General features: G+C 43.7%; 13 protein-coding genes and 6 long non-coding RNA genes across 99 annotated transcripts; 11 read left to right on the forward strand and 8 right to left on the reverse strand.

Moving 5' to 3' along the window:
* Positions 1 to 260: 260 nt before the first annotated feature.
* On the reverse strand, positions 261 to 23,000 carry PATZ1 (POZ/BTB and AT hook containing zinc finger 1). 17 transcript variants are annotated; one of them, XR_255389.4, is made up of 8 exons: positions 21,590 to 23,000; positions 19,146 to 19,209; positions 15,623 to 15,658; positions 14,979 to 15,050; positions 11,880 to 12,051; positions 3,788 to 3,925; positions 2,922 to 3,044; positions 261 to 1,522 (listed from the first exon to the last, which is right to left on the reverse strand). XR_255389.4 is itself a non-coding variant. In XM_005288651.4 (8 exons), the coding sequence occupies exons 1-8, from the start codon at positions 22,849 to 22,851 to the stop codon at positions 1,489 to 1,491; spliced, it is 1,836 nt and encodes a 611-aa protein (XP_005288708.1). In that variant the 5' UTR covers positions 22,852 to 23,000; the 3' UTR covers positions 261 to 1,488. The 17 variants fall into 17 exon arrangements, 14 of the variants coding, with proteins under 14 accessions (XP_005288708.1, XP_065423923.1, XP_042697582.1 ...); XM_005288651.4 differs by having other exon boundaries at positions 3,788 to 3,860; XR_010592749.1 differs by lacking the exon at positions 15,623 to 15,658 and having other exon boundaries at positions 14,979 to 15,047.
* Positions 23,001 to 23,821: 821 nt separating this feature from the next.
* On the forward strand, positions 23,822 to 28,912 carry LOC122172303 (uncharacterized). Its single transcript, XR_006172495.2, has 3 exons — positions 23,822 to 25,180; positions 26,548 to 26,638; positions 28,772 to 28,912. It is a non-coding gene; the product is annotated as an uncharacterized LOC122172303 (long non-coding RNA).
* A 7,249-nt stretch (positions 28,913 to 36,161) lies between these two features.
* LOC135975742 (SRRM2 protein homolog rsr-2-like) lies at positions 36,162 to 38,704 on the reverse strand. Its single transcript, XM_065567889.1, has 2 exons — positions 38,058 to 38,704; positions 36,162 to 36,868 (listed from the first exon to the last, which is right to left on the reverse strand). Exons 1-2 carry the CDS (start codon positions 38,602 to 38,604, stop codon positions 36,255 to 36,257), a joined length of 1,161 nt encoding a protein of 386 aa, XP_065423961.1. The 5' UTR covers positions 38,605 to 38,704; the 3' UTR covers positions 36,162 to 36,254.
* Positions 38,705 to 41,187: 2,483 nt separating this feature from the next.
* DRG1 (developmentally regulated GTP binding protein 1) lies at positions 41,188 to 49,895 on the forward strand. Its single transcript, XM_005288644.5, has 9 exons — positions 41,188 to 41,348; positions 41,724 to 41,847; positions 43,736 to 43,911; positions 45,010 to 45,079; positions 46,263 to 46,432; positions 46,888 to 47,018; positions 47,236 to 47,403; positions 48,510 to 48,632; positions 49,776 to 49,895. The coding sequence occupies exons 1-9, from the start codon at positions 41,307 to 41,309 to the stop codon at positions 49,873 to 49,875; spliced, it is 1,104 nt and encodes a 367-aa protein (XP_005288701.1). The 5' UTR covers positions 41,188 to 41,306; the 3' UTR covers positions 49,876 to 49,895.
* A 3,872-nt stretch (positions 49,896 to 53,767) lies between these two features.
* On the reverse strand, positions 53,768 to 95,857 carry EIF4ENIF1 (eukaryotic translation initiation factor 4E nuclear import factor 1). 7 transcript variants are annotated; one of them, XM_005288640.4, is made up of 19 exons: positions 95,552 to 95,857; positions 94,337 to 94,457; positions 86,344 to 86,417; positions 79,824 to 79,951; positions 78,699 to 78,994; positions 76,074 to 76,275; positions 74,047 to 74,222; positions 70,194 to 70,329; positions 69,666 to 69,845; positions 67,071 to 67,300; positions 64,476 to 64,547; positions 63,789 to 63,972; positions 63,167 to 63,246; positions 62,203 to 62,342; positions 60,754 to 60,838; positions 58,645 to 58,777; positions 56,031 to 56,372; positions 55,576 to 55,740; positions 53,768 to 54,550 (listed from the first exon to the last, which is right to left on the reverse strand). In XM_005288640.4, the coding sequence occupies exons 2-19, from the start codon at positions 94,427 to 94,429 to the stop codon at positions 54,309 to 54,311; spliced, it is 2,958 nt and encodes a 985-aa protein (XP_005288697.2). In that variant the 5' UTR covers positions 94,430 to 94,457; positions 95,552 to 95,857; the 3' UTR covers positions 53,768 to 54,308. The 7 variants fall into 7 exon arrangements, with proteins under 7 accessions (XP_005288697.2, XP_065423955.1, XP_065423953.1 ...); XM_065567883.1 differs by having other exon boundaries at positions 55,576 to 55,725; positions 95,552 to 95,847; XM_065567881.1 differs by having other exon boundaries at positions 55,576 to 55,725; positions 74,026 to 74,222; positions 95,552 to 95,847.
* LOC135975743 (uncharacterized) lies at positions 81,569 to 83,841 on the forward strand. Its single transcript, XM_065567890.1, has 2 exons — positions 81,569 to 82,277; positions 83,272 to 83,841. The coding sequence occupies exons 1-2, from the start codon at positions 81,701 to 81,703 to the stop codon at positions 83,745 to 83,747; spliced, it is 1,053 nt and encodes a 350-aa protein (XP_065423962.1). The 5' UTR covers positions 81,569 to 81,700; the 3' UTR covers positions 83,748 to 83,841.
* On the forward strand, positions 95,369 to 148,249 carry SFI1 (SFI1 centrin binding protein). Of its 10 annotated transcripts, none has more exons than XM_042841637.2 (33): positions 95,369 to 95,496; positions 101,662 to 101,760; positions 103,039 to 103,218; positions 104,096 to 104,167; positions 106,784 to 106,894; positions 108,821 to 108,915; positions 111,567 to 111,684; positions 111,923 to 112,025; positions 113,472 to 113,628; positions 114,333 to 114,494; positions 114,941 to 115,011; positions 117,095 to 117,187; positions 117,764 to 117,861; positions 118,608 to 118,674; positions 119,275 to 119,405; positions 124,426 to 124,507; positions 124,725 to 124,903; positions 125,156 to 125,231; positions 127,668 to 127,763; positions 128,214 to 128,290; positions 130,088 to 130,190; positions 130,717 to 130,813; positions 131,956 to 132,116; positions 132,577 to 132,651; positions 133,303 to 133,377; positions 133,776 to 133,952; positions 139,254 to 139,516; positions 140,163 to 140,258; positions 142,436 to 142,718; positions 143,470 to 143,623; positions 146,194 to 146,311; positions 147,388 to 147,499; positions 147,952 to 148,249. In XM_042841637.2, exons 2-33 carry the CDS (start codon positions 101,738 to 101,740, stop codon positions 148,057 to 148,059), a joined length of 3,813 nt encoding a protein of 1,270 aa, XP_042697571.2. In that variant the 5' UTR covers positions 95,369 to 95,496; positions 101,662 to 101,737; the 3' UTR covers positions 148,060 to 148,249. The 10 variants fall into 10 exon arrangements, 8 of the variants coding, with proteins under 8 accessions (XP_042697571.2, XP_023964473.2, XP_065423950.1 ...); XM_024108705.3 differs by lacking the exon at positions 95,369 to 95,496 and adding an exon at positions 96,124 to 96,143; XM_065567878.1 differs by lacking the exon at positions 95,369 to 95,496 and adding an exon at positions 98,853 to 98,983.
* Positions 96,788 to 98,818, reverse strand: LOC135975746 (uncharacterized). Its single transcript, XR_010592757.1, has 2 exons — positions 98,602 to 98,818; positions 96,788 to 98,484 (listed from the first exon to the last, which is right to left on the reverse strand). It is a non-coding gene; the product is annotated as an uncharacterized LOC135975746 (long non-coding RNA).
* A 228-nt stretch (positions 148,250 to 148,477) lies between the features above and the next one.
* On the forward strand, positions 148,478 to 173,121 carry LOC135975745 (uncharacterized). Its single transcript, XR_010592756.1, has 3 exons — positions 148,478 to 148,602; positions 171,993 to 172,061; positions 172,986 to 173,121. It is a non-coding gene; the product is annotated as an uncharacterized LOC135975745 (long non-coding RNA).
* Positions 149,601 to 189,802, reverse strand: PISD (phosphatidylserine decarboxylase). Of its 9 annotated transcripts, none has more exons than XM_024108710.3 (9): positions 189,652 to 189,801; positions 185,021 to 185,118; positions 181,636 to 181,746; positions 174,167 to 174,342; positions 156,425 to 156,661; positions 155,669 to 155,807; positions 153,825 to 153,971; positions 151,744 to 151,904; positions 149,601 to 151,366 (listed from the first exon to the last, which is right to left on the reverse strand). In XM_024108710.3, exons 1-9 carry the CDS (start codon positions 189,699 to 189,701, stop codon positions 151,142 to 151,144), a joined length of 1,344 nt encoding a protein of 447 aa, XP_023964478.1. In that variant the 5' UTR covers positions 189,702 to 189,801; the 3' UTR covers positions 149,601 to 151,141. The 9 variants fall into 9 exon arrangements, with proteins under 9 accessions (XP_023964478.1, XP_065423958.1, XP_023964479.1 ...); XM_065567886.1 differs by having other exon boundaries at positions 174,167 to 174,338; positions 181,632 to 181,746; XM_024108711.3 differs by having other exon boundaries at positions 187,464 to 189,741.
* Positions 189,803 to 189,862: 60 nt separating this feature from the next.
* On the forward strand, positions 189,863 to 217,241 carry LOC101950947 (serotransferrin-like). 3 transcript variants are annotated; one of them, XM_024108708.3, is made up of 18 exons: positions 189,863 to 189,998; positions 195,014 to 195,157; positions 198,320 to 198,483; positions 199,787 to 199,886; positions 201,108 to 201,284; positions 202,460 to 202,622; positions 202,736 to 202,800; positions 203,492 to 203,649; positions 207,267 to 207,453; positions 207,603 to 207,751; positions 208,689 to 208,779; positions 209,982 to 210,041; positions 210,975 to 211,157; positions 212,196 to 212,352; positions 213,237 to 213,319; positions 214,740 to 214,924; positions 215,352 to 215,538; positions 216,408 to 217,241. In XM_024108708.3, exons 2-18 carry the CDS (start codon positions 195,100 to 195,102, stop codon positions 216,446 to 216,448), a joined length of 2,208 nt encoding a protein of 735 aa, XP_023964476.1. In that variant the 5' UTR covers positions 189,863 to 189,998; positions 195,014 to 195,099; the 3' UTR covers positions 216,449 to 217,241. The 3 variants fall into 3 exon arrangements, with proteins under 3 accessions (XP_023964476.1, XP_008170259.1, XP_023964474.1); XM_008172037.4 differs by having other exon boundaries at positions 189,867 to 189,998; positions 195,017 to 195,157; XM_024108706.3 differs by lacking the exon at positions 189,863 to 189,998 and having other exon boundaries at positions 194,964 to 195,157.
* Positions 203,640 to 211,636, reverse strand: LOC135975744 (uncharacterized). 2 transcript variants are annotated; one of them, XR_010592754.1, is made up of 3 exons: positions 211,500 to 211,636; positions 210,900 to 211,000; positions 203,640 to 203,788 (listed from the first exon to the last, which is right to left on the reverse strand). It is a non-coding gene; the product is annotated as an uncharacterized LOC135975744 (long non-coding RNA). The 2 variants fall into 2 exon arrangements; XR_010592755.1 differs by lacking the exon at positions 203,640 to 203,788 and adding an exon at positions 210,249 to 210,382.
* A 2,740-nt stretch (positions 217,242 to 219,981) lies between the features above and the next one.
* PRR14L (proline rich 14 like) lies at positions 219,982 to 256,098 on the reverse strand. 4 transcript variants are annotated; one of them, XM_065567875.1, is made up of 11 exons: positions 255,963 to 256,098; positions 254,799 to 254,904; positions 252,738 to 252,803; positions 252,042 to 252,577; positions 247,404 to 247,485; positions 233,339 to 239,441; positions 229,172 to 229,240; positions 228,493 to 228,661; positions 227,574 to 227,680; positions 224,645 to 224,716; positions 219,982 to 223,776 (listed from the first exon to the last, which is right to left on the reverse strand). In XM_065567875.1, exons 4-11 carry the CDS (start codon positions 252,540 to 252,542, stop codon positions 223,500 to 223,502), a joined length of 7,380 nt encoding a protein of 2,459 aa, XP_065423947.1. In that variant the 5' UTR covers positions 252,543 to 252,577; positions 252,738 to 252,803; positions 254,799 to 254,904; positions 255,963 to 256,098; the 3' UTR covers positions 219,982 to 223,499. The 4 variants fall into 4 exon arrangements, with proteins under 4 accessions (XP_065423947.1, XP_065423946.1, XP_065423948.1 ...); XM_065567874.1 differs by lacking the exon at positions 252,738 to 252,803; XM_065567877.1 differs by lacking the exon at positions 252,738 to 252,803 and adding an exon at positions 224,022 to 224,133 and having other exon boundaries at positions 223,619 to 223,776; positions 254,799 to 255,989.
* Positions 256,099 to 257,882: 1,784 nt separating this feature from the next.
* Positions 257,883 to 317,290, forward strand: DEPDC5 (DEP domain containing 5, GATOR1 subcomplex subunit). 20 transcript variants are annotated; one of them, XR_010592758.1, is made up of 43 exons: positions 257,883 to 258,025; positions 259,779 to 259,896; positions 260,995 to 261,082; positions 261,718 to 261,764; positions 262,144 to 262,229; positions 262,810 to 262,893; positions 263,631 to 263,680; positions 266,503 to 266,572; positions 267,857 to 267,935; positions 268,285 to 268,346; positions 269,320 to 269,389; positions 270,180 to 270,252; positions 271,383 to 271,486; positions 271,770 to 271,844; positions 272,534 to 272,668; positions 273,358 to 273,419; positions 273,520 to 273,593; positions 274,861 to 274,930; positions 275,840 to 275,876; positions 277,038 to 277,158; positions 278,387 to 278,610; positions 281,282 to 281,485; positions 282,144 to 282,279; positions 284,509 to 284,606; positions 287,858 to 287,923; positions 289,519 to 289,702; positions 291,054 to 291,214; positions 292,288 to 292,405; positions 292,565 to 292,732; positions 293,933 to 294,152; positions 295,059 to 295,192; positions 297,724 to 297,832; positions 300,586 to 300,648; positions 302,373 to 302,524; positions 303,405 to 303,482; positions 303,918 to 304,050; positions 305,153 to 305,261; positions 305,692 to 305,993; positions 310,264 to 310,433; positions 313,294 to 313,465; positions 314,802 to 314,862; positions 315,971 to 316,053; positions 316,482 to 317,290. XR_010592758.1 is itself a non-coding variant. In XM_065567892.1 (43 exons), the coding sequence occupies exons 2-43, from the start codon at positions 259,839 to 259,841 to the stop codon at positions 316,775 to 316,777; spliced, it is 4,812 nt and encodes a 1,603-aa protein (XP_065423964.1). In that variant the 5' UTR covers positions 257,883 to 258,025; positions 259,779 to 259,838; the 3' UTR covers positions 316,778 to 317,290. The 20 variants fall into 20 exon arrangements, 16 of the variants coding, with proteins under 16 accessions (XP_065423964.1, XP_065423970.1, XP_065423968.1 ...); XM_065567892.1 differs by having other exon boundaries at positions 305,692 to 305,919; XM_065567898.1 differs by having other exon boundaries at positions 305,692 to 305,859.
* Positions 317,291 to 318,375: 1,085 nt separating this feature from the next.
* Positions 318,376 to 337,818, forward strand: ANHX (anomalous homeobox). 12 transcript variants are annotated; one of them, XM_024108688.3, is made up of 11 exons: positions 318,376 to 318,529; positions 321,944 to 322,217; positions 322,959 to 323,083; positions 323,316 to 323,439; positions 325,354 to 325,540; positions 326,781 to 326,913; positions 327,287 to 327,597; positions 328,380 to 328,530; positions 333,032 to 333,119; positions 336,190 to 336,264; positions 337,204 to 337,818. In XM_024108688.3, the coding sequence occupies exons 2-11, from the start codon at positions 321,969 to 321,971 to the stop codon at positions 337,345 to 337,347; spliced, it is 1,587 nt and encodes a 528-aa protein (XP_023964456.2). In that variant the 5' UTR covers positions 318,376 to 318,529; positions 321,944 to 321,968; the 3' UTR covers positions 337,348 to 337,818. The 12 variants fall into 12 exon arrangements, with proteins under 12 accessions (XP_023964456.2, XP_042697561.2, XP_042697563.2 ...); XM_024108686.3 differs by lacking the exon at positions 318,376 to 318,529 and adding an exon at positions 318,553 to 318,728; XM_024108687.3 differs by lacking the exon at positions 318,376 to 318,529 and adding an exon at positions 318,553 to 318,728 and having other exon boundaries at positions 328,383 to 328,530.
* A 9,928-nt stretch (positions 337,819 to 347,746) lies between these two features.
* On the forward strand, positions 347,747 to 359,245 carry YWHAH (tyrosine 3-monooxygenase/tryptophan 5-monooxygenase activation protein eta). 3 transcript variants are annotated; one of them, XM_065567913.1, is made up of 4 exons: positions 348,994 to 351,027; positions 352,781 to 353,229; positions 355,032 to 355,168; positions 357,782 to 359,245. In XM_065567913.1, exons 3-4 carry the CDS (start codon positions 355,130 to 355,132, stop codon positions 358,436 to 358,438), a joined length of 696 nt encoding a protein of 231 aa, XP_065423985.1. In that variant the 5' UTR covers positions 348,994 to 351,027; positions 352,781 to 353,229; positions 355,032 to 355,129; the 3' UTR covers positions 358,439 to 359,245. The 3 variants fall into 3 exon arrangements, with proteins under 3 accessions (XP_005288677.1, XP_065423985.1, XP_065423986.1); XM_065567914.1 differs by lacking the exon at positions 352,781 to 353,229 and adding an exon at positions 351,847 to 351,963 and having other exon boundaries at positions 349,226 to 351,027; XM_005288620.5 differs by lacking the exons at positions 348,994 to 351,027; positions 352,781 to 353,229; positions 355,032 to 355,168 and adding an exon at positions 347,747 to 348,249.
* Positions 359,246 to 396,591: 37,346 nt separating this feature from the next.
* LOC135975747 (uncharacterized) lies at positions 396,592 to 411,564 on the forward strand. Its single transcript, XR_010592762.1, has 2 exons — positions 396,592 to 397,036; positions 400,625 to 411,564. It is a non-coding gene; the product is annotated as an uncharacterized LOC135975747 (long non-coding RNA).
* Positions 411,565 to 419,923: 8,359 nt separating this feature from the next.
* On the forward strand, positions 419,924 to 466,904 carry LOC101945629 (sodium/glucose cotransporter 1-like). Of its 4 annotated transcripts, XM_065568338.1 has the most exons (16): positions 419,924 to 420,121; positions 421,673 to 421,792; positions 424,953 to 425,024; positions 436,300 to 436,404; positions 438,459 to 438,518; positions 438,892 to 438,996; positions 447,007 to 447,112; positions 447,327 to 447,407; positions 448,318 to 448,538; positions 450,043 to 450,178; positions 450,984 to 451,091; positions 452,069 to 452,219; positions 452,897 to 453,065; positions 461,079 to 461,294; positions 462,477 to 462,579; positions 464,925 to 466,904. In XM_065568338.1, exons 3-16 carry the CDS (start codon positions 424,956 to 424,958, stop codon positions 465,140 to 465,142), a joined length of 1,848 nt encoding a protein of 615 aa, XP_065424410.1. In that variant the 5' UTR covers positions 419,924 to 420,121; positions 421,673 to 421,792; positions 424,953 to 424,955; the 3' UTR covers positions 465,143 to 466,904. The 4 variants fall into 4 exon arrangements, with proteins under 4 accessions (XP_065424410.1, XP_065424411.1, XP_065424408.1 ...); XM_065568339.1 differs by lacking the exon at positions 421,673 to 421,792; XM_065568336.1 differs by lacking the exons at positions 419,924 to 420,121; positions 421,673 to 421,792 and adding an exon at positions 421,907 to 422,323.
* Positions 427,479 to 435,602, reverse strand: LOC135975808 (uncharacterized). Its single transcript, XR_010592854.1, has 3 exons — positions 435,374 to 435,602; positions 428,973 to 429,046; positions 427,479 to 427,636 (listed from the first exon to the last, which is right to left on the reverse strand). It is a non-coding gene; the product is annotated as an uncharacterized LOC135975808 (long non-coding RNA).
* Positions 466,905 to 467,436: the final 532 nt, after the last annotated feature.

Consider the following 467,436-nt stretch of genomic DNA (forward strand, 5'->3'; position numbering starts at 1 on the left):
ATTTCCTGGATCTCAGCTGCACACCTTGCAGATAGGTGGCTACATTGCTCAAAAACCAGACAAAACGAGGGGATGTAAAGTAACATACTAACTTCTTTAATACAGTCCAATCTGATTAATTCAAAAATCACTCTGTGAACCCTGGGTTTATTCAGGCTAAACAAGTCAGTGGTACAGATAGTTTACCCGGATGCTGACCATGTTCATCTTCTAGGTACCCACATATCAAATGAGCACCAACCAACCAGACCACACAGGTATTTTCTTCCTTTTTTTTTTTTTTTTTTGATAAAACTATTTCTTCGATAGACTTAAAACAATTAACTAGCCAAGTTATTAATTATGATACATCTAAAAAAAATTAATACTAACCCTAACGTGACTGCTGCTTTAAGAGCGCTCTGTATATCGCCTTAGTCTGGCTTTTCAGTAGCAATTCACTACAACAGGTCCTAAAATAATAATAATAGAGAATTAAAAACCTGACAGCAAGTTTAATGGTTAAAAGTAACAAAAACAACCTGTTTTGAATGGTGATTTTCCTCAGCAGGTTAGTTCCTGCTGCAGCACTCAGAGCACAAATGGCAGACGGGGTCCAAATTCTTTTGCTGTCTTAAAAATCCATTTTTAAAAGGACATCTGCACCGTTACCTGCTAGGTACCACAGGGTTTTGTTTATGTTATGAGCAGTCAGTAATGGGTGTGTGTAAAAAACTTACTGTGGTTTTTTTTGGGGGTGGGGGGGAAGAGGGCAAAGGCATAAAACCTAGTTCCCCACATGTTTGGGTCACTAGGGATGTTTACAATTCTGACCACCATTGGTGGCTTTTATTTATTCTAAAAGACCACACTGGAGCTCTGGCACTCCATGTGGTGTTTTAGGTCACATCTCTCATTCAGGGTCATGCAGATTTTCTGCAGGTCGTCAGGCAAGAAGCCTTCTTTTCCCTAAAGAAGGTTTAAGGAGGGTAGACAGGGAGGGGAGCTAAAATGAATACAAATTTCTCAACTATAGAACCAAATTTCATTATTTCTTCTCTCATTCACAGCGTCTTATAGGTATAACCAGACGGCTGCTTTGTTTTGTTAAGGTTAAACTGGTCTCATTTCCCCTCTGGCCCCATTGGTTGCTGGTCGACCTCTGGATCCACCAGGGATGATGCAAATGCTGACTGGACGATCTGAAACCCAAATGACTCCAGAAGAGACATGTTCTGTTGGGGTGAAAAGGGGGACCCTAGAGCAGGACCCAGGTCCCCCAATGGGCCCCCAAGGGCTCTGACGTGAACTTTCTGTATATGTTTGTTCAGATAAGACTTGGATCTGAAAAAGCTGCCACATTCAGGGCAGGGGTACTTCTTCTCTCCCTCCGGCTCCATTTTGTTTTTGGTGACTGCCATATCGCAGGAGAAGGACCCATTGGCACTCTGTTTCTCAGGAGTCTTGAGGTCACTAGCATCAGAGAGGTCGCCGTAGGAATCAGAACTCTCAATCGGGTCCGAATGTGAGCATTTCTGGCCTTCTATGGAAAAACAACAAGACAAGTTTTCAGAACCTAATCTCCCAAGAGTGCTATTCTAAAATGCTTTTAAGTAAAATGTGTAGTCATCAGCTGATTCACTATTACCCAAAATGACAGAATGCTACAGACCTAATAGATATACTCCTCCATGTAATGAAGCACTGTGCCCCTGTGGGTCCCTCTTCTGCATAGCCTGGACATGCTCCATCCACCAGCACCCCAAGTTTATATTATAGATTTGTAGTGATAGTGGAGGTATCCATAATATCCTCTTACATTTATATAGTGCCCTTATGGTGCCCCCTTTGAGACGTAAAACATTACATAAATGTACAGTAGAACCTCAGAGTTATGAACACCAGAGTTATAAACTGACCAGTCAACCACACACCTAATTTGGAGCCGGAAGCATGGAATCAGGCAGCGGCAGCAGACAAAAAAAAAAAAAAAAAAAAGAAAACAAACAAAAAACAACAACACACAAATACAGTATTGTGTCAAATGTAAACTTCTAAAAAAATAAAGGGAAAGTTTACAAAAAGATTTGACAAGATAAGGAAACTGTCTCTGTGCTTGTTTCATTTAAATTAAGATGGTTAAAAGCAGCATTTCTCTTCTGCATAGTAAAGTTTCAAAGCTGTATTAAGTCAATGTTCAGTTGCAAACTTTTGAAACAACTATAACGTTTTGTTACGAACATTTCAGAGTTACGAACAACCTCCATTCCCAAGATGTTCGTAACTCTGAGGTTCTACTGGAGATCTTATCATGCATGTTTAGGTGCTGGAGTCACTTCACCCAGCATTGAAATGAAGCAGGCACTTCTGGGTGGAATCATAGTGCACAATAGTTTAGGGCAACAGATGAAGAAACCTGGAACTATTCCATCACCAATATCCCAGCCTGGGAGTAGGGAGTTGCTCTGCTTCTGGAGATGCAGTTCTATATAGTCTCAAGAGGCTCCTTCTCAGAATAAAGTGCATTATTCTCAGTCACTTCAACACATACCCTAGCCGTGTCACTGGTATGTTTGGGGTGTTCCCATCCTATTCTGGCAGTGTACCAAGAAGGCTTTTCTATGATCCTCTCTCATGGCATATGTATGAGCATGGCAAACCCAGACGTACTCCCCAAACAACTCTCAGAATACAAACTTCATTCTACTCCTAATCCTGAAAGGCCATGTTTCATAAAACAGACTTTCTGTGGAATCAGCATTAGCAATCAAAACAGGACATGCACGAAATCAATATCCCACTAGGGAGAAACCCTTTTTAAATCGGCACACCATCCAGGACCAAGGCGCTTCTGTAGCAACTCTGTGAAGACTTCCATAGAAAGAAAGCTACACAACTGTGACATCCCATCAGCACAAGACAGAGCACAGGGTATGCTTAACTCAGCTCTGTTCTGATCTCCAGGGCAAAAGTAACCCCAATTTTTTGGGACAGCCATGGTTTCCGATATCAGAGAGAGGTTTTCTGCTGTTCCAGCTTCGACCAAGGATACAGATGGTCCAAAACTGAGAGGCAAAAAGGAAGTTACTGTACACATATTAATAACTAATTTTACAGAGGCTATTTACAAGTTAAATAATTTTAACCACTCTGAAAAAGATAACTTACTTTAAGCAAAAGCAAAACTAAATATTAGTGACATCTAAAAAGAAGCAGTCAATATCTTTATCCTTCTTCTCAACCACAGCGTAAGAGAGGCAAAAAAAAAAAAGTTGAAGTAAAAATATCTATGTGGCGCCTCACCTATTTGAGCTGAAATAAATGGACTATCATGACTCCTATCAGACAAGCATCTTCCTGACTTTCCCTCCACGGGAATCAGAAATTGGGCTATACAGAGGTTGCAATCAGTCTTGGAGCATCTCAAGAACAACTGGGAATCTTGGCAGTACCAGATTCTAGACTGAGCTATAAGCTTATCCTTCCCAACTCACAACCCCTCAGTTAAGATTCAAGTACAATCTACTCACAGGAAGAGGAGCTGGATGACCTAACAGGTCTTTTCCTCAATAAAGTGAAGGAAGCTACCAGAAGTTGAAGTACTTCTACTACTTTCCCCAATAAAGTACCCAGAGAGGTCCTTGCACAAACTATAGAAATGAGCTCTATGTAACCTCTCCACTTCTTGCTAAGCTTCTCCTTAGGACTTCCCCGTCTTTCCCTCCTCCCCTTTCCCATGCCCAGCCCAGCCCCCCACAATACAAAGTCCTGTGCAAAGAAGCAAAGTGCAGAGCAGGGAGTCGCTTGCCTTTGATGCCATAGGTCCTGACGCAGTGGAACGCTGCTCCCCCATTCGGGATGGGCTCCTGGTGCCTGGAGACCTGGGGAAGGGGAACACCGTGGTGGGTTTTAACATGGACCTTTAAGTAGGAGGCAGAGGAGAAACCTAAACAAGATAAAAGGAGATGAGATCCTGCCACCAGCAAAGACACACATCTGCCTTCCCTGTTCCTTTTATCCTTCTCTCTCTCCCCTAGTCTCCCTTAAGAGACTCACACTAAGTTAGTTTCTGGCTACCCAAAACATGCTGAAGTAGGACCCTTATGTTAGATCTAACTAAAGATCAAATGTGAAATAGCTTTCCACAGAAGACGACGCCCTAGAATCCTTCAGTCTTGCAAAAGCAAAGTCCTGAAACTTTCTGCTTATGCCTACTAAATTGTAAGAGAACATATTAAGAGAAATTGCAAACATAACTGTTATTTAGAACCTGCCAGTAATTCCTTGCCACGTTCCTACTGTTTTAAGAAGGGCTCATGTTTTGGGGTTCACCTGCTTCACCTTTCCCTGTAATGTGACAATTCATCTCAAATATTTTTGTAAGCACTCTTTCATTAGCTTTTAGAAGTTGTGGCAATTATTCTGAGGATCATTAGGCCCATAACTGAATGATAAAGAGGCCAGACATTTGAGGAATCTTTCAACCTTATGAATAAAGACTTATTGTGGTACTTATCAATAACGGACGTCATTGTGGTACTTTCATATTAGAAACCTTTCCCTGTAAGAATCACAAAGGGGCACAAGATCCACCGGTACAGTCACATGAGCAGACTTTTTTTTTTTTTTTTTTTTAAACAAACAAAAGAGTAACGTACAGAAAAGAGAGGGAGAGAGAGATTTACATTTTGGCCACTAACATAGGCCTGGTCTACACTTGAAAACTGTACTGGTATAACTATGTTGGTTTGGCGAGGTGTTTTTTGTTTTTTTGTTTTTTAAAACCGATATAGTTATACCAGTACAAACCCTTGTGGGTGCAGTTATATCGGTATAAAGGTACCTTATACAGGTACACTTATTCCCCTTCCCATACAGGGATAGCTATCCTGGTATAAACCACCTTTATACGCGGACATTAATGCATCCAGAGTAGGAGGGTTGTCCCACTTTAACTATAGTGGCACAACTTTCTAGCATAAACAAGGCCTTAATAGGCAAAACAAAGTCAGTTACTCCAGGTATTGATTTTAAACTGAACTCTGTTTCACAGTAAAAATCCCTCTACCTTTCTTACAGAATGGCTCTTACTATGCAGAGACTTTCACTAGAACCTGAAGTTCAGAATGAATAATGCATCATAAATCCTTACGATCTCAGAGGATTTAGTTACAACCCAATTACAGAATGCTCATAGCAACCCGTTGGAGAAGAAAAAGGAAGCGGACAGGCTGCTTTTATCCCTGGGGTGGAACAAGGACTGTCTCCTGAGAGCAGCTGAGCTGCAGAGAATCAGAATATGGAGACAGCATTGTGGATCCATCAAGAAAACCACAACAGTGATTGAGCAAAAATATTCACTTTTAAAAAAAACAGAGCAGTTGTGTTTTGGCCAAATCAGTTGTCAAAAGCACCGAAGGGAAGGATATATTCCTCTGAAATAAGATTTCTCCAAGGACTCAAAGTGTGATTCTGAGTACATCGCATCGACAAGGAAAATATACATCCTTCCTCTGCTAAAATTCACAGCAAATGAAGAAAGAATCGAAGTTGGGTTGTGAGTGAAATGGGCATATCATACAGATGTGATGGTTACACTTCCAACTAGGCTGGAAGCTACTTAGGGATAGAAACCTTCTTCCCTTATTTCACAATGTGTGTGCCAGAAGTATGTGGATGCTGCAATATAGCAAACTCAGAACCAAACTGTGAAATAGGATTATGAAGTAGGAACTTAATTTCAGCTTGCCAGAGATTTCTGTGTTAAGTACTGTTTTAAAGGCTGTGTTTCGTGTAATGGCAGACAGCTAAAAGGAGACAAGTTTTTAAAGTGCTTATATACCAATGCTAGAAGTCTAAATAATAAAATGGGTGAACTAAAGTGCCTTGTATTAAATGAGGATATGGATATAATAGGCATCACAGGAACTTGGTGGAATGAGGATAATCGATGGGATACAGTAATACCAGGGTACAAAATATATCGGAAGGACAGAACAGGCTGTGCTGGTGGGGGAGTGGCATTATATGTGAAAGAAGGCATAGAATCAAATGAAGTAAAAATCGTTAATGAATCAAACTGTACCATCCAATCTCTATGGATACAAATTCCATATTCTAATAATAAGAATATAGCGGTAGGGATCTATTACCGACCACCTGACCAGGATAGTGATAGTGACTGTGAAATGCTAAGGAAGATTAGAGAGGCTATTAAAATAAAAAACTCAATAATAATAATGGGGGATTTAAATTATCCACATACTGACTGGGTACATGTCACCTCAGGACGGGATGCATAGATAAAGTGGCAGATGAAATTTAATGTTGATAAATGCAAAGTAATGCACATTGGAAAGGATAATCTCAACTACACATATAAAATGATGGGGTCTAAATTAGCTGTTACCACTCAAGAAAGAGATCTTGGAGTCATTGTGGATCGTTCTCTGAAAACACCTACTCAATGTGCAGCGGCAGTCAAAAAAGCGAACAGAATGCTGGGAATAATTAAGAAAGGGATAGATAATACGACAGAAAATACCATGTTGCCGCTATATAAATCCATGATACGCCCACATCTTGAATACTGTGTGCAGATGTGGTCACCCCATCTCAAAAAAGATATATTGGAATTGGAAAAGGTTCAGAAAAGGGCAACAAAAATTATTAGGGGTATGGAAAGGCTTCCGTATGAGGAGAGATTAATAAAGCTGGGACTTTTCAGCTTGGAAATATGATTGAGGTCCATAAAATCATGACTGGTGTAAAGAAAGTAGATAAGGAAGTGTTTACTACTTCTCATAACACTAGAACTAGGGGTCACCAAATGAAATTAATAGGTTTAAAACAAATAAAAGGAAGTATTTCTTCACACAACGCACAGTCAACCTGTGGAACTCCTTGCCAGAGGATGTTGTGAAGGCCAAGACCATAACAGGGTTCAAAAAAGAACTAGATAAATTCAGAGGATAGATCCATCAATGGCTATTAGCCAGGATGGGCAGGAATGATGTCCCTAACCTCTGTTTGCCAGAAATTGGGAATGAGAGACAGGGGGATGGATCACTTGATGATTACCTGTTCTGTTCATTCCCTCTGTGGCACCTGGCAATGGCCACTGTCAGAAGACAGGATACTGGGTTAGATGGACCTTTGGTCTGACCCAGTAGGGCCGTTCTTATGTTGTTATGTTTCATTGCAGTTCACAAAAAAGAAAGGATCTATATTGGGAACAATCATAACATGGTAGTCTTTGGCGAGTTCTGTGATTCCACCTGCAGAAAACACTATTTTATACAATGAAAGTTTATATCGTGAAAGTTTCCTGTAAAGTGCCTGGATTTCTTCTATGCACTTGGTAGATGAAGGGGTGAACCACCAACTTCTACCAAAGCAGTATGAATAAAAGCTACTTCATAAGCAGCTAAGATAAAGTGAGATTTTTAGCATAATCATAGCTTGAGAAAGATCACAGTCCAAGACTTACACAAGGCCAGAATTATAAATAGGTACGTGTCTATCCTACCAAGACAGGTGGAGGATTCCCAAGGAATAATCTATCACTTCTTAAACCCCTCTTAAAAACAAACCAGAGTCTTTAAAGAGAGTCTTTAAAAAAAATAATAATAAAAAAAAAAGAACCCCATCTCATCTACTGCCCTATCCACATACACGTTTCACAGCCCCAAGGAGCAGATCCTGCTTCTTCTTACCATTTTAAGCCTTTCAAACATGCACAGGAACAGGAAGTAAGTAGACTACCTCCTACCAAACAGAAGTGTTCTGTCTGTAATGAACTCTTCCCAAGAACTACTGCAGGATGTGCCTTGTTCAGTCTAAACTGGATATAGCTAGATCAGCTGGCAAATGCCTCCAGCCCCTGGCCTTTACCAAGCACTTCAAGCCCAGCAGGAAGAATGGCAAGAATTCATCCTTCTATCAAAATAATTACAGCGTATTCTCAGTCTGAACACCACACTTTACATAGAAGGTGAGTCCACCAGGAGCAGAACCTGTGGCATTAGTTGACTCATGGGATGCCTGTGGCATGGAAACTGGACATGTACTTAACAGGAAGTGTCTGTCTTATGTTGCACTTTCTAATCATTATATCTTATTTAAAAAAAACAATGCTAAGATTGTCAAAGGAGTCTAAGGGTGTTGGATGCTTATCTCCTCTAGCTTCCTTTGAGCCTAAACCCAACCTAAACCAATACATAAAATTTCTAAGGACCTTAGAATAGAATAAGAGAAAATATGTAACAATTAGACAGGAAGCAGCAGTTGACAGTTTGATGAACTAAATAAAATTAATTTGCCTTTAGAAAGAATATTTTAATAAAAAAATAAGTTTATGAAAATTAAGTTAAAGTTGATGTATTAACTGTTCAGTTAAACAAACCAATATTAAAAATGAACTTACAGAACTTTCCTTACAGCAACTTTTAAATCTCAGTGTCCAATACTTCCTTTTGGCAAAACCATCTGAACCCTACTCTGCATCATCAAATGGAGCCCCTGTCGACAAGTATCAGCAAAATGGCTGCCCCCTCAGAGAGAGAGAGAGAGAAGTCCCAGTCACTAAACAGAGATACTGACAGTGATGGATTTTTGAAAATTGTTTTCTAAGTACTTAGATTTCTAAGGTATTACAGTACCTCTATTGCACAACTCCTTTACAGAAACCCCTTCCCAGAAAGTACAGCTTCCCAGAGTAAACAAGATTAATTATGGATGCTAATAATCATTCTAACCATTAACATCCTAATTACACAAATCTCCTTGAACTGACTCGGAGGTGGTGATTTCTGAAGACCATATTTTTCCACTGTAAAAGGAAATAAAAATTTTAAACCAGGAAAGATAAAGATGCCCTAGGTGTCTGTAACAGATCTGTGACTGTTCCTTCCAAATTCCAGGAAGAATCCCCTATACCTTTAGAACAGAAAGATGCACATCACTAGCTTTCCATAGAAAACCTCTCAGTCTGTCAGAATAAAGCCCGTATTTTCCCTCCTCATTTTAACACTAAAATATATTTGTACACACAAGAACCTCTTCCTCATCCGCCCAAGAGTCCTTGCTTTCTTCCTCCTCGGCTGCCCAAGCTTGGCCAGAACCTGGCCCCAAATTCATTTAATTTTTTTTTTTACATCTTTGTTTCTTGCTCTATAGTTATCATAGCCAGCATTACTTAAATTACCATTCCAAGGAAGCAGTGCACCAAAACGCATTTAAAGGGGAAGATCAAAACAAACTACTCTTAGCACAATCATCACCTCCAGGGAGGAAGAAAAACTTCCACAGATTCTGTGGACATGAACCTCTATCATGGTTTCTTAGTATGAAATTTTCCAGTGCATTTCGTTTCTCAGTGGTCTGCAGTTTATAGGACTTCTAAACACAACAGTTCACATTGTCTACTGATTGTCATCACACATCTTGAACTAGGGCTTTCAAACTTCTTATCCATGTCACTTTTAAGCAGTACGTATCCCACTGAGTTCTTAGCATATGATGTCATACTTGCTCAACACGTTCAGTCTGTACTTAAGAGATTAATAAGCTTATTTCCTTGAATTTTAGCTGCAGATGGCCAGTCTTTAGCAGATTAAGTATTATTTGTAGGTGCTGGTAGAAATTTAAGTTCACAACAGCCTAATCTCTCTTTCTGACAAAGCATAAGACAACAGTGAAGTGTAGAAAAAAAAGCAGCACTTTTAAAAGCTGTCTGCTATCTTGGATGCTCATCAGACCCCTCCACCTTTACTTACACACACACACACACACACACACACACACGCTTACATTTGATTTAGATTTCTGCTTAAAGCTGTAACGTGTAAATAGCCCTTATTAATCATTTCATTGTTTGATGGCCAAACCAATGCCTTTGTTTTCCTGGTTGGATTTTTGAGGAGCAGCAGTGACATCCAGTGGCTGCTAGGGTGAATCCCAGGTTCTCAAATCCAAGAAATATTCCAGTTCCAGTTAACATGAATGAATTTTCAATGTGCTATCCACCATGTTTGACTGAGGGCATAGCTGAAGAGAACTTGGATCAGGGGCTTCTGAATCTCAGTGCAAGAGTTGTCAGGATACGTTAAATAAAAGATTTTCAGAAGTCAGGCCCTCCTTCCTTGAAGGCGGCCTATATTCATTTTAATATCCAAATCCATGGAATTTAAGAACCCTGAGGATTTCTTAGCAAACTGGTGTTTCCATGCAAAAGCTTAACTCACTTTGGACCCAAAAGGTGTTTCCACAGTGGACAATGGCTCTTTCGTAATTTAACAAGTCACTCACTACGCATCTTTACCTACTCTAACCACCCAACTGTTCCGATCCTGCACACTGTCCCCAAACTTTCAGCTATGTAACAACTATATTAGATATAGATATCAGCTCCCTTCAACTGAAAAACGGAATTAAAATAGACCCCTTCAACAAAACCAAAAGGTAGTCCCATAACTGACAGTGGCCACCTCTAACACACGAAAAGGTGTTCCCACACATGAAACCAACCCATTCAACAACCTAACAGGTTTTACTTTATCCAACACCAAGTTCATTCCATGCAGAAACATCCCTTACCTGTAATAATTGTTATCAGGTACTAGCAGGTACACTTCAAAAATTAGTAAAGTGTTGGTCAGGGTTCTGTGCAAGCAATAAACCAGTGTATATCTAGATATGGGGGATTGGTCCTGCTTTGAGCAGGGGGTTGGACTAGATGATCTCCTAAGGTCCCTTCCAACCCTGATATTCTATGATTCTATGATATGTGAAGCAGGAGACAAATGTTTCGGGAGAACAGAAAATACAGTGCTTTTGATACAATACCTGGATCAGTCCTTTCCTTGTGTGTCAGGAGTCCCTCTATATCCTACCTCTTCATTCTGGGAATCCTTTTGCTCTCTTTTACTATCTCTGAACCCTTTCCTAATCGCTAACTTTAATGCTTCCTACACAGATGGACTATCCAAGGAAATCCTCTAGTAGGTATCTTTTCACCCTCCCTGAAAACCAGTTGTTATTCCACTGCTGCTAACAGAAGTGTGCAAAGATGCACAAGTGTCTTTTTGTTCACCTGGCACCAGCCGCATGTCTCTCTTGCAATCTACAGCATTGTTCTGAAGTAGCGTCTTTACTTCAGTGTTTTAAGAGTCTCATGATATCAGTCAGTCTGGTCTTAAGATTCCATTACCCTTTAACGTCTTTCTTCCAAAAACTTTGTCCTGTTTATCCATAGCCTACCGTCAGGTCCCACGCTACCTAAATCTGCAGGCCTTGCTCCCCCCCAATTTGTGGAAAGTACATATGTAATGGAGAAGCTTAGCTTTGTTTGTTTTATAAATGAAAGTCTGTTTCTGGCTCTTTTTCTTACAAAGCCAACCTTGTAAATGTAAACCGGCACAAAGCAATTGCTAGGGTTCAAACGAGAGAGCAGCTGAGCTCCACTTCTGGTGCAGGAGGCTAAGAGGGGATCAGGATATCACATATACTTATGTAAAATTAAACTAAAGAATCTTCTCCCAGACCCTCCCCAGGGTAATTAGCCTAGCCCTGTGACAGTGAGCAGGTGCACCATGGCAAGCAGGAACTGGTTACTTTGGAGGGATGTGGAAGGGGAATTTGGCAAAAAATTGTAGATCCATCCAAAAATGCTAGGCTCTGCATTTAATTTAAACTTCATCAGAGAAGGAATATGAAACACCTAGTCATGTCCAAAGGCCAGGCCAATACTTCCATCAATTTCAAGATGTTTATTGTTCAATGAGGAAAACAACAAGGGAAGCTATGGTATGATCACTTCCTGCTGCAGACAGCATTACAGAGCTTAGTGCTGTCTCTGCCTTGCACTATCCCCCTGAAATAAAGAGACAGCTCATCATTACCTCTGTTACAGATAGTGCAGAAGTTGCTTGGTCCTTCGCTATGTTTCTTCAAATGATCTGCCATGTATGCTGCCCGCAAGTACTTTCCACACACCTGGCACGGAACTTTGTCTTCATGGCATGCTAAGTGTGAGCGCAGTCGGTCACGGGTGGCAAAGGAAGCATTACAGGTCTGCAGGTAGAAGGAGAACAATGTGAGTCACCAAATCCGCTGCAAGTGTTTATATATCCATATCTACACTAAGTGACCCCCACCGTAAGACTCTCAGACCCTGCACATGGACACAAGCAACAATCATGAGTTAATTTTCCCCAAACAGGCAATCCAGGTTACAATCACACTGCAAAGGATGCAATGTTACTGCTCAAAAAGGAGCAGGCACCAGGATTAGGACTTGACATAAAGGAAGAAGCTTTAAAACAATACAGTCTGTAAAATGTGAGTAAAAAAAACAAACCACAGGTCTGAAATGCCTCAGCTCCTCATTGAAATCTGCGTTACTAAAACTTCACAAATCATGTTTGGTAACTTAAATAGATTTGCCATTGTTCTTCTTGAACAGTCCATTCCAATGACATCAGAGTCTATCCTAGCTCATTTTATGGTGACATCGTAGTCACATAAGGCAGACTCACGTCAATCCCTCTATTTCCTTCCTGCATTCACTTTGTGATCTCATCAATTTGACGCTAGTCTCTATGGTTTTCCCATGATGTATAAACAAAGCATCAGAGATCAGAAAGTAAGGTTGGATTGACAGGATCACAGAGGGCATTACAGAAGGAGAGTGTTGGCATCCATAGTGCAGAGAGACCTCAGAAGGGCACTGTGTAATCTGTTTACAGTGGATAACCTGATCCCTGTTATGGTGTCATACTCCAGTTACTATTATGTAACAAGATGAACTTAGGGTAAAACGATAACTTATCATTATAACTATACATGTCAACCTTGCAAAATTCTACTTGCCCATTCACACCAGGAGAATAATTTGATAGATGAGTGAGACATCCATCCCAACCCCCATCATTATCATAATCGCAGAGTGTAGGCAAGCAGATTTTATGCTTGGACTGGTATGTTTTTGACAGTTTTGCAAGGCTGATCATATCATTTGCATATACATGAAACAAGTCAAATCTTTACCAACATGTTATATAAAAAAAAAAATGCAATCTGAACACATTGCTCACAAATAGAGGACAAAGAAAACCAGAAATATCAGAGCGACCAATCCAGTTGGATGAAAATAACAAAATTCAAGGTTGCGCCGTGATTGGTTTGTACCACAGCATCCTTTAGGTGAAATATTGAGACACATGGTTTCTACCACAGCTCCCTAGGAGATTATATAAACCCAGTAAGTGATCTAGGGAATGGTTTTGTGTCTTTTTGTCTTTTCAGAAGTAGTGGTTTACTTTTTAGGCAGCTGTTTCACTGTAAAGTAGATTTTGTTAGGATAACAATGTAACTACTGCACTGCAATTACAACACAGTAGCTTAAAATAAATGAAACTGGCAATACAGTAGAGGTTCATCTGTAGAATTTTACATAGCTGTCACTAAGTGCCTGATCCTAAGCCTACTGAAGTTATTTGAAAGGCACCTACTGACTTCAGTAAGTTTTGGATCAGGCCCTTAAGGGTCCATATTGTGAGGTGATAAGTACCGTATATACTCATTCATTAGCCCATTTGCCTATAAGCCGACCCTCCAAGATGAATAAGTAAAAATAGCAAAAATTGTATGACCCTTTTATAAGCCGACCCTATATTTTAGGGGTTGGAAAACTTTGGCTCCCAGCCTGTCAGGGTAAGCTGCTGGGGGGTCAGGACGTTTTGTTTACCTTGAGTGTTCACAGGCACGGAGCCCCATAGCTCCCAGTGGTCACGGTTTGCCGTTTCCAGCCACTTCCCACAGCTCCCATTGGCAGGGAACAGCGAACCGCAGCCACTGGGAGTTGAGGGGCTCCATGTCTGCGAACACTCCAGGTAAACAAAACAACAATGTATTAGATATTCAATTAAATGATTCCATAGAGTTTAAAATCATCAAATTTTGTTGTAGACCCGTTTATAAGCCGACCCCCGCTCTTTGATGCGTCACTTTTTTACCAAAAATATTCGGCTTATAAACGAGTATATACGGTACTTTATTTCAATGGAAGTTGAGGGTACTCTGTAACAGGACACTCAGTACCTTGCAGGATCAGTTTCTAATATAATTTTAAAAACAGTGATACAAACATGGATTGCTGTGATATATGGAATTTCGCGGACCTCACTAGAGAAAAACTTGTAAGTCACAAATGATGAAAGGAAAAAAAGTAATTTCTTTAACATGAAAGAGAAAGAGATTTCTCCTCATATGAACTCTCAGGACACAGCGCTGAGCAAATAGGTGTAGCTTTCATTTAGCAAAATGCTACTGGAAACAAATAAGTCTTTAAGTAAGGATTCCAACAACAAATCAACCTGTTGGAGGTAAAGTTAACATGTGTTCCTGAGCAGCGGAGCATGAAAGTCAAAAGCTCCATCACCAATAATTCAATATCAAGTGACAGCAAGCTTGTGTACAAATGTACTCGGAATATGTGGGCATCAGTTCTATAACACAGTTTTAATTCTAACATATGAGGATTTGTGTCTATCATCTATCCTACATTGAACATATCAAGTGGAAGGATTAGGGTGGGGGTAATACAATCATATTTCTGTTTGGTAATCAGTCTTGCTGCCAATTTTTACAGAGTCCATTCCTGGATAAGCTATGTACTGATCAGACATGCAAAAAAAAAAAAAAAAAAAAAAGTCTAAAGAACAAAAATAAGGGTCCAGTTGAGAAAGCACGAACCAGTTTAGCTGAATCATACAAGAGAGACAGGACCAGGTTTGGAGAAAACCTCTTACAGTTAATATTAGTTAATGTTTGTAAAAGGCTTTAAAGATGTAAAATGCTAAATGAGTGCGATTTATTATTAATTGTTATTAATAATAAAGGAAAACTCCAGTGCTTTCCTATCAAACATTGCATAGGTAGATAAATAGACCAAAAAAGAATATATAAAAAAGTTTAAAATAACATTGTTTAAGAAATACCTCTTGAAGTTTCAACTTTTCTATGGCTGTGGATGTCTCTGAGCTTATTCCAGGATGGCTGCCATTTTCCTGCTAATAGGCAGGAAGTAAGAGAAATTAGGACAGGAAGAAACTCATTCTGCATTGAAATCAAGGGGAAAAGCACTGGATTTGGAATGCCAATTTTAGGTAAATTTCAATAAATAGTTTTTATTTTTTCAAATAAATGTAGTTTGATTTTGAACAACTTGTATTTTCTCTTGTTTATTTAAATTGCCAGATGTTACCTAGGACTGTCAGCTGTGCCTTCTTCCCTGAGAAATAATGAACCTCTGATCTCTCTCCCCCATCTTTCTCTGCTATTTCAGTCCACATTACTTTCAAACCATCATTCCTCCCACCCTGCAGCCTGAGGTTAGTACCAATCCCTACAAAGTAATCAACCCAGCAGCTCAAGCGCCTCAATCCCGTGTCAGGCCCCCAGGGCAGCAACCTGAACTATCCCATTATGGCCAGCAAACTGATTTACCCCTTCTCCCATGTCAAGCAGTTAACTGACAGATTTAACAAATTCCAATGTTACCAGGGAGAAAAGTATCCAGAGTTCCATTTGGTGTCTGCCTTGGACACCAAAGCAACTTATTGGATCTGATTTCTCAGATTACCTGGCTCTGTAGAGGGCTTCCTTCCCCATTCGGAGTCTGTTTTAAGAGGAAGGGAAAAAGTGGAATCAGGTGCTTGTCTGCAGAGAAAAGCTCTCTTTTTAAGTGATGTAGGTGCAGTGTTGTGTGCTGACTAGTCCTAACAGTGACCTGTATAAGTGGTATTTATCACATGGCAATCTCCTCACCACAGATTCATTTCAGCTGCCCTGAGGTTATGTTTGTGTTGATGGCCCAGAATCCACAGTGCTGTGATATCACCTTGGAGCCTCGTTGGTTTGCAGAGATGCATGTAGGGACTCAGGTAAGTGACAGATTGTACAGCACAGTTCTGAAGAATATCTTTAAAAATAGAGGAGCCTGGAAAACATTTTTCTCTTTGCCAAAACAATACTTCTCTTTTGTAATTAAGGTGGTTCAAGGATCCTTGTCATTTGTACATAACAGAATTCTCAAAGGAGCTCTAACTGCCACTAGGGGGAGCTAAAACAGCTTCATTGATTTTCAAGTGAAATCAAGGACAAATGGTGGTGAGGTATGGAGAAACAACATACCAATATTGAGCTATTTTGTGCCTCAGTGCCCAAACTTGGTAACTAGAAAAGATAATTCTATGGGAGGGAAAGTTATTTTTCAGGAGATAACTAGAATGAAAGGCACATTAGTATATATTTTAGATTTGAAACAAATTTACAGCACTGTTTTCCAGAATGATATCCTTTCTGTGGTGTATATCATGCACAAATAGAGATGTGTGTGTATGCAGAGAAACGTTATAATTCTGACAGGGTGCTGCCAAGTAGTTTTTGCAAAGATAGATAGTAGGTGTTCAACAAATCGTCTACACCTTATTTATATTAATTATTATGGCCACATTAAGTTTGAACAATTAAGCAGTCAAAAGTCAAGCACAAGCTACTGTTGAACTCGCAATCTTAATTCTGTCACTATCCTAATAACCATTAATTATACCATTTTCTTATAGAATATCTTGCAACATTTTCTACAATTCTAGAGATAGGAGATTATTCTAAGAAACTGTGCTCATGTAATCTATATATGTAAAGGGCAGAGTTAAGGTTGTGTGTTGAACCTTAACTTTTGTATTTCTTGACTTTTGAGTGCTCAATGCACCCTTAGATTTGCACGAATTTAGTTGTTTACATTTAATACTCCTAAATGAAATAAAATGTATCTGTTTCCTAACAGGTATCAGTTAGCAAAGGACAATTAGTGCTTATCAGTGTTATTAGTCAACTGCACACTTTCTGTAAGCTTCACACCAGCTGGCCAAAGAATGATGAGTTTCTGCTCGCATTGTAGGCTAAGTACACACGTCCATACCTGTGTATGAATATCTATATTATATACAGATATTTATACATACACACACTTAAGTGTGCATTTTAAAAAAATCTTTAAGGCATCCTCACCACATACAACTAGTCACCTTGTTTTTACAAAAATTGTGGTTTGGGAATTTTTCTGATTTAACCTAATCTATAGATTTATATCATCTTAAGAAACATAAGCCAATTTAAGACTTTAGATAGGTTTAAGGTGTTTAATTGGCTTGAAGGCCCTATGGCCTGATTTTCAAAGGTGCTGAGCACCCACAACTCCCAATGAGGTCAACAGGAGCCTTTAGGTCAGGGGAGGGCAAACTACAGCCCGCAGATAGGATCCGGCCTATCGGGGCTTTCAATCCGGCCCATGGGATTGCCAGCCCCGTGGCGCAGTGGGGCTAAGGCAGGCTCCCTGCCTGCCCTGGCCCCGCGCTGCTCCCGGAAGCAGCCGGCACCACATCCCTGTGGCCCCTGGAGGGAAGGGAGCGGGGGGCGGGGGGGTGGGAGAGGGCTCCATGTGCTGCCCTCGCCTGCAGGCACTGCCCCCCGCAGCTCCCATTGGCCGGGAAAGGGGAACCGCAGCCAATGGGAGCTTTGGGGACGGTACCCGCAGGTGAGGGCAGCGCAAGGCACCTGCCCCACCCCACCCCCAGGAGCCACTGCCGGATATGCTGGCCGCTTCCAGGAGCAGCGCGGGGCCAGGGCAGGCAGGGAGCCTGCCTTAGCTCCACTGCGCGCCACTGCCACCCTGGAGCCGCTCGAGGTAAGTGGCTTTGGGCCAGAGCCCAAACTCCTCCAGCACCCTGCCCCCCAACCCCCTGCCCTGAGCCCCCTAACCCCCTGCCCTGAGCCCCCTCCTGCACCCCACACCCCTCCTGCACCCCACACCCCCTGCCCTGAGCCCCTTCCTGCACCCCCACACCCCAATCCCTTGCCCTGAGCCCTTTCCTGCACACTGCACCCCAACCCCTTGCCCTGAGTCCCTTCCTGCACACCACACTCCCTCCTGTACCCCAAACCCTTGCCCTGAGCCCCTTCCTGCACACCGCACCCCCTCCTACACTCCTGCCCCTACATTCATGGCCCTGCATACAATTTCCCAACCCAGATGTGCCCCTCGGGCCAAAAGGTTTGTCCACCCCTGCTTTAGGTGCTCTACATCTCTGAAAATCTGCTCATTGGATTACTTTAAACTGCAAAAACATCCCACAATCCCCCACAATTTGGAAGAAAAACAGGGGCATGTGTCAGGAGACAGAAAAATGCAGGTTAAGAGGCAACAGTCAGACAGGATGGGGTTAGAATTTTTTAGAATGGAAAAATTTCTCCCCCACCCTCACTGACCTCAAAGAAAACTGAAGGGATTTTGCTCTAACTTTCTGTAAAATTCACCTTCCTTCAGACACCAAGCATGGAAAATTTTGGCCCAAGAAGCAAATATTTCAGAAATTTACCATAAAAGTGTTTGAAGACAGGGGGTCATAATGGAAACTGTTTTGCCCAGATGCCTGTTAACTACTCTCTCACCCGCCCCGCAAATGGATTATAAAAGGCTTGATTTGGTTTTAAACCTTAATGGAAGACTTATTGTTTAACTGTAAAGAACTATGAAAGTTGATATTACTCTGCATTTCAAAGGATACTGTGCTGATGTCACCCATGTCCTTGCTGAAAAAAACGCTTCCAGTTTTGCTCAGTGCAATGTTCTGAAGGCTATGTGATACAAAGAGCTTCACGGCAAGTGAAGTTAAATTATCAACTGTATTTGAAATTATATTAAAAAATTAAAGCCAGAATTTGAGCCTCTTGTTAGTGGCCACTGAACTACAGAAGAGAAAAAGGGCATCATTTGAGACAGCTAGGGACAAAGCAGCAGGGTAAGGTTTCCAGGGTGGGGACTGGGATAGAGCAGCAAGAAAGAACATCTGGTAGAGGGGGAGGGGAGGCAGGAGGACCAGAGCAGCAGGAGATGATAACAGGGAGTGGTGGGGGGAGGGTAGAGAGAGGAATGTAAAGCAGCTGTCAGTTTGTTGAACATGATTAGTTACAAACATGATTTATCTCAGTTCACACATACATGATATTTCTATCAATGTTTGATCATTCTTTGCACACATGTACATTCATTGCCTTTTTTAAAATAAAAAGATATAAACCCTCTTTTATCCCCCTGCTCCTACCTGACACTTATGAGGTCTCTCCGACGTGTGCACCTGTTTGATGTGCCCATTCAAGTGGTCTGGCCTTAAAAAAATATATATATATATGTATTTATATATGTATATAGACACTCACACACACATATATATATACTTGAAAACAAACATTAAAAATAGAAGCCACTATTGCATCCACTCCAAGAAAAGTTCTCTCTGGTGTGTCTGGGCTCCAGTTCATTCAAGCAACCCATTATATTTTACTTCTCAGAAACGGTCAGGGCTCTACTCTGATAAATATCCTGCCATCCCTCTGCAAGGAAATACTGTTTTCTGATCAGAATAATCAGGAGATCTAGGTTAAAGTTTTCATGCTGGGATGCCTACAGTTGGCCTTCTAAATCCATATCTGAACACCTAAATCAAAGTGACCTCAGTGTCAGAAGTGCTGAGCATTTTAAAGTCAGGCCACTTTGATTTAGGTGTCCAAATATGGATTTAGGGATTCAACTTTAGGCACCCCAGTATGAAAATTTTGGCATTAAATTCTACTTTTGTGTCTCAATTTCCTCAGATATAACATGGAAAAAATATTGTCCTCCCTCACAACTACGCTGTGAGGCATAATTAATGTTTGTAAAGTACTTTGAGGGCTTCAACTAGAAGTGCTGTAGAAGAGCAAATTATTACTGAAAGAAGTTAGTCCATTCCCAGTGATTGGTAAAGCTTGTTTTGAAGGAGGGAAGCCTGAATAGCTAATGATTTTCCTAGTGGGTGTTTCTCTGGGTGAGAAGAAAGCTTTTCATTGTATGAGGCCAAAGCTGCTTGGAAACTAATTCTCCAACTCTCCTCCCCCAACTTTCAAGTCTCAGCCAGTCAGAGAGCGCTGGGTGGAATTCATTTTCAAGAGACAGAAGATAAGTTAACTCCACAGTTAAGCTGTTAAACCTGATGCCTGGGCAGGTGGGCTGGGGCTGTTTAACTGGAAAGACTAGTCAGAGGTTTGAACTCCTAGTACATACCTATGGACTTCCAGGGATGCCCCTTGAATCAATCCTTGAACTAAAGGCATACTGTAAAGTTAAACATCACACTTCTGTTTGTTTACATACTTTTGTATAACACTTAAGATTACTAAAACTAGAAGACTAGAGAAAAAAATATTCTCTATTTTTAAGTTGTTGTTTTTTTTACAAAGGCATGTCAACATTTTCACTGTTCCCACTTTTAACATTTAGGCCCTGGTTTTCTGAACTCAATGGGAGCACTGAGTTTTCAGTACCTCGGAAAATCAGTCGGTTACTTTATTTTATGCATGGAAGTCTTTCATCACAGCAACAGCAGGGTAAAAGATTTTTCTTTTATTAAAGTGTGATTGGAAAATAAAAACTGGCAGGGGATCTCAGGGGCAGGTACAGGACATGAAAGTACTTTTATCTCCTCATGGTGATTAGATTTCAAGTAGATGCTGTTTCTGTAACAAGTTTATTGTCTTCAAACATTCCTGCACTTGCCAGTTATTGTAGAACTCCTCTTTATCATAGATTTTGTTTGTATGTATAGCAAAGAGATCCTGTCCTTATTATCAGAGCAGATTCAGTAGAAACAAAGATTTTTAAGTTTATATTCCTGGGGTACCTTTATCCAAAGGGGAATTTCACTGCTTAACATCTCAGTTCCTTCTCACCAGCCAGAGCAAGTGAAAGAGCTCATATCCATTAACTAAGGACGTTGCAGAAGTAGGAAGGCTGGTATTGACTCTTTTCCCTTATCTACCTCTCCTCAAATTGAACACTAAACTAGTGAAAGACCCAAGTCTCAAATTCATTCCTGAACTCAAACCACAAGATACACACAAGCCATATTAAGGCAGTATCAAAGATCCACTTGTTTGTGGGAGTTCACTAAGTGACAACAAATATCAGCCACATTAAATACACAGATCTTATGTATGCTGCAGGGTAGAAACAGGATCCCCTTCAGGATGCTGTAAACACAAAGGACACAAAGACCATGTATTAAAGAGATAACTGTTGCTGCAGACTTGGAAATATCAACTCTTCATTCATATCTGGGTGATTATACACTAGGACAAATGGAGTGAAGTTAAGACAATGAAAATACTCGGCACTTCAATAGCAACTTGCAGTGGAGGGCTTCAAATCACTTCCCAACCCATAATTAAGCCTCTGAACACCCAATTATTTCAATACCCATTTGACAGAAGAGTAACTTGCCCACCGTCACACACCAAGTCTACGACAAAACCCAACTCCACATTTTGTGATTTAATTACTAGTTAACTCTTCTACAGGGCTGTAAAATAGTCTCCCCCCCCCCCAAAAAAAAAACGATGAAAGCCCCATCTATGTAAAATTAGCAGAGTGGGGATGATTCTACACTGGTCCTCAAGAGGTGGACTAGATAACCCTCTAGGTCTTTTCCATTCCACATCAATGTCCTCTTACCTGGAGAAGCCTTTTCCACAGCTCTGGCAGATGTAGGGCTTTCCCACAGAGCCATCATGAGACCGAACGTGATAGGACATCCTGTCTTTCCGCTTGAACCGTAGCCCACACACTGGACAAGAATATGGCTTCTCGCCGGAGTGCGACAGCTTGTGCCGGTTCAGGTGGTACACGTCCCGAAAAATCTTGCCACAGATCTCACAGGCCACCTGCTTCCTTGTCCTGCTCCTCTTTCGGGGGGCATCAGGATCATCCTGACCAGGCACCCCATTTTCACCAAGCCTTGGCGGTGGGATGTCTATGTAACCCAACTGTAAGCTGGTCACCCCATGCTGAGCCTCATGCTGCCGCAGACGATTGGCGTCTGTAAACACTTTCCCACAGAGGCCACAAGGAAGGATGCCAGCCTCTCGCAGACCCCCTGGGGTACCAAACATCATGGAGTCCAAGACGTTTGCTTTGCGGGGACGCCCCCTGCCCCTCTTGGTGCCCAAAGTTGGGGCACTGGTCCCCACGTTCTGGAAAGGCGAGGCCAGTAGGGGTGGCGACAAGGGTCCCGCCACCATGGGCAGACGGTCGACGCCTTGCAGGACGGGCAAGGAGGACTGGGCGGCGGTGAGGGCGGCCCGCGTAGCCTCGTCTTCGGGCATGCCGGCGATGCCGTTGCCATTGGGCGCCAGGCCGGCCCCGTTGGTCATGTCGAGGGGGAAGCCCAGGTCGGCGGCGCTGGGGCGGAAGAGCATGATGTCGGGGCGGGCGGGGGGCACCAGGATCTGCACGTTGGACTGCTTGATGACCTCCTGGCAGATGTCGATGACGGAGCGCATGAGCAGGAACTTGGCGGCCGTCATGAGCTCGGGGAAACTCTCCAGCCGCACCACGATGCGCGAGGTGTAGGCGAAGTCCAGGATGTCCCCGAAGACCTTGGAGCTGATGGTGTGCATCTCCAGCTCCCGCCCGCCCGCGGCCGCCCCGCCGCCGCCAGCCCCGGCCTCCGGGGCGCCCCCTTCCGCGCCCCCGCCGGCCCCCTCGCCCAGCTGCGCGCTGAAGACCGACTCGAAGTACTCGCTGCAGGCGGCCAGCACGGCCCGGTGCGCGGGGAAGCTCTCGTCGCCCACCCGCAGCAGCACGTCGCAGAAGCGGCCGCCGTTCTTGCGCTGCTGGTTGAGGCTGTGCAGCATGTCGGCGCTGTGGCGGCTCACCTGGTAGGTGTAGCAACCCGACGACGGGCCGCAGGCGGCGGCCTCGCTCACCCGCTCCATGGGGGCTGCGCTGCCCCCGGCGGCCTGCAGGCGGCGCTCGCTCTCAGGCTGTCCGGCGGCGCGCGCCGCTTCCTCCCCCTCCCCGCGGCTGTCCGGGCCCGACGGCGGCGGCGCGCGCTGCCTGCAAAGCGCGAGGGGATTGAGAGCTGGGGGGGGCGAAACAAAAGGCTGAGGCGGCGGAGGGGCGCGCGCGCAGCACGGAGCTGGAGCGGCAGCAGCTGAGGCGGCGCGAGCTCCGCCCGGGCCCGGCCGCCACGAGGCGCGGCAGTCGCAGAGGCCGCAGCGGGCAGGGGCGCGCGGCGCGGCTGCGGCGGGCAGGGCGGGAGGGGGCTCCGGGCTGCCGGCTCCGTCCGTCCCTGTGTGTTTGGAGTGGAGGAAAGATGGCAGCGGCTGCACTTCCTCTTGCACTTTCACCCCTGGGGGGAGGAGAAGGAGGGGGGCGATACCACCCCCCCCCGACAAAAATCCAGCGGGGGCCCCCCGGCTGCTGCTCCCCGACCAAGCGCCGCCGCCGCCGGGCCCGGCCCCGGCCCCGCCTGCCTTGCTACACCCGCACCAGGAGCGTCGGAAACTTTCCTCTCTTCTGGGGTTCTAACGCCCCCCACCCTTTTCATAGAGACCCCCCCTCCAGCCACTCGGGCTCCCCCCACCCCCCCTGCTTCCTGCCCCCTCCCTCCCTGCATCCGCCAATGCAAGAGCAGCCAGAGCCAGCAGGCCAGCCCCCACCCCGCCCGCGGGGGCTGGGGGCTGCAGTCTCCCCCCTCCCCAGCACAAATCCTCCAATGCCGAGCCAGGAGCAAGGCCCCCGCCCGAAGCATATGGGGGGGAGGGGGCTGCACTCACCCCCTCCCCCGAACAACCAGGCTGCATGCAGCTCGACCCCCCCAACCACCCCGCCCGCAGAGGAGAGGAGGAGGGGCGGGGGGGCCAGCGGTATCACCCCCCCGCAAGCGCAAACCGTCCAATGCAAACCCTCCCTCCTGGACTCGCTGCAGAGCGGCCCCCACCTATTCTCCCCACGCCTGAGGAAAGCTGCTTCTAAAGGGGCTAGGGGCTTCAGGAAAAGCAGCCCCCCCCGCACTCAGACCTTCACTGCACCGCCTTCTCCGTGAGGGCAAGAAAGCTGGACACGGGGGGGGGGAGAAAGGAGTACAGGAGTTCGCTCCCAATCCAGGGCAAAACCCCTCCTGAGACGAACAATTGGGGAGGCGCTGCTCGGGGGGGGGGAGCTGCACGAGTCAGCCGATTACACAACCCCGCGTCCCTCCATGTTGGGGAAACCCGGACTGCCCGGTTTAGCTTTGTGCTGACCATTGGGATCCTGGAGCTGAACAAGCCCCAAGATCCGTCCATGCAAGGCTCCCTCCACAGTGAGGCTGGGTTCCTCAGGCCCTGAGCGAAGCATGCCAAGCACTCTCACTACTTTGATTGAATAAGGGGCTTTCTCTGGACTGGCTTCCTTGTGCCCTCAGGGTCTCTCCATCATAAAATCCTATTTTAATGGCTTCACAATAATTCAGTTCTGGATGAAATTTGACTTGTTCGGTCTTGGTGTGGGAAGCCACAGTAGTTTGTTTTTGCACATGTTCCCCCTACTTCCACCACTAAGTTCATATTTTATTCTAAGAAAGTATTTAAAAAGTCACAGGCTTCAAGTGTACTTTTCTACACTTGTGAAATTAAATTAGATATGGTATTAAAAAAAATTCCCAGATCAATTCATAAATATGGTTTCTTCACTTAAAATGTTATACTAGGGAAAATACGGAATTTTGTGCACAAAAGAACATCCCAAACTTTCAGTTTTTTTCCCCCAAGAGCTCAGACCAGAGCACATGTATAAAATAGTGGTGGAGCTGAAAGAGCATTCTGGGTATTGATGTGCAAATGAGAACACCAAGCTTCCAACTTCCAAAACGGAGTTATTGTAATAACACTTAAGGCCATATAGTGCCCTCAATCTGTGTGCTGTATTTCTGTTGATGTCAGTGGGAGTTGCTTGTCTACATTGAAGGCAGAGTATTGCCAGTGTAGCTTTTTACCACTGGATCAAGGTTTGTGTATATTACATACACAAACATGCAGTTAGGTGATCTGACTATTTGGATTGCAACTGTTACAAATCCACTTTAAATACTCACAAGTTGCATAGATACTACATGCTAGTAGTATTGTTCTCCAGATCTGTTTGCCTGTCACAGAAACAAGAGTACTCAATATAGTGAGGAAAAAAAAAATATTTGTATTTAAGCATACATGTCAGGCAACAATTCACAGGCTTCACATACATAGTGCAAAGAGATCATAAGGAACTCTCTTCTCTTTTCTGGTGAGTTTTAGTCAGTTCTGTGTCTTTTCCTCTGTTGGTTTATTTTGCTTTTTGCTTTATTCAGCTCCATATTCCCTGATACAGTTCTTCTCACCCGGCTTCCTATTACGGTTCCCCCCTGCCTTTTCTTTGTCTCTCCTCCTCAAGGGGGAGGGGAGCTGAATTCCTGCTGCCGACACTCCACTTTCTTCAGAAGACCTTTCTCCAACCCCCATGGAACCTTCTGGTTCCAACATTCTGTCTCTTTCGGCAAAGGGGCATCACCCAAAACATGCTTCCCGCTATTTGTACGGAAAGTTAAATATTCAACTCCAAAGTGTTGTTATTTGTGGAAAGTGAAGCCAGTCATTCTTTCCCTTAAATAGTGCATTGGATTAGCATTCTTCATACTCATATTCTAATTAATGTATCGTGCCTGTTAAAGATCATCACCTGCAGACTACTGCAGTCCCAAGAGCAGCACAGCAATTTAACTGGCATCTTCACCTCTTTTACATGACAGAGGTTACTCTTGCAGTGTTAAGGCTGGGATCTAATCTATTTTATTTTCATCCTATCACTCTTAATACCTTGGCCTTCATATATTTATGGTCTCTCCAGCTGTTAAAGCACCACTCATAAATACCCTAATGTAAAATGTAAAGCAGTTTATTCTTAATGCTAATATGGATTTAAAATACATACATGTTCTATCTCTATTTAACTGTGATCACTTAATTGCTACTCAAGTCAACTTTTATCCCAAGCTTGTTCTGTCCCAAACATACACAATCACAAGCCATCAACCCTCCCCTCCCTAGCTTATAGTCCCCCCATCCAATCATCCATCTGATCAACTGCCATTTCCCAACTGTCTTGGAGCTTTCTGAATCCAATATGTGATTCCCTTTATTAAAGGTGTATCACCCACAAAGCTGCTTTCTTGCTGTTTAAACCAGAATAAGCCCAGAGACTGAAGATTCACAGGGAGAAGGGAGGGGGGAGAGAGGAATATTGCTATGTATAGATGATTGATACTTAAATCAGTTAACAAATGCTCCATATATTACTTGTTTTTGTTAGCTTTGCACTTAATATTTATTAGAGAAATATGCTTTTACTAAAAAGGATTAGCCACTCACAGTAGAATAGATACTTGACCCATTTACATTGCTTTCTATATATGTTTAATATTTATAAGAGTTAATGTGAGACTACAGTGTCTGGACATGACAGATTTATAGTATCAACATTGGAAGGTTAAATATATTTCAGGCTACCTCATTTAAGATGTGATACGTACTATTAGATTGCTGGGTATCAAATTAGCTGTTGAATAAGGCATGTTTGATAGAATTTAACTAAATTTATTAAAATTTATATTTAAGACAAGTTGTGCACGATTGGCCTGAGACTTGGAAGACTGAGTTCTTTATTCTTTAAGTGGTGGCTGCAATCTACCTCTCCACACCAAATCATGTAAGTACCTTATTAGAAGTATTATTACCCTGTAACTTATTTACCCTCATCAGAACCAGCAAATTACTGGCTTTTTGATAATGTACTAACTGGAGTACAAATAACTAGTTTTATATTTAAAGGGTTCACACCCACCTTCAGTGCAGGGAGTTCATTTGCTTTTCCAGGTTGATCTCTCAATCCATTTTCTTTCTCTGTCATGTTCTCTCTAAATATATCTCTCTCTCAATTATGTTATTTATTTGTATTCAATATCTTTTTGTCAGGAGAAAAAATTCTTCTCATCCACTTTATCCAACTTTTCTCTGTTGCTCTCTTCCTGCTCCTGTGTTGTCCCCACTCCCCACATCTTTTTTGATGATTTTTTCTCTTCAGGTGCCTGGTCCCCACTCAAGCACTATATCCTTTATTTGAATAGTAGCACAGAGGAGTTTTATTAGCTTGTTAATAATAAACATAGTCTTAGTACATGGATGTACTGTACACAGCACGTCACAATGGCCCAGTTCCTGGTCACTTTACTCACACAGGTATACCCCTTAAAATCAATGGGACCCACTAATATAAATAAGGTGAGTAGAATTGCATCCTGCTGGGTAACTAAGGGCTTAATCCTCTCAAAGAGTTGAGCATCCTCAACTCTCATGGCTGTTGAGGATGCTCTGCACCCTGTGGGGTTGGTTCAGTTATGACAACCTTTAAACTAGTTAGTTGGACATTGTTCCACATGGATTACAACATGTTAGCGAAGTAATCCCTCACAGACAATTGAGTAATGTATAATAATGAGTAGTCATATGACTTGTTTACTTTTTAATTCTGTTTCACAGAATTATATAGTAAATATTTAATATACTATATGGTGACATATTTTCAGTTTTAGGAACTAATAATAACTTACCTGAGTTTTCAGTGAAATTTAACTCCTGTCAAATACCACTGTTGTAATGGGCAATGAATTCAGCATTCATTACTTATTAGTAGGGCCCTACCAAATTCAGGGCCATGAAAAACACATCACAGACCGTGAAGTCTGATCTCCCCCCGTGAAATCTGGTCTTTTGTGTGCTTTTACCCTCTACTATACAGATTTAATGGGGGAGACCAGCGTTTCTCAAATTGGGGGTCCTGACCCAAAAGGGAGATGCAAGGGGGTTGCAAGGTTATTTTAGGGGGATTGCAGTATGGCCACCCTTACTTCTGCGCTGCCGTCAGAGCTGGGCAGCCAGAGAGCGGCGGCTGTTAGCCAGCTCTGAAGGCAGCGCCCCACCAGCAACAGCACAGAAGTAAGGGTGGCCATACCATGCCATGCCATCCTTCTGCGCTGCTGCTGGCGGTGGCTCTGCTCCAGCTGCCCAGCTCTGAAGACAGCACAGCCGTCATTAGCAGCGCAGAAGTAAGGGTAGCAGTACTGCAACCCCACCTACAATAACTTTGCCTCCCTTCCACAACTCCTTTTTGGGTCAGGACCCCTACAATTACAACACTGAAATTTCAGATTTAAATAGGTGAAATCATGAAATTTACGATTTTTTAAAATCCTATGACCATGAAATTGACCAAAATGGCCCATGAATTTGGTAGGGCCCTACTTATTAGGCTGATTGTCACTTTATTTGTATTACTGTGGCACCAGGACCCCAGTGCTAGGAACTGTACAAACAGAACTAAGAGAATCCTTGGCCCCTAACAACTTAGTTTTACAAGTTACCCTGAGTTCATTATTTTTTGACAGGGAGGCATCCCATGGGAATGCTGATCCAAAGAGCAAGGGTTCTCAAATTCTGTGGTATGTGGGGAGGGATAGCTCAGTGGTTTGAGCATTGGCCTACTAAACCCAGGGTTGTGAGTTCAATCCTTGAGGGGGCCACTTAGGGAACTGTGGTAAAAATCTGTCTGGGGATTGGTCCTGCTTTGAGCAGGGGGTTGGATAAATGATCTCCTGAGGTCCCTTCCAACCCTGATATTCTATGGTTCTTCTATGGATCACATCTTAATGGTGGTTGGTGGTACACCAGCCCTTCTATTCACAAGCATGTGAATAGCTCTTCCCATTCAAGAGGGCATAACATTTCTGAGACAACTTTAGCAATTGCTTACATGGATTACCTGTTCTGTTCATTCCCTCTAAAGCACCGGATATTGGCCACTGTTGGAAGATGTGATACTGGGCTAGATGGACCTTTGGTCTGACCCAGTACAGCCATTATTATGGAAAAGTAACTGGGAGTATATGTAGGTATTTTAGTTGTCTTTAATGTGGTAAAAGTTCATTTGAAAAATGTTAATTGCTTGTCTACTTTTGCTCTTTCCCATATCTTCCATTTATCCCCTGCCCTTGCTTTCACTGCACATGTTTCTTAGCTGGCTAATTTTATTCTCCTTATTAATCTCTATACACTTCTCTGCAATTTGGTTCCTTCCTTCCCTGCTTCTTGGTAGGGTCTCTAGATGCTACTGTAATACAGAAAAATTGGTTCTAATCACTAGATATACATTATCTGGATTCCAGAGAATTTGGACTATGTGGAATAAAATTAATGTTTTCCATTCTTATTTTTATCAGTCCTATTATGCTTCCTAAGGTAAAGGGAAGGAATAATTGTCTGATTAGGTCTTTCTTAAAGAAGTTTGAAAAACTTGATACTTTTGTTGAAAAGAGGGTATTTGGATGTACATGATTATTCCTAGAACTTTGTTTTACTGGAGTCCTGTATTCTTAATGGTGGGTGTCTTCTTATTGTCAATCTTAATTTTACTTATTTTGTATCCAGAAATTAATGTGAATGTGTGACAGGTAGATTGCTGGGGACATGTGTTTTAGTGATGTATAGTCATGTTGGTGCTTATAGACGTTTCTTATAGCAGTGTTTCTCAAACTGGGGTCGGTGGACCCCTGGGGGTCCCCGAGGGTACTCCAGGGGGTCCGCGGGCCCCACTGATCAACTCCTCCCCCTCTCTCCCAGCACCTTCTTCACGCTGGGGCGGCGCTGATGCGGAGGAGCCGGGACCCTGGGTCCGCGCCGCTCCCAGAAGCGGCCAGCACAGGGCTGAGGGGAGCAGGGGGGTCTCCGCGCACAGTCCCTGGCCCGAGTGCTGACTTTGCAGCTCCCATTGGCCAAAGTGCCTACGGGCTGGGGCAGCGTGCGGAGACCCCCTGGCACCCCACCTAGGAGCCTCTGCCAGAGGGATGTGGCAGTTGCTTTTAGGAGCCGCCCAAGGCAAGCACTGCACCCCTCACCTCCTTCCATACCCCAGCCCAGTGCCCGCATCCAAACTCCTTCCCGTACCCCTCATCCCCTCCTGCACTCCACCCCTCTGCCCCAGCCCTGAGCCCCCTCTCGCACCCAAACTCCCAGCACGGAGCCCACACCCCACTCCCTCCTGCATCTAAACTCCCAGCCCAGAGCCCACACCCCACTCCCTCCCACACTCAAACTCCCTCCCAGAGTCTGCACCCCCTCCTGCACCTCACCCCCCTGCCTGAGCCCCCTCCTGCACCCAAACTCCCTCCCAGAGCCCACACCCCCTCCTGCCCCCCAACCCCCTGCCCCAGCCTGGAGAAAGTGAAAGAGGGTGGGGGGATGGAGTGAGCAGGGGGGTGGCCCTCAGGGAAGGGGGTGGGGCAGGGCGGGGCCTCAGAGAAGGGGGTGGGGCAAGGGCTATGCCGGGGGGGGGGGGGGCGTTGGGGTTGGGGTCCCTGAAAATTTTTAAATCAAAATGGAAGCCCTCGGGTTGCTAAAGTTTGAGAACTGCTGCGCTAGAGCATTGATTGCAAAACCTTTTTACTCTCAAATGGCCAAAAAGTTGATCCAACATGGCCATGAGTGGCTATCTTAAATACAAACCCTTTCTTTCTCCCGGTGTTCCATCCTCCTTTCTTTCCTCACTTTATCCCTCCTTGCTGTGTTTCCAAACAGTCTAGAGCAGAAAGGCTCTATTTCCAGTTACCTGTGGAAGAAACCAGTTTTTAAATCTGATCACTCCATTCAGTCCAAGAGTGACCAGATTTAAAAACAGGAAACCTGTAGCAGAGATGGGAATATAATAGGGTTGCCAACTTTCTACTCCCACAAAACCGAACACCCTTGCCCTGCTCTGCCCCTCCTCCGAGGCCTCACCCCTGCTCACTCCATCCCTACCCCCACCCCATCGCTCACTCTCCCCACCTTCACTCATTTGCTCATTTTCACTGGGATGGCTGGGGTGCAGGAGGAGGTGAGGGCTGTGGCTGTGGGCTCCAGGGTGGGGCCAGAAATGAGGAGTTCAGAGTGTGGGAGGGGGCTTCAAGCTGAGGCAGTGGGTTGGGATGCGAGAGGGGGTGAGGGCTGTGGCTGGGGGTGCGGGCTTTGGGGTAGGGCCAGGGATGAGGGGTTTGGGGTACAGGAGGGGGCTGCGGGCTGGCGGGTGGAGTCAAGGGGTTCGGAGTATGGGAGGGGACTCCAGGAAGAGGCAGGGGGTTGAGGTGTGGGAGGAGGTACAGGCTCTGGGCTGCGGGTGCGGGTTCCGGGGTGGGGCCAGAAATGAGGGATTCAGGTAGGGTGGACCAGATAGCAAGTGTGAAAAATTGGGATGGGATGGGGGGTAATAGATGTCTATATAAGAAAGAGCCCTGAATATCGGGACTGTCCCTATAAAATTGGGACATCTGGTCACCCTAGGTTCAGGGTGCAGGAGGGGGCTCCGGGCTGGGGCAGGGGGTTGGGGTGTGGAGGGGGTGAGGGCTCCAGCTGGGGGTACGAGCTCTGATGTGGGGCAGGGGATGAGGGATTTGGGATGCAGGAGGGGGCTCTGGGCTGGGACTTGGGGGTGTGTGAGGGCTCTGGCTGTGGGTGCAGACTGGGGTGGGGCTGGAGATGAGGGGTTGGAGTGTAGGAGGGTGCTCCGGGCTGGGACTGAGGGGTTTGGAGGGTAGGAGGGGAATCAGGGCTGGGGCCTGCTGGGGGAGTGAAGGCTCCGGCTGGGGGTTCAGGCTCCAGGGTGGGTCTGGGGATGAGGACTTTGGGATGCAGGAGGGTGCTCCGGGTTGGGATCGAGGGGTTCGGAGGGTGGGAGGGGGCTCTGGGCTGGGGCTGAGAGGTTGGGATGCAGGCAGGGTTTGAGAGCTCCAGCCGGGGGCTGCAGACTCTGCGGTGGGGCTGGGGCTGAGGGGTTCAGAGGGTGGGAGGGGGATCAGGGGTGGGGTGAGGGCCCAGGAGGGGGGCAGTCTACGGGCGGCACTTACCTCAAGCAGCTCCCGGAAGCAGCAGCATGGCCCCACTTCGGCTCCTGTGCGGCCAGGTGGCTCTGCGTGCTGTCCCCTCTGCAGGTGCTGCCCATGCAGCCTCCACTGGCCAATAGGAGCTGTGAGTGCAGTGCTTGGGGCGGGGGTAGCGTGCGGAGCCCACTGGCTGCCCCTACGCATAGAATCTGGAGGTGGGACATGCTGGCTGCATCCTGGGAACCACATGGCTTGGAGGCTATCAGAGAGCCTGCCAGCTCCTTTACACAGTGCCGCCAACCGGACAGTCAACGGCCTGGTCACCGGGTTCCCTTTTCGACTGGGTGTTCCAGTCAAAAACAAATCCAGTGTCTAACTGCTGAACACATCAAGAATTGGGCATCCCTGGGCAGACAAGCTGCCTCTAGATAGATCTTCTCCATTTCATAAAATGTGTTAGATAGTAATTTAAGTAGGCAACAGTGCTTAATGTCTGACATTTACAGATTAACTAGTCAAGACATGAAGATTATCTGCTCTTCTGAGTAGGAAAATGTATCAATAATTAACTGAGTGTAATTGGCATGAAGGATTAGACTCAATAAGAGACGTGACAGTGTGTGTAACTACGGTGGCACACCTTCATTTCTTATGGTGCTGAGCAGGCTGACAACTTTTGGCCTTGTGCCTCAGGACTTACTTAAGTTGTTAGGTTCACTACAGAACCCTGTAACACTGCATTGTGAGCTTCCAGAGTGGTCCTTGTGTTAAAGGGAGTATTTTTCAGCACTGTGAATAAACTACTTTTACATTAAGGGTTTGCCTTTACGGTTATAGAAAACAGTCATATACCTGAAGAAATTAGTTAACAAAAAATGCTCCTTTAAAAATAAGTTTTGCATTGACTATAAATAAGGCAGAGACTACAGACATTGACATGATTATTACTTTTATAATCATACAATCGTCATTGCATTTTACACCAGTCACCCCAAATCCTAAGATCCTTACATAATTTACTCAAAAATTTCAATTGGCTTCTGTAAAAGTTTTACCTGAGTAATGACCTTGGGCTCTGGCCTGTTAAGAATAAGGTTGTTTAGAATAGGAGATTTGGTAAAACTTGTGTGCATATAATACATATCACCTATCTATGCTATCTTAATCATTGCTGTGGTATCTGAATATCTTACATCTGAGGATCTAAAGTCCCATACAGGCATTCATGAATTAAGTATCAATACTGCTGTAGGGCAAATAAGCATTATTCTTGTTGTACAGCAAGTGAAACTGAGGCACAGATAGGGGAAGTGACTTGCCCAAAAAATCACACAGAGAGTGAATGGTAGAGTTGAGAAGAGAAAACAGATTCCAGCTAAATTCCAGCTCCGATTTTTTTCTTTCATGACCCTAATGGGCTGTGGTGGGGTGCCTGATCATGTGGTTATATGTCTTGCAGTTCCGTATTCTAGCAGTCATGACTGAAACCACACCGTGTAATACCTGTCAGCTGTTTGATAGAGGGACATCTGTTATTTCAGATACAAATTTGCTCCCCACCTACACCATCTTGTGATATCTTGCTTTCATTATCTTATATTATTGATAAAGTTTGATTAGATAAGTTGAGATTTTACACGAGAGAGACAAGGTTGGCGAGGTAATATATTTTATTGGACCAACTTCTGTGTGTGGAAGAGACATTGTTAAGCATAAGGGGTTCAATCTGTCCCACCTTGTATTTAGTTTTGAACTCTGGTTACCTCTCTATAGCTGAAGAACAACTCTGTGGAGCTCAAAAGCTTTCCTTTACACCAACTGAAGCTGGTCCAGTAAAAGTTATCCCTCATCTTGTCTCTTTCGTATCCTGGGACCAACAGCGCTACAAAAACACTGCAAACAACAGTTTTGGACAGTTTATTTACACTGTCTGATTTCTACTCATCTTAAAGATACTTGTTTATGTTTTGTCTCCCATTTTGGGTCTTCATCCCTAATTGTGTCCCATGTTTAGGCACTGGGTGACTTGAGAGGTTGATCATGTTACATAATTACCTCAGTAGTGGGGATATCACTCTGAACCCATTTACATTAATCAAAACTATCTGGCTTAGGGAACAGAATTTTCTCAGTTAAATTTTTTTTTGTTTTTCTATTAAAAAAAGAAAAGAAGAAGAGAGGCAGGTAAAGCAGCAACTCAGATCCTCAGTGCAGGGAGATAATATGGAGCTCAGTCAGACTTTCAGGTGGATTTTTCAGTGTCTTTCTGACGCTTTCTTTCCTCATTTTCTCCCAGGTTCTATTGGTTTCTTCTCTCCCTTTTTCTTTCCTCACACCCATAATAATGTGCTCCTGTTACTATATCCAGTTTTCTGTTAACATTCCACCCTGCCTGTTCCCAATCTCTCACCTTTTCAAAAGCCCCCTTCTGTTGTCTCTGTGCTCTAATAGCATTCTCTGAATTTTTGACTGCTCTGTTCCAGTTGGCCAGTTCTAGCAATCATGCTCAAGGGCCTAATACCAACTGTGCCTCCAGTTGTCCATTCCCAGCTATTTACTTCTCAAACAATCACTTTCTGAGGGTATGTCTACACTACGAGATTAATCCGAATTTATATAATTCGGATTTGAAAAACAGGTTGTATAAAGTCGAAATGTATGCGGCCACACTAAGCACATTAATTCGGTGGTGTGCGTCCAACTACCGGGGCTAGCGTCGATTTCTGCACCGTTGCACTGTGGGTAGCTATCCCATAGCTATCCCATAGTTCCCGCAGTCTCCCGCGCCCATTGGGATTGTGGGTTAAGATCCCAGTGCCTGATGGGACAAAAAACATTGTCGCAGGTGGTTCTGGGTACAGCCTCACCTCCTCCCTCCCTCCTCCCTCCCTGCATGAAAGCAACGGACGGCAGACAACCATTTTCGCGCCTTTTTTCCTGGGTGAGTGAACACTGCAGACTCCATACCACGGCAAGCATGGAGCCCGCTGAGCTCAAGACAGCAGTCATGAACATTGTAAACACCTCGCGCGTTCTCGTGGAGTTTATGCTCAGCCAGGACCAGAAAAACGAGGCGAGGAGGCAGTGGTGGCGGCAACGCAGCGACAAGCATGATGAGGACATTGACATGGACATGGACACGGACACGGATACAGAATTCTGTGAAACCACGGGCCCCGGTGCTTTGGAGATCATGTTGTTAATGGGGCAGATTCTATCCATGGAACGCCGATTCTGGGCAAGGGAAACAAGCACAGACTGGTGGGACCGCATAGTGTTGCAGGTCTGGGACGATTCCCAGTGGCTGCGGAACTTTCGCATGCGTAAGGGCACTTTCATGGAACTTTGTGACTTGCTGTCCCCTGCCCTGAAACGCCAGAATACCAAGATGAGAGCAGCCCTCACAGTTGAGAAGCGCGTGGCGATAGCCCTGTGGAAGCTTGCAACGCCAGACAGCTACCGGTCAGTCGGGAATCAATTTGGAGTGGGCAAATCTACGGTGGGGGCTGCTGTGATGCAAGTAGCCAAAGCAATCACTCAGGTACTGCTACGAAAGTTAGTGACTCTGGGAAATGTGCAGGCTATAGTGGATGGTTTTGCTGCAATGGGATTCCCTAACTGTGGTGGGGCGATAGACAGAACCCATATCCCTATCTTGGCACCGGAGCACCAAGCCACCGAGTACATAAACCGCAAGGGGTACTTTTCAATGGTGCTGCAAGCACTTGTGGATCACAAGGGACGTTTCACTAACATCAACGCGGGCTGGGCGGGAAGGGTTCATGACGCTCGCGTTTTCAGGAACACTACTCTGTTTAAAGGGCTGCAGCAAGGGACTTACTTTCCGGACCAGAAAATAACCGTTGGGGATGTTGAAATGCCAATAGTTATTCTTGGGGACCCCGCCTACCCCTTAATGCCATGGCTCATGAAGCCGTACACAGGCAGCCTGGACAGGAGTCAGGAGCTGTTTAACTACAGGCTAAGCAAGTGCAGAATGGTGGTAGAATGTGCATTTGGCCGTTTAAAAGGTCGCTGGCGATCATTATTGACTCGCTCTGACCTCAGCCAAAGAAATCTCCCCATTGTTATTTCTGCTTGCTGTGTGCTCCACAATCTCTGTGAAAGTAAGGGGGAGACCTTTATGGCGGGGTGGGAGGCTGAGGCAAATCGCCTGGCTGCTGATTACGCGCAGCCAGACACCAGGGCGATTAGAAGAGCACACCAGGAAGCGCTGTGCATCAGAGAAGCTTTAAAAACCAGTTTCATGACTGGCCAGGCTACAGTGTGAAATATCTGTTTGTTTCTCCTTCATGAAAACCCGCCCCCTTTATTGACTCATTTTCTGTAAGGAACCCACCCTCCCCCTTCCCCCAGCTTTCTTTCAAACCAAATAAAGTCACTATCATTTAAAAATCATTTATTCTTTATTAATAGATTAGAAAAAGAGGGAGGGAACCCGGGTGGTATTTGGGAGGAGGATTGCTGGGAAGGAAAAAGCCACAAAGAAAAGGTTAAAAAAATTACAGCCTTTTGCTTGGGCTGTCTACTGGGGTGGAATGGGAAGGTGTACGGAGCCTCCCCCCCCCGTGTTCTTACACGTCTGGGTGAGGAGGATACGGAACATGGGGAGGGGGGAGGGTGGAACAGGGGCTGAAGCGGCAGTCTGTTTTCCAGCAGCCGTTCCTGAAGCTCCACCAGACGCCGGAGCATGTCTGTTTGCTCACGCAGCAGCCCCAGCGTTGCATCCTGCCTCCTCTGGTCTTCCTGCCGCCACCTCTCATCTCGAGCGTCTCTCCTCTCCTCACGTTGGTCCCTCATGTCCTCACGTTGGTCCCTCCTGTCCTCACGTTCACTGGCTTCTTTCCTATACTTTGAAACTGTTTCCTTCCACTCATTCAGATGAGCTCTGTCACTGCGGCTGGATTCCATAATTTCAGAAAACATCTCGTCTCGCATTCTCTTCTTACGACGCCTTATCTGTGATAACCTTCGGGATGGAGGAGGGAGGCTTGAGGAATTTGCAGCTGCTGTAGGGAGGGGAAAAAAGAGAATTGTTTAAAAAGATACATTTTGCAGAACAATGCTTATACTCTTTCACGGTGACCAACACTATTCACATTACATAGCACATGTGATTTCTGTGCAAGGTCGCATTTTGCCTCTTAATGCTGAGTGCCTGTGGCTTTGCTGCTAGAGATCACAGGTCTGGGCAACAGAATTCGGCTTGCATGCGGCCATGGTAAGCCATTGTCTTACAGCTTCTGCGCCCTCCTTTCCCACATACCAAGCATAGCCTGTAGAGTGCTGCGGTTTTTCTGTTAACATTCAGCAGCAGCAGCAGAAAACAAACTAACCACCCCCCCTCTCGCCATGAATTCTCTGGGATGATCGCTGTACCCCTCCCCCCCACAGCGTGGCTGGTATCAGGGAAGATCCCTGCAGGCACCAAACTAACCACCCACCCCCCCCCGCCGCCGCCCCCCTCCCGCCATGAATTCTCTGGGATGATCGCTGTACCCCTCCCCCCCACCGCGTGGCTGGTATCAGGGAAGATCCCTGCAGGCACCAAACTAACCACCCCCCCCCCCGCCGCCGCCCCCCTCCCGCCATGAATTCTCTGGGATGATCACGGTACCCCCCCCCCACCGCATGGCTGGTAACAGGGAAGATCCCTGCTAGCCAAACGCGAAAAACTCAGGGCCAATTTCCCATCTGCGCTTGGCTAACTGCAGGGAAGGATTTATTTTCCGCCACAGGCAAACAGCCCAGTAGGAACAGCCACCTCTGTCCCCTTAATTAAGTTCCCGTATTTCAACCAGGTTACCAGGAGTGATATCACTCTCCTGAGGATTACACAACAAGATAAAGAACGGATGTTGCTTGAATGCCAGCAAACACCGGGACCATACGCTGCCAGGCTTTGTCAGGCAATGATACCAGATTACTTGCTGCAAGCATGGCGTGGTCAAGTGTCCTACCATGGAGGAGGGAATAAGGATGCACTGCCCAGAAACCTTCTGGCAAGGCTTTCGGAGTACCTCCAGGAGAGCTTCATGGAGATGTCCCTGGAGGATTTCCGCTCCATCCCCAGACACGTTAACAGACTTTTCCAGTAGCTGAACTGACCGCGAATGCATCCCAAGTCCTCAGGGCAAAGTAATCATTAAAAACCGTTTGCTTTTACAACAAGTTTTATATTTTAAAAGGTAAACTCACCTGAGGTCCCTTCCATGGGGTCAGAGTCTTGGGTACTGGCTTGGGAGGCTTGGGAGGGTACTTCAGTCAGGGTGAGAAAAAGATCCTGGCTGTTGGGGAGAACGGAGTGCTGTGTGCTCTCTGCAAGCTCATCCTCATCCTCCTCCTTCTCCTCTCCCCCATCGGCAGAATCCTCAGGCGTCGCTGATGAGACTATCCCCGACCCAGAATCCACGATCACAGGTGGGGTAGTGGTGGCAGCCCCCCCTAGAATTGCATGCAGCTCGGCGTAGAAGCGGCATGTCCGCGGCTCTGACCCAGAGCGACCGTTTGCCTCCTTTGTTTTTTGATACGCTTGTCTGAGCTCCTTGACTTTCACGCGGCACTGCTCAGAGTCCCTATTGTGGCCTCTCTCCATCATGCCCTTGGAGATTTTTTCAAACGTTTTTGCATTTCGTCTTTTAGAACGAAGTTCTGCAAGCACTGAATCCTCTCCCCATACAGCGATCAGATCCAGTACCTCCCTCACGGTCCATGCTGGTGCTCTTTTTCGATTATCAGCCTGCATGGTTACCTGTGTTGATGAGCTATCTGTGGTCACCTGTGCTCTCCACGCTGGGCAAACAGGAAATGAAATTCAAATGTTCGCGGGGCTTTTCCTGTCTACCTGGCCAGTGCATCCGAGTTTAGATTGCTGTCCAGAGCGGTCACAATGATGCACTGTGGGATAGCTCCCGGAGGCCAATACCATCGAATTGCGGCCACACTATCCCTAATTCGAAATGTTAAAATCGATTTTGGCGCTACTCCGCTCGTCGGGGTGGAGTACAGAAATCGATTTAAAGGGCCCTTTACATCGAAATAAATAGCGTCGTTGTGTGGACGGTTACAAGGTAAATTCGAATTAAAGCTGATAAATCCGAATTAAAGTCGTAGTGTAGACCAGGCCTGAGATGTCCCATCATCTAACTGCCATTCTTACACCTGTCCATTTCCACGTGTCACACAGTCTTCCAGTAACTTCTTTGGATTTAATTATTCAAATTAGGGGGGCTTCACACTAAAGAGAAAAAATATTACTCCATGTATAACCCTTTATCAGTCAGGCTTTGAACAAGCCTTGCTGCACTGTAAAAGATTAAGTTGTAGGTTGGTGGTGCTTGCCTGAAACACCATGCTCTGTTACTGTTAGGAGATGTTGATCTTGTTGGGAAAGGCTTAGGAGGGTTCTGCCAGCTCAGAGGCAGGTAGCTCCTTATTTCCCCTGGACATAAGAGAGATGAGAGACTTTCTGAGGATCTGGGCTAAGCAGTTTTGAGGTAGGAACCCTAGGAACAACTAAGCCTGAGGAACAAGCTTAAACAGAGATCTATTGTTAGTATCTTTGTTAATTAAACCAAAATCTAGGAAGGGGTGAGTTTTTAGCCAGATACAATATATGCACTTCAGTTTAGAACCAACTGGACAAGCATCTACGCATGTATGTTTTACACCAATAATGGAACTAGGAATTCTTTGTTCCTGAGGGTTGGTTGTTATGTTAATCTCAGTAATTATGTTTTCAGGATGGTTATTGACTTTTTTTTTTAAACAGGACAGGAGGTATCATGTGATCAGAGTTGTGGGGAGACACCCCAAGGTTTGGATTGTGTTTTTGTGTAGCACTAAGTCCTCGTGGTATATCAGAGACCCACAGGCCTCTCCACAAGAACCACCGAACATACTTATTAGGCAAGAAGTGGGTGGAAATCCTCTTTTAGGTAGTACTTTAGATTTATTTTAAGAGCTAGTGTAACCCCTCTCTGTAAAGCCCTCAGTTCCTTGGACTGCTTAAGAAACTAAATTTTCAATACACAATAAATTAAACAAGTATCTATAGTTAGGAGCTTCCCTTTCAAGGGCTAGTAACTTTTCCTTCCACCAAGCAGCCACTATTTACCCAACCTGATCTGTTTTATATACATATTAGCGGCAGCTGCCCTGCCCTCTTACCTTGAACTCTGAAGGGGATTTCTCAGGATCCAAGCTCCCTTTCTCCATGGAGAATTTGCTTTGCTTTATTTGGCAAACTGGGGAGGGTTATACAGCCAAGAAGGCCTTTTTTTAGGGCCCAGAGAGCCTGTACTGCTCCACCTTTTTGTTTACTGGTAAGATTTACAGATCCACTATGTCACTCATATGGAGGGAGATGTCTTCCTTTTGTAGTTTTAAAACCATTATCTTTTTATGAAGAAAGATTTTGCTGTGTGCTTCAGTGAGACATTTAAAATCTCCCTCATACAAAATACAGTTTTACTGCCTTGGAATTGCAGCTGGAGGAAGAACTAAGAGTGGGGTCCCAGTCTACGACTAGGGTCCCTAGGTACTCTGGTAATGCAAACAACAGCCATAATAGAAATAGGAGTGTGTTTTCCCACCGACTCATAATTTTCTGGCACTTGACTCCTGATTGCAGTTGTTACAGTCTCATCAGCTAGAGTTTTAGCTCAAGCTGTAGTAGCCTATGCTTTTAGTTACACTGGGAAGTCCCTGGTGCATCAGCTGCCTTGCTATGGGCAACCGTGATTCTCCAGCCTCTTTCCAGCCATGCCTAGTTGGTAGGGAAGAGGAAACCCTTGAACGTGTTTTATTTTCTCTTAATATCTCTGAAGCAACTAGAGCTGCTCTTTGCCTGGCTTGTTTCCATTCCCCTCTCCCCGTGCAGGTTGCCAAGCAAAGGCACCTAGTAGGAGGTTGGGGAACAGGTGGGGCATCTCCGGTGTGGCCCACTCTGACCACGCTGTGACAGCGCAGCGTGCCAGGCTACCCACGTCCTATGGCTTGAGGGTTAGGTGAGGCCTCGGGACTGGGGCGGCTGCGCGGCGCAGAGGGCGGTGCTGGCTCCTAGGGGGCGCTATGGCGCTTAGGCCGCAGATCCACTAGCTCTGTGACATTGAGGCTCGTCCTCCTCGGGTTGGAGAGGCGGAGTTTTCTAAGGGGGCGGGGTTAGGGCGCAGTTTCGTGTGCGGGCGGGGCTCTCTTCTGGAGGTGGTGGCTTTGGGGAGAGGCGGAGTTACGTGCCAGAGTGGGTAGGTCTTTGGGCGTGGCCTTGGCTCGTGAGTGGGCGGGGGTATCTTGAGGAGGTGGCCGGCTCTTTGGCATGTAGTGGGAAGCCGGTAGAATCTCGCGAATGCTGCCAGACTCCCGCGAAGCTTTGCGCCTGCGCAGTGCTGGGTCTGAGGCGCGGGGTCGGTGTAGCTGGTCGCCGAGCGGGCGGGGATCGTCGCCAACATGAGCGGGACATTGGCCAAGATCGCGGAGATAGAGGCTGAGGTACCCCCCCCCCCGGGAGGGCCCCCGCTGATGGGCTGGGCGGGAGAGCCGAGCTGCCGGCTCGGAGGGGGGCGGCTGGAGGCTGCTGGCCAGGCCAGCTGTGGGTCCCCCGGCCTGCGGGGCGCTGCGCCCGGCTGCTGCCCCTTCCCGGCCCCAGGCGGCTGTGTGGCGGCCATGGCGCTCCCAGGCTCCGCGCCGGGGTGACGGCCCCGCAGGTTGCTGATGGGGGATCAGGACTCCTGGGTTCTCCGGCCTACTCGGGCGCCTGGGGGCTCCCCGGGCAGAAGGTGCCGCGCGGCCGGGCCACCCGAGCCCTTGCGACCCCCTGGCTGCCCGCCCGGTGGGTCAGTAGCGTTGCGCTGTGACCTTGTGCAGATGGCCCGGACGCAGAAGAACAAGGCAACGGCGCACCACCTGGGGCTGCTGAAGGCTCGCCTGGCCAAGCTGCGACGGGAGCTCATCACCCCGAAAGGAGGCGGTGGCGGTGGTCCCGGAGAAGGTGGGTAGCCCCTCGGGAGCACTGCACTAGCGCACCTCGCCAGAGATGTCACTTCCCGTTTCCAGGGGCAGTGTGTGGCCGTAGCTGAAGGAAACGGGTGTCTGTTGATCTTTGGATGCCCTAATTTTCTCCTAGGGCAGGGGTAGGCAACCTATGGCACGCAAGCTGATTTTCAGTGGCACTCACACTGCCCAGGTCCTGGCCACCGCTCCAGGGGGCTCTGCACTTTTAATTTATTTTTAAATAAAACTTCTTAAACATTTTAAAAACCTTATTTACTTTTGTCATAACTATAAAGGGAAGGGTAACAGCTGTCCTGTGTACACTACTATAAAATCCCTCCTGGCCAGAGACTCCAAAATCCTTTTCCCTGTAAAGGGTTAAGAAGCTCAGGTAACCTGGCTGGCATCTGACCCAAAGGACCAATAAGGGGACAAGATACTTTCAAATCTTGGGGGGGAGGCTTTTGTTTGTACTCTTTGTTTGGGAGTTAGTTTGCTCTTGGGACTGAGAGGGACCAGACATCAATCTAGGTTCTCCACATCTTTCTAAACAAGTCTCTCCTATTTCAAACTTGTAAGTAAATAGCCAGGCAAGGCGTCTTAGTTTTACTTTGTTTTCTCAACTTGTAAATGTACCTTTTACTAGAGTGTTTATCTTTGTTTGCTGTACTTTGAACCTAAGACTAGAGGGGAGTCCTCTGAGCTCTTTAAGTTTGATTACCCTGTAAAGTTATTTTCCATACTGATTTTACATAGATGATTTTTATCTTTTTCTTTAATTAAAAGCCTTCTTTTTAAGAACCTGATTGATTTTTCCTTGTTTTAAGATCCAAGGGGTTTGGATCTGTATTCACCAGGGAATTGGTGAAAGGTTTCTCAAGGCTCCCCAGGGAAGGGAATTAGCTTGAGATGGTGGCAGCGGACCAGAGCTAAGCTGGTAGTTAAGCTTAGAAGTCTTCATGCAGGCCTCCACATTGTACCCTAAAGTTCAAAGTGGGGATACAGCCTTGACAACTTTACATACAACAACAGTTTAGTTTTCTATTACAGACTTATAGAAAGAGACCTTCTAAAAACGTTAAAATGTATTACTAGCACGCGAAACCTTAAATCAGAGTGAATAAACGAAGACTCGGCACAGTACTTCTGAAAGGTTGCCGACCCCTGTCCTAGGGTATGTCTACACAGCAACTGGGAGGGCTCTCCCCGTTGCTGGGGGAGAGACTCACTGGATCCACTCTAGCTAGCTACTAAAATTGTAGTGTGGTGCTGCTGCAAAGTGTGTGTGTGTGTGTGGGGGGGGGATAGTCTCAGAATACAGGTTTCAGAGTAGCAGCTGTGTTAGTCTGTATCCCCAAAAAGAACAGGAGTACTTGTGGCAACTTAGAGACTAACAAATTTATTTGAGCATAAACTTTCGTGGGCTACAGCCCACTTCATCGGATGCATAGAATGGAACACACAGAAAGAAGATAGTTATACATACAGAATAGTGGTGACAGCTACAGTGAGGAACCACGCTTTTTTTTTTCTCCTTTGTTAGATACAGAGCCTCAGAAAGAAATTGCTTTAATCTCTAGGTATTTGGTATGTAGATTTATTTAGGATTTGGTGAAATGGGTGCATTAGCAGAAACCTGAGAGTGGCTATTAATGGAGCACCTTGCAGTAGCCTTAATTTTTAAATGTGAAACTGTAGTCCATGTTAGGTACATCTCTCATAATCAATACTCCATATTCACCTGAGTAGCCTGTAGGCTGTGCCTCCATAGTAAAGCTACATGGACTACACTTCCTCTCGTTGGAAAGTATATGTCATACTAATGGGTCTCCTCTCCAAAATCAGAGGACCTTTGAACTTTCTTGTTAATTTTTTTTATATCGTAGGTTTTGATGTTGCAAAGACTGGTGATGCCCGAATTGGGTTTGTGGGTTTCCCCTCAGTGGGGAAATCTACTCTGCTGAGTAACCTTGCTGGTGTGTATTCTGAAGTGGCAGCATATGAGTTCACCACACTGACTACTGTGCCTGGAGTCATTAGATACAAAGGAGCAAAGATACAGGTGAGAACATTTTGCTCACAAGGTGGGATATATAGCTTGGCCCTGGTTGTAGCTGAGCCATCTAGTCTGCTGTTAATAAGTTAGAGGTAAAGTAGTATGTGGGAATGTTTTGAGAAGACACGTCTAAAAACCTTTTATTGAGTTTTAACTTTAAACCGTTGTCAGTACTTCTCACTGTGCGTTGGAGGGAAAGTCCTACAACAGGGGAGTTCTTCTTCATTTCATATAACACAAATCACCATGTTTCATTCCACCAATACAGAAAGGGAATAAAAGTTTTGGGTGTTGTCGTGGATAATCAGCTAAATACGAGCTCCCAGTGCGATGCTGTGGCCAAAAGGGCTAATGTGATCCTTGGATGAACAAATGGGAAATCTCAAGTAGGAGTATAGAGGTTCTTTTATCTCTTTGTTTGGCCCTGGTGCGACTGCTGCTACAACATTGCATCCATTTCTGGTGTCCACAATTCAAGAAAGATGTTGATAAATTGTAGAGGGCTCAGAGAAGAGCTATGAGAATGAATAAAGGATTAAAAAACATTCTGTGTAGTGATAGACTCAAGGAGCTCAATCTATGTAGTTTAGCAAAGAGAAGGTTAAGGGGTGACAGTGTTTAAGTATCTACTTGGGGAACAAATTTTTGATAATGGGCTCTTTATTCTATCAGAGAAAGACATAACACGATCCAATCGCTGGAAGTTGAAGCTAGACAAATTCAGACTGGAAATAAGGTGTAAATTTTTAACAATGAGAGTAATTAACCATTGGAACAGTTTACCAAGGGTTGTGGTGGATTCTCCATCACTGACAATTTTTAAATCAAGACTGGATGTTTTTTCTAAAAGCTATGCTCTAGGGATTAATATGGGGCCTGTGTTACACAGGAGGTCAGACTAGGTGATCTCAATAGTTTCTTTTGGTCTTGGAATCTATGAAAGCTATGTGTGGTAGTCAAAGGGGAAATAATTGTCTATTATCGTTTATTCAGATGGCCAATAGATTTAGTAAATATTATAAGTGGGAGGAGATCTTTGTTTCTTTGTGGGAAGGGAGGCATTCTGTACATAATGGATTTCCTTCCTGTCTTCTAAACACACAGCTTCTTGATCTCCCAGGAATTATTGAGGGAGCTAAAGATGGGAAAGGCAGAGGCCGGCAGGTCATTGCAGGTGAGTGACTGCTTCCTCCAGCCCTAAAACAATCGCCAATTTAGCCATTATCTTTCGTGCTGGTGGAAAGGCCAGGTTTCAGAGTGGTGGTTGTATGGGTCTGAGATTGCTTTCTGGACCCTGGAAATCCTGATATGTGCTGTCAGTATTTCTAATGCTGTGGAAGCATTGGTTTCTTTTATGATGGAGTTATTTAATTTGTAGACAGTGGAGGTGTAGCTATTTTCCACTTGCATGACTAGATTGCCTGCCTGAAGCTTGGGCTATTCCTAGTGCTGAGATGTTCTTTGTGTCATTATGGCTTCTGCCCTGAAGTACACTAATGTTTCAGAGGCAGACACAATTTCATATTAAACAAAGCTGTTTTAAATTTCTCTCACACACTTGTTTCCTATGTCTATTATTGTGGTATCAAAACATAGACATCAGGATTATTTCAGCCACTTAGACTCTGACCTAAAGAATCTAACATCTGCATTAGGTGACATTATTTGACCAACACTTAAACTGGTAGCGAAAAACCAAATAGATTATAGGCCGAGAAAATATAGTGATGCTTTAAAAATGTGACATGACTTATTCCTTATTGGTTCCCAGTGGTTTTACTGACTTCATCAGATGACACATGCCTCATCTTAATTTCAGCCATGAAATAACTTATTGCTCACCTAACATGTAAGTTTAGTGACACTGAAGATTGAAGTCCTCTGTTAAACTAGAAGTACAGCTCGGATAGTGGGAGTAAATGCTCCCCACATTGCTTCCCCAACTGACTTCAATTATTACTTCTAGAGGTAAAAAGATAATTTAATTCTCCAGGGCCATTCAATCATTGGCCTCTGTCTGCTATCCAGGGTATTAACTAGGTAGGTTTAAGTTCGGACTAGATGATCTAGTGGTCCCTTTTGACCTTAACCTTATAGTTCAGAGATTTTGATATTTGATGTGATGTAAACATAAGGAAATAGACTAAGACTAGACATTTAGCTCTTGTAGACCTCTGAACATAATTCAGATGGTAACTAAATTGCAGTTGCTACCAACATAGGTAGGGTTCAGCCCACTGATGGTATCTCATCTTGTCACCAACTTTGATGGATTTTTTTTGTTTTTCTAGCGGTACTGTGCTTTTGAAAGCGTGTGTGAATTTACCATTTGAGGAACTTTATTTTCTGATCCTCAGTTGCTCGAACCTGTAACCTAATTCTGATTGTTCTGGATGTACTGAAACCACTGGGACACAAAAAGATAATTGAGAATGAACTGGAGGGCTTTGGAATACGGCTGAACAGCAAGCCCCCCAACATTGGTTATAAGAAGAAAGATAAAGGTGGCATCAACCTCACAGCTACTGTAAGTATGGAAATTGCAACAGGCTGTTATGATGAGGGATTCAGAAAGCTGCTTGATTCTAGGAAGATGCTTTTGCCATGAACGGATAATCTGGAAGCATTGGTTCTATGATTAGGAAAGGGTCTTCCTTCTGCATCTGGGGTGCTGGTTCTTGCAGCAGTGACCTGGAGGCAGTACTTGTCATAACTAAGTGAATGGAAGTGCTGCTTCTGAAAACTTCTTACTACAGCCATTAGTGGGATAAGTGGGATCAATAAGATAATGCCATGAATTGAGGTTCCTCTGCACTGTACCCAAGCCATCTATGCCAAAAGCATCCACTCCAGTGATGTGCAATCTATTAATTATTTCTGGTCAGAATGCAGTTTGTGCTAGGTGCTAGCATTAGTAATTGTAATAGCTGATTGAATGTAAATTCCTCCATTCCCTATCTAACATTGTGTCTGTGTATACAGTGCCCCCAGAGTGAGCTAGATGCTGAAACAGTGAAGAGCATCTTAGCAGAGTACAAAATTCACAATGCTGATGTCACACTGCGCAGCGATGCTACTGCTGATGACCTAATCGACGTTGTTGAAGGAAACAGGTACTGTGTCAGGGCATGGAAATCCTGCTGTGTGATTAGCATGCCTACATTTAAATGCTATCCTACAAAGTCTATTTCCAATATAAGCCAAGATATTGATGCAGTTTCACTAGTCCTTGTTTCATACCCACTCTCAGATGGTTTTTCTTATGAGAGTAGAAGGAAGTAATTTTGGGTGTTGCTGACATCCTCATATCACCCTGTTTTCTCTTTGCAGAGTTTATATCCCATGTATTTATGTGCTGAATAAAATTGACCAGATATCCATTGAAGAACTGGATATCATTTACAAGGTGCCACACTGTGTACCAATCTCTGCTCACCACCGCTGGAATTTTGATGATCTGTTGGAGAGAATCTGGGACTACCTGAGGCTGGTGCGAATGTGAGTTCTAATGGCTGCTGATTTTCTGCATAGTTAGGTAGAGGATTAGCTGGGAGTCCTCATTCATCCATTCTAGGTATAATGGCTTCTTGCAAGCAGGTACAGAACATTGTCATCAAAAATCTGTTTTATTCGATATGTAAATCAGAGGCCATGCAGTTTGTCTGCTGTATGATTGGGATAACAGACGAGAGCTGTTTCCTCAGCGTTGGGATCTGTGTTGCCTTACTTCAGACATGGGCAAACTACGGTGGCCTGCAGGACCGTCCTGCCTGGCCCCTGAGCTCCTGGCCGGGGAGCCTAGTCCCCGTCCCCTCCCCCGCTGTCCCCCACAGCCATGCCGCTGGGCAGGCCACACTCTGGCCTGCCGCTCCCACTGGGCAGCGTGGGGAGCGCAGTTGGCTCTGGCCAGGTGTCGTGGCTGCGAGCTCCTGCTGCTGGTAAAGGGGTGAGGAGCAGGGGGGTCGGGTAAGGGAAGGGGTGGTTGGATGGGGCGGAGGTTCTGGGGGGTGGTCAAGGGATGGGGAACGGAGGGTTGGGAGTGGGAGTCCTGGGGGGCCTGTCAGGGAGTGGGGATATGGATAGGGGTCGGGAGGGCAGTCAGGGGACAGGGAGCAGGGGAGGTTGGATAGGGGGTGTGGATAGGGGTTGGGGGCAGTCAGGAGACAGGGGGGTTGGATAGGGGACGGAGCTCCCGGAGGGGGCAGTCGGGACAAGGAGCAAGGGGGGGTTGGATGGGTTCGTGGTTCTGAGCGGGGCAGTCAGGAGGTGGGAAGTGGGAGGGGATGGATGGGGGCAGGGGCCAGGCTGTTTGGGGAGGCACAGCCTTCCCTACCCAGCCCTCCATCCAGTTGCGCAATCCCAATGTGGGCCTCAGGCCAAAAAGTTTGCCCACCCCTGCCTTACTTCCTAGTAGGAGGATAAGAGGTGCTTTGAAAGGATAACTTAAAAACAGGACTCCCACTACAGTCTCAAGAGTAATTGTTGAAGATGTGTTTTAGGGTGGTGTGGAAACAAGACCCTGTTGTGGAGACCCTGCTGTGTTAAAAGAAAGATGGGAGGGAGGTAGTGCTTGTTATTGGCTGATTGCTCATTCTGTACTGCAGCTACACCAAACCTAAAGGACAGTTACCAGACTACACTTCTCCTGTGGTGCTTCCTGACTCCAGAACCACAGTGGAGGATTTTTGTATGAAGATTCACAAAAATCTCATTAAAGAATTTAAGTAGTAAGTATTGGCTGCAAAAGACTGTTACCATATGCCAGAAATGCAGTAACCCTCCCCCTCCCCCCGCCATGCAGGCATTCAGGGAACCCACCCAGCTGGAACCTGGTGCCAACTTCCCCTCTAGCTGGGACGTGCTTGATATTTTTCCCCTCCCACCCAGGCCCCACCCTGCATCTTCCCTGCCTCCCCCACCCCCAGCTTCCTACATGCCACAAAACAGCTGTTTGCAGTGGGTGGGAGGGAGGGGGAAGAGTTGGTCAGTGGGGCTGCTGGCAGGTGAGAAGCACGGGGGAGGCGGAAGGAGCTTGGCTGCCAGTGGGTGCTGCTGAGCAGCACTTGCTAATTTTTCTCTGTGGGTGCCTATAGGGGTGACCCTTCCCCTGCCCCAACTCAGCCCTGACTTGGACCTGCTGTGGAGAGGGGGAAGGTGCCTATCCCGCAGCCCCATTTCTAGAGCTGCTTTGGCAGGGAGAGGCGCCTCTCCCGCACAGCCAAGATGCTGCTGTGGGGAGAGAGAGAGGTGGGGGAGTTCTCTCCCCCTGCTGTAGCCCTGGAGCACTCTTCTGCACCCCAAACCCCTCATCCCTGGACCCACCCTGAGCCTGCACCCCCAGCTGGTTCCCTCACCTCCCCCAACCCTCTGCCCCAGTCCTGAGACCCCACCCCATGAATTTTATTTGTACCAATATGAAGGTGATGCATGTCACATCACCTCTATATTGGTGCATTTAACAATTCATTCTGCACACGTGTGGGAAAAATTAAAGGGAACACTAAATCTAACCATAGAATCATAGTGTTCGAAGCAATGTTTCTTTGCTATTCTGTCTCTGGATTGCTTGTGAAATACTCTTCTGGGACTATATACGTTTAAAAGCATGAAAATAACTGTAATCCACAGCATGATAGGTACTTTACCTATCTGTACAAGGAGCTGTTTTGCTTTGCTTGCTTAATAGTAGCTGTGGCTGATTCTATTCTTCAGTTGGGGTTGAGACAAAGATCATTTGAGCAGGAACTTGTATATATCTTTTTATAAAGCTACCTTCTGTGTATACAGAATAGCACCTGCCTGTCACAGTAAGCAGGGTATTATGTGGCACTTCCAAGCCTTGTAAGTTAATTTTTCTCTCTTCCCTTTAGTGCACTGGTCTGGGGTTCATCTGTTAAACACAATCCACAGAAAGTTGGCAAAGATCACACACTTGAGGATGAGGATGTCATTCAGATTGTGAAGAAATAAAATTGTTCCTGCTAACTTGCCATGGTGGCTGACTCAGTCAATGTCACTTTCTTCCCTTAAGCTCAGCTTTGAGTGCTGAAGACCAGACCTTGTGGAGGGGGAAGATTACTTCAAGGATATAGGCATGTTTGATTCTTTACCACTGGGGAACTCATAAGCCCTCCTTTCAGAGGAGGAAGCCCTGATTCTACTAGTCTTCACCAAAGGTGTTTAAAGATTGAAGGCTTTATGCCTTGCAGCTCTGGTTAATAGCTAATCCCTCAGCCTTCTGTATCACTGAGCTACAGCCAGATAGGAGGAATGTTACCCAATACTATCAACTTGTTAAATATTTAATTATGCTACGTGGTAAGGCCACTGACCCACATTTCACTTTCTGTTGTCTACTTAAGAGTTTATGTTGGTGCTCTTTAGTCATCACTTAAGTTCTGCTTGGGTAGTAACAGAATGGGCAGTAACAGAATGGGCTTTATGTCTAGGGTTGCTAGGGGGCATTGAATGGATAATTTTGGATTACAGGGATATTTCTGTAATGTTTCTCCATTTAACTAAATTCTGTTGCTTGACATTACAGGAGAGAGTCTCCTGAAAGTCCATTTTCCTTTCAGCTGTAAAGCATGAGTAGTTTCATGTTACATCAGGGAGATCTACAACTTGCTACTAAGATTAAATGTCAGAAGAAAATCACTAGGTTATGTAGTTTAGTGTAAAAAAAGTGGTTTTAGTTAGCAGAATACTTGTCTGTCCTCTAATGCAATAAGTTCATGGGAGTTTTCCTCGTACAAGAGTATAACTGCTTGTCTGTTTCATCATCCATTTGCAATGTAGAAATATAGCACTCACCTTGTCTATTGTACCTGCTACTACTCCCTTTCTAGAAGCAAAAGCACCCTGGAATTTACCTAATGCGAAACCAACTTAATCTGGTTAAAGAATGACCAGTGGTAGTGCATCTGTTGGCTATAATTTTATAACCAAGGAGCACTCAGCATTGAGTTTAGATATGTTAATCAGGAGATAGGCTAAAGCTTCCACCAGCATTCATTATCTTTCTTTTGTACCTAAAAGCAAGCTCCTGGTTATGGTGAAGGTAGTAGAATCCCTCAGTGACAGCCCTCTAGATGAGTCATTTAGGATAACCACTTTCCCTAGTAATTTGCTAGAGTTATACAAGTTCCCCTCACCATAAAGACCTATGACATGGAAGGACATTACAGTAGCCTCTCTTCCTGGCTAAGATAAGGACTAGTAGGATGCTGTATGCAATTTGTGAAACTTTACTAGTTTGTTTATTAGGCTCTTCAATATTCATAGTCTATAGCTGAATTACATACAACAGCAGTAAATATTCTTATACCCATCTCCATGTATAAGGCTTGGTCTACACTAAACCCCCAAATTGAACTAAGGTATGCAACTTCAGCTACGTGAATAATGTAGCTGAAGTTCAAAGTACCTTAGTTCAAACTTACCTCGGTCCACACACAGCAGGCAGGCTCCCCCGTCAACTCTGTGGTACTCCTTGTCTAGCTGGAGTACTGCAGTCAACAGCGAGCACTTCCTGGTTTGACTTATCGTGTCCAGACAAGATGCGATAAGTTGAACCCAGAACTTTGATTGCCAGCTGCTGAATTAGCGGCTGGGTGTAGACATAACCTAAATACAATGGCACACTTAGGGTGTTTGCAGTGAATAACCACCACTAAAGCCTCCTTGAAAGGGCACAGAAAGGAAGTGGGAGAGTTCCTGATAGCCCATTTGTACAATGTAAAAACTGTACTTGCTTCAATTAATTTACTGTACTGCTCTGGAGAAGGGTTGTAGATCCTACAATCCTTTCCTTATACTTTAACACTAGGCTAAGGCTTGTCAAGCAGGACAGGGATGAAGGTTTTATTGCCCCTGCTTCTTCTCACCCCCAAGAAAGTGTAGGTGCCCTGGTGAAACTACCCTGTAGTATGGCACCCGTTCAACCATTTAAGTCAGACGAAAAGGTACTTTGCAGGATTCAGTAGCCTTCTGTGTTCTATACTAGGGGTTCTCAGCCTTTCCTTTGAGTCCCCTTCTCCCTACATGCTATAAGAACTCCACACTCCACCTATCCCACAACTGTTTCTCTGCATATAAATACCGGAGCCAACATTAGGCAGTAACAATCAGGGCAACTGCCAGGGGCCCCATGCTATAGGAGACTCAGTAGCTCAAGCTAGCTTTTCCCTTTTATAGATAATTTGCAACAATTCAGCTTTGGAAAAACAATATTAACAGTAAGCATCTGCTAGCACAGCCTTGGCAACTGGAAAGGCTGAAGTAGGTGTTTTTTTTTGTGCTGGAGCTAGTTAACCAAGGAAGACTTCCTCCAGGCACTTCACTTCCTGAAGTTACCATCATAACTTGAAGTAAGCCCACTTTTATATCTGTCCCTGTACCATTGCATTATTCAGATCAGAACATAGAATAGAATGCTATTACAAACAGACATCTTCACAGAACTTACTTTTACAGCATAACCACAAGGCAGTCACCTTCAGGATAGAAAGGAACTAGTTACTGCATTTGGAACTCTTAAAAGTTAGGGCATTGGTTTACAGCCATTACCTACAGAGTTACTCACTTCAGAAAATATTTTTGCTTAAATACCCATGGAATAGCATGGCAAGAAGCAAGTCACAGCAACAGGATAGCTATCACCTGAAGGGACAGTTGTGTTTAAGAGCAGTTGAGACAGAAAGCTGGTAGAATTGACTTTATTTACAGAATGCTATTGGGAAGTGTCAAGTTAAAAATTTGAGAAGTTTTACAAAGATGGGCTGTGATTGTATGTTTTATATCACTGACCTTGAGTGAGTATAAGTAACAACCAGTGAGAGACTTTATACTAAATATTGGTGATCCCCATGGATTCCACATTAAGGATGCCCACCTGTTCTTTCTGCACAAAAGTCTCTACTTATCTGAAACTTCCTACAGCTTGCTGGCTGTTATAGTACAGTTGGTGATTTTCTGCTGCTGGTTTTACAGTCAGAGAAGAGCAAATCCTGGTGATAATTTTGAGTTTGCTTTCATCTTTAAAATAAAGGGTACAATGTCTGATAAGCAGGTAAGACAATAGTACTAGACTCCCAGTGAGAAAGTGAATGCAGGAACCATGCAGTAGAAGGAAGGAATACACATACTAGCTGTTCAGAAAAAAAAATGAAGCACAGGTTTAAAAAAACAAAAAACAAAAAACCACACAACCCTTTTTAAAACAAATATACAATAGGCTCACAGAACAGCTTCACCCCTCAAAACACAAGGGAAAAAAAAGCAAAGCCAGATTTCACAGTAACTGCATCAATAGATGCATGCTAGATTGGGACAGGGAACTGGGACTCCCCTCTACAAGTAGAGCTGGAGACAGCTACAGTAACTTGTTCTATGCTATGGTTAATGTGAAGAATTGGGGGGTTGAGGAAGAGTAAGAATGTTAAAGGCTCAAGTTGTTGACCTTTAACTTTGGAAGATCCATATTAAAATAATTGCAGCTAAACAAGAGGACCAGAGCCAACCCTGCTGTGAGCACTATGACAACTAATACAGGATGCATTTACCTTGACTAAATATGGAACTGTGTGCAAAGTCTTGGACTGCAGACTAAAGGACTGACCCTTTTGGATTACTGCACCAGGTCTCATCTTTGAAGCAGTTTCAAGAAACTAAACTATTCCCTCCTTTGATGGAAAAAACACAAGGAATCAGACATTTGTTGGACAAGGAGCAAGTTGTGGGCTTTTACTTTAACTACACTGAATCTGCACATTACATAAGACAAGGAGAAATGTGCTTGGAGAGGGAGACGTGAGAAACAGCGAGAAGAGAGAAATCAGCTTTATCTTGTTCACTCACACACTTGGCATTTGCAACTTTAATCTTAAACAAATAAGTTCCACATGTACAATGGAGCGATCCAAACCATAGGCACAACTAAAGCTCAACTTATCAGCTACTCTTATGTACAGCTGTATAGGTTCAAAAAAGCTATCCTAGGTATATATACAAAAGATGGTTTATACACAAGTTTGTACACAAGGGTCTATACATTTAATTTTCTGCAGGAGGAACCCTTAGCTGCTCCCTCTACACCAGAGGATATCAGCACTTCATTCACATATTTTACAAAAACAAAAAATAGACATTTCCAGGATTAAACTGGCTTTGTATTGCATCTAAATGTCTTCAGGCTTCATGGTTCAAGCCATATGGATCCTTCAGTCTTGACCCAGACATGGAGACCAGGACAGGTGCCATGTGCTTTAGTCTCTTGAAAAGAAGTTCTGCACAGAGTGCTAAAAATAAAAGCCCCAAAACAAACCGGTGAAGCACAATGTATACTATCAGGACTCTTTTTCCAGTCTAAAGAAACAGCTACCCATCCTCGAAGAGGTCACTGCTCACTGCCGATATTCCAGTTCATCTACACTGATGACTTTGGATGGCATGGAAGGGAGGGGCTGCTGCAAAACATCTGAACCAAACCATTTTGCAAGGCCAATAGGAGAACCACTCCTCTGGCTGGTGCGATGGTCAAGCTGTGAGTGTACATGAGGCAGTCCAGTCCGAGATGGCACATTCTGAGGGGTGGTTTGCACACCAACAGCAGATCCCTGTGCTCCAGAGGCTGGAGAATGGAGAACTATTAGGAGGTAGAAAAAGAGCAGAGTTAAGGCCAGGAAACCCTTTTTCGGTCTTAAGAAGAATTGTGAATGAACAGCTAATATGGAAACTGGACAGGGCAAATGTGAGCTACTATGGCAGGGGTCGGCAACCTTTCAGAAGTGGTGTGCCGAGTCTTCGTTTATTCACTCCAATTTAAGGTTTTGCGTGCCAGTAATACATTTTGATGTTTTTAGAAGGTCTCTTTCTATAAGTCTATAATATGTAACTAAACTATTGTTATATGTAAAGTAAATAAGGTTTTTAAAATGTTTAAGACGCTTCATTTAAAATTAAAATGCAGAGCCCCCCTGGACCTGGTGGCCAGGATCTGGGCAGCATGAGTGCCACTGAAAATCAGCTCGCATGCTGCCTTTGGCATGCGTGCCATAGGTTGCCTACCCCTGTACTATGGGGTTCAGTATTTTCCTAGGCTAATAACTACATGTTGATCATATTGATGCTACTGTGCAGTAGCATTGGTCAACTCTAATTAGTACATTGTTGACTAGAGAGAACCACATCCAGATCTCAGCTGAAAGACTATCAGCATGAGTGTTAATCTCAAAGATTAAAGGAGTAATAAGAGTTGGGTTATCTGAGGCCCCCAAAATAAGGGGGGGAAAAGGTAAAGAGGCTGCTCAGCCTCTGTAGGTGGTAGAGGCACTAATTGTGCCACAGGAGGCTAAAAACCCACTCCATCAGCTGAAGGCAAAAAGTCACCTCATGATCCAGAGAGTGTAGTCATGCTACAGTTAAGTGGAAAGGAAGGTTCAGACTTTCAAAGCTATCTTGGGAATTTACATTCTCCCCTGAAGCCTAGTTCTCATGGATGACAGTTTCCTAAATAGCTTTGAAAGTTTTAACTGTAGCATACAGATACCAGGTACCTTCAGTTAGCTAAGTTCATTAATTGAACATGGGACAGTACAAAGAAGTTCCTAGGGTGCAGATTAGTCAGGTCTAGAAGGCCATAATTATCTTGGGTTCTCTTGTTTAACCTACCTGATCGCTGTAGTTGCTGTTGCATCATTGCCAGCTGCAGAGGTGTCCCAGAGCGTGGGTTTAAGAGGTGATGGCCAGCTGTTGGTAATGGATAAAAAGGCTGGCCCAGGATGGGAGTAGATATTCCCTGTATGTGAGACAAGTCCACCCCTGGAGGAATCATACCTATTGATTAGACAAGGGTGGGGGGGAGGCCCATTACTTTATTAAAATGTCAGAAATATAAACAGAGGAGCTTCATTTGAAAGGCACACTTGTTTAGCAATTGCTGGTTTGTGAGAGTACTGTCAGTCTTATGAAAGGAGTTTGTTGTAATAGGGAAAATAGCCTATTTGTGGCAATCACCACACATCTTAGTCTAGCATTATGTAAGGGTGTCAGTGCTTAAGAGGCCAAGAACAAGTTTATTTTGAAGTTTCACCCTAGCAATTAAGTGGTATAAGTAAGAGGATTACCTGCTTGCAGCAGAGGAAGATGTTGTGGATGCATCCCCTGTGCCAGCATCCTCTGGACCAATCCTGGATGCAGTTGATGAGTAGGTCGTACAATTGGTACATGGGGAACAAGGGGTACCTGGTGAACAGGACGAAGGAAGGGAGACCCTGGTACAGGGGAGGCTGTTGTAGGAGTCTTTCTGCCAGTTGATTTAGGCCTGTAGTCTTGTTCTTTGGTGCAACGGTTTGGCTGAGAAAGCGGTGTAGAACATGCAGAGCGTTGCAATGCAGCTAGTTTGGAACTTATAGCAGGTGAAGTATCTTGGTCTGCATTCTCCACCAAGCTAGCTGATAGTAAGTTATCTGTAGTCAAATTAAAATATGACTTTAAATCTGATTTCTAGTTGTGCAATGTACAAAAGGCAGAAATGTCTTAAAGCTAGGTATGGTATTTGCTAGACTATCAATTACAAGTCTGGAAGATATACAAGAGTCTGAGCTTAGTCAGATGTCTTCCTACCACTTCCCTCATCTTTCCTGGATTCCTTCAGAAGTCAAAGGAAAGTTGAGGAGGCAATGATGAGAAAGGAGTCAGTATCTGAGTTTGACAAGAGTGGATTTTTTTTTTTTTTTTTTTAGTGTCTCAGCTTTATTAAATTCATGCTGAAATACTGACAAGCTAGGTCTAAAAACCTAGTTCAGTACAGGGATATCCCTCAAACCCAGGTTCTTCAGATTAGCTATATGAGCGTACTAACAATGCCCTTATAGCTCCAGGATTGGATGCAGTCTTTACTGCTAGAGGAGCATGCCTGGAAATCTATTTTGTTTTTTTAAATAGAAAATCAGGGTTGGAAGGGACCTCAGGAGGTCATCTAGTCCAACCCCCTGCTCAAAGCAGGATCAATCCCCAGACAGATTTTTGCCCCGATCCTTAAATGGCTCCCTGAAGGATTGAACTCACAACCCTGGGTTTAGCAGGCCAATGCTCAAACCAGTGAGCTACCCCTCCCCCAGTTGACAGGTTATAATTTAGAAATACAGCTAGATTTGACAAAGTGATACTTGGAAGAATTAAGTTTGTATTCTTGGGGATAGACATTCAGTCTTATAACTACTGGAATTAATCACATGCAAATTGGAGGCAGTCCTTACTTTTTTGGGGGGCGGGAGGGAGGAATAAAAACAACAAAAACCACCACAAAAGAATGAACAGGATTATCAGTTTTCCCAAAGATGAAAAATTTACAGGCAAGACAAGCTTCTCATCTAGTAAGCCAACTTCCACAAAAATTTAACTGGTAGAAAGTAGAAATGAAGAAGGGTCAACAAGTGTGTTAAGGAATAATAGTTACACAGGAGGAAATTCCTGCATATCCTGGTAACCAAGGGCAGTGTTAACTGAGGATGCCATGTCCACTAATGTTTAGTGAAGGTGGAGAGACCCAAGCTGCAGCTTTTCAGATCTTACACTGTCTCTCCTCTCTTCACATAGTACACTCCTCCATTGCAGCAACCTCTAAGCCCAGTCCTCCATCAGTCTATACTCATGCCAGTTTTAAGGTTAGTGGTTTAACAATTACTTCAGACCCCAGCTCAATTTTATAGTCAAGTTACAAAGTTAATCAGTGGATGGAACCTAACCATAGGAAATGCACCTCTTACTCAGATGTTTCTGTCAGGCTAGTTACATCTTGCCACATTAATTTCCAAAATATGATGTGTGAGGGGTAGATGTTTTACCCAGGTATTCATCTTAAAGAAATCTTGTCTGGCTCTTGATGCCATTATAACCCCCTTCACCCCTGCAATCTTCCATATAAATCCTACAAGGTGCAGCTGAGGTATTAATAAAACTGCTACTGGATCACTGGGGGAGTTAGAAAGCCATCTTTTACCATGCTCTATTTAGTCAGCTGAAATGACTGTCAAAGGGAGTAGAGAAAAGGGCCATTATTTCATTAGTGACAGGTCAGAGGCAGTTGCAGAATCTTCACAATATAAATTTCTCAGTTCCAGTTTACCCTTCTACCATGCTATTTTTATTGCTCAAAATAGCAATTGGTTGACTATTTCTTCTTAACTTCTCTGGACATCCTTTAAGCAACGTGACAATCTGCATAATAAAATCTCAACTGGCAGAGCAGTCATTTAAGGGCAGTCTTAAGAGTTCTAGATTGCACCTGATCCCCAAGAACGCCTCTCAAATAAGGAAGAGATGGAAGTGTCTCTAACATGGTAACATACACAATTCCTACTGAACCAACGTACCCTTTTCTAATAGGTAGAGGCCAAAAAACCCTGTTTGCAAGTCTAAGCCATTAGGCTTTAGATGTTCAGGACATCCTTTTAGACACCACTGTGCAACTATATCCAAGAGGATCTGACCTTAAGGAAAAGTGAGTTATCAAAGCCCACAGTGGTGGAATTTTGCTCAGGGAGAGGCAAGCTAGCTTCCTAGTAAGAGGTACAGGAAGTTTGAAGTACACCTTCATAAACACACTGTCCTGAGGTTGGGAATGTCTTAACACTACTTTAGAGGACCAGACTTGAATTTAAGGAGCAGGAATTCACAGCTTTGATTCTAGCCTTGTGTATTGGTGAATCTGCCTTCAAGAACGAAGCATTACAGTACCTTCGTGTGTCCTTTGACCTTCATCTTTACTATCATTGGCTTTCATTTTCCCAGAAACTGGCTCCTCCTTATTTTTTTCTTTGCTTTCATACATCTTACGAATCACTGAGGTAGGTGTGAAGGAAGGAGAGAGCTGTGAAAAGAATAACGGATTGTGAGCAAATGATCTCTTGTACTAACTGTTCTGGGTATTAGGCATCTGTTAAGTGTGCAAATGCAGAATCTTTTTTTTCTGCAACCCTGCACAAGGTCACATGTATCCCAGTAATCATATTTTCCCTTCAAATAAACATTCCCCACCTAAAGTCAAAGTTTCCTGTCATGTCTAATGTAGTTGAGCCCCCAACCCCAAGATTTTTTGCTTGTCTTCACTATTCTGGGTTTATTTTCCACTTTTTCTTATAAATCTTTACCCAAGGTTTGCAAAAGTGCATGAGTTTACTTTGTACCAGAAGAGCCCAGAGATTATTAGAACAAAGGTTCTCAGTGTTTATACTTAAGGATTGGTCTGCACTTGAAAGGCAATTCAGATTGAGAGAGGATATGAATTTAAAGCACAGTAGCTATTACTGAATAATTCCATGTGGTGACAAGAGAGCCTTATTCTGGTTTAGCTCTAATCCACTTTCAGTGACTAACTCCCAGTGTAGACAGGCCCTTAGAGTCTCACAAAAGAGACTTCCCCTTCCAAATTACGTATCTTCGTGGAAATTAACAATTGCTTACATGGAACCAGTTATTAGGAAGGTGTAATTTTAGCTGTTTGATGCAGCAGCTTGAAAGAACCAGAATGTGGTGGCCAGAGTTCTTGCCATGGGCCACCAGCAAGTGCTCTGCAGACCAGCTGGGGAACTATTGTCTTTGTATCAAGGGGGGACTTTTCTATACTGTAGTGCATATTTTACTTAAATTCTTAAATGTCAAAACCTTTATTTTTGTTCAATTGTGGATTAACTGATCACAAAACTACTTTCATAGACTTAAGTCCTACATAAATTCAGTTGAATTTATTGCCACTAATTGTTTCTACTGAAGGCCCAGATTCAAGAGTTATTACAATTCTAGGTTCTTAACTCATGATCTGATAGACTGTGGTGTGCAAACTTTTTGACCTGAGGGCCACAGAGTTCTGAAACTGTATGGGGGGCTGGGTAGGGAAGGTTGTGACTCTCCAGACAGCCTGGCCTCTGCCCCCTCTCCGCTCACTCCCACTTCCCACCCCAACTGCCCCCCTCAGAATTCCTGACCCATCCAACCCCCCCACCCAAATCTCCTTGTCCCAACTTCCCCCTTCCAGGACTCCTCTGCCCCAACCCTAACTGCCCCCCCCCAGGGCCCCACCCCCTATCCAACCCCCCCTGCTCCCTGTCCCCTGACTGCCCCCTAAGACCCTGGGCCCCTTATCCAAACCCTCCTGCTCCCCACCCCCTTACCATGCTGCTCAGAGCACCAGGACTGGCAGCTGTGCTGCCCAGCTGGAGCCAGCCATGCCATCATGCTGCCCGGCAGGAACTCACAGCCCCACTGCCCGGAGTGCTGGCAGTACGGTGAGCTGAGGCTGTTGGGAAGGGGCCGGGGGCTAGCCTTCCAGGCCAGAAGCTCAAGGACTGGGCAGTACAGTCCCGTGGACCAGATGTGGCCCACAGGCTGTAGTTTGCCCACCTCTGTGATAGAGCACAAGTGCTTAGTATTTTCTTGGGGGAAGAGAGAGAAGGGGGTCACACCCCCAAGTTGGGAACTCGAACATTAAGGCACCTAATTTTCACTAGTCATGAAAATTCAGGCACTCATGTTAATCCTTAAAATTATGTTTTCATATTAAATCAATATATGAGAGGCTGAGGACATTGTTCCAAATCTAAGCGGTAATCCAAATGAGGTTAAGGAAGTAGAATGACTAACCCTTGGATAACTATATTGTATATGGCCATCTGACATGCCAATAGAGATTAATTCATCCCAGCCACAAATAGTTATTCTCAAACTTCATTAATCCAACCGTAAGTTATTTACAACTACAAGGTATTTCAAGAATGGCTATTAGTATGCGGCTTTAACCCTCTTCCTTCTCCATATTAAGGAAAAATTAACATTGATGCAAGTACTGACCATGCTAGTGATGGATGCAGCAGGGGCTGGAGAAGATGCATTCCCTCTGTGGCCTGGTGCCGGAGACTTAGTCACTCGCTGTTGCCTATGAACAGACATGAATGTTAAGAGGCCAAGGCAGCATTGGAGTGTCTTGGTAATCCTGCTTTTCACCTTTTTGATGCTAAAAATAGGTACAATTTAGGATATACCAAAGTTAGTGACTGCCCAGGTATCAATGCAGTATTTCCAAAGTTCACCCTTTATAGATCACACTGCCATTTAAATGCCAGTAATCATTTCCTGCATCAAAACAATGAATTAACTAGTCATTGTGCTGTTCAAGAAAAGCAAAGCCTGTACAGCTGATTTTTCCCATCACGATTTTCACTTTTGTGGGTAAAGGAGGACTGTAGATTCAATTTTCTATCGAGTAGTTTTGGTGTTTAAAATAAGATTTTCACACAGTCTTCACTATAGTTCTGGTCTTTAAGTTTATTCAGAAGCTAATGGCTATAAAATGTCATGCATCTTCCGGTAGTTCTAGTTTTTTTGGCTTCGGATTCTACAAGTTCTAATTACATTAAAAGTAGGCTCTCAAGATGGGTGCTTTGCTGTAAAGGGTGTTTAACAATATACCTCTGTCCATGAAAGCCAGCCAAGATGCTAGACAATCAGCCTTCAAGGTGGACATTGCTATGACTACATAAGTCACCTGCTAAGAGGTAAAGTAAAGTGGATGGCCTGTTTACCCACAAAGATACATTTTTCATGCTATGCCTGAGCTCTATTGCTTAGAAAGCAAATTCCAAGATCAGCTTTATTTAGAACAAGGAGTAATGGTCTCAAGTTGCAGTGGGGGAGGTTTAGGTTGGATATTAGGAAAACTTTCACTAGGAGGGTGGTGAAGCACTGGAATGGGTTACCTAGGGAGGTGGTGGAATCTCCTTCCTTAGAGGTTTTTAAGGTCAGGCTTGACAAAGCCCTGGCTGGGATGATTTAGTTGGGAATTGGTCTTGCTTTGAGCAAAGGATGCTCAAAGGATGTACTAGATGACCTCCTGAGATCCCTTCCAACCCTGATATTCTATGGATTCTATTACTTTGGCCTATGGCAATGCATACACTTGCACAGCCACAAGAACAAGGTGTTTTACACATCAGCTGCAATTACAAGTTCAGGTTTTTCATATGATGTTTAGTAGGACTGTTTCTTTATCTTCCACGACATAAGTTCTGAAATCCTGTTTTCTAGTCCGGCACATTAATCCCCTTTACATCACACCATAAGCCAATATAAACTTCCTGGCAATAAGGCTAGAATAGGTGCCTTGAAACCAAAGTACATCCATTATAGAGGAAGGGTAATTAGCTATTGCTCCACTGAAAAGGAATGGGGCACAGAAAAGATGAAAGGCACACACTATCATAATTAAGCGTTTTCCAGTCAAGCAAGATTTTAGAATCTCACCTGTTCCTGAAGCCATCTCTGCTTTTGTCCATTTGTGGTTTGCCAAAACCTGGTTGGTAGAAATTTGCTGCCTGCATGGCTAAATCATGTGGTAGAGCTAGTCCCTCTAAGGCAGCTTGCTGCATCTCCAGTGGACTCATCTGAAGTCAAGGAGGAGGGGGCATTAGAATCTCAGTGAAGCCTATTTATTTTTTATCCCAGATCTTGCACTATTCCATAAAGGGAAATACAAAGGTTTGAAATAGTTGAGAGTATTCACAACTACAGAGTCAACAGGAGTGGCAGACATTTTAATAAGTTCCTCTGAGAGTTAAACTTGCACCACTGAGTTACTGTCTCCAATTCATCTCAATACACTGTTGCAAAACTTTAAAAAACTACACATAGTTCTAAAGGCATTTTAGAATGGGCCCACTGGGCACATCAGTGTTTGTGTTATCAGACTGGGGGCAGGTCTTCACTACAAGGGGGGGGTCGTCAATTTAAGGTACGCAAATTCGACGTATCGCAGCCGACTTACCCCGCTGTAGGTACGGCGGCAAAATCGACCTCTGCGGCTTCCCGTCGACGGCGCTTACTCCCACCTCCACTGGTGGAGTAAGAGCGTCGATTCGGGGATCGATTGTCGCAGCCCGATGGGATGCGATAAATTGATCCCCGAGAGGTCGATTTCTACCCGCCGATTCAGGCGGGTAGTGTAGACCTAGCCTGGAAATGGCAAGTGCATTCTCAGGATCCAAGGCTGAAGCACATCTCCCCCAGGAATGCAAGAGTGAAGTGCTGAGGATCATGCTTCATCAAAGCTAAGGATTGATTCAACTAAAGTAGCATCTTCATGCAACTGCCAATATGAAAGAATTAGCATTCCATCATTCAAACCCCCTACATTCCCACTAGGTCCTGCAAGAAATGGGTAAAAAGGTGCTTAATAAATATTTAAGTTTCAGAAATCACTGAATCTAACCTGTGCAGCAACTGGGCTCATTGACTTCCGCATCCCCTGAAATGGATCACTGAGCAATTGCTGAGAACTTGGTCCAAAACCTACAGAATGACAGCAATTTTATCTACAAGTTTTAGAACAGACATTTATCTTCTGTTGACGCCAGCCCCCTCCCCAGTTACCTTCCTTGATTTAAAAGATGGCTAGATGGGATGGCTTTTGAAGCGCCTCAATACCACTCCAGCTTACTTACAGATCTGTACAAAGCATCAAGGCATTTGCCTCAGCTGCCCCGGGAAGCAAACTATGCTTTTTGCACTACAGAGTGCCAGCCAGTGCCTGAAAAAGTATTTTCTTGTTCATAGCACTGTGGTCTCCAGCAGAAAGCAAAATTAGTCTTTAATTTGCAGTACTATCAAGGTCCAACCCAGTCAGTTTGATTTTTCAGAATTTTGCATCAGCAGCAGATGGAATTCTTTAAAGAGGCAGAGGAGACAGATGGCCCTTAAGGTGGTCACCCATTAAGTGTTAGATGCTGTCCAAAGTGATTCTCTGAATTCAGCTTTAAAAATTGAAGTGTCAAAAGAAATCTGTCTCCTCTTCCCTATAAGAAGTTCTGCGTGCTAGAAGCAGTCTTGCTTACCAATTGGTGAGGGGATCCTATGACGGAGGTAGTCTGCAGAAGCAGCCCGAGTTGGAAACACCTGTGAAATTGGAGGGGAAGGTGCTCTTTGGCTCAGCAAAGATGCTGCAGGTTCCAAGCCACCTATCAAGCCACTAAGAACATTGGATGAAGCAGGTCTGGCAATGGGTGGACCAAGAAGCTCCTTGGAGGAAAAGTAATGAATAGCGGTCATAAATATTGACTATAGTCTTCATACAATCTGCAGACAGTAGTACTTGTGCCACATTGACAACTATACACATACTAAATAGCTTGACAGAGACTCATGGTACACACTTGAGTTTGATGGCCCATCTAGCCTCTCTTTCCTCATATGTTTGTTCTATTAAAAACAGTAAAATTAAAGTGATCTGAGTTCTTGGAAAAGTTGCATGGAAAGGGTGAAGTTTTGTTCCAATACTCTGGACAATTGTCTGCAGCTATTTTTGAATGGCTAGTTCTCAATCTGGTCAGTGATTTAGCACGTCATCTCTCCTACACATTTCCCCCCCACACTTCTGTCTGGTGGGAATTAATCTGACTATTGAATATCCCCATTGCAATCCACAAAACAGGTGTAAAAATCCCATTTTGGAACGATCTTCTGCTTCTCATACAGCAAAGAGTAAAGGAGCATTTCAAGGTGACAGTCTCAAAAAGAAATACCTGCAAAATGTTCTTTGGGAGAGGTTGGCCTGGGATCTCAGGAGGAGACAGCAAGTGGCTTTCAAGGCTTTGCTAAGAATTAAAAACAAAACAAAAGTAGTTGCTCACATCTGCAGGTAGTTTGTAAAGATTTGATTATTACAATAGAGGCTCAGAACCCCACCATTCCATAACCTAGGAGACATCCACCACAAGCTGTAGTGATAAAGATCCTAGTACATACTTCATTAAGAGTCAAACCACCTTATCCCACTGATAATTATAATTTCATAATGTAAGTCTTCTGATAAGCACTGCTAGCTAACCAGCTCAGATGGGTCCAAGTTAAAAATTGCTGATTGTAAGTCTGATTGAGGTCCAACAGATTTTCTAAACAGTGTCATTGAGTGCTCTCACAGTGCAGGCTTTACTAGCCGCTATCTGCTACATTGATTAAGATACTATAGCTAAATTTGTGAAATACTTTATTGAACTTTGTAAGTTAATGCTATAGTTGCCATAAGGAGGATAGGAAATTGTGGGTGACAAGGGAGTCAGTCCACCATATGAAAAGAGGCAAGATCTGATCTAGAACATTGAGTCCATTTCTGATGCACAAAATTGATTTTGATGCTTGCATGATAATCTATAGGGATGTAAAAATTAACCAAGTGATTAAATAAATTAAGATGCCTGACATTGCTTGCTATAAATCTTCCTACTTACCCAGTTTGCTTCTGATCAAATACAATGTTGAAGCTTGAATGAGTAGTCCAGCAAAACAAAAATACAAAACAACAAAATAACCTTGCCCTCTCATCCCTCTTTCCAGTATGTGGGAGTGACAATTATGTTGACAGTTTAATTTTGGTACAACATTAGTTTAACAGATAAGCAATTTTCATTTAAGATGTATAGTTACAAACTTTGTAACCTATAAGACTATATTCCTTGATAATTGTCAACATTTGGGAAATCAAAGGGTTTAATACTGGGACATGGAAAAGCCCTCCTTTTTCCTACAACTATCATGCACACACTCAAGTTCTTAATTTGTGCAATCCATTAGCTCAGAGAAACTTCCAATTCCAGCAGAGAGACCATTACTGAATGAGAGCATTTATAGTGTAGGAAAACCTCTATTGCACTTGCATGGAAAGTTTCTTGTTCTAAGAGTCTTTAGAGACCTACAAGTCACAAACCCCAAACCTTCCAGGTACACCAGTTTATGCATGTTTGCAGATTGGAGAGAAAGACTGCACTGGACTAGATGAGACAGCTGAATTTTGTTAAAGCACAATAATGTGGTTCTTTTGAGAAGTGTCTAAAGACAGTAACCGTGAGTTGTGTGTCTCGGTGCCTTCAGGATTAACTATGCTCAGTTTTCACCACACGTTTTGCCATTTTAGCAAAATAAACCTGACTATAAAACTAGGCTCACAGCAATAATTCTACAGGCCAAATTCATACCTCAAGTTACACTTCTGAAACCCCACTTTCTTAATTTTGCCTTCATATATGCTTCTGCATTGAAAGTTAGAAGTTGGACAAGAATAGTGAAGGGCATAAGTTAATCACTAGTAAGACTTCACAGGCTAAGAAAAATAAATGAAGTTGACTTTCAAATTCCAGGTTGTTTGCAAGGCTGGAAGTCATAATAATGCATCAATACTTCCTACTGGATACAGAGATCACATTTGTTTTCTGAAAGATTAAGTTTCTAGTACAATTCTCAGTCTACCTCATGTTGGAGATGGTCATGATTTACTCCATTAAAGTAAAAGATGTGTGTTAAATTTTAAAATAGCACAAGTCTGAGTCTTGTATACTGTATCTGTATTATCACAATTGTACAAATACTCATTGAAGCCAAGAGGTTTCAGAGCACCTGACTATTACTGCTGTCATCTGAAGTATTGCAGGAAGCCAAATTGATCTCAGTTTTTCTACTGGGGAAACTGCCCCAAACACTTCCACTAATACAAAGAGAGGAAACAAAGCAGTATTAGCTAGAGTTCTCTATGAAGTCATTAACACATGTGCTTTGTGCGATGTGCAACAGAACTAAATCATCAACAGAAAGATGTAAGTTGCCCAAAAAGTTATAACTTGAAGGGTTAAGACTAAGTGCAGAGATAAACCTTCTCCCCTAACCAAAATGGCCAATTCTTTTGTAGCATGAGATGTGATCTTTTATCAAGCAAGATCTAGAACTTTGCCTGTTAGCTTGTGGTCAGACTGAGCAGTCTTTGTAAATCTTCAATAGAGGTCCACTTGTGTCTAATCAGGTGCTAGACTTCACGACTATTAAATTTTAACTACCAGACGCTCTTAGGAGGTGTTTGGCTATTGACTAAACTGGAAAATATGCACATACCTCTTCTGGTCAGTGATCCCCTAAATGGAAGTGGTCCAGTTGCCAACATCTCCCAAAAAATAATCTCACTTATTACCAATTTAATTCTCAAAACTAGTATATTTACCATCACCCCATCGTATCCAACCAATGGTGAATATGAAAATCAGGAGAGTCATGCTGAGGTGCTTCCAGTTCATTTCCTGTATCTTGTCACGAATCCATTTATATTTTAGTAACGTCAGGAATTTGTTACTTACATTGACCTTGGGCTGTGATGGTAGAGTCCCACTTGCCTTCATGCTGCTGACTAGTTTATTAAATGCAGACATATCTCCGTCTTTCTTGAGCTGTCTGGAGCCAGCCACATTCAGTGCTTCCTCCATCTGCTGTGCCATGAATGGAGTAGCAATTTTCCCCTCCTGGTCCATTTTCAGGCCTTTTAGCCCAGCTTCTACTTCTTCCACTGAAAGTACAACTCCTGAATGTGCTGAGAAGTGGAAGGGGAAGACAGTTAAACTAGGTGCTCACATTACAAGCATATGCACCAGTGCATAGAAGGGGTGGGGGATCTGGTCATGTGCCATGAATATGTGAAGCTAGTTCTGGCTGTCACTTTTGTTTCAAACTGTTTGAGCTACATTATAATATTCTCATTCAAATTAAAAATAACCTGAGCCGTGAACAATTATGAGCACAAAAGTCTTTACAAGCATCTTTAATTTTAGCTGAAGTTTTTAGCTCTTTCTCTTGGGACTTGGAAGTTTAGGAAGGGAAGACATTTCATGCTGCAGTTTTGACAGTGGATTCTTAGCAGGAAGTACAGTCAGCAAATGTATTAGTGAGATTTTTTTAAAATATAGATTCTTGTAGATTTAAATAAAGTCATTTGCTATTGTGTTACAAGTATGTATAGATTATAATTTGTCTTATACTTCAGGAAACCAGACTTTTACAGCCATATAAGTGATGGCTATTGTTTGAAGAGAAAATACGTACCTGGAAATCTACATACTTTAGACAATCACATGATTAGAATTTGAGCTGCATACATTTTCAACTGGGCTTAAGTTTCCCAAAGAAAACTAAAGCCATTATGGATCATGGGAAAGATTTCTAGAAACACCAACAAAATAAGGAACAAGCATCAGTAAGTACTGCTTATTTCCTCCGTATACCAGTTCCTGACATCCTTTGGTTATGCACTGATTTGAACAGATGGCAACATATGGGTACCTTGAAGAAGGAAGGAAAAGATAGGAATGTCCAATGGGTTTCTGTAAGAGATGCTGATCTGGAAACAAGTAGACTTACTGGAAATATGGCCATGAGGCAGGAGAGGGACAGCACAGCACACCACACTATTCTAACATGCACTACAGGGCATGAGGAAAAGAGCTGAATGCTGGAGGACAGACTAACCAATAGAGAGAAAACACCAAAATTTCTCAAGTGCTTGATTAGTATTTTATCATTGGGGACCCCCATGTCAGGTACTTTGACATGAGTGAACAGAAGTCTGCTCCGTAATTTGTATGTCTTTATCCTTGTTCTGTGATGAATACGTAACAATTAGAAGGCTGTTGTGGTAAAGGTAGACATCTGAGCAGAATTCAACATTCAGACTTAGTTCAATATTTGTAAGCCAAATTGGGGAGAGCTTTCCTCCAATGTTCACCAGGCACTTCCTGCTCCCCAAACTGGGATGCTGGTCAGAAGTGTTTGCAATACTTTTGTTGGATGAATTCCTGTTCCTCCATATTTCCATCACTCAAATCAGGCAGCCTTTCAAGCTTTGCTCAGCACAGCTATTTAAAGTTTACATGGCAATACATGCTGCTTGCCAATAAGACTGAAAGATTTGGAAATTAAACCTCAAGTTTCACAACAGTATGTGCACTTATGTTCAGTTTGCATATGCACATACAACAGGCCCAATGAGCATGCAAATTGGCAATGTGTGCATGCACTTAAACCTGTGCCTAGTTAATTCTAGTAAATAGATTCAGTGCCAGTTTTAACACTGAAAAGGTTACATCTGACTTCAGTAGAATAGAAGCACTATGGAAGGAATCAATTCCCTTCTTAATTAGATATTGGTTTAACATCTGATACAGAAATTAATAAGTCCGTTCCAATCCTGTGTTGCATTCCTACACTACTGGAGTTATTTTTCACTAGTAAAGCTGCTACTGAAAACATGTTTATGAGCCACAATTCTTTGAAGAGTTAAGTGAACTTTTAGACTATTGTGCCAGAAGTGTTGGGTACAGTTTCCTGAAATGGTTTATGGGAAATTTTACCAGAAATATCTGAAAAAGCTGCTCTGGGCCCTCATACACCTTAAAGCATGCAAACCTTTCATTGGTCCCATTTTAGATACGGAGACTTCCAGGATCACTTTGTGATCAGCATACAGGTAGTTGGCAAAAATAACTCACGGTGCAGGTTTTAGGAAGAGCTGCATAATAGAAATTTAAGTGTCAAGTAAATGTAGGACTGCTGACATTTTACCATGGTCTCTAATGTGAAGACCAGTTTAGATGCCAGGAACAGTAAAGCTGGAAACCCATTTACACACCAAGATTTGCACAATTTTGATGTATTAAAGTAGCACAGGCTAATGAGCATGTTCATGATGAAAATCCTGCTGATGTCATCCTATGATTAGGATGGAAAGAGTCAGTGATGGTATCAACGTAACAGATTTGTGGGCCAGAGGGTTTTCTGAAGTGTAAGTAAACTTGTAGTACTTCCTACTTCTGAACCTCAGTTATCAAGGCTTGCCAGATCAAGGCAAAAGGTTTTCCAGAATGCCACCACAGGAACTCCACAATATCTGAAGAGGCACTTACTGCTCTCTCTAAGCTTTTCCTTGTTGGCTGAAAGACTTGAGAGGAGAGGTTTTAAGTCCACTTTGGCTTTCTGTAGCATCTCAAGGATGTCCACTTTGTTTTCAGAATGGTCTTCCAGTGGAATGGGAGCAAAGTAGTTTCCAGGGTTCTGGCCAGGGGAGAGAATGGCTTGCTCTAGACCTGAAACAGCAAAACCAGGAGCACTGCCACATCAGTTTACCAACTAAATGTCTCAAGATGACTACATACTGGCTACTAAGATTAATACTTCACTGAAAACTATGACTCACACCCCCTGCCTGAGATCAGCTGGAAAATAGAGAAGTGATGAGACCTTTTGCAGACAAGACTAAGAAGCTGTATACTCCAGCTACTTCCAAAAGGACATTTTTTGACTGATTAAACTGTGGAAAAGTTAATTACCTTATATCCTTATCTACCATGTTCTCACTGAAAGAATGGACAGGAAAAAATGTGAAGACATGAGTACAGAGATTAAAGGACACTACAAAAGTTAGACAATTTTACCTGCTAGCCTCTCCAGTTCTTCATGTGGTGTGGATCTCAGGCTGCTAGAGTGACTTCCAGAACGACTAGGATTAGAGAACCACCTACTGAACCTGCTAGAAGACATCGAACCTTCCCCCAGCACATCCTCTATCATCTATATTATGGGGGAAAAAAAAAGTTTTAGACAACAGTCTTACAGGAGAAAGAATGGGAGGGTTTGATATACAAAAGAGACACTTACTGTATAACATGTAAAATTCCTTTGCTGCTGCTGACCTGAAGTTACACTCCCAGAATATTGGATTTGGAGTAGGTTTTAAGCTACTATTTGTTTCCCCCTCCCTGAAGTTGCACCATATTTCTGTGTAACCAGTGTGTTGGTATAAGAAAATGCATGATTGATATCTGTACAAAATGAAGTCTGTTCCATATTTTATATTCTGCAACTGTCTGATTAAGCTATTATTGCAAATTCCACTGTATCAGAACAGCTGACAGATGAATATTCAATTGCCAGAATCTTCAGTCACTGGTCCAAAAATTAGCCCACGTGAGAGTAGTTAACACTTGACTCCATGGTTCAATGACCTATGATGAGCACTCAGGTTATAGGAGTTCATGTGAAGAGGGGCCCACATACAGTATTTTTATCTTCTGCAGAAACAGAGGAGGTAAGCCCAAGTGAAGAAAGATACTCTAACACTTAGAAGTGGTTCTTTGGGAGAGGGAAAGGCATATTGACAGGACCCTCTATGGAAGCCTATACTACCACCTGTGCTATACCATGTTGGTTATCCAATCACCTTCAATTCTTTCAAATATTGTTTGCAGAAGTAGCAAACAGGAACTATCTTACTCTAATGAATAGAGAACAGTAGAGAGAGAGTTCATTCTTGGAGATTAGTGACTGTCAGTTTAACAACTGAAGCTTTTTAGAACCTGAACAGCTAAATACAATTCTAACACTATTGTCAGCGTAAGCCACCTTGTCAGTTCTACACTGGTTGCTACAAGTAGTTCAGAAGTAGTGATATGTGGCAAGCAACCATTTTAAATGATGTAAGCTATGCAAGCTGGTTTTCACTAATGCATGTTTTGTGACGTATACATTAATTTTCCAAGAAATCTCTGCCAGAGTCAAGTTTATCCCACGCAACCTTAACTGTCCCAGTGTGGGACCTCATTCACTGTGTAGACAAAGCTTTGTTTATTTAGTTTCCTCGGTGTTTCATTCAGTCCAAGAGGAGAAGAAACTCAATTCTTTGTCAGAGGAGCCAAGCATGAAACCATTTACTTGTGGTTGGCATCTTGATGCCATTTGTTCATACATGTAAAGTTGATAAAAATTGAGCGGGAAGAACCTGAACAGTTCTATATCTTTATCCATTTCATATACATATGGTACAACTGGGAAAGTAATCTTCACAAGAATGCCTATGGACAGGACAGTTGCCAATAGTTGGAATAGCTTTTAGAGCACAACATTGCGCATGAGACTAAATTTTTAGGCAGTTGGAAAACTGGAATACTAGTTTTCCTACTATGTAGTCACTGAAGTTTCTGCTTTTGAACAAAAACAGGCATCATCCTGAAAGCTCACAGACCAGACAGACAATCTGGTTTGTCACCACCTCTAGAGACTTAAGATTCCTGCCCTCTGTTAAGTTTGATGCACCATTTAAGAACGTTTATTTGAAGGCCTTCCCCTAAATTATACTAGAAAGTTACCTTTATTATAAAGTAGGTAAGTATATTCTGCAGGTATCTTGAATTATATATCACACAAAACATTAAGCCAGGACTCAATTTTCAAGCCCCAGTGCTTGCATTTTGCAGCCTAATCACTCCCTTCCTTATTATTTAGGATAATTTGTTTCAATACTTCCACTTCCAAGGAAACAAAATTTCAACACCCCCCGCCCGCCCCGTGAAAACCACCATCTCACTATCCCTTTCAAATTCTTCTGCAACATTACCTGATCTAATTCGGACCAGTGAATTGGGATAAAAAAAAAAAAAAAAAAAAAAAAAGAGATTGTTCTTCATCCCTAGCAGTTTAGTTGGCTCAATGCTGGGAGAGGCAGAGATAAATATGGATGTGCAATTTCTACTATTGCTAGCCTCTTATGAAGTAGCATTTCAGCCTATTACTTATTTTGTTCTTAAGTCACAAGAGCTAGTTGGTTTACAGTGACATGAGGGAAAGGCAACTCATAACGAAATGGGCCAGTTGCAGTTTATGACCTTTTAGAAAGTTATGGAAGAGGATTTTCCTAGTTTATGGACAAGAGATTGGTCCATGATTTGTAGGCCAAGACCACTTGTCACTGGTGCCTCTGTCAAGAGCCAAAATAACATGTATCAGTACACAAGGACTAGGGGGCCACCAAATGAAATTCATAGGCAGCAGGTTTAAACAAACAAACAAAAGGAAGTATTCAGACAATGCAGTCAACCTGTGGAACCCTTTGCCAGAGGATGGTGAAGGCCAAGACTAACAGGATTAAAAAAAACTAGAGAAGTTCATGGAGGATAGATCCACCAATGGCTATTAGCCAGGATGGGCAGGGATGGTGTCCCTAGCCTGTCTGCCAGAAACTGGGAATGAGCAAAAGGGAATGGATCACTTGATGATTACCTGTTCTGTTCTTGCATTGGCCACTGTCAGAAGACTGGATACTGGGCTAGATGGACCTTTGATCTGACCCAGTATGGCCATTCTTATGTTCTAAGTGATTCAGTATTGAAAGTGTTAACAGTTGATTTCCATTTGTACCACAAGTTTTGTCTTCCAAAATTAACTTACTTAGTGACCAACTATAGTTTATGGACCTCAGCAACATAGCATCTATGTGAATAGCACATTTAAGCAAACATCTGTACTTGTGTTGTCAGTCTATTATCAAGACACAGTAACTACTCCAGATTTTCTTATTGAAAGGAATCTAGTTCTAGTTAAGTGAAGATTTTCTAGAACCACAGGGCAGGCTAATGTTATTGGCACAGCTTCCTACTCCTTCAACCTATAATCTGACACTTATTACTTTTGGTATCCATCCTTCTACCTCCCATAGGGGCTTGGTTAGTTGCATTTTATATGGAACAGTGCCTCTGGACATTCCTTCAAGGTGAAGTTATGTTGGCCCATAAACCCTGTCAATTAAGTAGGAGACATACTCCCATGTCAGTTTATCCATAATACTACTACAGCATCTGCTATATAGCTAAATGATCCATTAACTGGATTCAACTTGAATCAATCATGTTAAAAATCAGTCTTTGAAGAACAGGCTCTTCTTCTACTGTACAAGTTTTCAGAGGTTGTCTGCCTCTTATTCTGAAGTGTTTGAGAATCCATGACTAAGATATATTCCAATAGACTAGAAAAACAAGACAGTGAAATTATACTTTGAACCTAAGTACAGTGTCTGAAGGAAACCCAACCAAAAAAAAGTTGATTGGAACTCTTTAGCTCCACCATGACCATTCCCTGCAAATACTGTGTTCTGGAATTCCTAGAAAAGAGATCCATAATATTAACTCATGCAACCTTTACCAAAAGAGTGAGAAAAAGTAAGGAATTAAGTTGTGCCACATTAAGTGCTTCTTTTAAACCCAGAGATTGAAATAGTAATCCAAGAAGGAAAACTGATTTTAGAAGCAACATCTTTTACTAACTGGGCTATAATATGTACTTCATTTGTCAAATCAGGATGAGAAAGTTTCCCCCAAATCTTGAGTATTCACATTAAAAAGAGTCCAAGAAACTTTTCCATAACAAAAAAGTAATTTTTTTTTTTGAACTAAGACAGTAGTAGCTAAAGATGATGCTTCTGCTACACGTACATACCTGACCTAAAACGTCACTCACCGAAGCCAAACCAGGAACACTCTTATCCAGGTTAAAGAATTCATTGAAGTCAAACTCTCCTGGAGCTGGTTCTTGTAGAACAGATTCCCTGGGAACTTCTTGATCTGCTGCAGTTTCATGGGCAAGGACAGACCGCACTTCATCCTCTTCTGCCACTCCACCATTGCATTCTAGTCCTTTGAGAATAAAAGAAATGTAGTTCATTGCTCCTGATTAGGAGACCAGTCACTTCCAGAGGAGAATTATCTACTGGTTAATCCATAGGATTGGGGTTCAGACATGGCTTTTGTTCCAGACTTTGATCTGGCTAACTGCATGAATTTAACCCAATTTATGTTGCAAGCAGCACACAAAGAGCACAAATAGGAATTGGGACTCATTGTGCTAAGTAAGCTCTGTAGCTACAAGAATCCCTGGCATTAAGATCTTAGAGTCTGTTTCATCTACTTCAATCAGTATACAGATGAGGTACAAATCCTATTTTTAAACAGCTTTACTGAATTACCACAAACAGTCTTCTCAGGTGTCCCCACAAGCCTGCTGCATCATTGCTGCTCCAGTATCTACTGCTTCACCCTGCCCACTCCACAAAAATAGACAAAAGCCAAAAACCAGCCAGATGTTTGTTAATGAAAGCGTCCACAAGTTGTCTGGCCTCTTCGCCCACTGCACTATGCTGGCAACTGCCACTCTTGTCTGAGGTGGGGTGTTTGTGGGGGAAGATAGGCTCCTGCTACTTTCCTCCCTCTGGGGAGGACCATTCCTGTAAGGGCAAGCCTCATCTGGACTGGCATCTGCCATGATTATAAATATTCTATTTAGGTACTTATGGTCCCATCATTGTTGTAGCAACCAAGAACCTCTCAAATATTGTGTTTTTATTTGTGATCTCAGACAGTCCACCAAACAAAAAAGTTATTGGTTTATAGTCTATTGTACATCTGAGACTTATCTTCTTTACAGGAGTGCTCTGAAGAAGCAGTAAAGCAACTGCAGTGCTGTCAAATGCATGAGTATTGTATAGTTTATATAGTAATTAGAAAATCTCTTCTGGATCATTAAAGTTGACTGTGTCCCTTACAAAGCAGCAATAATCCTACTCTATCAAACGTTAGAAGACATGATTTCCTCCCCACCCTTCAGTCATGTCTACAGTTTAGTTCTAGTAGTGAATTATGGCTATGTGATTTGCTAGAGAAGTTAACACAAAGTCATAGGGAGTTTATTATTCACTTCAGGCATGTTTAGGAAGTCCTCAGGTCTCTACAAGGCCACCGCGGCGGGCCTGGCATTTTGCTATGAAGTACACTTTATTAAAGCAGCATGCCCAGTGCTCCTGCTAGGAAAGGATAATGAATACTGCTGTTCCAATCCCACAACCATTGCAGCCTTCTCAGATTCATGTGAAGCTTCCAAGGTTGCTTCTTCAACTAAAGCAGTTATCTAATGACTAGATGGCAAAGACAGATGTAGTCCAGGTGGTAGCTTGCATGCTATCCTAAAGAATCATCAGGCAAAGATATTACTGTAAGAATCTTACAATCTTCTCCCCCTTGAGAGGTTGTACATGGTTTACCTCATGACCACTACATTATGACACTTCCAGATTTGCCAGAGGATACTGTTATTTTCACAGCAAAAAGATTGTTAAAACTTGCCTTAAGTTCCGTGCTCCAGAATGATCAGAAGCCAAGTCATAGGATGCACATTTTCCAACCCAATATAGTTTATCATTACTCAATGGAGGAGTGATGTTTTTGGGAAAGCATGATACAATTGCAGCCCTCAATGCTGTTAAGTTAAAAATCCAAGATTGCTACATTTGATCTAGTTTTCCCCATCTATATACCCATTAGCATGGCTACAATCATGTCATGGAATCCGACTTTGAGACCTGTCCATGACTTACTACAAATAGTCAGTGACAAAATTGTAGCCTTTCATATTAGTATTACCACACAAAGTTTGCCTTCCAACTTTAAGTCCAAGAGAACCCCTCTTGCCATTCCAATTTGGCTGTTACATACCTTCCTTCAGAGAGGTTGTGCGTCGTCTTGTTCGTTTTCGTCCTTTATGATCTTCCTCTAATATTTTATCATCAAAGCCAGTGAGCTCAATGGTTTCAGACTGACTTGTGGGTCCAGCAGAGAACCACTCTGGCTCTTCCTCAGTGTAGGAATCATTTCTTCTACGTTCCCCGAAGACACGTTTACTATCCCCAAATTCCCTCTGAATTTGGTAGTTATAGCATGGAGAAGGAAATTAGAAAAAAGTTAGTGTGAATGTTTCTCAAGAGTTTCAGTTTTCTTCTTATTAGTTCACAAGCAATAGTTCTATTTTAAATGTTTTCAGACCAGAGAAATTGTAGATAGGTTCATTCTATTATGTCTTTTAATGCATCTCCCTGCCAATGGGCTCAGTATGCTTTTTAGCATTCTAATTTTAAATAGATCAGGGAGCTTCTGCTACTTAAAAGCAAGATCAATTGTATACAGTTGACAAACTAATAGAACTTTTAAGTCTCATCACGTACGCTTATTTAGGTTGTTAGAGTTCTAAGTAGTTCTCCTCTCCCACCCATACCCCCATGGTATTTATACAGATGTTCAAAGAATATACAGTAATGTTCCCCTAGTATGTTTTGACAAGTTATACATTTAGTTCTTATTCTCCATCCCCTAATCATTTGTTGTTCTTTTGTCAATATACTTCTGGTCAGGAGGTACTTCGATGAGCTATAGTCACACTACTAGGGCCAGACAAACTATTCACTCTGCACTAACATACTTTTGTACTCCTTAAAATTGGATGGCTTTTTTGTAGATTTGAATCAAAGTGATTTAAGTCAACCATTTAAATCAGCAAGCAGGAAGCCTGGATTTAAAATCAATTTTAAAGTGCAAACAGAAAACATTATTAGTTTCTTTATGAAAGAAAGATTGAGTGTCATTGGTTGGTAACCATTAAAAAATGCTGATTTGCAACTAAATATAGCTTGTGTACTAAGTTTGGTATCTATATACATCTAAACAATTATATAACTTACATTTATTAAACAAATGTTCCCATTTCTAATGTATTAGATAAAGAATTTTACTGGTTATTTATATTAAGCTGTATTTGGATGGAAATTAAAATGTTGGTTTTATGCTTAATTGAATTTATTAAATAAACTTCTAATGTATCAGCACACTTGAGCTTTATCAAAATGTGTTTCGCATTTAAAACAGATTTATTAAACAATGGAAATATGATCTTTAGTTAGCAAATTTCCCTCCCCATCACCATCGGTTTAATCTCCTTCAACATTTTCTAACTAGTAAATCTCATCCTCTGACACCCAGTTTTTATTCATAGATTGGAAGAAAAACAAGCTTTCCTGCTTTTTCAACTCAACTTGGAATCAACTAGTCATTCAACTGAACTACCTGAATGAACTCAAAGTGTTCTCTAAATCTTCATAAGCTCCTGCTGTCAAAAGCTGGTTTGGCACTTCAACAAACTCTGGTTCCAAATGCTTACCCAGCAAGTTTCACCAGTCCAGCATTTTAACTGTCTTTAAAGCTTGGCAGCAACCATGCTTATTTTTTTGTTTAACTTAAATGATTGATAAATTTAAACCTTAAGTTAAATTGCCTATATATTACATTTTCAATTAACTAGATTTAAAAAAAAAAAAAAAAAAAAAAAAAAAAAAAAAAAAGGGACACCTAATGATTTAGTTTGGTTTTTTAATTCACCCTGTTTGTTGCCATATTACAATGCAAACTTGTTCCCCAGATATGTTAGTTTGTATTCCCCACCTCCAATGAGAATTTTTTCTGCCTGTTTTTCCATGACTCTGGGCCTTTGCATTACTTTTGTCAGCTGTATTTGCAATGCTACCCAATTTAGTATTGCAGAATCAATGACTTGAGAGAATGTGTTTAATGTTAACACTAGACCTAATCTAGAGTCCTGTGATACTTAACTATATGGCATTGTAATCTTTTATCCTACTTAAGAGAATACAGTCTAACACACACAAGGACATTTAGTGAAGCTGAAAAGCAGCAAATTTAACAGCTAAAAACATGCTTTTTCACACAATGAATAGTTAGCCTATGGAAGTCATGGTCATAAGATACCATGGAGGTAAAGATCTTTACAGGACTGGACACCTATATTAATATCCACAGTTGCTCTAAGGATTAAAACCAAGTTTTGGAAGATATATACATGCTCAGTTTTCAGGGCACAAGTCACTTCCAAATGGTGGGTAAGTGACAGTTTCCAGTTAAGTTATGAAATGGATTTCTTTAAGAACTGTGGCACAAGAGCACGTCACCTTCCACAGAAGACTAAAGATTATGTTCAAGTCACATAACATTATATACTAGGCAGGGTTCTACTCTGATGGAGCAAGAACTATCAAACTTCTGGGGTACCAAAACCACCAAAAATTCATTAGTCATCTGTTTCACTCACAGGTTATTGCCATGATGTTACCACCATCTGACATCTAACAAGGAAGTTTAAAATCTCAAACTCATCTAGTAGATAGATAATCCAACACCAGAAACCACCACAGTTGATATCATTTGAAAGACCAGGAATTGAATAGGCAGAGACCCTGTCAAATTTATTATGAAAACACAGTCATGAGAACAAACCCTGAAACGCTTGTCTTTGTAGTCCCTCTCACGATCTCTGTCCCTCGCATCTCTAGAATCACGCATGTCCTTTTCACCACCCCGGTGGTCTTTATCAAAGTTGCGGGCAGAGATGATTCTCCCACTTCCAATCCTACGTCCACCAATAACACGAACACCATCATTCTCCTTTTCCAAAGGGCTCCCTGCTCGACGTGAGCTGACAGCTGCAGTCACATGGCAGCCTCCTCCAAAGCTCCGCCTTTGGGGACTTAGGACTACATCCAAATCATCTTCTTTCACCCGCTCCCTAGGATCTGCGGATTGGAAGAGTAGTGTTCTAGAGAAGCTGTGTTACTTTGAGAACAGATTAACTTGAAAGTTTGACAAGTAGCCAGTGGAATTACAGAGCCCATTTGTAACACACTGGAATATACTCAAATTTTAGCTACAAGTACTTGAAAACAGATGTTTCCCTATACCTAGAGAAATACAAAGTTAAAATAGTTTATCTCTCAAATGTCTATAAAGCCATAATCATTTCCAAGTCATTCCTTGTTTGAATCTCCTAACCTCAAAGTACTGCCACAAAAAGTGTGATGAGAAGTGAAGCATTATAAATTTATCATATTGATGGAATGATATCCAAAAAGATCAAACAAAACTAGAACATGGAGGGGTTTTATTTATTTACAGAGAGACATTGAGGAATTATTGCCTTTAATGCCCTAGCCAAGTGTCTCATGGAGAACAAACAAGTTTGAGGCCTTAACTTCAAACAGTTACAGGGAAAATCCAATAGTGTATTTCCACTAGTAAGAGTACTAGGATAGACTAGCAACTGGTGTTTTTTTTTTTTTTTTTTGGGGGGGGGGGGGGGGGGAGGAAGGAAGGTAGTCTGAACCACCTTTGAAGGTGATTACACAGTGGTAAGACGACTAGTGGCCAGTCTGCACTAGCACTCCCACTGTTGCTAAAGCAACGGAGATTTTGCTAAAGTTATAGTAGTAGACCTCTTTCCTTCAGATTATATTTAACACTTCCCTCACTCAGTTTTATACCACCACTGTAAACCATCAGGGAATAATTTTGCCACTACCCTAGGTTCTTATTGAGCACCTCATATTGTAAAAATGGTGCACTCACCAACTATCCTGCGCATGAGAGAAGTCCGGTCTGAATCCAAGTCTTTTTTGAACCCTTCCACTGGTGAGGTTCGCCCTGAACTTGGGTACAGAGATGCATGCCATTTCTCAGGGTCCCAAACGCCATCACTATGCAAATAAAATTACAAAACCCTTTAAAAAAAGTGTTCACTTTATTAAAGACAAGATGTACTTTAAGCCACTAATCCATTCTAGTAATACTTAAGCTAGAAGGGCTGCACTCTGACTAGTGATCTGTGCTTCTGACTTTTCAACTCAAGGCTGCATCCAGTTTCCTACCTCAAACTGGCCCATTTACATGGTATGCCAGATATCTTTTTGAAGGTAGGAAAATGTGGAAGAGTTGTGTCAAATATCAGTATAAAGATAGCACAGGGATACATGCTAAATATGCAAAGTAGTATGAAACCAAGTTCACACTTGAAGGTTCCATCCCCAATTTATCTTCCAAGAATAAGATTTGTTCTCTTCCAATGTTATGTGTTAACAGGACTTCCTTTCACACCAATTACAACTCTGTCATTTGCCTAGGAGACAGGTTAAGACACTAATCTTATCACTATACAGATCCCTCTTGAGCAAATCATTCATAGTACAAGCCAGAAATGCATGTGCCTTCAATCTTAAAGTGAATGAAATGAGAAAGCAAAGTTGCCATAACAACTTATTGCTATACGTTGCCAAGAAAAAAAAAAAAAAAAAACAGTAATAAGTGTTGTTGGTTCAAACTGCAAACAATTTCAAAGCCCAATAATTCTCCTTTTTGATGCGCCACTATCTTATCTTCAAATTTATTTACTCTTAAATTAGGAGTTCACAGCTTCAGTTTGCCTTGTTCTTTCTAAATTTAATCTAATTCTATTTTACACCTTAGATGTTGCAATAAGTGAAAGTACTAACTAAGCCTTTTTGAGGAGTATCGAACAATAGAAGGTCAGTATAAGGAATTTATACAAAGGAGTCTTTGCAGTTGAGGAAAGGCAATATTGAATAATGTCCACCAATGATTGTAGTGACAAGTGCATCAAACCAACCATCAACACCTGGATTTAAATATATATCTCATTCTACCTAGATGCTTATCTGGCTCACAGAAGTACCACAATATGGCACAGAAGTAGTTTGACAAAAACCTTGTGGCAAGTAATGCTATGTTTCAGGTTTCAACCCAGATGTATTAGGACAGCTATATTAAACTTGGGTACACCCAACCTTGCCTCTAGACAGTTCTCAATTCTTAGAGAAGTCCTTTTGCAGGTACTGAGGGACCAGGGAGACAGGCAATATTAAGTGAAAGAAAAGGGTTTCCCTGCCTAAAGTCTAGTTTTTGTAAGCTTGCAATATCTATACTATGTACAGTTATCCTCTGGTGCATTTCTCTCATGCTACAATTTATACACCATGTAAACATACACAGGAGTAGTATGGATACCAGCTATAGAGCTAAAGATATTTTGCTCAGGCCTGGTCTACACTAGGCGTTTATGTCGAAGTTAGCGCCGTTAAATCGAATTAACCCTGCACCCGTCCACACTGCGATGCTATTTAGTTCGACATAGAGGTCTCTTTAATTCGACTTCTGTACTCCTCCCCGACGAGGGGAGTAGCGCTAAATTCGACATGGCCATGTCGAATTAGGCTAGGTGTGGATGGAAATCGACGCTAATAGCTCCGGGAGCTATCCCACAGTGCACCACTCTGTTGACGCTCTGGACAGCAGTGCGAGCTCGGATGCTCTGACCAGCCACACAGGAAAAGCCCCGGGAAAATTTGAATTTGAATTCCTTTTCCTGTCTGGCCAGTTTGAATCTCATTTCCTGTCTGGACATCGTGGCGAGCACAGCAGCACTGGCAACGATGCAGAGCTCTCCAGCAGTGATGGCCATGCAGTCTGGGAATAGAAAGAGAGCCCCAGCATGGACTGATCGTGAAGTCTTGGATCTCATCGCTGTGTGGGGCGATGAGTCCGTGCTTTCCGAGCTGCGATCCAAAAGAAGGAATGCAAAGATCTACGAGAAGATCTCTAAAGACATGGCAGAGAGAGGATACAGCCGGGATGCAACGCAGTGCCGCGTGAAAATCAAGGAGCTGAGACAAGGCTACCAGAAGACCAAAGAGGCAAACGGATGCTCCGGATCCCATCCCCAGACATCCCGTTTCTACGAGGCACTGCATTCCATCCTCGGTGCTGCCGCCACCACTACCCCACCAGTGACCGTGGACTCTGAGGATGGGATACTGTCCACGGCCGGTTCCTCAGACATGTTAGGGGACGGGGAAGATGAGGAAGGAGATGAGGAGGGCGAGGCAGTTGGCAGATCTCACAACGCTGATTTCCCCGACAGCCAGGATCTCTTCATCACCCTTACAGAGATCCCCTACGAAGCGTCCCCAGCCATTACCCCGGACACAGAATCTGGTGAAGGATCAGCCAGTAAGTGTTGTAAACATCTAAACATTTATTTTTAACAAAACAGGAATATTAACAATTAAAAGAATGGGTTGTTCATGATTAGTGTGCCCTAGGCGCTTAACGGTTTAGTAAGGGGCAGTGCAAGTTTTGAAAAGAAATCTAGCAATGTCCGGTTTTCAGTGATTGTCCTGCACAAGCCGCTCTACTGTGTATTCCCTGCTACTGCAGCTACAGTAAAATGCGGTCTATATGTGCGGGGATAGAGCAGTAATCCTCCTGGGACATCTCGATGAAGCTCTCCTGGAGGTAACTTGAAAGCCGTTGCATGAGGTTCTTGGGGAGAGCGGCCTTATTGGGTCCTCCGAAGTACGACACGTTGCCGCGCCACGAGATTATCAGGTACTCGGGGATCATTGCTCTGCACAGCAGGGCGGCATACGGCCCTGGTCTTTGGAGGCTTTCCCGGAGCATTCTCTCTTTGTCGCTCTCGGAGATCCTCATCAGGGTGATGTCGGCCATGGTGACCTGCTTTTAATTAGGTAGGGGAATGTTAGTGTTGGGACTGCTTTCCCGTTCCTTTACAGAACTGTCACCGCTGGTTTGCAGCCACGCGGTGGAGGCGGGAGAGGGGCAGCCGAAAGGGATCATTCCCGGGGACAGCCGCGAGGGGGTGGGACAGGGGCAGAGTTCCCGCTTGCCGGATTGCTGGCAGCAGGGACTGACATTGATTTAAATGTGAAATGAGGCCAGTGGTAATATAAAAGTTTTAAACTGCCACAAGTGTACGGCTTACCATGTCTGCCTGCAACAGAAATTCCGTTGTGCTGCCTCGCTTCTCAAATGTGCTGTTCAAGACCCCAGGCACAGAATGCGAAGGCCGAGAATTCGACCTTGTGCTGAGTGCGCATGTGAAAGGTGCTGTGCATGGTCTTGTTCACAGAGAAAGACTATGTTCTTTGTTCACAACTACATTTATCTTTCAGAGGAATTCACTCCCTTTTTCCCATTTCCACAGCCCCGTCTGCGACTGTCTCACAACCTAGCCTGGAATCACACTCCCAGAGGCTAGCGCGGATTAGGCGTAGGAAGAAGAGGACACGGGAGGACATGTTCTCTGAGCTTATGGCCTCTTCCCAAGCCCAGGCAGCACAGCAGACCCAGTGGCGGGAGAACTTGACCCGAATGCACCAAGCCAACATGGATCGGGAGGAGAGGTGGCGGCAGGAAGACCAGCAGGCGACTCAAACGCTGCTTGGACTACTGAGGGAGCAAACGGACACGCTCCGGCGCCTTGTGGATGTTCTGCAGGAACGGAGGCAGGAGGACAGAGCCCCGCTGCAGTCCATCTCTAACCGCCCTCCCCCGCCACCAAGTCCCATACCCACCTCACCCAAAGTGCAAAGAAGGAGAGGCGGCAGAGTCCCTGCTAACTCTCACTCCACCCCTGCAGAGAGCTCTAGTAGCAGAAGGCTCTCATTTCCCAAAATTTGAAAAGTTCTTTCCTTCCCGCCTGACACAAGCCCACGTCCAAGTTTCACCTCCCAATGCCATGTGTAGTTGATAATAAAAAATTCGTTTCTGTTAACTACTGTTTCAATCATGTTCTTTTGGAGGAGGAGGGGAAAGGGGGTTGGAAATTGGACAGGACAGTCTCCTTTGGCAGGGTACATAGTCGGGGGCAGGCACAGCAGCAGGGCATATACACAGTGCAGTGATGCAGTGACTAGTTGCCCCGGTTAGTCTGGGAGGTTGTTTTGATGTAATGTTGGGGGGGGTGGGTTGCTCTGTGACTTTGTGGCGGGGGAGGGCAGTTACAGATCTTAAGCGCCGGTCCTTAGACAGGATCACAGAGCCACACAGCATGGGATCTGTAACCGTCCTCCCCCTGCCACAAAGTCAAATAGACCTCCCATACACACAGTCCCGATCAGGAGGGGTGACAGGCTCCGTTGAAACAAGCATCCCACCGCAGCGGAGCCTGTCAATCCTTGAGTTTAGAAGCTGCATTCGCATCACAACACTAGACCCGCCCCGCACCACAGTCTGCGTCCCAGTTTTAAAAAATTCCCGCTAAAACAGTATTAAAGAAAACGGTGTGCTTTAACAAAGTAGAACTATTTTTATTTCGACACGTGTGTTGGAGGGGGGGTGAAGGGGGTATGTAACTGGATAGGATAGTCAACATTACCTGGGTAAAGAAACGGGGGCAGGTTTAGCTTCTCAGTACACAAACTATAAAATCACAGGTTACCCTGCTCACTCAGGAACTTTGCTTTCAAAGCCTCCCGGATGCACAGCGCTTCCCGCTGGTCTCTTCTAATCGCCCGGCTGTCTGGCTGTGAGTAATCACCAGCCAGGCTATTTTCCTCAACCTCCCACCCCGCCATAAAGGTCTCCCCCTTGCTCTCACAGAGATTGTGGAGCACACAGCAAGCTGCTATAACAATGGGGATATTGGTTTCGCTGAGATCACAGCGAGTCAGTAAGCTTCTCCATCTCCCCTTGAGACGGCCAAAAGCACACTCCACCACCATTCTGCACTTGCTCAGCCGGTAGTTGAAGAGTTCTTTTTCAGTGTCCAGGGCGCCAGTATAGGGCTTCATGAGCCAGGGCATTAGCGGGTAGGCTGGGTCCCCGAGGATGACTATAGGCATCTCCACATCCCCAACAGTTATTTTGTGGTCCGGGAAGTAAATACCTTGTTGCAGCCGTCTAAACAGACCAGAGTTCCTGAAAACACGAGCGTCATGAACCTTGCCCGGCCATCCCACGTAGATGTTGGTAAAACGTCCCCTGTGGTCCACCAGTGCTTGCAGCACCATGGAAAAGTATCCCTTTCGGTTAATGTACTGGGTGGCCTGGTGGTCCGGTGCCAGGATAGGGATGTGAGTTCCATCTATGGCCCCACCGCAGTTTGGGAATCCCATCGCTGCGAAGCCATCTATGATCGCCTCCACGTTTCCCAGGGTCACTACCTTTGGCAGCAGTACATCAACGATTGCCTTCGCTACTTGCATCACAACAACCCCCACGGTAGATTTGCCCACCCCAAACTGGTTCGCGACTGACCGGTAGCTGTCTGGCGTTGCAAGCTTCCACAGGGCTATGGCCACTCGCTTCTGTACACTCAGTGCAGCTCGCAACCGGGTGTCACTGCGCTTCAGGGCAGGGGACAGCAACTCACAAAGTTCCAGGAAAGTTCCCTTCCGCATGCGAAAGTTTCGCAGCCACTGGGATTCATCCCAGACCTGCAGCACTATGCGGTCCCACCACTCAGTGCTTGTCTCCCGTGCCCAGAATCGCCGTTCCACGGCATCAACATGACCCATTGCCACTGTGATGTCCTCGGCGCTGGGTCGCCTGCTTTCTGACAGGTCTGTGCTACTCTCAGACTTCAGGACATCACCGCGGTGCCGTAGCCTCCTTGCCTGACTTTTCTGCATCTGCCTCAGGGAAACCTTTATGATAAGCTGCGAGACGTTGAGAGCGGCCACAACTGCAGCGATGGTCGCAGCGGGCTCCATGCTCGGAGTACAGTGGCGTCCGCGCTGTCAATGACTGGAAAAGCGCGCGAACTGTTTTCCCGCCGGCGCTTTCAGGGAGGGAGGGCGGGAGTGATGGACGGATGACGACAGTTTCCCAAAAGCACCCTCGACTCATTTTGTTACCCAGAAGGCATTGCCGGCTACACCCAGAATTCCAATGGGCAGAGGGGACTGCGGGAACTGTGGGATAGCTGACCACAGTGCACCGCTTCGAATGTCGACGCTATCACCGTTAGTGTGGACGCACAAAGTCGAATTACTGTCCTTAGTGTGGACACACACGTTCGACTTTGCAATATCGATTACAAAAATTCGATGCAAGTAAAATCGAACTACTCTCGTAGTGTAGACAAGGCCTCAGACTACCCCACCCTATGTCTATTTTCTGAAAGGGATTAGCTTAAAACAAGCCTTGGTGGGGACTTAAATGCATTAAGATAAACAAAGTACTTTTGAAGGTAAGGGTTTTTCTTGTGGAATTTAAAAAAAAGATTATCCAGTTAAAAACAAACTGTCAAGTTTATTTTAAGACCAGAAAATACCTGTCATATTTTTCAGAAAGACATGAAGGCCTCTGTTTAGAGTGGGGACGCTCTTTAATATCCAAGAGTTCTTCCTGGAAAGGAAAAGCTTTAAGTTAGTTCTGACTCCCACCTGGGTAGGATATAAACAGAAAGCAAACCTTGTTCCAGAGCATACAGGTTTGTTTAAATATCATAGATGACGTTAACTAATCTGAATGTTTTCCCAAAATATTGATCTGATTTTTTGTTCAAAGTACAATTCAACTACCATTACTGCAATACTTGAAAGAGTCTACCAACAGGTCCATTTTTTATTTCGGCTGCAACAGTGCTGTCATCCTTCCAACACAAACTATATCTAGATGGGCTTTTGCACAGCCATAAGATCCTTTCAACTATAGAAGGATTAATTTAAGATTAGATCTGAACTCCTTATATAGAAATAAAATTTTTAGTAACATTTAAAAAAGTTTGACTGATGTCACAATTCAAACCAAAACTGCAATTTTGAGTTTTGAATCAAGAAAAATTAGACTTCAGTTCAATGAAAGCCCCCTAACTGAAGCAATACAGTGCACCTAGAAGTTATGTATTCATTCATTCTTTTGCTGGATTGCCAATAGATTAGAACTTTGATAAAAGGTTAAGATACTAGCTATTTTGGGTGTTTGTAGGATTCACTATTAATGTCAATTTGAGGGAAGACAAAGTAGAAACATAGCAATTGCTGTGTTCTTCACATAAACCTTTAAGTTATACTTTATACATAAAGAATCAATGCAGATCTGTATTAGGCGTTTCAGTGAAATTTAAGGGTTCTCTACCTATTGACACAAGTGACAGCTTAGTATTCCGGAAAAGCAACATGAGACTGATATCTAACAGATGGCATTCCCAAACAAAGGAGAACATCAGGTTTGGTGACAGATTCAGTTTGGTCAAGAGCAACAACAAGCTGCTTTGTCTAGATGCTGGGGAGGGCTTGAGTGAAATGAGATTATTGAAAGTGATTGTCAGAAAAGCATTAGGTGGTACAATGTTGCCACAAGCCAATCCAATGGGAACTCTTTCAAGTTGTTTATCCTTTGAGGGACCATGCCTTTCTGACTATTATGATTCTGACTGAACAATTTGTTCAGAGAACTGATTTTAACATGAGTTGAAGTAGAGGATTCAGAGCTATTTTAAAACAGATTATGTGCTATTGATGCTAGGAGCAAATAATTCACATCCCCATGATAAAGCAAAAAAATTAGAGTTTGGGACATATGGATTCAAAGTTAACAAAGACAGAAGCAGTGGTGCTGAAACTTCATTAATTGCAGGAAGTGCTAAAACATTTAATTTTAAGTGGACTAGAAACATTTGGGAGATGCAAATCCTTGAATAACTTGAGGCTAGTTATATCCCTCTGCTAAAGCACATTAAAAGGATTTTTTAAAATGGTATAAATATCCTGGACTGATAGAAAAAACAAATTTGAGACAGTTTTAAATTCTTAGTAGAGATCAAAAATACTGGAAGAGTTTCAGTGTTCTGTATTTTTGCGGGGAGGGGAAAAGAGGGACAAAACATTCTTGTTCAGGGTGGATAAAAATCAATGATTTTTTTTTCCATAAAAAAATCAATTTTTTTATTTAAACCAAAATGTTTTGACAAAATGCTTGAGGAAAAAGCCTATCACTATAGCTCAAAGATATCTCATGATGGAATACAGATTATAAATTCTAATTCTATAGTATGAGACAATATATTCATGTAATGTTTAAGAAACATTTTGTAAATGAGTTCCAATAGTTCATGGATTAGGGACCCAATCTTATGGAGTTCCAGGGGCTCCTGTATAGATTATTTAGGTTAATCTTTCTATCTACCCAATGGGACTCAGTGCTCAGTCTAGAAGATACCATCAGAGATGCTTAGTTTTGCAGTTCTCAAACTGGATTTGTGTCTCCAGAGATAACATACTTGTTAACAGCAAAAAATGTTTTTAAATAAATATATGGAGGTGCGAAACAGACCTCAACCCTATTGTCCCTCTGCAAAATAGTGTACACAGAGTCAATCCCTTACTTCTCTCTAAAAGTAGAAAGTTTCAAGGAGTTCAATGAATAGAAGATTGTTGGGGGCAGAATAGATCTGGACAAGGAAAAGAAGTCTGGAGATAATGCGAGAAGGGAGGGACGGGCAGTAGAAACAAGAGCAAAACGGTTTGAGCAGCATATTCCAGAAGTCAAGGTCTTTCTGAATGTAGCCTTCATTGATTGGAGATCTACCATACCATTCTCTCACCAAACGGGAAAACCTATAATGGCAGCAGGCCGTAAGAGAGACCCAGTTTGGGAATATTTTAATGACGTTCCTCTACCTGTGGGTAAGACAGGGATGTGTGCAAAATGCAAACAGTGCAACAAAGAAATGCAAGGCCTGGTTGCCCAAATTAAACATCATGAGAAATGTTCCTTCTCAGGAAGAAGCTGCGTTGAAGATGAAAGGAACATGTCTGAACATGCAGGATCTTCAGGTTGGTAACAACCATGGATTTCTACATAAAAGCGCATTCTTGTTGATTAAATGGAGTCTTCCTGATTAGTGATTTAAATCAAATCCACCCTGTTCTTGTTGTTAGCAAGGATACCTTTAACATACTAGCTAAGGCGGCTTGATAGCTCCTAACTGCATTAGTTACTCTTGGACAGCTCATCTGTGTTTGATGGGATTGGGTTTTTTTTTAGGTTTACTTAGATATTCGGGTTTCAGCTTACACAAATACTTATGCATGTCAGTTTGTGCCCCTCCCAAATTGTAATGAATCTACTTTAATTGATTTTAGTCTGAATTTTGCAAGTAAATCCTCCAAAATTAATTTTTACAGCCCAGATTACACAAGAATGCTAGAAGCAAGAGACAGAGCAAATTTTAAAATTTGTACTAAAGGTTTAAGTGCATTATCTACTACGAGTATTCCAAAAATTCCCTTTAGCGGAGCTGGACCAACTAATTATAATCAAAGATAAGCAGAGGGAGAAGAGGACAGAAATCTGAATTTACTCTGTGGACCAAGTTAATTAAAAAATAGGTACTAGCAAAACAGGCCACTGAAGTTCCAGAATTTGCATAAAACTAACTCATTCATGAATGAGTATGATCAAGACAATGGGAGGTGTGATCAACCCAATATTTGGGCCAGAACAAGGATACTAGGGCAACTGAATGGCCAGAATGGTCACAGGATTTCATCTATTTAAAGTATGTTTCTGGTACTTCACAGAAAATCAAATAGACTTTTCAAATAAGTATGAACAGACTATTTGATCAAGGACTTTAATATCTTAAGTCTACATTAAAAATAAAGTAATGCACAAGGCTGGCCTTTTTCTTGACATAGGCTCTGAGGCTAGGTCTACACTTTCTGTTGTGCTGGTATAAGTTATGTCAAATGCGTGGGAAAACACCCATACCCATGAGCAGCACACCTACGCTGGCAAAACCCCCAGCATAGATGAAGCTAATTGACAGAAGAGTGCTTCTAAAACTAGGGTTGTGAGTTCAATCCTTGAGGGGGCCCCACTTAGGGATCTGGGGCAAAAAAATCAGTACTTGGTCCTGCTAGTGAAGGCAGGGGGCTGGACTCGATGACCTTTTGAGGTCCCTTCCAGTTCTAGGAGATAGGTAAAAAATATATATATAGAGAGAGAGATAAGTATCATCAGTGATTGTAAAAAGGCAAGAAAGTAATTTTCATGCTAGGTTTACAGTTATAATTTTATGTTCAAAGTGCTGTGATAAGATTTACTAAACAATTACTCTTGTGAAGCAGACAAGCTTTATCCCAATTTTAATGATTAAATGGAAGCAGAGCTGGGATTAAAATTTGGAAGATCTTAACTCTAAACAGCACAGAGTCCTCTCTAGATATATTGTTTATATTATAGTAGTTATTCATAATTCAGCATTGGGTAGAATGAATATATGCCACACATTTAAGTCTTCCCCCTTTACTATTAGGCTTCAAATAAAATAATTAAAAAACACCACACACCACATTCTATTACAGCATACTCTGAAGTTACCTTTAAGATAAACTAGAAGACCAGCCATCATCTCTTTCTGATTTGCTCCATTTAAAGCACAAAGGAGCAGCATCAGTTCTTTGGACAGCAATTTACATCACTGTGGCACTGAGGGTGTTGGTTTCTGATTAACCCTACTCCTTCTCAAGTTGTTTTAGTTCAGGAATCAGGGAGACAAACTGATAGTGCCGAGCAGGAAGGAGCCAGAAGAATAAAGGGATCCTAGCAGTAGCCAGGATATACAGCACCAAGCTAGCCTGAAAAGACAACTTCTCCCTAGAATCTAATGATTCAGTGCTTCTTCACACAATCCAGTCAGTCAACCTAGGGAATTTATTGCAGGAGGAGATGTTGTTAAGGCCACCAGTGTAAGTAGGTTCAAAAAAAATTTGATAAGATCATGTGCATAGCTCCATAAATAGCTATTAGCCAAGATGGTTAGGGATACAACTGCACACCTTGGTGTCCCTAAACCTCTGACTGCCAGAAGCTGGGCTTGGACAACAGGGGATGGATCACTTGATAATTGACCTATTCGGTTCATTCCCTATGAAACATGTGCCACTGGCCACTGACAGAAGACTGGATACTAGACAGACCACTGGTCTGACCCAATATGGCCACCCTTATGTTTTTATATGCTTGAGGCTTGTGATGAGTGGATATTTAATAAAAAAAAAAAAAAAAAAAAAAAAAAAAAAAGATTTGCAGTCTGCGTGGACAATGAAGCATTGAGCCATCTGACAGCAAATATTAAGTTTAAGCAAATTAGAAATACCAAAAAACACCTGGGGCTGAAAAGCCAGCACCTTATTTCACCTAAAAAGGAAGATGTGAGCGCAGCAAGATCATCCAAAATATATATGACTGGATATCTAAAGCAGATATCAACCAAAGACTGTCTAGCCTACTGGGTAACATCCATAGCAATGTACAACTATGTAGAACCACAGCTATGCTAGCATAATCCTGTAGTGTAGATGCAGCCTACACCAACAGAAGGGGTTTTTCCATGAGTGCAAGAACACCACTTCCCCGACCAACAGTAGCTAGGTCAACTTCGCTGCCTAACCTCTAGGTCAACATAGTTATGCTGCTCAGGGGTGCAAACAAATCCACAATTCAATTTTAAGCGTAGACCAGGCCTGAACAGTACAAGTTTGCCAAGTTCTCTATGAATGCAAAGGTCAAAAGCAGCTACTTAGTTTACTGGTTTAGACAAAGCATGAGACACCATAAGCTATAATGATGAGCTTTGGGTTGATAGTCAGGAGCCTGTGTGTTCTAGACCAGGCTCTTTCAGTGACTGACTATGCAGCCTTTGAGATGCAATTTCATCTCTGCCTCAGTTCCCTTATTTATAAAGTGGGAATAATACTTATACTTCTGTTAGTGATGGTGTGGATTAGTATCTGCACAGCACTTGGAACACAAATTTTAAGTATTGCTAAAAAACTACATTTTAGTTTACACACACACACACACACACACACACATACATACATATATAAAAATTACACTGGTCACCTTTTGAAAACTATTAGATCAAAGGGTTTGCAAGCTTTTATGATGTGTGGATCCACTGCCCTCTCACTGATCACCATGTGGCCCTTCCATTTGTAATTATGTAATGGGCCTGCAGTGACTGTTTACATGGCAGATATTAAATCACATTAAGCTATGCTCCTAGCAGCTAGAAACAAGGAGAATAAATAGCCATTCTCCACAAACCACCACTAAGTGTTCTGGACCATCAGTGGTTCAGACTAGTTTGGAATCTGGTGACTAATCATTATGCTTTTCACATGGATTTAAGGTGCTCTGGTAATTAACTAAACCATAGAATAAGTCCTTTTACTTAAGAGAACAGATAACTTAAGATTTTTAAAGGGGTTAACATCTCTTGTAATTTACCATGTTTCCTCACTTTGCGAGGACATAAGGCAATTGCCACTAAAACTGCAATACCAATTGAATGAGACTAGAAGTATCCTGCCATTAGTTTAACAACTGCATCCTGATCAAAATGAGGGGCACAGAAATGCCAGAGAAATTAATATTGCATTGTTACTATTTTTGGTGCTGGGAACGCAGAAGCAATGGCAGCACTCTCCTGGGGCAGAGGAGCGAAACTCCAGGGCATTAGCAGTCTTGGTCTCACACATCAGGATTCAAAAGCAAGCTTGGATCTTTGTTTCCTATGCCAGTAGGAACTGGGAGCAAGGCAGAGGCACCTGTTTAGCTGTTGGACAAGATGTACCTTGTTGATTATCAGCCACCTCAGGCCCAACAAATGATATGCATCTACCAGAATCTGAAGGAAGCTACATACAGTACTCAGTTTTAGAGCAAATTGCTATACTTTGCACTCTCCCTCCCAATACAAGTCATCTCAAACTACTGAGAAGGGTAACATCAAAGGGGACTGGGCACAGTGGCAGAACTAAAGATTGAGGGGAAGACATGCACAAGATTTAAGCAGCTTAATTGCACCTCCCTGCTCAAAAAAAATTTGTTTTGGCAGTTGATGAGTCATTACTCATGTAAAACCACCAATAACCCTGCCTGATCCCAACATTTCAGTCCCTCACTTGAAGTTTTCCCATTACAAAAAAAAAAAATGACAGCATTTTATACATAACTGAGTACAGTGATCTGCAGACAAGTAAAACCAATGGAGCTAGAGGGTAAAAGGAGCCCAGGTCTAACAAAAAGCAAGGATCTTTGTATACATCTTGCTTTTTTTTTTAAATATATGTATCTATAAAAATATGTTTTGAGTCAGTGTTAGAAGGCATGCTGAAAGAAGCTAGTCTTTCACTTAACGGAGACAAGTAAACTTAGCAAAAAACCTTGAAGAAATTAATAAAAATCTTAAAATTGAGACATACTTTCAAGAGAGAGTAATGGAATCAACTCACATCATATACTACCTAGCCTATGTAACTGAATTCTTATCTGTTACCCTTGGCCTTTCTCCTGTAACTGCATCCTTTTATTTATTAAACCCACTTGTTAGGATTTGTTTTATATTCAGATTGTAAGCTCTCCAGGGCAGGAAACATCTTTTTAATTTGTTTGCACAACACTCAACATAGTTAAATCCTAATCACCATAGCAAACAAAATAGTTTTCTCACGTCTTCCCACAGCGAAGCAAACAGTTTCAGCAGTGCTGCCAATGTAGAATACCAACATTAACAGAAGTGGGCTACCAGTTTATCTTTAATATACAAGAATTGGATAGTTTGCAAGAGCATGAACCATAAGAGTATGGTGAGAACTATAAAGCTTAAGCCATCATAACTATAAGACAATGTTAATACTTTAAAGTTTCTTCCAACTTTAAATATCTGTTAGTGTTTTATGTATGGCCTCAGCTTCCCCTGGTTCACAACTGAACTTACTTCATAAGTTCTGAAACTGTATCCACTGCACAAGGCATCTGAGTATAGTTTGTATTTACAAACCATATTTGATACAGCTATACACATGAGAATTAAACATTCCAAGGAGACACTATCCTTGCTCCTAGAAGGACTCTCCTCCATGTTTGGTATGATGTCCATTTGGGCCTTGGCCAGACTAAAATTTAAGACATGTTATCTATCATGTGTTAGCCACATGTTTGCCAACACATTTTAAAGCATAGTGGAGGGCAAGCATAGGTTCAACTTGATCAGTTTAGCACATGTTGTGAGGCACATGGACACTATCACCTCACTGTAGTATCTATTTAAGACAGCATTCCTTGTTTACACTAGACCTTTAAAAGATGCTAGCTAATATATAGCTATATCACACCTTCAAATCCTACTCTAGACAAGGCCTAGGAGGAACACAGGACTCCCCCCCCCCCCCCTAAAATTGATCAGTTTCAATCTAAGTGTTTCATAAACACTGAATTCATACAATTTTTAAAGAAAAAAGGTAGCTTACTTTTGTATAACGATGAGATTTTACTGTTATTCTGTTCAAGTCAAGGAAAGTGTCACCATTTTCAATTTCTGCTATAGCCCCTCTCTTATCCATGGCTACTTGAAAGCCTTTGACTATGGACCTGATTTAAAAAAACAAAACAAACAGAATTACGTTAATAAAATAGACAACACAGCTGAAGGCTTTATGGCGTACACCTTCCTTACTGCCCATGGACCTGTCATCAACTTACATTTAACATAAGAAAGTACATTTCACAAAATATATTTTTACTGTTTGATGTGTTAGCTGTTTTGAGCACCCAAACTATAACTGGCAGTAAAATATCTTAATTAACAGCTCTAGAACAAATATTTTAATTAATCATAGGCACCTAGACACCTTTGTAGTTCAGAGACCCAGCTCTTAAGCAGCTTTAGCACAACAGAGATTATCACAGGGACAGAAACAGAATACAGAAGGGAAGTTCATAAAATGAAAGAGAAAGACTGGATAGAAAGCCCCCTGCCTCACGCTGGGAAGTCCTAGATGCCTATGCAACCTAGTTGCTATGACAGTCACTTGCACCCCATTTTGGGGCATGCAGGACAGTGGACCCACATGAATACTATGGAGGAGCCTGGGCCTCCAAGCCATGGCTTGCAGAGCAAACAGAGTCCTACACAGCGAGCGAGTGCCACTGTTTCTGTATGGTTGCCAACACTATTTCAAAAATAAGGAACTTTTCTTAGCACCCCTGCCCCACCGCTCTTCCTGATATTATCATAATCAATATCGTTGTTAACAATAGCACTTATATTCACCGGGGGTATTTCTTGCTGCTTTTTGCAGCACTCTTTTTGTATAGAGAGGAAAAAATAGGGGCTGTCCCTCATAGTAAGGGACTGCTGGCAAGCCTACACAGCTGACAAGGCAGAGGCGCCCCCAGCCTCATGGCCGGCAAGACCCGACAGAACAGCCCCCCCCCCCCCCCCAAGCGCAGGTGCCACCCTCCACCCGCCCCATTGGTGACCTGAGGCGCACAGCGATAGGTTTGCGATTTGTGTGGAGGCCCTCATCCGGGATGGGGAAGGGGAAAAGATGACCCAGGGCCGCCTTATCTTACTGGGCCCAGACACCAACACACCGGTGGCGAGCGGGGACGCCGAGGCACCGCGCAGGTAACGTCTCACCTGGCAGTGCGGGTCCCCGGCCCCGGGTAAAGAGGATACTCACTGTGCGGAAGACACGGTCCCCTCCAGATCGCTCAGCTCCTCGCAAGGCCTTGCCGCCGCCCACGGCGTTACTTAGCCCTAGTGACCGGCTTCTCTCCCCCCCTCCCAGCAGCGCCCCGCGCCACGCTCTCCACACACACACAGCTCCCTCCCCGCCCGGCCGCTTGCCTACCCCCGGCTCGCGCCGCCGCTACTCCCCCACCCCTCCGTCCCCTTCTCCAGCTCGCTCGTTCGCTCGCGCGCCCTCTCCCGATTTGCCCGACTCTCGCACTCTGTCTCCTCTCAGCCACCGTAACCGGGGCTTTCTAGAGCCCACCCCTTACCCCTTTAATAGCCACCGCGCAGGCGCGGCCTGCTTGCCCGGCCCGGGGGCTCTCGATTGTAATGCCTGACTGAAAAGCACAGTCTCCCGCTGTATGGCGACTTCTCGCCTCCGTATATCGAACTTCAAAAGTGAATCACAGCCTAGGACCGATTTTTTTTATAGACATACCCATCGAAGACGGATGGTTTGACGGATTGCGAGGACTTCTCAGGCATTATCACCAGCCAGCCCTGCGATGGAAGCTGGTGCCCATGCTGCGGGGGCGGGGGTGGGGGTATGGTTTAAGGGCCATGTGCACACAAGCTGATAGAGACTTATTAGGCCGGGCGAGTGCTTAGTTCTCGCACGGGGTTATTTTTGTTGTTTGTATGTGGGGTGTTTTGGGGTGGGGGAAAGAGGGTCATGTGCACTATACTCACCTGCCAGGGACCCATATACACACTGCAAAATCATTCTTCATCAAAGACATGTTTTAAAAAACTACCCTTTAAATCAATCCAAAATGAGGCATTTCCCTTCTCAAACCAGTTAAACTTGGTATGTCTACATAATAACAGGAGAAAAATAAGAACAGGCAATTGTATTACTTAATCTTTCTTATTCTCAGTCTCCTGGTACACCTATGCTATTAGCAAGAAATAGAGAATATATTTCCAACACCTGTTTATAGAACTTTTTAATTAACAGCATCTGAGGCCTTGATCTTGCATTGAGGTCCAGGTAAGTGGACCCCCTATGTTCACAGAACTTCATTTAGGGTCCCAGTTGTGAAAACTTCAGAACAGGAGCCCTGTTGAGTCAACTCAACATAAGTACAGGGATCTGACTATGTGGAGCAACTTGCAGGATTGGGGCAAAAGTCACTATCTTCAACTATTTTCCAATTAAACACAAGGTCTATATTAGATAATACATTCACATCAACCTTTATTGTAGAATGAAACAATATTATATGAAGATTTCTTACATTACAAGTCAGTGATATCTTTAAACAAACATTTAAAAATGGCCTTACTTGATACCTTCCATGTACAGCAAGTTTGTCAGGCTGATCTACTCTTTGTCCACCTTAATTAGTTTATTGCAGGATGAAGACCTCTTCAGCACTGCTCCAACTGTCATACTTGAGGGTTAAGCAAGAGTTCTACAGGGTATAGTGTTTTGAAGGGCCCACTATAAGGTCTTTTTGAGAAACTATGTAGGTAGACCCTGTGTCTGCACAGAGACCCATTGTCTTTCGTGGGATTCCACTCAGTTGTCAGGGTCCACCTGCTGTGCAGTTCTCAGTTCAAGATCAGAGCCTAATACATGTGAGGTTTGAGGCAGATATCTGGAACCACATAGCACTTCTAGGGTCAGGGATATTTGTTAGAAGAGAGACATAATAGATTTTACAAATTAGGGCAGGATAATCAGGATACTTGCCATTATTGCTACTATAGCTGTTTGCATCAGGTATATGGATTTTTTTTTACTTTGTATTTGTAAAATATTTTAGATACACACTTTGAAATGATTGCAAACTTGATTAGTTTAACTGTAGTTTTTGTAAATATCCCTGCATCCTAAGCTAAAATGCTATTTTGTAACTTCTTATAACACCTTAGAAAACAGGGGATAGCCACACACTTCATAAAGCAGCAATATATAAGAAGGACTATATTTTCCTCTTTCTACAGCTATGGCAAAAGATGACTAATCCAATGCAATACTGTGTCAAGATACACTACTCCCTTTTAGGCTGATTTTAGACTTGATTTTGCAGTTCTCATGCAGATAAATTTATTTCAATGGGAATTTTGTCTACATAAGGACTGCATTCTTTAATATGCCTTGTGCTTAAAAAGCAAGTTTCAAAGCAATGTCATGAAGATGGCTATAGAAGGTGAGCCCAGATTAACCAAAGGCACTCAGTGCACTTGCACAGGGCTCCCACCTCAGGAGGGCCCGTGATCACTGGCAGAAAACCAAAACAAACCACACACATGCACTTTCTCACACACACATAGTGGGGCAGGAAGGGGATGAGGGGGCAGGGGAGGGCCCTACCTATGTACTGTGGAGAGAGCCAAAAAAACAGGAGTGGGGAGCTGCGCCAGCACTAAAGGACAGAAGTCACTGCAGGGTGAGTGTGGGGAGGCTTGCTCTCCAACACCCTCCCGGGTCCTCCCAGCCACCTGGTGGCAGGGAAGGTAGGGTTCCCTCAATTGCCATTGTGCACAGGGCCACAAAATTCTTTATTTGGACACTGACAGATGGCTTCTCTCTTGGCAGAAACCCTGGGGAATTTTGCCTGTATTGAAGTACAGGAGAACTCTGGGTTCATGAACGAGCTTGACATTTTGGGGATCAAGCTTAGCAAATGGTCTGAGAGAGACATTGTCAAGTTTAGAAGAATAGACACTGGTCACAAGAAGTAGATTATTAGCCAGGAAAGCCATTCAAAATTACCTGTCCCCTCAAAACCAATAATAACTAATAACTAAATAATAATATAACTTACATTAGTATAGCAGTTTTCATCCCCAAAGTCCCTAGAGCATCTTAGTCACGTGTGCTCTCTTCCCAACTCTGCCATTGGCTGATTGTATGATCTTGAATCTCTGTAACTGAGGTAAAGAGGGATAATGGTTAGGTCTGCAGATGTGTTGTAAGGCTCAGTTCATCTAGTGCTGAAGGTGAAGAGTTCTAAGTGCTATTAGCTGGCTACATATAGCACCCCTAACCTGCTGCTGGAGTGGGGACATGCTCTGAGTGGTGCTCCCAGAGAATGTGCCATGGGATTGTTTGCGGTTACTCAGAGCAGGATGTGGGTGTTTAAGATCATGTCCTTCGCCCCGTGGCTGCTGGGCCTTATCATTCACAATACCAAATAGCCATGTGGGAGCTGGCATGCACTGAGGAGGCAAAGAGGACATGATGGGCCTTGGCTGCGTTTCCTTCTCCCCCATTCCCCTCCCAGGCGCTAGAGGCCGCTGCAGGACCGTATCGCTCAGAGATACAGGCTGGGGTCCTGCTGCTGCTCGTCTCCATGGTGATAGAGGCGGTGCGCCGGGCGGGCCTGGAGGCTGCGCTGGGGACTCCGCGGGAGGAGCCGCTAGGACACGGGTTGGTCCCGATTCCGCACGGCATCTGCTGTGAGAGATATGAGTTGCCCCACTGGTGGGGGGTGGGGTTCGGCCGTGAATTGTCCCCCGGTTACAGAGCGGGGCTCTAGGGCAGTGGTTTGACCCCCTCCCGGTCCCATAGTTTTTTGAGGGGGGGGCTCTAGGGCAGTGAGTTGCCCCCCCCCAGGTCCTACAGCTGTGTGTGGGGTGTGTGTGTGTGGCTCTAGGGCAGTGAGTTGCCCCCCCCAGGTCCCACAGTTGTGTGTGGTTCTAGGGCAGTGAGTTCTCCCCTCCTCTCCCCCCCCCCCCCCGTCCCATTGTCCCACAGTTGTGGGAGGTGGGTCTAGGACAGTGAGTCAACCTCAGTCTCCTGCTGGAAGACTGGTGGATTGAGCAGTGAGTCGGTCCCCTGTCAAGGTAATCTTGGTCCTGCTGCTGGAGGAGTGGGTTATGGGACTGTGAGTTGTACTCTGTCTCCCTGTTCCTGCCTTGTGACTGGGGAGTCTAGCCATCCTGTGAACTGCTGAGTCTGCACACGGCCTCCTGTAAAATGTAGGGGTCCTACAAGTGATCCTGGTTACTCATAAAAGCAGCTGAGGGAATACAGTAAGGCTGAGCTTGGGCTGTGAAGCCACAACCTTCCCTTCTCCCACCTTTCAGATCCTTTCTGGGTATGAAAAGAGAAAGGCACATGAGAGTGAGGGGGTTCTGATGCTGGACTCTGGGCCAGAGGAACCCGGACTCCCAGGGACTGTCGGCCATATTAACAGGATTGTTCTGAATCTATGACACTTCCCTGTAGTGCCAGGAGAAATAGAGATTCCAGGGGATTTGTGAACTCTCAAAAATGCAATGGGATTGGAATTCAAAGTGAGAAGGTGCCCTTCCCAAGAACTGTCTGGTCAATATAAAGCATTAGACTAGTTTTGTTATTAATGTTTTACAGCCCTTTAAATAGGGAAAGTACAAACACCACAGAGACCAGCACAATACAAATATCTTTGTAGTAGATAGGTTACTATTATTACATTACAGCCAGGACCCCAGACATAACATCTTCATTGTGTTTATTGCAAGGGTTTGGCGCATCACTGTGTAGTTCTGTAGTATGTGTGTTTTTATATATATATATATATATATATATAATATGAAAGTTTGATTGAAAATGAGTATATTTGGATTCTTCAGCCCTGATCCCACAAGGAGTTCACTGTGGGCAGAGCCCCATTGACTTCAGTGACTCTCTCCATTGGCACAGGGGTCCAACTTCACTCATATCACTTTGCAGAATTGAGGCTTTAATGTCCCTTTCATTCCAATCTTTCATGCCTTGTTAGAGAAACTTTTCTTTTAGACCCTAATCCTACAGTATGTTCTATGGAGACAGACCCATGCATCTTCAGAGCTGAATTAATTTTAGTCAGACTCTGTGCTGGGGTCCACTTGCACAGAATTCATTACAGGATCAGGGGTTGTATTTGGTATTCCATTTTCTTCATTTGTGTTTGGGGCAGTTTCACCTGTTATCTCTTTTCTCGTATCTTGGCTCATAACTTGTATGTCTAGATACTGGGACCTAGGTTCATATAAATACCAGGATTTGGTTATACAGCAGCAGTTCTATTTAGACATCCCTTGTTGTCTCAAGAGTTAAGTAATCTTGACTGATGTTATCATTAGGGTGTCTCAGTGTTTCATCATAACTGTTGATTGCCATGGGGTTTATAAACTTAGCATGCACTATTCCTTGTGAGTTAAAATTTGAAATAAAAGGTCACAATCTGGGAGGTATTTTTCTGTTAATCAAAACTGGACAAAATTAGCCTTGAAATTTGTATTGCAAAAAAGCAACAGCAAACAAAGAGCCCAGTCTAAGGTTGCAAAAAAAAAAAAAAAAAGCTAAATTTTCCAAGCTAATAGTCTACAACAAAGATAATTTGCTCAGCTTTAAGAAAGTTGTTTTTTTAAAGAGCAGTAAGTCACAGTAAGTATGATGTGTCTGGCATGATTTGATGGTTCTTTAAAGCACAAATCCAAAGGTTCCTTGACTTTAATAACCTGAGAAACAGAGTAATCCTCTGTAAATTCATTGTCTTAAGAAATGCAGCTTATTATTATAAGGAAAACAAATTAGACTTGTGTACTTACTGGGCATTATCAATATGGTGTGACATCCCTATCAGCCAATCAGATTGCTCTGTTTATATCCAGCTGTCAAGTTCTTTCATGCTTCTTATTTTTCAGTTCCTTTGTATATGGGGCAATTAACAAAAAACATCAAATTGTTTGTGATATTGATACATATGGACCAGGTGTCACTACAAATTCTGAGCAGTCCAATTGCATTATTTGACTAAACCAGTCTGTTGAGCACATAGATGTCATGGAGATGGGCACATTAGAAATGCATATATAGGACCTCATCATGATATTTGGACATTTATTCACTGAATAGACCCACTGAGATCAACTTTATAAAATCAGAGGGTTGTGAATGTTCAGCAGTCCATCATTCTGACTGACTGAACATCTAGAAGTTTTGTTTACTATTTTATTCAGGTGAGTTTGCGTGAGAAGTGGTTGGGGTGCACCTGAGAGTTGATACAAAATGTACGTGTCATATAAGCACCACTGATTCACCAAAAATAACTCAAAATAATTCTTATATATTGTCCAAAGGTGTTTGACTGCTAACACGTGAGATTCCAGAAAGATTAGTGGATTTGATTATAGAGGACCCAAGATTGGAGGAAAGATGGAGAAAAAATCCAAGGGCAGGTGAGGAATGGTGGATAGGCCCTTCCATGTTAAAGGATGCAGTTATATTATTTTGTTTTTCTATCAATCCAACTCCGTTGGATCTAAATAAAGTTGTTACCTGTGTATTTCACTCAGAAGATGCTATTAACAATGTTTTATAGACATCTGTTCAAAAGTTGTTCCACTTTATTTGTATAGATGAAGCCTCTGTTGCCTATTGGGGAGCTCAGGAATGTGTTTATGGTTCTAATGTTCAAATCTGGAGGGTGGTGGCGGTGTTTGCTTCTGGAAAGGAAAATTGGATGCAACTGGTTCAACAAGTTGTAGCTGGTCTTAAATTGTGGTTGTTATCATAAAGTCAATCAGGAATGTTAAACATGGAATCCCATAACACCATTTTTAAAGTCACTTTTCACAATGGAACTGCACTTTGACTAAGACAAACTGTTTAAAGATGACCTGCAAAGGGGAAAAATGTTTTGCCTAGTTTGGTTTCTTTATGATGAATAAAGGTCTGAAATTTTTTTTTCCAGAAAAGTTCTTTTTTTTCCTGCTTGTTTTTCAATTCGGAAATTCAGGTCTCATCTTTCCTGTAAGACTATATGGAACACTAGTGAATTAATAGGACTGTGACATCACAAGTACTAAGAGACAGGAAGGGATTTTTAGTCAGATTTCTTAAAACTATTAGTAGTAGTATTTATTTAAGAAAAAGGTATTTAGCTCACTTGTCTGCGGGCAGCTAGGAGAAAGGATCTTTATGTGAAAGATTAAATGCTTCTTGCCCTTTAACTGAAGGTGGAGAAATCTCCCACTTCAGTACTCTAGTAGGAATCTTTCAGCAAAAATAGGTAAGAAAATACTAGGTGGTAATATTATTTTATTCAGAAGGTAAAAAATAAGCAGAACAACAAGTTCAAACCCACCTGCACAAAAGTTTCAGGTCTTTATAAATATTAATGAAGTGAAAGAGAACACAAACCAACGTTCTTTCTTTTCCATGTCACCTTTAAAACAAAGAGGAAATATTAATGGGATGATTGCACTTGGACCACTGTGCTCCCATCACCATGTTTTACGGCAACTTTTGGGGAATGACTGAGAAATTTCAGGAGACAGTTTACTGAGCATGAAAATTAATCAAATGAAACTTTTAAAAATACTGTCTGCAGGTGTTAACTTTATATGTGATTTTAGTGTGATACTTTTATATGGATGAGGTCACATAGACACTAACTTCTGCTAACTGTGAATCTGACCTTACAAGTGATCTTTCTTTTTCTCTTTCCTTTTAAGTTTAAGATCTTTCAAGACAGATGCAGCCCAGAAATTACATACTCCCAAAGTCCGTGCATTTGGACGATCTGTTACTCCCTGGCCTGGTGGGAATCAGTGTTGGAATGGGAGTCATCTGGTTCCGTATCGGGTCACATACACCTGGAACCGAGGTGGGAGGTTAAAAGAACTCCGTATCAGGTGATCGTGAAAGCTGTGCTCTGTATGTTTTGTTTTTTTAATCCTACTAAGGAAGGCAGCATTTTCTAGTGGTTAGAATGGGACTGGAAGTCATGAGACCTGGGTTTTACTCTCGTATTTGCCATTGATTTGCTAAGTGACCTTGAGAAAGTCATTTATCCTTTTTGTGGCTCAGTTTCTCCATCTGTTAAATAGGACTAATAATACCCACTGTTTTTGATTTCCAGGGGAAAGGTGCTCACTAAATACAAAGTAGTACTATGACTGTCCTTCTCACTGTGGCTGATTCTATATTTTGAATGATTTGCTTTATGAGGAGTTTGAGATCTTTTGCTATTCCTCCTGTAGGAAAATGTAAATAACTCGTAGTGAACAAGATGAATATGAATAGAATATAATTATAGGAATCTAGCCAGGCATTTTAGCTCTTGGTTCTGTGATCTAAGACCCACTCTACAAATTGTTTAGAAAAAGCCATTCTGTTATGGAATCAGATAGTCACCATGCAAATGAAACACAGAAGGGCCTAAGCTCCATTAAATCACCTGACAGCATCCCAATTAAGCAACCATCATTGTTATTTAGTATCATTAGGTATAAATAGGTTCCAGAGGAGACATCTTGTCTACATGGATTTCCCAGCTAAGTGTGTCCTGATTAGGCCCCTGGTCTTGCAATGGTACACATGCCTAAGTTAATGGGACAACTCAGATGGTTAAAGTTAAATGTGTGTTTAAGTCTGTGCAGGATTGGGACCTTAGTGTTGTGTATTGTAGTTATTATGTATCAAGCTTCTAAATCTCAAAAAACATTGCCTGGAATTAAGAGATTGAGTACAAAAATGCAGAAAGGCAACTAACCTGTGTTTGTCTTCCAGGCATCTGGCCAGGAAGTTCCTCTATTTGTGGGTGAAAAAGACATTTGGACAAGTTCTTCCTTCCAAAGCCAGGTAATTGAAGCTCCAAATAGTAAGATTCTACTTTGACGTGGCTGAGCATTTGTATAGCTAAGCAAAGGGATACCTGCTTTGCAGGAAAATATTTGCAGATGCCTTTTGAAATTATTTGAGATCTCTCTGAATATTATTCTTAAATAATTGTGGCCAAATTTTACTTTAACTGTAAATCCAGAGAAATTGCACTGGTTTCAGTGCAGATTTGCGGGATTTACACCAATGAAACTGAGAGTAGAATTTGGCCTTTCATTTTCATTGTATACGTTTTTTTTAATTAGAATATTATAGACAGTAAAGGTGGGACAGACCCAATAGATCATTTAGTTCACTTCATCCTGCAGTATACAAGGCTATTCTTAATGTGTATTCACAAATGCTTTGCGTATTTGATCTTTGAACTGCTACAGCAATAGAGGTTCTACAATTTGGTTTTAAATCACTACTGAAAAAGCAACACTCTCTTTGGAATTTCTTCCTATTTTGCTTTAATGTATGTGTCCACTCTTGCTTGTCCTTGCTCTACGGGCATAATCCAGTTCCCGTTGAAGATAGTGTAAGACCTGCATTGACTTCAGTACGAGTTAGATCAGGCCCTAAGTCATCCCATTTCATTCCACTATGAGGAATATAAATTCTTACCAAGACTGTATTAGCTGGTGAACATGAATTGTCCTGAGAGCCATAATAGAACTCTTCCCCTCTTCCTCCCACATATTGGGTGTGCATTACTTGCTTTGGCAATGTGCAAATCCAGTATAAGAAGTCTGGTGAATGAGTGAAAATGCCCTTTTTGAAATCTAGAGCTCAGCCAGCTAAATTAAACCAAAATAACTTAATTTTAAATTTAAAAATATTGTTCCCAAATCCAAGACCAGATCTAGGGTCACATTATTGGGGGAGGCAAGTGGGTATTTTTGGGCCTTTGAATGTTATTTTAAAAGTGCACAACCTTCCAAGGAGGTAGTTAGATCCCTGGAAAGTCTTGGATTTTAAGAGTTTAAAAAAAGTGAAATTTGGCTACTGTGTCGGGATTTTGCTATGATTTATAATTTAAATAAAGGATGAAGGCTGTACATATTGTGCATATTTTGGCCTTTCTGACAATAATTTGGGGCCCCTTGAAGATCATTTGGGGAAACAAAATGTCCCTTTTGCCCCACTGATAGTGCCAGGTCTGCCCAAATCCCACATTGCCCTGGTTCACCACCCTCCTGTTGTTTTAACAATTCAGTCAATCTGAAAGAATAACCTATGCCTCTTTCATTTTTTCCTGCTTGAGTGCTTGGAATGGCTTAGCAGTTTGGTTTGATAGGGTAGGTAGCTTTGAATTGTAATGTATGTTTTTTTGGGGGGGGGGGGGGGGCAGGGGAGTGGTCATTTTGAGCCTGATCCTGCAGACCTTACACATTTGAACAGCCCCATTAACTCAGTGAGATTCTTCCCGTGAACAAGGGCTGCAAGACTGGGCCCATTGTTTGCTTATCTCTCTCTGTTTGTTGCCTATTCTTTGGTTGATCCTTCCGTTTTCCTAATCTCTATGAAAAATATACGTAGATGAGAAACATGAGGAAATTATTCACATTTGCACCTAGTGTGACTTTAAATTTTTGAGAATATTAGCGATGTCATTTTGGCCAATGATCATTTTCTCAGAGTAATGTTTAAGTGAAATCAGAATTGAGGTTTCTCAGATAGGGACAATAGATATACTGGTCATTGTTATTTCTAATGATAGAGAATCTTATTATTTGAAATCCCTCATCTGAGTCCCAGTTCCTTAGTTCAAAACCTCATCCCATCTGAGTTTTTATTAGTTTAACATTAACATGAATGTTCATGTAACACCATCCGCTGGCCTGGTCATCTGTGGGAATTGAACCCAGGATCTCTGGATCTAAAAGCAAAGACCTTTATGGCTTGTGCTAAAGGACTAGGTTAATAAACTTAGAGGCAGTAGCTCATTCATAAACCTTTATACATGGCAACTAAAGGTGGACAAGCAGCCACACTGATAGCACATGGTGCATGTAGAAAGAATGTTATCTAAGGTTCTTAATCATCCCTTCTTGGAATTTTAAATTCAGAATAATTTGTTTCACGGAGCACAGTGGGTATATTTCAGAGAAATATAAACCTGTAATCCAAATTAGTTATAAATATACTTTTAAAAATTAAAACAAAAGTTAGCTTTTGGAAAAAACATTCACACAAACCAATACCAAACAAGACTGACTAGAAATGTAAATGTAGCAGAGTGTTGTCTAATGGTTCGAGGCTCAAGAGAGGAGTTCTATTCCCAGATCTGCCACCAACTGACTGTGATCTTGGGCAAGTCACTTAACCTCTCTGTATTTTGTTTCTCAATTTTAAAAGAGGGGTAATTATTTACAAGGGTTGTGTGAGGCTCAATTAATTATATCTTAAAGCACTTTTAGATTCTCAGATTAAATGTGGTATAGAAGGGCAAAGTTTTGTTATGTAGTTAGATACAGTTGGGTTAAGTAGCTAATACTGGAAAAAGGAGAGGTCCAGTCTCCTTTAAAATGTATTTGCTATTGATTAAGATATTTTTACAAATCTTCCCATCCTCAAAATCTTTCAACTGTATAGATGTCATTATGATCGGAAGATTCTGCAAAAAACCTTTGGCGAGTGGAAGGAGGAATGGTGGATTGTCTGCAGAGAGTGGAAGCTTAGCGTCAGAGCTGACTGCCATTACAGGTCTGTGAAATGACCTTGTATTGTTGTGTTCACAGCTGTGTGAGACATCCTCCCTGGGTCTTGGAGGATGGTGTGTATGTCAGTAAACAAACTACCCCAGCAGCACTGTTAGGTGAGGAAAGGCCAATATTAATGCTTTCCTCACTTATTATGTACAACTTTTTCTTCCTTCCTTATGGCCCCCCTTCATCCAACAAACAGTACATTTTTCTTTCTTTGTCCTAAGATGAAATAGGATGTCACAGCTCAGGTGTCTTCGGAGTACTGTTCACCTTGTCTGAATCAAATTTCCTGATTTCCATGAGTCAATAATTCATTTAGATCACTCGGAACATGTTCATATTGATATTCCTCTCGTCTTCTAAGTGGCCGAATTCTCTTGAGGTTTGCTGTTATTTGACTTGAAGGAAGGCGCAAATGAGCAGCTGGACACTTGTCTTTTGTATTCTTTTTTGTGTGTGTCAAAATGCAGAGTAGTTGCCATGCCGCTTGTCTACGGCTCACATGTTGATTAAGATTTGGGAACTTGATTTCTGTCTTGCTCCCAGATTATCTTCCACGTTGGCACAAACTCTGAGCCCATTAGCAGTGAAACAGGCATTCTAGATCCTCTTCTGCTTATAATGCTGTATGATGGGACAAATTGTTTCCTTTTCAAGAGGCTTTTATATATCTTGAGTAACCTCATAATCCCTTTATACCTTCCCCTCAACCTCTTACTGTAACATCAAAGCCTCTTGTACTCTTCTCTCTTTCTCACAAGGCTTTTTTGGCTATTATTCATAGGAACAAAGGGGTTTCTTCTTTCTTCACCTTGTCTCAGAGAGTGAGGAATTAATGGATACCCTAAGAGTTCTGTCCCCTTTTTTACATGCTCTCTCTGTGCAGTCCTTTTCAGTTTGAGAAAGCTTTCAGAATCCTCTCGTTAATGTCTCAGTATGGGGCAGTGTAATTATTTAGAGGTAGACTGAAACATAGATGGATGAGTGATTGAGAGGCTAGGCCATACACACTCACTAAAAATATCTCTGTGAAGATGTTGCCTTTGCAGATTGGGTTATCCAAAGGGCAATCAAAGTTGATCCCAAACTTTTTCCCCTTGGATGTTAGGAAGCCTCACTTTCCTTGTGCCACCATGACTTTTCCATTGAATGGCAGAAGAAAAAGTCCAGATTCTGTGTTGCAAGACACTTCGCTTTCAGAATCTGACTATAAAGTCTCACTAGAAGCTGCTCTGTGTGATAGGAATTTCTCCTGCCCATTCCAGAGCAACTGAGACCAGGTCTGCTGTACAGGAACTGGCTAGATTGGATCAAGGCTTATGATGCATTGTTTTGTTTTGTTTTTAACATGTGAACATAAGAATGGCCATAGTGGGTCAGCTCAATGATCCATCTAGCTCAGTATCCTGTCTTCTGACAGTGCCAGCGCCAGATGCTTCAGAGGGAATGAATGGAACAGGGCAACTTATCAAGTGTTCCATTCTCTGTCATCCAGTCCAGTCAGAGTTTAGGGACACCCAGGTTGCAACCTGGCCATCTTGGCTAATACCCTTGATGGACCTATCCTCTATGAATTTATCTAATTCTTTTTTTAATCTAGTTATTCTTTTGGCCTTCACAACATCTCCTGGCAATGAGTTCCCAAGGTTGACTGTGTATTGTGTGAAGAAGTACTTGCTTATGTTTGTTTTAAACATAATGTCTATTAATTTCATTGTGTGAGCCCTGGTTCTTGTCTTCTGTAAAGGGGTAAATAACACTTTCTCCACACCATTCATGATTTTATAGACTATTATATCCTCCCTTAGTCTCTTTTCTAAAATGAACACTGGCAGCCTTTTTAATATCTCCTTAATTTCTTTGAATTATTTTTGTTGCCCTTCTCTGCATCTTATCCAATTCTAATATCTTTTCTGTTGTTCAGATATTTCCTATACAACCTGATATTCCAAGCCTGGAAGACTTTTATATGCCAGCAGCGACAAAAGAGGAGCAAGTATCGTGTCGCAGAGGCTCATGGTGAGAGGGGAAGGGGGAGCGGCTTTCTTAAACATTGATGTCAGTTTTTCCAGGGATGTGTGTGGACAAATCTCTATTCCCTGCATGTGTTTATGTATTTACCTCCCCGACTCCTATGTGCAAGTGTCATTTACCAAGGCTTGTGATGTGTTCTCCATCACTGGTAATTTTTAAATCAAACTTGGGTGTTACACTCTGGGAATTATTTGGGGAAGTTCTGTGGCCTGTGTAATACAAGAGATCAGACTAGATGATCACAATGGCCTTGGAATCTCTGAATCTTATGTGTAGATGGTTGTCTACCTAAGGCTAGCAGGGGAGATTGCTCTTGATGCATTTACTGTGCAGCTATACAGATAGTTAGGGATGCCAGTGAAAAAGCTTAAGGGACTCTCTATCTGCTCTTCAGACTCTCTACCTGCACTTCAGTGTGGGTCTGATCATTGGTATGGTATGTATTTGAATGGGTATTTTCACTAGAACAAATTATTGGTGGAGTTCCCCAGCCCCTCAGCTGATGTAGGAGTCAGCTCTGGCTTCCTCTCTGTGCATATGTTGGTTTTTACCCACCTTATCCTGAGTCCCCTTTCTTTTCAGAACACATGTTACGAGTGAAATGAAGCACATAACATTTTCACGGTGAAATAGAGTTCTGACTTGAGCTATGTTGAGTCCTAGATTCTGTAGCTCCTAAGTGCACCCTGCTTTAGTGCACATGTTCTCTGGTCTACCGTGGCTATGAAACCCAGCTGGGGAATCGCACATGCAAAGGGGATACATATTCTAGATGCACTGGAGGAGAAAGAAAGTTTTCTTTGCAAATGCCTGCCCCACTGACTCACTTGCCTGTAATGGTCTCAACTTCCAGGGACTACAGACAAAGATAGAGTGATTCCTTTGAGATCAAGTGGTAAATATGACTGTAATTTTAAAGCTGAAGTCAAGATTTCTGTCCCATACTGCATGTCCAGTGTGAAGTTAGCTGACAACTGTGGTGTTTGTATATGTGTGCAACCCTGGAAATTTACAGACTGGCACCTAATGTCGGGTATAGTAAACTCAAAAGAGACTCATCCACCTTCTTGTGGAGGGAGGTCCCAGCAGTTGTGGAAGTAAATGTGTCCCTTAGGCCAAGTGGCAACTGTACAGTGAGGCCAGGGATGAGGAAGGATTCTGTCCTCCCCGACTGCTGCAGATGCCCCTACCCCAAGCCAGTTTATTTGGTCAGGTACAGGGACTAGGACCTGGCTGTAGTTTGTAAAGCACTTGGGGATATTTCAGGATGGAGGGAAATAATATACCTGTAAAATATTTATGGTTTTCCCGTCTCCAAGTAAGGAGGCCAGGCATTAACATGCAGCCCTACTCCCATTTTCACAAGGAGTCAAATTGCATCTCGAGGTGTTGATTATAAAACCTTAGAATTTACAACATTGAAGAGGAGAAAATACTTATGCCAGTAGCTCTGAGCAATGCTTTTAAATGTTAATACCACATATCAAATTATTTGGCTTACAAAGAAAAATAATAATCCTCCCATTAATTAGTAAAAAAGTGAAAAAGAAGTAATCCCTTTTAAGATATGGTAGATCTTGGCTCACTAGATTTTGGAGAACGTTGCCATAGAAATATATAAGTTTTCTATTTGAGTTTAAATATTAAATAGCATAAAATTAACCAGCTTGTGTTTGGGGAAAGATACACTTTGGGTCATTTCTCATTAATAATACGCCAAATCAACACCATCAGTCTTGGGCTATGGGTTTGTTCTAAGAGTTTGAGAGGGAGGCAGTTTGTCCTAATGGATAGACCACTGAACTGTGATTTTGGAAACCTATGTTGTGTTCCCGGCTATGCTGCTGAACTTGGACAAGTTCTTATCCTCACCTCTCTGTGCTTCAATGTCCCCATTAAAATGGGGATAATACTCCCTTGTAAAGTGCTTTGAGAACTACTGATGAAGCGCTATATAAAGAACTAGATATTACATTTTAATATTGTCCAATAAGCCAGGTATGCTGAGTATTTCATACCCTTAAGAGATCTGGAAGATTTAAAAAGATGCCAAGCCCAGGTTTGTGCTGTTTGTACAGAGTCCAGCACAATGGGTCAGTGATGGGCAGCTAGGCAGCTACTGCTATGCAAATAATATTTCCTCAGCATTCTCAGTAACTGTATGTTCCTGTGGGCTGCAGTATGTGCCCACAGGAATCGTGCAGCCTGAACAAAGTCATTCAACAGTGTTTTATTTATACCTTGCGGGTTATGTGACGCTATTGATATTTCAGAGCTTATCTTAAACCCATTGCTCTGCCAGCCTCTAAGGGGCTTGTCTACATCAATTATTCTGGAATTAAGTAGTGTATGCATTTAAAGTGCAATAGCTATTTCGCAGTAAGTCTTCATGTGGACACTCTTGTTCCTGAATAAGAGTGTCCATGCAGGGAGTTATTGAGGAGTAGCTATTCTGGACAATTTCCTTGTTCAGACAAGGCTTATCTGTGCCTCTCTCTCTCTAACCCCAGCTCTTGGAATGGCTGCAGTTTTAGCCTTTCCCAGTAGGTGGCAATGTAAGGCTGATAATGATTTTTAAAATAACAAATCCTTGTATGTCATTTTAAAAAAAATGTTATAACCATTGCTGTGCACAGCGGAGAAGCAGAAGCTGCGCTGGACATGGCAGCATTGGCTGATCTACATTGATGTTCGCAGGACCAAGCATAGGATGCGATCCGAGGCATTGGCGTTCAGGGAAACAAGCACTCTGCGGTGAGAAACCACAAACACCTTCTCTATCCCATGATCTGCTCCCACACTAAATCTTCCTGGTTCATAGTTATGATTTTGTCTCAACTGCCTTCTCCCCTACCCCTCAAAGGACCACATGACTCCATCTAGAAGGCAGTGCATCAGTAACGTGTATGTAGAGCCCTGCCTTTCCTGATGAGAGGAGGTTAGTTCCTCACCCCAGACAGCAGAATTAATGTGTCTTAAATGCTTTTGGCAGCATGTCATGGAGAGTGTGGACAAGACGACTGCGCCAGAAGTGTACTGGACGTGAGATGAATACTCTGGCCCTGCAGCACTGGGCCCAGAGCCTGCAGTTTCGGGTAAGTCCTTCAAACCCCAACCCTTCATACCTGAGATCACAGATGGCTGTGAATAATAGCTAACAAATGAATAAAGAATTCTCCACCCTCAATAATCCCTTTGTACACTGAGGTACCTCTAATGAAAGGATGTACAGAGTGGGTGATGCGAGGTATAGGCTTGGCCTTACCCCTCCAGATGTGCATGCAGGTGTGAGTTCCCCAGGCAAGATCTTACCCGTGAACTGCTTCTCAGTGGTGCAAGTAAAATAGAACCATCCCCGGGTTCTCTCCACATGGGGTCCTCAAACACCCTTCTTCTCTACAATGCAAGTATAAAAGCAAAATCCAGGCTTTTCTAGGTTTCAGTGTATTTCTAAGGAGCTGCGTGGCCAAAGGGAATTATTATGATTCTTTACACCATGCCCAGGAAGATAGCAGATGCTTTATAGAGTAATTTAAAAAGACAAGACATGGTCTCTGACCCAAAGAGCTCCCCACTTTAAAACAAATCAATAAATAAGAGGTGGAGGAAAATGATTTTTATTATGTTTCAAACGGCCAAAAGGAGTCAATCATCTTATCTTCCTCACTGGGTCATTTACACTCACGACCCAGCAGATGCGAAGTGACTGTAGGACACTCACTGTTCAGTGGACAGTTAATCTTTTGTGAAATCCAAAGTGAAAATAATTTGTGAAGACGATATATTTTATTTCCTGCGCCCTGGAATTGTTCAGCCTTTCCCTGGAAGGGTGGCGGTTGCTGTCATGGGTTTAGAACAAGGCACTTGCTCTCTTCCCACTTGGGTAAGGTGTGGTCTTTGCTTCTAGCCTGACTGACAGATGGCAACCCTGCATGGGATCAGCACTTTGCCAGGGAGGCTGGTCCCATGACTTGGGAAACACTGATAGGACTTTAGATACCAGCCTCCTTCATCTCCTTTAAATGAGAAGATTGTACTTGGGAGCCCATTATTAATTCCCAGAAAGTAGCATTCTGCCCTTTAAAAGGAAGAAATGGTAGTGTAACTTAAAATTTCTCAGGCTGTTGTAAGACTGGCCCTGGAATTCCCTGTTTCCTCTCACTTTCCACTCTGCAGTATGATTTGGGTATAGAAACAGCTCAGTGTTGTTGACAAGGTGAGAGGAGTTTGGTTGTACATGTAGGGAAAGCCAGGGTGGGAATGAGAGAGGAGGAGGAGGAGGTTAATGAAAGTCCAGGCCTAAATAGATTGGAAATGACCAGCAGAATTGAACATACATTATTGCTTCATGAAAATCTCATTCCCCATAGCTCCTTTATTTCTGTCTCCTGGTCTCTATTTGATATGCTCTCCCTCTCCATTGCCTTTGTGCTTCCTTTTCCCCTTCTTCTGCTCTTGCCCATTCCCTCAATGTTCCCCATCTCTCCTCTGCTTATTCTTGGCTGACCCTCCTCCTAATTTTTTGTAATTTGTATTGTCAGGCCTGGCTACAGTGGATGGAGCTGTATTTGCACATCCAGCATGACAAGCAGAAGGAGGCCCGGGCAGTAAATCATCATCAGCACTGGGAGCTGAGGAGATGCATGAAGGCCTGGCTGGGGCACCTGCAGCTTCAAAGAGAAAAGAAGCATCAGGACAGTGAGTGAGAATCATAGAAATATAGGACTGGAAGGGACCTAGATAGGTTATCTAGTCCAGTCTGCTGCACTGAAGCAGGACTAAGTATTATCTAGACCAGCCCTGCCAGATGTTTGTCTAACCTGTTCTTAAAAACCTCCAATGACGGAGATTCCACAACATCCCTAGGTAATTTGTTTCAGTGCTTAACCTTACGGTTAGGAAGTTTTTCCTAATGTCTAACCTAAATCTTCCTTGTTGCAATTTAAACCCATTACTTCTTTTCCGGTCCTCGATGGTTAAGGAGAACAGTTTATCACCCTCCTTCTTGTAACAACCTTTTATGTACTCGAAGACTGTTATAGTGTCCCCTGCCAAGTCTTCTCTTCTCCAGACTAAACAAGCCCAGTTTTTTCAATCTTTCCTCATAGGCAGTCTTTTCTAGACCTTTAATCATTTGTTGCTCTCCTCTGGACTTTCTCCAGTTTGTCCACACCTTTTCTGAATTGTGGTACCCAGAACTGGACACAGTACCCTGAATAACCAGAACAATGTCAGCTAATAGGTGGTGGTAAAATTCTTGGTAAAATTCCTATCATCCCTTGCTGGTACTGGAGATTCTGTCACTTGAGAGCCTAGAGTTTGCATGTCATTGCCTTGTCCTGACACAAATGATGCAGGAGCAGAGAAAGCTGGTCATGTGTAATTCGTGTCTGTTTTTCTAGAGCTGGCTCAGCAACATCACCAAGTCTGTGTGCTCCAACAGTGTTTCTCTGGCTGGCGGCAGGCCTGGGAGCACAGGAGAAGCATGCAAATCCACCAGGAGTGCATTGGTGAGCTAGCAGCAAGGGTGACCTTACGGAGAGTCTTCACACGCTGGAAGCATTGTATCCTTTGTGTATGCTGCCATAGAGGTGCCAGGTTCAAGATACTCCTGCAGGTGGACGGGGCAGATGAGCAATAATGTAAGAAGCAGCATTTGGGTCAGGCATGGTTGGATTGAGAAGCACTTGTTCATTAGAAAGGTGAAGGATAGTCCATAGTGAATGGGCATTGGAAGGGAGCAAGACTAGCACTTGGAACACATTAAGTAAAAACCTGTAGGGACTAGGATATGGCAGCAGGGAATTGCTGACAGTAGACAAGAGATGCGTCTTTTTAAACCAGTGAAGCCTCTAACAGCTTTGCTGCAACCAAAATGTCTCTATGTGCATACCAGTGCAGAAAACCCAACGCTAAAGCAAATGTGGACTGGAATTTAGTGCCTGTCCCTGAAGAAGAGGGTGTGTTGTGTGTGTCTATAAAAGATACTTTATTTTTAACTTGATGACAGATGTTGTACTGTGCATGGAAGAGACCTGGAAGCACAAGCTTGCAGAAAAGCATCACCGGCACCATCTGTTGGTAAGAGTTTTGTAATATCTCAGGTGAGAGGGAATCTAGGCTATTTGGAATGATTTCCCAGAACCGCACCTAGCCACATGTGTGTTCATGTCGATGGTGAGTGTGTCATGCTTTAGGTGCTATGTATAGCATTTCCTTCCATGAAATGTTCAGCTCAGATACTAGGTGCACAGATTCAAACTGTCATGGAATCCACCAAACTCTCTGTACCTCAGGGTGTTGTGTGTAGAGAAGATAGATTCATAGACTTTAAGGCCAGAAAGGGACCATCATGATCATCTAGTCTGACCTCCTGCACATCACAGGCCACAGGACTTCACCAGCCATTCCTGTAATAGACCCATAACCTCTGGCTGACTTACTGAAGTCCTCAGATCATAATTTAAAGACTTCAAGTAACAGAGAATCCACCACTTACATTAGTTTACACCTGCAAGTGACCCATGTCCCATGCTGCAGAGGATGGCGAAACCCCCCAGGGTCTCTGCCAGTCTGATCCAGGGGAAAATTCCTTCCCGACCCCAAATATGGTGATCAGTGAGACACCTGGGAAAGAATTCTCTGTAGTAACTCCGAACCCGCCCCATCTAGTGTCCCATCACTTCCCATTGGAGATATTTTGCTAGCAGTTGCAGATTGGCTACATACCATTGTAGGCAGTCTTATCATACCATGCCTTCTATAAACATATCAAGCTCAGTCTTGAAGGCAGTTAGGTTTTTTGCCACCACTGCTTCCCTTGAAAGGCTTTTCCAGAACATCACTCCTCTGATGGTTAGAAACCTTCATCTAATTTCAAACCTAAACTTGATGGCCAGTGATATCCATTTGTTCTTGTGTCCACATTGGCGCTTAACTTTAATAAGATAGAGGACTGACACTCATATCTTGATAGGTCTCAGATGAGATTTCCTATCTTTCCAATCAAGAGCAAATCAAGTTATTGTTCCAATCAAGAAGCAAATTAACTCAGACCAGTTGGTCCCTCATGCGCACCCTGGCCCCTTCGCTCTGAAATAGCATCTTCCCCTTTTTATTCTAGTGATTTTTCTCACCTTTGCTACTTATGCAGGAGGATTACTGCCCCAGTGCCATGAGGATAAATGGCTTTGTTCCTGTTTACACTGCTGTGCTACAGGAGTCAATGTCTGTACTTCCTGTACTCCCCTCTTGAAGATTGAAAATCTTCCCTCTGTGATAATGCCACCATGTACCAGCCACCTGTGTGAGAGCCTATAAATGTCTCTTCTGCTTGGGGAGGGATAGGAGTTAGTCTTTTTTTCCCCTTTATCCTTAAAAGCACCCCCACTTCCCAACATAAATAAATTCCTTATCTCTGGCATTCACAGGGCCTCTGGCTTGTTGGAGCAGATATTATTCTGTAGTGTGAGGCAGTTTTGATCATCAAAAAAATGACCCTAAAGCCAGTGAGATTATATTTTGGAAATAGCAGTAGTAGTGTAACAGGAAGTGCTGGCCTTTTAAGGCAGGGTACATTCTCGGCACATAATTCCTCCCAGTTCAGCCCAGTATTGAGGCATTTTGGGATTTGTAGTTCAGTGAGACCATAAGAGTTAGAGGTCAGTAAAGAGCTGGGAGAGGGGAGAGCAGTATTTAAGCTCCCCTTTCCCAGTACAGAGAGATCTTGGGAAGGGATAGGTTGTGAGTCTCCCCTGCTTCAGGGTAGGAGCAAGTTGTGGGTCTCCAGTCAGACAGGGAAAGGGCAGGACCTGTTGATCTCTCCATTGAGAGAGGGTGTGGGAAGGGGCCTGGGCAGTGATTGCTGACAGAGCAAGGGAGAGAGCTGGATGACTCGAGAAGAAACCCGAGGAAGGGAGAGGTTTTTAATTTAGCTGGAGAGCTAAACTCTCCAACCAGGGGGAGGGAGCCTGAGGCTCGGCTATGTATCCATGACACGGCAGTAAGACTGACCATTACAAGTAGCAACAAAGCTGGATTCTACATGCCCAGCTTTGGCTATCTGTAAGGGGCAGCTGGTCCCAAGGGAAATTGGCTCTTGGCTGCTTGGTTATTCAGGCTACACAGTGAATGGTAAGTAAAATTCTGCTGATTGTTTTCTCAGCACTTTGGGTTTAATGCCTTGCGGAAGAACATTATAAATGCTCGTCTCCAGCAAATGAGAAGAAATTTGGCTCATCGGCAGCATCAAGTAATGGTGGGTTTAATTTGTGTTATGCTGTGTTTATATGAGACCTTTCCCTGAATGTTCCCACCTTCTCACACCTGTTCCTACAAAGTGTTCTCTAGTCAGTTGCATTGGTCCCTTGCTACCAGCAGTTTCAGAAAATATCTCCTGTGTAAGGCTAGGGTCAGTCACAGACATGTTGGCCTAGTTATGTGTTGTCATACAGCCCCATTGTGAACCTCTTTGTAGCCAAGAAGATTTATAGCCTCTCTCTGTATGCAGGGAACAATTGGCTGTAACCCTGTGACAAGAAGTGGTTCAACTAAGCTCACCAGAGTTCGCATTATAGCAGCACCTGGATGTAGCAACATTTCTATTTTCAATTGTTTGAGGACTCCAGGTCTGCATTAAAGACATTCAGAGCAGCTGGAAGAAAACAGAATTGTATCAGGCTTTTTAGACTGCTTTGTTTGGTATAGCAGCACAGTGTTCTTTAAGGAACTCTCCCTCCAGAATGCTGTATTAGCAGAACATCTGCATCGTCATTCTTTTGGATTCTCCCGCTCTTGTTACCTGAGTTTTTCTATCTCTGCTGTTTTGCTCCAGTTGTTGCAGAGCTTCTGGAATCGCTGGAAGTGTCGGTTAGAACAGGAGGAGGAAGAGCATCAGCGGTCCCTGACGCTAGCAGCTCGCAACCACTATAGGTACTTCAGGGAAATATATTTTCAGATGCAACTAAAGAGCTGGAACTCATCAGCTCTTGGTTCTGATTTTAAATCTGGTAATACTTTAATGCGTGAGATCATCCTGGCACATTATGAAGAGTGGTCTAGTTCTGAACCATACCTCATTTGAGAAACATGGGAGGGAAATTGACATTGGTAAGCCATAAGCCTTGTCTAGGTTCACTTATTTAAAAAAAAAAATCTCCCACCAGTGTGTGGAGTACTAGTGTAGACACGGCATAGGTGGTTTTGCCACCAGGTTGCATAGACCTGCACTGAGCAGGGTTAGAAAACAGGGTGGTAAAACATCTTCCCTGTCTACATGAGTGCTATCACCATTGGAGCCTAGAGTGGGAGAGATCATTTTTTGGGTAGGTGTTGTTAACTACCATAGAGGCTAAATTCCTCTTTCATCCCAGTGAAGATACTTATTCCAGGGTTGAGTGCATAATTATGAAGCAGTAGAATAAACTTTTGCAACTATACCTGCCTAGATTGTGTTTTTAAATAAATATGTAACTTCTGCTTTTGTTGCCTTTCTTTTGGTGGGGTGGGACGAATCTATATGGCATACTTAAAGCACTTTAAGATAACACAATTATTTCCTGATTGAGACTGACAGTTCAGGACACTTAAGTTATATGGAGCTGTCCAGGTCCCGAGCTGCTCTTTCAAATAGAGGGAGGCTGTTTGCTGAATAGTTGGGTTTTGTTTTTTTATTTCAGGGTAACGCTTCTGCACAAGTCTGTCAGGTTGTGGTTAAGGAATGCCAAGTGGAGGAAACACAGGCAGGTATGGAGTATTTGTCATGTTTAAGTAGCTCTTACACGAGATTCAACCCAAATGATTCTAAAAGCAGGAGGATGAAGGATGGGTGAATGTGCCAGTCATTTCTGTGGTGCAGCAGGTTCATAGGATAAAATGATGTCCTCTCTGATCAATAGTTTGTTGAAAGAATTGTACATCATCCAGTCAGAGCACTTCTCTGGGAACCAAAGCGTGCTAATGTTGGTTGCTGGAGTTTCTAGGAAGAACAGAAAACCTTGATTTATGACAGGAAGTTGACTTATGATCATTATTACTATTATTGTTTAGTTTCCAGTTGTGCCCACACTGTAAGCCTTGTTTTGAAATATTACTTTGTTCTGAGTGCAGCCTCCAGAATCAGCTGGAAATGTTGAGCTAATTGGGTGGAATTGCTTTTCCACCTCCTTCCCTGTGAGAAGTATGGAGTAGAGTTTTATAAAGACTAGAAACAAACCCCAAAAGCTAGGTACACATAACACTTCTATGTTAAGTAGGATAGTTTAGTTCAGATGGCCTTGTTGTGGTAGTCCCTTGGGAAGGGAGCACTGTTCTGAAATGAAACCAAGCCTGTCATTTGCTTTTTAGATGCAATATGCCAAAGCTGACAGTCACTATGGAAGAGTGATCTTGCCTGTCACCTTCCAGGCCTGGAAGAGGTTTAAGAACTATCAACGCTGGTGGAGAGAGATGAAGGAAACGGCATCATGCTTTCATAGGTACAGTGGATTGTTCTTATGGACTGACTTTAAAGAGTATGTGCATTGGGCTGCAGCAACCAGTGACGTGTAACTAAGACTAAAATGTGTTGTACAATCCACTTAGGTCACCCCATGAAAAGAAAAGGTGACTTACTGGAACCTGTCGTTCTTCAGTAGTTGCCCCTGCGCCTTCCCACACGTTGTTCCCTTACATCTTGACAGCAAGGGTTACAGAATCTCACAGGTGGGCATGCTCAGAGGGTTTGAAGAAATAGTAATGTTACTTTGGATAACAGAAAGAATCTGGCTGTTGAGAGGCAGTGTGGTCTAGTGAATTGAGATGAGACAGAGGCAGGAACCCATGATGTCTCATTTTGGCTCTGACACTGACTTGGAGCTTGTCTGCACATTAAACTGGAACCGCTACAAGTGGAATCACATTGTTTGCAATTCACACCTTTATTGACTTTGATGTAACTTTGTGCATGGGCACTCTGCATTGGTTTAAAGCTAGTTTACATCATTTCAGTTGGCTCCTGTTATTTACCAGGGACAATATTTACAATGAGCAAGCTAAACCGCTATAAGCCAAGTTTAAACTAGTGCAGTGTCCATGCAAATTTGTACTCATTTTAACTAAATTACAACATCACAGCTTTAGTTAAACCGAAGCAACTTCTGTGTATAGACAAGCCCCAAATGTATAACTTAAGTGAGTAAAAATCAATGTTGGTCACAGTGAACTAAGTATCCAGCTGCAGACTTGCATTAAAATAACTAACCTCCAACCAATGTAGTTATTCTGCTTCCAGTTTCTGTATAGATAAGTCCTTGTATTGTTGCCTTGGCACGTCACTAATGGCTTTCCTTCTCCAGAGGAGCTCAGCACCCCGCTCTCCCACTGAAATAAACAGACGCCGGGGGTGCTCATCACCTCTGAAAGTTAGGCCACTAACCTGTCCCTCAGTTTCCCCACCTGTAAAGTAGGGATAATGAAATTATTAGCCTACTTCACTGGGATGTTGTGGTGGTTGGTTAATGGTTTGTACAGTGGGTTGAGGATATAAAATGCTATATTTATTCAGTACATTGTTATCTTCTTTTCACTTCTGTAATGATGGGGGGGGGAAAGTGAGAAAAATACTACTTTTTAGAGATTTTAAAAGAACTTTTGTGGGCTCTTATTGTTTGCATGAATTCAGTCCTGACTCTGAGCTGGCAGGGGTGTGATGCAACTAAACTTAAGCATTGCTTCAGTTTTCTGATTAGAAAGCACATGACAAAGCACAGCTTCTCTAAAGAGGGGCTGTGTCCAGACCTAGATTCTTACAATGGACTCTCTCCTGGGAAGCATTTTTCCTTTTAAGTCAGAAGAAAAACATTTTTTTTAACACTGACTCCTCCTTCTCAGCATGCCTGGGCCCTGTACCCAGATGGCTTTTAAGTTATTTTTATGGGCTAGAAATGATTACGTCCTAGGTTGATGAATTTCTGCCATCAAAAGCCAGGCTGCACAGCTTAAAAACAAGCCACAGAGCCCCTTGGTACTGTTTTAGAAGATACCTTGCTTTTTAGGAGACACACATGTAGATTTGGAGGGTGGCTTGAGTAATGAGGACAGCTGCTCTTCTGAAAGCAATTGGAGGAGTTTGTTTTGGCTAAGTCGGAGTGCAGCTGTGGCACACTGGAGATCAGAATAAAGAGCAGGCCCAAAGCCCATATTTTTCTAGCTCAGGAGGCTAATGAGGTTATTAAAGGAAAATTGGCTGCTGATATGTAGCTTGTGTCTCCTCAGCCAGAAAAGGGGTTGAACATGAGGTAAGGGGGAAAGATTTTTAAAGGCACAAATGACTGTTAGGTGAATGTTGCCTCTTAACCTGAATGGTTAGCCAATATTTGGGGCCTTGCCTGATTTGTTTGAGTTAGGAGGAGAAAATTATTGAGTCAGGTATTTGTTTGATGCAGTTATGTTTATTTACAAAGAAAGTACACACAGTCTCATTGCCCTGAACGCAGGGAACAAGGAACAAACAAGAGGCAGTTTCCGAATCCAAAAATCCAAGCCTGCTTTTCAAACAGTTCTGTGTGCAGAAGACGTTCTCTCTCTTGGCTTCCTCCTAGGGCCACACTCATCGGTGCTTATCTCGCTTTCTGATCCTGTCTCCTTCTGACACACGTAGCTCCACCACTCAGTGCCCCAGCCCCTGCATTTGCAATCAGTCTATAGATACCATCTTATTCTCCCTGAGTTAGTTATTGCTGTGGCGTTCCCGTGCTGTCCAGGGCCTTGGGTGGCACCTTCTGTTGTTGTTTACTCCTTAAAGATCTTAATTACTACTTTCATTTAGTCTGAATGAAAGATGGGTAGCGTGACCATCAGCTTCAACAAGGTCTGTGATTGCCCCTAAATCAAACATGCTTGCTGGCAGCCACCAACACCCTCCATCACAACACACCTAAACCCTATTGATTTTCAACCTATTAAATTGCTGTTTGTACCTTTGAAAACATCTAATAAACTACAGTAGCCTCCTGCTCAGAAGTTACCTGGTCAGCCCTGAGTCATCTTCCAGTTGTGTTGAGGCTAGGGAAGGGCTGGGACCTGTTGGCAGGTTAGGAAATATATCCAGGTTAAAGAGTTTTGGAAACAGCTCCTCCTTGGAACTGCTGCTGCAGTCGGAGATTGGTGCTGTTCCAGTTGGGCTGCGGCCTACGCTTCTGGGCTGGTAAATTTTCACAGCAGTTGGGCAATGTGTGTGTGCAATATATAGTGTTATTACCCCTTCCCTAGATCTCTCCTCCATATATATATATATTGTGCTTTACGTCAGTGGTACCCAAACTTTTTAGTAAGGGGATCCACCAACTGCATTTTGTCGTTTCTGGGTACCCACCATTATGAACGGTGTGTGTGTGTGTTCCTGTTTACTATTTTTAAATCTTTTATTAATTGAAACACAAAAGAAAAACAAAATCCCCTCCCCTTGCTCTTAGTTTCCCAGCCCTGTCCCCTCTTGTGGCTAGAGAACTCTAATAGGGCTCCTGGTACACCCCATTACTCCTTCAAGTAAGAGTGGAAGACAGGCTACAACAGAAAACACAAAAGAGCCTTCCAGGCTGTCTCTGTGCTGGGTAGCAATTAGCCTCTCCAAGATCCTCTCATATCTGGGGGCTTTACTGAAACAGACTCCAAAAAAACAGATTCCTCTCCCAGCAAGGGGGCCATGCAATCCCAGTCTTCCCTTGTATCAAGGTGAGGAGAGCATCCCTGGTCCCCCATCCCTGGCCTGGCCTGGTCCCATCCTGCCCCCAAGTCCCCTGCTCAGCTCATCCTGCCCCCAAGTCCCCTGCTCAGCTCATCCTGCTCCCGCAACCCCAGCTGGCCCCTCTCTCCCTGCAGCCAGGCCACAGTTGTTACTGTGCTGATGACTTTCTACTTGCTTGGTCCAGCCACTTCCTCTGCGCTGCTGCTGCTGCCCATAGTCCGCTCTCCACATTGCTGCCTGCTGTCCAGGGGAAGTGAGAGCAGGATCTGGGTGGCAGCAGCAGAGTGGAGGAAGAGACTGGAGCCAGCAAGTGGACAGTCCTCAGCCAGTCCTCAACTCATGTGTGCCCTGGGATGCTTTCTCTATGCTGCTGCTTATGTTAAGTGAGAGTGGGGGTCAGGCGGAAGCACTTCCAGGGCATGTGCGGAGCTGGGACAGGCTGCTGACTGTCTGCTTGCTGGCTCTGTTGACTTCCTCTGCATTGCTGCTGCTGTCCGCATCCTGCTCCCCACACTGTTACCTGCTGCCCAGGGGAAGTGAGAGTGCTGGGGTGGGGGCACATCTCTAGGGTACAGATAACCCAATCCTCTAGTGGGTCAGGACCCACTATGTGGAAATCACTGCTTTACCTTTTGAAACACTTTACAAACATATCCCCATATACCCTTGCAAGGGAGGTAGGAAGGCAGGCAGGCAAGTCTATTATCCCATTTTATAGAGGAGGAAACTGAGGCTGCAAGATTAAATGATTTGCCCAAGGTCATGCAGTGAGGCATTGGCAGAGAAGTGAATAGAACACAGGAGGCCATTTGGTCCAGTGCTTAGACCACTCTGCCTCCTATACGTTTTTGTCTTGATATTTTTCTGCAAGTCCATTTTACAACATTTGCTAAATTTGTAACTCAAACCACTGTCACGAAAAGAAAAGAAAAAGAAGTTGTTGTGCCTGTCTTTGAACATGACAAATCATAGATTAAGGTCTGTCTGTGTGTGGAGGTAGCAGGGCTGCGTTTATAGCTTTTGAAGAAGAAGCACAAGGTTATATTATATCATTTGCTTTCAGATATATTGTCAGTGAGGGGACTGAAAATTAGAATAATCTGGGTGGAAATAGGAAATTCTAGCAAATTCAGCAGAACAATAAATGTTTTCTTAACATTCAGTAGTCTAAGTGGGATTTCAAGGAGCAGTGGAATGGACTGTATACTTGTGTGTGCCTGTAATTATTTTTTAAAAATCCATGGAATAAAGAGGTGTAATTGACTTCTAAAACAGTCTTGCCTGATGCTAACAACTGCATAACAAATGGTTTCAATTTGGACAGACTGGCATTGTCATCAGAGCCCATAAGGCCAGTCCCTTAGATGTTAGACAGGATTCATTGGTTCCACTAAAAGAAGAACAGGAGTACTTGTGGCACCTTAGATACTAACAAATTTATTAGAGCATAAGCTTTCGTGGACTACAGCCCACTTCTTCGGATGCATATAGAATGGAACATATATTGAGGAGATATATATACACACATACAGAGAGCATAAACAGGTGGGAGTTGTCTTACCAACTCTGAGAGGCCAATTAATTAAGAGAAAAAAAAAAAAAAAACTTTTTAAGTGATAATCAAGCTAGCCCAGTACAGACAGTTTGATAATAAGTGTGAGAATACTTACAAGGGGAGATAGAGTCAATGTTTGTAATGGCTCAGCCATTCCCAGTCCTTATTCAAACCGGAGTTGATTGGTTCCACTGACATTCTTCATTCTTGCTTGCAGGGAATTGTTGATGAGACAGGTATTTGACACGTGGTGGCTGAGTGCATGTCAGCATCGAGAGAACCATACGAGAGAGAGAACGGTAAATGCAGCGCTTTCCCTTGGACTTCACCAAGGGGATAGATGGAACAGTTTCCTGATCACCTCCTGTGAACATGAGCAGCACAAGATGGGCTTGCACCCGTTGCTATTCCACAGGAGACGCTTTCCTGTGTCCATCACCACCTCTGAGGAAGCTTGCCCTGCTGCTCATTACAGCCTATATCATGAGTTCACCAATTTTCTCCTGTCCGTTGCAGGCCATTCTTCACTCTAAGCAGCAGGTGTTGGTTCGTTTCTGGTGCTCCTGGCGCAGGAGAACAGCGGTGTGTATGGAGGAGCGAGAGAGCACGGCTCTTGCCCAGGATCATTACTGCCACCTGTTGCTGCAGAAGACTTTCCATTTCTGGAAGAAGAACGTTCAGGAGATCAAATCAGAGTAAGAGGCAGCTTGAAAGGGAGACTGATCCTGATTCAGTCTCAAAATTGGCCCCTTTCACAAAGGAGTTTCTGATTCACACCAACACTGACCCCTCGCATGTTTTAGAAGCTGTTAGCACATCCTAAATGTTTACCTATTTAATAAATGTACTTTCCCAGCACAATAGCAAATGTGGATTCAAGCTTGGTGCTAGAGAAGCACAATAGGTCTGGGTCAGTAAGAGAATTGTCTGGTCTGTTTTTCTTTTAGGAGGATCAAGGAGGTGAAAGCTATTAGGTTTCACTATTCAAAGTGCCTGCAGTGGTCTTGGAGCAAGTGGAGAAAGGTGAGAATTTGAGCAGGTAGAGTGTTCTGAATCCTCCTCTATTTATAGATTACCTGTGCTCATCATTTAGCTGCTTAACAGACACCATATCAAAGGCATTGTATGGTCATAATACTAGTTAATCTTGGGCTACCCTAACCAAAGGCTGCTCTCTCCAAGGAGGGGTAAAACACTGCAATAAGGGAGGAGTAGGAATAGTGTGGGAAGATGAGAGGGAGTTCTTTGTTTGTCCTGCATTGCTCCCCTGCTTGCAGAGGCGGGGAGGGCAGGACTGTGGCTCAGTGGTGTTACCCAGACAGTGGTTTTGGGACTATTATATGAATGTGCGTGTGAAGGCTTCCCCGACCATTAGCACTCTCTGTGCTTCCCAGAGCATCACTTAAGTGCTCCAGTCCCTGAGGGGAACTCCTGGGAAATACCACACAGCGCTTTCTGTTCTCAGGAAAGTTTTTATTAAATAACCCTTTTTAGAAAGATGATAGTTAAATATTACACCAATCTCTAGCTCTGTGATGATTGGTACCTTCATGAAACATTATCTCCAGTTCACAGAACCTTGTGGCAACCTTCTGATTGTAACAGTTCTTCCTGTCTCTTGTGAATGGGATGTTAGCAAAAAGCATGTCCACTGCTGTTTCAACCAGCCTGACTTCAATAAAGATTGTTACTCTAAGGGCACCCTGGTGCACCCTTTACGGGAGCCTAGTGCTCTTTCACTGCTACAACCATTCTAGGACAATACACACTGCTGGCTGGAAGTGGCAGCCCAGCTAGCATGCTGCAGATACATTGAGTGGGAGAAGGGTCATATCATCATCCCCATGGCAAATCCCAAAGGCTTATGGCCTCCTTGCAAATTGAGTGCCACCTGGATCAATCTCTGATCAAGTGCTTAAGGTGGTCTGATTGCATATTCAATTTATGTCCATCACTAGCAATCATGTAGTGCCACCAAAGCTTTTGGTGCCACATGATTGTCGGCGTTGTAGCGGCATTCCTTGGTACACACACTACAAAATTTGTTGCTTTTTCATTCCTATAATATGTGCAAAGCAAGAAAGCCACCAAAACCAAACCAGTGCTGATGAAGGTGGCTGCTGGGTTCGGCACTGAATATCCTAGTTTCTGATCTTGTCCTGCCACTTGATATGGAGCGGCTGACAGAGACAGCAAGAATTGAAAATTTCTGTCTCTTGTGTTCTTCAGCCTTTCTTGGGGCCCACGTTTCACAAGGAGGTCATATGCTGTTTGGCATATCAGCCTCAGGGATGATAGCCTTTTCCCAGAATATAAAGATTTGCTGATCTAGTGGTTGGAGAAGCAGGGCTGTCAGACTTGTGTTGCTGGGGGTCATAGGCAGGAGTGGGGTTTCTGTTGTCTTGTTAACTGGCACCAAAGTAAGCCATAAGGAAATCCGAGATCTGTGCCCTCTTCGTGTGAGGGGAACAAAGTCAGCACTGCACTTCCCTTTTTTTGAACAATCTGATTGCAGGGTCCCTTTTCCCTAAATTACCCTTATATTATTAAATAAATCCTGGCATCTGAGTATTCTCCAGCTGCATTGTTACTGCTAGTGAGATGTATCTCATGAGCCATGGGGGGAGGGCTGGACCTTTAATTTATTTGGGCTCTGCCCTACATATGACTTGTCATCAGATCCCAGGTATTAGATTTAGGCTTGGTTTGGTGGTTGGGTGATGAGACCAGGAATCATGTGACAGTAGTCTGCGGCTTCCTATGAGAGAGAGCCTTCTCCGTCAGAGAGAGGAAGGTCGGGGCTAGGAAAGGCCATGGGGAAGTTTCTCCAGAGATGAGCAGAGTCTGGAGTAGGCCTGGAAGAGCTCTCCTGCTCAGAGAGAGCTGAGAGTTAACTGGGGCCTGAAGCCACAATGCAAGGGTACCTGGGAGACAGACAATCAGGGAAGTTCTCTCAGCGGATCTAGAGGGGATCAAGGTCAAAGAGGAGCAGGGGAAGGACTTTCCATACCAGCCATAGGGAAAGGCCTGACTGAAGTGACCTGCAGTGACAGGTGGGAGCAGAAGCTGTAAGGGGAACAACAGCCTTGAGAAGAAGACACTTGAGGCTATACCATGCAGCAGAACCTGGGTTTTGGAATGAGCAGTTGAGCCCAGCAAAGTGCTGAAGAAACTGTGGAATGGGGGACAGAGTGGTTCTGGTTTAAGGTGACATTGGAACTGTTTTAATAGATGAGCCCCCAAGAAGGGGGGGTGTTTAACTTGCACAAGAGCCTATGGGGCAGTTTGAGAACCTGAAGGGGGAAACTGAGGCAGCAGCAAGGTCTGGTTCCAGTTCAGGTAAGACCATGTTACGCTGTTCTATGGGAGTGATGCTTCTTTGGAGGTTGGGGATCATAGGCGGGTAACTCCTCTTCTCTTTCTCTTCCCACACAGTCTGATTTTCTTTTTTGCTTGTAGTATGTGGGACATCGGTCTAAGAAGTGGAAGACGTTGGTGCGAGCAGACATGTATTATCATCACTCACTGCTGGCCAGGGTTTTGGCTGCCTGGAAGGTAGGAGGATTATGTTTGTTTCATTGCTGAAGCTTGCTGTGTCTGCACCTGCCACTCTGAGGAGGGAATGCCTGGTCTGCGTATGTGTTTGACTTTAGGGTCCACACAAAGAGTATGAGGCCTAATGCTGCTACCGCTACCGGAGAGTCTCCCTTGAGCTCCATTGGTGGAGCCCTGTGTTTTTGGAGTACAGAGCTCTGAGGTCTCTCCTGGCTTGTGTGGCTGTATATATGTGATATGTAGATAGCTACCAGTCACTCAGGATGGCAAATCCCAGGTTGCTAATGTATAATTGCTATTGAGAGTAACAAGAGGAGTTCTAAACTCTGGTGGCTGCAGCTTCTGCATCTGCTCCTGGACAGCTGCTGCTGAGAGTTCCCCAGAGAACTCCTCACCATAGTGTTCCTAACAGCTAGGGGAAGTCTCACTTCACCACTGCTTTCCTTGCAGAGTTACCAGCAGAACATACAGTGCATTCTACGCCAAGTCGATGAAAAGGATGAGGAGCGTAATAGGGCGCTGTTGCGGTAAGCCTGCCCCTCCCCATGCAACTCTCGAAAGAAGCAGCTTGCCCTAGACCTCCTTGACTGGCACATTCACTAATTCCTGAGCTTTTGACACTGAGAACAAACTCTCCCCTGCTTCACTGTTTTTCTGTATCTCAGCCAAACTAAAAGGAATGGTAACATTCTCATGGGACTCGATGCTGGCTGTGACCTTCTTGTGGATACGTAGGGTTGTGAGGCACCTCATGACCACCTGCTTTTAGCATGCGTAAGCCTTGCCTGTGCCTCTCAAGGGTCAGCTCCACGGGCAACATGAGCACTCCCTTCTAGGCCTCACCAGCCCCTCTCTCTCTCTACAGGCTAGCAATGGGCACACTCCAACCCTCGAGCCCTCCAAGTGTCTCCCTGGTGTGTCCAGCCCCTGGTACACTGGACACTCACAGTATTCACAGATTTGCTGCTTCCAACGAAACAGTAAACCTCAGTTTATCAATTCCACCTCAGATCACCGCTCCTCTGAACACACTAGCACTTAGATATGTTTATAGTAAAATCAAGTATACGTTTATTTAACAAAGCATAGAGATTGAAATAATAGAAGTAGAAGTATTGGAAACATTTGGTTATGTATGAAATAAAATCATAACATATTCTAGATCTTAGAGTTAATTAACTAGATGCTCTCAAGTCTTGTAGAGGAACGCTCATCCTTGCAGTGCTTCACAGCCAGATTGGCAGTGACCCTCCTTTCATGACACACACTGTCAACTTGCCTCCTAGGGAAGGCCCCAGTATATTTCCCCCACCCCCAAACACATACCAGTCCCATCCTTTGTCTTTATTCATAAACAGGGCTCCCTCTTCCCCCCACTGTTTGTTTCATCTTGTAGATTTCCTTTCTTGTAGATTTCATAATCTCTTCTTTTGCCTGTGGCTCAGTATGCAAGTAGGCATAGAGTACGAAGCATACAGTATACAAATGACCAGACAGACAGATAAGTGTCTACTGCCTCCTGCCTGAAAGGAACATCTCTGACGTATGTCACTTCCTGGTGACCTGCCTTAACTCCAAGACCTTAAGAACATAATTTTCAGTAGAGATCCATAACTCCTTAAATATTATCCTTACATGCATTTTGCTATGATGACGACCAGAGCGCTATTGGCTCTCAGGAGAGACTTCACATGCTACCATTTGATGAGCTATTGTGCATATATACCAGCAGGTCCCTCTTTGTGCCAGTTGGCTTCAAGAAATCCCTGGGTGACTTTGCCCATTACGCACCAGTCTCTCAAAGTATCTTTTGTCCCGTTTCAAAGCCTTCTCATTGTGGCATAACTTTTCTTGTGGTGCCTGCTGGAGCCACAACTCAGAACAAATGTAGGATCAGATCCCGATAAACATATTGGCTAGTAAACTACATCCTGTACTTGCAGTGGATGGACTCTGCTATGATCTTAGTGATGGTGCCCTTGGAGCAGATATAGTTTGTCTTGTTTCTTACAGGTGGCAGGACCAGGAAGAGCATTGGTCACCCTGCATTATCTGCAGTCACTTTAGGTTTTTTTATCAACTGGGAACCGTGTTTTGCTGCTGTTTTTTCAGTGCCTGGCTGCACTTGTGGGCATGATGTCAGGTGCTTGGCTATGTTTAAGACACTAGAAATAAAGGTGGGTTTGTGGATACAGCAATTTTTTGGGTTCCTCTCCATGAATGGAAAGGTGCCAAAGGTCGAGCCAGCTTCCAAGAGGAGGGGAAAAGTATGTGGTGACAATCACTGTTGATCTCTAGTTTTCTGTTTCCCACTTTGTCCTTAGACAGGTGCTGAGTATCTGGAGAGAAAATACTGTTGCCCTTGTGAGTGAAGCTAAGAAAGCTGTACAGGCAGAACGGCACTACAGGAGATCAACTCTCTCAAAGGTGGGATCTGCGTAGGGGGCTTGGAGGCCATTTTAGCCAGGAAGTAGAGCTAGTCCAACAGGAGTCACCTCAGGGAATAGTACAGTAGTACTTAGTCGGGGGGAGCTTACAGCTTCGCATAGGAGCCACTGCAAAGAAGGATGCAGAAGCTGGGGAACTTGCTGCTCTGAGTCCCAGCCTATCTCAGCAGGAGTCTCTGCCGGCACTGGCTGTGAGGGAGTCCACAGCTTTTCACTATCCCATTTCCTGGAAGGGAATAGCATGGCAGCTTTGGCTGTGTGGAGGAAAACTCCTTCAAGAAATGCAAAGGGGATATGGGTCGAATGGCTGCTCTTAGGAACCCTGCTCTGGGGGCATAGAATTTCCATTAGTGGAGGGTTTTCCCACACCTGCTGCAGTTCACTTGAGTGATGGGGTGACAGGGTGTTTGTGGTACTGGTGATGTGGGGCACTTGACTTCAATTCTAACCTCCAAAGAGTACTGCGGTATTAGTTTGTATCCTGTCCCTCTGCTCTAACTCCCTAGGTGCTACTCCAGTGGAGGGATACTACCTGTCTGCGGGTGTACTGCCGTCAGCAGGAGGCAGCAGCTCTGAGGCAGGCCAGGAGGTGTTTGGATATGGGTGAGCCTCGGGGACGAGGAATGTAAAGCACTCTCCAAAGGACCTGGTCACTGTGTTAGAGCAGCGTGTGGCTTTGTTGCATGAATTCTGACACTCATTTGTTGGTGTGTGAATCCGAGAAGCGCACATCTCTGTAAGGCAACCATGTATTTGCTCTGCATAGATGAGATGAACTGGGTCAGTCATGATGACTGTGCGGTAGTGACATTGTTCTACAGGGTTTCCTGCAATGTAATGGGTGTTCATGGGTTGACTAGCTGTGTGCAAATTAAGAGATCATTCCTAGGGTACGAGGGATGGTCTACTGGATAGGACATTGGCCCAGGATTCAAGCAATTTGCCACAGGCTTCTTGTGTGACCTTGGGCCAATCACTAAATCTACCCTGAGCCTCAGTTCCTCATCTATAAAATAGGAATAACACTTCCTCCTCGCAGGGGTGTTGTCAAGATAAAATCCATTAATGGTTGTGAGAAGCTCAAATAGTACAGTGATGAGGGCCAAACAAATACCAAGAGGTTCAGGCAAACCTTGTATAAGGTGAATTGAAAAACACTGTTTCTTTTTTTATAGCACAAATATTTGTAATAAAAATAATAATATAAAGTGAGCACTGTACACTTTGTATTCTGTGTTGTAATTGAAATCAATATATTTGAAAATGAAGAAAACATCCAAAATATGTAAATAAATGGTATTCTATTATTGTTTAACAGTGCGATTAAACGTGCGACAGCCCTAATTAAAAGTAACTAGGATTAATAATACTTTCCATCCAAGACTCACAAAATACTTCATACATTTTTGACTTAATGTTACCGCGCCCCCCCCACTTACAGGTAGGAGGTGGTATTATCCCCATTTTCCAGGTGAGGAAACTGAGGCACAGAAGTCAAGTTACTTGTCTAAGGTCACAACTAAAGTTGTTGGCACAGCTGGAAAGACATTGCAGGTCTCCTGACTCTCTATCCTATGCCTTAACCACAAGACCATCCTTCCTTCCAGGTGTAGTACTATCGTAGGAACTGAGAAATATTGTCAGACAAAACTGGAGATTAAAGAACAGGTTTCTTGGGTGCTCCTGACTGAGATAGAAATGGGCATCCTGCTGATTCCTTGATTCATGTGTTCTTCTTGTAACAGTGCATTTAAGGGCCACGTTTCTTCACTGGAAGGAATTCACCACGAGGTCCTTGGTGCTGAAAGTCCAGCTAGACACTGCAGCTCAGCACCACCAGAGGCAACTGCTGCGAGAGTGCCTGGCAAAGTGGAAGCAGTATCATCTGCAGTGCTTAGGGAAGATGGTAAGAAGGAGCAGGGATCGTGGGAGGTGAAAGCTCTCGTCTGAGGGAGAAAGCCCTTCCACAGCACATGCCTCTTTAGAGGGGCACTTTCACAGAGTTCATTTCCACAGTGTAAGCTGGAGAGCAGTGGGAGCCTTGTGCAACATGGAGGAGTTGGCATCACCTGTCACAGCATAAAGCCCTCGGGAGAAGGGGGTGGAGAGCATTCTCATTTGGGAGGGGAGATTGGGAAGGGCTGGGATTGCCCTGTGTGGGCTGTTGGTGAGGGAAACCCATGCTGGGCTCAGGCATATTTGCCAAAGGATGGACTGTCAAGCGCTGTCATACTGATGTTCTCTGGCTGTCATTAATGCTAATGAAAGGTTACTATGGGTGGGTCCCTATTCTGCTTTCCTGACAGCTGGCCCAGATGCGTGGTGTGTGTATGTCACTATGACTTATTGTGCTGATTCCCTGACAGCTCCTGCAGAGACGGGGAGACCAGCTGATGGCTCAGAGACTCTGCTCTACCTGCTTTTCCTGCTGGAAGAGACAGGTGAGGAGCTCTCCCACAGAGACAGGCACTGAGCCTCCTGCTGGTCCTGTCCAACTTTCTCCTTCAGACTCCATCTGCGGCACTGAAATAGAGATATGGGGGGAGTGTAAGGAAGCTTATGTCCAAATATCATCTGGGCTGGTGGCTCCATTAGCATGATGTACACCCATCCCTATGGCCTTAGGGTAACCCTCTCAGTCTAAAGAAAAGAGATGGAGTTCACTGAAATCCCCATCACCCACTTGCATTGGGTGTCGGTGTCAGGCTGCAGTGTGCAAGGGTTGGCAGTGTTTAAAGAAAAAGCCACCCCCAATGAATGATATTCAGCAGCTCTTTCTTGTGGCCAGTGGAAACGTCCCATGGGTGACGGGAGGCAGCCCTGCAGGCTAAAGAGTTAATCCTTTTGCTTTCAAAACTGAAAGGTTAATGCCTTTCAGCCGCTCCATAGACGGGGCCTTTCCCTGAGCTTATATGCAGTGTGTGTGACCCTTACGAAGGAGTTGAAGGCACAGGGAGCTGATGCATTCTCCCACTGCAATCTCCATCACCTCTGTAAATCACATCACTTCATCTTCTGCTGGGATCTCTGGGGTATAGCACATACATGCCTAACCACTGAACCAGGTGCTGTGTGATTTGTTTTGCTAACAGCTGGCGCAGAAGCAATGGGAACGGCAGGAGACAGTGCGGGCACTGTGGCATTGGTCACTCTCGCTGCAGGGGAAGGTAAGGTGTGCATATGGTGCACTTTGGGGTCTGCACTGTGTATGCATGTGGGATCAGCTCCCCTGGGCAGATGGGCCAGGGAGCACCTTCTCCTCTTTGTTTCATCTTCAGAGCTCCCTGTGCTGCTCTGAGGTGCTGGGTATCTTTGGTCCCTGACTCTCCTCTGATAAAAACCATTGGCCTGGGACTCCTCTGTCTAACTCCAGCTGATTTCCTCACCCTGTCCCCTACCCCTTTAGGACAGAAACTAGCCATGATACATCTCTGGATGTTACTGTCCTGTGGAGGGACTTATGGTCTGCAGGGGGAATTTTTGGTTCCTAGGTCTGTCTCCTCTGAGAGGCAGTAACTCTTGTAGCAATGCCCTTGCAGCTTGCTGCTCCTTCTTTTTACTGCAGGTGTTTGATGCCTGGCTGGGGTTTGCCCGGGAGCGGCAGCGGAAGAAAGCCCGCATTGAAAAAGCTGTAGCGGTTTACCGTGCTGCCCTGTTGAAGGAGGGTGTGACCCAGATCCTGACATATATGGCTGGCATGAAACAGTTCCGGGGGCAGCTTCAAGCCCAGCACCAGCTGAAGGTAAACAAGACTCACATCACTGTTCTGTCCTGGGCACTACACCTGCCCTGAAGCGAGGTGGGATTTCAGGTTTTATGTTAATCGCTTCTCTGATATGGAGATACCACTCTGTCCTCATCTCCCAGCAGACCTCATTGTCCCTTTGCTCAGCGGGGTCTGTAACACCTCAGATAGGTGCTGCTAGGTAGGAGATTGAAGTCCAGGGCATCTATGGTAGCATTCTCTGAAATGCTTCCAGTTCCATGTGCAGGGTCCCTTAGACAGGCAGAACTGCTGGGTCTCAATGCGTGGATGAGACAATGGTGTAGGGAGGAGGGATTTAGATTTATTAGGAACTGGGGAAACTTTTGGGAAAGGGGGAGCATATACAGAAAGGATGGGCTCCACCTACACCAAAATGGAACCAGATTGCTGGCCCTTAAAATTAAAAAGGTCATAGAGCAGTTTTTAAACTAAGGGCTGGGGGAAAGCTGGCAGGTGCGTAGGAGTATGTGGTTTGGACAGAGACATTCCTTGCAGGAGGATCTATCAATGGAGATTCTCTATGTCCTATAAGGAGGAGAGGATTGAAGATGATAAAATACGGGTAGGATCTGATGAGAAACAGTCAAACGAAAAAGAGTTCCATTCAATTACAGCTAAAAAGTGACTAGTTAGTGCTTATACACAAACACTAGAAGTCTAAATAATAAGATGAGTGAACTAGAGTGCCTCATATTAAATGAGGATATTGATATAATAGGCATCACAGAAACTTGGTGGAATGAGGATAATCAGTGGGACACAGTAATACCAGGATACAAAATATATTGGAAGGACAGAACAGGTCGTGTTGGCAGGGGAGTGGCACTATATGTGAAAGAAAGCGTAGAATCAAATGAAGTAAAAATCTTAAATGAACCAAACTGTACCATCGAATCTCTATGGATAGTAATTCCATGCTCTGATAATAAGAATATAGCAGTAGGGCTATATTACCGACCACCCGACCAGGATGGTGATAGTGACTGTGAAATGCTCAGGGAGATTAGAGAGGCTATAAAAATAAAAATAAAATCAATAATAATGGGGGATTTCAACTATCCCCATATTGACTGGGTACATGTCACCTCAGGACGGGATGCAGAGATAAAGTTTCTTGACACCTTAAATGACTACTACGTGGAGCAGCTAGTCTTGGAATCCACAAGAGGAGAGGCAATTCTTAATTTAGTTCTAAGTGGAGCACAGGATCTGGTCCAAGAGGTGAATATAGCTGGACCGCTTGGTAATAGCAACTATAATATAATTAAATTTATCATCCCTGTGTTGGGGAAAACACCACAGCAGCCCAACACTGTAGCATTTAATTTCAGAAAGGGGGACTATACAAAAATGAGGAAATTAGTTAAGCAGAAATTAAAAGGTACAATGCCAAAAGTGAAATCCCTGCAAATTGCATGGAAACTTTTTAAAGACACCATAATAGAGGCTCAACGTAAATGCATACCCCAAATTAAAAAACATAGAGAACCAAAAATCGCCACTTTGGCTAGCCAACAAAGTAAAAGAAGCAGTGAGAGACAAAAAGGTATCCTTTAAAGAGTGGAAGTTAAATCCTATTGAGGAAAATAGAAAGGAGCATAAACTCTGGCAAACAAAGTGTAAAAATATAATTAGGAAGGTCAAAAAAGAATTTGAAGAACAGCTAGCCAAAGACTCAAAAAGTAATAGCAACATTTTTTTTTAAGTACATCAGAAGCAGGAAGCCTGCTAACCAACCTGTGGGGCTACTGGACAATCGAGATGCTAAAGGAGCACTCAAGGACGAAAAGGCCATTGCAGAGAAACTAAGGGTACGTCTACACTTACCGGAGGGTCTGGCGGCAGGCAATCGATGTTCTGGGATCGATTTATCGCGTCTGGTTTAGACGCGATAAATCGATCCCGGATCAATCCCGGAAGTGCTCGCCGTCGACGCCAGTACTCCAGCTCGGCGAGAGGAGTACGCGGCATTGACGGGGGAGCCTGCCTGCCGCGTCTGGACCCGCGGTAAGTTCGGACTAAGGTACTTCGAATTCAGCTACGTTATTAACGTAGCTGAATTTGCGTACCTTAGTCCGAAGTGGGGGGTTAGTGGGGACCAGGCCTAAATGAATTACACTTCTACCCCAATATAACGCTGCCCTCGGGAGCCAAAAAATCTTACCGTGTTATAGGTGAAAGCGCGTTATATCGAACTTGCTTTGATCCGCTGGAGCGCACAGCCCCATGCCCTGGAGTGCTGCTTTACCGTGTTATATCCGAATTCATGTTATATCGGGTCGCGGTATATCAAGGTAGAGATGTATTTGCATCCGTCTTCATGGCTGAGGATGTGAGGGAGATTCCCAGACCTGAGGCATTCTTTTTAGGTGACAAATCTGAGGAACTGTCCCAGATTGAGGTGTCATTAGAGGAGGTTTTGGAACAAACTGATAAATTAAGCAGTAATAAGTTACCAGGACCAGATGGTATTCACCCAAGAGTTCTGAAGGAACTCAAATGTGAAATTGCAGAATTACTAACTGTAGCTTGTAACCTATCATTTACATCAGCTTCTGTACCAGATGACTGGAGGATAGCTAATGTGATGCCAATTTTTTAAAAAGGACTCCAGAGGTGATCCCGGCAATTACAGGATGGTAAGCCTGATTTCAATACCAGGCAAACTGGTTGAAACTATAGTAAACAACAAAATTGTCAGACACATAGATGAACATAATTTGTTGGGAAATAGTCAACATGGTTTTTGTAAAGGAAAATCATGCCTCACCAATCTACTAAAATTCTTTGAGGGGCTCAACAAGCATGTGGACAAAGGGTATCCAGTGGATATAGTGTACTTAGATTTTCAGAAAGCCTTTGACAATGTCCCTCACCAAAGGCTCTTAAGCAAAGTAAGCTGTCATGGGATAAGAGGGAAAGTCCTCTCATGGATTGGGAACTGGTTAAAAGATAGGAAACAAAGGGTAGGAATAAATGGTCAGTTTTCAGAATAGAGAGAGGTAAATGGTGGTGTCCCCCAGTGGTCTGTACTGGGTCCAGTCCTATTCAACATATTCATAAATGATCTGGAAAAAGGGGTAAACAGTGAGGTGGCAAAATTTGCAGACGTTACAAAATTACTGAAGATAGTTAAGTCCCAGGCAGACTGCAAAGAGCTACAAAAGGATTTCACAAAACTGGGTGACTGGGCAACAAAATGGCAGATGAAAGTCAATGCTGATAAATGCAAAGTAGTGCACACTGGAAAACGTAATCCCAACTATACATATAAAATGATGGGGTATAAACTAGCTGTTACCACTCAAGAAAGAGATCTTAGAGTCATTGTGGATAGTTCTCTGAAAACATCCACTCCGTGTGCAGCAGCAGTCAAAAAAGCGAACTGAATGTTGGGCATCATTAAGAAAGGGATAGATAATAAGACAGAAAATATCTTATTGCTTCTATATAAATCCATGGTACGCCCACATCTTGAATACTGCATGCAGAGGTGGTTGCCCCATCTCAAAAAAGAGATATTGGAATTGGAAAAGATTCAGAAAAGGGCAACAAAAATGATTAGGGGTATGGAACAGCTTCCGTATGACGAGAGATTAATAAGACGGGGACTTTTCAGCTTGGAAAAGAGACGACTAAGGAGGGATATGATAGATAAAATCATAACTGGTGTGGAGAAAGTAAAGAAGGAAGTGCTAGCTACATAGGGAACAAATATTTAATAATGAGCTCTTCAGTGTAGCAGAGGCAGATATAACACGATCCAAGGCTGGAAGTACAACCTAGACAATATCAGACTGGAAATAAGGTGTACATTTTTGACAGTGAGGATAATCAATCCTTAGAATAATTTACAAAGGGCCACGATGAATTCTCCATCACTGACAATTTTGAACTCAAGATTAGGTGGTGGTGTGGTTGGGTTTTTTTTGTTTTTTTGTTTTGTTTTGTTTGTTTTTCCTGGAAAAAAAACAAAACACTCTAGGAATTATTTTGAGGAAGTTCTATGGCCTGTGTTATACAGGAGGTCAGACTAGATGATCACAGTGGTCCCTTCTGACCTTGGAATCTATGAATCTATTTACTCCTTCTCATAACACAAGAACTAAGGGTCACCAAATGAAATTAATAGGCAGCAGATTTAAAACAAACAAAAGGTTGTATTTTTTCACACAACACGCAGTCAACCTGTGGAACTCCTTGCCAGAGGATGTGAAGGTCAAGACTATAACAGGGTTCAAAAAAGAACTTCATAAGTTCATGTAGGATAGGTCCATCAATGGCTATTAGTCAGGATGGGCAGGGATGGTGTCCTTAGCCTCTGTTTGCCAGAATCTGGGACTGGGTGGCAGGATGGATCATTTGATGATTACCTGTTCTGTTCATTCCCTCTGGGGCACCTGGCATTAGCCACTGTCAGAAGACAGGATACTAGGCTAGATGGACCTTGGGTCTGACCCAGTATGGCCAGAAGATCTCCTCATGATCATCTAGTCCAGGGGTGGCCAAATCGTGGCTCGCGAGCCGCATGCAGCTCTTTTACAGTTAAAGTGTGGCTCTTGGAGCCCCCCCCCCCCATTCTCCACCTACCAGACTTTGGGGGGAAGCTCAAGATCTCTGCCTTGCAGCGGGATGGTGGGGTAGGGGCTTCTGCCCAGTGGGAAGGGGGGTTTAGGGGCTTCAGCCCTGCAGGGCACACCTGCCCGGGCTTGGGGCTTCCGCAGGAGTGGGGCAGAAGCCCCGAACCCTGGCAGGTGCCTCCCGTGGGGCAGAAGCTCTGAGCCTCAGCAGATGCGCGTCAGCTCTCGAACTTCTGAAGATTGTCATATGTGGCATGGAGGGTCAGTAAGCTTGGCCATCCCTGATCTAGTCTGACCTCTTGCACATTGCAGGCCACAGACCCTCACCCACCCACTCTGGTATTAGATCCATAACCTCTTGCTGAGTTACGCAAGTCCTCACATCATGATTTAAAGACTTCAAGTTACAGAGAATCCACCATGGGCACTAGTTTAAACCTGCAAGTGACCCGTGTCCCATGCTGCAGAGGAAGGTGAAAACCCCCCAGAGTCTCTGCCAATCTGACCTGGGGGAAAATTCCTTCCTGATCCCAAATATGGTGATCAGTTAGACCCAGAGCTTGTGGGTAAACCCAGCAGCCAGACACCATCCTGTTATCCATTGCTACTTCCCAAGGACATCCCTTCTTGGGTGGCATGATGCTGCTTCCCTCTACCCTCATCCATCAAACGACCTGCTGCTCTTTCTGCTTGGCAGGAAACCTACAGCCTTCACCAGACAGTGTATCGTTGTGCCATGCTGTGGAAACGAAAGGCTCTCTACAGGAACCTGGACAAGCCTCACTCCTCTCTGCCTTCTCTGAAGAAGAGGGTGACATTTAAGATGCCCATGCCTGATGCCAACCCTGGGGCAGGAGGAGACGCAGCAAAGGCAGTGACTCTGTGCTCTGTGCCGCAGCCCATGAAGAGCGACGATTTGCCGTTCCTCCTTGCTGCTGGGGATTCGGTTTTTAGTGAGCTGTGAGTGTAAAGTTTCAGCACATCCTGCATTACGCTCGCATTGCATTTCTGAGTTCATTTCTTAAATCCCTGCTGTGAATTTCCACACAACTTCCCCTTCCCTCCTGCTGCTGCACGGTATGTCTGTTAATGCTGAGTTATAATAGAACTGCTGCATAATGTATACAGCTGCCCATGAATAATGGAAGGACTCGTGACTCTTCCTTGGCAGCCCATTACTAGCCCAGCCCAGCTTAATGACTTCCCAATGGAACTTCCTCACTGTATGGCAATGGATTACTGGGGTCCTGGTGATCTCTAAGTGGGAGCTCACACAGGAATGCCTGCAAATTGGTGCAGGGATAGAAATATTACCACCACGAAACTCATCTGACCACAGTGAGGTCCCAGAGCTGCCACTAAGCCACACCGTGCTAGGTCTTAGCTGTGCTGAAATCGGTCAGTCCTCTCCCCGGCTTTATGGGAAAGGGGAACTATGTGCTTTCTGAAAGCTGTTTCCTAAAAATCTCTTGCCAGTCTTGCTGGTGATCTCATGCTGAGAGTGCATTTTGTGTGGGAAGGGGGATGACTGGGGAGGCTGCCTCAGTCAAGGACAGGAGTCCCTGGGATCTTAGCAATTGCCTGATTGTTGTTGTTGTTTTCCCAGAAACGCAGTCCGCCAGGCAAGACTACAGCCCCGTAGACCTGACTTCCTGCTGCAGTCTCTGGAGAGAGAGGGCTTGTTGGGGATACCTTTCAATGAGTAAGAACACTTGAGCTTTAAAAGTAGGGGAGGAGAATCTAATTGGAGTGGTGATTGCAATGAGCCTCTTGCTGTGCTCCTGCCACGCTAACTGAATGTACCACCTTGTGAGCTGTGAAACTTATTAAGTTCTGCTGAGAGCTTACTTTGCCTAGACATCTCTTCTGTGCAATATGAAGGGCAGCACAGTGACACGAAGAGCTTCAGGTTGCTTACACAATGGAAAAGAATAACAGAGCAGTCAGAGGGGTTAACCTACCATGTGCTAAGAGCTTAGTTTCACCAGTACATAAATTTGAGGGAAAGACTGAATTCATCTAAAACATAGTGTGCCCCCAAAAAGAGGTGCAAGTTCTTCTCTGCAAAGAGTCTGTGCAAAAAGGCTTTGGAGCTGTCTGTATTTAGAGCCTCAATGATTTCCAGAATTTATGGGCTCAATTTACAAGCAAAAGGTGTTTTTTCTAACTGCCTGCCCTGCAGCTTAACATGGAATCTGAGTGTCACACTGGCTACTTTCTGGCTCATGGATCCGAAGCCCTGCCCTCATTTGCCCCGAGACACCAGACAATCTGGAACTGAATTTTGGCCTTGCCATTGGAACCTCATTACTAATTTTGTTAATGAGGTGTGAGCTAGAATAGACTCCTGCTCCCCGGTCTTGCCTGAATTTGCTCTGCGGGGCTAAGAGGAGTAAGAAGTATTTGCTAGTCAATAAACAAACCAGAGCTGACCCTGAGTCCCCACAGGGTGCAGAGCTGCTGAGCAAAGAGTTACCATTTTTGCAGTCCCTCTTCTGCGTGTGATTTACAGTGCTGCGGATGCTCGAGGAGCCACCTGTTCTGCTATCAGTGCTAGTTCTAGCTATGATATCACTTCTCTCAGAAATGAATGGGTTGAAGCTGCACCGCTGTAGAAGCAAAAGTTTTTCAACAGGAAAACCTTATTGAAAGTATTTAGTAGGCTCTTTTCCACGCTCTCTTTAGAAACCCCACTTTTCTAGCTAGTGGTACAGCTTCAGAGAGAGGGAAGATACTGCAGTTCAGAGAAGTCTCTCTCTCCATTCTCTGTGTTGTCTAAACCTGGATCAGGTCCCCGCTGCTGGGACCAAAATGATATAGAAATATACTCCCTGAACACTTACTTTTTTTTTTTTTTTTTTTAAAGATGCTGTCAACAGGTTCAGGTTAAAATGCTCTAGGAGGGGAGATACCAGGCACCTAAGATCTATCTAAGCTGCACGGCCGTGCAGCTTAGAGTATTAAGCCCCGCGCAGGGGCTCAGGGCTTGGGGGGGAGAGATGCCTGTCCCCCAGCATGGACCTGCCGCAGCGGGAAGAGGTGGCCCTTCCTGCCAGCCCCAGCATGGACCTGCCCCGGACTTGCTGCGGCCGGGGAGAGGAACCCCTTCCTTGGCCCAGCCCAGCCCCGCCGGAGCTGCTGCAGCTGGGGAGGAGGCACCTCTCCTCTAGCCCCGAGCTGCTGCAGCGAGAGCGGGCTGGAGGGAGTCCTCTCTCCCCACTGCAGTCCTGCGACAGCCCGCACCCAAAACTCCTCATCCCCAGCTCTACCCCAGAGCCCCCCCACCCCAGAGCCTTCACCCCTAGCCGGAGCTCTCACCCTCTGCACCCAACCCTCTGCCCCAGTCCTGAGTCCCCTCCTGCACCCTGAACCCCTCAGCCCCCCCCACATGACTTGTTATTTGCACCAATATGAAGGTGATGTCACACATCACCTCCATATTGGTGCACATAACAAAATTCATTCCACACACACATGTAAAAAATTAGAGGAAACACTGCCAGGCATCATCTCTTATCTGAGGCTTTTTTGATCTTTAATGATTGTGTTGGTTCTTCCAGGCTTGCTGCCTGTTAAAGAACTTAACATGGGTCCTAACCAGGTTGCTATTGTCCCTTAGCAACAGTGCTTTTCATAGCAGGAGCAGCACAGTTTCTTATGATCCTGTGCCACAGATTGAAGACAATGTTGCTAAGCAACATATACGGTATTTTTCAGTGGCTTACCAGGCTGTCTGACTCTTTACAGGGGATTAACCTCCACTAGGGTGAATGGTTATAACTATGTGTTCCCCTTCTGGCTATTCTGGATTGAATATAAAGAAGAATATGGGGCTGGCTGGAAAGTAACAAACCCTTCCCCCTTTCCTTCCCCTTCTAGACTGGAGGGACCAGAGGTGCCTTTGCCGCAAACATCCACGAACAAACATCCTGCTCAGGCTGGGGCCTTACTTGCCTCAACTCAAACGGAGCAAAGTGGCTGTAAACAGCTGTTCCAGATGGATAGCACTAGTTACTCCTCATGCCCCCTTACTGTGCCTACCCCTCTAACCTGTGTACCATCTTGGACGCATGGCACATGCCATCCTGCTCAGACTAGTCCAAAGCCAGTGCTGTTGCCTCCCTCATCCTTCATGTCACGTTTGAGATGTGAATCAGAAAAGGTGAGTTTCATGCAGAAGTAACTAGAATACCGGACAACTGGAGTTGGCTGATGCAGCTTTACTGTCCGGTTTTCTTCCAGGGCTCCCACCCCTTCTTGCCTGAGCTGGTCCTGCCTTTTTAATAGATCAAGTTAGGTAGGATTGATGTGCCTTTGGAGCCTTTCTCCTCCACTTGCCACAGTCACTACAGTGACGATCTGAAGCAGCAATTTGCTTTTTGGCTAATTCATGTGTGTGGTATTGCACTAGAATTCCTGGTCCTGTCCCCTGCTCAGCAAGGTGTCTGTCATTACTAGCTGCTGAGATCTGAGAGTGCTGCTTGAGCCAAGGGTTCAGAGTAGCTACAGCCAGATGAAATCTAGTTGAGACTGACTAAATTTAGCAGCAGCTCTTACGCCTGCAGGTTTCTTTAGCAAACAAAGGGAGGGGACGGGAGGAATGGGAATCTGCAAACATTTGAACAGCATTTAAATTCCTCTGCTCTATTGCAGAGGGGAGGAGTTGTTTACCCTTCCAGAAGGGATGGGAAAGCTCTGACTTCATGAAATATCATGTAAGGAGCAAGGCTGACTGCAGGCACCTGTGGACACCAAGTAACTGCAGGGTCCCCCTCAGTGGAAGGAGGGCTTAGTATGTTAGGCCACGTACAGAGTTCTGTTTTAAAGCCCTTTGTGGCCCTGCTCACCCGAATCCTATTTAAGAGGTGAGATGGCTGTATTTGTATCACCTTATTGTACACCTGGCTTTGTAGAATGAAGGTCAGCCCCTGAAGGGTCACCTGGAAACTTTTCTCCAAGACCCTCAACAGGCCACTGTGGGGAAGGAGAGGAAGCAGCCAAACTCGCAGGCACATCTGCTGCTGCCCGAAATTGTCACAGGAAAAGAGAGCAGGCCCAAAACTGCAGGTATGTTCTCAGCTCTAAATTACAGCAACCATCCCTGACCTGGCAGCACTGAAAGCCTCCCCCAATGTGAGCAAGATTGGGTTGGGGAAGAGGCAAAGCTACCTGCTCATTGAGCCGGTGTGTGGGGGCTGACTGTGTGTTGGAGGAAGAAGTCAGACATTTGTTTTTTGAAAGGGAAGATACAAGTGATACAGTTTTCTATGCTCCAGGGTGTTCAGAGGATTAATTGAGAGACAGGTTCTCCAGAAGTGAAGGGTGGGAACTTCTAGGGCCCAGCCTGGCCAGAGAGACCAAGAGCAGAGCTTATTTTAATGCCGGGGAGTTCATACAGCATAACCCAAATACATACTCCTCCCTGCCTCATAGAATGGTAGAACTTGCTAGAGAAGATGTCCCATAACGCAAGGAACAATTTCACTGATACAAGCAGTTTCTGGAGTACTGCTTACCATCAGAGGTATTAAGAACACTCTGAGGGCTCCAAAAAGGGTAAGGCTAGGGAAAAGAGATCAAGTGTGCAGCTAAAACCACAGCTTTGGGTTTTAAGGAGAGAACCCAATGGAGGGAGAGGGATAGTCAAGGGAGCAAGTGACACATTCTAGCACTCATCACAGCAGTGCTTTGATTGAATGCCAAATTTTACGTGAACCATAGTGAGCAGGTAGGATCTGAACACAGCAGCCTGCAGTTCAAAGTGGTTGTCTGCACTACGGCCAGGGCCTACCTTTAATTAGAAGCATGAAGTGCAGGTTCTAAATGTTCCATAGGATTGGGATGAGGTGCTTCCTCATAATGTAAATTGTACAGTGTGTATCTGCTGCTTGTTCTTCCTGGCCTAAAGCATGATAACAGGTCCAAAACCACAGATCCTTAGCGTTGCTAAGCCATACGCTGAAGAACCCCACAACTCATGCATACCCCACAACTCAAGCTGAATTTGGAGGGAGTCAAATCAACAGTAACTAATACAGGCTCTGTAGGGTACTGTATGTTGGAAATCTTGGCCCATGCTCCCTTAACCTCTTATGGGTCAAGTTCCAGCTCTGCTGTTAGCCCGGGAAGAGAGGCTAGAGGTGGTGGGGTGTCTATTTTGATAGAATAAATAGGCTCAGAGAGTCAAAGGCATTTACTTGACCCTGTCACTGTGCAACACTAAACAGTCAAACTAGGCTCAGCATTTTTAATACAGAGACCTCAACCTGCCTAGTACCAGGCCAAATACACCATTAAAATCTTTTTAACCTTTTATTAAAGATACAGAAAAAGTCAAAACAGTTAAAGCATTTGAAATGTATGTAATATATTAAGCCTTTCATTTTAACAATACCCCTTGTTCTCTTTCCCTTTGGCTGTAGAGTGTTTGTATAAGGACTCTGCCCACCCCCATTTTTGACCATCTTTTAGATGGTTTTAAAGATGGTAATAACTTGTCCTTTTGGGGGGAATAGAGAAAATTAGTTGAGAAGGACTGGAGCTACAGTTAGTTTTAAAGTCTGATCCTGTTTCCTTGCAAACAAGACAGATACACACTAAAAGGGAGAGAAAAGAACAGTACAGAGAGAAAATGCAGCTTCTGTCTCTAGTGCTGAATTTTACTTACAGCCCTGCTGCTGGAGAAACACAAGCCCAGTACATGGCACACCACTCTGAGGCCTGGCAAACTTGTACCAGCATCAGGCTTTGCTTTTAGCTGCCTCTCTGGTGGCAGGCTCACAGCACTGTTGCAAAAGTGGCAGTCTTGGCAGGCTAAGAACGACTCTTAGCAAAAGGAAACAGAAGAAATAAGATGTGGGAGGAAAATGATGCATGAGAGAATAGGTGAAAGCCAGAACCAAAGTTTTACACTTCAGGTGGTATTTGGGATTTAGCCAAAGCTAGTGGACGTGGTGATGTCATCTGTGTTCATCTCAAAATCAGGACATTGAAGGGCCAGTGGTGTCCCAAAGGATCCTGAGGTCCCAGGAGATGTTGTGAGTGGAAGCCATGATATGAAGCTTGCTCCCTTTAGTTCACCCATCTCAATCCTCCCCCAAAGTCTTTTTTTTTTTTTTTAAGGACCTCAAAAGTCAAGTAATGAGCGAACTAGCCCATCTTCTCATTGTTCTGCTCACCAATTATGCCTAATTTCTGACACAAGTTTGTCTGTTTGACTTCCAGTCCTACCCTTTTTTGTTTACCAGACATATCAACATCGTCCAAACAAAAAGGCCTTCTGCTATAAATCAGCGACTAATTCATCTGTCTTAATTTTTGCTGACTCTTATAAGCAATTTTATGTAACAGGCTGAGTTGGACTTTCATTATCTTTTCCCGTCAACACTTACTGTTAGAGGTGATTGGATCATTTTATAAACTTTTATCCACTTTTAAGCACACAAGTGGGGTAGGTCTTTCAGGCCCCAGTTATTACAACAGAGGCAGCACATCACATGATAGCAGTGAGGACCCAAAGGCACAGCACAGTGGTAAGTTTTTGCCTACAAGCCGGTCTGTTTTCCAGAGAGGAAGCAGCAGGAAATAGACAGAACCTCAACCGCATCATCATGTGTGTGCTTGGTGTTTGGTTTCAGTTGAAAGGAGGCAAGGCTATTCCACGGAGGGAACAGAGCTGCAGAAACAGCTGGAAGCAGAGCTCCAACACATCCGACAGCAAATGCAGCATTACCACGATAGCAAGCAGGAGCTCAAGTACGTATAAAGTCCCCTTTAGCCAGCTTCATTGTGTGCTCTTAATCCAGTGTTGCATTTCTATATGGAAGTGCAGTTCTGCTCTGAAAAGTAACATCCTTATTCAGTAGATCTGTCTCCTAGGCCTGTTCAGTTACATCTGCTGACCTAAGAGAATAAGAGTTGTGGGTTTTTTGTTTACTCCTATTAGACCTGTACTGCCAATACAGCTTGGAGGGAGTTACCTTTTTGTGCATCCTTGGCAATTGTTTACTATCATCTGTGGCAACCACTGAAGGAAGTGTAGCCATACCGGTGTCACTGAGGGCATAATCTGAAATCAGTGAGTTGAATTGGTATAACCGAGTCAGAATGTCATCTTCAGACTCTCCTCCTCATAAAATCAGACTCCTAGTAAAGACCCTGCTTGGCTCTCAGATCCCAGCCTGATTCTGTAGAATAGGCAGTTAGAAAAACATTGATGTGAGTAGTTAGACACAAACCTGTAATCCTAAGTGGGATTGTAGTCACATTTCAGAGTGGAACAGGACTTTAAGGGGGAACCTACTGGTATGGAAAGCAGCAGCAGTGGACCAAGAGTAGGAGAGGAACACCCAACCTTTCTTGTATTCTCCAGGGACCCTTTCTCACCATTTTCCTGCTAACATCCAGAGGCCAAAGACTGGAAAATGGGTCCCTTACATGGCAGTAGTGAAGCCAGTTTTTCCTATGGTGGGTCTGATGGTGCCTAATGTTAAAATAAGTTTCAGGATTATTCTAAAACTGGCTCTTACAACCCAGCTTCCAGCTAATATGCTGTGGCTTGGGTTTCATCCCTAGGTACTTATACCTCCCACCTGGCAGCCAGGCATTGCATGTTTACTGCTAAAAGGCACTGTAAACGCAATCTCCTTTAGAAAAATCTAGAAAGAGCAGACACACTGAACTCCTTCCCATCAATGTTTGCTGGTAGTGAGTGTCCTGGACATCTACAACTATTGATGCAAATGAGTTAAATGCACAATGAGCCTTCCGTGTCTCACCCTAGCTTGCTGTGATCCCATTCAGAACAGGCACCATTTAACCTGTTCCCTCAGGTCATGCCGGCGGCAGGCGCGCATTCTGCACAAGTGGCTAGAAATGAGTACCGTGGAAACTGGGGCAGTGGAGCAAGATGTTGCGCAGCAAGTTCAAGAAGAGCTGGATCAGGTATGTGGACAAGTAGTGGTGTGAAGGCCAGTCCCACACAGTTACTGAGTAAAAATTATGACATATAGTACCGCAAAGAGACATGGAACCTGTCCTGAACGCATTTAGTCTAATTTGGATGATTGTGAAACAAAGGCTGAAGGCATGAGGAGGCAGTTGTGGGAGATTAGTAACAGCAGGATGGGTAAACTGTTCCAAGCAAAGGGGCTAGTGAGAAACAGGGCATAATGAACAAAGTCGATTAAACTATTCACATTTTTCTCACCACACCACAGCTGTCCAAGGAGTAACCCAGTCCTGTCACTTGATACTTTCCTATTCAAGTGGGGTAGTGTGAAAGCTGTTCAACCAAACAGTGTCAGAACGCTTACAGACTCAACTTGCTGGAAAGAATGGTTCCTGACTTTACTAATCATTTAGCCCGTTCCTCTTCCCTTCATTTTCTCTTGTAGTTGGAGGTGCAGATCAACGCTCTCACCAAAGTGCTGCTAGAAGGGAGACATTGTCTGCAGAGCTACATCACCCGTGTGGAGGACATTCGCACTGCTTTGGATATGTAACAACTCTAAAACCTCTGAATGGTTGTTCGTGCTCAGTGGTAGAATGGGGTGGCTGGCTGGTCAATCTTTGATGATGTGCTTTTGATGTCAGAGAGGACATACACCTAACCTACATGATCTCTAACTTTGTGAAGGGAAGTAAACCAAACTGCTCTACCAATTAAATGTATATTTCCTTTTGCTGCATGCATATGGGAGACATTGCCTCATTTATTTACCATAGTTGTGATAAGAAACAGGACACACTGTTGTGCAGCTCAAAGCTGCACTCATCACAGTCCTTAGCTAAGTATGCATAGAGCCCATCACTATAGAATCTATTTAAACTCCCCTGCTTATTAAGAAGCTAAACAATGCCGATAAGACTTTTATTTTAAAATGTTTGAAATTAAGAGTTAATGTTCATAAATCATGCAGTGTGACATACAGAAATACTGTGTTAGTGTTCCAGTTGAAAAATTAAATGGATTCTCTCTGCAGGAGAAAGTTACAGCATTGCCAGTATTCTCCAGAAACCCTGCTTCTACTTCCTCTGATCAGTGGGTAAGACATTCCTGCTAGCCAGCCAAGTTTCCACAGGGCTAAGATCATTACAAAAAGAGCTGACCTGGTGCAGAATGATCTGTCTCTGATACATTCATATTAAAGAGAACAGTAGCAACTTCTCTCATCCCATTAGGCGAACTGGGTGCTCAGATACTGTGACTGCTGAGGAGTGAGGAATTTAAAGCTTAAAGTTGTTTTGGCCACAACTGGCCTCAGTGGAGGAAGAGATTTAGTCTTCCTTCCTCTAACCCATTGCAACAGGCTCTTCTGTTTACAAAGCCTCTAGGACCTGAAGGGTAATTAGTCATAGCTTTAACCCTAAGGGCTGATGTCTGCATGCATTTCGCATCAAGTTTTTAAAAAAATCATGCCTAGCTGGAATAAGAACATTGTGATGCACAGTACACAAGTTCTGAACTTCCTAGCACTAAGGGGCTGAATAAAGTGTGTGTGTGTGTGGGGGGGGGGGGGGGGGGGAGAGGAGTTAAGAGCCATTTTAAGCAGCCCCCATTTAATATGAGGAAATGCTGACTCTTGGAGCCAAAGGATTAGTTCTCTCCTATTTGGCCCTGTCTAGGTCAATGTAATCAAGCTCATACTAAGAACCTTTGGCAGGCTATATTACCAGACACTGAGCATGTCTTTTCTTCCCTACTGCCAAGTTAAGCATATAGGGCTTGGCCAGCTGTACACACTTGATTCTGTTTTCTCCAGCACATCCAGGGGAGACAGACTTTCCTGTACAGGATCAAAGGTAGACAGTGCTCAGTCTCATTTTTAATTCATTCTAAACGTTTGTTTCAGAAGATCCACTTGGAACTGCAGGCAGACCTTTAAAGAAAACACCAGTTCCCCTGATGAATATCCACACACAAGGCTCAAGCTAGGAAAGAGTAGATGATCTCACAGGAAGGTGGGAGGGCCAGGTTTGGTGATAAGCTAGTCCATTCCTTCCAGCTCAGGGTGTCCCATTCACGTACAGGCAATAGACTTCCTTGGCTCAAAATAGAATTTATTCAGTAAGAACAAACAATACATTGCAGAAGTGAGTTGCTCAACACTTTTGGCACCAGTTGCTGTTAATCCCATTACTGGTAATGTGAAGCTTAAAACTCCTATTCTTAGTGTCATGTTCCATACATTAATGAAGGCGGTTGTTACTATTTCCATCTAACCCTTCTTGGCATGAATTAACAGAGACTAAAATTGCTGCAGGATGAAGCTAGAGCACTCAGCCCCAGCTATGAGTGCAAAAGAAAAATGGAAGTTTGGCTTTTTTTTTTTGTTGTAAGTTAAACAAATATTTGCAAGTCCACTGAAGGAGAGAAAAGCAAGTTAGTGCACATGGGGAGCATCTTGGATTGCCCCAAAGGTCCATAATGGTTTTTAATACACAGTCAGTGCCCATGGCATTTCACTCCGTGCACTAAATTGTTTTGTACAGGGAGAAATTCCCACATCAAGACCTCAATGTCAGCCCGTGAAGGTTATGACACAACACAATAAGCAGCAGCATCTGTACAGCAGAAGGGGAAACATACTTTGGCTGCATCCCTACTGCAATGGAGAAGGAGTTCTGTATTGATGGAAACTGCCCTATGCAATGAGAAGGGAGCAGACTCTTAACCACTTGTTACTGTTTTATGTCACAAGATTAATCTCTCAGTAGTTTTTGGGTGACTGAGGAGAGTAATTACCACTCAAACAAAAAATCCTTAAGGCCTGGAATGGCAAAAATAAAACTATGGATTGGGAGAAGAATATGCAACAGTCTGACTGCTGCAAGCTAAAAAAATACACTTTTTTCAAAAAGATGACAAGTTCAACCACATGGAATGTAGACACAGTGTTTTCAGGTTTAAAATACAGTGCAAACCCCAGTTTTAAAGGGACAACAACAGGTTAAAAGGCATTTAAAAATTAGTTTCCATACCTGTTACCAGTATGTTATTAAACAGAATTTGAGTCTAATGTACTGGTTTCAGCACTGATGTCATTAATTTACATTGTGCATTTCACCTAGGTTGGACAATGAAAGTAAGACTAGGCAATTTGGCTTCTATACTTTGATGTCATGTTTGCATTAGACACTTCTGAGGACTGCAAGTTTGAAAACCACATTTTACAGAACTGAAACCTTAGGTCTAGGTCAACCTATCAGTGTCCCTTTAAAGGTAGCTAATCTCTCTGCCTTCACCCCTCCCTGATAGGGACCTACAGGCTCTGTATGAATGTAACTAGTTTGCAACACATTGAAGGGGAGAGTGCGAAAGACTGTAGGCACAGGATAGGATAGAAACCACCCTGGTCAACATTCTTAAAGGCATCTGTACCTGATATGTATATGGATCATCTGATTATTTTACTGCTCTCAGCATGGGTATGTGATATAGGGCACATACTCCTACCCCAGTTTTACACAGCAGTGTTGTTGAATATTTTCCTCACCCAGGTCCTGCTGAGTGATATTTTCCATTACTGAACCATTTTTCTTGGAAGTTTGAGTTCCTTTGTATATAAAATCCTCTTGTAGTTTCTAAAGGGACCCCAGAGCCTCTCCAAAGCGGATTTTCTGTCCAGGTTTGAGATGGAAGCTGAAGTTCTTGGGTGCCTCGAAGATCAGAACGATGGTCGAGCCCAGGTTAAACTCCCCTAAATGTTCTCCTTTCCTCATGGGGATGCCCTCCTTGTTATTGTTGGTTATGAAGCTGAAGTCATTGTAAGAGCCTTTGGAGTAACAGGGGCTGTTAGTACGCAAATCCTGCAGAGAGACGAGAGAAAGGAATATGATTTGTGAATTTTAGTATGCGCTGTCCATTTACTAGGATTGACAACTCCCTATGCCTGGGCTACAGTTTCAAATAGTAACATGCAACAGTGCTAAATACCAGGTGGAAGAAAAAAATCTGTATAGCAGACACCCCCTTCAGTTCCTGGTCCTAGACTGCATTAATCTAATGAACAGTAGTGCCAACTGAGTAATACTTGGTAGAAATCTTCTGTGTTTTAACTTTAGCTTGCTGTTAGTTTTGAGGCAATCAAATAATTAACCAGCTATGCCTTGTTTCCTCACATGAGTTATATAGTACCACTGAGTCATTAGCAAAGTGAGACTTCAAAGGCAGGATTCCTACTCACCCCGTCGAAGTAGATGCGGATGGAGCCAACATTTGTGGCTCCTACCGCTGTTAGGGAGAAAAAGCCATGTTTCCAATCACCACTAAGTACAACCCGCTCATTATGGCAGAAGAGTTCCTTGATCCAGCGGGCAACACCAGGATTCACAGACATCAGGGAGCCTGTAGTAAACAGGAAGAGCAAGATGAAGTATTCTTTGTTCTTGCAGCAGTATTTTGATAGATTTAAGGCACAATAGTTTAGAGACCAACAAAAAAGGCCAGATTAAAGCTCATTTCTAAGAAGTGAGACAAATACTAAGTATTACCAAGAATATGAAGGATCAGAAGATGCACAGAGGTTCTATTGCACTGTGCACAGCAAGTAAAGCCTTCAGCTGGGCATTAGCAAAAATAGAACTGTCACTAAGGGTATGTCTACACTGCAGCTGGGAGTGTGCTTTCTAGCCCCGCTTCCAGCTCCACTGTAGATATACTAGGTGGGGAGCAGATAACACATGAGTGTTCTTTAGCTCATAGAGCTGCTCTATCATCCAGCATGTCCGAGGTCCTGCCACATCCCCTAGAAACAACAGGAGCTGAATGAAGGGAAAATATTTATGCCAGAAACTAAGGCATATTAACACCCCTCCACAAATGATGTATCAACCTAGTTAATTTTTGCCCTGGGCTCAGACCACAGTATTTCACCCTAATGCCATCTCTCAGAGTTCACAGCATCACCATTACATGCCCTGAAAACATTGCTATCACCAAACAGGCAAGGAGGAGGAACCCAGCTACCTAATGAACTCAAAACAGAATAAGCCTCTTTCTGAGCCTGGATTACTGAGCGCTCCACAGGAGCTGACTAAAATCTGACTACACATAACGGCTCTACCGCTAAAGTCTAAGGACACAGACAAAAGTCTTTATATCTAAGGGATGAGCTCATTGGGCTGCCTTGCCAAAGCTATAGGGGAAAAAAACCAAAACCACCCCAGCCAACCCCGCCAGTCTCTCAAATGCCCTTTGCAATGTGTGAAGAAGTGGTTCTGTAGCACTGCAGATCTGAGTCACCATAGCTGGCCAGATGTGAACATGAAGGATTAATAAATGGATCTACAAAAAGAACAGGAGTACTTGTGGCACCTTAGAGACTAACAAATTTATTAGAGCATAAGCTTTCGTGGACTACAGCCCACTTCTTCGGGATCCCGAAAGAAAATGAATCACAATAGGAACCTTAAAGGTTTCCACCCTGTCACACAATATAGGGGAGCACACAGTGCATTAGAATGTTTCATTAGAGCCTGTACTCCTATGCACATTGCTCTATTACAATGGATCTCCTGGCAGCATTTCCCTAAGAAACCCCTGGCTTAAAGGGTTTACTCAGCCACAAACCTTAGCTTCACGCTGAAGCTTGGCAGATCAACTTTCTTGCCATGTCTTGTCTCTCTCTCACACATAGCATCTGAAACCGAAACCAAGTCCAACTCCTCTCTTTGTTCCTAGGTAATTAAAAAAATGAATTTCCATCTGCTGGACTAAGGAGCATGACTGTCTGCGAAGGAGAGGGCAAAACTCCATAACCCCAATTCAAATCAAGTGATTGTGCTTAGTGTCATCCTCTGAGTCTCTGATGTGCAGGGTTATCCACAACAATCAGATGCCCCTCTAGGGCATCCTCTCTTTTACCAGCAACAGGGCAGTTTACTGTGGTGGGTGGGGAATGCCCTTGTTCCCTCTCAAGATGCTGACTGGCATTCTTCAAGCTCTTAACAGCCATTTCAGTAAAGTCTGCTGGAAACAGATCTGGGTCTCCCTACACCTCTGTGTTTAGTTGGGAGACCAAGTTATTCATCTTCAACATTGATTATTTGAGTTAAATTGGTAGACTACTAAGCCCTGAAATTCATTAGCACAGTATTCAGGATTTTGGGGAAGCATGATCCTCGGTGTGTTTTTTATGACAAACTGCTGCCCTCTGATTCTCTAGCACATCACAATTCAAGTGCTCTGACTGAGGCATCTCTCAGTAACCCCCCTGCTTTGACACCTGCTCTGTTTCCCCTTCTTATTTATGGAAGTAGAATCTACCTGGGAAGTGGCGTCTGTGCGACACTCTCCAGTCGGTGGGTGAGTGGAAGCAGTGATAGTCCCCAGGCGCCAGGTAGATGACACAGTGATAGAGCTCGTTCCCCTCCTTTGTGACTAGCTGGTTCTGCAATGAGCTGCAGGATGAGGCTGCAGTGGAACAGCAGAAGACAAAAGGGTTAAAAGGAACAAACAGAATCTGTGAGAGAACGTGTCGTGTGACAAGTCTCCAACGGGAAACATGCCACTGTGATGCTCAGAAAACCAATGTTAACAGCAGGTCACTAAATACAGCCCACACAGTGACTCCGGGGGCAGTCACTGGCAAGGGAGCTTACACGGATGAATCCGCAACAGAATTCCAAACATGTCATCACCCTCAGTGAACACATTGGTGGGGACCATGCAAATCCCTTTCAGGGTACGTGGTAAGGAGAGGAGTCAGCCTTAGAATTAATTCCTTGGTGTCCAGTGCTGAGCATGCTCTCAGGCCGCACCTTCTGCCACTATAAACCAACCATCCTCTCACTTGTGTTAACAACCACCCTTAGGTTATTAAAACAGGGAGAATTACAGAAATCCAATGTACTTCTCACTACTGATGCTGTTCACTTTTCCACTTCCCTCAGCTTGGACAGTGAAATCAGACTTGTCAGTGTTTGGGTTGTGTACATGCTGCAGGGGAAGGCTTCTGGCAAATGTTGTAAATTTGATTTTATAAAAAAAATCTACATTTTACACCAAGCTGAGTTGACAGGTTCCTTAACCCCTAAGATTTCATGTAAACTGGAGGCCGATATTTGGATCATAGAGGGGGATACAGAGCATGCAGTGGGAGGGATTTGCCTGGTCAATTTGTCCTTTGCCTGCTCCCTGTTACTTCGGGGACAATTCAAGCTGACGGCGTGTCCCTCTTCAAAGCCCACTGTGGCTACAGGAAGCTTTGAAAGGTAGTGCTTCAAGGCCAAGAATCAGCATTTTAAAAAGCTTGTGTCCCTTTAACACACAGCTAGGTTTTAAACATCTTTGAAGTCCAAGCCCAGAAGAATCCAAAGAACTTTAAAGAGCCCCAGCTTCCCCAGACAAAGCAGCAGGGGCTTGAGACGGAGTCTCATAGAACACAAATAATTTGTCTTAAAAGACACCTCAGAATTTTGGGGTGCTGACCGAAGTTGCGGTAATGTCCCAGCTTACAAAATGCTTTAATTGCATTTGCATATACATTACAAAAACAATCCTGCAGCTTTCAAAAAGCGCTTCTTTCTGTGGCGTATTGCCCATACACAGGTTTAACAAAAGATCTTCACACCCAAACCAAGAGCCTTGAAGACAGTGCTCTATCTCCACAGAGCAATACAAACTTCCTCACAGTGCCTCAGCCCTGACCTGAAAGGCAGACCTCTAGGCATGAGAGCAGAGATCAGTCTCCATGCGGGAGTGTGGGGGGGGTTGCTGCTGCGGCTGCATAAATTGGGTCTAATAGAGTAGTTCCTACAGCCAAACATCTGGGCACGTTTCAGCCTCCAGCAGGAGCAGCCTCATTATGGTCACAGACCTTGACATTACCCAGAATCCACCCAAGATAACCATGCACTTGAGGGAACTGAAAAGTTCAAATGTAGAGGAAAGGGCTGAATCAGAGGCTGAGGCTGCAAGAGAGGGACAGGCTACTAAGGAGATTGGGGAATCCAACATTACACCCCACGTTATTCCTCAGTTTGAGCTATAATGAAGCTGAGTTGCCTGTGCTGATGGCAAAGATTTGAGAGCAGATAACTATGATTCACCCCCTCCCTGCAATTACTGGGAACAGTGAAATGACAGAAACAGGCTAGGAGGCAACTTACTTTGGCTAAACTGCATGTCTTCCGTGCTGGTGCACGGCCCCAGGAAGGACTCCAGCGAGTAGGTGACACCCTTCACCTGTTCCACTTCGCAGTTTTTCACTTGTCCAAAGTTCAGAATCTTTCCATCTGAGGGACTGATCTACAGGGAACAAAAAAAGTAAAATGCAGTGAAAAATCCATGCATCCCTCATGCTTAGCCATCAGAAATACAAGTCCACTGATCATTTGAACCCCAAAATTTCACATCTTTTCCCCTTTATATAACCTCTCTCCCCCACACAGGGATAAGCCTAGCCTCTTTTTGTTTCGGACCTTTGATATTTTCATAGACCAGAAAGGCAAATAGGAAGGCCCATAAGTGAGATCCAGAAAAACCATCATTTGTTCACAGTGAATGCCAATGCTGTGAACACTAAAGGGACTTACAGGTTTCTCTTTCAATGAGAGTGCCTGGTCTAGTCCTGGGCCTCGAATAAGTCAGGCTTGACTTTTACCCACTCCAACCAAGTAGTTCAGCTAGGGCCATGATCTGTTGCCATACAGCCAGGCTGGATATGGGTGTAACCAAGAGCAACAACCCAGACAGAAAAGGGGTGAGTGATAGACCCACAACTCCACTCAGGCCAGCCCAATATTCGGAGTTTTGGCCTACAGACATAGCACACATTCCAAGGTGTGGGATGGGGACATTTACACATCAATGTGTAGCTCCATTAGAACAGAATAAACATTGCAAACCCCTCGTTCCCTCCTCACCACACTGTGATAGCAGCAGACTGGCCGGGACTGGGGCTTCAGCTTCCTGCGGAAGAACTCGCTGAGGTTTCTATAGTGATGAAGATCTTCGACAGCTGCTTCCTTCATGTTCACTCCAAATGTCCAGATATACAGGCTGTAGACAGGCTTCCGGAGCCAGGTGGGCAGCTCGACCTGGTTCAATCGACCCCAGGCTCGTGAAAGCAGTCGTGTTGGTACCGATTTGTACAGAGAAACCTAGAGAGAAAGGAATTACACCATGCTATTTCTGTTCTTTCCACTGCTCAGCCCTTCTTCCCTTTGCTCCCAAAATGGAAGAATCCAATTCATTCCTACTGTGACTCCCTTCACTTCAGTGGAGTTACACCAAGGTTCTGGTCTTGTCAATAAAACAAGACCAGAACCTTACCCTCCATGGCCCCATGCTGATGTGTAGGGATGGGGGACCAGATGGAGCTCAATGTAAACCCTTACAACAAAAGTAAAGTCAATTAATTTGGATGATTCATCTTTTCTGAGAAAGATAAAAAATCCATTTTGTCAGTATAATTTCTGTTGCTGTTTTTGTTGCCTTAAGGCAAATAATAAAAGCACAAACCCATTCTTCCAATCGCAGCACAGAAGCCCTGCCAGCCAGGTACAGTGGAGGGCAGCTACAATGCATGCACCCTCTTCCCCTTGTATGCTGAAGCTTCATATGCGAGCTATGGAAACTGCTCCCAGGAGGCTCACAGAGAAGCAGTGCATTTGGGACAGTCTATTATAGCACTAATTGGAGGCACTGAAACATTACTAATATATTTATTTTTTTGAACCCAAAGAAAACTGACTTAGAAATACATTTCTGTCTGCATTTCAATGCCTAGTGTGTTGCTTCTCCCAAGCCCATCTATTTCTGGAATTATAAAGTGCCTTGTCTACACATAAAAGGTGCACTGCTTTTAACTGTACTGGTATAATTAAAGCAATACAACTCCTCTGGTGTGGACACAGTTACACTGTGCTTATACCTGTGTCACTTACCATAAAGACGAATAAACTATATCCATATATTGCACCTTTCTACTAGCATAACTGTGCCCGCACGAGAGCTTATACCAGTGTAACTATAGTGGTCAAAGAAACAAACAAAAAAATCACACTGCAAATGATAGTTTTATCATCAGTACAAAAACTGCGTGTACACCAAGCCTTAGTGTTTGGGTAATTCCAAAAAATTCACTCACCTGTTGTTTGTGGTACTTGGTATCACCCACACAGCTCATGAGAGCATGTTGTAATCCCAAAGATATTTCAGAGGGCTCCAGCCTTCCTCTAAGTTTTACACAGGAAGCTGTTTTCTGCAAACCTCTGGTAAAAGTTTGCAGAACAGGGTGGCTGGCTAATTCCAACTCTGTGAGTAAAAGGGTTCTCTCATTCCTTTCATTAGAGAAAGAGGCACTATTTATTCTCTACTCTATGGGTATCCCTCAATGTTAGGACCTGCAGAATGTAGCAATAAATACGAATAGATTCCTCTGGAGAGCTAGTCCTTTAGCCTGTTTGTTCTATTAAGCAAATTTATTTCACCTGCTAATGGATGATACTCCACTCAACTCACCTTCACTCAGACCAGTCCAGGATTCTGAGTTTTGACTGTGCTATGGATGACGCTTACAAATAAAATCCAACCATTTGAGAGAGATTGCCAGCTTAATCTTACTTCAGACAAACGTTTTAAACCAACTATTGTTACAGGTAACACTTTAGACCATGACAATAGAAGGATGAGAGAGAAATATTGCTCTGTTTTTTCTTTACACTTTACACATTTGACAGGCCTTGGACAGAGTCAGTTTCATGGTATCCCTGTAGAAACAGTTTCACCTATTTGTGTAGTTTTCCCATAGTTACAGAAGAGATTAATAAATAAATAAATAAATAAATAAATAAAGAGAAAATGTTATTGCAAAACCGCAAAAATTGGCAAGACATCGCCTGAAACTACATACTTCACTTTTGCAAGTGATGGGGTTTCAAGTTGATAGTCTCTGTTTAATGCAATAGCTGTTGAAATGGCATCCTCTCAAGAGCGGGCACATTTGTATAAGTTTGCAGTAACAATGTCTAGATGATGTTTGCACACTGCAATCAGATGCGTGCAGGTCCATGTACTAAAACTAAATTTCATAGTTTGAGTCAGGGATGCCTGCATTAGTACATCCTCTGGGCAGTCAGGATTCCAGGCACCCAAGAAGGAATTGAACAGCCAACCATTCTCACACAAAAATTGCAGCAAAGGAGAGACTACATGAATGTGTCCATGAAAAGGGATGGAGAAGAGGCTTGGTCTGCCTTAGCCCTAGCCCTGATATTTGTGGGTATTACTGTCTGAATGAATGCAGCTGTTTCCATTGATTCCCCTTGTTTGTTAGGGGATCATACACAAATTCTATGCTCCTAAAAATTCATCATCTGTCTCTGAAAGGAGAATTACATAATCCCTAAAGCTTCACCACGAAGAAAAAAACCAGACAGTTGTGGTAAAGGAAGGTATGCACTGCAGTTCTGCTTTAATATCAGCCATCAGCACCATGCTGTCTGTCTCTCCCCCTGCTGCCAGCCTCCCTCCATTATAACAGAACATTTGCTCACAGGGTTGTTACAAAGTAGAGACCTGCTCACACTTACCCTGCTCATAGGCCTCCATCCCACTCTGGTCAAGGGTTTAAGAGCACCGAAAGGCAGAAGATAATAGAGAATAGTCAGAGGCCAAGAACGGAGTTTCAGAGCAGGCCTAGACATACAGCTCAGCTGGCCCAACCTCCGCCTCAGGGCCAGCTGGGGGAATTGCAACCTGTAGGATCACACACACACACAAGAGGGTCAGCCAACTCAGCCTCAGAAACACCAGCTCCTGACAGAGTTTGTTCAATACTTGTCAGTGATTCTGCAACTCCCTGCTCCGTGACTTTGGTTCAAACCTGGACCTTTCCCAAAATACAGGACCAGGCCACTTCAAAAATGAATATGAGCTGCCCAGGGCCTGGGGTTCATCGGCACAGGACAACTTCCATTACTCATGCCTACTGGCAAATTAATTAATGGCAAAACTTTTTGCATTAAACAAAGTCTGAGATAAGGTGAAAACAAGGCTGCAACTGGTCCAGCCAGCTAACACTAGAACATACACAATATGTTATGGAACACCAAAAGGGGGAAAACCCAGGAACTTATTCTTTTGGTGTTTGAAAGAAGTAGCTACTTGAGAGGAAACATTTGCCTGTACCCTCTCCTGCTCTTGGAGAGTTAGAGTGATCAGCACAGTAAAGCACTCTGAAAGCTAGAATTCTAGGAATAAAATCCCTATTTAGGGCAAAAGTGTTAGGCAAGTGCTAAGGAAAGAACAGATGATATTCCAGTGAAACAAACAGCCACAAACCCAGGGCAATGTTGTCTCTGGCTCCAGGATTTCAACAAGGTCTGGCATTATGGGAATCCTGCATTTCAAAAGTTCCATCTACATGCAACAGTAGGATGAAACTGACCTAATCCTAGGCTCTCATTCTGTTGGGGGAGAGACAGCTGCAGTACCATAAGCACAATGTGCTGCTGCTAAGGGAAAGGGAAGGGTATATATTTGCTTCTCTCTCCTGCCTGTCTTTGGCAGCAGCAGCAGCAAGAGGGAATCACGCCTGTACCTCCTGGTCTCTTCAGGTGAGCCCCACAAACAGGCAGAAGCGGTCAACATCAGCTAGTACCCAGCTGGCCGTCCCCTGTCTGTATTGTGTCTGTCCTACAAAGGATCACAAAAGCCATTGGGGACAAACTGAAGTACTCCTGCGGCAGGCCTGCTAGCAGTTGGTTCCATCTGGCCAGCTATTTAACACTTCAGAGACAAACAGAAGTGGGATTTGTGAGTTAGCTATTTGGGCAGTGTGCACTGAGGTCAAAAGGCACCTTTCAGGTTTTACATTCCTTATTGGGCACCTCAATCTTAGAGAGATGATACAAGAACTAAAACACACAAACTGCTAGGGTAGCAGGGAAGTTACTATCTATGGCCCATTCAAACTTTGGCCTCTTAAGCAACTGTGTTTAGGTGGGGTTTTTCATGAAGTAGATGCCTGAATTGAGAACAAACGAACAAACTCATTTCACATAAAGAGCCATCAGGTGGCTGACAGACTATGACTTGTGGTCATTACCAGCCTGAGCCAGAACTGAACCAGTGACTCAGCATGGAAAAGCTCCACACCCCATTCCTGTTTCCATGAGACATCTCATTGCTCCAGTTTATGCTGTTTGAGTCTTCCCTGGGCAAACTCTCTTATTCCTTTCTTCCCTTGGTGTCTCCCCAGGGTACCTCATGCTTAGCCTCATTCTCAATACTTCCTGTGTCTCATCATTAGGTTAATATCCACCCGACTCAGGACAAAACATCCAGGCCTGTTTGGCACTGTGCTAACTGCTGGGGAACAATTCTTCTCCCTGCATCTTTGGAGGGGACATAGTGTGCTGAGCATGATTGTATGTGCATGCTGATTGGAAGGGGAAGGCTCCTGCTACAAGTTATTTTGAAGATCACTCCCATCCCTTGCAGGATGAAAAGATTTGAAGAGTGAGCTGTAGTAACACACTCTACAGTTCTCTCCAAGAGAGAAAGGAGCTGGGAGACTAGAAAGGGCCAACTTGCCCTTTTCAGGACTTGGGTCAAAAATTAAAACATCACCTGAGACGCTGCTACTGTCACCATGTGGGCTGAAGATGGTGCCTTTGGCTCACCGATTTACTCTGTAGGCTAACGTTACTTCCGCCAAGGCCAGAGAATGGCTGTGCGCTGGAGTGCAAGAAAGGCCTGAGTAGCTGAAGTATTGTCTCAGCAGCGCTACAGCAGGCCTCAACAGCTTGAGGCAAGACCAGTGCACAGCACAGGAATAAGAGACAACTCACCTGCAGCTCCTCCTCCCTCTCATCTGCCAGGGCCCAAGAGCCTGACAGAGAGATGGCCTCTCCAAGACTTTCGGAGGACAAGGTACTGCTCTTCCCTCCCATCTCCTTCTCCCTCCCTTCACTGCAGACGATCATGAACCAATCCCTGCAGAGCTGCATCCTGGCAGCTTGCTCTAAAACCCCCTTCCTTCCCACCGTCTTGGCCTGGTTTTAGAGGATTCCCTCTCTAGATTTTTTGCTCTCCCATTGATTAGAAGGGGACCAGAAGAGAAAGGAAACTCATCATTTCTCTTGTTGTACAGCAGCAACCCCATCCTTGCCAATTCAGCGCATTCGGAGATTTATAGTAATTAGGCCAAACAAAGGCTTTGCAGATGGTGGTCACTCCTTCTGCCCATCTACCCTCCCTTCAGTCGCCATCCTGCAAAGCAGAAAACACCAAACAGTACCTGAAACGGGCTCTCCTATTTGGTGTGCCCCCGGCAGAGCCAGCTGGGCCTGGACTCTCCAGTTGCGGGTGCTGCTCCCCGGCACAGCTGCCGCTGTTCCCTGAACGTAGCCGTCGGACATGAATTTTAACTTTGCGGAGGTTGTAGCAAGAGGGAGGAGGGTTAGATAAAGCTTTACAGCATCTCACCATTTCCCTGTGTGCAGATCTGGTCCCTGCAGGGTGTTTGACTGACACATCATCAGGATGGCGGTCGGTCGTAAGTCTCAGTCTCTCTCTTTTTTCCTCTACCTCCCCTTCCCTTGCTCGCTTCGGCACAGGAGGGAGGACACGACGTCACAGCTCCTAATTCCCCCGCTGGTTTGTCTCCGGCTTCCCTCTCTGTCTTTCCCACTTGCAACTCGGCTACGAGGTTCCCAGCTATTGCAAACAAACAGGCATTGTGTCACACTTCAGCAACCCTCTGCAAAAGCAGCTTTGTGCAAGACAAAAGCAACCTCTGCCTACAAGCAGCCCCTGCTCCTCTCTAGCCAAGGTTGCCATCGAAGCTCAACTCCCAAATGAACACCCTGCAGTCTCAGGCTGCTAGGAACTAATGCACTATTATCAGAATTGCAGCCGGCTGGCCATGCACAGTTATCCCAAGAGCCAGCCTGAATGCGAGGCTGGGAGGAGGAGGAGGGATGGCGGAGAAGAGGAGGAGGGAGATAACTCATAGCTTCAATTCTGCACTGCAGTAACTGCAGCTAGATCAGTTCTGGGCTACTGAGCAAGCAGATGTGTATGCAAACACTCACTCTGCCAGAAAACCCTTTCCTTCTCACACCATCCAGTCTGGGAACAGAGGAGAGGAAAGGGAGGGAACATCTTTTCTATCTCATACAGTCCAGTTAGAGACCAACACCCATCTCAGGAACACCCTTTCCATCCCACACTGTCCAGCGAGGGAGAAGGCAAAGACAGAAAAAGGGAAAGAACGTTCCTTTATAGATATACATCCCTGCAATGAAACAAAAGTTCCAGCGCCAGCTTGAGAAACAGGCTCTGCAGAAGTTCAATAGATGCTTTATACAGTGCGCAGTACTTCAACAATTTTTACATCCAGCAGAACTCAGAAGCCAAACCGCCAGTACCATGGGGGCAAGAGGGATTTTTGCAGTCTTGAAGACTGCATGCCCATTTTGTCTGGCACAGCTTTCGGAATTTTCATAGGGTGAGAAGTCCTCTTCCATATTGCAAATTATATCTGAAAGCTGTTGACTAAAAACTGGCATTCCTGTGTTTCTTGGCTGCCCCTGGATTGCTAATGAGGGAAACTGGCAGCAACAGGAACCCAGAGGCAGAGATCAGAACTGAGCTTACACCTGACTTCTGTGTCAAGTCCAACACCAGAAATATTTTATGGTTCAATATTTAAGCAAAATGGTTAAACACTAATGTTTTAAGTCAAAACTAAGCTAGACAGCAGTTTAGTATCTCCAAAGCATGCCCACCCTACTAGTGCCACAAGTGATGTGGAGTGAGTCAGTAAGGACTTTGCTGCATTAACCCAAGGTTGGTTAGGAGGTTATATATTATGCTGAGGGGGAAAAAGAGAAAATGGGAGGGAGGGGCAACATTTGGAACCACATTTAGTGCCAGCCCGAGAGAATCTTTCAGGAGGAAATTCATTTAATAGAAACATATTGGAGACAAATTCTTTATCACAGATCTGTTACAAGATTCAGGTATAGACTGATTTTTTGCAACTGTATATTAAAGGGACACTAGTAAATTACAATCTTATTAGCTTTTGTGGTTTTATAATCATGCTGTCCTATGTTTTACAATGCTTCTCTCTCTCTTCTGCTGCTATGTGAAATACCCAGATGAAAAGGGGAAACTGACTATATACAGGGAAAGTGTCAAAATTCACAAAGAAAAATCTGGAAAAATAGCCGAAACCTTTCCTCTCTGTCACAGACAGGAATATTAGGAGTTGCTAGCAATAACAAAAGGTGCAAATTTTCAACAGAAGTGTGATTTAAATCAACAGTGTCCCTTTAAAAACACTTAATCAGACCAAAGTGGAAATCATTTTCACCACCAAGATCACAAGAAATGCTCAGCATGCATGTAAGTTCCAGAATCTGTGACAAGGGAAAAAATACAGTACTGGTACAGAAAGGCCAGGAGACGAACACTGCTGTCTAACAAACTTTTTCTCCTCCTCCTCACATTCCAGACATGCAGGGGCTCCTACACACAAGGAGCCTGCACAGGGTTTTCCTCTTTGTTGTGATTTTCATCTTGTTCTCCAAAGGACCCCACCCCCACTTCACATTTACCATGGATGAGGGAAAGGCCAGAGCAAACAAATTTCGTCTGCACTCACCATTTAGTCCACTCTTCCTTCAAAAGTATGTGAGGTAAATACACATTTCAGCACAGTCTATTTCAATGGAAACAGCCCATTTAGCTCTCTCCTTTCAAAGAACTTACCACATCCTAGATCAAGGCGGCGGGGGTTTATTTCCCCAAGATTTTACAAAGGAGTGGAGTGAATTGAACAGCCAACCTGCACCCCAGAAGTGAATGAACATTGAAAATATAATTCCATTGTTTAATGTTGATACTACTGTACATTCAGATAAAGTTCATGGAAAGGGAACATGTGGTGAGGGCTACCCCCTTTGGTGCAAAAACCATGTCATGACAGACTCACTTTCCTAGGTGAAGTTCCCAGGGAGAGAGATGGATTTCAGTGCTATATAAAGCCATACTTCTCCATGGCTACACAAAACTCACCTCCTCTAAGTAAGAAGCCTTACATTTCTCTTATCTTCCGTCCTACTGACCCCATTACACTCACCAAGACGCAAATACCGGACTATTACCCATGGATGAGAGCCTGCCCCTCCTCTTGGCTGAGACCTGGTGAAATACTGACATACAAACATACATGGCGAGTTGCCATGCCAGCAGCTACTGCACAGGAGGGATTAAGGATACAGTAGGGTTTGGCTGCTCAGAATTTAAAGATGCCTGCAATGGAAGAAAGGGGAAATGACGGGATCCTGGACCATGCCAACCCTACCCTCAGCCCAAGCGTTCTGAGGAAGGGCGAAGGAAGGGACTGGCCCAACTGAGACTGGGCATCAATTACTGAATCCCTGTCTCTCTGCTCAGGGATGAATGTGACGGATTTACACCTGGACTTCTCCTCAAATCTCAGGACAGTGCTGCAAAGCCCCTCTTACTAGCTTCACTGATGGACCTCAGAGTTCTCTAACTCTTCTCTATGGGGAGTCTGGGGCTTCAGCCCCAAACCACTCCTACCTCCTTGAACTCATCCAGAATGCATATTAAGTGAATAAAGGAAGTAATGACCATCTGCACTATAAATCCCCTGAGGAGAATTATCTAACAACAGCTAATCTGTCAAGCTATGCAACTCCACTCTGCTCCATCAGTTCATATAAGCATCATATCCAGTGACCCCATTTAATTACTGGTCTTCTTATTATTTCTCCAAGCCCTTCCCTCAGGACTCCAAAAACACTAAGCCTGGGGATTTACAGGAATCAGAGACTGGATTAAAACACACAACTGTACATTAAACTGAAACGACATGAGCATGCGGGGCTGGGTTTAGAATCATCCAGTCTGGATGCTAGAAGCTTCTCCCTCCCCACTTTCTTCACATGTTAACAGTATGGCCATTTAAAATAGATGGTATAACTTAACACATACTGCTGGGGAAAGCTGTATGGTTAAGCATAAGCCATAAAAGTGGAACAAAAGAAAGTATCAAGCAGCAAAGATAGGGGTATTCTGAGACCCACATCACACTATTATACAGAGGAGATCCGCTGATAGTGACAGTATTAGTTTATCATCAATAGTTTAATTCCTTTCCCCTGACCATAGTCAATATCTTCTGTTTAAACTTATATGTACAAAAAAGTATCATCTCTCTTCCTTCCTCACCAACTTATTATTCTGCAGAAATCCAGCAGGAGAAACAATAGCTTCCGCAACAGCCAATCAATCAGGAGATCCTGCTATTCTAAGAGCATAACAAAAAAGTGCTTTTGGACATTAGGGAAACGACCGTGGATTGGCTGTTGTAGAAGTCACATGATTTTTAATGCTGTATATTTCACTCCCCAGATTCCTGCTGGCACCTATGTAAACCTTAACTCTCTTTGTGAGTGTCTAGGCACTGACTGCGAAATGTACCAGATGCCCTGATACAGCAGGTCTTTTTTCCATCTCTAGTTTCGAGGATTCTTTGCCCATTTTTTATCTCAAGCAGGCTTCCTGTAATTCCCCCTACTAAGAGAAAGGTTTGTGTAATTAGCTTCCTTTAAATGGATAGTTGTACTTCTCAACAAACGGAAATAAATCAGCTTTTTAGAAGGCCATTAAAACATTTGTTTATTCAGCTCTAAAGACTGCACAAAGTTTTTGGTAAACAATCCTTGATCTCTTCTCTGGGGCAAGGAAACATGTCTTATCTACTTTCATAAAGCAACATGAACATGCACTCTAAGTATTTTGTAATATAGTTATATCTATGGTTCTATACACATATTTAATTTCATATGCTATCTGATAAAATGCCTTTCACACAAGATGTTCATAAAGCCAATTCCCTTCTAGGATACAGACATCTAAAATGGAAGCATATGGAGGGTGGGGAGGAATGGTTGCTTTAGACCTTCCTACTAAAAAGGAAAGCTCTGTTAAGCGCTCTAGAATCCTGAGTTGGAAACTGAACAAAGAAGCTGTGAGGCCTCACATACAATTCAGAAACCTACATACAAACCTAACTGAATAAATACTTCAGACTGGGGCTATTTTTAAAAAAGGGACTATTAACTCTGTAAGAGTTGGTTCCTCAGATCAGCAGAACTCAGATTTCTAACACACCAATTCCTTTTTCATTTGGCCTGAAAACCCAAGAAAACAGTGACTAAGAATTGGTGGTCTTTGGAAGTCTAAAAGTGCTTACCTTGGCTGTACAGCACGCCTGGCAGCTGCAGAGGCTGACTCTGAACGAAGCTTGTTTCAGTTCCTTCACAGACTTCTTGTTTTTAATCTACTGAAATGTGACACTGACCTGGCTTTTTTGTTTGGGTTTTCTAAGACAAGTGAACAAAACAATGGAATGTAACCCACATAAGTGTTCCTGACAAACGCTCAGAAGACTGCTGCACCAAGAGGGAGAAAAAAACCCCTAATCCATGCCCTGCAGAAATCATATGCACTGATGTGTCCACGCCCATCCTGTTAGCCCCAAACCATGGTCCTGTTTCCAAGATCAGCTGATTGTGACCTTCCGGTTCTAAACTACTTCTTCCGTTTCCTTGCTGTGAAGTTGGATGTACCCACTACATTTAAGTAGGAGTCTGCTGTACTGTGGAGAGCTACATGCTGTGGAGTTTAGTATTGTTCTGTTGAAGAGAGTAAGCTCAGCAAGAATGTGAAACTTAAGATAGTTTTGTTTTCAGCTGGATAGCTTTCTGTGGAGAGCAGAATGATTCTGTGAGACCACCACTAAACCCAACAGGCCACCAGACCCCAATCACGATCACCCTGCACCCAGTAGTCACTACGTCCTTGAATAATACTAAATCCCAGCCCTCTGGCCTGACACTGAATCCGACCAACCCAGCACCCTGCTAGACAAAGGAAGCTGTGTCTATGCATGCTGAAAGGCACAGAAAGAAGAGAGGGGGTTAAATTTAAAACGATCTGTGTTCCTTACCCACACACCCGCCCTGAATAGAAAGAAAGTATTAACCCAGCTGCCTATGCATCTTTCTATACCCTTAAAACTACCCACGGACATTGCAAAAAACATTCACTTAGTTCATCAGGATTTCTGAGCTGTAATCCTCTTCTCATGTCAAACAAGTCACAAAACAATCATCTCTCACCTTTATACAGTTTCTAACAGTTTATACCCTAAATTCGGTAAATGTGGTGAACACCCCTCAGCAGAAAAAATACATTTTACTATAACATAGCAACAAATTATTTCCCTTCCACACAGTAGGTATATGTATTTCACCTGCAGCTGTTGCTGTTGGCCAAAATAAGCCTCTAAAACACTCCAGGAGAATAACTTCTCAGATCCCCAGTGTCTGGCTGGCTCGCAGTCTGTCTACTAGATCTGATCGAGCTGCTCTTTGCTTTAAGAAAGCAGCACGATGCAGCTGGTCCTCCTGTCCAGCTCATGTTTCAGCCATTCAGACTCCAGGGTGGGAATTGTTAAGGACGTCTCAATATCATCAAAAGCATCTGCATTCCCACAAAGCCCCGGCTCTCTTCTTCCCCTTTAAGAGGAGGAGACAAGGCAGAAAAAACCGAAAGGAAACTAAAAAGGAGGGGGATAAGATTGCATGACAACATAGTCTCTCAGTTCCCCAGATGGCTTCCCAGCAGTGCATTTACAAAACAGGAGACTCATATCAGGGGCTTGGGAGATGATAGTATCCAGGCCTCCGTTAACAAATCACCAACTGAAAACATATTAAGACAGTTTAGGGTGAATACCAGGGAAAGTTTCTGACAGTCATGTCTGTTGATCATGGAACAGTCTCCCAAACAACCATATTACTTGGGAAATTTAAAAATTATACTGGACAAAGCACCAGTTCACTACAGAGCAATTCTCCAGACCAGGGATAACATTTGATACCAGTTGGATAGCAGAGAGCATGTACGTAAAATGATCCAGTTTGGATTTTCTGTTGCTGATTCTTGACATGTTACCAGAAATGCTGATGTACATGTTCCCAGCCAAAGAGTACATACAGTTTTATAAAACCCTTCAGAACATTCAAATAGATTGCTCAATAGTCCCAGTTACACACATTTCAACGGAAGGTGTCTTGTGTAATGGAAGAGACACTGTAGCAAAAACTATCCATCTGAAAACACAGTTTGAACGCGACATTGAACTCTACATCATCTTAGGCTAGCTGAAAAATGTAGGGGAAATTGCAGGCAAAACTTTTGCCACCCCACCCCACTGTTCCCTCTCTCCCCCGTTGAAATTTGAACCTTTTTGAAATTTTCTGATCAATGCTACATGAAATCAAATTTCTTTTGTATAATTAGACCTATGTCCATACAGCATTCAGGTATCAGAAAAAACAGAGGAGAAAGTATGACACATAACAGGCCATCTGGTCTAGGGATAGGATTTCACTCTTCACAGGCAGAAGAGCCAGGGTATGGAGTTGCACAGGTGGAGGATTTTTCATGGATTCTTTCTTGGGATATCCTGGTCTATGATTCAGGATCTCCCATCACAGAACATACTATTACTACTACACCACGTGCTGCCTTACTAAAATGGTACTGAGTAATGCTGCCTCACTTGTCCACAAGCAGCACTATAGAACTATCCCTGTGCTACCCATCCACCTCAGTAGGAAACATTGATTTGCAAAAGTGGTGAGCACCAAACAGATCCCTAAACGTGAATTTAGGGACCTAACTTTAGGCTTCTATTTTTTAAAGTCTTGGCCTGTGAGATTAAGCTTCCCCCCTAGAAGAGATAGTTTTCACCCTGTTATTTGCCACATACAATATCAGATGTCACTATAAACAAGTGCCACCTCCTAGGGTTCACTGGGTTCTCTCTAAAGCTGTATCTTTACTTGGTTTTTGCCACTCATACTATGACAGCCACCATTACACAAAAAATAGTATTGCAAAACAAATTAGATAAGAACTGTGGAAGCAAATAAAGGACAGCAGTAAGGAACTGCCCTCTATTTAAACTCTACTCATCTTGTCACACTGTTTATCCAAACTCACTCTTTGGCCAAGGTTTCCCTGTGTAAATTATGCTATCTGTATATCAACAATGCCACAGTATCAACAGAGAAGGAAGTGGGTGGAATCGCTCCTGGATACTATATATCCAGGATACTAGGCACACAGAGGCCTTGGCCAGGAAATGTTCCCAGATAGATTTGCGCTTACTGCCTCAAATTCCTTCTTCTACCTATATGATAAATATCTACCTCTTTCATTCAGAGCTCTCTGCTTTACCTCATCTAATTAAATGAAAGCTTATCCCTTTTAGTAATCACAGCAAGAGACATACTAATAAATTAATCAGTTCAAGCTATAAGCCACATAATGTCTCCAGGAAAGTTATAAAGAAAGGTCCATGCCAGAAACCAAGTGTTCCCTGTTCTCCTGTAATAATATTTTCATGATTTTTAAAATTCACTGAAAAATAGCATATTTAAATAAAATTCACTGAAAAATAGCATTAACTTTACTGCAGTGATATCCTCAAACAAACCAGTACTGTGCCAGTGCATGAGAACCAGTTACTGAAAATGACTGTCTTAGTTTCAATGATGTGCAGCATCAGTGGTGAAAAAACAAATGATACACGTAAAATTTCAGCTTTAAAGAAACTACATGTGGCATACAGCTCTTCCACTCAGGACTGATTTAATGCTTTGATGAAGGAAAATCATGAGAAGACAACAAACCCTTGAAAACAATATTTAAGCCTTTGTTAGTGACAAATATTAATCATACATCCTGTATGAAAGTTTTAAAAATATACTTGAGGAAGAGAGAAGAAATTGCTTCTATCCAGTTTCATTCTTTGATATTCCAACTCTATTTTTTTGTTGATCAAGATGAATCAATATTGATATATTATATATAGTTACATACTAAAAGAATTCAAGTAGGAATAATTATTGAGGCACAAGTTATTGCTTATTTTCAAATTTATTTCTGATTGTGCATGAATCTACACACTTTGCTAAACAGAATTAAAAACCAAGCTCTTTCACAAGGGACCAAATCTACCTGTCTGTTTTCACCGAACCTAGCACAAATAATAAGCGTTTTGCCAGTTATCACCCAAAACACTTCACTTCAGGAGAAGATTTAAGTCTTTAGGTACAAGAATTAAAACAACCAGATGTAGTATTCAAAATGTGACACCCTAGCAAACGCTAGGATTTTAGGAAGGTATTTATTTTTTACCTTGATCAATGGATTCATCTTATACAAAGCAAAAAAACTAATAATGTTAAGTCATCAGATGAATCTTCCTCAGTGGAAACCCATATATTGAAGGAGGATAAAAATAATTGTATTTAAAGTAACTATTGTAATACTTGAAATTAGACAATTATTTGAATCTATTTTTATTATTTATATCATGACTATCACAATATTGTGACTAGAATTGGGTGTCAACACATACTGGTGTCAGTGTTTAGCATTAAGCTACATATTTATTCTCCTGTATGTTTATATCTATAGTCAGGACCACAAAGCATTTAAACATATGGTGTTGTATTTGTGATAAAAATAATTGGGACTTGCTTTTGTGCCAGTAATATATATATATATTTTTAATTGAAAAACATATACGTCCAGCATTTTAAATAGGAGTTTTATTCTTCATGGTGCCCCTTTTATGAGCTGCTTTTGTTAGTCCTTGGACCACACTACAAAGAGGAACTATTTTTAGATACTTGGGAGGGGCAGACATATGGTGATGGGGGCCATATATGTACAGAGAGATTAGATTTTACCCCTACACTCACTGGCCCTGGACAGCTGACCCTGTGTCAAAATAGTGTATGGGTCACCTCGGAGACCACAGACACCACAATAAGTTGACCTAGAATAGGGAGAGACTCCCTGAATATATTACGTCTCTAGCTTCCTTTCCTGCAGAAGTGAATCTCTTTCTATATGGAATTGTCAGGTCGAAGAACACAACGTAAGATAGTCTGACTTATGTCTCTTCAAACACACACACACAACCCAGGACCTGTGGAATCAGGAAATTGCAGCAGAAAACCAACACTGTTCATAAGTTAGGGGTATGCACAGCAGCTTCTTCCCCAGTCCAGTACTGCAGCGTTTCAGATGCCTCTCATATCCATGTTTTCTCTCTCTATAAGCTGTCTGCAGGTTCATCCCCTGGTCTTATAAACAAGGAGATAACCCTCTTCTCTCCCTTGCCAAGTTTGCTTCCAGGGATGCCAAAAATGCACAGAAGGGAAATAATGCAAAACCACAAGTCAGCAAAAATAGATGCTCCAGTTTCCAGTGAAAGGCACAATACAGCTATTATTTTGTTTAAACCCTCCATTGTTTGTAACACCCTCTTTGAAGTCTGAAAATTCTCTCTCTCTTTTCCAGGTATTTCCCATTTGGCAGCCTTCCCCTCTCCACTCCATGAAAACATACAATGGAGCGTAAGCCAACAAAGTAGGTACCAGAAAGGCAGTGGGAAAACCTGTCAGTGTGCTGTGTGTGTACCTGCTCACCTGGAATCCTGCTTAAATGTTTGAAATTCTTTATGCGATTCCCCCCTACACAAATAAATCCTTCAGTACTAGTCTTGTCTAAAGCTAAATCTATGCTTGCAGCTCAGAACTTAACAGCAATCCCAAAAAACCCAAGCCAGGGTATTAACACTGTGGAATAAAAACAGTTGGGTAAGGAAATATTCCAATTTCACACTTCCAATGGGTTTCTCAACAATGAAAAAAAAAATTCTAACTACTAAATTAAAAAATTAATTTTTTTTAATTTTTAAAATACTTTAGGGTCCTTTTAAATACGACTACTCCCCAGAAACTTACAAGTTCCATTTATGGTACATAAAGCCACAAAATATTTTACTAACCCCTATTTTAAATAAGCTGAAGCAGGTTGGGAAAGGGAAGCATGGAGGCTAGATCGCAGATAAATTCCTCACAAACTGTTACAGTCCAAACTGTTCACATCTGGACTCTTCGGATCAAATCCAATTTGGGTCCCAAGTAAAAGTCCGTTTAGGGATTTCAGTCTAGTCCCTAATATACATATGCCCAAAACACAACTGACCAAGACTCAGAAATGGAAGAGGAACAGAAGGATGCTACAGGTCAGATTGAGGCAGAGGAGCATGTCCTGCACTAGCATCAGTCCCTCATTTTCAGAAATGCCAAATTTACTCAAAAACAGAAAACGGGGTGGGGTGAATAAAGTAGTTTGTAACTAGCTGCCTGTATGTTTTGCAACAAAAGAAACCTAACATATATATTATAAACTGTTTGGTCAATGTGGAACTGTATAATGTATTTAATGTTCTGTACATGATATGGGGTTATGTAATTTTTCTGGTTTTTTTTTAAATGGGTCATTTAGGGTACTACAGAACACGTCCATGCACCTGATATTCCTACTTCAGTTTCACGACAACTTAAAGACAAAGTGACAACACTAAAGATCTACAATCACTAGAGTAGAGAAAGCACCACCTTTGAAGGGACAAGCTCTCCTTAACGGTGTGGATGAGCTAGAATCATTAGAGATTAAGATAATATTGTTCTGTGGGAAATAGTTCTCAGCAGGTGTTCACAAGGGATCTAGATAAGAATTGCCTTCATACTAATTCTGAATAGTAGTCACATTTGCATAGTACATTCCCTATCCAAGGATCTCAAAGCTTTTCACAAATATTAATTCAGCCTCAACTGTCTTGTGAGACAAACAAGAATTACCCACACTTTCACAGAGGAAGAAATGAACGCATAGAGAGATTATGTGACTTGCCAAAGATCATGCTGCAACTCAGTGGCAGCACTGAGAACACAACCAGTAATTCCTGATTCCCACTCCTATGTTTAGGGGCTAGACAGAGCAATCTCCTTCATATGCTTGTTATTGACACACTTGTTATCAACTAGGATAATAAACTCATCACAAAATGCTTTTCAATGCTCATATATGTAACTGCAGAATGCCACTACTGTAACATATATACTGACTGTATTTCCTGCTTTAATAAAAAATGAGCAGGGGATGGCTTTATGTGGGTTTTATGCTAGATTCCATTTCAATACTCAACAGTTAGCAAATTTTGAAAGTGCATTAAATCTTCAGATATGCTACCAACTCTCTAGCATTCTAAGAGTACTCCAAGGCTGGGACATGAGAACATTTCTTCTACTGAGCACAAGAACTGAAGTTCCTTTAGAATCGCTGCAAACCCCACGCCTTATGCTTTATGCCAGTCAATCATCTTTAAATTCTATCACTAAAATACAAGTAAAAAAGAAACTGACTTAAACTGTCCAAGCTGCATCTGTTACAGCAACTGGTAGAAGAAATGTGTTGGCTGTACTAAGAAGTGAGAGACACCTACAGTTCTTAACATGTCATTACATTGGCTTTGGCAAGCAGGACTGGGAGGTGAAGAAAAGCGCTTTATGTCTTCTGTCGGTTCGGATAACAGAACACAATCCAGTTTTCCCCTTGTTGAAAGGAAGCAGAAAAGCATGTAGCAAAATGGGGCATGTGGTACAAACCCATCACAAATATCTTACCTCCCATTCGCTTGCAAGCTTGATTGGTATCTCAATGCCCATTTTCTCCAGCTGCTCCTCCTTGTACTTTTCATATTGTCTGTATCCTGCATATCCCCCACCTGTGGCCAACAGAAAGTGGAAGGGGCGCAGTCGGAATGTTCGCACTACCAGTGCAGCGTGAAGCTTTCTCCTGTCTAACAAGAAGAGGCAGATCTTTAGGAAACAGGACAGCTACAGAGTAAAGATGAAGTTATAAGGGAGGAAGGTCAGATCAGATACTGAGAATGTTATAGATGCATGCAGTCATGTCCCACTGACACACAAGATGCATACAAGGTCCTGTTACTGAAGATGCACACACAAAGATGGGTCACTGCTGACCTGCGCCACCAGGAGCCACTTCCTGAAAGCATGACTTGTGATTTAAAAGTATCGCTGATCCCCAACCACCATATCAGAAGACACTCTGGAAATCATGAAAATCTTGTTTTCTCAGATTGTTTGGCTGGGGCCTGATGAAAACAGCCCCTATTATTGATGCATGAGGAAAGGAGCTGACAATATTTCCAGTACAAACTTTAAACAGACAAATAACGAGAAGTTAGCTGAAAGCTGACGCTGGCATGATACTGACCAAAACCAAAAGATCATATCCAGAATTCCTCCCTGGATTTTAAATATCCACTGGAGTGGTAAATGTCACCTGACCCCATTTCCAGCAAATATCTTAAAAGATAGGAAGTACACTAGCAGAAATGTAAAGATGAAGGCTCTTTCCACACCAGAAGCTTAACTGTTCTAACTACAAAAATATTTAAATATGGTTACTGTTTACACAATTTCCCTCTCCAAAGCAGACAGGGATGGTATCAAACTGTATTATACCCCTCCCACTAGGAAGTGGGGATCTATAATACTATTTGGTTAGCACAGTTCTCAGCGATACAATCCTGTCAACACTGCTCAGGGAAGCTGCACTGGCACCTTGTAGCTAGCATCAAACACATTTAAGTAAGGCTGTAATTTCATAGACTTTAGAACAAAGGGGACCCTTAGATAATCTAGTCTGACCTCCAAGGGCAGCCTCCCCATTGGTGAATTGAACCCCAATCTCCCTTGTGACAGACAGGGATACTCACCACTAATAAGGAACATAGTTGTTCAACGTGCTGCTCCCAGTGTGTGCAGGATGGAAGCGTTTAACAAACTGCAATGGTTATGGAGGGTTTTTGTTTCTTTGGTTTTTTAAATGTTCTCTTATGTTACTCCACATTTAAATGCTCTTTCCAATCTTTCTCCTCTATTTCTCCCTCCATTTGATATATGCATTACTGTAATTACTCCTGAGGGCAGTCTGTGCCAAAAATTTAAAAATTCTACACACAATATTTTAAAAGTCTGCAAATTTTATTTGTCAAATAAATGTATAGACTCCAGCATGGCATTGGGGAGCACGGGTCACTAGCTGCACAAAGGTGGGAGATCACTGTGCAGCACCCACCCAACCCGGGACACGGACTCAGCAGGCGAGGCTGCACCCAACCCTGACATAGCACAAGGACTGGGCCTGCCCCAGAAACACCCCAAGGCCCTGCCCCTCCATGCCAGGTGCACCAGGTATGGACAGGCAGGCTCAGCAAGGCAGGATCAAAGTGTGGAGTGGCTTAGTGTGGGGGAATCCAGGTGTGGGTTAAGAGGGCTCTGTGTGGGGCAATCTGGGTACACGTGGCTCAGTGGGGGACCTGGGTGCAGGGGGATTGGATGCACAGGGACTTGTTAGGGGATTCTGGGTGCCATGGTAATGGAACTGTGCAGTGGGGTCCAGGTGAAGGTGGTTGGGGGTCAGCAGGGGGGAAGAGGTCTGTGTGTGTCTGGGGATAGAGCTCGGCAGGGGGGTCTGGGGGCCTCAGTGGGGGGATTCCAGATGCTGGGGGAGTGAGGCTCAGTGGGGTGGGGATCCAGGTGGTTGGTCAGGGTAGTCCAGGTTCAAGGAGAGTGGGGCTTGTCAGGGGGGGTTCTGGGCGCAGGGGCTGAGGCTTGGCGGGATAGGCTGGGTATAAGGGGGTCTGGATGCACAGGGGTTGGGTGGATGAGGGAGCAGCTCCCTGTACAGTGATGCCCCACCTCCACAGCTGAGGAGAGATAGGTGCAGGAAGCGCGGTGGTGGTGGGAGTTTGCAGAGCTACAACTGGGGGAGAAAAATGGGGGTGGGTCTGACACAGCCCCAGATGCCGTGCAGGGGAAGAGGAAGTCCCATCCTTCCCAGCCCAGCCAGGACTAGCAGCTGAGCCTGGCGAAGGGTAGGAGCCACCAGCCGGATCTTCCCCAGTCCTGCCCCCTGCTCCACAGTGATTTACCTCTCTGCTGGCTGCCCCAGGCACCTGAAACATACTGCTGGGGAGGGTCGTATGACCACTCTTGTGGCTTCCCTTTTCTTCCCCATCAGAAAGTCATTTTTTCTGTGGGAAAGCAAATAAATCTGTGGGCAACATAAATTCTGTGCATGCATAAATTCTCCTCCTGCTGCCCCCTGTCTCCTGCAACACAGTTTGCCTATGCTTCATTTGCTTTTCTGATTCCCTATTTCCTCTACTCTACCTTTCCTGCAATTTGTCTGCTCTTCACATTATCTATTTTTCATAGCTTCCATTTATATAGCCCCCTGGGTTTCTTTTATGGTTTACAACTATCTTTTTTCTACATTTGCCTTCCCTTCTTCAAATAGTCTGTATCTTTATTCTCCCTTGTCAGCTGGGCACATGGTCTGATATATACTTGTGTAATGGGACCTGGGACTAAAGGAGCCTGCCTTGAGGAAATCAGCACCATTAGTCCTAGAGATCAATTACTACGAAGTAAGAAAGCATAGCCTCATACATGAGGCTCAATCACCGATCTAGGCTGGATCATCAGGACTCTCATTAACATGGTACATTGCCCAAGATTGGGCAAGGAACAAACAGCTCCACATCACAGTATTTTAGATTTATTTTCTATCTTTATATATTGGGTCCCTCAAAGAGGTGCTACTTTACCATGGTTAAATATTAGAAGTTTTTACAGTGAATAATCAGCTGCTGGAAACAGAAACAAGGCATTATATAGAATTACAGTATAATATAACTTTGTGGTTCTAACCATAGAGGTCCCAACCACCATAGCTTTCATTATGGCTAGATGATAAGGGGGATCCTGAAACCCTATGGTTAGATGCAGGCAGGGGAGGAGGGGTGTCCCTGAAACTTTTTTCGGTTGTAGCACTGGGTCATGGTATGGAAAACGTTGAGAACCACTAATGTTGCTAATAATAATGGTTAATTGGCAAGCTCCTCTTGAGAAACAAGAAACAAGCCTTACACATTGCAATGTTTCCATTTTCTGGCAAGGAGGATACTTCTATGCTGCATTGTTACAGAGCAACAATGAGAGAGCAATAATAAGGAATGCCAATACCAGTACATTACAATAGCAGCACAAAACAAATGAGGGAAAGTGACAGCAGAAAGTGTTCTCCCAAAATCTTTATAACAAAAACGTTTAAAAACCCAGGCCTAATAGGCTAATTGGGTATTTTAAAATGTGTTGATAATTCTGATATTCATACTGTAGCCAATCTGAGATTTCTCAACTAATGTACCACATCAAAGAGGCAGCACTAATGAATAAGAATCACTTGGTTTTGGAAAGAACTACCAAAGGAAAAAATCTGTCTGGGTGTGGATGATCTAGATTCAGTGGGGAGTAAGGAAGCACTGCCCAAAGAAAAAGGTCTCAGAATCAATTTGCCAAAGAACTGGGTATCATGTCCATAACATTCCTCTGAAGAGTGGATGAACCAGAATCAAACACAAAGGGCCTGCTCCTGCTCCCACTGAAGTCAACAAGTAGCACTGGGCCCTGAGGTTAGGGATCACTTACATAATGTGCTAGTTTGTAAGAAACAATTATATTGACTTGTTAGGCATCTAAAAAGGACCAAATCCCTTTCTAGTAATGTGGGAACACAACGGTCAGATGGTTTATCAAAATCTGTGAAGTTTTAACCATGAGCAAAAAACAACTAGCCTAGCATTCATCATTTTTAGTGCCTGGATGCTCTACTAACCTTCAGTGCTTACACTAAAAAAGGAAACTCGATAAAAGGACCCACCTATCAAGTTTTTGCCTCACTGAAGTCTTGTTTACTTTACTTAATTTCATTTTTATGCATATAAACTTTAAAAAGTGTACTCTGATCAACGTGCCTTAAAATCTGTCTTTACGTATAATTAAGGCTACGACTCTGTCACGAAGGTCACGGAATCTGTGACTTCCAAAGACCTCCGTGACTTCAGCCTGCTGAGGCTGGGAGCTGCAGGGCCCTGCCGCTGCCTGCGGTGGCCCGAGCTACAGCCCCCAAGCTCCTGGCCACTGCTGGCGCGGGGTACTCCATTGCTCCCAGGTCTGGGAAAAAATAAAGAATGTGGCAAAAAGGTTATGAAGCTCCAGAAAAAAAGTTTACCGCGAGAGGAAGATATTCAGCAAAGGATAGGGAAAATTTAGAATTGTTAGATTTTTGGGGGGAAAAGTCTCATTTATCTCTTTAAATTTATAAAAATATCTATAGCCACCCATCCTATGCTCATGGCACCTGCCTTAGTAAATAAATATGAACAACGTCCAATACATAAAAAGATATCCAAAGCCCTCTAACACTCAGCTGCCCACCTCCCCTAAAACCAAAGGGGGAAAAAAAAGAAGAGAGGCTTTGCAGTGTGCCCAGAAGTTAACAAATCTAGGCTCCGGTGAAATAAAAGGGTAGCGAGTTCCAAAGTCAAAGCATCTCTCAGAGAAGAGCTCCCTCCTATTTATATCCAGGAGACTCCAGTTCAAGAGTCTCTACTGATTTCAGCTGTGATAGTATGGCATGAGGAGGAAATTCTCTCAGGTAACCAGATCCCAAACCATTTAGAGCTTCATGGGTAAAAATGTAGTACCTTGAATTCAACTCTAGAGTGACTGGAAGTTTTATCTTCTCCACACTCCCCAGCACAAGTGCCACAGTACTTCTAATTCAGGGAATGCGGGATCCAACCTTTGATCTTTGGAATGGCAGTGCAACATGCTGTGCCTAAGTCAAGTTATTTTTTCTGGCTGAACCTCCATCTCCTTGTAAAGGACAAAATAGGCTTTCAAACTCCAATGTGACAAGATTGCAGAAATTAGTTACTTATTTTGGCAACGGTGCCATGTTCAGTGCAGCCGATACTGCCCAGTGACTTCAACTGAACATCCCGTTCCCTAAAGCTATTAAGAGTGACGGGAGTTCAGCAGTGAGCTGAGCAAGGAGCTAAGGAAAGCTTTTGTCTAGGCAGATTTAAACAAGAGGAAACAGCATCTGAATAAGTTTAGGTCTTCAGATTAATGTTAGGACTTTGTACAGACAAGATCAAACTCACAGGTTGTTTCAGACCCCTTCTAACCTCTTAATTGGGGTCAGCAAACAAGGAGAAGTGGAATTTTCCTTCTCTGGACACAGGGCAGGACATAAGACCCTGCTGCAACACTTCCTCCTCCTCCACCACACCACCACCCACCCAAAACAAAAGTGAACTATACAGAGCAATAGTGGATTGGGGGTGCTCGAATCCCACCAAACACTGTGACTTTATTGAACAAGAAAATTGTAGCTGTGTAAATATTAATAGGTTACTATGGATTAATTTAAAAGAATCGCACCATTCAGAAATGTATACATATCCTTTAGCAAAGGCTATCCTACGGGTTTGGGATAGAACTAGAGATAAAATAAATTCTTTTCCCTTGCCAGTGACACCCACTGCAAATAATCCACATTTTAACTCAACCCATGAACCAGAGAATTTTAAAAATTGGGAAAGACATCAAAGACATACATGGTTGAGCAGCTGTTCACCAAATAATTTTTTAAACTTATTTAAAAATCAAAATTAACTTTAACTGGTTCACTCTCCCATGGTACCAGTACCTTCAAATTAGGTATTATGTTTCTCGACTGTCTAGAAAAGTCGTTTTATATAGAAAGCTAATTTTAATAGAAGCAATGGCTTCTGGATGATTAGGAAGCCCTCCTCAAAAATCTAATTTATATCAATCTTTGCAGACAGCTTTCCTAACAAAAAAAGTCCATATATGACATGCTGGGAAAAGGACCTGGATAGACAAACTATCCTAGAGGAAAGGGGTTTGATCTGGAAAAGAGGACCTGCAACCTCAGTCTGTAGCACACTAAAACAAAATTTCTTTAAGATACTGTTTCAGGGGTACTTGAGGTGCCAGTCAGGTTAAAAATACATGTATAGACTAAACGAGGATAATGTTGGAGAAATTGTGGTAGAAAGATTTTATGTATATATGGTGGACAAGTCCAATTGTTAGAGAGCACTGGAATTGTAATATTGGAAAAAAACAAAAGGCGTCCAAAACTAGAGGAATGGTTCCAAAAAATGTGGTAGTTATGGGGAAATTAATGCAGCAATTACACACCCAACAAAGTAAACATAAGACAAATTGATATTTAGATATCTGGTTGCTATTTATTCAATCCTTGGACAAACAAACAAACAAAAGTACTTCTTCACATAACACACACTCTGCCTGTGGAATTCATTGTCAGGGGATGCTGTGAAGGCCAAAACTATAACTAGGTTAAAAAAAGAATTTAAGTTCACAGAGGATGGGTCCATCAATGGCTATTAGCCAAGATGGTCAGGGACACAACCTCATGCTCCAGTTGTCCCTAAGCCTCTGACTGCCAGATGCTGGGACTGGACAACATGGGATGGATCACTTAATAAATTGCCCTGTTCTGTTCATTCCCTCTGAAGCATTTTGGCACTGGCCTGTCAGAAGATAGGAAAATGGGCTAGATCAGTGCTCTTCACTATTTTTGAAGTGTGGACCACTTTGGCAAAAAAAACTTCAATGTGAGAGCCACATGGGGTGGGGCCGAGGAGTTTGGAGTGTGAGAGGTGGCCCAGGGTAGGGCAGAGGGTGGGGTATGGGGGTGAGGGCTCTGGGGTGGGGCTGATGATGAGGCGTTTGGGGTGCAGGCAGGCTGAGAACAACCCCCAGCCTTCTCCCTGCTGGCAGAAGCTAGCTCTGGAGAAGGGGCCCTCTCTTCCCCCTGCCGGCAGGCAGCACGAGAGCTCCGGGGCCGGGGGAGAGGCCCACAGCAGCCCTGCAAGGCCCAACTTGCTCCCCTCCCCAGTTCTCCTCCCCCCGGTCCCTGCTGCATAGCCCTTTAGAGCTGCTATGCAGCTGCGCAGCTTAGAGGGAACTTAGGGAGCCACACTTAGGGGCGATGGGAGCGCCACCGGCTCGCGGGCCTTGCAATGAAGAACATTGGGCTAGATGAACTATTGGTCTGACCCAGTATGGCCATTTTTATGTTTTTCTCATGTACATTTACCTGCAGAAAAAACAGCACACCTGTCCAATATTTTTAAATATTAATGTTTGATACTTGCCTGTTTTGATAAATAGGAGTAGAGTCAGTAGTCTCACTGAATTTAATAAAATCACCAGAAACAACACATCTTGGATGGTGCTAAGAGGCTCACTCTGTAATATGGTGACACCTTATTAATGAGAGATTTGATTATTATATTACTGCATAATGTTTCTCTAAACACAATAAAAAAAGCTCACAGTTGTAATGATTATCATTTAGTTTCTGATATTTATATGGCAAGGATTTATCAAACTTCCTAAATAAACAGTTATATGAAAATGAACTGTAATATTTGCCCTCAAAGTGAGAGGGCCATGCCCAGATCGGCAGCATAACTATGAGGGCAAATATTATTCTGTACATGCCACCGTGTCTTAAGCCTTGCTCCAGCTACATGGAAAATTATGCTGGATTTCAACTCTACGCTGGAAAGGCAACGGTCCCTCTCTTAGCCCTGCCCTGATTCCCAAGTTCAGAGTCGTTAAGGCTACAAATAACTTGGAGTTCTAATCAACCTTAAGTTGTATTTAATCCTTCCACTTGTTACATAGCTATCACATGGCTGAAATTGGACTTCAAGGTCACAATTTATGTCCTGTTTTGAGGGAGGTATGTTTTTAAAAAAACAAACAATAAATAAAAATCAAACAGGTTTCAGCCTGCTAATCTATCTGCTAAGCTCTGTTGCTTTTCTTCATATTATTCATGATTGGTTAAGCCTGATGTCCCCATACTAAATCATTCACTTGACAGCATAAAACTCAAAACTATCCTCTCAGAAGGTTTCATATTAGTTAAAATGGTGTGGTTTATCGTCAGATTTATTATCTATGATTATGCTATTACACAGAGCTCAGTATGCATCCATACAAACTCCTTCATCTTCACAATTTCTGTCCAGCAAGACCTGCAAGATAGACAGACCTGGCTGGGTTCTTGAGCCACAGCCTTTTTGCTACAGGTACTCTCAAGCAATTAACTATCAAAGGAGGTCAGAACAAATCATGAAACCAGTCTATAGAAAGATGAGACTTACTCATTAATGACCCAACCTCATTCCAAGTCTCTTACAAAATGCTGACTCAATTACTTTGACTGGTTCTAAAATAGGTATCAAAAGAATAGCAGTTTTGAGCTTCAGTATTTGTGGAAATAGGACATTGCCAATACAAGCCCTTTAAAAATTCCCTAGAGTACACTTAATGGCCAGTATTAGTAATTTAAAAGGAAATGTGTTCTAGAGCAAAGGCTTAGGAGCCAGGAAGGTACTGTGTAATAAGAATGATTTGGACACTAGCTTGTTGTTTGATTTGCATATCTTAATTTCCTTGTGCTTCAATCAACCCAACTAGAAAAAGAGGTAAATCTGGAACACCTGGTTCCTATGGCTTGGTGGTTAGTGCTCCATCCTGCTATGCAGATGTACATTTGAGACCCAGCCTCCCACTCACCAAGATGAAAAAAACCTGCAGTGAACCACACAGCTCCTGGGAAAGACAGGGAGTGCTTTGCATTAAACAACAGTATCATCTCTGGTAGATTAAAAAGTAACGTCAGTGAGTTCCAGAGGAAGCGCAATTGATACTTGAGATGATTTTGAAATTGCCTGTGATAAGTTATGAATATTATGTGTTGACCTGATTATTGTGATGTCTACTGTATGGTTATAAGTTAATTCAATAACAGTATTGTTAGGGAGAGTGCAGATCCTGAGATGCGTTTCCCAACAAACATTTAAGAGAAAATGCAAGAGCCGTTCACTTTGATGCTCTGGCTTGACACCTTCCAGAGCTCATCAACCTGGTTTTGGGGCAGCCAGTTAAAGCCTGTGAGCAGACACAACAAAGAAGTTTGTCTGGATTTAAAGAGGCAACCCTTCAAAGGACAGAGGAAGAGCTAAGGTGAACTCAGTTTCCAGAGGTTCAGAGTCTGGGGTAAAATAAGCCTGCCTAGGACTCTAGCTAACATGGACATGGGTGTAGATCTTTTGTTGTTTTAAAATCCTCTCTCTCATGTGATGCTTTGTCCCTCCTGTTAATATTAAACAATACTTCAGTTTAAGAAGTCTGGTTGGTCACTATTCACCACTGGTACAAGCTCCCAAAGAAAAGAATTGCAGGTACTGAACCCAGTCAGAGCTGCTTGGGTAAGCATGGCTGATGCACAATATTGTACCCTAGGACCTGGTTTAAGACTGGGAGAATCACAGATTCCACTCAGAGAGAGGTAAGGGCTAGCGAACCAAGACCTGAGTTGGCTGCACTCACAGGCCAGAGAGGAATAAGAAGAGCAGCTAGCTTTGTAACCATGACTATTGTCCTCAGATTGAAAGGAAGGCAGCTATGATGCAAAGCTTTGAGGATCTTAGGAACTAAAGAGTGTGAAAAACAACTCAAAAGAAAAACCATGTGCTGCAGTCAAGATTTCCAGGTAACTAAAATACCCTCAACTCCACCCCAACAAAAGTATTTCTAGTTTCTGGGGAAACATCCCCCTGCATGGTTGAAAGTGAGATCAGTTCTGCTTTTCCTGCTTTAGCAGAGGTCGAGCAGTGTTCTGGAGAAACCTCTCTTGAATAGCTATTGAATAGTGCTATTGTAGCTGTGTTGGTCCCAGGATATTAGAATTGCTGTCATTTCAATCTACTCCTCCACAGGTAATGGCAGATCAGGGACAAGAGAAAGGAAGCTGTTTGCCATGATTGGGGAAGCTTACAATAGCGGTCCAGACAATTTGTCTGAAACACTCTTGCTGCTTAAGTTAAAAATTCTCCTTCCCTAGTATTAGCCAATATGAGGTCAATCAAAGTTTTATCTATCTTCTGCATGGACAGTTTCTACAGTGAGAAGTGGAGATTTGCCAGTTTTATGGGAGGAAATACGCTGGAAACACAGGCACTGATTCCAAGAGCAATATACACACAATATTTCAAGTATGTATATACTAATTACATCCCTATTTAATGTAACAGGGGAAAAAGAGATTCTATTACTACCAATTTGCCTTCATTACATATTTCTTCCTTTCACATACCAATGTAATACTTTGTGTTGCTATAGTACCTTCTATCCAAAGATTTCAAAGAACTTGACAAAGAATTAAGCCTTATCAAAACTCCTATGAGATGTGTAAATATTCTCATTTTACAGATAGGAAAACAGAAGCACATATAAGAGTTAAGTGATTTTTGCAAGGTTACACAGTAAGTTCATGGTACAGCCAGAAACTGATTGCAGTCTCTTGACTCAGTCTTTTGCTTTAATCACTAGGCCATCATACCCCCAACAAGACTTACCTATTTGTAATCACTTGTTACTTCAGCTTTGAACTGCTGTATTTGGACAGAGCACCAGCAACCCTGCAACTGAAAATATATAGGAGAAAAAGATTCCCTCACATACCAGTGAAAAGGGTTCTGAAAGATGGCTGTTTCCAGATGACCAGATTCTTCCGCAGAGAGAGGTTCTTGTGCCAGGAGAAACTACAGTCAGTCAGCACACTATATACAACACAAAAGAGACAGGTGTCTAAATATGGACATATTTTACCATGTAAGTGTATATAATTAAACAAATACATCTAGATAAGCTGTATATTCAGAAGCAGACTCACAAATAAGAAATAATCTCAAAGAGTATCACAAAATTCCTATTGAACCCATTACATCCTAGCCTACTCTAACAGTTCTTCCACCATCTCTAGGAGATTGTGTCAACGTCTCTCACAAGATTTGGGTTATTTAAATGTTTAATCCAGTTTATCTTGATTTTTTTTTCTTTCAAAATATCTATCCATGTTCAAGTTACATTAATGCTGTTACAGAGATTCACCCTTTGAGGGAGGTATTGTGTGTGGATCTCTGGTACAGCCTTTCCAGTACAATTTATTAATGGCTTCACCACATATATATTTTGTTCTATTTCCACCATGTTTGTGACTGTGAATACAATTTGCTTCATACCATGTTCTTATTTGCAATGCTGTTTGGGGCAAGATTTATTCCAGTTAAGATTTTACAATATTCTGTTACAGTTAGATCACTTTTTAAATTCTAATGTCATCTTCTGTTTTATATACTGCCCGGACCCAGATTTTCTACAGCCTGTTTGCAAAGTTCTGTCTCTCTCTCTTTTTTTTAAAACAGCAAATTAGTGCTGGTAAGAGGAGTTGAATGAGTGCCCTGGAGCCCAATTCTTCCCCTACCAGACACCAATAACTCCTTCTGAAGTTAATAAGAGTTTATTTGTATCATGCCAGAGAGAGAACACGGGCTCTGGAGACTTGCCAACATGCATCAACTTCGATCTGGAGGGAATGTTTACAATGGAGAAAGGAGTTCAGTCACCATGGTCAATTCAAATGGCCTCTTGCCAACTCTGTTGGTAGATTCTGTAGTGTGATCATTTGGCCCCAGAAACATTTAATCTCAAATAGGTCAGTAAACAGCTGTCACATGGGAACTTCTTTCAGTGACAACTCATTTCATGCAGACTCAAACATAAAGGTTAGAGGGTCCATGTCTATTATGGGTCTTGTGAAACATCCTGTCCCTTTATTTTTAGAATCACGCTATGGACTATCGAGAGCTTAGATTCTTTATCTCTTTCCCTGTTACTCTGTGTATTCTTGAACCATGATGCAAAGTGGCTCTGCCGCTCTGAATACACATAGTGAAGCTCTTAACAAGCCAGCACAGTGAGGAGCTTCTCTCAAGAATTACACATTTAAAATTTACAGTTTAAGCTTTTCCACAACTATGCATCTGAAGAGGAGACATCAGAGGGGGAACAGGAGAAATATGCCTGTTCAAAGTCTGTGAATAAACATGTTCTTGAAGCTTGGTCCCACCATATGCTGCCACTGGATGGGACTACAGGCCCAAGTTATTAGAAAATGAGAGCCAAGTGTTCTAGTGCTAATGAGTGTATCCTCCTGAGAAGGATGGAGCTCTTGCAGAAGCTAGTACAACCTACTCATCCCGTGAATGTGGGTGCCATGAGTGATATGTCTCAGTAGCTCTCTCTCTCAAATCTCTGTGTTCTTTTGGTTTGACACCACACTGAACTCAAAAGTGTCTTACTACGCTACAAGGCATTGCACCAATTAGAGTCTTTGGATTACATAAATTGTCATTTCCTTTTGTGCATGTCACAGTCTGATCAATGGAGGGCTCATAACTGTTTGACTTTAGGACAGAGCCCTACACATCTACAGACTTTACACTTAGGACATATCTCCTTTATTAAAATTCTCCAAAGGGCACCCAAGAATAGCCTCTCTCTTGTCCCACACTGATTGTGCGTAAACTGAGGCCATGTCTATACAACAGATGCTACAGCAGCACAGCTATGATGCTGTAGTGCCATAGACCATGTCTACACTACAACGCCACAGCTATTGTGTTGAAGCTGTGCCGTGATAGTTGAGCAGTGTAGACTCCTACATCAATGGAAGGCGGTTTTCCATCAGTGCAGTCAATCCACCTCTCCAAAAGGTGGTACCTAGGTTGACACAACCATTCTTCCATCGATCTAGCCGCGTCTACCCTGGGGCTTAGGTCAACCTCAGTGCAGTGCTCAGGGTGCAAAATTTTCACACTTGAGCAACACAGATAGGTCAATCAAAATTTAAAGTGTAGATTTGGCCATAGTGTAGCCACTTTGTTGGAAAATATTTTCCTTACAAGTTTAAGGTTTACTATGACTTAGTTGTCACATAAGCATTCCTTTATTAGTCCCAAAGGCCACTTGGTGTTGGTTACATCCAAAGTACAGATATAAGCATATACAGCTATATTCTATAACCCTCAACAATACAGTTATAAATACTGGCCAAAACACTTACAACAGATTCAGGCCCAGGAGACACCTTCTTACCATCGTGTGACCCAGAGGGGTAATGAAAAGCTCTGACAGCCCCTAAAAACCTTGCTTTTTATACACTAAGTGACCCTGTTAGCATCTACAAACTCAAACATTTAAATGTATGACTATTTATCCTCATTCCACTATAACAAAACATACAGGGGAGGCGGGGGGCATTTAAGAATCACATAGCAACCGTGTGACCCAGTCAAAAGAACTGTGGACTGCGACTCAGAAATCTGGGCTCTATTCCTGGCTCTGCTACTGGCCTGCTGGATGACCTTAGCCAAGTCACTTTACCCTCTCTCTGTCTCAGTTTCCCCATCTGTAAAATGGGGATAACAACATTTCCCTCCTCAAAGTTCTTTGAAATATGCTGATGAAAATTACGAGTTAAGAGCTTGGTATTATCACCATTACCCGGCAACACCTCAATGGCAAATCTACATGATAACAGCTTTAATGACCACTAACTCCTACTAACAACATTTTTCGGTTAAAAAAAAAAAAAATCACTAGAAAATTCACTGACAAAAAGCTTCATTAACTCAGAGTTACGGTTGCCCTTTGGTATCTCATACCTGTCCAGAACACAGAATTCAGCAAAACTCAACCCTCTGAAAACCAGGAAATGAAGAGTTAAGGTATATATTCACACAGCCACAACTCTGCCATCTTTGAGCAATGCTCCAATACAGCCATAGCACATACTTGAATTCAGCTCCTGTTCAGTATAGTGCAAAAGCAACCTCTAGCTGTTCCACACTCAAACTAGCCTACTCCACAAGAAGCATACCACATGCCTTATGCACATGCTATCTAACGCTGTGCTTTCACTTGTCCGCCATTAAACCCATAGTCATCTCCCATCCAACTGCTAACACCCGATGGCAAGAACATTCCTGTGCCCCGCCAATTACACAAGCTACTCAAGGGAGCGCAGTGCTGAATCTCCCAAGGTACACGGGAACCTCTTTCCCTGGATCACACACACTGGGCTCAGGGAAAGGGGTTCACACACACCCTTGAGGGGTACAGACCCCCAAGTGGCCTCATATAATAAATCAGATCTCTGCCAAGATGCTCCACATAATCCTGCCACCATTCATACAGGGAATGCAGCTGGAGTCCATGTAAGGGCTAATGCTAGATCCTGGGAAGCAGAGTTGGGGTTGTACTTAGCTCTGAATTGCCTGATTTTCCCAAGTTTGAGTTTTGCTGAACTCTGTCTTCTGGTCCAGAAAAGCACAATGGGGCAAACTTAACTGTAGGTTAAGGGAGGTTTTTTTGTCAGTAAATCAGTCTTGTCACTTTGCCCTTAGTAACTAGAACCTATGTACCTGTCTGTCCTCGATAACCTGAAGCATAGCAATGAACACATATGTTCAGACTCTCACTCCCAATGTATCTGAACTGAGAGAGATTGTCTGTATGGAAGATGAACGAGGGAGGCTGAGTTCAGATCCCCTCTGTCCTCACTGACCGTAGCTGAGGGATGTGGGGGAGCGGTGCCAAGCCCCAGCCCCTCTGCCCTCACTGACACTAACTAAAGGATGTGGGGGGGGGGGTGCCAAGCCCCAGCTCCTCTGCCCTCACTGACCCTAGTTGAGGGATGTGTATGTGGGGGGGGGGTGCCCAACCCCAACCCCTCTGCCCTCATTGACCCTAGTTGAGGGATGTGGGGAGGGGGTACCAAGCCCCAGCCCCTCTGCCCTCACTGACCCTAACTGAGGGATGTGGGGAGGGGGTACCAAGCCCCAGCCCCTCTGCCCTCACTGACCCTAACTGAGGGATGTTTGTGTATGTGGGGGGGTCCAGCCCCAGCCCTCACCGACCCTAGCTCAGGGACGTGTGTGTGTGTATGGGGGGGGGGTGCCAAGCCCCTGCCCTCACTGACCCTAGCTCACGGACGTGTGTGTGTATGGGGGGGGGGGTGCCAAGCCCCTGTGCCCTCAGCAGCTTTGGGGGCGGGCGGGTTCAGAGCCCGTCTCCACTCTCCCCACAGCGACACGTGCCGGGGTCTCCCAGGTGACAGCGGGGGGACGCCAGGGCAAGGACCCGCCTCCGGCTGCCAGCGGACAGGCTCGGACGGTTCCCCACTCTGTGCCCGCAGTGACCTGCCCTGCCCAAGGAGGCAGGTGCCCACCAGCCTGTCTCCTCCCCCCTACCTGCTCCTCCGCAGCGCAGCCCCGCACATTCGCTCCATGGCCGTCGCCATCTTGCAGCGAACTGCCGCACACTCCGCTCGGCGGGGGCGCAAGAGGCAGGCAGGGGGCGGGGCCAAGGAGGCCGCAAGCGGCCGTGTTCGCACCGCCCCCTGGCGGCGGCCTGTGGGAGGGGGCGAGGCTGTGGTGTCCTGTTCCTACCTAGGAGGGGGCAGCGCTGTCTCTGCGTGAGGGCACAGTCACATTTTGCCTTTCCCTGACCGCTCTCCTCTATGTCCTACAGTCGCAGGCCATTTTGCAAACGCGTATTAGGGCTCAGAACCACCCTGCACCCTTCCCCCTGGAGCTGGGTAAGTGTTAGCCCCATTGTACAAAAAATGGGGCAGAAAGGGGCTAGAATTGACATGAAATCATATAGCAAGTGAGTGGTGGAGCTGGGACGAGAACCCACAAGTCCAGCTGCCATATCACCTTAGCCTAAGCCCTAAAGGATGTTTGCTCCTGTGAAACGAAATGTTATTCTACACTGGTGATGAGTATTTTTTCCTTGGCCAAGCTGAAACAGCAATTAGCATATTTTCATTTCCAGTCTCTATTTTTTTCACATCACAACAACGAGCTGCAGAACTAAACATTTGTATAAGCAGCCCAAAGGAAGATGCATTTCCCCCTCCCCCCCCCCACTCCCTGCATTTTCACTATTACAGAACTAATATCTGCATTGGAAATACCTCTTATCTCTGTCTTCTTTAAACATGGGGAGCCAAATGCAACCCTAGCCTAATAGGTATGACTTTACTAGGAACAGCAACCATTAGCACCAGAGCTGAATTAGGTCGAGGGTGTCATAAGGGTACAAGAACATTTTAAATTGTCTGTAAAAGTACCATGCAATACGGGCGCAGTTGATCCAGTCCCTTAAAGTGAGCAGTTATGTCAGGAATCAATTTGGTTTAGGGTGACTAGATAGCAAGTGTGAAAAATTGGGATGGGGGACAAAGGCGTGATAGGTGCCTATATAAGAAAAAGCCCCAAATATTAGGACTGTCCCTATAAAATCAGGACGTCTGGTCACCCTAATGTGGATCTCCCATCTGTTATTTCTCTAAAGTACAGACTAACTCTTATATTGAATCTTTCTTAAAAGGTCTCCTTTTGCCAGCACCTATTACTAGCGCTATTATTGTTAGGACATACAGTAACAAAACTATAACTCTCTCCACCTTACAAAGCTGGGGGGAAAATCCCATCCCTTCATGGAGAGCTGGTCTGACAAGGCCAGGGAAGCAAAGACTCAAGTAGGTGAGTAATGCAAAGATTAGAGTTAGCCATCACATGGGCCTTTAAAAAAAAAAAAAAAAAAAACAACCTGCATGTGAAAACTTGCTTCATGCTTGGGTGGAGGCAGCTGAAATAAGGATAATACAAGATGTATGTCAGAGAGGTGGGTGTGAGGGATTTGGAGTTGCCTGTAATGATGAATGACTATTATGTGTTGACTTGATAATTGTGATACCTAATGTTTGTATATACTGAGTTGATGCAATAGCAGGATTGTCAGGAAGGGTACCCAGGAAAGGCGTAGTGGTGGATATATATCTCAGCAAACACTTGAGATACAATCCAAAAGCCATTAATTTTGATGTCACAATTCATCGCCTGTTGGACCTGCCACACAGGTTGCCGCAGGAGTGACTCAGGCCCTGTGAAGAAAGATGGGAATCAAAAGATCCAAGAGGAGTAGGAGACATGCACTTACGCAAGGAGTGGAGAGGTTTTTGAGACTGACACCCAGCCTCCAGCAGTTATGATTCTCGGTAAAATAGATGTGGGTGTAGACTTCCTGTTTTAAAATCCTTTTTCTCTTGTGATATTTTCTTCGCACTGTTAAGATTAAACAACACTTTGGGTTAGGAAGGCTAGCTGGTCCCTGTATTCACTGCTGGGTATGAGCTTCTAATGAGCAGATCCACACGTGAGCCTAGGCAGACCTGTTTTGGTAGGGACAGTCAATACATGGGACACTGCAGGCCAGGGCCCCACTCTCAGAGTGGTAAAAACCATGTAATTCTACCTTAGGAGGGGTAAAGATGGGAGATCTGAGACTAGGCAGAGACCCGAGAGAGTTCAGAGGTGGAGCTAGTCTTGTAACCATGACCATGGGAAAGGTTACAAGGCAAAAAATGCATTACAGTATGTGTCTTGGAAGCGTCTAAGAATAGAGAAAGGAGCAGTGTAGTCCCAATGCAGAAGTGCAAAAGGAGTAAGTGGGGAACATGGAAGGGGAGGAGCACTGGGAAAATGAATGAGTATAAGAGGGAGTGTATTAGGTGGGAGGGGTCGGAAGGAATACTGGGGAAAATGAATTAGTGGGGAGGGAAGAAAGGGTGCTGGGAAAGTCCATGGGTGGGGGTTGGGTCACTGCAGGAAAAAACAAACAAAAAAAACCCCTAGGGATTTAGCCTTCTTTCTCCAGAACACAGGAACTGGAGTATATGTGCCATACCCTGCCAGTGAATAGGAAAGGGTACTGAAGAAATCCCTATTAGCAATAGTTTATGCACTAGCTCAGTTCTGTGACAATGAGTGATACACCTCTGCTTAAACTCTGTTTTTAATGTAGGCATGATGGCCTAGTGTGCAAATAATAGGGCTAATCATATCCCCTGCTAGGATGACTAACAGGTAACCCTTCATTCTAAGTGCTCAGAGAAGGGAGAATACATAATACAGAGAAACCTAGATTCAGATGACATTCATGCTAGAACATGAAACAGCAAGAGACAGGAAAGTAAGTAAAAGCAACTGCTCTGGCCTGAATGCCCAGGTAGGCACAAGGAAATCACTTTTGCCCAGATCTCAAAGGTATGCAGACTCTTAATTTCAAAGTAAGTTAGGAGCCTAATCACACTTAACAGTTAGATTGACTAGCTACATCACTAAAGGCTGTAAAAAATTTCATGCCCTGAATGTCATAGTTCTGTTGACCTAACCCCTGTGAAGACAGCTAAGTTGATGGAAGAATTTTTCCATCAACGTAGCTATTGCCTCTCAGAGAGATGGATTAACTACCTTGATGGAAGGGTTTTTCCATCAGTGCAGGAAGTATCTACACTATAAGGCTATGGTGGCACAGGTACAGTGCCACTGTGGAGGTTATGTAGCAGCTGTCATGTAGATGTACCCTAAATATCTTTGAGAATCTGAGCCTTTTTGATTAGAGTTATTTGTAACTATATAGCAGGTATAAACATTTTTTTTTAAAACATGATTTTTGGCAGTGGCCCTCAGAGATGTGTGGTCCAGTGGTCTGAACAAGTCTCTTAACCTCAATTTCCCCATCTGTGAGATTGAGATAATTCTTACCTACCTCAGAGGCATAGATGTCCAGTGAAAAGGGAAAGACCTATTCATTTTAAAAGCAAAAAAAGTTAGCGTTTTCCCTGTGTCTCACAAAAATGTATTTACTTCAATGCTTTTTACTAAAGATCTGGTTTTTTTTTGTGACTACAGTATTTCTCTTACCAATGGCACAGATTTCATTTATTTCTCATGGTACAGAGTGTGTGCACTTCTCATTAACAGTCTTCAACCACTGGTACACTTACGCAGGGAAATTGTGCGGATTAATCACACAGGGGCTGATTTTCAAAGAGTAAAAGCCCCAGATATGCAGATATTTTTACACAATTATCTTTCTTTACATGTTTAATTACTCTGCATACCCAAATATCCAATTTGCCTATGCAATCAAAATAACTGCACAGGAAAAGACAGGCACAAAAGTCGGGTTCTTACTATTTGTAAAGTACTTTACAGATGAAAAGCACCATCCTGAATTAATAACTCCTCATGCTGCTATACTAGAATGGAAACCACAAAGTGAGACAATGCCAGGTAGGTGTAGGACAGAGATTTAAATTTAACCACCACAACTTCTTCCTGGAGCACTGACATTATCCAGGGTACTGTCTGGACCAATGGACAGCTGTGTCCCCTCAATTCTCCAACCTGGGATGACTTTTACACTGCTTCGCTGTGAGACTAACCACTCCTGGTCTGCTCTCTCTCAGTCTCCAGCATGTAAATCACTCCCAGCTATACTGTATGAGTGCTCTAGCCAGCCACTCCTGAATTATATTACAGATGGAAACCAGCAAATTCCCAGTCCCAGACTTGTCCCCAGAAATGCGAGTCTTGTACTTCCGGTACCCTCCTGGACAATACAGGCTCCTTGAAAGTCCATCATTTAATTAATAGAAAATGATGTGCACAAATCTTGTTATCCCAAATGGTGTTTCCCAAACACTTCAATCCAAACACACCGGCTTAGATAAAACAATAAAACTAGTTTATTAACGACCGAAAGATTAAGTGATTACAAGTAATGAGGCATAAAAGTCAGAATTTGGCTATAAAAAAATAAAAGGTAAGATGAACTAATATCTCACTTAACAAGCTAAGTGAATTCAAAGCAAAATGTCTCTCTCATCAGATGGTTTTGCAGTCTTATTGGATGCCTTTCAGCCAGAACTCCTCCCCCAGTCCAGTGCTTCTTTCCTTGTCTTTCAGACGTTGTGGATGTTCGGGGCAGAGAGAAAGGGAGGAGAGAGAATCTGGGGAATTTGCTCCCATTTCTTATAGCAATTCTCGTATTTGAGACTCATCTCCAGCTGGGGTTCAGGCAACAGAAAGTCTGTTTGCAAGGGAACCTCCAGCTGTTCCATTAACAAGGTGATAGTCCATTTGATTATGTTGACACCTAGCTTAGGTGTTGGCTAGCCTTTTGTATCTGGGGAACCGGTTGAAGTGGTTTCCCCAGACTTGGAACATGTCTTATACAATAGAACTTTATAACTTCACGTACAACGTTGCCACACACATTTTACCAGGACAGTAGCGTTCACCAGATGAGTTTTCAAATGATACAGCACAAGGCATACTTTGTACAAAATCTAGTTTGTAAAAAGGGTGAACATTAAGGTACAGACTCGCAAGCACAGACAAGGCAACTAATGAGTTCTGTTCACGGTCCAGGTGGTGTTTGTGAGCCTGAAGTTACTGCTGGAAGCCTACAGCAAAAAATTAGGCACCAGGATATTGCATGCTCCCACATTGTGTCTGCCTGAATGTTGTCAGGATTGTACCTCCAAGAGAAGCCTGCGCATGGTAGAGCATAACATACACTAATGCTTTCCATCGATGCCTAAGAATAGAGCCTCTTGGGCCTCCTTAATCCTCCTCTCACCTCATGGCTGGCTGCCATTCCTCCTGCCTACTCAGACACACCATCCATTTTTCAGTCTTCTCTGTTGTTTCTATTGGTTTCTTGTGCTGATGCCTAACCCCTCTTGTTTTCTGTCAGCAGCTCCAGTCATTGCATTGGAATCCCTGGTATGAGACAAGAGGAGGCTTTGGGTATAGTGGGATTACTGCTGCATTGTCGTCATCATGAAGGCAGCCACAGCCACCTTACTTGTCCTGGGTACCTTCACCCTGTTCTCTTCAGGTAAGACTGGTGCAGAGAGGGAGGGAGAAGGGCAACAGTCATCAGAACATGAACTCTCAGGCACTTTATGCTTGGTGTTTTTTTTTTGCTTCGTATGGTACAAAATGGTTGCTGTTAGGTCTGTGTCTATTCTGATTACTTCAGTTCTCATCTGGTATTAGTCTCCCTGTTTGATCTGTGGCAGATGTTGACTTCATTCGTGATCCTTGCAAAAGCTTAATGCAGTTGTTCTTTGGCACTTATGTTGCAACATTGTTTGCTTTGAATAGTTGATGAGACCTGTTTGTTCTCTAGCCCTAACACAGTGAAACAATTTAGGCCTAGCCTACCTCTAAAATTTAGATCAACCTACCTACACAGTTTAGGACTCTGAAAAATTTCTTGCCCTAAGCACTGCAGTTATATCAACCTAACTTCCAGCATAAATGCAGCTAGGTGGATGGAAGTATTCTTCCACCAATCTAGTTACCGCCTCTCGGAGAGATGGATTACCTACATCGACAGAAAAACTCCTTTCGTCAATGTAGAAAGCATCTATGCTTCTGTGCTACAGTGGAACAGCTACCATCCCATTGCTGTGCTGCTGTAGTGTAGACATAACCTTTTTATATTTGGAATGGAGCATCATAGAAACTAAGGTTCTCTCTTAAATCCAGCTGAACTATGATTAAAGCATGGGGCTTGGCAGCTCCTGACAGTATTGGCAGCTTACGTAATTAAACTTATACATTTTAAAATAAAATTTCTGCAAAAAACCAAAACCCAAACCCAACCCTATATTAAGAAAACAATGTTACACAGATAAGCACTTAAAAATCAGGGAGCTACAATGGTAAAGTTGAATATACAACTCTTTGAATGCATTTGATCTGGTCTTTAATTACATGATTATTTTGTTTACACAGGGTCCTCTCTTCAGTTACATGATCACTTATTATTTTGCATACATCATCTTTTTTGTACCACTTTAAACACACAGCATTTCTTTGTACCACGTATGACAATGTATTCTGGGCACATGTCCATGAAAGTCATTTAAATTAAGAGTGCACAGTAAACTGTACTTGTACAGTATCAAAGGGGTAGCCGTGTTAGTCTGGATCTGTAAAAAGCAACAGAGAATCCTGTGGCACCTTTAAGACTAACAGAAGTATTGGAGCATAAGCTTTCGTGGGTGAATGCCCACTTCATCAGACGCAAGACTGTACTTGTACAGTGCACCACAGATTAATTCTAGAGCTTAAGATAAAAGTGAACATTTACTAGCATCTATAGGCCAATTTAGGTCCCAATCCTGCAAACATTTATGCATGTTCTTAACTTCATGCATAAAACTAATCTCATTGACTTCAAGGGGGTTACTCACATACACAAAGTTAAGCTTGTGCATACGTGTTGGCAGGATTGGGGACCAAATCTGTAACTAAATTAGCTTCATAGCTAATTGCCTTCTCCACTGAATATCACCAAGGAAGGCTGTGCTGATGGCTGAAAAGAATGTATAGGACATGGATGCGAACTATGAAACACATTCCTGTGATAACATACTATATTAAAAAACCTACATCAGTAAAGAGAGAGACCATTATCACAGCGAAATTAGAATTGTCCAAGAATGAAAAATATTACCAAAAACTATGCCTATGCATCTGAGGTTATAGAAAAAGTTGTATTATATACTGTATTATTTCAGAAACAATAATACTTTGCACTTATTATCGAGATTGAACACATCGAAATAATCAGAGATCAGACTTCATCAGTTTCTTTCTAGATGTGCCCTCGGGACATGTGATACTCTCAGAATGCTTTCAGGCATTAGTTAACCTGTATGTCACCCCTGGCAAGGTAGGCAGGGATGTTCATTTTACAGATGGGGAAATTAGCACAAATAAGAAATCTGTGTCTGCTCCACAGTCAGAGAGAGAGCTGGGAAAGGAACTCAGAATTTGTGATTCACAGTTTTATACTGTAACCTCTAAAACAGAGTTCCCTCCCACAAACCCACTGCAGGAGCTATGGAAAAGTGTAGTCAGTTCTATGTAGAACTCTAGCCTGAATGGATGCTGTCAATTTAGTAGCTAGGTCTTCATCTTGTCTCTGCTTTTTAGTATCAATTCAAGGCTACTACTGATCTGGGACACACAAACAATAGTCATCATCCTTTTTATTGACAGTATCATTTCTGCCCCCTAAGGTGAATCTGGGCTTAGTGACGACCAGCTAACAAACACAACTTGACACGTCTACACTAGCTGCAAAATCCTACTTAAAGTCATTTTAGTGAAAACATGGCAGCTAACCCAGTTTAAAACATAACCTATTTTCCTTGTAAAGAATGGCCTTCATGATGCTCCATTCAGCTCTACGGGCTGCTTTCATGGGAGAGAGCCAAGAACTGAATTCCAATTCCAGCTCTGTTACTGCTTTTCAGTGTCATCTTGGGAAAGGCACGTAACCTCTCTGCATATCCGCTATAAAACGAGGATAATATTTCCTGCCTACTGCATGAAAAAGTGGTGGGGTGGCAAGAATTAATGCTCTGAGAACTTAAAATATTCTAGAAACATTGAGTATTTACAAGCTACCCCAGTTCCTGTTCCTCCTTGGCAGATTTCAGCAAGTGAAGCAAACTTCTCTAACCAAAGAAAAGTCCAGGAAACAGTTTTTTATTGTCCCCTGGATAACTTAGGCAGCTACATTGTTTAGAAACAGGCCCAAGCCGTAAAATTCCCATCATGATCTCAAAAGCCCAAAGTTCGATAGTGTTTGGATCTAGGGTTTTAGTTCAGCATATTATATATAGTATCTGATTTTTGCAAATGACTGCTGATTGGGGTATAGATTTCAAACTCACCCTTAGATCAGGTGTTTTTGTTGTTGTTTTGTTTTTGGATCTGTTGCTTTAATGTGGGCATCTCACTATTGAAAACAGAATCCTAGCACTGAAGGGGTAGTCGCAGGGAAAATAGTCAGGAAATGCTGTTCCAGTTAAATGAGACTTTCCTCCCTTGGGCACTTTGACCCTAGAAAACAGTCTACTTTTTCCTGTTAAAGAACAAAAGCTAAAATCAGCTATGGTCAGTTTCCTCCCTCCACGTCCCTTCTTCTGAATCTCCCTCTCCCCATTTAAAGAGCGTGTCTTGCCTTCTGATCCTGCAGGGAAGAAGTTCAGATGGTGCACCCTGTCTGACCTGGAGCAGAGGAAGTGTGCTGAGTTATCTAAAGCACTCCTGGCTGTCCTACCTCTGGCTACAATCAACTCCTTTGCTAGGGTTTCCTGCATCCGAGCTCAAAATACTCATGACTGTATCGACAAGATCAGGGTGAGTCTGTAGAGAATCGCAGAGTTTATCTTAACCCCAAGTCTAGTTCTTCTGTAGTGTGGGGGGGGTGGATGGGGTGTAACAACTACTAGTAAATAGAATCCATAGGGAAGTGAAATCTAGGCAATCATGGTGATGGTATTTCATCTGTGACAAAGTACACAGTATCTGGGCAGGCAAGAAGGAGCCAGGTGATAAAAATCACTTATCAGTGATACAGCCAATGACGAGCCAAAACAGAGATTCTGTTACACCTTTGTAATCCCAATGAAATAAATAAGAGCTGTGTGGGAGCAAATGAGCAAAATCTGTCTCCTCCCTACAGCTGTTAAATCATGAAGACATACCAAAAGTCCCCTTTGCTTTTAGGTTTCAATTCTAGTTCAACTATATTTAACAATTTTTCTGCCCCTCCCCATTTTTAACCTCTACTTAATCTTTCCTGAACCAAAGAGCTGTCCTTTTTCCAAATAAAAATACCTTTGAATTATAATTTATATGAAATGAGGCAGTGAAGTGACTGGAGGTTTAAGACAACTTTCACTGATGGGATGGTGCTTCTCGTAGGGCTATGTGCATTTAAGGACAAATTCCTCTGGAGAGAAAGGAAAATATAGCCCTGGCCCTCCTAGTTGTACAGTTTCGCTAATGCATCCAAAACCTGACTGGGAAAAGGGAATTCAGTCTTCATGCTCATTCAGCACTGGCTTCCTCCAGTGGATCCCAGCTCTGACTTGGAAAAAAAGAACTGCTCCTGAGGTCAGAGAAGAACCTGGTCTCCCACCTCTTCATTCAGTCCTGAGCTCCTTGTTAATAGATGATAAAGCTATACTTATTAGGAGCTGCAGATAGTATGATTAAGGACGGAACCCAGCCTAGAAGTGTCTGAAAGGTTCTTGGAGATGCATGGTGAGGAGAATACTCAGCCAGTATTTGTGGATGGGGGGCGGGGGGAGAAAAGAGATCTGGAGTGAAATCCAGACCTCACTGAAGTCAATGGGAATTTTCACCATTGACTTCAGCAAAACCAGGATTTCATCCTTGGGGTGGAAGGATCAAAGGAAAGGTAAATTAGGCTTGTGAAGAATACTCAGGCTTCATGCAAGATGAGTACTGACACAGACATGTTACATATTTGACAATCAGTTCAAGTTGACATTCCACCATGCTGAGAAACAGGGATCCAACCAAAACTGAGAAAGCGTTGTGAAAAGTCTGTGGTGAGAGCTCTAGTCTTCAAGTCACTTATTGTTCCCATGGACAGAGGGACTCTCTTAAATGGATTTTTTCTTTTTTTAAAAAGGTGAATAGAGCAGATGCTGTCTCCTTGGATGCTGGAGATGTTTATTCTGCTGTGAAGCTGTATGGCCTAACTGCGGTGGCAAAGGAGATCTATGAGGAAGGTAGGTTAGCCAACAAACGCGTTTCTAAAATACCTTCGCTGTAACCTAATGTTATCACTAAGAGAAAGAGTAACAGAGAAAGCACCACAATGGATAACTCTAAGATGAACTCAGCCCAGAGCAGTATAGGAGAGTCAGTCCTATCCTCGGTGACAGAAAGTATCTGTAGTGGTTAGAGCAGAGGATCAGATTCTATTCCTGCTTTGGACAGTAGCTCACTACGTAACATTAAGTAATTTGTCCCATCTCTGTACCTCAGAAGCTCTAACTGAGGAGCTCTCACCTATTTCAGAGGCGGTTTGAGAGGCTTAATAGAAGTCTGTAAAGCACTTCGAGATAAATGTCAATAATATCCTGCACTTAAAGAACATTTTCCATCCTCCAATCCTGTCCCCAGTACCTATAACCCACCCCTTCCTCTGTCTCTGGAGATCCATTTCCCACTGCATCCTGGAGTTCCAAGCCTTGCAGGTAGACTGAAGATACATCCCTACCTTTCCCCCTTATCACAAAGCCCTCACCAAAGACATTGACAAATGGGAGGGAGAAGAGCAACAGGACTGAGCAGTGGGTGGGAGGGCGTTGACTTACAAGGAAGGAGTAAGAACTAAAGCCTGGCCCAGCCAAAACTAAAATTATATGATTGAAAAGATCTGAAGGGAGTAAATCCAAAGGAGAGAGTTGTATTAGAGTGATATCTGGGGGAATAACTGGAAGAAATGGGATGAAATTAAGGAAGGGAAAAATATTTGGTTGAATATCAGAATCATCACGGAATTAAGAGGTATTAGACTGTGAAAGATTCAGAAGGTAAGTAAGTGCCAGAAGCCCCACTGGTTGCAGAATCTGAAACTAGATGGCACAAATGCTCAGTGCAATGTTTCATGGAAATAAGGCCACATTGGCCTTGGACAGATGGACTGGATTTTCTAATAGACCTTTCCCATCTCTAAGTTCTATATTCCTTGCTTTGCATGTTGGTAGCTCTTGGCTAGGCGGTAGTGTCTTGGCAAACTGAGCAGTGACGTAACCAACAGAATGTTCCTTTTGGACCAACTCTCCTTTCCCAGCTTATGCTGGTAACTGCATTTCTTACATTTTTTTTGAGACTTTTTCCTTAGCCCTGGCACAGAGATCCTCCCATCGCTGTGCACTGCAGCAGTTGTCCTAAGTTTATTAAAGGGATAGTTATTCTTCCTGTATCTCCCTTCACATCATTAGGAAACTGCGTGTTTGCTGTGGCCATTGCCAGACGAGGAACTTTGGACATCCAGAGGTTAAGGGGGGTGCGTAGCTGCCACAATGGAGCCAGGTGGACATCAGGCTGGAACATCCCACTGGGCTTCCTCCTGGCTAGGAATGAGCTCCTCTGGGATGAGGATCAGCCTCTGAGCCAAGGTGGGTGAGTGGACGGTGACAGACACCTCGGGGCCAAGCTCCTGCCTATGTAAAGGAGAGTAAAGTGGTGGCAGGTGTAACACCTACTGAACTATACGGAACACACCAAGACCAAAGAGCTTGTGGGTTGGTGGACCAGTTATCCACTTGGGAAGCTTAACCACGTGCTGCTAGCCCTCTTCTGGCAGTGTCTTTTCAGTTATCCCTCACACAACAGAAAAGTTTCAGAGTAGCAGCCGTGTTAGTCTGTATCCGCAAAAAGAAGAACAGGAGTACTTGTGGCACCTTAGAGACTAACAAATTTATTAGAGCATAAGTTTTCGTGGACTACAGCCCACTTCTTCGGTAGTCCACGAAAGCTTATGCTCTAATAAATTTGTTAGTCTCTAAGGTGCCACAAGTACAACAGAAAAGCTATCTTAGCAAGAGCAACAGGAAACACCTGTGTTCTGTATTCAATGAGAGGTTGGGGGAAGGGAAGCATTGTACAGTAGCTTCTACAGCATATATGTCTTTCTATCATGCCTTTAATTCCAAAAGGATCCCAAAGCCTTTGACAAACGATAAGCCTGATTCCTCACTCAAATCTCACCAAATGGAGGATTGGATCCTGCGGCTGCCGGCACCAGTGAAGTGCAGCCACTTGTGGGGTGGAGAGTAGCAATCATCTGTGGTATAGCAAGTACACAACAGTGAGCAGAGGCTGGTCAAAGACTCCAGGTTCTTCCAGAAAGTGCCACAGATTCTTTAATGAACACACAGAGCAGACAGGGCCCTGGATTTTAAGGGTAGGGGGCCCCCATGCAGTAAGTGCACAAAACTGAATTTAACTCCCTCAGAAGGAAGAAAGATGGACTTGACCCAACTAAGATTTGACCCTGTAGTTTCAGGAAGTATTTCATACCTGAAGCTTAGACAACCAAGCTAGCCCTACTGGAGACTAATAACTTTTTACAAAGTTGCATCTGAAGAAGTGAGGTTCTTACCCACGAAAGCTTATGCTCCCAATACTTCTGTTAGTCTTAAAGGTGCCACAGGACCCTCTGTTGCTTTTTACAGATTCAGACTAACACAGCTACCCCTCTGATACTTAACTTTTTACAAGTAGCACGTAAGGAATGCTACTGTTCTCTTTTCCAGGCTTTGCCACTTGACTGTTTTTCTTATGTCTATAGTGATCAGTCAGTATTTCAATGCCAGCTGCATCCCAGGTGTTGGCGTCACCTCCCCTCAGCTCTGTGCTCTCTGTCAAGGACCGAAATCCTACGTTAGGAACAAGAACCACTTCTGTGAGACCAGCAGCAGTGAGCCCTTCTACGACTCTGAGGGAGCCTTCAGGTGACCTCACCCCCACTCTGCTTGCATTAGAAGCGGCTTTGGGGGGGAAGAAGGGATGGCAGGAGGAGAAAAGCAGGTTTAAGTGCTAATGGATTGTGTTAATCTCTCTGCAGGTGCTTGAAGAACAGAGTAGCAGATGTTGCTTTCCTAGATCACTTAACAATAATGAATGGCACAGGTAAACCCAAGTACTCCGATTTCTGTTGGCCTGAAACTTGTATTCTTTTCTACATGGATGCTTTGGGGGGAAGATGCCTAATGCATTATCGAGTCCAGTTTGAGTTTAATCTAGGCAAGCAACTCTTGAGGGTATGCCTCAGATCTCCAAGAGTCGGAGGGAAATGGAGAGTAGAAGTTAGGTGGGGAATGGTGGCTCACAGGAGATGTTCCTTGTCAGAACCACCAAAGCTTTCCATTTTAGATTACTGCCTTAGCTCTCAGCTGGCTGAAGAAGTCACTATTTATACAGCATGGCTGATCGTATACAATGAGGAACCCTTTAAAATTCCATGGGTAGCTCTGCTAGAGGAGCAGTTTTCATTGGCCAGGCTTTTTACCTGACCAAAAATTTGCATCACATACCCAAGGTCAGTCGTTCGAAGGGGTCTAGCAGCTTCTTTTTCTTTAAAGAACATTTAAATTATTGCTTCTCAGAAAGCATCTCAAATTCCCCAGCCAACGTCCTTGTGCTTTAACATCTCTCTTTGGGAAGGGGAGCAGCTCAGAGAGAAACCTTACCTGCTGACAGCTGGCATTTACTGTCCTGCTTGGGCACTGAGACTTGGAGCAGGCTCCCTTGAAAAATGCTGTCTCTCCTCTGCCAGGCCGGGTTTCACTTCACAGCTTTGATAGTTGCCCCGTTGTTTTAGATTCAGACCAAGAGGAATATGAGCTCTTGTGTCCTGATGGATCCACAGCGAAGCTGAGTGCCTATGGCACCTGTAACCTGGGTCGTGGGCCTGGGCGTGCCATCATCAGCCGCCACAACTTCCAGAAGATCACCAAGAAATTCCTCACCCTGATCCAGGTAATTTGGAACTGCTAATCAGGTTCCAAGCCATCTCTGGGTGTAGACGGAATGAGCTAGACTGCAGGTGTTGAGGCTGCTCTGGGACATCCAACGTTGTCATCTGCTAGGACAGGTACCCTGGTGAGAGTTCCAGAGGCTATTGGAGAGAGAGGGTGAGTGCACACAGCCTTTAAAGTTAGATCAGAGTATTATAGTAATACAATCTAGGAGAGAGAGGGCAGGAGTGGAGGTCTCTCTCTGCTCTCCAGAATACTAACAGCTGCTCAGTGTAGTGTAAATTTGGAGAGATCTTTGCTCTCGCTACATCCCTCCATTTGTTATTAATGTGTGGAGGGTGGAGATCTTTAAATAGTAAGGTCCAGATCCTCAAACATATTTAGGTATCTAACTCCCACTGAAGTCAATGGGAGTTAGGTACCTAAATATCTATGGGCTTAAAGGCTTGGGGAAGGGACCACTTTTGTACAGCATATATTAAAATCAGTGCTTGATCCTGATTGGGGCTCTGGGCATTATCAATATATATATTTAACAATAGTGTCCAGCAATTACCAAGAAAGTCTGACTCCGGCATCTGCCTCTATCCTCTTTCTCTGGAGAAAGGAGTTTCATTCCCAATTCCAAACCTGGACTCAAATCCGAGGGAAAAATAATCAAACATATTTAAGAGGCAAGTGCTCGGAAAGCAGTAATGCCATATATTAGGGGGAGGTAATTTAATAGTATGGGCTTGGACCACCCTTATGGGCACAGGAGGTGCAGTTTGCCACTTCTTTGCTCACAGGGGCAGCTGCATTCAGAGGGGAGATTCACCCAGGGGGAGATTTAAACTTCAGCCAACTTCTGGCAGCGTCTTCCTGGGATACACACAGAATTAGTGCGTCTCCTAGGTCTTTTGCCCAGCCACAGCCATTTTGCAGGCTATGCCCACTAGTTCCCAGGTATCTCTTCCTCATCTCCCCCCCCCCCCCAATAGAACAGGTTTGCAATGGGGTTATGGTGCTACAGTCCCAAGCTCTATCCCCTCCAGGTCAGGTTTCTCCCACCACAGACCATCACCTGTGCTCTGCTGATGCACTGAAGCAGGCGCTGGGTGTATAGCTTGACTAGGAGAGGAGGAAATGGGGGACAGTGTAACAACATCTGAGTACTCAAGACTGCAAATACTCAGGTGGGAGGAGTTACACAAGAGGGAGTAACAAGGAATCTTGGCTAACAATTACGCAAGGGAAAATATAGGACGAATATCAGGAAAAGCTTCCTGACAGCAACATTTATTTGAGTCTGGAATAGTCTCCTAAGCAAAGTGGCCAAAGCGCCATCCCTTGGAGATATTTAAAATTACAAGGGACAAAGCACTGACTGGGGAACCATCCTGCCGTGGCCCTGGGGAGATAGCTAGGTCTCCTCTAGCTCTAATCTGATTCACTCCTAGAAGCTCAGGTAGGAGTGAGCAGTGGACGGGGAGAGGCCACGCCACTGAAATTAAGAACATAAGAATGGCCATACTGGGTCAGACCAAAGGTCCATCCAGCCCAGTATCCTGTCTACTGACAGTGGCCAATGCCAGGTGCCTCACAGGGAGTGAGGCTAATAGGTAATGATCAAGTGATCTCTCTCTGACAAACAGAGGCTAGGGACACCATTCCTTACCCATCCTGGCTAATAGCCATTAATGGACTTAAACTCCATGAATTTATCTAGTTCTCTTTTGAACACCGTTATAATCCTAGCCTTCACAACCTCCTCAGGCAAGGAGTTCACACAGCGCACAGTCAACCTGTGGAAGAACTTCCTTTTATTTGTTTTAAACCTGCTGCCCATTAATTTCATTTAGTGACCCCTAGTTCTTATATTATGTGAACAAGTAAATAACTTTTCCTTATTCACTTTCTCCACACTACTCATGATTTTATATACCTCTATCATATCTCCCTTTAGCCTCCTCTTTTCCAAGCTGAAAAGTCCTAGCCTCTTTAATCTCTCCTCAAATGGGACCCATTCCAAACCCCTAATCATTTTAGTTGCCCTTTTCGGAACTTTTTCTAATGCCAGTATATCTTTTTTGAGATGAGGAGACCACATCTGTATGCAGTATTCAAGATGTGGGCGCACCATGGATTTACATAAGGGCAATAAGATATTCTCCGTCTTATTCTCTATCCCTTTTTGAATGATTCCTAACATCCTGTTTGCTTTTTTGACTGCTGCTGCACACTGCATGGATGTCTTCAAAGAACTATCCATGATGACTCCAAGTTCTCTTTCCTGATTAGTTGTAGCTAAATTAGCCCCCATCATATTGTATGTATAGTTGAGGTTATTTTTTCCAATGTGCATTACTTTACATTTATCCACATTAAATTTCATTTGCCATTTTGTTGCCCAATCACTTAGTTTTGTGAGATCTTTTTGAAGTTCTTCACAGTCTGCTTTGGTCTTAATTATCTTGAGCAGTTTAGTATCATCTGCAAACTTTGCCACCTCACTGTTTATCCCTTTCTCCAGATCATTTATGAATAAGTTGAATAGGATTGGTCCTAGGACTGATCCTTGGGGAACACCACTAGTTACCCCTCTCCATTCTGAAAATCTACCATTTATTCCTACTCTTTGTTCCCTGTCTTTTAACCAGTTCTCAATCCATGAAAGGATCTTTCCTCTTATCCAATGACAAACTTAATTTACGTAAGAGCCTTTGGTGAGGGACCTTGTCAAAGGCTTTCTGGAAATATAAGTACACTATGTCCACTGGATCCCCCTTGTCCACGTTTGTTGACCCCTTCAAAGAACTCTAATAGATTAGTAAGACATTATTTCCCTTTACAGAAACCATGTTGACTTTTGCCCAACAAGTTATGTTCTTCTAGGTGTCTGACAATTTTATTCTTTACTATCGTTTCAACTAATTTGCCCGCTACTGATGTTAGACTTACTGGTCTTTAATTGCTGGGATCACTTTGGAGAAAGGAGAAACAAACAAAGTCTCCTTCCCTTTAGCCTCCAAGTGCCCACCAATGTGAATTATTATGCAGTTTGTTATACGGTTCAGGGACTTCTGGGTGCAAGCCCTTGATTACGTCTCCATCCCCATATTTACATTCCCTAGTGGATAAATAGTGCTTGTTGCCTCCGCTTCCAGGCATCTCGTATTCAATCAAAACTGAACACCGACTACATAAGATTTAAGAAAGTTCTTACAAACCTCCATATCCTGCCCCTGAAATAGCCCAGGGTAAGTGAATAATTTAACCAAAACAGATACATTTTATGCTGTAGTCTGGAGCTCTTGCCTGGACAATTGCAGATAGCAGGCTCCCCTGCGGGAGCAGAAAATGAGCATCAAAGCAAATCATGATCATCCGGATGGGACAGGAGAAGCAACAGTTCCTCAAATAACTGGGTCCCAGACCATGTAGGGATGGAAACCAACACGTAAAATAGATGCACGGAGGGTTTGCCCTAATCCCAGGGAGTGTTAGAGTTCTGAGTACTACATTACGATCACCCCATACTTGCCATGACTCTAGACAGAGGAGATGTAGCAACAGGGCGGCTAGTCACAGAGGAGACTAGCAGCATCTCTACAGCTAAAGCCATTGTACTTTTCCTAGCATCTCTTTGGGAAGAATGGAAAAGAAAGGGCCAAGTTTGAGCTCTTCACTTCAGTGCCATTCAGGGGGAAGAACCTGCTGTTCCACGATGCCACTCAGCACCTGCAGCTGCTCCAGGACAAAGCAGAGATCTCCCACATCCTTGGCCTGGACTACGTAGCCCTCTTGAAGGGACTAGGCCATGAAGGTGAGAGCTCTCCCAAGGGAATGGGACAAAGAGGCTCCCACCTCGTCGCAAGGGGGAGACATGCACAGACACAAAGAAGCCAATTGGAAAAGACAGCTCAGTACATGGGTGATGCTAACCCCATTGCACTCTCTTTCCTGCTGCTGCAGGGAGCTCACTGGACAACAGTGTGATACGCTGGTGCTGCGTCAGCAATGCTGAGCTCCGCAAGTGTGAAGAGTGGGCCCTGAACATCAAATCTGACCCCCTGGTCTGTGTCCAAGCCGCTTCAATGACCAACTGCATTGAGTTGATCAAGGTAAGAACCTATATGGAGTAAACAGGAATGAAAGGCACAGGCATGTCTGTTCTTGTCCCAAACACTTGGAGGCAATGGAGATAAAACCAACCAACAGAGGCACTGAAGAGAATGAGACTGAAGGGTCCTCAGCCCCCGCAGCCACTGGGGTATGGGAGAGATCGGCACTCAGTTACATAAGTTACGCAGGTTCTAAATTGTCACGGTCACAATTTCAGGGTTAACTACACCTTTGACACTACCTGTCCTGGTCTTCAAGGGCACCTACTTAAGGCCTCAGGCTCTCAACCATCACCTCTTTGCATCTCTCTCCCTCCAGACAGAGGGTTTACACTTGCAATCCCTCTGCACCTCACCGTGATTCCTCCAGCAAGTCTGACCTGGGGTCCAGTATCTGTTGTTAACCTTTCTCCATAGGCTACACAACAGTGTATAGCAGTTATCAACTAGCCTTCACACAGCAAAATACATTCATTTTTAGGCAAAAGTACTAGAGGAAAATGTATAAAAACCAACACACATTCCTATATGTATGCTAACAGCTTATTAGAGGTCACCCATCGGTCCTAGTAGGCCAAAGTTTTTTCCAACCCTTCCACAAGGTCCTGCCCTTTTATGAATTAAAAGAAGGCTGAAAGTTAGTTCACACTTGGCCTTCTGAAACCAAAAGCCTTTTTTTGTTTGAATCTATGAAAAACCAGATTGAACTAGTCTACACAGGCCTCCCCAGGGGAAGGTACCTCTCTAGAGTTGTTTCATCTTAGTGACTCACCTTAATCACCCCCTACAGTTTTTAGTTCCTAAAGGAACTGTGGTAGCCCTCCTTCATGGAGTAGAACACAATCATGCATAAATATAAGACTGTGGTCCCCAAATACTGCATGGGGTTGCAATATCGGTCACAGTCCCATGTGTTACTCTCTGATATTGTTGGCAGAGTAATGAGGCCGATGCAGCCACGCTGGATGCCACGCATGCCTACATTGCAGGGATATGTGGGCTGGTCTCAGTAGCTGCAGAATGCTATGGTGAGTTTTCTGTTCCACAATAATCCCTGAGGGGCAGGCAGTGGGAAGACCAAAAAAATAAAAATAAAAAGCTACCATTAAAAACCTGGTGAAATTGCCACTCAGCTGTGTGCCTAGCTGCAAAGGCAGGGGAATGGGAGCCAAGAGAGCTGAATAGTCTTCTCAGTTCTTCCACTGACTGGCTGTGAGCTCTTGGGCAAGTTACTTAATCCATGCCTCAGTTTCCCCACCTATAAAAGGAAACAGTTATACTGACCTGCCTCAAGAGAGATGCTGCAAGTCTCTAATAAAGTGTGTGAAGTGCTTCACAAGTCTTGGATAAAATGCTATAAATGCAAAGGATTATAGAAATTAATGGATGGGGTGCAAGATTCTTAGCCTTGAGAAACCAAAATCTAGAGGAAGCTGCATCTCCCCAAGAACTCTTGAGGTAAGTTTACGATGCAATGAAAGACCTGTGGCTGGCCCATGCCAGCTGACTCGATCTGCAGGGCTATAAAATTTTCAGAGTAGACATTCAGGCTCTGGCTGGAACCTGGTCTCTGGGACCCTCTTCCTGAAACCAAATATCTACACTGCAATTTTATAGCCCCCAAATCCCAAGTCAGCTGAACCAGCCACAGCTGTGCCACAGGTCTTTTATCACAGTGTAGACATACCTTCAGTGGTGGGTGGAGGGAGGAGAAAAAAAAAAACTTTTTTCTGCACCTGTGAGGTCCATGACACCACATCCATTTTGGGAACAGGGAATGTGGCAGACCTTAAACCCTTTTCTGATCCAGCACAGCTGGGAAAGGGAGAAGACCATGATTTGATACTTGGGTATGAGGAAGGAAACATTCCCATATTCCGATTCTTCATCTAGCTGAGCAGAGTCCCTCTGTCTCAGTAACAGTCAATGTCATTAGATCCCCTGCATTGAGTAAGTGCTCACTGCTTGACCCACAAGCCACGTGCACTTCATGGAGTGCATTTTTCTATGGTGGGAATGCTGGCAATGTGAGCCCTGGAATAGGCCTCCCCCCCGCCCCCTGATTAGACTCTCCAGATGCATCTTTCCTATAAACGTGTGGCGTTCTTTAGTGATTATGTTGGTATCTAGTACATGCTCAGCGCACACTGAATAGCCAGTCACCAGTTCTTGTGTATATGGTTTTGGGTTTTCAAACATCACTCTGCTCTTGCTCATCTCTCCTGCCCAGGAGAGGGGTGTGCCCCAGCTGCTGGGAGAACAAAGAAGCTGACCCACCTTGCAGATAAAGGTAATGGAGGATCTTTGAGGTATGGGTTTCTACTTTAATTAAGTGAAGTGGCTCCACCAGGATGCTGAGGGCATGTCTACACTTACTTCCGGAGCAATCGATTCAACCGGGGGTCGATTTATTGCATCTAGTGAAGATGTGATAAATTGACAGACGAGCGCTCTCCTGTCGATTCTGGTACTCCACCGGAGCGAGAGGTGCAGGCAGAGTCGATGGGGGGGGTGTCAGCCATCGACTTACCACAGTGAAGTAGATCTAAGTATGTCAACTTCACATAGCTGAAGTTATGTAACTTAGATCGATCCCCCCCCTCCCTAGTGTAGACCAGGCCTCAGGCAACTCTGCTGGGATAAGACAGGATTCCTAAGAGCTGTGAAAGTGAGGTGACTCCCAACTACTCAGCAGAGCAGCTAACAGCAATTGCAGGGCTCTGCTGGTTCATACTTTACCCCCACGGAGCTGTGATGATGTCATGCAGCAGACGCTCGAACTTCAGCCAAAAAAACCCAAACCCGTTCCAACAAGGCTCCATTAGGGATAGAGGAAGGTTAGGAGACAGGAAGAGGAGTTCTCACTGTACCTAGAGGTAGTGATGGTACCTTGCCCTGAGCTACAGCTGTTAGGACTTACGCTAGCATAAGGGGTGTGCGCGCACTGGTTCTGGAAGAAGGAGAAACCTTCTGTCTGGGGGCTAGAGGGTTCACTGTCCCAGGCAGCAGTGCCAGGGCTGGATTTTTGTGGCTCGGAAGTCAATACAGCTCTCAGTTCCCTGCAACTGAAAGAGCTCAGTACAGAGGACAAGGGAAGGGGAGACAGGAGTGTCATTTTAGGGAGGATACAACCGGTTCTAAAACTTACTTTTAATATGGAGACTGTTCCCATCCAAGATGTCTTGCTGGCTCGGTCTAACTGGTTGTTGTCATTGTCACACAGCACTGCCACCTGTCTACGCTGTAGCCCTGGCAAAGAAGAATGACAGGCATGTAAATATCCATAACCTGAGGGGACGGCGTTCCTGCCACAGTCACCTGTACAGTCCTGGGGGGTGGCTGCTCCTCTCCAGGTACACAGTGGGGGCTCTGGAGAACAACACTGTGAACTGTGATATCGGCTCTGGTAAGGACTGCACCAGAATATCTACCAAGTGGACAAATGATGGTGCCAAGAGGGTCTGGGAAAGAAGGAGGGAGGGAGGGAGGGAGAGTGGAAGACTTCAGTCATTCGTACACATCACTTATGACATTCACCATTGCTCCACTGTGTCCCTCCAGAATACTCTCCTGGTCTAATGGATTTCTAGTGGGAGCACTGCTAGTAACCTCGACATCTGAAATTATTTATAATGTGCTTGTCACCACAGTATGTTTAAAAATATTAAATACTGCTCATAAGAGACAGATACCCATCCTCCCCAACAACTGCCCTCCATACCCAGCTTTAAAACCCATAATCTAATACCTGATCAAAGTGTCTTGCACCATGCTCTGAAGGTTGGCGGATTCTGTCTGTAAGGGATCAGAGAGGTCAAGTGTTAGGAACTGAGCTGCCCTCAGTGTGGCTAATTAAAACTTCCAGCTATTGGCAAGTGAGCAACATCCCTGTCTGTAGGTAATGTGATGCAGTCAGTATTCCCCCACATACACAGACTCACCTGCAAAGTTTAGTTTTATTTATTTGCCGTCTGCCATTCTCCCTCACCCAAGCAGGAGTTAATTTGTGAACTCTTTTACGGTAGGTCTTAGAGCATACCTACTCAGTGGATAAAGTGTCTGGTCCTCTAATAAGCAACAGAGGGTCCTGTGGCACCTTTGAGACTAACAGAAGTACTGGGAGCATAAGCTTTCGTGGGTAAGAACCTCACTTCTTCAGATGCAAGATCCACTTGCATCTGAAGAAGTGAGGTTCTTACCCACGAAAGCTTATGCTCCCAGTGCCACAGGACCCTCTGTTGCTTTTTACAGATTCAGACTAACACGGCTACCCCTCTGATACTGGTCCTCTAATGTTAGTAGCTGGGTGAGACAAGGAGACAGGCTCAGGAAATGCAAACTATCTTACAATGGAGAAATACAGTAGCAGTCCCTGTCCTGTATTAGGAAAGAACATATTTTGAAATGCCCCACATTGACTAACCTCATCTCTTCCTTCTCTTAGCTTACCAGAGTTACTTTTGGAAGGGTTGTATGCCAGGAGCAGACAGGAACCTATGCAAAGTCTGTATTGGAGGTGATGAGATGGAAGGGGCTAAAGCGTCCAGCAGGTGTGCTGCGAATCATAATGAACGCTACTATGGAAACATGGGTGCGCTCAGGTAAGTCCCTCTGTTTGAGGCAAGGATGCAGCTTAAAAGCATCACCCAGAAATGGCTCATTTCTTTTGCCTGCAGGTTTCCTAGGCTGGACTCTTATTTAAAAGCTGGTGACCGTAAAAATTGCCTTTGGGTCAGTGTATTTTATTTCAACTGCGATTGCTATGGGACTGCTCAGCTGGCTGGTGATTTAAAAGTTATATTGCCATTTCTAATGGAAAACTAGACAAGATAGTGATTCTTAACTCAGAATCCTCTAATGATACTTGGTTCCCAAACCCAAGCCTACTCGGAGACCAACTGAAGGGGTAATAGTTGGAATTTGAACAAGTAGTAGTGCAGGATATGAAAGGCAATTATGTAGGGAGGAAATCATTCCCACCACCTAATGGAAAGAGAATATAAAATAACTGGAGACAGAGAAAGCATAAATAGAATGTTCCAATCTCTGTATTTACAATGAATGTAGTTGAACAGTATTAGTTTGGCAGCCCTAGAGACAGAAATCCAGATGCAATATGGTATTGCGAGCTTCTTTATACTGCCCTGCCAATATGCCTCAACTCCAATTTGGGAGTCAACTTTAGGAATGAGGAGGTTATTCAGTCTCCATGCCCACTGAGACCTTGGTCTGTTTGCTGAGATTGCCAGCAAGGAGGCAAATAGTTATTTATAAGAGACACTCGTTCCCCAAGACCAGCACAGACCACTAACTCATTTCACACATAGATTATCCAGTTGCTTCAGCATATGGTGGTACCTTTTGGCAACCAGTGACCTAGACTAGACTCAAATTAGTATCCAAACCCTTCAGTCATCTACTGCTCCCAGAAGTTCTAGTCTCTCAATCTGATATTGTGATAAACTATTGCTTTCCCTTGCACTAGGTGTCTAGTCGGCAGTCCCAGTGGAAGGAGCTTTGGGGACGTGGCTTTCCTGGAACATCATAACCTGCTCAAGAATATTGAGAGTGAGATTCAGTTTTTCCCATCCTTTGAGAATTTCAGCTGGTACCAAAGTTTCTTCCCACACAATGATCATGATTCCGAAACATCCACATACAAAGGTCTAATCTGAGCATGCAGTTGTTTCGTCTGGGTTTAAAGTCTGCATTTGAATGCTCCAATAAAGCACAAGATTCAGTTACAATTTAGTTTGAGGGGGAAGAGGGAAATAATCAGTGACAGCAGGAAGATAGAGAGAAACAAGACTTGGAAAGTGCCCATTTGGGAAAAAGGCTCCTTAATAGCTTCAGAAGACCCATTGACTCTCCCTGCCATCACAGCCTTGTCCAGAGGCTAGTATAGTTGTAGTATTAGTTGTATACCCTTATGCTTGACCAGAGAGTGAAGAAAATCGGGGTAGTAAGGTAAGAGATACCACAATATATGCTGAAGTGTAAAACCCTTGTTTGTGCTGGGAAATGCTCTGAGGCTCCTACAGACTCTACATGACAAGAGAACTGATCTGACTTTATCATAATGTGTTATTTTGGACACAAGAACAGTGCATATAAATGGCTACAAAATCTCACTACTGTCCATGTGAAATTAGCTACTTGTCAAAGTTCTCAACTAAGTTACTTTAGAAATGGCAAAAAGCAGAGCAGTACAACGGACAGAAGGGCTGCCAACTGGCATGTTTTAAAATGAAAGTTAATTTTAGTTAGAGCAGCTTAAAACAGAAAAGCATTGAAACCCCCAAACACTCCTTTTGCCAATCTTAATAGCAGATAAAACAGATCACAGCCTTCAGGGAGAGAAGAAGAAAAGGAAGCTCCATTTTCATTTGGCCTTGCTAACCACTAAGTAGAGTCTTCCCAAAAGCACATTGAAATTTCTGCAGTCTAAATTCCAGAGAAAGGTGTTTGTAAGACACTGTGTAGTCTTTCAGAAAAGATACATGTACCCATAAGGAACTGGACCTCCATTAGAACAGACACACTGATTAGCAGTTTCTGCAGAGCAGTTAATGGCTGAATGGTCATGGAGACTGAATTATCTTTTCTCTAAGAGGTCTTTCCAGTTGCAGGTTCAGATGGATTGATGGGCTGATATGGCATTGATATACATTGCAGTTGTCACAGCCTACAGTCACTGAAATACAAAGCCTCCCTACAGAAACTCCTATGTACCCACTATACATGCTCTGTAGATGACTGTGGCAAGTTAGTCATAGACAAATTTGTTAGTCTCTAAGGTGCCACAAGTACTCCTGTTCTTCTTTTTGTGGCAAGTTGTAGTTTTTGGACACAGTGCACTGAGAGTTTTTCCTTTCCAGTGCTAATACTCTGCATGGGATTTCACCATGTCTCAACTGAGATCTAGCTGATGGTGTGGAACACGGGATTTACTGAGCTCAACCCTACTGCCTCTCCATCTCCTTTGCAGGTCTGCAAAGCTCAGGTTGGGCTATGGGTTATACCCTAAATGACTTTGAGCTGCTGTGTCTGGATGGAAGGCGTGTCGCAGTCACAGACTGGGCAGACTGTAACCTCGGTCCTGTTCCTCCTAACGTAGTCATGACTCGACCAGTGACTACCACCAAGATATATGGCTTCCTGATGAAATCCCAGGTAAGGCAGAAGATGGGAAAGGATTGTTATCCTGTTCTGGTTACACACTATTGAAAACCCCATCAAGGTCCAGAGTCCAAAACCTTCCAAACAAAATAAGAAATAAAGTACCTCCACAGCCAGCACTAAAGGTTTAAGACTGCATAGGAGACTAATGAAAAGACCATTCAGATTCTCTAAAGGAGAGTTTCAGCACCAGTAGCTCCTACATCATGATCATATTCTTGCTGAGAAACAAGCCTCTGTGGTGTTGCAACAGACAATGAGTTAACATGCGGGAGGAGACTGCAAGAGCCCCAAATAAGGCTAGCACTAGCTGAATCCTGTACATCTCTCTCTACGTGAGGTTGCTACATGGCTGAAAATTCACCTGCTTCATCTATTTTGTTTTCTGCTTTCTGAGTTTTTTCTTTTCTTTTCTGTTAAGGAAACTCTGGAAACAAATCTGGATTCTAAGTTCCATCTATTTCACTCACAGAAGTATGGAGAAAGTGATCTGCTCTTTAAAGATGCTACTCAGTATCTTGTTCACACAAGTCACCTGGGCTATCAGTCAATTCTTGGAGAGCCATTCTTTCAGCTGGCAGAATCTGTGTTTAACTGCACACATGCAGGTAATGTGACGTAGTTCATGTTGAGCTAGAAAACACAACCTTAGAAGCATGCCTGGACAGTAGCTGTCAGCTCCCTACTGACAAACTCATTTTTGCTACTTCAACTGCTGCTAGGGAGTTCCCCCAAAGCCAAAATTCCTTACAGCAACTTCTGCCCATGGGCACTGGTATGTGAATGTTCTATGGAGCTTCCCCACAGATAACATTGTTAAAATAACCGTTGCTCCCAGCTCCCAGTAGACACAGCACTTCTGCAGTAATACCCATTGACTGCACGGTTTAAAAAGATTCTCACACTATGGAGAGACAGTGAATAGCTAAGCAGGTTATAGTTTAATCTTGTGGCTAAATTCAATGGTAGTGTAAAGCAAGCACAGGTTTATTGAAGACAGGTCCATTTATACCAGTTGTGATTTTGCCCCTTGATCTCCATAGACCAGCTCTGTGGCTGGGGGGTGGGTGGGAAAGAGTCACTCATTTCTTACTTGGAGATGCCAAGGTTGGGGGAGAGAAGTCTGTTTTTTACAGTTAAAATTTTAATTTTGCCTTTAAAAGGGACACTGTCACACTGAACTATTAAAAAACAAACTCTTTTCAATAGTATGGCTGGAGAATTTTAAATTACTATAAAAGTTTTGTATAAAGCTACTGAGAGCAATATCAAGGCATGCAACTGGCCATCAACAAAACCATGAAGCCAACTATATATAAGGTGCTGTTAAAGGCAGAGTAAACAAACTGAAAATAAAAAGATTCATACTAGCATTTCAGTTTTACTGACCTTAGGTGCAGTATGTATGAACTGTTCAGACAGAACTGTAATTTTATAGTTGAGAGTTTTAATTAAAACACTATATTTTGATTTATAGATATCTTAGAATTCTGCAAACAGGATATCTGCACATCTTAGACATGCAGACATATCTACAGACGCAACACACAGAAGTTCCACAAGACATCCACCACCTCCACCCAAGTTGAAATCAAGAGATGCCAAGAGGATTTTCACCACTTGAGACTGGCTATTTTCTGTTTCATAAAAGCAAGCGAGACCTCATTTAAATACTGAAAAAAACGGAACCTTGCAGTTACCTTGCACCTACTAATATATATGCTGGTAATACTGCTCAAATGTCACTCCTATTTCCTATCCAGAAGCGCTGCCTGTTACCTACGTTCACTCCATTTGGTGTGGAGTATGGCATCATGCAGCGCAGTACAGATCAGAGAGCAAACCTTGAGACTGGGCCAGTGGCATCAGAAAAGCAGCACCAGCAATTAAGACCAAAACTCCTTAGTATTTCCAGTTTAAACCCCACTCCCCACCACCACAATTCAGCATCTTTATAAGGACAGAGGCCACGCTGTAGGCTACATTGGGCCTAGGAATTATTCCTCCCTTTACAGACCATGGACATAACGCAGGTTATTGCCTCATTCCCCTAACATGTTTTATTTATACTACATTTCCATTTAAAACAACTTGTTATCCGAGGTAACTGCAACATTTCTTTTATATGCATAGATCTTGCTATAGTTAGCCACTACACACTACCTATATATTTACATGTAGCATAGACAAGCAATAAGTATATCCATTTCTGCTATGAATAGGGAAGGGTTTATTTCTCTTCTGTTTGTATGACCAACCAAGAACGTGTACCAAGTGAATCAATACATTTTGCACTTATCCCTTAGCAAATTAAGAATCTAGAATGAGTAAGTTTCTACCATCAGAACCAGGTTCCTATATTTTTAACAGGAGATGGGGATGGTAGGAAGGGAACAACAATGGAGTTCCCATTCTTGTCCAAAACAGCAGTACTTAACAGGGTATTTCTCATGACTGAGAATAATCTAATTTGTGTTCATCCAAACCTTAGGGAACCTTCTCACAATGTATATGGTTAAACAGTACGCTTTTTACAAGAGGAGGTGCTGGGACACAGTGCAAGATCTCTGAAAAAGAGTGTTGTCTTGTGACACATTATAGTTCACATTAACTTTAAGAACTCAGTTGCAACCTTGTGGAACCATTGTACATTACCAGGCAAGAGGCTGATTCCCAGACCCATTCTCTTTAGCCCACGGTGCAGAGAACACCACCATTCAGCAGGATGTTAAGAGTGGCAAAACAAATCCAAGCCAGGCCTCTTCAGACAGATGATGGGAAATTTAAGTAGGGATTGTGAGAGAAAGTTAGTTTTATCACTTGTAATTTTTGTTTCCCATAACAGAGGACATCCCCGGGTCTGGACATTACTCCTGGACAGGGATCAGTGTTCTCTGCAACATCATTTCATAAAATTCTGCAGCAAGAACTCCTAGATCAGATAACAAGATGAACATATTCTGTTGCTATGAAATATTCTTCATTTCCATCCCCTCCCATTTCCACTGGGTTTAGATTACCCTAAACTACCCAAGGGAGGAGGAGTAAGAAGTGAAGGTTAGCCTGCTGCATTATCTGGAGAACAGCACAGGATGTGAGGTCATGGGAGCCATGCCACTTAGCATAGCAAAAAAAACACACACAAAACTTGAAAATAATCATTGCCAAAAATATCTCACCATTTTTTGGTCACCGAACATTTGACTATGAAGCCTTAGTCAAAAATACTGATGGATATAAAATTTGTTGATGAGAATTTCAACATTTTTGCTGTATTCTCCAGATGGCTTGGTTCCATTTCCAGGCCTCTTTTCCTGTGATGTTCTCCAGGTTGTCTCATACATTCTAGGGAAGAGAGAAGCTTGTAGACATCTTTATCAGCTTATGTGTCCCCATAGCTTTCTAGGCCCTGGCTGCTGTGCTGTTCTCAAGCAGTTTCTCTACTTCTGGCTCCCGTGTTCCCTGGCTCCAGTCTGCCTGACTTGATGAACCAGTGCAGGGAGCGTGCACCGTAATCCAACTCACTTGCCCTCCTGGGGAAAGTTAACTGTAGCTGAGTCCCAACACGACAAGGAAACCAAACCAAGTGCACCTTGCTGCAGCAAAAATGATGAAGTCTGGGGCATCTTGGAAAGGTGTCAACTACTGCAGCCATTGGATTGCAGAGTACACAGGGTCCTGCTTCTGGGCTGGATCTGTTCATTTCACCATAATTAATGCAAGTTTAGGCTTCCTCATGCTCCCTTCCTTTGAGTTCACACACCATCTCTGGACTGATGCAGCACTGAACTTTGAACCCAGGAGGGGACTTCCACAGCTGAGAATACATAAACTAGTAGAAAACATTAACAAGACAACTGTAGAATGCAGGATTAATACAATTAAAAAGCATAACAACTTCAACTACAAGTTTTGTTTTACCAGCAACATTTTTATATGTAGTTAGGGTCTGTCCAGAATGCTGGATGGCCTTTGTTATGAGAAATACAAATCACAGAGGAAAAAAAATCAGTTTTCTGCAGGAATGACTGGACACAAAACTTTAGAGCAATAAATCTCTTATATCAAAGTGATTAAATCTTAGTTTGAAGTCATCCGCCTGGTTTCTTCCACAGATTGTAGTATATGAAGAGCAGGCCTAGTTAATTGTTTCGAATCTTTCGTGGGTTATGAATTCCGTCTGACTGATCAGTGTCTCAAAGGCAGGAATTTACAATATCTTACTACACCTCTACCCCGATATAACACGACCGGATAGAACGCGGTAAAGCAGTGCTCCGGGGGGGTGGAAGAGCTGTGCACTCCAGTGGATCAAAGCAAGTTCGATATAACGCTGATTCACCTATAACACGGTAAGATTTTTTGGCTCCTGAGGACAGCGTTATATCGGGGTAGAGGTGTACTTTGCAGAGATCAACCTTGTCACCCAACACTAACTGCTATGTATAGTGTAGTAGGCCTGTGTTTAATTCCCCAGTTCTCTCCCCACTATCTTTGGGGTAGCAAAGCTATATAGAAGCAGTGGTATTCAGGAGGCGCAGTGCAAGACTCAGCAGCTACCCCAGCTAATCAGTGACTTCTTTGGCATGCTGGTGCTTGCAACATGGAACCTCTGGTTTGGACAGGAGAGAGCAAAGGAAAAATAAGAATGAATCAGACAGGGAAAGAATACAGAATTCATGCAGACCATCCTGCACTTGCCAGTGTTGTTGGGTAGTCTATAAACAGGAAAACATTAGGACCAAGAAACCATCACACTCCCTTACCTGAGCACCAAGGTGGTGTTTGAAGATTCATTTGTCTGCATTGTACGCAAGCCTGCATGCAGTTTCTTCATCTCTTGTGTGTGCAAAATGTTACACAGTAGCCTAAAGAGAAGCAATATTTGCACTTCTATTCAAGGATTTCAAAACACTACAGACAATGAATTCATTCTCACAGCTCCACTAAGAGGCAGATATTATCCCCCTTTCACAGATGAGAAACCTGAACTAACTTAAGACACAAAATTAGAGTGGTATTTGAGGAATAAAAACCCAAAGTCTTTAGTAAACAATTGAAAGGTTCTCAAAACAATTTATTTCCATAAATTAAAAACACACACACAAAAGAAAAAAAAAAATCAGTGGAATTTTAGATTCACAAACTATTGAACAGAAACTAATCTGCCGAGGCATAACAGAGGCCAATGTTACAAAAAGAGTACAAATTTCCATTGAGCTATTTATTAACATGATAATATCAGACACACATCTCATTCAGGCAGTTAGCATCCACTCTCCAGCAGAGTGACTGACATCTACCACATCACAGAACCCAACTCTGAACAGGATACGGTAAATGAGAATGGCCTGCCAAAAACCACATCCGGAAAGCATCAGAAGTCAAGTGTACACAATCCTGGGGATACAGGGTCATGAGAGCCCCCTCAATATGCATCAAGTACCTTTTGCTGCTTGGTTTGCAGCTGGATGAGAACATTAAGCTTTGATTTCAGTAAAATAAAAACCCCGTCCATCCCCAGCCAGCTACGGTCCTCAGGAAAGAGCCCAGCAATGCAAGCTGAACATCTGACAGAGTACATGGGGACAGCTCTGCAAATTTGCCTTTTAAATGCACTCACAGTAATTCACAGAGCCATATGTACAAGGTCTTTTCCATATGGCAAAAAAAATCCTCACTTGGGTGGCTCCATTTTAGGAAAAGGCAAGTGTACACTTCCTTATGCTAGAGAAGCATGTCAATATCCCAAAGTTTGCATCCTCCACATTTCTCTCATAAAAAGACTATATGGGACAGAAGCATCTCAGATTGGAGTTTAAGACACCCAATCATTGCACTATTGTCCCTCACAGTATAAACTGCTGCCACCACCAAAAGTCAGAGCAAGGCTACTGCTCCAGGAGCACTGCAAACAGGAAAAGAAGTTGTGGAGAACCACAAAAGCATGATTAAGGTTAGACCACCTGAAAAAGGGGGGGGGGAATCTAGATTAGCTTATACCTTCATTACACAGCTATAAAAAAAACCCTTGATCATGATAATGCTGAAGTGTTAGAGTTTTCAAAAATCCTGGGGAATGTGGTACATTGGGGAATCACAGACCTGAACAGTTCCAGCGATTGTAAGTGAAATGGAGCTGAATATTTTCATTGTGCCTCTCTGCTGTAGCAACAAAAAGAGCTTTCTGTGACGTTATTTCAAAGTGACAATAAACAAGGCCAAGAGGAAAGAAGCAAAGAACAAAAGGTAAAAACAAATTAAATGTTTCAAAGCACACGCTAAGCGGGCAGAACCCTGCTTGGACCTGAGTTTTCTCCCTACCCCCCCACTTCACAAACCCCCACAGAGGTTATATCCCAACTCCACCATAGAGCCAGAAGATCCCTCATTAGCATTAATTCCACATCAGTATTAATTCATTTTGTAATAGTGTGTCATGAAATCCCACATTGTGGCATAAAAATGAAAGCGAAGTCCCCTACTGCAGCTTCCAGTCAGTCAATATCTGTGCTGATGTCATGAATTGTATGGGGAGTTTAAAAAACATTTTAGAAGGCAATATCCACAGTAGTGTGATTAGTTATTTTCAGGGATCCCTTTCATAATATGAGGAGGACTAAGGTATCACTTAGTAACCTCAATGGATCAAATGGACCTGTACAGCAGTAGCCAAAATGGTATGTCAATAGGCCCAAATTTTGCCTCAACCAGCATAAAACAACCAAAGCAGTAGTTTGCATTTCTATTTCAGTTTTCCTCACTGGGTAAAGATGATCAACCCCCAAAACAAAGGGGTAAACAGTGCAAGAATCCCAGCAAATGAGCTGGGAACAAAACAAACCCAGAACATTATTCACTGAAGTCACACAGTGCAATCATCCAACATTTTCTGCCTGTTCAAAGTTCTTGAATTTAAACAGATGGCTTGTCAGTTTAAGTTCTCTATCAGGTCAACAACAATGCTGGCAGAGCAGCAAAAAAGATCGCAGGGTATCCTCAACCCATGTTTGCGCTGGGTGAGAAAGCTCATTCACTACATGTCTGACGTACACACTGATTTTGGAGGTAAATAGAAAGTTGCTGTAGGGGCACATTGGTAAAAAAAGTGCAAGTTGCAAGTGGCAGGGAAAAGAAACAATGGAACTGTTAAACTTTGAGAATGTCACCAATGACAGCATCCCATTAAACTTTGCCTGAATAACTCCTGTAGGCACTGAAGAACAGAAATTACCTGAATTGCAGCTTCAAGTAAGGATCCCAGAGGGGAGCACTGGTCCTCAAAAGTATGGCTGAGAGACTACCCAGTGCTACTTCAAATTACGAATGGCCTTAAGTATTAAAAAAACAAAACAAAAAAACAAAAACACACACTTTCTATACATTAGGAGGCTTGAGTGAATCTCTTTGTACAACACTAGCCATTAAGTACAGCACTGCTGTATACTGAACCTCTAATTATATAAGCTATGTGAAGCTCTATCCCAAACTAGAATTCTAAGTTAAAATGGTAGAAAGATGAGATGGAGAAAAATCTGCTTGGCTTGTTGAGATCAAATTAGTATTCTTGTCAGAATTAAAACCACTAAAAAAAAAAAAAAAGAGTATAAACTTCACACTGAAGTTCCTGGTGCCACGTCTCTGAGCATAGTCCCACTAACTGAACATTAGTAATAGCCTTCTGCTACTCCCTACCTTCCCCCCTCCCTCCAAAGGCAAAGCATCAGCAAACCAGGTTAACAAATCCACTCTACAATTTGTTAGAACTTAGCATTTAGCGCCATTTTTCTTAATGTGTGATTAAAAAAACCAAGGTAAGTAACAGTAAAAGGCGCCTTTCATGCAGCAAATAAAGGAAAAACACATACAAAGTGCAACTTATTTAAGACCTGGTCATGTATGGCTGCTGCTGACTGAGTGCAGGAAGGGCAACTGAATCACAGAAGAAAACTTCTGGGCACAGACATGGAAGTAATTAAAAGCAAATAAACTATTTTTCTTTAATTTTTGAAGTTTGTGGTATCTCAAGAACCCACCTCCCTAAATTCATCTCTCTGAATTCATCTCACCTGCCTCTGTCAAGTTGTCTGGACAAGCCACTACAGTAAACAGCAGACTCAAATGAATATGCAAAAGTTCAGGAGTATTTCGAATCCTAGTGTCATTGAAGGTGTACTATTTCCTCCTTCACTCTCCTTATCCCACCTGCAGGAGGCGTTTAAATATTAGCCACAATTTCTAAAGAGGTTGGGGAGGAATAGCATGCCTCCTGGCTGTGCTACACTCATGCAGGGGAATTAAAGGACTCTCTCCTGCATCACTAAAATATATATATATCACTATATATTTTAGTGATGCATATATATAAAATCACTAGTGTGTGTATATATATATATATATACACATACACACACACACACACACTAGCACCTCAAAGAGGGTGACAGCCAACGAATGATCATCAGGTATTAGAACTGAGTGGTTGGCAAGGTCTGGAGAAATAGGCAGATCCCTCCCAAGCGGATCAAAGCATTAAAGGAACTGAGCCATTTCCCACTAGATGCTTCCCTCAGCTTCCAGATGCTTGCTCCCGTTCCTCCTCCTCTGCAAAAAAGGCTTCAAGGTCCATTAGTTTCTGAATCAGGAGGGCATCTAGCTCTCTGCCCTGTAGTGCAGCCTTTTTTGCCCGGGTGAAACTACCCGCCACTTTAACTCTGCTTCGTGCCTTCCTCTTCCGGGGAATAGTGAAGTCCTGGAACTCCAGAATCCGCTTCCTCTTCTGCTGGCTGATAGAGATCAAGGATCCATTTTTCTCCTTGGGCTCCTCAAAGATGGTTTCCAGACACCTGGGAAGGGCAAAGGGTATAAGTTAGAATATCAGAGTAATATACTTCTTCGTTCACAGAAGTGAAAGGAACCATCCTGCAGTGTCAGGGAAATGGACTATATGACTCAGGCCTTTAACATCTCTAACTTCTAGGATTCTACAATTCAATGATCCTTCCGGGGCCTCTTGCATGCAAACTTATCTGGAGCTCATGCTTCTAACCAATGACCACTTCTCTTTAGAAATAGTTTCACATCACCCAACTGTTAGTATATTTCCTGGATAGTTTCTTGTTGGTGCATAGATATGCAGGTGGAATCTCCCTCTGCCCGTTTTAGTCCAAAAGCGCAGACCAAGGAACAGAGGCATCTTTATCCTAAGGAACAGAGGCATTTAGACCTAGACAACGGATTTAAAAAAAAAAAAAGGGGGGGGGAGGAATGTAAAATTGTCTGTAAAGAGTATTCTTGGTATTTTGCACTGAGGGGTCTGTCCATGTCTACATTCCATGTCAGTATATATTTGGAATATCTTGTTTGCTTTTGAATTTTGGAAATAATGGGTACTGTACATTGGCTGCACAATTAAATGAATGCAAATAAAAGGTAAATACAAAAAAGTGACATTTAAACCTTCAACATCTATAAGTTCTCAATTTCTGCTACTGTAAACTTCCTGTCCTCAATCACTCATAAATATTAAGGACAGATTTTCAACCTGCTTTCTGAATTACCTTTCTTCAGCAGTTCAAATCAGAGCCATCATTTCAACTCTGTTTTGAAGGGTGCTTATTTTTCTCTTTTTATTTCCCAAAGACCTGTAGTTTCATATCTCCAACCAGTTCAATTACATATGCCTCACCCCACCTGTTGGTGAATGTAACCAACCTGGTCGCTGGAGGGGACTTGTAGTTCTTGTTTGTGTAAATTTCTTCTAAACTAAATTCTTTCTTCTTCAGCCTGAAAAAACAAGTAGTGAATGAAGCCATGAAGCCAGGAGAATTTCAGAATCATCTTCCCCTACACAGGCAACCTGACATGGGGAAAATGTGGTTTTCCTCCTCAAACTCCATTAATTAATTTGTAATGAGTTTTAGAAAGAGATTTGATAAGCTAGTTTTGATAAACCTTTCAAATGGAGGTGCTTCAGGAAGTTGTGGGTTGTGACCTGGCATTTCTGCAAGGATGAATGCTCCTCCCAGCATGAAGTGACATTTCTAAACAATGATACTCAAAGGCAAAATAGAAAAATACCCTCACAGGTCACTGCCTTCTGGGTTATGAATAGGGGTCTACCAAATTCATGGCTGTGTAAATCATGTCCATGAAATCTGGTCTCTGGCTGCCCAGCTCTGAAGACAGAGCAGAGAGCGGCAGCTGCTGCCCAAGCACCCAGCTCTGAAGGCAGCACCACAGCCAGCAGCATTGGAGAAGTAAGGGTGGCAATACTGCAACCCCCTAAAGATTTGCAATCCTCTTTTGGGTTGGGCCCTCCAGTTTGAGAAACTCTGCAGAGAAATCACACATTTTTTGTGGGTTGGTCATGGCATAAATACACATCCATGAAATTTGCTATCTATGCCATGACCAACCCACAAAAAATGTATGATTTCTCCACAATTTAAGTAGATCCCTAGTTATGAAAAATGGAGAGGAGGAAAAAACATTTCAATGGCACAAAAGATTAATGGATTTCATCTTATAGACTCATAGACTTTAAGGTCAGAAGGGACCATTATGATCATCTAGTCTGACCTCCCGCATGATGCAGGCCACAAAGCTGTCCCAACCCCTTTCCCTTGACTCTGCTGTTGAAGTCCCCAAATCCTGTGGTTTAGAGACTTCAAGTAGCAGAGAATCCTCCAGCTAGTGACCCCTGCCCCATAGTGCGGAGGAAGGCAAAAAACCTCCAGGGCCTCTGCCAATCTACCCTGGAGGAAAATTCCTTCCCGACCCCAAATATGGCGATCAGTAGAACCCTGAGCATGTAGGCAAGATTCTCCAGCCAGACCCTCATTGGCCATTGATACTAATTTTACCAGCGATGGCACGCTGTTCATTTGACTAAAATCACGTTATCTCATTAAACCATTCCCTCCATAAACTATCTAACTTAATCTTAAAGCCAGACAGGTCCTTCGCCCCCACCGTTTCCCTTGGAAGGCTGTTCCAATATTTCACCCCTCTGACGGTCAGAAACCTTCGTCTAATTTCAAGCCTAAACTTCCCCACGGCCAGTTTATATCCATTCGTTCTTGTGTCCACATTAGTACTGAGCTGAAATAATTCCTCTCCCTCCCTGGTATTTATTCCTCTGATATATTTAAAGAGAGCAATCATATCCCCCCTCAGCCTTCTTTTGGTTAGGCTAAACAACCTGAGCTCCTCGAGTCTCCTTTCATACGACAGGTTTTCCATTCCTCTGATCATCCTAGTGGCCCTTCTCTGTACCCGTTCCAGTTTTAGTTCATCTTTTTTAAACATGGGAGACCAGAACTGCACACAGTACTCCAAATGAGGTCTCACCAGTGCCTTGTACAACGGAAGCAGCACCTCCTTATCCCTACTAGATATACCTCGCCTAATGCATCCCAAGACCGCATTGGCTTTTTTCACCGCCACGTCACATTGTCGACTCACAGTCATCCTGCGGTCTACCAGGACTCCGAGGTCTTTCTCCTCCTCCGTTACTTCTAACTGATGCGTCCCCAGCTTGTAACTAAAATTGTTGTTAGTCATCCCTAAATGCATCACCTTACACTTTTCACTATTAAATTTCATCCTATTTCTGTTACTCCAATTTACAAGGTCATTCAAGTCTCCCTGCAGCATATCCCGATCCTCCTCCGAATTGGCAATACCTCCCAACTTTGTGTCATTCGCAAACTTTATCAGCCCACTCCTACAATTCGTTCCGAGGTCAGTAATAAATAGATTAAATAAGTAGATTAAATAAAATCAGTCCCAAAACCGAACCTTGAGGAACTCCACTGGTGACCTCCCTCCAACCTCTTGAGACTTGGTTTAAAATTTTACTATAGACAATGGTAATTCTTTTGATGCAATTTCAAATGTAATCTCTGAAGAAACATGTTATCCTCAACCATCCACCAACTTGCCACTTCTGCTCTTCAACAGTGGCCCTGGACTAGAACAGGTCAGACTCAAGTACATTGGAAAAGTTGTGTGTGTCGTTGACATAGAGACTGCCCAAATTAATATTCAGCTTTGGTTTTCCTACATCCTGTTGGACAGTCAGGTAAATTGAGATTGCAGACAAAAAAAAAAAATCTCAGAATTTGGGTTGGTAGGGGATTCTAGAAGGTCATCAGTTTTCTCTCCCTGAATTGTAGCAGGACTGATTTATTTCTAACATACCTGTGTCTACTTGAGTTATTCAAGGCTAGACTGTAAGGGGAATTCCATCTCCTACCTTGGCAATTCATTCCATTGCTGCTTCTAAAGTTTTTCATATTTTTCCTAAATATTACTTGGAGTAGTTCAAATCCATTACTCCTAGTTCTTTCTTTTCTGATTGATGAAAATTGATCTTTGTCCTCTGTAACATCCTATTTGTTTGGAGACAGCCATGTACCTCCTCATTCTTCTATCCAGACAACATACCCAGCTCTTAACCTTGGCTTATGGAGAAACTGAGTACCAAGACCATCTAACTAGGAAAAGACTAACTGGGCAAGTAGAAAGAATGGACAGAAGAGGAAAGATATTTATTGGAATGGTGATGCTACAGTGCTGGACACATGCCTTAGAAGTAGCAGATCCCAGTATCACTGTCCATTTAAGAGAGACATCTCACCTTTTTGGTCTGGGGAGTCCCATGGGGGTGAGGTTAGGATCTGGCTTGGGAACAGTTTTCCGGATCCGGATCTGAGAAACTCTCTTTGGCCTCTTCTCTGGCTCAGCCTTTTGGACAAAGAGAAAGAAATATAAAATAAAGGAGCAATTGCTTACCTATCAGCAGTGTTCTCTTCCACTTGGGGTCTCCATTTTAAGTGTGTGTAAGTAAAACATTGTTTGTATGAAGCTAAGGCAGGCTACATATCAGGGAAATTTTGTAGTATAACACTTTTTTGGCAACAAAATTTACATGCTCCAGGCAATACAAATGTATATCTATTTTTACTATAATGTATGAAACATCAAGCCATTCAGCAAGGAGAGTGACAGAGTGATGTAGCTTCACCACTGAGTTTCTTTATATCAAAACTGGATGTTTTTCTTGAAGAAATGCTCTATTTCCACCACAGGTTATTGGGCTTGATGCAGGAATCACGGGGACAAATTCTATGACTTAGGACATCAGACTAGATGGTTACAGAGGTCCCATTTGGCTTTAAAAAAAAATCAAATCAATGAATCTTGCTAGTGTTTGTCAGTGGCTTTCTGGGAAAGGTAAGGAAGAAAGCAATCTTCCAGAATTCTCTTCTCCTCATAGGCCCTCTCTATCCCTTTATGTTTTGCTTACCTCTTTCTGCTTCAGCAACAGCTACTCCCCATTAACGCAGGAGTAGCACAGACCAGAGAAATGCAAGGAGCTATAGTGATCCAGGTCTTGTGTGCCTGGGGAATGAGGTCCAAGCTCAGACCTAAACCCTAATCCTTGTCTAGTTGCAGTGCAACACTAGATTTCTAGGTTAACAAAGCCACCATTTTACTGTATGCACAAACACTGGCTGCCTGCCTACTTCCACTAATGAAGACAAGAAGCCACTCACTTTTTTCAGTTTGGTGGCGCTCTGGGATGTGGGACACAGTGGGAGAGAAGCATCGAGTTCATCAAAGGGATGGACCTGTAATTCAGGTACTGAAAGCCTGAGTGGAGAGATTGCCGATTCCGGAAACGTGCAAGACTTTGGTAGCAAATCACAGAGTGAACGTTCCAGCCTATAAATTTGAGGAGGGGAAAAAGACAAAAAAAAAAAAAAAAAAAAAGAGAGGAGGATGAAGAAGAAAGGATATTTAGATTAATGCTGGATTTTTATTGTGACGGCATTCTAGAATCTAGAACATATTATAAATTAGAACCTTGACTGGATTGCTGTAACTGTTTTCTTTGTTCACTAGATGTATTTAAAAGGAGATTGGTCTCCCACATAAGCACCAAAGATACATGAGAGTAAATACCAGTGTTTGAAGTCCAGCTCTTGAACAAGATAAAGTATCTGGGGTGAAAAAATGGACCACAATAATGTCATGTATCTTCATGACAAGCAGCACAGAAGGGCTTAAAGATTATCTACATTTACACACCCATTCAGAATCGGTGTTACACTGAGGTTTTGGCAGACAAACCCTTAAAGGGATCTACCAAAACCTGAAAAGCCACACTGCCAGGATGTGGAAAAACTCACATTCCCACCATATGTAACAAATATTACAGGGTAAGACTCTTACCTTATCTCAGCACTCGTGGTCCTTGCAGCTTCTGTTCCCTGGACAGTCATGTGTGGTAACATGGCATAACTAGTTCAAAAAGAACAAAAAACAAACAAAAAGACAGCTAAATTAGGACTACACCAGAAAAGGGGAGGAAAGACTTCATCAGTATAATCTAGACTCCAAGGAAGCAAAGAAATGTCAGACATGTCAAATGACCCTCTCTCTACCCCACCCCATTCCCCCAAAAACCAGACATGACAGCAACCTACATTTGTCATTAGTGTCTAAGATTCATTGACAAATTATCCAGGAGGGAAATACTTCTATTTTCACTTCTTAACCAAAAAGTATGATGAAGAAACTCAGAAAATTTCAGAAGGGGAGAAAGCTTGTTTTAGTACGAAAGCTGGAGGTGTTTTCAAGAGAGCCTGGGTTCTCCGTTCCAAGCTGGTTTTGTTTGTTTGTTTGAAAGGTAAATTTAAAATAACAAAAAAATAAGCCCTGACAGACTTGCCTGCCAAACAAAAGGAGCATGGTAGCCAAACAAGTATGCTCAAGGACTTCCACAAGATTAACTCCACATCCCCTCTAACTCCTGTTGGAATGCTCTTAATTGATGGGAATATCCAAGTCTTTTCTATAAAGCCTACTGGCTACACAGATCTATAGGAAGAAGACCTACACAGCAGTTTGGGATCTTCTAACACTAAGCTTCTATTTTTTGTATGTGCACTATTAGCATCACACACACAAGAAAAATTAAATAACACAGTAATCTGGAACTGCCTTGACTTCATTTGTTAAGATTAAGGTCATGTCTACACTACAAAATTAAGTCAATCTAACCTAAGTTGGCATACAGCCGCCGCAGTAATTACACCACTTCTGCATGTCTACACTTTGCTCCTTGTGTCGGTGGTGTGTGTCCTCACCAGGGGTGCCTGTATTAATTGTACTGTTAGTGTGGGGCACTGTGGGACAGCTCCTGAAAGCCAAAGTAAGCAACGCAGTGTCAGTGTAGACACACACTGACACTGCATTAACCTAAGCACATTAACTGTGACTCTACACTGCTAGTGGAGGTGGAATTATTAAGTCAGCAAGCAGAGCAGTTACGTTGGCAGGAGCAAAATTTAGTTGTAGACACTTCCATAGTTAGGTTGACATGACTTCCATCAAATTAACTCTGTACTGTACACCAGACCCAAGTCCCTTATCTGTTCTCTCCATTTGCCTATAGCTAAATACATTCAACCCTACTAAACTTAGAAAGCTTTAAACTTTGTTTTCCATGTATCCCAATCTGTCTGTTAAGGAGCGTATATATTTTTGCCGTAGATTGCAGACAGCATGGCAGCAGTAGGCATGAACCACACTTACATAGATACCCAATTAATTTATTTACCACATTTATCATTAAGTGCCACATGTACAGTGCTTCCTCTCCACCAGTATTCTAGTCGCTACTAGTCTGTCAGTGCTAGAATTTGAACTGGTATGTGCATGGAAGTCTCACCTGTTGGTAACAAAATATTCTGCTTTATTCAGTAAAAATGCAGGTAAGAATGATGAAAACATTCCACTCCTCTAAAAAGTTTAGTCTCAGAAAGGCAGTAATGTGGAAAAAGGTTTTGCTTAAAATAAAAATTCTGATCACTATCTGGTAGCAACAGCTTTACAGGAAGGAAAAACTATTCCAGTGTTCACTGCCTTCTCAGTTATGAAAAAGCCAAAGCTAAGTGAAAGAATCCAACTGGAAGGGAACTTTCTCATCACAAGAAAAGGTCCATGTGAAGCTTAGGACTGCTATGATTGATAGTGTCAAACTCTGCTGACACTCGTACATGTCAAATCCTTTCCTGATATTCACCCATCCTTATCAGAATAGCTTAATAAATTTTTTATCCTATTAAGTGTGGGCAAGGAGATGGTTACTTGACCTTGGCATATATTGCAGCAAATATATTTCTCCATAAAGCAGCAGCAATTCCTTTATGAAAGACTGTTTGAGTACAAGAATCAGTCCCCCTCGCCCTTCTGCCTAATTTAGAGATTACATCCCTTTTTAAAAAAAAATGAACAGCTTACTAGTTTACCCAAATATTTATAACGTTTTGCATTTTTAAATTTTTTAAATTATATTTCAGTTTCTGTTTTAAACATTTCAGCTGGCTTTTCTTCCCACATTGTCTTATGACCAAATCCTTCAAAATGTCACTTTTGTTGTCTATTTTAGAAGCAGAATTTGCTCAGTGCTCTACTTGAGAGTTCATTGAGTATCACCCTTTCCAGCTATTATAGCATGCTCCAATAACTTCTCTTTAAAGAAGCTGTGAGTGGGACAGAAGAGTCAACCACAATTTCTTCTCACTTTAAGAGTGTAACATTTCTTGAACTGAATTTTAGGGACAGCATACTGCATTTCAGTCTCTTGTTATCTGACCAGAGAAGTACTTAGATTTTACTTGGCTTCTCTCCATTAGTAATAAAGAACATTTCACAGTGATTTTTTAAAATTGGCCTTTAGATGCAGGGATTAAATCTTCACTTATGTTAACTGACTGAAAGACAGTCTGACTTGGGTGGGAAAAAGAGTGGGAAGAAAGACTGATGCCCATAAAACTAGCTTATCAAGTGCTGCATTCAGCATTAGCTTCCCATGCCAAGTGCTACAGCTCTCAACTCAAGAGACTAAAAACTCACCCGATACACAGATGTACATTTTTCAAAAGGGTTTACATTTTTCTTATGATTAGTGGTGATGATTAAGAATTACCAACTCTGTTCAGTTCTCAAACTGTAGCTGGACCTGGTCACTCCAACCCAGTTAAGAATCTATATTATAGAAAGCTGTACATGAAATATTGCTTCACAAAGTCTGGCAGAGAGATCACAGCTCCACAGGATGATTGATTATAAAGTTGGTTCCATAGGACACTATTTAGCTCCATTCTTTTATTCCCTAGGAGTTTTATTTAAAAAGTTCCAAAGCTTATGCTTTACACTTGAACTAGTATAGAAGGTTTTGTCAAGACCTTGGTAGACCAAGAGAATTTACATCAGTAGATTGAATACTTGATTAGCTCTGGCCAGCAAGGGCCGCTTTAAACCTCAGGGGTCTCAGATCACAGATAGTGAAATGTATGTAGTTAGTTATCTGGTAAAATTTTTGCCTACACCAAAGAGGGACACAGAGAAGCCAGGTTCAACGTTTCTTTAGAGATCACAGTGGTAGGCAAGAGAATTCATCAGCTTATCTATTTTAATGTATAGGCTTTTTTATAGTTCTCATAATTGCAGTATTTGAGTACCTCTCAAACAGCCCACCCCTGTGAAGTTAGGCAGCAGAATTATCCTATATTATAGATGGGACAACTAAGGCACAGAAAGGTCAAGCAGGAAGCTTGCAGCATCTGCAGAGCCAGTGGTCCCATCTCTCTTCATTCCCCATGTAATGCCTTAACAAGTCCACCCTTCGTCTCATGCAATTAGCAGCAAAAAAACAAACAGTCTTTATTCCTCTCTCACTCCTATTTAGTTTGATAAAAAGGCCAAAATTCATCAGTGATCTCACTGGAGCTGCACTTATTTATGCTAACAGTGCATCTTGCAGAACGGTCAACAGGAATAGTTATACAGAACAAGTTACAATTAAAATCAATGTAGAACAGTTCATTAGAATGCAATTAAAAGTTTAACTGAGTGCACCACAATTATTCCTCTCTGTTCAGATTTGGAATTTGCACAGCCACATAAGCCCATCTTGTCATGGCTCGAGCTAGACTGGTAGCTCAGGTGTCTGAAAAGCTTTCCTACCTCAAAAATCCAGTGGCTCTGCAGTCATTTAGAACAGAGTTAGTGAAGTAGCTCATCTTTCTGCAATATATATTCTGGTGCATGGTGTATATGTATTGCAGGGAGGGAGAAGAAGAGTTAGCGGTTCTGCCAGAAGAGGAGATTATTAAAGAAACCAATGAAAACGTACTCAAATTCAGATAACAGAGACGGTTCTGTATGGAAGTGTCTTCTATTGAGCCATTTCCTGAGTGGAGTGTGCAAGGTTAAACAGGAAGTAGCGGAAACTGACCCTCTACTCCAACCTCTAATACCCTTCTCCCTCCCCAAAAGCTGCAACTATATACACTATGTATTTATTCTCAGAAAGAAGTTGATGGATTTTACCTGTTCTCGATGCCCAGACTTGGCTGCCACTTGCAGTGATTGGGATGGAGAGGAGTGAATTCGGAGGGACAGGCGGAAGGACCATGCTGGCTCCATATGGAAAGTACCCTGCCCAGTGAGTAGGGCAATGAAGAGAAGAGGTCATCTGATACGGAAGTTGGAGACCTTAACCCTTTCAAGCCCTGTGTGAATTGTGACATAAACAGTCTCTGGACAGTAGGAATTCGACTGGTTACATTTCTTCTTCTTGTCCAGATCCTGTAACATCCAGGGGAAGAAAGAGCTAACACTGTGTGAAGGCCAAGCAGGGAGCACCCTGTTCTTCTTTTAGCTATGGGACTTCTCCTAATGTCATGACTAGGGATTACGGCCTCTGGGGTTGTTAGAGAGAGAGCAGAAGATTGCAGCTCCTTACGGAGATTAGCGTCTTCCCTGAAAGCTGATGCACCTGAGCAGCTTTGGGACAGGAGGAAAGAAAAGGTCCATTTTGAAGGCTGTGACGGATGTAATGGTGCTTCTCCTAAAGCTGGTATATCAGGTACACACTGTTGGGATGTAATCCCCCTGAGGTTTATCAAAGAATCAGAGTCCAATTTGATGTGAAAAGAAACTGGGGAAATGGGGGTATTGAAGACTGATGATGGAATGTTACTACTCCAGTCTAAAATGTGTATTTTGGCGGAGTCTACAGGATAAAGTGCCAACGGCTGAAAGTTGAACATCTTGGTGCACAAGCCATCAGCCTGGTGAGAGTTTAACTTCATGTTAATGCATGAAAAAACTTCCAGTAGCTTTTTAGATCTAAGTTGGCTGAACCTTTCAACCACTGGATGGTCAGAGGAACATTGCAGAGTCTTTAACCTGTGGATGCTTTTGGGTGGGGCTAGTAGTTTACTGGCCATAGTAGACAGCCTGCTTAACAGTGTTGGTTCTTTGGTACATTTACTAAGTTTCAAGCTGTTCAACAAACTGCACCTATTGGCTCTCTGCTTTGACATGTGGTCCAGTCTCATGGCTATTTCTGCTTCCATTACTGATGGTTTACATGCAAAATATACAGAGCTGAGGAGTTTGTGTTCTTGCGTAGGAACAGTTCCAGGGGAATTCCCTATAAAAGCTGAGCTTTTAACTTTACTTTTTCTTACAGTTTTGAGCTCATCTGGTGTGGGAACCTTCCTTCGTGGCTGCTTCTTTAGTGAAAAAAGTCCTCTTAGTTTGTGTGTACTTCCAAAGGCACCATGGATTTCATCATCCCCAGCAAAGCTTTTAGCTTGTGGTTCAGAGAGAGAAACAGGAATGAAAGGGGTATTATCTGCTGACAATTCAATGTGGGTCCCTAAATGAAAGCTCAGGCTTTCCACTTCGGAGTCCATAGTCTTCATATGCTCTGAATTATCATCACCATCCTTGGAAATCTTTGGCCTTTTGGCTTCTTGTAAAGTGCTATATACTTGTTTATTGTCACTATCATTTATACTGCTCATGACAGCGAAGAGCTGCTCTCTAGGACCTTCAGTCTTCATGACTCTTGAAGATGTCACCAGTTCATTTGAAGAACTATCTAAAGGCTCACTATCAAACACCACGCTCTCCTGCAATGGGATTTTTGCTTTCTGTGTGTCTTTTGACTCCTTTATTTGCTGTGCCAGCCCCTCACGGAGTAGGATGTTTTGAGCTGGAGGTACTTCAGTCTCCTCACACATCTTTCGCTTAAGAGTTTGACATTCACCTACTTTGACCAATCTCTCCGCATTAGACACCTCATTTTCTGCACTGATTGAGTCATGTGGCGTCTTTATTTGGTCTCCTATAACCTCCTTCCTGTTGTCTTTGCTCTGTGAACTTAATTCATAAGGCAGACGCACTTCACTGCAATCGAGACATTTTAAAGGTGTTTCTGTGTCGTTTTTTGACGGCTTATTACATATTGTGTTATAATGGATTTCTGACGTTTCTTTGTTAACTAAGTCTTTAGATTGCAAATAATTGTCTACGATTTCTGAAAGCAACTTAACATCTCCTAATTCTGAGTGATCTTTAACGCAAGTTTTTCCTTTATCTGAAATGTTATTCAAACTACATTCTGGGATCTGTTCAGTAGAGTAGGCTTGTGAAGGCTTTTCATAAGGCTCAGCCTTCAGAGGCACACAGCTTCTAACTTTGTCACCAGAAAATGTCAAGTCTTCTAGCAAAACTCCTAAATAATTTTTATGGTCAAAAATGGAATGCATTGGCATCTTTATTTTTTCTGCAGTTACTGCACTTTGCCTCTGGTCTTTTACAGATGGTCTTTTAAACTTCTGTACACAATCAATACTGTCTGATGAAATTACATCCATCTCTTTTACAACTGGCTCACTATCCCCTGCACTTACAGACCTCTCCTTGCTGTGAGCATGAGAAGCCCTACACACTTCTAATTTAACTGCATCGTTTAGGGAGCTAATTGCTTTTTCTCTCTCTTCAGATGCGCTGTAGTTGCCATCAGCTCTTCTCTCAAATGACTCTATCAGCTCAAGAGGTTCTATAGCAGAATAGTCATTACAAAGAGCATTTGCTGAAGATGAATCCTGGTCAACTATCTGTGCATTCTCAGATGATGAAGGCAGCTCATCTTTTTGAGGCAGGCAGATTTCCGAGTTCTGAGCCAAAGGTGTTTTTGAAGTTACACCTTTCAAACTGGAAAGCTCTTGGTTTGCACAGAACTCTTCAGACTGCACTGGATTCACTCTCTCTGGACTGTCAGGAACTGTAAAAGTCACAAGTTCTGGCTGAGGATAAGCTTTATTGCTTTCTATGATTCTATGATTTACTGAAGAATCCAACAGGAAGCATGTTTCATTTGTGATCTCTGGAACGAGTCTCATATCTTCTGGTGCACCTGAAAGACTCTTGCAGGCTGACTGTGAGACAGAAAAGGATTCAACAATGGTCTTAATTTTATTTTCCGGGCCCATAACCAAGCTGCCCATGTTCAATAATGCAGAAAGTTTGGTATTTTCTGCCAATATTGTATGTTCTTTTTGATCTTCCTTTGCACTACTGATAGAGTCTGTGTATTCTGAATGGTCCGCATTTACCAGACTTTTGGTAGAACTATAACCCACCATACTTCCTTTGAAAGTTCCTTGATCTTCCCTTGTACTGCTACCTACATGATCATATTCTTTTAATTCTACTTTCTCCCCTTCCGATAGATCACTGATGGAATCTGTGTATTCTGAACACTCTGTATCTACCATACTATTGGAAGAGTTATCCACCATTACGTTTTTGAAAGTTCCTTGAAAACTCTTTTCTCTTAAAGACTCATGAACCAATGGAGTTGTGTCTTCATCTTTCTTTAGAGTTAATGGTTCATTTTCCTTGAAGCGGATAGATCTTTTAGGTTCATCCACTGAACTTGTCATAGTTTGTACACCAGTGTTCGATATTTGCTTATTTGAGATGTTTAAGTCATACTGTTGGAACTCTAGAACTTCATCGGCTACTCGGGTTTCATTTTGCTTGTATGAAACTGGCCCATTAAGCTCACTTTGACATGCGAGATATTGATTTTCCACCTGACAAATGGTCTCATTTGGTTGCTTTGAATGTTTAAAACCTGACAATTCTAAGTCAAAGGATTCATCCAAATGTTTTTCATGACTTGGGATGCCGGAGTCTGTGTCACTCTTTGAAGTAGTACCTTTGGAAAGATTGTATTCACAAGGTATCACAGTCTTCTTGTACATCTTTAGTTCTCCCTCTCCCAGGACTACTGTTGTGTTGCCAAGTTCAAGATGGATACCAAATATGTTTTTTTTCAAATCTCTGTTGACTGACTGTTCACTAGTCTCATTTTGGTGACTGCTTTTATGAGCCTTTACACTATCCACAGTTTCTATTCTATCAATTTCATCTTTCTGTAATTCATAAGAGTTAATTTGTCCTTGTCCCTTAGCTGTATCAGAAGTTCTCTCTCTGGTGCCAGAATCTAGCCTTTCCTCTGTTATTTCACTATGGCCATCATAGAGTTTCGAGCTTTCTACTTCGACATTTGTATTTGAAATCTCCACTTCTGATAATCTAGTAGTGGATTTATCTGGAGCGCAAGCTGAATGCAATAGCTTTTCTGCTGTGGAAGTACGACTTGCCATATACTGAAACATATTGCTGCAATTCCAACTATCTTCACAAGGAACAGATTCACATGCTACATGAGTGTTCTCCTCGGGAGGGTTGACTGCCTTTTTATCATTATGTATAAGGCAGTCTCCTGTTTCCAAGCCACTGACTTCTTCAGTCTTCAATTTAGCCTGCGCTTTAAAGGAATCCTTGTTCAGTGTAGCATTATCCAAGCTGGTACTATCTGATAAGATGAAGCAGGTCTTGACAGCTGAACAGTTGTCTTTTATACACTGGTCATTATGAGAACATATGTCACTTTCTTCATTTTCTATATCCATGACCATCTTCTCTGTATGCCCCAGTGCAGAGTGCATGCTCTTCTGGGAACCTTTACTTGCTACATTAGAAGTATTGAAACTCCTGTGATTTAGTAAAGACAATTCTTCCTTTTTATGAAGCAGAAGGCCCGCATGTTGTGCCTCCACTTTTGCAGAAGAAATGATGGATTCTTTCTTAGACAACCTGTCCAGGTACACATCTCTGTTTGAAACTGCATCAGCATTACAAGAAGAAAGTTCACTTATAACCCCGAGAGACACTCTTGATTTTTCTGCATCATGACTAAGAGCTTCACCTAGTGTGTAAGCAAAGTTAGCGTCTTTGCATGTAGGCAGGTTGACATTAACACTATTTGCTTCTGGAGCTTTACCAAAACTGTTGTTCAGATCTTCTACCACTGAACTGCTGTTGGTTTCCTTTTCAAACAGTTGTGCCTCAAGGGAAACTTCACCTACCTTGGAGCCATAGTCCAGAAAATCATGAACAGGGGGAGGAGAATTTGCATATTTATTGTAGATATTTTTAGAGCACGTATGCACGTCTCCAGTCTGAATACTGACAAGGTTTTTTGTGTCCACCAACAGAGTTCTATTTTCTTTTGTATGTTGTTTTACTACATCATTAATACATATTTGCCACTGGTCCCCATCCTTTTTCAAGTTATTAATTTCTGAAGGGATTCTTAAATCTCCTTTTGGAAACTCCCCAGTTGATGACACAACAGAACTAGGAACTGGCGAATTAGAGCTCTCTGAATGAACATTTTCTTGAATATCATACCCACTATCCATGCCACAACTGTTCTTCATAGCAGTTTCTCTCTGGATTTCAGCAACTTTCCCATAACCATAGTTGTATGAATGGTCAGTGCAACTATCCATTTCCAATTGTTCAGCCTCATCACTGGACATTTCTTCACTTTGCACTGGAGAGAGCTGTTCTTCCATCACAGGTTTGGAGATCCAGTTCTCTAGAAACTCAGTTCTTTGACTATCACCATCACAGCTTGGGCTTTCTATCTCTTCAGCAAGATACTCCTCCTGTTTTTCACAGATCTCAGTAGTGTTGTCTTCCAGTGGCATATTTCCAGATTCCAGACTACACAAACTTCTTAATGAACCACATAATGCTTCAGAGCTTTCTTTTGAGAGAAGCATAACAACTTCAACACTACTTTTAGATACAGGAACAGCACTGTTGTTATGAGAGCTGTTTTCTTCATCTTGCTGGTAAGTCTGGTAACTGGCAGGTGCTGCATTAGTTTCATTAACATGGCTTGATCTAGACAACTCTACTCCTCCAGTCTCTGAATCAAAAATAGCACAACCCATTGTGGTCAATGACATTGTAGTACAGGCTGTTAATCCTTTATATTCTCGCTTTTCTTGTGGATGTTCTTTTGTTGATCCAGTCTCCACAACTGTTAAAGGCGCTAAAGGAACTAAGGTGTTGGTTTCTGAAACCTCACCACTGGCCGTGATAGTGTCTATATCTGGGCATTCATTGTTCTCAGATGGAAGACCTTTACTCACTCTGTCATTCCTGTATCCTGCTTTACTAAATATCCTAGTCCCATCAGCCTTCATACCTTGTACTTCTTCAGTGGGCTTTGGCAGAATTTCAGGTGTCACCTGTACATTTGTTTGGTTTTCTTCTGCACAAGGAAAAATAAATAAATAAATAAAAAATCAGTACTGCACTCTAAATTAAAAAAAACTTCCATTTGACTTTCTTCTCTACTTAATATACAATTACGAACAGCACACTTTTGCTAATTGATAATTAATCACTTTGACAAACCCCACCACCAGTTTACTTTAAAACAAGTAAAAATTCTATTTTAATCCTAACTAACCTATTTGCATGGATATTAAACATAACTGGTATGGATCCAATATTATCAATTTCCAGATCACTGTAATTCAGGAGTTCAGAGCCAGAGGTCATATGAGTTCTATCAAACTAGTGCTTATTTTCAGTAGCATTTTTCTATGATGAATAGCAAATTACAATATGTACAGATTTAGAAGAGTGGGAAGTAGACAAGATGTGTATTTAAATTATCTGGTGGGACAGAGTAAGAGGTTTCAAAACTGAATGAATTTATACTCTCTTAATTGTATTACAGGAGAGAAGATTAAAAAGTCTCCTCTTACTATAACTTTTGTACTGCCAACTACTGTTCTCATGCAGACAGGGAACTAGAGGAAGATATGCATGCATAGTTGAAATGAAATTTTGCAATGGAGCAACTGTTTCAAGAGCATTTTGTATTTTTATTCCCTTTCTCTCTTCCAATCTATCCAAATGTTACCAAGGTTAAAAGTAAGAAGCTTGAGGTGGAAGAGACCCATTAGATTGTCCAAGTCCATTTCAATACCGAAACAGTCTGATTACCTCTTCTTTTTCTTAAATCTCTTCACTAATGCCTCTTCTTTCTCTACAACAAAAGGAGTGCCTCAGCTTCACCTTCGAATATTTTAATAAATCTGTTTCCATGTGTATCTTCTTTTCTAACCACTTCCTTTAGTGCGTTCTCCCACACTTGGGTAAAAAGGATTTTCCTTTTAGTAGCCTCTACTTCTGTGCCAACTAGCTTCCTTCAATTCATTTCATTTGTAAATTTTTCCTAGTTTGATATTTCTGGATTGGGAATCCATGCCCCTTTTATATAGGTGTTCAGCACGTTATCACTAAGATCACCAAAGATGTCTATGTGTGTGGCTCCATGAACACACTTAGCATTCTATTTATTCTCTATCACTGCCTAATCCCTAAAGTGCCACCGCGTGCAGAACTCTTCCTCCAAAGAAGGATCCAATTAAGCTTGTAGGTCTATCTTATAGAACTGGTAAACATATTGATAGAGGTTCAAGTGTGCCTTACAAATTCCATCAGACTGCACTGAGATGAACTGTATATTTTGAGTGCCCTTCTGACATCTACAGAGTATTGAACACAAGTGCTGTATTCCATACACATGTAGACGGTTACTTAGCCAAGATGTCCTGGGGAACCTTCTGGTGTCAGAATAGAGTGAAGTCTATTTTCTGTTGAATGCAGTGCACTATTAGTGCTGCAATGTGGGATTTTAAAGTCGATATTTTAGATGTATTGTCAAGCCCTGACTTAGGGACTTCAGAACATATCTTTGGCCTTGACTTGTAAAGTACTGCATGATTGCACCTCCATTGGTACTTGAACCCATGACCGGGCTCTAGAATACAGACTGTGGGGCAACTTCATGTGATGTATGTAAGGTGGTGTAGAAGGCCAGCCTTCCCTTTTCAATTACTTCCTTTCAAGTGTCATGCAGCTAAACTTCACTTTTCTGGTTCATGTTCAGAACTGGACTCCCAACTCCTGCAGGGAAAGAAGATGGCAGATAGACCAATAGACTGATCATGTCAGAAGACCAAGGCTCTTTGGACACTAAGGAACAATCAGAATCACCTTGGCTTTGTATCATTTTGCAGAGTATGAATACAGGTGGCAAGACATACAGAAAGGATTTCAGCCATCTCTTGGACAGGATGTCAATTGCTGTACCCTTGTGGTTCCTTCTCCTGGAGGTGCCTTGTTGCTCAATCTTGACATGACTGGATCCAGCGAGAGTGCACCCAAAAACCTGACTTGCAATTAAAAAATAATCTTGAGATGGAGGCTCCACTTGCTTGAGTATATTAACTGTCTGCAGAGCCAGCTTACCAGGACAGTAGATTTTCATTTTATGAGTGCCTGTCATGGATCCTTCCTCCTTTTGTACTGATTACAAAGTTCTTTCATAAAACTTATGTATATTGCGAGGTGAGAGTGTATTAGAAATGACAGCTACTGTAAGGAAAGCATCCTATTATAAGACAGTGTTATAAAGATGTATAATCATATCATGTCTCAGCTTGATTGCCAACAGCATATCACCTTAGAACAGTGGTTCCCAAACTTGTTCCGCTGCTTGTGCAGGGAAAGCCCCTGACGGACCAGGCCAGGCTGGTTTGTTTACCTGCCGCATCCACAGGTTCATCGGACATACTGGCCGCCGCTTCCAGCAGCACCCATTGGCCTGGAGCAGCGAACCGCGGCTACTGGGAGCCATGATCGGCCGAACCTGCGGACGCGGCAGGTAAACAAACCAGCCTGGTCAGCTAGGGGCTTTCCCTGCACAAGCGGTGGAACAAGTTTGGGAACCACTGCCTTAGAAGTTAACCAAAAGAGTGAACCTAAGCATTTCCCTCTTGAATCCCAGCTCTCTCACACATCAGGAACTTTGGCCTACATTTTCAAAAGTGACAAGTGATTTTGTGTAGCCAACTTCAGACAGCTTAAGGCACCTGATTTTTCAGAAAGTAAATGCTCAATATTACCTAAAATCTGGTCTTCTTTAAGATAAATTGGGACACCCAAATGTTGAGGCAATATAAAAGTTACAAGCCTCTTTGGAAAAAAGTTAGGCATTTAGGTCTGATACTGCCCTGCATCCTCCTGAGCCTTTGAGAACCAGGAAGGGAGTAAGGACCTAGGCCCACCTCCACGCTCCAAACTTCCTCTGGTTCCCAAATCTAGACTGATGGATTGCTGCCTCCATTTTTTTTTTTTAACAGAGAAGAGGTAATTCAATAAAGGAAGATCATAAATCTGCATGTGGGAGTCAATAACTATCACATAGCCTTGATGTGCTAGGTTGAGTACCCATTTGTCCAATCTAGTTGGGATTCTATCTTTGCTAACTTTGTGCAACCTGCTTACTAGGTAGGGCTCTAGTCCAGTGGTTCTCAAAGCCGATCCGCCGCTTGTTCAGGGAAAGCCCCTGGCGAGCCGGGCCATTTTGTTTACCTGCCGCACCCGCAGGTTCGGCTGATCGCGGCTCCCACTGGCTGCGGTTCACCACTCCAGGCCAATGGGGGCTGCGGGAAGTGGCGCGGTCCGAGGGATGTGCTGGCCGCCCTTCCTGCAGCCCCCATTGGCCTGGAGTGGTGAACCGCGGCCAGTGGGAGCCGCGATTGGCCGAACCTGCGGGTGTGGCAGGTAAACAAACCGGCCCGGCCCACCAGGGGCTTTCCCTGAACAAGCGGCAGACCAGCTTTGAGAACCACTGTTCTAGTCTACTGTAAATCTATCTGGAGACCAAGTAGTCAGCAGGACAATACCAAGAACTTTCTTTGGAAGTCACCTTTACATCATCCCTGTCAGGTTTTATTCCACTTTGCTTTAGCACTTTGGTTTACTCCCGTATTTCCCAAACGGCAGGCATGAAAGGCTTGGCTTGTGCTTCCTCTTATGCATCCTAGCGCTGGCCAAGGTCTTTCTGGACAACTCCTTGATAAACCATGTCCACTCACCCTTAAAACAATCTTCCTCCTCAATACCTGAAGGACACTAATAGTTGGTTTGCCTATATGTCAACCTTCAGTCACCTTATCCACATGATTGTAGGACATCATTTTAGATCCCACTGCTCTGTGAAAAAATATTAGGGTGTCTAATTAAGCAATTGCCAGGAAAGAAAAATTCCCCAATGTTGCTCCCTGGCTATCTGATTTCCTTACTTTTAAGGAAATTAGCTCAGACAGGGAAACTGTCCAAGCCAGTAATACCCTGGCAAAAGATGTAGAAGTTGCCATAATTTCTTCTCAGGGAAAAATCTCTTCCTAGGTGCATTAGATCCTTAGACTGCATCTACTTTGGCCTTAATCATATTCTCATTCAGTCGCAATGGAATCCTCTAAAGCTGCAAGCAGCAGAATATACAGCTCCAATGGAAAATATTTGGCTTCCTCATTCATTTTCTTCCACAAGAAGGCGGCTTCTCAGGAGTGTTCCAGGCCTGCTAGTATACTTCAAGGGAGATTCAAAACATTAAGACAAAAAGGCTTGTTCTCCTGAGACTTGGAGTCAGTCTGACAATTGTCTCTCTTCCCAAGAAGGGGATATGGAATTCTCCAACCTACACTTTTTTGGGGGGTGGGTTGGGGTGTGTGGGTGCTTTTCTGTAAAAATCTCCTTTGATAAGCTAGGTTCCAGACATTCACGGAATGATGATGGGGAGGAAGAGGGATGGATTTCTAGAAGGTATGTTCTAATTCAAACAAACATTAATTCAGGGAAGTCCTATGGCCTGTGTTATACAGGAGGTCAGACTACATGATCACAATGGTCTCTTTTCTGGCCTTCCAGTTTATGAATCTGCGTTGCTTGGGCCTGCTCAATCAAGATATTAGAGATTTTATTAGTTTCTCTAGGATCTGCTCATTCCCTTAATCTGAATGAAAAACAACTGACAGGAGAAGCTTCCAACACTTTCCTCAACACGAAGGGAGGACAAGAGGATTTTTGCCTCCTTTTGGGTAGAACATGTTCAATTTTGCTTCTGTCCTTTTAAGATATTATATTCTTAGCCCTTATGGCTGATGATAACCTTCTAAATGAACTGAACATAAGCCAATGCAATGCTGTCCTCTTTGTAGAGCAACCTGAAACAGCTCTGCAAAGTACTGAAGGGACACCACTATCTTGAAATTTAGTCATTTAAAAAAAATTTTAGAATAGTTTCACATACTATGGCTACTCCTGAGTCCACCTTACCATATATGGCTTTACCATCACAGTCTCCTATTTTAAATCCTTGTTGTGTGTGGAAGACAGAGAAAACTGATTGCACAGAGGACAGAAATTTAAGTTGTCAGTGACCAAATTCCCCATTAATATTGAACAGGTGGTTAAACCAAAAGAAAGTTTAACTGTAAACATTAAGTATTTCACTAATGATCACTTTAACAGAAACACTGATTTAATGTAATTGGCACCAGTGGTAGCTAGCTACTGGAATCATAGAAAAAGTAGGGCTGGAGGAGACCTCGAGAAGTCATCAAGTCCAGCCCCCTGGAATGAGACATGAAGAGGAGTTTAAATCCCCAAAAGGTTGTCCCCTCCAGCTACAAAGGGAAGGATAAGAAAAGGAAGGAAACATTGTAACAATGATTTTAATGTACCATGTAATTTTGAAATTCTATGCAAATTGCTATGTTGAGACTATTAAGACTGCACAGGTAAGTGCCTCAAAAGTTAGGACATATGGTCGAAATAGGACTTAACCTTAACATTGCTTTCTTTTGCAGATGCATTACAATACAGTCTTTAATTACACAATCACATTTCTCAAAAATACAATTTTTTTGTAACTTTAGAAACAGATGTAGCATCTCGTGCTAGGTTTTCATTTTAATATGCTTTTCATTCTTTTATGCTCACATTTTCATTGCTACAATGGTGCAGCAACTCTTTACTGACTGAATTTCTACATGAAAAGTTCTCTTCTCTGTAATGTGCCTATTTTAGTAATTTAGGCCCCAATATTGCCAACGTCGATGCACATGGCTAAAGTTAAGCATGTGTGTTTGTACAATTGAAGCTCTAATCTCTATGTACTATATGTAGTCTCTTCAATAAGCTACAAAGTTTTCTTTTGTGAAATTAAATGGATGAGGCAGTTAGCTGTAAAACTATTTTATCTAGAAACGTATGTAGCTCATGCACGCCAAAAAAATGTCAACATTGCTTTAGGCTTTACTCTTAAATGTGGTATGCGATGTATGGAGGGTTTATTCCATACTTTTCATATAAGTGACTTTCATGGACTGTCTAGCATACACGTAGTACAAAATATTACAAGAGGCTACATGTGTTTAAGAAAAAAATTGTATATCAGAATTCAGAAATGGTACGTAATCAGATTGTATCACAATGTATATACACAAGGCATAGAATTAAAGGTTACACATGCAACCTTAACTAAGTATTTCCTGACTTGAATGTTGAGCTACAAACAAAGTTTCCTTAACTGAATGGAATTTACTTTTGAAAAAGAGTAGACAAATCCAAGAGTTAGCAGACCCGCTGACTTAAAAATATGGTAACAAGTAAATTCCATAATCTGGAAGCTATTTGGTTTATAATCTGGAAGCTATTTGGTTTAACACCACTAGATTCCTTTCCCAAGCACCTTCTGAGGCTTATATGATTGGGGCCCCTGTCTTGGTGCCATGCAAAATGTGCAGCAGCCCTCCTTAATCTCTTCATTGCACTCTTCCTTGTGCTAGTACATTAGCCATAAACATGTACAGCCATAAAAATGAAGCAGTTTTTCTAGCTGGCATTTTATGAATTTAATAAGACTCCTTGGTAAAATATACTGTGCAGCATGGAATTCTCAAACTATTTTCAAATCAAAACTCTTTGCACCAGAACACTCAAAGACACTTCTTAACGAGAGTTATTTCCACATCAAATTTCATTGTGTGTTTACTTCTGGTCATTTCAACAATAGTTTTGTTCAAAAGAGGTCACAAGTTTTGGAAAAGAATTTCAATTTCTTTATGCTCAAAAACATCTGAACAGTATTTGCTCAAACTTTTGAAGACTTTTTCCATACTTTCAGAAACCAAGACTGGAAAACTGGTCTCCAAGCAAACACAAGCTTGCTGTGTTGCTTAAGGCTGGTCTTTTCTTGGTTTTGTTTTATGCTCAGGGTACGTCTACACTACCCGCCGGATCGGCGGGTAGTGATCGATCTATCGAGGATCGATTTATCGCGTCTCGTCTAGACACAATAAATCGATACCCGAACGCGCTCCCTGTCGACTCTGGAACTCCACCGCTGCGAGATGCGGAAGCGGAGTCGACGGGGGAGTGGCGGCCGTCAATCATGCGCTGCGAGGACGCGAAGTAAGTCAATCTAAGTTGATCTAAGATACGTCGACTTCAGCTACGCTATTCTCATAGCTGAAGTTGTGTATCTTGGATCGATTCCCCCTCTCCCCCAGTGTAGACCAGGCCTCAGTCTGAATGATAGTAATTCACAGAACAGCAGCTGTAAACAGATACATCTGGTGCCACCAAATTACATGCAGGGACAGACCCAAATCTTCTATTTGAAATATTAGCTTTTAGTATGAAGTCAACAGAATCTGTGGTGACTGAGAACTCAAGATAGAACAGGATATTAGCCACAGCCAAGCAGGCCTGATTTGCAATAAACACAGGACTGAAATCAAAATATGGTTGTTCCAGAATCCTGGAGTTAAACAGAGTCACAATATACCTGCTTGCTGTGCAGAGAAAGAGAGAATAGCCACCAGATGCAGGCAAAGTGATCAAAGCATTTGTGGACAGAAGTGGATCATTAGCAGGAGGACTAAGAATTAGGGCAGAAACCCCTCTCACTTTGGAAACTGCATATTCTAAAGTGTTAGATGGTGACTGAGTCAGCCAATTATTGTTTCTTTTGCACATCTCTACCATTAACATTTTCATGTAGTTTTGTATTACCTTATTTCTCAAAACGAAACAATAATTCCTAACAAGAGCATCTGCACCAGAGTCAACAAGTATTTCAGACTAAGAATTACCAAATATGGACTCTCTTCATCAGAGCATTTCAATCACATCAGCACATGGCCAGGAGACAGCACAGGATTAAGCTTTGCTATTGTTCTACACGAACAGGGCAGTAACTTCCACTACCGAAAAGAACAGAGGAGCTATCCCTGCAATCATTCACGCACTTCTGTGAACGAAAGAGGATCCTGAAGGAAAAAAGCTGAACAACTGAAATACACACCTTTACTCTTCAGAGGGCTTGCCATTTCAGTGCAGCAGATTCTTGAAAATTCTCCCCCACTTCGGTTTATCTGAGGCTTCTCCTGAAATAAAGGAACAAGTCACCACCATAGCAGCAACACCTGAGACTAACTGGTAATTATAGTTTTCAGAGACTATTCCTAGACTCCAGGGACGGTACCTGTTAAGCCAGTCCTAACTCTGGATGCAGTAAGCATTAGCATACCACATAATATGCTAGGCTTTTTTGGGGAATGAGGGAGAAAGTCATGCATACACCATAAGCACACTTACAAGTGTGGTAATACAGGCAAAAAATTGAACTGTAAGCACTTAATATGAGAAATTCTCCTTCCTTTCTGACCCACTGCCTCATCACATCTTTCCTCTTAAAAAATTTTTTTTTTAAATCCACTCACTGTTGAAGATACTGCATTAGTCTTTCCTATCCTCAGGAGGAGACAATTCCAGAGAAGATTTAAACTCAGCATCAGTAAAGCCTTGCCAAAGTAGCAACTAAAGCAGGAAGTGAATTTAAATACAATAAAAAGAAGAACAGGAGGACTTGTGGCACCTTAGAGACTAACAAATTTATTAGAGCATAAGCATAAAGCTTATGCTCTAATAAATTTGTTAGTCTCTAAGGTGCCACAAGTCCTCCTGTTCTTCTTTTTGCGGATACAGACTAACACGGCTGCTACTCTGAAACCTTTAAATACAATGGAAAGCATCCCAATATGAAACAGAATGGTAATCCTTCATCAAACCCCAAACCAATTATTATAATCCCTCTCAGTGGAATCCCTTGTGCAGATGAAAAACGCACAAGAAAATATTACCCTCTTCACTGTACTACCTTAACTTCAGCATTTTCTGACTACTTTAATTATGCAAACTTACTATTGCATTAACAGTTTTTTGCATTATGTTTCCTAAATTTTGTTGAAGGATGAAGGGAAACACACAAGCGCACACATTCTATAAGTACATTTCTTGTAATTACTATACTACTGTCTCTAAGAACTACACACTCCTTTAAATGTATCACTGAAATATGGACAGCAAGAAATTTGCATATAATAGAGGCACTGGTTTCCCCCTGTAATGGTTAGAGGGACTAGGGAGAAGAGTGGGGACCCATCTCTCTCTCAGGACAAGGAAGATTATCCCTAGGACCTGTTTCTCAGCCAAGAAAAGGGCTCTACAGAATTGCCTAAAGACCTAATTTTCCACCCAAGAGAGTGAATGAGCAGTCTGGGGACCCACGCTCCAGTCATCCATTTCAAAATTTTACACATTCTCAAGGCCCCACTACTTGGATGTTGGATATTTGAAATGGATGTATGATAATTGATCACTCACTCAAAATTAACAAAATTCTGAGAGAATAAGAAAGCTAGAATGGCTGAGCAAGGATACAGCAGATCCAGGTGAAAGCCTATGGAACACACGTTCTTTCTGATCTAAACAGTATCTTCATTAGCACTTCTATCTTTTTTCATCCTTGCCTGGCTCAAAAATGGATAAGGGGACTTAATTCAAAACTTAAAAAACAAACACACACAAACTTTAGAAAAATATCTTATCTTTGACAACTGACCAGTCATGAAAAACAATGTAATTAAAAAGGTGCATATTTTAAGGAAGTTATCAGCACGTGACACAGGAGGTGTTAAGCCATTCTTCAACCTTGACTACAGCTTTTTGCTCTCAACCAAATACTGCAATAATAATTTGTGGTCAAACAGCAATATTAAGTGTCACATATTACTGTACATTTAAGAAGGCATTTGCTAATATGTTTATTTTCTTTTAATGTACTTCAGTTAAGTAGTTTTCACCCAGATCCACATGAAAGTGAATTCATTAGTAAAAGCACTAGAATGTGAAGGCCCTAGAAATTCATTAGTAAAGGCATTAGAAAGGCCAACTATGTGTTCCTCAAAAAAATTGTTAATGAACTATTATGCATTTCTACAACACTTTCCATATGGAGACCTCAAAGTGCTTTCAAACATTGTCTCAATACTGCTTATAATATTCCTTAGGCTTGGTCTACACTAAACCCCCAAATCGAACTAAGGTACGCAACTTCAGCTACGTGAATAACATAGCTGAAGTCGACGTACCTTAGTTCGAACTTACCGCCGTCCAGACCCGGCAGGCAGGCTCCCCCGTCGACTCCGCGTACTCCTCGCGGCGAGCAGGATTACCGGAGTCGACGGGGAGCACTTCTGAGTTCGATTTATCGTGTCCAGACTAGACGCGATAAATCGAACCCAGAAGTTCGATTGCCTGCCGCCGAACCAGCGCGGTAAGTATAGACAAGCCCTTAGACTACTGGAAAGGAAAAAGACTAAGTGACTCATCCTAAGTGTCACAGTAAATAAGTTGCAAAGCTAAGAATAGAATCCAGGCCTTTTAATATTGTACCCCGGTTTTGAACGGCTAAATTGCAGTTTCCTTCTTAAAGCAACAGCAGTGTGACAATCATATTTATTAACTCCCCTGCAATAAACCCTCACCCTCAAAATTTTAAATGCAGACATGCTCCAGAACTCACAAGTGGATAAAAAGGAATGTTTAACAAAATATTTTAATATAGTTATCTATAAAATGACTTACTCATGTACTAAACATTGACGTACTAAACATTCTCTAGTATATTTTGTAAAAGAATGAAGTCTTAATCAATAGGAGCCTTAACTACAGCATTTTGTTATTTAAATCCTTGCTGAGAAATGACGAAAGAATTGCCTTTGTGTGTATGAATTATAAATGTATACATTAGCCAAGTATTATATTTAATTTGCAGTGATGGGTGAAGCTGATGGATGCAGAGTGAAGACTCTTGATGGAAGAAGCGTTTTCTATTTTGTCCCTTGGTGTAAGCTCTGGCTCGTGTGCACTCCAGCTTTAGCAGCTACTTGACATGTTGAAGCCCATGTCACTTGTCCAGAGAATAAATTTTCAAACAGAAGAAGCAGTCAATTCACAGCTGTACTGTCCAATATTTTCAGAGCATAGAGGAGCCAAACCAATTAAGACATTTAGAGTTCTTTTCCCCCAGTGATAAAACTCTAAAATCCACTCCACCTCACAATGTACGTTTCAGGTTTTATAAATATCTAGAGCAAATGTATATGGTTATCTTGTCTTGTCCTCCACACTAATTTTTAATCAATCAAACCCAAAGCCATAGAAATAATTGGAAGATGAACCACTGATGCAAACTAATGTAAAGTCAGTCTACAGTGGCTCTACTGAAAAGAAAAATAAGAACTTTGAAAAATAGAAAATGGGATTAGTCATATGATTAGGAAGATTTCACTATGAAATCAGCTTTTTTTGGAACTGTAGAGAACCATCCTTGTTTAAAAATAAAAATTCAAAACCAACTTCAGTCTCCCATTGAAAACATGCTAAATTTAAATAATTCTCTAGTACACTCCTACTATTTGTTTTGTAGTTTGTGTACCCATTACTGCTGCTACTAGGAAAAATAGTTTTTTGTTCACTACCCCCAGCAAAAAAGCCAAGTAAAAAAAGTATGAAGTCTGGTTTTATACAATTAAATTACTACCAAGCTTTGACTTAAATCTCCTCTCTCACACAAACTTTTAAAATGATAGGGGATTTTGGGGAGAGACTCTGCTCAGGGAGAAAGAAAACAGCAGATGCAATTGAAAAGTTACGTGAACATCTGTAACATTTAAACTACCTTAATATGTATTATAAAGACATCAAAGAAACCTAAATGTCATCATATGACCACATTATGGAGAGAGAATTATTTCTCAGAAATTTGAGTTTGAAGTTCACTTCCTGGTATAAGCTCAATTTTCAGTTCCTTACTTTAATCAAACTTTCTCATTTACTGTATTTACATGCTTTTAAGTGTTTGGAATTCCTTGTGCCAAATAGTACGGTAAAACCTGTAACACGGAATTTTCAAGTTAAACAATTTTTTTTTAAATATTTCAATGTTTGGGGGGGTTTTCCCCAGTGAAGTGTTAATTTCAATTTTATCTCTAAGCTCACAAACTTTTTTGCCTTGGAATAATAATTGGAACGTCAATGTCTGCTGGAGAAAAAAAACAACATATGAGCTGAGAGGCCTTATTATTTGAAAAAGGAAATAGAGACACTGATCCACTGCCCAATTATTGAAGAGTTGAGTTGAAAGATACAGCAGACTGCAGAGACTGTACTTAAGACATAAGTGATGTCATATATGGTTTCAGCATAAGCACTGCTAGTTATTTTAATCTGGTACCAATAGCATGACCACATAATGGCTAATTTGTTACCTGTATTATGACATTTTAGACTACAATGTATCCTCCTCAATAGCTGGGAAGAGGGACATTTGGCATTTGTGAAGGGGTTTTTTAGGGCTGTCAATTAATCGCAGTTAACCCACGCGATTAACTCAAAAAAAATTAGCCACGATTAAAAAAATTAATTGCGATTAATCACACTTATAACAATAGAATACAAATTGAAATGTATTAAATATTTTTGGATGCTATGATGGCAAGACTTAAAGAAAGAGAACAAAAAGCACATTGACATCGAGTCCCTAACAAATCCCTCTCTGCTATGTTCAAACATTCACTGTAATCAATTTCTTTCTTACCTGTCTCAACCACAACTTTTCTTCAGAGGCTAAAGCACAACATCCAACAAGCTCTTCCTCAGCATCTTGTGTTTCTTTCGCAGATCGTCTCTCTTCCTTCTGGCTCGCATTAGCACAAGTGTCCGGCTTCCCCAAGCTTCCACTTTTGGCCTCTTCGTTCTCAGCAAGGTTTCCAGCCCCCATAGACTCTTCAGAAAGGGATCCCGCCAGCCCATCAGATGTAAGCTTGTCCCCATGATCCAGGTTATCAGTTTCCTGGGAGCAATTTTCCACCCCACTAATCCTGTGGGACTCAGACAACAAACTGCTACTATGTGCTAGCACAAGTGTTGATGCTTCAGGTTTTGTATCTAGTCTAACATTAGGAACGGACCCAGCAGTAAGCTCAGTAGAGATGCTGACTGGCAGTCCAGTGTACAATTCCTGTACCACAGCAGACATGGAGGAATCAAGGGCACGTGGGTGGCTTCTCTCTTGGGACTCCACTCCAGATGATAGCATCAGGCAGATGAAGACTGTGCCTTTCTAAACTCACCCTAAAAGTAAAGACAACACTAAATCACTACACAGACACACACATATACACAAAAGTAATCATTGTTTTTGTTGTTGTCTGGGACAAAGGTACATACGCCCGAGAAGCACCAACAAGGGGACAGATATTTAGAAAGTTTGGTCCCTTTTTAAGGCACTCACAGTAGGACGACTCCGCAGTCAGCAAACCAAAATGTTCAGCCAGGTTCTTTGAATATTAACCTGAGCCTGAATAAGTAATAAGTAATATAAAATGCAGTATGTCAACATTCTATTGTAACTTTGCCCTATTAAAAAGTTTAAACCAAAAAATAAAAGAGTAAGTACTTCAAATGTGTGTGTTCAATAAGAGTATATTCCAAATGAATTCCTGGTAAGAAAGTGATTCTACAATTACTGAGCGCTAGAGTAAGTGCCACACAAACCATGAATAAGGTTATTCCTCTCTTCTCACATCGGCAGTTTCTCCCTACCCCAACATCTCTTCTTAGCCTAAAACTAAGACCTTGTAGCATGTATGAGTGTCTAGGAAATGGGAAGAGAGGAAATGTAGAGAAAAAGTATATACTAGCACTTGTGGACCTAAAGCAGGGTGTCAAACATCCTGCCAGTTTGATGGTAGTAGCCAAATTTCCTTTACTTCTCTATATTTTTAAAAATTTCTCTTTAGATGGAAAAGCCATACAAGAAAATGCATCCCTAACACATGCACTATCACTTGCCATTCCTTGTGACTTCCCCATTATAAACAGAGGAAAAAGATGGTGCTATCACTAGGTTTGTTATCTAAAGTGAACCTTCGATTCATCTTATAGCCTAGAGCCCAACTCATCAGTATCCAATGGCCAATACTATGCTAGCAATAGCCATGCTCAAACAGTTATTGCTAGTACAGTTCTAACCATAGTGTCAGCATGACCACAATATGGTCAGCCACAAATTCTCTGAACTACATTAAATAAAGGGTCACTTAAAAAAAAAAATTAAAGAGCCCTGATGCAAGAATACTATATACTTAACACTGACATGCTCATGAATCTCCATTGAGAGTTTCTACACAAAGCTAGGTCAGGTGGCACCAATCACTCAGCTAACAGAAGGTTAATAAAACCCAATCCTATTACTCAAATGTTGATCTTGCTGCTCTTTACACAGCTCAAAAACGTAGATGAACCCATCCATCAGTTCGGCTAGCTCAATGTTTCTATGCCATACATAACTAAAATCCCCAGGACTCTTTAAAAAAAAAAAAAAAAAAACCAATAGGGGAGGAGGAATTTTGCTAAAAAAAAAATTAAAACCTTTATCTTCAAAAACTTACACCATTTCTAGCAATACTGACTAGCATATGGCTAATTTTAAGAACAACAACATAATATGGTCTCAGTGCACTAATGATCTATAGATAAATACAAACACTGACCACATACAAGTTAAATAAACCCTAGGCATGGCTTCTTTCCTCAAGAATTGGTAATAAAAACATATGGGTTAAATTCTACAGACCCTGATTTTTCTCCCTCTTTAAAATGACAATATCAGCTATAAGCAAAAGACAGCTGAGAGGTTGCAGAATCTTAGCATTTATTTACCAAAGGTCGGAAGAAGGACCCATTTGCTAAAACACTCCAAATTTATTTTCTTCTAGTCCTGTCTTACAGCACACAAAAAACACATTCCAGTTGCCTACAACACCTTTGCTTGTGATCCTGAAATGCTTTAAACACACAACCTCTGCCAGGTATTACGGAGGTTAAGTAACTTGCCCAAAGTCACATTAACAAAGTGAGTTGCAGACACAGGAATAGAACCCATGTCACCCAAACCCGTGACCTGTTGCAACATCTAGAAAGTGGCCCACCAAAAAGAAAACAATATAAAATAAAATTGTAAAGATATAAAGCCTGAGTAGGTCCACTTCAATGAGACAAAAGAAAAGGTGTCAAAGATATTTTCTGTTACAGAAGCTAACATTTTTACTGTAATCTGGCACTTGTGGATTTAAATTTGTATTCTACTATCAATGGGCTTTACACCTTCTGACTAGTGACAATGTAGGTTACACAAAGGTTAATCCCTTAATATTTTGTTTGAAAAAGCCTAACAAAAATGGAAACTAGCTTTGTCACTGTTAAATTAGAAATATTATGGAAAACTGCCGATTATATCATTGTTCATGAAACCACTAATCCTAAAAACACTTATGACCCAACGGATACTGACCACTGCCCACAAAGCCCTTCTTATGTATGACGAGTTTGTAGACCTTGTTGGTTCTCATTTTGAATCAGCTACTCCAAGTAAAGAGGACAGATGACATCTTGTCTCCCTGGTAAGTAAAAACAAAAACAAAACAAAGAAACTCAGCCCTTTTCTTATTATAAAACTTTTCTACAGCTCTACATTTCAAGAGGAAAACCTTACAGATTCCAGTCTCAAAGAGCAACACCAGCAACACTGATGCTCCATAAACAATACATTTGTACCAATTCCATAGTTGCCTAAGATTTCCTATTAGTCAATATGCTTCACACTGGTCACTTCGGACTTCACAGTCACTATTAGGATAGAATTTGGGTCTTTCACATGAAAAAGACAGGACGCCACACTTTGAACTAAAGAACAATTTCTATTAGCTGTTGACAGTACAACACAGGTCAGAAGCACTTTCTCTCTCACAAACACACACAATCCAGAATGTAAAATTCAAGCCTAACTCTTTAACCAAAATGCTGCAGCTTTTCAGAGCTGCAAACTCTCCATAATCCCTCAGATCAACCCCTCCCCCCATGACAAAACCTGGAGTCAATACCTCATCTCAGTGACACAACCCACTGCAGAATGACAACCCCCTGGTCAGCAAAAGGCCCCCAGCCAGCACTGCCCACTACTCAGACAACTACAGGAGTCAAGGAATCAACAATTAGGGGTGTCAGATCTCCTGCGGTCCAATGCTCCACCCTACCCGTGGGAATGAGCCCCCTGCGGGAGCAGACACTCCCCAGCAAACAGAAACATAGAAATGAAGGGATAGCGGGGACCCGATCCAGTCCCCCTGCGCTGAGGCAGGACCGTGTAAACCTAGTGTCTCCATGCCTGACAGGTGTCTCTCCGCCCCTTCACCCCAACAATGCAGAGACGATGCCTGAGGGTGAACCCAACCCTATCGCCTCCCCCAAAGAGAAGAGACCCCCCACACACACACACACACAATCCTAGGGAGGGCGCAATTCCTCCCATCCCCATGACAACTACACCCCCAGAGGGGAGGCAAATTCCCCTCCTCCCCGCGGAGAAGGAGATGAGTGATAGGCAAATAAACCCCCAAGCCAAAAACTACGGGGGTGGGGGAAGGGCAAGAGCAGGCCCCGGCTCCCCGATTCTTACTGCTCCTGGCGGCGGCTCGAACCAGGAGAGGGGGCGGCTCCGGAGAAGAATCACCAGCACGGCCCACAGACCTGCCTCACTTCCTCATCCGGGACTTGCAGAGAGCGCGCGTGTGACGTAACTCCTAGCGCGGCACCATAGAGACGGGGGGGGGGAGAAGAGAGGCTTCCTCAGACAGGGCCGTGTCACGGCGGTAGGAGGGGCCCGTGGCGTGGGGAGGTCAGCCCCCATTCCCGGCTCGGGGAGCAGTAGTGGATTCTGGCCCTGGGGTGGGGGGCGAGAAGGAGTCCTTCGTAGCTAGCTGCCTCGCGGTCCCCCAGGGGACAGTATCAGACAACTTAGTGCACCTCTCCCGCTGGCCCCACTTCACCACAGCAGGATTTACCAAGATTAAACAGTGAAATACATAAAGTCAGCAGCACTGCGTCACATACAAATGGCTTGTAGTCTACAAGCAGGTAAAACGTGCCCAGGTTCCATGCTGATGGGCAGAAACACTCATAACAACATGCTACTTGGTGGCATGATATAGTGGAACACACGCCAACTCCTGCAGTAAAACAAAATTTGTCCTGTTATACTCGGCATGTGTGGATGAAGAGACCTCAAGAGTTAAATCCATGCAAAGTTTGACTGTTCATTTCTCAGAAATAGACAAAGAAAAGTAGGAAAACTTTTTTTTTTTAACATAGCCACTCATGTTCCTCAGAAAAGATACATCACATACATCCAGATTTAGGCTCTGATCCTTTTCCCATTGAAAGCAATGGCAAAATTCCTATTGAGTTGGAGCAAGTTTGGCCCTTTATCTGAGACTTCACATTTATTATTATTTAAAATATTTATCTCATAATCAAACCCCTAAAAGCCAAGCCAACTAGAGCCCCATCGTGGTAGGCACTGTATAAATATATAATGAATTACAGACCTTGTCTCAAAGAGTTTACATGCTAAAACACAAGATCTGGCATTTCATCTCATTCCTTTTTCTGATCCCTAAGATCAGCAGGGCTTTTGTCCCCACAATAGCTATCCTAAAAGCATATGTTTTCCCATTATTTCTTGAAGTTACTTTCTTTTATCCCAGTTCTGCAAACCTATCCATGTGAGAACACTTTTATGCCCTGATTAAGACATTAAGTTTCTATACAAATACAGGGGTCTGCCAATAATGATCAATTTGCAGGATTTGGTCTTTGCTGGTTTACAGCCTATTCTTCTTGGTCCAGGAGAAAAGAACCTGCATGACATAGGAAGGAAAGAGGACTGAGGGAAAGTAAGAAGGGAATAGAGAGAAAAGAAAGAAGCGATGTTTTTAAGTTGACTTATAGCAGTCTAGCACCCTCTTTTGTTTGTTTATAATTGTTTGTAGGTCTGTACTGGGCTAGCTTGATTATCACTTCAAAAGATTTTTTTCTCTTAATTAATTGGCCTCTCAGAGTTGGTAAAACAACTCGCACCTGTTCATGCTCTCTGTATGTGTGTATATATATGTTCCATTCTATATGCATCCGAAGAAGTGGGCTGTAGTCCACGAAAGCTTATGCTCTAATAAATTTGTTAGTCTCTACGGTGCCACAAGTACTCCTGTTGTTCTTTTTGCGGATACAGACTAACACGGCTGCTACTCTGAAACCAAATAAATCTGTTAGTCTTTCAAGTGCCACCAGACTCCTCGTTGTTGTTGTGGATACCGACCAACACGGCTACCCCGATACTTGTCTGATGCTGTCCCCTGGGGGCTGCATTGTTCAGGTTTGGGGGACTGCGAGAGAGCTAACTACGAAGGACTCCTTCCCACCCCAGGGCCAGAATCCACTACTGCTCCCCGAGCCGGGAATGGGGGCTGACCTCCCGACGCCACAGGCCCCTCCTACCGCCGTGACACGGCCCTGTCTGAGGAAGCCTCTCCCCCCCCGTCTCTATGGTGCCGCGCTAGGAGTTACGTCACACGCGCGCTCTCTGCAAGTCCCGGATGAGGAAGTGAGGCAGGTCTGTGGGCCGTGCTGGTGATTCTTCTCCGGAGCCGCCCCCTCTCCTGGTTCGAGCCGCCGCCAGGAGCAGTAAGAATCGGGGAGCCGGGGCCTGCCCTTCCCCCACCCCCGTAGTTTTGGCTTGGGGGTTTATTTGCCTATCACTCATCTCCTTCTCCGCGGGGGGGAGGGGAATTTGCCTCCCCTCTGGGGGTGTAGTTGTCATGGGGATGGGAGGAATTGCGCCCTCCCTAGGATTGTGTGTGTGTGTGGGGGGGGGGTCTCTTCTCTTTGGGGGAGGCGATAGGGTTGGGTCCACCCTCAGGCATGGTCTCTGCATTGTTGGGGTGAAGGGGCGGAGAGACACCTGTCAGGCATGGAGACACTAGGTTTACACGGTCCTGCCTCAGCGCAGGGGGACTGGATCGGGTCCCCGCTATCCCTTCATTTCTATGTTTCTGTTTGCTGGGGAGTGTCTGCTCCCGCAGGGGGCTCATTCCCACGGGTAGGGTGGAGCATTGGACCGCAGGAGATCTGACACCCCTAATTGTTGATTCCTTGACTCCTGTAGTTGTCTGAGTAGTGGGCAGTGCTGGCTGGGGGCCTTTTGCTGACCAGGGGGTTGTCATTCTGCAGTGGGTTGTGTCACTGAGATGAGGTATTGACTCCAGGTTTTGTCATGGGGGGAGGGGTTGATCTGAGGGATTATGGAGAGTTTGCAGCTCTGAAAAGCTGCAGCATTTTGGTTAAAGAGTTAGGCTTGAATTTTACATTCTGGATTGTGTGTGTTTGTGAGAGAGAAAGTGCTTCTGACCTGTGTTGTACTGTCAACAGCTAATAGAAATTGTTCTTTAGTTCAAAGTGTGGCATCCTGTCTTTTTCATGTGAAAGACCCAAATTCTATCCTAATAGTGACTGTGAAGTCCGAAGTGACCAGCGTGAAGCATATTGACAAATAGGAAATCTTAGGCAACTATGGAATTGGTACAAATGCATTGTTTATGGAGCATCGGTGTTGCTGATGTTGCTCTTTGAGACTGGAACCTCTTAGGCAGTGGTTCCCAAACGTTAACAACCTATGAACCCCTTTCACTAAAATGTCGTGTCTCGTGAACCCTCTGCTAAAAATGAATATTTCCAGGGAGTTTCTCTTTACCTGAGTATAAATTATAAAAGCATGATCTTGGAAATATAAAATTTGTTTTTATGACATGTTTATTGCACACTATTTATTATTAATTATTTATCATTACAGTATTTTTATTACATTATGAAAACGGCAACACTCTTCCAAGATCTCACTTTCATAGCTTGTATCACTTTGAATAAGTCTGTTATAAGACAAGGCTCCTATGTTTCATCAAGGAGTATCAGATGTGAAACAGCATTAGGGTATTTAAGAAGCCAACTCAAAGAGTTCTTCCTACACAAGTATTCAGGTCTTGAACAGTCCAGGCAAACAACGCATGTTACAACAAAGCTTAAACTTGTTCTTCATAATAATTTTAAAAACATCAAAAAATATCCACCTCCCTTTCAATTTCTTATAAGGGGTCTTGAAGTTTAAATCTCCTCAGTGTGATAGATACACTTGCTTTGATCTGCTTAGCTCTTGGAAGACCTGGGGCTCCATGCTGCTGGCCCCATGCTACCCGGAGTCTCTAGGGACAGCCCTGTCTGCCATTAGGAAATTTTTCCCTGAGAACCCCCTGTAACATTTCGTGAACCCCAGTTTGGAAACCACTGCCTCTAAGGTTTCCTCTTGAAATGTAGAGCTTTTGAAGAGTTTTATAATAAGGAAAGAGCTGAGTTTCTTTGTTTTGTTTTTGTTTTTACTTACCAGGGAGACAAGATGTCATCTGTCCTCTTTACTTGGAGTAGCTGAGAAGAACCAGGATTCAAAATGAGAACCAACAAGGTCTACAAACTCGTCATACATAAGAAGGGCTTTGGGGGCAGTGGTCAGTATCTGTTGGGTCATAAGTATTTTTAGGGCTGCTGGTTTCATGAACAGTGATATAATCAGCAGTTTTCCATAATATTTCTAATTTAATAGTGATAAAGCTAGTTTCCATTTTTGTTAGGCTTTTTCAAACAAAATATTAAGGGATTAACCTTTGTGTAACCTACAGTGTCACTAGTCAGAAGGTGGAAAGCCCATTGATACAAAGAATACAAATTAAAATCCACAAGTGCCAGATTAGAGTAAAAATGTTAGCTTCTGTGACATTAAAATATCTTTGACACCTTTTCTGCTTTTCTTTTGTCATTTTGTCCTCCTTTTTTGCTATCCCTATTGCCTCTTGCTTAGCCACAGATTTGGGAGAGGCTGTAGTGGCCCAGTAGTATTGCTGCTCATGGATATGTGTGGACTCAGAGTTTGTGGGTCCCACTGGCAGGATCTAGGAGCTCTGCGTAGGGTTTTCCACTTTATTCTTGTTGAGGTTGTGTAGGAATGGAGCCTTTCATTTGTCCGGAATGTTTCCTAGTGGTCAGTCAAGAAGAGTTATTGATGTGTTCCTGAGAAAAATCTGATCATACAGCTCTCACTGCTGCCTTGATAAAAGTCATGGTCATGTAGTTACAAAAGTTACATAGGATTCAAAAACAACATTTCATAAATGTACTTTCTGGAGACTTAGATGCTCAGTTGCCCAGCCTCTTTGTTTTGTTTGCCCACTGTCACTTTGGAATCACAATCACAGCATATTAATTAAGTTCTGTTAATAGTCCTTTATAATTCACTGTATCCCCACCAATGTTTTAAAACTGAGAAAAACAAAAGAAGTGTGGAGATTTTGGGTATTAAGCCGAGACTGGTTCCTCTTGCAAACAAATATTGTATGACAATCCTATGACTTGGAACAGCGGAAAGGTCTTTTTTCCCCAGAATTATCCTGCCTTTTCAGTCTGGTCAGAGTAGTTACTGTGTGAAGGATGTACTGAGTGGTAAATTAACAGATGGATGTGCAGCATATTACAGTGCATAAGTTCCTGTGTTTTCATTTTTATCTGTTGATTGCAGGATGTCTCACTGAACTGCTATCTTTGTCTTCCAGATGACGAATTAATGATGAACCCCAAAGTGTTTCTTCACATCAAGCTGGGAGATGTTGTTGAGATTGCACACCCTAATGATGAGTACAGGTGAATTGTCTTTCTGCTAATATCACCAAGTGTAGCTGGAGCACCTAAAATACTAATCTCTCCATTCCTTTAGAGTGTAACAACTTGAAGAGTGAGTAGACACTGAGGGACCACTGGGTATGCCATACAGATAATTTGCTGCAGCATAGAGCTATATCTTTCTGTTTGAAAGGAAATAAAGGGGTGACTTTATCAAATGGCCTTCTTCTGTAGTCTGACATGTTCCATGTTATGTGGCATTAGAGGCTTTGCTGGCCATACTTGGGATGAGTAGCAGCTGTTCTTGAAGTAGTTCCTCAGGCCTTTATTTTCTTGCTGTTACATAGCGATGGTTCTTTAATCCCATGGGTCCTGAGGTATAGGTTTGTATAATAATAATTAGCTCTTTTAGGATAAAGAACGGTAATGTTGATCAGATCAAGGGAAAGAGATGTTTTAACTTGTTCTCTTAGAAATTGTTGGGTTCTGAATACCTTTTCTGCTAGGTGAGTATTGTTAATGCTCTAGCTTATCCCCTATGCAGTATAATTAGGTGCCTTTATTGTGATGGAGGAATTCAAACCCTCCATGGTGACAGCAGGATAAGTGGCTGGATTCTCCATGTCATTGTTCACCTTCTCTCTCTTGTGTTCCAGCCCTCTGCTCCTGCAAGTGAAGTCACTTAAGGAAGATTTGCAAAAAGGTAAGACTCCAGACTCTTGTAGTGTGACTATAAGGCTTAACAGAGGAAATCACAATGAAATTAACCACAATTTCTAGGTTTTTTTTTTTTTTTTTTAAAATGACTCTCCTTATTGTAACTTGTCAAATCTCTGTTTTTCTCGTGGATCAATTGGGAGCTGCATGCCTGCTATCTGCAGCAAACTGCTTGGAAGACAGGACAATGCAGTTTCCATTCACACTGTTCAAGTGGAATGGGGATACCTAGATCTAAAATGTATTGTCAAAACAATGGCTTGCTGTGTATGTCCATAAGCAGGGCCTGTTCTCTCATTGGGCTGTAGCAAGAGATGGATTAAATGGGAATAAGTATTCTCCCATTTTTCTCTTCCTTATGGCAGAAACTATAAGTGTGGATCAGACTGTTGCTCAGGTATTCCGACTGAGACCATACCAAGATGTCCATGTAAATGTTGTCGACCCAAAGGTATGTAATGTTACAACCGTGAATAACAATATTTCCATCTGCCTCAGCACTTAGCACAGGGGCAGTCAATTTTTTTTTTGTCAAGGTGCATATTTCTTCTTCAAGGTCCAGACTCCAGAGAAAATAATAATGATAATAAGTAAATAAAAAGATTTTGGGGTCTGTTCAAAGGCATCTGGTGGTCTGGATTTGGCTCACGGTCTGCCTATTGACTACCCCTAATTTAGCACAAATGGGAGTCCTTCAGATATCTTGTTTGCCTTAGCGTTAGAAGTCCCCCCCCCCCCTTTTTTTTTTTTTAAATGATATTTTCTCTTGTGCTTCAGATCAGCGCTGGGGGTGGTGAGTGTGCTTAGACCTTTACTTTGAACTTCACTAATCCCCAGAATATGCCAGCCTGCCACTCACGATTGTCCCTGCATTCCAGCCATATGAGCTTTTTCAGTATTTGTACTATTAGACCTTCCCTCTTAAGAGCATTTACTTGCTTTGAAAGGGCCTTTCATGTAACATGAGGTCATATAAGAGAGTGTTGTATTGTGAACACACACTGAAATCTATGTACTGATTCCTTTTTAAGGATGTGACTCTTGACCTGGTGGAGCTGACCTTTAAGGATCAGTACATTGGGCGTGGGGATATGTGGCGACTGAAAAAGAGCTTGGTAAGGCCTATGATTGTAATGTGTGGGATGGAGGGGACGCTGCCTTTTCTCACTGTTCGTGAGGCATGAACATGGCTATCATGCAGAGCTATGGAACACTGAGGAAAAGCTCAAGGGCAATTGCTTCGGAGAAATTTGCCTCATTCCTTTCTGTGCACTAGTGAGTGGGACTTGAGTGAGAACTGTATGTAACAATATTACAGTATTTAATTAAGTTGCTTCACAACTTTTTTCTGGAAAATAGTGTTCATTCCCATGGATCACTGGTAGCCAACAGTGTTAATGGCTGTTCATCATATTCTAAATTCTTTTAACGGAACAAAGAGTATTTGGGAGAGGTTGGGTCCAAGTGAACGTCAGCCAAAAATGTGCTAGAATTAACTGTTCATGACATTGCCACTTGTTAGACAACAGCTGAGGATTCCCACATTTCTGTATTCTGGAGTGCAGCCAGTGTCCAATCAGATGAGCAGTATACCAGATGAATGATAGCTGTTTCTCTTGCTCAGGTGTTCTCTGCTATATTAAACTATGTCCATTTACCTACACAAGCCCTAGCAGAATATTCTCTAGGTTGAGATGTTAATTGTAAATGTGCTAAGCGGCCTCCAGCTTTTAAGGTGGACTTTAGGGGGGGTGATCAGGGTCTCAAGGTTCTAACAACTGTTTCCTGTGAATCATTCTAGTTGCTTTGAGAGTTATTGCTTTTTCCATCATCTATAACTCTTGTGTCTTAGGTCAGCACGTGTGCCTATGTCACCCAAAAAGTGGAATTTGCAGGTATCCGGTGAGTGCTGAATTGTCCTCTACATCTACTCATAAGAATAAATCAGAAGTGTTTATATGTAGAGATATTTGGCTGCACAAGTAACTGAAAGGAGAAATGCCCTGGGGGTTTGTATACCATGTTTTTAACTCTTCTAGCCATTAGTTAATTAAAATGTCAAGGCAGAAAGCTGCTGCTTTTAGCCATCTTGCCCAGGTACAGAAAACTTATCTGTTGTTGCCTATGCCATTAAATCAGTGAGCTCAGCACACCCAATATGAGAACAAACAAAGGGTAGGTATATTTTCTGGACTCAAATCTCTGGAATATCTTATTCCCTAGTATATTCCCTCTTCCCATTTCAATGCTCTAAATATCCTTTTTCTCCCCAATTTACCTATTTAATTTGTGGATTATAAAACCAGAAGAGACCATTGTGATCATTTAGACTGGCTTTCTGATTAACACAGACCGTGGGACTTCCCCCTGAATTAATTCCTATTTGAACTAGATCATATCTTTTAGGAAAACATCCAATCTTGATTTAAAAATTACCAGTGATGGATAATCTACCACAAGTAGGGCAAGTTGTTCCAGTGGTTAATTATCCTCATTGTTAAAAAATTTGAGCCTTATTTCTAGTCTGAATTTGTCTAGCTTCAGCTTTCAGCTATAGATTCTTGTTATAATGTTGTTCGGGAAGTTGAAGATCCCTCTATTATCAAATTTCTGTTCTCCCCTGTTAGTTACTTTAAAAACTGTGATCAAGTGACCCCTTACCCTCTTCCTTGTTAAGCTAAATGGATTGAGCTCCTGGGATCTTTCACTCTAAGGCATATTCTCCAATTCCAATCCTTTATTCATTCCCATGGCTGTTCTTTGAATTTAACAACATCCTTCTTGAATTGTGGACACCAGGACTGGATACAGTATTCCAGCAGCAGTTTCACCAGTGCCAAATACAGACATAATTTACTCTACTCCTACTCAAGGCTGCACAGTTTCCAAGCATCCCACTAGCCCTGTAGGCCACAACATCACAATGGGAGCTCATATTCAGCTGATATTATCAGCCATGACCCCCAAGTGCTTTTCAGTGTCACTGCTTCCCAGGATAAAGTTCCCCATCTGGTAAGTATGGCTTACATACTTTGTTTGTTTGCACCCAGTTTATCAAACGATCCAGATTGTTCTGTATCCATGACCTGTTCTCTTCATTGTTTACCATCCCCCATTCTTTGCACCATCTGCAAACTTTCAATGATAATTTTATGTTTTTTTCCAGGTCACTGATAAAAATGTTAAATCATATAGAACCAATCCCTGCAGGACCCCACTGGAACCGTATCCTCTCTGTGTCCCCCATTTACAATTACATTTTGAGATCTGCCATCTAATTTCTAATCCATTTAATATGTGCCATGTTACATTTGTATCAGTTAGTTTCTTAATGAAAATATTGTGCAGTACCACATCAAATGCCTTTCAGAAGTTCAAATATATTAATCCACATTATTCTCTTTATCAACCAAATTTCTAATCTCATCAAAAAAGATATCAAATTAGTTTGCTGAGATCTATTTCCCATAAACTCATGTGAATTGGCATTAATTATATTACCCTCCTTTAATTCTTTATTAATTGAGTCCTGTATCATTCATTCCATTATTTTGCCCAGGATCAATGTCAGACTGACAAGCCTATTACTACCCAAGTCATCCCATATACCCTTTTTAAATATTGGCACAGCATTAACTTTCTTCCAGTCTTCTGGAGCTGTTTGATCACTAACCTCCTTTACTTCATGTGTTGTGCCCATACTGTTTCCAGCAATGAGGATGATGCTTCCACTAGAGACTGTCACAGCTGCTCTTATATCACCCGGAGGTGTGGGTATAGGCTTTCTCTGCTATATGCTGTTTGATAGATATCTCTATTGGTGCTGGTCAAAGGAGTGATCATGCTAGTGCAGAACACTAAGCACTAGGCTGGCGTTGAGAATTCTGTTGGTAGTGATCCCTCTTAAGTCAATGACTGATGTGGCAGAGGGAACTGTACCAAATGAGACGTGACCTGTTTGTCTGAGAAACACTGAGCCTCATTACAGGAATAACTGAATGTAATCAGCTGTTTACTGGGGCTGAAATTATCTTGAGCGCTTTCTGTTCCAAGAGAGCCATAATGCCTATTTCCCATGGTTACACTGTGGTTTATACTACCCTGGAATTTCCATTGTGTCCCTGTGTTCTGACACTGATTCAGTGGCATAATTCTTTGTTTGGTCACTTCATGGGTGTAGTGCAGGCTGCTCATTTCTGATCTGGAACTAAAAGGAATGAATTGCACCTGATAATAAATAAAAAAAAAATAAACCTGTGGCAGGAATTCTGAGCAGTATGCAAAAGACCTTAAAGCTCCACATTTAAGTGGTCTTCTTTATATCATTTGGTGACTTGATCTAATTGAAGAGGGACCTAGTGATGGGACAAATCTACTCATTTGGCTTAGGTGAATGCCACATAGTTTGCCTTTGGTATTTGGTGACAATGGAATACTGTTGTGACAAGAGATTTGGTGAGAGGGAGCAAAAGAGGGGTTGTGGTAGGGAGCTTCAGTGAAAGGTCAGTTGGCACTGGTGCCACTTGGGGGCAGCCATTTAAAGTATGTTTTGTTTCGATGGATTTTACTCACAGACCGTTAAGGGCTATATTCATATCCCAATTGAATGCAATGTTTGTCATATTTCTAGCTGGAGCACAGCATGTAGTTCTCTCATCTCCATACCAGCTCTCTTTAACAAAGGTTATTTTTGCATTGAATTCCTTTCTTTGTTTTGCTTATAGGGCACAAGTGGGTGAGCTATGGGTTAAAAGTGAGAAGGTCACATGTGGGTACATCAGTGAAGATACCCGGGTAAGATTTTTAAAACATTTGTCTCCCTTTCTTTCAGCTGATGTTTCAGGGCTTCCAAACCAGTGTCTGGTCACTGTGCCATTGGCTGTAGCCATATTAGTGGTTTGGTAGCAGTTTTGTTGTTTAATATGTTACCGTGTGAAATTTGATGATCTCCTTTGGTTGCTCTTTTCTTTGGGCTGAGGTTGCGATGAGCAGAAAGTAGGGCTGTCGATTAATCTCAGTTAACTTTCGCGATTAACTCAAAATTAATCACGATTAAAAAATTAACCACAATCGCACTGTTAAACCATAGAATACCAATTGAAATAATATATTAATTATTTTTGGATGTTTTTCTACATTTTCAAATATATCTATTTCAGTTACAACACAGAATACAAAGTGTACAATGCTCACTTTATATTATTTTTATTACAAATATTTGCACTGTAAAAAACAAAAATAGTATTTTTCAATTCACCTAATACAAGTGCTGTAGTGCAATCTCTTTATCATGAAAGTTGAAGTTACAAATGTAGAATTATGTACGAAAAAAACTCTGAATTCAAAAATAAAACAATGTAAAACTTTAGAGCCAGTCCACTCAGTCCTACTTCTTGTTCAGCCAATCACTCAAACACATTTTTTTACATTTGCAGAAGATAATGCTGCATGCTTCTTGTTTATAAAGTCACCTGAGAGTGAGAACAGATGTTTGCATGGCACTGTTGTGATATTCTATTATTGTTTAACAGCGCAATTAATCGCGATTAATTTTGTTAATCGCTTGATAGCCCTAGCAGAAAGCATTTATTAACTGGTTTTTGTTTTCTGAATTGGCGGAAAGGATAACATAGCTGTTGAAATGTAAACTCTGAACAAAATGGAATTTTACCAAGGGACAATGTGCTGCCCCATTCACTAACAGATACTTTAAGTGAAGCCCTTGGAAGTTCCTTTTCATTATTGCTTGGTCACAAATTAATGGTGACACATCCTGCTGGCTGTGAAGGATGTGGGGAATAATAGCAAATTCCATAAATCACATGATTAACACCATCAGTGCAATGAGTTCAACTATATTAAGAATTGCACAGGACTTTGAAAAGCAAACCCCTCAGAAGTTACTGCAGTGCTGTCTGTCTAGTAGGGAGAGCTTATGTGTAGCTTGATAGTTAATGCCCATGTTAGAGAATGCTGGGATAACTGCTCAGGAGCTAAACAGCTTCCTTCTAGTTAATAGCCTTATGAAGCCTTCAACAGGTATGTCACCACTTGACACGATCTCTCACTCCTTGGTAGGTGGTGTTCCGCTCAACTTCAGCCATGGTTTACATCTTTATCCAGATGAGCTGTGAAATGTGGGATTTTGACATCTATGGTATGTAGATAACTTTTTCTCACTGACATGATTTAAATGTCTTACCTTGTCCATAGACAATGCATTGGAAATATGAAGTTAGGGTCAGTTGCCGTTGACAAAGCTGTGCTTTTGTTCACAACATCTAAAACCTTAGCCCTGCTTGTTGTCGTTTGTCATCTTCCTTTCTCTGGTAACCTCAATAGTGACTCTTAATGCCTGTAAGGTGGGCTGCCCTGATGCTAATACAACTTTTTGTACTGGAACCCTCAAGGTAAAGTTACCTCAAAACAGGGGTGTGTGTGGGTTTGTGTAATAAAAATGGCAGCTTTCTGATGCTTTTGTGTTGCTTTTGTTTTGTTTTTTGCAGGGGACCTGTACTTTGAGAAGGCTGTGAACGGTTTCCTTGCTGATCTTTTCACCAAATGGAAGGTACTGTTGCAGTTTCATATAGAGCCTGCTTCTAAAAGAACAAGTCATCCCATGTATTTATCCGTTCTCCAGTATCACTTGTTTATCTAATGTGCTGGTAGCATCTTTAAAAAGAGCCACAAGCTGACTAGTCAAAGCTAAGACCCTGATTTTTTTTTTTTTTTTTTTTTTTTATACACATTTACTGAGTCATCAATTGTAACTTCCAGTGGCCATGACTCCCTTAGCCCTGGACCTTCACAGACAAGGGCCTTGGCACCAAAAAGTGCAGTTTAAATAAGAAAATCACAGCAATCTTGAATAAGACACTTAAGATGGGTGTGAATGTGAAATCAACAAATTAGAGGGCAAGGATAGGTTTAAATCCTCAAGAGCTCTAAATCTTGAAAATGTCAAATGCATGCAAAGTGTGAATGACATTGCCAGGTGTCCAGGAGGCAAAAAGTGTGCATGTTCGGGTTGTCTTATCTCCATGCTGCTTTTTGGCAATGTTATGGAATTGATAGGAGCCGTGTAAGACTTTATGCAGCTGGAAACTATGTGAGATGTCTGTTTTATTGTGAGTATATTTTGTTTTAATATTGGGAATGGGGGGAAGAGGATGAGAAGTTGCTCTCTGGTTATCCTATTGAATATCTCAGTGTTTCTTTCTCTCCACTCCTCACCTGGGCCATATTTCCCTTCTGAAGGGAGATGGAGAGATCTGGTCAAGGTGCTCTCTACAGCTCATTAGTGCCATTTGTTGTAGCTTGGCACTACAGGACCTACACAGCAGTGTTGTACAGCCATATAAGCCCCGTGCATTGTTTACTACAGATGTATCAGTGTTTGTTTGTTCTCCTTTTGTTTGTGATAATCTCTGCTCCCTATTCTTTTGTGTGTGCGCACCATTAGTTACTGATGAGTATGTGATTTCAGGGAGAAGAACTATTTTTCTTTTTCCCCCCCACTTCTTTCTATTCCTCTTGAACAGGAGAAGAACTGCAGCCATGAGGTGACAGTGGTTCTATTTTCTAGAACTTTTTATGATGCAAAATCCATAGGTAAGAAGCTATTGAATAATATTTTCTCCTCTCTTCCTCCTTCTCCTCCTGCTACCCCTGTCCCCCCCCCCTTCCATACTCTTGCCTTCAGTCTGTCCCCCTTATCTCTTGGAGGCTGGTGTTAGCTAACAATACTTTGTGCCAATGGGGAACTTAATTCCATTATTGGGTACTGTGTTCTGTAGTTCATTAGGAATGTGTTACGCAGGGAGTATCAGTGACCGTGGATGCTTCAGGAGATGCAGACATTCCTATATCTTCCATGGTTTCATATTGCATATGTACAACTTGTACAACTGAGTCTATTTTTATTATTTCTGTTAAGTCCTTGTTCCCCTCAGAAATGGAGGGGAAGAGAAGGGATCAGTGTATCTGTAAACTTGCAGAGAACCTTATTTTCTTGTACCTTAACTCAAGTATATTTCACAAGGTGAGCACAGCTTCCCTCTTTGTGTTAGGTGGATGCACTCTCTGTCCAATGGAGTCCATGCCAAACACAGTGGGTGCTTGATCAGTCCCTGTGTGAATCCTTTAAGGAAAAACCTAACATGAAAGGATGTAGGGCATATATGCAAATTGTTCCCAAAGTACTCACTCTTGTAGAAAGATCCCTGTGACCTCATTTTTAATCCAAATTTAATATTGTCAGAGAGAGATGATTTTTTTTCTTACAGATTTAGATGTACTCTAGAAATAACTTCCCTTTGCTAAAAAAGGGAGTAAGTGTATTGGGACCCCCTTCTGATTTCTGAATGAACCATCTTCATCCTTGCTTTCCTCTCCATTTCAGATGAGTTTCCTGAGATACACCGTGCCTCAATTCGGCAGGATCATGAGGGAAGATTTTATGAAGATTTCTACAAGTATATTTTCCCCTGTGACAGTTTTGTGTTTTAAGGGATATTTTTGAACAAACGCATATGTAATTCTTATTAATGAGACACGTTTCTTGCTAGAATATATCACAATGGCAAGATCTTGGCACAATGAGAAACATCCCTCTCTGAGTCCTGGCAAATTGACCAGTTCTCCCCACACTCACATTTGCAGCTACTTAGTTATAGAAATCGATGACAAACTTCAGAGCTTTAGGGCAGGGGTAGGCAACCTATGGCACGCGTGCTGAAGGCGGCACGCGAGCTGATTTTCAGTGGCACTCACACTGGCTGGGTCTTGGCCACCGGTCCAGGGGGCTCTGCATTTTAATTTAATCTTAAATGAATCTTCTTAAACATTTTAATAACCGTATTTACTTTACATATAACAATAGTTTTAGTTATATATTATAGACTTATAGAAAGAGACCTTCTAAAAACGTTAAAATGTATTACTGGCATGCGAAACCTTAAATTAGAGTGAATAAATGAAGACTCGGCACACCACTTCTGAAAGGTTGACGACCCCTGCTTTAGGGCTTTCTCTGTAGTGCTAATGGTAGCATTTTATGTAAGACTTGGCTGTCTTTAGAATGAACTCTGTGGGGTGCCAGTGCTGAAACTTTGATTATATTTCCAGTTACATATTTGAGTCCTGTATCTGCTGATCAGGATGGGATATGGTTATTGAAGCTTTCGCCAGCTGGTAAAGTTCGTCTAACTTGGAATGCCAGTTCCTCCTTTAAAAAAAAAATGATGCTTTTCCATATTAAACATAGAACATGTTACTATATTTCTGTCTTACATGTAGGCTATAATGTAAGATCTTGTATAAGCCACAGATTGTAAGGTCTTCAGGGCAGGAACCTTGCCTGCTTTGATGTTTGTACAGCACCTAGCACATTGTGGGTATGAATGGATACTAATACACATAATAAGATGGATGTCTGGTAGCTATCTCACCTGGGAGACAGAATTGTAGAAGTATTAACTCTCCTCTTTATCATTCACTTCCTCAAGCTGTAACTTGTGCATCCTTCTCTCCCTCTTAAAACTTCCTCTGAGAAGTCTCATGCTCTCCTTCCTTCTATGGTCCTCAAAAGTTGTGTTCCTTTTAGGGTTGTAGTACAGAATGAGAGACGAGAAGAGTGGACGTCATTGCTTGTGACCATTAAAAAACTTTTTATTCAGTACCCGGTGCTGGTGCGATTGGAACAGGCAGGTAGGGAGATCTTTTTTTTTTCTTTTTTTTTTTTTTTTTTTTTTAATGAAACTTAGCTGCAAAGCTTCTAGCTCTGGGTCTAGCAACACTCTACACTGAGGTTGCCTGTTCCAATGCTTATGGCACAAATGACATTCTTGCTGGCTCTGACTGAGATGGCCTGGGAAGCACAAGTTCTGACTCTGTATAAGGGAGAGGTGTGGGAATAACTCTAAAGTGTAGGAAATGTCCATTTGTCTGCATATATTAAAAATGAAATTATTTCTTTCAATTTTTTGTCCAGATGGCTTCCCCCCAGGGTATAATTCTACCTCAGCACAAGGGAACTACCTGGAGGCCATAAATCTTTCTTTCAATGGTGAGTAGTGAAGAATAAACTTGTGCAGAGTATAGAGAGGAAGGACCACAGAAAGCTACAGCCAATAGATTTCTGTGGAGTGCTGCTAGCCTAGCATTAACCTGTGAAAGCAAGGAGGGGAAGACTATTTAAGGTGTCACGTCTTTCATTCAACAGTAACTAGTCTGTATCTATTTCAGTGAGAACTGGTATTCAAGATGAAAGATCTGAAGTTGGGCAGTTTAGGTTCTTGGAACCAACTGCAAAGCTTTGTCAGCATTAAATATTTTATTTTCCTTTGTCTAATGTGTATCGGTGTGGCTTCTAGACATCAGAGTCCTCCAGTCACCATAATGCAGTGGCTTTATTTTTTTGTAGAGAGGTATATCATACTATTTGATCCAGTTGCTCCCTGTGTTTGACATCTTGTCTAAGTGACAATAAAGCAAACTCTAGCAGACAGGACAGGCACCCATGTATATGCATGCCTACACCCATCTTTTGCCCTTCTTCCTACCTCTACTGCCAATCCACCATGCCTTTCAAAATCAGGGGGGAAACATTTTTGGTCATGGCCTTGTAGCCACTAACTGGCTGCACTCGTGTTTGGGGCACCATCAGTAGTGAGTTATCTCTTGAGCACTCATGAAATCTTTAACATAATTTTATTTTAAAATATGTCTGTTCCTTGATTCTAATTTATCTCGTAGTGTTTGACAAGCATTACATAAACCGCAACTTTGACCGGACCGGACAGATGTCTGTGGTTATCACACCTGGGGTGGGTGTGTTTGAAGTGGACCGTCTCCTCATGATCCTGACCAAACAGCGCATGATAGATAATGGTAAAATAGTTTTCATAACTAACTGGCAATGTTTTACAACCTCTGTGTATGCAAACAACCTTAATTTCATCCAGGTCCATTGCTTCCCTTAGCTCTCCAAAAGTCACCATCGCAAGATCCTGTATCCATCTCGAAGACAGTTTATAGCTGGAAGACTTATTTCCAAATTAAGTGCAATAATAGGCTGATTTTTAGAGGTGCTGCGCGCTTGCAGCTCCAGTTAGTTTCACTGGGATTTGTGAGTGCTCAGCACTTCTTAAAATCAGGCCATGAGGAACTTTCCGCTGAAAGACAATTTTATGTGATATGCATTAGTCATGGGGAAACTTTTCCTATCTCCCTTCCTGCACTCTGTATGGGTAAACCACAGCAATAACAACATCTGGGCACACCTATGCTCTCCATCATTTTTGGCATTGCAGATCACGGTCATGGAAGCAAATGCATTGTGTTAAATATTAGACTAGAAAGAGCAGCCTGCTTATAAAGAGAGCTGCTTCTGCTTCATGGTAGTTAATGTGAAGAAAGCATGGGATCATTAGCAGTTTATTGTAATCAGATTTAAAAATTTGGTTCAAATGCAGCAGATTTATGTAACTTTAACTCAGATTTATGACCTGTTTGGATTAGGCCAGCAGCAACAGTTCTGGATCGTATGTGGCTTAACCCCTTCGTTTCTTTGTTTTCAGGGATTGGTGTAGATTTAGTATGCATGGGGGAGCAACCACTGCATGCTGTTCCACTCTTCAAGGTAACAGAATCTTGGCTCCCCTGAAAGTGCTGCTTATTGTGAGACTAGTTGGTCAAAACTCTCCGTAATTATTGCATCTGTGAACGCTCTCTTCTCTTAGCTGCACAATCGCAGTGGTCCCGGAGATTCTCGCTTAGGAGATGACTACAATATTCCACACTGGATAAACCATAGGTAGGTGTGTTGTAGGGGTGATAGGTAAACATCAGCTGGTGCTGAGCCTTGATGCTGCATGTTCTTCTCCGCTGACCTGCTGAATTCTTCATTTCATTCCATGTTGTTAGTTTTTCCTGCTATGCATGCAAAGCACAAGTAGAGCAAAGTGTATACATACAACATTTCGAAGGTTATAGAGCAACTTGTAAAGGAAGGAGTCTTGCTGAGGTTCCATGTCCAGCAGACCCATTTCTGTCTTTGAAGTTTGCTTAGGCAAATGCAGGAAGTTAAGCAAATCAGAATGGACTGGTCAGATCACTTCAACCAACTCAGGAGTAAATCCTGAATAAGCTATTACGGATAAGGAAAATGGGTCTGATGTGGGTAAAGATTGGAGCAGGTATATGATCCTAATGAAATACTGAGGGCTGTAGTGTCATGTTCTCAACCACCAAGCCATGGTATGGTTATATTCCATTATTTTAAGTATCTTTTTGTTAAGTACTCTGACAGTATTCTCTGTTTTCATAAGAGGCTGGACCAGAGGTTGAATTACCCCCCACCACACATACACACAAACACACGTGCACACATTCAACAATATCCATATAGCTGCTGCTAGCATAGGTAAGTTTCCTCTTCATGTCTCTGCATGCCTGGGTGTCTTGACCAGTAACCACTTACACAGATTCTGTTATATTCTGTCCTTCCAAGTAGATTGATGTTCTGATAGCTCTTTTCCTTATATGAAAGAGTGCTCTAGGACGTCTCATCTGAATCTTTTCTTACTGCAAGTTGCACATTATCGCAAATAGTTGATTGGTTGCAAATTCAAATGGGAGAAGCTTGGTGGGGGGAGTATCTTATAAACAATTATGGCGCAATCATTAGGGGCAAGTAGATTAGGGCGAGAGTCACCAATGGCACATAGCATCATATCTTCCAAAAGTTAATGGAAGTGAACAATTTTCTGGAGAAAGAGGAAGGGAATGAGAGAGTTCAATTGTTAAATTATTGAGGTGAACTGTGAGTTAAGTTGCATTTGAGAGTCCTAAGGGTGGGGCTTTATAGATTCCAGTTTTTCTTGAACTAAAGTGCCTTTGTAACCATCTATCCAAATCTTTCCTCATGTCTACTTCATCTGTTTTCCAGAAAGAGCCTGGCTCAAAATTCTTCCCTTTTGCCCAGTCTGTACAGGCAGGAAAATAACCCAAACTCAACACTTTTATTTAAAATGCTCATTTCCTAAAAGTTAACTAAACAAGCTTTTGTTCTTCCTTTCCAGTTTCTACACATCCAAAAGCCAGCTCCTATGTAACAGCTTCACCCCACGGATTAAACTGGCAGGAAGGAAGGTAGGCTGGTCGCTGGGATCTCTTCTTCCTGTCATCTGGACAAACTGGTGTCTCCTTAGCTGAGGCATGGTGTTCAGTCCTTGTCTTTTCCACATGGCCCCTAGTCCATATTAATTCAATTGTGACCTAAAGGAACCCCTGCCTTCTTATCGTTCAAAAATACTTGTAATTCTTTTTGGTGCCAGGCTTCAGAGCCCTCTTCTAGCTCTGTCAGTGGTGACAAACTGGATTCTGTGCTAGTGACAGAATTCAAAGCTGTGATTCTTGGGGTACATCTGCACTGGAAATTAATGTGTAATAATAGCATGGTGTACGCATACTCATGCCAGCTTTAATCTAGCTAGTGCAGGTAACAATAGCAGTGTAGATGTGGCGTCATGAAACCCAGCACAGGCCAGCAACCCAAGCATGTAGCCAGAGTATCCAGAGTGACCAACTAGCCTGTATGGAAGCCCATGTTGCAATATCCTCATTTCTACCCATGCCAGTACCACACTGGTTACACCTTACTTTGCAGTATGTACCCTTGGTATGATAGGGATTATGAACGTGGGGCTAGTTTGAAGACTTGTGCTTCCCAGTATGGGGGTGAAGGGAAGCTCATGGTATGTAAAAGTGAATTGTTCTAGCTAATATGGGATATTGGAAAGCCTCTGTCTATCATGGGAAAATTTGAGGGAGAAGGGACACTGGGGAGGAGGAGAAAAATGTCTCTGGGGGTTGTGACTGGGTGTCAAATTTCTGCATCACTGAGATGGACTGGCTGCCTTATCTGAGTCAGCAGAATAAACCCTGTAGTCTGATACCAAGTGTTAAATCGGACCCTCAGTCACTGTGGGGTCAAATTTCCTTAGAACATGCTGACCTGTTTTATTTTCTTTATCACATTTCCTGTGTCTGCTCCTCCAGCTGCTGACAGAGAAAGTGAAAAACGGTCGAGACCCCTGTGAGTAATTCAGTACTGGAATGACCCAGTTGATTTAAAAAAACAATAAATGGCTCTAGCAAGGCAAGTAAATTGCAATGAAACCACTATTGATGGGATTGAAAAGGGGATAATTGCGGCAAAAGGCAGCAAAACAAGACGCATGTGTCCTGGGGTGCTGGTATAAGTATCTAAGCTGACTTCCTGGCATGTGATCAATGGGGTAGGTTCTTAGCCCTGATTGCTTGTCAATGGCTAGAGGAGATGGTGTCAAGTTGATGTATAGGCCTTGGCCCTCTAGCAGTGTGGCTCGAGGGAAGGATGGGTCTTGATTGCCGCGCTTGAGGTGTTAGAAATGCCTTATATACAGAATTACATAATCTCTGGCTTTTCATACTGCAATACCACCTTTTTTCAGGAATGTGTGTGTGAACAGAAGGGGGAGTTATTTTGTCCTTACACATGAGGTCATTTCTGCAAACCTGCACATCCTGATTGGAGGTGGTCACAACACCTCATACAAATAGGAAGACTTGTCAGCAAATGACTGAATGTAAGGGAGGAATTAATAGTGGGTCTAAATCGCTGATTCCCAGGTGATTGCTTTCCCAGTTGAGCTAATGGATCTGTTTCAGTTGTTCTATACATGACACTCTTCTATGCAGTTCCTTACCATATACACCACTACCTTGATATAACGCCACCCAATATAACATGAATTTGGATATAACATGGTAAAGCAGCGCTCCGGAGGGCGGGGCTGCGCACTCCAGTGGATCAAAGCAAGTTCAGTATAACACGGTTTCACCTATAACGTGGTAAGATTTTTTGGCTCCCAAGGACAGCATTCTATCGAGGTAGAGATGTATTTGCGGACAATTCCTCATCATGGGGCGGGAGGGATAGTTCAGTGGTTTGAGCATTAGCCTGCTAAACCCAGGGTTGTGAGTTCAATCCTTGAGGGGGCCACTTAGGGAACTGGGGTAAAAATCTGTCTGGGGATTGGTCCTGCTTTGAGCAGGGGGTTGGACTAGATGCCTCCTGAGGTCCCTTCCAACCCTGATATTCTATGATTCTATGATCTCTGAAGTGATAGCTGGCTGCTTCTAATTTGTCCAGCAATCTCAGATTTTTAATAGTAATTATAAATGAGACTCCAGTATTAAATGTTCTGTGTTCCAGCATTAGGAGCTCCTAAAGATGCTGAGAATGCACTTCCCATTCAAGTTGATTATGATGGCTATGATGCCCAAGTGTTCAGACTGCCTGGCCCATCCCGAGCCCAGCGCTGTACCACTTTCAGGTAGGAAGCTTTTAAGCAAACTGATTCTGGTTCAGCTTCACCACTTCAGTGCATTTGCTGACATATATAAAATGCTCTTGGGAAAGATGGGGAAGGCTGAACACCAAGAGCTTGGTCTGAGAATAATGTTTAGAACTAATATTTTCAGCTGGTATCAGTGAGCTTCCTGCTGGCGGCCTTCCCACCATGCTGCTGTGAAGCCATACTAATGCTATGGGAGCAAGTGAAAGGAATAACTGTCAATATATTTCCATCCAATTTAAATTTTGCTTGCTTGTTCAAACAGAAAAATTATTGTAGCCATCTCTTTTTTTCCTGTGCTCCTGTCAGATTTTGCAACCTAAACATGGTTAGGCTGGCTTCATACTTGAATGACTTTTGAGGAACACATCGGAGCTGCTGGAAGTGGAAATGGTCATTCAGAGATTGGTGCTCTGTCCTCTGAGATGATACCAAACAGGGTGGGTAGGGGGTGTAGAATTCCTTAACAACTGAAAGGGTTAATTTCTGGATGTGAATTGAAATAGAGCTCATGACCATGGGGTCACTGAAAATTTCTGTGGCATTCCTCCTGAGTAGGGTGTTCATCCTGATGTCCTGGCCAGATGCTTTTTTTGGCTAATTACATTCAATCTCCCTAAGTTCCTGGTGCAGTTTCATGAAGATGGGCCTAATGGGGCTGCTTCAGAGTGTCATCAGGGCTTAGGAGGCATTGTATTGGTCTAGGGGAGCTTTGTATACAAACATCTGCATACATGGATTCATTCACTCATGTAATGAGCTGATAGAGCTCAGCTTGGAAAGATGCCAGTACCTTTTAAAGACCTTTAATTTAATTTTAAGGGAGCTGTAGAACTCCCTGGCCAGTCTAGTTTTCTAGCTGTGTAGGGCCTGGTTCCTTCCAAATCCCATCAATGCCATGGCTGGCTGGCTGGATGGCTGCAGAATTGTGGGAGGTGCTGAGCAGGCTCCCTTTGGAGCACTGCTGCCTAGCTAGGAGATTTCTAGTGTTCAGTATCCTATGTTGTTGGATAACTATTTAATATGCTAGCTAGGGAAGGCAAATGTGCCATTGCACTCATATATTCAAAGATGGTGACACTAACCCTTTACCACTGTGCTTGGATTCAGCTATCAGTCTTCAGGTTTCTGGATAAGTGGGAAGCTGTTGGATCCTCTTGATTTGCCCAGGAAGTGGGATTTCACTTCAGTGCTATGTATCCTTCAGTAGGTCTGCGAGGGAGAGAGAGAGCCGCACCAGGAAGAGCTCTAGCTCTTATGATGTCTCATCCAGCCCTTCCGTGCAGAGCCGCACCCTGCTCCCAGAGGAGGTGAGGAGCCAAGCTTCCGATGACAGCTCCCTGGGGAAGATCTCCAACATCTTGATGATCCCAAGGCCTCATTTGCACCAATATGAAGTCAGCAGCTCCTTGGGCTACACCAGCACCCGAGGTCAGACTGTGGCATGAATGGAGATAGGGAAGTCCCTTTGGTTGAGGGGTAGGAAGAGAGAGGTCCTGAGTTCAAGTCAGTCACTTCCAAAGCAGCACAGAGGGGGCAATTTTCACTTCAGCATTCATGTTACAGCTTTGAAAATGTGTTTATCCACAATGCACACCTCTGCGCTCTGGGTTCAGTGCTGTCTCTCTCTTTATACTCGTCCAGTTCCCTTTTGTGTTCTTATTGGCTCACCCTATATAGGCAGGTTTCAGAGTGGTAGCCGTGTTAGTCTCTATCAGCAAAAAGAACAGGCGTACTTATGGCATCCTAGAGACTAACAAATTTATTTGAGCATAAGCTTTCTTGGGCTAAAACCCACTTCATTGGATGCATGCAGTGGAAAATACAGTAGGAAGATATATATACATGGAGAACATGAAAAAATGGGTGTTGCCATATCAACTGTAACGAGAGTAATCAATTAAGGTGAGCTATCATCAGCAGGAGGAAAAAAAACTTTTGTAGTGATAATCAGGATGGCCCATTTCCAACAGTTGACAAGAAGGTGTGAGTAACAGTAGGGGGAAAAAATTAGCATGGGGAAATAGGTTTTACTTTACTTTTTTTCATGTTCTCTGTGTGTATATATATATCTTCCTACTGTATTTTCCACTGCATGCATCTGATGAAGTGGGCTGTAGCCCACGAAAGCTTATGCTCAAATAAATTTGTTAGTTTCTAAGGTGCCACAAGTACTCTTCGTTCTTTTTCCTATATAGGCATTGATACTGATCTGCCCATTTCCCTTCCCTGTTAACATCTTCCTTTAAGAGATCTATATTCTTCTATGTCCCCTCCTACCTTTGGATCATCTGTGATATGGATATATGCAACTAATGTTTCATTTTCCAAGCCACTTATGAATCTGTATAATACAATTGTTCTCAGCAGTGGGTCCTGTGGAACCCCCTTTATAACTCCTCTCCATGAGGATTTACTGTCATTAACTATAACTTTCTGGATCCTTCCTCCTGCCAGCTAACAGAGCCATTTTGCTATGTTAGCACTGGTGCCTGCCCTTTTTATTAATTTCGTCCTCTGACAGAATGTGGTGCCTTCTCCCAAGCTCTGCTGAAATGTAGGTAAATTGCACTCTGTCCACCCTTCACCAGTACTTTGAAGCTCTTTAAAAGAAATCAGTCAGTTTTTTTTTTTTAACTCAATCTCCTCTTAATGAAGGCTGCTAATGCTTTCCTTTTCACTGAGGTCTTGCCATCGTATCTGCCCTGTGATAGGAGTTGGACGCGCTGGCCTGTAACTGCCTACTGTCCTATTAAAAACTTACTACTGCTTTTGCTGCTTAAGTTCTCCAGTACTTTTCCTATATCAAGCAATATATAAAGATAGTTTCCTTAAAAGTAAAGCAATATCTGAGGGAGGGGGTCAAAGACTTGGATTCTATTCCCATTTCTACCACTGACCAACTGTGTGACCTTAGGCAAGTCACTTCCCCTCTGAGTCTGTTTCCCACTGTAAACTGGGGATAATTGATACTTACCTTTTGTAATGTACTTCATCATCTATGGATGAAAAGTGTTATATAAGCTCGCTAGCTATTATTGGGTTCTTAAGAGTCCTGCAATAGAGCCCATCTGCTCCTACTGATGGATATCCATGTGTGTCATCTTCTGTAACCTGGAAACTATCCTTCTTGCCTCACTAAACCTGATACAGGAGCGTCTGCCCCATATGGGAAGGGTCTTAAGCCTCTTCTTCCCCCTTCTCATTTTTTTGCTATAACTATGCCCAGGATGTATTCTATTAGCTCTTCCATTTCTATTTCTGCCACACCTATTTTCTTCTTTAATTGGATCTTTCGTTTTACTGCTTTTGGGAGCTCTGTTTCCTTATTAAATATCCTCTTTCCTTGTTGTTTGCAGTTTCTTCTGCACTCCACGCTTTTATTACCTTGAGTTTCCTCGTGCATAGTCTGGACCTTTTTGTATTCTCAACTTCTTCACTAACTTTCCCTTAGGTGCCCTGTATGCCTTTGTCTAAAACACTTCTTCTGCGTTCTCCAATCCTCACCACTTCCTTCATTTCTTTCCTTCATTTACACTTAATTCTAAATAGATACTTTTGTGCCGTGCATCAGATAGTAGTGACTTAAATGAGCTCACCAAGATCTTGTATCCTGTGGTGAAAGCATGCTGTAGTTTAATGATTCCTACCACTTCTTTCAGTGGTTGAAACTACCCTTTTTTTTTTTTAATGGAGTACTTTACTTCCTTAGATCTCCCCTTTGCCCAATCTCCTATAATTTCGCTGTAGTTGCTCTCTTTAAATTTCTGCTTCATCATCAATATTTTATTATAACTTGTCAGGAATGTCTTGCGTTCTGGGTGAGAACCCCCTGTTTATTATTGAAAAAGAAGAAATAACAGTTCTTCATGGCTTGTTTAGAAATTGCTTCCTCTCTGGCTTTCCTACTGTAATGCTTTTAAATGCAGAAAATCCTGGTTCTGTCTTGTCTGGACTCCCATTTATAGTGTAATTTCTGGATTAGTACCTTCAGCCTCCCACTGCACATCCCCACTTGTCCTAGTGGCCCTTGTTTGACTAAGTAGTGCACTAAGTGTGGCTCTTGTTTGGTCTTATGTTAACTGAAAATTGTGTTTCGCAGATGTCCTTGAGAATATGCTAGAGTCACAGCAGCGAGACTCCAGCGCACCAGGGAGGTTTCATGTAGGCAGTGCAGAATCCATGCTGCACATTCGTCCTGGGGGGTATACGCCACAGCGGGCATTAATAAATCCCTTTGCACCATCCCGTATGCCCATGAAACTCACATCCAATAGGAGGCGTTGGATGCACACTTTTCCTGTGGGTGAGTCTTTGTTATAGTATGTTTTTTGAAACGGTTAAAGCTCTGAGCTTTAAACATGGGGAGGGCACCCCTCTAGATAAGCTGGCAGAGTGAACTGTTCTGGTTTCCTGAGGTAGAATGCAGCACAATGGAGACTGAGCCAGGTACTGACTCAACCTGATGCCCTATTGTCTCTTGGGAATGTTGTAATCTGCTAGTGTCCTCAGTGCTTGGAGCAAATTTATGGAAGATGGAGATGGAAGCCCAGAGTTCTCCTTTTTTATTGTCTGCAGCAGATGGGAATTTCTGGTGGCCTTTATTAGACAGGAGATTCTGGCGGGACTGTGACTAGGCTCAATGAGGGAATTATTATGGAAGTGCACACCTTTATGTTCCAGGTTCAAGATTCAAATTCTGAACTATGCCCAGTTTGCCTTGAGTCTTGTAAAAAGGCCTTCCAAAAAGTGTCTCTGTATTTTAGAATGAGAATCTTCAGTATTTCATTTGATACCTCCTGCAGGTTGAGAGGACTGTGTCTCACAACATTTCCAAGGGACATTGTAGTCCTCCGTATCAATTAGTGGTGCTTCTGCTGTGGAGAAGGAGTTGGGGATGAATTGGGGAAAACTAACGCAACGAGAGAAGATTGGGTGAGACTGATAAATATATAATTGGATAGGTCCATCAGGAGAAGCAATCCAGATCCACCACCAAACTCGTCAGAACATGGCAGAAATGCAGGGCAACGGGCAGCGGGATCTGACGCACTCCTCCGCTGAGCTGCTGGAGCTAGCCTACCATGAGGCAACTGGCAGGTAAGGCCGTCACCCAAGTAAAGAAATTGATCTGCGTTTAAAAAAAAAGTGTGTAAAAGGCTAGCTACATATCGGATAAAGAAAATAAAGGTTCAGGACATACATATTTTGTAGTATGCAGCATCAGCGCTGTGTACATATGCCACAATTTTTATTGTCAGGCATAAGGCCCCAGGAGCAAGCATGGAAATAGGGTTTATTTTCCCGCAGTTCATGCATACTTAGGTTACTTGCTGAATGTCTGAGACCCATAATCAGGCCAGTGTATCACCCCTGGGACATCCAGGAAATGGCCATGGCAGGTGCCCCAGGCCATCAATAACTGCCTTACTACTTGGTGCAGGGAAGCGGTTCCTATCTCAAAAGCTGTAACTTGCCATTCCAGAGAAGTATATTTCGAGCATAGGGAAGGGCTTTGCTTTATAATACTGTTTAAGCAATTTCAGCCCTACCCCTCTTTTCCCCCACTACTGAGACCTGGTGAGAAATAAAGCCATGTTTGACAGGATAGGGAAATGTGAAAAATGCAATGCAAGGGCTGGACTGCCTGTAAGAATGGCTAGCTGTTCTTAAATTAAAGATTTCTGTTTACCTACAAATCTCATTCAGTGCTCCAAACAGTATTGGGAGCTTACACAGACCTACGATATCAGCATAGTCATTGTACCTTGACCCCTGAGAGAGCTAAATCATTCAGTAGTCACTATGTATATGATTTTTTTTTTTTTAAGTTATTTCAGAAGTTAGTCTAGATCTAATGATGGGTCTATCTGCTGAGCTGCACAGTTACCCTCCCCCACTCCTCCCACCAAGGTATTCCCGTACTAGCTTTTTAGCTACATCTCTATTAACAAGGTCTTTATTATTTCCTGTATCAATGTTTTTCACTTTTTTTCATTAAAGTTTTTTTTAATGTTCAGTAACTTAATCACTTTAGAATTGTCATTAACTTAATCTCTTTCCTCCGTCATTAACTTTAATGGGTCTGTTTCCTTTCAAGCATTACTTTCTCTTATGTCTTAGCCCTGGTCTACACTGGGGGAAGGCGGAATTGATCTAAGCTACGCAACTTCAGCTACGTGAATAACATAGCTAAAGTCGATGTACTTAGATCGACTTACCATGGTGTCTTCACTGTGGTGAGTCGACTGCTGCCGCTCCCCTGTTGACTCCGTCTGCGCCTCTTGCGGCGGTGGAGTACAGGAGTTGACGACGGGAGAGCGCTCGGGTCGATTTATCACATCTAGACTAGACGCGATAAATTGACACACACCCCCCCGCTGAATTGATCGCTGCCCGCTGATCCGGTGGGTAGTGTAGACATACCCTTTGTAAAAGTCCAGATTGTTCCTCTTTCATCTCTTGGCTGACATTAACTTTTACTTTTTGCTGCTCTGGCATTTCCCTTCAAGCCCTTGCTATGATTGACCCTCATTGTTTTGGTTTCCTCTCCCTTCTTTATTTCCATTACAGTGTTGTTTCACTCTCCAATCTTTAAGCAGTTTTTCAGGAAGTCACACTGGTTAATTCTTCTTCTTTGCAATTTTCTTTTCCAGACAAGTTTTAGTCTCACCTTTAAGCAATGGTGTCTTTTACAATTCTCTAACCTCCTCCCACTCATGATGGATTTTAATTATCCCATTACTCTACGCTTACCAGGTTTTAGTTCCCAAATTTTGCTTTTTAAAAAAGAAATCTATACACGCTGCATGATACTTCATATGAAGCCTTTCCTTATATGTTAAATTATGGTCACTAACATCAGGCTTTCCTACTCGCATATTCTCAGTTGGTTCCTCCCTACAGAACATAAATAGATCCATGGTAGATTTGGACCTGGTTGGAATTTCCATTTTTTAAAGTTGGACCTGTGCTTAACATGGGAATCTTCTTCATCCTTGTTTAGCTGTACTTGTCTCCTAGTGGATGCGTGGGTAGCTAGTTATCTATGAAATCCATTATCCTGTGAGAATATAGTATAGGTCACTGCCAGAGATTGGGTACCAAATTATAGGGATCAATATTCTGCATTGGTACAGAATCTCCTAAGATCCCTCCAGGCCGGTCCTGGCCCCTGTGTGTTGAATGGAGCATTGATTCAACAAAGGCTGAGCTTAGACCCCAGGTTGCTTTTGTATCTGAGTTTTGATTAAAAGACTTGACTTAACTCTGAGAGGCGGTATTGTTTCTCTGTAATGAACCAATCTGCCAGCATCTTGTTCTCTCCAGGCACATCACTTCTCGTCATCCAGGTGATAGCATCTCCTTCCTGAGCTTCAGTGGAACGGATGAGTTTTCAAGCAGTTTGGTCGGAAGTAATGGTTCAGGTAATAAAGTACTAGTCAACAGAGCAGGCTTGGGGGTTTTAAATAGAAGTATGAAAGGACTAGTGATATGGAGCTATGGGAGGATGCTATGTAAGAGGATAACCGTCATCAAGTAACAGAGCTAGGAACCATGGAACATGGGTGGGTCCAGGAGCTACGGGATACAGGTGATGAATAATACTAAGCACTTTAATAGTTCCAAACTAATATACAACTGTACATTGAGCAATTAATGTCCATTATCCCCTCATTGTTTTGTATCTGTCTTTCTGCTCCTCTAGTTACATTTTATAAATTTCTTGGTATAGAAAAGATGTCCATTGTTTGTTTGTGCTTAACAAATAAGCTCTTACTGTGTGTTCAGTTGAAAGTAAGGTAATCTGCGCCATTAACGCAAAATCTGGTGTCCAGACATGGGGGAGGGAAAAGGAGCAAAATTTTCTCTAATGCTCCATGATGTACTTTACTGTGCTATCCTATATTGAGTGTTTGCCTTCTTGGGGTAAAGCAAAATGAATCTGAATATGTATTAAAATATCTGAGTTGCTTGTTTGAGATGATTCCATCTTTCTAATAATTCTCAGAGAATAAAGTCTGTGGTAATTAGTAGTGAGCTATAGGCTTCAAGAGAAGTTGTAAATTGGGTTTTCCATTTTGAACTGTAGGTGCTGGTTGCAGAGCTTTTTACAGCCTTTACGGCCCAGATCCAACAAAACTGTTAAGCGTGTGCCTATTTTTAAACAAGATTACATAATGTGATTAGCTGCTTTTTTGGATTTGGGCCTGTGTGAACAATTGGATGAGAATCTGTACTTGAGGAAATAAGATGCACTTTTGAACATTAAATTGCAGATTATTAGGAGTGCGTCTCTTATACTGAAAATTACTGAAAGTTTCAAAATTTCTTCTGAATCTCTTAAAGCCAGTAAAACAAATTTGCCAAACTAAGCATTCAGTTGCAGTAACTGTCTGTTTGTGGCCTAACTTTTCAAAGTATCATCTACTATTTAGATAAAACATGATCAGTGGTAGAATTTCCCAACACTTGGAACAGAGTATTTTAGACTCCCCTTGTTCTCTTCTTCTTTCTAATTTCACAGGTTCATTTTGAGTTTTTGCCCTCCAATGTATAGTTATGATTTTTGCACTTATTACACACATCCCTCCACACACTACAGTGTCCAAAACGGTTTGCTAGCAAACTTACTGCCAATAACATTTCTTTGCAGCTATAATTGTGTGGAAATCCATATCAGTTAACTAATCACTGTAAAGTTATTTCTATTTCATGTCCTTGCCTGGGTTTCATTTGAACGTGGTTAATTTTCTTACCTTACATTTATATCTTCCAAGTTGATTTCATATTTTTGTTCTGGTAGTTGTTGGATTGCACCTCAAATACTGTATATAATTTGTTCAACATGAATGCACAGAATATATAATTTTTCCTAGTAATAATTTTTTTTCCCTTTTTCAACTGTATTGTTTTGAGAAGCCTCAAAACCGCTGTAACAGACACATATGTGATTTATAGGCAAAATTATGTCTCTAGTTATCATGCTTCTTAAAATTCCCTATTAGCATCTCTTCGTAACTGAACTCTCTAATGAGCTGAAGCCACTACTGCATGGATGTGACTCCAGCCTATATCTTTCCATTTCCTATGCCATGAGTCATCCAGAACAGATCTTTCCAACCAGATTTTTAGTGAATCACATCAGGGCATCATGCTCCTGCCTACAGCATAGTTCATTCAGGTATTGCAACATGTGCCTCCTTAGTAAAAAGTTACCCCAACTATTCAACATGTTATCTGTATTGTCCAGCAGATGCCAGATGACAGTTTAGAGAAAACAAGTCTTATTGCATTTTCCTAAGTGGATGGCGGATGTCATTAATGGGTTTGACGCAAGATTAATGGCAACTTGTCCTTGCCTCCTCTTCTGATTTCCTGCCATCATCATGGAATCAAAAACCCATCTGTTCTTACAGTAATTGCTATATAATGTAGAGAACATGATTTTCTTGGATATTCATTTATTGGATAAAGCGGCGGGTTCCAACTTTATAAAATCAGCCCCTGTGAATATTTAGAAACTCTGCCCAGTACATGTTCTCCAAGTTAGCTGAACAATGAGTCCATTTCATATCATTAACACTATAGTTAAGATGTTAAACACAAACGTTTAAATTCTGCAGTCAGTTACATTAGCATAAATCCATAGTAACTCAGTTTAACTCAATGTTAGTTTTGATCCAGTCTAGCACAGAGAGGAAAATTTGGCTCAAAATCTGAAAATGCCCACAACAGTTGTAATTTTTCCCTCTTGATCATGGGTATACTGTCTCTTTTCCCCTTTATGTTAGAATGGTGCAGAAAGTACAGTTTATAAATGATTGAATGTCCATATTTTCAGCACCTTGGTTACTTTTATCATCCACAAATATTCTCCACTTAAAGATATTTTAGCGGTGGTTTGTTTTTGCCGATGTAATCTATTGCAATAATTCTTAGAGGGTTATCGCTTTCCAAATTTCCAGCTCAGTAAGTGCCCAGGCAGCCAGGTAGAGCTATACTGGCTGAATCCAGAGAATCATCTGTTGTTCTTTTTTTCCTCAGAAAGCCATGTACACTGGTAGTCTGTGTCTAAAACATCTGGGCTACCTTGAATCCCCATAATGTACTCTCATAAGTTATTTGAACTCTGTAGTAAATCTTATTTTTCCTCTCTTGCTATATAAATATTTCTGTGGCAGTTTCCATTGTTTGTTTTTACTAACTTTAACATCGTCCTCGATACGTTCTATATGTATTAATTCGTCTCACTTTTTTCCCCTTAAGTAAGAAAAAAATCTAATAGAAACATCCTGCGTGTTCAAAAAAAGTGCCCAATTTAGGAAAAATTGGGTTAGCCTTTAAATGTGAAATCTAGAGGTTAGCAAGCTTAATAATTATGGGTAACTCTCAATTATTTTTTATTGCAAGCATTTATAAAGCTGCCCGTCACCATGGTATCCATTTTAGTACTGGGCCACTTTAATTGAATTTAAAGATGGTGGCTTTTTATGTGTTGGGTGTTTTTATATATTTTATGTTATGCAGTGCCCTGAATATCTTGGGGGTTAGGAGAGACATTATACAATTACTTTGAGCTTTACGCACGTTTGTGTGAATTTCTCTTGGAGGGAAGAGGAATGAATGTTATGCACAAATGATTATTTGTAATAAAATACATGTCTGCCTCTCATAGGGATGAACCTCAGAACCCAGAACAAAGATTCATTGGAAGATGCTGTTTCCACCTCTCTGAATCCAAGTAAGCGGGAGGGGAGGGTTGGGCAGGAGGCCTGGGTAGACAAGGGCTGGGGTGTGTGTACATGCAAAGGCATTAGGGGTTGGTGAGCAAGGAGTTGAGAGTCTAGTGGGGCCTGGTCTACACTTAAAAATTAGACCGAAGTAGCTATGTTGCTAAGGACTGGGGAAAATTTCATGCGCCGAGCACTGTAGTTTGGTTGACCTAACCATCTTTCCTGCGTAAAGAGGGCAGGTCGACAGAAGAATTTTTCCATTGACCTAACTACCACCTCTTGGAGAGAGTTTTCCATCAGTGTAGTTAATCTAACTTCATTGATAGAAAAACCGCTTCCATTGATGCAGTATTAAACTACGGCACTGCAGCTGTAGTGTAGTTATGCACTGAGTATGCAGCAGCAGTCCGGTTTACATTCTGCTTTCCTGTGCTTGTCAGTGGCTCGCTGTAGAGCCCTTGTATACTATGGCTTTACATGTTCCTGTCTAAGAATTCATTAAATCAAAAGCTGTATCATTTCCTGAATTCATCCTCTGCCCATAATTTTTACGTAACGAGCTAAAGAGGCTGTTGGACTCTCCTGATCTGCCTCTGAACCATAAAGGTTCTGTTTGGTGCCAGCTGGACAATCTAATGAAAGAGAAGGAAGGCCAGCATTTTATGTACAAGATACCCTTTACTGAAGCTTATATGCCTCCATCTATTACAAGAGTGAGGGCATGGCTCTGCTTCAGAGAACATTTCTTGCAACAGTTTGTCTTGTATCAGTTTCTTGCAACAATATTTCCCCCCTCATTAATGTTAAAATAAAATGTTTAAGGTAAAGTAAAACAGCTTTATCGATGAGATCTGTGCAACAATGATTTATGTAACGGTAATCGCCCAGAGCTCTTAGGGCAGGTTGATTCAGGCATCCCTGGACAGATGATTGATGTAGATTATTTGATGTTGAATTATCTGTGTTTTAGATCTCCAGAATCTTACAACAATAGTCTAAATTTAGAGGGGTGTGGGGGGAAAGCAGGTTACAAGATACTATTTTTCCTTTCTTCCCACCTCTTCTGGCTGTCTTCTATTTTTATAACTGTAGAAATGTTCTCTTTTCTGCTGTTGTATGCTACCTATTCCAGAAACAGGCTGTCATTCTTTCCCTCACCAACCTCTCCTACAATCATCCAGGAGGAGGAGCTGGTCTGATTTGCTTGTCCAGACTTGGAATGTTGATTTTTTTTCTTTATATGTTTCATAATATGAAATTGCACCTGATCTGCAGTAACCTCAGCAGCTATTTCAGCTCTAGCTTACAATCAACAGATAATTTAAGGTATTAACTTTGAATCCCATTTGCATGATGGGATTGAATTAGCATGTGCACTGCATTGTTTAACAAACTGTGTCTTTCTCTCCCTCCCCTTTTCTCTCTTACTCGCCTTCCTTCCCTCCCCATCCAACCTGCTGGTGACTTTCATTCATATCTTACACTTACCTTTCTTTCCAACTTTCCTCTCTTCACACATCCTTCTTCTCCCTCCCCACCCCTAATTTTTCATGCGTGACCACACGTGCCCCCATTGTCTTCTCCCCATGATGCAACGAGGCAGTTCTGACACTGTCTGCTCCCCCTGTAGTGCCAGGCTTCTGTTGTACAGTTGGGGTGGACTGGAAATCTCTCACTACTCCGGCATGCCTTCCTCTCACCACGGACTACTTCCCAGACCGCCAGAGCTTGCAGAATGACTACACTGAGGGCTGCTATGATCTGCTCCCAGAAGCTGACATTGACAGGTTTGTGCCAACACCTCCTCTTGTACAGTCTCTTGCATTGAACCAAAAGGTTCCAGATAATCCCAGGCAGGGATAATCTGGTGGAAAATGAACATTTTGTGACTTTCATACAATATATAGAGTTGCCAACATGGTTGGCAGTGGAATAGATAACCTTTCTCTCTAGATGACAGCTTTGCACCTTTGTCCACTGGTAACATCTGTCAGTTTTGCCTCCCTCTGGATGTTTGTTAGAAATTAGTTTGGGTACAAAACTTGACATGGTTGTTTGTTTTTAAAAAATACAACCCCCATATTTCTTGTGATAAATGTCCTGGAATACTGAGTATCTCTTTTTTAAGTAAATAAATTAATAAAAAATACCACTCCTCCACCCTGTTTCCAGAGATACTTTGTTGGGAGAATTTTGGAAGGAAAACCATCGTGGTGTGATAAACCAAAAGACACTCTGAGATTCTCTTGCAATTCTGCAGTAGCCACCATATAGCAGAACACTCTCCCCAAAACCATGCTGCTTCCCTTCAACATCTCTGAAACTTCCCACCAACTATGAAGTAACAAAACAGCTATGTTGACTACTGCCCTGTTAGGGAGGAATAAAACCTCTCACAATGAGAGACTAAAATCTTACACTTTAGGCACTTAGAAGGTATAAGAAATGGCTTTATTAAAGTAAATTAATCTGCTTGGAGAAATGTCTGCCCCTCTAAGAGCAGGATACCAGTGTTCAGGAGAAGAAGGGAATATAGGGGCTGTTGGCTACAGCACAGCACCAGGAGTGAGGGCTTCTGGGTTTTATACTAAGCTCTCCTGCTGATTGGCAATGATGAGCCAATCTTTTAACCTCTTTGTGCCTTAAATTGCCCCTTTCTGAGGAAGGAAAGTATTCTCCCCATTTTAAAGGTGTTTGAGTTTTAATTCATGTTACCGAGCTGCTTTGAGACTCTCTGATGGAAAGTCTTATAGAAGTGAATATCATTATGAATATATTTGCTAAATAGTACGAGTGCTGAAAAATACAACTGTCAGAAATTTAACTGCTGCTGTTGTAAATAAATGTTGATGGTCAGAATGCCTCTTATTCTCACTAGCTTCAGAATTGTTTGCAAAATACCAACTAATATTTCCAGACAGTTTGGTAATATCCATCCCCATGAACTGTTGATAGAAGTGATAGAAATGCAGCTGTCTTATATCCGGATCTTGCAAGTAGATCTGTGCAGGCACAAGGCTCCACCTGTGCAGATTCCATTGCAGTAATAGGGCCTCAATTGGGAAAAGTGGAAACAAGAGCAGGTGTGTGGCCAGTTCCTTACGCTGATTGGTCTTGTGATTAATCCCTTGTGCTCAGGAGAGATGAGGAAGGTGTGCAGATGACAGCCCAACAAGTGTTTGAGGAGTTCATTTGTCAGCGTCTCATGCAAGGATATCAAATCATTGTGCATCCCAAACCACAGAAACCGACTACCACTGTACCACCCCCTCTGAGCAGCAGCCCCCTCTACAGCCGAGGTGAGTGTTACCTGCTTTGTAGCTCCTTTTCTCCATAATAAATTCTGTCCTGTCTTTCCTTCACTCCTCTTCCCCCCAACAGCCTCCACAGTCATCAGTCAGACTCATTCTTTCTCTTCACATTTTACTTTGTCTTACGTGATTGGTTACTTCGAGGGAGAGATTTCCAGATATGGGGCAGCACAAGTGCAGACAATGGAGAGTCAGCTGTGACTGCAGGAGATGGATATGGGGTTGGGGAGGTAGGGCATAGTGTATCCAGGAAAGCAGTTCTGAACTCTGTTTGGAGACTTATAAGAACCCCTGTACCCACTGGGGTTTGAAATATGTAGGTGAGCCAGTTTAACATAGTTCGTGCTAACACAGGTTTAAATACAATTTGCCTAGTCACTGTAGAACAGGTACAGCTATTTCTGAAACTGTTTTTCCCCAATTTTAGTCTAGAATAAGTCTTTTGAAACATGACTTAAAAATGGCTGTGTCCAGTCCAGAGTGGGCAGGGTTAACCAGAACTGTCTTAAAACCATGCTTCAGCTAACACAGTTTAATACCCAGTGTAGATGGTCTCTAGATTACGTGGGGTAATGCGGTCCCGCTTCCCTGTGTTGGAATCACAGTCTAAGTACAGGATTTGATTTAAAATGTTAATGATGTCTTTTGGACAAAGTTAAAGTAAGGGGAGGCTTGAGGGAGGTGAATATGTGAAGGTAGGAACGAGAATTATTACCCTTTGTGGTTTTGGGTGGGAAACAAAGGCTTAAATGGTGAGATTCGTTTGGAAAAACAACACATTAAGGGATTAACTCCGGGAATGAAGCACAGAGAAGGATAGAAAATGATGCTGAAATTACCAGCCCATCAGTTAGGTGCACAACACTTCCTGCAGCATGTCTACTGCTGATCTTGCTGAGCAAGCCTTCTTCAAAGAAATGGTATTAAAGATGACACTTGGTTTAAATAGCGTTTGGAAGCTCATTCATGGAATGTTACAGTATAGGTGCAGTTTGTGCAACAAAGCTGTGACTATTAACATAGGTGAACAGAAAGATGTTCTCTTTATGTATTACTTCTAGGCCTTGTATCACGAAATCAGCCTGAGGAGGAAGATCAGTATTGGCTGAGCATGGGCCGCACATTCCACAAAGTCATCTTAAAGGACAAAATAATTACGGTCACTCGATATCTGCCAAAGTGAGTATCTCTCCAGTCAAGTAAGTTAGCACCACCTGTCCAGCAGACTTGCTGTCTCCTCCTACCTGTATTTGGATGACTGTATTCAATGCCTTCTGTTACGGGAGGAGCTGCCATTGAGAGTGCCAGGATTGGTGAGGCTTGCTTTGTCTTTGTCAGGTATCCTTATGAATCTGCTCAGATAAACTACACCTACAGCTTGTGCCCTTCACACTCTGACTCTGAATTTGTCTCCTGCTGGGTCGAGTTCTCCCACGAGCGGCTGGAAGAGTACAAGTGGAATTACCTGGATCAGTATATCTGCTCTGCTGGCTCTGAAGACTTCAGGTGAGAGATCTCATTTTCCATCCTAATTGCTCTTTGTCCTATTTTTTTTCTTTTTTCCTTTTGATCTACAGTTGACCCAACATTTTTCTCTGTAAAGGCTTGAATAGCTCTGGTGACATGGTACTTGAGGGAGTGTTTGACCTGCTTTCATTGATATGCTATTATCAGCTCTGTTACCCTTGTTTGAATTTTACATAGCACCATTTTTGCATTGCCTGATTTTGGTGCAAAGTCTCACGCATGCTGGTATTTGTGATCTATTTCTTACCTTCCTCCATCCCCCGTGCATGCAAAAACGTATGATGACATTTTGTCATCCTTGGACAGTTTCCCTGACTTTTCATTCATTTCTAGATGCAATTCAGAATTTCTTTCCTTAGTTTTTAAAACCTTCTGTGGACTTACTCAAGTTACAGACCTTGCTTGACTCTACTCCCTCCCCTCTGTCGACTTTAAAACTGGCCTTCTCTTTGTCCCTTCACGGAGTATCCCCAAAGGTGTTGAGCGCCTTTTCTTCTGTATCTATCGAGTGAATCAGCCTCCTTGTACCTTTCCATCTCATTTCAAGTCTCAACTGAAATCCTCTGTGCCTTAGCCTGTATCTCTGAAATTTATTTTCCTTTTGCTTTTTACAGTAAAACCTTGTTACAGCATTGCCTAATGGGTTACATTAAAAGTGAAGGTCCATGTGACATTATCAACCTGGAAATTAGTTTTTCTGTACTGTGTTTCAACATGCTTGGTGGTAAATACCTCCCACTGACATTCATCCTGCTGAATGCCCCATTGCATGTAGGTCATTTGATGCTTTAATGGCACAGCCATGAGATCCGTTAAAACCATGGATGTAAGCGAGTATTAACTGCGTTAATTGAGGTGGTTTCAGAGTAGCAGCCGTGTTAGTCTGTATCTGCAAAAAGAACAGGAGTACTTGTGGCACCTTAGAGACTAACAAATTTATTAGAGCATAAGCTTTCGTGGACTACAGCCCACTTCTTCGGATGCATACCCAATTGAAGTGGGAGTGCAGTGGGGACCTGGTGATCTTTGCAGGTGTAACTCAGTGATATTATAATCTACTTGTTGGACTCTAAGCAAGTTGGCACACAACCATGTTGTATAGAATCTCTCATTCACAGCTGTGAGATATGCTGTACCCTGTCTGCTTTTTTTATTTGTCCACCATGTTCCTTCCTCCAGCCTTATTGAGTCACTGAAATTCTGGAGGACACGCTTTCTGCTGCTCCCAGCCTGCATCAGTGCCACAAAGCGCATTACAGAAGGTGAAGCACACTGTGATGTGTATGGAGACAAGCCCCGCTCTGATGAAGAGGAATGGCAGCTCTTGGATGGCTTCATCCGCTTTGTGGAGGGTTTGAATCGCATTCGTCGGCGCCATCGATCAGACCGGATGATCAGGGTGAGTCAGTGTTGTAACTAAACCTTAGTGGGGTGAGAGGCTGAGTTTTTGAAGCACTTCTAGCTCTCTAATAACATTCCCAATTGACTGGCATTGCGGTAAGCGGTGCTGTACTGTACACTATGCCTGTTGGCTTCATTGCTTTCTGCTCAGAGAGAGTCTGTTGCTGAAACAAGACTGATATTTGGGAACCACCATCCACTGAAGGACTCTTTCACTGCTTTGTACTGTGGCAATGGTGAATGTGGGGGCATTGTGCATCCTGCTTCTAAGGGAATGATGCTCAGAAGATCCCTGTCTTCTATGGAATGAAACAATTCACTTTTCTGAACTGAGCAGGCTGAGTGCTGCACTCAGCAGCTCGAGTAAAGGAAGTCATATAGGTCAGTGGATCCGTTGTCTATAATTGTACTTTGAGAGTCACCAAATGGCCAATACTATTAGCTGTTGTTTACAGGTATATGAAATTCACCCAAAGAGTCCTGTGCTGCGTAGGAAGTGTATAAATGAAGGAGAGTATGTTTAGTAACTTTGCTAGTTCAGGGGGGTCTAATTATTTTTCCCATCTTAGGTTTTGTCTGCAAGGGGGAGAATGAACCACCTACCTATTTCAGAATAACTCGCCTGTGTGGAGATACTGTTCTGGAATAAATTCTGAAATAATTACTCCATTTTGTGAGCACAGTAATTATTCCAGAACAAAGTCACTTTTATTTTTGGAAAAGTCCCCCGATGGGGAGCTATTCTGGAATTGCTATTCTAGTCAGTTTCCCCATGTAGAGAAGCCCTTGCTCTTTTGTTAGATGCTGTCTCCAAAGTATTATCACTGTTATAAGGTGTGACTTTATTGTTGATCAGCTTGAAGACCTTGACTCATTGTTTCCTCTTCTGTTCCTTTTTACTTAGAAAGGGGCTGCTCTGAAAGGCTTGCAGATGGCTGGCCCAATCTCCTCTCACTCTCTGGAGCCTTCTGGGCCTCCTGTTGGGAAGAAGGGAACCTCGGCCCTCTCAGCCCTGTTGGAAATGGAAGCCAGTCAGAAGTGAGTCTGAACGCTAAAGTTAATAAACACCCTTATCACAGAGCACCCACCTGGCCCGGGCTTCAGCACATTGGGGAATTTATCATCAAACAAAGGAAGCACCTCAGATTTTGCTCCCTGAGAGGAGTTACAACAGTGGGGCAATGCCATTCTTTTCAGTAGGACAGGGTATGTTACATCTGTACAAGTGCAAGGGCAGCAAAGAGAGAAGATTATATTAGTAATTTACAAGGACATCATCACCATGGTATCTTGGTGCATCACACGTGAAACATGTTTGTACCACTTGCTATGGGCAGCAATACTGGCCCTACCCCCGAATGAATCACCTACCCACTATGAGAGAAATAAGGAAAGTGGAGGAAGTGGTAAGGAAGTGCCTTAGTTTAGATCCACCCAGCATAGTCTTGGCTAAAAAGATGAGCCTTGCACCAGGCTCTGAAGGATGACCATTTCTGACACTGACAATTCAGAAGGATTGAGCTCCACATTTTGAGATCCTTCCATCCAGCTGGTAGGATACAACACAGTCAGTATAACATTACTTTGTATAGAATTGTTCATAAAACATTTGGGGATATGGTTTGTCAAGTCCAGTAATATATCATTAACATTCTTGAGTTATGACATGAGACATCAGCAGGTCTCTCAACTACACTCACATTCCAGTAATGAAGTTCATGTTCATGCTTGCTTATATCCGTTACTGTTACTGTTCTGAGGGTACTAAACATCATATGGGAATGTGTGTGATATATTAAGACCAAGCTAGTAGGAAAGCTGTACCAATGTCAGTGCAAACAAAACTATTTCCAGACCCTTGCTGAAGACACCCTGCTTCCAATCCGGTTGTGCCCATCTAGGACTGACAGCCATAGCTCCTCAGATGATCTATCCATTGGGGGTGTGGGAGAGAGGCAGTCTCTAAGCTAACCAGATCCCAAACCGTAGAGATCTTTATGCATTAAAACCAAGATCTTTAATGACACAGCAAATTTATTTGGAATCTCCTGATTAATGTTGTTAGAATATTCAAAATCTTCATTATGAACTAAAACACTTCAGAGGAGGTGGTAGGAAAGTTACTTCAACTCAGGAAATATAACGTACAGGGAGGAAAGAGACTAAACAGGGAATTGCTGGTGTGATTCCAAATTCCATTTTGTGATAACACTAGAGTCTTCTTTGCTCTCAGTGCTGTGGGTGGATTTGAGAGTAAGTCCCATTATCACAGACATTCTAACTCCTTGTTAACGCCCACTCGTGCTAATCAGTTTTACGCACACACTGGCATTCACCTTCCCACATGAGGAGAGAATTAATTCAAGTCCTTGAGCAGGTGACACCAGCAGGGAGATGAGTCTTGCAGAAGGATTTTTGAAGCCACAGCTCATACACTGTAGGAGACACTGCTGGTTAACTATGTTTGCATGTTAGCTTTGTGAGCTGCCTTCCTTCTCTATTGGAATAGCTTCAGTGTGTTTGATTTTCTGGTGCAAGACTAAAACCTTGTCCACACCAAAGATTTCAGCTACCAGTGTAGCTGCACCAGCGCTGGTGCAATGCAGTTTATATTGGTGCATCTTAGAAACTGAGCTACTTTTGTTTTAAATCACATCTACACCAAAGATTAGGTATGGGTGCGGCTGCACTGGTAGCTAACAACTCAGCCTAAGCAAGGCCTCAAACCTCCTAGTTACCTCTTCCCTCTGTTTTTGTGTTGGGCTTAGCAATGCATTGTGGGATGGGAGCAAGCACCTGTTCATTTTACATGAAATGTCAATTAATCTTCTTTTCTTATCTCAAAAATGTTTGTGTCAGTTCATACTGGCTCTGTTTTGACTGAATGTCCATATTTGAGATTCATCAGCTCAGGCAGAAATAGTCTATAGGTTCATGTAAAAAAAAAAAAAAAGACCTAAATAATATATTTTGGCAGTCCAAACTGCCATTTTCCTTTTTAAAAACAAACAAAATACTCAGCTACTTGTAAGAGATTTTCACTCTAACAACTCCCATCATAAGACAACAGAGTTAGTCGCATTTTATAAATTCTAGTACTATTCCTTCTGCAAATCCCTATGGAGAGTGCTCTATGATAGCTGCGTTTGCACAAAAGTGTCTGCCTAAAATGGCTGTAAAACTGAGGCTAAGTAGATGTGTTACCAGAGATAATTTAGGAATGATGGTGAGTAAATTCCAAGAGTGCTGGTACCAGATATACCACTGAAAACAAGGAGTTTGATGCTTGTGTACTAGGGGAGAGCTTTGAACATATTCAGAGGGCAGCAAGTACTGTGCGCTAGGAAAAACAGTTAATAGATTCAGGACTCCAAGGTATTGTGTATCTGGGGTAAAATCATCCTTTTCTAAAAAGCTGATAGACCCCTTTGAGGTTGAGTGTAGGGGAAAGCATCTGTCTCTAGAAAGCACAGTAATGCTTCCTCCCAAAACAATAGTTTTCAGCCAGTGTATGGTCCAACCTGGGACACTATGTAACAATATTTATGGCTTTTTATCCTTTGTTTTAGGACCCTGGGGGAGCAGCAAGCAGCAATGCTTTCTGGGAAGAGCTCTGCCCAACCTGCTGAGAGTGGGAGCATTGCCATCACTCCCACCTATGTGGACAGTCCACGCAAGGTAACAACACTCTGGCCCAGTCTCTAGTTGATACTTGAGAGAGTCTCTTCTGAAATTAACAGAGTTCTTGGAGTGATTGTACACATACATTCTACTCTTGATTCACATGTGCGCCATGCGTGTGAGGTCAGATTTTTTTTTTTAAAGCTAGCAACATCTGTTGGGGCTGCTGCTTTGCATCCTAGATGTCCTTGTGCATCCCCCCACACACCCCCAAAAAGGCAGAAAGGGTGGGGCAGGTCCAGCTATCCCTCAGTTCATTCTCAGTTCATCTCCCCTGCAGCGTTGGCCTGCTTCTCTGTGCACTGTGCTTAGTTAGTCTTCTTGCCTATTGGCAACACACAACTTGTTTTGCTTTATTTTAGATAGGTTCAGGTTTTAAGATAGAAACACCACATAGACAGCCTCCTACAGGGGATCTAGCAAAATGGCAGAAGCTAAATCTCTGAGGTTTGAAATCTGCCCCTTGTGGGAAGCTTCAATGCCACTTAATGGTGGGCTCTTTAAGTGCTTATTTTGTTTAGGAGAGGGACGTATTCCTGAGCGATGTACCTCTTTTCTAAGCAAACTCAAAGATAGAAAAGCCTGCTTAAAATTGTTCCTCTTGGAGCACTCTACAAACCTCATTGGACACTGAAAGGAAAGATGCAACTTTAGACCTCAGTCCTCCAGTCTGTCATTCTGAAGAGCCCCGGGGAGCCGAGATTCCACCCTAAGCCTCCAGAGCTATGTTGACCGAGAAGCTCCAGTTATTTGCCTCCGTTCTGGCTTTGACGTCTGATGGGGTCGGAAGGAGCACTGCTCCAGAGCTGAGGCACAGGTGCCTACTGAGTCAAGACACAAGATTCATAAGTCTGACTTGTCTCGGGATTAACTGTCGAGGGGCAGCCCACAGCCTGAGAAGGGCCCCTTTGGTATCTTGCTACTGACCATTAAGAAAGCGTTGATGGTACAGTACCCAGGGCATATACAGCATCCCCTTGAAGATCTGGGTTTGAATGTAGTTTGTATTGCAGTTGAACTGTCACTGAAGTTTTGACCTTTTCACTAATAAACATGTATTTGTATTGGAGACATAGACCTCACTGAGCTGCATGAGAGGAGAAGGTCAATACACTTAAACTTGGACAAGCTTGGTGCAGAATATGAGGACTGAAGTACATTTGCAAACCTTCAGACCCTAATTTGTGCTATAAAATCTCATCTTAAACCTCTACTGCATAGTAACCTGCACTACTTCACTCCTCTCCCCTAGTTTAAAAACCACACTGCTTTTTGCACCATTGCTGGGATTTTGCATAGCAGGACGTGGGGGAGGAGAGTGATATGGGGAACCAGCATGCTCTACAGATGGAGGAAGGAATAGCTTGGCTGTCAGTGATTCCTGCTGACTCCATTGGCAAAGTATTTTATCACATGCTACGTAGGAGACCTTGCTCTAAGCACAAATGCTGCTGGCCATAATCGAAAAGTAACCATATTAAAATCTGTCCTTCATGGAAGATTTAGTGTAGAGTTCAGACAAGTTCATCAGTCGCTGGCAGTGCTTGGATACTCCAGTGATAAACTCTTTTATAAATATCTACAAATAGAGATTTTAAAGAAAGCAAAGGGTATTTTCACATTCACAGGTTACAATTAAATGTTTCCATTTGTATATGAAAGATTCCCAACAATAGCAAACCTCATCAAGCAACTTCAGACTCACCCAAAAACATCAATAAGAGCATGTCTCAGACTTCTGGAATACATGACCTCATGCATCACATAAACATCCTAGAGCTCAAAGCCATCCACCTGGCATGCAAGGGATCCTGGCTGCTACCCCTGGGATCAACAATCCAAGTGCTGACAGACACTACCACAGCTGTGTGTTATATCAACAGACAAAAGGGAGCATTCTGAGTCAGTCACACCAAAATGCACCTTCCCAGGCTGCAGGACACTGGTGGATCAACTCAGCAGGCAGTTCTCAGACAACCATGAGTGGTTAGCATGATGAGTTAGCTTGGTACAAAAACCATTTGGGGAACACCTGGCAGTTTGTAAAGTTGCTTGCATTAGCATGTGTGTTTGGGGCCACAGCTCACCTGCCATGTTCCTGCACCAAAGAAGGTGCCAGGTTTATAACCATGTGGTGAAGTCCCTGAGGACATAAGTCATGTGTACATGTACCCCAGATACAGGCCCAGCTTAGTAACTTCAGCCTGGAGAAAGGCTTGTGCCTAAAGAAGGCAACAAAGAATGAAAACACAAATGAAAACCTAGAGAGGATCAATTGCTTTATCTTTTGTGGGAGGAGGCTCTTGGCACAAGTCCTTGGTTAGCAGCAAGGGAAGAGTCCATGCCAGGTATGTGTGTAGGAGGGGGAGTGCCCATTTAATTTGTGCATGCTTTGACATTGGTGAAATAGCTTCTCTACAGTGAATTTCTCTCCCTCTCCCCTGCACCGTAATAGAATTTGAGGCTGTGCTCAGAGCTGCATGTGCTTGGACAGGCCCCTGATCAGTGTGATGGTCTAATGTGATTGACTGGGGCATCTCTAACAAGGAGGTGGAATGTCTCAGAGCAGAGTCTGCTGATGCTCTGAATTCTGATGTGCCTGCCTATCTGGACGGAGGTGTCTTTTTGGTTTTTCACTCCCTCCCTGTGGTGACTGCACACTTGCACAACGCTGTCTTTGCTTTTCTTCACCTCCTTGTTCCTGTCACTGCTGCTGCTGCTACTGCTTCTACTTCCTCCGATGCCTTCAGGATGGGGCCTTCTTTATGGAGTTTGTTCGCAGCCCACGCACAGCTTCGACCTTCCACCCGCAGGTCAGTTTTGAATCAGATCTTCCCATCCCTGGCATCTGGACTGACAATGAAGTGCATCTCAGGTCCTGAACTTGTAACTGAGGAAGCTAGGCCTGGGCTAGTTACCACATGTGCTCACTACTTTTTGCAGTGGTGAGATGCGCATTGCACCAAAAGGACAGTAATTAATATAAAGGGACTGCTGGTGAATACACTTATTTCCATCCACAGCTCTGTATTTGTATTGTGTTTTGGATACTCCTGTACCTTTCCTTGTTATTCTTTACTTGCCAAATACTCAAACTTTTCCTTTCACTTCGTTAGTAAGTTCCTGATTTCCACCTTCCTTCACTAAATAAGAATGGCAATAGCTCTTGTCTAATTTTCTGTTAAATATCTGCTTGATAGCTGGTGCTGTAGAGAACCAGGTCAAGGTCCCACCTTAGGATTCTTAGGTCACTCAAGGATGGAAACATTGTGGAATTCACTGTGGTCTCATGGGGTAGTAGTGTCAGATGCCGTTTGCGCACTCCTTAGTACTTGGTTACAGGGTAATACATCCTCAGAGGGTGCTGCTAGTCCAAGCCAGCTCTGAGGTTGGGAGGGATGAATGTGCTGTAACTTCAATATGGAGCATCTGCCACTTTTGGCTGTATCGAAAGGGCACAATTTGCAAAGTGTGAGAGCTTGGGAGGTGGCAGCGAGGAGAGGTGACACAGAGTAAAGCCTTCTCCAACCCCCCGAACTGTCTGTCATCCTCCATCAAACTCCCTGCTGAGGGGAGCTGTATGCTGTCAGTCAGGCCCTGTGCTTGAATCTGGGCACTGTGGAATCACAAAGGCAGATAAGCCCTAATTGTACACCTGTTTGAGTTAGACTTTCTCTGCCGTTCACGTCTCCCTCACCCACTCCTCTTATGTAGCTTTTACATAATTTGTCTTTCCCTAAGCCATATGTGTTAATGACAGATGGCAGCTGATAATTACAGCCTGTCTTTTGCTGAATCTTTCTGCATTCCCGTTCTTTCTGAAAGGCTTTTATGTTAATTTTTGATAACTATTCAGTCTGCCATGGACTAGTACAAGTGTTCCTGCGGGAGGAAAGTATCCTGTAGTATCACTCAGTGACACGGCTGTGGGAGAGTGCCAATCAGTCTCCCGATACTACCCTAAAAAAAATCAAAGATAGCTGGATTATGGCTTCTTTTTAGAGAGAGAGAAAGAGAGGTGTGCATGGGTGTTTTTTGTTTTGTTTTGCATAATGAAAGCTGAAATCCCTCTGCTGAATTCACCTGCTTCAATCTCAGAGAAAGAGCTGAGGTTATCTTTTAAATTGCTCACCCCTTCCATTCAGTGACTTGAGATCCTGTTCTATCAGTTGCCATGGCTGTGTGGTGGTGCTTATTCTCAAATCTAAATCCTTTCTTGTTCGTTTTAAAATTTGAAAATATCAGACTGCAGCCAGCTTTGCTACCTTGCCACCAGTTCTCTTAGCACGGTTGCTGCTTACTTGATGATCTTTATGTTAATCTGGGTCAATTTGGGACACTGATGTAATGAATTGCAGAGTTGTCAGTAGCTCTGACCAAAGCAAGACTCTGTTTGTCTTTGTTGTATATGTATAGCTGCATAAAGGACTGCCTACCCCGGGAAGAGTCTGAGCTGGGGTGCTTACGAGAGGCTGGGGTAGTGGAAAAAGGATTGTTCTGTGAATTACAAGGTGTTGCTATGTCGCGCTCCTTACAGGTCTCTATAGATCAGACAGTTCCTCCAGCCCTAGATGGCAACATGTTGATAAACACAGGCCAGTCAGCTGATAGGGGCAGCACTCAGCCCCTTGGAAGCTCTCAGAATATAGGAGACCAGGGATATGCCACAGCTGGCTCCATTGAGAACAGGTAAGAAGAGCACAGCAGTTCTGTAATGATATTCTGTTTAATACATTCCTCTTGCTGGTAACAGGGGTGGGGGTACTTAGCATAGGAAACATAGGACAATATGTGCTGTGCTCATGCCATGTGTGTCAGCACTGGAAGGCACATGTCACTTGAAGACCATGTTCTGTGACTTAGATGGAGAATGCTGTCCTTGAATAGTGGCGCTAAAACCAGTCTTCTAGCCCAGTTGTCCAGCATTGAATGGACATGAGCCTGATTTCCCTCACCCCAACAGTCTGTTCCTTCCAGAACTTTTTTGTGGTCTATTAGTGGAGCACTCTGAGGAAGCCAGGGTTTGAATGGACATGGAAATCCAATACCTTCTCTTCTCTGAGGAGAAAGGGGTCTCTCCAGTGCGTAGTTGGATCAAGTGTGTTGTTGGAATCCAAGGGTTCCAATCTGGTGGTGAAACACGGTGGGGGAAGTGGTATTAAAAATAAACTACAGTAGCACCTGTTTCCCATGTTAGTATCTTTAAAATGGCATGTTTTGAATTGCTTCTGAACTACAGTGCATGCAAATAGGGTTTGTATAGCATGAGTAAATCCAGTGCAAAAATGTGCTTACAGCTTTTACCTGTTCTTTAGTCATCTGTTTATTCCTTAAAGGTAACTAACTCCTCCCCTTTGCTCTGTGCTGCACTAAGGAGGTTTCCTAAGGCAAGAGCTACATGCGTAGACTCTCCTGCCTTTTGCAAATTACTGGCACATGCACCAAGAACAGAAGATAAAACGTGGAACAATTATTGCTGTGAAGAGAAGAAACTGCAGCTCTCCTAAACATCTGTCAAACTAGACTGGCAGCTACAGGACTGTTAAACACAATTTTGTTTACTTTCCAGCTCTCAGCAGTCTTCTGCAAGCTCCCTGACTACTTCTTCCACTCTGATCGAGATTCTTGAAGCCATGAAGCACCCCACGTAAGTTTTGAGTCAAAACATGCCTAAAATCTCACTATGAGGCTTTGAAGCAGGATTTGATGGGTGAGCACCCAATGGAAGAGTTTCATGGTCTATGGTGGAATAGCTTTTCTTTAGCAGTCTTCGTATTATTCAGTTCTAGCCTCTCCCAGCAGGAGTCCCTGTAGAAATTAAGGTACAAAAATGAGGCTACATAGAATTCAGGTGCTACAGTCCCAGGCCTGCCTAAGCAGGAGTCACTGTAGAGGGAGTAATTTAGGAGCTTTCTCCATTGCAAAATACAAACTTCTGCAGTCTCAGAGACTAACGGTACACAAGCTACAGAGAACTTCAGATTTCTCATTCTGGGTTTTCCTCCTCTGCAGTAGTAATTTTTCTGTCTTTCTGTGTGATTTCAGTTCATGTTAATTACATGCTTAACGTGTTGGTATTCAGTACAGGGATCCAGCTGCTCTCTGAACAGAAGGGCCTCTCTCCGTATTGTTTCATCAGTGCTGAGGTAGTCCACTGGCTGGTGAACAACCTGGAAGGGGTGCAGACCCAGGCTATGGCCATTGACATCATGCAGGTGAGAGAATTGACAAGAGGGCAGGTGGATGAGCCAGAAATGTCCCATTCACTGGGGAAAGCATAGATGTTTGGGAAACTGTATTGTGTGTCTGTGTCTGTGTCTCATTTAAAATCCTCTTACTAATATATTTTTCAAGAGTGTCTCCACTACTATGTATGTATAGGGAAATGTGACCTTCTTTCACCAGGTTTTTATATCTCTCCTTCCCCCAATAAGTGTTGGCTTGAGATGGAGATCACAATAAATATGCAACAATGTTTGTTTTGTAAGTCAGATACTGGCTGGAAAAAATATTTTCTTCAATGGTTTGATTTTAGATGTCCTATCACAGAACAGTGTGATGATGTGCAATAGGTGTTGTATTTTTTTCCCCTGCTGGTGTGATGGTGGCAGTTTTACATACAATCTCACACTGACTGGTGGTTACCAAAAGCCCTAGTTTTAGCTAGGAGTGTAAGTCACTACAGTGTGGTTGTATTTTCTTCTAACTGCTTTGGGTACTGGAGCTGTCACGAGAACAGTGAGCATTAAACTGTTCTGTTCAAGGATACTTAAATAAGTACACACACTATATGTAATACTCACTCACTCACTCACTCTGCATGGTAGGTTTTTCTCTTCCCTGTTGAACCACATCATCAGGGTTTGTGTTTTGAGGCTCAGAAATACTCTAGAATTCACTTCTATTGAGACTCCACACCAGCTAGCACAGAGGATCCTAAAACCTTTCTGAGCCCTGAAGCCATGTGATGGCTACTTGCAGCTCCCTGAAAACCCATATGTAAGACAAAGGCACATAAGTAAGAGGGCAAACGCTGGAGGTAGTAGGCAGATTGGAAAGAGACTAGTTAGTAGGGAACTTCAAAGGAACAAAATACAAATTATCTGGAAGATGAGGACTTCTGACCCTGTTCGCTACTAGCCTGCTGGGTTTTCAGCACGTCTAGGGAAGCATTGCTGCCGTTCTCATCTTTACAGGTGAGGAGCTTGAACCTTTAATGTCTCCAAAGGAAAGACCCACTTTCCTTATGTCTCCCCATTCCCACCCCAAAGCCCCGATTCACCACTGAAAGCTGCTTTTCATTTGTTTTTTCTTTAGAAAATGCTGGATGAGCAGTTGATTGTTCACGCATCTGGAGAGGCCTTGCGCACCTTCATCTATGGGTTTTACTTCTACAAGATTGTCGTTGATAAGGAGCCGGACCGAGGTCAGACTTTTTGCCCCTCAGTGTAGACCTTGAATTTTGTTGAGTTGTTGTAGGTGTTGCTGCAGAAGTGTATTCTGAGAAGGGATTTGAAAGGGGAGCATCCTTAAATAAATGTTTGGAGGAGGGGGGATAGTGTATAGGGATCCAAAGTGATGCCCTAGCCTTTGTGAATGTAACACTAAAAAAAAAAGGGTAATTTAATGACAGATGGACAACTCAACTCTCCCCACCCTCCTCACCACATACCTTTAGAAAAGATCACCAAATTTCCTTGAACTGTCGACTCAAAGGATGGGAATCGGAAGACAAATGTGAGATCTCCAGCTCCCTCTGAACCTAGGCTCTAGAAATTCAGGAAGTGTAATGGTACCTTATGTGTTAAGGGGTCCTTGTTCTTGACTGACAACTCTTTCCCATTGCCTTTATCCAGGGGGTATGCAGCAGCCACCCACCATGTGGCACACAGCAGCAATGGACGATTTCTCCACTTTCCAAAGGAAATGGTTCGAGGTGGCATTTGTGGCAGAAGAGCTCTTGCACTCAGAAATCCCAGCATTCCTCCTGCCCTGGCTTCCCAGCCGCCCAGCCTCTTACGCAAGTAGGCACAGTTCCTTTAGCCGCAGTTTCGGAGGACGGAGCCAGGCAGCCGCACTATTAGGTAGATGCGGAACACAGATGACATCTGGTGAAGTACAAGGGAGTGTTTTGAAGGGGAATGGCAGCCAACCAAGGGTATGATCTCACGTGGACCAGTAACAGGCTGCAGATCTCATGCTGGCCGTACATTTGTCATGCAGGTGGTCTCATTGTCATGTCTCTGGGATGCGTTTCACTGGCTGAGAGGAACAATCTGTATCTTGGTTACCTAAAAGTAAAATATTCCCACCTTCCTCTAGAGTTTGAGGAAGAGATAATACTCCTCTCCCGTCTTCATGGGAGGCTGGTGTGACTCTTCAGAACCACATGATGGAGTTCAGTCCTTGCTGGGCACATGGAAATGATGACATGTGAGAACAGAGCACCAAAACTTCATTTAACTAAGTCTAAAGTCTAATACTTGCTCAACAAGTGTTTGCCAGTGGCAAGAGCCCTGGTGATACTCTTCCTGTGGAGAGTGGAATGTAGGAGAGTCCTGTGTACTGTGACACTTGGAGACCATGGTGGCATCAATCTAGGCTGAAGAACTCCAGGTCCGACATCTGGGGCCACAATTACAAAAGATACCAGCAGTGTGAATGAACTGGGGTTTTGAATCTGGAACATCAGAGCATGCAATGGGAGTGGGTGTCATTATCCCATCTTGAAATCTCCTTCCATTGTAAAGCACTTCTCACTAGAGTGCCACAGAGACCACACGGTGCCTTTTTTACCACTAACAGCCAGTGAAACTCACTAGTTATATGTCCTAATATGTGTGCTTTGTCATCTTCTTGTTGCATTTCCAGGCCAGCTTGAGTCACTTGCTCCTGCCACATGCTATATGTTCCCTGTAAAACATGCTAGAAAAGTCATTGCCATAACTTCAGATTTATAAGATGCATCTTATAAAGTCCCATCTAAATTAGAAAGCGAGAACCCCCAATGCTCTTCTAATATATATTTGACTCTTCTGAAGAGAAGTGACATCACCCTTCTTCTTGTATAGTCACTGTATCTTCTAAATTTGAAGCTATGGTAACCTGTCTATATTTTTGAAAGCTTTGTTCGAAGAGGAACAGCATAAGCAATAGAAAAATGAGGGGAGGGGCCTAGAACAATAAGCTAACAATTCTATTATCTTAAGCTACCATGTGAGCAGGAGGCTCTTTACCTACTACACACTAAAGCTAACCTTTTGGCCAGTACAAAACCTTATTGGCATAATTAATAAGCTCGGTGAACCTGAGCCCAGCCTGGTGTCCAGATAGTGTGTGGTTCAGAGGACTGAAGCTCAGGAGACCTAGGTTCTGCTCATGAAACTATATCTGACTCACTATGCAGCTTTGGTAAACCACTTCTCTTCTCTGTTCCTCAGTTTCCCCATCGTAAAATGGGGATAATGATCCATAATCCGTTTTGCTGTCCTGGGATGAAAAGCGCTTCCATACTGCTACTGTTGTCCATTATGGTTTGTTCTAAAGGATGACTGGATTTTCCTACAGTAAACAATGTGGTGTTACCTGTTCTCAGAAGGAAACCTGTTTGTGTGCCGCTTCAGTGCTGTTTCTCATCTAAACACTCCAAAACCATTACCAGTACATCTGAGCTTTACTAACCCCAATGGCAGCCGGTCCACGTGACTTCATTTGTTCCTCTCTTGGCTTTGGCTGCATTTGATTTCTTCCCCTCCTCCACCTTCCCTAAATGTCAGCCTGTGATATGAAACAGCATGCAAGTGTTGGGAGCTCTGGAACAAGCTCTGTGTACCCGTAAAATCCTTATCCTTGCCAATTTCCCTGTCACTTGTCTGATGATTGTCCCTTTTCCCTTCCCAATGAAAATCTGATCTGTGATATACGTAATCTTGTCCCTTTTGATTTATAGCAATGCATGCTGCACTAGTAATTATAACCATGTACATAGTTAATCTGTGGTTGAAGAATAACCTGTCTGCTCCTCCTCTCCAATGTGCCCTATAACTCATTAGTTAATACTGGTACAAGACACAGTTGGGAAGCAGGTGAGTTCTCTTAAAACCAGCCAAGTGTATGGAAAGTCAGAGGTCTTCTATTATAGCGTCCAATTAGGACCATTTTCTAAGAACCCATTTGAGTCTCCTAAATTTAGAGACACTTAAAATGCTAATCCAGTGATAGTTTTGGGATTGTTAGGAGCGCTCCTATGGGGATTTGCCTCCAGTTGGTCTGTGAATAGAGGCACCGGGTAAGGTAGAAAGAGACAGTTTGCAGTCTTGATGGAGAGTCCTGTGTTACCAGTAACTTGGAGGAGGAACCATCTAGCAGTGGAGCAGGGAGTTCATTCTTCGGCGTGTGCTAATTTATACAAATTGGCTGGTGTATTGTTGTGTCTGGCAGTTGCGCTGGCAGACAGCACCTGCCTTCCTTACTGATTGAGCTGCTTCTGCTTTACCTCCTATTGGGATGCTGCCTTCAAACATCTCAAAGTGGGTTTCTGTGGTGGTTCATCATTTACATTACATTACATGGCTCCTGAAAAGCTGGTATTGTAACTTTAAGATGAGCCCCCAAGCTACCCACAACAGTGCATCTTCAGTGATATCTGAGTAAAAAGGCAGGAAGAAAAATAAAAGAATAAGAGGTTGGTATGTCTGACAATACCTGGCCTAGATGGGAGTTGGAGGAGATAAATCTTTTCCAGGAAGTGATGAGACTTATTTACAAAAGAGCATCTGCATGGTGCTCTCCAAGATGACATCTCTGGCATTTATTATTATTTATTTCTCTCTCTTTTTCTGTTGGCAAGCTAAAGTAATTGCAGCATAAACAATAGGATGTTGCACTGTTAACCCAGCCTCCCAGAAAATGGTCTCCAGACAAATTAGAGCAGAAGCAAAGGTGGGAACTCTGCCCCAATTCCCTCCATGTTGGGGGTGAATTTCAAAACTTAATTGGGAACTTTTAAATGCGAAGACTACAAAATATGAGCAATTCCTTTTCTCTGCTTAAAAAATACCAAACAACTAATGAAAGACAGTTCAAATATGCAGGTTGGGAAATGTCACAGCAATATTAACACAGCCATAGTGCATATTGTTGGTGTTTTATGTCCAATATTGAACAGCATAGAAACATATTAAACTAAGGCATGTAATAAGAAAAACAAGAAATGGCAGCCTAGTTTAAGGGGTAGGGCCTTATTCCTGGCTTTGCTGCTGACTTGCTGTGTGACTTTGGGCAAGTCCCTCCCCCTTCCTGTGCCTCTGTTTCCCATCCCACCCTTTGTGTTTTAGGCTGGTCTACACTAAAGCTGTAAGTCGACCTAAGTTACGCTACTTCAGTTACGTAACTGAAGTTGATGTTACTTAGGTTGACTTACAGCAGTGTCTACACCACACTGTGTCGACGGGAGACACACTCCCGCCGACTTACCTTGCTCTTCGTTGACAGGAAAGCGCTCTCCCACCGACTTAGCGGGTCTTCACTGGACCTGCTAAATTGACGCCACTGCATCGATCGCAGCAATGCCAAGTTAGGCCTAAGTGTAGACAAGCCCTCACTTATTTAGAGTGTAAGCTCTAGGGGGCAGGTACTTTCTTTTACTATGTGACTGTACTATGTGGCCTCGCACAATGTGGCCCTGATCTTGGAGGGGGCCCCTAGGCACTACAGAAATACTAATTTCAAAAAGGAAAAGAATGCTACCTAAATGCAATAAGCTAAAGATGATAATGCTGTAGGAACCTTTTTGGTTTTTTGCCTTTTTAAAAATTTTAATGTGCAGCCTTAACATTGCATTAATGTAGACCACTTTTGTGGGACTCTGGAAACTAAATGCATTCCTCATCTCCTTTTGGCTGTCATTGTAAACTCTGGAATACTCCTTCCCTGATGTAAAAATGTTCAGTGTTGTGATTTGTATGGAGATATGTAAAGAACATTATCATCAAATTGGAATGCCTCAGAGGCAAATGTTACACGGTTAGCCCTCCCTAGCACCTTCTGTTCCACACTGGAATACTACTAAATTCTAGAACAGCTCCACTTTTAATTAGTAGGTTCAGGGACTGATTCACTTCCTAGAGGAGAGAGTCCCTGTCTACCCCAGTTTAGATGTCACTGGACTGTTTAGAGTAATATTTTCTGGAGGAAAGGAATTGGGGCAGCAGAGTTCCCTGGTGTGGGTGGAATTCTCTTCTCCTTTTCATTCTTGTGATTTAGGCTAGCAAGATTCTTGGACTATTTTTGTTGGCCCTAAAAGTGCAAGGCAGGGGGATGAAGCAACCCGTGCCTAAAACTAATGTCTCATTTTAATTTTCTTTCTCTCCCCTTCCCCCTCCTGGATGCATTTTTTTTTAAATACTCTTGACTCCATATCTGCATAGCTGCCACAGTACCTGAGCAGCGGACAGTGACGCTGGATGTGGATGTGAATAACCGCACTGACCGCCTGGAATGGTGCAGTTGTTACTACCATGGCAATTTCTCGCTGAATGCTGCCTTCGAGATCAAATTGCATTGGATGGCAGTAACAGCAGCTGTTCTCTTTGAGATGGTAAGGGTCCTTGTGTCCTGGATGCTCTCAAACTTGCCAGGCTGATTAAATGTGTGTCCTTACCTGAGTGCGCAGGGAAATGCAGCAAGGCAATTAGTGGGAAGTCAGTGAAAAGTGCTAGGACAGATGCTGTGGAGTGAAGTTTGTATCTTTTTGAAGGACAATTTTGCTGATTGTTGCTACTGCTATGCATGTGTGTTGCTGAGTTTGAGTGTCTCTTATCATTGTTATAAATCAGTGTGTTTAGTCACTCTAGCCTAGGTGTAGCATTCTCTTACTTCTAATGAGTTAACTCACCCTGTGCAGAGGGCCAGCATGAGGCCAAGGCATAATTTTAAGTCCCGCTTGAGCCACTGTGTGTAGCCTTTGACCCTGTGCAGAGAGCCAGCACAGTTTAATCCACTGTGCCTTGACTTTTAAAACGAAAAGCAGTGACAAAGTTTTAATGGAGCCCCTTGGGTAGGCAGCCTGTTGTCCCAGTTCAGCAAAGAGGCTTTTTAAAAACGCACTGACAACACCAAGGATAAAAATACAAGAAAAACTATTCTCTCCATTTGCTGTTTACTTTAACTTTGTTTCTTTTTCTTATTTGGCAAGTTCTGTATCAAGAGACTGGCATTCAGAAATCCCAGACTGTTTACTCCCCATTCAACCCCTTGGCATTGGTCACGTAGATCCTCTTCTAATGGAAATTTTGTTCCAGTTAAGCAGTCCTTGGCCACTCACTGTAATCAGGCTAAATCAGTTTCCTTAGAAATATCCCATTTTAAGTGCATTCATAAGAACAGCTATAATGGATCGGGCTAGATGGACCACTGGCCTGACCCCAATATCCTGTCCTCCAACAGTGGCCAATGCCAGATGCTTCAGAGGGAAAGAACAGAACAGGTAACCATCGAGTGAGCCATCCCCTGTCATCCACTCACAGCTTCTGGCAGCCATAGGCTAGGGACATCCAGAGCATGGGGTTGTATCCGTGACCATCTTGGCTAATAGCCATTGATTGACCCTGTCCTCCAGGAACTTATCTAACTCTTTTTTTGAACCCAGTTATACTTTTGGCCTTTACAACATCCCCTGGGGATGAGATCCACAGGTTGCCTGTGCGTTTTGTGAATTTTTTTGGTGTGTGTTTGTTTTAAACCTGCTGCCTATTAATTTCATTGGGTGACCTATGGGTCTTGTGTTGTGTAAAGGAGTAAATAATACTTCCTTATTCACTTTCTCCAAACCATTCATGATTTTATATACCTCTATTATATTCCATGCCCCTCCCTGCCCCCCCCCCCCCAAGTCATCTTTTCCAAGCTGAAAAGTCCCAGTCTTTTTAATTTCTCCTCATATGGAAGCTGTTGCATATCCTCATTTTTGTTGCCCTTCTCTGTACTTTTTCCAATCCTAATAAATCTTTTTTTGAGATGGGGTGACCAGAATTGCACACAGTATTCAAGGTGTGGGCGTACTGTGGATTTATATAATGACTTTATGATATTTTCTGTCTTATAATCTCTCTCTTTCCTAATGGTTCCTAATATTCTGATGCTGCACATTGAGTGCATGTTTTCAGAGATCTACAATGATTCCAAGATATTTCTTGAGTAGTAACAGCTAATTTAGAGTGCATCATTTTGTATGTGTAGTTGGGATTATGTTTTCCAATGTGCATTACTTTGCATTTATCAACACTGAATTTCATCTGCCAGTTTGTTGCCCAGTCACCCAGTTTTCCGAGATCTCTTTGTAACTCTTCACAGTCTACTTGGGATGTAACTATCTTGAGTAGTTTTGTATCATCTGCAAATTTTTCCACCTCACTGTTTATTGCTTTTTCCAAATCATTTAGGAATATGTTGAACAGCACTGGTCCCAGTACAGATCCCTGGAGGACACCACTATTTACCTATCTTCATTCTGAAAACTGACCATATATTCATACCCTTTTTTGCTATCTCTAACCAGTTACTGAGCCATGAGAAGACCTTTCCTCTTCTCCCATGATTAATTAGTTTCCTTAAGAGCCTGTGGTGAGAAACCTTGTCAAAGGCTTTCTGAAAATTCAAGTACACTATATCCACTGGATCACCCTTGTCCACCTGTTTGTTGACCCCTTCAAAGAATTCTAATTGGTGAGGCATGATTTCCCTTTTCAAAAGCCATGTTGACTCTTTCCCAGCAAATCATGTTCATCTATGTGTCTGATAATTCTGTCCTTTACTGTAGTTTCAATCAGTTTGCCTGGTACTGAAGTTAGGCTTACCTGCCTGGTATTACCAGGATCACCTCTAGAGCCTTTTAAAAAAATTGGTGTCACATTAGCCATCCTCCAGTCATCTGGTACAGAAGCTAATTTAAATGACAGGTTACATACTTTAGTAGTTCTGCAATTTCACATTTGAGTTCCTTCAGAACTCTTGGGTGAATACCATCTGGTCTTGGTGACTGATTACTGCTTGTTTAATTTATCAGTTTGTTCCAAAACCTCCTCTAATGACATCTCAATCTGGGACAGTTCCTCAGATTTGTCACCTAAAAAGAATGGCTCAGGTTGGGGAATCTCCCTCATATCCTCTGTAGTGAAGACTGATGCAAAGAATTCAGTTAGCTTCTCTGCACCGGCCTGATCTAATTGATCATTCTGATTTATGTGGCATGCCTTTAAAAAATACAATTTTGAAATCTTGTATTTGTGCTGCTTTGCGTATGAAGATGATTGCATGCTCAGTATGCAAAGCAGGCAAAGCCCCTTGGTAGTTGAGCATGTCTGATTTGTTCTTGGCGAGACAAATTGCTTTTATGCACATAAGTACTCCTTTCCATGCAGCTATACATGATGTGATTCATTATTTGAATCCCTTCACAGGTTCAGGGTTGGCATCGGAAAGCTACATCCTGTGGTTTCTTGTTGGTTCCAGTCCTGGAGGGTCCGTTTGCGTTGCCCAGTTACCTATATGGAGACCCACTTCGAGCACAGTTGTTCATCCCACTCAATGTTAGCTGCTTGCTGAAGGAGGGCAGTGAGCATCTGTTTGATGGTAAGAAATATTCCCCAGCCAGCCTTGGGTACCTTCTTGTAGGGAGAACTCTCACTGGGATGTGAATCACACCTACGATATGATCACTGGCTGGATAAGATGCCTGCCATTACATTCCCTCCCATCTACTGTTAAGGGTACAGCTCATTCAGGATGAGGAGGGAAGCTGTACTTCAGGGCAGTTGGCACACACCACAGCATCATGTTGGTGGTGAGAGGTGCCCATCATCAGGGAGAGTTCCATGTCCTTCATTCTCCTCTGTTGCCATGACACTGAATGCTCCTATAGAAACTATATCAGGTAGTTACCCCTGCTGTCATTTTGTAAAAATTATAAAAGCCCATTCTGCCAGCAGCTCCCACCCGTCTCGCTAGCCAGTCTGCATTTGTATCTTGCATTTGTTTGTTCCCTCCTCTCTGAGATTACATTAGCTAGACTTCCATGGTTAGCATCCTCTTTTTGTTGCCATGGTTACATTCTGGGTAGGAAGGTTTGCTCATGAGATTAAGTACTAGGAACAGCAATCCTTTTTTTTCTTCAGCATGACCTCTCCCTTCCTAGTGACGCTATTGTGATAAGCCTCAACTGTGAGCCTTGCCCAGAGGTCAGAGCTTCATGAGTCCCAGCACAGAGAGATCCATCATACAGCTGGTGCAGAGGGATGATCTGAAAAGGATCACAGTTTACAAATTTTAAAAATTCATTTTATTGATTAAATTGTTCTCACCCCTGGAGTCTGACTGTAAATGCAGAAAGAGCAATGAATATTCTACATGTTGTGGTACAGGTGTAGCCCCACTGGCTTTAAATAGACTATTTTTAATGCAGTGGTGCTCAAAATGGTAGTCACGCTCATTTTTTTTTTTCCTGATCCTCACTAAATAAAAATATATTCATGATTTGGGGTTAGGGACCCTCATGGAAGGATAGTTGGTCTTAACTCCAAGCCTTCCCCCTTGCCAAAACGAAGTTCTTATTGATGCCCAAAGGTGGGCAAAGTGGAAACACAGGACAATATTTTGATAGTATTGCAAGAGCAACAAACAGTGAAACCACCCCTCTCAAATCCTATGTATTTACTGTTTTTATGTAGTTACAGGGTCACAAAAGCCAAATCCGGGGTTGGTTCATGAGTCAACTGTTGGTGTTTTTAAAAAACCCTCTTAATGGAATGCGGGGAGTTCAGGGCGAGTGCTGACAGATAAAATAGGACCAAAGGAGGTGGCTTAAAGGAATAGGGAGAAGCACACAATGGAGTTGGCCTGGGGAAGCCTCTTATGGGTTGGTAAAGATTAAATGGTTTCAGTTGACCTTTGTCTGGTTCTCTTGTTTCAGGCTTTGAACCTGAAACTTACTGGGATCGCATGCATCTGCTCCAGGAGGCAATTGCACACAGGTATGTGCGGAGCAGGGTAGATGAGAGTTAAATCCATCTTTGGGTATGATGTTGGAGTGTGGTGTAAAGATCTAGTCAGATTTTGGAGCTTTAAAGTAGTACTGTTAAACTTGAAACCATGGGCTATGTGTCTCCCTGAAGTCCTCTGAAAGATACTAAGTTAATTAGAATGTCTTCAAATGTGCACAGTTGGCAGTGGGTGGGAATGGGATGGATGCTCTCAATATGTCGGAGGAACGTTCTCGCTCATTAGCAAACCCTACTGATTGTCTCAGGTGTAACATCAGGTTCTAAAGGTGTCCCATTCTCTTAGGCTAGAAGCAGGTAAATTGTCATATCTCTGATAGGGACTGTCATGTCATGTCTGAGTGATAACTTAAGTGACTGATAATAAGCAGGTAACTGGGATCTGACACCTGTAGTGAGAGGCTGGGAACAATTTGAGGAGGAATTGATGGTGTTCTTTTGAACACTGCTTAGTGAGAGAAGGGCCAATAAGGGTGGAGGAGTTAATTGGAAGGCACAAATAAGCTTCCCAGTGCCGATCCTTCCTGCCTTTGGCTGGCTGTGTAACATCCTGTTATGGATCTTCACAAAGCCTTCAGTGTGGTTCCTGGCTGGCAGTTGGTTTCACAGTGCTTAACTCAGGCTCTTTCTGTCATGGAGAAGCTGGCTCTTGGAATGGATCTTTTCTTGCTTCAAAATGGTGTTTTCTTCAGCCCAGAGGGGGATGTGTGTTCCCAAAGCAGTACTAGTCCTCTGACAGGACTGTCCAGCCTGACCAGACAATTCCTATAACTTGATGCACCATACCAGAAGCTGTTCTGTAGCTTTCTCCTAATTTTGTGTGTGTACGTACGCACACACACACACACACTTTTCATACATTAGCTAGGAGAGCAACCCCACCCCCATGCTCAGGAAAAAACAGGACTGGAGAATGTGGGGATCCCTTCCTTCCCTCTTTGCCTCCTTCCCTTTGGGCCATGAGAAGGATGTGCATATGTGTTGGGGAAATATACCCCCTCCCCCCGACCCTTTCCCATCCAATGGATTGTAGGAGTCCCAAAAGGAATAGCCTCATTCTTTCTAGTGTTTGTTTCCCCAGATTTGGATTTGTGCAAGATAAATACTCTGCCTCTGCATTCAACTTCCCATCTGAGAACAAACCCCAGTACATCCATGTCACAGGTAAGCAATGCTTGGTAGGCAATGAGAGCCCTGGGGGGATTATAGGCAAGGGAGAGCCATTCTTGCACTCCTAGTTCCAATGTTCTCCTTCAGTAGCCCTGATCAGCTGGCAAATAGCTGTAGCAACTGGGACAAAGGATCATAATAAACAGAAAGCAATGGAGAGGCCAGTCATCTCCTACAATAAGTATAAAGCATTATTACTTTTGCCATTAGTAAAAAGCAGCAGGTTGAGTACCTGCTTTAAGGAATCTCTGAGCCTCGTTAACCTTGCAGGTAGCAGGGAGGTAATGCTGAGTGCATCTTTACCTGCCACACGAGACAATAAATGAAACTCAGTCTAATTTTCCCTTAGAAACATTTGGGTCAGCTGACACTGCTAGGATCTAGACTTGACCACAGATTAAACTCCTGTCCATTTCCCACAGGGACAGTTTCGCTGCAGCTACCTTACTCCAAGCGGAAATTTTCCTGTGGGCAGCAACGACGGCGGCGCAACTCCACCAGCTCAACCAATCAGAACATGTTTTGTGAAGAGCGCATTGGTTACAATTGGGCCTACAATACCATGCTGACCAAAACATGGAGGTCCAGTGCCACAGGGGATGAGAAGTTTGCAGATCGGTTGCTGAAAGACTTCACAGAGTTCTGCTGGAACAAAGAAGGCCGGCTCGTCCTGTTCTGGACTGGCTGTCTGGATAAGATGCATGCCAGTGCACCGTGAGATAGTGCATCTGCAGGAGAGAAAATTCAAAGCTTGGGAGTGTGATGAGGAGGAAGATGCAGAGAACAGCCAGATAAGACCATTCTTAGGGTGAATTTACCTTGGAACCCAGCCTAATCTGAGCAGTATTCCTATTGATAATCAATAGAATCTGAGTGGGCTTTTGGGAGAAGAGACTATGGCCCAAGGCCACTCCTATCGCACCAATACTCATCACCTGAACAGAGCCATACTTCAAATAGTTGCATCCCCTACTTGCCAGAACTCAGCTAAACTGAGAGAAGGCAAGACTTTGAGACCAGGGGTTTGTCACAGGAAAAAGAGGTCACCATACATTTCTGTGATCTTTGGAAATGACCAGGTGTTGTAAGCCTGTGACATGTCAGGCAAAATCATGCCTCACATCTCTGGCATGTATGTTTGTGTGCATATGTAAGATACACTGTATTATACAATCATGGGAAGTGTTTATATGTTTTAATATATTAAATAAAAAAATGCAGAAAATCAAAAGTGTAATGTTCTGCCATAATTCAGGCAGTGAGTAAAAGAGAAGGTGAATAGAGCCCTGCACAGATACAAAATGTGTATCCTCATCCAATCCGTGGATTTGCGGGGCTCTATAGGTCAATAAAGGAGTATGCAGAAGATGGAGCCTTACCAGAGGGAAGTTGTTTCCTTAGAGCAAGCATGAAGTTTTAATGCTCATGAAAAGGTCACAGTTATTTTAAATTTCAGTTAAAGTGGGTCTCTGCCCTTTAAGCTTTCAGGACTTGCTGTTCTGGGCTCTGGACCCAGAGATGTGTGTCATGCTGCAGGAACAAGGAATCAGTTGCTGTAGGCGAGGATCCAAGTCTAGGGAGAAATCAATGACAGCTAAACATAAGATGCAGCTGATTACAGGAATGAGGAAGATTGTGAACAGACATGAGAGAGAAAGATCATAAACATTGTTTCAACAAAAATGTGTCTTTATCACAAAAAAGTTTCTGTATCCAAGACCCATTGTGTGAGTGACTATATCTGATATCAGTACGCATATAGAAAAGACTGTCTGGCTTGAGCTGCCTACCACCCTCTTCATTTAATTCATCTAAGTGTATTGTAATTACCAGTGCATGTCCGATTCCTATTAGATTTTTAAAAAATTTCATCTCCTACCATTCACGTACCTTGCTGTCACCTAGTTTCCTCAACTGGATGACTATAAAAAGTATCATTTTACATATACAATAGCCACTTCGTGTAACTAAGCTTCTTTTTTGTTTGTTTTTTTTAAAGTTCATCTCTACGATTTTCTATGTGCAAGGAAGGATCGGGGGTGGAGGGGGAGAAGCAAATCACATTGGAATGTTTACTTAAAGGTTTTATAAACGACCCCTTTTTAAAAAATGAGACAATCCTACCACAGGTCTGTGTTGGTTTCTAAAGTTCAGCAGCTATATTTATTTCTGGACGGTCCAGTCTACACTGAAATGTGGTTAGATTTTAAATCCCTCAGAAACCTAACTTTGAATGAAAATGCTGCCCCCTCTCTACTAGCCCTTGCGTTGCGTTTATTGGAGCACTGGGGGGGCCTGTTGTATCCCCCACTGCGCACCCGCCCCTGCATGCTGGGGGGTGGGACGAGAGCTCTGGCCCTTGGCCCTGTAGCGTTTACAGGCGATGTACCAGGACTACATCGGCCTGAACCGAGGCGGCACTGCAGCAGGAGCGCTCGCCGGAGGGCAGGGCCCCAGCGCTGGTCCTGCAGTAGGTGTTGTCCCGGGGCGCAGCCCACGGGCGCCGCGTGTCCGGCTGAGGGCGCCTGGCCGGGGGGCGTGGGCGGGGTGGGCCCCCGAGCTCCTCCCCGCGGCCGCTCCCGGCGCCGCTTTGCTCGGCGGTGGCTGTTGGCATCGCTGGGACTCGGAGCCCGGCCGGCGCCAAGGCAGCCGATGCCCGCCCTCGGGAGGTACCGCGGGGCTCGGGCTGGGGCGGCTCAGCCTCCCGGGGGGGGGGGGGTTCTCTGGGGACCGCAGCGAGCTGCCCGCGGGGCGCCCTCTAGGCAGGGCAGCTAATGACCGGCTCCCCCCCAGCTGGGCTCACGCCGGCCCGTGCCCTCGCGGGGACGGGGCAGGGGCCTGTTCCAAAGCCGGGGGTAAGCAGGACGGGGGGCCTGAAGGAGGCAAAGCGGCGGGATTGGGGTGGGGGGCGCAGCAGCACAGCACATTCTGCTGGCCCCTGAAAAGCGTCTGGAAAAGAGGTTTTAAAAGTGCTGTTCCAGACCCATCCAAACACCGTGGTGGGCTTCTGCCTGTGTGTCATGGAGTCCCCTCGCTTCTCCTGCTGGCATTAGCTTAACCACTCTGCCATGCCCGGGCCTCGGTGGGGTGTGTGCTAGGCCTGTTAGCCATGTAAGAAGATGAAGCTTTTTTAATCCTACATTCATGGAGTTTTTGCAGCTGCATTTGTATTTAGTGGCTATCACTTGGGAAATCCATAAGCCTCCATCAGAACAGTATTAGCTGTCTGACCCCACAGGTGTTGTAGGGGACTGTTCCTGGCCCACAGCATGTGGAACTTCCAACCACTGGTCATGCACCACACCACTCTTTCACAACATATTCAAAAACACAATTTCAGACGTGCATTCTGTTTGAATCGCTGTGGACTCATTTAGGATGACTTCTTCCTCCCACCTGGGTGTTTTTTTGGTTTTTTTTTTTAAGTGATGCCTTTATTTGCTTTTGGCTTGTATTTTAGTTTTCACCTATTGTTTGCAAGCTAGGAAATTCTTTTTAAGGTGACTTGTCCAAGGACAACTGGGATCGACAGTGTGGTTGTCTGATGATAAAGTGTTTGTCCTGATTATTTTTGGAGCCAAAATGAGTTATTAAAATGAATCTGTTGAATGGATTTGCATGTCCCTCTCTCAAGGACAAGCTGCTGAGCCAATCAGCACTTAAAATTCCTCTGTGTGCTGAGGGCCTGATCCAGTGCCCCTTGGAAGTCAGTGGAGAGATTTCAGTGGGTGTTGGATTTGTTCCTGTCTGACTTAAGGTTGAAAATGAAAACTGGACTCCCAGTTCAGAACCACTGTAAATGCAACTAGGGTTTTGTCTTCACTAGGGGCGGGAAAAAAAGGGGGGGCATTTTTAACCCATGTTAAGCTAACCTGTATTAAAATCTTGGTGAAGAGAAGGTTGTTGTAGTTTTAACTCATGTTAACTAGTCAAGGTAAACTCAACAGTAGAATTTCCTAATCTTCAAGCAATAGATTAAAAATAAAATATAAAACTAATGCTAAGCAGCCAAATAAAGGCATCATTTAACTAAAAAGGTTGGGGGAAGAGGAGGGAGAAGACTTAAGCATGGGCCAACAATGATTAAATGCTAGGGTTTACCTTGACCAGCTAATATGTTTTAAAACCTACAACTGCCTTGTCTTTGCTAGGATTTTAACACAGATTAGTTAACAAATTTAAAAATACACCCTTTTCCTCATCAAGAAAAGGCATACGGCTTTGTCTTCACTGCAGTAAAAAGTGTGTGCTTAAATCAATGTAGTTACCTCAGTGTACAATCCTAGTAGAGACTAGGCTCTGAAGTTTTCACCTCAGTGAAGTTTTAAACCTCAGTGAAACCTGAGATCAACCCCAGCTAGCTACATCGAGGTAAAAACTACCCGTGCGTTATCTCCACTAGGATAATACAGTGAAATGGCCAACTTGATGCAAAACCACACCTTTTTTGGAGTGAAGGCAAAGCCTGAGGGTCAGCAATGGATGACTTGCCCACATGGTCTAATCCAGTGGTTCTCAAAGCCGGTCCGCCGCTTGTTCAGGGAAAGCCCCAGGCGGGCCAGGCCGGTTTGTTTACCTGCCGCGTCCGCAGGTTCAGCCGATCGCGGCTCCCACTGGCCTCAGTTTGCCGCTCCAGGCCAATGGGGGCTACGGGAAGGGCGGCCAGCCCATCCCGCAGCCCGCCCCACTTCCCGCAGCTCCCATTGGCCTGGAGCGGCGAACTGCGGCCAGTGGGAGCCGTGATCGGCTGAACCTGCGGACGCGGCAGGTAAACAAACCGGCCCGGCCCGCCAACTGTTTTCCCTGAACAAGCGGCGGACCGGCTTTGAGAACCACTGGTGTAGTCTACTTAGCTAAACTCTTTCTCTGGCTCTTAGCCAGTTGCAGTCTATCCCAGGGGTTCTCAGACTTTAGTGCACTGTGACCCCCTTCTGACAACAAAAATTACTACATGATCCCAGGAACGGGGACCGAAGCCTGAGCCCACCCAAGCCCCGCCGCCCAGGGGAAGGGGCCAACGCCCAAACCTGGGCGGTGGGGTTCGGGCTTTGGCCCTGGGCCCCAGCAAGGCTAACGCCAGCCCTGGCACCCGCTTTAAAACGGGTTCGCAACACACTTTGGGGTCCCAACCCACAGCTTGAGAACCACTGTTCTGTCCTTCTAGAGGAGCATATATGGCTAATTCTGTAGGTACTCCTTCCAAAGTTCAGTGTGCAGAGCAGTTACCACTTGATGGCATTTACAAGAATACAAGAGACCAGTGAATCAGCTACAAGTCACTTGTCCCTGTAATTTATTGCACTGTGGAATTTTAGATGCTCCAAGTCAGTGTTTTTCTAATGGGCAGTAAGTAACTTGATCTCACCTATTCGGACTGAGGTTTTAGTTATTCCATTCTGCTAGGTAATTAGATTTTGCACAACCTGGTCAGTGGTTATAATTATGTAGCAGACTAAGTGTTTTGGGGGACGAGCATTTTTATAAATAATTATTTTCAAGATCCCATATATTCAATGTATTTGCTCTCTTTAAGTTTTACTGATGCTCATTTGCCCTGTATTTTAGCAAGAAAGGGCTTTTGCTCTCTAAGTTGGATGATTACAAAGTGTTCCACTGTCTTGTCATTTGGGGCAAGTCACTGCACCTCCCTGTGCCTTAGTTTTCCCACTTGCAAACCTGGACTGCTTTTAGTCTTACAGGAGGACTGAGAGGCTTAATTACTCTTTGTAATTTGAGAAACTCAGGTGGAAAGTCCTATAAAAGTGCAGTGAAGTATTTTAACGTATAGTATAAGGGAGAATTAGAAGCTAGCAATGTGTCTTGATATGGAGGGGAGTGTTCGTCCAGCAGCTCAAACATCAGATGCTGTTTCTTTGTTGCATAGAAGAGGTGTCCGGAGGAATGTAAGCATGAAGCGGTTCATGGCACTGCTTAATAAAAATAAAACCAAGGACACTCCACAGGCCAAGCTGCTGGATCTAGCAGGACAACTCTGCCGCGATCTTCAGAGCATGTCTCCCAGCCTGGAGAAGCTGGTTGAGGCAATGATGGGGTGCAAGCTTCAGGAATATTTCCTCACCAACATCAATGTAGTCCGAGCCTGTGTGCTTGTCCATATCCACAGGGGTCAGCATGACACAGCCTGCAGACTCCTGGAGGTAGGAATGTGTTCTTGGTCACTTCAGTGAAACTACAGGGAGGGCAGGAAGTGGTGTTAGAAAAGCTATGATAACATACATGTCAGGGGTCAGAACGTCAGTGCTTACAGCAACAACAAGTAGGAGACTAGCCTGTTGGGGTCCCTGAGGAGTTTGAGGGAGGGGTATACAGTGCTGAGCTCTGTAGGGAAATCCTGGACAAAACATCTGTTAGTAAAAGAAAGCAATTTTTGGAATGTAAAAGACTCCAGGGACCACACAAGTGCAATTCCCATTGGAATTGGGATCCTTCTTGTGCTTAAAGCTCACCATGTCCTTAAGTGTCTTGCTGAATCAGGTCCTGAGTGCTCAGCCCCTTGTGGGATTGAGCCCATGGGTGGGATGGTGTGAGGAAGCTTGGGCTGCCAGTGATCGTGCTGTGTGTGTTCTGCGGAGAGAAGAGCCTCCGTTTCCAGAGCTGTCGGCTTAGGACCATTCACCAGGTCTACATTCACCGTTGTTTTTTTTAAAAAGCAGTAGGTGCATAATGAGCTTTTTTCTGGCATGAGGTGTCCTGTGCAGGTTTGAGGAGTAATAGTGGGCCATGCAAAAGACTCATACCTTTGAGGAAGGCTACCAACTCCGCTGATCCAGTGTGAATCCCTTTGAGTACGTTTCAGGATGCTGAGGGTTTTTTCCCCTCTGTAAAAGTCATTGGTTGACTGTCTGGAGAGGGTGTGCTCAGCCCTGCCATTGTCTTAGTGTTGCAGGGCGAAAGAAAAGAAGGAGCTGGTGCAACTTTGGAATGAGATCCACTACCACAAAGTCATGGAGAAACATCACACAGATTCCCTGACACCGGTGCAGAAATTCCGGTGCAGGAAGAGGTACCTTGGCAGTGGGATGATCTGGTGCTCTTCCTTTACTGTGATTTGGGGGTGTGGTGGATGAAAACTAAAAGGCTGTATTCGCATCCTAAGATGGACATTTCTTGGGGAACAGGTTTCACCGTTAACTTGAAACTTTGGCCTACTCCTGTTGCAATCAATGGCAAAACCTCCATTGAGTTTAATGGCGCAGTTTGGGGACCCTGGTGATTATCCTTTCTTTTTTGCACAGGAATCCTCCACCAGTTTCCCTCTGTCCTGAAGGCATAAAGAATCGAAACTATCCAGAAAAAGTGCGCCAAAAGCTGCACCGATTTGCTGCAAACGTGACAATGAATCCAAACAAGAATCAGCGGGTATGGATGCTCTATGCTACAGTGTTACTCAGGCTGTTGCTGAACGTTGCCTTGCACAGGAACAGCAGCAACTACTGTGATCAAGGCTCCATAACTGCTTCCAATCTAACCCCTTGTTTCAGTCAGTTTTTGGACTGAAGTTTCTCATGTTTGATCATTGCCCAAAGGGGTGTGCGTTTTAATATTTTTTTAAGCTTAAGCAAAAGAAACTCAGTTGTTCTATGGAGCAAAGAAGTGGGAGAAAATGTCTTCCCTGTTATAATAGTGTTTTAACAGCTCTAATGTTGAATTGACTGGGTGAAATTTGGCAGGGAAATAGCTCTCACTGAGAAGCACTGTCGGTGTTCTGGTGCTACCTGGTTGTGATTTGACTGAGTTATAACCCATTTAAAAGTGCACTGAGTTTTCTTGCTAGACTTGTAAAGTTTGCAGCCAAGATAGTCAGCCCTGTGCATATGTGCATCTAGCTTAGCTGGACAGAGACAAATGTAGTGAAAGTGGCTGAATGAGCCAGGACTTGGCAGGAATCCTTGTCTGATTCCCTGTTCTATAAGGTAAAAACTGCAGCGCTCCTAACATTTTCACTCAAGGGGCTCCCTCCTTCAAGCCCCCAAGGTGTATGGGGAACAGGTTATTCTGGGCATGTTTAGCTTAGTTCTGCATTGTGAAATTTGTGGGGTTTTTTTAATATTTTTCATTAAAACAGCAGCAACTTACAAAAATCTGTGTTAAGAGAATGCTAAGGTTGCTCAGTTAAGCACTTAAAAGTCAGGAAATGACAGTGGAAAGTAGCACACTAGACCATAACTTTGTCCTGTTGTGTGTGGGCATTATGATATATGATCATGTAATTTATCAAGTAGTTTAATATAATAATTTTTCTACAGCCTTAGATATGTGCATGTGTACTACTTTGAGTCTCTTAAAGTTATTTTATGCAATGCACACAACAAGCCATTCTTACACAGTATTCCACTGATAAAAATATAACAACCTAGAATAATAGTGAAATTTGCTAGCATGTATAAGGCCCCCAAGTTTGTGACTAAATTAGCTTTGTAGTTAACTTCCTTGTTCCCTGAATTACACCCCAGGAAGGTTGCACTTCTGATTTGAAAAGAAAATATATAATACATGTATGTTGACTAAATTATTAAACTACTTACTTGAGAGAGAGGAAAATCTATTATATAAATAGCCAAAATCAATAAAGACATAGTTTCATTATCACAATGATAATATAGTAAGTTTAAAAGTATGAAAATATATTACAAGATGTTACCCATGTATCTAACAAAAAATGTTATACTGTATTTAATTAAAGAGTACAGTAATGAATATATACAAGGGAGAAGAGTAAAGGTTACATGTGCAACCTTAACTGTGGCATTTCTGGACTTTTGATTGTTTAAATCAAATGTTCTCTTAATGTATTTTTTTAATGTAATAGATTTTAACACAATAGATTTTAAAGACCTGTCATCGATTATTTTTTAAGGCCGGAATGGACCATTATGAGAGTTTAGTCTGCCTAAGGCAGGCCATAGAATTTCACCCAGTGATTCCTGCATTGAGCCCAATAATTTGTGTTCCACTGGTAAATTACCTTCACTTTTAAAAATGTGCTTATTTCCATTAGTTAGTTATTTATATCAGTTAAATTACAAATAAGGCAAAAACCGATTGGTATTCTTGGGATTCCCTTTCTCAAATAGGATGTCAAGGGAGAATTAACTTTTTCTGTTCTCTTCCTCTTTATGAGCTGATCAATCAGTGGGAGCGATGCATGTTTTCCAAGGACCTGCATGAGGGTCTGGAAGCTCATATTGTCAGATTGCTTTTGGAAACTGGAGGGACGAGTATGGTTATTTAGATGTGGTTTATTCTTTTTCCCCTGGTTACCTGGATTTGCAGGAGGGTTTGGCTCAGGATATGAACCTGCAGCCAAATCAGGTCTATAACTGGTTTGCCAATTACCGTCGTCGTCAAAAAACCCGGCTCAGTCGGCTGGAAAAGCTCATCAGTTCAACCGATGAGGAGCCTTCAACTCACCAAGCAAAACATCCGCCTGATAATGGATCCTGCATTCCACAAGCTGCAGGTTGGTCTCCTCCCAGTGGGCTTGGGATGTGGTCCAGCAAAAGGAAGCCTGTTTTAGTATCACCTCATGATAAACAGAGGGGCACTATTAGCTACCCCTGCTTCCTTGGGATCAGTAACTCAGCATTACTGAATCAAGCAGACATGGCAGGATTATGCTCTGGTACACAGGCCTCCTCTCTGCGCTGTTAGAATAATAGAATCATAGAATAATAGGGTTTGAAGAGACCTCAGGAGATCATCTAGTCCAACCCCCTGCTCAAAGCAGGACCAATCCCCAACTAAATCATCCCAGCCAGGGCTTTGTCAAGCCTGACCTTAAAAACCTCTATGGATGGAGATTCCACCACCTCCCTAGGTAACCCATTCCAGTTCTTCACCACCCTCCTAGTGAAAAAGTTTTTCCTAATATCCAACCTGGACCTCCCCCACTGCAACTTGAGACCATTACTCCTTGTTCTGTCATCTGCCACCACTGAGAACAGCCGAGCTCCATAGCGCCATCCTCTTTGGAACCGCCCTTAGCCATCAGTGGGTGGAAGTAGGGAGTTTGTATCAGTCTCCTTCTCCCTGCAATCAGAGCAGCACTCTGTTCCTGTTGGGCATCATTGTTGACACAGTGGGTGTCAAAAGAGTTATAGCAGAGTTGCCCCCTACTGCTGCATCCAACTGTTACCATGGTAGACACCACCCTGGAGAGGGTATAGTAGGTGTCACGGCAGTTGACAGTGCTCATGCACTGGTGAAGTTGGCATCTGGTTCCTTCCAACCCCACACCTCCATGGATGTAGCATGTCACTTTCCTAATGTCTTGCCCTTCACCAGCCTGGCAAGTGAAAATCTGAAGGTTGCACCTACATCGCTCACACTACCCAAATGCCTTGTCAAGGTTGGACTGGGTACAAAGCGCCAATCTAGATCATGAATACTAAGAGGTGCTAGCAACACAATAATAGTTTATAAGTAGAGGAATCCTGCTCCCCAAGCTAGGAAGTGGGGCAGCCCAGTGCAGACATGTGACCCTGGGCTTCACTCCAGTAAAACTCAGTACAAAACCTGAGCATTTCCATTCACCCTTCCAGGGTCATCACCAGAATTCAGTCATTAATAATGACGGGGAGAGCCCTGTTGTATTTGCCCACTAGCACTAACCTCTGTTAGTTTCCTTTCGGCGTCACAACTGTACTGACCCTAGGGCTCCCAGGAGTCTTGTGCCACCTGCCCTGTTCTATGTCTTGCAGACGCATTTCATGCAGGCGTTGGCTCAGAGCAGAAAGAGATTACCCTTGTGCCCTGTGGTCCGGGTTGGGAGCAGTCAGCTGCGGGTCTGGACTGTTCTGCTGATGGGACCTTTTCAAAGTTGCTGGAATCCAGGTGATGTATGAGGGAGTCTCATCGTTATAGCAGAAGTGCAGTGACTGTGTGACTTTAATCTCCCTCACAGGACTGACATTCCCTTCAAGCTGGCAGTGCCCAGTGAGACCAGTTTGGAGTCTTGACTCCTTTCATAGATGGGAGTGATCAGTGCCCCAAAATCAGCTGCAGCCATTCTGAGCAGCTGGCACAGACTCCCCATCCCCCCTGGACTGGTGCTCCGGGGTTCAGTTGGCAGTGACTCCTTTCTAGGAGAGAGGGGGTTAGGGGTAGAGCTGCTATAGGTACTGAGCAGCTGTCTCTCCCATTAAGAGATGATAATGCTCTTAGTAGAGCAGTAAAGTCAAGCCTCTCATTCACTGCATCACTATAGCTTTCTGCAGAGCAGTGAGTTACAGGAAATGAGGTCAACTAAAACTTCAGTGACCCCTCTCAACACGGAAGAGCCAACAGCTTTCTGCACGAAGGCTGAGCACGGAATAAGCCTTAGCTCTGCCACCGTGGAGACCAGACAGACATCAAGTTACACTGCCACTAGCCCCTGGCTGGAGAACTTTGTCCTGTGCTCCTGTGCCTCGCTTCCCTTCCAAACAGAACATCTGGACGCAAGGCAGCCAACTCCCAGTGCAGAAGGCGTCTCCGGCACGAGCAGCCAGTGCCCCCTGTGGAGCCCTGGCACAGCAGGTTAGTGGAACTGCCCTCTATTCAGAGCCATTGTTGGTTTGAAAACGCCTTGATTTTTTGTCTTAGACCTTCCTGCTTCCACAGGCAGCCTCCTCTGTCTAGTGACAAGCAGGGGAGCTGGGCTTAACCTGAGCGCTTGTGTCCTGCTCCCAACAGGTCAGGGAGCAAGTCTGAAAATCTAGACCACTGGACTTGGCCAAGGTTTATTTTTACCCCTGTACCTCTTTGCTCAGGCTGCAGGCCCTCCAGCCACTTCTGTGAGGCCGCGCTTACCCCTTAGCTGCTCCTCTGGCCAACTCCCTTCAGCTGTTTGCTGTTCACCTAACTCGGCTACTGGCTTTTAAATATTTAAACCCCCTTGATTCTCAACAGCCGAGTTCTGCTTGCACCCCTTTTCACTTTCTTTTGTCCTTACTTGCTCCTCCTTGTCTTTCGGACCTCTCCCTTCCTTTCCCCTGCCTTCTCACTTGCTCCATTCTGTCCCACCCCATGTAGTTCACTGATCCTGCAGCCTCCCCTGTCTTCTCCCCCTTCTCTGGAATGGTCTCATTTGGACACATTAATTCATGTCTCCAGAGCCGAGAAGGGAAGTTGGATGGAAGCAGATGGGGAGAGGAGCAGCCAGTTGTGCAGCGGCTAGGTGCCAGCTAATTACTGCGGCTGGCCATAATTGCGGGTGTGGGATTGTGGTGCGTCTGTCACGCAGCCTCTGATGAGGAAGGCTGGGTTTGTGGGCTGAGCCTTGTTATCTGTAGCTCTCTTAACATTGGCATTTACTCCAGCAGGTGTCAGAGCTTCTATGAGCAGGGTCCCTCGAGGTGGCTGTATAGAGACCAGTTCAGAAAGCTTCAGTCACCAGGCAGATTTAGAGATTGACAGTTTCGTGCTTAGAGAAGGACAGCTAGGGTCCCTGGAAGCCATTCTTCCCCACAGGTAACAGGAGTGGAGGACACAAGTGAGAATGGAGTTCTGTGCTCAGTCCTTTCCTTGGTCTCCAGCCTCCCTGCCTTTCAGTAGGGCTTAGGGAGCAATGTGATGATACTTCCCACGCCGGGGGCCTGATTCTCCCACTGCCTTGGCTTTGGCCTTGTATTGACGTCTTCATCTGTGCACAGGGGTGTGAAATGCTACATAATTGTGCGACGGGTTGGATCACAGAAACCCCCTTGGGAGCTGCCACCCGATGTGCAAAGACTACCCCTGCTTCTGTTTTCCCTGCCAGCTCAGGACTCCAGCACCCTGTCTTGCTGAGCCAGACACTCCCGTCTGGCTCCAGACACAGACCCAGGGTCTGAATCACCTGTCCCAAAGCTGCAAGTTTACCTGAAAACAGCTCGCAGTAGCGTGCTTGTCTTTAGCACTCAGATGCCCAACTCCCAATGGGGTCTAAACCCAAATAAATCCGTTTTGCCCTGCATAAAGCTTATGCAGGGCAAACTCATAAATTGTTCGCCCTCTATAACACTGATAGAGAGATATGCACAGTTGTTTGCTCCCCCAGGTATTAATACATACTCTGAGTAAATTACTAAATAGAAAGTGATTTTATTAAATACAGACAGTAGGATTTAAGTGGTTCAAAGTAGTAACAAACAGAACAAAGTAAGTCACCAAGCAAAATAAAATAAAATGCGCAAATCTATGCCTAATCAAACTAAATACAGATAATCTCACCCTCAGAGATGTTTCAGTAAGTTTTTCTCAGACTGGACACCTTCCAGGCCTGGGCACAATTCTTTCCCCTGGTACAGCTCTTGTTGCAGCTCAGGTGGTAGCTAGGGGATTCTTCATGATGGCTTCTCCCCTTCTCTGTTCTCTTCCCCCCCTTTATATATCTTTTGCATAAGGCGGGAACTCTTTGTCTCTCTGGGTTTCCACCCCCCCTCACTGGAAAAGCACCAGGTTAAAGATGGATTCCAGTTCAGGTGACATGATCACATGTCACTGCAAGACTTCATTACTCACTTGCCAGCACACACATATACAGGAAGACTCACAGGTAAATACAGCCATCTGCAGACAATGGGAGTCATCAAGATTCCAAACCATCATTAATGGTCCACACTTTACACAATTACAATAGGCCCTCAGAGTTACATTTTATATTTCTAGTTTCAGATACAAGAGTGGTACATTTATACAAATCAGATGATCACACTCAGTAGATTATAAGCTTTGTAATGATACCTTACGAGAGACCTTTTGCATGAGGCATATCCCAGTTACTTACATTCACTTATTACCGTATTTTCTCTAAAACTATCTCAGTTACATTATATTGACTTATTATCAAGTTTTTATAAAACCATATAGACTGCACAACGTCACAAATTGCACTCATTGTGTGCAGCGTAAATGGCTCCACATGGTGCAGGGCAAAGGAGAATCAGGCCCCCAGTCTTGTACAAGAAGGGACAAATCCATCCCACCCAACCCTATCTGAACTGGGTTCAGCGTCTGAACTGCTTGGCCAGCTTGTTTGTAACAGTGAATGCCACCCATCCTGACTGTGATGGGCCCATCCTCAATCCTGACAGCTGGGTCTATGGAGCCTGTGAATCAACCTGAAATAGCTTTTGGAGATGCACAGCATCAGGACAAGATTGTTCCATACAGCAGGCTCTCAGAGGTGGCAGCCCCGGAACTCCAGCTGCGCTGTCTGTCTCTTTCTGCGCCAGGTTTTCTATCAGATGTTTCATGGTTGCAGGTTTCCCCCTGCAGGTTTTGCAGCTCATGGGATGCAAAAATGCCCTGGTACCATCATGATGTTACATAGCAGTAGATGCCACAGAGCAAATATCATGAAGTTGCTTTTGTTTGCTGACCTGCAGGACAAAATAGAAGCAGCAACCTCCTATCCCAGCCCTTCTCCTCCATTCTTTCTACCATTTGTGTAATAATGACATTATCAAGCACTATGTAATTAATTCTCACAGAAGTCCTAGTAGGTAGGTAAGCATTATTATCCCCATTTTATAGATGACAATACCGAGGCATGGTGAGGTTATGTGACTTGCCAAGGGCACAAAGGGAGTCAGTGTGAGGGTTGGGAATAGAACTCAAAACTTCTCATTCCCAGTCCCCTGCTGAAACATCTTGACACTTTTCCTGTCTTCCCCAGTTGGTCTGGTGCTTGCAGCTCGTGCCAGGACTAGCATTTCAAATATCCTATACTGGGTGGTTTGGGATTGCCCAGGCCTGGGGATTGTAATAGACATAATGGGGAAGGGCTGCAGGCTGAGTTCTGGGATTCACAGTCTTAAATAGCAACTGAAGTTCAAGAAGGATCATAGAGGAGCTGCTAGTGACGTTCTGGCTGGATTTAAAACCGTATGTTCTGTTTCTAGAATGAATCATATTTATTTTTAAAATATGTACTGCAATTGGGGGAAATGTATGGTAAATGTCTCCTTGTTTCAGTATGTGATGTGGGTACATAACTAATGTCAAGAAGCTGCATGCCGTCCCTCCTTATCATACTCCTGGCAGTGGTAACCCTTGCTGATTGCAAGGACACCTAGTCATGAGGACAGTGTTAGTTTCCTCTTCTCCTATCCCTGCTGTGACTGCTGCACATTGACTTATTACCTGCCTCAGTTTCTCCCAGGAGGGTCCTGAAATTGGCACAAGATTTAGAATTTTCAAAAGTGATGTAGGCATTTAGGGACCTGAGTCTCAATAAAAGCCAATGGGACTTAGGGGCTCCTTAGTCATTTAGATGCTTTTGAAAACGTTACCCATGGAGACTGGAAGCCACAGAGGATTGTCCTTAATTGTTATGGGCTAGACCTCTAATCAGTGGACATATTTGTGCTTGGTGGGCCACTGTAACCCCAGCTAATCTTTGCCTCAGAGGAAAAGCTCCGGTTCCTTCCACTCAGTAATAACAACAGTAATTAATAATAATATCGCACTTAGCTCCTTCCATCTGAGGATCTCAGATATTAATGAAAGGAGCCTCTCAAACACCCTGTAAGGCAGGTCAATGGCATTGTCCCCACTTTACAGATGAGAAAAATGAGGCTTAGAGAGGGACATGACTTACCCAAGGTCACATGCTGTCAGTGCCTGGAATGGACTTCCAACTGCATGCTCTCACTACCAGATCACCCTCTGTCCCTTATTGGTTGGTGACAATTGCAGGGGCAGATCTAGAAGTCAACCGAGGGAGACTCAGTCTGCTTTTGTCTCATTGTAAAGGTGCTCACCGTGACTGGACTCGGCCTGAAAGCTCATTAGAACAACTCCAGTAGATTTCCTGCATCTGTTCATAGTCTGTCTTAAGCCCCTGGACTGTATCCAAATCCGGCTTTGTGATTTGCAGGGCCCAGGGCTGCGAAGAAGGAGTGTGGGGGAGGAATCGGACTATCTGGTCGTGCTGCTGGGTGGGACGAGTTGTGTCCAGCTAGTAAACTGTGGCTCTGTGTGGGGCCCTAAGCAATGGCCATCCTTGCTGTGTCCTCCTTGCTCCTCTGGTGGGAGTGGGTGAAATTTGGCACAGCTCATGATTCATGCAGAGCAAAACTCCCTAGTGATGGGCATTTGAAACAAAAGCCCACTCACCTCCATGGAGCAAGAAAACCTGGATTTTCCAGAGATCATATTGGTTTAGGATGTACAAATGCTTCAATACTCATTGCAAATTGTGGATCCTGCCTGCATTGTTGGGACCTTAACTTAGGCTGCTGGGAATGCTTCTAGCAATGGGTCCTCTGTTCTGCATCTGCTGTAAACTAAGTGACAGTGAGGAGCGTTGCTGGGAGCAGGATGGACAGCGCTGCTAACACAGCAGGCAGGATCTGGAGGTACTTCTGAGACTTTGAGATGGTTATGGAGAGAAAGGGAGAGATGCGTTCATCCCATCTGCCAAGCCCCCTCCCTTCCTTGGCCTAGCACCTGTGGCTCTGAGCATAGCCAGCATTTCTGTTCTGACCTTTGGGAAAGCCCAGATGTGAAGTCTGGATGAGGGGTAAGCTGCAGGCTGAGATCTGAGACTCTCAGCTAGAGGCCTTGAAAGACTGTAGAGGCGGCACTAAGGATGTTTTGGTTAGTTCCAAAAGCTGTGTGTTTTGACTCTAAAATCATTGTTTTTATCATATTCTCCAGGATAGACACAATCCTTGGTAGATGTCTCCTTGTTGTAGAGTGTGTTCTGGGTACATAAGCAAAATCAGGAATCTATGTGCCAGCCCTCTTTAGCACTCCTGGCACTGACAATGCTCTCACTGCAGGATCTGTTTAATCATTCTAATAAGGGTGGGGAGGGGGCGTGGGTTTACGTAGTGCTCACCCCTATGTGAACAGAAGCTTCTCCTGCAAATGTCCCTCCAGACCTGCGGCTGGGAGGCTAAAGTAAATGGTGCATGATTGCAAAAGGAACACGAGGAGGTCCCAGGTTCTTATGTGAGCTAACTTGTTCTGATGGTTTTTCCAGTTCCCCTCAGGCTGTGCTTGGCAAATCCCAGTGCCCACCAGTTTCCACATCCCATCTGGAGGAAATCCAGGCCTTGGGACACAGCCAGGTAAGACAGTGCACTCAATCTACAAAGGAAGAGACCTCTGGAGCGTAATCCTCTCCAGAGGGAGATGGAAGATGTGAAGTAGAAAGTAGGGGGTTTCTTTAAGGATCATCATGATGGGACAGGTAACAACAGCATATCCCATTGCTGACGTTCTTAGAATTTGCTGAAAAAATGCACGCAAGTGTTCTATTTCCAGGCTCTCCCACCAGAGGTAGGTCCCCTCCCCTGACCAACATTTTCAAATGTGGCTGCCTAAAATTAGTCACCCAAATTGGTATAAGCACATAACTTAGTGCTTTGATTTTGATAGGGGCTGAGCACTCATAATTCCCATTCATTTTCAGAAGAGCTCAGCACATTCAGTGCATGTTGGGTGCTGGGCTCTTTTGAAAGGGGATGCTGAACTCTGTGTAGGTGCTGAGCTCGTCAGAAAATCCAGCCTTCTTTGCAAGGGAGCCACCTAGTTATTCCAGCCACAGCCTTTTACAAGGTGGTATTTTCTTTAGGAGATTGAGCATTGAATGTCTAAGGGTTAATTTCCACTGGCTTTCTCCCTCAGTACAGGTGGGATTTATCTCTTGTGAAAGAAACAGTCTTTAGCTCCTCCCTCAGCCATGACATCATGTCCTGTCCTATAAAAGAAAGTGAAGATATTGGTACATTTTTGAGTGTTTCTTTTTGAGAACTGTGTGACTAGTGTTCTCCTTTCTCCTTTACTATTCTCTTGATTCCTGTGTCCCTTAAAGGTCTTGGATCCTATGTAAGGCAGGCTAGCCTGGCTCTGACATTCATGCGCATGGACTTGGATATTTAGGGCCACTGCCTGTAATCTCAGGATATTTACAGTGTGATAAGATTTCTTCCTAAGAAGAATATAGACTCCTTCAGTGCTGTCCATTGCTTACTGGCTTTTGCATGCTCAGAGGCAAATCCTTGAAATGGGAATAGCTGGTGAGCGATTTGGGTCTCTGACTGAGAAGCCCCTGTTGCTCAGTCCCATTATTTACTCACAGAGTCCAGTAGGCATTCAGGCAGGATTAGCTCCTGGTGGCATATTAAAGATGTTGATTCATGTCGTAGCAATTCTTCTCCTTTTAATGCTCGGAGACCTCCCTCTGCCCCAAGGTCTCCAAACCCAATCTAGGCAAGTTGTCAGAGGCCAATTCCCTGGACAGTGTCCACCAAGTACTAGAGAGGGATTTTCTTTCACGTAAATTGCTTATCTAACCCTCATTAAATTAAACATGTGTCACTGTAGCTGCTGATCCAGCAGCCCGTATTCTTACAACATATCATTTAACTCACTGTTTATGCACAATGTAGGAGGTCTGCACAGAACTGTGTATAGCTAACCACCCTAGATTGTGCATGCTTAAATGGTGTGCACCTTCTAACAGCAGCTGTATGGTTTGAATTAGGGATGTAAAATATTAAATGGTTAAACGGTTAACCAATAAGTATTAGTCTCACTATTAATATATTGCAGTTAACATTACGTTGGGGCTGGGGGGGGGGTGTCACATAATGGGATGGGGCTGCAGAAGCGGAACTTTCCCAGCCTCTGAGTTCTAATGTTACTATGACAACTCAGTAGTAGGGGAAGGGAGGGGACGCTTGAGGCTCCGCCCAAGCTGTTGGCATGACCCGATGTGTGAGCGTGTGACACTGCCTCATGGTCCCACAGCCTGTCCCTGGCCCCCTAGCCAGTTCAGACAGCTGCAGCCCATGCCCCCTCAGGAATCTCTATGTGCTTGGCATGGGTGTGTCTGGGCACCCAGCCCCACTGTCCCCATGGCTTCCCGTGGCTGCTGTACAGGCTGGGGTTCTGGGGATCACTGCCTCCATTGGCACACCCCCTCCTGCTGGCCTGTTTGCCATGTGTCTGCAGCGGCTTTCAAGGGACCCAGTCAGGTCAAAAATAATATAATTAAAGCACAAATCTTCACTTGGGTGCCAGTACTAGGCTAGTATGGCCTCTGAAAAATGACAAAGATAATATATACGTGGGCTATATTGTGAACTTGTTAACGATTAAACCGTTAACCGATATAACCGATATTTCAGTAGTTTAAATAGGTACTTTTAAAAACAATATTTACATCCCTAGTTTGAATCTATTCTCCCAGTGTCATTAGCATTTTAGATATGACATTCATTACAAAATGTTTCTTACTGTCCCTTAAAAGGGATTTTTTCCCCCGTAACAGCCATCTTATAGAAGCAGAAAGCAATGCTGCAACAGGAAATAGTAAACAAAACAAATAAGTTAGTTTCCTTACTAGGTGACCTGCTTTTTAACACTGCTTTTTAAGGCAGCAACATCCCCGAGGATGGCAGCAAGAAATCCAGTGTGCTGAGAGCTGTGTGACACATTTCTGAATTGGATGATAATAAACAGTACAACCTAAGAAATTTCCATCTGACATCCATCTGGAACTACCTGTCACGTTTATATCTTGGCCTCAGATTTACTGGTGTAGAGAGCACTTAGCGTCAGTTTCTGTTTTTCTTATACTGATATAATCTGCTGGAACAAATGTTTTGAAAAAATATTTTAAAATATCTGTTAACCCTATTGTGGGAGGCAGCTGCAGCTCTGAAGACAGTAACAGAAACACCCTTTGAGCCTCTAAGAGCAGCAGGATGAAGATCTTGGAAAATGACCTTTTTACAGCCATAACATGAACCAGATGAGTAGGAAAGCTTTGGACATTGATGATGAATGAGCCTTTTCTAAGATTTCCAGGGCTCGCGGTCTCTCTGTTGCTAGAGCTTTCACATTTCTCCCATCTGCAAGGGAGACATTGTGGGTAAACAGTTTTTCCCTTTCACTCTCTCACTCTGTGTGATGACTTGCCCTGTCGGTACTCAGGAAATGGAACAAGAATTCCTCTTGCTTTCAGCCCCCTCTGTACGTATACCCCATTGTCACCCCGGCACCCCCACACACACACATCTGTGCTCTCCTATCTCTGCTCAAGAAGGAAAACAGGAGCTCCTCTGCAGATGGTAATTGCATCCTTAAAGGAAGTGTACAATGAAGCTTGTGGTCCTTTATTTTGTCTTTCAGGTGCTGGAGAATCCACTAAGCGATCCCATGACCAGTGACACATTCTGGGCAGCATGGCTACTCTTTGAATTCTCGGTCGGTGGTCGACTGTAACTCGCATAGCAAGACTTTGTATGATGGTCTGCAGTTCTGCAGTGATTGCCCCGTTCTCGCCAAAAGAGGCAGTCAGATAACACAGTGTAGTTAACTGGGAAAGGAGACCTTTTCTAATTGTTACCAAGTTCATTTTGGCTACAGTTTTATCAAGAGTTTCAAAAGTAACAAACAAAAGCAATGCTCCCTGAGGTTCTTGCATATCACAGACTTTAACTGGGACAATTTGAAGCTGCGTAGCCCGTTGCAAGTATTTAGTCACTGGTTCTATGGAAGTTAAATTGTTCAGGTCACTCCGTATTCATAACTGTGTATCTGGACGAGATGGTTCTGGGTCCCTTTATTATTGTTGTTGATGAAGTTGTGTAAAAAGCCCCTCAATTCAAAGGGAGTAAAACCTCAGAAATGTCATCTACAGTGTGGATGCCCTGTGGGTTTGTTAAGACTGGAGAATTTGGGACCTAGCTGAGCCTTGATACAAAGCTGTCTCCTCTCACCTCTGCAGTTCACCTGTGCTGTGAATTCTGGGGCACTCCAAATCCCATAGTGCCACAGATCGCACATTTTGGAGCACTATAGAATTCATAGCACCCAACAAAACTGTATTATAGAGGATGAGATGGGGAAAGCCAGAGTATCAGGGCCCAGTGGCAGGTGGACCTTGAATTCCCCATGAAGGTCAGAGGAATGGAGAGGGTGGGGACATCTGAACCCTTTCAATCCACACTTAGAATTCCCAACTCCAGCTGGACAGGAGCTCTGCAACTGGTCCTAATGGTTGCCTTTCCCACAGTCTGCAGAAGCCTGAAACTGAAGGCCTGATTCTCTACTGCCTTGCACTTACACCTGTACAAAGTGAATGTAGAACACTGCCATTTTCATTTGGTAGCATATTAAATTGACTTTGCGTTTATTTTGCAGGTACACATTGACTGCTTGAGGTGCAGGGCAGTGGAGAAGCAGTCCTTGTATGTCCCCAAGTACCTTGCAAAGCAGCTTTTGGGTTGTGCAGCCCCAGATTCCCTCAGACTGCAGGAGTATGTGACCTCTAATAGAAATTGGTAACTGAATTCAGCTGAAGTCTAATACCTGAATTTTGGGCAAATATCTGAGGCTCCTCACAGCTCTGATCAGAGGAGTACACTGCTAACAATTCCTCTATTCAGATACTTTTTCCCAAACCAGCCTCCAAGCCATCTGCTTCTGCTCCCTCTCCATTGTGTTTTTTTGTTCTATCACAGATCAGGAGCCCTACACTTTTCCTTTTATCTCACCCCGGGGCTAGAAAATGGAAATTGTGAGAGAAATAGGGGAGGGGAGTTCATTTTCACCCAGGCTCAAAAACACTGAGGAGCAGATCATTGTTTAGCTTTTTAAGTATTCACCACAATTGTGTATTTTTTTTAAAAGATTCTGGATCACAAAAGAGGATCCTCCTTGCCCAGAGTCCAGGCTTAGGGTTCACTGGTGGAAGGCTGATGTCCACATTGACTCTCTTGTAATGAAGTAAGTTTGCAAATAAAGGTTATGACTGGACCCCTCTCTCTCTGGTTCATTTTCCACACAGTAGAATATTATGTGATTTATAAAAAGACTTTTAAAAAGCATAATTCCACCAGGCCTCAGGTATATTTGTGCTACTGCGGGGTGTGCAGGCAGCTCACTCAGGAGTCCATCTCTATAGTTCTTACCTAAGTCTCAGTACCTGTGCTGGCATTTGATTGCTTTTTCTAACTTGGTTTCCAAACCTTTTGCATCTGAGACACTTGTGTTTGGAGGGGGCTATATGAGATTGTTGTTGTTTTTTTAATGAGGGGGATTTAGATGAATTGGAGTGTATATGTGGTCAGGAGGGGAGCAGTTATTTGATGCAGTAGAGGCAGAGGGCCTCTTTCAAGTCATTTTGAAATGTGTTCTTCCTATCGTAACAGACTGGCTTTGTGCTGTCATTTTCAACACTGGCCAGTTAACCCATCCCTCTCATCTGTAGAATAGTCTTGCAGCATGGAAGGGCTGCCATAGGCCACTTGTCGTTCTTAAAAACTACATAAATAATAAAATGCAGAGAAGAAAATGCTGGTCCCTTTAGAGAGCTGATGTTTCAAAGCAAGTCTCAGTCCTGCTTCCTTCTGCCTCCTGATTGGGTATGGATCATGGTCTGCCTTTAGCAACAGAGACAAATATATCCCTCTCCTTCGCAATTGGCTGTAGCATGCTGTCGAGCCATAGCAACAGCGGAAGATGGCTCTGTCTGACAGATACATTGGGCTGCAATATCTTACAAGAACAATAAAGCAATGGGCACTTCCCTTGTGTCTCTAATGTGCAAGTGGCAAATGAATAAATAAGCATATTCTGGAGGAAATGCTGGAATCTTCACAAGACATGGAAAAATAAGCACGCAGGTCCAGAAACTGCTTATAACAGGCATTTCCAGTGTGAACAAAGGGCTGCATTGTGATCTCAGTGACTCTGGTGTAAAATCCAGAGTTGAAATGGCCTTCTGTTACCCCATTCATTAGGGATCCTGGTAAATGTAGACATAGAACACCAGAAGGTATTTTATCATCTACCCCAACAGAATAATCTTCCACTGTCATTATCTATGATACAGTCATTCTGTGGTATGTGATATATATACATGGAACTATGGAGGGTTCCATGTCACTGTTACTGAAGAGAGATGCCTTGAATTACAAGGAAAATTATGCCTATGCTGTAGTGAGGCATATTTCTGGCACCTTCCTCTGAAACTGGCCACTGTCAAAGACAGAACACTGGATTAGTAGACCATTTGTCTGACCCAGTGTAGCAATTCCTACGTTCTTATTGATTACAATTAAAGACACCATTTTCTAAGAGAAATAACATGCCAAGGCATGCAATTGTTTGAGAGATCATACTTCTTGAGTGCTGGAGGCAATTATCCTTTGGTCTCTACCTTAAAACAGCAGTCCACCTTGTACTGCTTTATTTTTTTTAAACTATCGAAGAATTTAGATTTTTTTTTTTTGTGATACAAGAATGAAGCTCAAATCAGCAGAATTCCTGAGGTAGACTTATCTGGAGGCACTGGTAGCTACTCCATAGTGAAATTTACATGAAGATTTGCTCTTAAAGCAGGACTAAAACTGCTCTGTTTCACTAATTAATTAATTAATTTTCCAAATTTGGTACAAGTGCTCTTCAGAGGACAATTGAATTTTCTAGGTCGTTTCCCAGATGAAATATTGTATTACTTCTCTTATCTGATCATTTAAGTCTTGGTCTATTGTACCCAACAAATCAAAAAAGTGGGTTCTTCATATTCATCTGCAAGACACATGAAGTCAGGTGGCTGAAGCAGAACCCCAATCTGACCCCCAGCCAGTCTTTGCATCATGTAGCCTCAATAATATTGAATTTTTATGAGAGACTTTGAGGAGATAAGTGCAGTTGAACAGGAATTTGGAAAAGACATTCTTGCAGAAAGTCTCAGAGGATCTGGCTTTTCATGTTGACCTACTGGGAGCAGAGTGGAGTTCAGAGATATGCTATCGTTTCCCCATCTGTGAGCTGGCACAGACTGGATCCATGGTGAGGGTATAGAAGAAAAAGCCAGTGAGTCAGCACTGTACATCAGTGACCGCTATTGCTTGATCCTCCCTGCCCTACAAAAAGTGGTGCTGAGAGGAGTTAGTCTTTAAGAGAGAAGGCAGGGAAATTATTTAAATGACGTTATCTAGCACTATCTGGGTCAGTATTAAAATCATCCACTTTGCATCTTGCCTTGTTCTAGTTTCCTGTGGTTTACAGCCCAGATATTTTGCTGTGGTTTCCTAAAGGTTTTGCCTGTTGATACAATACAGTCAATAGAAATCACAGGAGTGCAGAACTAAACAGGTTCAGAGTAGCCCAGCCAGGGCAAAATCCTGCCCTGCCTACTGTGGGTGTGCTAGCAGGAAAATGGATGCAAAGAAAACCTTCACCTGTGCAACAGCAGGGTAGGATTACAGTCCTGTGCTCCCCTCAGTGCTAGACTAGGACCCAGCTAACCCAATGTTGACCCAAGAAGTGTGCTGCACCTGTTTCGGGAATAGCCAGGTCCTTCCCTCCTCCATGCGTATGCTGCCATATGTAGCAGGCTGTGGATATGGGTCTATGTGGCCTTCCTGTTTGGAGCAGCAGTAAGACGTGCTGCTGAGCATGTCGCTGCTCTGCTCTGTGCCGGCACTGCTATCATTCCTCCACCCTTATAACATGGCACAGCCTAGCAAAGGAAAGATTTCGCCCCCAATTGAAAAAACCAAAGTTACAGCATTTCTGTGTTAAAATGTAAGTATGACCCCAGAAAACAAAACCCAGTCTCTGCCTATCCACTGTGTTAAATGATCATGGAAAAAGAGATGGAAATCTGCCATAAGCAACTTCTGCAAATCCTGAGTAGTAGTCACTCTCTGCAACGAGATGAGTGGTTTCCATCCATTTCCAAACAGCCACCACAATCAGCACCTCTGGCAGTCCCAGCAGAGAGGCCAAGGGCGGAGTGGGACATGGAGACTGAGCTGTCACCTTGCTTGCAAAGGTGGTCCTTCGGGGTTAGGAATGAAGTACATTACCCGGCAGTTTGAGGAGGCTTGCCCAGCAGTTGCCCATGAAAAGTTTCTCTGAACTCAATCTTCTGAACTCAAACACCACAGAGGATTAATTATATGGGAAATAGATTTACCTGCTTTGGGTCCCCTGCGCAGTCTCTGCCAGCAATCGTGTATTGAAATGGTTGATCAGAGACCTATCCTAAACAAATGGCAGAACAGGCAGCTTCCAAAGTGAATATTTTCAGGTGGCCACTCAGTGCTCAATTTTCAGTGCTCAGTTTGAGTCAACTCGGGCCTTGTTTTCAGAGGAGCGCTTTTAAAAATCAGGCACCCTGTGACTCAAGCTGGGCCTCTAAAATAAGAAGCCATTTTGGAAAATGTAGGGTGTAGTACTTTCATTTTGTCTCTCCACCTCATTCATCTTATCCCTAAGGTCTTTCATGATTCAAAATAGATTGTAAGGTTTGAACAGCTGTAAAAATTATTTCTTGTGAAAGTTTTGGGCCAATTTTTTTAAAGTGGCCACTGATTTCTAGTGCTTCAGTTTTGGGTGCCCAACCCGAGTCATCTTGGACCTGATTTCAGAAATGCTGAACACCGAAACTGCATATGAAGCCAAAGGAAGCTGTATGTCCTCAGCCCCGCTAGAAAAACACATGCAAAATATCCTATTTTTTTTCCTTTTGATGTTTACTGATGATAGAAGGAAGATTTCTCTCCTATTTTTCCCTAGTGTGTTCTAGTGAATTTTTGTGATGACAACTTATCTTATTTTCCTATTTATTCCTGTATCTCTAGTTAGTTACTTTTGATGAATTACATGATTGTGACTTTTTTTTTTTAATTTCCTGTGGAGGGCACTATGGTCTGAACCAGCCCTCTAAGCGTTAAAGAGAAAGCTGCTTTGCATTAGCTGCGATGTGCTCGCCATTGCACAAACATTCCACTACTGAGTATGCTTCACAGCTCCCTGTGCATATCTTTGAATCATTCTGGCAAGGGAAATCACAGCCATAATCTTTTATTCAAACAAAGTGCTCATTCTTCATTAGACTCTGAAGTGAAAAGTGCTTGAGAATATTGTATTTCACATTGTGAGGGGTGTTTATCATTGTCCAGGCATGAGATAGTGCTTTGAACACGCAAAGGGCTACTGTTTGTAAATGCTGAGTATTATTAAATATTGTGCAATGACCCCAGGCAGGTTTCGCTGTACAGACCTCCCTCCCCACTACCCTAGTGAGCAATAGCCTCATTGATCCTGCAGAATCCACTTCCCTTCTCTCAAGTACTTCCCCACATTTGATGAATATGTTCTCACAGCACAACCCCTAATGCTTTTGTGTAGAACCCACCGTAATCTTTCTCACACTTCACTCTATTCCGTCCTTTTCAGTTGTGAGGACGTTTCAATGCAAATGGCTTACAGATTATGATCAAGGTGAAATATGATGAATTATAGACCATACCATGACTGCTTAGGGGACTCTATTGGTTGTTAAAATGGGATGTATGGCTTGACTAGAAATATGTGATTGAATTACAGTCTTTCCTAGTTTGGGAGAGATTCCGTTTTTCTATGTGATACTTAAACTATGCCCCCTCCTGTCTTCTGCTTTGACCCCACCATTGCTTGCAGCATTCTGCCCTCGCTGATGTGAAATTCTCACTTTAATGCAATAAAAATGGTGGCTCTTAGCCTGCTATCCTCTACAATCCATCCATCGTCATAGTATCACCTAGTCCCAGGTGAACTCCCCAACACTTCCCAATCCAGATCCTCAGCATCTCCCTCTCTCGCCTTCTTCACCCCTCTGCCCTCTTTACTTCCTGGCAATTTCAGATTCTTTGTGGGGGGAAGTTACTTAGCCTCACCTGCCCATCACTTGGTAACTCCACCTCTTCTCACTCTCGTTTACTCAGTGCTTTGCTCCTTTTACTCTCTCTGCTTATCAGAGTCCCTAGGAGAAAAGGTCTCCTTACTGCAGGGGAAGGACAGACGGAGGGCTGCTTGCTCCAGGGATGAAGAGGCTGTCAGTAGCAGGGACCTTTTAGGCTGCTGTTGCAGTGTTCCCATGATCCAGAGGGCATGCAGAAGTATGTGCCTCCACTGTGCAGTCTGCTTCTGCAGCTGCCCTCAAGGGTACAGGGAAGGAAGAGGATGCTTCAAAGTCTCTCACCACCTGCAGCCAAGGAGGTTGGCCTTGCAGCAAAATGAGGGAGAGAGAAGATGGTTCTGGGAGGGCGTGCTGGCTGCTTTCCTTGCCACCTGCGTCCTCCTTGCCAATGGCCCCTGCAGCTCTGCCCCCTGTCTGCTGCACTCCATTCCTGCTCCATGTCAGTAACAGGAAAGAAACTGATCTAAGACAGCTTTGCTCTTCCTATTGCTCCAGTGTGTAGCAGAGCAGTGAGGACAAATGACATTTTAACAAGGGACTCTTGCCAGCCCCATGTGGTATGTCAGTTCTTTACAGCTGTCTGACATTCCAACAGAATACTGGTGCTGCCGTAGGTGGTGATGAGATTCTCAGCACCATAAATGTCCAATCTCTCCAGCTGTAAATCCCTGCTCTATTTGGTAACCATGCCAACAACTTTGAATCCCATTTTATAAGAACAATATTTCTGAGCTCTGCTGGGAACCCTGGAGCCCTGCAGCATTATGCAAAATGCCTGGAGTCTGAGTTGTGTGGGAAGCCCTGGCACTCTGCAGCATGGTACACTACATGTAATGCTCTGGTTAAGGGTCTGTCAACATCTCCGTTTATAGTCTCATTTTTTCAAGGGGTTCATAATTCAGCCCCTAAATATTGTGACTGAATGAATCTCAGTGCACAAATTCTTAGTCACATATTAATGATTATTTCTTATTTGTATTGTGGTAGCTCCTAGAGGCCCCAATTAGGGACTGAGGCCCCGTTGTGCTAGTCTACGTACACATGTTTAACAAAAAGACAGTTCCTGCCCAAATAGCTTGTGTGTTTTTAAATCAATTATCTGTCCCTTCTTTGGCTATAATCAAGCTATCCAAATGCTAGATAAAATCTTGACTGATTTCGGATTTTGCCACTGTCAGACTCAGAAAGGTCTTTGATTTGAAAGGAATGATGTTTGACATCATGTGACATGCCATTTTGCAAATTCATGGGAAAAGATGTGTAGTGGTGCAGGTGCCACACTCCAGCAGGGCGTGGGGCAGAAGCAGCCAGGCAGGCTGTGGAAACCTGCAGCTTAATTAGGGCGAGGCTTGTTAAGAGCCAGACAGGAGGCAGCTACTGGGGCAGCCCAGATATAAGGAGCTGCCCAGCAGAGCAGAGGGGAGTCTCTCCCTGACAAGCAAGGGAAGAGGACTGGCTCCCAGGATAGGACCTGAGATACAGCAGTGCTGGGCAGGCTCAGGGGAGTGTGGTGTGAGCTCTGATCTGTTACCTGCTAGGCTGTAGGCCACCACCAGAGAAAGGGCCAAGGGGAAGTGGCCCAGGGATAATAGGCAGACAAGGGGGAAAAGGAATGCAGAGAGGCTGCCGCTAGAGGGTCCTTGGGTCAGGACCCAGAGTAGCGGGTGGGCCTGGGTTTGGGTCTCCCCCCACACACTTCCCCCTTGCACTGCACCTGGCCGGGGAGGAGCATGGCCAATGCAGACTGCAACTTGCCCCAGAAGTGAGGGGCTAGACTTTGGGTTGTGGTTGGCCCCTGTGGCAGGTGCAAGCCAAAGGAGTGCTGTGACTCCGGAAGGGGGGTGAGAAAGAAGTAGTGGGCACTGGCGGAGGGTTAGTGTCTTGAAGAGGACACCGCTGAGTGCGGGAGCAACACAGGTCTGAAACAGCAGAGTAGAGCAGACAACGGGCAAGACACCCGCTCTGGAACTGGACTGAGCTAATTCCCGGAGCAACCAGCAGGAGGCACCACGGTGGTGAGTCCCGTGCCATTACAGGATGCTTGAGATATTTTAGACAGAAGAATGGCTATTATACAGGGGAAGCAACTTTTTAAAAAACATTTTATGGGAGTGTTAGTTTTTGTGGGTAAATCTACATTCATATGACAGACTAATACAGATTATCTGGTTTAGCAGTTAAATAAATGTACCAGTTTTAAAAATACATGTTTATGTGCGCTCCTCAAGAGTCTGAAACAGCTCCACACGACTGGAAAGTACACTACAAGTTTCCGAAAGTGTAAGCACAATTTATGGGGCCAGTTAATTATTACTAGAGATAACCCAAGCTGCAAAGTTTGTCCCTGGATCCAGCTCTTTCCAAAGTTTTTGAGCATTTGATCTGTGGTTTTGGTTTGGGCCTATCTTTTATTATTACTGATTAATGTAAGAATCAATAAGGATATCTCCAAAAAGTCTAATTACCTGTTTTTCAGAGCCTGATCCCACTCACAGAAAGCTCCTTTTGACATCAGTGGGACTTTTACATGAGTAAGAATTGGACTGATAGTATTCATTCTGCTATGGTTTTAGAACTGATAACACTGCCTTCTCTTAAAAATATATGCTAAACAAGAAAAGAAAATTACGTCACAAAAGAATTACACTAAAGAACACAGGATTTGCCAAGTCTTATTAGACCGTTAGCCTCTCAAGACCAATGTCTTAGCACCAGCCATGATATGTGCATGGTTGATTCTTCAGAGGAAGACAGATCCTTCACCCAATAATGCACCTGTCAGTTGCCCAGTACTGCACATTGGGACAAGTCAAAATCCTTTTGACAATCAGTTATATATTTAAACATCAGATTTTTATCACCCATATTTTATGCCTAATTACAGTTTGTTGTTATTGGCCATTAAATTTATCTAGTCCCTTTTAAAAACTAACTACAATATTACAATTAACATTACGGGTCTAACCTAAACTCCTAGGGAATTTGGAGTTAAGGCTAAAATTTAAGATTGACGTAATCGACCAAATTGTACTCTTGGTTACAATAGTGCAAATACCACTGAAAACAATGGGATTATATTTGGCATGAATGCAAGCAGAATTCACCACCTGCCTATAACTCATATGGATGGGCCTTTTCCATTCTTGTTGGTAAAGCCTGGATGTTACCCTACATTTTTAGGGAGGCAGTGTGGTCTAGTAGCTCTGTCACTTACCTTCTGAGACACCTTGGACACTTTTCACCTTTGTGTGCCTCAGCGTATGTCTACACTTAGGGCTGGTCTACACTTGGAACTTACTCTGGCATAGCTCCATCTCTCCGGGCTGTGAAAAATCACACCCTGGAGAGATGTAGCTATGCCAGCCTAACCGCTGGTGTCGACGGCGCTAGGTGAATGGAAGAATTCTTCCATGGACCTTGCCACTGTCTCTTGGGGAAGTGGATTAACTACGCTGATAGGCAAAGTCCTCCCCTCACAGTAGTGAGTGTCTATACTGAAGTGCTACAGCAGCAGAGCTATTTAAGTAAATAGAAGAAGAATAATGTATCCACTTACTATAGGTTTCAGAGTAGCAGCCTCTCAGAGTTGGTAAGACAACTCCCACCTGTTCATGCTCTCTGTATGTGTGTATATATATATATATCGCCTCAATATATGTTTCACTCTATATGCATCCGAAGAAGTGGGCTGTAGTCCACGAAAGCTTATGCTCTAATAAATTTGTTAGTTTCTAAGGTGCCACAAGTACTCCTGTTCTTTCCACTTACTATAGGAAATGGAGCCCCAACAGAATACTAAAAACTGTACAGTATCTATATTTGAAGGTGATAAATGGGCATATTTTGGGAGTGGGCAGAGAATAAGCACACACCTTTTTAACTACACTGTAATGAATGTAACAGCTTCTTGGAAGCATGAAGTGGGATAACAATCCACTGCTGGTCTGCCCTGACTGCAGTGAGCTTCAGGGATGGACAAGACATATATTTGGGTTGATATTTATTCATTTTAATTTTTATTTCTGCAAATGAACAATGTGGTAGCTAACATTTCTGCAGGCAAGACCAGCATCTGCAGCACTTCTGTAATATTACCCATTAGAAGTAGTTTTTATGTACACCATTTACTGTCAGTTCTGTAAATATCTAATACTAGAAAATAAAATATAAATTAGTGCCACCACTTAGGCAGTATAATGTGACTGGCATATTCCCACTGACCCCATTATTGGAGGGTTATAATAGCTGGTAGGCAGGGTTTGCCGTGACCACCAGTTTCATTGAAATGGGGGGGGGGGGGGAGATATGTGAAAAATACACAGCTTATATTGAAGGGAGAACTCTGTGTTCTATTTCTCATACACAATGCCACTAATGCACAGGTAAAATCATGCACTGGAGAAAATACACAAGTGATGGCTGTACATAGAAACATTCTGCACACAGCAAAATTGTAAATAGGAGAAAAATCACACACATTTGTAAGGCAAGTATCAGAGGGGTAGCCGGGTTAGTCTGAATCTGTAAAAAGCAACAGAGGGTCCTGTGGCACCTTTAAGACTAACTGAAGTATTGGGAGCATAAGCTTTCGTGGGTAAGAACCTCACTTCTTCAGATGCAAGACTTGCTGTTTGTAAGGTAATGTATGATTGATTGCTGCTGGTATATAGTTAACACTGCTGTATGAGCTGAGATATTAGCCACCAGCTGAGGGGGTCCCTGGACACTGGCTAGTGGGGATTCTCTGGTGCTGAGTGGATTTTATGGCAGCCAGGCCCTTCCTTTCAAGGGGGTAGCAACAGCTACCTTCAGTGCTATAGCTATAGTGTGTATGCATGGCAGCAAGCCAGCCCCAGCACCGCCTCCTTTCCTCAGCTGCTCTGCACTACCCCCTCCCTGTCTCCCACCTCCACCTTTGCAGCAGTAAAATGCAGCACTCGTAGTGCGCATGCGTTTGCCCCAGTCGCGTCCGGGGTGGTTATTTATAGTAAGTGACGTCACCTAGAAATAGAACGCGGGGGAGCAGCGCCTCCTCCCCTCCCCTGCGGTCTCCTCAGCTCCGCCCCCTCCTTGCCCTCACAGGGCGCAGGCGCAGGGGGTGGCAACAGTGCGCGAGGCACAGAGCGGGTAGGGAGAGGCGCGACTCGCGAGCTGTACACGCTGGTGAGGGAACAGAGCGAGCGCGCGATCTTCACTCCGCCGCGGTCACTGAGGTACCTACCAACCCCTGCGACGCGCCAACGGCTGCCGGAAAGCCCGACGGTCACTGAGCGCAAGGCGCCAACGGCCGCGGAGGGAGCGCGTTCGCGCGCCAGGTAACCCGTGAAGCGCAAACTCTCCGCTTAGTCCCCGCGTGAGAGGGGTGCCGCTGAGTGCCCAGCCCGGCAGTCACAACGGAAGCGGCCATGGGGGACCGAGAGCAGCTGCTGCAGCGTGCCCGCCTGGCCGAGCAGGCGGAACGATACGACGACATGGCCTCAGCCATGAAGGCGGTGAGTAGGGAGAAAGGTGTTGGCTGCGGGTCCCACGCGGAGGGAAAGCGGGAAGCTGGGCAAAGGCGGGGTTGGGCCCCGGCGGGGCGGGGGGGGATGCGGCCGGTCTCCGGGTCCCACCTGAGGGAGGCAGGGGGCAGTGGAGCCCCGTACCACGGCCCACTCGCTGCGGTGTCTCCTCAAGAATCATGGGTGGCGCCTCGTAACTCGGCGCGGGGAGCCTGGGATTTCTTTCGGCCAGGCTGGGAGTGGAGGGGGCTGGTCCATTGTCAGCGGACGGAGCCAGATTCCCCACCGCTGCAGCGGGGTGTCCAGCCCTTCCGCCCTCCAGCAGCAGTGTGTGAGCCCCCCCCTTCCCCCCCGGTGCGCTCTTGGCCCTTCCTCACGGAGGGTGTGTACTTGGTGCCCCTCTCCTTTCCTTCTCAGCGGTGAGTGGCCGGGGCAGCGGCTGGAATAATGCTCTTGTCCTTTCTTTGCCCGGGGGAACTTCCTCTTCCCCATCGATCCTGCCCCGCCCCTGTCTGACGCCGGCCCAGCCCCCTCATCCTCCGGGGTGGGCCGGAGATGCTGGGTTTGACCTTAGAGCGTTGGTTTAGCGCGTCCAGGTAACCTGGGACCAGTCCTAAAGCTGTAGGCGCGGGCTGAGGGTGCTGTATGTGTGGCCTGGTCAGTCTCTGTGCTTAGAAGTGGGTCTGGAGAAGCCTAACATGGCAAGAGGACCCTTTCCTTTCTAGATGTTTCTATGGCATCAAGAAGGCTTAAGCGGAGGAGGCCTTACCCACCAACCTGGGGAGTTTTCATTCAAAGATCGTGTAATAGCTGCATCCGGGAACATAAACACTCACAGCACAAGCTCCTTCAAGACATGCCTTTCTTCTACTGCGTTGAGAAAAAGAATTTGCTTGTTATATTGCCTACAATCTGTACATAATTTTGAATACTTAAATGTATTCAAATAATATTTAAAGGTAGATTAAACCTGCTCCTTTAAAACGAAGCATTTAACAGTAACTTGTACTGAACAGGTAATAAATTAGCAAACCAAATTTCTCATGTCTAAATTATATGTGAGATCCAGTGAAGTGTTTTAGCTTTTTAAAATTAAATATTGAGTTAACATTCAAGATCCTTCCAGAACATGTCTTCTCTACCTAATTCTTATTTATGATCATATTAATTTGTATTGTGTTAGCACCCATTAGATGCCCAGCCAATTCATAGCCCTCTTGTGCGGTGGTGCTGTCTAAATAGACAGTCCCTGCCCCAAAGAACTGGGCTTCATGTGGAGTTCATATTATAACAAAATCAATCCATCCAAGATCCAAAATGTTATAATACATCAGTTTATATCACATGCCTTAAAATAAAAATTAAAAAACCTCTCATTCTGTTTGGTACTGTTTTTTATGGTCTGCTTTGTATGTAGTCTCGTACAGCACAACCTGTTATATGGCTAATAGAATTCTTACACAAAAGTACTCTTGGATATGTCTGTAACAGAGCTATTATGTTTGAAGTGAGCAATTAGCAAATCTAGTAGTGCCCTTAATATACTTTAAGTGGGAATGATTCTACCCTTAGAAAAACCTTTCATTGCTCATTCTAAAAAATACTTACTTGGGTAAGCCTATATACAGATTTTAGTGAAGTCTATTGGTGATCCAGGAAATACTTTGTAAAATTGGGATACATTTAGGAATATAAAAATGACAGCTGAAATATTTTTACTATTTAAAATTTCCTATTCAAATATTGGAATGCATGAAATTAGAAAACAAAAGCAGTAGAGCTACCATCTTTCAGGAAATGTTGCAGATAATTAGGGTTTGTCTAATAGACCATTTTTAAATTTAAAAATATTTTGCTATTTTTTTATCATTCCATCTTCCTTCAAAATCATTTGCCTTTGCTTACCGTATTTCCTTTACCCTCCAATAATGCATATGACAATGCAGTTCCTCTAGGGCTGCAATGTCAGTATTTGGCTCAATGCACTGAATTTTGACTAATTGCTTCTTTAATGTATACCTCACATAAACTATTATAAACATACCCAAAATTGAAGTTAAAATGTTTCCACCTATTACAAATGATGAAAACTGTAGTTATTCCTTGAATACAAAAATAGTTAACTCCAGTTTCTCCAAATATATTTTTAATAAAATGTTGGTTAGCTGGATACTTTTTTGCAGGTTTTCATTCTAAAACATGATGCAACTTCTAGAACATCCTTGTACATTTTGGGAAAGAGTGGGAGCTTACACTTTTATACGAAAGGCAATGTGTTATGTGGGCTCTTACAATTACACACAACTAGTGTTTCCTCTAATTTCAGTACATATAACCTAAACAAAAAGCTTCTATCATTTAAAGTAGCCCTACCCCCGTAAAAAAACTAATTTACAGAGGGAAATATTTGCTATCTGACAATTACACACACAAATGTAAACTGATGTGTGAATAGTCTTAAACTAAGACATTTATTGATACGAGGGTGCAAAAACACTTGTGTATAGTGGGAGAAATGCATCCCACATTTTCTCCCAAATAGACTAAAGACTTTAGCAGTATGTTTCAAGTTAATGGTCGTTTTATAAAAAGCTAGTTGATGTAGAAATTCTAATAATTTAAACCTTATAGGAAATACTGTATATTTGTTAAAGTAATAGTACAATCATTAACTGCTGTTGAGTTTTTCTTCTTGGCTGAATGCCAGCCTTTTCCCACCTACCATGATGAGTAGCAGGAGAGGAAGATAAGACTGCGGTGTGACATACAGTGAGTTTGGTTTCTTTCAGAACCCTAAAGTTCCCGCCAGTCAAATGTACCTCTGTAAAATGGCATTTTGCCAAGGGGTGTGGTACATTCATTTAATTAAACCCTTCTCTAGGGCTCCAGCAAACTAACATTACTTCTTGTGCTGGACTTGCGTATTGATGTTTTTAATTATTATACAGAGAACAGGAACAGGCCATAGCTGTGAAAAAACAGATATACTAAAAGCATATTTTTATTTACTTTAAGTATGGCACTTCACATGTTTGTGATGTTTGAACAATTATGTGAAGAAGCAATATTGCATTAAATGCTACTTGGTTCAAATGAATTTCAGAAATGGTATGAAATATTGACTAATAGCAAAAAGGAGTTAAGCTATTCTGCTATATACACCATGAGCTGTAGAACTGAAAATATATGAATTCCTGTGCATTTTGCTCAGATTTTGATTAGTGTGTATTGCTATTTAATGTAGCAACATAGTGACCATATCTAATAACTTACTCATTTCAAATTAGTGTAAGTAGAACTGAATTATTAATTTGAGAGGAAGTAATCTTGAGTAATACTTGTGTGATATGTGGAGTACTGAACTCCTTGCCAAGGCTCACTGCAGAAGGAAAGAAAATATATAACATTAATGAATATGGTATGCACACCATTTTCAGTTATATTATTTTTATTTCTTTATATGTATAATAGGGCTCTAACTTAATTTTTAGGGAGCTGTTGAAATTTCCTTTTTCATATAAGGTGTTAAAGAATTTTGACAGATTTGCACTTTCAGTATTACATCGTCTGGCTCTTTTCTCTTTCCAGTGATTGTCCCTTTTTGGTAGTACTGTGTGTGTGGAGAAGCAGGGATGCTTTTGATCTAAGTGCTACCCCTGCCTGCTACAAGACTGTCTAGTGCTTTGTGCTGGTTTGATACTAAGGGTATGTTTTCAATACAGAATTAACTCATGAGGTTGGCTTCCAAGTTAGCCTTGCCCAGATGTGAGCAGTCACACTGCAAAGCCATACCCAGGTTACTGTGTTCTCACTGATGCTGCCTGTCACCTGTGTTTCTCTAGGACTTTTGGGGTCATATGATATGACTCGTAGCCCATGTTCTTTATGGTATGGTAAACTGAGCCTCTCTGAATCTTTCTGAGTTCATTGTGGGAGAACTTGGGTGCCCAGTTAGTCAGACCTGGGGAGAAGGGTGTCAAATTGTAGGAAGATATTAGAGAACTGTCAGTACTCATGATTTAGTCGACGTCAGCACTGCACAGTGGGGCAGTTACCAGCCTGAGTTAAATCGGCACCTGTACTTAAATCTATACTCCCAGACAGGCCAGCTGGGGGGAGTGTGTTAGAATTTTATTGTTTTGCATTTTTCTGAGTTAAAATAACTCCATTAAGTAACTTGTTTTTTGTAAATGAGGTATAACTACTATCTATCTGAGGCTAATCTTATTGGGGACCATAAAGTCTTATTCCTTTTGTTATTGTTCTAATAAACTAGTGCTTGAAAATATTTGACCATTTTTGACATTATCTGACCAAGGTTGACTGGGCAATTGACCATTTAATTTTGGATTGGTCAAATTTCCAATCTTATGTGGATGGGAGGGGGGTTAAGGGCAACACCTGAATAAGAGCCTGAGTTAACTGCATGAAGACACACCCCCAGTGGCTCTTTTTCATATTCCTAGCACTGTTGTGGCTTGTACCATAGTAATGTGAGAGCATGCTTTTTGTTGACCATCAGGTAATAGGTAAAGTTTACCAACTGCCAAGCCCAAGAGCCCTCCACCTCCAGCAAGTGATGGATATAGGGGAAGAGAAGCTGCCTTCTGTCCTTCAAGCCAATGTTTTTCAACCATGTGTGGGAGATGGTGGGGTTGAGAAGCTGTCTGCATTGCCATGGACCTCTTCATTACATCAAAATGTGTATCATCCATCACCAACGGAAATTTATTCCTGCAGTGGGTAAAGCAGGAGGTGACTCCTTGACAGCCACCTGCCTTCCATTTCTTCTCCTGCAGTATACCCTAATGCAGTTGGCCACTGAAGAAGCTTAAATGTGCAGGCCTGCAACACCCTGCTTCTCTCACTGAAGCAAACTACAGGAGTAATGTGATTTGGAACCTTGAGACTCCTGTTAGATACCCACCCATCCAAAGTGCTGTCCATTCATTTAGAAGGCTACCTGCAAGAGTGAGTGAACAATAAAATAGTGTAAAAAACCCCTTCCAAAAACACAAATGAGAAGAAAACTGGGCAGGGAAAAAAAAATGGACAGAAAAAAGTGATGTTCTGGGACATAGGGCAAGGATTACATTAGAAAGGAGGGGTACCCATCAGTTGATCACGGGAAGGCAGGGAGTGCTTCTTCAGAAAGTGTAGAGCAGTGTTTCTCAAGGACTGCTTCATAGACTAGTGCCAGTCCCTGAGATTTCCCTTACATAGTTTAGGAAGGCAGCAAACTGGTCCCTGGAATCAAAAAGATTGAGAAACACTGTAGAGCACTCCTGCCATGAGCAGAACAAGAGCAGTGCTGAAATAACAGTACACTGAATAGCCTCCTCCTAGCATGAGCTGCTGCTGAGTTGCAGATCTTGAGCCCCTTTTCCTCAGTTGTACAACTGACAGGCCAAAGAGCTGAGGTTACAGTGGAGTTTTACTCCACCCAGGCAGCCCTTGATGAAAAACAGGTCTTTCCAAAACAGTTGAGATTTAACAGTGTATAGTCACTATAATTCTCACTGAGTTTAAGGCGCTGTATGTACCACATACTGTATTGTAGTCACAATTGTGTACAGAGGTGAATGTGCCACTGCCTATTTTTGAAGGTAATCATGTCAATGTCAGTTTCTACATGAAACTAATCTGATTATAACCCTGTGGTGAGGGGGTGTGGGGAGCAGGGAACACATAGATTTGGGAATGGTGTGGGTTTGTTGTTTTCTCTTGTATGGATTCCTCATCTAAAAAATATTTTCAGAATATGATTCCAGGTTGAAGATTCATGGTGATGCATAGATAGCTTCAGCATACAGCCTACAAAATTCCATACCTCTCATGTCTGATAAAGGCAAATGGGAAGTGGTGTTGGGACCACTACTGGGTGAGATAGTTAAAGGTACCCTGCAAAAAAATGGAAACTTCTTTTTTGTACTTTTTTTGTTTCTTTGATGTATAAAGACAGCCTGAAAGCTCTCATTCTCTCTCACACACTCTGCAGGTTTCAGATGTATTTTGAAAGTTCTCTCTTCCCTTAATTAAAGGAATTGGTGCTGAATCCTTGATAGTGATCTCTAAGTACAATATTTGAGAGAAAACAGATGTTAAGTTTTGAACTAAGAATAAAAATAACTGAGTTAATCAGGTTTCACTTCCTTGATACTTGCAATCTTAAAATCCTATTTCTTGTTCCACCATCTGTAGTCTTCCAAGGGCAGAAAACGTCTAACATTTTAAAAAGGAAAAAAAGGGTCAGAATGAATCTTTTAATAAAAACACCTTCCCTTTCAGGCTACCTTAATAAATCATAAAGCAGCAAAAAAGTACCCACAACGATTTTTAGGGTTTTATCACCTTTTTAATATCTTTTTTACAAGAAGACAAGGTATTTGCTTCCTTCAACTTGAATGCTAATTATCCTTCATGACCCTGGCTTTGCACTCACTGTGGGAATTGCATGTTTTGCCACATGACTTCCCCAGTATGGATTTGCAAAGGGACTGTATCTATAGAACAGCTGTGTGGAAAGCAAGCCCTATTTGTCATACTATTTTTGGAATGTTAAAGTTACCAAGCTGTTCTTGGATTTCCTTTAATAGGAAAAAAATTCTTGAAAGGTATGTATGGCAGAACAAAATCTTCTGATTTCCTCTGAAACCCCTCACTTAATCTGGCATTGGAGTATGATACAAAGACACTGCTGGTCTCCTTGCTTAGTAGCATTATAGCGATGGATATGAATTGGATGTCCATACTGCTGCTTCTGTATCTTTCAGCAGCCTCTGTTCCAGTTGACCTGCTTGCAGAAATGACTTAAGAGATCTCCGGAGTGTGGTGTTGAGGAAACTTCTTATTTGCCTTGAGCTTGCTGCTTATGTGGTATACCACTGGATTCTGTTCTCAGTTCTTCCTGGTCAGTACATAATAGGCCACTAGGAGAAATAGTAAGACTGTTTGAGCTATGTAGCCATATGTGCTGGTGAAACCCAGTTCTGTCTTTTAATCAAATCCATTAGGTGCCTATCTGTGATAGGATCCTGGATAATGTGGTTTTTTTGTTTGTTTTTGTTTTCCTCACAGGTGCCTCTGGTAAGGAAGGTGCAACCTTCCTCTTGTGTAATACATGCTCCATTTAGCCTCATGCCTGTGACTTGTTTGTGCTCCTAAACACCTTTTTGGAGCTTCAGGTGATGCAGAATCTAGTGGCTCACTAACTGGTGCTTCTTGTGTGGAGCATGTTAGACCTGTGTTCTGGAAGTTTCACAGCCTACTATTTTTCTTGTAGGTATAATAAATTGTGTTCATTTTGATCTATAAAACCATGTGTGGTTTGGATCCTGGCTGTTGTGTAGACTGATGCTTTATGTGCAAATTAAGATCCGCTGAGACACTTAATTCAGTTTTAAAGATTGTTAGTTGTCAGGGGTTTGGAGGAAGGTGTTCTCAGTTGAGGTCTTTTGATGCTACGAGCTTTCCTGTGTTGGTCTGATCATCAGTCTGACTTTTACACCAGTCCCCTAAGTATTCTAGTTACTCATCCTTTTGCTTAAGGGAGGGTATGTACATAACTTGAGTTTCTGTTGTGATTGGAGAGGGAGAGTTCAGTTATTTTTTTTGTCAAATGGCTTTGTAATTAATATGTACTAATTTGCTGTCCAGTATCCACGTGTTATAATGCACTTTATTTTCAACTTTCACATTTTAAAAATTTTCATTATGCACACAGTTGTGGGGAATTAGGGATGCTTAAGTTTGAAGTAGAAAGAAAGGGCTTGGAAAGTAGAGAGAAACTTAGCGGGAGGGAGAGATAAAGGCAGGAGCATGAGAAGCATGGGCATGGAAAGAAGTTGGACAGCTGATGGGTTACGTTAGCTTTAAGAAATATGCTATAGATACAATGAACTGAGGCTAAAGATGGTGTATAGTTTCTCTAAATAGCAAGGATGACAAATAGTTTGCTTTGATTATCATTCAAATTGTCTCTTTAAATGAAGATGTCATCACAGAGGACTATAGCTGGTTCTTGGGAACCTAGCTTTCCATGGGTTGCTTTGGAAAATGCTGCTCCCTATCATACTCTTAGATTTTGAGTCACTGAGCTGTAGAAGCAGTGCATTATGGAGGAATGGGTAGCAAGCAAATACTAAAGAAGTTAATTACTGTCTCTACAGAGGTTCTCATGGCAATAATGGTTGCACCACATTTAGAATTCTAATTCTTCATTAAGATGAACTATTTTATATCTGAAAAATTAGACACCATTCTTGAATAGTTTATGGGTTACTGCAGTACTCTAGAAATAGAAGTTATCCTCTTGAATTTGGCGAGGAGAAATTTAAATGTCTGATTTCATTATTTGTAGTATGCCTGTGTATTGCAGTGTAAATATACAAATTTCTTTTAATAGTTATGAAATCATTTTGGCTTCATCTTATTGGCAATGGGAAACAACGATTTCCTTTGCCACATTATTTTTTTTTCCACAGTTGTCACACATTTTTAATATGGTGTTGCTAATGAAGTATGCTTAGTATTGTAGACTCAGATAAGTCAAAGCACTTGCATTCACCAAGAATCACCCCCAACTTAAAACCTCCAATTGTTTGCTAAAATAGAACTTATCCTAATCTATAGTCTAGAAACTTTCTTCACAAACTATAGTAGAGTGCAATGAATCAAATTATTATAAATATGCGATATTTAAAAATATTACTGAATCTTCATGAGTCTGTATAAAAGTTGTAACAATTCATTATGTAATTATTGCAATATGTGTTTTTACCTTACTCCCAAGGAATATTCCTCTATCTTTTGAACCTTCCAATCTACTCCATTTTATATAATTTCTTCCCTTGCCCAGCTTTGAAATCCTGGGTTGCAACCACCATTTTAGCTGAAAACAGGAGAAATTTTAATCGGATTGTGTGAATTACAGTCCCAAAGGTGCAGTGAAGGACGTGTTGTGGAGCAGTACAACCCAGTTCTCCTCCAGTGACTGAGCATACTGTCTCTTCAGCATGCACCTTGGACCCCACAGTAGGGTTGAATATGGAGAGGAACTGAAGTGTCTGGCACTGCCCTGTACTGCCACTAGGCTATTGGGCAGTATAACACATTTGAATTCAATAGGAAAAGTGTGTAGTGTATTTGCCTTTTTGGAAAGACTTTCCAAATCAGTTGTCTTCCTCTGAATACTTCTGCATCTTGCCAGTTAGATGCACACTGTTCAGTGGCTGTTCGTAAGTCTCCTTGGTGAGACTTAAAAGTGTAGTATAAATATTTACAAATACCTTAGGAAGATGGCATGGTAAAATTTAAAGTGAAATATGAATTTTCTTAAAGGAATTGACTTGCACTCAGGTCTTCAATTTCGGTTAAAGTGAACAAGAACGTCATCCTGTCTAGAAGGAATTTTTTCCCCTTGCAGTTTCTAAGTTGGTATGATGGAAATATTGAATGATGATTGCATTCTCTTCTTCCTCAAAGCCAAGCTATTTTAAGTTGATCTTTTTGTGTATATTTGCAGGTGACTGAGCTGAATGAGCCCCTCTCCAATGAAGATAGAAACCTGCTGTCTGTAGCCTACAAGAATGTTGTTGGGGCTAGACGATCTTCCTGGCGAGTCATCAGCAGCATAGAGCAGAAAACTATGGCGGATGGGAATGAGAAGAAGCTGGAAAAAGTTAAAGCATACAGGGAGAAGATCGAAAAAGAGCTGGAGACAGTCTGCAATGATGTTTTGGCCCTCTTAGATAAGTTCTTGATCAAGAACTGCAATGACTTCCAGTATGAGAGCAAAGTCTTTTATCTGAAAATGAAAGGAGATTACTACCGCTATTTGGCAGAAGTTGCTGCTGGTGAGAAGAAGAACAGTGTTGTGGAAGCTTCAGAGGCTGCCTATAAAGAGGCTTTTGAAATCAGCAAAGAGCACATGCAGCCCACTCACCCGATAAGGCTTGGGTTGGCACTCAACTTCTCAGTGTTCTACTATGAAATCCAGAATGCACCTGAGCAGGCCTGCCTGTTAGCCAAACAAGCCTTTGATGATGCCATAGCTGAGCTGGACACACTAAATGAGGATTCCTACAAGGACTCCACACTTATCATGCAGTTACTTCGAGACAACCTCACTCTCTGGACAAGTGACCAGCAGGATGAGGAAGCAGGAGAGGGCAATAACTAAAGAGCTTTCATCCCAGCCCTTCATCATCCACTCCACCATCCCCATTAGAACCATCCCACAATATTTCCTTGCCACAGTCTCACTAAATATCTAGTGCTAAGCATATCTGTATTGTCGGCACAGCTGTTCAGATCTGCAGTCCACTTTATCAGGAGGCAGTTTTGGATAAGTCTTCATGAGCATTGCTGGATTGATTGATTGATCTGCCCTGTTTATCATAGTTGCACTTGAATGGTGCAGAAAGATGCATATTAAAGAGGCATTTTAGTTTGCCTATTGATTATCAAGTATGGGCAAGAATAATGGAAAGTAAATTAATCAGAAGTCTAATCTTAAATTTTCCATTTGAAACAAGCTGATAATGTTTTGTTGAGCAGTACATCTTGTGCATGCAAAGCAAATTAGCCACCCCGAAAACTTTTTCAACCGATGAAAACAGTTAAAAAGCTGATGTGAAGTGACAACTTAATTCTATTTATCAGTTTACAAACTGTTCAGAATGTGAGGTTTTGGTAGCAATTTGTTTTTTGCCTCTTTAACTTATGATGTGCACAGACTTTCATTTAATGCAATGGCATCTACTTAAAAGTTTTGATACTTGTAACCTTTTTTGCAGTTGTTTTGAAAAATCATGAATTTATTTTTTGTAAACTCTTTGGCTGTTTAGTTGTCTGTGTATTCTGACAGCGCCATGTCAGTGTTAGCCCATGTTAAGATGGATGACTCTCTGAGATGCCAGACTTCTAAATTTAATGTTTTGGAATTAAATGAATAAAATAAAATGCTGCTTCGGAAATATTATCTCTACATGAGCTGTCCTGTCATCTTTTCATAAGAATGGAGATTTACAGAGATGTCCAGCCTGCAAATACAGTCCTAAATACATTGAAGGGAATGTAGCAATCCAAACTAAATACGTAACATTGCTCACCTATATCCCAGTGGGGCTGCCAATTGCATATTCAGTGCAGTAACTTGCTAGTTCAGCTGTAATTCAAGCCTGCCGGTCAATGTTTACAAGATTCTAAAGAGTATTGCTTGTTGACATACTAATTAGGTAAGAAAATACTTGTATTTACTGCTTCTGTCCATGATGACTTGTAGATTTTTTTTTCCCCTTAGAAATTACAACCGAGTTGCTTATACCCATTAACGAATTTTGAATTGTTTCTTTAACTGAAACCATAGCATTATCTTGCACTTGTCTATACAAAGAAAATGCAATCGTGTTGCTTAATTAGTGTTGGATCTTAAGGAGTTCCTCTCAAGCTAACCTAAATCTGATCCCCAAATTCACTCATTTGCCGTATCTTCACTTACAAATTAGTTAATATGTATTGATTCTTTGTCTGCTCTTGCATTAACCTATTTAGTCATGTTCTTTTCCTACCTCAGACACATTTTTAAACCATAACAGACCATCACCCCTCACCCTGTGGTTTAAATTCAGCCTGAGGTCACTGTGCTGTCCAGCCAGCCCTGCAGTTCCCAAGAGCCCTAGGCAGCAGAGTCCCATTCTGGAGTGGAGTCGAGCTGGTTGAATCTTGGCTGAATAAAGACACCTTTTTTCTGACTCAGCAACTGGCCAGTCAGCCACAGAGGTCTCTGAGAGGAATTGCTTGACACCCTGCTTCTCTCACCAGTTGCTCACAGCTAACAATGTCCTATGTAGAGGGAGGAATGTTCAGCTGATGAGTAGCATACTTTACCCACCCCTGGTTCTACTGTGCAAGGCTGTGGTCGTCTCACAAACCGCTGCTGTTCTGAGCAACTTCTTCCTATGTCCTTTCTGTGTTAAAACCTACTAAGTCCAATTACACTTTGTCAGCTATGTTTATCTGTTGCAGTATTAACACCTCCATTTCTGCCTACATTACAGTTAAAAACATTAGTAATACAAATAATACTCTTATAACTATGTGCTACGCAGCTATTAAAAATGGTTACCAGTGTTTCCAGGAGGAGACAGCAGCTGTATGGTCATATCTATGAGCAATTTGAGGAGGGAGAAGGAGCAATCTAAGAAGTTATTTGGGGAGGTAGCAGCCTTGCAGGGATTGAAGAGTACTTCCTGCAAGAGTTACCTTGGACAGTAGAAGACTATAATTGAAGGTGCGTGAATACTCTGTGTGGCATGAATTTGGCTGGAGGGAAGATAGGGCTGTGACCAGGAGAAGGGTAAAGAGAGGTGGTGATGCTTCTTCCCTTAAACATTTACAGGAATATGGGAGAAATCACTTTTTCAATACTTAAGGAATGCCCTGAGGTAACTATTTTCTTGAGCTCTTATGAGAGACTTTATCAAAACCTCTTTCAAAGCCTATGTAAATTACATTCAGTAGTTCTCAGTTTTCAGAGAATTGTATAAACCATTGATTTTAAAAATTCATTTTATTCTTAATTTAGACATGCTTGTTTTTCTCCATGAGGTACTAATCTAGGTGCTTTATTTCACTAATGAATTTTTTTTTCCTGATCCTCTTGTGACTTCAGAGTAATATTAACAAGGTTGATGAATCCTTCTGTTGGAGCCCTTAGAAACTTGCTCACTTGCTCCCTTTACCAATGAAGATTGGCTTTTTGGCAGCTGTTGCAACAATTTGAAGGGTAGGGGAGAATTGGGCCCTCATGGCAGTCCCCCTTATACAGTGTATAATAAGGACAGGGTTAGTGCCAAGTACTTGCCCAAAATTGTTTGAGTTCCATATGAGCCAAATCATTCATCTAGTCTTCTTCAAGCTTCACCCAACTGTGGGGAAAGTTACTACATCAAATATGTGATGTTTAAGAGTATTATGATACTGTAACAGGACAAAATCATTCAGGAACACACTGGCATTCATTTGCTGAAAGGGTTAAGGATCAGGCAGTAACATAAATTATTGAAACCGATCAACTGCATAAGAACATATGAGTTAGCCGGGTGTGATCCATCTAACCACATCAGCACTTTCCACTGGAGCTCCGTCAGCCTCTACTGTCTGTTTGGCAGATGTCCTTATTTCTGAAATCTAGATCAGCTATGTAGAGCTTGGTCCGCACCTTTTCAAGACAATATTCTGGTAGGGCTGTTCTGTAGTCTAAGTAGTACTCCCATTTCTCACCATTCTCTTTATGGTAAAAGTGGTTCTCTGAGATGTGTTGTCCATATGGTCACTCTTAGGCTGCATACTTTTTTTGGTCAGCAATGTCTGTTGGAGCTGGGCCTCCCTATTTGAGTGCAGAATGGGCCCAACTGTCCCTCAGTTCTTCCTTTAGCCATACAGAATCCCAAAGGCGTAGGACTCTGTAGTAGCAGGGAAGGAGGGTGGGTCATGGAATCCATGTGGGCAACATATCTCTAAGAACCATGTTAATGTAAGGTGAGCAACTATTCTTTCTGTTGAACAACTTTCCTAAAGTAACTCCAACACTGTATTTCCTTTGGATAAAAAATCATGTTTCTAGACTCTCTGCATGACAGTCCAGTTTCTAATACTCAAATTCATAATATGGGTTGGTTGGGCTACAGTCTATTCATAGGTGAGCAGAGCTGCCATCGTCTATACAAAGAGGCACAGCATGCATATTGTCTTTACTTGCATGGACCTCTCAGCAGCTGGCATGAATTGCATATTAGTCCTGGGAATGTTGTTTGCACACTATGGTGAACTTCAGCATTTGGTCAGGATGATGGATGGAGGTGAAAGACTGACCATACTAAAGGGGTTGTTGATTTAAAAAATTCATGCAATGAACATAATTTAAATGATCATGAAGAATTAAGGTGCGGGTGAAAACTGATGATAATGTAACTTACCAAATATTCTGTAACAGTTTGGGACCAGTCTGAAATCCTTAATCATACCTATTGGAGGAAGGGAGGGAGGAGGAGGTGGCGGCGGCAGTGGGTACAAGGGGGAAAAAATGAATTTGGATGCTCTGGGTTCCAACTGTAAGGCAACATATATATTCTATCCTGTTTTATTTGGAAAATATTGTATAGATCTCTCTACACCCATAAAAACGGAACTATTTTAGCACTCCTGTTCAAAATAAAGCAAAAACATCAAACTTATGTAACGTGCATCTGAAACAAATTTATTTAAAAGGAGATAGAGAATTAAAACTTAGATTCCACTACAAATCACATTTACGCTTGAATCTTCTCATGTAATAGTCTCTCTAAAGTGTAATATATGGACTGTTTTATTAATACCTACCCAAATCACACTGTGGTTCTCTTCCAAAAGCATACCCTTCATCCAGAGTGTAAAAGCTGACCCTGGCAACTACCACTGCATAGATGTGACAATAAGTGCTCCAAAAATGCCATGCTTGTGGTTTAATATAAATGTTTAGGAACTTACATACATTTTATAATGCCCATTCCCTTTTATCATACTCACCTTTTTATCTTTAAAAATTGCAACAAAGACAGCAATTATCAGATACTCTGCTTTAGGTTCCCAATCCTGCAGAGACTTGCACACATTCTTAATTCTGCATTTGCAGAGTGTATGAAATTAAGCGTATATGCAGATCTGGGGCTACAGGTGTAATAGTACAGTTTTTGAAGAGATTAGTATGAAAAACATGAAGTACTTAAAGCTCCATGTGGATATAAGGGGGTCTTAGTTCTGAGTCTTTCTTTTTCTTAGGGTGTTGGGATAGATGGATTTTTTGTTTGTTTGTTTGTTTCAAAAACTCTCCCTACCTTTGCAATGTTTTATATGTTAAAGAGCCAGTGTCTGGAGGAATAAGGTACTATAGACATCCACCATTCACTGATATATCAGAGTACCGCACAAGAAAATAAGTAGGTGCCTTATTGAGATATGATTCTCTTTCTGACAAGCTAGCACAATGTGGCATTTACTCAGCATTTTACAATGGTGGTTAACATTCACAACCATGTCTGTAAGAATAACCTGTAGATGTGATCATCCAGGCCACTTGCATGGGGCCTACCTAAAGGTCAGTTGCTCAGTGGAGTTTCTTCATGCTTATGCTTTCAGATAGAGAAAACTTAGTGGGATTTGGTCTGTGTGTAAGGTGTGCTGGCAAATACTTTGGGGGGGGGGGGGGCGAGGAACCTAAAGGGCTATGAGAATTTCCTCCTGTATCCCACTAGAAATTCAAGACCCACGTGTGGGAATCCAGTGAGATAGCTTCAGAGAAGAACAAATAGCAGCTAAACAATATGTTTGATAGTAGGAAGGGAAAAATGATTAAGGAGAATAAGATTGCTAACAAAAGTGTGCACCACTAGCCCAGACTTCCTTTGTTACAGTCTCATTAACAAAGAGGATTCTTCTGGAGATCCATGTTTGCAAGAGTATTTGAGCTAAAATTATAATTTATAAATATGAAAGATTTAAAATACAATATAAAATTTTTGTAAGTAATAAACTTTGAGTAATAAAATTGTTAAAGATGAGGCTCTAGAGGAGCACCCAGTCATTGGATTCCGAGACTATAAGCCCTGGGATCTCCAGGTATCATTTCCTTCTTTATGGGGCTAGGTGTCCATAAAATATTTTGTGGAAAGATGAATAAAAACTAACAAAGGACAGCAACTAATACGTCAGCCTGAAAACATTGGTTTAGGTGGATAGTTTTACTAGAAGGTAGAATAGTCTAAATTTTAGCAGTCACCAAATTTTTTTTTCAGAATTTTATTTCTAGTAAAGGTAGTCTCTTTGGATCCCTCTGAATACCAAATAGAGCATTTGAAAGGTAGTCCTATTAGTCTGTTCTCTTGTCTATTATATTACTATAGCTATTTATAATAAAGTAGTTTCCACCAGGTAGGTAAACACAAATTATTACTCTTATTTACAGGTTCCAATATTACTGTTCATGGTACAAGAATGCAACAATAGAAAAAAAAACATGCTGGAGGAAACAATATTTTGAACCAACATGTAAGTAGTTATGGGGGGGAAAACCCGTGCGACTTTGAGTTATAACTCTTACCTCTTTCCTCATCTATAATTCCAATACTTCGATGGTTTTACATTCCTCATTTTGGGCTAACTACTCAGCCCTTCAGTGTACTCAAAAATTTGGTTTTGTTTTGCTCTCATCAAAGATTGTTCCAAAACTGACCTTAATTGCCTTTTCATTCACCTAGCAGAGCTAGCTTCTAGAATTTATATCCTATGTTTCCTTGGTAATGGCACGCAACCAGGGTATTATTCCACTGCACCTGGTCATTCAACTTCACAATGTGATTGAGAGTCTGTAAGTCCTCTAAGGGTCATACAACTCGGTTTGTAGGGTAAAATATTTGAACAAAGAGAATGTCTACACTTTAAATGCTACAGCTGTATCTCCTGGAGAAGTGGTAGCTAGGTCAATGAAGAATTCTTCCATTGTCCTAGCTCTATCTACACTGGTGATTATGTTGATTTTAGCTACATCTCTCAGGGGTATGGATTTTTCACACATTAGTACAGCTCTATCTCTCAGGGATAAGTTCCTAGTGGAGACCAGCTCTGAATGGGACCTGCCTGATGTCCGCTCTGATACTTTTTATAGGATATGAAAGGTAAAGGGATGTGGCTCCCTGGCTATAGAGAGAACTTTTGTTCTAGTCTGATCTTCTAAGGATTTTGTCCCATGTCTAAGGGAGAGAGTCTTCAGTGGCGTACTTGGAGTAAATTACACAGACATTAGGATCTGGCGTTTTGATTTATCCTCCTTACCCCTTTCACATTTCCTTGAATTACTAGAATTGTTGCCATACCCCTGAAATGCCTTATTTGGCTGCATTTGATATATTTTGAGCTGACAGACAGCTATAAAAGCCATCCAAAGGATAGTTACAGCTAATTTAAAAAAACAACCACTTTTCGCCAAAGTTTAAAGTCTCAGAACATAAAGTATATTGCTGTAATAGCCACTGGAATCAATGGTTACTGAACCCCACTGTGTGACAGGGGTATACTCTTTTTGTAATCCTGATCTGATTTTGGGTGACTGGGAACAGGAAATAAAGATCAGTCTCTTGGCAGCCCGCCTGTATGACACCTTTACTACAGTTGCTGCTTTAATGTGAAATATTTCGCTTTGGTCATTTGTTACTTTGATATTTTGATTTTGTTGGTAACTGTCCCCAAAGTATTTCAATGCAGGTGTGATCCTCTGAAGTCCCTTTCCAACATGCTTTCTTCATATTTAAATACTGAAGGCAGGTTCATTGTGGTATGACTGATGGGGAAATGGTTGGTTTCCATAGTTTAAGCATTAATCTGATTTTGTCTTTACATAAAGTTAATCTAATTGCTTTAAGTACCAAAGAGTTCCAGGAATATCTTTTTGCATTGCCAGTCTCCATTCATATTATACTAGAGTATCAAAGCAGTTTCTCTTTTGTTTGTTTTAATAGTTCTCCACACCCTGAGTCACTCAAGAATCAGAGGCACAAAAATTAGTGAGTCAGTGGCAACAAGTCCAACAAGTGCATTTTGGAACAATAGTCCTTGAAAGTTTCACTCTTGTTGATAAGAATATTGTGGTGGGGGACAGACTTGATAAATTATATAAGGGTTAGTTATTCTGTGAATGTTATGCATTACCAATGCAGCCTTCTGTTTGCTGCTCCCAAAAGAAATGAATTCCTTATTTTTATTTGATAGCTCATTTTGTCATATGTGATATTACACTGAAGACGTGATCCAGATGTTAGCACATGACTGTGATTATCCTCTATTTTAAGGAGTGAATATGCACATTTGATTGCTGTTTAAAATCTTTTTGGTACTCTAATAGTAGGGCACTTGGAGGCCAACGGGGTTGTCTCTGGCTCTAGTGACAATTCAGTTTCATTTTGCATTCAAAATAAGATAAAATTGTGAATCTTTGGATGTCTGAAAACTTGTATGATGAAAAAAACTTTAAATCAAAGTGTATGAGGCAAGAGCCATTTGAGACAACATGCTTTGGAGTAGTTCTTGTGAACAGCCATAATCCTAATTTTAGTTTATTTTTGTTTAAATCATTTTTCCCTATCACTGATTTGATTTTGTTCTTCAGATTATTTAGTTAATGTTTGTAAAGAGCTTTGAAAATGAAAAGCACAATTGTTGAGTGACCCAAAGGGTCAAAAGTGAAAGTTAGAGAACGTGGTATTTTTCAAATCTGATATTACTTCTTATTTACTAAAGCTGCCATTTTGTAATGCATCTTTTTAATCCTATCCTATCTCCTAGAACTGGAAGGGATCTTGAAAGGTCATCGAGTCCAGCCCCCTGCCTCCACTAGCAGGACCAAGTACTGATTTTGCCCCAGATCCCTAAGTGGCCCCCTCAAGGATTGAACTCACAACCCTGGGTTTAGCAGGCCAATGCTCAAACCACTGAGCTATCCCCCTCCAATATCTTGATACTTTTGCTGATGCTTAAATTGGTGGACATATTAGATCAGATCTGATCTCACTGTGTAAATCTGGAGTAACTCTTTTGACTTTAGTGGGGTTAGTCTGGTTTTACTTTGGTGTAACCGAAATCTGAATTAGAAGAGTCATCTAATATAAACTATGCTACCTCTAGTGCCACTGGCCAGTAAAATAGAGTAGAATAGATTTTACAGTATCAAACTCAGGACTTTTAGATAAATTTGTTGTTCCACTGTATGTGATTCTCTCTCTAGCATAGAAAAGGTCACTGAAAATCCAATTTAAATATTGAACATAAGAACGGCCGTACCGGGTCAGACCAAAGGTCCATCTAGCCCAGGATCCTGTCTACTGACAGTGGCCAATGCCAGGTGCCCCAGAGGGAGTGGATCTAACAGGCAATAATCAAGTGATCTCTCTCCTGCCATCCATCTCCATCCTCTGACAAACAGAGGCTAGGGATACCGTTCCTTACCCATCCTGGCTAATAGCCATTAATGGACTTAACCACCATGAATTTATCCAGTTCTCTTTTAAACGCTGTTATAGTCCTAGCCTTCACAACCTCCTCAGGTAAGGAGTTCCACAAGTTGACTGTGCGCTGCATGAAGAAGAACTTCCTTGTATTTGTTTTAAACCTGCTGCCTATTAATTTCATTTGGTGACCCCTAGGTCTTGTATTATGGGAATAAGTAAATAACTTTTCCTTATCCACTTTCTCCACATCACTCATGATTTTATATACCTCTATCATATCCCCCCTTAGTCTCCTCTTTTCCAAGCTGAAGAGTCCTAGCCTCTTTAATCTCTCCTCATATGGGGACCCGTTCCAAACCCCTAAACATTTTAGTTGCCTTTTTCTGAACTTTTTCTAGTGCCACTATATCTTTTTTGAGATGAGGAGACCACATCTGTATGCAGTATTCGAGATGTGGGTGTACCATTGATTTATATAAGGGCAATAATATATTCTCAGTCTTATTCTCTATCCCCTTTTTAATGATCGCTAACATCCTGTTTGCTTTTTTGACCACCTCTGCACACTGCGTGGACATCTTCAGAGAACTATCCGCAATGACTCCAAGATCTTTTTCCTGACTTGTTGTAGCTAAATTAGCCCCCATCATATTGTATGTATAGTCGGGGTTATTTTTTCCAATGTGCATTACTTTACATTTATCCACATTAAATTTTATTTGCCATTTTGTTGCCCAATCACTAAGTTTTGTGAGATCTTTTTTGAAGTTTGTCACAGTCTGCTTTGGTCTTAACTATCTTGAGCAGTTTAGTATCATCTGCAAACTTTGCCACCTCACTGTTTACCCCTTTCTCCAGATCATTTATAAATAAGTTGAATAGGATTGGTCCGAGGACTGACCCTTGTGGAACACGACTAGTTGCCCCTCTCCATTCTGAGAATTTACCATTAATTCCTACCCTTTGTTCCTGGTCTTTTAACCAGTTCTCAATCCATGAAAGGACCTTCCCTTTTATCCCATGACAGCTTAATTTACGTAAGAGCCTTTGGTGAGGGACCTTGTCAAAGGCTTTCTGGAAATCTAAGTACACTATGTCCACTAGATCCCCCTTGTCCACATGTTTGTTGACCTTCAAAGAACTCTAATAGATTAGTAAGACATGATTTCCCTTTACAGAAACCATGTTGACTATTGCTCAACAGTTTGTTTTTCTATGTGTCTGACAATTTTATTCTTAACTATTGTGGCTCTCTGTGTTTATTTGAAGAGGTTTGCAAATCACCAGACACACCCAATGGCTACATGTTTAGGAGGGCGAATTGTGTAGTTTATTTTTGCTGATCTTTGAGATAAGGCTCTATCTGTTTGCAAATGTTTTGTCACCATAAAAGTCATTCAGAAGCTGAAGTTCTGAGCGATCTATTCTGCAGGACTGTCTCCACCTGGTTCAGTAAATAGAAGTTATTTGTTTTCCTGTGTTGATAGGGTTACTGGGAAAGATATGGAGGGAACAGATGTTTAGTAACTTCCCAGGACCAAAGGCAGGTTCTGTCAATTTGAGGGAAACCTTAAACAAGATCAAGGCTATGCACATAATCTGCAACACTTTTATTTAAAAAAAAAAAAAGGTTAAAAACAACCATAACTACTTCTTGCCACCTTGTCCTTATGCCTCTACCTCTAAACATGTGACACCCCTACCACATAAGGGATGGCTGTGACAGTGGGATGTGTCTATATCCAATTATAAACTGCATTTTATATTATTTACTGCACATATCACATATATAAACTTACTTATTGTAATGCATTCCAGACAATGCACTACCCAGGAAAAGAGCTAGACCCCTTTTTGATGGCTTCTCGGTGATAGTTCTTCAAGGTGGCAATCTAGGGTCATTGACTCTGTCTCTGAACTACTGGCCTATCCCCATGGAACAATGGATTTTCTACATAGGAATCCACATGAGGGATGGGACGTGCATGTTACGTGGATCACATGGCAAGAGAGACCGAGACTCCTTTTAAAAGTGGGTGAAGTTCTGTGCAGGGGGCCAACCACTGCCACAAGTAGGCAGGAAGTGCAGGAGAAAAGGCAGGAGGGACTCTGCCCAGCCTGAAATGCTGACAAACCTTGGAATTGGAAAGTGTAATTCAGACCTTGTTATTTTTCAAAGATCTGTAACTCTTCAGTGCTTTTTAACAGTAAAGTGACTATGGTTAAGAAATTGGTTTGTTAAACCAGTGTTCTTTGCTTTCCTGCCATATTTTCCCCATACGGATTAATCTAGAAGACCAGAGAGACAACAGCGTAGGTGGAGCTCTGGGGAAGTTTGGATAAGTGACTAGGAGGGTTTGGACGTCTCAAACATTGATTTGGGGCAGGGAGGGGTGTAAAGTGGCTGAGCAGCTGTGGCCCAAGGAGGGTCATCGTCAAACAGGAGGTCTGAGCCTGGGAGTGTACCCTATAGACCAGTGGTCACCAAGTGGTCGATCACGATCGACCGGTTGATCCTGGAGACTCTTCTAGTCTATCGCAATCTCCAGCCACAGCTAACTCAGTGGGGCTGCTGCTAAGGCAGGCTCTATGCCTGCCACAGCCCCATGCCACTCCTAGAAGCAGCCAGCATGCCCCCATGGGGGGGGGGGGAGACAGGGGTTTCCACACGCTGCTCCTGCCTGCAAGCACCGCCCCTGCAACTGTCATTGGCTGGGAACGGGTAGCTGTGGCCAGTGGGGGCCATGCCTGCAGAGAGGGGCAGCACATGGAGTTACGTTCACGCCTCAGGGGCATGTTGGCCCCTTCCAGGATCAGCGTGCCCACGTGGTGCACTAGTGGCTGGCAAAGTGTGTGTGCGGGGTGGCCTGGCTCGTGATGGGCAGGAGGTGCCAATGGGCCTGAGTGGGGCTGGGGCAGGCAGGGAGCCTGCCTTAGCCCCACTGCACTGCCGACCAGGAGCTGGCCGAGGTAAGTGCCCCCCAGCAGGAGCCTGCATCCCAGCCCTGAGCCCCCTCCCACAGCCAGCACCCCAAACCCCCTCCTGTACCTCCAGCCCTGAGCTCCCTCCCAGAGCCAGCACCCCATGCCCCTTCCTGCACCCATATTCCCAGAGCCCACACCCTGCACCCCCTCCTGCACCCCAACACTCTGCCCCAGCCCGGAGCCCCCTCCTGCACCCAAACTTCCTACCAGAGCTTACACCCCTCATCCCCTCCTGCACCTCTATCCCCTGCCCCAGGCTCAGCCCGGAGCCCCCTCCCACACTGTGAACCCCTTGGCCCAGAGCCTGCACCCCCTCCTGAACCTCAACCCCCCTGCCCCAGCCTGGTGAAAGTGAGTGAGGGTGGGGCAGAGTGAGCAATGGGGGGGCGGATGGAGTGAGTGGGACGGGGCCTTGAGGAAGGGGCGGGGTAGATCCTGGGTTGCACTTACATTCAAAAAGTGATCTTGTGCGTAAAAAGGTTGGAGACCGCTGCTATAGACCCAAAGCTGGAAAGAGCGATTAGACCCTATCTAGATCTAGTTGCTTTAGCAGCACGTGGGACCCAGCAATTAGGTCCACTTGCAACTGACTGGGACTGTACAGTGGGTTACTGGGCCAGGCTGTAACAACAGATAATGCAGCAGAATACTGTCTACTGCTGCTCCATGAATGTTACAGAGGCTCTTTTATGTGTGGCTTATTTCAGATAGTTACTTCATTGTCTTGGTAATATAATTGATGGTGGAGCTGATCATTTAAACTCCAACTACGTTGCTATGATTCAGCTGTTGCTTTGTGCACATCAGTTTTGAAACCAAAATGTTTTCAAAACTTTATTAACAAATCTAAATAACTTCTAGCTTTGGAATTTAAGGCATCCATAGGAGGATTTGCTCAGGAAATATACTTTTGTTTTTGCTCTTAACCAATAATAACCAATATTTATTTATATTTATTTTTAATAAGATCCCTCAGAGCTCAGCTGAATGGGCAGATTTATTAGAGAAAAATATAATGAAAGAAAAACATACATGGATCAACAACAATCATTTAGAAACATCTTCAGGCTTAAAACTATTTTAGGTTGATCATTGAGCTCAGCTCAGCCACCCAAAAGCTTGAAAAGTAAGAAGTGCACATCTCTTGTAAAAATATATTTGAAAGCCAAGTTTTTCATTCAAAATGGTATTTCTCAAGTTTTCTGGGCAACAAACTCAAAACACCTCAGGATTCTCTCTGATTATGTCCATGGCTCTTTTGGTAGTGGACAGTGAATTACACCTGTGCAAATTACGTGGCAATGTGCATGCACAGAATTCATGTCCCCCCACAGATTTCTTTGCTTCCCCGCAGCAAAATTACTTTCTGATGGGAAGCAAAGGGAAGCCACACAAGCAGTCATGCAGCTCTCCCCAGCAGTATGTTTTGGGTGCCCAGGGCAGCTGGCAGAGAGGTAAATCACTGTGAGGGATGGGGTGGGACTGGGGAAGACCCGGCTGGTGGCTTCTATCCTGTGCCAGGCTCAGCTGCTAGTCCTGGCTGGGCTGAGGAGGATGGGACTTCCTCTTCCTCTGCATGGCATGCTGGATCAGACCCACCCCCAGATTTCTCCCCAGGCTACAGGAAGCTCTGCAAACTTCGCACCCATCGCTCCTCAGCTGCAGGGGATCACGGTAGGGGGAGCTGCTCCCCCAACCCCCGTGATCCAGACCCCCTCATACCCAGACCCTCCCACCAAGTCTCACCTCCCCCCCCACACACACACAGAACCTCCTCTGCTGAACCCCACTCCCCTGCACCTGGACCACCCCAACAAGCCGCCCGCACTCAGATCCCCAGTCCACTGAGCCCCAACAAGCTCCACCTGGATCCCCGCCCCGCTCCCCCAGCACCGCTCCTCACTGAACCCCCCACACACACCGACCCCTCCTGCTGAGCTCTATCCTCTCCCACACCCAGACCCTGCCCTGCTGAGCCCCAACCACCTTCACCTGGAGTCCCCCTGCAGAGTCTATTATTCTTCTTCGAGTGCTTGCTCATATCCATTCCATTAGGTGTGTGCGCGCCGCGTGCACGATCGTCGGAAGATTTTCTACCCTAGCAACACCGGCGGGTCGGCTGTGGAGCCCCCTAGAGTGGCGCCTTCATGGCGCTGAATATATACCCCAGCCGACACGGCGCCCCCTCAGTTCCTTCTTACCGCCCCTGACGGTCGTTGGAACTGTGGAGCGCTGCTTAGCTGTTCTCCACTCTCCCTAGCTTAGTTAGTTATTCGCAGTTATAGTTATAGTCCTAGTGTTTATAGTTAAATAGTTCAATAGTTTTTAAAAGTTGTCCTAGTTGTTATAGTAGTTCAGGGGATTAAGGGGGTCGTCTCCCCCTTTCTCCCCCGGCCGCGGGGCCGGGCTCATGCCCAACGCTCCCGGCTTCAAGCAGTGCGCCTCCTGCGCTAAGCCTATGCCCACGAGCGACCCGCACGACTCCTGTCTGAAGTGCCTGGGAGAGTCCCATCAAACAGATAAGTGCAAGATCTGTAAGGCCTTCAGACCAAGGACCAAGAAGGAGCGGGACTTTCGGCTCCGGCAACTCCTGATGGAGGCGGCACTTAGTCCGGACGCTCCATCTACAAGCCAGGCCCCGGCACCTAGCGCCTCGGTGCGCAGTGCCCCGGCGGCACCGGCCATGCCGACCACGTGAGTGGCGTCGGATAAGCCTCCCCGGCACCGGACCTCGTCGGCACCGCAAGCACAGCAAGTGCCTCGGCGCCGGTCATTATCCCCAGGGCATAAAAAAGCCCATAAGACGGGGACCTCCGTGCCGAAGACGCCGGCTCCCCCAGTGCCGGGGGTAGAGCCGCATCCGCCGGTGGAGCACCGGAAACAGGTGCCTCCAGCACCGTCGACTCCGGCGCCGAGGCCGTTGAGTCCGGTGCAGATAGCGTCTCCACCGAGGCCGGCGGTGATACAGTGCCTCCCGTCGACTCCAGAGACCTTCGCGGCGGCGAGAGACTTAATAGCTCTCACGGAGCTGGCACCGCCCCAACCACCGGCACCGACGGCACCGTTGACTCGCCCGGTCCAGTCGAGGGGGAAACCTGCCTTGATGCGCCCTCCATCGCAAGGGCTGGAACCTCGGCACCGATCCAGGTCCCGAAGCAGGTCCCCACGCCGCTCGCAGTCCCGGCACCGAATATCACCTCGGCACCGGTCGTACTCGCGGCCAAGATCTTCGTCGCGGCACCGCTCTACGTCTCGGCACCGCTATGATCGTCGGCACCGATCAACGTCGAGACGTAGTTCTCGGCACCGCTACGGTCGACGCTCGACGTCGAGAGGCCGCTCCCGGCACCGGGCATACTCCAGGTCCTCGTCGAGGTCCAGATCCGACTCCCGGCACCGACGAGGTCATCGGCACCGGTCGCGGTCCCGGCACCGATCGCCGGCACCGCGTAGAGATAGATCATCTCCGGACCGGCACCGTGCGGCACCGCAGCCCACGGGAATCGTCTCGACGCTCTCGGCACCGCCATGGCCATCGAGATCGGTGTCTCGCTCCTCGGAGGACCTCTCGAGATTGGCATACCCCCCTCAGGGGCAAGCCGAGGAACAGGACTTGGGCCATTGGCAGAACATAACAGAGGACCATTCTCATGGCCCATCTCACTGGTCGTTTTGGACCCCGTGGGCGTACCATCAGGCGCAAGGGGCTCCAATTGCTTTGACCTCTCGCTCCGGTCACTCCGCTAGAAGGGCCCCGGAGTCCACCATCTCTCGGCCTCCGCCAGGGGGCATGGAGGCTTCCGTGTCCGCACCACCTGACGCCCTGGACCCAAGCGCAGGTGATGCTCCGGCCCAGAAGCAGGGAGACCAGGACCCTCCCTTGGATCCTGTTCCACCGGAGGCATCTTCCTCTTCCTCTCCGGATGAGGCAGTGGCGGGCACATCGTGCACAGGTCCACCTCCAATAGATCTTCGGGCTCACCAGGATCTTCTGCGTAGGATGGCCCGTAATATGGACCTGCAGGCGGAGGAGATAGTGGAGGTGCACGACCCCATCGTGAATATCCTCGGAGCGGATGCCCCATCGAGGGTGGCGTTACCCCTGATCCGCACGATACAAGCCAATGCATCTACGATATGGCAGACTCCTGCCTCTATCCCACCCACAGCGAGAGGGGTGGAAAGGAAATACTTTGTCCCGTCTAAAGACTACGGGTACTTGTATACCCACCCCCAGCCGTGTTCACTGGTGGTGGCATCAGTGAACGCAAGGGAGCGTCACGGTCAGCAGGCCGCAGCGCCCAAATCGAAGGAGGCTAAGCGCCTCGATTTGTTCGGCCGTAAAGTTTACTCAGCCGGAGGGCTGCAACTTAGAGCGGCTAACCAGCAGGCGCTCTTGAGCCGCTATAGCTTTTACTCCTGGAACTCTATGGGGAAGTTCAAGGAGTTGGTTCCCCAAGAGTCCAGGGAGGAGTTTGGAGCCCTGGTAGAGGAGGGTAAGAAGGTGGCTCGGACCTCCTTACAGGCCTCCTTAGACATAGCGGACTCTGCTGCGAGAACCCTGGCCTCAGGTATCGCTATGCGGAGGATCTCCTGGCTCCAGGTTTCGGGTCTGCCTCAGGAACTGCAGCAAACCCTGCAGGATCTACCCTTCGAAGGACAAGGGTTGTTTTCAGAAAAGACGGACTCTCGCCTGCAGAGCCTCAAGGACTCCAGGACGATCATGCGTTCCCTGGGGATGCATGTTGTGGGCCCTCAGCGCAGGCCATTCAGACCACAGCCTCAGCGCTTCTACCCCCCCCCCCCCCGCCTCGTCAGAGACAGGACTCGGCCTGGAGGCGAGGGCGAGGTGGTAGAAGAAGGTGGACCGGCCCTCAACCCGGTCAGAACCAGGGGCCACCTAGACCACCTTCAGGCCCCAGGCAGAACTTTTGAAGGTGCGGTCGAGGACGGCGCCCCAGTCATCCCCCAGGATCCAGCCCCCTCCTTTCGGGATCGCCTTTCCCATTTCCACCGTGCCTGGTCCCTTATAACCTCGGACCGTTGGGTCCTTCGCACGGTGGACAGGGGATATGCTATCCAGTTTTCTTCAATCTCCCCCTCCTCCCCCCCTTCCCCGTCCCTCTTCAGGGACCCTTCTCACGAGCAACTTCTTATACAGGAAGTTTCCACGCTCCTTGCTATGGGGGCCATAGAGGAGGTTCCAGTGGAGTTAAGGGGCAGGGGATTCTATTCCCGTTACTTCCTCATTCCCAAGTCCAAAGGAGGTCTGCGACCCATCTTGGACTTGCGCGGACTCAACAAATTCGTAGTAAAGTTGAAGTTCCGCATGGTCTCTCTGGGGGCCATTATCCCTTCCCTCGATCCTGGAGACTGGTTCGCCGCCCTCGACATGAAAGACGCATACTTTCACATCGCAATTTACCCGCCTCACAGACGCTTCCTGCGATTCGTGGTAAACGAGGTGCACTACCAATTTGCAGTCCTTCCCTTTGGCCTATCCTCGGCCCCAAGGGTGTTCACGAAATGTATGGCTGTCGTGGCAGCGTACCTTCGTCGGCAAGGGATACAGGTGTTCCCGTACCTAGACGACTGGCTGGTACGCGGTCGCACCAAAGAGCAAGTTCGAGCTCACGTCCACATAATAGTGCACACATTCAACGAGTTGGGCATCCTACTCAACAAAGACAAATCCACTCTAGAACCTACCCAGAGAATAGAATTCATCGGCGCAGTTCTAGACTCCAGGCGTGCACAAGCCATCCTGCCAGACAACCGCTTTTGCACCATCACGAGCCTCATTCAAGGGCTCAAGGCCTTCCCAACTACCACGGTGAGGTCGTGCCTTACCCTGCTGGGTCACATGGCTTCCTGCACGTACGTAACCAGGCATGCCAGACTTCGGCTTCGCCCACTCCAGACCTGGGTGGCATCAATATACCGCCCACATCGGGACAGCCTGAACATGGTGGTCACGGTCCCGAACTCGGTCCTGACCTCCCTCACCTGGTGGCTAGATCACAAGGTGGTTTGCGAGGGGATGCCATTTCACGACCCACAACCCTCTCTGCACCTGGTCACAGACGCTTCGTCTCTGGGTTGGGGCGCCCATCTCAACGAACACCATACCCAGGGCCTGTGGACTGCACCCCAGATAGCCTTGCACATCAATGTTCGGGAGCTGATGGCGGTGCGCCTGGCGTGCCAGGCATTTCTCAACCTCCTACGTGGCCGCTGTGTGTTAGTTCTCATCGACAACACCACGGCCATGTTTTACATCAACAAGCAAGGAGGAGCACGTTCGTCAATTCTATGCCAAGAGGCCATTCGCCTGTGGGACTTCTGCATCGCCCACTCAATCCATCTCACGGCATCGTTCCTCCCTGGAGTCCAGAACACTTTAGCGGACCGACTCAGCAGGTCCTTTCAGACGCACGAGTGGTCTATCCGTCCGGACATCATACATTCCGTTTTCCAGAAGTGGGGGTTTCCCCAGATAGACCTGTTTGCATCTCGAGACAACAGGAAGTGCCACGTGTTCTGCTCCCTGCAAGGTCGAGCTCCGGGCTCCCTCTCGGATGCGTTTCTCCTTCCCTGGAAAGACCACCTGTTTTATGCCTTCCCTCCGTTTCCTCTGGTCCACAAGGTACTGCTCAAATTGCGCAGAGACCAGGCACAGGTGATTCTGATCGCCCCAGCGTGGCCGAGACAACATTGGTACACCACGTTGTTGGAGCTCTCGGTTCAGACACCGATCCCGCTTCCATTATGCCCGGATCTCATCTCTCAGGACCACGGCCGCCTGCGTCACCCCGACCTGCAATCACTCCACCTCACGGCGTGGCTGCTCCATGGTTCACCCAGGCAGAGCAGCAGTGCTCGCACTCTGTCCAACAGATTCTGCTGAGCAGTAGGAAGCCCTCAACACGGACCACATACTTGGCCAAGTGGATGCGGTTCTCCTGTTGGTGCGGACAACGAGCCACGTCCCCGTTACAGGCACCTATTCCTCTCATATTGGAATATCTCCTCTCCCTAAAACAGCAAGGGTTGGCGATATCTTCAATTAGAGTTCACCTGGCCGCTATATCGGCTTTTCACCCAGGGGAACTCGCGTCTTCGGTATTCTCTAACCCGATGGTCATTAGATTCCTCAAGGGCTTAGACCGGATGTACCCACAGCAACGTCAGCCCGTTCCGACGTGGGACCTCAACCTGGTTCTCTCCAAGCTCACAGGTCCTCCATTCGAGCCACTGGCCACCTGTTCACTTCTGTACCTGTCCTGGAAGACAGCCTTCCTCGTAGCCATCACCTCAGCAAGGCGCGTTTCTGAACTCAGGGCGCTTACATCTGAGCCCCCTTACACAGTTTTTCATAAGGATAAAGTGCAGCTTCGTCCACATCCTGCCTTTCTCCCTAAGGTGGTTTCTCCTTTTCATATCAACCAGGATATATTTCTCCCGGTTTTTCATCCTAAACCACATGCCACTCGCCAGGATCAACGTTTGCATTCCCTGGACGTACGCAGGGCCCTGGCCTTCTATGTTGACCGCACAAAGCACTTTAGAAAGACGACGCAACTCTTCGTTGCAGTGGCCGACCGAATGAAAGGCTCACCGGTCTCCTCACAACGCCTATCCTCCTGGATTACGTCTTGCATCCGGACTTGCTATGACCTGGCAGGTGTCTCAGCACCGCACCTCACCGCTCACTCCACGAGGGCCCAGGCTTCCTCGACGGCTTTCCTGGCTCAAGTTCCGATCCAGGACATTTGTAGAGCAGCGGTTTGGTCATCAGTCCACACATTTACAGCTCACTATGCACTAGTGCAGCAGTCCAGAGATGATGCTGCTTTCGGATCAGCGGTTTTGCACACAGCAATGTCTCACTCCGACCCCACCACCTAAGTTGGGCTTGGGAGTCACCTAATGGAATGGATATGAGCAAGCACTCGAAGAAGAAAAGACGGTTACTCACCGTTGTAACTGTTGTTCTTCGAGATGTGTTGCTCATATCCATTCCAAACCCGCCCCCCGTCCCCACTGTCGGAGTAGCCGGCAAGAAGGAACTGAGGGGGCGCCGGGTCGGCTGGGGTATATATTCAGCGCCATGAAGGCGCCACTCTAGGGGGCTCCACAGCCGACCCGCCGGTGTTGCTAGGGTAGAAAATCTTCCGACGATCGTGCACGCGGCGCGCACACACCTAATGGAATGGATATGAGCAACACATCTCGAAGAACAACAGTTACAACGGTGAGTAACCGTCTTATTATTGCACCCAGAATCCCCTAACAAGCCCCTGTGCATCCAGATCCTCCCCACACCCAGATCCCCCACTGAGCCTTCCACACCCAGATTGCCCCACATAGAACCCTCTCAACCTACACCTGCATTCCCCCCCCCCCCCCCAACTAAGCCCCTCCACACTTGGATACTGCCTGGCTGAGCCAGCCTGCCCACACCTGGTGCACCTGACATGGAGGAGCAGGGCTCTGGGGTGTTTCTGGGGCAGGCTCTGTCCTTGCGCTGTCTCAGGGTTGGATGCAGCCTCACTGCTGAGCCATGTCCCAAGGGGGCGCTGCAGTGTGATCTCCTACCTCTGTGCAGCCAGTGGCCTGTACTCCCCAATGCCATGCTGGTGCCTCCACATTTATTTGACAAATAACATTTGCAGAATTTTGAAATATTGTGCACAGAATTTTTATTTTTTTGGCACAGACTGCCCTCAGGAGTAAGTGAATTCCCAGAAGTAGTAGTAAATCCCATCCCGGTTTCCTGTTGTAGCTTAGCAGTATGGCAATCTTAAAATTAGTTAATTTTAGGTTCAGCTTGTGGACAAATGGTCAGAGAGATGCTTGGCCATTAGATTTTGTTAGTTCTGGTCTTAAAAAAAATATAATAATAATGCTGGCCTAATGTGATTTAAAAAAAAATCATAATTTGCCTTTTTTCTATTTGTTTATGATTTTTGCCTTATTCTATTGTGCTTATAACGAACCCCAGCTTTTCTGTTTTGTTTTGTCTTTGACGTTTGTTTGACGTAGAAGGGTTACAATCAGTGTAGTAATTCTGGGGTAGTGGCATGCTTATTAGACTTAACATAATGCATGTAGAGGGACTATATGCTATAGTGTTTCATGTTTTTACTGTGTTTGAGACTGTTTTTCATTAACTAGTATCTCCATCATTTTGCTAGTTGTATCCTGCCCCCTCTTCATTTTTTTTTTCTGTTTAGATTGTAAGCTCTTCAGGGCAGAGGCTATCTCTGCCTATGTATTTGTACAGTGCCTAGCACAATGGGACCCCAATCCTGACTGGGGCTTTTGTGTGCTACTGCAATATAAATAGCAATAATTGTTTAGGTGAGAGGCCCATCTAGCTAGGCATAAATGTCATAAGACAATGTATATTCCCTGTTCAGTGTACTACGCGCGCGTCAACTGTTTTCCTTGCCCTATCTTCCTTCTGTTGTGTTTACTTAAATCTAAGCTCGGAAACATTGCTTGTACATCAGAAATGTTTGTATTAGCAATATAAAAGAGGGATTTATGTTAAGCGGGTAATTATAAATGGAAATAAAAAGGAAGAAGATTAGAGGATGAAATATGCCCATCTCCAAATTTCATAAGAGGTCAAGATTTCTCTTGCAGTGTTCTAATATCAAAAAGAATGTGGTCCAATCTGGACATATGACCAGGGGGTAAAAGCCATGCTACAAAAGCTTACCAGCTCCACATCTAGTGGTGGTGTTATATAAGACTCTTTTGTTCTTTCATTGATGCAATTTGATGCACCAATCTTAATGACCTATTTTGTCCCTGTTTGAAATTGGCCATGCACCACACATCTTGTATATGAACCATGCAAAATCTTTGAAAGTTTTATTAACGTCTGATTGTAATGTGTAATTAAGTCTAGAAATTGGCCAAAGGATTGAACCTGTTGCACACTTGCAAAATAAACAGAAAACAAAACACAATTTAGTTGGCATGAGAACTACTAAAGAGATTATGCAGTAGGGTGGGGTATTTATTTCAAGTATAGTAGGAATACGCTGCACTGGCATTCAAGCTAGACACAGTAAAAGTTTACTCTTACTGGAAATTGTGCATAATTCCAATCTGCTTCAGTTTTTCATAAGGCTTGCTGCTCAGACGATAGAGTTTAATTAGATGTTCAAGTGTTTCCTAGAAAAGTAAATGTTATATGCCTCACACGGGATCACCAACTTGAAAAACAGTCACTGCTAGAGGTTTTCGTGTTAGAGAAGATGATCTAGTATGGTATGCTTCTGTGACATATTAAGTACTCAGTTGGGAAAACATATTTGATATCAATAAATTATTATTTAATATTTATATTACAGCAAGCCCCAGAGGATCCATTTAGGATCAAAGCCCAGTTGTGCTAGGCCCAGTACAAACAGAGAGGTAGGCAGAGTGTCTGCCCCAGACAGCTTACAATCTTACAAGCAGCATAAAAAGGTGGGAAAGCGAAGGAAAACAAATCAAACATGCCATTTTATGTATATTTGCTTTTTTTGTTTTTAGTTCCATAAACACTGACTTTTCCCAAGTGCTCTTCAGCCTAGCTTCATGTGTTGTCTGATTTGTTGTAGGGGTCACAGCAGAAGTAAGTCCTGAGGAAGGATTTGAAGGTAAGGGCTGGAGCTCTATGGATCAGTTCAGGAAGAGTGTCCATGCATAAGGTATGATGTAGAAGAAAAAATATTTAAAAACTTGTGGAAGGAGCAAATTGTGAGCAGATACAAGAATGTGCGGATATGTCCTACTGTGACTTCAACATTTCAGGCTCTGTGGAGATCTGGGGTGGTGGTTGAGAATAACTTAGTTTGATAGGGACACATATCAATCTAGGACACATGGCTATCAGTATTAATGATTTGGGATCAAGGCCCAGGATTCTCATCCTCATTGCCCACAGGAGTCTCTTTGATGGATTTTACAGTTAGAATCAACAAGTTGTTAGATTTCCCCCAGTTGTAAACTAGAAGCAGTAGGAACCAAGACATGACTACGAGCCACTGTCTGTTGCAATTAGAGATGCTTATTCTTTCTTGTCATAAATGGGAAAGCTAAAGATACGCTTATTATAGCTGATAATGTCTTAAATATTCTATAGTTAGTTGCACATTAGTGTTGGGCATGAGTGTGAAGAATGTTATTTACATATGTGTTGTTGTTTTCTGGTCCTTTAATGTTTCCTCTATAACGTTTGGATATGACTGCATTTAGACAACTTCTAATTCCATAAAGGGCTAGGTTATCTCCCACAAGATTTTGCCACATTGTGTGTGTAGGGGTTTTTCTCTCTTGTCTTTCATTCTCTATTAATTATTAGTAGTAAATATTATATAACATAGCACACAATGATCCGGTCAGGATTGGGGCTGCATTGTGCTGGACGCTGAACAAAGACAAAAGGGAATCCCTGTCTTGAAGGGTTTACAATCTAAAGACACAATCAAATGAAAGGCTGGGTATGTGAATTAATATACAAGAAACCCTTCCATCCATCCGTTAATAATCCTGAGTTCCAGCTGGTTGAGTGGATGGTGAAGCAACTTTGCTTGAACAGTATGGTTAACATCCAAATTCTGTGGTGTTCAGATGCCCCAGGGAAGTCAGCATGGATACAACATTGCCTGTCATCTTCTTTTTTGTCATTGCCATAAGTACCACTCCCAGAGAGATTTCTTGTAATCAGACCTCAGCATCAGTAAGCTCTGACTGGTTAATGGTATGACTTTGTTCCTGCAAACATCAGCTTCCGCTGGCAGCACTTATGCAACTGATATTAAACTCCATAGATTTGGAATAGCCATCAGTAGTTGAAGTATGTTTTGGATAGCTGTGAATAGCTTGTATTTCCATGCTGCGGCATCTCTGGTTCTAGCAGACTTCACTATTGCAAATAAATTTTTCTGACCCAATTTAGAAGCTGTGGCCACGTGAGTGCTTATTTCTTGCTTGGTATTTGGCTGTACAGCCAGAGTATATTAATGGTGAAAGGTGTGGCAGGGTAATATCTACAGTCCAATGACTGGCACATATATGCATTTGTTCTTAAAGACCATTTTCCAAGGGATTACATGCCTACAATTTTGTATTTAAAGGAATGTGAACTATATTTGGTGTGTTGTGACATCCATTGAAAATGGTCAAACCCACTTTGGTGGCAGTCTGCTAGTAGTTGGACTTTTCTGGTAAGCTGTCTGAAGAACTTTTCAGTTTGGTAATGGGTCTAAGGGAAGAAATAAACAAATCCACGGGTTCCACATGTGTTCCAGTAGGATCCTACTGGAAACCTCAAAACCCACAGTGATACTTTCAGTAGTTGTATCCATTACTCCAGGTGAATTTCATTTTTTGATGAGAGACACTGAAATCAACAGGCCGGATCCTAGGCCCTGCTCCAACGCCTTTCCACACCTTCAGTGTTGCAAAGGGAACATAAAGCTTGTCTGAACAGGGCAGCTGTGAGGAATCTGCTAGTGTTGGGGTATCCCTAGCTGGTGCACAGCAGGTGAAGTAGGCTCCACACTGCACTCTCCTAGCTTCCACTAATGTAGGGGGTGTTTCATGGGTCGGAGTGTGTGTGACTGGAGCATGTTGTGGTTTAGGCGGCTGTAGTTGGCATAATGGCTCCTTAGAGATGGTGTTATAAGACAACCTAATTTAGAGGAACCTGAGAGAGCCCTAGTGATTGGGGGATTCACACATGGCTGCATAGCCACTTTTGCACCCCACTTGGTTGCACTAAGTGGAGCTCTGAATGGCGCAAGCAAATATCTGAGCCAATGCCTCCATTCCAACTGAGCATGTATTAGTAGGACTTAAAATCTATGGCATTTCAAGAATCTGAAACATAATTTACACTTCTGAGGAATGACCTACCCAAGCTTCTCTAAAGAAGAGGCTGCTGCTGAACAAGGGGATCGGGATTGAGTCATGATTCTTCTGCTAACAGGTAAGTCCTTCTAGCACGTTTTATGCATTTTGGAGGATTATATGGAGTTTGAGAGGAATTTTACCCCCAGGCTGAGCTCTGTTGCTGCAGCATCAGCGTTGCAGTACTGCCAATGGTTCCTGAAGCCCAGGGCCAAGGGGCAATGGCTGGTGGATGTGCATAGAAACAGATTCACTGGCTCTGCTGTATTAAATACAGAGAAAGTGCTCCATCTGGGATGAGAAAATAAGTCTCCATGTTTACTGTGTCTTAAAAAATAATAGAGACCCAAATTCTGGCATCCTTATTTTGTACTCCAGCACATTCTCAATACTTCAATGAGAGTTTTGCTTGAGAGAAGACCTCAGTACTTTAGTCAGAATATGTGAATGCTTGATGTGTGCTGCCAGGGACTGAGTGTTGTGAGGACTATGAGACAATCAGGGACCATCTGCAGCAGCTTCCTGTCTCCATAGCAACCAGAGCAGTGCTGAAGTAAAGATCTCACTTTACTGTTTCTGCAGCCTGAATTCAGAGACGGAAGCAGGAGGCATGAGTATGTTTGCCTGGAAATAGTGTAGCTGTCTCCCAAGTATTTTGCTGGTTGGGAAGCATGGTGACTTAGTGTAGCCATGTTGGAATTCCAGCATGTCCTTAGGGAAGGAACATCTCTTATTGCTCACTAGTGCCCCCTCTAGCTTTCTAGTATTGTATTTGCTGACTCTAACAGAAGTCCCATTAAGGCTTCCTTGCCTATAAAGATACCCCAGCAAGGGGTCTCAAGGCATGGCTGAGTTGGATTTAAAGCATATGCTGGCACTCATCTGTTATATTGGTTGATGATACCAATAAATAAAAAGAATCTGCCAATATTAGTGCACAAAAGTGGTTTGATATCTTGAGTTAACTCTTGTCCTGGCTTCCATATCTGCAGTTTTGCAGTTCTCTTGGTTTTCAGTTATTTGCCCAAGCAATTCTCTTTCCTTGAATTAACATTTCTTCTGTTTTTTTAGTTAACATTGTATCAAACATAATACTTTTTACAATTTCTTTTATGTCTTTATAATAAAAATCAACAGTATTTCCAGTTTACAAACATAATAGAGAGTGCTATTCTGCCTCATTTTATGAACCGATGCCACTCACTGGAATACAAGGTAATCTGTAGAGACCACATATCTAAAATTTCATGGGATTTATGAAAAATCCCATAACGTGTACATTCAGATGGGAAAAGAAACAGTTAAGCTATTTCATTTTCCTGATTGAGTGTAAAAACTTTTGGTTGTGCAGTTTTAGGCTTATCTATCTGTTCTGGTTAGAAACTGAAGGATAAGGGGTATGAACTCAACAGGCCTCTTATCCAATTTCCATGCCTGAGTTTTTCTTTGATATCTGGTGACAGCTGGCCAACTACCAGGGCCGGCTTTAGCTTTTTTGCTGCCCCAAGCAGCAAAAAAAAGCGCCGCCCCCCAGTCCCTCCGCCGAGTGCCGCGCTGCCCCCCCCCCCAGCCGAGCGCCGCTGGAACCCCCCCAGAGCGCCACCCGTGCGCCGGAGACCACCCCCCCCTGTGCCGAGCGCCACCGGACCCCCCCCGAGTGCCGAGCCCCGCAACGCGCCCCCCCCCCCCCGCCGAGCGCTGCGCCGCCAGAGCCTGCCCCCTGCCAAGCGCCGCCGGAACCCCCCCAGAGCGCCACCCGTGCGCCGGAGACCACCCCCCCCTGTGCCGAGCGCCACCGGACCCCCCCCGAGTGCCGAGCCCCGCAACGCGCCCCCCCCCCCCCCGCCGAGCGCTGCGCCGCCAGAGCCTGCCCCCTGCCAAGCGCCGCCGGAACCCCCCTCCAGCGCCGCGCCCACGCCGCACCCCCACCGAGCGCCGCGCGCTGGAACCCCGAGCGCCGAGCCCCGCGCTGCGCTGCGCCGCTGGAGCCCGCCCCCGCCGGAACCCCCTTCCAGCGCCGCGCCCGCGCCGCCCCCTCGCCGAGCCCCGCGCAACCGGAGCCCGCCCCCCCAGCGCTGCGCCGCCGGATCGACCCCCCCACAGAATGCCGCGCCACGCTCCCCCCGCCACCCCTTACCAGGTGCCGCCCCAAGCATGTGCTTGGGTGCCTGGTGCCTGGAGCCGGCCCTGCCAACTACTGGCCTGAAACTCTGACAAGGTGCACAGCCATAATCTAGAGGGGAAGGTTTGACTTTATGGGTCTAGTAACTCTGATCATGCAAGTGACATCATGTGTGTGGACTGCTTCAGCTGCATGGAATCCTATTGAATTCAAAGGAGCTCCATGCAGGTGTAGGGGTCTTGCCTGCCCAAGTAGCTGGGTATCTTAGCGATATTGTCAGGCTATATTTTGATAGCAAATGTGTAAGCTTTGTTCTGGAAAAAAAAAATACCTTAACTAGAAACAAAGATCATTATTTTCTGCCTTTTATTTTTTTTATTCCAAGAAAAACAGAGTTACCCCCTCGCCACCCCCACATAAAAAAACAAATGTTTCCTTGTTTTTCAAAGCCAATATTGGATTATAATGGTAGTGCATGAGAAGTTGAAAGTGAAATTGACTAAAAGCAAAGTATAAATTAGTGAAATGTTTAAGTTTCTCTTGCCCAAATTGAGATGCAAAATGTGAACAAATAGCAACAAAAGACAGATAAATTCGTTAAAAATTTTAAGCAATTTCATATGATATAGATAATTAAGCTTGAAATGTTACGTATCTTTTCAGAGTAATATCCTCAGAGCTGCTGCCTTTTCTTTCGATTTGAGTGAGTTCTTAACAGAAACAAAAATTCCATAATGAGATATGTTAGGGCCTGAATCTGATCTCAGACTAATTGTATTACTGATGTGTAACTTCATTGTCTTCAGTGCAGTCAGTCCTTAAAGTCTTGTTTACCGTTGGAAATTTACCAAAATAGGTATTCTGGAATAGCTCCCTGTGTGGGCACTCTTATTCCAGAATAAAAGTGCCTTTTTCTGATTTAGCTTACTCCACTTTGGAAGTGGAATTAATAATTATTCCAAAATAGCTATTTCAGTAAATTTCCAAGTGTAGGAAAGCCCTTACACAGTGTAAATGAAATCAGAATCAGACCTTCAGCACTTTGTCCTACCTTTATTTTTTCCTGCAATCTTTTGTTGCAGGCATGTTCTTCTCAGTCAGTAGGACATGTAGAGAGCCTGGAATTTACAATATTTAACTGGTCAGTTTAGCCTTTCTGAGGATGAAAGAATCTGCAACTAACAGGTGTTACAGTTTCAGGGTAACAGCACTTATATTCCCCCTTTATGGACCCTCAAGGACATCCACTTAATGTTTCTGGCTTCCAGCTGTCACCTCTCTTGGGTGGAGACCCACATCTCTCCCTTCTGATAGGGGGTTTTAAGGCTGCACAGCTCCCTGCCTCACACTGCGATATACCCATCAAACCAGACCGCCTGAAAAGGTCAGTGCCTGTCCTTTGCTCTCTCTCCAAGGACTATGAACAGTATAAAAGGCCTATGAATGGCGTATTGCCCACAGTTACAAGTTACCAGACGTCTTTCTAAGCAAGCATATTTATTCATAAGGTAAATGCATAATAGAAACCTAATGAAAATAATAAACAAATTGACACACACTAAACATACCTGGAGTCATCCATCAGTCTTGTGGAGCCATATTAGGCAAAAGTCTTTCCAACCTTTCTACAAGGGTTGGAGTCCACCGTAGCTAGAGGGCCCTGTCCGCTTGCTGGTTCAGAAAGAAGGACCTGAGTCAGTTTAAACCTAGCCTTTTTAAATCAAAATCCCTTTTTGTCTGTTTTTGGGGGGGAGGGGGAAGGCAATGAAACAGTATATGAATGCCTCCTTAGGTGTTTATAACCTAAGGAGATGTTTTGGAGGTGTTTATAACCTAGGGTGATGCACCTTAATCATCCCACTGTTTTTATTTTTTGGCAGACTTCTGGCAACTCTTCCCCTTGGAGCTACATATAATCCCTGGCCCACAGTGATGCATAGCTATTCATAACCTTCATGCAATATGTTTCCACAATATGTCACACAGGCATGACACAAAATTTGTGCCATACAGTGTCACTGTGATTAGTATCAGTTGCAGAAGGTTCACAATGGGAGTGTCAGAGATGGTTTTGAGTTTAGCTTTGTATTTCAGTCTTAATCATGTGTGAAATGCTTATTTATTCTGTTTGTATGGTATGTATATTGCTTTATCCCCCAAAACATTTCTAATGATTGCTTGTGGCTTTAATAGGAAGTGCTGATGGCATTGTATATCTGGTGGGAAACTTTACAAATTATTCATCTATATATCCCAATGCCAGTCACAATGATGTCTGGGTGCTAATCTCCAACTAGAATAGCTTTTTCTCTGGGGTCTATGCTTTCTGTTACTGCAATACACATTTACTGAAAAAAAAAATCAATAACTCTTAGCATTATATACTCACATTTCCTATGTACTTAAAACTTCACAGGCACTGTAGCAACTGATAAAGGAGGCTTTGAGTCTCCACATTTATTAGGCTTTTATATTTATAATACATCACACTAAATTTATGTTGCTCATACCTATAAAGTTGGATTTTTCTCTGTGATATCTAGTGGACCAAATTCTGCTTAGTTGCACTGTTGTAAATAAGAGCAGAATTTGGCTCATACTTAATGTCTGCATTATACCTGTATGTGCAAATATAAAATGTATTATTTGCCATGGTAATTTTAACTTATTAGGCATTTGTATATATTATTCATTATTATAATTAGTTAAGAAAATATAGTTTAAAAAACCTTGTAGTGAATTTTCTTTTCTTTGGTTAACCCATTTCTCCTGAACCTTGGCGGTTTCTTAGATGTACAAATGTGCGTGTTGTCTTCTGTCTTTATAGGAACTCAAAATCTAAGGGCATCAGCAGTAAAACTGAAACTGGCTTATATTTTGCCACCATTTCTGTGTCCTTAAAAAATACCTGTTTTTGGAGATATGACAGCCTAGAACGAAACATAGGTCTCCATTCATGCAGCTGCTGCAGCCTTACAGCTCAAACCTGTCAAAAATGTTTTTTTTCCTTTCTCCCACTTGCTGTTCTCTCTTGCATTCTTCTCCCTTCATTTTGGTGCTGGGCTCTCTAAGATTATCTCCGTTTTACTTTTTCTTCTGCAGAGGCAGCTTTTGGAACTTGTGAAAACCTTGGGTGATAGGCTGGGCTAGGAGAACTCTAGGAGAACTCTGTTTGTGGGACAGGCCTGAATTGTACATGGGGCATGTGTAATTTGCTATTCTCTGAGTGCATTTTTCAGGGAGGGAGGGGGACAATGAGAGCCTTCAAAAATAATCTTGCTGAATTGAAGCTGGCCCTGCTTTCCTGCCCCTGTCTCTCAGACCGGGTGTTTATTTTTGTTCATTAACAGTATGTGAGATTTTTCTTTCTCCCTTTCTCTCCCCCTCTCCTTTTCCTGTTTTTCTCCCTCATTCCCCATATCCATCCTTGTGCTGCTGCTTATCTCTGAGATTTTCTTTTTCTCCACTCTCACCCTGCCTGTGATTAAGCGCCTGGAATATTTCCAGCCTGATGACTGCAGAGTTTCGCAATGAGACTCTTGTGGGAATTACTGCAGTAGGGCTGTCTCTCAAAATGCACTGCTCATAGGAGCCAGGCTATACTATACTTGCCTGTGTGTGTGTGTGTGTGTTTTGAAAGTGCCTAGTATGTTAAAAGCACTGCTGCAATTCAAATAATAATGGTCTGGTGCAGGAGTACCTGTTCAGAGGGATGTAAAATTATTTAGTTACTGATTATTGCTACAAAACATCTGATATGCTCATCCCCAACCCCCCATCTTCCTTTCTGTTGAAATGTATAGACATTTTCACAAGTTCTAATAGCATTGACCTTTCCATCTGCTTTTTTGTGAGTTAGGTCTGAACCAAAACCTGTTTCTAACCCCCCCTCCATCACCACCACAATCTCTCTCTCATTGGGCACATTTGAAATCCAAACCCACAGCCTGAACCAAAACTCCAGATCCCCAAAGTCCTGAACTTTGGTGGTAGTTGAAATCTGGATCTGAATTCTGTGACTTGAGTTTCTCTAATGACCAGAAATGAACTGTGTCCCTTTTGGTCGAAGAAGTCAGTTACATTATCATATTGCAGATTTGTTTGGTAGTTTTCTTGTCCTTTGTTAAGCCTTCTTCTGGGAAGGAAAGGTGGAGGAGGCGTCTTCAGGGAACATAGCTGAACAGAAACCTTATTAGCTGTGTGTGAGTGTGAAATTGAGTTGGGATTTTCCTCAAGTCATGAGATAACCTTGCCTTCAGTGCTGCTATTATGCCCTCCATGGCTAGAAAAATGTGCATACACTCATTCTTAACCCATCGCTGTAAAAATGGCTTTTATCACAGTGTATGCTCACTAGATTGAAAAACAGATTGGATCTGCTATCTCAGAAGCTTGAGGGGATAAATGGATCTTTTCTTTAATTACTTAGCTTCCATGATGAGGTTACTTTTCAGTACATGAATATCCAAAGTGTTGTGATTTGTTGCAGTGCCATATTATTGCATCATGTTGTGATGTTACAACACAATGCAACAGCAACACAACACAAAGTCAGCCCAGAACTAAGAAACAAATGTTTTATTTTTGTTTTTCTGTCTCCAAGCTAAAGTCAGGACTTCTTGGGTTCTGCAAGTTTATGGTGGCCCTAACTCTTGATGCAGTTAAACTTTATTCAAGGACATTGTCCTAATTGCTTTGGACTGAAAGCAGGGACCTGCTATTTGTTCTCTGTCTTTTGCACAAGGCTGTGTACACTGATGGCACTCTGTGGTATCACTTAATATCAGAGTTCCAGGTGCCAGAGTAAGCAATTTTCCCCATGAGGTTTACATCGGTCGCTTGAAGAGGTTGCTGTCAATATTACCCACTGTCTGAGACTATCCAGAATTAACAAGCAAGCTAATTCAGAACTAAGGTTAAACTTTCAACAAACTCAAACATTTGAAAGTATGTAAGCAGGGGGGAAAGATCTAGAAAGGTAAGGAAGAGAAAAGAGGTATAACTAACCTACCTCTTTATTCCCCTCTCTGTGGAGGTCTGAAAGGACTTCTGGTCAATGGAAACAGGACATTTTTAGCAATAATTGGCCAGATTCTGGCTGGTCCTGTATGGATGCACAAGGGGTAGGAAGAGGAGGACAACTAAGCCTTGACTCTGTTGCCCTGCATAGGAGTATGAGTACTTCCAGGTTAATGTCACTGCTACACTAGCTCCCCAGAGGGGATGGTCAAGGGTAGGACTGTGACACAGCCCTTCCTCTGCACTGGGCTTGCTGCACTGTGAGTGACTACACTCCCATTCCAGTCAGCGTTTTCCTGGAGGAATTCTAGCAATTCCTGTGGAGACTCCAGTTGCTGCGTGGCCCCTCCTCGCTCCGCTCCAATATCTCAAGCCACAGTCTGACTTAAATAATTTATCGGTTAAGGTAGATCAGAGTGTCTTTATTGTGGGTTTTTTTCTGTTTTTACGTAAAATGTTCTTAGATTCCTCCTCCTCCTCCAAACTTCCACTCCATTCCCCATCCCCCTCTCCTCTTCCTCCTCCCTTCTCTTTCTCCTCACAAGTCCCTAGGTATCTTTTATCCAGCTTCCCCCAACAGAATCCTCTTTCTGCTTTCCTCCGCACAATCCACCCACTAAAAATATTTTCTCCCTGGCCTCATGGAGCATCACTATGGTGATGTCATGATGTCATTGTACTAGGAACTATCACCTAGGAGATGGCGTGATGTCATTGTACTGGAGACAGTTGCTAGGGTGATTGCGGTGGGGAACAGGGGCTGTCACATGACCCACATCAGGAAATGTTCCCATTAAGGAGGAAAGAGAAGTAAGTGTGTGTGTGTGTGTGTGTGTGTGTGTGTGTGTGTGTGGAGTGGGAATGAAAAAGAAGCCGACTGAGATTCAGAAATCTCAGTTTTCGGTTTATCTTGATATAGAATACTCAGTTAGACTGGTCTCAGCTTATCTATGTTCTTTCATGTATTTCCTAATGTGCCTGTCACCATAGGTAGCATCAGGCCATAATAGAAGTGGAATAAGCCATAGTCCAGTTGTGTTCCCTGATGGGATGGGTTCTTATCTTTATTGCTCTGTCCATCCTCTTTTGCTGTCAGGTTCCTCTCATTTCCATGATGAATAATCCAGCCCTGTCACTGACCACACAGATAGCTTTGGTATGTTACATATGCGAACTTCATGTGGCTGAGGGGGATATAGTTCTGTACCTCAACCAGCAATCTGAGTTTCCCCCCTTCTGCCTCCCCCCATTTCTGTTTCCAGTCTATCACTGATGATGGGAACATTCCGTAGTAATTCCAGCAGCTCCAGGAAATGTCTAACATGAAAGGTGAAACAAGTTAAACAAAAAGGAAGACGCAGCCATTATAGGTCAATAATGGCCAACCCCAGATGAAATCCCTTCTGGAAGACACCACAAAGGTGTAGCAGGCAGAATTAGGTTGCAGGAGTTCAGAATTTTAAAATACAATATGGTCAAGTAATTGGGGAAAAGGTTTGCGAGAGAGGATTGTTCTGATATCCTGGATGAAGCACTGAATCACTGCATTTTCTCAGGCAACCTATCTGGCCTCTGCCTTAATCAGCCCAGCAGGACAATCTGTAAAAAGCTAGGAATCTCCGTGACCAACCCACATAGCATCTGAGATTAACTTTCCCGTAGAAACAAATGACCAAAAGTAGCAAGTAAGACTTCATCTGACCCAAAGACAAAGAGGAAGAGAACTGTCCAGTGGTTGGGGTGCTTGTCAGAGACCTGGGTTTGATTCCCCTGTTCCGCCAATAATACTTTCTGTGACCTTTTGAAAGTCACTTAGTCTCTCTGTGCCTCAGTTCCTCATACTGTAAAATAGGGATAATGGAACTGCTCTACCTCACAGGGGAATTAAAGATAAATGCATTAAAGTTTGGGAGGCACTCAGATATATAAATGGCCATATTATAAATACATAAAGTAGATAAATTATTTAGATTTACCCAGCCAATAAATATTTGTGCTGAAGTAGGAGATATGTTTAAGTTGATACTGTCCTGCAGTGGTAAGTCCTTGGGTCTAGTGAAGCTGTGCTTGGTGCAAAACCTGGGGGCTAGAAAAGGAGATTTTATACCATCTTTGTGCTTCTGTATATAATGTACAGTAAATAATGTACAGTTACCTGCAATAGTCCACAGGGACTTGTTTTGGCACCTGAGGAATCACTGGAGTACAATCTACTCCAGCATTACCCCTAAAGCCAAAGGCTATGCAGGGGAGTGGCATGGAATAAACTATATGCCATCTGAGGATTTCCCTCTGCCCTTTTCAGATGGACACATAAGCCAGTGGTTGCTCCATTAGACAGAAGTGCCTTATGAAGCCTGAGAAGCTGACCCATTGTCTCCCCAAACCAAACTGCTAATGTTGGAGACCTGAATGGATGGGGAGGGAAATGGATGATGTGTCCAGGTAAAATGGGTGGCTTGAGCCTGTTGCTCCAAAATAGCCTGCGACTCAGAATGCTGTTTGAATGTTCTGTTAGAATGGATCTTCTTCTAATATTGACCATATATGGCTTGTTGGGAAAACATTGGACCATGTCCTTCAGGTAAGCACTTAAATTCTAACGTTATCAATGGACATCAAAAGATCTGGTGCCTATGGCTTGAGTATGCATGAATGTGTATATGTGTAGGAGTGTTTGCAAGGGTGTGTGCTTATGTGCGTGTACATTTGAATAAATGCAGAGGTGTGTGAGATTTTGTGTGGGACAGTGAATGCACTTGAGTGTGCATAGAGATGTGTGGGAACGTGGCTGTGTGGTAGGAATGGCATCACATGGCAGGTGTGTGTGAATGTGCATGTGAGTAGCTCTGGTATAGCAGTGTGTATATTTTGCCTGTAGTCACTCTGTGGATGAATACACTGTTATGAAAGCTGCTTCTCTAGCCTCTTTGTGTTTCAAAAGAATTTCTTGTTCCCCATGCAGTCATAGGAGTAACTAACTACACGACAGCAGAACAAATTGTCTCTGTTCTTAATGTCTGTGCAAATTTTCCAGAGCTCTATTAGAAGCTATAGCTTGCAAGCTACTGCATTTCAGTGGCATTAAGCAGTTGCAGAAGTCTGCCAGAAGTATTACCTAATAAGCATAATTTCTGTCATCTCTGTATCTGCTATGGAGCCAGGATATGTATATGCAACTCAGATCTCCTGTTCCATACTAGCCACAGCCTCCAAAGGAGTAGAGGAGAGGGTCTCGATAAAGTGGTCATCTCAATTAAATAACTACCAAAATAATCAGTTACCGAACTCCCTCAGATATGGGGAATGAGCAGAAACAAAGTACCAGTGCAGTGCATCCAGTTTTTTGTGTCCTGATAAAGTGAACCCTGAAGCCTTGTGTCTAACTCCTAACATCTCCAGGCCAGTGATTCTAAATTTGTTTCATACCATGGTGTGTTACATCAGAAAAACATGTTTGGACCTTTCCCCACATAGTTTTGGGTACCTCCTCTCATCTAGCTGTACAGAGAGGATGGTTAATGGCCCTCCTGGAGGCTGAGAACTCATGTGCTAGGCTAAAAACCCGAAATCACACTAATTTTATTGCATTTTGAGCTAGTAACAGGAATTCCATTGGAGAAAACATTGCCACTGGTGGCAAGCCTGATCCGAGAGCTCAAAACAGGAGAATTTTGGGACCCCTGAGATTTGTGTAGGATTCCAAGGTTCCTGATATGAAAGGTGTAGTGTAGAAACTTGTGATTGGGGTAGGATTTGAGCGTTCGTTGACTTTGATTGTCTTCAGCCAATCAGAGTACAACTATTTGCACATTGGGATGTTGAGAAATAACCTTACACTCAATATGCAAATCAGTCCCACTGAGCCAATCAGACATCAGGGACTTGCATAATTGGGATATGTGGGTCTATAATTGTACGGCTTTCCTGGGTCCTCATTGGCCGAGGTAATTCCATTTCAATATCACTAACTATAAAGAGTTCTGTAGAGTTTCTAGATAGGCCTGATTTATTGCTCAGCTTTGCATCCCTCCTCTCCCCCGTCCCCATGTCCTCTTTTGTTAGTGGGTACAGGACAGCCAGCCCCCTAGGAACAATCCTATACTAATAACCGGAGATGTCAGACTAATAAGGGATTACGCTGCGTTCTAGCAATTAGGAAGCACAAGGGACCAGGGTCAGTAAAACCCTGAGGGGAGGGAGTTGGGAGTGGGAAGAAGTAGCATGCAGCAATGCTGAGCAGATAGCTCTGTGCGTGATGCAACTCAGCTTTTACTGGACAATGCTGCCACCTAGTGGAGTACTTTGCTTTTACATTGAGTCTGTACTGTGCTCTGTAAATGAGATCTGGGGTCTTATGCTAGTAATAAAATCAAGGATAGTTCTTCTGGCATCTTAAGTGACTGGCACAGAAACTGCTCTGTAGAAGCCGCACTGTTTTAAATTTGAAAGATATTTGTATAACTGTTTGTCAAGTCTGAATCTGGATATTTAAAACATTTGGTTCAGAAATATATCCTTTGCTCAGATATGGTATTAATATAATTTACATTTTGAGAGTGTAATTCATCTGTAAGGATTCCAAATGCTTTACAACTACATGCATAAATGCAGCAATCTCTGGGGTGGAAGGGCTGTAACTGACTCATGGTATGCTTGCAGTGTCGGGCTGGAAGGAAGTATCTGGCAGTCAGCAGGGATAATTCCTAATTTAAGTGAATTTAATGATCATGAAAGGTGCTAGCCTATCTGAAATCCTGGAAGGATGTGGAGAGAGGCCACAGAGCCAGGAATAAACTGAACACAGACAACAGATCATGAAATGGGAATGGGAGTGGGGTCAAAGGTGTGAAACAGGGGAAGCAGATTGGGATTCTCTGCTCAGTATCCCTGAAAATGTCCACTGCTCCATGAAGGAGTCCAAGGAGATGGTGAATGTTGCCCAGAGGAGCCTGCCCAGATGCATGAAATGACCAGGGAATGGAAAAAGACAAGTTGGAGAGCTTGTAAATCCTCCTTCATTAGTAGATGGCCATTTTGGCCAGTGCAGGGAGGAGGTTGATGAGAAATGTTGTGACTTAGTGGGGCCTTAGTGGGTGTGCATAGAGGAGCAGGTGTGGGGAAAAGTTTCAGCCAGAGCCTCAGCAAGAGACCGATTTAAACTAGCTTGGTATGTTATACCTCAGGGGTTGGCACACGAACCGATTTTTGAAGGCACACGGCGGCTGGCTGAGCGCCTCAGCCCACCGCCGCTTTGGGGTTCTGACTGATGTCCCATTGCCAGCCGGGGTCCCAGCCACCAGCCCCACTCAGCGCCCGCTGCTGGCCTGGGGACCCCCAGGGAACCTCAGGCTGGCAGCGGGCTGAGCAGGCCGGCGGCTGAGACCCCAGCTGGCAGGAGCCAGCAGCCGGAATCCCAGAGTGGCGGTCGGCTGAGCCGCTCAGCCTGCTGCCGGCCTGGGGTTCCATTCACTCAGCTGGCAGTGGGCTAAGCGGGGCTGGCGGCGGGCTGAGTGGCTCAGTCCGCTGCCAGTCTGGGGTGCTGGCAGCACTCAGCCTGCTGCGGGTCTGAGGTCTCGGCCACCAGCCCCGCTCAACCCGCACCGGTCCCACTCAGCCCAGACCGGCAGCGGGCTGAGCAGGGCCTGGGATCCTTGTCTGGGGTTCCAGCCACCAGCCCCGCTCAGCTGGCTGCCAGTCTGGGGTTCCATTCACTCAGCTGGCAGCGGGCTGAGTGAGGTCAGTGGCCGGGACCCCAGACCAGCAGCAGATGAGCCGCCGGCCCCCTTCAGCCAGCTACCACCCTGGAGTTCTGCTCACCCATGCTGGCAGGAGGCTGAGAGGGGCCGGCGGCTGGGACCCCGACTGGCAAGGGGCCAGCAGCTGGAGCCCCGGGCTGGCGGCAGGCTGAGTGCTGCCGGCACCCCAGACTGGCAGCGGACTGAGCCACTCAGCCCCCCACCGACCCTGCTCAGCCCGCCACGGGCCCGCTCACTTTGTAAACTGGGGTGACTAGAACCCCAGACTGGCAGCGGGCTGAGCCACTCGGCCCGCCACTGGCCCTGCTCAGCCTGCCATGGGGTGAATGGAACCCCAGACTGGCAGTGGGCTGAGCAGGGCTGGTGGCTGGAACCCCAGACAAGGATCCCAGACAAGGATCACACTAAATTGATAAGATCTGCATATGAATTTTATTTTAAATGAAGCTTCTTAAATATTTTAAAAACCTTATTTACTTTAAATACAACAATAGTTTATTTATATAATATAGACATAGAGATAGACCTTCTACAAACGTTAAAATGTATTCCTGGCATGCGAAACCTTAAATTACAGTGAACTTGGCATACCACTTCTGAAAGGTTGCCGACCCTTGTTATACCTCATGACTGCAGTTTAGACATGTCCATAAAAAGAGGCTGTGGGTGTTGTTCAGAGATGGAACAGTAGGTGAATGTGTAGCCTGCTCAGGTAGTGTGCTGGAGGTGGGCAGGGGAGCTCGCAGGCCAGAGGCCTGTTGACAAGCTGCTATGGGCCAAGGGGATTAATTTCTTCATTTATCTCATGTAGAGTCAGGAGGAGAGGAATCCAGACAAGATGACAGTGAAGAAGTTAAAGTAACCAATGGCTGGCCTCCTCATGAAGTGCAAATGCAAGACCCGCTCATCTCCTGGTAAAATGGTGATAATGGATAATAGGCACAGTAAGTACAATCAGAAAAAGAGAGCATGAGATGAATGGATAGGCTTTGTGGAACTTATTGTACCCACAAAGGGGAATGGATGCAAGAAGGCAAGGTGTTTGCCTTGCAATAGACAGGAAAGGCTCTGATATATTTATATGGGTGATTTTTAAAAGCCATAAGGGTCATCAATATATAGATTAATTAATTTAGTATCTAATAATATAGAGTGCAAAGTGCCTTACAAAGCAGGGTTAGCATCATTATCCCTCCTTTTACAGAGGAGGAAACAGAGGTACAGAAGTCAAGTGATTTACCCATGGTCATATGGTGAATTAGTGATACAGCCAGGTATAGGCTTCAGGCTTTCCGACTCCCAATACACTGGACCAGACCACTTCTCTGTCTACTGAATGGAATTGATTCGGAATATTTTAATCATGGTATCTGTTAGTATAATGGTAGCTGAAAGTAATTGTTAAAGAAGTTTACGAAGTCAGCTTTTCGAGGGCAAGGACTATGCCTCTTTATATGTTTATAGAGTACTAAGCATAGTGTTGTGCTCCATAAACAATAAGAGCAAACTGCCTACTTCAGGAAAGGAAAGGTAGGAGACTAATGAGCTGAGGCACCCAGTATGTGGAGCCTGTCAGGAAATCAAACTACCCATGGATGCTGGAAGGATGGAGACTGAACATTGCTGCTGATTATTTATCCATCTGGTGAAACTGCTCTGCAATATCAGTGCTGTTTTCACTGGAAACTTTCTGTGCTCTGGCCCCTCTGCAGAACTGTGAGAGGCTGATTTACTGCACATAAGAGTATTACTGTTCCCTGTTGAACCTTTGTGACTGACTGCCCCAGTCTGCAGGCTTCAAAGAGGCTGCACTCACTGTTGAAACTTGCTGATTGAGTTTTACATTGATCATGCTTTAGTCTAATGCATCAGATTGATCCCTAGTGTACTTCCGCTGAAGCTAAAGGAGTAGTGACACGGATGAATTTGATTTTACATTTGATGTTCAGCGAGGCTTGTTATGACACAATAACAGCAATCTTGATTGCATACATCAGGCTCATTGTGTTTGTGTGGTGAAAGAGATTAAACAGGTTCTTCATTTAAACAAACTCCCCATTTGGAAAAGCTCTGCTTTCTTCCCTTCTTCCTTTTCCTCACCTAAGCTCCCTCTATTGTTTCAGTACAAGGGTTGCATTTACTCACACCTATTTTATTCAGTTAACCTTGAATACAGGAGGTCCCCACGCTAATTGTTTTGTTGTATTTATGAATAGTTCTATCCCCTTTCTTTCCACCTGTCTTTCAGATCTTGTTTCCATTCATTTTATAATCTTTACACTGTTTCTCTTGTTCAAATGAAACAGTTAAACACCTTTTTTCTCTGACTAAAGTTTCTGATTGTTTCAGGTAAACAAACCAAGCAGATAAGTGTAGATTACAGAGCTTCCCTCCCTAGAGAATAAATCAGTGAAGTTTGATAGGGAGCCAGCTGAAGAACAAAGAGAAGAAAGGTTCCATGTGCTTCTATTTGAGGAAAAAGAAAAGGTGATCAGTCAGATGTCTACAGCATAGCACAGACAAACCTAGTTAAGTTTTACAGTTCTATTGCACCAGAAGCAATTCCTGTGAAAAAGTCCCAAAGTATAAACCATTTGTTTTTAATTTGAGACTATCCAGGCTTTAATAAGTAGTTATCTGCAAATCTGCCATCTTTCTTTGTTTCATTTTCCCATTCTTTTGATCTTGGAGCTGTTGTCACCTTCCAGTGTTGAGGATCCAGTCTTTAGCTTACAGGTGAGGCTCTGAGGAACCATCTGTTGACAGAATCTGAATCTAAGCGATTTAAAGATTGCTGCCAGCAAAAATAAAGTAAGAAAGGGCAGAAGTCACTTTGAGCATGAGCTTGATTCTTGTGCACACCTGTTCCTGAGCATTCTTACCAAAAGGCATTCCCACAGCAGATGTACCAAAGAAGTACAGATGCTTGACATCTTCAACAGACAAAAGGGCATCTTTGCTTCCCACTGCATGTATTTTGGCTGGGGTGCTGTCAAAATAAGTTTTGTTATAAGCCTAACCTTGGAGGTCAGAAGTGGTGTGTCTGACATTCAGCCTCATCACAGTGGCCCTCCAAGATGTTAGATGTCCGATTCTATTCCCATATTGTCCTCAGCTGGGGCAAGTGTATATCTAAAAGACAGTGGAGATGGCTGTAGCTGGCGTCTTCAAGAATCAATCTGTTGCCAAAAGACAGTGAGGGCCTAGAAGTGATTCTCAAATCTAGCCGAGTTACGTCAACTGTAACATTGATTATATGTTATGCCTCTACCAAAATTGGGTGAGGTGGCTGCAAATAACTGTATGGAGTTCTGTAAACAAGATATGGGTTAGCACTGTAGCTTTCTGAAAAGCCCCACATAATGCTTTTGCCATATGAACTTTCACATCTTTAGTTTCCCTCTATCAGAAAGACAGGCTGCACACACTATTGATTCAGCAAGTAATAAAGGACTGAATCATGTGGATCTAGTTAATTCTGTTCAAATACATCTAGTAGCATATATTACAGGAAGAAGGATACTAATTGCCTGTAATAGATAGAGACCAATAGATGTGGAATTGTCAGTGATATGAGAGACTCTGCCCATACCCACGCTAGGTTGGTGAGTGTAGTATCCCTGCCCCAATCTTGGCCGTACTGAAGGCCATACTTTATATTTTAGGATTAAAGAGCCTAATAACCTCCCCCATCCCCAAAAGAGATGCATCCTTTTTTTGCAAGAGATAATTCTCCATTACCAAAAAACACTATTTAGAGTATTAATTCTGGGGTATTTGGGGGGAGAGAGAACCCGAGCTCAGCACAAAATAGTCCAGACAGTTTATTCACATACACAACCTCAATAGGGTCATCGAGAACCTGCCCCTCCACAGCTCTGTGTAACAATCAAACCCTAATCAAGAGCCCACAGCTAACTAACTGAGGGGGACTTTTCTTCACTAGAAAATTAGGTCAGTTTAGCACACAAACATGAGTAGTTGCTTTAACTTCTGTGATGTAGAACATAACTTTGCAGTGAGTGTAGATAGGGACAAGTCATATGTGGCTAACTGCACTCAGCTGGTCCTAGGTAACGCTGGTTTCAGTAAGGTTTACCCATAACCTGCTGGCATGATCTGAAACCCAACAGCCCTGGTCTGTGCTGACCGTTAAGTCGTGTTTTTCAGGTTAATGAGAGTCCTCAAATGTGGCCAAACTTTCTAGGGAAAACAAGCCATGAAAGTCTAGGTTCAGCTTTCATGCCAATGAGCTCCTGCTCCCCAATTAGCAGTGCTGTGGGTCAGCTCCTCAGAGCTCCCACTGAGCCCAGAATTGGGGCAGAGCTCCTTGCAGCTTTGGGTAACTTTGGGTACTGTGCAGAATGCTCTCTGTAACTGCTATTCAGGTTTCTACAGGGCAGGTGGCAGCACTCTTACCTTGTTATATCAAATGACACCATTTGAACTACAGTATGAGAGTATAAATGATCTAATTATCTGGCACCTTACATGAAAGACTCCCTGTTCCAACACTTGTCTTCTGTCGCCAGATGTCACCGGTGTGGTGCTCTGCTCTGTTCAATGTTGATAACAGTTGGCTGCGTGCGTGTGTTCCTTCTGTGTGCTGCCCCGGCTCTGCAGATCGCTGACACAACGGACCCTGAGAGAATCCCCAATGACCACAGACTCCGATAAGGTACGAAGGCACCTGGTCAGGTTTATTGTCAAACGAAGCACAGTGATAGTTTCCCACAGACTCTACAGGACATACTACGAATATGTGCCCCCTGACAATGGACCGGTTGCCCTCTAGGCCAGACAAAGACCACTCTTAAGGGGTACACTTTTATACACAGGTACAAACAAGTTACACATCACTCCCAACGTATAGAGGTGCAACCCCTCTACGTGTTAGGGTGCTGCCTCTCACCTTGTACATGTTGGTTCAAACAAAACAACTCTATCCATCATATTACCCTTTTAACCCTGTCTTTAGGATGAGCGAGCATGTTCCTTGTTATCTATGTGGAATGTGTTCGTACTGCAATGTTCTGGTACCATCCTGGCACTAGTGCTTAGTACCTTTTAGGTATGTGTATAATTGCAACATCAGCCTTCCTGCCAACTTCTGTGAGTAGGGCATGCCTCTGGCTCACAGCTTAACTTTGCTTTATGTCAGCAGTCTTGACCTTTACTTTAGTTCAGGCTTTAGGTCTCATACCAGGTCTCTGATACAAGGGTTTATGTTTCAGGGCCCCATCTTACCACATCTTCTTTTATGCTGTGGTATGGAGGTTAAAGTCCACTAAGCTATCTCTTCAGCATTTGTCTGCCCTTAATTAGATTACTTATTCCTAGGAACATGACACAAATCTGTGACTTTTTCAGTGTTACCTGCCCACCTCCAGCTCCATTTAATACAAAGCTTGTTTGCTACTTTCTCCATCTGCAAGTTTAGTCCCTTTTTTTCTTTTTTACATTGTTCTCTGATTTATTTCCAAGTGTCTATATAGTTCGTATATCTTCTGCCAGAAGATGCTCATGGGGTCATTCTGATGGATTAACCAAATGATTTTCCTTGCAGTGAACAAAATATTAGGGATACTGTGTTCATGTACGGGAGCAACATAGGCAGCTCAGATAGGAAGGAACCCTCTTATCCCCACACCTGTTTTTCTATTGGAGTGTTGTAGTGGGCTTATGATGGGGAAGAATGCTATGTTAGGATGGGTGTACTGCACATGGACACAAAGTGTTCTTTGGAACATATAAACAAAGGGAACTGTATGGCTCAAAGTGTCTTTTACCTCTGCAGTAGCCTTTCAACTCTCTAGGTCAAGTCCAGTCCATGCTGGTACTGATTTGAAGTCCTTGTCATCTGATGGCTGATTAATTGTTTATAAATCGTACGTGAGATAATTGGGTAGCTTCAGTTCAGTTTCTGGTAGAGAGGTGTAGGTGTCCATATTTCTAAAACTATCACCAGCCTTCATCTACCGTCATTTAAACCACCATCATGACAACTGCTGGCCCCATAAACAGTCCGCAGGGATGCCGTGGAACATAAGCACATGGAAACTAAACTCTTCTCTCACTTTTAAGTTTGGTCCCCTCCAAAGAAGGCTTGAGGCAAATTCACAGGGCAGACTGGGAGCAGAGGTTTGTTGCTGACACCCACACAGACTCCTGATTCTGTGTCTCCTCTCAGCTTTTCAGTATCTTTATCTTTGTTGCTAAACAGAAAGGTGAGGCACTGAAGAATGGCACACTGCAGATGATTGTGCCAAGGCTTATCCTTCATTAGCCTGACAATGACATCCATGGAATTTTGCCTTTGATTTAAATTAATGCAGGATAAGGCCCTATGAACTTTTCAGAACTTGAAGAAACATCTTGTTCAAAGAATGTTTTTGCTTGTTCGCTAGTAACAAGGAGGTCTAAGGAGTGAAATGAAGCAAGGTTAGGAGGCTTGATTTTTCTCTGTAGGTCAGAGTAGGTTAAAGTGCAAATTTGACTCATGGGACTTGGTTCTGCTTTCACTCAGTACGGGGTATATCAGGATGTTTTTGGAATTCTAAAAACAATGCTAGTGAGATAAGGATCCATGGAGTTCTACACTACAGTCTTTAGCTCTGATCAAGAGAGAGCATTGCATGCTGGGACCGATGGTCCCCACAGACTCCTTCACTATGTTAAAGATAAAGGGATTTGCAATCTGCACCATTTTATAAAAATTAGATGAGGCTCTCGTTCCCCCTGCCAAGTTGCCAGTGTGGTCCTCAGCTGGCCAAAGTATGAACCACTTTTCCGGGTGCCAAATGTACCATAACCTTGTCAACTGGGATCTCTGGCTGGCTACTTTCCCCAATCACATGCAAAATTTATTGAAACAGCAAATGAAGTGTTGCCAAGGAAACATGAGCCATTAAACTCCAAAAGCATAATTTATAAGAAATAAATATGGTTGTAAACATTCTCTTTCTCTATTAGTGCTGTGAAAACCCTAATGAAATAGTCTTGCATTCTTCCAGCTAATGGAAACAATGTGCCTGAGGAATGAAAGGGTGAAATGGGAAATTACAAGACATTTAGCTCTGTCTGGGATAGAGCAAATGGGAGCAGAGGCCTTGGTGTGTTTTCTCCCTCACATCAATAATGTATTGAATGCTTGATTCTCCATATATGTTATAAATCATATAAATCAACTCAGCTGAAGACAGTGCAGTCATGTTAGTGTAAAGTCAATGTAAGTCAGAGGAGGATCAGGGCCAGGGTTTCTAGAAGAACCTTTAGAATATGACAATACAAAAAAACAGAGAAGAAAAGAATTAGACAATTGGAAATGTTTTTATATTAGCTTGTTTTAATACCTTAGAAATTTAAAATTAGATTTCCTCCTCTCCTTTCCCCATCGTCGCTAGTGGTATCAGCCACCATATTCAAACGAGAACTTTGAAGGCCGAAGTGGAGAAGGGTTCCAGTTGAACATGGGTCAGACGGTCCTAAGAGATATGCAAGCGCTGTTCCGAAGGGACAGGCGATGGCCTCAAAAGGTGTTGGTTGATATAGACAGCAGGACGGTGGCCATGGAAGTTGGAATCCGCTAAGGAGTGTGTAACAACACACCTGCCGAATCAACTAGCCCTGAAAATGGATGGCGCTGGAGTGTCGGGCCCATACCCGGCCGTCACTGGTAATGAGAGCCGTAGGGGCTACGCCATGACGAGTAGGAGGGCAGCTGCGGTGCTCCTTGAAGCCTAAGGCGTGGGCCCGGGTGGAGCTGTCGCAGGTGCAGATCTTGGTCATACTGACTATAGCAAGTCCCCAGCCTTTAAGAACTGCCTGTCATGTGAGGCAGTGAAATCTGGAGGTCCTTCTTGAAGCAGACACAACACTAGAGGTAGGTGCACCAGAGGGCTTTCCTCGTGGAGTAGGTGGTGAGAGCAGACTCTGACTCTGGGGGACCAGAGGCAGTTGAAATCTGTTCCAGCATCAACTTCAAAACCAGACAAGGGGTCACTAAGGCCTGCGGCTTCCTCGTCTGGGAAGCACAGACAGATCAGTCTCCGAGTACAAGTCTTAAAAGGAGAAGAGGTAAAAATCACCCTCCCTGGATCTGGCTTCCAGGCCACATAAAGCTACCAGGCTGTCAGACATTGAGTGCCTTAAAACTTAGGAAAACTTCCCTGAGCACTTTGGAGCCAATATCAGCTGAGCAGATCTGTCCATAATAGAGGCCCTGCCCAGCCATGCCTTGGCTGTTTTAGCCTCCTTAGTACCAAGGCAGTCAGAAAGATCTCTGGCAAGTGTGGTACTGGGTAGAAGTCTGACTCTGGTGCTGGCCATTCTATTGCCTCCGGCACTGGCTCCAGTGTGGTACCTTCCACAATGACCTGTGTGTGACTTCTGGATCCACCTTCACTCTGATGCAGTGCAGGTTCCTGGTCCCAGTGACTTTGATGGTTCCACCATCCAGTCAGGGCCTCCCTACGCCTATGGTGCAAACACCACGCTTCCCAAAAGACTGTTCTTTCTCTCATCTTCTAATTCTCAGGAAAGTCGTCAACCATGCCTGGTCAGGTTTCAAGGCTCAGCAAATTTGATCTTGCCCAGGGAAATAAGAGGTGTGTAACCATGGCTGAGGGCGGAATATCATACCAAATATTGTGGGGCCTAGCACCACGTGAGTAGGGCATGTGGAACATGTGGGTCCCATAGGGACCGCAGGACTACCTGGGACCAGCCTCTCCACCACACTTATGGTGTAAACAATCACCCCTGTGCCAGAGACTTGACATGTCCCCTCTGCATCCTTGGGATCAGAGCCAGGAGCCAGGTGGCTCCAGTGGGTCCAGGGCAAAGGACAGATGATGCTGCCCATGACCCAGTCACCTCCAGATGATGCTCTGCTTCCAGATCTGTCAGCTACTTCTGAGGACTGCAAGATGGTCCAAGATTTCATGAGACTGGTAGCAGTGGCCTTGGAGATACTTATTCCTCAATATCCTACACTTGCTAGTGCTGGGATGCATAGCCATCCTGATCAATGAGGGGCTATTGGAGCTTATGAAAGCCCTATCATGAACACCAGCATCACTAGCACCAATGTCCAAATGGACAGATGTGTGGTACCAGGTCCTGACTACCAGCTGTGAACAGTTCTGATTGTACCAGGTATCAGGATCCCTAATGATGATGATGTCCAATAAAAGAACCCATCAGGGTTATCAAAAAACAATCCTCAAGATCAAGGAGGCAAAGTGGCTTGACCTGCTGGGGGGAAGGAATCCTACTACACTTTGAGCCTCCAGATGAGGATCTCAAACTACCAGGCAGTCTTGGCAAAATATGACCACATCTAACTGGTATGCTTTACAATCATTCATTGGCAAACTGCTGTAGGACTGCAGGGATGATCATAGAATATCAGGGTTGGAAAGGACCTCAGGAGGTCATCTAGTCCAACCCCCTGCTTAAAGCAGGACCAATCCCCAACTATCCTGGCAGAAGGCTGTTTGGTGGCCAGAACTGCACGAAAAGCTATCTTGGACACAGTAGACTCTGTGTCCAGGGTGACGGCAACAGTGGTCACGCCACTCAGCTCCCCTAGCTAGCCTCAGTAGGCACACTGAAAGAGTTATAAGCAACTACTGAGGACCTGCCATTCAAGGCCTGCTCATTCTTCCACAAGAAGACTGACAAAGCAATGAGATCCCTCTAACTTTCTAGGGCCACCTGCAGATCCTTGGAGTTCTATGCCCTGGCTTCCAAAAGAAGGCATCTCAGTCCCTAAGCTTAGCAGTAGCAGCCTTTCTTCCAGTATAGGCTGTCTGAGCCCCCGGGCCACAGGCAGAAGCCCATGAGAATAAAATCCACGGGGGAAGTCTACCTCTCAGTTGCACCACCCTGCTTCAGCATTGACTAGGCAGCAGATTTGATTTGGTGCCTGAAGACAGCACACAATTAATTCTGCTATCCTTGCCTTCCCTTCCATTCAGCAACTGTCTGGCTTACATCCAACAGGCCTGGTCCAGCATCATCTCAGACCACTAAGTTTTGGAATTTGGTCCAGAGAGCCTATGCCATTCAGTTCTTCTCCCTTGCCCCCCAATTTCACCATCCCTCTTCAGGGACCCTTCCAACAAAAGCTTGCTTTAACAAGAAGTGCACCCCCTCTTTCCTTTGGGTGGTCTAGAGGAGGTTCTACTCAAGGTACTTCCTCTTTCCCAAGAAGACTGGGCAACTTTGACCAATATTGGACCTCAGAGCCTTGAACACCTGTATCAAGAAACTCAGGTTCAAGATGGTCTCTCTCGTGTCTATCATCCCTCCCTAGACCAGAAGGACTGGTATGCAGCCCTCAACCTCAAGGATGCAAATTTTCACATCATGATACACCCGGCACACAAGTACTTCCTGAAGTTTGTGCTGGACAGCAGTCACTACCAGTACTGTATTTTACCTGTCAGTCTCTCTGTAGGGTCCTTATTTTTATGGTTGGTGGCAGCCTGCCTCAGAAAGTCAGGTGTCCAAGTGTTTCCCTACTTAGACGACTGACTGGTCAGGCACCACTCAGTATCTCGAGTCCAGACCTACATCATTCTCTAGCTGTTCACATGTGTACGGGCCTGCTGTTGAATGAGAAGAAGTCCCTGTTAACACCTACATGGCAGATAAAGTTGATTGGGGCTGTACTCCGCATGCAGACAACTGTTTACCTACAATCTCTCTGTTTCCGCATGCAGTTCCAGACAGTGATGTGAGTACGATCCTGGCTCAGACTATTGGGTCCTATGCTGGCATGTACATTTCTTATCCCATGGGCAAGGCTCTGCTTCTGGCGACTTCAGGGATATTGTCTTGGGTAGTACAATATGGCAGCAGTCTTCTATCTAAACAGGCAGGGAGGGAGCAAGTCTCGGGTCTTGTGCCAGGAAGCCATCCAGCTTTCGAACTTTGCCATAGTTCACATTCCCCTGACAGCAGTCCCTCTCCCAGGGATGGACAGTGTGAAGGGAGATGGCCTGAGCAGATACTTTCGAAACACTCACAAGTGTTCAGTGCATGAGGGAGTCCTTCAGGACATCTCCCAGTGATGGGGAGGTTCCCCACATGGACCTTTTTGCAACAATGGCGAAAAACAAGTGGTGCCGCTCCTGTTCATGCAGGAGGGGGCACAATCCCAGCTCTCTTTCTGATGCTTTTCTCCTTACATGGATGAATGGACTGTTCGATGCATTCCCTGCCATTCCCCTGCTCCCCAAAGTGCTGTGGAAGATCAGTCAAGAGAAAGCCAGATTAATCCTGATATCCCTGGGTTGGCTGAGGCAAATGTGGTTCAGGGATCTCCATGACCTCTCTGGAGTACTACCAATCTCTCTACCCTTGATCCCTGACCTAGTTTGGAACAAGGGCTCAGTCTTGCACCAGAACTTAAGCTCCCTCCACTCGACAGCATGGCTGCTCACTGGTTGACACTAGTGGAGAGGAGCCATTCATCAGATCCTTATTAGTAGCGGGAAGGATTTCACTAGGTTCACCTAGCTCTCTAAATGGATGAGGTTCACCCGCTGGGTTCAAGGGCACCAGATATACCCTTTACATTCTGGGATGCCGGAAATCTTGCTGCACCTGAAGAGCTCTGGGCTCTCTGAGTTCACTGTGGGTTCACCTGATGGCCATTTCCATGATCCACCCACCAAGTGACCACTGCTCAGTCTTCTCCCAGCTGATGGCAAAGGGGTTCCTGAAGGGCATCTCGATACTGTACCCACCAGTCAGGGACATGGCCCCAGTGTGGGACTTTAAACTGGTCCTCTCAAAGCTGATGGATGCCCCTTCTGTACCTTTGGCTATGGGCTCACTGCCCTATCTCGCCATGAAAGTGTCCTTTCTCTTGGCAATTACATCTGTCAGGAGGGCCAGAAACTGCAGGCTCTGATGGTTGAGCCACGTTGTACAGTCATTCATAGTGTCCAAAGAGTCTCCAAAGTTTCTATGAGATCACACCCCAGATTTCTTCCCTGGGTTGTGTCCGAATTCCACACCAACAAGATCATCCACCTGCTTGTGTTCTTCCCCAAGCTTCACACTGGGAGAGCAGAGCAGATGCTGCACCTGCTGGGCATCGACCGGGCCATATTCTACCTGGACTGGACAAGGCCTTTGAAAAATCTCCCAGGTGGTTTCTTGCTTATATAGAGAGAATCAAATAATGGCCCATGTCTATGTAAAGAATATCAAACTGGATTACCCAATGCATCAGGTCATGTAACTGTTTAGCAGGTAGGCAGCTGCCTGACAGAATGACAGCTGCCTCCACCAGGGCACACTCCACCTTCGTGGTCTCTGCAGCAAACTTGCCAATTGAGGATATTTGGAAAACAGTGACCTAGTCACACGTTCATGAAGCATTACAAGTTGGTGAATGTAGCCTGGGACTCTGCAAGATTTGGAAGAGCAGTGTTACAGTCTATATTTACAGAGACTTCCTGTACCTGCCCCCAATGATGACTACTGCGTGGGAGTCACCAACTGTGGAATATGTACACAGATGAGCATTCAAAGAAAGAAGAGGTCACTTAGCTATACGGTAACGGAGGTTATTCTTTGTGATTAGCAGTCCGTATACGTATTCCACAGCCAACCTACCATCCCTGCTACTTCAGAGTCCTGATGTCCGTCGCTTGTGGAGGTGAAGGAACTGGTTGTGATGAGGCAGCTCTGCCCATTGTACCATTTATGAAGTGAACCAGGAAAGGAAGGGGTACGTGTGCTGCCCCTATAGATATCACTGACTAGAACATTCTCTGACATGTGCGCACTGCATGTGCATTCACCAACTGTGGAATATGTACACTGATCATACATCTCGAAGAACATCCGTTACTGTACAGGTAAGTAATCTCTTTTTCACCAGTGTCCCCCAGGGCTAAAGAAGGTTACACAGTGCCATAACTGGGATAGGTAACCTTGGGCTCCAAATGATGCTCAAAGTGTTTGGAATGAATAAAGCAATAAACTAGGGCTGTTCACGGATTAAATCCTAAAGTCCATAGTCACCTTAGCTCTGTCCTTGCTCAGACAAAATACCCGTCACTCCAGAAAGTGCTGGTCTGAGTAAAGACTAAGCAAACGGTGAGTAAGGATTTCAGGAGTAAACCCAGAAAGAGCAAACCATGACACGGCAGTATGGGTTGATTCCTTCAGTCTCTACTTACTTTCTGCACAGATAAAATGCCAATACAATATGTGGGCCAAACCCTAAACCCTTTTTTCCATCTTTATTTAAACAAGATTCCCATTGGTTTAATGGGCGTTTTGCCTGAGAAAGACCTGCAGGATTTGGCCCATAAACTAGCATTTGTGAACAAAGGCATGATGCATGAACTTGTTCAACATTTTACACACCCTTTTAAAATGCAGCACACTATCTAGAAATACTCATTTCCCGTGTTACAGAAGTTCAAACTGGGAAATTTGCAAAGGCTATTGTCTCAGCATTTGTGGCTAACGATCTTCCTATCTTGTGGGCTTGTATATTAGGAAGCTGTCAACAAAATACTTAGCTTCCTTGTTATGTTAATACTCAGCTCATTTGGCAGTATTTTTGTCTGTACTCTGGATTTTCAGAAGTTATGCTTAATAGCCCTTACATCTTCCGGATGGCTTTGCTTATGCAAATTTCAGGAAGCCTATTATGTTAGGTGTAATAAATTTATGGGTGTAAGTTTTCCGGCACAAGTGATTAAGTGTTCTAAGATGCAGCTAAATACATAATAATTACTACATCGAATGCAAGCAATAAAATAAGTACTGCTATGGAAAAGATGAATACTAGAATATCAGGGTTGGAAGGGACCTCAGGAGGTATCTAGTCCAACCTCCTTCTCAAAGCAGCACCAATCCCCAGACAGATTTTTTCCCCCGATCCCTAAATGGCCCCCTCAAGGATTGAACTCACAACCCTGGGTTTAGCAGGCCAATGCTCATTGGCCAGGTCTAGTTATGACCTGTTACATCAATTTCAGGCCAAGAATTTCACGGGGTTCTGAGCTTTCAGGCTGTTAATGAGCTGCCTGACCCAGTTAAATTGATACGAGTCTCAGACTCTTTCCTGTGTTGGTGGTTTTACCTTGGAGACAGGTGGGCCTATTATGTCCTGTTACCTGTACAAGCTTTAATGGAAATTTGTTTTCTATTTCCCAGTAAGGCCCAATAGCTTCCTTCTCTTGGTTTAGAGAGGAAAATTGGATGACTTGAATCCATATGGTGGTAATATGGCAGCCTTGGCCCTTTGTTATTAGTAAACAAAAATGATGTAATCTCAGGATGTTCCTCTCCATCCAGCCCCCCACCCCACCAAATTGGCTTAGTTTTCCCATACACAATTTTGTTACTGTTTCTACACAATGTTGTTGTTTACTGTGAACTGACTAATTTAATATGTGTCCTGACGTAAAAATAGGTCTCTTCTGGAAGTCATCTGGAAAGTGAGCAATGCATCTGACAAATGAAAACCATTACTCTTTGGAGAGAGTACTTTCCGAGAGAAACAGGTACATCATCGGCAATGGACAATAAGTTGAGATGCAAGAGGGAGTCCTTTCTTAGCAGGGATATTATTTGCAGGACTGGAAACGACACCCATTCTTTAGATAGACTTAGGGGCTGTAGCCAATTAGCAAAATGATAAATGGATGATAAAATGAACTATGTGATGTTATGGTCAATTTATGTGCTATTTCATGTACAATCAATGTATGCTAAATAGATTTAAATTGTAGGAATATAGAAGTATAATATTAGTAAAGCATGGCTGAAACACAAGGGCTACAGGCTGAGACCTGTCAGATTTTAGATTACCCAGACTGTCATAGGCTTAAGAATGCTTAACGTGAGTTGCGTGACCTAGGAATAACCCTATGCCAACAAGGTCACAAGGTTACTGCATAAGATGTGTGAATAGATTCAGTTATGGAAAAATGTATTGCAGTAGGTTGTAATGTATTGTCCAAGATGACGAGAAACCTGATTGTAACATCTTTGAATGTCTGTCTTGACCACAGAGTACATATCATGTGTAGATGCTAATGAGAATAAGAGGAACTACAAACAACCTATGAAAAACGGGGCACCCCAATATTCATAGGGTATGGAAGTACAGATAAGGAAAAGAGGGTTGACACCTTAATGCATATTAGTCTGACAGAATTAGTCAGAGTTACCTAACCAGGGAATCCTCTTTTATATTGTAAGAGTGGGAAGACCCAAGGGAATATCCATGGGAAAACCCCAGCAGGGACTATCCCTCTACTGGTGATCAATTAGTGAGAGGTCCATTGGACCCTAGAATATCTTTGAGGATATGAGTATGACAACAGTTATAATTATTGCATAGGTTTTTGTAGGATTTCTATATGTATGGGTAATTGTAACTTTACTTATTGCTTTAATGTAGCTTGTCATACAGATAGTACTTTGTATTTGTGATGGTGTCTGTGGTCATTATCCTTGGACTCTGTGTGTTCCTAGAGCCTCCAAATTTGAGAGACGCGCCAGAGGCAATTTCACTCTATAGAGCTTGAAACTGTAGCATCTGGAGCTGAACCCATGGTGGTGTAATATAACATCACTATGTTCACCTTAAATAAAATAAAAGGCTACAGGCCAAATCCTCAGCAGCACTGGAGCAGTGCCTGACATAGGTGAGGAGCAAGGGAGCGGATGATGCAATAATGATTTTACACCACTCTTATTCCCTTCCAATCCTATGGCTATCCAGAGGGTCGTTTGGACCCTGGTACAACATAGAGCAGATTCAGGGGGTTGTGGCCACAAATTACATTCCAGCTGTAGGAAATAACCAAAGTGTAGCATTGCTCCAGCCACATCCCCGTTCTTCTGGAAAAGCCTCCTACAGTGTCTCTACATGGAGGAGGGATTCTTACTTAGGTGGTTAAGCTAGATTGCTGTCTGTTTTGAGCTGTTAGTTCTTAGAGCAGTGGTCCCCAAATTTTTCACGTCACGCCCCCACCTTACTCCTGTCTGGGCCTCACACCGGGAGTTACATTTGGGAGCCAGGGCCAGGAGTGGGGCTGAGGCTCCTGGGGGGGCGTGGGCAGGAGTAAGGGGGCCAAGGCTGGGGCCAGAACGACGGCTGGGCCAGGAGCCGAGGCTGGGGCAGAGCTGGAGGCAGAGTGGGGCTGGGTGGTACTCCCTTGCCACTGCCGATGGGGGCTGGCCTGGGCCCTGCTGTGTCCCCTTGAACTTTCCTCCATGCCCCCTAGGGGGGTATGCCCCACAGTTTGGGGACCACTGACTGAGAGGAAGATGTGGCCCTTAGAAACCAGCGTGCTCTTGAGTACATTCCATCTTTTCCCTGCTGATTTGTGCATCCCATTGGTTATAGCTGCTGTGTGTGTTCCTTCCCCTTCCTACAAACTGATCCCATCTATGGGTGGGAATAAGGGAGGGCTAGCTACCAGCCAGAAGGTTTGTTCCTTATTGTCCATGAGCACAACAGCTGTGTGTGTTAGAACATCTCAGATCCTCATTGCCCCTTTATAAAAAATCCATAGACTCTGTCTATACTAGGGACATTTTCCACTTTTCCTACCATGGCTGACATTGGTTCAGCTCCCAGTAACACTGGGAGAACTAACATAGATGGCCCAGTAGCTGCTGCTGCCACTGTTTCAATTAGAAGAGCTCTAAGCAGAAGTTTAAACGTAGCATTTAAAACGCCGACAGTCTGTCTACACTAGGGCTCTCAGCATTGCCAACACTAGGTGAGCTGATTCAGTGTTAGCAACAGTTAGGCATTTTTTAAAATGTCCCTAGTATAGAAGGACCATAGAGAAAGACTAGTCATAAGCTTTGCCTTTCATAGAATCATATCATATCAGGGTTGGAAGGGACCTCAGGAGGTCATCTAGTCCAACCCCCCTGCTCAAAGCAGGACCAATCCCCAGACAGATCCCCCCCCTTCCCTAAATGTTCCCCTCAAGGATTGAACTCACAACCCTGAGTTTAGCAGGCCACTGCTCAAACCACTGAGCTATCCCTTTCATTTGGGAGGGTGGTGTACTTCCTGTACACTGGTATTATCAAATGCACACCCATAGAACATAAACAACTTACTCATGCCTCAGTCACAGTCCTTGAAAGACTCTCACCCATCCATACGCCAATACTTTTATACATGCATTTCCATGCTAAAACACACATACAGACACTCACATTCATATACATACTATGTAACTGAGCATTCTCATATCAGAGAGATCAGATTAACTATTGCTTTACTCAGATGAGGTCACTCTTTTCTGTGTTAGAAAGCCTATAATATTTGTCATCCCAAGTGCCTCTTACAGAGTTAGTTCTGTGGGATCCACTGGTTCCTTCCACCGCAAGAATTTAGCACTAGAGCACAGGTCTTTGAGCAGGGCTGATCTCTTGGATTAATCACTGTATTGCTTCACTTCAGGAGTCAATGCAATGTTCCTTCCTCTCAGGTTTTAATGGGTCTTTATTGAGGCAAAACTACTATGGAATTCGGTGGAGGGTTGCCTGAGGATCTCAGGATCTGGTCCAGGGTCACTGAGGATTCTTGTGATCATCAGTATTTTTGGAATCTTCATGTTATGTCCACATCCTCTGTGATCACCAGAGCAGGTAGCTACTCTGGTGTCTGTCACATCACTGCCTGGTAAGAAGGGTATCCATGTCAGGAGAGTTGGGATAGTCTGGGGTCTGCAAAACAATCTGTGTTTTAGCTAGCAGACTAGATTAGTATTTTTCTCTGAGATAAGAGTAGGTGGTTAGCTTTACAAATCTAGCATTAAGTCTGTAAATGGTATTGAACATATAGAAATGGGTATAATTTCTTTCTTTCAGTGTTACTTCATGACTGATACTTTATATATACCCTATTATATGATAAACTACACTTAGTGTGAAACAACATTTGTTTTTCTGTTCTGGATGTGTAAGGAAATTGGGGACTAGCTGAAAGAAACATCTGGACAGTGTATGGGGTAAATTTGCTAACATTTATTTCCATATTCGGCTAATAAGGTTTTCATTCGGTACGCAAAGGTTCCTCCCTATTCATTATTCCCAATTATCAGTCTCTCAAATGTGATCCTTACTTCTAATCCAAAAGAACAAAAAGATGATTTCTTCCCTTTTGTTGTGCTCCTCTCTGAGTCTTTCTGTTCCTTCCTTCCTTTGGTTTGAATTGGTCTGCTGTTCTTGTTTTCAATTTCAATCCATCCATCCGTCTCTTCTAAGAAGTCCTACTGACAAGCTAATAAAACTTGTGGCTTGATCATTTTATATATTGTCTAATTGTGGACTCTTCTACCTCTGGAGTGATAGGTGATTTGGGGCCATTCTGCCAGATCTGCTGCCATGGATCTCCCTTATGTAGGGGATAACCCTTGGGGGCTGTTTCTGGGGCCTTTATGCTGCTGGAACAATTAAGTAACGCGTATTAAATGTGCTTACTACCTGTTCTAGTTCATACTCATCTAATAGTCTTTCCTCTGATTCTCTCACTATCCCACCTTTTCCCACCTGGTCCTCCCCCCCCCAAAAAGGGTTTGCTATAGCTTAGAGTTTTCCCATAGATTTCAAAATTCTGCACATCAAGGAGATGGCAGTGTTGTTCAGATTTCCATCTTTTAATTTTCAAAACAAAGCACAAATAAGAGGCTAGCTGAAATGTTTCCAGGATTTTGTAGAGCAAATAATAGATATCAGACTCATACATTAGCAGATTATATTTTCCATTTCCCTCTGAGATTTCTTTGATCAAATAAAACTGTCAAATGTAATAAATAATAATAATATAATTGCTACTGCTTACGGCTCTAGAGCTATCAAAGCCGCTCTACAGGAGTGGAGCCGTCCATTGTTTTAGAATGATTGATTGTTTATTTCAAACAAAATCCAACTACCAGTAAATGGTGTTTTCATTATTAGAACAATCAGGGAACCATTTAGGTTGAGGGGACATTGAGAAAATCATCTACTGGAGTCTGTTGCCCTGTATTGTATCAATGGAGACTTAATTATTCCTAAAACATCCCTCATAGACATAGTTGTGGGTGATGTGATGGTGATCCTGCATCCATTCTTGGCAGTCCGTTCCATTATTTAGTAGTTCTTGTAATTGTGACAGAAGTGTCAAATTCCCATTTATTGCTATAATACTTCATCAGGAAACATATTTTAGGTTGGGAAGAGAGCCCATAGAAAGTATTATCAGCCACTGAGGATACACCTAGTTCAGTGTCCAGTTGGGTTAATTGTTGAGTGTTCTGAAACGTGATGTACTGGTAACAGAAGACACTCATACTCTTGTTTTTAAGAAGGAGGGTCACTGAGTTTAAATAGGTTTTGTGTTGCAATGCGAAACAGACAAGGAGGGTGACACCCCTGCACAGCCCTTAGAAAAACCCAGCTGCTTTGGCCCTTTGGTTATTGAGGGTGTTGCCATTCCAGGCACGTACTTGTGGGCTGGGATTTTTAATCTCTTAGGGAGGAGTTAGAACATAGTCTTGTAAAATTTAGCACTCTGAGATGGAAATGCCAGTTCCATCTCTTGTTGTTAGATTTCCGACAGTAACCTCTGAAAATGGCAAATGATGAAAACTAAAATAAAAATGAATTAATAAACTAAACAAAAAACAAATTTATCTCACTTGTTTTCTCAGGACGTCACCTGGGCAGAATACAATCTTTGTACTGTTTGCTTTTAGCATCCTGGTAATGCTCAGATATCATGGAGATGGGCACGTTATAAATGCATAGATAGATGGAGACCACTAATTGGCTGAAGGTTTGAAAATAGCTGCTTGTTTGAATTCAATTGTGCTACATTTGTGCATTATAAGCTGCACTCTGTTTTTGTCTTCCAATAGCTCTATTCAACAATAGATACTTGGTTGAAAATTAGATGAGAAATACAGTATTTTGTATTCATATCCATTCATTTCTCTCCCAGAAAAGAAATAACCTCACCTGTTGTCCAGATCTTAAAACTGTGACATAATTATAAAGCTTTTCCTGTGCATAAGTTAAGCTTGTTGCTTCTTGATTTGCTCCTCTGAGCTAATGAGAATAAATGAGCCCTATCTTCTTTTTGACATCCTTTTAGACAAGGGTTACTGTCTTCCATTATCGCTAAACTATACATTTCTATTTTTTAAAATCCCTCACACAGGTTTAATTTTCAAACTGTCATCACTTTTGCTCCCCTTCTATGAAATTGCTCAAATTAGTCAAATTCAAATATTGCTCACAATAAACAAGACTGCACAAAGGTGTAAAGACCTAGCACTAGAGAAGAGATAATAAGTGCTCCACATCTGCTCTCCTCCAGCTGCCATATTATTACAGCCATTCCAGCAAAACCCATTGGAAGCCTATGAACTCCTATCTTGTCCACTTCCAGACACTTCCTGATTAGTACTAGTGATATGTTGCATTCAGCACCATCCCAGGATAGTTTCCTTAAATAAATGTCAATATTATTAAAAATGGATAAAGACCCAACCAGGGGATGGAGAGAAGGGAATATACCAACCTGCTGCATGGCTTCCTGCATATGGGAGTAAAAGATCTGCATGTTTTCAGCTTGGTTTGCCCCTTATCTGCTGTACATAGTCCACTGTGTATAACGAGGGATGATGCCATTGATGAGTCCTCTACCATGATAGAACATATTACTGCAGAGTTATGGTCAGAAGAAGCTTAGTGGAGATGCCCCTGTTTCCATGCCATTTCCAGTGTCACTCCGGAGAATATGCCCTGTCAGTTCCCATCCTGAATAATTCCATTTTTGGAGGTTTCAGAGTAACAGCCGTGTTAGTCTGTATCCGCAAAAAGAAGAACAGGAGTACTTGTGGCACCTTAGAGACTAACAAATTTATTAGAGCATAAGCTTTCGTGGACTACAGCCCACTTCTTCTGATCCATTTTTGGAGGCTTCCTCGCATGGGATGATGGTTCAAAGTATTAGCTGTTTACCTCTCTGACATGAAGGTAATCTGTGGGCTTCAGATAATCTAATTCATCACTAGTAAACTTCTCTTTTTGCTTGTGTTTTATCATTTATTGTTTTACTTATTATTTTCAGCATCATTTGCCACCTTCAGGAGGAAGGCTAACAACAAGGGATGATCTGACATTTTGATCTGGGGGTAGCCAGCTCTTGTAAGACTGTGTCAGAACTTCTCCCCAGAACATTAAGTCCTCTCCTAAGAGTGCGTACCTGGGAGGGCACCAGCCTCAGCCACCTGCGGTCCAAAGTGGCTGGATTTTTCCCAGGGCTGGGCAGGTGTGTCACCTTCCCTGTGACTGTTTTGCATTGCAACAAGAAACCCATTTTAACTCATAGAATCTTCCTCATCAGCAACAGGGTTTGAGTGTCTGCTGTTACTAGTACAGCATGTTTAAGAGAATTTATTCTCATCAGTTATCCAACTCAGTCCTCAATTAGATGCATGTGCAGTGCTGTTAATCCTTTTTGTGGGCTCCAATCCCCACCGAAAAACTACATCAATGTACACCGTTAAATGCAATATTATCAACAAGCATGTATTTCACACTTGTGGCTATTTATCTACATCACATGCCTACCACACTATTCATCGCAATAATTCTCTGCTGAGGAGACAGCCCTAAAGATTGGACTAGCAGAGGCATTTTGAGTCAGGAGAAGCAAGGGGCATCAACAGAACTGTCTGGGGCCCAGGAAAGAAATAGCACTGCTGTTGCATATGACATTCGCAATGGACAAGCAAAGCTGTGTGGGGATGCAAAAGTGACCTGTTAGAAGGTGCAACAGGTTGGGATTGCCTCGTTGGCTGAGCTTTGTGGAAAAAGATTTTGCAGCCCTTGTTCTAATTATTGTCAATGGTTATCACTATTTAACAATTATTCAATAATTTAAATGTTCATGGGAAGCAGACACATTGTGTGTCCAAAGCAAATTCATGTAAAAATTTGTGTTAATATTTGTGGAGTATTATTCTTCAGCACTTACCCCAGTCAGGTGAAGGTGGATGGAGGATATAATAATGAAGTGTAGGCATGGATTAAAATCATGCAGTTGAGCTAGTCTATGGCAGGTGTAGAGCTTAGTGAGGTATAAATCAGCTAATGGATGAACACAAATAAAAATAGGGAGGTATTAAAAGCGTGTGCTGGTTGCTCTAGTGTCCTGTCTAGAAAATTCCCCACTGTTGCTAATGCAGGTTCTTCTCAAATGGTGAAGCACATTGGGAGCCATAATGTAGATTCAACATCAGCATTTTATCCAGTCCTACTGAGTGTAAATGTAATCATCATGGACCTAAAAATGCCTGCGGCACCAGTTACCATGTATACTAGGTTTCCTAATGTAAACACAGAATGGAGCTGAACCAGGGTTAGCAGTGGTAGACGGTGGGACAGCTGAGTTTCATGCTCAGGACTTTTTTCCAGTTCTCCATGTTATGCTGATATAGTCTCTCTAGACTGATCCCACTCCCATTAAAATCAGTGGAAAGTCTCCCATAGACTTAGGGAGGTGAATTGGCCCCATAGGAAAGAATGTTGGATTTTCCATAGTGAATCAGATTGTTGGTCACTCAAGTCTGGTATCCTGCTTCCAGTAGTGCCCAGTTTTGGAGCTGGTACTTCAGGAAGATAAAAATGTCCAATGATTAAGGCTAAGATTTTGTGTCGATTATTTTTAGTAGAAGTCACAGACAGGTCAGGGGCAACAAACAAAACTTTTACTGAAAATAACTGTACAAGCTGCGGAAGAGGTGCACAGCTCCAGCTGCAGCCTCCACTGCGGGGCAGAAGGCACAGCCCTGGCGGCAGCCCCCAGCGCAAGCCGCGGGCAGAGCCATCCCTAGGGTACAGCGAATTCGGGCAGCTAGCCCGTCCCCTGCACTTTGGGGGGGCCCCGTGTCGGCCGTCCTGAATTGCCGTACCCTAGGGACTGCTCCGTGTGTGTGTCGTGCGGGGGTGGGGCCGGCCCGTGGGGGTGGGGTTAGGGTGCAGGGGGCCAGGCTGGCCCGGGAGGTTAGCGGGGGGCCTGGCACTAGCAGCGGGGGTCAGGCCCGCACTCACTAACGGGAAGCGGCAGCAGCGATCCTAGCCCACCCCACCCCACCAGCTTCCAGTGTTGCTCGGGGGAAGGGGCGGAAGCCAGAAAAAGGTGGAGCGGGGCAGGAAGAAGTGGGGTGGGGGTGGGGACGTGGGGAAAGGGTGTGGGAATGGGGTTTGTCCTGGGCCCCATACCCCCCTAGGGATGGCCCTGGCTGTGGAGCAGGGGGGCACATGGCTCCAGCAGCGGCCCTCACCATGGGGCTATGTGGGGAGCATAGCCCTGGCTCCAGCCCCAGCCACGGCTCCAGCTGCTGGCAGCTGAAGCTGAAGAAGTCACGGAATCCATGACTGCCGTGACCTCCATGACTAAATCGTAGCCTTATACCAATAATGCACCTAGCTAATTGTGAATGCCCTGCTCAGGAGTGGGTGGTGGAAGAGATTCTTGCCCTCTGCTGAGAAGCTCTCACCTTGCAGCAGAAAGTTGTTACTCATATCTGTGCATGCATAAGTACAAATATTGTTGGCCAATCTTTTTTTTAAAAACCCGCTAGAGCAGTGTTTCTCAACCTTTTTGATGCTGGGAACTGGCTTGCTGCCTTCCTAAACTGTGTCAGGGAAATCTGAGACCAGCGCCGGTCCACGGACCAGTTGTTGTGAAACACTGAGCTAGAGTACCTGAGTGTTTGACAGCCCGCAGCAGTGAATTCCACAGGCTGACTCTGTCTGTGCTGTGTGTGTGTGTGTGTGTGAAAGGCTGTGCTGTGCTGACGTTCTGCTGAGTACAACGCCTCTGTGGGATTCCAGATGAACTGCAGGTATGAGGATATGGAGGCACAACTATTGTGATTACCTCACAGCCAGTCTGTAATCAGTGTCCCAGTTACGTCTGTACCTGACATGGAGAGAGCAGAACCAAACCAATACAGCCACCGCAGGTAAAGATGTGAATTGTGTGATTATTTATTCTTGGGGTTTGAGTCTCTCCTGTCTTTGCATGTTGTGGAGTCATTTAGACCTGGCCAAAGTGTGTGCAGTGGGTGTAAAGCAGAATTCTCCACTCACTTATGCCAGTAGTAGCATCTTACAGTCTCTTTAGTGATGGTTTGCACAGGGGTGGATGACAACTCAGGGGGCAAGGCAGTGGAAAATCAGGCCCATGTGCTCCACAACTTACTATTTTCTTAGGTTAGAGTTTGTTGTGGCTACAGGAGCTGAAACTGGAATTCAATTCATGAACTAAGAGTGAGTGAAAATAAAACAATTAATTTGTTACAAGGACACATGGGAATCCATTTGCATCAGCCTTTATATGAAAGGCCAGCTACATCCTACCTTAGACAAACTGTTGCCTGGTAATTAGGGTTAGTAAATAAGACCTTTTTCTCTGGAGCAGACAACAGGAAAAGTTGAAGTTAATAGGAATTGTGGGTGCTAAGCAGTTCTTAGGGTTATTTTTTTCACCTATTGGCTTTACAAACAGCATTTTCACTGCCTGTCTGTAGAATAAATAAAAGTCTGTGCTGAAGAGGTGCCTAAATTATCAGAGGATAGCATTTTGTAGGAAATTTATAGGTGCCTTTCTCATTGCAATGTATAGATGAGAAAGACGGAGTTCTTGTTTTACTCTATAACGTCAGATTAATGGTCCTTTGTTATGGTATTTTACATATAGATATGCTTCTGTTTAGCTACTACTACTAATAAGAATTTAGAAAAAAAGCAAAATGTCATAGGATAATTACACCTTGGAAAGGATTCCCTAACAACAGAGGGTCAGATCTCAGTTGCACTTCTGAAAATCAGGAGTAATTCCACTGAAATCAATGACATATAACCAGTACAAGATCACAATGAAGCCCACTATGCTTTGTATGTTCTGTATTGTTCATTCTCTTTAGGGTAAATACAACGTGGCAATCAATTCCTGGCTGGCAGCCTACTGAACTGTAAATGAATTATGATTGCGTGGGGTAAAGCAAAGGTGGAGACAGACTTTCAGCTATCCCTAGAACCTTGAAATTCTTACACCTGTCTATTGCCTACGTCTCCTGCACCCCTCTGATCTTGGCTGTGGTATCCACCTCCTGCTCAATGAGAGAGGATCACAGGGAGCTGAGGAAACTTCCCTTTTCAGGGGCTGTTTTTGAGTGACTTAGGAGCTCCGTGGACAATCACAGCCTGCCCCACATCTTTGAGTTCTCTTTTGCATCAGGTCATTTTGTTTGGTCTAATTTTCAAGTCCAAGAAAGAATAAATAACTGCATCTGGGACCATACCTAAGTAACACTGAACTTTAGGGGTTATTTGAATCTGGAATTAGAACATCATAGCTTGCCACAGTGGGCAGAATAAAAACCCTGGTTTTGAACACTGCGGCGGGGGGGAGGGGCGCGTTCATTTCTGGATCTCAAATTTATGGCTGAGACATATCGCTATAAAGATCTAGATGTAAGAGATAATAGTGGTTTCCTATTGTCTTGTTCCAGAAATGTTGGGCTGTACCTCCATTGTGTATTCCTGCTGGGATGAGGGATGGCACAGCAGGAGTATTAGCTCATGGAACTGTGGGGTTTCCCTAAGTGTCAGTCACTCTTTCTTTGGGCTTGGTAAGTATCAATTTCTCAAGGAAACAATTAATTCCATGACCAGATTTACAGGAACAACCTATCCAGGAAGAGTATCTGCAAACAGTGAGGTGCATACACTGGGTATATTATGTCCAAGCCACTCCTTCCACAGCTCACTCCTTCCCAGACACCTGCTCTCCGTCTGCAACAACTCTGAGCACCTTCTCCAGGGGATGTGAATTCGGGTCGGTCTTTAGCTCTGAAATCAGCAACAGCTGTAATAGGGGAGCAGTTTTTTGGAGACAGTCCCAGCTCAGGAAAGAGCATCAGCTTCACTTTGTTACCCATACAAGTGAAACAAGTGTATCTAAAGTTATATATTATACAAGACAGAGGGGGACGACAGGGGTTTATCATTAACCTGAAGTCTGTGAGAGACATTATAAGGAGAGAAGAAGGAAAGGCGCTGGAGAAGCAGGCAGGATGGACTCCTCCGAAAAAATCAATAACCCTGCTGACATCTCAGTCATAGTCATCTATTTTGTGGTAGTCCTAGCAGTGGGACTATGGGTATGTCTGGATTTTTCTTTATTAATGAAAGTGTGGTTTATTGGGTTTTAGGAGAATGGCTTCATATATTAAAACTATAATTGTGTAAAATGCCTGCTGCTTAACTGGGGGATGAGCTGAAAGGTGGGAGGATGGGGATTAAGTTGGGCTTCAGTGGGGCAGTAGGACCTGGTATGAGATCTGGATTGGGGGCGAAGATGATAAGATGGTAGTGGAGGGGAGGATAGATGGGGCTGAGGTGAAGGAGGGTTGTGGATGGGGAAGGAACTATAGGAGAGGGCCAATGGATGGAGATCAGGATAATGGTGAAGTGGACATTTTTAGCAGATTAGAGTGGGGACATAAGGAACAGAGTGGGGGTGCAAATGGGAATGGGATGGTAGCGGGGGTGAGTGGGGATGGAGCAGAGGAGCCTGCAAATGGGAATTTGTGATGGAGTAATAGTTGGAGTGAAGTGTGAGAGGTGGGGTAAATGGGGATTGCAGTGGGGTTGATTGTGGTAGGAAGGGGGGGGGTGAGTACTGGACTGAGTTGTAAATGGTGGGGACTGGAATAGAGCTAAAGGCGGAGGAGAGATGGTAATGGAGTGGCAGATGGGGATTGTTGCGGGATGGATATGAAATGGACGAGAGAACAGACATGGTCTGGACACAGGAGAACGCCAGCTTTTCATCAATAGGACTTCACTGCAAAGAGCAGGTGCATTTAGACTCTGAGGAGGAACAAATCTCAGTGAGGACAAGTGCTGCTGGTGTTAGGGTCTTTTCTGTTTAAAGCAGATACGATTGTGCCTCCTCCTGAAGCATGCTGATGATGCAGAGGGAAGTACGGAGACTGCAGCCTTAGAGAGAAGAATTCTTTCACATCTAAAAGGTGAAAGGCAGATATTGTCCTATTAGAATAAATCTTGATTCTGCAGGGTTCAAAGGAAAAGGGCAGATAGTGTTTGTACTAATGTTGCCTTAGTGGAAAACACTTGTGTGTCACTAGATTGAAGAGCTGATATCCCTTTCAGGAACTGAGTCTGTATTCTATCTGAGGAGACATCAGAGACTGTCCATGGGGAAAATTCTGCTAGTCCCTTGAGGAAAGAGCCAGCAGTTAACAGAATTGAGTCAGGGAAACCTGCCCCTCAGTGACCTGTGCACTCCCCTGAAATAACCCAGGAGTCCATGCCATAGAACAGAGCAGGCAGCTGCAGACAAAATCTTCCACACTAGCAGCCTGACAGAGTTTTGAAAAGTGATTAACTTTTGATGCCAATGAACTAGTTAATGTTTGTTCAGCACTTTGAAGATGTGAAGTACCTGCACCTGTACCTCTGGCTGAGTGTATTGAATGCCAAGGGTTGGATTGTACCAGACAGCCTGGCCATTTATTTCCACCCACCACCTCCCACAGAAGCAAAACACAATTGAGGGCCCATACCTTTCATGAGAGCACTGCTTCTTCCTAGTGCACCCTGGGGCGCAAGCAACCTCAAAGGAGCAGGGAAGAATGGGGAGGAGGCAGGGCCAGGAGTCCCCCCATCAGCCCACTCTAGCCAGCCAAGCTGTCCATTGACTCAGAAGGGTGCAGCGTGCTCTTCTCTAAGAGGTTTGGTGTCAGAAATGCCTCCATTGCCTCTTGGGGAGCTCTGGGAGGGAATCAGGCTTGTGCCTTAAAGGTACAATCTGACCTGAAGTATGATTGTTGTAATTTATTATTGACTGTAATTCTTTGTAACATAAACTCATGGGGCAGAAGAGGGCTGGTAGGTGGCATGTCAGGCACTGGAGCATTGAAGTTTGTAGTTCTGAATAGTTTCTAAGAAGCTTAATGTTAAATGCGTCTTGATTCAACTATTGTATGTAGTGAAACATGCCCCTGTTTGTTTATTTTCTTGCTTCTATATTAGGATCAATGATCTGGCTCACTTTTTCTCACACACTCTCTGGGCCCGATCCAAAGGATCATTGTTTGCAAAGGGTTTTGGATCAGGCTCTGTGAAAAATGTGAGGGAAATTTCCCATTAAGTCACTCCTGACATATAAAATGAGAGCGAGGAAAGTAATTCTTAACTGCTACTCTGTGGCAGTGAAGAAAGGCTAATAAGTGCGGGTACCTTATCAGAACAGGAAAGGTTAAATTGCCATGCAGTAGATTCCTGCAGGAAAACTCTGGAGCACACTAGTATTGAGTAAGAAAGCTCGGTATGGCATCTCTAGTGCATGAACATAGAACTCGCTACATCGGCAGTTTTGAGGCCTGCTCACCTCAAGGAGTGCTCCTATGAGTGACAGTTTGCAGGCCAGGCCCTTGGTTAGTGATGCATTTCTTGTTTTATTTTTATTGTATAGTTCATTGTATTTTAACATGTGCGGTGTTTAGATTTGGGTTTTGCAGGCTTTGTGTAATGAAAGTTGAAGCAATAAAGCTGGAATGGTTAATTTATAGATTGATATAAGAATCATTGCTCAGTCATTGTCAGGTCATATTATTATTATTCCCTTCAGATTCTTTCTTCCCTGGCCCTTTTTGATCATTACCTTGATTCCTCTTTCTCATCACTGCCCTGGTTGTTGATGCCATCAGGCTATAGTTGGCTTATTAGAGCTGAACATTTTAACCAGTTCTTTTTTCTTTCCAGGCCATGCTCTCAACAAACCGAGGGACTGTGGGTGGATTCTTCCTAGCTGGACGGAGCATGGTGTGGTGGCCGGTAAGTCTGCAATACTCTGTGTGTGTGCGTGCGCGTGCGCACAAAGGAATTGTACTTTCACTCCACACCACACACAATGTTTGGCTGCTCATCACTTTATCATTCAGCATTTTATTGAATGCTATGTAATTACTATTTTCTCTGGACACACTGAAGTTTTCCACTGAGGGCCTGGCTCATGTGAGGTGATTGCTGTTAGGTACAAGGTACAGGGAGGAAATGATTTGTAGGTGTGGTTTCTGTGGTCCTGCTGTATTGCCTTTACATGGCTGTGCAATCTAATCCTTTGTTGTAACACTGCAAGGAGAGAACCCTGGAATGTTCATAATAAATTGCTGATAACAAATCGGAGTTTACATTTATAATAATAGTACTTAGCACTGATATAGCACATTTCAGCTGTATATCTAAAAATGCTTTACAGAGGAGAGAAGTATCATTATCCCCATTTTAAGATGGGGAAACTGAGTCATAGACAGGAGACGTGACTTGCCTAAAGTCACTAAGTGGCAGGGCTGAGACTAGAACCCAAGTCATCTGAGTTAGTCCAGTGCTCTCTCCATTAGGTCACACTTTCTCTAGTGAATGAAACTTCCTGGGGAAGCAGAAAATCTTCTAGACAAATGTGATGAATTGTCTAGGTGTCACTAATATGGTACTTTCGTGATCATCGTTGCAGTTCAGCTTGGAAGGAAAACTTCAGCGATTGGTTATAAAATCTACCCCTGATCCTGCAATTGGACCCATGCAGCAGGACCTTTGCACTTGAGAGGAATTTGATGCAGGGCTCTGTCCATGTGAATCCAATGACGTGATTGGGGCCTTAGAGAACTAAATAAATATTTACTGACTGTAGGAATTTTCAGAAATTCCTGCCCCTTTTTCAATGTCTCCATTCAGTGTTGCCTGAATTGGGGAGGAGTTGGGGCTGCCACTGTAATGATAAGAGCATTGTATTTCCCAGCAGGAGGAGGAACTCATGAGTAGATTAGACCTGAGAAAATTTAGGTCTTAATAGAAACCATTGTGAAATAGAGAATCTCAAAGTTATTTTAAGGTAAACTTGTTTTGTTTAATCAATGGAGTGACACTGCCATGAAAATGGATAATAGTGGTAAGTCAGGACCTCTGCATGACTCACTGTAAATGCCCTAGACCTGATCCTCTGCTGTTTTGCATCTTGTGTAATTCTTTATACCTGTGAACAGTGAGTATAAAACAACCTTCATTCAGGTGCATATGACAACACAAGGTGCAAGGCAGTGGGGGTATCCAGCCCAGTGTCTACAAGCGCAAAACCACCATGGGTTGGACCCTCAGGCTTCGGTGAGCCCCTTTGCACTGCTTTAAAGAACAAAGGGGACTTGAAGCTTCCCTAAAGGGGCAGCTGGAAATTCCCCTGACACAGGGGAGTCCCCCAGGGACATAAAGCAATATAGCCAGCTTTACATCGCCTAAACCTCTTGTCCATGTAGGAGGCATATCAGAGGCCAGAGGGGATGATCCTGTACTGCCAGAATTGTCTCCAGGATTAACATTTGCTTAGAGCCATCTTTGCCTCCTCCCTGTGAGCTCAGTGCAACTGAGGAAGTACATTCCTGATTACATTCTCATTAATCCTTCACTTTGGAACACCTACATACCCTCCCTCTGACCTAACAGGAAATCTCTTCCTCTGCACCCTTGGCAGCACCAAAGCAAAAGACATGGCAAGCTCTCAAATCCCTAGTTAAACACTTACATTAACAATACTATTCTGGAGGGCTACTCTGCTCAAGGGAGTGTGAGATTCTGAAAACTCCTTTTCCTGGTTTTAGAGTCTGGGTGGGGCTCGAGCCTCCCAGGGGGAAAAAATAACATAAAAAGTTCAAACGAAGCAGGAAATGCCATTTTCGTGCTGCAACAGCTAATGCAATATGTAATATTTTAGAAAAGTGCCACTTCCTGGTTTCACCCTGGGGCAGTGCCATGTGTGATTATAACCATGTGAGGATGTTCCAGGGAAACCTGTGTGAGTTATTTCCCAAGTCTGTAGATGTGGATGTTGCTTTATAAATGGACCCTTCCTACCATAGTATATTAGTTCCTTTTGACTTGCTTACACGATTCATTGCTTTCTGCAACAGAGAATAGAAGAAAATATATTTCTAATAACCTAGTATAGAAATTAAATTTCCATTGGATTAATTTCATGCTTCAGTTGTCATCCTGTTCCCTGCTATACCAAGCAGCTACGGGCATAGGTTGAGGATTAAGAAAAGAAATGAGGATGGTGTTTTTCCCCTGTTCTTTGTTGATTTCACATGCATAGAAGTTTCTAGTTGTGGCTTCTCCAGGAGTACTTCCTGATAGGAACAGTACTATGAATCTGTTAATTTTAATGGCACAGCTGTGATCTAGTAGACTAGATGAGGGGCTATATGCAAAGTAGTTGTAGCCGGGTCAGTCCCAGGATATTAGAGAGACAAGATGGGCGAAATAATAACATAAAAGATATTATCAATAAAAGTTATTACCTCAATCAGGTGAACTGGAGTGAAATCTGGCATCTGACACTGACTTGCTTGTGTGAGTGGACAAGTCACTTTCTCCTCTGTGTCTAGTTTCTCTAACTGTAAAGGGGGATAATGCAGTTGAATTAGGCAAAAACTGCCCGCTTTTGGCTCAAATGTTTGGCTTAAAAATTGACTTTAATGGGAATTGAGGATGGTTGGCATTTACCAGGACGAGAGTGTGCACTGGTTAGCTGTTCCATCCAGTCTGTGGGCCCAATTAATCCTTTAGTATTGCTCCCCTTAAGTCAGCAGTGCCAAAGATTAATTGGATTCAATAGCTTCAATAGTTGCACTGAATCCTCTCATTAACTCACATTCTCATTGATTGCCAGAGGTCCATGGTTCATTCCCATAGGCCATGAAAGCTGTGGCCTCTCCTTGGGCCTGCTCTTGGGATTCAGGCACAGATGTTCAGGAAAGACATGTATGTCCTATGACTGCAGAGGTGTTAACGGGCCACTCTACCTTGAATGTTCCTTAGAATATGTGCTAACTACTTATGCTAAAAAATCTGTCCCACCTTGCATTTTGCCCTGAGATTGGGAACACCTTTCCCAGACTGGAAGAAGAGCTCTGTGTAAGCTCGAAAGCATGTCTCTCTCATCAACAGAAGTTGGTCCAATAAAAGATTTAAAAATTGTATTAAACCTAATGTTAAAAAAATTATATAATACATAGGTTGGGAAAAGAGTGTCTGTACATCTGGGTATAGTGCTTAGATTATCCACAACTATAAAGTTAGTTTTTAAAAGTCATATGATACATAGAGTACATAGTCAGCAATAACCCAAATTTAGGTGAATAGATTTAACAATACAGTTTAGATATTAGAATCCGAATACTCGGGTACATCACTCGTGAAAGGTTGTACAGAGATTTGGTTGTGGAAAACAAAATATATCAATGAGTGGAGATTGTCCCTCGCTATTGAGAATTAGGTTGGTTGTCCATTTAGAAAATACAATCCACAAGGAAAGTATTTGTTACTTTCCTGACTGCACTTCTCATCGGCACGCCAGCTCATCCCTCCTGGTATTGCCGATGTCCATGGTATGTTCTATGTAGATGTCCCTCGACCACCTGATGGCTTCCGACACCATGAGTTGCCACATCAGCCGAGTGTAGCGTTGACCAATTCCGCATTCTCTCAGCACTCGCTAGTTACTGGGGTCCCATGCGCCTAAGGCGCCGACGATCAGTGCATGTGTCTGGACCTGGTAACGCTTAGCTCTCAAGATTACTTCAGTTGTAGCTACTTGTGGCTCCTTTCAAAAGCCAACTTTCAACATCATAACCCTTGACCATGGAAACTGAGTTTTCCTTACCCCACCCTTTAGTTAGAAGGATGAGGAGTTCAGCTAGATAATTGGCTGAAGACAGTGCATTGTCTTACCAGTGTAGGGAAGTATACAAACAGAAATCTTGATATCCTGGGTATGTGGCCAATCTCTCAGTATTGACAGGGCCCTGGAAATAAACATACACAGTAATAAAAATGTCAAATCAGGGCCTCAAATACCAAGGAGCTCTGGTTCACAAAGAAATGTCAGAACCTAATCTATTCTTAAGGAATAAATATTAAAGGAGCAGAGAAACCAAAGAACATAAATTCTTTAGGGATCAGAAGTTATTGTTAAACATGAAGAGTTTAGTTAATGGTAACTGGGAAATATATGGAGACTTGTTTGTGTGTTACCCTTAAAACAGAAATTAAATTAGCTCTCCCATTCAGGATCAGTGACATATTAACCTATGGGGTGGACAGGCCAAGGCTTAGGGCAACAGTAAATGAGTAACATTCAGCAGTCAGAAAAGGGAGAGAATTGGGACATTCAGGTAATTTTCACTTCAGTTTAACATGGCCATGCTTCGCTATTGCCCACTGGATAGGTTTCTCTGATCATTGTGTCCAGAGGATTATTGTATACTCAAAGTTCTGCCTGTTTGTTGAATTTAGCAGGGCTGTAAGCTGCCTAGGGGTGGCTACTGGGGATAAATATTTTGTTTCCTGTCCCTAGGTGATGTGGACACTTTTAGTCTTGGCCTAGGGCAAGAGATAGGGAGAACACAATGATGGTTGTTCAAGGTAAAAAGACCAACCATACATTACATCAAAGTGAAGCTTTCATAGGAAAGAAAACAATGAAGTAAATCGAACACCTATAGATTTCTCCAAGCCCTTCAGTGGGATGCCTCTTCCCAAGATGGGAGGCATTAGGTCTGGTGCCTGCATATCTAAGGGTACGTCTATACTACCCGCCGGATCGGCGGGTAGTGTTCGATGTATCGAGGATTGATTTATTGCGTCTTGTCTGGACACGATAAATCGATCCACTAATCGACACCCGTACTTCACCTCCGCAGGAGGAGTAAGCGGAGTCGACAGGGGAGCCGCGGCAGTCGACTCGCTGTTGTGAGGACGGCCAGGTAAGTCCAACTAAGATACTTCGACTTCAACTACGCGAATAGTGTAGCTGAAGTTACGTATCTTAGTTCGAACCCCCCCCCACTAGTGTAGCCCAGGCCTGAGAGTGGAAGGGTAAAGTATCAAGCTGGCTTGCTAGCAAGTAGCAGCAGCTGTGTTGATCTCACACCCATCATGCTCAGATGAAGTCCCAGTGAGATGCCTAAACAACTGAAGGTTTGAAGAGGTAAATAATTGCACTTCAACAAGGGGGACACCGGTGAATACACAGTGTAACAAAGCCTAGGATTCTTGAGAGATGCATGTCCATCTCTTTTAGTTAAAGAATTGTGTGGTATTTAAAATGCAAAATGTAGAACACATGGAGTCCTGAGGAGGGCAGCAGAATAGCAAACCTGTTTTCCTTTCTTAAGGACCTGAGTCTTGATAGATATACAATGAGATTTTACAGAGGTGCCAGCTAAGCAATATGCTTAAGGGTGGGGAGAGTTGTAGATTTGCACTCATACACTTGTGTCCCAAAGAATGAAGTAGAAGAACCAGTTTCATTCCACAACGGTAAAGTCACCACCAAAAGAGGCCCAGCATGAGGTTAGGAGAGGAGTGGTATGTATAGCACACTGTAGGGACTAAGACATTTTTATTTAGGTTGCTAGGCAAAGTGTCTTTATGAGGCCTGTGGGGCAGCAAGCACCAGGACTTCTGGGCATCAAAAAGTGAATGAAAATAATGTGAATGGATTAATTAATAACATGTAAAATATAGTTACTTTCATATAGCTGCAACCTGATGGTAATTTCCTGAGTAGTGAGCCCTTGTCAAAAGATTTTAAACTAGTTAATGTTCCACATTTCCTCTCCTTCTCTTTTCCCAGTTCACTTTTTTACCCTCTGTTTCCCTGCCACCAGTCCTTCTCCCCTTCCCCAATCTTTCATTTCCTCTCTTTCCACTATCACTCACTAGCTGAACAATTGGCCCCTTCCTTTGCAAACCCTCCTGCCTTCTCCTAGTTCCAGGCCATCCTTCCTGAAATAGAGTCCCAGTGCTAACTGGTGGAGGGAACCCTACTCCTTGCAATTCCCTCAGCAGGAAAACGGGCTGAGCAAGTGTATCCTCAGGGCCTCGCAGCCTGTGCAAGCTCTGTATCTCTCAGATCAGTCCAGAGGAGAAAAGAAAAAAACACACCCCATCTAACTCATCATACCTCTGAAATAAGGGGAGCTGATTAATGGCCAGATTCCGGAAAATTGTAATGCTGGCCCTGTTGTGAAGGAACAACTGTATGGTAACATAGAGTAGCTTGGAAAATAGGTCAGAATCCTTTAGCTAATGCAGGGTTATATTACAGTACTCACGTAGTCTGACTGATCAAATTCAGTATCCAGCCCTGTTGCGGACAATCCAAAGTTTAAGTTTCAGAGTAGCAGCCGTGTTAGTCTGTATCCGCAAAAAGAAGAACAGGAGGACTTGTGGCACCTTAGAGACTAACAAATTTATTAGAGCATAAGCTTTCGTGGACTACAGCCCACTTCTTCGGATGCAAAGTTTAAGTCTCAGTTTTCCTACCTTGTACAGTTCATGATGTTTATGATGTTTCTAGAACAAGGCTGGAATTGAACAAGCACAAGCAGCCTAAGGGAATTAAGCTCCTTTGAAGATCCCGGCTCTAAATATTAAGTGGAATCCCTTAGACACCTGCTTTACGTAGATGTTCTAGTTTAGCTAATCATAGTTAAGGCTAAGATTTTGTCATGGTTATTTTTAGTACAAGTCACAGACAGATCATGGGCAATAAACAAAAATTCATGGAAGCTGTGACCTGTCTGTGACTTTTGCAGCTGAGTTCCATGGTTTCTCCTGCCACTATGGTGGCTGGGAGCTGTGGAGTCCCCCCACGCGTGCGAGGCTATCGTCTGTCGCTGGAACCCTGAGGAGGGCCCCCTGGGGAGGCTGTTGCCTGTCGCTGGAATCCTGCAGGGGGACCTTGCGGAAGCTGTCGCCCCTCGCTGGAACCCTGCGCGGGTCCCACAGGGCTCCAGGAGCTGAAGCAGAAAATGTCAGGGAGGTCTCTGGAAGTCATGGATTCCGTGACTTCCGTGACCTCGGTGACATAAATGTACCCTTAATCATAGTAACTGCCATAGATACTGCCAACCATCAGCTAACCTCAATCACATAACTTTTTCTTGCTACAAATTACAAAAGTATTGGAGCAAACAATGGAAATCTATTTTCACAGTTCTGAATTCAAAGATGTGTCCCTGTATATGTGTGTGTGTGTGTGTGTATACACACACACACACACACACGTAATTACATTTGTAACTAATATACGCTGATCTTATGATCCTCCAGCAAAGAGTCTTTCCTATATCAGAGAGAGAAACAGAAATACAAAGCAATAGATTTGTAATATTTGCATTGCTTTGTTCTGAAACCAGGAATAATGACTGTTGTGTTAACTGAAATCTTTTGCTAGTTGCATTGGTTTTTGTTTGGCTTTGTATTTTTCTTTAAAAATCAACAAAGAAAATACAGAACTGCTTGGGTAAAGCGGGAAATGTTCCTGTGAGGGTGAGTGCTCCAATGTGTCCCACATTTAGGGGCACTCCAGGCACGCTAGCTGGAGCTGTCATTTTGGGCTCTTCATTGACTGCTTTTGTCACCTGAAGCTGTTGAAAGTGCAGTGTGACTGTTAAAAAGGCTATTTTGAACTTTTAAAGCAGGAGCTAGGGTGGAAGGAACAGATTTAATGAGAATCGGAAGATAATGTGGTTAATCATTTCTGATGACTGCATTCCTAATAACTCAGAATGAGGTTTAATAATTTATTTGCAGGGGATTGAGTGAACAATAGCTGATGATGAGGTAAAGGTCAAGATGTAGAATTTCCCCCAAATAGATAAATAAAGTTTTGATAAAAAACATTCAGATTTGCCCAGAAGCCAGCCTTCTCAGCAATGAGTTCCAGTTGCTGGTGGTGTGGCTAAAATCTCTCTTTGAGGGGAAAAAGCCTGCCTACTTCTCTTTTTAAAAGACATTAACGTTGTTCTCTCTTTTAGAGACTGCTCCTTTCCCATTAAAGGCAGTGGCAACTGACTTCAATGGAAACATGATCAGGCCTATTGGCCAAATCCTGAGAGGTACTGGGCATCCACAGTTCCCATTGACATCAGTGAGCGTTGTAGATGATCTGAGAATCTCAGAACTTAGCATGTAATGTCATTGCTGAGCTGTTATTCTCAGATGTTTTCACAGGTCCGAAGGAAGATAAAAGCTTAATTCCCACTCTGGGGCCCTGATGGGAAAGCACAGGGGAAGTCCAGGATTGAATGTACTTGGGGACAATGAATCCCTTTTCTTTAAGAACATAACATAAGAATGGCCATACTGGGCAGACCAAAGGTCCATCTAGCCCAGTATCCTGTCTTCTGACAGTGGCCAATGCCAGGTGCCCCAGAGGGAATGACCAGAACAGGTAATCCTCAAGTGATCCATCCCCTGTCGCCCATTCCCAGCTTCTGGCAATCAGAGGCTAGGGGCACCATCCCTGCTCATCTTGGCTAATAGCCATTGATGGACCTATCCTCCATTAACTTATCTAGCTCTTTTTTGAACCCTGTTATAATCTTGGCCACATGAAGGAGCTTTCATCTTTATAATTAGCCTGCTCTTCCTCTTTGACTCATTCACTGATGCCACTAGTGTTTTGTTATATCACAAATCATTACTATGGAAACACTTATGATGTCACAAAGAGGTTAAGTTTCTTGATGGCAAGACTGATTGGAAAAATGTGAGGAAATCCAGGATTGAACAAATGCAGAAATTCTCTGTAGTTCTGAGAGCTGTTTCTTCACACAAAGACTGGAAGAAAACATGAGATCACTATGAAGAAATTAGGAGAAAATAGGGATGGGGAAAGAAGTTATGGAATTCTCTGTTCAGTTTTGTTGCATGCATGGCATATCTTGCCTATAAAATGTGGCAGGAAGAATTATCTAGTGATTAAAGCACAGGACTGGCAGTCTGGAGCTGTAGATTGTATTCCTGGCTTTGACATATCCTCACTAATATAAGCCTCATTTTCAGTAGCTAATTTCTATATTAAACCCCCCCCTCCTATCCACATGAGTTTCAAAAAAGAAGATTGAAGTTAAGTTAAGATTGAAGATGGAAGATTGAGTTATTTTTTGTTGTGACACTGCGGAGCTCACTGCAGTGATTAGGGATTTTTGCCTCCCCTACCTTTCAGACCCCCAGGACCCTACAACCTTTCTTTCAGTGGCAGACACTGAGTATCTCTCCCTGTTACAATAGATATGTAAACTTACTCCAACTAACTGTACAGTGGATGAGGAAAGTATGTTAATCACAGGAACTCTATATATGCGTTGTAAAGCCCTTTGGGATCCTTTAACATGAACGGTCTATATTAGATATGAGAGGTGATTATTATATTTAATTATCAAAGGGCAGTAGCTACTGGTCAGTACTCAGACCCCCTCCCTTATACACTGTTCTTTCTTTATTTCCTCTTTTTACAGTTTCTTTTCTCTCTGTGTCTCTCCTAGATCTTGAACAAATAGGAGTGGGGAAAAACACTTCACTGACCGTCCTTTTTTCATTTCTAATCACTGCAGCTCATGTGTACTCAGGGCCTGCTCTAGCTTTTTTGCCGCCCCAAGCAAAAAAAGAAAAAGGGCGGCTGGACTGCCGAAGCGCAACCCCCCCCCAAAAAACAGCAGCAGCAGGGAGCGTGTGGAGGGTGGTCAAGGTGGCTTGCAGGGGGGTGAAGGGCGGCGCCCGCCTGCTCCCTCCCTCCGCCCATGGGCAGCCAGGCGCTGCAGCCTGCTCGCAGCCAGGTGAGAGGGGCTCCCCCCTCTGGCCTTGGGGTGTCTCTCCCAGGGGCTGCAGGAGGTGCTGGCTCAGCCGCTCCTTTAAAGGCGGCTAGGCTGGGCCGGGTTTAGAGCGGCATGGGAGACGGAGGCTGGTGCAGGCAGCGGGGAGTGGCGTGTCCTGGGGAGCCCAGTGGCACGGTGAGCAGCAGGGATTGCTAGTTCCTGCCCACCCGAGCTGGGGTCCGTGCCCCTGCAGGACTGGGCTGGGACTGGCAGAGCTGCGGACCGGGCTGCCAAAGCGCAAAAAAAAAAAAAAAAAAAAAAAAAAAAAAAAAATGGCAGGGCGGCCAAAATGTGCCGCCCCAAGATTGGCCGGAATGCCACCCCTTACAATGTGCCGCCCCAGGAACGTGCTTTTTCATCTGGTGCCTGGAGCTGGCCCTATGTGTACCCTCTGCTTGCAATATCCAAGCCAGTCTTTTCCCCCTCTTATTCAAGCATCTGACCCCTAATACTTCAGTTCCTGACCTTGTAAATCATGGTTTGCTGTGTTCTGCTGCCTCCAAAACTCTCAGTACAGGGAAATGATGTTCACAGCTTCTCTCTCCATCTTCTCCCATTGTCTCTTTGAGTTGTTTGATGAAGAATGAGACTTTTTAGGTATGATCTCCCTCCTGTGAATCGCTGTTGTCTATTTTTAATACAGCGCTAACTTCTTTCTCTTTCTTTGGCATCTCTCCAATCAGCAGTTGCTCTCTCTGTGGGATCAATATAAAATGTTTACAGGTCTTAGATATCAACATTCCTCATTTGCAAATCCATGATCAGCTGTCACTCGCATGTACTACAGATGCCCTTGGGTGCAGTGCTATACCTATGATAGCAGCTGCCAGAATCTAATTCAGTTAACCTATTGCCCCCTTGATGAAAGCAAACCAAGTGTAAAAAGGGTGTTTCCCACTGGAGACACAAGCCGGCCTTAATGGCTTTTGGATCTTAAGTCCAAAGAGCTGTATCTGATTTTCCTGGCGGTATCAGCCACTTGTCCTTGGAGCAGGTTAGACATATCACATCAGTCTTTTGCCCTAGCTGCCAGGGCCATACATCACCCATGTGTTAGTTGAACAAGTTCTCCAAAGAGTCATAATTCTGTATGGGTGGAGGCCACGTGCTCACCTCCAGTGGAGGAGGGAGTATTACCATTCACCAGTTTCCCCTCTGGCTGAGTTAATATGAAACGTCCTGTTATGTCCTCCTTGCTTGTAGGGATGATGGCTGCAATGTTGGGTTTTAAGAGGAGAAAATATTGGGGGATCTTCAAGGTTGTCAGGCACTCAGATTCCTAAGTGATGACACACAGGAAGTCTGAAAACACTAAATAAGCACTGGCTTTTAAGATATTTGTCCTGAGCCCAGGATCGATGACCCAAGTCTGTTCTTCTCTCTGTTTCCAGATTGGTGCGTCTCTGTTTGCCAGTAACATTGGCAGTGGGCACTTTGTGGGTTTGGCAGGCACAGGAGCGGCTGCAGGAATTGCCACTGGAGGATTTGAATGGAACGTAAGTGGTACACATGTCAATAAAATTGTAACCTCAGAGGTATCCAAAGAGATCAGGTGAGCCCACATTGTCTAAAAATCCAACTCACTTCAATGTTGTCAGAGCCCTCGCCCAGCAGCACCTGCTTCCCCCAGGGCTGGCGACTGGCAGAACAACCCACCACAAGAACACTTTGTGTTGATTCCCTTCCCCCAGCCTCTCTCACCTCTAGTCCAGCTAGTGGGGAAAGAAAAGTCCGTTGCTATATTAGGAAACCATGATCTCCTCTGCATAATTTTGCTGGGAGATTGGCGTGTAGGAGTTGGGGAGAGTTGTCATCGTTTTTTCTTTCTTCCCAGCAGTGAGGAATTCAATGTTGTCTTCACTCCTTTCTTTATCCCAAGAGCCCCTTTCTCCTTCTCTGTCTTCTCATTCCCCTCCCACTAAGGGACAGCTGCGAAGGAGTTCAGAGGCTACCTTGTAATCCACTATCAGTGCTGTTCTGTTCTCAGCCTGCTGGGGGCAGACCCTGTCTATAACCAAACACCTCACTTGATTAAAATGACTACAACTACTGCCCGGAATTGGCAGAAGGGCCATAAGGGTTTGGAAAAGGGTAAGATAATGTGCCTCCTTTCCCCAATCAGTCTATCTGTAGCTCTCCATGGACTCAGTATGTGCACCAGGAGGAGATGCAGGAGTTGCGCAACACACCCTTTATGCTGTATTTCCCCCTCTTAGATCCGCAGGTCATAAGGTGCAATTTGCATCACATGTTACTACTCCCTGGAGAGGAATTGGGGGCACAGCTCCTTGTAGAGCATTTTGCTGTTTACCTGGTGCTCTGGGATGACCCATCGTGAGGGGGGAACGTGGATGAGCACAATCCTTGGGATCCAGCCCTGTTTTTCCCTTGGATCCTTAGACGCTGGAAGAATTATTGGCCATGCCCCCTGACTGTTGCACTCCATTGCAAGCCCCTCCTTAGGTTTTCTTAAAAATAGAATTGTGTGTTGGGTATAAAATATGGCCCCATATAGTTCTGAACTTCTTTGTGCATGGGGAAGGGAGTAGAAGCTCACTTGAGAGCGATACACACATTGGAATCAGGGCTGGCTCTAGGCACCAGCGCTCCAAGCATGTGCTTGGGGCAGTACTTTCCAAGGGGCGGCACTCCGGCTCTTTTTTTTTTGCTCGGGGCGCAAAAAGCCAGGAGCCAGCCCTGAGCGGAGGTGAGCTGCATCGGTGGGGGGCACGGGGAGGGCCGCAGGAAGTAACCCTGGAGGAGGGTGCAGAGAAACCGCTCCTCCCCCCCCAGCTCACCTCCGCTGCACTGCCGCCTGCTCCCCCAAGCGCGCCGCCGCTCCATTTTTCCCCCTCTCTCCCAGGCTTGCCGCGTGAATCAGCTGTTTCTTGTGGCTGCTTGGAGACTGGATCGAGGTACTAAGTAAAGGGGGCCGGGGCAGTGCTAGACTTTCTTAAAATTTCCTGGTGGTAGCAATAGTCATCTGTCACCATACAAAGGTTTCTGTGGGCTGCTAGTCTTCTAACCACCATGTTGTCTACACCTGCTCTTGGCAAGGCTAGGTGAAGCAGTGGCTAAAATGCCTGCATCCAGGGTATGCTAATGCTCTGATTGCTACTGCTAGTGGAGCTGCAGTGGGATAGTGCAACAGAAGGAAGTTTTAAGACCAGTGTGAGATACACTACAAATGTATTTCCCCATGGACAGACATGGGGCAAATGCCAAAGCAACCTTATTTTTGATACTCCAGTAAGTCTGCTGCAGTGGGGACTCTTCCTTAGGTGCTTCTGTTGGACACCTGGGGTGAAATTCTAGCACCATTCAACTGAATGGCAAAACTCCCATTGACTTCAGTAAGGCCAAGATTTCACCCCTGGAGTTCCAACTGTAAAATGCTCGACAGGTAGAAAGAATGAGGCTGAGGTGCCTTCACTGGCCACCATTTTACTCACTGCAGTGTTTATAGTTGGCATTCAGCCTGATATGTGGCTTTGGAAAATGCTGGTGACAGGACCAGAGGCTAAGTCAGCTGTTCTTTCCTTGGTTACAGGCCCTGATATTTGTGGTGATTCTTGGCTGGTTGTTTGTTCCCATCTACATCAAGGCTGGGGTAAGTATGGACACTAGGTTATATCTTTTATGGTTCCCTGTTTCAATCTTTCTGTTTCATTTTGTTGTGTGTGTGTGGGTCTAACACCATCACAAAACCATTGTCAATGGGAAGAGAGACCTGGATGTGTCAGGCAGTCTACATAAGTTATGTCTGTATATATTTAAACAACAAGGTCTCTTTGTCTTTGAGATCCCAAGATGAGCAGCATTTGACTCTGCCTTTCTGTGCTTCTTGGAGGCGCCTGCTCCTTGGCCTTCTTAATTTCTAGTGCACTTATCAGTGTGGTATCTGGGTGGAAGAGCTTGCTGATGAACTATGGTAGTTGTGTCTGTTGCTCGTAGTATGAATTCTTCTCCCTCTTCTTCTGCAGGTGTTGACGATGCCAGAATATCTCAAGAAGCGGTTTGGCGGCCGACGGATTCAGATGTATCTGTCAGTCCTTTCTCTGCTCCTCTATATTTTCACCAAGATCTCGGTGAGTTAAGCTTTTCCAGTTCCTCTATTCTAAGTGAAGTTCCTATCTATTATTATTTTACACTTGTATGAAATCTCTCTACCTGTCTGGTTAACTTGTCTCAGATAAAAAACTGTTTCCATATTGTCACTCTTCCGTCTAGCAGTGCTGACCATCCAAATCAGCTCTACAGCTCTGTGTGTCTGTGCCTGTTGGATTATACCAGGGGACTCTTTCTCTAGATGGTGGTTATGATTTAGCTTTCTTTTTCCAAGATTTTGTTTCCACATGTGCTCCCCTCTGGAACAGGCCAGGCTGGCTGGAGCCTTGTACTATACAGTATGCTACATCTCAGGCATCAGTGATAGAAACTGAAGAGAAGGTTCCAAGCTATTAGTTAGTACCCAGTTCTCTGCCTTCACTCACTCATTTAGGCATTTAGTTTTAGAGCTTCCTATGCATCATCTGGGCCCAGGGTCTCCCATTCTGACTCCTGAACTAGATTCTCCTGCCGCAGGGTATGAGTAACTCCCTTTGGCTCCCGTGGGAGAAAAGAGGCCTTTCCCACTCATCCTTCCATCAGTATCCTCGGCTGAACATGCAGCTTGTTAGTATTAATGAAGCAAAAGTGAGAAACGAGAGAGGAAGGCAGATGGGGAGAAGAGAGAGAGATGGGGTTAGAAAATACGGGAGTGGGAAAAGCAAGGGGAGAAAGGGAAGGCAGAGGAGAGTCTTTCTGTGGATCAGCTTGAGCTATGAAGTGTGGCTAACGAGGGCACAGCAGTAGCGAAGGGAGCTGTGATTTTCCTCCCCTTTTGAAACCATTAAATCTCCATCCAAGTCCACAGGTCAGGCAGACCTGGGTCTGTTGTTTTCCTGCAGTTGCCATGGAAGTTTACTCTTTGCCCTCTGCATAGGAGCTGAGTGATAATAGTACAATTTAACCTAAAAGACCTGGCCTTTTGCTCCCATTCGCATGCTCTTACGATAACCGATTCTTATCAGGGTTACAAATTAAACAGGTTGGGACTATCAAGAAACGGCAAGTTGGATTTTGATTTCTGTTTATTTCAGTGAGGAGCTGTCAACATAAGAGTTTTTGTATGCAGCTGTAATTGGAAATGCATCCATTTCACAGGGGGTATTATTCCTGCAACTCTAGCGGATGTGGAGTGAATCCATACAGATAAATGGCTCATCATTCTAATCCAAAACTTATATCTATATTTCTGTGTTCTTTATGATCCCATCACTTGCTACCTACATGCCAGATTCACAAAAATAATTCTCTTTTTATGGGTAAAATCCCTCGGTGTGTGTCCAACTTACGCATCATACTCTGCATTGGGGATTTCCATCAACTCCAGCAGAGGAACCCTCCTCCCAAGCAAATGGAGTGGCTCCACTCACTCGCAGTTATCATTACAGACCTGAAAATGAAGTTGCCTCTCATGTTCTTGCACCCTCGGTTTTCAGGGCAGAGCAGAGCAGTAGCTGGTGGATCTGTACAGCAACAGATCAGTTGGTCCCAGTCTGGCTCCACCACTCGATCATCCCACTTTGCCCACAAACAGAGCTGCACAAGTCCTCATAGGGAGCCACTATGGAACTGTTTTCTGGCACTCAGGGGTATTGTCTCCTGCATAAGTTCCCCAAACCATGCGCCTCCTCCTGATACAGCAGAACCACTCTTCCTCTGTCTGTCTGACTCCTGGGTAATTGTATGGCCTCCGACGTGCATGCATCCGACGAAGTGGGTATTCACCCACGAAAGCTCATGCTCCAATACGTCTGTTAGTCTATAAGGAGCCACAGGACTCTTTGCTGCTTTTACAGATCCAGACTAACACGGCTACCCCTCTGATGTATGGCCTCTATTACTGTAGTATCTGAGTGCCTCACAACTTTTCACTGTATCGAATGCACCTAATGCTTCTGCTGCATTGTGGCCCTCTGCAGCTGTAGAAAAGGGGGCAGGATTTGTCTTAAAGAACGAACTGAAGGTTTGATTTACATGTTGTGTTTCATTGGATGTATGCACAGTATTCTGTTTATTAGGACTCAGTCCCCATTCTTATTAGTTATGAAGCACTGTTAGTGTACAATAGTGTGCAAGACACCACCCTCAGCTTGCTGATGAACTAAAGATGTGGCAGATACAATAGAGCACAAAAGAAAACAAACAGAAAGCTGTGATGCTTCATGGAATAGGTGGGTCTTTAGCATCTGCTTGGTGGAAGGGGGGGTGAATAGTGCAAATTAATATTGTGTCAAGCGTATGGTGTAACATAAAGTCTAGATTGGGTGAAGGAGACAAATGAGAGAGAGAGAGGGGCAGAATAGGGGTTCTCAAACTGGGGGTCAGGACCCCTCAGGGGGTTGTGAGGTTATTACATGGGGGATCGCAAGCTGTCAGCTTCCACCTCAAACCCCGCTTTGCTATCAGCATTTATTATGGTGTTAAATATATAAAAAAGTGTTTTTAATTTATTAAGGGGGGTTGCACTCAGAGGCTTGCTATGTGAAAGGGATCACCAGTACAAAAGTTTGAGAACTGCTGACCTGGTAAAATGTAGGAGTTGGAGGAAATAAGAGGAGGCAGAGAGCTTTGAAGGTGCAGGATAGCATCTTGATCACTAAAAAGCCAAATCCTGTAGTGCTGTAAATGGCATCTTATTCAGTTATGCCTATGCCCCTGAGCTATGTAACTGGGCAAAGCATGGGCATTGAGATGCACCAGCGCAGTCATGTAAAAGTTGAAAGGAAGGTGTAAGTGGGGAGCAGGGGAAAGAAAAGGATCATGCCCTGCAGAGAAAGGGGGCATGTCTAGGCCAAAAGGATAAGATCACGTGCAGTGGTGTAAGAGGGGAAAGGCATTAAATTAACTTGCTGTAAGTTAGGGGATTGTTCCACCTGAGCTATACCAGCCATCAACAAAGTCGTGGACCCAGCTAACCCAAAATAATGGCCAACGTGCCCCAGAATAAGGGGCAGCACAGTCCAAATGCCACTCCAATTATAGCTTGTCCAGTGGTGACCACTGTGGAAATTCAGATGTATTTGCTGCACAGCAAGGGGCCGGAAGGTATGCCCACTGCAGTGGCAAGGAGCTATCTAGCCATGGGCAGCGCACCATGCTATGTGGCCAAGTGCCAGTCAGTCCTGCATGACACCAGGAAAAGGATAAATACAGAAGGCCAGTGGACACTAGCTCTTGTACATAAGAGGTTTAGTTTATGTAGATACATCTGTTGTGCATCTAGGCATCATTGTAAGTGGCATATGCAGGATGGCAAGCAAGCTGTACGTGGCTCTGTGGGAATCTTTCACTCTCGGTGCCAGAGTGTCTCGGTGACACAGCGTGAGCCAAGAGATTTCAGAGATTTGCATGCTGCTTCCTTGGCTGCTGCCTTTGCAGTTCCTCAGGCTTTTGTCATCCTGCTTTGAAAGGACAGCTTTCCTTACACTTGCTAGCAAGTCACACCTAACAATGAGTCACAGTGTTGATGCAATTTATATTTGCATCTCAGAAGGATCTTGCATTCATGGTGCCTGTTTTACATGCTGCTTCCTCACTTACGCCAGGTTGGGCAAAATCTCAAACACCGTATGTAATGTCCCATATGTATGTATGTTCCATGGTCACTCTGCTGTGTGAGCTGTTGCCATGGTAGCTTTCAAGGTAGGAGTTGCTAACCACTAGCGCTTCTACCATTGCTGTCACCAGTGGGGCTGTACCAGTGGTAGAAAAGGTTGGCAATTTTAAGATCATGCAGTGTAGCAAGGCATTGGTGACCAGTAACTGACTAAATTAAGACTCAAAGTATCTGGTGAAACAAGTAACTGGATGCTCCCCCATAGTCTGAAGGAATTTAAAACTCGAGTCTGTAAATGCGTTGCAAATGTTCCTTGGAATTCTTTAGCTGTAATGGTAGTTGTAAAAGGACACTCATGTCATTGTAGCTTTGCCTAGTGTTTCCTGAATTACGTGTGCGTAGCTCTGGAGTGATTTTTTTGTTTGAATGTACTAAATCTTTTCCATGTAAAAAACAGAGATAGGATAAGGTTTTAATGGTATCCATAAAAGAGAGTTAATGGAGTAACAAGGAAATATCAGTAGTAAATTAACGTAACTGGGAGGCAGAAGAGGTGAACTTGGAAGGTGATTCAGCAATTCCAAGGAGTTTATGTATTGCTCAGTGTAGTGGAGTGATAACCCCGCTCCTGTCTGGAAGGGCTTAAAACAGCTCTGGCAGAGGGCTGCAGCTCTAAAAGCTGGGCTGATTGGGGAAGTAGCCACAGCTGGCCTGTATAAAAAGGCTGGGAGCCAGAGGCCAAGCAGTCTCTCTCTGCACTCAGAGAGAGAAGGGCCTGGCTGCAGGGAGCAGAGACAGGGTACCTGGGTGGAGCAGGGCTGGGGACAAGCTGGGGAGCTCCAGCCTGGATAGCCCCAGGCTGCGGCCTAGTAGGAGGCCAAGGGGTACTGGGGGTTGCAGAGGGCAGCCCGTGGGTAGGCCAAGGCAGCAGGTCCAAACCCAACCTTGCTTGTGATGAGTGGCCTATACTGTAGGGTTACCATATTTTGTGCCTCCAAAAGGAGGACACTCCACGGGGCCCTGGCCCCGCCCCCAGCCCCACCCCCTCCCCCGCCCCAACTCCGCCCCCTCCCCAAAGTCTCCGCCCCCTCCCCTGCTTCCCGCGAACATTTAATTCGCGGGAAGCCTGGGCAGGTAAGGGGGAGTGTGGGGGGAGGAGGTGCGGCCCAGGCTGGCCCCCCCGGCGGCTCCAGCCTGGGTCGGCTCGGGCCCTGGGGTGCCGGCCCTGGCCCCCGGCCGACCACCCCCGGCCCGCCCAGTACTGCCGGCTCCCGGCGGCCCAGCGCACCCCCCGGCGGCCCGACCCCGCGGCCCAGCGCACCCCCCCGGCGGCCCGGCTCCCGGCCCGACCCCCCGGCTCCCGGCCCAGCGCACCCCCTCGGCGGCCCGACCCCGCGGCCCAGCGCACCCCTCCGGCCCCGCGGCCCCGGCCCGGCTCCCGGCCCGGCCCAGCGCACCCCCCCGGCCCCGCGCACCCCCCCGGCGGCCCGGCTCCCGGCCCGGCCCCGCGGCCCAGCTCCTGGCCCGACCCCCCGGCCCCGCGCACCCCCCCGGCGGTCCGGCTCCCGGCCCGACCCCCCGGCCCAGCGAACTCCCCCGGCCCCCCGGCCCCGCGCACCCCCCCGGCGGCCCGGCTCCCGGCCCGACCCCCCGGCCCCGCGAACCCCCCCGGCGGCCCGACCCCGCGGCCCCGGCCCGGCTCCCGGCCCGGCCCAGCGCACCCCCCCGGCCCCGCGCACCCCCCCGGCGGCCCGGCTCCCGGCCCGGCCCCGCGGCCCAGCTCCTGGCCCGACCCCCCGGCCCCGCGCACCCCCCCGGCGGCCCGGCTCCCGGCCCAGCCCCGCGGCCCAGCGAACTCCCCCGGCCCCCCGGACCCCCCCGGCGGCCCGGCTCCCGGCCCGACCCCCCGGCCCAGCGAACTTCCCCGGCCCCCCGGCCCCGCGCACCCCCCCGGTGGCCCGGCTCCCGGCCCGACCCCGCGGCCCCGCGCACCCCCCCGGCGGCCCGGCCCCGCGCACCCCCCCGGCGGCCCGGCTCCCGGCCCGACCCCGCGGCCCAGCGAACCCCCACGGCCCCCCGGCCCCGCGCACCCCCCTGGCGGCCCGGCTCCCGGCCCGACCTCCCGGCCCCGCGCACCCTCTCGGCGGCCCGACTCCGCAGCCCCGGCCCGGCACTGCGCCCCTGGACCCCGGCCCGGCACCGCGCGCCCGGCCCCGCAACCCCGGCCCAGCCCTCCCTCCCGATTTTCCCGGACATGCCCGGCTTTTGGGGATTTCCCCCCGGACGGGGATTTGAGCCCCCAAAAGCCGGACATGTCCGGGAAAATCCGGACGTATGGTAACCCTACTATACTGCAGTCTGCCCCAGGGAGCGGGGGCTGGTTGGTGACTGGCAGTGGCCTTATTCTGAGGTGAGGTAGGGATAGTGGATGGGGGTTCCCCAGGGAGGGGAGACCCTAGTACTGAGGGGTGTACTGTCAGGGGGCAGCACCCCAGATACCAGGGCACCGGGGTCCGGGAGGGACACAGGGGCCAGAGGGACAAGTGGATCACCGGCCTGCAGGGGGTGCTCCAGGATGCTGGAAGAGCTAATTCCCAGAGTCACCAGCAGGAGGCGCTGCAGGGGTGTGTCCGCTCCTCTACACTCAGGATGTTAAATAATTAACTATGTTTCCTTGCAGGATCGTTTTATGACCAATAATATTTGTAGCCATGTAAACTAAGCTAATACTAAAAATAAATGAACCTCAAGCTTCGGGGCATAAACTGATCAGCTGTGAGGGTCAGGAATGAATCCTCTCCCATAGAGAGCAGCATAGGCTCATAGTTAGCCTGTGGGATTAAGCTTTATGAATTCCTGCATCTTAACCCAGCCTCCATGGCTGCAGATGGCAAAGGCAGAGGCGGAATTTGTTGGTGGGACCATGCATGTGTTTCACACCCTGTGTGGTGCACGGCTCAGCTCCACAATGGCTCTGCATGCGAGCATGCAGTGGCTGGTGGTGGGACCAGGGCTGGAGGATCTGCAGTTGCACAGGTCTCCTCCTTGCCCTGTAGGCAGGAGGGGTGAAGGGGGGGTTGAGGTGGTGACAGTCTCAAGGAGAAGTTTCCTCAGTGGCCTGGGGAGAGGTTTTCTTCCTCCAGCATCTGCCCAGCTACTCAGGTTGAGTGCTGTGGAATGGATTTGCCCCTGAGTATTTTTGTTTTAGTTTTCCTGTTTGTAAAATGCGGAGGATGATACTCAGTTGCCAGGTTTCAGTTGCCAGGCTGACTGGGGAGTCATGAGGATATGTTACTTACTGATTGTAAAGAGCTTTAAAGGTAAAGTGTGCTCAGTAGTGTTGTTCTGTACAGCATGGCACAATTAGCCAGATGCATGACTTCTGCCACAAGGAGAGGGGTGATATAATACCTGACTAGATGGCACTCCCTGTGTTCCTTGAATAAATGTTTGCCCTAAAATCTAGTAGAGCTGACGACTAAACAGCCCTCTTAAGCTTTGTCTGCCCTGGGATTTTAGGGTGAGGTTTTCAAAAGCACCTAAGTGATTTAGGAGCACAAATTCAGTGACACGACTTTTAATGACACATCTGCTCCTAAGACATGTAGGCACTTTGGAAAATCCCCCCTTAGCACTGGTGCAGCATGTTGCACTTGCCAACCCCTAACAGAGAGATGATTTACACTGGTGAGGCATGATTTGGATTGGAATTGGTTACTCTGATTTCAAATTATGTCTACTTTAGGAGTTTGCATTGGTGCAGCAGCAGCTGTGTTGGTAACTAAAATCCCAGGATTTACTCATGAAGTTGCAAAATCCATGTCCTTATACAAGCGCAAGAGCTAATTGTTTCTTCAGCTGGCCAGTTGAATGCTAATTACTTTGACAGATATTCATGGAACTTGTGTTAAATATGGTGTTGCCTTTTATTCCTGTTTGTCCTCAACTGGGCAGTCATACCAAACATCTGTATTGAACTGGAAAGGTGAGGTGTGAAGAATAGCATAAAGCAAAGACGTAAATAAAGACAAAAGAGCCATTTAACAAAACTCTTCCTGGATATAATGTAAAGATTATCAAAAGACTTGGGTGTTAGCATGGTCTGGGATTTAAGAACTTTGCTGAACTGTTTCCCCATACATAAATTCACAGGCCTGGAGAGGTGGGTAGCCAGATTTAGCTAGGAGGGAATTGCTGACACATTTCTGGGAACTATTGTAAGAAGTGCAGAGACTAAGAAATGAACTTCAAAAGGCAGTTGGCAGTTAAAATAAAGCAGGCCTGGGTGACCAAGGAGACAGGATTTGTCTTTATTTTGCATGTGCTTTTATTTATTTGTGCAGTGCTTTGGGGTGGGGAGGACAGTAATAGATACTAATAGAAATGTTATTTTTATCTTAAGCATTCCCTAAACTGTCATCTTTCCTTTTATTAGGCAGATATATTCTCTGGAGCTATATTTATCCAAATAGCCATGGGGTTGAATCTTTATTTGGCCATAATCATACTGCTGGGTATTACTGGTCTTTACACGATCACAGGTGAGTTTGTGGAGCAGATTGTTACATTAAAAACAAGTTCAAAGGGGATCCAGAAAGATGAAAATGGAAGCGGGGAGTAAATGGGAAGAAATGAGAGCGTGAAAGGGGAGACGTGTATGTGCATATGAGAGAGAGAGATGGAAGGCCAAGGAGAGACAATTCCCATGAAGGCATTAGCAGAAAGGCTCTCATAAAGGCATTTCTTTACCTTTAGGTGGCCTTGCTGCTGTGATTTACACAGACACCTTACAGACCGCCATCATGCTGGTGGGATCCTTTATTCTCACAGGATTTGGTGAGTAAATCTGATGAACGAGAGCTGGAAGGATCAGCTACAGCCCCCAGTGTCCTGTGAAAATGGATCCAGCACTGTGGAGTCCTGAGAGGTTAATAGCTAAGGAACTCCCATTGCTTCTTGTATTTGTCAGGGAAGGAGAAGAGCCACATTGCTAAGCCCTCCTGTCATCCTGACCAAGTTCTATAGTTGCCATAGGTATGTAATTCCAATGACAATGGGAGAGGAGATTCATAGATTCCAAGGCAAGAAGGGACCATTGTGATCATCTATTCTGCCCTCCTTTATAACAGCCTATAGAACTCCCCAAAATAGGGGCTGTGTTATTGTGAATGAGAGGCCAGGTGTCCATGAGATCACGTAGGTACTAAAATGCAGTCCATCCTGTGAAATAGAACCCTGGTATTTAGGGCTCAGGCTACATAATTAATCAAGAGGAGGTAGTAAAGCCCTGTGAGGCTGTAATTTCCTCCCCCTTAACTTGTGACTTCTAATTGGACTTCCTCTGTGTAAGCTTTTCACTGAATGAAGCTGTCCCCCTGCTTCACAATAAACAATATTTCAGATTGACTTAATCAGGTGGACGCTGCCTCTGGTCCTTACCTGTGTCAGGGAGCCTGGAGATATTATACCTGACAAAGTGGAAGCTTGGATCCTGGGCATGGGAAGGACAGTGGAGTGTAAAGGAATCTTTTAGAGCTCTATAGTGACCTGAGAAGGAAAGCCAGTGTGGCTTCTTGCTAATGAGAGTTTTCACAGCACATTCGTTGATGTTTCTGACAATGTTGATCTCTATTGGGGCAGGTTTATCACATTGATAGCATGGAGTTTTCTCCTTGGACTCTTCAGCTCCATTAGGAATTTCAAGCGTCCAGTACCATGAGCAGTGTCTTTATGTTCTGTTTTTCAGCATTTGCCAAAGTAGGAGGATATGAGGCCTTTATGGAGAAATATATGCAAGCAATTCCAAGCAACACCTCCTATGGAAACATTACCATTGACCCAAAATGCTACACCCCTCGGGCAGATTCTTTCCACATCTTCCGAGACCCGATCACTGGAGATCTGCCATGGCCAGGCCTTACCTTTGGCTTGAGCATCCTCGCTTTGTGGTACTGGTGCACAGATCAGGTAGTGTAAAGGCAACAACTGGGAAATTCAGAGCATTCTAAAATTTGCAGTCTAGTTGGATTGATCTCTCTCCTCCCAACCCTGTGCCATAAAAATAGCTATTATCTCCTGAGAGGAAATTGATTTTTTTTCTCTGTAGCTTTTAGATTCTCAGCCTCTTCTATGTTAAGTGAATAGGATGTGTATGTTCCTTTACTATTTTTTCATGCCATTCTGGACATATGCTGTGTGTGTGATTTCCCCCCCCCCCCCCCCCTGTTTCTTGTGACATGCTGGATGAACATTGAGGGCCCAATTTTTAAAAATTGGGCATCTTAATAGGACAGACACATGCATATGACCTTTATCAATCTGGGTATAGACTTGGCTTCCCATCCAGCCATACTAGGCATATCTACTCTGTCTGTGTGGGCTGCTCAGGGGACAAGTGCAGTACTCAAGAAGTGCCAGAAAGCTAGTACTGAAAGTGCCACAAGACAGCATTCCAGCTCCCCCCAAAAGAGCCACAACACCATTCCGGAGTGTTCTGGCAGGACTGGAGCACTGGTGTTGCTTTAATCTCTTGCATAAACAATGCTGGACAGTTGCTCTGTGTATGTGTCTGTCCCCTCATCGGGTGCCATGGTGCAGGACCGTCCATGTGTTTTTCTTTCCTTTCCTACTGCCGAGGTCAGTGGTCCATCCAGTCTCCAAAAATGATCAAATTGGGATGCTTCAGAGGAAGGAGACTGCACTACTGTAATTGTGCAGTATTCTAAACCATGTGTGAGTGTGTGTGGGGGAATTCTTCAAGCCCCTATGCTCTGGAGCACAAGGATTGAGGGCCTTTATCATCTGTAACCTAGCTGGTGTAATAGTGTCTGCTCTTCTTATTCATGTAAATGTCTAGTCCTTTTTGACTATTAATAAGCTATTTGGTTCAATAATATCCAGTGACACGGAGGTTCACAAGTTAAAGATACATTAGTCCAGGGGTCGACAACCTTTGGCACGCAGCTCACCAGGGTAAGCACCCTGACGGGCCAAGCCGGTTTGTTTACCTGCCGCGTCTGCAGGTTCGGCTGATCACGACTCCCACTGTCCGCGGTTCGCGGCTCCAGGCAAATTGGGGTGGCGGGAAGCAGCACGGGCCGAGTAATGTGCTGGCCGCCGCTTGCCGCCGCCCCCGCCCCCATTGGCCTGGAGCCGCGGACAGTGGGAGCCGCGATCAGCCGAACCTGTGGACACGGCAAGTAAACAAACCGGCCTGGCCCGCCAGGGTGCTTACCCTGGCGAGCTGCATGCCAAAGGTTGCTGACCCCTGCATTAGACAATAGAGTATCTACTTTTAGCCATTTAAATGTGTTCTCGGGCCTTCAAATGCCCTTGTATTTTTCTAATTATGAGCAAGAGCAAAGACTTCTCGCTGGAATAGTTGAAACAGAATCATTTGTGCCTTGGTGTGCCCGACATCATGTGTGGGTGACAAAGCTGGAGTCATTCACATCTACTGTCTCATTGACAGGTTATTGTTCAGCGATGCCTCTCAGCCAAGAACATGTCCCATGTGAAGGCCGGCTGTGTCATGTGTGGGTACCTGAAGCTGCTGCCCATGTTTTTGATGGTGATGCCTGGGATGATCAGTCGAATTCTGTACACAGGTAAGACCTAGTACTGTAGCCCCCTCATTCTCTTCTCATTCCTCTTCCAGTTTTCTCTTTGCTGTCCCCCCTCCAGCTCCTTCAGTCCCTCTCCTGACTCAGACCATGAAAATACGTACACAGACCAGCCTTTCCCACACAGTAAGAAGACCCGGCTCTTTTTCCTCCCCCTGCTTAGGGCTCCTGGTGATGCTATCACTGTCCTTGTGGGGACAGGAATCCTAGAGGGTGTGTCCTCTTTGTTGGAATTTGTTACAGCATTCCTGCTCTGACTGAGAGGGTGGGAAACACTCCTGTCTGTGACTGACAGACTTCACAGGGCAGAGGGAGGGGTGCCTGGATCCCAGAGAGGAGTGTTCCCAGCTCATGGAAATGCCTGTGATTTGCAAGCTGCCTGAGCTCAGTGTGAGCACAATACCAGTTGGTTTTTTCCCTCTCCACTGAGCTGTGTGTACAACAACGGAGGAGAGCAGGTGGTCTGAGCAGGGAGGGCTTTTCAGAGCACACACTAACTTTGCCCTGGCCCCTGAGCCCCGATTTTGTAGTCCTCACGTTATTCAGTCCCGACTTCCTGTGCAATTCTGCGCATGCAGTTTTGGTGGCTTGACCTCAGCACCATCGCTATTCCCCAGCTAGGAAAGAAGTGATGCAGGAATGGAATTCCTTCCCACAGCTGCAGAGCCAAGGGGGATAGGCAAATAAATCCAGTGGTTTAGCATGGAGATGGGTTTGGGAAGTACTCTTGATTTTTGGGTAACTTGCTGCTATGACCCCATGTAACCCTGTCTTGTTATCTTTTTCTTAGATACGGTGGCTTGTGTTGTGCCCTCAGAATGTGAGAAATACTGTGGCACCAAAGTTGGCTGTTCAAACGTTGCTTATCCAAAAATGGTGGTGGACCTTATGCCGAATGGTAAGATGCTGGTTGTGATAGTGTTTTTGTGGGAAAGACATGGATGGCAGATTAATAGAAGTTGGGTGTTGTGGGGGAGAGATTCCCAGAGCTGGAATTCAGCTACCAGAACTAGGAGACCTGCATTCTCATTTAGTCGATTTGACATCACTAGTTTCTTGAGTTATCAGGGCTCAGCTATCATAGGCCCTAGATCATTCCAATATACAGTTTATTCCTATACATGCCAAGCATTCTGATCAATGTGACCATAGATGCCAGATGGTTACAGACTAGCCATGACAATGTTACTTATTTGCAAACATGAGGCAGTAAGACACTGCTGGCATTAGCCCAGTGTGAGAAATAAATCTGGCCTACAGTTGTCAGTTATTAAGAGGTGGCCTCTGCCAGGATCTCTGTGTTGAGTGATATGCTTGCAGTTCCTCCGCTAAACTCACTGGTCTGGAAAGAGAAAGTGCAGCCCCCCTGGGGTTATTGCTCTCCCACAGACCCAATAAAGCAGTATAAATAGGGTGACCAGATGTCCCCATTTTATAGGGAGAGTCCCGATTTTTGGGTCTTTTTCTTATATAGGCTCCTATTACCCCCCACCCCCTATCCCAATTTTTCACACTTGCAGTCTGGTCACCCTAAGTATAAATAACAAGTGTGTGTTTGTGTGGGGGTGTCTCTGACCCCTCCCATTGTACACAAAGGACTCCTTTCTGAGTAAATACACTCAGCCATTATCCATCTCCTAACAGCCCAGCCTGGGTATTATGTGGTATTGTAAATGTTGTGCTTCCTGACCTAAAAGGCACCATTACCTTCCATCTGCAGTAGGGTACCATGAAGTTGTCATAAGCTGGGCATGCTTCATTTACTAACAGCTGGGTTGGAGGAGGTCAGACCATGCACTCAGAGATGTCACTTATGGGAGCTTTCCCAGTGACTGAGTCTCCCCAGCTCAGGTGGTGTCTCTCTCTGTGTTTCAGGTTTGCGAGGTCTGATGTTGTCAGTCATGTTGGCCTCTCTCATGAGCTCCCTGACTTCCATTTTTAATAGTGCTAGCACTCTGTTCACCATGGACATCTACACCAAAATACGATCCCGGGCAACTGAGAAAGAGCTCATGCTGGCTGGAAGGTAAGTGATACTGCGCCCCTTCCCAGCATTAGGAACCTAATGAAATATTGGAGCCATCACAGACTGCACCCTTCCAAGTTCATCTTTAAGTGCCTTGATGAACAACCTTTCACTGAATGCATATGATGCAGCGGTGACCTCTTGTGGCTTGACTGCTTAATCTCATGTGTCTTTCTCGATATTCTGGGGGGTAGTTTCCAGCCATGTTTCTTATTTAAAGATTAATCTGAGGTGTCTATTCCCTACAGATATCCCAGGGGATCTATTTAAATTTCATTCCAAGATGACAGTTAGATAAAGCTACAGCATCAGTAATATTCACTAGCTATGCTGTAGATTTCTCTTTTATTCATCTCTCTCTGCTGTTTTATTGATTGCTGTATTTATAGGTGACTTCTTATTATAGGTGATTTATTATTTTTATAGCAGAGTTCTCATTTTGGGTTGACTAAGAGCTAAGGGATCTGGTGAGATCTCATTGCTGGTTGCTTCCCCCCCACACTCACTCCCCCCAGTACTGATGGCTGATTACTGTTGTTTTTGCTGATGTTATAATGCTGGTTGAATAACGCAATGACTTGTTAAATTGTTGATTGGTTCATTGTGATTTCTGTATTTCTGATTGATGTTTATAAATAGGTGGCTAACAGATTTTTTTTTATTGGCTGTATTTGCAGGTTATTTATTTTAGCTTTAATTGGTATCAGCATTGCTTGGGTTCCCGTGGTGCAGTCAGCTCAGAGCGGGCAGCTCTTTGATTATATACAGTCTATCACCAGCTACCTGGGGCCACCCATTGCTGCTGTCTTCCTGCTTGCTATCTTCTGTAAGAGGGTCAATGAGGAGGTGAGTACAGGCTAGGAGAAGAGCTATGTGCGCAGAAGTTCACAAAAGACATTCATCTGTGCACTGGGACAACTGCCTTTTCTTAGTTTCAGTTTCTTTGAGGCTATTCCTGCTACAGGCCAGAGCCTGAGGTTCCAAAGCAGAATGCTTGAGGGGCTCTTAGCTCAGTTGAGGAATCCTCATACTCCCCTTCCACCACATACATGTAAATGTGCATGGACTTCATTGGACTTTATTGGCTCCTAGACAACTGTGAAGCTGGAACCACCTACTGTTTCACTGTGACTTGTGCTGAAGGGATGATTTCTGGGAAATAGTGCTTTAATGCAACCTTCTAGGTTCTCCGTGGGTTCTGTAGGCTTCAACAAGGAAGAGGAAAGTCCTGTGGTTAAGCTGCTGGACTGGAACTCACGAGATCTGGGTTCTATTCCCAGCTGTGCCACAGACTCCCTGTGAGAACTTAGGCAGGTCACTGCTGGCTTGAATTTCAGAGGTGCTGAGCACTCAGAACAACTCCCTCAGAAGTCAGTGGGAACTGTGCGCTCAGCACCTCTGAAAATCACTCCAATAATAGCTCTGTACTCGATTTCCCCACTTGTAATGCTGAGGATAATACTTGCCGATGGTCCCCATGAGGATAAATTCATTCATGTTTCTGAGGTGCACAGATGCGATGGTGAGGAAAGCCAATAGATAAACAATATAACACTGTTTCCAGGTGGGATTGGCGCTTTCTAGTTACTTTGACTCCTTCCTCTGGAGATTGGTGGATATACTAACAGTAGTAGTAGTGGATATTTCCCAAGCAGGGATGTTCCATTTCCAGTCACTGCTTGGTTGAACCTCATGGTTAATGGATCAGATCCTGCGGTCCTGAGTAAAAAATGGATTAAGAACTAGTAAGATCCTCAGCATCTGGTCCAAAGCACACTCCTAATTAGAAAAAATACTGCGATCAAGTAAAAGCTGAAGAAATTTGAAGCACTGCCTGGATCAAAGTCCCATTTTTATTCCAGATTAGACTTTTCGGAAAGATTCTTATTTCTACTGTAAACGGAGTGTCTCATCTTGTCTTATTCCAATATATCTCTGTGATTTTTCTGACCATTTAACAATAATAGTCACAAAATAAAATTAGTTCAAATTAGAAAATTTCCAGCAGGATATTTAATTCTGTACCATTAGTTGTCTCCTTTTTAGCGTATGGGCCAAATTCTACTTTAAATGGTTGCAACTTGACTAAAGTCAGAGGGCTACATCTGCTTACTCCAGGAGTGACTTTGGCTCTGTATGTCTGTTGGTTTTGTTTTATTTAGGGAGGTGCAGAATTGAGAGAGTTATATAGGGTAAACACATGGATAGGGAAGGGCAAATCTCTGAAGGTGGTTCTTTGAGTATTGTCCCTGTGGGTGCTCCACTGGAGATGCGGTAGCATCCCTGCACCTGGGATTGGAGATCTTCCCTAGCAGTGCCTGTTGGGCCATACAGGCACTCCTCTCAGTCTTGCACCATGAGCAGCATCTATTCAGTGTTGTGTGGTCCAACTGCCCTCAGTTCCATCTCAATTGCCTTGGTCTGTGACCAAATCCTTAGCAGAGTCTTGCATATGTCTTTACTGTCCTTCATAATACTACTGTTTTCACTACTATTTCTTAGTTATTAGCTGCTTTTTAAAAATTCCCTTTACCCCCTCTTACAAAAAATATCTTTTTTCCTTTGGCTTTTTCATCCCTATTGTTTTTAGATTAGCATAGGTTTCCTTTTCTATGCCCTTCCCTACTGGGTAGCTCTCCCTACCTGGGGCTATGCCCAGATCCTCCAGGTTTAAGAGGTGCTTCTCCTGTCATGAGGCTATCCCAGTGAGCAATGGCTACTCATAGTGCACACCATTTGTGTGAGAGGCACATATCACAGAAGTGCACACAATGTCTCAAATTGAAGGCTCGGTCCAGAAAGGACCGTGAATTGAGGCTAAAATTTTAATAATGGAGAACTCACTGCGACTAGCCTCTGACCGTGGCCCTGATACCTCTCCTTCATGGCAGTCACCATCAGCATGGTCATCAGCCGACCCCTGCTCACCGTGCACCACAAAAAGAAAATCTTCACTTTCCCTGTCAAGTGGAGAAGAGACAGGCCTCAGTTCACTCACCAAGGAGCCACCTTGGAAAAAGGCAACTCCCACGAGGTTGGTAGTCTCGACATCTTTGGGGGCAAGACCTGGCTCCTGTGACCATCCAGACACTACTAGTCCCAGCACTCTTGAGGTCCAAGGGCCCTAAGAGGGCAGGACCACAAATAGACCCACAATCACTTGGGACTGAGACGGACAGATCAAAAATCTCCCTCAATGACTTTGAGTGCGTCAGCACCCACTGAGCCCCTGGCGCCATCTACTGGTTGTTCAACAGAAGGCATTTAACGTCTGCACCATAGCTATCCATTATGTCTGCACAAATACATATATAGCCATCAGTACCAATGATGTCCTGCTGGTATCACAAGAGTTCTGCTACCTGAGAGACCTGATCTTCTCTGACACTCCAGAATCACCGCTCTTCTGTACCAAGCTCCCAACAGTCCATGCCTCTCCCCTGGAAATACATCTGTCACACACTGCTCTCCTTCACCATCGAATACCGCACCACCCTTCTCCATTGAGGAAGAGGAGGAGGAGTACTCCATCATGCCTCACACTCCACAATCATCTCAAAGGGCTTCCCAGAATCATACTACTGCCCTTGATACCCAGAGACCAGAAATGACACAAGTCCTTGTTATGGACATCCCTGGATGCAGCCCCAGGTGTCTGTTCCCCTATACTGGCCTTGGGCTGCATATAGGTCATACTTTCCCAAACCACCTGCAGAGCAGAGACAGGGACAAATACACTCTCTGTCCTTGTCAGACTCTAGGCCTCTTACTCTGAACCAGAATTACTAGAGGAGCATGATGAAGAAACAGAGGAAGAGGTTACATCACCAGCCCACATCTCCTCGTCCTTCCCCAATGAGGCCATCATGCCATCACCTTCAACATCAGTAGATGATTTTAAACAGTTCCACAAACTGTTCCCCAGGATTGTGGATTCTCTCCAGATCCCCGTGGAGGAAGTTAGAGAACAAAAGCACAAGATGCTCGACATCTTGCAGGCCTCCACATTGGCAAAGATCGTACTTCCGATCAACGAGGCCTTGTTGGACCCGGACAAGTTGATCTGGCAAACCCCAGCATTAATACCCCCTACCTGCAAGTGAGTGGAAGAGAAGTATTATGTCCCCGCTAAGGATATGGCATTCCTATTTTCTCATCCTACTTCAAACTCCCTCATAGTCAATGTGGTGCAGGAGAAAGGATGACAAAACCATTCCAGGACAGCCCCTTACAACAGGAACAGGAAGAGGAATGGCTAATTATGAGGCTTTCCTAGCTAAATATAACCATATGAACTATTCCAAGTTTCATGAGGTCAGTCAACATCTCCTAGAGGACAAAAAGGAGCAGGTGGAGGAAGGACAACTTCTGGCCTGTACAGTGCTACAGGCCTCTCTGGATGCTGCGGACACGGTGGCCCGCTCCATTGCGGCATCTGTAGTGATGAGACGAGCCTCATGGTTCCATCTCTCAGGGTTCCCCAGGGAAGTGCAGATCACGGTGGAAGATCTACTGTTTGAAGGATCTAAACTCTTTGCCGAGCACATTGATGACGCCTGACATTCTTTAAAGGATTCTAGAGTGACACTGAGTTCTCCTGGCATATATACAGCAGTGCTGAAGAGAAGACAGGTAGATATCAATCTACTCCAAGATCTCAACCTCCACATTCCACCCTTCAATGGCTTTATGATACACAATGCAGGTGACAGAGACCTCCTCCCAAGCACAGACAGACATTGGCACAAGCAACTACACCCCACCCATCCACCTCTACACAGCAATTTTGAAAATGTGGTCAAGGCTCTGAGATGCCTCCCCTGGTCCAGTTGCTGAAACCATCTCCAGTAATCCATCAGTTTGGCAACCGCTTGACCCCATTCTAGCCATCATGGCGACAGATCACCTCTAACAAGTGGGTCATGGAAATCATCAGCAAGGGGTATTCTATTCTGTCCTCTTTCCTAACCACCCACCCCTCTTCCCCATCTCTCTTCAGGGACCCTTCTCACAAACACCTACAAGAAGAAAATAAACCACCTTCTGCGACTGGGTGCTATAGAACTGATCCCATTCCAACACAGAGGGAAAGGTTTTTATTCCCACTATTTTCGGATCCAAAAGAAATCCAGCAGATGAAGACTTATCCTAGACTTGAGGAACCTCAACAAGTTAATCAAATTACAATGCTTCAAGATGGTGACACTATCAACAATAATCCCAGCACTATAACAGGGGGACTGGGCCCTCAACCTCCAAAACATGTACTTCCACATCACCCTTCCCACAGCGATTCCTCAGATTTCATCTGGGGTCCGACCATTATTAATAAAAGGTTCTTTGACCTCTCTACAGCACCAAGGGTATTTTCCAAGATCCTCATAGTGGTGACGGCACCTTTGCAAACAAGGGATTGTAATATTCCCATACGTAGTCGACTGCCTCCTCAAGGCTCCCTCCAGATGAACCTTTTCTCAGACTTCAGCCTCCAAGTAAACATACAAAAATCGGTACTGATGCCAGTACAGCATCTGGAATTTATTAGGGCCCAACTGGATGCTATAAAGGCCAGAGCCTTTCTCACAGTGCAGATTTTCCACAATAATCACCCTCATCTCCACTGTGAGAACCTGCCCATGGATTTCCACCAGGACTTGTCTATAGCTGCTTGGTCATATGGTAGTGGCCAAGTTCATGGTGAAACATGCAAGATTGCACACGTGCTGCCTTCAGGGATGGCTACGAACAGTGTACATACCCCACAGACATAGCCTCAACACACTGCTCTCAATACCAATCAAGATCAAGGACTCATTATATTGGTGGACGAAACCCTGAAATGTCTGCATGTGAGTCCCTTTCCTCCAACCAACACTGTCCTTGATATTGACAATGGATGCCTCACTGTTTGGACGGGGAGCACATCTACAAACTCACACAGTACAGGGCAAGTGGTCCCTGTCAGAATCCATGTTGCACATTAACCTTCTAGAATTACGTGCATGCTGACACTTTCTGCCAATAATCGACAAAGGACCATAAGAGTAATAACACACAACACCTCCTGCATGTTCTAGATCAACAGATGGGGGGTGGGGGAGGGAGAGAGGTCCCAATCCCTATGTGCAGAAGCTCTGAAATTGTGGAACTGGTCTATCTAACATGGCATCGACATCTCTGCCACATACCTACCCACCTAAACACCATGGCAGACTTATTGAGTGGGAGGTTCTCACAGAACACGAGTGGGAGATGGACACAAGAACCCTACAACACATATTCAATCGCCCAAACATAGATCTGTTTGCCACTCCCAAAAACACCAAATGCCCACAGTTTTGCTCAAGAGCAGGTCTAGGTCACCAATCTCTGGGGGATGCCTTTCACATTTTGTGGGATGCACCCCTCCTCTATGCTTTCCCACCCTTTCCCCTACCATTCAAAGTGCTCAACAAGATACAAGTGGAATGAGCGAGGGTCTTCCTCAGAGCCCCATGCCATGACAGATATGGTATCCCAACCTCTTGTGCATGGCAGTCTGTCTACTGATTACCCTGCAGTCAACACCACACCTCTTCTCTCAGGAGACAGGCCAGATTCTCCATCCAAATCTAGAACTTCTCCATTTGAAGGCCTGGCTCCTTCATGGTTCCAGGATCCGAAGGTGACCTGTTTGGAAGGCGTAAAGGAGATTCTTTTAAATAGCAGATATTCGACAACTGGATATACGTACCTACAGAAATGGAAAAAGTTCTGGATGTAGTGCAACACCAAACACATCCCATCAGTTACCACTTCTTTACCAGTCATTCTGGATTACATCCTGGAACTCAAGAGATCGGGGCTATCCACAAGATCCATTTGCATACATCTGACCGTCATTACTGCATTCCACTCCAAGATAGAGGGCAGTTGGTATTTACCCACCCAATGACAAAAAGACCTTAAAGGTCTCCAAAACCTTTACCCTGAAGTATGAGACCCCGTCCCACCTTGGGATCTCAGCCTCGTTCTATGCTGTATCACCAGCCCCCAGTTGAACCAATGGTGTCCTGCTCCTACATGCACCTATCCATGAAAACTGTGTTTCTCATAGTGATTACATCTGCCTGACGGGTAGGCGAAATTGGTGCCCTGTTGGCATACCCTCCCGTACACAATCTTCTATAAAGATAAGGTCACGTTATCACCTCACCAGTAGTCCTTACCCAAGGTACCACCCTCATTCCATCCAAACCAACCTATCCACCTTCCCTCCTCCTTCCCTGAGCCACATGGCAATCAGCCCGAGGTCAGATGTCAGACAGGCACTAGCCTTCTACCTTGACAGAACCAAATTGTTCAGACAATGGCCACATTTATTCCTCTCTATCGCTGAAAGATCAAAAGGTTCAGCCGTATCCAAACATCTTTTGAAATGGATCTCGGGGTGCATCCACCTTTGCTATCAACATCACAAACTTCAGCTCCCATCTGGCACTCAGTTGATCTCCACATCAATAGCTTTCCTGAATACTGTGCTGATTACTGACATTTGTAAGGCAGCCACCTGGGTGTCCACAGACCCCTTCAGTCATCATTACGTGATCACCCACAACGCAGCATCAGGTGTCCTACTAGGACACACAGACCTGTCCTCGGTAGAGATCATTCCCAGCCTTCCAACTAGGGGCACTGCTCTACAGTCACCTACAGTGGAGCACCCATACCGACACTACTTGAAGAAGAGAAAGTTACTCACCCTATGCAGTAACTGAGATTATTTGAGATGTGTGTCCTATGGGTGCTGCACTACTTGCCCTCCTCCCCTCTGCTTCAGGGTTCAAACATTGACTCTACAGTAGAAAAGGAACTGACAGCGGTTGGACCACATAGCGCTATATAGACGCCACTCTCGGCACGAAACGGGGAGGAGTGCATGTGCGGCCTAACGGGCCCTGCTACTGAAGATCTCCAATCCCAGGTGCAGAGACACTACCGCACCTAAAGTGGAGCACCCGTAGGGAAACACATCTTGAAAAACCTCAGTTACTGCATAGCATGAGTAACCTTCTCTTCAAAGGTTTGGTTCAGATAAGGATCTAAAATGCTAGAAGCTCATCTGACATTCTGCAAACTTCAAAAACAGCTTGAATGAGCTGTGCTGTGGGGGCAGAGGATTGTAATGATTTAATAGATTTTTAAGGCCAGAAAGGAACTTTGTGATCATCTAGTCTAACCTCCTTCATATCACAGGCCAAAGAATCTCATGCAGAGCTGGGACAGGGCATTCCTAGCAATTTTATTGAGACATGTCAAGGTTGCAGAGCCTCTTCTTCTAATATCTGAGTGCAAACTTCATGTAATTCTTGAGAAATAATTTCTTTTCAAAACAAACACTGCAGTGCTGCTGTTCTTTTTAAAAAACCCTTGCTAGTAACCCAGCACTCATGAGCAAACCTTCAATAACATAGTAGCATGTACAGGCTAATACTCCCAAGCCACCCTACAGTCACCCTACATTTGTAGGGGAGGGAGGCGGGGTTCTAAGGTGCGGTTATATAAAGAAAAGAACTATTTGTAAAGCCAGGAAAAGCACTTTGACCTTTTCAAAGGCTTTTGGAGATTCTCTTGATTTCCTAGCCAGTACATGATGTGCGTTTACACTAGGAGTTCAATTTAATAACTGGTTTGCTTCTGGTTAATAAGAAGGCTTATGTCTCTCTGTTCTTAATCCCTGGGTGATGTAGGTTGCTCACGTGTCCACTGGCAGTAGTGCACATTGCATTGACATTAGTAGGTTAAAGAAAGCAATGTATTTACATACGTATTTACATACAACAGCTTTCTGATAAATCTGCCTGTCACTTTCTTTTGCAGGGTGCCTTCTGGGGCTTGGTCATTGGGCTGCTCATTGGGCTGTCTCGAATGATTGCAGAGTTTTCCTATGGAACTGGCAGCTGTGTAAACCCCAGCAATTGTCCAAAGATCATTTGTGGAATTCACTATCTGTACTTTGCTATAATCCTTTTTGGGATCTGCATCATCATCATCTTGGGCGTCTCACTGATAACTAAACCCATTCCTGATGTACATGTGAGTATCACTGTCTCTCTTGCTCTTTCACTTGCTCTCCTGCTCCCTGAGATACAGGAGATCTATGAAACCGATCACTTTAATTTACACTGAAAGTAGCATTAAGTATATTCTACCCTGGAATTTTACATTATACAAATTATATAGGATCCTTCCAGTTAACTGGGTTCAGAGAAAAGTTTTGCATCTTCCTCAAATTATTCCTTGCTCCAGATATCTCTGGAAATGAAGCATGCTCTGCTAGGAAAACAAATGTTTTGGAGAGTACTCTGTAACTACTGGTTTCAGAGTAGCAGTTAGTCTGTATCCGCAAAAAGAACAGGAGTACTTGTGGCACCTTAGAGACTAACAAATTTATTTGAGCATAAGCTTTCGTGGGCTACAGCATCCAAAGAAGTGGGCTGTAGCCCACGAAAGCTTATGCTCAAATAAATTTGTTAGTCTCTAAGGTGCCACAAGTACTCCTGTTCTTTCTGTAACTACTAACACCTTGAAGACATTATATACAGTGGAACCTCAGTGTTATGAACACCAGAGTTATGAATTGACCAGTCAACCACACACCTCATTTGGAACGGGATGTATGCAATATGGCAGCAGCAAAGAGGAAAAAAAAAAAAGGCAATGAAGTACTGTACTGTATTCAATGTAAACTTCTTAAAGAAAGAGTTTTAAAAAAAAGATTTGACAAGGTAACAAAACTGTTTCTTTGCTTGTTTCATTTAAATTAAGATGGTTAAAAGTATTTTTCTTGTGTTTAGTAAAGTTTCAAAGCTGTATTAAGTCAATGTTCATTTGTAAACTTTTTAAAGAACAACTATAACATTTTGTTCAGAATTACAAACATTTCAGAGTTACGAACGACCTGAGGTGTTCGTAATGCTGAGGTTCTACTGTAGCGCAAAAATACACAATAAGAAGGGAATTTGATTTCTGAGAGAGACACACAATAGGTGGTGCATATTGTGCGTTGTAGCAAAGATTTAAGGGATGAAGGTGTTAAGAAAGGGAAAGAGGAGTAGTCTCTTACACTATCTGTCCCAGTCTTACGAGATCCCTAATAATCCCTGAATATTATTTAGCAAACATTCATGAGACCCCCAAATCCTATACTGATCTCAACGTACTGATCTCAGCATTCTAAGGCTTGCAACATTGTAAACTCATTTTGTTTAATGGCAGCTTTACCGCTTGTGCTGGTCTCTGAGGAACAACAAGGAGGAACGTATTGACCTGGATGCAAATGAGAAGTTTGAGGAACCTGAGAGCAATGATGATGTATCAGGTGATTTCTGAATAACATTCTCTTTTAAGATCTGTGGAAGCCATCAGTGTATTTGAGGTTCCCAACTTCAGTTCTGAAGAAACAGTGAAAGTGCCCTGTACTCTCATGAAAACTCAGATGCTAAAGGGCTGGTAGGCAAAGTTAATGCACACATTTTTCACCACTGTCCATTAATTGGGTCTGGTGTAGATTGTGAGTGAAATTAATTACACAATGACAATCTAGTTCCAGTTGATTTTTGTGCACAGCACAAAAGCCTTCATGTAATTAGGTGAGAAGCCCAGGGCTAGAACAAACTGGGGTGGTACAGCTCAGGAGTGATGTGGTTGCAAGAGTTGTGTGTGGGCCTTACACTTTAAAGGACAGAATGAAGATGCATTTGGAAGTGGTGTGTAGGGGTTAGGTTTTGGAACAGTGAAGGTGGTGCACAGCAGGGTGAAGGTGTTTTGCCAGAACTGCATTGGGAAATTTACACAAAACTCTGCCTGGCTCCAGGCTCTGACACAAAGCTCACTTCCACAAGGTTAAAAGCATCGGTGAATTCAGCCATTTAATAAAAAAGAATCATAGAATATCAGGGTTGGAAGGGACCTTAGAGGGTCATCTAGTTCAACCCCCTGCTCAAAGCAAGACCAATCCCCAACTAAATCATCCCAGCCAGGACTTTGTCAATAATACAAAAAAACATTTGATCAAGCAGAGATAAACCCTTCACAAATCAGTGACCTACTTCTCAATCTCAGGTTGAAGAGACATGGCTGGTGTCTTTATCCTCTAAGGCCTGCGCGCACCATGTAAGCAGGGGAAAGTTGCCTTAAATCAGACAGAGATAGCTGGTGGAGAATCCCCCCGGCAGGGGATCTTTCTGCAAGCAGAAAGTTGGAGCTGCCTCCTACACAGTTGCCCTCCCTAACCTTACTCCATGCTAGGGAAAGAGGGAGCAAGTTGGAGGCAAGGCATAATGAGGAAGGAGAGTGGATGTAGTAGAGTGGACCTTTCCTGTGGCCAGATTGTTCACCGGTGTAAATTAGAGCTGTCCTTGTGCAGCCTTTACCCAGGGAGCCCCAAATGGCTCCCTGTGGCCCCTTCCTCTCTCCCCAACTCCAAAGCAGCACAACACATAAGGAGGTGTAGTTGGAGAGGACCAGGAGGTGAAGATCTGGCCTATTACTCTGTACCCAATACTTTTCAATCCTGTATGTTTAAGTATTTATAACGTGCATGAATCAATTTAGTGATTTCTAGCATTTGTGAGATACCAGTATTTTCAGCTATATCACTGCAAACTGAGAACAAACAATTAGTGAACTGGAAAGCACAGGGGTTTGTGGGGTTCAAAATTATTAGCAATAGCTACAGAGCTATTTGATGATCATAAATCACTTACTTTGCATTTGGAATTATAATGTTCATCTGATCCTACACCCCATCTCTCCTTAAGCATTTTTCATCATTAAGATCACAAATTGGAGCTGTTATTTCAATTACAAGAGGCTCTAAAGCAGGGGTTCTCACAATAATTTTTTTGGTGGCCTCAGAGTGCGGCCACCAATTCTTGCTGGTGGCCGTGCTGACAATTTTTCCTAAAATATTTAATTAACTTTAGGAAAAACAAACAAATATGCACATATTCATGTCCAAATCATTGTATTTTATTTATGTAGGGTTTTTTTTTTCAGACTCAGTAATAAAAATAATTTACAGTTGTCTGTATTCTTTACTGGACCTAAACAGAAGAGAAACACAAATAAGGCGCTTTGCGTGTTCTTGTCTTTTTGTTGTTGTTGTTTCTTTTGCTTTTTTGGTTGTGCTGGTAAGTCTTCTGCTGTGAAAAGTGATATTTGTATGTTTGTTAATATCACTTTTCACAACAGACTTACTCAGCCCCTACAAGCCCTGGGACAAATTAAGCCCTGGATGGGGAGGTGGGCAGGGAGGCAGTGGGGCCCAGGGACAATGGTGGGGGTGGTGAGTCTGGTTCTGGAGACTGGAACCAGAGCCTGCCACCGCGTGCATGGAGCATGAAGCCCCGTGGCCAAAGCCTGCCTCCCTTACCCCCTGGGAAAGTGGGGAATTCACCAGCTGTCAGCACCTCCAGCATTTGGGTCTCTGAGGGTTGGGGGGGCAGGGCCCAACCCCTGCAAGGGGCCACTGCTTTGTGCGCCCCCCCCCCCCCCAAATCACAGCACAGGAGGCTGTGGCTGCAAGAAAAGGCCGTAGTGGCTGCATTTGAAAAACAGTGCTCTAAAGAATACTCTGTATCACCAAGACCTTGTTTTAATGCCAGTCTTATGGAGCCCCACACACCACGTTACTTGACCACTGTGCTATTTTTTCTATCACAGAACAAGGTGATGAAGAGCAAGGATGCTGTAAGAAGGCCTACAACTGGTTCTGTGGCTTAAATCAGAAAAAAGGTCCCAAATTGAGCAAAGAGGAGCAGGAAGCGATAGAGAAGAAACTGACTGACACTTCCGAGAAGCCAATCTGGAGAAATGTTGTGAACATAAACGGCGTCATTCTACTGACCGTGGCTGTATTCTGTCATGCCTTCTTTGCATAAATCTCATCTCACACTCCAGAGTTTACATGAAGGTCTAACTCTAGTCCCTTTTCCTTTTGAAATTGCACTGTATTCTTCAAAAGAAATGATGTTTTCTAAATTATACAGTTAGATATACTTATGAGATTTGTACAAGGAGATTGTATGAATACGTTGATTTATTCATTGGTTATATAGTGGTAATTAAACATCTTTTGACTAAAGAGCAGGAGTACTAAAGTCCAAAGGGTAGAATTTCAATCCAGTACATCAGGGAGAATTTAGTAAATCTCTCTTCTTACAAAATACATTTCACAGCTCAATTTCAGAATATGAGAACCAGGGCTGGATGAGCTGCATGGAGTTCATGATTTTGTGAACTATTTTGGGGGACTGGTGGGAAAATGGCACAGAAATTTTCAAGGTGATTTTTTGTTTAAGTTCAGCTATATGAAGGGCTGTGCTATGGATTTAGGATAAATGAATTCCCTCAAAATGAAGGCAGCCTTAGGTGAGTTCCCCTGGATGACATTTTATTGATGTATTCCTTTGATACTATAGCTATTTTTAATAGCCCTTTTCTCTCTCCATTCTCTGTTCCATACATTACACTGTTTTTAGTGGATTTTTTCTTCTCTCCTCTTTTATCACTCTTTCTTCTAAGTGGAATATGAACCCCAGTACCATCTGAATTTAACTTGTGCTATTTGAGTGGGTTTGAAATTAGGCAAACTAAGTCTGACCAGCCCTAATAAGAGTTGTGGTTATGCCTGACTCTTCAAGATTAGCTTTAAAGGTTCCAATGCAATCTGAGCATTTAATATGAATCTGTTTGAATGTGAAAGCTTTATTTATAAAAATATATTCATGGTCGTTTTGATTCCCTAGCATGATGTGTCAAAATTAGACTCCATTTATTTTATTGTGGGCCTCCATTTTATAAGGAAGGCACTAGTGTTCTCTTAGTTCCCCATCTTAATTAGTGGATTTACTACCTGGTAATTCTGGCTTTGTGTCTTGCTTCCAAGTACACTAAGACATTACAGTATTTTTCCTGCCAAATTATGAATCTTCCTTCTCTGACAGTTTCGTTAAGAAATTTCATTCATGCCATGAAGTAAGACTGTTACACTATAGTTTCCCCAAGGAAAACAGTCACTGCTCTGACATCATCTAAACCATTCCAATTGTCTTCATCTTGTTTGGGAGCGTGAAATCAGGCTGAGACCTTGATGAGGCAATGACAGGGTTGCCAACCCTCCAGGTTTGGCTTGGAGTCTTCCAGAATTGGCATCAATCTCCCGGTGACTACTAGAAGGAATCAGGAGATTTTAAGAGGATATTTTAAGAAAATGACATTGTCATGTTGGGAAAAAAATATCTCCCAGAATAGCTTCAGTCAGAGTTGGCAACTCTAGGCAATGACCATAGCTTGGGTCTCAGAGACTAATAAGAAGCAATGGAGAGATGATGTGTGATACTTCAGTTCCAGGCTGAAAAGTGAAACCAGAACTTTTTACCACCTAATTCATCTTCCCAAGGAGGCATAGATACAGAGAAGGCACATCGGAAATTCCCAGTTGCTGCAGCTAATCTGTATTACAATCCTTTTTGCCTTGTGTACCACAGCTTCCTGCAATGTCTCAATTCAGTGCAACATGCATCTCATCTTCCTGCAGTATTCTACAGCACACTGCACTGTGCTGCAACATGTAACAAGCAAACCAATACAGTCTTTCTGAAGCATTTCAGAGTAGCAGCCGTGTTAGTCTGTATCCGCAAAAAGAAGAACAGGAGGACTTGTGGCACCTTAGAGACTAATAAATTTGTTAGTCTCTAAGGTGCCACAAGTCCTCCTGTTCTTCTTTTTTCTGAAGCATGCTGCACTCCTGCAAATCCTTATTACTTTCATGATACACTGTCTTCTGACAGCGTATTCAGATGAGTCCATAGCAAAATGTGCTGTCTTCTTACTGCATCTAGCTGCACTAGGATCTTCAGTATAATGTTCTATTTCCCTGCAGTATCCTGACATGTACTGCATAGTGCCAAATCATCAATACAATCTGAATCCTAATGCCAATGGTCTTACAATAAATAAAGATGCTCCCTGCTGCTCAACAGTCATCACTGTATTATGTTATGGAATTCATTATATTTCATTAACTATGAAGGTTGTATGTATGTATTAAAAATTTTCTAATTGTGTTTGGGGACCAGAAAGTAAAGAGTTCTTTGTATAACATGATAGAAAATGTAAAATATAAAAAAAAGTTTCTTGATCAAATGCTGAAATCAAATGTCTTCAATCTTGA

Source organism: Chrysemys picta, chromosome 15 (assembly GCF_011386835.1).
Source record: "Chrysemys picta bellii isolate R12L10 chromosome 15, ASM1138683v2, whole genome shotgun sequence".
Lineage (NCBI taxonomy): Eukaryota > Metazoa > Chordata > Testudines > Emydidae > Chrysemys > Chrysemys picta.

Coding starts and splice junctions, on each gene's coding strand:
- PATZ1 (XM_005288645.4), bottom strand. CDS start 22,851: ATGGAGCGGGTGAGCGAGGCCGCCGCCTGCGGCCCGTCGTCGGGTTGC. Junction 15,051..15,622: donor GAAGCCCTCTACAGAGCCAG/GTAATCTGAGAA, acceptor CCTGCCTATTAG/CAGGAAAATGGCAGCCATCC. Junction 3,926..11,879: donor CTGCACTATCTGTAACAGAG/GTAATGATGAGC, acceptor TATCTTGTTTAG/GTTTCTCCTCTGCCTCCTAC.
- LOC135975742 (XM_065567889.1), bottom strand. CDS start 38,604: ATGCAGGCTGATAATCGAAAAAGAGCACCAGCATGGACCGTGAGGGAG. Junction 36,869..38,057: donor CCCCATGGAAGGGACCTCAG/GTGAGTTTACCT, acceptor CCCTCCCTACAG/CAGCTGCAAATTCCTCAAGC.
- DRG1 (XM_005288644.5), top strand. CDS start 41,307: ATGAGCGGGACATTGGCCAAGATCGCGGAGATAGAGGCTGAG. Junction 41,349..41,723: donor TCGCGGAGATAGAGGCTGAG/GTACCCCCCCCC, acceptor GACCTTGTGCAG/ATGGCCCGGACGCAGAAGAA. Junction 45,080..46,262: donor AGGCCGGCAGGTCATTGCAG/GTGAGTGACTGC, acceptor TCTGATCCTCAG/TTGCTCGAACCTGTAACCTA.
- LOC135975743 (XM_065567890.1), top strand. CDS start 81,701: ATGCAGAGCTCTCCAGCAGTGATGGCCATGCAGTCTGGGAATAGAAAG. Junction 82,278..83,271: donor ATCTGGTGAAGGATCAGCCA/GTAAGTGTTGTA, acceptor CCATTTCCACAG/CCCCGTCTGCGACTGTCTCA.
- EIF4ENIF1 (XM_005288639.4), bottom strand. CDS start 94,429: ATGGATAAGAGAGGGGCTATAGCAGAAATTGAAAATGGTGACACTTTC. Junction 67,301..69,665: donor GGAAAAGCTTAGAGAGAGCA/GTAAGTGCCTCT, acceptor TCCACTTCTCAG/CACATTCAGGAGTTGTACTT. Junction 56,373..58,644: donor AGGTCAAAGGACACACGAAG/GTACTGTAATGC, acceptor ATTTGACTACAG/ATAACTTACTATCAGCTAGC.
- SFI1 (XM_042841637.2), top strand. CDS start 101,738: ATGGAGAAAAAATCCAAGGGCAG. Junction 115,012..117,094: donor ATCACCGGCACCATCTGTTG/GTAAGAGTTTTG, acceptor TTGTTTTCTCAG/CACTTTGGGTTTAATGCCTT. Junction 133,378..133,775: donor CACTCTCGCTGCAGGGGAAG/GTAAGGTGTGCA, acceptor TTTTTACTGCAG/GTGTTTGATGCCTGGCTGGG.
- PISD (XM_024108710.3), bottom strand. CDS start 189,701: ATGGCGACGGCCATGGAGCGAATGTGCGGGGCTGCGCTGCGGAGGAGC. Junction 156,662..174,166: donor AGCTTGCAAGCGAATGGGAG/GTAAGATATTTG, acceptor CTTTCTCTCTAG/GTTTCTCTGTACAAATCGGT. Junction 155,808..156,424: donor TCTGCTGCTATCACAGTGTG/GTGAGGAGGGAA, acceptor TGTTCCCTGTAG/ATCAGTCCCTCAGATGGAAA.
- LOC101950947 (XM_024108708.3), top strand. CDS start 195,100: ATGAAGGCAGCCACAGCCACCTTACTTGTCCTGGGTACCTTCACCCTG. Junction 198,484..199,786: donor ACTGTATCGACAAGATCAGG/GTGAGTCTGTAG, acceptor TTTTTTAAAAAG/GTGAATAGAGCAGATGCTGT. Junction 201,285..202,459: donor GGATCAGCCTCTGAGCCAAG/GTGGGTGAGTGG, acceptor TTATGTCTATAG/TGATCAGTCAGTATTTCAAT.
- PRR14L (XM_065567874.1), bottom strand. CDS start 252,542: ATGCTATCATCTGGAGTGGAGTCCCAAGAGAGAAGCCACCCACGTGCC. Junction 247,486..252,041: donor AAAAGTTGTGGTTGAGACAG/GTAAGAAAGAAA, acceptor CCTTTATTTCAG/GAGAAGCCTCAGATAAACCG. Junction 223,777..224,644: donor AAGTCCCCTCCAGCGACCAG/GTTGGTTACATT, acceptor TGCCCTTCCCAG/GTGTCTGGAAACCATCTTTG.
- DEPDC5 (XM_065567892.1), top strand. CDS start 259,839: ATGAGAACCAACAAGGTCTACAAACTCGTCATACATAAGAAGGGCTTT. Junction 271,845..272,533: donor CATAAATCTTTCTTTCAATG/GTGAGTAGTGAA, acceptor TTTATCTCGTAG/TGTTTGACAAGCATTACATA. Junction 303,483..303,917: donor GAAGCCATGAAGCACCCCAC/GTAAGTTTTGAG, acceptor GTTGGTATTCAG/TACAGGGATCCAGCTGCTCT.
- ANHX (XM_024108686.3), top strand. Junction 325,541..326,780: donor CTGCATTCCACAAGCTGCAG/GTTGGTCTCCTC, acceptor TATGTCTTGCAG/ACGCATTTCATGCAGGCGTT. Junction 327,598..328,379: donor GTGGAGCCCTGGCACAGCAG/GTTAGTGGAACT, acceptor CATTTACTCCAG/CAGGTGTCAGAGCTTCTATG.
- YWHAH (XM_005288620.5), top strand. CDS start 348,163: ATGGGGGACCGAGAGCAGCTGCTGCAGCGTGCCCGCCTGGCCGAGCAG. Junction 348,250..357,781: donor TGGCCTCAGCCATGAAGGCG/GTGAGTAGGGAG, acceptor GTATATTTGCAG/GTGACTGAGCTGAATGAGCC.
- LOC101945629 (XM_065568336.1), top strand. CDS start 422,237: ATGGACTCCTCCGAAAAAATCAATAACCCTGCTGACATCTCAGTCATA. Junction 422,324..424,952: donor TCCTAGCAGTGGGACTATGG/GTATGTCTGGAT, acceptor TTTTCTTTCCAG/GCCATGCTCTCAACAAACCG. Junction 450,179..450,983: donor CAGTCGAATTCTGTACACAG/GTAAGACCTAGT, acceptor TCTTTTTCTTAG/ATACGGTGGCTTGTGTTGTG.